The 548,109-nt window shown below is 38.5% G+C and overlaps 6 protein-coding genes across 9 annotated transcripts; 3 read left to right on the top strand and 3 right to left on the bottom strand.

Moving 5' to 3' along the window:
* The first annotated feature begins 143,309 nt into the window (after positions 1–143,309).
* Positions 143,310–306,730, top strand: FRY (FRY microtubule binding protein). 2 transcript variants are annotated; one of them, XM_030446525.1, is made up of 62 exons: positions 143,310–143,700; positions 172,033–172,232; positions 188,292–188,345; positions 196,032–196,171; positions 198,102–198,192; positions 198,599–198,678; positions 198,797–198,877; positions 200,459–200,627; positions 203,091–203,183; positions 203,276–203,374; positions 205,903–206,004; positions 206,393–206,496; positions 206,970–207,078; positions 207,986–208,072; positions 209,788–209,959; positions 212,435–212,567; positions 216,883–216,990; positions 221,141–221,396; positions 222,497–222,679; positions 223,334–223,420; positions 225,142–225,401; positions 226,035–226,224; positions 226,962–227,086; positions 227,259–227,316; positions 230,200–230,291; positions 230,484–230,656; positions 232,181–232,341; positions 233,101–233,211; positions 235,777–235,931; positions 237,779–237,878; positions 238,204–238,375; positions 240,150–240,406; positions 242,268–242,414; positions 246,162–246,330; positions 247,076–247,166; positions 248,607–248,689; positions 251,871–252,021; positions 252,968–253,071; positions 256,491–256,676; positions 258,651–258,849; positions 259,447–259,568; positions 260,414–260,601; positions 261,509–261,603; positions 263,314–263,915; positions 265,617–265,714; positions 265,805–265,975; positions 270,936–271,076; positions 271,810–271,989; positions 273,104–273,265; positions 274,123–274,197; positions 275,226–275,396; positions 277,388–277,396; positions 280,936–281,136; positions 281,679–281,840; positions 285,365–285,528; positions 286,684–286,873; positions 292,934–293,083; positions 293,911–294,009; positions 294,420–294,503; positions 303,906–304,016; positions 304,490–304,683; positions 305,248–306,730. In XM_030446525.1, exons 1-62 carry the CDS (start codon positions 143,631–143,633, stop codon positions 305,504–305,506), a joined length of 9,030 nt encoding a protein of 3,009 aa, XP_030302385.1. In that variant the 5' UTR covers positions 143,310–143,630; the 3' UTR covers positions 305,507–306,730. The 2 variants fall into 2 exon arrangements, with proteins under 2 accessions (XP_030302385.1, XP_030302392.1); XM_030446532.1 differs by lacking the exon at positions 277,388–277,396.
* Positions 306,731–308,550: 1,820 nt separating this feature from the next.
* Positions 308,551–310,720, bottom strand: ZAR1L (zygote arrest 1 like). Its single transcript, XM_030464300.1, has 4 exons — positions 310,136–310,720; positions 309,773–309,865; positions 309,552–309,626; positions 308,551–309,139 (listed from the first exon to the last, which is right to left on the bottom strand). Exons 1-4 carry the CDS (start codon positions 310,718–310,720, stop codon positions 308,996–308,998), a joined length of 897 nt encoding a protein of 298 aa, XP_030320160.1. The 3' UTR covers positions 308,551–308,995.
* A 2,193-nt stretch (positions 310,721–312,913) lies between these two features.
* On the top strand, positions 312,914–350,041 carry BRCA2 (BRCA2 DNA repair associated). The gene is made up of 27 exons (XM_030448216.1): positions 312,914–312,995; positions 313,885–313,991; positions 314,583–314,831; positions 316,875–316,977; positions 317,769–317,812; positions 317,917–317,957; positions 318,043–318,154; positions 320,289–320,344; positions 321,261–321,378; positions 325,005–326,183; positions 327,048–331,826; positions 333,002–333,094; positions 334,396–334,465; positions 334,856–335,247; positions 336,259–336,449; positions 337,070–337,257; positions 338,377–338,547; positions 338,869–339,220; positions 339,901–340,056; positions 342,027–342,171; positions 344,750–344,871; positions 345,494–345,695; positions 345,871–346,037; positions 346,123–346,258; positions 346,911–347,167; positions 347,803–347,943; positions 349,196–350,041. The coding sequence occupies exons 2-27, from the start codon at positions 313,913–313,915 to the stop codon at positions 349,799–349,801; spliced, it is 10,149 nt and encodes a 3,382-aa protein (XP_030304076.1). The 5' UTR covers positions 312,914–312,995; positions 313,885–313,912; the 3' UTR covers positions 349,802–350,041.
* Positions 350,042–350,443: 402 nt separating this feature from the next.
* Positions 350,444–364,082, bottom strand: N4BP2L1 (NEDD4 binding protein 2 like 1). The gene is given in 6 exon segments (XM_030448226.1): positions 350,444–352,026; positions 352,028–352,133; positions 354,562–354,638; positions 355,739–355,827; positions 356,631–356,755; positions 363,772–364,082. Coding segments are annotated over 6 exon segments (780 nt in total). The 5' UTR covers positions 364,050–364,082; the 3' UTR covers positions 350,444–351,921.
* Positions 364,083–367,093: 3,011 nt separating this feature from the next.
* On the bottom strand, positions 367,094–408,903 carry N4BP2L2 (NEDD4 binding protein 2 like 2). The gene is made up of 11 exons (XM_030465635.1): positions 408,823–408,903; positions 404,994–406,438; positions 397,594–397,718; positions 393,774–393,862; positions 393,383–393,459; positions 387,587–387,730; positions 374,698–376,469; positions 372,129–372,214; positions 371,367–371,412; positions 369,963–370,137; positions 367,094–367,280 (listed from the first exon to the last, which is right to left on the bottom strand). The coding sequence occupies exons 2-10, from the start codon at positions 406,436–406,438 to the stop codon at positions 369,995–369,997; spliced, it is 3,927 nt and encodes a 1,308-aa protein (XP_030321495.1). The 5' UTR covers positions 408,823–408,903; the 3' UTR covers positions 367,094–367,280; positions 369,963–369,994.
* An 8,229-nt stretch (positions 408,904–417,132) lies between these two features.
* On the top strand, positions 417,133–530,245 carry PDS5B (PDS5 cohesin associated factor B). 3 transcript variants are annotated; one of them, XM_030446688.1, is made up of 35 exons: positions 417,133–417,336; positions 439,735–439,860; positions 443,167–443,370; positions 448,394–448,480; positions 448,576–448,673; positions 449,601–449,727; positions 456,102–456,182; positions 458,289–458,429; positions 467,189–467,304; positions 468,364–468,458; positions 470,566–470,711; positions 472,106–472,257; positions 474,024–474,137; positions 475,816–475,897; positions 481,530–481,578; positions 483,028–483,167; positions 483,245–483,360; positions 485,118–485,223; positions 489,200–489,360; positions 489,956–490,079; positions 490,859–491,017; positions 492,772–492,840; positions 497,277–497,413; positions 501,815–501,938; positions 506,920–507,124; positions 510,903–511,017; positions 511,357–511,489; positions 512,274–512,393; positions 512,749–512,811; positions 515,778–515,923; positions 517,849–517,948; positions 522,728–523,170; positions 523,262–523,363; positions 526,279–526,420; positions 527,604–530,245. In XM_030446688.1, exons 2-35 carry the CDS (start codon positions 439,753–439,755, stop codon positions 527,637–527,639), a joined length of 4,341 nt encoding a protein of 1,446 aa, XP_030302548.1. In that variant the 5' UTR covers positions 417,133–417,336; positions 439,735–439,752; the 3' UTR covers positions 527,640–530,245. The 3 variants fall into 3 exon arrangements, with proteins under 3 accessions (XP_030302548.1, XP_030302540.1, XP_030302555.1); XM_030446680.1 differs by having other exon boundaries at positions 417,219–417,336; positions 517,849–517,954; XM_030446695.1 differs by lacking the exon at positions 417,133–417,336 and adding an exon at positions 417,963–418,035.
* The last annotated feature ends 17,864 nt before the right edge of the window (positions 530,246–548,109 follow it).

Genomic DNA, 548,109 nt, shown 5'->3' with positions numbered 1-548,109 from the left:
CAGTAAAACTTTTTATTGAGAGAGATATAAGTAAAGCAGAGCACTGCAGCGTGCTGGGTGGCCGGGAAGCCGCAGCTTCACCACCGGCTTGCAAGTTCAATGATGTCAAACCGGTTCTTTTATACTTTTCGTAAGCCCCTTCCCCTTATCAGTTTATCACTGGTTCTCGTTTCGCAGGCCCTCCCAGCATTGGTTCTTGCTTCGCGGGCTTCGTTTTGCTGCTGAGGGAAATGGTTTCATGTTTGGCGGGCTTCATTCTGTTGCTGAGGGAAATGCTCACGTGACGCCCCTGTTTCGCGGGCCCCCGCAGTTGGTTCCTCCTCCTAATATTCTGGCTTTTCTTCCTTATAAGTACGCTTAAATATACACTCCAAAACACCAGGATACAGCATGCTACCTCAACAGACAGCCCAAGCAAACATTATTTAATTGAAAGATACACTCAACAAAACAATAAACTACAATTTTAAACCCTCATTTTTCACAAAGGTACCCAAGATGAGGGCCTGGCCCTGTGTCACCACTGCAGTGCTCTGGGGGTTTGGAGGAACTCATTGGTCATTTAATTATTTACATATATTTTCTAATTATTTGAAGGTCTTGCAGACCTCCTGGCATGTCATTAATTATGTTATCTTAGGCATGGAAACATGGCCAAGGTGCCAAGCGACCTGGTCCAGTGGAAGGTGTCCCTGCCCAGGCAGTGGGTTGGAACTAGATGATTTTAAGGTCCCTTCCAGCCCTATGAATGTACAAGAGAGTGGACCCACTGGCCTAGAGCAGAATGCATGACTTAACATGTCCTGATTTGTCAACATATCTACAGCGCCCGGAACTGATTGGATATTAGTTCTACAATTTTTAAAACTTTTGTCACTTTTCCCAAAGGATCCAACATCATAAAGTAATAGTGAAGGATATACATTTTTTATATATTCCTAGTGCATTAAAATAAAATTGGAAAGCAGTCTTACTTTTGCTTACTTTTGTTTACTTACTTTTTTACTCATTCATTTGATAAATACTGAGGCTTTCTTTAATAGAACTTGATGTTTCCATAGTTGTTTTCCTTTCTTCCTCCTTTTGTGAAATAAATCAGAATCATAATGGTGTCAGATTACAGCAGCTCTGGCAAGTGTGTGCATTGGGAAGCGAGGAAAAATGGTAAATTTACTGTTTCTCATGTTCTGCATGATTCATTTGCAAGCTGGATAGAAAGGCTACAAGTTGAAAGATAACACAATCAAAATCTAATCAAAAAGTTGCTCCAAATCCATAATAAAAGTAAACTTGATATAGTAATTTGTAAGACAGGAGCAACTGTTGGTTTTTGCAGAAGGAAGTATTTCATACTCATAAATGTGCAGTTTTGCAGATTTCACCTCCATGACCCCATGTCTGGTTGGTAGGCAGGGCTGAAACTTTGGCTTTCCTTTGCACCCTGATACCTATTCCACTCCCTGGTGTCCATAGGGGATTTTCATCTAAGGGAGAAATCACATCCAAGGCATTCAGCCACCCTAAGACACTGGCTGATCTCCCTGAAACATTCACAGCCCAGTAAGTAGAGTTACATTTCTTGTACTTGGGCCTAAGTTTGTCAAAAGCAGGTTAGATAGAGTTATCTTTTATTTAAATTTGTTATGTTATCAGATTAAGATAAACACTCTAACACCCCCAAAAACCCCAAAGGCCCAGTGAGGATCAGAGGATGACTTGGTACCAAAAATAAGTGAGCAGGCAGTGAAAGACTGAGGCTGGATGGACCTAGCATCAAAGGAGAGATTTTGGGGAGACTCCTGGAGAGGGCTGTGTGTCGGGGGTATATGTGTGTGACCATGGAGAATCACTATTCATATATAACACTATATATATATATATATATATACGACCTCAGGATCTCTATTGGTTTTGTCCAGGCCTGAGAAGTCAGAGCCACAGCAGGTAGAGTCAGCCAGAATTGACAGGAGAAAACCCCTGTGTCCTCAGGTTCACTGGATCCTGCAACATCTAACTAAACTAACAGCCAGAATCTGTGTGTACTTATGAATGTTAAATATGCACTACAGCTTTTCATCAATTTGATATTAAAGCAACAAACACAAATTCAGAAAGCCTCTGTAATCAAAGAGAGTGTTGGAAAACAACTGATTTCATTTGATGTTAGTCTACAGCAGTTCATATACTAAGACTATATTTAAGCATATCAACTGTGATTCGTTTATAAATAGTAATTAGATACTCACACTTTTTAACAGAACACCTTGATGTCTGCCTATTTACATATTCAGGTTGGAGTCTGCAAAAGAAGTAAAATAAAGATTTTTGTCGCTTCAGATAAAGAATCTCAGAATTCAAAGGCATTTGGAAGCTGACTAAATGGATGCAAAATTATAATTCTGTTTGTAACTCATAGTCAGAATTGGCTGCTTTACATTCACCAGGACCACCAGAAACATTTGCCTGTAATGTTCAAAGTCAGTTGGAAAATCTTTGTAAAACGGAAGCATATTCAGCTGCCTGATTTGCTAGCTAGAGAGATGAATTCATCTTTTGTTCTGGATTTTTTTAAATAAACTGAGTGAATTCACAGAAGCAGCAGATACATATATTACACACAAAACCAGGGCACTGAGTGTATGAAGTGGTTGCTGGTCCTCCTCCTGATAATACACTGTTATTATCTCTACTTGCCAGGACATTTTTCAGATTAAACTTCCTTTCAGTTTTCTGACAGATGTAAATATCTTCCTTTTACTATCTTATCTCTGTCAACACCTGCAGTTGTTTTCAGAATTGCATGGAAGATGCACATTGCTTCCTGCAACACTGTGTGCTTTTGGACTGTATCATCTGAAGTTTTCACCTGTATGAGAGGGCCAGCTCTTTGCACCATAACTCTGTCTTGTTTGTAATTATGTCATTTTATCACCCAAGAGTGTGGTTGTCCTAGTTTTCTTTGTGAAAAATATTAATATTTTTTGAGACGTAGAAGTAAAAACTGAAGACCTACATAGATTTTCCTTTGATTGACTCTAATCTGAACCATCATTTGGGAATGTCCTGGTTTGGGCCAGGATAAAGGTGATTTTCTCTGTTTTGTACTTTTACTTTTAGCTAAGTCTCTTGTAAGTAGTTGCACTTGCTGAAATTAACAGCAAGTTTCTCAGACAGTGTGTGTTTCTAGGATTGATAACACTTGATGTTTATAGTTACTGCTAGAGACTGGTATGCAGAGCCAAGGACACTGCTCAGCTCTGAGGAAAACATTTTACCATCCAGGAGGATACAGAGGTCCCACCTGAGCCCTCCTTTAGGGAGGAACAGACAAGATAGATGCCAGAATTGACCAAACAGAGTATTCCATCCCATATACGTCACACTCAGTATAAATTTGAGGCATCACGAGGGCCGAGGCAGATCTTTTCCGGATTTCCCGATTTCCTGCTTCCCTTCCTTCTCTCGGCATCCTGGAAGGATCCCGTCCGTTCATCTGCCTGTGGTCCTGATCCGTGCCAGCCCATATCTGTGTGTTCCTGCCTCCGGTTCCCGACTGCTGCCGACTCCAGGAGTCCAGCCTGGACTTTCCCGGGGCTGCCCTACAGCCTCGGTGGTGACGTGAGAGTTATTGGGGGAGAGGGGGGAGGAATGTGGTTTCCATTTTCCTGTATATTTGTATATATTTAGTAATTTTACCTATTTATCATTACTGTTCATTAAAGTTGTGTAGTTTAGTTTCCAACCCATAAGTCTCTCTCCCTTATTCTCTCTCCTTTCTCTATCAAGGAGAGAGAGATTAATAGAGAGCGTCTGTTATTCGGTTTAATCGCCGGGCCAGTGTTAAACCGTGACAGGGAAATATCCCTTTGTTTAGAAAAACGCACCCAAGTGCGTTGTGTTCCAGGATTCTGGCAGCATCCAGAAAAAATGCAGCTTTAGTGTGAATTTTATTATATTTGTGAAATTGTCACAAACCCTGTAAAGATGGCAAAATCAGCTTTGGCTAAACTGTAGTGAGGTGTCTATTTTTAATAAGATTATTAAGACTATAATTAAGTACTCCTAAGCAGAGACCAGTTGTGCCTGTCTGTCATTATTTAGTTATCCTACATGGAGAACAAAAATAGTCATAGGACCATGTCACTGAAGAAGGTGGCATTTCCTACCCTTTTTTCATATTTCTTTTTGTATCATCAATCAGTTGTAATGTTAAATAATATCAAGGAGCTAGTAATAAGATTGCATAAAAGGCTTTCCTGCAGGAAAGTAGGATCTCATTGAAATTTTCTGCTAGAAAGGATGCTTGATGTTTCTATCAGGAAAATCCCAAAGACGTATTTTTTTGTCTAAGTCTTCATGTCCATCTCAGGCACTTCAAAATCCTGTGTTCACAGTCACATTACTGCTTTGGCTCCATCATCTGTTATGTGCCCAGGAAATGATCGATCCCCAGCACATTGCCCCAACATCATTCTCCTTGCTTGAGAGGTAATGACTGGACTCAATGATCTTAAAGATCTTTTCCAAGCAAAATGATCCCATGATTCTGACATTTAGTACTGCAGTGGAGAGGCTGCAGGTAGGACCACAGCTCACCAGGGAAGATGAGCTGCAGCAGAACGGCAAGGTTCACACTCCTGGGCAATGGTACTTGGAGGTCAATGTGCTGGGTCCAGAAGACACAAAGATATTTTCTAAAACAGAAAATGTTAAAATGCAACTGGTTTGGTGTTTCACATGTGAAAGCAATTAGACTGTTAGTACAGAGACAACAAGCAAAGTTGAAAAGAATGAAAAAGTAATAAAGCCCATGTCATAGGAAGTGTTGTGGCAATGGAAGCAAATCAACTAAAGAGCTCTACACAAAACACATAGGTAGAGCCTTTAGGATAGGCACACATCAGCAGTGTGGGCAAGGCAGGGTATCAGGGACACACCATCTGTGTCATTGTCACCATGCAACTAATGAAAAGAGGAGGAGGCTACAGATCCTTTTTCTGTAAATAATTATGAAATTTCTTCTGCTTTAGCATATGCACCATTTCTCAATAAGCCTAACCATATGGGAAGTTCAGTGCATCTGTGCTATTTCAGTACTTAGCTCATTTGGGGTATAAATTAAGTCTTAAACAGATGCTAAATTTCTTACAGGGTTCAGTTTTCATTAATTTAATTCTTAAACTGTCTAGCAGATGGAATTGTAAAACGTTAGAAAATTAATTCAGTTCACAGAAGAGTATTAATACTGTAATGGCAAGTTATGTTTTATTTCTCATACATAAAAGATAGAATGAATCTCTATTTCAAGAAAAAAATGTCTATTATGTTATAAGTCTGCATAATCTATCAACAGAGCAATGGTTTTACTTTCAGAATTACTTGAGGTTGATGGTAAATAGCCAGGATTTATTCTTGGAAGAAGTTTAGCTCAAAAGTCCAGATCTTTCTGCCAAACAAAACCAAGCCACTTTGGAATAGATAATATATACATAAACATCTTATTTTATTATACCTTCTTTTTTTAACTTTGTGCTCTCACTTGCACATTGCAGTCATATTATATTGTAAAACTGAGGAAAATCTGAGTTCCCCACAACTTGGGTGTAGGATTGTTATTTACTCACCACCTCATCCTCTTCACTGAAAGGCACTGTGACTGGAATACTAACCTATACAGGAAAGATTGATAAGAGTAGATTTCAAATCCACTAAAGAGTGGGGTGGATTCAGTAGTTCTCTGAAATTCAGACCAAGAATAAGATACTACAAGACCATAATACTTTTGGTTTGGTTTGGGGTTTTACCCATGTAATAGTGGCTGACTTTCCTGGTTTCTAAATTTCAGGGTGTTTTTTAGATGTTCTACATCTCTTGACAATGAATGCAGATAAAAATTAAAATAACAGAAGGGAAGATTCACAGAGATTTCATGTTCTAAGCCTTGTTTAGCCAATATGATTTGTGTTGCATCCATTTATTTTTGATGCCCCTTATGGTAAGGAGACACAGTGAACAGTTGGAACTTTTGGCTACAAGATGGTTTGTGTCCTCGTTTGTATATTAGGGAGGACAGAGAAGCTTAAATCATCTAGTCCAACTGCCTGACAACTTTAGCGCTGACCAAAACGTGAAGTGTGTTATTAAGGGGATTGTCCAGAGGTCTCTTAAGCAGTGACATCACTGGGGCATCAACCACCTCTCTAGAAGGCTGTTGTAGCTGACCACACCCTTAGTAAAGAAATGCTTCCTAATGTCCACTCTAAATCTCCTCTGGTGTAGCTTTGAACCATTCCCATGTATTCTACCATTTGACACCAAGAAGAAGAGCTCAGCAAGACAAGAGGGCACGGTCTTAAGTTGTGCCGGGTGAGGTTTAGGTTGGCTATTAGAAAGAATTTCTTTACGGAGAGGGTGATCAAGCATTGGAATGGGCTGCCCAGGGAAGTAGTGGATTCTCCATCCCTGGAGATATTTAAAAAGAGACTGGATGTGGCACTCAGTGCCATGGTCTGGTAACCGCAACGGTAGTGGATCAAGGGTTGGACTTGATGATCTCTGAGGTCCCTTCCAACCCAGTCGATTCTATGATTCTATGATTCTATGATTCTATGATCTCCCTCTCCACCTCCCTTCTTCAGGAAGCTGCAGAGAGCAGGAAGAAAAGGCTTTATGGCCATGTGGAGAGGGACAACAATTAGCTTTCTTAACAGACTCTGCCTGGCCAATAAAAGCCTACTATGGAAGAAGGTTCAGTAGAGATGGGCAAGGATGGTGTTGCCATGAAGCATGGAGATTAATGGAGAGTGTGACTGACCACAGCGGTTGAAAAGACCACTTGATCTCAGCACCAAGAGACCTGAGGATGGCCTTTGCTATACACAGATGAACATTTGTGTCAGCTGAATGTATCACCTGAATTTATCACTGTTGTGTAGATCACAAACACAGGCGGTGTAGGTGGTGCAAATGTCTTCCTGAGTTAACCAGAGCAGCATGTGGGGGTGAATATGTGGCTGGGTGCAACATATTCATAAAAACTAAACAACTACCAAAAGGATTTAAAGAGCTTGATCAATGGGCTTGAGCTGTATTCAACCACATATTTCTTCTCAGCAACCTGGGACATGCAGCACCCTGACATATTATAGAGAGGAGTAATAGGGATCACCCTGGTATTCTGATTGAGTTGTATATTGAAATTGCCATAATTTGCTAAGCATAAAGCATTTCTTTTATGACTTCAGTATATTGTGTCATTCTGCAAAATCAGAAATCCTGTGCAACATCTTGAAACAAATAAATTTTGCATTAAACATTGCACCCCCCACACACGAAATATCTCAAAGATCCTGGCCAGAGAGTGTTTGACTCTGATATGGACTTATTGGCACATGCATTTTATGTCTATAAGTCTCCATGGGGAAAAAGGTTTGTCAAACAAGCAAGAAAGCGGTGTAAATGGGGCAGGGCCAGACTGGTGGAAGTTTCAAAGAAGATCTGGTGTTGCTTGTTCATTTACCTGCAATAATTCGTATTTGTCTTGTCCAAGAGAGGATGTAAAATCCTCTGAATTGTTCAAAGATTTGTTAACAATGTCATTGTCATCAGAATCATAGCACACAGTGAATGCTTTGCAAAGTGATGAAACAACAGAGGCTATATGAGATCTTTTCTGCAACTAATTCTGCTGGTATTGATCTCTGCTGTAATTTATCATTCTTGCCATGCTTCTGGCATTTGCTCATTGATGCACTCTGTTGGCAAAAACAGGATATTGATCACTCCTTGTAACAGAAATTTGAAGAAAATCTAAGTCATATAAAATGCAGCACATTCCTGTCAAGTAAAATCATGGCTTCCATGAGACTTCTCTTTCTGCACACTTGAAGATTGCTCCTTTAACAGACTTCTATGAAATAGGGTTTTTCTTAATATTAAATGTACACTTACCTTCTGGCTACTTTTCTCTTTATTTAAATACATGTCTCAAGCACCATCTAAATTTTTTCTACTCTTCCAATTCAGCTTCTTGTAAGTTATTGCAGTTTTATGACTTCTGATCTTGCCAGTAGTTCTGCAGCTTTTATTTTCTAAGGCTGAAACAACAATTACTAGCAAAACAGACCAGTAGTTTTCCACACATAGGGCGTAAGAGGGAAAAGGATTAAAAAAACAGAACAAAACAAAATAAAACAAAACAACCAAACAAAAAACCAAACCAAAGAAACACAAAAACCCTGGAATATTTGTAAAAGCTAGATTAGGAGTGCATGAAAAATACACAATATTACTATTGGCTAAGAACAAAGATCAATATGACTAAGAAGCTCATTCATAGGTTCTCACAGTATGTCCAGGTGGTCACCATAATTAACCTTGTGCTAAAAATACACCCTCAGACTTAGCTACAGCAATGTTGATACGATTTACAAAGACAGCAAGCACAGCTCTGGCATTTTGTATGGGGTAAATGCCCAGTAGGAAAGCCTACCAGTATGTAAGCTTTTGGTTTTCTTATTTTTACTCTTCAAAGACAAGCAAGAAATCTGCAGCCTGAGTCTGCTGTGACCCTTAAGTCTGCCTTTCTCTTTCTTTTTAATTGCCTCTTGTAGCTATTGCTTTTTGATATTTTCTACTGTCTCATCTTTGAGAAGCAGTGGGAAAAGAAGGCTTATCTTGTTTTTTCACAGTGACAGCTTGTTATCTCATTCTTTTTGCAGTTAGGCAAACCCTGCAGGCTCCTCACAGTATGTGTTTTTGCAGGGGTCATGCTCTGCTCCCAAGGTGTGGGTATATTCCTTGTTCATCCTCCCGTTCCCTTCTCCCCACCTTTCTTACATGTGATGCTCCCCTGCTGGATTGCCCTACATACAGATGGGAAATGCCTTGGGGAAAGTGTTACCCCCTATCTCAGCTTGTAAAACACACAGAACACTTCTGGGTGCTTTTGATAAGAAATAATTGTGTATTAGGACACAGACTGTGATCATTTGCCATTCAGTACATATATTATCTATCTGATGGATGAGCATGAAACTCAGTAAACAAATACTCTACAAAAACAAAAAGCATGAGGGCTCAGCCCCAGAAGGATTTCAGCATTTTGATTTTGATCCAACAAAGCACATAAGTCTGTACTTTGCTTTAAGCATGTGTTTTTTCCTCAGGGCATTCCTATGCCCGTTAATCTAAATGCCTCTTTAAGTGCTTTACTGGATCAAGGCCAGAGTACTTTCAGCATCTTTTAAGTTCTTATATGAGACATCTTCTTTGAGTTCTCAAAACATTTGTTACTCAAGAGTCAATACTGGGACCAGTGCTGTTTAATATCTTGGTTGGTGATGTGGACAACAGAATTGAGTGCACTCTCAGCAAGTTTGCTGACAACACCAACTGTGTGTTGTGGTCAACATGCTGGACAGAAGGGAGGCCATTCAGAGGGACTTCGAGAATCTTAGGAGTTGGTCAATGCCAACCTCATGAAATTCAGTAAGGCCAAGTGAAAGGTTCTGCCCCTGGATGGGGGCAGTCACAGGCAGAACTACAGCTTGGGTGGAGCATGGGTTAAGAACAGCCCTGAGCAAAAAGAGTGTGGGTGTTCGCTGATGAGAAGCTTAACATGAGCCAGCACTGTGTACCTGCAGCCCAAAAAGCCACCTGTGTCCTGAGCTTCATCAAAAGAAGTGTGGCCAGCAGGTCTGGGAGGGGGGGGGGATGATTCTCCCTCTGTGATCCACTCCTGTGAGACTGCACCTGATGTACTGCACCCAGTTCTGGAGCCCCCAGCACTGGAAGGACAAGGAACTCTTGGGGTGAGTCCAGAGGGAGACCACAAAGGTGATCAGAGGGTTGAAGCACCTCTCCTGTGAAGACAGGATGAGAAAGATGGGGTTGTTAAGCCTGGAGATAAGAAGGCTCTGGGAAGGACATCTTAGAGAGGCCTTCCAGTACCTGAAGGAGGCCTAAGGAAAGCCAGGGGAGAGACTTTTTGGAAGGGAATGTAGTGATAGAACAAGGGGTAATGGCTTTAAACTGGAAGAGGATAGAGTTAGGTTAGACATCAGAAGAGTTTCTTCACTATGAGGATTATGAGACACTGGAACAGGTTGCCCAGGGAAGCTGTGGATGCTCCCTCCCTGAAAGCTCTCGAGGCCAGGCTGGATGGGGCTTTGAGCAACACGGTCTGGTATGAGGTGTCCCTACCTATGCAGGGGGGTTGGAACTAAATGATCTTTAGAGTCCCTTCCCACCAAAATCATTCTATGATTCTGATTCTATCATTTATCAAAGAAAGACAAAACCAAAAAGAAAACCCAATTATTTCTGCTCCTTTCCTAGAAGTCGTCCCTCCACCCTGCCTGTCTGAAATGTTGGGTGCCCCTCAGAAAGCACTAAATAAACCTTCATGCAGGCCTGGCCACAATCCCAGCTGCAGAGGGTGGGATGGTGTGGAGAAGCCCCATTCTTCAGCCCCCAGAAACACTTTAGGAGATCTGCTTGTGGGTATCTGGTCACTCTGCCTCTTTCCTTCTGCATCTTTGTCAGTCCAAAACAAAAATGTATAAACAAGAAGACACAATGCTGAAAGGAAATTAGAAGGTGCAGCAACATAGAGAGAATCAATGCTTGAGAAGTCTGTACAAATGAAAAAAACGTCTTTGAACCCTCACAGGTTTGTCAAATGGAAATAATATTAACCCAAAATAACATGCGTGTCAAATCTCATTCCTTCAGTTTAGCCAGAAATAATAGTGTTCTGTACTGATAATCACACATTTACATTTCATTATAGGGAAGGTATTTTCTTTTCCCATACATTTCATTATCTTTAGAAATAGAACAATTCTGGCTAAGCCCCAGCACAAGTACCTTAATAAAGTAAACATGATGAATTTCCTTCCCTTCCCTTCCCTTCCCTTCCCTTCCCTTCCCTTTCTCTCCCTCTCCCTCTCCCTTTGGCAGGTGGTAAAAAATATCCTGATGTTTTGGAGTACATGTGGAAGGTAACTCACCTAACTGATGATATTTAAATTCTGTAAACAGTGCAATGACTGTTTTATAAACTGTCTAATAGTGTTAATTTTGTTACAATTACACATCATAAAAAATGTCATAAATCACACCAAATGAGACAAAAATATTTGGAATTCATTTTGCAAAGAAAGTGCAGTGTCAGAGCAGATCATTTAAAAACTGTTTTGTCTCGGTAAATGTACATGACGTGTGAGATGCAACTCTCAAGCTTCTTTTTTTCATTTGCTGTTTACCTGTATACAACTTGATCTTTTTCACTCCATGCCTGTTCCATATGGAAAAGTCCACTTTCTTTACCACTGTCAGCAGGCAGGACTGGGAAACACTGCCCTCTCAGGCAGGGTTTTTTTAATATGTTTGTCTGGTGAATCATAAATGTCACTATGTTGACAATTTTGATTGTTTAGATGTGTATAGTGCCTAAATATTGTACTGGGTACTCAGGGAGGCAAGCTCGTGCTTATAACCTTATGCAGATTTCTGTAGGTAACCCAATTAATTTGATTGCTCATACATCACAGAGGTAACATTCAGGGGCTAGTGTCTCCTATAAAACATTACATAAAACTCTATAATCTGTATCATCATCTGCTATACATACATCAATATTCTGCATAGTTGAAAAAATATTGTACATATGTCTGAATTGTATTAATCAGTTGGAGAAGTGGTCGGAAATTAAGAAACCCTACAGTAAGGATGAAAATTTACAAGATGCAGAAATGCTAGACAAGAGCCAGCAAAGTACTAACATTGCAGAAAAAGAAAAGAAAAAAAAAATTGGATGTTTTAGCAGATCACAAAACTTTTCAGTGAGCTGTTGTGGCGAGAAATGGTAAATGAAGAATACTATATGGTATTGATCACATCTCAGATGGAAAGCACTGGTCAGTTCTGTTCCTGACCCTTGGGGCACATACAGGTCATTTGAAGAAAATGCAAACCATATTTAAGTAGAGGAGTCCAAGGCCTAGGAACTGTGATCTAACAAAACAAAACAAAGCAAAAAAAAAAATTAAAAATCCAAATAAATGGGATTGTGTAGCTTGGAATAGAATGGTGTAAAGGAAGTTTTTTATAAATTGCAGTAGAAGAGTATTTGTGGTTTTTCTCCATGTCTACCAAAGCTAGAAGAAGATATAATGAGCTTAATTTTCAGAAACTAATGTATCCGGCAGGTATGAGGAAAACCTTCTTTTTTTAAGTCTAGCAGAGAAGAAAGTGCTAAGAGGCTTTAACAGGCTTTAATAAAGGTAGTAAAATCCACACCTCTGGAGAGATATAATCTTATTTTATTAGCAGAGCATATAAAAGATTCATTTTAGGTCCCTTCCATTCCATATTTCTTTTATTTTTTGATTTGATAAAGCAATGGTAATTATAACACTAGCTTTCTGTAATGATCTGCCAGATGGATCTAGTGCTAAATCACATTCCCTTTGGCACCCTTTTTTCAGCAATACAGAATTTAAACAAGGGTTGACCTAGTTTGCCCACACAGCATAGTGTGCTTTTGCCTGTTTTAAAGGTGAACCTATTTCTAATAATTTGCTGTTAAATTCTGCCAAAATAACTCAAACTGCTTCATTTAAATAAGAATAATATATTTATTATTATTTTAATGTCTCTAAGCTTATTTTTCCAAAGCAAGAGCATTAACACAATATCTTTGACATTAGTAAAATGAGGTCCTGGTTGACCTAAAGGCTATGAGTGGGTGTTACTGTTTCACAGTGGGCTTTTTCTCTCCTCTTTCCCCCTACCATCTCCAGTCATTCATCATTGCCATGAGATCCATGCATCCTCACCTGATGGGTGCTTTATTACCACATATTGTTTGTTAAAATGTGAACATTTTTAAAATTATGATTAAAAAGTAGCTATGCAAAGAAAATTAGCACTATCAGGAAGGAGCAGGCAGTCTTGGTGGGGGAAGGAACTACTTGCACTACAAGTGCAGCTCACAGAGCAGTAACATTCAGCCATTTCTTTGGGAACCAGCAAACCAGTGCTGACTAATGCTGACATATTTTTGCTTGCATTTTTTTTCCTGAGAAAGTGGTTCCTAGAGGTTCTCTTTTCTCAACTGCCAGCTAATTTTAATTGTAGTATTTAGTTCAGTTCATTGACTGCCAGTGAAACCATTCATTGCAATAAATTATTCATTAAGGTTTGCATTCACATTTCACTGGATGGAGATTCATAGACTTAGTGCTGTGACTGATGTGTAAAATGACAACTGATTCAGCAAGCTGTGTGGCTGCCTTTTCCTCTGTGTTTATACTTACCTAAATTTCAGCAAACAGTTTCACTGCTTGTCACATATTTTATGAAATTGTCATATTCCAACACAACACCATTTTGGATGTAAGACACCTTGATGCTGGGAAATCAGTGAATTTTTCTTTCCGAATTCTTGAAATGTAGAGATCATGCTACAAACACCGTAGAAAGCTTGATGAAGTGTCTACTCTGACATTAAATCTACAAAATGTGCCATATTTTGATGTCCCTGATAAATCAGAGTCCTCTTTCCCTCCCTTCTATGAGAATACTCATTGAACAATGCAGATTTGGGATTTGAAAGTGAGCTATAATGAACTGAACTGAGAGTCACCTGTAGAGAGACATTGTCAACCAGGTGCCTCGAATTGCCAGTGAGTGGGTGTGAGTCCACCTGTGCCTGATTAGGACAGGCCCCTATTGGGCATGAGCAAGGCCAGGGGGCCAATAAAGGTGGGACACACACCCACAGAGAAAACCTCAGCTCACTCTGGTGTGAGGCATGGAGAGGCCAGCAGCTCGTCGAGCCTCTGGAGCAAGAAAGGCTCTTCCTGCTACACTTCTACCCTGGAAGCGCTGTGTGGTGGCTGGAGTCCTGGAAGAGACCAGCAGCTCGTCGAGCCTCAGGGGCAAGAATGGCTCCTCCCGCTACAGTCACCCTAAGTATACGAGCAAACTGAGGAGAAAGAGAGTGAGGGGCAGCAGTTTAGAACATATTTTTATGGGAAAAGTATAAAAATGTCTTTACCACACAGTCACACTGGCTCTGGCAATGCCACAGCCTCTAATATTAATTGCTTGTTGTCTTTAAGTATTTCTTGTTTACTCTAGGCTGGTTAGATTCCTCTAACAGGCAAGAAAAAGCATGTTGAATTATTTGCTCCCTGTGTAAATGTTTGTCAAAGGCTTGTGCAGTTAGAAAAATAACATGGTATATGGAGAGATGAAGTGTTTTCCTGGGATGAATGACAAGCAGAGGATTTTAAACAAAGTGATTTGGAATTACTGCTTTTCTGAGGCTCAAATAGAACAGCTTTGAAAACAGCCAAAGATTTGCTGAGAGCTATAGAACTGCCACAGCTTTCCCTGGAAACCATATATACAAACTGCCCCTGATAAAGGTTTCACTGGAATATTCACATCTTCTTTCTGTCAAAATGAAACAGCTACAGATTACCTTCTGGATCAATTTCCTACATGAATGAAAACTTAACAGAAGGACAAGAGGACAATTTACATACAAAGGGTAAGGGTCTGGATTTAATTAACTGTGTTTCTATGAGTCAAATGAAAGACTACATAGGATTTTCTGAATAACTACACACCCTGGCAGATTTGACTCTGAGGCTTTCCAAAGACCTGAAAAATATCATCTATGAAAACATCTATTTTCAAGCCAGCCAGAGAGTCCCAAGGTACCTGATGACAGAATAAACAACTATTCCTTCCATTCATTATGAGGTAGTTGTTACTGAGGAAATGGCAAATAATAAAACCCCCTAATATTACAAGAATATAATGCACAATGAATCTACTTTATCCACCATGCCTCTGCAAACCCTGTGAGTGCAATAAATATCTTCTCACCTCACAGTCTCCTGTATCTCATATGTTCACCTCATTCCTCCTCTGCAAGGACTTTACTTTCTGTCACATCTCTTCTTGAATTTTCTCCTTCTCATCTTGATGCTCAAGGAGTATACTTTGCTGGGTGGAGAACTCTATTTGGGGTTGAGTGGTGAAGGTTTTGCTTGTTTTTCTTAGAAAGAAAAGAAATCAATTTTTTGCTTCCAGGGTTGTTTATTGACTTTATCCAATGTCTCTTGTGACAGGAAGCTCTGTTAACAGAATCACTGATTGACCCAAGGGTCAGATAGATGTCCCTGCTACTTCTTTGTCTGTGTTTTCATTTCACTACCAAGTAGACTTTGAATTTCTCCATGCAAGAGAAGCAAAGCTTTCAAGCAGACATGGAGGTTACCCTTTGCAAAGTATATTAAAATATTATGGAAGAATGCAATGGTCTATACTGTTACCAGGAACAACTTTGGCCTCTGATAGTTCAGAGTCTCCTGATTCTCAGACCAAGCCAAGATATTTGAACACCTAACAGTCCACGAATCATTCCAGGCACACAGCTGGGCCCCCATCACCCTGTTAAAACAGAGTTTACTTGTAGCGGGAAGAGCCCTTCTTGCTCCTAGGGCTGATCCTGAGGCCTCAGGGCTTAGCCCATTCCTGGACGATGTCCTAGGGCTGTTCCTGGGGCTCCGGGATCTACCCCTTCTTGCCTGCTCCTGGGGCTCCTTGAGCTGTGGGCTTCTCCATCCTTACTGAAGAGTGAGAGAGCCTCCCTATGGGTGTCAGCTGCTCTCTTATTGGCCCCCTGCTCCTGCACATGCTCAGGAGGGAGGCCAGACACAGGTGAACCCACACCCACTCATCAATAACTCAGGGCACCTGGTCCTGTCTCACTACATTTCCCCCTTTTTTTTTTTTTTTCACAGACATTTACATAGACATTTACATATTTACATCTTTTTACATATACATCTTTAAGGGGAATTAAACATCACACAATTTACATATATTTTTAGGGAGAATTCTCAACCCTTACACATATTTTGGGGATAATTCTCAACCTTCTTTCTTTCAACCTTCTTTCTTTAAGGGGAATTAAGCATACCCATATATTTGCTCAATGTCATCCCCTTTCTGGCAAAGTCTCTGCAAGCTGTCTGAGCACTCTTCACAAAGTCTCTGCAAATTGTCCCAGGCACTTGCCCTCTGTTCCGGGGTTTCTTTCCTCATGGGCCTCGGGATTTAACCCTTCCTCATGGGATTTCCCTCTGCTCAAGGGCTTAGCCTAGGCATATTTCACAAAGTCTCTGCAAGTTGCACCAGGCACTTTTCACAGAGTCTCTGCAAGTTGTTCTTCTAGTTATTATTCTCCCTCCTGTATCTGCTCTTCTGGCTTGGTTTCCCTCTGTTCCGGGGTTTCTTTCCTCATGGGCCTCGGGATTTAACCCTTCCTCATGGGGTTTTCCATCTGCTCTGGGGTTTCCTGTCCAGAGAGCTTGTTGATCATACCTTACGGGGAGAACGTTCTTGCAGTTTCTGTGCCAGCTAGGTTTTCTGCAGGCTGCCCGCATTCTCCACCAGATGTAGCGGGAAGAGCCCTTCTTGCTCCTAGGGCTGATCCTGAGGCCTCAGGGCTTAGCCCATTCCTGGACGATGTCCTAGGGCTGTTCCTGGGGCTCCGGGATCTACCCCTTCTTGCCTGCTCCTGGGGCTCCTTGAGCTGTGGGCTTCTCAATCCTCACTGAAGAGTGAGAGCTCTCTCTGTGGGTGTCAGCTGCTCTCTTATTGGCCCCCTGCTCCTGCACATGCTCAGGAGGGAGGCCAGACACAGGTGAACCCACACCCACTCATCAATAACTCAGGGCACCTGGTCCTGTCTCACTACATTTACTGAATAAGGTTCAACTGGCATGGGTGTGGGCCATTTTGTATTGATCTCAGCATTCAAGGATATGGCTGAGTGCTGTTTGATTTCCTAGTAAAGTCATGTCTGGAAAATGCTTTCCTCCTGGCTTAATAAGATCAATAGTCTTGTGATTCAACATGCTCAAGAGAGCAAAATACATCCATCTCTGCAAGCTGAGGAGCAAACAGGGTGGGAGTCTTTTCCTTCCCACATGCCAAATTAGCCATCACATAATACAATGACACTGCTCCTCTCCTCCTTTAGGTGGGTTTTGAAAGGGAAACCCTTGTGCAGTTCAGTGCAGAACAGTTTAAAAGTATCACTCTGCAGGGTATCAGAAGCTTGATAAATGGAGATGCTTCAGTGCACCTGAAATAAGGTACTCACATGCTAGAAAGGCCCAGGGGTTGAAATCATCTGTTCTCTGCATATCTTTTTGGAAGCTGCAGCCTAATACCATTGACTTTGAGTTTAAATTAGTAATCTCAATTTATTAGGAGCTGGGAATTGCCATCTGAGGGAGTCCAAATTTACATAGCACTCATATAAAGCATTAATTATAGTTGTCTGTGTCTCATCCTGGAAGGACAGGGCTTCCATGTTAAGTGCTGTGCTACCATAATTTCTGGCCCTACGTGTTAAGGCATTGTCATTTCAGGCTCTCATAAATCTGTGCTTCCTTGACAAGAACCAGAAAAAGCTTCCTTGAATGCTGTCTAAGACCAGTACCAATTCTGTAAATTTTGTATATCCAACATATACCAGCATCCTACATCAGGTATTTAAATGTAATATATCAGTTAGATTTCTGGGTAGGTATGTAGGTGGAAGAAGCTGAAATCTAAAAGTAAAATAATAAAATCCCCACTAAAGTCAACCACAAAATTTGTATTGATTACATGTTAATTTGGTAATCAGTTTAGCCTATTGACTGAATTTTAATTGTAAACTTTATTTGGAGCTTGCAGAGCTATGTATTTAGTTTTTCTTCTTCAAGAGTCTAGTTGTTTGCTCCATCTTTACTGAAATCCAGGAAAACTAAATCAATGCAGTTTATGCTACTTTAGTCAAGCCACAACATAGATCATAAACTCTAAAGACACAGGCAATCTCTGATAAAAAACCAAACACGTCTATTATATTCTGTTTCCAAATGAAATGTAAATTCCCAAGAGTTTCTCTCTCCTTTTAAAAAACAAACTGCTTTTATTACCATAGAGACACTGTAAAATATTTTTTGTCAATGTTTTATTTCCATTCTGAAGTGCCTAGGGGCTTTGTGAGTTATGCACAGTTTCTCAGCAACTTTCCCTTTTTTCTGATGAATATATTTTCAAAACATTTAAATGTGTTGCATTTGTAGACACTTATATTTTAAATCTAGGTACATGGCTCAATTGTTTAAAACACTTCAGTAGTTCTTTGACTACTTCTATCTCTGCATCAATGTCACAAATGTTTTTTTATTATCATATTCCATTCAAATGTTCCACCAAGTGTAATTTCAATTGCATTTTACATCCTGATCTAACTCACAAAATCTGTATATGATTTTTCATGTCTCTTCTTACTTCAACAAATGCCAGCAGTAATGCATGAAGATTTTTAAAATAACATTTTAAGTTTCATTAGATGCATCCTTAGCGTGAAACCAATAGCTTGTACAATATTTAGAGAAGCATTATTGTGATTCACATTGTATGTTTTTAACCCAAACACAGCAGTTATTAAGATAAAAGCAACTTTTGTTAAAGCAATTCAGACAGAAGGTAAAAGTTCATTTTCCCTGTGTAGCAAACACCATTTTCCTTACATTTAGTTTTGAATTTGGGGTTCCAAACCTTAGTCCAGTATTTTAAAGGTTCTTTTAAGTGACTGCAGGTACTGTAGCACTGGATTCACCCTGTCCTCCAATTGTGGTTCTCTTCTGGCTTCTTGCATGCCATTGGCACCATATAATGCACGGAATAAGGCACAAATCTTTTTGCCCAGCAGCAGGTACCAGGGAGGACATTTTTCTTCCCTGACAGTCACAGACCAGCTTGGAAACTAACCTATCATATTTCTACATAGCCTGTAAGTCCTGACCTGCTAGCTCTCTGTCAGTAAACCTTTGCCAGTGTAAATCAAAGCATTTACAGGATCCCACTTTCCATGTTCCACCAGGCAGAGCAGGTGCACAAGCAAATCCCCAAACTGGTGCTGCAGCACCATCCGTGGTAGGGGAGCTGCTCACAGGACCCTCTCTGGCCCAGCACAGCAGAATAATTCTTGCATGCTTTTTGTGGATGCAGAGGCAGTTTCAGTGTTTGTACAGCACCAGCTTTCCTCGCCAGGATCCACGTGGGGTTTTTTTGTTAGTGGTGCTGTATCTCACTGCCCAGAGCAGCTCAGGGCAGGCAGGTGAGGTGGAGCCCATCCTTACAGTGCCCTCCCATGGCACTGGCAAAGCAACCTGTGGGTCTTGTGGTTGGGTTGGTGTGGTGGGGCTTTGGTAGCTGGGGAGGCACCTGTGTGGTGGCTCCTGTCAGAAGCTGCTGGAGGCTCCCTTGGCTCCAAAATCTAGTTCTGCCTTTGGTAACAGACAGAGCCCATCAGGCAGGGTGGCTGTGCCTCTGCAGTTGACATACTCAGGAAGAGGTAAAGGAAACAGCAGTCAGAGCTGCAGGGCAGAGGGGACAGGGAGGTGAAAGCAGTGCTGGAGCAGAGATACCCAGATCAGCAAGCAAGGAGGGGAAGAGGTGCCCAGGCAGAGGTTTCCCTGCAGCCCATGGTGAGGTGGCAGCTGCCCCTCTGCAGCACAGTGGAGCAGATGTGGAGCTGCAGACATGGCGGATCCTATGCCAGGTGACTGTGCCCCAGGCAGTGAGCCTGTGGGCTGGAGCAGTCCTGAGGGACTGCACCTGGTGGGAGAGACTCACCTTGGAGTTTATAAAGGACTGTCTCCAGTGTCTCACAGTCATCATAGTGAAGAATTTCTTCCTAATATCTAACCTAAATTTATCCTCTTCTAGTTTAAAGCCATTACCCCTTGTCCTATCTCTTTAAAGAAGTCCCTCTCCAGCTCTCCTATGAGCCCCCTTCAGGTACTGGAGGGCTACTGTAAGGTCCCCCCAGAGCCTTCTCCTCTCCAAAGAGAAAAGCCTTTCTTCTCAACCCCACGTTCTCTCAGCCTGCCTTCACAGAAGAGGTGCTCCAGCCCTCTGATCATCTTTATGGTCCTCCTCTGGACTTGTTCCAACAGGTACATGTCCTTTCTGCATTGGGGGCTCCAGAACTGGACACAGAACTCCTGTACTGGGGCCTCACATGAGTGGTAGAAGGGGAAAATCACGTCCTGTGACCTGCTGGCCATGTTTTTGATGCAGTCCAGGATAAAACTGTCTGGGCTGCAAGTACAGAAAGTTTGTCCACACATCTCTTAGAGTAGGTCCCTGTGGCCCAGCTCACCTCACTTCTGGCTTTTATACCTGGCCATCAACACCACTCTCACTTGACATTCAGCAGACAAATAATCACAGAATCACAGAATGTCTTTGGTTGGAAGAGACCTTTAATACCATCTAGTCCAACCTTTGACCAACACTGTAAGCTCACTACTAAATCATGTCCCTAAGGACCAGCTCCACACACTGTTTAAGTACTTCCAGGGATAGTGACTCCACCACTTCCCTGGGACGATTATTCTTAAGTTTGACAACCCTTTCAGTGAAAAAATGTTTCCTAATACTCAGCCTAAACATCCCGTAGCACAGCTTGCAATCTGATCCCTGGGGCAGCATTGCCAGCCTGGACCATGCCAGGTAAGGAATCTTTCATATTCAGCAGGAAGGGTCTTCAGCCCCTCAGAAATGGAATCACTGCCATTCCCATTGCCTTTGCAGGCAGAGCCTGCATCCAACTGCACTTCTGCCAGGCAGCAACTTGGAAATGTTTACCAGAGAAGGTGAGGAAAGGGCTGAAAAGAGCAGAATGAATCATTCATCATGGAATGCCTGAGTGCTGCTTTTATTCCTCCTTTCAGGTTAGGTGACAGCACCAATTCCTCAAGCTCTGCACTTCCCTGGTTCTGCTGAATTTCTATACATTACTGCAAAGATCTATATTTAATATTAAATGTTCAGGTGAAGAGTATCACAAAGACCACATGGGCCTGTGTCTCACTCTTGACAGGGATGGCATTTTGAGTATTTTCAAGCATACAGGTGCCTTAATGCCAGGTAATTCAGCTTTTTAGAAAGCTAATGTTTGAATTTGTTGCTTTAATTTTTAATTGTAGACCTAATCAGTTTGGGTTTTTTTCTTATTTCCATGAATTCAAAATCCTTCGATGGAACAATTGATAAAGTTAGGCAGTTCAGCATTCAGGGGAGCCAGAGGTTCACTTGTTCCCTTGACTGATGTTACAAAGACTTTACCAGGAATTTTGTATTAGTTTTCATGGAAACAGTGACTTGGTAATATGGCCTTCTGTGGCTGGTGAGAAGTATTTGAGAGGATTCTTGACTTCTCAGAAAAAAAAAGAAAAAAACCTCAAAACATTTCTCCACAAGAAACTCCAAAAAAAATGAATAAGGATTGGTTTTTTCCTCGGAAACCACTCACGTATATGTCATTTTCAGCACTGTTTCTTCTACTTTCCCATTTACTTAAAGCAGTGTCGTATTTGGGGTTTCAAACAACTTATAGTAGACAAATACAAGTACAGCTGAATGGGACAAATAAATCTAGTTTTAAGGGGACATAGATTAGGCTATAGTAAAGTATGGAAACAAGACACTCTCCTTGCACATGGAAAGAGTTATTAAAATGGTAAAACACAACCCTGCAAACAACATAATGTCATAGCATGCCTTAGGCCAGTCTTGTACTACCTGAGCAAGAAAAGTACTTGATGACAGCACTCTGGAATGTCTTTTGCAAGGAATGCTGACCTGATACACTTACACTTATTAACCCAAAAAACTATACTGTGAATGTTGACAGGTAGGATTTTAACTACAGGTTAAACATGATTTGTTCTGAAAGGTTACAATTACCTGAAAAATAATCTTGAAGTATTTTCTGCAAGTCTCCTACGGTACTGAAAGTAATGGAAGGAGTTAAGTAATGTGTAGCTGATACAAATTTGAGAAAAAAAATTTCACCAGTTGCAAATTAACATTTTTCAATTCTCTAACCAGTTTAGTCACATCACAATAAAATAATAATTAATGTTATGTGAGAAAACAATTAGAAAACAAAGGTAAAGGAGGAAATAAAAGGCACAAAAATCGACTGGCTGTGGTAAGCTAGAAACCCTGCACAGGACAATGCCCTGCCCACATTGCTGTTCCTGCCATGGTTATAGGCTCTACACTGCTGCCTGCATGAGGGATGCTTCTCTTCTCTGGCTTTCCCTGTTGCTTAGCAGTAAAGTATGAAGGAAACATCTGTTTGCTATTTTTAAAGACTGAAACAGAAATAGAAACAACTTCCCCTTATGAATGTCTAACCCCTTTCCTGATGCCAGTTTTAATTAGCTAACAAACAGAATGTAATTGGAAACATAGAGCTGTTCCTCACAGCCTGGTGAGAAACACCAGTGGCTCCAATCCAACATTCAAACATCAGTAGATGGATGCCAAAATGTTAGGGGACTGGTTAAAGTCATAAGTTTCCATTTTCAGTTGGTTAAAATCTCATCTAGAAGGTTCATTTGCCCAAAAGGAATCTAATGTATACTTCAGGGATTCAATATGACATGCCTAACATTCACAGCAACCTCCATTCCATTTTTCCAAGGGTCTTCCTCCACATCTCCTCTTATCCTCCTGAGCACTCTCTTGCACTTTTACCTCAAGGAATATCTCACAGATTTTTATATGCAAACAGTTCATTTCAAACAACTCCTGCCCGAGCAACACACTTGTCTTTACACCAGTCTCCTCCCTGGACCTTGCTTGTTCTCATCCAGCCACAGGTGAACTCAGTTCTGCCATTCTCTCTCTGTGCCTAGAAACACCCTAAGTAATGGATCCCTCTTCTTTGTCTCCAATTGGTTCATTTTTTATATCTGCCTTCTCCAATTCAGGACATGGCATCATTTTAGCCATCTCATTCTTTCCTCTGTGCTAGGATCAGGCAGGACTGAGGTCTCAGCTGCCAAACCTCCCAGCACCACTCTGCAATCTAGAGAGCTCATCAAGTGGGGAAAGGCTTCCTCTGCATTTCCTCCATGGGCTGACTTCAGCCCACACCTTTCCCTCACCTGCAGGACTACTGACCTCCAAAGCCATGATATCTCTATGTTTCTGGACACAGTCCTGTTGTGCTATTTGGCATCACCCTCCAGACCCCAGCTGAGATCCTGGCCACACCAAAAAAACCACCTTAAAGATTTGAGTTCTCTGAAGAAGTCCACTGTACACAAACTACTTATTTCATGTAACATGGCTCAAATCAGGCAGACTCCTATGTCAGGACAGCAAAATCAGCCATGACCTTCTGGTAATAGGTAATTGCCATTCTCATCACTGATGTGGTGAGAGGTAAGTGCAAGGATAAAATTCTCCCAGGGATTTCATCAGTCTCACCTGTCCCTCATGCAAGGCATTAGCTCTGTCACTGTTGTGAAGTCCTCAAGGAGCCACCTGTGTGTGATCTGTAGCACAGTCCCAAAGAAAAGGGAGAAGCATGGTGGGCTCTGCTCCTTTGCTGCTAGTGACCTGCAGCTGGTTGCATCTCAGTGCTCTGAGCTCACACCTTGCAGAGAACACACTAAGAATGGGATGCCAAGAAACAATGACATTCACCAAAATTCCTTCATTTTCTCATGTGATCCCCACATGATTCTTCATAACTGCTCTTCTCAGTTGTACTTTTCATTTACTTGAATCAAGGTACCACCCATCCCTGCTTTTGGGCTAGGAATGCTGCAGGTGTCTGGGTGCGCAGGATGTAGAAAACAGAAGCAGAGATGAAGTGTCAAGCAAGGCACACGTATTTTTACAGTGGCAGCAAAGAGCCTTTAGACCTTTCAACTGACTTTGACTGCAGTTACCTTTTGCACTGCAATGTTGGCAAATCTGCACCTTTGCACCCGTTGTTTCAGAAAATGCAGAAAATCTTCAGTGCTACACAGCACCAAGAAACAGAGCTGTTAGGACATCACCTCTTCCACCTTCACTTGCCTCCCATGTTCCATATAAAGAACACCAGTGCCTGGAATGATAAATATATCGCAGATATTACTGATTACCAAGTCAGGTACTCTCTGGCATGAGTATTTCTCCTCATTTTAATTGTTTGTCACCTTGCATAGATATGATCAGCAGTTTGTCTTTTTAACGCTTGGGAATTCATGAGGTTTTTGTTTTTTATCCTAGGGACCATCCATACACATTGCATTTTCTAGTCCCTGTTTCTGGGGATTTTGCATTCCTCCTGTTAGCCCATGTATTCTGAAGTCCTGCAGACAAAAATTATAAATAATTTCTGATGATATTTTATACAGATTCATTGAGAGTTTTTTGCATTTGTTTTCCCTATTTAAATCAAAATATGCAGTGCCACTAGTCACACATGCTAGTTAAATGCAGTCAAAACTTAAACCAAATTATGTGTTAAAGTTAGAGTAATATGTATCATTTTACATATTATTATCTTGCATAATTTTAAATCCATACAGTGATGTAGCTGAAGATCATCTATATGTCTGTGGTATCCTCTTTTTGGGGAAAAAAAAGAGTTTTCATTAAGTAAGGGACACATATGAGACTGCCATAACATGGGGCAGAACAATATTGACTTTCCAAAACAATAATAAGGGCAAAGGGGTAGTGGTCCTTCTTTGAGAAACAGTAATTTCAGAAATTACTCCTGGAGACAACTAAGCAACTGAATTCAGCAAGCCACCTTTGTGCAGTGTTTGATCACAGGTTTAAATATTTGGATGTTTGTTAAATATTTGTATGGCATTGTAACTATAAAATAAACCCAACATCTCTGTCATCCCTGTTACAATATTATAACAGCAAACAGTTGAGAATTTCATCACCCTTACAAAGATGACTTACTATTTTTAGGAAAAAACCCTACCCTATCACCCAAAATTACCACATCAGAAATCACTCATGAATCTAGTAAATTCAAAATCTACTGCACTATTTCTCTGATGAAAGCAGTAGCAATACAGAAGCCAGACAAAAGTGTTGCTGTGGTTTAAATAATTGCCAAAAACCTGATGGATGACATTTCTCCTTTAGAGTTGGGAAGCTACAGGCTGTGAGGATGCTCAATGCCACAAGCAGATGAACTGAAGATTTCTTTATGAGAGCAGCTACTCAGGTGTCCAGAGTGTAGGTTCTGCTCAATGGCCATAAATATATTACTGCTCTTATCTTAATCTTACTGACTTCAGACTGTCAGCAATAATATTTCTGCTCCATTTTGTTCCTTTGTTAGAAATCCAAGGTACGACAAGGTGATTTCTTAATTCTTCATAAACCTGATTGCCCTTTGGGACACAGTAAAGAATTCTTATTTGCATAAAGGACTTAAGAAGGTATTTTGAAAAACATTTTTAGGGGGAAAAAGTGTTTGGAGCACATAAGGATTTCGTAAAATGACAGAGTTGTCTACCCAGGTTACTCTGAATTTTGGCAGAATTAAATTTTTCAAATGTAAGACTAAAGGATAAACTGATGCTGTTTGAAGAAGTACTTAATGTAATAAAATATTGTGGTAAACATCAAGCTTCATGGTATCATAACACATTTTCTACTTATTAGGTGAAATAAAGAAGCATTTAACTTAGCAATTGAGTTTTCATAAATATTTCTCTTATTGCAAGAAGGAGAGAAATGGTAATTTGGGCAAGAAAATCCTTTCAACATCAACGTATTAAAATTAGAATTATTCATTTGATAGAGTACTTTGGATCTCAGAAATGACTGCCTGAAAAATTGCTTCCATGCAAAAAGTTGTTTCCTTTAGAAATACTGGATATAACAATATACAAGTAGTAGCTACAGTATGTCATTTATACAAATTTTCCAAAATTCAGACTTGTCAGTTCCTACACAATTAGTTTTTAAATAATGAATAGTTTTCTTATACTTACATCATTTCTGAAGCATTACAGAAAAGTGAATAAATGGTTTTCATTACAATTAGCTCATTAATGGTGATCACTCAGCTTGTGAGAAGTTCTTTAAAGAAATACCATTTTATTTTCTAGTAATCCACAAAGGACAGGTTATAGTGTAATCAAAATAAGAAACAGAAACAGCAAATACTTTACTGCAAAGAAAAGATGTTTTGGAAAATTCCATCCTGTTAAAGACATAAAATAGGCATTATAGAAAATATTATTACTTTTGTAGATCCCCTGTGACAAAGGGGTGGAACATGTAGGATTTTAATGTAGAGATTTTTAGTAAACAGTCAGTTTTAAAATAACTATTTTAAAATCCCTGTGTTTTGTTATCACTGTTACCCATGTAAAGTTTATCATAGAATCATAGAATTGGCTGGGTTGGAAGGGACCTCAGAGATCATCGAGTCCAACCCTTGAACCACCGTTGCGGTTGCTAGACCATGGCACTGAGTGCCACATCCAATCTCTTTTTAAATACCTCCAGGGACGGAGAATCCACTACTTCCCTGGGCAGCCCATTCCAATGTCTGATCACCCTCTCCGTAAAGAAATTCTTTCTAACATCCAACCTAAACTTCCCCTGGCACAACTTAAGACCATGCCCTCTTGTCTTGTTGAAAGTCGTTTGGCAAAAGAGCCCAACCCCCACCTAGCTACACCCTCCTTTCAGGGAGTTGTAGAGAGTGATGAGGTCTCCCCTGAGCCTCCTCTTCTCCAGGCTGAACAGCCCCAGCTCCCTCAGCCTCTCCTCATAGGGTCTGTGCTCGAGTCCCAGACCCTACTTTAAGACAAACTTTACTATGTTTCCAAAATTTTGTTTAAGACAATGTGGTTAATAAAAAACATACAAGGACTGACCTTTTTTATTATAGTGATTTAATACATTGCTTTCGTTGTCATAAACTGATTAAAAGAAAGAAAAGTTGGAAATAGTTTATTAAGTAACATTTACTACGTTTCCTGTTCACACATCATGAAATGCGAGGTGAAAAAAAAATCCACCTTTCCATTGTTTCAAATTGCTTTTTCAATAAATTCCTTGTATATAGGAGACAATAAGGCTTGAACCCATTTTGCCATTAATTTATTTGTTTACAGCAAACTCTTTGTTCCCTTTAGCCAAACCAGGCTCCTCAATCCTCAAATCAGACACCTCAAGAGGGACTGAACAAGAGATGAGTGAGCCCTCCAAGCAAGTGCAGCCTCCACCCTGAACAGACTCCAGCTCAAAGCCTTGGATAACCACAGGTAAAAGCAACAATCCTGGGGAATGAGGCATACATTTCAGAGATCTTTCCTGTGCAGAGAAGTCCTCCCAGCCTTCACATAGCAGTGTTCAGAAATCTGAAGAGAATGACAGATCAGCTCCCACCCTGCCCTCTCCTCTTGAATGTGTCCACAAATGTACCTGGCAGCTTTGGGAATGTCATAGGACACAGTTATGTCAGGGAAATACACATCAGAGGCATCTTTCCAGGGAAAAACATCTGTAGTGTAAAATGAGCATTGATTAAAGGCTTCACTAGGTGCATACTCTGCCATTTCTAGAACAGATTCGTGAGCCCACTCCGAAAGAGTGAAAAATAGCACTTGACTATCAGCGCTGTTTATACTTGAAAATGCCTGGTTAACCTTCAAAAAGTGTCCGCAGTATTTAGTGTGAATAAACGCATACTGCATAAAAAAGATGGTATTTTACTGCCCTCTAACGGCTGTGATAGACGGCTCCTTTTTTTGCATTTATTCCTCAAAAAGTTCTCTCCAATTGGCCACTGAAACACAAAATTTTCCAGCCAGAAGGAAAATAAAATCATCCTCACTTGCCAAGACCTGTGGAAAGTAATTATACAGCATCCTGGGCATGTTGGAGAAACAAAACTGGCAACTGAGTGGAAAGAAAGTTATTCAGATCAAAGCTCTAACTTTGTAATTGATGCTAATAAACTGTTTCCAAAACATTAGTGACTGACATTTCAATAGCTGAGTAAGTCTTACCAGTCTGAATTGATAAGCCCAGGAGGATCTTCTGATGCAGCTGAGACAATAGGTATCTTTCCTACTGATTTCAGATTTATTTTTTTATATATCACTGACTAGAGATGCTATGTCTGACAAATTTAAGGATACAATATTTAAATTCAGACTTTCAAGCTTTTTTCTTTTTTGGGGATGAACTGCTGTGTACAGGAGCTGTAGGACCTCTTCTGTGAGTAACTGCTTCCCAGCGTCAGAAAGGGATTTACAGTCCAGACCTTTATATCAGTACCTGTACAGCCTAGTGATTTGAGTTCTGCAGTTCTGACAATAAAAAACTCCAGCAATTATAAATGTGACAATCAATCATACCTAAGTGTCATAAAAGTACTGAGCATAAATTATATTCTGACTCACTTTTAAATCAATGAAAAGAATAACCTGGTAATGGATCTGTTCATTTCAAAAAAGAGAGTTCAAGATGTTGTTTTCCCATGGAGTGCTGTGGATGATGCTGTCACCACAGTAAGTGCAGGAACCCGAAAGCAAAAAGATTTTAGATTAATGTGAAAATCTAATTACTAGTGCCATTTTTTGTAGGTTTCACAAGCAGATGGTACCTAATTTGCACTGCTCCTTTAATCCTGCTCACTGTTCAGGAGGAACTCACTGTTACATGGAATTTCATGTGGACAATCCACAGCATTTTCAAAATTTTATGATGACAGTTTTTGCAGTTCATCAAACATCTCTTCAACCTTTAGTTTGAATCTATCAAGATGGGATTTTTTACAGGGAAAATTAAATATAAAATCAAGTTTTCCTTTTTCCATCTAGAAAAAACATACTGGTGGAAAAGAATGGCTATGAAAACTTAAATCTGTGCACAAGTAAATAATTTTGTGTATGCATCAATCTGTGCCTTCCCTGAAACAGGACTCAGAAGTGTAAAGATTTCTCTTGTCATTTTCCAAAAATGTTTTACTAATTCTGAGTGCTTATGATTAATTTAATTTACCTGGGTATTTTCTTTTTTTTCCCCATCTCTTCCTTTTAAACTGAAATGTTAACAGCTGTGCTCCCACCGAGTTCCTATTCAATAATATTTCAGTGATTTTGAAGCTAAGTAAAGCAAACTGGCCTGTCTGCTCTCACAGTGACCTGAGATCAGCAATAATGGGATCAAAAAATATATATATATATAATATATATTCTGTTATCATCTATCATGTTTCATTAAAGCTCAAGGAGTACCAGTGACGTGTTTGAGAACTGTGCACTTTTGGCAAACAGAGCTGATCCTCAGTAATTTGTAACATGGTTTGGTCGATTTCTTCAGCCTGGAAAAGAGGAGGCTCCAAGGAGACCTCATCACTCTCTACAACTCCCTGAAAGGAGGGTGTAGCCAGGTGGGGGTTGGGCTCTTTTCCCAGACAACTCTCAGCAAGACAAGAGGGCATGGTCTCAAGTTGTGCCGGGGGAGGTTTAGGTTGGATATTAGAAAGAATTTCTTTACTGAGAAGGTGATCAGGCATTGGAATGGGCTGCCCAGGGAAGTAGTGGATTCTCCGTCCCTGGAGATATTTATAAAGAGACTGGATGTGGCACTCAGTGCCAGGGTCTGGTAACTGCAGCGGTAGCGGATCAAGGGTTGGACTTGATGATCTCTGAGGTCCCTTCCAACCCAGTCACATGGAGACCAAAGAACTGCTTTTATGACGTTATTCCTTTGAAAGAGAACCTTCCACTTTTATCTGTATCTATTCATCAGCCAAAGTGCTGTCTGTGGGTTAGTAAATTGTGAATCTTATGGTTCTGCTCCACATAATACTGCAGGCAGTGATGGGAATGGATGTGGGTACCCAGCAGATGACACCAGGTCTGTGTGTCAGCGTTACTGGAAAGTGTGTCAGGAACAACCACAGCTATCAGAGCAGTAAATGCACTGTGCTTGATTAAAGAGCAGATTTAGGCAAGTTACAATAAATTTAGAGACACAAAGGGAATATTAAAAGAGCAAGCCCTTTCTGCTTCAATAATAGCTGGTTTCTTGTCTGCAAGGACAATTAACTGAATGCTGAGAGCAAAGAGACACAGGAATCATTTTGAGATGTGCTACTCCGCATGCATTTTGTTGTAGCTTTGCTTCACTTTATAGGTCACAGATTCACTCAGTTCCTTAAAGGGACTGTCAGGCCATACTGAACTTATACTTCAAAAAAATGCTTTTTTTTGTCCCTGAATGAACACAGAAAGAAAGCTTTTTCTAGCCCAACCTTTGTGAAATATCTGATACATGAAAAAATCAGAGAGAAATAAAAATAGTGGTGCTACTGTAAGGACCTTGATGAAAACAGCAAACTAACTGAGTCCAATTTTAACATTGTTCAAAATACTGCTTCAGAAAGATCTGCAGTTTAAACAATCTAAACTACCTATTTTTACCTACATAGGGGATCCCAACAAAAGCCCTTCAGGTAAGCTGCCCTAAACCTACAAGTCCATCTTTTAAGTTTTGTAATAGAATGTTAGAAGTATCTGACTTAAAAGGCAAGATGTATCTTGACGAGATTTCCAAAACCAATTGAACTGAATCAACTGTATATTTCACCCATTATCATCATCTCTCAACCTTAATCCTTTGCATCATAGAAAAAGCAGTATTATTAGCTGAATTCCTTCTCTTTCCATTCCTGCTGATACAATATAGCCCCTAATTGTCCATTGGCCTCATAGGAATTGGATCACTTTACTTTGTTTCTGTCATTCCTCCCTATGATTTTATCTCACGTTAATCTTCTATATTGTCCCATATGAGTCTCATGTGTCTGCACTCAGCATATCTGCCTTTGCAAGGTGGGTCCATAGACATTTCTACCTATTCAACTAAGATTACAATGAAATTTATTTTGTCAAATTTAAATTTCACTTTTCAAAGACTTCACTAAATGAGTAAAAACAGAATCAGCTCTGTCTGATGAAAATTCTCACAGAAAATTCTCCTTTTATTTGGCTTGCTTTTTTGCAGTTTTAGGATTCTTCCATTAGATTTTCTTGATAAATTCTTCTGTAAACTTTGTAAGAGTGAAAAAGTGGTTTTGCAAGTGTACATATGCTTCATACCTGTAATGAAACCATAGAGCTGATTACCTTCAAATGTTCTGCAGAAAACCACTTACTTGTGATGTGCATCAATAAAGGAAATAAAAACTATTCTCTTGCTTTGAAAGTCTTGTCTGAATGAGTGATTTCCAAGACTACAAAATTAATTGCATTATTGCAGGAAAAAAGAAAGAATCCCCAAAGAAAAGTCACAAATCTAAAACCAGGTTTGCACATTCGTGCTGGGCATCAGGGAAGTGTCCACTTACAGATCAGAGAGGTGAAACTCTTAAGAATACTTCCTGCCCAGCTGCCTTCAGCATAGGAAGTGGCTTTCTACATGCTCCAGCTGGAAGTTCTCTTTTTACATGAAACTTACACTTCCCCCATCCAGGAGCACCCAAGCACCACTGCCCTGTTAACCTCCTGCCATGCTGCAGGGTTCTGCTACTTAATGCTCACACCTTTGAGGAATCAGTCTGCCAGGAAAGTACAGTGATAAGTCTCTTTCTAGCAAGCAATGTGTTTTGCAGATTATTGGGAAGAGAGAAGAAAACCAAACAGGAACTTAAAGCTGTCTCTTATAAAGTTCCAAGGTGGTAAAGCCATTTGTCACTGACACAAGAAGGCAAGAGGCAGAATTAAAATGACACACAATGCACTATGAAGTGAAAAAATAAAACATTCTGCCACATGCTGTGGTTGTGGTTTTATCATGCCTTTCTTACTGGGGACAAACTCTGCTATAGAGGAGATGTCTTTCTATATTTTCTCAGCATTCTGGCTGATGGAGGACTTTGCAGGTGGTGTTGTCTGCCAAAAGCATTATTTTCCATGCAGAAACCATAGGACATGCTCCCCACAGATATTTCCTTGTGACAGCATGAATGACTGTGAGAATGGTGCAGATGAAGAGAACTGTGGTGAGTATAGCAACACCTGTGAGTTTATATCAATGAAATCTGGTCGTGGGCCGTGCTCCTCCGGCTGATACACACTGAACCACTAAGAGTGGGCAGATGATCCAGAAGCCTGACAAATCTGGGGGCTTCAATTTAATAGAATATCTTCTTTTCTTAAATCAGTGAGGGAATTACAGGATGCTGGTCATCAAAGAAAAGTGACAGGGTGTCTAAAGGCACACCCCAGGCAGACTCCATATAGATTGCTGTAGAATCCCTATTGGGGATCCTTTGCTGTGGACAATGGGTCATCACTGCATCTCTGTGTGGGAATCTTTCAAACTGGGTGCATAGACTCCTGTACATAATGTCCAGCTTTTCATCCTCCAGCCCCCCAAAGTCCATTTCTGCAGGGCTGCTTCCCAAAACCTCATCCTCAAGCCTGTACTGATGGTATGGATTGTTCCAGCCCAGGTGCAGGACCCGGCACTTAGTCTTGTTGGACCTGGGCTCACATCTCCAGTTTGTCCAGGTCCTTCTGGATGACATCCCATCCCTCTGGCTTATCAACAGCACCACTCAGCTTGGTGTCATCTGCAAACTTGCTGATGGTGCACTCGATCCCATTGATCAAAATAATAAGTGATTATCAGTGATAAAAATATTAAAGAGTACAGGAGTATTTAACCCTGGAGGACACCACTTGTCACTGGACTTCCAGCCATTGACCACTACTCTCTCAGGATACAATCATCCAGCCAATTCTTTATCCACTGAACAGTCCACCCATCAAATCTGCATCTCACCAATTTGGTGAGTGGGACAGCATGGGGGCCATGTCAAAGGCCTTGCAGAAGTCTAGATAGATGACACCCAGTGCTTTTCCCTTGTTGACTGATGTACTCACTCCACATAGAAAGCCACCAGGTTGTTCAGGCAGGATATGCCCCTAGTAAAACCACGTTTTTCTTTGATTGTCTTGAATCATCTTCCTGTCCTCTATGTGCCTTAGCATGTCTTACAAGAGGATCTGTTCCTTCATCTTCCCAGGCACAGATGTGAGGCTGTTGGATCAGAAGATAAGGTATCAATTCCACTGTCATCTTCTGCTTTGTATCCTCTCTTCCTACCTGCCTCCTAGTGAATTTCTTACATCTCTTTTACTCATTTTTCTTCTTTCCAGGTACTTCAAATCATCCTTCTGTCCTTCTTTCCTTTTTCATTATCATCACCCCTCAGCTACTGTCTTTGGATGTGGTCATTTTCACACTGCACCTTTCCTGTTCACCTATGTACCAGTGCCCTCAGGAGCTCCAAACTCCACTCTGCTGGACTAATACCAATTCCTCAAAGACTCCTATCCTCCCTATGCAATAGAGATTCCTACCTTCTGGCTATCTCTTAAAAAATGTCTAAGCTTGATAAATTTTAATTGATCTTCTCTCAAGTCTAATTATGCAATAACTTGCATAATTTACTATACATTTAGCCAGTGAATTAATGATCTGTTCTCATAATTTCCCATGGTTTTGCCTGAAATTTGAGAACACCAAGCATATTCAACTACTGAAATTTATGCAAACTTTCTGTACTTTACTGAGTCACTTTCTGACTTCCAGTCTTTTCCCAGAACATTTCCATTATCCTGCATATACTTTCACTGTAAGTAAGATGTAATGCTCCATGCTACACCATGTATTGCACTGAGTTTCTCCACTACATTAACCATTCTACTTTAGCATTCAGTTCTTTTTAAAAACACAAAATGCAATAAATATTTGCATCAATATTAGATTTCTCTCTCTCTGTGCCATGCTTATAGCCTGGTTCACTTCTGTTATTCAAATTACACAAGATTTCTTAATTTGAGCTTATAATTGCTACTCGTAATCAGCATAAAAGACAATAAATATAATTCATTTGAAGGCTTACTTTGAGTTCCATGCCATGTAAGAACACACATGTACCCCACAGACAAATTGACATAAATGTTCTGTTTTTCATTAAAAGATGATAGACAATTTAATAGCTGGCAAATGTTAACAGTTTTTATAGGAGATAATAGTGCATGGACAAGTATCTTTGATATGGTTCATGAAAAGCCTAATTATCTGGATTTATCAGAAGAATTCTAACTTAATCCTAATGCCCTTAATAATATCCTTAAACTATTTTACACTCTGGGGACTTTTCACTGCATACATATTTTTAATAAAACTGTAGCAAAATATGGAATTTTAGATGCGCTCAGGGAACTCCTTTGCTTTCCCAGAGCTTTTTCCATGCACAGCAGAGCAAAGCAGAGCAATTTAATATGGAACTTACACATTAGTGCTAGGTTGCAGCTTTATGAAGAGGCATGAACCCAAAAGCCTTAGCTCAGTCAAAGTATTACAGCTCTAGGAAATTTTATTTTATATTTTATATTACACTGCAAAGTTGGGATACCCCAAAAGCCCTTCCTTTAAACACCAGAAAGCAAGGTCAACATCTTGGCAAGCAAGAGGCAAATTTGCAGGTTGTGTTCCCTCTGGTCTGCACTAAAATCAAAGCATCTAATTTTTCAGGGAAGTGTAGTGGCTTAAAAAACCCTTCATTCTCCAGTGTAAACTGTTCCATCAGCAGTTTCTCAAATGTTCTCATTTGTATGTATATATAAATTTATATGTACATCAAGTAGAGGTTGTGTTTCACTTACCCTTAGTGTAGGTTATCAGCAGCAGGGTATTAAACTTGATCTATCTTTTACTTACATTTGCTTTCATTCCATGTAAAACACTACAGTCCTAGGAAGTGCAGCATCAGTGTTTTATAGCCTCCCTGATAAGTAAGCCTTGCCAAATGGGGGCATTTAGATGTCCAACTCCTGCCTAAAAAGAGGTCTCAGAATGCCAGTCCATCTGATCAGACATATTTCATAGGTCATCTGTAAGGCATTCACTCAAGAATTCCTTTTCCTAGGTCTCCAGCAACACCCAGAAGGTTCCAGCTGCATGGAAAGAGAGCTAGAATATGCTGCTGTGAATTTAAATCCTGATCCACTGGTTTTAAGTATCATAACTCTTCTGTGAGTAGAGTCCCTTTTGCTCTCCAACATAAAGGTTTTATACAAACAAAGCAATTCCCAACTACACTTTGCATAGTGCTATGCAACCAAATGTGGGCCCTCTACATTTCCAGAGTGTGGGTTGACCCACTACAAGTATTTACTAGGTGGTTAACAACGATGTAGTGAATGCTATGAGCATTTTGCTTCAAGGCCCTCTTGAGTGTGGCATTCATCCAGTAAAATATATGCAACAACACTGTAAACCAGTCATCTAATACAGATCATATGAACATCACATAGAACATGTTTACTTGTCTAAAGGGAGCTTGGGGTGTTAGCTGAGATATGCACTTTGCACTGGAGATGTTTAGATGAGCTGAATGCTATTTGTGTTTATCATTCCTATTGCTATCATTCCTATTGCTGCCAGCCCCAGGCAACTCACTGAAGATCATGGGTTGTGCTGCATCCACCAAATAATGCTGAAGTCACCAAAGCAGGAATGTCAGGATTATTGTCTTGTAATTATGACCTGTTCCATTTTGGTAACTTTAATCCTACAGGCTGATGACATTTATAGATGGCTGAATACTGAATCTCAAAGATCTGTCTGGATCACCAAAAGAAAGTATTTTTAAAGGCCAGTCTTTTTAACTGCCTCCTAGTGAATTTCTTACATCTCTTTTACTCATTTTTCTTCTTTCCAGGTATTTCAAATCATCCTCAGCAATGAACTGAGGTGAGCTCAGCAATGAAGTTCACTGGCTTCTCCCAGCTCATCCCAGGAGGGCACTCAAGCTTCAACTTGGGATTCAAATAATAAGGACAGGTGAGAAGCTGAGGTTACCCACAGGCAAAGTAATGCACCCTACATACTGCACCTGGTGGAATGGAATGGAATGGAATGGAATGGAATGGAATGGAATGGAATGGAATGGAATGGAATGTGCCTGAAGTCCTTTCCAGGCTTTGAACCTGTGTCCAGATGTAAGGTCAGATTTCTGTCAGCTGCAACATTGACTGATTGAGTTTTCATCAATTGTACAAAAGTAAAGAAAATATTAATATCTTGATTGTTTATTAAACATATAATATTTGACATACTCCAGTCCTGAAGTATATAGAATGGGAAAAAATCACTATACAGTCACTTTTTTTTAACAGTGCAGCATGGTATTTGCCTTTGAAATTCATATTTTGATTATTTTGGTCTTACAGTGTAGTGAGATGTGCAGATCCTTTTGTATGCAACACATAGAGATCTGGTCTTTCTCCCTGCCACAGAAGGAGTAAGCAGAAAAAAAAAATCTGTCAAAAAAGACATGCCCCCATTTTGTCATGAAATGGCACCTTACTGTTTTAAAAGGGTAAATAAAGCATCTGTTTATTTTTTTCCCTTTTATTATCTTTTTTGATGTTTAGCTGCCATGGAAACAAACTGCAAAATTATGGAACTAGCTGTGCTCATGGCAAGTTCTTCTGTGTAGCCAATCCTCTCACAGACCACTAGTATTTTTTATTTTTTGTGCTGGATGGTGTCTTCTGTGTTCTTTTTATAGACTTTTTTAAAAAATGGACTTGGAGAGCTTTAAGTACAACTTCCCCCAATCTCCTGTAGGAACTTCAGTGAGTTATGAATAAGGAAGGTGTTCATATATATTGAATTGTCAGGTAAAATTACTTGTGTCCTGTTTTGAATATGTCATTAATAACATAAAAACCCCAACCTTGCACCTCAGATAAATACTTATAAATTCATATAGGATTAAGGCACACATACAAAGCTAGCAAGCACGAAGTCTTCACAAGAACACAGGGGCAGCTCCAAGGATAAGAGTTCATACACCAGACTAAATTAAATCCTCATAAAACCCCAAAGTACACAGCATGTGAGATTAGCTCTTGCTTCTGACTGAATGGCATATGCCTTCCATCCAAAATCAGTTAGCAATCTGCAAGAACAACCATCATGTGAAAGGACTTTTATCCTTTGAAAAAGGGGCAAAGTGCTAGAGGCAACTTTATATAAACAAATTACACATGCCACTGATTTGCAGCTGAGCTCCATTGGCAGGTGCAGTGCATGTTATAGTAAGTGTGCCAAGAAGCATGGCCATTTCACATTTAATAAAATACAAAATAATAAATCTGTAGCCTAGAAGAGTATTGGCTTTTCCTCCCAGCCTCCTGTGCTTTATATTTCATATCTTATTTTTTATACCTTATCATCTTGTGTTCCAAAAGCATAATCAAGAAATGGGATGTGAGACACTCTGGAAACAGGCACATACAGATAAACCTCAAAGAAGTCATTAGAAAGTTCTTTTCTGGTGGAAAATACTGAATCTGACTTCAGCTGTCTTACACCAGGCATCAATTTAGTACTGTGTTTAAAATGGCAGAAGGGCATAAACATGAGATTATAAGACATTTGCATTTCTAAGAAATGAATGAATCATGACTCCCCTGGCTTTCTTAGCCTGCCACATTTCTACAGCATAATTGCATTAAGACAATATCAAAGAAAGTAACCTTTGGACTATTCAGACTTCAGAAATGGTAAGTACATTATTGCTGTATTTTGCTTTCAAAATAACTGATTGCCTCTGACAGCAACCAGCCTTCCACAACACAGGAACAGCATCTAAGCTGCAGTCTCACCCAATCATTATTTCACATATTCCAATACTTCAAGAAAGATGTGAGCATTTAATGAATTTTAACTCCAGCTGTGACTCTAATTGCATTCTGGGACAAAGACAAAATGCTGAGCTTCTTGTTGTATCATTATTCATCCATTACAAAACTTCATTTACCATGTGTACCTGACACTGTCTCATTAGCTGATTTTCACAAACTATATTGGCCACATTTTTCATATATCAGCATTTACAGCATCACCTAGGTACCACTCCCACTTCCCACAGCCACTACAAGCTCAGTGCTTTTGAAAATCAGACTGATTTTTTCCAGTTCCTTACCAAATTTTGAATAACAAACTACAGGCACTAGATTTTGATAGGTTAGTTTATATAAATGCAAAGCATTTGGACTATGCCTGTCTCCATCTAAAAGGCATAAGACCTAGACAGAAGTTATTCATTGCATCATAGCAAAACCTATCCACACCTGTGCAGTGCAAAACTACTCATAAAAGCACATTTGCAATGCTTTACCCAGCATCATTCCAACTATAGAATATTTTAAAAGATTCAATCAGATGGTAATGCCCTCATAGTAACAGGCAGCCTTTTATGAGATAGGAACCTTAAAATATTTTCACTCAGCATTTTATAATCAAATATCACTCGTCACAGGTTCTTATCCTTTTGGTTGTTCTCATTAATTGCCTGAAAGGTTTCTCTTTCCTCTCTTTAGAAGGAGTCTATCAGGTCCTAGATATAATTATTTTAGTTTCCATGTTAAGTGCTTTTGTCAAGAGGTATCTCAGTCATAAATGTATCACTGGTTTGAAACCTGAGGCACTCAAGATACCTACACAAATTGAAAGGCTGTGAGTGCCCATTTTCTTCCTGTCTGTAAAAGCAACATTCATCACTGGCAGTGTGTGTGTTTATGCATCCCTGTCAGTGCCTGCCTTTATGGCATTGATCTAAAATGAAGGCAGTAATCTCTGCAAATTACATTCTGCACAAAAAAAATTTGAATGACTGCTGAAGCTTGCAACTCCTTATCACTGGTTATGTTTCAGCTTCTGGAAATAATGTCTAGGTCCTAGTTATTTTGAATTTGCAGGGGGAAAGTTCCCTCATTTGCTCACCTCAGCTATTTTAGGAAAATATTATTTCTTTCCAGAATTCTAGATTATAACCCAACAGGGAAATTTTCACAGCAGCTATTTACTGGATCAAAGTCCTTGGGTTGTTTATTTTCCAGTAAGTATTGCTCTTGCATATATTTTCATATTGGTATTTTCCAATAGTCAAGTAGTTTCCCTTTTGCTTTTTTATTTTTTGAGTCTTTTTCTTCCTTCAAGACTTTCAAACCCCTTCTTCATGAGGTGAGCTTGTCAACTCCTTGTAGTTCCCACATCTGCATCCAAATTTGGATTTGGATTTCTCATAGGTGTCTTCCGTGAAAGGACACTCTTTACTGTGTTTCTGTTAAAACTAAAGTACATTCCTGAAGTTACAAAACTGTTCAGAATCATATATCTTTTCACAGAATGCCCTCTGGGACATCACATTATAAACTTAAAATCCTTGGGTACAATTAGCATCTTTGTTTAAAAAACTGAAACTGTACTTAGGTACTTAGCCCATTTCCCATGCTGATATCCATCACTTTCATGGCTACAACAGCAAATTACATGTAAGGCAGAGCTCACAGCATGTGGGTGGGAAATGTGAAGTCATAGAACCATAGAATGGTTGGGGCTGGAAGGGATCTTAAAGATCACATAGTTCCAACCCCCCTGCCATGGACAGGAACACCTGCAACTAGACCAACTCAAAGCCTCATCCAGTCTGGACTTGGACACTTCCAAGTGTGGATGAGGCATCCACAGCTTCTCTGGACAACCTGTGCCACTGTGTCACCACCCTCACAGGAAAGAATTTCTTCCTCATATCTAACCTAAATCTACCCTCTTCCAGTTCATAACTCTTCCATCTTGTCCTTCCCCTCCATGCCCTTGTAAAAAAGCCCCATCCCAGCTTTCCTGTAGTCATCCTTCAGGTACTGGAAGGCCACAATAAAATCTCCTTGGCATCTTTTCTTCAGTCTGAACAACCCCAACTCCCTCAGGCTGTCTTTGTAGCAGAGGTGCTCCAGCTCTCCACCATCTTTGTGGCCCTCCTCTGGACTTGTTCCAACAGCTCCATGTCCTTTCTGTGTTGGAGGTTCCAGAACCAGACACTCAGCACACTTGACTCTCAGCAAGTAAACCAGAACCTGTAAGGCATAATCTTGTTTTATCAGAAAAGCTGGCATCCAGTTTTAATATTATCCAGGCAAATAAATTATCTGGTTTTGCTAATGGAAATTTAAGTTTTTGCTGCTAGTCTCTTGGCTGAGGGCAAAGCAGATGAAGAACTTTGTGTCTTTAATGACTCATTTATTCAGCTGTTTCAGGCAGGCAGCTGCTGGCACCAAAGCTGGCACCAGTATCCTTTGGACCAGGCTCCACAGAGTGAGAGCAGCAGCAGTGATGCAGGGAACAGGAGCAGAAATACCTTTCCACCCTGTACCAGCTCCCATGGGAAAGAGTTTGAGAAAAGCCACAGGACATGTGGGAAAACTGCAGTAAATGTACTGAGAATGTAAATTATTTAATAAACACATTTCTTCTGAGTTGTTACATTTAGCATATTTCTCAGATACTTAATTAATCCATTGCCTAGATATAAAATAAATTAATAAGCTAGTATCAAAAGTAATTTTTTTGCTATGTTCTGCTACTGGCAAATCAAAAAATCTTTCTTTCTTTTACTTTCTGTGAAGTCAAAATTTCCTTTAAATTTTGAAGCAAGGTAAGTGAATCTAACTTTGGATTCTTCTTACATTTGTGTCTTTCTTACGCTTACATATTGTGTTATGAAGTATGATAATATGTTTTGTTTCCTAACCATGGTTTAATTTATGAAGATCAATGATAATCAATTCACTTGAGACTCTTCCCAAGATCTATACTCAAATGCCTCTTATTAACTGGGTGTAAGTAAATTAAGTAAAATTTTCATTTGATAAATGAATGCATCTTTTTTTATTGATACACATTTATCCTTTGTGTATTCTGTTAAAGCTGTGACACTCTAAAAAAAGTATAACCTTCCCAAAGCTGAACCTCACAATGTTTCAAGTTTTTCAATGTTTTAAATAGAAATTCAGTGTTTTTCAATTTTTCAGTGTTTCAAATAACTGTCTAAAAAATACCAGACTATGCAGCCAACATAGGTCTTTACAGCTGCCTCTTGTTCTCATGACTCTCATGAGTTTAGCAAAATTCTTTCACTTTAGTTTCCCAATGAAGACATAATCGGTTATTGTGAATACATGTTTATCCAGAGTGCAGTTTAGAATATATAGATATAAATAGAAATTAAGTGTAAAATCTCCACCTAGTGGTCTCTTTTTATTGTTACACAGATTACACGTAAGAAATATCAGTGTATAAAATTACAAGGAAATGTTATAATTTGCTTTGTTTGATATTTACACTCATATCCAGAATTAGGCAATAAATTTGAGCTGATTTTGTAAGAAAAAAGGAAGGTCCAAAAAAAGACTAGCCTAGAGCTTAAACTCCCTCCTGCAAAGCTGCTACACTACACATAAATAAAACCACTTTTCTTATTGTTATTCAGGGATTTTGAAGGAAATCATGTTAAGGCCTTAACTAATACCACCTCCTGGAATGTGATGTGCTCACAGTATTGTAAGAAAAAGAAATATGAAAAGAAGGCAACAAAAAACTTTTGAATATGTGGAACTCTCAGTCCTCGACACAGGATTTGTGTCAATATATAAAGCCCCATCAGGACAGTTGCACTATTGTCAAGGAGATCTTTACAATTCATTGCATTATTGTACTCCCAGCCACGTGGCACATTTTGGCAATTGTCACCATCACTTGTTTCAACAAAGAGAGTAAGAATCAGCCACACTATATGGGTTCTGCCTTGTGAGCAGATCATGAGCACCAGGGTGCTTTTAAAACTCCACTAAATGCTGAGACCTGCAATCTGATCATGAAGCAGAAAGGATACAGCATGCCTATATCTCAGTGCAGACATTTTTTTGGTGTTAAATCCATTCCTCCTTCAGGCTGGCTTTTTTGTTGCTGCAAAAATTAAATGCATTGATATAAAGCAATAACCCACATTTCAAAGTTTTTATATTCAACTAATACACATGACAAGAAAAGCAGAATCTGAAGGAGGATCATGTTCATAAAAAAATACAAGTTAAAAAATAGAAAATGTTCCTTGTAGTTACACATGTGGTGTCTTACCAGTGAGAAACATGAATTCCCTGAAGTGGGACTGTAACAACTGCAGTGAGACCAAGCACAAAAACAGCTAAATCTGAGCATGTAAAATTTCTGTCTGGATAGCAAATACCAGAGCCTTTAATCCTGCATAACTTGTAACACGACCAGAAACATAAAAAGCCAAGTAGTCATCCTGAAATATGAAATTAGCACTCCACATTAAATTGAATTATTAAGTACTCATTCAAATATATATTTACTTTACAGGTTTCTTTGTGGAAATAAAATTTGCTTGCTGCCTGCAAATGCAATTTCCTCATAAGAAGATTTGGAAGAACTGTGAGCTTTCTAAAATCTATTTTTAAATTATACAGCGTGAGCAACTCCATGCCTGTAACCTGTGAGTGTACTGCACCTTTCCTGCCCAAGCTGAGGTAGGAGGCAGAAGGACAGAAAGCAACCTGGCAAGAGGGAGCTGCAGGCAGTGCTTAGGGCAGCATTGGAAGCAGGGAGGAAATTTATTCAAAGGCTTTCCAGGTGTTACACTGTAACTGCATGCACTGAAAATCAAGGTCTCACTCTCTCCCCATGACTTGTCACCTTCCAGGTGTACAAGTGTTCAGCTTCCCAGAGAGTGGTGCTGAATGGGGCTGCATCCAGTTGGCGGCCGGTCACCAGTGGTGTCCCCCAGGGATCAGTGTCGGGCCCAGTTCTGTTTAATATCTTCATTGATGATTTAAATGAGGGGATTGAGTCCATCATCAGCAAATTTGCAGATGACACTAAGCTGGGGGGAAGTGTGGATCAGCTGGAAGGCAGGAGGGCTCTGCAGAGGGACCTGGACAGACTGGAGAGTTGGGCTGATTCCAACGGGATGATGTTCAACACGGCCAAGTGCCGGGTCCTGCACTTTGGCCACAACAACCCCATGGGGAGCTCCAGGCTGGGGACAGAGTGGTTGGAGAGCAGCCAGACAGAGAGGGACCTGGGAGTCTGGATTGACAGGAAGCTGAACATGAGCCAGCAGTGTGCCCAGGTGGCCAAGAAGGCCGATGGCATCCTGGCCTGTATCAGGAACAGCATGGCCAGCAGGTCAAAGGAAGTGATTCTGCCCCTGTACTCAGCCCTGGTGAGGCCACACTTCGAGTACTGTGTCCAGTTCTGGGCCCCTCAGTTTAGGAAGGAGATTGAAGTCCTGGAGCAGGTCCAAAGGAGGGCAACCAGGCTGGTGAAGGGACTCGAGCACAGACCCTATGACGAGAGGCTGAGGGAGCTGGGGCTGTTCAGCCTCGAGAAGAGGAGGCTCAGGGGAGACCTCATCACGCTCTACAACTCCCTGAAAGGAGGTTGTAGCCAGGTGGGGGTTGGTCTCTTTTCCCAGGCAACTCTCAGCAAGACAAGAGGACACGGTCTTAAGTTGTGCCAGGGGAAGTTTAGGTTGGATATTAGAAAGAATTTCTTTACTGAGAGGGTGATCAGGCATTGGAATGGGCTGCCCAGGGAAGTAGTGGATTCTCCATCCCTGGAGATATTTAAAAAGAGACTGGATGTGGCACTCAGTGCCATGGTCTGGTAACTGCAGCAGTAGTGGATCAAGGGTTGGACTCGATGATCTCTGAGGTCCCTTCCAACCCAGTCGATTCTATGATTCTATGATTCACTGGGTCCTCTGGACAGCATACAGCATTTTGCTCAAGCTTACACACCGATGGTATCTCCATTCCATGTGCAGTCTATAGGAAGACAGCCCGGGTGGCATGTCTGTACTTCGGAGACAAAACAGCCTCTCCCAGTAGCTGTCTGGGGAACTTAGGCACCTTCTTTAAGATTTGAGACTGCCACTTCCCCTGGGGATAAGATGAGCATTAGGCTCATCTGCATATAAAGTAGTCACACTGCATCTGGGTTTTGGTTCCTTCATTATGAGGTATGACATGTTTAGGCAGAAACATAAACCAGCTGCAGAAGGTGTCAAAGTGGAAAAGAGAGGAAAGCTTGAAGGCGAAGGGGAGCTGTCAGTGACAGGGGTGACAGGAGTGATTGAAACAGGCTGCTACTTGATGTGGAAGGAGGGTAGCAAGAGTGTCATTTGTTACAGACACTGATTTCCTGCCAGGACATCCACAGGGTTGAATTTACGGTGGAATTTTTTTTTATAGCTTCTTTTTCTTTGTTTTATCCATGTTCTACCTCTCTTAAATGTAAAAGCTTCACATCTATGTAATTAGGCTTTGATTCATCTCGCCTCTCAGCAATGATTAAGTTCATAAATTACAGAGAGACCCTCGGGCAACCAGGTTCCCAAATTAGATACCTCAGCTGAGTTCGTTACGATGAATCAGAGCTAAAATGATCCATGTTTAGTAATCGCCAAACATCAGTGCCTGTACTGACTGGCTTCAAAGTGACATGGATAAAATCAGAACAAGGAAGTACTGGATGAACTGAAGTAGTGATAAAAGATAATTTTACTCCTATAAAATTTCAAGTAAGTTAGCATGCCTCCTCATCTATAAAAAGGAGAAAATCTGTGTCTTGGAGTTCTTACAAGTTTGTATTGAAAGGGACGGGTAGAATACTAAGGAAGAATCTAAGTGCTTTTGTTCTCTATTTCTCCAAAGGATGTGTCCAGGAACATGATTATCAAATTGCTACATTAGATTTTTATAGACCTGAAGTATTTACAAAAGCTGGAAGTTATAAGAACTCTAACCTGAATTTAAAAATGTAACGCATTAGCTTGTCTTTTTCCTGAAAGAAAATACATAAATTTATCTTTCTTTAAGCAATCTGTCTTTCCATCCACTTTCTCATCTCTCTGAGGATAGATTTGAAAGTCTTCATCAGCTTCAATCACTGTAAGCAAAACCTGAAATATTTTACTGAGGTAGTGCACTAAGTGATATCCTTTTTTTCCTGCAGAAATATTAGTCTATTTTAAAAAGCTTGTAAAGTATTGATTGCTATTCTCTCTGATGCTGAATTCACTTCAGATTTCTATTTCTACAGGAGTGCTCTACACCCTAAGGTAGCAAGCCAAAATATATGAATGGCACACAGTTTGCTCAGGTTTATTGCTATTCACAAATGATAAGCTTAAGAGCAATCAAAATACATGAATTAAGAACAAATTACACAACAGGCACGGCTAGAGCACATGGAAAATTAAGGACCTAAATAAATGGTAATAAGTATTTTAGAACTGCTATAAACTCTCCTTCCTTTGGGGTGGTTCATAAAACACTTCACAGGGCTGACAATTCAGCCTTTTTTTTAAGTAAGGATTTTACACAAAGCTCAAATTCAGGACTTTTCTTATTTCTTATTTCCAAAGATTCATCCTTATCTGAGAGTACATCTTATGATTTCATTGGATTCAAGGTTTAAAAGAAAGTTTATAATTTCTTTTTGTTTTAAATTGTCATCCTATGCTGCATGGTTTTTCCTCAAGAAGCTGTCCAAAAGAATAACAAAATGTTCTTCTTAAAGTCTTAAAGTTTTGCTTTGTTAAGCAAAAGGAAAAAATCCTGAATTATTCTGAATTTTTAAATCTGGACAGATTTCCTGAAGCTCACTAATATGTTTCTCCTATGCCCAACAGTGCATACTGCAAGCCAACACACAGGGTAATACACAGTTCCTTTCTGTACAGCCCTGGAAGTTACGTGTCCACAAGCAACCAGGTGAGCAGGGTGTCTCAGGTGATTACAGGAAGAGCAAAAATCAGGATATCAGTTTAGTTGCCCAGGAGTCAAATGTCTGGTGCTATTTGACTTTTCTACAGCATTTTACCTGTTCTCCAGCTGCTGCTCCAGGAACTCTGGTGTCTCCTGGGTCCTGTGTCCTGGCTTGCCTGCCCACACAGATGTCTCAGACACCACAGGACATGCCAAATAATACTTAGATGGAGGAAACCATCTTAGGTTGCTTAGGTGCAGCAAACATTTAGCAAACCAGGAGCTTGCCTAGGTTGAGATGAGCCACTCTCCATGTCCTAGTGCCTGTGTTCACCCTGGCTTATCCAGCTGCCAGCAGATAGGAGTCTGATACTGTTGGAGATGCCCTGGGGTATCTATCCCACCTGGTCACCTGCTAATCCAGGAGGCCACAGGTCTCTTGTAGGTCTTGTGTCTTATCAGCCAGCTCTACGAGGGCAACTCAAACTGGCGTCTCCAGGGCAACGCAAATGCTTTTTGACAGATAATTTAGTCAATTATGAACCATCTCTGCCAGAATAACTTCCTTTTAGATTCTTTTTCAAGTGCATTACAACCCATTATTATGTGCAGAATTAGAGGCAGCAAATATCAATATTCTAGTCCATAAACTACCACAGGGATGAGACAATAATCACAAACCAGGACATTGTTCTGAAATATGGATGGAGACACACTCTGCTGCTATATAATCCTTGACCAGCGAGGAAAAGTAAAGTTATTTCAGTGTGAGAGCACATCAACTGTGACAGATACTGCACTGCCAATGTGAGAGTACAACTTGCCTGTCAAAATGATTGTCTGATCTATGTTTCCAGCTCAGAACAAGTGGTACAGGAACAAAGAATGCAAGACAGACATAATGTCACCCTCCCAAAATCTAGCAGGGCTGGAACAAAGTGATCTGAGTAATCACTCATTTTTCCAGAAGCCCTACTGACAGGATGACAGGTGTTTTATTTCATGGGATAGACAGTATACAATCCAAAAAAGAGGCTTTAAAGTTTAAAACTGTGTGGGGAAAAAAGTGCCACTTGGCTTGGGCCCAGACAACAGCCAAATTGAATCCTCAAATAAAATTTGAAATTCTTGTCAAAAAGCCACTCCCCTGTGTCTTGCTGGAAGTGTAAGATAATACATCAGGTTGTCTAATCCCAGTGACAAGAGGGGTACTTTCACAAGGTCTTTTCAGTGAGCTGGGAATAGCTGAGGCAGGAGCAGGTTCTTTGGAAATACAGGGACTGCTGATCCTGAATTAGTTGTCAAAGGCACCCCTGTCCTTGGACCAAAGCTGTGGAATTCACAACTTGGGATTTAATCTTTCTGTATAATGGGCATGAGCATTCCCATGATGCTATTGAAACAGCCATAGTGATAACACTGTTTGTGTCAGTCATAAGGCCTGTCTGGATGCTACACACACATTGTCACATGTCTCTGTCAGTTGTCACATATGCAGAAGTCATCACTCAGCTCTTCTGTTGGGGCTTTCAAATTCAGGCTTTCCTTTCCCATTTTACCTGCTTAAGATGTTCTCTCTCAAACATACTTGTAAAGCTTCAATGCAGTTTTTTATGCATACAAATTATTTTTCTCCTTTCAAAGGGACACAGCAACAAAAGTGCCTTTTATCTAAGCTGATCACCTAGCCTGGTAATTTTGTTATTTTAATATTTCCTTCAATTGTGATGTTTTCCTTTTCCAAAACATGATCAAAAGAAATCACCTGTACTCTGACTTGCCATTGCTGTGAACCAGCTTCAGGTTAAGCCAGCTTCATCGTATGAATAGGACTATTTTTGTTTTTCATGTTATTAGAGCATCTTTGACATATTTGCATTCCTCTCACTCTTCTAACACTTCACAAACCTTTTCCTAAAATATCACCTGTGCAGAAAACATGTCAAATACCCTGGAATTCTATGGCCCAGGAAGAGAGGTGAAAATAATACACTGCAGTCCAAGTATTCCAGTAGCTACCCTGAGTCCCCACTGCATGGCAGCTTTCTGTTAATGCTTTTGCCTCTGTCGAGTGGCTGAAGCTGGCTTTGATTATGCCAGGAGTTTCTACTGTTTTGGTAAGAGATAATCAAACACAGCCCCGTGGCATCTTCTTTTTCCTTTTTCCTGTTATAGCCAAATAGTCAAAATAATGATATTCTGTCCTTGGTTCTGGCCTAATTTAGTTTGCAAATCCTCCAGCACATGCACCCCTGACACTGAATTTGTTGACTGAAGGTCAATTGGGATGCTGAGAATGAAGCTTTGCTTTCTGACACTTCAGGAAAAGCTTACTGAATATATTCAGTATACAAAGTGTCTCTTCATAGCTCTGTCACCAATGGGATTTTTATCAAGTTAAATGCTTTCAAGGCTCTCAGTGCCAGTACTTGTTTTTCTTGCATGTAAGTAGTACAGTACTTTTCCTTTTACTTATATTTAATATCACATTTCTTTAATGTGTGGAGTATATGTTTAGCAGGCAGCAAGTCCTATTCAATCATGAGATGTCACAGACAGGGGAAGAGCTATATTTTTCCATTATTTTGTTTTCAGGGTTCGTTTTAATTGGTGTTGGTATTTCCTCAGAAAGTGGTCAAATATTTACACACACCCATTGCTGTCCTGTTCTCATTTGTATTAGTGTGGAAGTTGAAATTCTGTAGAACTTTTCTGCTTGCAGGTGTCCTTGCTTTCCTGCCTGTTTACTTGTGCTTTCCTCTTGGCACATGACATGAGCAAAGCAGGTTGCCCCATGGCACTCCACACAAACATTTTCCAGTGCCCTGCACCTCTCTGGCCTCATATAAGGCAGTCAACATCTGCTTCAAGCACACCACATCTGGCCTTAAGTACAGCCTTCTCCTTTGGTTCTGTGCTCCTGTCACTCTTGGGGCAGGAGGGAGGAACCTACCCGCACACTAAACATCTCTGTCTCATCACACACCTCTTGGTCACATGAAAAGTCTTGATTTCAAACATACTATCTTTTAAATTCTTAAACTTCTAAATTTCCTTTTCCTCTTTCCCTTGGTGAAATCAATCTTGGAACTCCCATTAATCCTATGAATGCCTGCTTATACCTATAAAGACATCTACTACTACATCTCCTCACACTCCCCTTAGCCTCACAGGTACCACTCTTCATAGCCAGGTGGATGTGCCTAATTTTTGCCTCTGGGCTGCAACAATTCCCTGGGTGATAAGCATTAGGATTCCCTCATGTCCCTTTCCAAAAGCAAGAGAGACTACGGTGGTGAAAAGCTGCAATCAAGCCACAGAGATAACATCTCTCCCCAAGACCACTTTTAAAGCAGTTGTTCTTACTGGTCTAGAAGCTACTTGGTGGACCTGCAGCTCTGCAAGAAATGATCTTCAGCGAAAGTAGATTCTGGTTTATGTTCAACTAGGTGGTCCTAGTAGTTGTCTTTGGTGCATAGGCTCCATTTATGTCAGTAAATACAACTATCTCGCCTAATAGTTCATAAGGGACAAATAAAATGAGGCAACTTGGCGCTCTTTGTTTTACACTGTCTGATGATTCAAACTAATATTTTCTAATGCTAAATTTTCTGCTCTATTTTGCTCAAATTTACTGAACATTTCTCTTCTGACAGGCTCCCTCTGTAGCCAGCAGACAACAAGAAACCTTGCAGAATAAGTCATTTAACCTAATTGTGTTCAATGAAATGCTCCTCTCTACTGACTCAAGGAAATAGCTCCAATGAAGAGGTCTAACATCAGGTGAAACAAACCCCAACCCAGATGCCTGGATCTACAAAGCTAAATAATAAGTTTTTTTTAAAAAAACCCTTAGTGCTTTGGGTGGTTAATGGTGGAAAACCAAGGTCTTTACCTGCAAGCACACACCCTGCAGTGATTTGCACCTCTGGCTGTACACACCACTGCTGCATCAGCCACTGCTGCAGTTTCTGCTGCTGGATGGAACCATAGGGTTCATGCAAACTCCAGAAACGTGACAAAATATTCAGCTTCCCTCAGCCTACTTAGACTGTCTGTATGTTTTTCTGTCACCCCAAAGGGAAGACTCCCTGTTTTTTCTACAGCCACTTCAGTAATCTGAACCCTAAAGACTGTCAGCATCCTTGTCTTTCCTCAACTGGCCCACAGCTACATCCCAGGACTTTGGATTTCTCATCATAAGCTTGTAAGTCAATCTTATGTTGAACAGTGAATTCTCACTTCCCCGAAGAGAAGCTGAGAGAATTACACATTTTGCCTTCTTTTTTTATTTTGTCCTCTATTCTTCTGATTCTTACAGCAGAAGCTGTCTCTTATCTCTGCCTGTTCTGGTTTATTACAGCTTTCAGTTCTGTGACTCCTTTGGTAGGCAGAAAGCCCTCTGGCCAAGGTTTATAATAATAAGATTTTAAATCACACTGCTGAGCAGCTGAGCTTAGCACCCAGGGAAAGAGGCAAAAAAGTGTGCAAGGCACTTCTTGTGCTTCCCTTAATGGACATTCCATTGATTTTCAAGTGGTGTAAATACAAAAGGAGTTCAGGCTTAATGCACATCCCTATGACACAATATTCCAGTAAAATGCTCAAGGTGATGCACAGTTGTAGAATCATTCCTATTGAGTATAATCAAGATTTTTGCATAACATCAGTCCTTTAAGACCTATGATTTAAGAAAAAGTTTACTTTAATTCAAAATCTTCTATCTACAGAAAGCTGTACTTTAGATCATACACATTATTTCATAGAGCTGGAAATTATTGAGATTCTGAGCCTAAACAGAAAAATGTCTCAGCCTATGATTTAAGGCCTATGATTTAAGAAGAAGTTTACTTTAATTCAAAATCTTCTATCTACAGAAAGCTGTACTTTAGAACATATACATTATTTCATAGAACTGGAAATTATTGAGATTCTGAACATAAACAGAAAAATGTCTCAGCATATGGGGAATCTCTCTCACATGTATGTATGCAAAATAAAGATTAAAAGGATAATTAAGGGGGTGGGAGGACCATATAAAAATGTCCAAACCCATGCCAGAGTGCTGCTTTTCCATATTACTTCAATTGGTAGCCCAATTTTTGAAAAAAATAAAGGTTTCACTATTTTAAACCGAGAAAACAGGTTCCTCATTTAGTTCCCACATTTTTAGATCATATCACATCACATCTTTTTCTGCTCTTCACACTTTTTTTTGTTTGTTTTGTTTTGTTTTTGGGCTGAACTGGGATAAATAAAACTCTTTGCTTACTTGGGAGTTCCTGTAGCCTTCAGCTGAGCAGCAGAAGCTGAATGCATCATTCATGTGCATCAAAATTGGGAACTGACTGAAGAAACAGAAGAATGATTCTACTCTGTGCAGGAGTGAAAACCTGTAATGTTTGTTGATAGAGGAGGTAGAATTTGTGCTGTGGAGCCATTTTCCCTTGCTCTCATAAAAAATTCCTTTTCCCTTCACAGCTTGTCATAATTACATGCCAGGAACACCAAGTGCCTCTGAACTACAATCCCTGAGCTGAGGCAAAGGGCTTTGGGAATGTCACACTTTCACACTTAATGCATGCCAGGATATACACTCAAACATCTCTTGCCTCTCTAAATATGTAAAATATGATTCCTGATGGGAAATCTTCAGGCTTGTTTTTCCTTCTGGTTTTGGTCTTCCAGTCTAGAATCCCTCCCAAATATTTATATTTGCTACTTCCACACCACAAATGTAAGGATCTTCTTCAACTGTGCAGTGTTCATCCTGAATTTCTAAATAGTCCAGATTATGCTCTGTCCCCCACTCTTTACTACTTCTTCAAAAATAATCAGCTTCTACCCACTAACCCTAGCAGCAGTTGGTGAATACAATGAATAGGACCACAACATACAAAATTTGATATATCATGGTTCATATATTTCACAGCTATAATTATACCACATTAGAATTCTTTTTTTACATCTAGCCTTAATGTTTTTATTTTTTATGTATGTGAACCTATTTTTAAATCTTGTAGAACTCAATCAGATGTAAGGATGTATTTCAAAATAACCTTGTTCTTGTAGGCTTTACTGTATGAGAGCTTTTATGTCCTGTCCCACAAAACTTCTTTACAAAAGCACTGCCACTGAAGCACAGAAATACTGATCTGAATAATGGCCAAGGAACTGAAACATTTAAGATGTCAGTGTCCCTTAATGTTCGTTCTCAATAATGTTCATTACCAATGTTCATCACAGGCAGTCCACAATCCATTAATGCAGGCAAAGTCTTTCTGCCAAGGACAGTAAAAGATCTTTTTTTGAAGCACTTTAGCATGAAGAACATCCATCTGTGTCTACAACAAACTAGCAGTAGCAGAGCAAAGTCCTTACAAGGTTTGTGAAAACAAAAAATATACCAGCTGTGACCCATCCCCTGAAATGAATAAAGGGCACTGCCTTAATTGCACATTACAGCAACCTGAAGGAAACCACAGGTGGATGTGGGCCTTACCACTGGTGTTGTTACTGGGGACCAATCATATGAGCTGCTACCAACCTCTTATGTAAATCCTCCCTTGATTTAATACTTTTTACATAATGCCCTATATATTCACCAGCAATTATTTTGTTAAAATTTCTTCTCTTCCAGCATACTACTGCATACTGCATTATGACATTATATATAATAGATAACATCATCTATGTTACAATAATTTCAGTTTGCATTCCAGACACAAATATATTGGTTGCAAAATATTTAAAAATATTATACAGTATCTGTTTTTGTACTATTTTCTGATTGCATTCTTTAACTTTTGGTAGCCAAAATGTGTACAAAGAGCTTATGAAGCTTAAACATTTTACTTGATTATTTACTGCAATTAATTCTGCATTAAAGATTATGCACAAGTTATCTAATGTCAGACTACTTGATGTCTGAATTTATTGCTTGATGTGTCAAAAAATCATAACTCCTTTTTTGTCACAGGGACTAATAAGTCCTTCTGTTCTTTTTGAATTGTATTTTTCAAAATGTATTTCCAAACCATGGCACCATATCCTGTCCAGCAGTCGTTCCAAAGTTAAGAATCCTGGAGCCAATAGATCTGTGGGAGCAAATTCAGACTTGCAGTGGCCAAATCCTACTTCTTTGCAAGCTCATGGTGCAACCACGTGACACTGTTTTCTGGTGATTAATCCTTTAAAAACATATCAGGCCTTTTATTATCTCCCCTGTCTTTGTTAGATTTAGCCAAGCCCACAAACTGCTTTCTGACTACATGATATCTTCACACAGGGAAGATTTTATCTTGCATGAGTTCAGACACTCACAGTGCAGACATCTATGAAGTAGTCACTTTGTGTTCCCTTTGGAGTCGATGAATTGTGCAATTTACCTAATTCTTGAAAAGACATTCAAAGTAGGCCTAATGAATCATATCCCAAAAGCATCTCTTGACTTCACTGACTGTAAAGTCAGCCAAGGCACGACTGGCCCAGTTCTTTAGTTTTGTAAATGGCTGAAGTGGATTCCATCACCCAGATTGCAGTAAGATGATCTACACACAGAGCTGAGGTATTTACTTTAATATCCAGTTATGTGCAGAGTTCACCTTGTTAGCAGATACATATTGTGGATGTGTGAAATTAGAAGAGGTGAATCCCAGGCAAGATATCAGAGACTTCTGTGTGTTCCATAGTGACATGTGTATAATGTATAGTCACATGTATAGTCACAGGTGTCACACACTGTGCCTGAGATCTCTTCAGGTTTTTCCTTGCTGAAACTCCACCACTGCCATACCCATACCCTGAGCGGACACTGCTGCAGCCTCTCTCCAGGGCTGGCTGCCTGTGTTCCAAATATTGCAGTGATTCAATACTCTGCTGTCTGCAAAAGCCACTGTAATGGCCACAGCCAGGGAGTTGGACCCCACATTGTTGGATGTGAGGTTTGACAACACTTTTATTATCTCAAAAGTGGGTTCCATCACCCAGGTTGCAATAAGCTGATCTAAACACAGAGTTAAGGTCTTTAATATCCAGTCCTGTGCAGAAAAGGGAGGAAGGTGGTATTCCACAAAGCAAATTCAGCTTCCTGAAACATGGGCTACTTTTATGCTCAGAAACATGTAAAATTACTTTATCTCTAACTATATTCTATCACTCAGTTGGTTCAGTAGTTCTTCCATTAAATTGATAGTGCTTAAAGATTTCACTGTGCATGCTCCAAAAGCAGGGGGCTCTCTGCTAGTTGGGGTCCCTCTAGCCTATGGGTAAGTGTTTCTTTATGCTAATAGCTCATTAATATACTGATGAGGTGTTCATACAGAGAATCCATTTACTCAGTGTTTTCTACATAGTGCTCAAGGCTACTGCCAAGTTACACTGTGTGGAGTACTCACTCCCCTCCCTCTCATCTGTATTGTAGGTCTGTCTCAAGGACAAGCTGTTGAGTACTTGGGATGTGTTTTTCTCTAATTCTTGCTGTTTCAATGTTATGTAAGGTCTGTTTTTACTCTGTGTGTCTCTTTGTTCTCTTTTATGCTATTCCTCCCCCAAATTTTAACTTACTTCAATTAAGAACTGACATCACTTTCACTCACAGCCTGACACCAGCTTCAACTCTCCTGTTTGTGACCAGGGGGCTTGTAGCCCTATAGCACATGAATTCTGAAGCCAAAAACACAGTGTTAAATTACTTTTTTATGCCAGCCTGGGTTTCACTAAGCATGTAAGTAGAGTATATTTAAAGCATTTGCTCACAATTTTTCAGTAAAATTTCCCAGTGTTTCACCAACATAAATGAATTAGAATTAGAATCATATGGAGTGGAAAGTAAAAAATTCAATCAGATTCATGTAGTTATTTCCCACCAGTGAAGTTATTACATCTTTCTGAAAAGAACTTTTCACTTCTTTTAGTTTGTTTTAATCCATATTTCTGAGGAAGAGCCTGTACTCAGGTGCTAAGATCTTGACATAAATTGCTCTTTCAATGGCTCTCAGCTGCTTATTGGAGGACCCCAATCCATGGGGTTGCCTTCTGATGCACTCTTAAAAGCCTCACTCTGTAACACTTCTCAGGGCAACTAAAATCTGAATTGATTTTTATGCAGAAGTGAGGAAGCCAGTCTGAAATGAGCACACTCCTGAGATTGGTTTGTCACTTTCAGATTTACTGCTTCATTTTCAGTCAGGAGAGCAGATCTCCATGGAACCATGGGTCCATCCATGCTGTGCATTAACTGTTTCTATGGTAACTTCTTCCATCTTCTTGCCATCTCACTGTGTAACAGATGGGAACACGTGGTGTGTGATCAGGCTGTGTCATGCTAGACAACAGTGAGATGCTTTTAACATAAAGTTGGTATCAATGCACTACAGATACATTTATGTAAAATTATACCAAAATAATGGAAGGGAATGAAACACAGAAGTAGCTGGGGAAAAGGAGGAGAGGAAGAACCACTTCAGTGACATTTGTTTTGAATCTTGTTTCCTCACAGATGTGTACCTCTTAGCCTTCATCATCACTGTGTATTCATAGGCAAGCATGTTTTGTTCTGTTCAAAAAACTGCCCTTCAGGCATCAGAGGTCAGGACTTGTTTTCGTAGGGATGTTGCTATTGTCAGTTGATGATTTTTTTAATAGTATTCACTGATGCCATCTGCTGGACTCCTGTCTTTGTCACTGAAATCTTCTCTTTATCCCAGGTGGAAATTTGAGGTAGTGATGTACAAGTATGGAATTTCTTCTGTTAAAGATTCAGTTTAAACCAGACCATTTCTGCCAGAGGAATTCTAGCTACCCATTGGTGCAGCTTAAGTGTTGGACGAAATATTTGACTTTCCCTATATTGAGCTTTAAAGTACATACATGCAATCTTTAACTCATTACATGTGACTACATATAGGTTGTTAAAAGTAAAACGTGGCCATCGTGAGGGTTTTCGGAAGATTTACAGCCATGGCTGGCCTGGGGTTCAGGATGGTGAAGCTCCATACACAGCTCAGCTCAGGGCCCTCTGAGCCAGTCATTTCACCCCTCTGTACTCCAGGTTCCCCCTTTTTTTTTAAGCTTTTGTAGGGCATTTGGAAGCCTACTCATAAAAATTGCCATGTTAAAAATAATCATGGGATTTGGATTTATATTAAATACTATCCTAAAGCAAGACAGACTTCAGTCTTTGTTTAGTGCATTTATTAAGTTCCACTAGAGAAAGACTCTCTGGTGAAAAGCTCTTTTTTTTTCACCATCTTATGGTGAGTTCAATGAAAACTACAATGACCAGCTTTGAATTCAAGCCCTCTTCTTATAAAAATAATGCTATGGTTGCTCTCTGAAAAAAAAAAAAAAAAAAAAAAAAAAAAAAAAAAAAAAAAAAAAAAAAGTAGTGACATAAAATAAAGGAGGTAAAGTAAAGATTACATATAGACATGTTTGATTCGTTAGCATTCCTACAACTGAGCGTATGCATTATCTTTTTTTTTTCCCCCTAGACTCTGTAATTTGTTCTGCCTACACTCAGTGCCATGAACTTCATTCTCTATACTGTCATAATGAGTTTCTTTAAGGAGCTGAAGCAGTCACTGGGCAGTCATTGAAGAAGGGTAATTTTCCAAAAAATACAAAAACACCTTGGCCACTTCAGGAACATGGACAGATAATTCCCTCATCCATAGTTCATCATTTATGCTTCAATTTTAAAACAATAACTCATAAGACTGGAACTAGGTTTTTAAACATATCATATGAGACTCTTTTTCAGCAAGGTAAGAGAAACAGCACCTAGCTGCCTTACAACTGCATAAACCTCTTTGAGATCCATATGCATGCTCTTTTCGGCCATTACCATCTCTGTATTCGTCTTCCTGGAAAATAAGCTCACAAGTGTTGCATTCATCAGGGAAAGTACATATTGCGGATTCAAACACAGGCAGACTGTGCACTGGGGCTGAAGAAAGCATTTTTACTATTCATCCCTGTACCCTAGGGTGTCAGTGCATCTGGACTTGCCAGCAATAATCTTCATATGAGTCTCATTTGGTCTCTGCAACCAGTGTCAGTATATATCCTTATGGAGAGGTGTTCCTTTCAGGTTTGGAAGTCCTTGGTGGGAGGAGGCCAGAACATTCTATGCAATGTGTAAATCTATATATAATCTTATAATATTCAAGTAACATGTGAGCTCTGCAGAGTTGTGAATGTCTCTTTGTGCACTTTAAATCACGACTCACAACTGCAAGACCTGAGTGGTGTTATTACAATATTTTTAAGGTACTAAAAGTCAAGTGAAACTTCCTGTGTAAGCAACAGAGCCCAGACTGAAATAAAAATTAAATAATGAAGCTCTCAGAACAACCCTTGAAAGCAGTCAATTGAGTTTTCATTGCATCAGGTTTTATGAAGCAGAGGCACCCAGGCACCATGGTCAGCACGTGCTTGGGGAACCATTTATGGGACTGAGGCACTTGCAAGGAGGAACAATTCCACGTTGTTTGTTATGTATTCATAACTACCTTAGATATATAACTTCACTGCATATGAGCTGCCTACTGGTTATAAATAGAAGGATCAAGCTCTTAGAAAAAGGGAAAAGCAAAATTTTCAGCTGAAAACAAGGAGAGCTTGAAGAGTTAACATTCCTCAGCTGAGACGAAGAAACTGAGTGAGTGCTTCAGGCCCACCCAGACTGTGAAATATGATGGATATACTTGAACCACCATGACGGCAAGAAGTCAAGACCAATAATAAGGTCATTGTACTGTGGCAATGAGCCCAACTCTGAGGTTTTGACCCGAGTATTAATACAGCACACACACTTCAGCATGACATTCTCTCTGAAAAGATCCACATTGGCACGTAGGTAGCAGAAGATTCTCTCAGTCAGTGACCCAGTTGACCTTACTCTCCAGTACTGGCCAACTCACTTGGTGTCTTCATTTGACAGATGCTGTCCTGCTTGGCCTGAATGGTCTCCAGAGTCTCCTGGGTTCAGCATGCACCCGCTGAGGGCAGAGCAGGAGTCTGGAGCCAGAGCAGAAAGAGCAGCTTGCTGGTTTGTATTGGTGGTTCCTCTGATGGTGTCATGGAGGAGATGTGGGTTCTGACTGCTCTGGGTGCTCTGGGAAGTGCCTCTCCTCAAACAGAGCAGCATTTTGGATGCACCCAGACTAGACAGTGTATGGGGATGCCAGGGAAAGAACAAAGCATCTCTACTGCTTGTGCCATGGGTGCCACATGCTGGGGCAGCAGTCAGAGCAAGGCACCCCAGCACAGCTGCTATGCCACCTAAAATACACATTGCCTCTACAAACAGAGGGGCTGCCAGCTACTGATAAGCTGGATTTCATGTGGCTGCCCTGGGCAGCCCTGGAGGTGAAATTTCCTTCCTGATAAAACAACTGCTGCACTTCTGTAGCAACCCTTGTGCATTGGGCTGGCAATATAGTGGGGATGGGAAAAGAAATCGGAGAAGAGGAGAAGAGGAGGCTCCAAGGTGACCTTATAGCAACCTTCCAATATCTGAAGGGAGCTATAAGAAAGCTGGGGTAGAGCTTTTTACATGGGTGTGCCGTAAGAGAACAAGAGGAAATGGTTGAAAACTTGAATAGTGGAGATTTAGGGTAGACATTAGGAAGAAATTCTTTAATTTGAGGGAACAGGTTACCCAAGTAGGTTGAGGCTGCCCCCTTCCTGGAAGTGGTCAAGGCCAGGCTGAATGGGGACTTGAGCAACCTGGTCTGGTGGGACCCCCCATGCAGGGGTTGGAACTGGATGAGCTTTAAGCTCCCTTTCAATCCTACGCATTCTATGATTCTATGATCTTACACAGTTCCTTCACATATAAAATACTGGGTGTTTTAGAAAGATTTGTGACTTGGGGTTTTGCCCCTCTTTTGCCTGTAATTCTTTATAAATATATTCATGGCTATTTGCCTGAATTTTAATAAATAAAAATAAGTAAGAACAAGATCAGAACAAACAGCTGTGCCTGAACAACTATTGCTCATATAATCACCCACCATGAAGAACTTAAAGGAAAGCTGCTGTTGTACTGGGTTAAACTTTTTTATTCTGTTGTTTCTGGGATCTGTTTAACAAGCAAATAGGAAAAACCTATCAGTTGGCTTTACAACGTAATTTTTTTGACAGAACACAATGAATAAAATCATTTCGTGTCCCCCAGAGCTAGCATGTGATCAATGTCAAATGTAACACAGGAGCAGGAACTAAAGGCAAATAGTGAAAATCCCAAGTGCAGTTCAATTGTCTGCAAGGCAGGGAAGTTTTTTTAGGTTGTTGTGAGCTTGGTGGCAGCAGAGGTCATTCCCTTGTATCTTTTTATTGGTGAATGACTGATCCACAAACACTGCAGCCTTAGAAATCCTAACAACAGGAGATGCTCTAACTCAGAGCTAGATCTTTTCAATGGTAATCTTTTATATTACCTATCTACTTGAAAGAAAAGATAAAATGGATCAGACCACCCTAGCTGCAGTGATACCAAGCTATGTCCAGAGGATTATGTATTTTAAAGCAGTGATTTTAAAAGTCTTGCAGAAACCCATCTTATTCAGCAGTTTCGTTGTTTAGTGTTTTACACTAAGTATGTGCCCTTAGGTTATTTCTCAAATATTGTGCATTATTCATTGTTTGTCCAGGATAAAACCACTTAGTTTTCCTACTCTGAACAAAGGTTGTTCAGGAGGCACGCTGAAGTATCAACAAAGGTCCCCTCAGGACAACACATGAATAATAGAACAGAAAGCAAAGTTAGTCACCTTCCTGTCTGCATAGATCTATTAAAAGTACTTCAGTAAATGATGGTGATGCTGGACTGAATGTTGAACTACATCTCTGCATTCAAGTACACAGATGCCTTAAATAAATTATGTATCAAAAGAGAGCCTCTTAATTCTAAAAAAAGGCTGCTCCAAAACATACTCAGGGGTTGGGCTGCTTTCTCCTATTATTGTACTGTTTAGAAATCAATAATATCAATAGTTTCTGGAAGGTCAAACAAGATGATGTGTTCATTGGCATGAGTAGCATTTCTCTGATATCTTTTCCTCAGCCTAAAAATGTAAGAAAAACAAAGCAATGAAATATCCATCACATGTGAGGTGGAATGTTGCAATGTTTGTGCACATTAGCTGAAAATTAATTTTTAATCTAACATCTTTGTTTATAATTTTATTCTAGTAACCACAGCAATAGTGGATCAAGGGTTGGACTTGATGATCTCAGAGGTCCTTTCCAACCTGACCGATTCTTTGATTCTCACAAATGAAACAAAGCTGAAAGTAGTGCATGCATCTCCTGAGTGAAACTGTTCCTTCTTTGAAAAGGCTAGCAAATCCCAAAGACATTCTGGGAATTTTGCCTGCTCCTAGAAACAGTTTTAGGAATTGCAACCAGCCCTGCTGTTCCTGAAGCACAGTGTAACTGGTGCTTGTCATGACAGTATTTCATCACCTCATTGCAAAACAAGACAGAAAATTGAAGTTAGAGTTTAATGTGAAGAAGGTAGATGCTTTCCTCTTTTACGGTTTGTTATCCTTTTTTTCCTCCGTATTCATTTTATTCTTGTATTATTTTTCAGCTTTTTTTTTTTTTTATGTATGTGCACTTAAAATAACTTTATGTAACTGAGGGAAATACTGCTTTTCAGAAGCTGACATTTTAGTTATATTTGCTTTGCTTTTGCTACCACACATAGACAAGGGCAAGAGAATTACAATGGAGGAACTGAAGAATAAATAATCTCATTTATAAAGGTTCACCAAGCAGCACAGCACAAAGGAATTAACAAGATATTCATGGTAGCTCTTTAGCTCTTTAATCACTTCTCTAACATGTAGGAGACTTTCACTGCAAGGGAAAAGGTATCTGAAGAAAGAGCTTCACTTTTACTAGAGATATTTTTGCCCTTCAAGGTAGCACTTTTAAAAATAACAGTAGTCCTTGGATTTTGTTTCCTCTTAACAATTATCATCTCTTATACACTCCCAGAGACCATACATCCAAGGCTGTTCCAAGCATCTCTGTATCGACTGACCTGAGCAAATCTCCCATATAATCCTTGAGATGCCCTCTGGCACTAAAAATATGCCACTAGGGTTTGTGGCATCCATAACAAGTTGTTGCTGACTTGATCCAACCTCACACTTCCACCATCACACCTTGAGATGCCACTGTACCACTCTAGGGAAGGAGTTACTCCTGCTGTCTTTCAGCATCCACACAGATCCCAGTGGTCCTCATATGACAAAACCATGAAACTGAGAAAAGGGTGAGAGCAGAGCTGGGTGCTTCAAACAGCTCCAGGCACTGGACAAAGCACCATCTGTCATTCTGCAGTGCCAGATGCACAGAATAACTGAGCAGTCAAGCCAAAAAAAACCTGACACCAGTCACAGTTTAAGTCCAGCTGTTTCTGCTTTGGGAGAGTGGCTGAGGGTTATCCCAGGGCTACCATGCCAAGGGGAGAGGCAGAGAATTAATTCATTAGGGAAGTGGCACAAGCAGTATAACAAGACTGCAGACACAGCCCATAAGGCTTTAGTGGTTTTGCATCAATCAGCAGCAGTTGTCCAGCAGCAAGGAGAGCTCACACTGAACCAGGGTAATGGGCAGCAGAGCTGTGAGGGCAGCAGGACATCCCTAGGGACCTCCAGGCTTCCAGGTAGCTTTGCTACACCTGACCTCTCCCCACAGGACAGTGCTGGCGACAGTCCAGCTGCCCAGGGACAGGTTGCTGACTTGCTTTTCAGCACAGGCAGTGTTGAAGCACTGGAAGCATTTGGATTATGAACAACATCATGAGAGAAAACCAAACTAAAGTGTACGCAGGTACTGATACTAAAAATGGCATATATACATGGACCAATCTACAATTTAATGGAGTTATTGACACAGCATTGCACTTACCAGTATCTATTGTGATAGCAAAAAGCATAAGTGTCATAAATCTAAGTCACTCATATATAACCCATTCAGAATCCAACTCTCTGGGGGGATTACGTCAGGGTAAAGTGATCTTTGCCAGCTCATGCAAATATTTGCTGACACTTCCTTCTGTTACAAAATACTTATTCAAAGGTAAGGAGTCTCTCAGCTTCACTTTTGGATGCTTAGTGATCCTTGATGATATGGTTTACCAGATAAACAGGGTGAGGTGACACCTATGCTCTTCCGCCTTGAGAGTCTATGGGAAATCAAGAAACACAGACCCAAGAGTGTGGCTCTTGATGACACAAGGCAGAAGTATTTAAATTGAAATATCTGGCATTTCTGCTACCATTTTCTCTCCTTGAGTTGTGCACCTTGAGTAAGAGAACAATGATATCTGGGAATGTCCTTCTATTGCTGACTACTGTAAAATTTGCCCTGAACTCCCAAAAATCAGCTCCACTCAGCATAACTCCAGGACAGGAATATCTCACCACAAAAGCTGAGAACATGTATTGAATGTATCTCCACTGCTTCGTAACTACATAAGAGTCTGCAGTTTTGTTTGGGGGCATAAAGCTCCTCTGATCTGATATCCTGGGGTCTTTTAATACCTCTTATTTAAATCAGCTTTGGGCACACAGAGAAGATGGCAATGAATTGATGACCATAGCTAGAGAAGTTGAGCTCCAGCTCTGGAAATGCTGGAATATCTGAAAGGAATCTACAAGAAGGCAGGAGAGAGACTTTTCATAAGAGCATACAACAACAGGAGAAGGGTAAATGGATTGAAACTGAGGGAGAATAGGTTTAGACTGGATATTAAGAAGTTCTTTTGTACGAGGGTGGTGAGACTCTGGAACAGATTGCCCAGAGATGCTGTGGATACCCCCTCCCTGTGAATGCCCATGGCAAGGAGGTTGGAGTAGATGATCTCTAAGGCCCTTTCCAACCTAAGCCATTCTATGACTCTGTAATTTGCTGGAAAGGTTTTGCTGATCCTTCTTCACACACACATAGTAAGATCATCTCACCAGCATACAGCTGCAGCAGACAGGCTCTGCCACCAGAAAAATACATCCTGGAGGAACAGTCCTAGCTAATCCGGCAGTGATCATATGAAATCTGGCTAACTATATACCTTACCTAGCTCCTCTGGGGGATGTGGTTCTGCATAGATCCATGTATCTGCTAATTAAATTCAAGGCCCAGCACATATTTTGGCCATCACATTCTCAGAGCTAAGGGTAAGAGTAATGTGGTTACACAAGCAGCTGACTTTATCACGATTTACTGAAGTGGAACATCTTCCTCTCATTGCTTCCTCACTCTTCTTTCTCTGCTTACTCTCAATGCCCAGCAATGTGGCCCTGCTTCTTTTGTATTAGCTCATGCATTTTGTCCATGCTTTTTGCTTTAAAAATAACACCCAACAGAAAATGACTCATTTTTAGCAACCGGTTTTCTATCAGGTTGGTAAATTAAATGAGCTTGTGCAGAGTTTAATGAGTACCAGAGCCAGCATAAGGTTAAGTAACACAAATGAGCAACCAGGAGCTTGGAGAGAACTAAAATGGGGCACAAGGGAGAATCTTCTTCCTCTTAGCAGCAGCAAATCATTAGCTCAGGTCACCTTGAATGTAAAACCAAGTGTCAGTCTTCAGTGAATTCTGCTTCTTCATCCTTTGAGACAGGGTCTAGATGTGCGAGCAAACACCTTTGATTGCTCTATTGTCATCAAGCACCTCAGGATACCCCAAAATTGGTTACAAGTTTCTAGTAGAAATGGAAAATTACACTGATGCAGTGATAAATATATTGGCAAATACAAGGGATATAAAATAGAGTTATTGAAATAATATTACAACACAAAACCAATGGATCAAAAATTTTAATAATATAATTATTTCTGAGAGCAAAAGCATTTGTCCTTACCATTAAAAGAGAGGGCATGAATTGGAGATTAAATTAGATGTTTATATAGGAAGATTATTGTACCTTAAGTAGTATATAGATTTATGTATCAATTTCTCACCCACTTGTATTGCTTGAAGATCTGAACTGCTGCTTCTGAAACTGATGAAATTACTCTGATTGATCAGTTCTACAAATTAAATCTTAACCTGGGTTTACATACTTGCTTCTTAAGGGTTTAGCTCTGGACAAAAAATTAAATAAAAATTCCCTGTGCTAAAGATTCAGAGCCCTCCATCACAAACAATCATTTGCACCAAGCAAGTGGTCAGCAATGGAACCTTTATACACTGGTAAGCAAATTCCCACAAAAAATTAAACCCCAAATGAGCATTAGGACTTCAAAAAGTCTGAAAATGTGTACCAGGGAAATTCTGCCAAGCAAGTCCTTGCCAGAAAAGAAGACATTCAGCTGTCTAAACATAGGTGTCTAGTGCCATTTGAGAAGCCTAGGTATGGTCTCCAGGAACATAGGTGTCCTCAGGGGTAGCCACCCACATCTGCCAGCCCCATGCTGATGTCTTACCTGCCCCAGGGCTTCTCCCCAGGGCATCAGATGCCTGTGCTGAGGCAGCTGAATCCCACCCAGAGTGTCTACTGTACAATTAAGGACAATTAAAAATTCTTTAAGGAGGCTCTTGAATTAAAAAGGTAACTATTGTTAAGTATTAATTTTATCCCATAAACAAAACACGTTTAAAGGAAGTTGTCCTACTGATCATTTTTAATCCAGTGAAACGTACTTGAGTTTTAGGTTTGTATTTGCTGCCTGTAGCCCTAAAAACTATGACTCCTACAACAAAGATTGTATTGCACAAGAAAACAGAGCCTTTGATAATAACCATTTTCCATTTAGGATGGTGACACACTAACCATTTATGCAAAATAAGCATAAGCAACAGGGAGCATGAAATTATTACAGCCCTGTGCATTGTATGGTGACTTCAGATATAGAATTAAATTACATCAGAAAGGCAGCCTAGAAACTTCTGCTACACGTTTTGGGTCTGAAGGAAGAAGAAATGGAACTTTGTGACAATTTCTACGTCCAGAGGCTCAGGAAGCATGTGCAGTCCTACTTACCTTGTTCACAAAGGTTAAAACACTGCCTGTCAACTTGTTCCACAAGCACACATTCAGCAAGGTGAGATCCCCTGTTTTACACTGAAACGTATTGTGTGAGGAGATAATTCCTTTACAGTGGAGGGCTGTACAGGAGCAGGAGGCGGTAGGTCAGACGGGGCTGTAGAATTAATTTTCCACATACACAAATGAAAAACAAATTCCGTGGCATTTGCTGAAGCAGACTGCCAGTAGGCCTTCACCATCCTTCCAGCACAGAAGACTCCTGCGTGCAAAGGAGGAGCTGGGGCCCTGTGCTTCTCCTCACCACCAGAGCTATTAGAGAAAAGGCTGAAGTTACACAGAGCTGAGCCTGTGCATGGGTACATGCAATGAACATATATCAAAGAAATCAAGGGTCTAGGGCTGAAGTCTGACCACTTTATGCTACTTCTCCAACTTCTGCCTGTTTGTCCAACTCTTTCATTGGGATAAGTGTTTTGCCCAGAGCTGAAAGGCCTCTCCTGTTTATTGCTCCACTATTTAGTATATTGGGGAAAGAGTTTCATCATTCATAATAAATAGAAAAAATGTAAGTAAAGGGATAGTTGCTTAAGTCGCATGACTTACAAGGGCAAACATGAAAGCAGTGTCTAATTATACCTATTTTCTTTCTAGAGATTCCATGGTGTTCCATGCAGCAGAGGGAACTAGTTTTACATAGGCAGCACACACATACAGTTACCACCATCTCAGCCTTTCTTCCTCTTGTAGCCCCCACCTCAGCACATCACCTCAGTCCTGCATTTTCTGCTGAGATCACTAATTAATTTTAAAAGCCTCACCTCCCACTTTCATAGATTCATAGAATTGGCTGGGTTGGAAGGGACCTCAGAGATCATCGAGTCCAACCCTTGAACCACCGTTGCAGTTGCTAGACCATGGCACTGAGTGCCACATCCAGTCTCTTTTTAAATATCTGCAGGGATGGAGAATCCACTACTTCCCGGGGCATCCCATTCCAATACCTGATCACCCTCTCCGTAAAGAAATTCTTTCTAATATCTAACCTAAACTTCCCCTGGCACAACTTAAGACCATGCCCTCTTGTCTTGCTGAGAGTTGCCTGGGAAAAGAGACCAACCCCCACCTGGCTACACCCTCCCTTCAGGGAGTTGTAGAGAGCGATGAGGTCTCCCCTGAGCCACCTCTTCTTCAGGCTGAAATTTGGAGAAATGCAGCTCCCATGGATGTTACCCAAGAAAAACAAGAAGTATATGCAGTGAAATATAAGTGAGAAAGGTCTCTTACTTGCTATTTGACTCATTATGCAGTAATATCTAACCAGTCTTCTCACTATGGAGACAGCAGAACATTTGATATGAGACATAGAATCAGTCAGACATAGCAGCTGTTTCTACGAGTTCCAAAGAGCCCATGTGTTAACATAGGCTGGGCTTATTACCACTCTTGACAGAGTTTTCAGATGAGCATGTTAAGACTCAGTTCTAAAATTAGGGTCTCTGCTCTCTCATAAATCAAGTAAAAACACGCTGGTTTTTGTGTCATAATCTTGGTCACACCGCTACACAGAAATCTCGGCAAGCAGACTAGGCTTAGAGTCCCATGTATCTTGCTCAAAGTACAGCAATGTCATTTACCATTGCAGATCAGGGAAGCAGCATCCAAGTGAAGCTGGTGTAATACATATTTAACAAGTAACATCTTCTTCCTTATGCTTCCTGAAATGTTCTAACATGGGGAATGTAATTTCAGGGCTTGGTCTAGCATTTGTAGTTCCTGTTAAACAACTGTAATTACTTCATTAAGGCTTATTTCCCAATCAGCTATGACCCTATTCACAATTGCTCTGCATCAAATCATGCTATTAGACAAGTTGCTTCTGTGTCATAAAACATGACCTTTTTGCACCCCTTTGCACTGATAAAAATGACAGAGTCAAGAAGCCACAGACAAATGCACTGCATGTAGTCCTTTAGAGGCAACCAACAACTGGTTTATTTATTTAGACTTTGGCAACCAATTTGTGCCTTTTGGTTCCTCTCAAAGAAAAAACGAAACAAAAAAAAACCCAGCACAATCAGACGCAAGTGCATAGCAAGCACAGTTTGTGGAAGGCATTTAGAGGGTGAATAGGCACCTGAAGGAAGGTGAATGCAAGTATCTCGTGACAGTCTCCCTCCATGAACTGACGAAGGCCATTATCAAAATGCACTTCCTCCATTATTCCCCAAAAGATAAATCTCCACATGGCACGTTTTGCAGGTGGGGTTTTGAAGTCATCAAACATACCCTCCTCCTCCTCAAACATACCCTCACTCCTGTGAGATACTGAGGTCACCTTCATGACCATCTACCATTAAATCTCTCCAGATGCCAGCCTAACTAAGAGAAACTGGAAGAGGTCACTTCACAAATCTGATGAATTAGTTGTCAAACTTGCCTGAAATATCGTTGTTAGAATAAGACACTTCTAGAATGGGGGATTTGCAAAGAAAATGCAATTTTTTACAATGCAAGATCTTTTCCAGTCACTGTAAATAATTGAGAATGTATCTAGAATGTAATTACCATGCATTACTGTGACCCTGACTCTCAGTGGATGAAAACAGGACTTTCCTGGATTGTCCTAAATTAAAAGAAATAGGCAAGCTCTGCCTTATATGAAATTATGTAATTTTAGATATTTACACTTTACTTAAAAATAGCTCTTAATGCCAGGAGAGAAAGGAAATGTCAGCTCTCAGCAGTAACAACTTCCTCTTTTATCTCTCTGCTAATTTAGCATTTGTTAACATGGGAGGAGTCTGCAAAATCATGTATTTGACAGAGCTTGTCACAGCTGAGCAAAAAGAAGCTGACCTTAGAGTGTTAGCACAGTGTAAGTAAATGTAATGCAACAGCTGAAAAGCACTAGGGCTCTGTATGCTCTGACAAAGCAGGGAAAAGTCAAGCAGAAAGCTCTTGATGCCTTCTTCCTGTCATCATATCAAATTATTTGAATTTGATAACTTTCAACTTTTCTGACACTTTCCCTTGTCCTTCACCATTGATAGGCCATTAACTAAAGAAGTGGGAAGAAGCAGAAAAGTTGGGTACTTCAAGCCATGTTTGTTACTGCAAGAGCTGCTCTCCTGTCCAAAGGACACTGTAACAATATTCTGCTCTTAGGTGTAATAAAATGCCCAGAGTAGGAAAAATACATGTTAATAATTTAATCAAGCTAACAAAATTATGAGCTGCAATTCCAGGCAATTTTTGTAGCCACTCATTTCAAGCATGTTTCCTTCAGTTTCCTTGGAAACTGAAAAAGGAAGAAAGCAAGGGAATTCCTTCACATTAAAACCTGTGCTATAAAATTTGTTTTGTGAGGCTCCCAAGTATGTTATCAAAATGGGCGCTTTTAAAGCCAAAACCCACAGAGATAAAATGTTTGAAACACCCACTTTCCTACTCTAAAATATACAGAGCTTCACAGAGAGCTTCCAGAAAAACTGTGTGATCTTTAGAAGCGTGCAGGCCCCTTTATTAAATGACTGCCCCACTCCCAGCCCTTCAGCCAGCATCCACACCTCATGAGTAATCACTTCAGGATGGAAATTCGGTGTTCAGTATCCTTGTAAGAACACAGGCATTCTAATTTGTGTGCAAGGGACTTACTATTATGAAGACCTGCCACTGTCATTAGATAAATAATAGAAAATCAGGCCAAGAGAGTTCAGATACTCCATTCCCTTCCTCTTCCATGCCACGGCCTTTACACCCTTACAAAATTCCAGGATGCTTTCCAAGATCATAGTTCAGCCTACAAGATGGCCCAGCTTGCAAAGACATCGTAAGTAATAGAGGCAATGACAACACTTTCCTGTATCTCCTCAGAATACCCTTCAGCTAATCATGACTTATCTTCATTAATTGCTAAAACGGTCAAAGTCTAAAATGAAGATTCTGGTTTTTTCTTATAAAATAATCCCCAAGATAGAGATCTGGGGAGATGATTCCAGACCAAAACAAAAAAACAACTTTGCAGGCAGAGTAGAGGGATGCAATGAGAAACGTTGTAAAGCTGGTTAATTGGGAAAAGGGAACAGAAAATGCAAATCCCAGAGAAGGGAATACTGGTGCTCAGGTGTAAGTATCTATGATGCAGCTTTCCTACAGAACATCAGAGATGAGATTTCAAGGAAAGCTGAAGCACTGAATTGCCTCATTGTGTAGAAAACAGCTTCTCTTACCTCACTCTGAGTACATGAAAACTTCGAGCCCATAACACTGATAGAAAATGTGATAGATTTTAACTGCTCTGACATCAATCCAAAATATTTAAGACAGTGCACTGCAAAACCCTGTGCAGCACTAGAAGGAAAGCAAAGGTCTATTACTCTACTCTCCCCCAATGGGTATGTGCTGCCTGGCAGTTATGTACAGCACAGATAATGTATGGACAATGTATAGACGATACCTACCTTTCCATCAGCCTGTGGCATGCCGTTAGATACATCCTTGTTGGATATTCTCAAACTACTCTTTTGAGATTCATGGTTTTAATTTCCAAACTCATTGCTGTGAGTTATATGAATGTACATTTTATGTCACACAATTATTTAGTTGCCATGGAGTTGTCTAACTGTAATACAGCATATGGTCTAGAATGGATGATGAACCAACTGAAGTAATATATGGTTTGGTTTCAGCCTGGAATCAATCATAAGTGATGTGAGGCTTATGCAATTATTTTTTTATTCCAACAGCACACATTCCTAACACCTTCTGAAGCCTTTGACAGCTTGATAGGTCAAATGGTGTGAAGGACCAGTCCTGAGAATGTATATTCTGGGAAGTGCTGTGAAAACCACCACCACTGTAAGTACCACCACCCCCCTCACCCCACCACACACCCCTGCAACAGATCCTTGTTAGCATTCTAAAGGGACTGCGGGGTGCCTATGGAAATGGCCTACATATGGAAACAATACAGATAAAAGGATTCAAGAATGAAGTGGGTGAAGGTCTGATTCAGTTGTTCAATCTGATATGTCTCAACCACACTTACTAAGTGAATCAAGCCTACAAAAGGAGGAGCGGTGGTGGTGGTGGGTCTCTGGAGTTTCCTTGATACCAACCCCCCATTGATTGGCCCAACATTGCATTCAGGATCCATGATTTTCTGTTACTTATGTCTCTTAACTTTTCTTCTCCTACTCTCTTGCCTTCTCTTTCTCTTTCCTAAAATCATTAAGTAATTACAATTTTTTCCCAGGTTGCACAGCCTGAACATCCATGTACTGTGACACTTGTGATCCAACCAATCAGCCTTTATGACTGCACAGAATCAGCATATATTATAGAAGCATCAGGTTTTATGAGTTATTCCTTCTATACTTCTAATTAAACCTTATGTTCAAATACAGACCTTGGGCATCATTTCACCTTAATCCAATCACTGGGTATCCATCAGTCAAGCATATTCTTGGACCGTAACACTTCAAGTCACATTCTCAGGGAGGTCCAAGTCGAGCCCTGAGGTTGTATCCAGCTATACCTATGCTCCTCTCTGAGAAGGAGTTTAGAAAGCAAGGGTATTGCTCTGTGTTTCCCTGCGTGCCCTGTTCAGGTTGTGACAAATGGAGACTTGAAATAAAAAACACTATATTCCTTGAAATTTCATGAGAATTCAGAGAAAAGTAGAAGAGACACCTCAATTAGTCTCTCTGCTAATTAATGTCACCACTAATTTCACAGTTTTATGTTAGCCTTTTACTCACTTGGGAAGATTAATGACACATGTCTCTTGACTATCTCCACATTGATGCCAGCCCAACACATACACAGGAGGCAAACCTGCAGGTGATTTCAGCAGGAGGGAGAGATGGAAAAGACTCAGTGGAAGAATAGAGGGAGGAAGAACATCCACTCCCAGGAAATCAGGCCTCTTGCTGTTTAATGAACAGCACGTTTCTTGTAAGAGTAAGTCACCAAGTTGCTACTGCAAGCCTATTCTCCAAAAGCAGAGGAGAAGTTGGTATACATCTTAATATTGTACAACTGAACAACTTTTATTTTCCAAGCCAACGCATTCACGCCTATAAGTAAAACCATCTCACAATTTATTTGTATTTCTAGCAGCATTCTTCAATATTTTGAAAAATTACCTAAACCAACATGACCGGGTTTAAGTCTTTCCTGGCTGACTCCTCTCATACGTACTGGCACCTTGCAAGGTATTTGACACCTCAGACTTACGAACCCCATCTCCTACCAGTTACTGGCTGGCACAGCCAGCAGCCCATGGAGCCCGGTCACTGGGATGGGGATGTCCCTCGGAAGAGGAACAGCCTCCTACTCCTTGCCTCACAGAGAGCAGAGAGCACTCACTGCAGCTTCTCCTTTTTTCAGCTTTGTGATTTCACTTAACCCTTTTAACTCATTTTACACCCGCACCCCAACCAGGATTTCAGCTTGAGACCTCCTTGGTGTCAGCTACTACACGTTTTCCTGAAAATCCCCGTTTTTACACCCTTTGATACTCATCATTTTTCTGTGTCGCACACCCAACATCTCCCCTCCCAGGCGGGTTTATCTGACCCGGGACGCTTCCTGCCTGCCCTGCAGGAGCGCGGCGCTGGGATCGTGTAACACTGCCCCGAGTACGTCTCCAAGCTCTCGTCGCTGAGAGCGCAGCTCCTCCGCCCGGCTCCCCGGCCTACGGCCGCTGCCAGCTCTGGCTGTCAGGCTCCGCAGCACCACGGCCGGGCCCTGCCCCAGCTGCCGCGCCCCCGCCCTTAGCGCGAAGTCAGGGCCTCCCGCCACTCCCTCCACACACACGCTGGGGTCTCCCGGGACTGCCTCCCGTATCTCCCGCGACGCCCCGCCGGCTCCGTGCTTCCCTGAAGGGCAGAACGCATCGGCGCCCTCCATGCCCACCCCACGCCCGACCCTGCCCAGCCCACCGCCCCTCGGGCCGCTCTGGGCGTCCCAGTGAGGAGGAGCCGCCCGCCCCGCCCCACGCAGAGACCTCCGGGCGGAGCGGCGCGGTGCAATTTCGCTGCCAACTGGGACCGTCCGGAGCTGCCTCCGCCTTCCCCCCGCCGCCGCTCCCCCCGCGGCGTCGGCGGCCGTAGGACCCAGGTGAGAGCGGGGCGGTTCCAGGCGTCGCTGAGGGAGGGCCCGGCTGGTTACGGCGGACGGTGGCACCTCCCGATCGCGAAGGAGGGGTCAGGCGGAGGGAGGCCGGGCTCAAGTTGACAGGAGGGAAGGAGGGACGGAACGAGGAAAGGAGGCGCCGGTGGCTGCGCTCGCCGGGCGCGGGTGAGTGAGCGAGCGACCAGGCGGCGGGGATGGGGAGGGGAGCGGGTGGCTGAGGCGCGGCGCATCCCCGGCGGATGGCGGGCGGCTGGAGTGGGGAGGCGGTGCTCGGCCGCGCCCCGGTTAACGAGGAGAGGCGGGGACACCGGGCCATCCCCGGCTCCGCTCTGGGGGTTTGAGGCGGCATCTCTTCCCTCGCGGCCCGGAAGAAAGTTTCGGGGATGCCGATGAGGTGGGGGCTCCCCCTATCCCTCAGCCGCCCGTCCGCGTCCCTTCGCCTCATCCACTGAGTCCGGTCGGTAGCCGGCGGTCGCCCACCCTGCCGCTGCCTTCGCGTAACGCCCGAGCGGAGACAAAGCCGCCGCCCCACCTGCCGCCCCGGCCCCGCTCCCGCCATCGCTCCTGAGGCGGCCCCGCGGCTCTCCTGTCAGTGACGGGCGTGGGGAGGGACAGTGACCCGCTGAGCCAAGAAAAACTTAACTTTAGATACGGCTTCTGTCTCAACGCCCCTTAAAAATAGCACAGTCGTTATTTAAGGGCTGGGAAAGAAAGTGGTTCTGGAGGCCTCGTGGTGTGTTTGCTTTTTAAGAAGCCTCTTTTTTTTTAGAGAAAAAAAAAAGCACGTTTCAGCAGTACAGGCAACTGTGGGATGGTTAATATCCACAGGTACGTGCTGGATGCTTTACTGTGTGTTTATTAAGGTCACCTCTTAAGCCTGTGAACAAAGATACTCCCGGCTTTGTCCGCTGCAGTCTGTCTTCAGCCTGAAACCCAAGGTCTCATGTACACGCACACCCGGTTCTTGCAATACTTTTTATAGGGTGACTCAAGCTTTTTTGATCTCTTGTTTTCTTTGTTTTCTGTTCTGTCCCTTCTCTCTGGAACACCTGCAACATGTGGGTGATGCAGGCTGAAAGAGTGATAATAGGCAAAAAGAATCAGTACTGTTTATTCTTTTTTTCAAATTAACCTTGTGCTTTTGTTTTAGCAACTGCGTCTCTGCTGATTCTAGTGACAGAACTACTGTAAAATTGTCTTATTGTGCAAAATGTATCGTTTGTATCAGTGATCTGGTCATGATTGTTCACAAAGGAGAATTCTGATTTTTAATTTTAAACCATTGCCAGTCTATGGGAGTCTTGTGTAAATGAGGTGTAAATGAAAAAGGAAAAGTGTATCTCCAGAAGGAAAATTAATTTAAGAAAAATGTATTGAATTGCAGAATATCTTAGATTAGAAAGGATCCCTCAATGTCATCTAGTCCTACCCCCATGCTCAAAGTAAGTCCAGCAGGATAAGGTTGCTCTGACCTTGTCCAGGTGAGCTGTGAGCATCTCCAAGGATGGAGATTTCACAGTCCCTGTGGTTGTGGTGGTGCCAGTGTCTGACCACCTGTGTGATTATTTTTTTTTAATCTAATGGCAATTTCCTGTTTTGCAATTTGCTTGTTTTTCCTCTCATCCAGCCACTGCGCACCTCACATCCATCTGTGGGTGATTATAGTGATGTGCATCTAGAAGAGAGTAGAAACCATGCTAGTGTTTTGGACGAAAGGGCTAGTTGTTTCATGACGTCATTCTAAGTATAATTGCTAGATTTTATTCTCAGAAATTGGAAATGCATCCCCAAGCATTTGCTTAACATTTCCTATTTATTTGAATGTGGTTCATAGCAGATCAGCCTGTTAATGTAAATTCACAAATGTGAAGGCCATTTGCTGTTTTCTTTTTTTAAATCAAATACATGTCTCAAATAATTTACCCATCTCTTCAGGTAAAGGCCTTGTCTGCCTTTACCTGAATTGGAGATAGTTTGCTCCCAAGTTTTACTAGAATTCTCTCACCATTAACAGTGTCATATTATCTCTTGGAATGGCACAGTCATTTTAATATGAGGAAAGCTTTTTGGCTTTAATCTTGAAATAGATTTTCCTTGGGAAGTAATGTGCCTTGAACAATACAGTACAAGCTGTTATTACTAGAAAATTGCTTTTGTGCTATATAGGCATTGTTTAATGCTCTGGATAAGCCTTGGCTGGTATTTATGATGCTCTTGATGTGGTAAAATATGTGGGCACCTTTTTCTTTCAGCAGGAAAAAAAAAAAAGTGGTTTTAGGCTGTGCAGAATAAAAACCTGCATGTTCTCCATCATGACACATGACTGCCAAAATTACTTGTTTCTTAATTTGCGTAAATTCTTAGATGTTGCTGATAACATTTCAAAAGCAGGAGGATATATTTATAAAATGATTCATAGAATGTCACTTCTGTACGTGTCTGGGTAGGATTTCAAAACATTAATATGATGCTGCTTAATAGCAAGTGCTTTTGAATAGCTCATGCTTTCCATTAGAGCCATATAAAGTAATTTATTAGAAGCCATATGAATGGCTGGCTGCACTGAATTTGATGATACTTGGAATAATTTGATAAATAATTTAAGTTACTTTTTCAGACAGCATCTGCCATTTTGTAATGATGGGGACAACTGACATTATACTCATTGGCTTATATTAAGTGTAGTGAGCATACATTCAGGAAGAAATTAAATGTATGGGTTTTTTTGCTGTTGTTTTTGTTTTGTTTTGTTTCGTCCTGTAGTGCCCATGTGAGTCATATATTCTTGGCATATATAAACCTGTTTTGCAGATTGACTGAACTCCATGTTATTTGATTATTTGAGATTTTAAATTTTGCTGCTGCTAATATTTTAGGGCTTTCAAAATTACGTTTTCTGTTTCAAAAGTGGACTACTTCATTTATGTCTTCCCCAGTCTGTATTAGTCTTCTTTTAGTGTGTCATTTATGGTAAAATAAACTAATAAACCAATGCATTTCCAAAGTATAAAACTTTAAGGGGGGGAAGAGGTATTAAGGCTGTATGTGATTTAACAGTATTTGAGAATGATTTTCATATTTGCTAGAACAGTTTTATCTTGGACTGGTAAGATCAAAATCTTGGAAGAGATGATCATATGACTACAAGCAGACCAGGATAGCAGTGATTGGTATAATAAATTTCAGTCTGAAACTGGACAAGAATATAAATCTGGGGATGCACTTGTTAGACTCATGGTTTGCTTGTCGTAGTATGCACAGAAAAGCTGTCACCAGCTTTAATGTTACTGTTACTGGACAGAATTTCATAATGCAATTTATATGCTTTCATTTTTATGGCCTGAAGGACTGAATGTTGGAACAGCTGTGCTAAATTAAACCTGGGGTCTGTGACAGTGACTAATAGCAGATACTTCAGTGGGAATTGTAAGCACAAATGTGAGATAATTTGCATCCCACATTCAAGGTGAATCTGATGCTTTGTAGTTTGGAATTGGTTTAAAGCCCACATAATGTTTAAGAGCCTCCTCAGATGTTATTATGCATAATTATGATAATTTTTTACATACTTGTTGCTGATCCATGTAGCCAGTCTCGATCTGTGGTTAACTGGGCTAGTGTATGCGGGGGTTGTGTTTGCTTGCTTGATGCCAGATTGTTTACAGATTCAGGCCGAAGACACTGAATATTTTCCACCAGATCCGATGATGAGGGCTAATGTGCTGTTCAGCAAAAAGAAATACTTTTGCCCCACATGCTTACACTTTGATCTGCAGTGGTGACAAGCCTCATCTGAGTGCGAAACCCACCCAAGTTGCAGATTCCTTTTCTCTTTGTGTTGGAGCAAAGTCTGGAAGAGAAACTGCTTCTCAGAGAATCCCATTATCTCCAGTTTGTAGAATGGTTTGGGGTGTGTATTTCTCAGCTTCTCCTGTAGAACTGAAGTAAGAGGCTGTGCTCACTCTTGCTGGTTAGATCTTTTATTTTCAACACAGGAAACTTGTGAAGTTTGTGCTACAACAGCTGTCCTAGTGTGTATTCAAGTATTTTATTTATGAACAGCATCAAGAAACAACAAAGAAGTCTGAAATTACTCTCTGTCCTGATACTAGACTCTTCTGAGATATGAGTTTGACTTAGAAGTGGGGAAAACCCCAAAACATTGTAACGATACAGTCTATTTCTGAATATTGCTCAATTCCAGTATCGGCATCATCCTGAATGTGGGCTGCTTATCATCTCACATTTATTCTTGGAGTCTTCTTCTGAATACTTTGATATTTCTCAAGTTGGTGGCTTTTGGTAAAAATAAGTTGTGTGCTGTGTGAATCTGTATTTATGAACATGTCAAAATAGTATGTGGTAGAATAGTAGCAGTCAGCATTACTCAGTTAATACCTGTGAACCTAAGCACAGATTTCATTATGGTGTTGCTTAGGAATTTTTGCTTGCATTTCTGAATTTTATAGTTCTTTCATGCAGCCCTGTGGAGGGTTTGAAAGGTTTATAGTTTGCTGGTGAAATTCTACAGAACATTCCACGAGCTTCTGACAGGCTCCTTACTACAGTTGAGGACTTTCATGTTTGAACTTGGATTGAAATTGTACAGAATTCTTTTCCAAATCAGTGTTCCTTCAACTTCTGTGTGAGGTGGATGGCTTGATGTGGTTTGGTTTTTTGTTTTTTTTTTTTGTCCTAGAAGGAAATCCATGACTAATATATATATTTAAAACTGGCCCTTCAAGGAGTGCTGTGGCTTCTGCTCCAGGGTTACCTCTCCTAGACTAGAAATTAATAGGCTACTGTGCTAATCCCATGGCAGCTGCACTGGGTTAAGGGATTGGCTACTATTTGTACAAATATATCATTAAAGCCCATTTTCCACACAACATTTTGTGCTCACTTGTTCTGTTCTCTGCTAGCCACATCATTGCTGCAAGCTTGTCTAGCACAAGACTGCTACAGATGGCAGTGTCAGATTGGAGAAACTGGGGGAATTTTTGGTGATTACAGTCACAGGAGGTGAGAATTAAAGTTAAAACCTGGATTTCTGTCCCTGTTATTTGAAGTTTTCTTTCCTAATACAGCCTTGGTAAAAATTATGGCTTTTTATTGAGGTTGTTGTATTATCAGTACCAACCAAGAAATGTCTTTAGATATTTTAGGCAAATGTCTAAACGCATGTGTTCACTCTCATACCTAAGACTTGATTCTTGAAAATATATAGTTTGGAAAAAAAAGATTCTCATAAATCCCTCATCAAATTTTTAAAGAGAACAAAGCATATGATAATACAAATAGCATTACTGATGTCTATGAAGTTCTGGACCATGCTTCACAGTAGAGTATTTTGTTTTCATTTTAGTTGCTTGAGAGCACAGATAATGAAAGTACTTTGAAGGACGTTTAAATGGAAAAGTCATCATGAGTGATACTTAGGATGTGGTTTTATTTTACTCTTTTGCATCCTAGTATGTGGTTTGTCTTGGAGCAGAAATTGCAAGGCCTCCAGAGCAGGCTGTGACAGGGCACACAAACCTGGTGTAGGATGCTGTGCCAGAGCACCTCTCCAGAGCCAAGACATGCAGCAGTGCTATAGGATGTAGTTGTCTTCTGAACTGAATAGTGAATGTTTTCTTATTTAGATAGGAACTGGTTTTCAGTGATAGGCTGTTTGCACAATAGATCTCTTATAAAGAATCCTCTTGTGGAAGTCCTCGTTTGGGAACAGAGCACCTGTATTCATGCACTGCAGGGCTTTCATGTTGTATAAAAAAGCCACAGTGGAGTTTTGGGATTTTTTTAAAGTGTTGAAATAGCTACTGCATCCTTGTTACTGCTTAGTATTTTCTTTTAAATGTCTCTAGTAAAAATCTAATTCTGTGTAGGAGCAAAAATAATTTTAATTGGTGCTGTTGTTATTCAGAATAAATGCTACATACACAGTTAGTATTGGCACTGCGGGGGAAATGACAGACTGCAAGTGACATTAACAATTGTTTTTAATTACACTATAGCAGTCTAGGTGGTTCTTAAGTGGAGAATTCCATACAATGATAGTAATTTCAGCAGACTTCACAAAATTCATCAATCTCCCCTTCCATCCCCCAGTGTGGTGAGGTTAGAAATGAGTTAGAAGGAAAGCTGCATGTTTTAACTCAATCAGAGTTTGTTCTGAGATTGTTTAAGGGGTCTTAGTCTATAAATGCACATTCAGCTTTGTTATTAAATGAACATTTTCGGTACCTTGAAATTTTATGTTTAATATACATAAAAGGTTGCATGCATTGCTCATTTGAGGTATTAGTAGCAATAGATATTCTGAGAGAGAGTGTTTCAGCTGCTAAGTTGCATTAGACAATTTTTCTTAGATTTAAATTTAAAAAAAAATAATCTGCATCTTTCATATGACATTTGCCTACATCTTCTGTGTCCTGATGAACTGTGATCATCATTAGCAGCAAGCCTGTCCTCCTGTGAGGTCTGCAGCTAGTAAAGCTCATTTTCTTAACAAATTTTTATCTTGCATGTGATCTGATTATTATGATCAATGGTTTTACTATGTTGAAAGCATGGTAAAGTTGCTTTCCATGTGTACTCTGCTTATGTGTAATACGATGTGAATCTGTGCTCCAGTCTTTATTTAATTCAGGGCATTTACTGAAGCTGTTCATCAGAAGCTTGTTCTTCACTTGGCCATCTGTCTCCAGAAAATGTAGTGATTTAACTACCTTTGAGGTTGCTATCCAGTTAAAAATCAGTCATATCTGCCAGGCAGTTGAAAAATGTTGGGAGGGGAAGAGGGAAATGTTTGCAGACCTCATGATCACATAAGCTTCTTAGCTTTAGCAAAGCAGACCTGAAATCTGTATTTTAATTATTCTGCAGCACTTGGGATTCTGCTGCTCTCCTTAAGGAGATCTGTCTCAAAAAGGAAAATTGTGTATGAGAAATATAGAACATGTGCTGAAACCAGATAATATTTCTTGGAATGTCAGGAGACTGGCTTATTTTTCATAAAAAATCAAACCTGTATTTGTAAAAAAATTCTTTTTTTCATAAATTCTAAGTTGTGGCTATTTTGAAAGCAATAATAGCTACAATTTATTTAGGCAGGATAGGATGGGAAGCATATATCTTGCAGCTTAATATACTGACTATCTTTGCAGGAGTTTGTACAAGGAGTGCAGTCATATGTGGGATTGAGGACCTGTTAGAAGAATCAGCTTGTAGGATCACATACTCCAATGCAGAGTTTGACTCATCTTAATTAGGAATGGTTTTTATGAAATAACATTTCAGTTCTGGCCTGCTGCAGTGTCATTCAGCAGTCTTGGCTGGAAGTCATATTACAGAAGTCATCCTCCAATTAGACCATACTGTGCAAATAGAAAATTATCCCATAACAAGTGAAAATCTATATCCTTTTTTTTTTTAATTGCAGAAAGAATAGAAAACTGTTGTCTATCAGTAGTGATTCATCCCAATTAAACCTTGGAGCACTCAGAAGTTCTGTTGGTATTGACATGCTGTATGGTCTCAACAGCTAACTGTATCAACAGAGGAAGAGAAGTGAAATCCTGGAGAGAGAGATAAAAGGAAAAGCAAAGATTGCAAAAATAAACATGATTTCTAAATTAAGAAAACTTAATAGACATCGGACAGGTGAAATTGGGATAGAGATGGGGTAAATGAAGAGCAATAAAGGATGAAGGAGGAGAAGTTATCATTTAAAGGAGGAAGGAGGGCAGGTAAAGCCTTTTGAAAACCAGATGTGTCCCCATTTTAACTCTGCACCTACTAATTTGAGTACACTCTTCAAAAGAGTCTGCATTATTCTATTTCATGTCAAGCTGACTTTTTGAATACTTCTTACATTTCACTGCATGATTTGTTATCTGTCATTCATTTGCTAGGCATGAATCATTTGGGACTGATTTCTCACTCTTTTCAAAGTTTGTCTGTTGAGAGGAAGAATAGAAAACATTCTAAATCTGGACAGTCAGTGTCAGAACCAGATGAGAATTTCATAGGGCTGATTAGGAACAACACTGAAAGGTTTGACAATGACTTTCTTATACCTCATAGGCTTAGGAAAGCTGTAGTTAATGTCTTCCCCAGTCTAAGCACGGGAAGCAAATGGACTATGAGAAAAAGTCTCATGAGAACACAAGCAAGTACCCTTCAGAACAAAAATAATTGTTTTATATTGCTCTTGCTGCTCATAAAATGCTTACAAACATAATCTTTGAATATTATAATACTTTGTTTCTATTTTTATATACACACAGTATTGTGTACACTGGATCAAAAATGATACTGTCATCAGAGGAAGAGAAAACAGCTGCCTGTGTTTTTAACCCTGACTGTTGTCTTTTGGGTCAGATGAGTATTTCTGAAAAGAGGAAGGTGGGTATGATCCAACTAGAGTGGCTTCTGAGATGTACTGAAGAGAAAGAAGGAAGGGGGGAGAGAAACAGAAGCTGCAGTGCAGGTAGAGGTTGTGGGATGGAGACCCAAGGGTCTGTCCCCAGCAGCACTCAGTCCTCAGTGGCTACTGTTTTACTGCCACATCCCCAGGTCAGGATCTGGACATGATGCTAAGCTGACCTCAGCCTGGAGCAGCTCTGTCATACCAAGAATGAAGCCAGCTCCAAGTGTGAGCTGAAAGGTGAGCAGCAGGGACAGCTGAGGTTTGCTCCTCAAGCTTCCTGCTGCTGCTTCTGTTCTCCAGTGTGGACATGGCTCAGAAGTAATAGGGAAACAAAAATCATAGAATCATAGAATTGGCTGGGTTGGAAGGGACCTCAGAGATCATCAAGTCCAACCCTTGATCCACTACTTCTGCAGTTACCAGACCATGGCACTGAGTGCCACATCCAGTCTCTTTTTAAATATCTGCAGACACGGAGAATCCACTACTTCCCTGGGCAGCCCATTCCAATGCCTGATCACCCTCTCGGTAAAGAAATTCTTTCTAATGTCCAACCTGAAGTTGGGCTTTAGGGAGCTAAAACTGAACAAATGCAAATACCATTTGTTAGTGATGTTACTTAGAAGAATCTGTGCTACATGATTTATTAGTCCTTGGAGGAGACTGTGCAAATGTTTTTCTCCCTGGGAAGTGGCTAAATATTGGTGAGTTGGAAACTGGGTTCAAAGGAAAGAACAGTTCCCACAGGGATTCTTTTTAGGCAGTTATTTTAGTTAAGGTTCCTGGTTTTATATTTAAACAAAAAGACAACTTCAGAGACCAAAAGCTGTAGTTTGGGAGGTCTTTTCCCTTTTCTCTTTCCTCTTTCCTCTTTCCCTCTCCCTTTTCCCTCTCTTTCTCTCTTTCTCTCTTTCTCTCTTTCTCTCTCTTTCTCTCTCTCTCTCTCTCTCTCTCTTTCTCTCTTTCTCTCTTTCTCTCTTTCTCTCTTTCTCTCTTTCTCTCTTTCTCTCTTTCTCTCTTTCTCTCTTTCTCTCTTTCTCTCTTTCTCTCTTTCTCTCTTTTCTCTCTTTTCTCTCTTTTCTCTTTCCCTATCCCTCTCTTTCTCTTTTTAATGGGATGGGTAAACAAGACTGTTCCATCTGAAGTCTGCATGGTTTCAACTGAAAATGCTAATGTAATTTGCACAAATATGAGGCCAAAAGGAACAGCCGCAGATAAGATTGTGTTCTTATCTCTGACACACTGAACAGTACACAAAATTGTGTGGAAATACAGGTATGTAATATGATGGCATGATTGTCTTTTGCCAGCTTTCCACTGAATTTTTGGAGTAAATTTTACACTTTAAATTTATAAGCTATTTAGAGTGTTTTGGGGCTTTTAAAATGAGTTATTAATTATAAAAATGGAAAAGACTAAGATTCTTTTAGTTAAAACAGACAAAAGTTACTGGGGGTGGGAAACAGTGTGGAAAAGAAATGTTGCTTTAGCTGTCTTTTAAAATTTTCTTTAATTTCTATGCCATCTTTTTCCTATCACTACTTACTTTCTTCTGCTTTGTAAGCATTGTTATGGAGTCTTTTTTGCCTTAATAGTTCTGGCTTTAGCAGATAATGCTAATACTTATTTGTGAGGCTATTCACAAATGAGTCTCCATTCTTTGGACAATACAATTATGTTCCCAGTTCCTTGGTAGGATCCATGTGTTGCCTCTACAACAATTTGTGAATGATAAAACTCAGATGGTACTTAGGCTACTGAATCCATCTGAGAAACAGCAGTATTCAAATGATATCTAAAGCAATCTGTAATATTATGACTGTTTCTCATTTCTGCTACTATCAAAAGGTAAAGGAAAGGAGGAAATGGCTGAGGTGGTTTTCTGTTGTTTTCAAAGCTTTCTCTAAATTGCATAAATTTTTTTTTTCCTTGAGAAATGGGGATAAGGAAGTATAAATATATAGATATACATGTAAACCATATTTAGGCATTGCTGTGGCAGACAGTTCTTTATATAAAGCTTGTGTATTATTACAGTTGCAGTTACAGTTGGTTAAAATTATAGATTGGCGTTTTATTATAAAAACTGTGTTTGAAAAGGAGTGGAAAACCCAATAGCTAAACTACTACTACTACTTGGCAGAGCACTGTGAAGGGTGAAAAGCTGAACAACAGTATGCTTGCAAATGTCAGGTTATTTTGCTTACTGGAAATCACAGAAGATTCAGAGCAGGTTTGTGTTGTGTGAAATTCCGTATTGACATATATTAGAATTTACTGTTTCAACAAAAGGAATAAAATAAAATGCACACACTTGTGAGACATCAGAGTAAATATTCCTGTACACTCATGGCTTAAGAGACCAGATAGGCCCCAAATTATTTTTTTCCTGACCTAAGCAAACGAATTTGTTGTCAGCAAAGACATGAAGGTCTATGTTTACATACAGCTATTTGCTGTTCAGAAAGAGATCAGAAATAGAAGCAAGACACTGGCAACAATGAAAAATAGGCTTTGGAAAACCTTCCATATAAAGCAAGATTGAGAAGTTTGGCAATTTTCAACTTTTTCCAGTTAGAACTATATGCAGACTACTAGCCTTTATGAGGAAAGGGAACTGTGTGTTCTGACTGTCCTTTTTGATGGAAGAGTAAAGACTGCAGTAAGTCCAAAAACCTCAAGTATGCAAGAAGTTCTTTTTAGATGATGTGTCATTAGTTCATGTAATTAACTGGCAATACTGACAAAAACTGAGCAGACGCTCAGAAGATGCTGATAATTTTACAACACAAGATTAAACGGTTAAGGGCAATATATGCACGCAATATATAAATGATTTAGTATTTTTTGAGTTCTTTCTGGTATAAATCCTTGTGCTTCAAAGTAGAAGAAAACTAGATGGAACAACTAAAAAGACACCTCCTCGATCCAGAATTGTCCACGGATGAATTTCTCGCACCTTCTGTCAAGCCATCTGCTACAGGCTAATGAACAGACAGCATGCCACGTTAGATGAAGCACTTGCATGAGATATTTTGATAGCTCCTGTGTTTCTTTCAGTGGGAACTCTGTAATTAATGAAGCTTGCAGTTTGAGGATGGGGGCTGGCAAAGTGATCTTGTTATGACTCTCCACACTGTAGGATGCTGTTGACAGAGTGGTGACCAACCCACGTCGCTGTTTCTGAAGCATGTTTCAGCGTTTTCTTGTAAGCCTTCATTCAGCAGAAGAACATCTCAGTAATCTCTGTCACATCCCCATGGGAAGCAGTGAGTGAACTGAGTGCAGAATTGTTCCCATTTTGGGCTAGGGGGATCTACATCATTCCAGAAATCATATATCACTCTCTAGTACAAAGCAGATGTCAGTGCTGGAGCCATGGCCTCACTAGAACAAATAACATTTTCATTTTGGGATGTACCTGAGATCTTTCTCTCTCTGAAGAAGCACCACTGTCACCTCTCAGAGTTTCTTCCTGCTACAGTTCTGCATGATACCACACAAATATTTTTTTGTTGCCAGTGGCAAATGCAAATGTTCTGTTTGAAGCTTTGTACAGACTAGCAAAGAAAGTATTTCTGTAATTAATTCCAACATATGCCATTTTGATGTATTCCTGAGTATGTTCATAGGAGTATTTGTGAGGGCTGTAATTATACCTTGTAACTTAATGCTTAAAAAGGTTAACAATATAACTTAGTCATTGTTTAGTGTTTTCTATGATTACTGTTGAAATATGAGCTGTCTGTATCAGTTAGAGGTCCAGTACCAGCAACAGCAGAGTGGAAGTAACTGGCATCCTGTTGTTTTGCCATGAGAGTTGTCAGCACTGCTGATGGCTTTCTGGTCTCTAGACCTGCTCATGATCAAAGCAGAAGCACATCACTGAACACTGGTGAGTTGTTGTCAGGAGAGAAGAGAGGTGACAAAAAGGATGCTCTTCCTGGAAAGCACTAGCTGTGGGTTTGCCTGTGTTGGTAATGTTGGGGGCAGTGGGACTGGATCTGTGTTGGTCTATCTAGACTCTTTGCTGGAATGTTCACCTAACGTACGTTTTTGCATACAATAATATTTGGCTTATTGTTATTAGCATACAGTAACAATGCACTGTTACACAAAATATAAACAAATTACTTGTTAAAATCTCTCTTTTTTTCTCTCTGCCTCTCTATTTACCAGTTTAGATGCTTTACCAGTTTTTAGATGCTGTTATGAGTTTCCTGAAGCATGTCTAGATTCCTTCAGTATTTGGTGGAAAGGGAACAGAATTAATGGTCTTAAGTAGATTTTCTGTCCCAAGCAATACCGTGTAAAAGGGAACTGTAGTTTCACCTGTGAGATCTGTATCCTCAGTTGACACCTGGGGACCAGGATTTCCTGCAGCATCTCAAAGAAGCACTAGATGCTTGAGTATGAGCAATTGAATCAAGCCCCTACTGCCATATTAGAGGCTGTAAATCTGTTAGTGTATCTCAGAGCTTCAGAATCCTATTAATTTCTCAAATAAGTACTTAGCAATATCTTGGGGAAAATATTCAGTTCAGAAATTTTATGTCATTAAATGTGTCTGATGATACTAGGGGCATCATTAAATGAACTTTTAAAACCAGGCTGCTCTACTGTGATTCTTTGAAATTTGTCTGTATCCTTATTGCTGCTGGAAGGAGCAGTCCCACTCAGCATCACTGTGTGCATTAAGCTTTACCAGCAATTTGGGCTGAATCCACTCTAGCATGTGGCTAGACAAGTAATCTCTTAGATTGAAAACATTTTAAAATTTGGTGCATGGTCATATGTATCTCAGAATAGATAGTGTTGTTATTTTTAATTAAGTTTGAACTATTTTATTTTGATTTAACTTCCATATAATCTTAGCAGTCAGAGGTAGGAGGTACCTCATCCAGTAACCATCTGGCCTTTTTTTTGTTTTGTTTTCATTAAAAGACTTGAAAATTGTTTGTATGTTAAAGTGTATAGTGCAGACTGTGGCCAGACAGAAAGTTGGGTCAGTTGTTAATCTAGACTTTTTTACATAAATATTGAAAATAAATCCTCTCTAGCTTGCTTTATTTGACCTTATATTTCTGAATATCAGCCGTAGAATATTACTTTACAATTTTAACAAAAGAATGCCAACAATGAGTCTTCATGGCACTACATATGATTCAGAAAACCCTATGGATTTTATTGGTGGTCAGATGGAAAAATAGATTGGATGGGAAAGTAACTCTTTACCACATGGTCTTGTTTAATATTTGTTATAAGTTTAACCATGTAAAAAAAGATATTAGTAAGACATTGCTGGTGGTCAAAGTGAGAGATAATAAACATAGCATTTTTACATAACAATGTCAAAATACCTAAGTTTCTTCATGAAAGATTTTCAAGTAACAGCTTATTTTATTTCGTGTTACTTCAAATAAACATTTTCTTCTCTAAAGAAGTATTTTCCATAATTTTTTAATAAACTTCATCTAAGTTTTATGGCAAGCCTTAATAATAAACTTTCATTTTAGTATGTCAGTAGTTTTCAGTACACCCAGAAGAAATTTGTTAGCATTATCAGTTCCCATGTTTAGGCTTTAATAAAAAATTACTGCTTGTTTGCTTGAATAATTACTTTACCATTATAATTTAATTAGGAAGTATAATTTGTATAGGTAGGATTATTCTTTTGGATGAAAGTTAGAATGGGAGTCTAAACAATTGCGAGTTCAAGCTCTTCAACCTTACTGTCTTAATTTTATGCCATAAAAAGTCAATTAATACAAGATACATTTTAGTCATGCCCTATTTATAGAGTTGTTTGTAGCTTGTATTTAAGGAAGTGAAGTCTGAGGAAGAAAGCTTTCAAAACTTTCTCCTCGGTGTAGTTTCCATGTTATGATTGGTACCAAATGCTGCGAGCAGATACAAACATAGCAGTTACCTATGGTATTCATGCAGAGAGGAGAGCACGTGCACAAATGCCTACTTAGTTCTATTGTTAAACTTCCAGCAGTGTTTTTACAAATGTGTCATAGGAGACATTCTCCCATTAGTATATAATGTGCTTTTTTAACAACTTGTGAAGCCTCTCTGATGGACATGGTGATGGCTGCAAGGCGTTGGGGGCGATGTGGTTAACTCCCTGTCGCAGTGATGAGCTTTGTGTGATCTGTTTGCTGGTGCTGGCTGTGAGAGCATCTCTTCAAACTACTGTAGCCACAGCAAAGAACCCTCGTGGGGTTTTTTGAGTTGAAACAATGGCAAATTCTACTGTGATCCGAGAGTTCTTACACTTGATTGCTGAGGTTGTTCTGCAGAGTACAAATTTTATATGAGGAACAGGAATTGGCTCCTGAGGCCATTTGGTCCATGTGCTATCTAGCCTATTGATGAAGAAATTGAACAGAGTGTAAGTTTTGCCTTGTGTGTGGAAGGATCATGCAGTTCCTCAGCAAGCTCTGAGATCACTGGAAATCAGTGACTTAGCCAGTGTTTGAGCAGGAGCAAAGAAGTTGAAGCTGGAGGAGTCACACTGTGTTTAGCTAAACTGAACTGCAAGTGTAGTCCTAGTGCCCTCTGTTGCTGGTGGAGCAGCTTCTTTTCTCTGAAGAAGTGGAATGTACTGCAGGCTGGTAGTTTTATATCTACACATAGAGAATTAGGGTTAACTGCCTGTATTTTGGGGGTGTGTGTCACTGGGGATGACTCAAAAGTACATTGTGGAGGTTTACTCACTTTGTCAGAGGTGGATGGGAGAAAGTATGTTTAAAATTGTAAATACATGCATTTTTTAGTGGTATTTGAGGCTGTGGTTTTCTTAGGCAGGACGTTAACACCGTTCCTTACTGGGAGCTTAACACTTTCCTGTGTCTGAGACTGTCTGGGAGCAGCAGGATGAGGTTGCTCTCTATCAGGGTCTGTGCTGGCAGACCAGGGTGACAACAAAGAACATAGTCCAGCACCACCCAAACAAGGTGTCTGGAGGCAGTATCCAGGGACAGCCAACAGCCTTTATTGCCAGACAGGCCCACAGTCATACAGCAGATCCAAGGTCAAGTCAGCTGGTCAGAGTCAGCAAGGCACCTCACCAGGGGCTGTCATTACCTGCAGCGTGGCACTGGCAGGGACCAAGGAAAAGACTGAGTTTTAGAGTAGCTCACAATCAAGAGGAATTCCCTGGGAAGGGTTTTTATAGCTCTTTCCCACATAGCCTTCTGGAAGCACTGCAGTGGAGCTAGCCTTAAGCCCAGCCAGATGACCCCCTGGGAAGGGATGGAAGAGGTGGTGCACAGGGCCTTGAGAGTGACCACTGAGTATCATCTTTGCCTGGAGGACTTATCTTCAGTCAGCAGTGCTTCATTCTCTTGTGTTCTTGGACATACTCATTGACAGCTGTGAGGCTCTAAAAATATACTGATTAACTTCTGTTCCAGTTTGCTTCAGTTTCTCCTATTATCTTCCTCTGTATTGAGCAGGATGGGAAGAAGGTGGATCCCTTGGGACTCCGCAAGTGAAGATTCTGGAGGAAAAAGCAGCACAAGGAAAGCACTGTGATTTGCTTAGCTCTATCCTAGGATGACTGACACCTGGTTAGTACAAGCCTGGTAATTTCTGCTTTCAAGAGGCAGTCGGAATCTGCTGATGATCATACCAGACCCAAAAAGAACTTTTGTGAAGGCTCACAGATCTATAAAGTACAGCAGGGTCTTAGCCAAGTGTAAACTACCAACAATGTTTCTCTTTAGGTATCATCTGTCCTACTGAAATGTCCTGAAATGTCTAATTTTTGAGGTTTTCTGGTATGATAATTCCTTCAGAAAAATGGGTTGTCCCTTTTTCTCCATTTAACCATGATGAAGATGATTAATGTTTAAAGGAAATATCACACAGTTCATCACTTTAACTAAGAGTGATGAGGGAACACTGTTAAGGACTTCTTGGGAAAGGCCACGGGCTCTATTTGTATGTCACTGTTTCATTACTAGTAATACTATACTAGATTTTTTACATATTAAAGGAGTATTAGAAATTGCTGCCAGGGTTATAGTTAATGATATGCTGAAAAGCACAACTTGAATCAGTGCTCCCTGAGGACTCATCAGAGATATCACAAGTTGAACATCTTTGTGAAAATGCAAGTGTAAGAGTGGGGCAAAAAGGAAACATTTGCTGTTCTCCTTTACAAGTTGAGGGAAGGAATGGTGCAGTGTTAAGGTGTAAAAGATGTCTTTTTTATTAATAAGATACATAAATAATGTGTGAGTGAAAAAAATATAGAAATATAAACTGAATATTCTTTAAATTGTATAGCACCAAGAAGACTGTCATTTATGAAGACATTTTTAAATTAAGGTACTTGCTGAAAACAAGTTATTTAGTTCTAAAGCTTAATAGAGATTTTTAAATTTATAGTTTTTGGAAGGTGTACCCTTTTGCAGTTTGCATGAACACCATATGAGAGGTATGACATCAAATTCCATACTGAATTTTGCTGGTAGCAATTCAAAGCTACCTATTTTTATTCACACTTTTACTGCTGTAAGGGGGTAACAATCTAGTTCTTAGAAAAGTTACCACCTCAATATTTCTAAGCAAATGAACATATATTGATCTCTTGGAACATGTGTATGGTCCATGGTGTAATAAGAAAAACATGTCTATATTCAAGGTGTAATAATTAGAGTATCAAGTAATCCAACAGCTAAATCTAATACTAGTTTAGAGGTTCACTGATTAAGGCTTGGAAGTAAAGAATAGTGTTGCCATGGTGAAGTCTATACGATAAAGCACAAGAAGAACAATGTAGTGAATAATTGATATGTGTCTAAGATTAGAAACGATCATTTACAGTGTGCTCTTTGATATTCATGCTTGCTTTTTACTTTAAAAAACCTCAGAGAAAAACATCAACATAAACTGTGACAGGTTTTTGCATAAACTTTTAAGCCAAGTACAAATGGCTTATGTGTGCAAGAACACACAAACACATACTGCACTACTAAGAGTGAAAATTCAGGCATAAAATTCAGGTAAAAAATTGAAGGCTTTTATCATTGGTTGTATTTGGCAAGGTTGCATGTTATTATATTTCTAGTATTACTATATTGAAAAGCTAGCAGAAGTAAATAAAAATGTGTCCTAAGATTCAGGAAGACAAGTTGTGTCTGTGTGCCTACCTCCTTCACATTTTAGTAAGAAGAACTAAACTAGAAGTACTAGTTAGTTCTAGTCTTAAAAGTATTAATTAGAAGTAATTTAGTAAGGTTTCCTAGGATATTTTGAATTGAAGAACAGTACTTACAAGTGTCCTGATAAAGTTTAAAGATCCACATTTTTCAAAATGGATAAAAATCTGACTGATGTTGTGCAGGTATCGCCCATGTGAAGTAACAGAAAGCTGTTTTCTGGGATAAACACTGCAGGTCACTGCTGGAACAAAAAAAAATGCAGGCATCATGCCTTTATAAACGATTTTGCTTAATAAATGTGTCATTTATTTTTATAAATGCATGATGAAAATCAGTGAACATACACAACAGTTGTAAATACAGCCCAGCTGCCCTGTAGCAAATATTTCTTGTCAGTAATTCCTTTTCATCAATCCCAGTAGCAAGAACTGTTTTTCATTATTAATTAGCCCCATAAAATAAATAAAATATATGCAGTTGGCTTGTTGCATACAACAGTCCTAAGTTTGAGGGTGTTGAGGGTGTTGTTTTTTCTGCTTGCAAGTTGAATGAAATAATTTAGGGGGGAAAAATGACTGATATGAAGTAATATCTGTGTAAACATTTTGTGCTTAATTTAAAATATTTTTGTTTCACTCTTTTAGTGCCCTAAGTCAGAAAACCACCTAAGTAAATGCACCATTAAAGCAAATCTCTCTTAATGTTCTCTAGGGTAGGTTAAGTGATAAAACCAGGCTATGACCATATATTTAGAACTTTAAAAAGGATGAGTTGGACCAAATCGAAGCTAATTCATTAGTTACGGTGAAACAGCAGTGGCAGAGATCAAGTAATAGAATTGAGATATACCTTAAAGAAGGATGGCAAATATCAGCATCAGGTTTAGTTAATTTTCCACCTAGAATGAGGATGGAGTAGCATGTAGCACGGAACAGAAAGTTCAGATTTGTTTTTCATGATGAGGCACTCGATCTCTTTCATTAACTTGGAAAGCTGTGCAAGCTTCCTGCACATTTTCTGCTTAAAAATGGCAAACTGACACTAACAGTTATAAATTAAGACACGCAAGCTGAGAGGACAAGGAGAGGGGTTGTGTTACTTAAACTTAGTATAGAGATACAAGATCATAGAGGTACTAAATACATATAGACATAACCAGCATTTTTGGTCAGGGAGTTTTCAATACTCCTATTTCCCACAGATGGATGAATTTAAAGGTTGGGTTTTCAGACTTGATTTTTGTTGCCTGCCCCAGAACTGAATCAAATGTTAAACTTGCACTGGTGTTTTACACACTGATGTTTTTGCACAGACGAACCATGCTCAGTGTAGAAGAAACTGTATTAGAAACTTGTATGGTTTTCATACTTTAATTATATGCACAATGTTTTAACTAAAGGAAAGAGATTTTGTGTTGTGTTTGAAGCAATGATCTCTGTATAGGTAATAGTAGTACTTCTGGTGTCCTCTTCAAAAAGATCTTGACATAGTTGCTTGGTGGTATGGTTGCATTTTTTCCTGCATTCTTTAGCCAGTGTTACATTAGATATTATACAAAAGCCGTATTAATTGCAAAAAAAAAAAAATGTTGGGCTTTTCCAGTATATTGAAGGTCTCAGAGATACGTGCCATTGGGAAACATGAACTTGGTAAATGTACTTTTGAGACAGAACTTGTAAACTTGTATTTTTTAGAGAGAGGGGCTCTAGCTGAGCAGTTAAATGTAAAAATGGTATAAATTAAAAGCTAATAACCTTAATTGACCTCAAAATTGAAAAGCAGTATTTTTCAGCATACCCTGTTGTCATTAATGGGAGACTTTTCAGTGAATGGCAGCTATTGACTGGTCCTTGCCCTCTTATTCATCCCTCTGATTTGGAAATTAGTGAGCTTTGAGGGTTTTCCTCTGGACATTGCACTTGGCAGATCCTTGGGTGCTGCACCAAGCCTGGGTCATGGCTTGGGCAGCCAGGGTGCACTTTATGTGACCAATTCTACACCATGTAGTGCAGCTCTGCTGAGTGGAGGTGGCTTTTGAGGTTTACTGATCAGTTAAAATTCCACACAGCAAAGGGAAGCTGTGTTTTATTGCATAATTCCTACAGTCAGTTATTTTCCTTCTTTAGTCTTTCAGAAATTTCTAGGTAGCATCTTGGCAGCATTAAAGCCTGTCTGCTTATGTACACAGCTCTTCAACCAAGGCAAAGGAGGGTGTTTTCTTTTTCATAGATTAAGTGTCTTGCAGAAAAGCACATAGCGCTGAGTATTGCCAAAAAATGCACAACATAGTTTTTCCCACCTGTATTTTAATAGTGATAGACACTTGTCAGAAGCTTCAGAGAGAGAGATAGAACAGATCTGGGTCCTCTTCTGAGAAGAGTGGAGAAGAAGAACTCATGAAAGGCCATGTACACTATAAATACTTTTGAGAAAAGGATGTTTATTCAAGGTAGATGTTCATGTGGTGGTGTTAGTGTAGAACTGGCTGGGTTGGAAGGGACCTCAGAGATCATCGAGTCCAACCCTTGAACCACTGTTGTGGTTGCTAGACCATGGCACTGAGTGCCACATCCAGTCTCTTTTTAAATATCTCCAGAGACGGAGAATCCACTACTTCCCTGGGCAGCCCATTCCAATGCCGGATCACTCTCTCCAGAAAGAAATTCTTTCTAATATCCAACCTAAACCTCCCCCGGCACAACTTAAGACCATGCCCTCTTGTCCTGTTGAAAGTCGTCTGGGAAAAGAGACCACCCCCCCCCTGGCTACAACCTCCTCTCAGGGAGTTGTAGAGAATGATGAGGTCTCCTCTGAGCCGCCTCTTCTTCAGGCTGAACAGCCCCAGCTCCCTCAGCCTCTCGTCATAGGGTCTGTGCTTGAGTCCCTTCACCAGCCTGGTTGCCCTCTTTTGGACCCGCTCCAGGACCTCGATATCCTTCCTAAACTGAGGGGCCCAGAACTGGACACAGTACTCGAGGTGTGGCCTCACCCGGGCTGAGTACAGGGGCAGAATCACTTCCTTGGACCTGCTGGCCACGCTGTTCCTGATACAGGCCAGGATGCCATTGGCCTTCTTGGCCACCTGGGCACACTGCTGGCTCATGTTCAGCTTCCTGTCAATCCAGACTCCCAGGTCCCTCTCTGTCTGGCTGCTCTCCAACCACTCTGTCCCCAGCCTGCAGCGCTGCTTGGGGTTGTTGTGGCCAAAGTGCAGGACCCGGCACTTGGCCGTGTTAAACCTCATCCCGTTGGAATCAGCCCAACTCTCCAGTCTGTCCAGGTCCCTCTGCAGAGCCCTCCTGCCTTCCAGCTGATGTACACTCCCCCCCAGCTTAGTGTCATCTGCAAATGTGCTGATGATGGACTCAATCCCTTCATCTAAATCATCAATGAAGATATTAAACAGAACTGGGCCCAACACTGATCCCTGGGGGACACCACTGGTGACCAACCGCCAACTGGATGCAGCCCCGTTCAGCACCACTCTCTGGGCCCGGCCCTCAAGCCAGTTCTTAACCCAGCACAGGGTGCTCCTGTCCAAGCTGTGGGCTGACAGCTTTTTTAGGAGGATACTGTGGGAGTTTGGAATGAAGTATTCTCTATTTAACTCTAAAGCAATTTGCTGGCAGCATGAGTAACTGGTATATTTTGTGACCTGAAGAAAGAAAAATTGATTGGAAGTATGAAAGTGCCCTTACGGATGCTTTCTGAATTGTTTATTTTTCCTAAATGAAGTAATCTTTTAAATAATTTTGCAACTGAAGATATTTTATTTCCCCTATTATTTCAGCAGTCTTCATGATTCTCAGATTTTGGTTTTTGAGATCGTCATACACATGGCTGCCAGAAAATGTAGTCTCTGAAAGTGTCATTCAGACACTATTATTATGAAGTTTGGCCACCTGGAGTTTTTTGTGGGCTTCCTTGTGCAACTTTGTTGTTTCTAGAAACTTTGGTTCTAGTACTTTGCCTTGTTTTTCACTTTGGATTGGGTTTGGTATTTCTCCTGTCTTTTTGTGGCATTAAATATGTTAATTAGTAAGTGGGGTGCAAACTGGTATTCTGAACTGAAAAAAAGTTAACTTGCATGCTACTTCCCTTAGTCTTAACCATTCACTCTGAAGGCCTTTATAAAGGCATAACAGATGCTGAAGTCAATAGTAAGGCAAGGGGAGGGCTTGCTTGTTTTTTTTTTTTATTATTTAACGTCTGCTCATTTTCACCTAAAATAATAACTAAAATTAGATGGAAACAGAAAAAAATGTAATGTTGAACGACAAAATTTGTCTATTAATTGGGCAAAGGAAATTTAACCTAAAAAGATGACTAATTTTATAATATGAAAGAAGGTACTGGCTGAAGTGGGTGTTTTGTTTGTTTTTTTTCCTTAAGCTGCTTAACTGGGGAAAAAAAATATGCAGATGATAATAGGAAGTGGCTCTCTGGAAAACAGATTCCTGTTCTACATTTTTATGCCTGCCTTTCAAATTGTTCTTACTGCTCACGCATGCAAGAAAAGCTTAAAATGTTCAGGTCTAAATCTTTTCCAGGATGCTTTGTACAAATCACATAAGAGTTTCATCCAGAGTTTATTTATTGAAAATTGCAGTGTCTGGGTCATTAAAGCTGCTTGCATATCTGATTAATCAAAAATGGAGTCGGGAGAGAGATCAGAAAAAAGGAAAACTATTTAATGAAGTCCCAGTTTGGAGAGCAAATTTAATTAAAACAGGCCAAGCAAAAGCAGTAGTTCCTATCTGAAAACTATTGCACCCTGCCACATCACAGAATCCTACCAAAATATATAACAGGGGCTTGGCCTCAGTTAAAAATCTGGGCTTTTTTTAAATGAGAGGATTATTTTCTAATACTTTTTTTTGTTTGAATGGACCTCCACTTTTGCTTCAATCGCAACACTAGAGATGCTTGCAGTAGGATCTCTTCTGAGAATGCAGTGCTGTCCTGCTGGTGGCAAATGCAACCACCACCGCCTCTCATTTACCTTCCTTTTTAGTCATGTGTAGAAAACTCCTTACCTTTTAAGCAGTGAAATGTTCTCCCATATTATTTTGACTCCCAAAGCAACAAGGCCATGGTTATGTGATCACTGTCACCAGGAGCAAATTAGTGTGAATGCTGGAAAATGAGATCACAGCATCCTGCTCTATCCTCCCAGCTCTTGTTGTGTAGCCCATGCACAAGTCTTCCTAAGAAAAGCTAACGTGAAGGAGGTTTGGGTGGTTTTCTTGAGTTGTTGTTGTAGTATTTTTTTAAAAAATGCTCTATCTCAGACATTTGTGTCTCTTAAAATACCACTTGATTCTGTCCTTGTCACTTTTGAAATCCTTGGAAAATGTGAGCTATTCAGACTTACAGGGCAGCTATGAAGTGAAATTTGTGGAGAAATGTTGCGTTCTAAAAAGTTCTCTACTAAAATAGCCAGAGATACAGAAGCTTAAAACTAGAATGGGATGGCATTTATTACTACTAGTTTTCAAAGTTTTCATCACAGTGGAGGTCACTGGAGAGCCATGAGGGAGCTATCAGTGACTACAATGGGAGACTAAGTCCATGTACAGACACCCTGCCAGCAAATGAGGTTGATCACTGCCTTCAATTATGAAGAATTTTTAAAAGTTGAGGTGTTTATTTCATATCACTTTATATTTCTTTCTGCTAGAGAACTAAGTAAATGTTTTTATGACCAGAGAACATTTATTAGGCAGCTGCCTTTGCTAACAGTAATCGTGCCATGTGGGCATACGGTCAATTGGTAAGATGAGCATTTTATTAGAAAAATGTAAAAGAAATGCATGATCTTATGTACATTTTTTAAAGAAACGATCTGTCAAGTTGAGCTCTTGGGTCTGAATAATAACATATCAGAGAACGGTGCCTTCCAACAGTTTATTATTCACACCTCGAGTCCTGTGTCCAGTTCTGGGCTCCCCAGTTCAGGAAGGATATCGAGGTCCTGGAGCAGGTCCAAAAGAGGGCAACCAGGCTGGTGAAGGGACTCGAGCACAGACCCTATGAGGAGAGGCTGAGGGAGCTGGGGCTGTTCAGCCTGGAGAAGAGGAGGCTCAGAGGAGACCTCATCACTCTCTACAACTCCCTGAAAGGAGGGTGTAGCCAGGTGGGGGTTGGTCTCTTTTCCCAGGCGACTCTCAGCAAGACAAGAGGGCATGGTCTTAAGTTGTGCCAGGGGAGGTTTAGGCTGGACATTAGAAAGAATTTCTTTACTGAGAGGTGATCCAGCATTGGAATGGGCTGCCCAGGGAAGTAGTGGATTCTCCGTCCCTGGAGATACTTAAAAAGAGACTGGATGTGGCACTCAGTGCCATGGTCTAGCAACCGCAACGGTGGTTCAAGGGTTGGACTTGGTGATCTCTGAGGTCCCTTCCAACCCAGCCAATTCTATGATTCTATGATTAATCTATTTTAGAATATGAAAGATGAGTCTCAGACTCTACATTCAGTGAATGCACTTAATGGGTTTACTTACTGTGCAAAGCAACATGGTTACCAGAAAGTCAGAGACTAGTATGATGAGATAAAAACTGAGGTATAAATAAAGAGTAATATTGGTTGTCTGAGAGCATGAGGACAAAGTAAGTGTGAGGAGCAGAGGTGTATGTGCAGTGTGAGCTGTAGCATTCTGTAGAAATGCTGGTTTTGTCCTGCTGAGCTGTTTGCACCAGTTCAGAGCTGGAGACTGCTCAGGCCTGACCAGGCAACTGCTGAGAGAGCTCTGCTCCTTCCAGCACCCAAATCAGAAGCTCTGCAGCACAGCAAGAGTTGGTCCCAAGGAAGCACAGGGGTTCCTAGGCCAGCAACACACTCCATGGATTGGCTGAGTGCATCCCTGCTGCCTGAGAGGTAGTTTGTCCCCTCCCCATTAAATACTTTAAAAAATGAAAGCTACAAATTGTGTCTGAATATAAATGGGTAACTCCTCCAGCTAAACTTATTCTCACTGTGGTACTTAATCCATTTCTGAGCAAGCCTTCAAAATTGAGCCAAGGGGTGGAAATGATTAAACGGAATAATTTTTATGAACAATAAATGATACATGGCCAAATAGTTCTGGTTTTGTTTTTGTCACTCACTAGTGACATACTGGTTTGAAATACTGGTTTCCTTGATTTTCTCACCAAACAGTTGTTTGTAAATCACAGAAATAATCTATTTTATCTTGTAATTTTACTTACTTTTAACCAATACATTAGTAAATGAAATTGTTAATTTGATTCCTAAACTCAGTCAACAGTAATTTTAATGTTTCCTTTTTTTTTTTTTTTCAATTCAGCATCTTGACATAAGCTAATATCGACCCTTTAACTATTCAAAACAATCAGCTATTTTAGCAGGATTTTTGGTAACAAGAAACTTCAGTAAGTTGAGATTGTTTCAGTATTCAACAGAAAGGGAAGATTAGTGCCAGAAGAGCAAAATATTTACATGATCCTCTGCAAGGATTAGCCTGTTCTCTGCATGAATTATTTCTCTTAGTAATCATTATCATATTATTATCTCAGGATTAATTACAGCTTTGGGAAGTTTTTTAGCTGTCTTTGATTTGTTCTTCTATGTTGTTCGTTACCTGCTTTTCTCAGTAAATTACATTCCTCATAAAGAAAAGCAGTATTTCTCCTTGGACTCACTATTTTTGCATCTCTTTTTTCTTTTTTCCCTCGCTTTAAGTTGCAAAATGTGAGTGGTGCAGTTGGTGTTTTGAACCCCACCCTTAGGGTTGCTAAGCAGAGGAACTTCATTGCATAAGTAACCTGTTAGTGCACAGGCTGCTGCAGCCCTAAGCAGCCATCTAGTGAACAGCCAAGTCTGAAAGGAAGTGACTTCTCCCATTTACTGCTTGGAACCAGACCTCTTAAACGTGGAAAAAATGAAATTCGTTTTAAAATAACAAAACAGCTAAAGAGAAAGAAATCTTTGCCAGCAGGAACTAGTATGATGCAAGAATAGGTATGTCTGAAAATAACAGGCAAAATAGTAACTCTTGAAAATGGATAGTAAGGTCATGCCTTACAAATGCTCAGTTATATAGCAGTTCAGGTTTGGGTCTGTCGCTGGCTTCTAGACTGTTCTGTGGCCTCAAATGAACTCCTCAGATTGTGTGGGATAGTTTCTGTTTTGTTCTCTGCAGTAAATATTTGACTCTTCCAATTCAGATTTTGACATTCAAAATCAAACTGATTTCTCTGTCCCTCTTGAGTGCTAAAATATAAATTACCCAAAGTAGAAGCTTGTGTGTAAATATTTGAAATAGGGTAGTAGTGCTTTCTAACAAACAGTACTACAAATTTGGTTGGCAAAAGTTTGTGTGTGTTTCAGCATGTTCTGGAGATTGTTATCTGACCATCAGTTATTATTAGCACCATCTTGAATCGATAAACACAGAAGTATTAGGAGAGAATCATGTGAAGCTGCATGTAGAAAAGAAGAGAAGCAGCAGATCCTGGAAGGGTGGTGAGATAGTGGCTATGAAATTCAGGTGGGCAGACAGGATCCTGAGAATACTACACCAAGCAGATACGAAAGTGTACAGACCTTGAAGAGTAAAGTTGAGACAATGTTAGGAGCAAGTTTACAACAGCTGGTGACATTTCTGAGACTAAATTTTTCCACGTCAAACTTGAGGTCAGCTAAGAAAAGAGTCTTTTTAAGATTCTTTGAATTCTGGTCAGTGTTAGCTTTAAGGTTAGCTTTAAGGCAGTTACTTGACCTGGTGGAAGCAGCCCAGACAGCTCAGTAAGACCTTTTCTGCTCCCTTTCCTTTTCCTGTGGATTTGTTGGAGTGGTGGTTGAAGGACTGCAGGATGGGCAGGCAGGAGGTTTGCTGGGCACAGGCTGCATTCTGCTGTTCTCCCCACTGAGGGGCCAGAAGGGACAAGGCAGCCCCACACCCCACGGGTGGCTTTCCTCAGAAGAAGAAAACCTTCTGCCACCTTTACCTCCCACACCCCTCTCAGACCCTGCTTTGCTTCCCCATCTCAGCCTTCCCCACTTCCCCCTCCTCTTCCTCCCACTGCAACTTTGCATCTGCTGTTGCAAAGCTGTGAGCCGGCTTTGTGAAGCAGCTGCCCGGCTCGCTGGGCTACTAAGGGTCTCTGCTTCTGGAAATTACACCATCTGGCTCTACACCAGAATGCAGTATACAGAGGTTATATTTAGATCACCTTGTGTCTGGCAGCTGGACTTTATTTATCTGTGTGCTTGATGAGACGTGGTTTGAGCACTTTCTTTTGTGGATGATGTTCTATGTAATGTATGTGTTGTCAGTTCTTGGTTGCCACAGTGAAGGATGCTCCATAAAAATAGTTGTTCTTTTCTGTAGGGCTGTCATTTCTATTGAAGGGAGCCTCACATGAGATGCCATTTATTATTGGTGTTTACTAAAAATATCAGACACAGGGATGGTAAGGAACATTTTGGCCCTGTAATTCATTCTGGCCAGAGGTGTGCTACTAATGCATGACAGGTATAGCTATACTGAGTATTTTGATATTAAGCTAAATTGTGCTGTATATCTCCTTTCTCTCAAAAGGGCTGGGTTGTGGGGTGATGTGTTTGGGTTTTTGTTTTTGTGTTTTTTTGTTTTTCCGTGTGTATTGCTTTATGAAGGAATCTTTCTCCTAGCTTAAGGACAGAACAAATGGCACTTTTAAATGAATACACAAAGTAACATTCTGCAGAAAGGCCAACAGAGGGTGCTGGAGTTAAGCAACTCTTCACTAGTTTTTCTGTTTTCTCGACAACAATGTGTATTTGACAAACCTCCTTGGGTTTAGATGTCGTACTGTACAGCTGTGGGGTTACTGCATTGTTCTTGCATTTAATGCCATAATTTTCATACTTAAAAAAATATTTTGTGTCTTGAACATTATTTCAGAAATGTCTGCTAAGCTAATATGTTTAAAAGAGCAGTGTGTGCCTACTCAGGGTGTTTATTAATTTTCCTTCTAAAACAAGATGTAAATCCTGCTTTTTGAGAGTAAAAAGTGGGGCACAGTGGAAGTGCCAGTGATCTCTGTGACTTACACATGTATTGCACATATTTTGAGACTGATGTAACAAAGCATCAATCTAGGAAAGTCATCATTTGGTAGAAGTACTGCCTGTGTAGAAATAACATACTTACAAAGAAATGTCTCAAGGACAATGAATAAAGGGCTAGATAGCATGTAACAGATCATTATCCAGCACTTTGTATTTAAATTATGTCTATACTATACTCGTATTTCATTTTCCTCATTTTTATTCTTGTTCAGGGTCTGGTTTCTGATCTGACTGTAGAGGAGACTGTGCCTTTTATATACTGGGCTGAAAAGGTGGTGTGTGTGCACATGGTTGTGATGTGTGGCTGAAGACTGCCAGATTCAGCTTGTCCCTGTTATTTGAAGTAAAGTATGTCCATGGCAGTCAGTATTTACAGTGTTGCCTGAGAGTCTGTTATGGAAAGCACTCCCTTCCTCTCCTCCTGACCCTCCTCCTCGCCCCAAAGCAAAGGGTAGTGACTTCAGGCTACTGAGAGTGGAAAATGCAGTTTATCACATGGATATACAAAATCAGGTGATGACTTTTAAGATGGCTTTTACTGCACAGATGTGTGATATGATGGACTGAATCCACTCTCTCATATTGAGGATGATAACATGAAGTATGACATGTTTCTGGGATTATTTTTTTTTTATGAGCTTAAAGCCTAATAACCCATTGTTCTCCAAAAATCTTGTACAACTCTGACAGTGTCTCACAGACATGAACAAAATTCTCAGCAGGGACATGAGGAACTAGAGTAGATTCAGGAACCTGTCAGATCCACTGTCAGTCACTTCTCATTTTCCAAACCCCAAACATGTCTAAACAATGGGGCCTTATTTTTAACATGCATCTGGAGTATAACATACAAAAAGATACCCAAATTTGCAGAAAGTTTGAAAGAGCAGATCTAAGACAGGACTGTCCTGTCTATCATGGTGACTTTTGACTCAGATGCCACAGTTTGATCTTTCTCCTAGTGTTCAGAAAACCTGCACTCTTGCATAGACATGCAAGAGAATTATCCAGACTTACAGTAGTGCTTCTTAAAGTGTGAGCAGAACTATTGTGGTTTCATGGAAAACGGCTGCAAAGGGCTATCAAGAAGGAAAAGGCACTGAAGAGAGAAATAAAAATGTATAAGTCGTTTAATAATATCATGGGGAAGTGGTGGGAGTGGTTCCTGTTGTTAAGGGAAGGGTGGGGAGAGGAGATGGGGTTGCAAGATACTGCCTTGTAGCAGAAAACTGAGTTATCATTTGCTAAGATCAACCAAATACATCTTTTAATTCAGTGTCCCATCAAACATTTCATGGAGGTGAACAGGTCAAGTAACATTGTTGGAGTTGGGCTGTCTTGTTGCTGACGTGGGTCTGGAGTATTCAGATTGAGATACACTGTTCTCACAGCCTGTGGTTGTCCAGGCAGGTTGTGATTCTGTCCTTGGAGGTATTCAACACTTGGTTTTGACAAGGCCCTGAACAGCTCCATCTCATATTCAAGTTGGCAAACAAGATACTGTACATGCCACAGAACTATGTAGATTCATCACTCCTCAAGCTCATAGAGAACATTCACACTGGCCTCATAGTAAGAAAATGCAAGTTGGATTTGATAATTCAGCATTATGAGCCTCTGGGCATATCCATCATGGGGCAGTGTTTCAAGTGCCTTACCCACATCTGCTGCTGGTGGTTTTGAGCACAGACCTCGTGCAGGTGGCAGTCTGGGCTTCAGAGCCTTTGTGCATGTTGGGATCTGCTGGGACTCTTGGCACCTTTTCCATCACCACCTTTTAAAACAGCATTAACTGACGGTAACATGGTGCCATATGATGTGTTGCTCAGAGGAGGAGCACTAGAGACAACTTTATGCTCTTTTGGTATCATGACCAGGGAACTGAGGACATAAACCTGATATAGAGTAAGAACAGTCCAAAAGCCAAATCTCTGTGTTGCGATTTCTTGGGGCTGAGAAGATTTGAGTCAGTCTAGGTGAGGAAATGTTTCAAGTCTGCTTTTGTGCTGCTTCCCTTTGTGCTGCTTTCATGTAGCACAAGAGCACAGGTACATAGCCTGACTCAGAGAATGGTTATGGGTGAATAACTTTCAGTTCTAAGCCTGCAGCTGTTATAAGTCTGAAGATGCGTGTAGTTGAACCAAATCAATTTACAATGTGTCCTGTTCTAATTAGGGACCTTGTAGTTGTACCCAAATAGTAAAAGGAGATTCCTCCTTTCAGAGATTTTTTTCCAGAGACATCACTCTGTTGACTTCTGTTTAGGGACTTCTGGCATAACTCATTTTCCACTGTTGCTGATAGTTTCTGACCTGACATATATAAAAAAAAAAATAAAAACAACACAAAAAACATTAAAAAAAAGAAAACAAACAAATAAGAACCCCCACAAAAAAGCCCACAACAAAAAACAGTGTAAAGACAAGTTGTAATTTTAAAAAATTACAACATTGCAGTATAACATTTTCCCACCTGTTTTATGTCTCCATCAAAGAGCATGAATTCCTGGTAAGAAACTATGCAGTAATTAATTTTAGAGCATCTATTATGAAATGCTTGATAGATAAATGCATTTTTTAAGGTCATGTTTTAATATTTTGATTTTGTGTAATTTATCATGTTGTCCAGGTGACTGAAGGTTAAGATAACTATTATTTTCCCTAGATAGTTGTGATGGCTCACAATGCAAAACAGTGATCTCCAGGAAGCAAGATAACATCCAGACTGCTTGTAGTTAACCCGTCTCTGCCTAAACTAGAAAATTATTTATGAAAATTACGTTGCAAAATTAAAAGCATTAAGAGAGATCACTACTGGAAACTGTCACTTCAGGGAAAAGTAAGACTTTGAGTTAATTATTTAGTCATTACAAATTTACATGAGATTTTTCTGTTAGAATGGTATTTAATTTGATGTATTAATGCATTGCTTTATCAATTAAATGTGACAACTATTATCCTCTCTTTTTTTGTAAATAGTTAACTCTTTTGCATAGGTGAAAATAATAAAACACACGCATTGGCTTTTGCAAGCTTATGCATCTGTAGTTCTTACTGAAAACAGTTTTGTGCATTAAGTTAAATATTTGGCAATGACAGGTTTTGTCTTCTTATGTCCCAGCTTGAAATATGAATTACAAAGCTATATTAAGACCATCACATGTGACATGAGGTTGTGCATATACTTTGCTACAAGTATTTATGGACTCTGTCTTAATGTTAGCAAAAGCTGGCAAACTATTACCAGGAGCTGAAGAAACTTGAGGGTTTTAACTACTCTGATACAGTACATATGTTTAGTTAAAGTCTTGGGACTGAAATTCCTTTCAGAAAACAGTTGGCTGTATTTGGTTTTGTAAATGCTGATTAGAATTTGAAAACAGATGAATCAGCATTTTGCATATGTACTAAATAAGCAACTGAAATAGCTGCAATCGCAACCATGCATTTGTAATATCTCAAGGAACCAGGGGAAAAACAGGGAGTGACATGAGTAGAAATTCATCAGTGTCCTTACCTCGAACAAAACAGAACCCTTATTTCCTGCTAAAAATGGTTGAATGGGTTTTAAAGTTGTAGTTAGTCTGTCATATAAAAATAAGATTTATTTGAGTTAATTAATTTTGCCCTGTAATCAACTTCAAGTCGCAGCACTTTATATTGTTAGCAGCATTTCTCCTGGAGTAGCTTCCATAGTGGTCCCAATTCTGCTCTACTGCAGAGTGAAGTTTTTTGGGTTTGTTTTTGTTTTTTCTTTTAAAGAGCCAGTACTGTAAAGGCTCTTGAGAGGGCAACAGACTTTTCAGTCTTAATAATTATGTTCTTTGATGATTGCTTAAATTTTTTTTTTCTGTTTCAGCTTTTCTAGGTTTTTGGATTAGGGTTTTCAGTATGTTGGGACAGTTTTTGTAATACCATTGATTATTCATTGCCAATTTTTTTCAAGGTAGTCTTCTTTTTATCCAAGACAATGCAGATAAAAACAAGTAGAAGGATGTATTTATGCTGTAGAGCATGGAGATATGTAAATGTGTGCTATCTATTCTAGACCTATATGACCATTATGAAGCCAGTGGCTTTTGTTGCCCAGAGATCAGCTGTTCTGTGCAGCAGGACTGTACATTCATGCTGACATGAAGAGAGCTCCATATGGCTGAGTCTCTGAGTTCAGGTTGTTTTGTGGTAGAACTCTAGGATGCATCTCCAAAGCAGCACGTGTGATTTCAACCTGGTGTACCACTGGAACATGCTGAAATTCCCCTGTCAGTCACTGAAGGGTGCAGGGAGACATCTAACCCATATAAAATAATGCAGCCACAGGAATCCAGAGCACGGTCACTGGTGCTCCAAACACAAGATTGAGCACGTATTGTTGTGCCACGTGAGCCAGGAGGGAATGTGTGATTTCTGGTCTGGAAAAGTACAGCTCTATGTAATTACAGACTCTAAGTTGGGAAGTGAGCAAGCTGTTTCCTAGACTACCTTGTGACTGTAATTCCAGGACTTCCTATGTCCCTGTTAAAAAAAAAAAACTCAGAAAATACTAGATTCAATTACTTCTGGACTAGTTTACCTGTTTTACTGTGCCTCAAAACAACTGATGATACTAATGCTTCTCCTTCAGTTTAAGATACAGCCTCTCTGCAGTTAAACTAATGGCTTCTGAGTGAAAATGGTATCTCATGGCACCAGGCTTCCCACTCCAGTGAATACAAATTTGGCATATTAGCAGGTGTCTGGTAAATGTCCTTGAACTCAGAGCTGGAATTACATGAACATGCAAACATATTAATGGGCTTTTACTTTCTAAAAGGGAGATGGACCAACTGACATGATGTGTTCTTGAGACATCTTGTCTCTTACAGCTTAGAAAAAAATCCCAGGGCATGGTGGGAATGATTTAATTCCAGTTAACTAGAACGGTGTTGTTTTTAATTACACTGGTGATGTATCCGAAAAATTAGCATTACTAAACTGTGATGAATGTGGGACTATGGCTTTCCATAGGTTCTCTCAGGTTTTGGAGGATTGTGTTGCTGGCATCAGCAGGAGAATACCAGGGGAGATTCTAACTGTTGGTACTCATAAACAGAATTGCCTTATTTCCTCTTCCTGGTTTTAATACCACACTATAAATTTATGTTCTTTGATTTATTTGATGCTATTTTAAAGAATATTTGTCCATCTCTAAATTGAATTCAGTCAGTCCTGTGCCTATAGCTTTTGGAAGTAACAAATTCTAAACTCTACTTGGACCCACCAAGGCATGGGATACTATCTGGCAGTAATCTAGGAATACAATTAAACATGTTTAGAAATGTACTTGCTTTACTAGGTTAGAGTTTTCAAATTTTGCAAGGTGGAGGCTTCAGAGGACATAAAAACTCAACCATTTTGTTTTAGTAATTTGTCTTAATGTTTTTTAAATTTAGGAAAATTTCTAATTTTTTCTCTGGGTTAATTGTAAAGCATGTGCTACCAGTGAAGGTTTTAATTTTTACTTATATCCTGATAGCAAGCATTGGCTTTTTGAGAATCAAAGAAAAGTGCAGATCCCATCAACTCCCCATTCAGGAAGTTGTTCTCCAATTTGGTCTCCCTTTTTGGAAAGACTTAAGTGTGGCTGTGCAGAAGACTCCAATTCTGCAACTGCCTAAACTATGTGTGTATATACATGGTTTATAGTACTTCACTAGCTGGTGCATGAGATATTTAAGCAGGTTGCACTGATACAGGGGCATAAGTGAGAGCTAGGCATCCAGGAATTGAGATAGAGAATGAATAGAGCAGTACTTTAGGAGGAACTAAAAATAGGGTTTGTTATGTTTAGGGATTCCTGCTGGTTACATAAAAATCACTGAACTTAAAAGGTCATACTACCAATGTTCAGTACATTAAAAGCATTCATTTAAGTCTAGTGCAGAGATTCAAATTAAGACTGACACGTGGAATTTGGGGGAGGCAGATATCATTTTTTCCTAATTAAAAATATCAGTGTTCTAGCTTGGAATCTGTTCAGGGAAACAGATCAACATCATTCATCATTTTGTAGCCAACAGCACTGATACTGACTTGAATAGGGTAATAACATTTTAGGGCTCATAAGCATCGTTCAGTATTGCCTAAGAGTGGTTTTTGGTTTTCTTTTCATGTTAAGGGACCGTAATAGTTCATGAAAGAATTTTTTCAATATTAATCCCAGAAGAGTTCTTCAGAATATTTGTAGCTATAATGTTTGAGTGTTCTGGTAATTTGGGTTTTGCTTGTACATTTTTACTTTCTTTAAAAAAAAGGGGGAAGGAATAAAAAGTGGGAGACACACATATCATGAAAGATACCAAAAAGTAGGCAGCAAGTCTTACAAAAGCTGCAAATACATGAAAAAAAAATAATTACAAGATAAACAAAACAAAACAAAAAAATCACAAAGTCTGCTGCAGTTTCCAAAGTAAATACTTTACCAGACAGGTTTTTGATAGAAGGAACAAGATGTACAAGGAACAGGATGTGATACATATCCAGTATATTTTAAACCCATTTTAAATTTCCTGGCTTTCCCCTTGCTTATATTTATGTAAAGCTTAAGTGCTGTTTTGCTTTGATTAAAACAGATAACATTTCCTGATGTAGGTGGCTGATTTGGGGGCTTTTTAAAGTAGAAGCAATTTTTTTCTTATAAGTGTTCCTCCATATAGTAGAATCGAGGAAAGGCTTTCATTCTCCATTCTCCCCTGTGGAGAAGTGAGCCAACAAGTCCAAAGATACAGATATACTACTTTTTCTCTCAGTGCTGATGAGCTATTCTGGGCTATGTGCTGACCTACTTTTTATGTTTCCAGAAAGCAAGCTGAAAAAAATTCAACATGGGTTGCAGAAACATTTATTTTTCAGTGGATTTTTACACCCTTTCACATAGGTATGCACACACACATGCACACATTGCCTAATCTGGGGGATGATGTACAGCAACAAATCAAGATTGCAGTTTTGGTACAATTATACTAATAATAGCAGCAGAAATCTGTTGCTAGACACCTCCCTTTAGAGGGTTTGATGGGAAGATATTTGCAGTTTAGTGGTGCTGTTATGCAGACCTACATGATAAGATAGAAAGCTTTCAGTTCCTAATTTTGAATCCACTTGATATCTTAGTAGAAATAGCCAAAACTGTTTTAAGAACCTCATTATTATATTTTTTTCCATTTTCTTCAGCATAGTCTTAGAGGCTGGAAGATAAAAGCCCTCTGAACCATTTGCTTTGACTCTGAGCACCTCTTTATTCACTGTCAAAGAATGTTCAGCCCATTAGTTTGCCATTCCCAATTATAATAATGATACATAGAGCTTGGGAATTGTATGCACAAATTATGAGAGAACAAATGACAGATGCAGACCTGCTCCTGCCCTCTGCTTGGGGCAGGAAAAGTTCATCAGCCTGGGCAACGCTGCACTCACAAGTGGGCCCTTCCCAGCAGCTCTGGTGGTTGAAGAAAATTGTTATTAGTTTATTGTGCTTCAGTCACAATGACTGTAGTGCTGAAGGGCTTGGTGTGGCAGTATTGTCATTTAAACAGTTATGAGCTTGCAAAGGTTAAACATCTTGGTAAAAGTCTGCAGTTAAGGGTAAAAAAGGCAATTCCCTTATGCTGAGTTAGGGAGGTGAATTCTGCCTTGCAGAGGTTCTTCTCTTTCTGTGTTAACTATAGATGGGGTTTAGACTTTGGCACCTTAGTCTTTGAATGTCTGCAGCTAGGTGAGAGAATTCCAATTCCTTTTCTTTGTATATACTACAACTAGTGTGGGAAATTCTCTTGATTTATCACTATGAATGTACTGGAAAAGTCTGGCCAGTGTACATGAGACCTCAAATTGTCATGAATACCAGTTCTGAATCTTCCTGTGACTGATGCACAGCTTTGTACATCAAAAAGAATTCTAACCTACTTAAGCTAATCTGTGGATAAGTTATAAATTTTTTTTGAGGCATTTGATTTGATTTGATACTTTTTAAATTTGTTGTATAGTATAAAGACTATATACAGCATTTTTTAAAAATCTGTCTGGTGAGTTGTCAGAGTTGATAACTGAGGTGAGTTTTAGTTCAGCATCAGAGTTATGTTAAGAATCATGTAGATGCAAAGGTTTTTAGAAGGTTCTTTTAAATATTTGGATGATGTAAAATTTGCACTTACAAAGTAACCTCTGCAGTGCTACTACTTTCCAGGGTCTCTGCCCAACTGGTAAGATATTAGTAAATAGTAAAGCTGAATCAGTATGAACCCATAATCATAGTATGTGAGTTGCCTTGTTAAGTGCTCAAGGTACAACAAAACATGGGGATTTTTGCTTCTGCACTGAAGGTAGTAGTAATTGTAGGGTTATGAATACAAAGCTCTTCAGTTTAGTAATTTGAAGGAAAACCAAGGGGCAATTTAAGTAGATTGTTCAGCTTTGCTGTAAATGTGATGCTAAAATATTGTGGTATTAAAATATTGTATCCTGTGCTCTATTTTTTTCTGCTTAACATTGAGGTAGAATAAAGCAGAGTTCAAAAGTGATGCCTGTGGAGTTTTTCAAGGTCTGAAGAGGAAAAAAAAAAAAACCCAAAAACTTTTATACTGTGAGGTCTAAATAGTTTACTCATTTGCATTTATAGAATAGAAATTTGCAAGCTGAGTTGACCATCTACAAATACTTGCCTCTAAAAATCCATCTAAAAGCAAGGGATTTCTCAGGTTTATAAAGGCACAGTATATACTACCTTAAAGCTGAAGCTGAACTAGCTCCATTCAAGCCCAGATTTTCTCACAAGAAGGGGATATTAATGTAGCATCTCTTACTGATGGTGAAGGAATATTCCAGTTATTGTAGAACAGGTACTCCTGAAGCTGATTTTAACCTTGCCACTGTTGGGTGTAGTTGGTAGCGAGGAAGAGGCAAAGCTGAACCCTGCATCAATGGCTCTGTCCATTACCTTTATAAGAGGCACAGGAGAAAAAGCTTCCCAGCTGAAATTAGCCTTTGTGATTTAATTTCTAGGAGTCAGAAGCTTGTCTTTAACTCTCAGGAAAACTCTGCAGCTTTTTGCGTACAGATGACCTTTTCTTACACTTACATCCTGTTTTGAGTTCCTCTGCTGTATTCTTTTCTGTCTTCTGCTGTTTATACTTGAGAAACATATCTAGGAATCTCATTTATGTTGAAGTGTGATGTGAACTACACCCATTTCTCCATGTGTAGGAACCAAGTGGATGTCAGATTATTTAGGTCCCATTGGTTTCCACTCTCCTCAAAAATATTTATTACATTTCCACTCTGTGCTGAAAGAACTGTTGCTCTAATACCCTGCTGTTTGGAGTCAGCAGTTGGAAGGATAGCCCTAAATAATTTTATCCACCTAAGAATGATAGAAGGGCTATGAACAGCAGTTTAAAGTGCCATGAGCAGGTCTGATCTATCCTTGCTATCATAGTTTTTCACTTCCATAGCCAAAGGGTGTTCCCAGATGCAGTTGCTTTATCAGCTAAATTTATAGTGCTAAGATGCAGTAGTGCTTAACTATAAAAAATATGACAGTAAAGATTCCTAAAACAAATTGATTGAAGAATTTTTCTTACTGATAAATATCTTCCTGAAAATAATTAGTTTCTATAGTATTACTGCTTTTTCTTGGATGTTTGCATAATTACAGAAGTGTTCAGGAATGTATTTTTCATCTTTGCCTGTCCTAGAGACTGGTAACAACTTGACTTCCCAGAGATAAGACAGATTGTGGTATTCTTTATTAGTTCTTTAAATTCCTCTTGAAACTAATCTGAAATGTCAGGAAATCATATTTTATCTTAGCTATGTGAGTCTATTGCAACAGGACCTCAGAGTCTGTGTTTGAGTATCTTTGAATCCAGATTAATTTCAGGATTATCATTCTGAGTGATAAAAGCCCTAGATGACCCAAAGTCCAGCTGAAGAACTTACTGCTCCACAATACTTTGCCATTCATCTTAATTTAAGGGTTATAAAGTCTGGGTCTGAAGTTTGAAGAAGCAGGAGGGTGATGGTGTTGCGGCACCTCCCCAGGCTGTGGAATGAATTACTGGAAGAGTTCAGTGGGAGTCTTGCTGTACTTTTGGAGTGTTGCAGAATTTATCTCCCTTGGCAAGCTTTACTCTTTTTAAGCTCTTAATTGACTTTGTGTGAAATAAATTCCCTATTTCTAAAGCTCTATATAGAGGTAACAGAAGAAGACATTAAGGAGTGGAAGGGTGTTTCTTTTTCCTGAGAGAGCTGATACAGGTGTCTATTTATGTTCACAGTCAGTGGGCAAACACATCTCACAAAATGTGTACTTGCTATGCCAAGTGTCCCACAAACTAGGTTACTGCACAGCTTCATTTAACACTGTTTTTCTCAGTTTTCATATGTGTTACTAGTGAAAATAACGTTGTATTGTCTTAGTTTAAAATTTACCGGTTGCACAGCTGACACTCATAAAAGCAAATCTCCTGTTGTTGCAGGAATGGTCTTTGTTTCTTATTTTAATTGCATCCAATAGTGTATGTAAATACTCGATGTTTATCTGGTGAGCCTTAGGCCACTGCAGCTGGGTGCAGGGACACGCTTTTAATGACACAACCCCTGAAGGGACCATCTGTCAAACACATGATCTCTTGTCATTTCGCCTGTATTGCAGCACTTGCAAAGGGGACACAGCTTGTCTCTTCTGCTAGTACTGCTTTGAGTGCATCTGCTGTCAGTCTTGCAAATTAAGTGTTGTCCAATTAGTTTAATTTGTAGTTGATTGAGGTCAGTACATAGCTGCAAAGAATGTCATCCAAATTTTAAAATGTTTTTCTAATTCATTCTCATTCTGCTTGTATTAATAATAGCTGTGACTACTGAGAGTCCTAATCTGAAGAATCGTAGGGAAACTGAATAATCACTGTGCATCAGTTTTCTTAGCCACATGGAAATAAATAAATAAATGTATATAAAATTCACAGGCACATTTCCTTAAATATAACACTGTTATGCAGGCTATGTGAGTTGTGTCCTGTTTGTAGCATTGTAATACAGCATCATGTTTTCCCAGTCCTGCCCAGGAAGAATATTTCAGGCATGATTTGGATGCCATCTTGTCATGCATCTGATGCTTTTAAAAGTCAGAGAAAAATAATCAGTAAATTTGAGAGCTTTTAATGACATTGTTTAAAAAGGCAGTGCTTTTTAACTAGTTAAGTTCTCATTCATCTTCAGGGAACAAGGTGGAGGAAAGAGAACTGCAAAATATCTCTGACTTCCAGGTAAATCTATACAGGGAATCCTTTCATTTTTTGTGGGGCATTTCCCCTTTTTCAGTCTGTAAGCACTTGGAATTTGATTTTAAAGCTTGCTTTAGGGATCAGCCACTGGTTGTGCTTGCCAAGCAGTGTTTGCTCTCGCTTGAGGCACCACTGCCTGTCAGTTACTTGTGGTTTGCCACTGCTTCCTCTGGTTTGGAGACCCTGAGTTTCCTCACATCCTCTCCTTTCCCCTATCTTTTACCCATATACTGGCTGATATCTTTTATCTCAGAGTAGGGAAAACAAAAAAAACAAAAAAATTAAAAAAATGAAACTAGATTTAATGTTCAGGTTCATGTTCTTTTTCTTACTTTCTGCCTTTCTTTCTATGGCAATGTCAGAGGTGCTCCCAGCTGCTTGTAAATGAGAAAGCTGAAATACAGCCAGTGATGAAGGGGGCAAATTGAGTAATTTGCTAATACTAGAGAGAATGAAAGTAATGCAAAGTATACATAAATATGTATGTTACACTTACCATGAAAGGGGATGCAGGCCATACAAATAACTTTAAGATTATTTCTGTGTGCCAAACACTGAGAATGCACGCATGGTCCTGACTCTGCTGTGAGTGTGACAGCTAAAAGAGAGGATGGTTTGCTGACTGATGGACACAGAATGCATTTTTCATCCTAGATGAAAATTCAAAATGCTTTTGTTAAGACTGCTTTTGCCTCTGAGCAAAACTGAAGGATGGGCTCACACCTTGCAGTTTTTTTGCTCTTTTTGGCAGTGCTGTTTCTTTAGTAGATACCTGTATGATTGCTGAATGAAACTGAGAGCATCAATTTAGAGAAACAGATTAATAAAATTAGGTTATGTTTCTGTCACTGCTAGGGATTCATCTACATTTATTGTATTTTTACTAAAACTCTAGAATGATCATAGCTAAATGCCTCTACTCAGCATACCGTACCATACCATACCATACCATACCATACCATACCATACCATACCATACCATACATGAAAATTAAGTGGGCTTTTGGGGATAGTATGGAGAAGCTGGAAAGCTGCAGGCTCATCATATAATCTGGCATCCTCTAAGCTGATAGTGAACAATAAAAGTCTCTATGCTCCAGTTCCTTTAATTGTAGTTGAGTACACTTATTTCTGAAAACTATGATTTCTACATCTGTATATAGCTATGGCCTGAGTATACTTAAAAGATCTGTCTGGGGACTCAGGAAAATGTAGATACTTTACATTTGTCTTGTATGGAAAATGCAGAATAAAGCTACACCTGGCTACTTAGACCACTGCACTTCTGAAAATGAGAAGGTGTCAGAGTGAAGGCTCTAGAAAACAGCACCAACATGAGGATACAGGTGAAGCTTAGACCAGTAGCAGCATAGGGAGCACTGCTTTCTGCTGCTCTGGAACCCAGTCCCACTGGAGACAAAAGTGTTCTCCCCTATTTTATTTTAGGGTTTTTTTAATCCCCAAAGCGCAAATATCTTGAGAACAAGTACAGCTCCTGTCCTTCATGACAAGTGGGATACAGAGCTTAACTGGTGCTGGAGAGAAGGCAATGTGGATCCCTAAAGTTTAGGTAGATGTCACTCCTATTCCAACTGAAGCAGAAGTCCTATGTTCTGAATCTCACCTAATTAGTAATAGACAATACACAGTGTGATTCATTCTGTGGATAAAAAGTAGCATCTGGACTTGGAACAGGAAGCAGCAATTGGAAAGGTAGCTGTTAGAACTGGTTGAAAAGACTGGTGATAGTTGGTACCTTCTTTTTACATGTGTGGGCAATGATGTGATGCTCATCATGTATTAGCCCAGGAGTTTGAGATAATATCCTTGTGTCGTATTGTAGCAGACAATCTTTTAAGACCTAAAGCATGAACATTAAGGGAGGATGTGATGGAAGTTAAGTGGCTTTTCATTAAGTAGAATCTGACATTATGGGAAGATACGGGGGGTGGGAAAAAGCAAGAAATGCAATCTTCACAAGGGCTCAAGATGACTTTGTAACAGGATTTCCTTTCCTCCCTTTTCAGTTTGTCACTTAGTTCAGAGTTCACTCTGATACACTGTTCCTATATTTTTTTTTTCTTGCAATTTAGGAAAAACATCTGAAACCTCGTTTAGGTCTGTCCCATTACGTAGGACAGGTATACTGAAGGATGACAAGTTTTGGCCACATTTTCTTATATCCTCTTCATTAAAAGAATTGCATGTAACACAACCAATCCAGAGTCTTGAGCAAGGCACTGTTTCTGCCATGGGGCAGCCCCAGCTATCCCTGTCACATCCCATTCAACACTGAATCAATGCAACTTGAATATGTTGGAATTTTTAAAAGTCTGTATGTTACTAATAGTCCTAATACAGTTTTGATTGCCTGACCATGAAAAGCAAAACTTTCACTATCCTTCAGTTTTGCTGACAAGGAAGAAGACTTGATTTCCTATACCTCTGTAATCACTTTGGATAGTGATCTCATTTAACAACAAGTGCAGGACAAACAGTTATTGATGGAAGCTTTCATTAAATTGATCCTCTCTAAAAAAACTTTGGAAGTTTCAAAAATTTTAAACCTTTTCTTCTCCCTATTTAGGACACTTTTTTTAGAGAAGCTGAAGTGCTTTGTTACTATTTCATAGATACATGCTAACAAAAATTCGTTTAGGTAAGATACTGGAGTAGGTATGATTTTAAACAGAAAATCTTCTCTGAAACCTGTTACTTTCATATTCATAGCTTGCTTGCAGTGTTCACTTTGTATGCAGAATGCAAAAGGATAAACTGGGACATCTGCTGTTTTACTCAGGCCTAATGCTAGACCCTGCTAAATAAAATTCCTGCATAACCTCTAGGTCTTTCTCTTGCACTGTATCCAGGGCGTAAGCCTGATGTGACAGATTGCAGGGGAATAATACCAAGCATGCTTTTGTAATTCCAAGAAGATTCCCAGCCTCTGGGCTGCTGTTTCAGCAAAGCCACATGTCCTGACAGCTCTGAGGCTGACTGTGAGGAGCCCTGTCACCTGTCTGGTTCATGCACTGTGCCTCTTCACACTGTACCCTGCCAAAAAATGCATCTTTCCAGAGTTTGTGCTGCTTTTCTGTTGGAGAAGGGTCAGCTTTCAGGTCCTCATGAAGATAAGGCTGCCACAGCTATCATGAAATGGGAACATCAGCCTGAAGTGAGATTATTACAAATGTACATCAACATATGAATTGTTCTGCCTTTGAAATGCAGTGATAGGGGTCAGCTTCCTCTCTTAATATTGGAACTGCACATTATGGATCAAACAATATGTTTTACATCCAGATTACAGCTTTAACCATGTATTTTGTTTTTTAGCAAACAAGCATATGACAACAAATTAAAGATGCTTATCTTCTTTCTGCTGAAAGATAATGCAGTTAAAACACTGAGTGAAATTTACTGTCAATATGCATCTAAAAATCAACATTCCAAGAGAAAGCAGCTCAGGAAAAACTGTATTCTCTTCTTCATGTTTTATCTGTTTGTGTTTGAGGAAGGTAAGGAATTGTTTGGGCTGAAAGCTTATGTCTCTTTTCTGTGACTGTAATTCAATATTAAGTTATCTATCTCAAATTAAACCTGGAATTGTAGCCCATGACATGACTAGCACCTGAACTCTTGCTTCCTCCAAGATGAGGTGTAGCCTGGCAACCAAGTATTAATTTTACTAATCTGAGTCAAGCACTTGTTACAAGAGCAGAAATTAATGTGGTGTCTTTGTAAGTACGACCATCACTGGTTAATTGTTGACCTTTTCCTCTTACACCTGCTCCAGAGGAATTATGCCTGACAAAAGGGAGGGGTTTTGGATGCTAAGGCTCTATCAAATCCAGGCTCTTTACTTATAACAGTGTTAGACTCGAAGAAATGGGTTAATTCAAGCAAAAATGTCAGATGTTCAGATTCTATGGATTAAGACAAACAGATTATTCTGCAAAATTAAACATATTTTCTGAATAACATTTGGAGGGTCTGAACAGCTGCATGTATTTCTCACTTTTTTGATTCCTTGTTTTCTCTTGATTATTTAACTATCTTATTTTAAATGCAAAACAAAAAAGGTTAGAGACTTTTTAGCACGCACGTGTTTGCAGATCTGTGACTCTTCTGCTGTGTATTCTGGGTGGGACCTACCTTATAAAAGCTTACAAGGAAAAAAAAGTTTTCTAAATGGATGTGTACTGTCTCCTCTGAGCAAGCAGGTACCCAAGAATATGCAAGTTGGTTGTTATCAATCAACTTGGTTTCTTTAAACACTTCTGGCACTTGGAAAGCCCACCCAAAATGCAGTAAGTACCCTGAACATTGCCTTTATAACATTAATTTTACAAATATTTACAAATATTTTGACTAAGGGTAACCCGGCACAGTCATGAAAAGAAATGATTCATATATCCCTATCCTAGGTGCTTACTCCTGCCTTTCTGTCCTTGTAGCAACATGACTAAGCACACATAAATAAACAAAAGGGTAACTTAGGTTTGTGCCATGGTTTGCTGTGCAGCCTTACAAAATGGGTGCTAATGCAACAAGGAGGGAAGCTCTATAGGCTGCAGGCAAGAAGAAGGATTAGGGTTTTATTAAATTGATCAATTGATTAATTGAGTTGTTCTCATTAAAAATGTTAGTAAAGCTCAAAAGTTCTTTTCCTGCAATTGCAGTTCCTCCAGGATGAGGCTAAGAGGCCCCATTTCCCCTTGGAGGTGCTTTTGTACCAATTGGTATGAATATCGTGATAGGAAGATCCATGAATCAATGTACACTGATATGGCTGCCCCTTTCCAGAGAGGAATTCTTTATTGTGTTGGGTTTTTTCTTCCTGGATCAGCTCACACATTGAGAACACTTTTAGGAAACTTTATTTCTACTGCTGATGAGATTTCCTCAGCTGAACATGAGAATGACAGCTGTAATGCAGTCATAATAACACATGGGGTACTGCATGAAATATAAAAGGATTTGCTACTGTTAAACAAAAAGCTATGGTATTATTACACCAAAAGCTAATAATTTCTCCTGTGACAAAACTTACTTTTATGTGATCATGGTAACTTTTTAGCCTTAAGTCTGTATTTCTGCAGCATAGTGAGTTTATAGTCCAAGCATATATCAGTTATCAAATAATCAGTTTCCATTAGCTATAATATAGCTAATAGTTCCCATAATTAGTTTCCATTAGTTTCCATCAAACTTTAATTCAGAAGAAATAGTAATGCTAACTGTTGAGATTACAACTGGTTAGTCTGCTCTAGAAAAGGGATATTAAGTTCTGATTTAACCTTCCTGCACAATGGATAAATCCAATGATCTGTAGTTCAGCAGTCAAAATCAGGTACTTCTTTATTATACTAAGCTTTCAATAATGTAAGAAAGTACTGAACTGCAGAGAACCTAGTAGAGAGGCCTGAAGCCTTATGAACCTTTGTCAGCCTAAAAATGTAGCCAAATTATAATTCCCATACTTTGCTTTTCATAATTTAAGCACTTTAAAGATTTAGTTCAGAATGTAACACAGTGATTACTTTCTCTTAGTAATCTCATCTGAAGGATCTTCTTTAAATCTTTGGTGGGATAAATAAATAATTAGCCTTCTTTTATCTTCCATGCTCAAACTACTATAACAGCTTAAAGGTAGTGTGTTTGTTTGTTTGTTTGTTTTTTAAGAAACCACGTGTATTACTCCTGTTGTGTTGTAACCTCAATGCTTTACTCCTCTCTTAATCATTACACTGTGGTATAGCCTTCTGGGTTCCTGAATGTATATGATAGGTTTTTGTTTGGTTGGTTTTTTTGGTTTTTTGTTTGGTTGGTTGGTTGGTTGGTTGGTTGGTGTTGTTTCTGGTTTTATACCCATCTATAAGTGCATCTGCTTTGTTCTATAATTAATTAAAGGATTAAAGATTCAGCTACTAAAATGGCATTTGGGCATCTCATTCCAACAACTACCAGACACTACCAAGATCCCCAGCTTCTGTCCTAATGCTGTATGTTCTTTTACTTTACCTACTTAGAATTTTCAGTTTTCAGACCAAGTATCTGTCTGTCTTGCTTTTTAGGTGTAAATGAATTTTCAAAATAGTCTTCTACACTGAATCCTACAAAGGTTAATTTATTTATGAGATTTTTGGGGGTTTTCATCTGCCCTTTTCTGGATTTCCATCTGAAGGCCATAAAGGGTAAACTGTTCTTAGATTCATATGTGTTGCTGCTGGATCAGGAGTTTGAACCCTTGACAGGTCTCCCCACATATAAAGTGTGAGCACTGTTGCACTTTTAAATATCCCAGCAGCAATTTGTTAGAAATGTTCCACTTGGTATGAATATTCATTAGGCTGGAGGAGGTAAGATTGTATAGTACAGCACTTGTCTCACTCAGCTAGAATATGGGACAGTCAAGTCACTCTCCTAATGAATATTTAATTATTTATAAGTGCTGGAATAGTTTCATCAGGAAAAGTTAGGAGGTGTTTCCAGAATGTCCTCTAGCCTGGTGGTTAAGTCACTTACTGAAGATGCTGAAATTTTATTTAAAGCTTCTGCCAAATTTCAGTTTAAAGCTCCTCAAATGTCAGATCCTACATTTGGTATTTCTTATTTCTTGGTCTTCATATATGGTTTAAATATACTTACATTTATCCATTCCTAATACTTTCTTTTATCTGAAAATTATTTGATTCTGTTTCTTTGGCTCCTTTCAATTATTTGGAATGGATTGAATATTTTTATGTTGGTTCAGTCAAAGCTGAAAAAGCCAGTGCAGCTGGAAGGGAAAGAAGGGAAAGTGTCTCTGACCTTTTGTTGTGTTGGCTTTTTTTGTTTGTCTTTTTGTTTGTGGCTTTGTTTGGGTTTTTTGTTTGTTTATTTTTTTAACTTGGAAAAAAAATGCGGGTGAGATCCATAGGTTTTATAGATTTTAATGACATCAAAGAACATTTTTTGCCTCTAATGATGATGAACTAGAGGAATTTTTTAAAAATACTTGAGCCATTTAAAAATAAAATTTCCTTTGTTATAACCTAATTCCTACCACCTAATCTATTTCGGAGTCTAGCAGGATTTTCAAAAGCTTATTTCTGTGTATAAACAAAGCTCATGATCTTTTGTATACTCAGTAAGGCCAGTAATAATCCATTTGCTATACATATATACATATATATTAAGATAAATAGTTTCCCTTCTTTGCTTTTTGATTGACACCCAGCTGAACATGAGCCAGCAGTGTGCTCAGATGGCCAAGAAGGCCAATGGCATCCTGTCATATCAGGAATAGTGTGGCCAGCAGGAGAAGGGAGGTGATGGTGCCTCTCTGCCTGGCAGTGGTGAGGCTGCACCTCAAATATTGTGTTCAATTCTGGGCCCCTCCCTACAGAAAGGACATTGAGATGCTGGAGCCTGTCCACAGAGGATGAACAATGCTGGTGAAGGGTCAGGAAAACAAACCTTGTGAGGGGCAGCTAGGAGAACTGAGCCTGAAGCAGAGGAGGCTGAGGGGAGACCCTATCACTTCTACACCTGAAAGGAGGTTGTAGAGGGGACAAGGTCAGTCTCTTCTCACCAGTAACTAGTGATAGGATGAGAGAAATGGCTTCATGTTGTGCCAGGGGAGGTTTAGGTTGGGTATCAGGAAAAACTTCTTTACAGAAAGGGTTATTAACACTGGTCTGTCCAGGGAAGTGGTTGAATCACCATCCCTGAATGTGTCTAAAAATTGTATAGCTGCAGTGCTTAGGTACATGGCTTAGCAGTGGGCTAGAAGAGCTAGATTAAGTAGAGTTAGGCTAAAGGCTGGACTGGATGATGTTAACAGGTCTTCCAAGCTGAATAGTTCCATAATTCTCTGATTTTAAAGGCATGCAGGGGAGCAGCTTGTGTTTTGTTTGCAGTAATAAAAACTGTATTGAATTTCATGAAAAAAATGGATTTGCAGCAGCCAACCTCTTGATCATTACAACAGTCATACAGTGTACCGTGTACCCTATCTTTAAGGAATTAATTAAAGCATTAATGGTTTAAGTGTTTTAAATTATTTGAAGAGATACGTTCTATCTTTGTCTTATTTATGATACAGTTTAAGTAAGAAAATTAGCAAGTTCATAGAAAACAAAAGATCTTATCCTTGGGAGGCTCACTGGGTTAACGAGAGCAAAACAAGACTGACTTTTAGTTTAAATGCAGAATCTACAGACAATCTTAGGCATACACATTTAAATGGCTTATTTTTATTGGTCAGGAATTAAGAGAACCAGGTACACTGTCAGATCTTTGATTCCGACCTCAGTAGGAAATAATATTATTGCTTCTTGAGGAAAGAAACCCCAAAATGTTAAGGTGACAAAAAAATCCTTTGTGCCTTGGACTGTTTAACAGCCTGTAGAAGATAACATTGTCAACAGACTGGACTGAAAACCCAAACATACTGTTCTGGTTGTACCTTTGCCCACACAGGTCCCTAGACTTGAGACCAGGTTGGGTTTTTTGTTGTTGTTTTGGTGATTTTTTTCTCTCTCTCTATTTTCTTTTTTTTTTTTTCCTAAGGTTTAACAACACTTGTTTAGCTTGCCAACTTAATGAACTGTTAATGAACTGATCTGAGAAATGCTGTCAGTTTAATATAAACCACCCCAGCCCTAGACAGTGCCTCATATTAAATTGTATTTTCCCCTTCACAGAGATTGTGCTGCTCAGCTCAGGCTGAACTTCCTCATTACCTGAAAACTTCCAAAGGAATGATTTCAGCATGTCTCCTCCCTGTGCTGTTTCACTGATGCAAGGAGGGGCAATGCAGTAACTCTACACCTGTTCCAGCACACACCTCTCCACTTGCTCCACTTCCCCAAACGAGTGCAGGGTTGAGCATGAGAACATCTGAGATTGCTTGGGTCGGCAGCCACTGGTCCAGATGGTTCTGGATGCTGGGGTGGCTGTAGCAGTGCTCTAGAATGGCAGTGGATGGCAGCAACTTGTACTCTAGGACTAAGGGTAAACAGAATTCCTATCAGACTCGTTATAAATCAACAAGATGGAGAAGCCCACCACCAGACATCCTGCTAGAAAATGATTTTAAAGGGAAGTTTCAAAGAAATATTAGGAATATAGAGCCTATGCTTCCAAGGCGCCCTAAGAAAAGACCTTCTGTATTTTCAGGTAGGAAATGCTCTGTTAGTAGTATCTTGGTGCAAGAGCTTTTAAACCTTTTGGTAATATTTAAAAAATACAGTAGCTGGTTCCAGTCAGAATTTATTCTGTTTTAAAACCTAAGAAAGTTTTCACAGATAGATTTCATCAACTACCATTTATGTTAAATTAAATCAGCCATTAAAGCAATGGAACAAAAAAGAAGAACCTTCTTTATACTTTTTATTTCATATTGCTTGCTTGTGGGGATTTTTTCCCAATGGTTAGCATTTAAAGAAAACCAGTTGTTTCTCTAGAGCTTTAAACTGCTTTTTGCTTAAACCTACTTACAAGCAATGCAGTCAATAGCTGCAGTGTAAGTATTTCACTGCTATAATACTGTATCTCATTGCTTTTCAAAAGTAGAGTGGTTTGAGGATAGCAGACTTCTTCATTCTAGCTGATTTTTTTGTGTCTGCAGCCAGAAATTAACATCACTACATAGTTAAATGCATGCTTTGAATTCCTGGCTTGCACTGGAGCCTGTAATGTCTGTAGTTAATAGTTAAGTTTAACTCTCTAGTTGATAAGAAGTAGGAACAAGGTGTAAGAGTGGATTTTTGTAAAGGTAATGGCAAGTCTGGATCGTTTATTGTTTTTTTCTTTATTATTTGAAATACACCTAAAAATAGGCAACAGATTAGCATGAGGACAAAGGATTTGTTGCAAAACAATCAGGCCATCTTTACTAGGAGGACTTAAAAGGTTTTAGGGGGGAAAATCAATACCAGCTCATCCCTTCTGAAAGTGAAGATGTGTTTCTGTGAGGTGATCAGAGGAAGTCCAATCCTTTATAGAAACAAAAATACACAGTGGGTTTTTTTTAGGTATCTCCATTTCCAGATGGAAATAAGGAAAACAGTACAATCATACAGCTCTTTGAAGATCTATGAAGTGTGTTCAAATGTTTTATTGATTATTTACCTATTATTATTATATTCCTTACTGACAGCTAAATTTAGGTGATTGCCTTCTCATCAGCTGAAACACTGCTGAAGGAGTGGTGATACCAGATTAAAGATGACACAGGGCAGCACCAAACAGTGTGGCATTTAGAGCCTCCATAGCACCTTTGTTAAGGCACTTAAAATATTTCAACACCTTAGGAAATAAAGCTTTTTTCCTCCTTACTATTCTACTCCCTCAGCTTAAAAAATGCAAAAGCCTTATTGGATTTAAAGCCAGGTGACTCAGACATGCCCAAGGCTCCTGTGCTTCCCAGTGCCCGGACAGGATCTTCCTGGGGTGATGTGGTCTGTTGGTGACTGTAAAAGCACATTATTTTGGGCAGGAAAGGCCCTCTGTATCTTATTCTTTCTCAGTTGTTTGATTTTTGTTTCCTAGCTACATTTTCTCCTCCTTAATTCTGTTACTTGTTTTTAATTTCTGTATCTTTTGATTTCTTTTCCCCATATGCCAACATTTTTCTTAAAATAATTTTATTAAATAGCATTTTGTTTAGTCTCCAATACCCACAATTTGTTGTGCTCACCCAGATCTCTCCTTTATACTGGGATCTTTGAAATTCTTTTTTTTCTTTGATACAACTCTTCTTCCTCTCAGTTCTTTTTCCACCCTCCCAAATTACCACACTTGCAGTAATACTCCATCGGTTGTGCTGCGTCAGATATGTTATATCAGCCTTAATGTTGTTGGTGTGTCTGGAATGCTGCCATTACACTTATGAAATCCACTGCAGCTGTGTTACTGTACACTCAGGGGCACTTAACTCAAAGGTAATGCAAATTGCTTGTTAAAAGCAATTGATGGAGCATGATGGAAAGATGGGTGTAGTCTTTCATTTGGTAGGTCAGCAGTATGGGAGAAGCTTTACTCGATTTGCTTTTGTAAACAGGCTAACTAAGTAGGCTTGAAGTCCTCTAGACCATTATCTTTTGTGATATAAATGTAGGTTAGAATGGAAACAGAGCTGTATCATAGAACCATGGAATGGTTTGGGTTGGAAGGAGCCTCTCAAGATTAATTAGTCCAACCCCCTGCAGTGGGCAAGAACATCTTACCCTAGATCAGGTTGTTGAAAGCCCCTACTAACCTGACCTTGAACACATATATATATGGATAGAGAGCTATTTAAATATATATATATATATATAATGTGTATGTTCATATATTCACTCTGTAGTCTTTAGGATCACTGCTAAAGCTTTGAAGAATGTGGCAATTCGTACTTCCTTGTTTCAGCCTTGTCATCTATTAATCTAAATATTTTAAATCCATATAATTTTGGCTCTTTCACCTTCTAATCCCCATATCTCTGCTTAATCATTTATATCACCATGAACCTGTCTTAGTTTCAGGATATGCTTGCAATTTAATCTGAAGTCATGTACATCTTGTTTTCTTTGATTTCACTATATCTTGAAGAGCTTAACTAATACAATAATTACTAGTGACACATCAAGACATCCAGGTGCAAGACATATAGGTTGGTTCATACATTAGGACTCAGATTTGGTGCAGACTCAGGGAGACATCTTGCATGTCATGGGCTTGTTTTAAATTTTTTTTCTTAACTGTGATAGCTAGGAGCCCACTCCTTATAAATGAAAGCTGAAGTCCCTCAGTCTGTTTGTCCTGACAACATGAAGTTAGTGATTCATATATGGCTATCACAGTTAAGAAAAAAATTTAAAACAAGCCCATGACTTGCCAATATCTGAAGTTTTGGGGGGTTTTTATCATTCTTTTTTAAATTGGAAGATGAAGACACAGGTACAAGTGATCTTAATGGGGCCATTTAGTGTCAGTAGAGAGGTTCATCACCCTAATTAGCTGAGTTTGTACAGATCTGCTGACATGACCTCAGCTCAGCAAACTGCTGTAGCCATGACTGAATCTTACTCTGGCAGGACCATACAGAAATGGGTGGTGTCTTGTCTTAGCCTGAAAATTAATGAGAAAAGAAAGAATTTTAAAAAGATAATTAGGCAACACCATGGACAACAAAGACAGAGCGTTAGGAGGTCATGTCTTTACAGAGATACCTAGGAAGGATAAATAGAACTCACTGAAGGGCCAGAAAATTTAAATGGATTAGTTATACCTCATTAAACCTCTGTGCTGACTCATACTCAGAAGCACAACAGCCTGAAGAAAATAAGTCTGGTTTTGTTTAGGAATTAATTCTAATTTAGGGAAGTATAGGGTGAGGTGGTTTTTTGGTTTGTTTTTTTTCTTTTGGAAGAAGGCTTTGAGTTCTTTGAGTTTCCTCTTTATATGTGGTAAAAACATGAAATTTTTGACAGGGATTGTTAATTTTCTGAAGACAGCAGAAGAAAACACAAATTATAAAGGTGGAAATATTACATAAAATGAAGTAATAGTTAAGTTCTACTTAGAAGCTATTCATAGTGTGAGCAGAGAATGTTTGTTTAAGTAAGTACCATTGAAAATCCACTTCTAGTACTATTGTTAGTATTTTGTGGGCTTTTGTCTTGTTCATTTTCATATGCAGGTAGTCTGTATTACTGGTGTTGAATAATGCTTGTTGACTGATGTGTCAGTGTGGAAGGACAGAAGGTGAGAAACATACTCTGGATTTTCTGCCTCTCCCAGGACTGGGCACACCTCCATTTCATGGTCCTATGCCCACGACTGGTGTGCTTTCTTCATAGCCAAAATAAGCTCTTTGGGGAGTTTATTATTAATTATTATGTGGGACAGCACATTAATCTCTGCTTTTGTAAAAATGTTGTGGTGTTGCTGTGAGTTAATGTAACAAAGGTCAGTGATTAACTTTGTAATAGCTACTCAAAGTAAAAATGTAGGTTGCTAGTCTGTGATTTTACAACAGAACAGCTAGAATTCTGTAACAAGTTCACTGTTTGTTTTTTTTTTTCAGTGAAAATATGGTCCCAGTTAAAAGTCTTGAGGCACTCCCTCAAAGCATTTCTGGAGTTCAGACCAGCATACAGTCTAGCAAAGTCACTTTCTAAAATAAGTAAGTTGATGTGATACCATATTTGTATGTATATTAAAATACTGAAAATAATAAAGCAAGGTTTTGTATGTAAGATGAAGAAAGAGTTATTAAACAATTATAAGAATAAATTATTTATAGTTTCATGAGACATGGGGATAAAACAGACAGTATGTATGATTATTTTTTTCTTTTGACTGGCTTTGTTAATTGGGAAAGACTTGCCAAAATCTAATTGCTATTAATAAGGATGATTGAAATCCTGGGTACAGTATGTGTCTTTATTCAAATGAGTTATAATTATCTGTGTTCTGTATTTTAATTTAGTGAAGATTTGAATAACCTCCCTCCTCTCTGAATAAATTCTACTGCATGGTAGTAATGTATGCTTGTAATCTGCATAAGATAATTGCTGTTCACTTATGCTACCCTTGGTGTCACCCTGCACACTGATGTTTGCTAAAATGCCTTGTGTTGATTCTGCATTTTAAAATTATCATCCACTGACAGCAGAAGGGAAGGCAAATCTGGCTTGTCCCAAAGTTCTCTCTTCTCTTTCTGACTTGAAAAAATGGACTTGGTTTCCCCTTTAATATTGTTACCAAGACCTTCCATTCTTGAAAATGCAGGGGGAGGGAATGTGTTGCATTTTTATTTACAGTTCATGTTGTAAGATAACATTAGTTCTGTATGTTATTGTGGTTTTTTGAGCCTTATCTTGAGATATGCCACCATGCTATAAAATTGATACATTGCTGAGTGTATCCAGCCATTTATTTGAATGACTACTACTTTATTAATTTATTGATGGTGTCTTGCTTTTCTTTTGGCCATCTGTATTTTTGGCTCATGTATGTTTTTCTACACATATAACTTATTATCCTTTCAGCATTTTAGTTCTTGTTTTTTTGAAGTGTTATTTTCTTCAGAGAGAATGGGTTGATGGTTCAGAGGAAAGCTCTGGATTCCTCATTTTGAAGTCTGATGTAATTAATACATGCATGTTGTCAAACTTGTTTTCTTCTTGGGTTCAGTGGTATTTTATGGACTGTGGAGATTGACTTCATAACATTCTCATCGGCAAGTGATGAAAATGCTGCCTCACTTCTAAGTTATATTTGGGACATAAAGGAAGCTCTCTATGTCCAGTGAAGAGTGGTTGGATTTTTGTTTTCTGATTTGTTGGTTGGTTGTTTGAAAAAGCTGTGTAGCTGTTGCCTCGATTTAGGTTACCACCATCAGTTGTTAAAGATGTTCAGGCTTGATTTTAAAGCCCAGAGTAGTGTTCAAGTGAACAAAACCCATTATACACAAAGTAATATGTCTCAAATCTTACACTTTCTAAGGGTTTGTAGACTTCATGCTGCTTTAAGACCCTGTGAAGCAATTACAGCACTTCTTTCCTGAAGTTTCAGCACAGGTTTCTGTGTGTGCTGTGGTAGAAACAGCATATCAAAAGGAATCCTTTTTAGTATCAGTATTGGTATTTAGTACTTAGTATTGGTATTTAGTATTTAGTATTGGTTTGCTGGTGTGACCCTTTGGCTCTCTGCTAAGTCCTATTTAGAGGATAATGATTAAAGTGTAGAACGGAGCCTTAAAACTTATGCAGAATACTTACCTTCTGGGAAAGATAACAGGCTCTTTTATACTTTTGTATAATTTTCAAGAAGGATCATTGAATTAATATTCAACATGGGTTGCATCCCCAAAAGAAGTATGTTAATATAAAATGTATTGACTTTTAAAATAGAAAATCAGAGTCCTTAGAAAAGTTAGCAAAATAGAAAACATACCAAAATGTTTTAACATTTTAAAAGATTTAAGAAATAAGTAGCTTTATGTCAAATGGTAGTAGCCTTAACTACATCTCATGTGCAATAAATTCATGAGTTTGTTGACATTATTTTTAAGTAAATTTTTATTTAGCCATCACGAGACAATAGAATTGTTCATTTTTTATATCTGATTTAAGGTGCACCTTGAAGGGCAAGGATCACCATGAATATATGACCATCTTTGGCCCATAAGGAATTATTTGTGTACTAATTCATTGGAATAATTGTCTACAATAAATCTTATAATTGAGAAATGCATATAATTTAATTACATGAAAGACTGACATTACTTTTAAAGTCTTACAGTAGTTCATCTGCTGTAATCAAAAGCTTATCAACCAAGTAAAATGTTTTATAAGAACTGGCTTAAAGGTTTTCATAATGGCTTTTGATTTAACCTTCTGATGTATGTTTTGCTCCTCTTCTGAGGTGCAATCTTCACATAAAATAATGGAGTTAAAGACACTGAAGTATATTCTTTTGACAGTCAGATGGGTCTATGGACTGAATTATAAATCACTGAGAGTGTATTTCTTTTGTAGTACATATTTATTTATAGATAGTTCTTATTTATAGATAGTTCTGTGCACTTGTTGGGTGCATTTCATAGGTACCTATTTTCCTTTCAGCTATTTATACTTTATCTATCCTTACACACTTACTAGGAGCATGCTGTATCCAAGTTAAATTACCTGATGATCTTACAATCTCTGAAATAAAAATTCTCAAATTAGATTTCTACTAGGGGGTAATGTATTACTCCAAAGTAAAAATTCTAATTTGCAGTGAAAGTTTAACTGTCACAGAAAGATGCCAGAGCAAAAGAAGGATGACAAGAAAAGCAGAACAACAGAAACCAAATGAAGCTCACATGGAATTGCAGGGTCTGAACTGTATTTCATTTTCTGCCGAGCAGATTGAGGATGAACAAAGTGTTTTATGAGTCCAATTCTAAATCCATTCTGGAACTAGAAATTAAGTAGTTCCCTCTTTAGAAGCTAGTAATACTGTAATTCAGGTTTACATTTCTGATACTTAGTGTTCTGGGACTCTTAAGTGCAGTGTTACTTGATCTGATTTCAGGGTTACAAATACTTCCACATAATCTGTTGTTATATTTTGATTCCTGCACCTTGAAAGCCCATCCTGAAAGACATCTTAGTGACAGTGTACAGCAAGAAGAATGATGGTGATGAAGGTAGAAAAGGCCAAAGTAGTGAAATCCTTCTTTACCTTAACCTTTATTTTCAGGAGGCCTTCAGGAATCCCAGGTCCCAGAAATTAATAGGAAGGCCTGAACTAAGGCAGACTCACCCTTGGTACCAGGGATAGAGGGTTAGGGAACGTGTTCAATAAACTGGATGTACAGGAGTCCATGAGAGCTGGTGGGATGCAGTCACAAGTGCTAAAGACTGTCAGGCCAGTCCCAAAAGTCTCTGAAAGTCTGTGGCAACTGGGGGGAAATTCCTGATGTCTGGGAAAGCAAATGTGACTTCTGTACTCAAGAAGAGCGAGAAACAGGAATCTGTGAACTGCTGGGTGGTCCTGTTCACCATCATCTGGGAATGTGATGAAGCAACAAATAATCCTATAGCCCATTTCCAGACATAAGAGAAATAGATGACTGAGGGCAGTCAAGGTCTGACAAGGAAATTTTACTGACTCAATAACCTTCTAAAACAAGGTAATTGACTTGGTGGATGATATTGCCAGAAAAATTATTGCCACTAAATATAGCCAGAAAACATACCCTACCTTTTTTTGCTTTTTTGTAAAACTGTCAGGCAGATCCTATAGACCTACACTACACTTCATTGTGTAGGACCTACAACTGTAGGACCCTTTCAGGAGTTTCAAACACCTTTCTTTTCTCATCCCATTAACATTCCTCTGTTCCTGATACTTGTGGGAGAAACAGCAGAAGGAGCTTCCATGTGCAGTAGCACAGCTTCATTCTCACAACAGAGGTTTAAAAGGAAGAGGTGCAGTTCCCTAAACAGATTTATTGTCCTTTTTCTCAGGTGATTTCAGATTTTCACTTTGATCCTGACTTTAAGTGTAGGTGGCTAAATTTAGTATTTAAAATGTTTTCTAGGGAAATAATTAATCTGCTTTTATAAACAAAAATAAATAGATTGTGCTCAAGCTAAAAATTGTAACAAATGGCTCCATGGTCTTAGTGGCTTTGCATCTGAAAAGGCTTGCTGGTCCCAAAGCCTGCAGACAAAGCCAGTATGGCTATTTTGGGAGTTTTAACTAGGAGTGTTCTGATCTGGAAAACTGGAGTGTCATATTTCCAAACTCAGGCATTTGCTGAGGAGTTGTGTATAACTAAGCTAGTCACTTCAAGCTCCTTGTTTTGGAGAAAACCAGGTATTATTGAGTTTAATCCATGTGATCAAGGTGTCAATACAAAGATGGGATAAATCAGCTCTTGTTTCTTTATATTGACTAAAAGATATCCGAGTTGAGTAGCTGGAATAGGGTTATGTTACAAACATCTGCATTAAGTCAAAGAAGTCCCACCTCTGTAGCCTACCTGTAGTTTCTCCCTTACAGGTGAGGAAGGGGCAGGAAGAGAGTAAAGGAGCAAATTCTTGGTTGTTTCTATTCTTTCACAGATTGGGATCACTAAGTGTTTCTTCTCTGCAAACAGCGTTGTTTGCCCCCACACTAGTGATTTGAAAGCCAGGCTCCCAAAATTTATGCAATTATTTCTGAAACCTCAGATTATAGAACAATAAAGCATAGGGCTTGTGTGCTTCTCAGTCACAAGTCACTATTGACTTTTTAAATAATTGTTTGTCCGTGTTATTTACAGTGTTTGTCCATGTTCAGGAACACTTATTTCACTTTAATATGTGTTATTTATTCTTTTAGAAACTACAACATTTATATTATTAACACAGTATTCAAAGAGGTAGAACACAAAGTCTTTATACACAGCTAGGTTGTTCTTTTTTATTCCATCAATGCTGTGAAAGTTATTCTTCCCTTTATTGCCAACCAAGGAAGAAGCATGATCAGGTACATAATTGATGCCAGTTGACACAATCCTCTTTTCTGCTCTGTGAGCTCTGACCTGCTTTAAGTAACTTCGTATAAGTATTCCAGCATGTTAAGTACACGGTGTAAAATCCTTACCTCCATTTATTGTGAAAACAAGCCCAAACAAATCCCTTTTCTTACATCTCTATTTATTCATGCCTAGCAGAATGCTGGAAAATATCAAATTATTATATGCATAGTAGCTAGTCAAGAACTTAAATGACAGTCATGTGCTAAGGACAGATGGGACGTCTAGTAGTATTCTGGTGCATTGCTGTATTATCAGTTGGCTTCTGGTGAAGCTTCCATCAGAACTAAAGGGATGGTACTGCCATTCATTGCTCCTTTTCTAGAGCAATTCTAGAAGAAGTGAATGGCACAGAAGGGGGTGAGCATTTGACTGTGGTGAATCTGTATAACACACGCACAGTCTGTACAACAGCACAACATAGAATCATAAAGTCATCAAAAGAACTTTCAAGATTGAGTCTTGTATCACCTTAACCACTAAATCCATTTGTGCCACTTTTGGCATTTCCCATAATGCCACATCTAGCCATTTTTTTTAATCACTTCCCTGGGCAACCTTTTCCAATGCTTCACCACTCTTTCAATGAAGAAGCTTTTCCTAGTATCCAATCTGAACCTCCCCTGGTGCAACCTGAACCTGTTTCCTCTTGTCCTATCATTAGTCACTGGGTAGATGAGGCCAACACCCACCTCACTGTTGTAAAGATACCCTCTAAGTTTTGGGAGACATCAGGTGATCACAGTTTAGAGTTGGGGATTTTGTTGGTTAGAAGGCTTTATTGTTTTGTGAAGTGCAAAATCAGATTTCCTTCAGACTTGATGATCTTGATACAAACAAGCCATAGTGAATAACAGCATAATAATATCAGTTATGTGTGTTGACAATCTGTATGATGCTTATATTAATTTCATAGAATCATAGAATGGTTTGGGTTAGAAAGGACCTTAAAGATCCTCTAGGTCAAACCCTTCTGCATGGGAAGGGAACACCTTCCACTAGACCAAGTTACTTAAGGCTGCATCTAACCTGGCCTTTAACACTTCCAGGAAGGAGGCAGCCACAACTTCCCAGGGCAATGAGTGCCAGTGTCTCACCATCCTCATAGTGAAGAATTTCTTCCTAATGTCCTAAATCTACCCTCTTCCAGTTTAAAGCCATTCCACTTCATCCTGTCACTACATGCCTTTGTATAAAATCCCTCCCCAGCTTTTCTGTGGGCCCCCTTCAATTACTGAAAGGCTGCTATGAGGTCTCTCCAGAACCTTCTCCTCTTCAGGCTGAACAGCCCCAACTTCTTTAACTTGTCTTAAGAGGAGAAGTGCCCTCTGATCATCTATGTGGCCTTCCTTTGGATGTGTTCAAACAGCTCCATGTCCTTCTTGTGCTGGGGGCTCCAGAACTGGACACAGTGATCGAGCTTTACCAGAGTAGAGTAGAGGGGGAGAATCACCTCCCTTTGACCAGCTGCTCATGCTTCTTTTGAGGCAGTCCAGGCTACGGTTGGCTTTCTGGGTTACAAACACCCAGTGCTGGATCATCTTGAGTTTGTCATCAACCAACACCCCCCACATCCTTCTTTTCAGGGCTGTTCTTCATTCTCTGTCCAACCTCTATTTGTGCTTGGCCTTGCCCCAACCCATGTGCAGGACTTTACATTTGGCCTTGTTGAACTTCATGCAGTTCAGCCACCTCTCAAGCCTTGTCAAGGTTCATTTAATTATCTTTGGTTCATATTAATATTCTTTAGCATGCTCAGTGCTATTTCTTTGTATCAATCAGGTGCTGAATACATGTTCTTTTCAGTTATGTTATAAGTGTGCTTCATTGTAAAGACCTTTGGATTGTTCAGTATTTAAGATTATTTTGAAAGAAGTTTGTTGTATGCAAGCTCCTTTCAAGATCCTCAGAGAAAAACTTTAGAAAGGAATAATGTGTATGTGCATAAATACTGATAATTAAAACATACCTGAGATCTTTAATTCATGGTTCATGTCCACGGGCACAACTACTGTTGTAGTTGTGTATAGAGGGTCTTTTGTCTAGGTATGCTGCTTTTTTCTGTGTAGCAGACCTCTCTTTTACATTTCATTACCTGGGTTCTGTCTGCTGGCAGAGCAAGCATGGGGCTTGCTCTGTCACCATGTGGGCTGTTCTGTCACCAGCCTTTATCTCAGGGAAGAAAGCTGCACCAAAACCTTGTAAATTTGGACTTGAATTCCCATACCCCACAACTGTAATGAGTGGATTTTTTTGTAAGATCTTCTGTGTATCTTGTGAATACCTTTTTATCTCTTTATGCCATTTTCAATCTGATTTTCTTTGTGACATATATGGAGTAGACAACATAGGGTTCTGTATCAGTTGAATATTGTAATCTGCAGATAAAATCCCATAAAAACAAATAGGAGTGGCAGTAGTTGTTTTTTAATAATAGTGTACAGCCTGTTGATGACATAGATGGATATCTTAGATGAATAATTTTGATCTGATTGTATATTACTGAGAACTGATAGTGTTGCCTATATAAGTATATGTGAAATGTTATGTCTGTGTCTCATAGCCTCCAACTGATTCTGTAAGTACTTCTTACAGCATTTGCAAATAATTTAGCCTGGATCTAGTCTTATCTGTAAGAGCTCTGCCAGAAGGTTTTTCTGTTTTGTCTGGCTATTCTAAATTACTGTATTTGGACCAGAAATAAAGACATTCTCTGGCTTGACCTATGTAGGAGATCCATCTGTTTATCACTGTCCATTTTGGCATTTAAAATCTTCAAGCTCATTGTCTGGCAATGTTTCTTGCAACTAGACCTAATGTATCTGTTCCTGCAACAGCCAATGTTTACTAACAGCTCAGCCAGAATAGTGGCTTGGAATGAATGTTCTTACTATAAAATGAAGTGCCTGTCATAGTTGTTTGCAAATGCATTTGAGCAGCTGGGACATCTATTTAGCTGCATAATCCTCATCAAAAGTGTATCTTTTCTTTTTCTTTTTTTTTTTTTTTCTTTTTCTTTTTTGTCAACTTAGAAACATGATTTTCCTTTGCTTCTTTTCCCCACCCAAACATCCTTGGAGCCTCTGTTGTGTTGACCATAGTGACCATGGGCCTCTGTGAGAGACTCATAACCTCATGCATCTACAGAAGGTAACAGTGTGGCCCCAAACATGTTCCCCAAAATGCACACACAACACAAATAACATTTCTCCTTTTAACTAATGCCACTGCAAGGTAGTGCAGTGGCATTATGGGGGAAAGAAAGAGGCTGGAAGAATTTAACAGCTCTTCCAACAGTAGTACAATCCTAGGTGAGCTTAAGTCAAACATGAAAACCCACCCTGGGTCAAATCTGTCTTATTACCACAGTAGGAAGAAGTATCCATTGGAGATACTTCTCCTCTATAAAGGATTCTGTCTGTGCTGATGCTGTGGTTTTAGTTCACTGAATTAGTCAGTAGGTAGCAATGATCTCCCTTGATCTGCAGAAGAGTTCTGGCAGGGTTGGTGCAGCAGTGCCCTGGGTGAGTCGGGAGGATACGGTGTCACCGAGCAACAGTACCCAACCCAGCATAAGCTCAGGTTCCACATCCAGAATGGCATCCCAGTGCTGCTTGTGCCTCCACTGTAAGATTTCAGAGGAGATGAATCCCAATTGTTACATTTTATGATCACCTCTCTCTTTGAATTAGGTTGTTGTAAAAGTTAACAGGATTTCCTCCAGATCTAAGCATCATATTCAGATACTTGAATAAAGTATTCTGTGTCACTAGGTTGTTTTGGGGTATATGTCATTCATTTTAGATTTTATTTCATGGTTTAGAAGCCAATCCAGAGATGAAAAAGGAAGAACCTATTTTCCTTTTCTGATCTGGTGGAAGAAAAAACATGGGAGAGGATGAGATCTACTAGTTTTAATAACTTCTAAAAACATGAATTTAGATTTTCATAGCCTTTAATGATGCAGTGGACAACAAGTACGAGGAGTTTGATACGTAACCAGATTAGGTGTTTAATAATCTACAAAGCAACTGTTAGAGCTTTCAGGAGCTAATTACCTTTGCAAATCTAGCTTGTGGTGACTCAAAATCATTAATCGTTTTAAGTGTAGTAAAAGTAACTATAATTGCTAACATCTCTATAAGGAAATAATTGAATTTTAAATGTGACACCTTTTGGTGCTTTTTTTACATGGTACTAAGACCGAAATAGTAGTTTTTTTAATTTTTCTGCTTATGAAAATTAAAATTGTAAGTCAGGTTTTGCATTTTTTTTTTCACTAAATTGCAATTTCCATTCAAATGTAGCATGAGAGAAACCTTGAGTAAGACTGCCCTCCTATACCAGAAGAAAGTCATTTGCCCTTTTCCAGCAACATAAGCAGGGAGCTTAGTTAGACCTCATAGCTCTCAGAAAACTAAGTTGTTTTTTTTCAGGTCAACAGGAAGAGACAGACACTGAAAGACTTATAAGACCCAGTTACAAAGACTTCACATCCTCTGTGAAGGCACTGGTGCTTCTGTAGAGAAGCAGCAAGTCAGAGGGTGCTGGAACTCTATTATGTTGCCTGTGCTCTGAAATGATGTTGCAAAACCTTCACCACAGCAAGGCAGAGTCCTTGCACAAGTGCTCCTCAGTTAAAAGTGCTATGCAGGGGTGAGGGGAAACAACTCCGAAGGAAAACTCTGAAATTGAGATCTCTCCTGTTGCAGATGGCTTTAAAAGGTGAAACAATATATAGAATCATAGAATCATAGAATTGGCTGGGTTAGAAGGGACCTCAGAGATCATCGAGTCCAACCCTTGAACCACCGTTGCGGTTGCTAGACCATGGCACTGAGTGCCACATCCAGTCTCTTTTTAAATATCTCCAGGGACGGAGAATCCACCACTTCACTGGGCAGCCCATTCCAATGCTTGATCACTCTCTCCATAAAGAAATTCTTTCTAATATCTAACTTAAACTTCACACAACTTAAGACCATGCCCTCTTGTCTTGAATTACTTCCTTATGCTTTAAAAAATGCATAAAATATTTTGCAAGGCAGAACAAGTGTTCTTGCATAAGACCAGTGAGATAATTTTTTTTAACCAAAGTTTTGCCTTCTATCTAGCCAGCATCTAAGCACATCATTGTGCAAGTAAGGGTACAACATAGTAAACCTACAAGCTGTGTCTCCCCAGCCTTGTTTGCCCAGGGTTATACAGAAAGGGATTTCAAAACTGCTTAAAACTGGACACTTACCCTTCAAGAACTGATTAGAATTGAGATGGTTTACTGGCATCAATAATTGAAAGAATGGAGAAAATAATTTTGAGTAGCAACAGGAAAGTGCTAAGGCAGAAGCTGTAACCTAAGATTTATCTGCACATGAGGAGCAACATGAGGGAAACAACCATGAGTAACAGAAATTTCACTTTTAAATCATATGGCCTGATTTTTCCTTACACTACCTCAATGCCATCATTTATACAGAGTTGCTGTAAAAGAGCCAGCAGTTTGAGTCACAGAGATTTTTGCCAATAGCTATTTGTCTCTCCTTTTTATAACAGAATTATTTTCAAAAGGATGAAGGACATGATGACTGACAACCTAGCAATTAAAGGTATCTAGTGAGCTAGGAAGTGTGTGTTCATATGCATGCTGTGTTTATAAACTGCAGTCAGGGAAAGAAAAATATTTTTTTTTTTTGGTCTGTCACTTGGCACAGTAATCCTTATTTCTGAAGCATTGCTTCTTCTCACCTTGAAACAAAAAAAGAGTTTTAAAAGTTATAGATCTTATTCAGCTGAGTCATGAGGTCCCTGGTTTAACTGGAGATAGTGCTGAGTCTGAGCTACCTGAACCCAAACTGTGCATCTTTCTGTAAGCAGTTCTGATTAAAATGAGGAAAAAGCTCCTCATTCTGTAATAAGCTAGGGAGGGTTCCAGCTATGCCAAAGGCTTCAGCAAGGGCCTGAAGGATGTACAGTCTTGTTTGAGATGGAACATGGCAGTACATGTTAGGGAAGTGTGGAAAGCTGATGCAGTGAAACATACAACTGGAAACTGCTTCCAGTTTGAGTGATTTGAAAGAGTGGTAAAAACTAGTGTTAAGTAACCTAAGGTCAGCCAATCCTGAGAGAGCACAGTTTCCCAATTTTATCCAGGTAAAATGCTGCTGTTGCAAGAGGTAGCATTTTTTTAATAATTTGGAGTGAATGCTGTATGCTTAATCTCCATCTGAGGGACCTGTGGAGGTGTTTACACTACATGGACACACGTGTGCAGCTCAGCCCCGATGCCTGCCTGGTCTGACAGCCTCTCCCTGATAGTAGGCAGACTGTGATACCTGAGAGGATGGCATAAGGGGTAGCAAATGTAGTACAGTCTGATCCCATGTCCATCTCATCTTGGTCTGTGGTAGATGGAAGTTGGTTGAAATCCTTCCAAAGTGTTTATTCGCGTTTTATGAGAGAGGTAAAAAATAACTTCAAAGGTTAACATTGCGTAGTGGAGCATAAACAGAAGGATACCTTTCTACAAAGGACTGAAAATGTTGAAGTGTGAGTATCCAAATAGGTCAGCCAGAAAGGAAGAAGTGTTAATAATTAAAGACAAAACCAGAGAATGGAAAGTAAAGTTTAAAAAAAGAACAAGTAAGCAAGTAGCTTATCAAAAGAGCATCTTATTTAAAGTTGGGGAAAGCTTTAAGAACCGCTGTGGCAGAATTAAGAGAAAGAAAATCTATCTGTTAATGTATTTGAGATTCAGGAAAACATTTGTGTTAAAAATCACACTGCAAGAAGTGCATATATTGAGATAAGAACTGTCTGAGGGGTGAAGTAGTATTTGAGGGAAACTTGGAGGTACTGCACTGAAAATTCCTTATCCTAATTAGATAATCAATGGAAACATCATACCTGTGCAGCATGTCACAGGGAAATATCTTGTGGAAAAAGAGTGTTCTGAACATGTCATTCTACAAAGGAGACAAAATCAGGGAAACTAAAGTGCATGATGTGTTTTGTGTCGCCTTGGTTTTGGCATCAGATGGCCCCTCCAATTGGGTTACTCTTCCAAGCCTCTTCCTTGTCTGCCTCCCTCTGCCTCCCATCACATCTTGGGCAGCTCTCTGAAGAGTCAGGAGCTTTTCCTTTTTCAAGGCAGGTTCCCAGCAGGTTGCCTCCTGCATGGCTGCAGAGGGAAGGGAGAGCCAGCTCCATGGCCCTGGGAAAAGAGGGGCAAATATGTGCCCAAACCTCAGAGTGTGTGTGATAATGGCCAGCACATGAATGAGAAGATTAAAGCTGAGAAGTCTTACGAGCTCAACTACAGGAATATACCATAATTGTTATCCATCACTAGAGATCCTGTAGAAACAAACAGGTTGCTTTGAGCTGCCTGGTCTAGTGGAAGATGTCACTTCCCATGGCAGGTGGTTGGACTAGATGATCTTCAAAGGCCGCTTCCAACACAAACATTTCTATGATTCTGTGAGTATCTGGTGATGGGCTTGCTCCAACCCTCTCCCCTCCCATAGAGCGTGCTATGAGGAAGGTAGAAAAGATACAGCTACATCACAGAAAGGAAGTGGAGGAAGCCCTGATTACAACTTAATTATGTCCTTAGATTTTTGAGTATTTGGGGTTTCAGTTTTCGTTTGTGTAATGAAATTTGGTAACTTGAGAAAAAGAGGGACAAATACAGCCTGTGTTGCCTGTGTCCTAGGCTCTGTGTGACCTGGTGCCAGTCTCTTAGGCATAATGAACCTAATTCAAATTACACTTTAAGTGGGTAGCTGGGGTTCAGTTACTGGATCTCATCTCTCAAACAAGCACCCAAAATTAGAGGCACCATCCATGGCTGTTTGGAAAGTTCTGACATGTCATGCTGGGACGTTTGGAGAGTATGCTATATAATCTTGTCTCTAAAATATAGAAAAGGGTTTGTAAGAGAAGCAAGAACAAAGGAAGTTTATAGGATTCCAGTACTGAAAAACAGCTTATTAAGGGATGGTGCCTGGAAACAAAGGTGAAGAGCAGGAATAAAACACTGCTCAGGTTGTTCTTCATTCCTGCTGATGCCTGTAGGCTGAGCCTGCAGGACACAGGCTGCATTTTGACTTGCACAGCAGTATTGCCTGTGTCAGTGTTGTCTGAGTGTGTGCACCACCAGCAGCAATGCAGATTTCAAATTGTCTCACAGGATGGGATATTTTTAGCATGTGTATGGTAGGGCTGGGCAAACAAAATTTGTTCCTAGCTCTCTGATGCTTCCAGAAACTCTGGAGCTAGGGAGAACCTCAGAGGTGAAAGGCAGAGTCCTGGGAGGACATTACAGTTCAACAGCTCCAAAGCAAAGTCAAAGGAAGGATAATAGTACTTTGAATCTTGAAGGCATAATTCCAGTATTAACTAATTAATCCTCTGCAAAATGCCTAGTAGTTAGCTATCATTTGTTATTTACAGATAAACCACTTACAACTATTTAATCACTCTTGCTAATCCACTGAACAAGCTGAGGATGAGATCTGGGTGATACGTTAATTTATGATGTATCTATCAAAGTATTTTAATTTTATTCTATTAAATTCTATTTAATAGACTACTATTAAAGAACTTGATGTAATTGTACCCAAATGGTGTGAGATCCTTTATCTGAACTACAGACGTGCTTTATTTTTTATGTTCCTATCCTTCCATTCCGACAGCTTTCAATGTAAACATGTTCCCTATGCATTATTTACTGGTCCACTGCTTCTGCTGGTTTTGCTTTTCATCACTAGATGGCAACATCTTCACAGCCAGTTGCAAACACAAGACAAAACGGTGCAGCAAAACTAGTGAGACATAAACTGAGGGATTTCCTTTGCTTTATTTAGAGCTTATCACGTTAAATTAGGTTTGCTTAATGAAATCTCACTTTGTGCTTTCTCTCACTGTGTGCTTTTAATTTGGACCTAGCATGATGTTTTTTTTCCTTGTTAAATCATGGGATGTTAGAGGTACGTAGAGTTAAGTTTATTTAGGTAACACTTTTTAACTTTATCAGAGTATCATCATTAGTAAAAGTTGTGTACAAGTGACGTTGTTAATGTTTGGCTTTATTTTTTTTCTGTTATGCAAGCTGTAACCAAAAAAGCATAAAAACACTTGAAAACATTTGCATATAGGAAAAGAAGTTCATAAATGCAACAAATGCCATGTTGAAGAAAATAAACTCACACTGTTCTGCTTATGGTTTCTGCAACTAGGATCTGTGTGTGAGCACTTGGAAAGATATTACATCTGCAGAATTTGAATCTGCAGTTTAAAATAGTTTTTTTCATGTTCTCATCCCTTAGAGACCTTCAGCTACTCTTTGCGTTTAACCTCAGATTCTGAAGGGTACAGATTGCAAAATCCAAATAAATCCTCTCGTACCAAGCTAAAATGAGCCCTGAAAGATTGTGCAAGGCCTGTGCTAAATTCATATCACCATGTGCTTTTTTAAGGATTCCTGCAAGCAATGCTCAGAACGCAGAGGACTCAACTGCCTGTATGACTTATAAATAGTAGTCACTAAAATTTAAGCAAAATGGGTACCTGTGCTACTAAATATTAAGAATCTAAATAAAGAACCAGATGTACAAAAGTAGTTACCCTAAGTATTGTGTGTAGACAGTGAAGAGAAATAGGCTGTTTTGGAAAATAATTGTGCTCTGGACTGGAACTCTTGGGAACTCTTTGAGTCATGCAGAAGGCACTCACCTCCCAGCATAGGCATCTAAGCTGGATGCCTGAAGAAAGATGTTGTGAATACCTCCAGTGGTATGTACTTCATTGTTATTCGTTTTCTTTTACTAAGTGAAAGTTTTGGAAGCCTATTTTTCAGATGTTTTGCAATGAAAATAGCTGTTCAGGCAGAGTTACGCTCACAAGAACGCTTCTGAAGCAGTCTCTCCCTGCCTGTTTTTTTCCAAAGATGGGGCAGGGAAACTGCAGACCTTGTTCAGCCAGAGTAGGGTATCAGCCAGATACCCAGGGCTCCTGGATATGTCCTACCTATGATCTCAGAAAGCAGATGAGAGAACAGAAGGTGCTCCACATGTCACCTGTGTGGGGTTTGAGTTACATACAAATGTTTGTAATTGAAACAATGCTTCTGTTATTATGGTAATCAGCAGATGCTTCATCATGATAGACCCATGAAAAGCATTACATTATGGATCTGTACTTTCTTACTGTGAAAAAAATTTACATTGTCATTAATTTTTCCTAAACTCCCATTTAGTAATACTGTAAAAAGAAGCCAAGTGTATTTGTAAATTTGTAAGACTGTTATATCCATCATCAGAAGGCTCACTTACACTGGCAGATTTTGTATGCTTCTGCCTGTGTAACGTTTGCAGCCTGGAATATGTAATTAAATTCTAAACATCATAAAGTCAACATGAAGTAAAGTGGAAGCTGTGTAACTTCAAAGCTAGTTAGTATTGTCATCCTGCCTAAAATAAGTTTGGAGCACTATCGTAGTATCCTGCTGCTTCTGCATTTCAGTATGCTATACTTTCTTTAGGAGTGTTTCCAAAATGTGAGCAAACTCATGATATTATCTGGAGGATGTCCTATTTGAGCAAATTTAGTCTATGAGATATTTAAATGAAGTTTAGCAATTAAAAGTTAATTTTTAAAATATTTTTATTTAATGATAGAAATTAGTTAAAATTTTACTTCACTATACTTTTAATTATAAAGAATCTCTTAGGGCAAAATTCAGAAGCATTTGTATCGTGGGTGGTACTTTCTAAAGCAGAACTGGTAATGGAGCATCAACCCTGAAGTAAGTTTTAATGATAGTATTGAATACTGTGCTGTGAACACCTGTATTAAAGTACTGGGGCAGTTTTTCCTCTTGTAGCTTACTAGGTTGTTCTGTGCATTGAGAGCAGTTCCTTAGTCTGTACTTCTCCTTTGTACAACTGAGATCAGGAAGCATAATTTAAAAGTTGTCTTCTATATGAACTCTTTCATATGATCCCAAAGATACACAATGGAATGGTGGTAGCATTTTATTTAATATGCTTTGTCTTAAGATATCCTTTAAGTTGTTGAGTATTTTAGTACAACAGTGTATTGTCAGTGGAAGTACTCAATAGGTAGTTGTGTTCTTCAGAAGAAATACTAAAAGGTGAAAGCAGTGAGATTCTGCATTGTACATTAATGTTGTCATGCAGTGTTAAAAACCTACTGTACATGAGATGGATTTAATTTGGCTTCAAATCAGTCGGGAGAAAGTAAGTAAAAAAGCTTCTAGGGGATCTGCCATTCCTAGACTGAAGGCTGAATGTAGCTAAAGCCTTTTTATTATTAATACACAGGGGAGTGCAAGTGGGAATTGGGTGATCCTTTTAACATCCCAAGTGCAGCTCTAGTTACAGTGAGAGATGCAGGTATCCTTGTGATAGCCCGTTTATTTCTTCACCAAAAGATCACAAAGCCACAAAGAGATTGTGCTAGTTAGGCTTGATGACTGGCAAAAACGAAGGACAAATGACAGGAACATTACTGGACCATTTCTGGGGGGGAAAAGGGGGGTGTAAGCAAGAATACTCCTGCAGTTTTGAGAAGACAAACAATGAGAAATGGAAGGAACTGTTTAGTGACAGAAATCAGGCACTTGACTATGGGGAGTATCTTAAATTGCTTTAACTCAAAAGTGCCAAAACGAATCAACTAACAAAACCTTGATCTTTTCATTCTGTCTGGGAGGAAAACGTGAGACCCTTGGGAGCATCCCATGGAGTCTGAGCAGTCATCTATATCACCTGTCCTGACAACAGCAGCAGACGCAGCTGCTTGGGAAGAGCACACACATGCACAGCAGCCACTTTCTGCAGCCCATCCGTCTCATACACCCCACAGCATGCATTGCTGTGTTAGGGGTGCTGAAGGGAAGTACTTTCCTGCCTGGTCCTGTTAGCATCATTTATAAACCTAAATTTGTGTTTATTATCTGCATTTTGAATGCTGTCTACCTTGATGATCTCCAGTAGCAAGAAGTCCCAGAACCCCACAATTTCCTAAAGAAAGGCTTTTCTTTTGTTTTGATCTCCCAATTTCATTGACTGCTCCATCATTCTTATAGAAAAGGACTGTGGACTTACTGGAAGTGTCCCCGTTGCATTTTTTGTGCAGACAGTTGTGGCCTGGAGGTTAGAAGGTGTCCATTTATAGTGAGCACTATAAGAAGATCAGCTGAGTAAAGACTATGTGAAGGTGTCATTGGTCCTTCACAATTTTGAAACAAGAACATTGGTTTTAAAGGATTCAGATGGAGAGAGTAAGTTATGACCACTAACCAAGTGAACAGCTTGCCTTTATTTTCCATAAGGATGGGACCTTGTGGAGGAACAAAGGTAGGAAGAATAATACAGACAGAAAAAAAAATCAATTACAAGGTGGGAAAAACCCCAAAGATCTTCAAATTCACATTACAAAACCCGAATAACTTAGAATCATGGAAAATAATAATAGAATTCACTGGGTTGGATGTGACCTTTAAAGGTCATCTAGTTCAACACCCCCCTGTGAGGGTGCAGTAAGCAGGGACATTTTTAGCAAGATCAAATTGCTCAGAGCCCCATCAAGCCTGAAGTTGAATGTCTTCAGGGATAGGTCCTCCACCACCTCTCTGGGCATCCTGTTCCAGTGTTTCATCACCACCCTTATAGTAAAGAATTTCTTCCTACTGACAGCTTCTGCCTTGTAAATATAAAGCGTGTAATCAGTGGTAGGAAGTCATCAGTCCTAGTTCTTGGGTCTTGCCAAGTTTGGTATTAAATTTGGTATTAAATTTACTTGTAAAAGCTTAGAGTGTGCTGGTTCAAAAGGGACAGGACAATGAGGAGACATTGTTGAGGGGGGGAACAGTGAGGGGAGTATCAGAAATGGGGTGTCTGGGTGACACCCATAGTAAGATGTTTAACAGTATAAGAAGGAAGAGATGATCAGATGTCTTTGATAGGTTGTGAGATCAAACCTGAGATATTCAGAACATTTCTCATAGTCCATGTTCACAAAATGGTGTAAACTGGTTTGCACTAAACTTCGTTTAAGAATTGAAAGAAGGTTTATAAAGTGAGTTTATACGACTCCACTAGTGAGGAGAGGAAACCTTATCTCTAGATGAGGTATGTTTACAGAAGACATTTAGCATATTTGCAGTGAGAACCACAGGAGTTTGGTCTCAATGACCCTTGTGTTCCTCGGTTTGCAGTCCAAACATCAAATATTCTGCATACTGAAACTAAAAATAATGTGTAAGTGTAATTGCTGACAAAGGTTTTAGAGGAATTGGCAGTAGACAAGCTCTATTTTGGCTCAGATACTCTTAATTATGAGATGCTGCAGCAAATTTATTCCACTAAGCGAGAAAAGAAGTACTGTTTTTCTCAGGAAATAATATCTGAGATGAAAACAGAAATATTTGGGAAACTGATTCTTATTTTTCTTCATTACCATTAAAATATGCATAGTGATGTGCTGTGAAAATCAAACCTTAGAAATATGGAAATTGTCACTAGTAATCAAGTATTTTGTAGAAAATACAGAGACTAACAAGCAGTGAATTGCTTCTTATGCCTCATTTTCTTGTGTTAACTCCTTATGTGAATTCAGCCCCTTTAAAAACAAAACCAAAAACATTACTCAAGATAAAAAGCACATCAAACTGAGAATTTTCTGTTTCTCTTTTAGAGGTGAATACCAAGCAGCGAGTCTCTCTGGTTTATTTGCCATTATGAATTAAGCTGTCTCTCCTCTTGGTTGGGGGGGGGAGGAGGGAGAAAAAGTGAAGAGAAAAAAAAAATCACAACACATTTTGCTGTGGCAGTGAAAGAAAAGCAGAAGCAGCCAGTCTGAATGCCATGTTTTTAGTGTTCTGGAAGTGCTCGTCTTGTGCAACTGGGCTGAGGGGGAGCCGTTCTGTTGTTTGTTTTGTTGGGTTTTTTTTCCCCACGTCACTGCAATCAGATCTATGGGCGCAGCTCCGCTTTACCGCAGCGCGATGCAGCTGGGAACGGCTCAGCGCGATCCGCTTGGAAACCGGCGGAAGGAGAGCAGCTGAGCAGAGCTCAGGACATTCAGGGTATTCAGTAGTGGTTTTGGTTTTAATTTGGTTAGGTGTTTTGGTTTGGGGTGTTGTGTTGTTGTTGGGTTTTTTTGTTGGTTTTTTTTGTTTTTTTTTTTTTTCCTGAAGCTAAACAGTGCGTGTGAAATTCCTGCAGCTGCAGAAGAGGCGGTTTCAGTGGGGCTTCAAGTTGGTACCGGGTTTGGAAGAGGAGGTGCATATGTTCGGGCTGTCAGCTTCCGATTGAATTAAAAAAAAAAAAAAAAAAAAAAAAAAAAAGCAAGCTTCAGACGGGCAGACTGCGCGTTATGAACAGCACGGCTCAGACAGCCTTGGGGAAGAGACCGTAACTGTGCCTAAGGAACAAGTGCTGTGGTGCTGCTTATGCCTGAACAGACCGGGAGAAATTTGCCCGGCTGGGGAATGGAATAAATGAAAATACATACTGAGAGGGTGAGGGAATAAAACCCGCTGCAGATAGAATTAAGTACCAGCCCCGGAGGAAGAGCAAAGGACAAAAATCCCATGGTGTGTTTTTGTTGTTGAGCGCCTTTTTTTATTTTTTTTTTTTTTAAATGAGCTTACCTACCATGAACGGAAGAAGTGGATCTGCGGAGACTTCATTTCCTCCTCTGACCCCTCGTTTACATCACTGACTGGTGACAGTCACATCTACATACATAGTACCTGCCACTTCAGCTGCTCAGAATTATAGAAGCCTCTTTGTATGCAGCAGACATGGCTAGCCAGCAGGATTCAGGCTTCTTTGAAATCAGTATCAAATATTTACTGAAATCCTGGAGCAATAGTGAGTAGCAGAAGAGTCATCTTTTCATATTATGCGTTGCTTGGTAAATAGCTAGGATAACCTAGAGGGTAAAAAATTTGTATTTCTGTATGTTTGTGTTATATAAACTTAAGTAATGTGATGCTTTTGTCAGCTCTAAAAATCGGGATGTCAGAGATTTAAATAGGTTTCATTAACTGCAGAGGCTGTAATGAGATTACACTCGATTTTGCTTGATTGAATTCTGAAGTTAGGCTGCTTTCTGGCTCTCTGTGATAGTACATTGCAGGGAGTGCATTCCAAACAGCGTTTCCTGCCTACATGTTTATTTGATTTGTTCAAGCTTTCTCTAAATATTTTTGAAAATGCTGTTTAATCACAAGGGTGTGGCAATGCTCAGAAGTTGCTTTTTATTAATTGTGCACCGAGGACCGAAAAAATGTAATCATTATACTTCAGGTCTGAGAGGCATTATTTAATGTGATGAATAGCAAAGTAGTTGCTTATAGCCGCAGTTCCCACCCTCTTTGCTTAATTTCAGAATCTTATGCAATATTTCCATCCAGAAAGAATCCATCTGTTTACCTCATCCAGGCTGGGTTTTGCAGAATGTAAACAAATGGCATTTTACTCTTGCTATTTCCAGTATAGCTGTTCTTGATTTCCACTGGTGTTTAAATCAATCACTCTGGATTTTTTAGCAATATTATGTAATAAAGATTTCCGAATAAAGCCTAGTGCTTGAAAATATATTTAGATTAGGAAAGGCCAAGTGATAACACTGACAGAAATTGCCTTTTTAATTTAAAATAAACAAACAGTATATTCCTTTTTTATAGAAACTTGTATAGAATCAGTTTGAGATCTCTATAATTAACTGTTTTTAAAGATAGAACAGGATGTCTCTGGAAAAATCCAACTTGGCTACCTATACAGTAAGGTTCTGACTATCCCACTCTTCAGAATTTAATAACTTCTGCATAAAAACAACTATTTTCAATTCCATGGTATAAGAAAATTGCAAAAGCTGCATAACAAGGCGTGTATCTGAATACCTGCACAGAAATAAAAATAATACTGTATTAGATTTGTGACATTCCAGACTTGTCTTCATTAAATTATATCCATAGAAGCTGGTTTTCCAGGTCATTTGAAAGCTCTGTAACACTGTACTGCTTGTTTGAATCTGTTTTTCTACCACAAGTGTGAAGTCACCAGGGAATAATAATAACCTAACCAGCATTGCTTATCTGCCCTCCTTCTAAAATATGTAGTGCATATTCATTCAAATCACTGATCCCACAAGGACTGGAAGAGAATTTTAAAACTGAGTTACTTTTGTGGACTAATGTTCATCAGATCCTGAGATCATGTGTGTATTGTGGTAACACATATTTTATAACAATCCAATCACAGTTTATGAAAGAAGAAAAACAAGTCACTTCATGGTGCAGAAATCAAATTAGATCTGGCATGATTTTTGTAATAGGTTACAGGAACTTTAAGACTAAGTAAATATAGCACTTAGGAATATAAAAGTGACTGTATTATAGAATTAAATATAACTTTTTTTTTTTTCATTTTTTCTCTACATGGAAGTATATTGAAAGTATTTCAAAACAGCAAATCTGAAATTAATCATCCTTAAATTAAAATCTGTTTTAGAGAAACTGAAATACTATATGAATAATTGGTATTTCTGACATTCTTTTAGCTGATAAACATGCTTTCTACTGTATTTGAGAAAACAGTAAGAGGAAATACAATAAATCAATCTAGGTTGACTTCAGCTTGTTGCCAGTTAGATTATTTTTTGGCTCTTGGTCTGGAAGGCTGTGTTCATAAATCTGTACATATCCTTTCTAGCTGAAAAACAAACAGTTTGATAAGCTGACAGTAGGGAGTTCAAAAGACCTGGGATTTCTTCAGCTCTGCTGTGTGATGGGTGGAGCAGAGGAAAACACTTCCCTTGCTTGAGAAACTGCTGGGAAGCCTGGACATGCATGCACAGGAACATGTTTTTCAGAGGGTAGGTGCTGTGTTTGCATAGCCAGGAGCAGAAGTAAGCTGTAAATTATGCCATAGCATTTACCTCATAGAAAGAGGTCTAACATACTGCTTTAAAAGAAAAATAAGTTTGTGTCCTACAGGATACATTTTGCTGAAATGCTAGCAGTGTAGAGATGCTGTCCATAAATGTTTCTGTGAACTGGCATGTTAAAACAGTAGCTGTGAATAGCATTTATCCTTCTGGGTCTTTATGGACCCACCAAATCCAGTTCTTTCTACTGATTAATAGTTTGGCTTAAACAGCTCAATAATATTCTTAATGCATTGTAAACCACACCCATCGCCCATATCATACCATGAAATATACTCAGTTTTTCTACCTGGTATGACAGTTTTCTCTAATTTTGCTGTCTGAGTTGTTTAACAAGCCAGCACTCTTAACATGTTGGGCAGGACTTCAGTTCAGTGTTACGTAGCACTTGCAGAGGTGTTCACCTGGCATGCAGCTTGAATTATCATGTTCATCAACCAGCTGTGCCTGCCCATGCTGGGGGTAAGTTCCCTTCCAGTGCAAACCATTTTCTGATTCTAAGGAGGAAGGTCATGCTTGACCACCTTCATCTCCCTCTCTGACTGGGTGACCCACCTGGTGGACAAGGGAAAGGCTGTGGACATTGGCTCCCTGAGTTTTAGGAAAGCCTTTGACACCATCTCCTACAGCTATTTTGTTGTGTGTGTACACTTTGAGTGATTAATTTGTGATACCTGATGTTGTAGTTTTATCAAATTACCAGCAGTTTTGTTTTTTTCCAGTGTAGTTAGTTACTATTCAGAAAGATCAGGGAAAGAACTAACAATTCTTGTGGTTTTCTCTATACATATAAAATACCACTGAAGAAGCATAGTCTTTTATATATATATATATATATATGTATATATGTTTGTATATATAAAAGAACATTTATAAGAGAAGATACATTGTACAGGCTACCTTAGGCGTGTAAACATACAAAAAGTGTCCATGGTTTAAAAAGGAGCACATCAGCTGAAATGCTTCTTAACATTCCTTTTGTATTTTCAGTCACTTTTGATGCACTCATTTCATTAATAGTTTAAACCCTCTGTTGACCTTGTGAACAGTAGGAAGCAGTCTCCACACTTGCAGAATTCCAATTGCATGTGCTTTATTTTCTGTATTCATTCCTGAGTTTCTAAGCAATTGGTTAAGCACTCTGACACTTGCTGTAGTTGGTAGCCCTAGGGACTGAATTTTTGTGGGTGTTGAACCCACGAAGGGCAGGTGTGGCATTGCAGTAGCTGTGCCTGGGAGAGCCAGTCCCCCCGCCTCTTGTCCCTGTCCCCATGTTCCTGCCCTTTCTCTCCCACCCTAATTCCCCACAGAGTTAATATCCTGCCAGTTAAACTTTCTAAAATGGTGTAGATGCTTGGGTCAGCAAAAGGAAGGGAACATGAGTACACGGCTATGATCAGGAGACACTTTTGGCTGATTCGTGCTCTTAGACTGGTGGAGCTTTAGGGTAAATCATACTTTTTTTAATAGTAGCTTCTGTACCCTGCTCCTAAATATGAGCACTAGTTCCTTCTCCAGGACAATCCAGCTTTTGCGTCCCTCTCCTCTGCTTCACAGCATCAGCAGTAAAGTTACAGTTTCTGTTGTCTCTTTGATAAATTTGTCCTGCAGAATAATTTCACAGAGGTATGAAGCTGAATTATTTGTGAGCTGGTGATTTTTCATCCACTGTGGTTACCTAGAGCAGATTTGAATCAATTACCCATAGAAAGAAAATCCCTTTTCCTTAAATATACTCTCTTCTGAATCATCCAATCATTTGTCTATTGCTTCAGCTAAAAAGAATACTAAGCATAGTGCTCAAACTTCAAGGCAGCTCTTTCAGCCACATACTGTAAATTCTTACTCTGTTTATATTTTTTAAGAATGTAAGTGGAAAGATGTTCAGTAGTATAACAAAATGGGGCAAGACATCTGCCAGCCAGCTCATCAGCCTGCTAAGAGCCTGCACTGATGAGTGACAGAGGAGGGAGATTCTGACCCATAGTTCAGTGAGGTGGCAGTGAACTGGGGTAGAGAGCAAAGGGTGCAGAGCAAATAGGACAAGAGGAACCTCAGGAACTCTTTTTTAAACAGAATGAAGACCCAGCCACCCATAGTCTGTGTATACAAATGCATGCACACCAGAAAACAAGCAGAAGGAGCTCAAGTGCTACGTGTAGTCAAAAGGCTGTAGCATCACTGGAGTAGCAGGCCTGGTGTTAGCAGCTCACACAGCTGGAGGGCTGTGATGTATGGACACAAACTCTTCAGGAAGGACCTGCAGGAAATTTGAGGAAGGGAGGTTGCCATCATTGTGAAGGAGCTCCTCATGTGTATAGAGTTCTTCTATGGTGGGTGACAGTGTGCTTGAGAGTTTGTAGGTCAAGAACAGAAGAGAGGACTTGAAGTAGTACACGATAGTGGGCATCTGTTACAGACCACGTAATCAGGGTGAGGCAGCAGACAAAGCATTCTTTAAACAACTTGATGAAGCTGATGAATTGCTGATGTTGGTTCACATGAGGTACTTGAACATCCTGATGTCTTCTGGATGTGCAACATAGTAATGGTGCAAGCAGTGAAGATTTCTCAGGAGAGGGGGGAAAATCTCTTGATCAAGATAGACGAAACAGGGGTAGAGCAGCTGTATTTGCTATCCACTGACAAGGAAGAACTGTCTGGAGCTCAAGAGCCAGAGAAGACTGAGGAAAGAGGGTTGCAGAATATGGACCCTGGACCCTGCTTCTAAATTTAGAAGATTTAGAGAATTTAGAAATTTAGAGAGCAGATTTCCATTTTTTAAATTTCAGAAACTCTTAGATGGATCCCATAAGGTGCTGCTCCAAAAGGCAGAGGACCTCAGGAAAGCTAGCAGGTCTTTCAAGTCAGCATCTCCCGTACCCAAAGAGGAAAGCTGGGGAGACACTTATTACAGGGGCATGGAGTTACAGGACAAGGAGTAATGGCTTTAAATTAGAAGAGAGGAGATTTAGGTTAGACATTACAAAGAAATTCTTTACTGTGGGGGTGATGAGACACTGGCACAGGTTGCCCAGGGAAGCTGTGGGTGCCCACTCCCTGGAAGTGTTCAAGGCCAGGCTGGATGGGGCCTTGAGCAACCTGATCTACTAAGAGATGTCCCTGCCCATGCTGAAGGGTTGGAACTAGATGATCTTTAAGGTCTCTTCCAAACCAAAACTGTCCTATGTTTATATGATCTTACAAGTGGGACACCCCAATACTCAGGGAAAGAAGCAAACATATGAGGAGATCAGCTTGGCTTAGCAGGGACCTCATGGCTGAGCTCCAGTGCACAAAAGACATTTATAAACATTGCCTGGGCATGCAGGGATGTTGTTGTTTGGAAATCCAAAGCTCAGCTGGAGATGGGAGTTACAAGGGATATCAAGAACAACAAGAATAGTTTCTCTTGCTTCATTAGTGGCAAAAGGAACAAGGAAAATGTGGAGCTGTCACTGAATGGGGCAGGGTGTTTAGAGAGAGTGGACAGAGTGCTGCCTTTGCCTTAGGCTTTTCCAGCAAGGTCTCTCCAGCCTCTGTCTGCCAGGTGCTAGAGTGCCCCTTGATATGGCACATCTGGTAAGGGGGAAAGGTTGAACTTGTGCAAGTCCAGAATTTGGGAGCACTTGATCACGGAATTATCAGAGTTGGAATGAGCCTCTAGAGATCACCTAGTCCAGCTCTCCCACTGAAGCAGCATCCTGGAGAGCACATTATACAGAACTGCATCCAGTTGGGGTTTGAATATCACCAGGGAAGGGGACTCCACAGCCTCCCTGGGCAGCCTGCTCCAGTGCCTTGTCACTGGACAAGGATATAATAATATATATAGATAATAAAGAGGATTTTTCTTATGTTTAAATGGAACTTCTGTGTTCCAGCTTGTGCCCATTAAAGGCTCTCTTCCTCACAGAACTACTGATAAGCATGGCAATTCTCTATATATTTGTGATGCTGAATGTATTTAACATTATAGTCATATTCAAAATGGAGGAATAGCAAAGGTTTTCTGTTCTCATTGTACAGCAGAGCTTGCTGAAACAAGTGGCTGAATGAAAACACACCTGAGAAACACTGGCCTCCTAGTTTGCCCTCATCCAAGTAGCAGTGGTTCCACTATGTTGTCCAATTCTTCCTTTTCTGCTAAAAAAACAGAGAGACCGCCACCAGTTTGTACAGAAATACCAAGCTCAGTGGTGTAACTGGCATTACAGAGCTATGTGAGAGATTCAGCTCTGCCACATCCCAGAAAGGAGATTTTGGGGTGCTTTTTAGGCCACTGGTTTAAAGAGGAATCTGAGTGTTGTTTTGTAAATAGTGTGGGATCACTGTAGTGACAGATACCACGTGTCTTCAGGGGAATGTGTTGCTGATAAAGAGCTTAATTAGGTGGTTGGAGCCTTAGCAGAGAATTTTCACACACTAAAAACCCAAAAAGCATTTGAGAGGCATGCTGTATAATCTTTATATAACCCTAATCTTTATCTGAAATACTTACTGTGCTTTCAGAAATTTGCTGTCATCAAATGTAGCACTACTGAATACAAGTAGAGAGGCTGCTGTGGTTTCCCCTAGTCAGTGGGTGGTTCAGAAACCATAATTTGTGTGCAGTTGAAATGTGAAGATGATACATAGATTGATCAGAAGAATATAGCAGGTCTTGATTATTGTTGTTTTGGATTTTATTTAAAATTGTGAAGTTGCAGATGGTTCTGGTTTTATTTTGAAGGACTTGATTCTGAAAGACTCATTTATGGTCCCTTAAATTCTTAAGTAGTGAGTAGTACCTGCTCCCACACAGAAGCCTGCCAAAGGTATTGTTTTGCAGAAATTCTCCTATAATTGTATGATCATTATATTAACATTTTTTTGTAATCTCTAGCTATCTAGCTCTCCTCTGCCTCTGTAACCTTGAATAGTCAAAACCTGTGTGTGGAGCAAATTAAACTTCAAAGGATTTCTCTTTACCGATCCGCTTGTTTTGGTATCGATTTCCTTAAAAACTTTTGTTGAACAGACCATACACAATTATATTTCTTACTGCATTTCTGGTTGCTATTTATGAACGTCTATAAATATCTGGATCTTTTTGCCTCTGTAGTCAGAAGGTTATCTGTATTTTTGAGAAATTTGTGGCGTAGATTTCTGCATATAATCCCAGTAATGCATTGTTGTATATTTTCAGAACCAGGTCTGTTCTCTGCATATTACAGAGATTGCTCATGTCAAAAGTAGTCTAAGCTACCCAACATCAAGTTATGCAATTTGTTATACTCTTGTAACTGGAATTTTTTTGAGTCTGCTTTCCAATGGAAGCAAAGCCTGTTCAGTCTGCTTGACTTTTTTGAGCATGTTGAGCAAAATCAGAACAATTCAGAGAAGGGTACAGTTATTAAAGATACCTACATTTCTTCAGACTTCTGCTAGAAGACTTCTGCTTCAGACTTCTGCTACATTTATAAAATGAGGCTGTTAGGTAATGAAGAGGGAAATCTGCCTGATGAAAAATGGCAGAATGAGTATCCTCTCATAAGAAGAAAGATTTTTCCTAAGAAAATACCTGCTGCCTTTGTAAAGAGGCTGTGGGACAAACTTCACTCACACCATAGAGGAGATTGCACACAGAACTCATAGTGTCACTTATTTTGAATACATTCACAAGATGCAAATTGACATTCATTAGTTCAGTTGCAGGGCAACTGCTGCAAGTACCTTGCTTGCAATGGTCTACATTATTCTAATATTCATACAGTGCTTCCCATCTGGAAGCTTTACAGACTTAAATTCTTTCAGTATTATTACATGAGTATGAAAGATGGAAGTATTATTATTTTATTGCTATTACTGGGCAAATTGAAACAGATAATTTAACTGGGAAACACAAGATTGCACATGAAACATCTGTTAGAGCTAGAAATGAAACCTTGTCTTTTATTCCTTTACTGGAAGAACCTTTCTTCCTTTGCATTCTCAGGAGCCAAATGACACATAGTGTATCATGACTCAACTAATTATTATTTGTAATGAAATTTTTAACTGGTAGTAAGTTGTAATTTTAAAATGGAAACTTCCTTGGATTGGTTTACATTCCTCAAGTTGCATATTTGTTGCTACTGATGCCTTAAATGAGGATAAAATTACTTAGCTATAATTCTTTTTCTTTGAAGGAAGATGTTTGAAACAAATAACCTCGCCACACCTGTGTGCTATTTGAACCAAAGTTAGGTGGTTAATTTGATTTTTGTTTGATTTTTTGTCTTAGGAAAACGTGGCAGAGCAGTACATGCATTCTTTAGTATTGTGAGAGCTTGATCAAGAGCAAGTCTTACGGAATCAAAAATTGGAAAGCACTGCCTTTGAAATACAGAAGTCATTAGGGTTTGTAGTAAATTAGCAAGCAAACTATCAGCTTGCCCATAGTGAATTTTTGTCATTTATGTCATAAAATAGAAGATGGAAATATTTTTGAAGGGAAAATATAATTACAAATTTTTACTTTTTTACTCATTTGTCATATATTTAAGCAGTAAGGGACAGGGCAGGTAGAAGGGTTGTTACAGAGAGCTGCAGACTTCATACATTTCAGTTACTATTTCAATGAACTTTTAAAACTAAATTGTCAATATAGACAGGTTGGAATTTTATAAAAAGATTTTTAAGGAATATAATATTTGTTAACAATTATGTGTTTATATTGCTATGCCTGGTTTTTTATGTAAAAACTCTTTTCTGTTGCCAATGGGTTTTTCTGAACTCAACAGTTCAGGCTAAAGCACTTCTAAACTTAATGTCCCTGGAGGTGAATTTGGGAATTTTCTACAGAAATGGTTCTGCCTTTTGTAAGAATGGGAAAATACAAAACCACTGTTGTCTGTTCATGGTAAAAATTCTCTTGAAGAGGATCTTGGGGGCAGGTGGGGGATAGACACTGTATGGTCAACTGCCCAAAGAAAGTGAGAGCAGGGGGCAGAGCAAGTTTGGGTTAAAAACCCAGCAAAGAGCCACTGGAAATGAAGGGAGAAGAGGCAGGGAAGTCTTTGTAGCCAACCATGGGTAATGGGTAATAGATAATAATTGATAATAATTGATACTTTCCAGACAGTAGGACTAGAAATAAAGAGTGGCTGGTAGGATACAGACACAAGGGTGGGACTGGAAAAGGGGTCATTGAAGGGGCAGGGATGGGAGGAGAGATGGGACTGGGGTGAGAGAGCTGGAAGGATGAGATGAGCTGGGCAAGGGGGGCAGTGCCTGAGAGTCCTGGAGTGGAATGGGGAGCCTGAAGTGGGGAAGCCACAGCCTTGAGGAGACACCAGCTTGTAGAGATGGAGTAAGAAGAGAGCAGCTTGGAGATGGGGGAGGTGAGAGACGGAGAAATCGCCTCCCAACTGCAGAACACAGTGCAGGAGTCCCAATTCTGTCCTACATCCTTGCTTTATAGCAAATCCCTCCAGCAAAGGGTATGCTTTGCTTTGCCTAAGTGCTTGGGTTAGGTGGCAGAAAGTGTTAAATCTTACTGGGAGAGGAGAACAGCAGGTGATTCATGTGTACTGTCAGGGTAAGTGGGTCAACAGTTGGTTCCTTTGGCATCAGATTAATGATGTCCACTATAGTACCTCACTTGGCATTTTCACTTTTGAAAGCCTGTGCCAAATAAGGTGATGTAGCACACAGTAGAAAGCACATAGATGTACAAAGAAATACTTAGATTATTATTCTCGTTTTTATTACTTGTAATGCATTAGCAGATGGTAACTTCCTAGCACATTTCTTCTCCAATACAGCAGGTAGGGTACCAACTACTGATAAAAGCTAGGCTGGCCTACGGCCTCCCAAATAATATCAGGCAGATCTGGGTGCTTTTGACAACATTTGCGGGTGAATGTTAAAAACAGACCATGTATTTGGGTATTAGTGACTATTTGGGTGTCAGTAAGCACACTTTAAAGCATAATAGCTTTATGAGCAATGTATTCAAAACTGGCATGAGGCATGGTAGATAAAGGATCCTTAGTGATGCTTTGTTGTCCCATTACATTGGGCTAACCAGCTGGGTATTGCAGGGATGGACTCCAGACTTTAGTTTGAAAGTTCCTATATGGTTTTTGTGCAGCTATTACTCAGTAGCATGTAATATCATAAGGCTACTCTGTGCTAAATCAGAGATGTCTTTACTAGGAGGAGAGTGGTATCTGGAACAATTACTGCTTCAGAGGTGGATTCTTTGCCTCCCCATTGTGTTTTGTGGGACAATACACTGAGAAAAAGAAACCTAGGATGAAGATGAGTATGATAGAAGTTATTTAGTATGGCTCCAGCTCAGGCAGCAAACAGGTAGAAATAGCTAAGGATCTTATTTGGAGGTATTTGTGTAGTGTATCTAACAATGACAAGAACAAAAGGTAAATTACGAATGTAAGCATTCACTTGCCTGAATACCTTTATTGTTTAAGATTATTATATTTTAATCTACCACACAATTTTTAATGATTGCAACTCACTGATTAACTGAGTGACAGCCACTGAGCTAGAGCCATGCTTGTTGTGATATTTAATCTCTAACTCAAAGCACATCAAATTCATTCTTCAAATTTGACAAACCTCTAACAAGTGGAACATGATCAATCCTTACGGTGCTGGCTGGTAGCCAGAACATGAGAAGGTGGGAGATGAGAGTTCAGAATTCTGAGGTTTAATTAAGCATTTAATCCAAAGATACTACACACTCTTAACTGTAAAGCTGTTACATAAAAAGCAGCTTCAGACAACTGGAAAAGGAGAGGAGCTGCTTCACTGCTCTGCTTTGTAGCTCTGAAGTGACCCAACAGAGTGAGGTCTGTGTTGGGATGTATCTCAGGAGCATCAGGCCAGGTTGGCTGTCAGGGAACCCATTCTGAGCTACTGCTGGACTCACTGGGAGCCCAATCGTTTGGGTCAGTTTTTTGGTTTCTGTTCCACAGGTGGGATTTAAGCACCAAGTTCTCAACTGATTGGAGCCATGAGTGGAAGTGTCTTGGAAATGCCAAGTCCCCACAATGGCAATGGTTGGCTGAGAATGAACTGCAAATTTCAGTGCCTCTTTCTGTGCATCTGTGGAAGGAAATGCCAGGGCTGGTGTTTAAATCCTGAAGTTATTAACAGCCTTTTGTGCCATTTCAGGTACTTGAGGTTTGTGCTTCATATAGTTTTGCTCATGTTTTCTTGCTGACAAAGCCATTCATTATCATTGGGTTGCCATGGAGTACTGATCACACGGATCTGGGAATAATAACCCATTATGCTAATATAGCTTGGCATTGTGTTTGATGTGAAGTGATGTGCCATAACAACAGCTGGTGTTTGTAACTAATACAATTTATGGTAAGATCACAGTTTATGGAACAGCATCGTTGAACATTGCCTGTCCTTTTTTCTTTGAATGGTCTTTTTGATTCCACACCTATTTACAAAAACATTTGTGCATTTTTAGGTCAGTATTTTTATGGTTTAAAGTTTATTTCTACAGTGAGAGTCGAGGAGTTTTAACACAATAATTCTGATCTAATTGCTTATTGCTGGAAATGTGTTTGTCTTCTGAGTTCTTTTGCCCCCTTGGAGCCCTCAACTTAGTGTTACAAGGTTCCTTTTGAGGCAGGGAGAGGACAGTGGCAGCCACTGAGCTAGAGCTATGCTTGTTGTGATATTTAATTCAAAGCGCATCAAATTCTTCAGATTTGACAAACCTGCATTTGGTGAATTTCTTAGGTCCCACAAGAGAAGAATGAAGAAAATTATGTTAAGTAGGGAGAGCTGGGGCTGTTCAGCCTGAAGAAGAGGAGGCTCAGGGGAGACCTCATTGCTGTCTACAACTACCTGAAAGGAGGCTGTAGCGAGGTGGGAACTGGACTCTTTTCACAGACGACCTTCAACAAGACAAGAGGACACAGTCTTAAGTTGTGCCAGGGGAGGTTTAGGTTAGATATTAGAAAGAATTTCTTCACGGAGAGGGTGATTGGGCTGTGGAATGGACTGCCCGGTGAGGTGGTAGATTCTCCGTCCCTGGAGACATTTAAAAAAAGACTGGATGTGGCACTCAGTGCCATGGTCTAGCAACTGCTCCCGTGGGTCAAGGGTTGGACTAGATGATCTCTGAGGTCCCTTCCAACCCGGCTAATTCTATGATTCTATGAATGCAAACAATATTACCATAACCTTTCTTACACACCCAAGTATAAAACTGAATTTTGTTTCATCTTGTGCTGAAATATACAAGGAATAAAATTATCCAAGGAAAAGTCCTTAAACCTTGATATTGATTGAGCCTTGTTCCATAACAGATGACCTGGCATTTGTTGCTGATCTATAACATGCACTAAGATGTGGTTTTAGCCTTTTCAGGACTGACAGGACTGTCCCCCTTCATGTGCCTGTGAACATACATTCAGTAACAGCATTTCAGCCCTGGTTCTCAGACATCCACACAAAAAGTAGAATATGGCTTTTCTGGAGAATGCCTTAAGAGAGCTTCACTTTTGCTTACAAATATTCTCTTAAGACAACCACAGTTTTCTCTGGTTACTGCTTTTAGTTATAAGGCATATTTATAAATTATTCTGCCAATGTACTTTTTCATTAAAATATTCTCTGAAAGTTGGAACATCCCAGTAAGTTGCCTCCACTTTCATGTTCCCCTGAGGTGTATTCTACAAAACAACAGCTTCTGTTTTGGCAAAGGCATAGGCAAACATAACGGCAGGAAATTACTGCATATATCACAATAGTTACTGCATATATCACAAATATATTCTGATCACATGAGATATATTTGTACCTGGATGTGCAGAGAGATACCAGTTATTGATAGGCATTCAGAATTCTGCTTCTTGGTATCAGACAAGACTAGAAATAGAAGAGGCCATCTTGCAACATCTGTATCTTTCGCCAAAGAAAGATTGTTCTCAGCAATGTTTTCTACTAATGTATTCGACGAGTCACAAATTATACAACCAGAAAAACCATTGTGTCATCCAATCTGTTCTTCTCATAGAGCAGGCATTATGGCTGCTCTGAATTAATTTCTGTTTGGGCTAAAGCACATATAAAAAAAAAAAATCCTAATTTAAAATTCTACTAATGGAAGAATCAGCACCAGCCTTAATAGCATTCTGGCAGCTAATTTCCTTCCCTTTGTGTTTAACTTCTTTAATGCATTTGTCTAGTTTAAAATTTCAACACTGGATGTTCCTGAACGAAGAGCTGTCTGTTACCAGATTTCTATTCCCCATATTCATGCTTAGCAAGTATGGAAGTTTTCTTATTTAACTTTCAGGCATCCTCAATGTTAGTATTACATCTGACATAGCCAAGACTGACTTTGCTGATTGCCAGTGGAGAAAAATACACTTTCAGGATACAGTTAAGTTGACCTGCTTTGAGTGTGTTTATTGGGAGATAATGAATCACACCTTGGAAGGACCTAAGTGCCTGTGTGTGTCTTAAAAGGTATTTTGGGTGTAAATCACAGCTCATTTTGAGGGGCTCTGTGTAAATGTTTTGTGAATAGGTGCCATTGTAGGTGGAAATTTCTGCCATAAGAGGGTCAAATTAAACTAAGCTTAAAGGCCTGTTTTCCAGTTATCTTTCCTGAATATCCTGTAATTCCTCAATATCTTTCTCAAGTTGCAGACACCAGAACAGGACAGAGCATCATCCAGCAGTGTTTGCAGAGACCCTGGCAGTGAAGCTTTCCTGCTTTTGCTTTTGTTTATCCTGCTTGAAAAGGCTCTCCATAGCTCTTCAGGTCACAAGAATAGCAGCCTGTATTTGACACATTAGTCATCCTGGTTTCAGGCCTTTTCTCATAATCAGTGCTTCCCAGGAATAGAAAGCCTTATTCTGTCCATGTGGCCTGTGTTCTTTGTCTCTGACAATGCAGTTCTCCATAGGTTTAACACGGCCAAGTGCCGGGTCCTGCACTTTGGCCACAACAACCCCATGGGGAGCTCCAGGCTGGGCACAGAGTGGCTTGAGAGCAGCCAGGCAGAAAGGGACCTGGGAGTCTGGATTGACAGGAAGCTGAACATGAGCCAGCAGTGTGCCCAGGTGGCCAAGAAAGCCAATGGCATCCTGGCCTGTATCCGGAACAGCGTGGCCAGCAGGTCCAAGGAAGTGATTCTGCCCCTGTACTCAGCTCTGGTGAGGCCACACCTCGAGTACTGTGTCCAGTTCTGGGCCCCTCAGTTTAGGAAGGATATCGAGGTCCTGGAGCAGGTCCAAAGGAGGGCAACCAGGCTGGTGAAGGGACTTAAGCAAATATCCTATGAGGAGAGGCTGAGGGAGCTGGGGCTGTTCAGCCTGGAGAAGAGGAGGCTCAGGGGAGACCTCATCACTCTCTACAACTCCCTGAAAGGAGGTTGGAGCCAGGTGGGGGTTGGTCTCTTTTGCCAAACGACTTTCAACAAGACAAGAGGGCATGGTCTTAAGTTGTGCCAGGAGAAGTTTAGGTTAGATATTAGAAAGAATTTCTTTACCGAGAGGGTGATCAGGCATTGGAATGGGCTGCCCAGGGAAGTAGTGGATTCTCCGTCCCTGGAGATACTTAAAAAGAGCCTGGATGTGGCACTCAGTGCCATGGTCTAGCAACCGCAACGGTGGTTCAAGGGTTGGACTCGATGATCTCTGAGGTCCCTTCCAACCCAGCCAATTCTATGATTCTATGATTCTATGATATTCTTTGCTTGCATTTAGTTTTCAAAATGGTGTTCAAAGTAGAAGGACATTTCTACTATTTTTTCTGTCTACCACTCTCAATTTTCAGGTTTTTTTTGTCATTAACAGTAAAGCTAAATAGTACAGGACCAAGAACTGTACCTCCAGAAGACCTCCCTTAACCCATTTTGAGAACTGTGTGTTACTTAGCTTTTAATCTGTTTTTGTTCTGAATGTTGATTTTTTTGGTTTTCATTTTACAGTTTGATATGATACCAATGCACTTGCCAAACAGAAATATAAGACCACACTTTTAACTTTGTTAATCAAATTTATAATCTGGTAAAAAGATACAGTTACATGAATAACATCTGCTTTCCATAAGCCTATGCTTATGGCATTGGATTATTATATTTGGTTCTTTATTACTTAAATGCAGCCATTCATGGATGAGTATCAGGCCAGCTGTCTTGTGGTTGCCTAGACTGTCATTCCTGAAACTTTGAGAAAACCTGATACAACATCAGTTTTGTTGCAGTGCTTAGGAATACTGCATTTCCCTTCGAATATTCCATTAAAAGAATCCTTTTAATATTTTCAGTTGTAAAGAATCTTTCTTTATTTTCATAACTAATGGATGCAGAGCTCGCTATAGGTGCCTGCTCCTCTCCAAATTTAATAATTTATTTCTGGCAGTGACTTATTCCAAAACATTTAGATGCTCTGATAAATGGAAGGAGATTGGTGTCATGGTCCACTGCCCAGCATCAGAGCAGTGTCCTGTCTGTGTTGTCTTTGGTATTTGCAGTTGTCTGGTCATGCAGAAGGTTCCTCGGACAGCAGCTAAATTCCGTGTGCTTAATTCATCTGTTCAAGTGAAAGATTTTCAATAGGCTGTACTGAAACCAAACTTTGAAAAACCTTCATTGAGCTCACGTGGATGGTAAAAGGAATTGTCTTGTCTTTGCTGGCTTTATATTTCAGAATCACTACAAGAAATATTTATGTCCTGGAGTCTGGGTCTAGCAAGGGAACAAACATTTACATTTTCCTTTAGGTTTATGACCAAGAAACAAGTGAGCTCCACTTTCAAAGAGTTGTTAATATAATGTTAATGAAGGATTATTTGATATTGTAGCCTAGTGTGTGCCTAGTGGAAGATAACACGTGCTGTGTTGGGTTGTCTGTAAGCAAAGAGGCCAAAGAGTGTTTCATTTAATATAGAAGTTAGAGAGTGGTGTGAGTGTGCTGCTGCAGCAAGTATCAAGTAATGACAATAATGATTCAATCAGACATGATTGAATGACGATGACAAATTTTTAATTCCAATTTTTGGCTGCAAAATTTTTTCTCTCATTTTTCTTTGTATAGATTTTACTTTGTATGCTCCACGGTAAAGGGGAACATGAATGGGTATCTAACTTATCCTCATGTTAGTCTTTATTCACAGAAATCTTTCCTTTGGCTTCACCATGAAATTTTGTAAATGTCTTCTTGATCTGTGAAGGTTTAGTTTGGCAGTTCACTATGCCAGCCTGTGGCTTGGTTTACTCCTGGTATAGTGCCATTTTCCACCCACTCAAGCAAGGGTGTGAATCCTGGCCAGCATCAGCAGAACGCACCATGATGCATCTCCATCTGTACAAGACACTCTTAAGAGTAAGATTCATCTCATAACCTTGGATGCAACTCTTTGTTGTCAGTTCTTCAGTAGTCACTGACAAGTGATAGGCATCTCTAGAAAGGGATTTATTCTTTCTGGAACTAGGATGAATCACTTAGAATCATAGAATGTCTTGGGTTGGAAGGAACTTTAAAGACCATCCAGTTCCAACCCACCTGCATGGGCAGGGACACCTTTCACTAGACCAGGTTGCTCAGTGCCCCATCCAGCCTGTCCTTGAGGACTTCCAGGGATGGGGCATCCCCAGCTTCCCTGGGCAACCTGTGCCAGTGTCATACTGCCCTCACAGCAAAGAATTTCTTAATGATATCTAATCTAAATCTAGCCTCTTCCAATTTGAAGCCATTCCCCCTTGTCCTGTTGCCACATCCCCTTGTGAAAAGTCCCTCCCTAGCTTTCCTCTTGGTTACTTTAGATATTGGAAGGCTGCTATAAGGCTCTCTGCAGCCTCCTCTTCTCCAGGCTGAACAACTCTCATCCTGTCTTCACAGGAGAGGTACTCCAGCCCTCTGATCATCTTCATGTCCCTCCTCTGGACTTGCTCCACAAGCTCCATGTCCTTTTTATGTTGGGGACCCCAGAATGGGACACAGTACTCCAGTTGGGATATCACCAGAGCAGAGCAGAGGAGAGGGAGAGAATCACCTCCCTTGACCTGCTGGCCATGCTTCTTTTGATACAGCCCAGGATGTGACTGGCCCTGTGGGCTAGAGGTGCATATTGCTGGCTCATGTTGACCTTCTCATCAACCAACACCCCCAAGTCCTTTTGGGGCTGTTCTCAGTGCATCCTCTGCCTGACCTGTATTTGTACTTGGGATTGACCCCACCCCTGTGCAGGATCTTCCATTTGGCCTTATTGGATTTCATGCAGTTCTCAGGCACACCTCTCAAGCCTGTCAAGGTCCCTGTGGATGGCATCTCTTCCCTGCAGTAAGTTGACCACACCATATAGTTTGGTGTCCTAGGCAAACATGCCAAGGGTGCCCTCAATTTCATTGTCCACATAATTAAAAGATGTTAAAAAGGTGCCAATCCCAGTACTGACCCTTGAGAAATGTCACTGATCAACACTCATTATTGATCTCCATTTGGACATTAGTTGACCACAGTTCTTTGAGTGTGACTGCCCAGCTCATTCTCTTGAGCTCTTCAGGAATTTAACTCCTAGCCATTGAACACAGGTCAGTAGGATGGTTCAGACCATGCAGTTTCAGAGGGGAATGGGCTACAGCCTCTTTCTTTTTGTGTCTCAGTAGTAAAATGCTGCTTATGTTTGCAAAAGAGCGTTACAACACACTCAGGTTTTCATTCAGACGTGTACGTTGCACAAAACCCACAGCATCCATACCTGATACTCTGTTTTCATTCCAGTGAAACACTTGAGTTTTAGCAGCATGGAACACCATTTGTTACTGGTTTGGAGGAGTAAGTATGGACACAGACAACAAATATTCAGGGAATGTTCCAGTTCTAACATGTGAGGTAGCTACTGAAATAATAGAATTCAGATACAAGCATAAAATGTCTTCCTTAAAAACTGCTTAAAAATAGGCAGTTTAATTATCTCATTACAATTTCATCTTATCCTGACTCTGACAGTTTTATTATAAAACATTTAAGTAGAAAAGGAAAAGTGTACTTTCTCCAGGAGAAAACTTGTAGGGAAGGAAGGTGCAAGTCACATCCTTCCTGTTTGCTGGTCCCTCTTTTGGAAGTAACTATTCCCTCTCTGTTGGACTCTTTTAGCCTTGTGCTTCCTTGGCACTTGTCCAAGGTTCCTAAAAATAATTCTTCCACTAACACCCATCAACCACAAAACGACAGGAATATCTTCATCTCCCTGTTTCTGAAAAAGAAAGCAAACCCAACAAAACATGTGTCTAAAAAACTCATAGGAAACTATTTTCTGATCCAACAAAACCAAAGCAGATGCTATCTTTTTTCCCTAGTGGATAAAGCAGTATGAAAGAAAAGTTTTAACATCTTTATTTAAAATCAGACTGGTTTTAAGCTCTATTTGAAGGCAGAGAAATTCAACATTTTTTAGAAATATATTTTTTAAATTAAAAAAAATCTAATAATGTAATAATCTGAAAAATATGATCAGGATATATAATTCCACTTTTACCTGTAAGTTTTACTTTTGGAGTAACTGGCAGAGATAAAAAAAGTTTGAAGTTATCTAGAAGAAAATGCCAAGATCTTGAAAGTATATTGTTAAGCTTGTCATCTAAAGAAGCAGCATCTCATTGCCATATAGAACACAGAAATTGAGAAGTTTTTATGTTTGATTTGGGTCCCATCAGAAGCAACACAGATGCATCCTTTAGTGAGAAGTCATGCCCAAATGACCACTCAGATGGCAATGGAAAACTGTTTTGGAATTGTCCCCAAGATTTCCCATGACATTTAGATTTTTCAGTCTAATCTTATAATAAACCATGCAAATTCTAAAATTGGCACAGCTAAAAATCTTTATGTTATATGCCTAGATTCCCACATGTATTCAGCATGGTGGGAAATGGTGGGAAAACAAGAAAATAATCATCTAGAGGGAGCAGAAAAATAAATGGTGAGCAAAGGGAATGGGCAGGAAGGAGAATTGCTCTCCTGACTTACATACATCTTGGAGGAACCTGAGTGTAAGTACGGAGGGAACGCTGTTAAGCTGTGCAACCTCTGACCTGCAACTTTGGAGAAATAGAGAAGGAAATTCTGCATCTTTCAGGATTATAGTTACCAGGAGCTTTGCCAAGTCAGTGAAAAGGATTTTAGACAGTGGGTGACCGTGCATGACACTGTTTCCTGTTTGTTGGTTTGTTTTGACAGTTGTCATTCTTGACTCCCCTGACTATGGAGACAAAGTCTCTTCCAAGAGAAGAAAAGGTTTTACACTCCCAGCTTTTCCTCTGCAGGGTCTGACATCAATCACCCCCTTTTTACACTGAATAGCAGTGCACATCAGAGACTTACAGGGATTAACACCCACCTGCCAGCAGCTCGGTTGTGAGGGCCAGAAGGTTGCTAGTAGCTGATAAAGCCAAACCAACAATTTTAGCTTTCCCAAGGTACCAAGCTGAACAAGATGCTCAGCTTGAAAGCTAACAGATACTTCACCACATACATCCCTCTCTAGTAAGAACTGTCATTGTGTGTGAGGACTCTTACAATGTTTACCTGAGCTTGGGCAAATATATCTGTATTAAACTGGTTATTTCCTAATGGGGTTCATCTTAGAAGATTGCTGCTTCTTAAGCATCTCTAAGTGGAATGAACATTTGAGCTTTTTGTAGGCATTTGAGGAGACCATCCCACCATCTCCCACAAGTGATATTTTAACATCCATCAGTCTTACTGAATGGCCATAGACTTATTTTCATGGATGATGCGCTTTTTTTCTTTTTTTTTTTTCTTTTTTTTAATCCTGCAGGGGATTGGATCTGTTTGGTAAGAAATTACCACACATGGGACTTTTTCTGAGGCTCTGTTCTGCAGATCATGGTCCATCCCTAGATTCAGGGGAGTGCATAATGAGTTTACTACAGAGCACTAGCTTTGTTTCACTGAGGATATCATATGGCCTGGTTTTGGCCTGCAATTTTTGTAACATCCTAAAGATACTGAAAATAAATGGAAGAATTGCATGTGGCTGCACAGGCACACACACACTTGAAGTTCAAGCCTCCTAGTCTGGAGTAGTTGAGCTGGCCAAAGCTGACAGTTTATTATCAACTCTGCCACTTCTTAGCAGATGCACTAATTCATCTCCCATTTTCTGGCTTTTCTGTTTCTTGTCTTCACATAAAAATTACACTTTCTTGTCAAGGTAAAAGGAATATAAAGTTTGGAGAATGGCCCAACTATGGCTAAAGGGGATGGAGCTGCCATTTGCCATTCAACAAGTATTCTGAAAAAGAGTGGAATATGGAATCCAAAACCAGCAACAGCATTTTTTCACTGGGTCTCCAGACAGAATGAAGTTAAAATTTTGGTCTAATCTCAGTTAAATCTGTAACAAATTCCTGGAATGCTTTTATCACTGAAGATAACTTCCTTCCTTTCTCCTCCCCTATGCCATTTAGTACAAATGACTCCCCTGAGGTATGACTCTTTTAAAGAGGTGGAGGAATCTGAAATTTACAAATTAGCCTTTTCTCTCTTACAGTTTCAGCATAACCAAGTAGTTTGAGAATTTCCATTTGGAAGAGCTTAGGTCATCTCTCACCCCCTTTTTGGAAATCCTCCCAAATCTGTAATTCCCTTCAGACTTATTTCCAGAATTAGCTGGTTTGCTTTAGAATCTTAAACTTCTTTTATTGTTTTACCTGTTGACCTCATGTTCTCTTCTGTATTATCTTCTAGGTTAGATAGCATTTCCTCTGACACAGGCACTTACAAGCTGTACCCAGACTTTTATTTTGTATAGAATTGCTTGGTTTTATCTTTGTTACCTTGCTAACCATCTATCTAACTGGTCAACCAAAGGAACTCTTGAGGAATCCTGTACTTGGATTAAATATACTTTTGAAAGACAGGATGAGTTGGGGTAGTTTCATGTCATATTCTTTTGTCAAGACAGTGTGCAGAACAACCAAGAGTAGCAGCTCAAGCAGCTGTTTTAAGAAATTCTCAAGAATCTGAAGTTTCAAAATACAGTTCACTCAGATTTCTATGGTCTGTAGTTTTGGAGACAGCTTTGTTCTACCTGAGAGGGAAAATATGTTTGATCTTTTTATGATAAAGACTCTCTGATACATTCTTCTTGTATGTGTCTGTATCTACTGGGGCTGCATACTGCTGTCAGTGAGTGAATTTTTCACTGCAAAGAATTCCCTCACCTGCAAATGAGCCATCACATCCAATCAACTTCTTGAAATACAGGTATTTGCCTACATGTCTTGTTTACTGCTTTCTGTACATTTTTTCTTGAATCAGAGGAAGCTTTGCAGCAGTACATCCAGTTAAGTGCAGTATCAAAGCTCCACAGTTGCTACTATCTGCCTGATGCAGACATATGCAAAGAGTAATTACAGCTCTCTCTATCCCTAACAGAATGCATGCCAGCCCCACTATAGTTAAAATTGTAAATGGTTTCCAGCATTAGAGAAGGAAAGCTATGTCTGCAATGCTATTGCTTATGGCAGATTCATACAGAAGCTTTTATAGGGACCTCAGAAATTGCTCTAGGCTTTACAATCAGGTTTTCTTACATTTGTTTTAATAATTAGTTTTAAGTATTATTTAGACAAGCATGCAGCTGAGAAAAAGGGATGAGTATCTCAAAAAGGGTATATTTACTCCCTAGTTAATCTACACTTTTAATAAAAAATTGAAAATAAGCAGTAAACAAAACATGTAGGCTAATATTCATATTGCATTAAATTTAGTTCATGTGATGAGTAAGGCCAACATAGGTACCACCATAACTTACATTGCTGCTTTCCAGGTGGTCAGTGTGGGACTCAGATGTGCACTGAATTCTTCCTCATCTTCCATTGTCAAGTGTCCATCCTCTTAAGAGAGGATCAGAAGCACAGAAAGATCAGAAATTAGTAGCATCAATTTGTCATCATGAAATTCTGTACTTTAAATAATTAATTTCCTATCATGTCTACTGCAAGTCATTAATACTATATTTAATTGGTTAACTTTATGCCTGGGTGGTTATTTTTTGTTGAAACATGCAAATGAATTAGGGAAATAATACTTCCATTAAAATAGTCCTATTAGCACATCTTACTGGTATGCTGGAACAGCATTTTCCTTGAGAATCTTAACAGTTTCTTTCACCAATATAAAGTGGGTCTCTTAGTCTTCTAAGGTGGTTTCTTTCAGCAAAAGTTTCCCTTGAATTTTATTCTTTTTGTCTGTCAAGCTCAAACGAGTTGGGAGCTATCCTTCAAAGGCTAGAAAAGCCACTTTTTGGTAACCTTGACACATGTACCAAATTCTTGTGAATTAAATTCTTTACCTTTTATTTAATGATGTGCTTTCTTTACAATATTACACTTGCAGGTTTAAAACAAAACAAGTTTTCTTGAGAGTTATTTCAGTAGATGTATAATTATCCTTAGGGATATATGGTTTCTTGCTGACCCTTGGCATGGGAAAGGAGGAGATAATGGGTTGGTTTTATCACGAGGAATTTAAACTGTATGTACTTTTGGCCAAAAGACCATAGTTACAAAACAAAACCCATCCTGTGTTGTCTCTGTACTTTGAATTTTTATGCTAATTGCTTTCAGCTCGGATTGCCTGCTAATACATGTGTTTGATATGCATGGTTTGTTTTTGTCCAACTCCATTATCCTGTCTCATGTTCTTGGAGTGCCTGAAGTAGTTTTGTTAATCTGTCAGCATAGTATGTACTTGGGGATAAATATAGACGTGCAGCCACTCTGTGAGTGGTCATCATCATATGCTGAAGCTAAAAATTACCCCTTTGGTTATGGAAAGGCTGATCTGATCCGGAGGCCTGCTCTAGCTCACACATTTTAGGTCTTCAGCACTTGTCTATTAAAAAACAAAGCCAAAAAACTCAAAGAAGGGTCTGCCTCAATGCTGAAAAATACCTAGTGAAGTATGAAACAGGATTATGAAACTGCTGGCTTCCTTTTTGATTGTAGTTAGAAAAGGATTCTAACTTTTCTAACTGAAGAACTGGAACATTTTCAGGTATTCACAAGCTCATGGATATTACAGTAGCATGTTGGAGAAAATCCAGTGTGATTGGCTTTATAAAGGGGCTCGGTAGGTATGAAAATATTGCAAATGCATGTTTTGGTTTGTTTTGGTTACTGGTTTGTTGTTGCTAATGTGTAAATTTGACACGGTTAACAGAAAAAACCACAGCCTCTCATCTACAGAAAGATACTGAAAAGTCAGAATCTGTGTTTGGCTGAAGTTGTATGCAGTATAAAACAGACTTTTGGCTTGTGCATTATAATAATTCTGTTGTTTTGTTTCATCTTAGAGCTTCAAGAAAAGTAACTATAGTGTAAATCATAGCAGAGACTCTCAGGATGATTTAATTCTGTACTCATCCCCATTATCAGCTTAGTGACCATGTGTGTGTTAAAACTACTGTGCTTTTTAACATCTATTTCTCTTATCAGGGAAATGATCAATACAGGAAAAAAAATAGAAGTTATTTTAGTTCAGCAGTCCTTTCTGTGGCATTATTATATAGTTATGGTAACAACCATATTTGATATTGCATTGCTAAACTTCCATGTTTACTCCTTGTTTTTATTTTTTTTAAATACAGAACATTGAGCAAATGTTTTGGTTATAGCCTGAACTAAATTAAAATATACTGTATGAAGAGAGCATAATTTGAAGTACAGCTCATTGCAGGTACAGTAAAAACAGGGAACATATCTTGTAAACAAGAAAATAATTTTTTTGGAGAGAAGTAGCCCTTGGACAGAATTTTACCCCAGAACAGTACAGACATCTTATAGCTGATGAAGCATAGTTAATCTTTTTTACAGATTTTCTGAGGAGAGGAGCTTTAAATATGTATCCAACTTTTTAATAAAAACAAGCTACAGATGGCCTGCTATTGCAGAGCCTTCAGGCATCAGGGTGACAGTGGTCTCCTGCATGTGCAGCATCATTCATTCTTCTTGGGGAAAAAGCTACTTTTCCATGGGTGTAGGGTTTAGTTTAATGCAATACCTGTGTGGTATCCAGTACCCTACAATATGTTTTGAGTCCACTAAATGTTTCAGTGGTCTATTCTTGTACATTTCTTTGCATTATTTTGAAAGCACATAATGACAATTTAATTGATCAGTGCAATAAATATTTACAATTGAGTATAGCTCCTTCCTCCCCCCCCCCATGCCCACCAGGTATCTTCTGCATCAATCCATACAAACTCCATGTGGTGATTTCTCATATTAAAAATATGCCTTTTCTTTCATGTGGCATTGTTTCTCTGGCATAGGTGGCAAAATGTATCCAGCCTTTTTACTGCTCTTTTATAAGGCCCACATTATAATGTGTCAACTTAAAGGGACCAATCACAGATGACTTAATGCAGCTGTTTCTTAAATTTTGAGTCCTTAATTTACAGCTTTATGACTCACAGACAGCATTTTTTAGGCTCCCAGTCTAGGAAGAAGAGGTATATTCTGTTAAAGCTCGTACATCATCAGTATAGGTGGTCAGTGATTTCTGGATGAGATTTGTGCAGTGCAAATGCCAGGTGTATGCAAGTGCTTGAGATAATGGAACTAAGAAGATACATTTGAAAGCTAAACCTGTATATGATGGCCTACTCATGCTGAACTCAGAACATTCACACTGTTGGCAATATTAACTTCCAGTCTAAAAATGCTTCTATGAAGTTAGCACCTACAAAACGATCTTTCAAAAATGTGAACTAAATCAATGTCACGTGTCAGTCATTTCTATAACTGCTGTAATTGCTGTAGCAATGATAGATGTTAACCCCCAGGATACAATTTTTCTTTCCTGTGGGGGAAAAACTGTGCAATCCTATATTTCAGAGAAAAGGTAGAATAAAAAAAATCAGTGTAGCAATAGATCTCACAAATAATTGCACTTCTCTACTACAGTGTGCAAATAATTGATTTTTTCAGTTAGATATCCTGAAAATAAAAAAAAAGATCAGCCTGTGTCACAAACCCAACAGCATCATTGTTAAAGGCTCCCTATTAATTTGTATCCCAGCCTCAAAATCCTGTCTAAATGCCATGATGATTGAAAATAAGGCTGGCAGCTCTCAGGTAGTATGAGTAGGGTTTCTTAAACCTAATTTTGTAATGATGTGAGGCATGCATGATCTTGCACGCTGCCTTCCCTTCCTTCCTTCCTTCCATCCCTCCTGCCTGTCTGTTCATAGTAAATCTGGAACTTAGTAGCCAGTTCAAGCCAGAACTGCCTGATGAACAGAAGGATTCCTATGGATTCCTTCCAGAGGGAGCCTGGGGTGGTTGTTCTGGCCAGAGAGAGAAGAGGAGTCCATCCTGGGTGGGTTTTGCTTGGCAAAGTCTGTCTGGCAGGCAGCCTGCATGCGCATCCCCAGGCACAGAGCTTGGCAGGGACCTTGGGAAGGAGTGGGGAGCACTTGGGATGATGATGATGATGATGATGATGATAGGAGGGAGGGCAGGGCTTTTAGTGCATGAAGGACACAAGTCTTTAAGAAAATTGGTTTCACCACCCTCAAAAAAACACTTTTCCCACCTGAGCATTTGGCGATCAAACTGATGTCATGGACAGTTTTGAGTGGGTCAAAACCATGCATCTGGCAAGTATATTAAGGACTAAAAATATTGTGTGACTCCTTCCTAGAGCTATTCGTGGAGAAATTTCCATTTGATAGTCCATATAAATTTGCATCTGATCCTTTGCATCCCACTGTCTTCATGCTTAAACTTTAGGAGAACCTACGTGATGACAGGAGAGGAGTAGCACACTCTTCTCTGGAGGCTTTTTTTTTTTTTTTTTAAATTAATTCAAAGTATATTATTGTTATTATTCAGAACAGCAGTGTATTTTTAGAAACACTTTTATATAACACAAAAGTAGAACTGAACTGTTATGTACAGTCTGTTTTATGCAGAGTCATAATATCAGCAAAATTCTGTGGTTATGTTTTTGCCCTTGAAAATCAAGTGAAACTTTGCAGGAAGCAAATTTAGTAGGAAACATGTATCAGAGTGGAAAAATGGTGCTTCAGCCCTGAAGAATGATGGCATGCTTTGTTCAGAATAAAGGATGGATGTGCTACACCTGCAGAACAGGAACAAAAGCATTTCTTTGTTGTGATATAGTCATACAGTGAATTTCTAAACTGATTTTTCTAAGGGAAAATACATTCTCTTTTCTCTGATGCATCTTTTTTTATTTTTCAATGTATTAATTTTGAGTCCCATTCTTCCACATCTTGAGTACTCAGAAACTATAATGTGGTCTTTCAGATTTAGTTTTCCATTTTTTTACAGCAATAAAGAGTTACAGTGTTGATCTGAAATCTCATGTATCTCATGTCAGTAATAGCTGACAATTATTTTCAGTAGTAATTGTAATTCTGTTCCACGAAAGGAAAGGCTAAAGACATTAGTTGTACTGCATCAAGCACTGTAGATTTCCTTCCTTCCTTCCTTCCTTCCTTCCTTCCTTCCTTCCTTCCTTCCTTCCTTCCTTCCTTCCTTCCTTCCTTCCTTCCTTCCTTCCTTCCTTCCTTCCTTCCTTCCTCCCTCCCTTCCTTCCTTCCTTCCTCCCTTCCTCCCTTCCTCCTCCCTCCCCTTCCTCCTCCCTCCCCTTCCTTTTTTTTTTGCAACTTGGATGCAATATCCAATGTAACAGTTTGGAATGCAGTGCCATGGGAAAATGCTGTTATTTGTCCCAGTTTGTGTTGCATTACAGCACCTCTGTCCCAATCACCAACAGTGCTCGTGGGTTACAACACTTGCATTTAATTTGGAGTTGCTGATCCCTGATCTTCCTGGTGTTACCTAATTTGCAACTTCTGCAGTCTCTGGGAAAGCCAACATTGGGTGCTACCACCACCTGTCTGAAGGCCAGACATGACTTCTACTGCCAATAAGTTCTAAGGTTGAGAATTGTTCTGGAAATTTTATTCATAGATTGGTAATACTTGAATTTATGAGGTTTTGATTTATAATACTTAAATTTATTTGGTTTTAATTTTCTCAGAAAAAAGGGTAAATAGAGCAAGTAGATGATATCTTGATGCTGGTTTGGGGAATTCACAGAATCATGGAATTATTTAGATTGTATGGGATGTCTGTAGAATGATGAGTCCAACCTCTGCTCACCAATTATAGAAAGTTTCTCAGAGCCTTGTCCTATCAAATCTTGAGTATTTCCAAGAGCAGATTTTCTACATTTTCTGTGGACAATCTGTAACAGAGGTTGATCGCTCCATCAGAGTGGAAATTTTTTCTAGATATCTAATTGGAATTTTTAAAATTCCACCTACTGTCTTTTGCTTCCCTTCCTGCCACCTTGCTTAGAGCAGCACCTGGCTCCATCTTTGCCATACTCCAGTTAGGTAGCTGAATAAGATGCAATAAGATCTCCCCTTAGCTTTCTCTTCTTAATGCTGAACCATTCCAGCATTCTCAGCCTGTACTCATGTAACAAGCACCTAAGTGATCCTCCCTTGGCCTTCCTCTAGAACAGCAGTGCCATTCTTGTAGGGAGAAGCCCAACATTGGACACAGCACTCCAGCTGAGATCTCACAAGTACCAAATGGGACTGTAGGGTTCCCATGCTGATCCATAATAAAAATTTTTTTGCCTTGGAAAACATTTTGTGTCTGGTATTTCATGTAAGCTTTATGCTGGTGAAAATGTCACTGGCTTTAATTGAGTCATTCTTGATTGATCTCAGTATAAATGAGAGGAAAATCAGCCCTTTACAACTTGCCTTAGTCAAAAGATAAGACTCCTGACTTTTACAGGTTAGGTCAGGTCAGCTTGAATAGCACTAAGTAATAAGTTTGTCGTTTGGCAACGGGGTTACAGATCTGGCCCACAAAATAAAGGATAAGGAATAAGGATGTTTTTCAAAGAGTTACGTTAGTGAGTCTTACCATGAAAAAACGAACAAAAAAGAAGTCTGAATATGCACTACATAGTAAACACAAAGCTGTTTTGGTAGATAAGATTTTGTCTTTTCTTTCTTCTTCTAGTCTAGATTATATAAATTTTATCTACAATTATACCATGGGAATTGCCTTTATGTATTATGTATCTTTTAGTTACCAACTAGTCTCCAGTTCAGCTTGGGCAGTAGAGTGTGCCAATGGAATGCTTTGGAACAGTTATGACACACTGAATTACCCGGGAGTAAATGCATCTTTTCTGCATTTCAGCTTCTCCGGTTGGTAACGGGTATATCAAGCCTCCTGTCCAACCTGTTTCTGGGACACAGAGAGAAAAAGGACCTCCAGCCATGTTGCCTATCAGTGTTGACCCAGACAGCAAACCAGGAGAATATGTCCTGAAGAGCTTGTTTGTTAACTTCACAACTCAGGCTGAACGCAAGATTCGCATCATCATGGCAGAACCTCTTGTGAGTAAAAAGAAACTCTGAAGCACTTTGCTTTGAATTTATTTTTAAATCAGGCTTGCTTGCTGGGCAATGCAGAGTATTTTGCTTGTAATCTGCGTTGGAGTTTGATAGTGTTTCCCAAACTGTAAGATACGCTGCTCTGGCAATTAGAGGGTTGTGGGAGAGGGCAGAGGTATGCAAGATATGCCAAAGGGTGACAGGAAAAGGAACAAATATTTTATTTCTGTTTGCGATATGGGCACATGCTAATGTGACTAAGAGGCAGAAGGGGTGTCAGCCTTCATAGATTTCACAGCTGGGAGAGCCATCATGTGACTCATAATAGATCAGAAAATGCTGAAATATGGTAAAAACAGTATTTCTGAACATTACCAGATTCAGCTAAACCCTGAAAATTAATAGGGTGCTGGTTCTTATTTTAGTTCTGACAGTAGTTGATTTCACAGCCTCACAAAGTGCTACAGCACCTGTTTTCCAGATATGAAAACGCATGCAGCCTTTGAAAAAGGAGCTACATTACAAGGTCTTGCACTGTCAGCAAGTGAGCAGTCATTATTCATATTTTAGGCAAATATACAAGTATGTGTGTTGCAAATTGTCTATGTAACTGAGCCTGTGGGAGCCTGCTATTTTAACTTGAGACTACATTTTATATACATTCTTGTTATTTTGGTTGGGGAAGAATTGGTCTCTAACCTGTATTTTAGTTCTGGCAAAGAAAAAAAAACCAAAACATAACCGGGAGCCCTTGTCTCTGAGCTGCAAGAGAATTTTATAAAATCCTACAACATTTTTCACAGTTGACATGGTTGGAAGAGGATTCCAAAATTACCTAGTCCAACAGTTAACCCAGAAAAAAACACCACACCCACTAGAGCATGTCCTGAAGTGCCACATCTACATGGTTTTTAAATATTTCCAGGGGTGGCAACTCCAACACCTTCCTGGGCAACCTGTTCCAGTGCCTGACTACTCTTTCAGTAAAGAGTTTTCCATTATAAAGCACAGTACAGAATACTAAGTTCTCTTCTCCATCTAAGTCTGGATAATCTGGATATTCTGAACAGTAATATTAAGATTGTCTTGACTGCAATGGTACATATTTATCTATATGTCTTGATTTAGATTCAGGAACATTTTATGCTTGGGAAGTTTTTCCAGACTTTCCTCTGAAACTGTGGGTAGATGCAAGAAATATCTTACATGATTTGGAATTAACACCAAGAAAAAGCTAATATAGAATATTTTGACAGAGATCCAGTTTCTTCTTCTTTCGTGAGTCATGACAGTCATGGTGGAGGACCTTCAGAAAAATATACCAGCCACTATTTATTGCCATCCAGTCTTCATGTGACGTGCAGTGAATGTTTTTGAAATTTTAAGACAAAATGTGTTGTAAAATTAATTTACAAGATCAGGGAAGCAATAAAGACTAGGACTGAGAACATAATTAATTTGAGACACCTCTGTTACTCTTAGAGATCTTACTCTTACCTCTGCATTTTCATGTAATACTGCAGATGTAGATATGAAACAGTGACTCTGTTTTATTCCCACTTCACCTTGTGTTAAGATGATTTTGATGTGTGTTGATGCATTAGTTTTGTCACTGTGAAACTATGAATATTTGAATGCTGATCTTATTCAAGCATTTGTTCAGTGAAATTTCGTTTGATAAATTTAACATAGAAGGTAACAATACTTCCCCCTCCTTCTTGTGAACCTTTTCAGAATGTATTTCTTACAGTAATCTAATTCTGCAATGCCAACATTAATTCAATTATATACTCACATTTTATTAATACTAACAGGAATTACCAGTCATGGTGTGCTGCTGGTTGAGGGTGACTGTGATAAATGTGTAAGCGTACAGTCAAAATTATCTTGAAGTAATTAGGTTGTAATGAAAGAAGTGACAAGGTAAAATGGCAAAAAATATTCTGGAATAATGGCCAATAATTTCAGTCTGCTCCTCTTGTGGGGTAGCTTTTGGATTTTTAGCAGCTTTGTTCCCACATTTCCACTCTACAGATAGAATTTTAACCAGGAAGACCTAAGGATTTGTGAGACAAAAGCTACAAACTGGTGGTAAAGAGCCACCCTTTGGCCTTTTTGCACCATAGGTAGTCAAAGGGTGAGCTCTTTGAAGATTCTGTTCTAATTAAACTCAAACATACTTCAAAGAAAATCAAACTTGCAAAATGCTCTAACACTGAGATGTTTCTACTTTGAAATTTTTAAGTCCTTACAAGCTAAGGTAGTTTTAATTATTATATAATGAGTGACAAATACTTAAGATACCTTTTAGAAAAGCTATAATTTTGTTCATAGTATAATTGCTTTTTTCTCTCTTTTATCACAAAGTCTTGCTGAGATTCAAACTCTGAAGCTACTTCAGGATTAAAGTCTTACTGATGTATTTTAACCTAGAATTTCTTTCCATGCACACATTTTACCTGTGTATCTTTTCTGATTATCGTTACTGTTGTTTAGATTAATTTTCCTCTCACTTTCTTTGGGATCCATATGCCTGTTGCATATATCCATCTCTTTCTTTTCTGATCTACATAGACCACAACTGTAAGCTACAGAGTTCTGACAACTGTGTTGGAAAACCAGGCTTGTGTCCTGCCATGAGCTGCCATGAGGTGATAGCAAGGCACAAAAAATTTTTCACTATTTTCTAGGGCAGCAGTGAAGGGCATTCAGCCCACCCCCTCCTGCAGCCCTGTGAAATCTTGGCTGGGATAACAAGATTCCAGAGGTAGAGAAAGCAAAGGGCAATGTCACCTACTCCTCTTGCTGCCCTGGCTGTCAACCAAGTATGATTTGACATTTTTGTTACTGGATCTGGCAGCCATCATCATAAAAAATGCACTCCCCAGTTAATATGTTTTCTAGGCAGGAATCTAAAGTCATCCATCCATCCATCTGCTAAGTCTTTAGGAAGTTAGAGTGGAAACCTTTTCTTTCTAAATGTGATTTTCTTTTTTACTGAGGCTACAGAATTTTTTATTTGGTATTTCAGGTCAATTTTTTCACCTTCTTAAGGTCTTTGAAATATAACAAATATTTCAATAATTACATGCAGGTTCACAATTATGTGGCTGATTTTTAATGATTAAACTACTGTATTCAGATTGTCAAATTATATTAATCCAAATTAATGGTACTTGACAGGAGAATTAATTAAAAGGGATTTTCCAATTCTTAAAATTAAATCCACATAAGTGAAATGTAAATAAATTTTTCTTCATTACCTTTAATAATTTTCTGCTCCTTTTCTTTAAATAATTGTTCTCTTTTATGACAAATATTAAGAATTTTCCATCAGACTTCAGAAAAATGCTTGCATTCATATTTACATTTTTATTGGTTTCTATTGTAAGTGTTCTTTGCATTGCTTCACTCAAACAGAATTTGATATTTTATTACTGCTGATGTTTTTTTCAAGAAGTGTTGACCTTAAAATGAAACTAAAATGAGAAAGCCAGGGGAATACTTTTACCAGTTCAAATGATAAAATGTGCTTAGATATCTCAACACTGTAAGAAAAAAACCAAACAGAAAACAGCTTCCTTTTTAGGACTGTTGATTTTCACTTTGTGTAATAATTCATCCTGTGCATACTGATCAGGATAATCTTTAAATACAGCTTTTGGCAGTACTTACACACAGCTGTAGACATTGATAAAGCATAGGGATCTGCAGACATTGACAGTGGTTAATGGGTAATTTAGCTGTTGGTAAACTTTCATTATGCTTTTCTTCTGCAAGCATCTTTTTTACTGAGCGTATCTAAATTCAGGATTTCTCAATAATACTGAACTGAAAACAGAATTTACTCATCATTGGATTAGGACTATAAGCATATTCATGTATTCTGCCTGTAACTTTCTCCTCCTACTAGGTATACAAAAAAATGAAAACAGTGATGCAGTTGGTATGTTTTGATTTCATTAGAAGCTCAAAGACATTAAAATATAGCCCTGTATCACAACAGAGGTGGTGATAGCAGCCAAGCAAGTGGTTGGGAAGACTTTGAAAGGGCAAGTATAATGCAGGTTTATTTTTTTGCAAAGGCTGACTAACCAGCATGTATAGTGGCTTCTGCTGTCTGATTAGCTTAAATTTAGGCTTCCCTTTTTCTGTGCATTGTAAAGAGATTTGCTAAGGGCAGACTTGGCAGAAGAGGAACTAGAAGGGGTTTTGGTTTTCAAAGGCTGGGCTGTGATAACTAGTAAGGCTTATGCAGGCTATAATAATATCAAGCAGTTTTACCATGCAGCTGTAGTCCACTTTTCTGGTTTATATGGGCTAAAATTCCAGCTGTATCACATGGGGAGTGACTCCTTTGTTCTCCTCTATAATAAAACACATTAGTGTTACACATATTTTACATTTCAAGTCCACATGAAGTGTTGCATACACTGAGATTTCAAACCCCTATTTCTTCACAGTGCAGACAGGAGTTACTGTCATGAACAAGTAATTTCATGAAAAAGAAAGGGAAGACAAACTGCCTTGCTTTGTCTGAACTGTTCATCCAGCACATGTGCCCAGATAAACTGAAAAGATTATTTAATTAAATATTCTTAAGCAAGCATATATTAAAAGCACTGTTCTTCCTTTCCCCTTACAAAATTATCGTCCCTGCGACCATACTTTGTTAATGCTACAAACATGACAGATTGTCATTGTAATTTGTCCTTGTAAACATCTGTGTAACTTTGTCTTACTCGAGGATTATGTCACTAGTCATTAATATAATTGCTTTATTCCATTAATGTTTGTGGAATAGACACAAGTGGAATTCTATAAAAATACAAAATTGTATAAAACATCTGGGCATCGTTCCAACACTAAGGAGTTCACAGTTCGTAATACCATAATTCTACATCTAATATATAACTACTTCTACTGCATTCTTTCTTTAGTATTAAAATTATAAAAATAAATATTAGTAGATTAATTATTTTGCATCCAGTTGTGATAGACAGTGTGTGGGACATTAATAATAGTTATCTATTATTTCAATAATTGTCTCTGAAGTATTTAAATTACTTCTTTATGGTATTCTCTCTGACTTATAAGTAGGACTAAGCAAATTCGAACAATTTAGTCAAAGGATCTGAAGGCAGAAAACTGCAGAAAAAATGAAGCTTTAGTACTGAAGATGGAAGACATTAAATATAGCTAAGGCAATTCCAACAACATAAAGAGCCTTTACTTTCTCAATCATCTCAGGAATAACATCTTCCTTTACTTGTCTTAGTACTTATCTCAGGCTGAGACCTGTAGCAGAAGCCAAGCACTAATATAGAGTCACAGTCCTTCCAGGGTGGTTAATCATGAACCTCAGGACAGTGATCTTCAAGACCTATAAAGTTTCATGTGTTTCAATCAATGATCATATATAAAGTATCTTCAATGTAGTATAGGGGGGCATACAGTAAAACTGAAACACAGGAGTCGAGGGAAAGAGTATTAAAGACACTGTCTGGAAAAAAGAGAAGAGACAACTGAAGGATTTCAGAAATAATCAGAGGGAATGTCAGTAGTATGGAGGTAGGATGAAAGCCCAGGTCAAATTCCAGCTTCCAGAAGAGACAGAAGGAAAAAATTGCATTCTGTTTTAGCAGCCAGGGAGGAAAAAGACACATTTTTGCATAGCCATTGGCATAGGCATTTGCAGCTAGATACAGGTCCATAAAAAACATTCACACATTTCAGAGTCAGGCAGTGTCAACAGGACTTTTCAAAGTGATTTCAGGGTTTTCATAGCTGGGCATGTGGTTGGAGTGCTGTTTGAGGCTTCACATCTCATTCTGACAGGAAAAGTCTCCAGAATCCTCACTGTCCCTGGGCTTCAGTACTGCATGGATATAGTTGGAGGATAGTCAATGGTTGAAATCACTAAGAGGATTTAACACTGGAAGGCAGATTCAGTCCAAGGTCTCTGAGACTCTCACTATGTCACATGTTGCCCGATGCTTGCAAATATAGCGTAGAACCTACTGCATGCCCTTAATGACTTTTTTGTGTCTTTTAAGGGAATTGCTTATTATCACTATCCAAAGAATTAAACTCACACTACAGTCATCTCAGGCCAGCCTTACCAGTGGTCTGTCATCATGAAGGACTGAATGAAAAATCAAATACATACTTTGGTAGTGTTCTTGGCAGATAAGTAGCAATTAATTAAAGAGATACCTTTCCATATTTTTGCAACAGATTAATCCTTTGCATGCATTCAGAATCATGCTTGAAGTCAATGAGGTACTGCTTCATCAGGATTAAAATTGTTTAAAATTGTGCACTTTTCTGGGCCTGAGCCAGACATGGCTTACACGTCAGATGACTTGAATTATGCCATATTTGATGCTGAATATCTTCTGGCACAGCAAATATGAGACAAACAACAATATTTCTCATAGCTACTTTACCACTTTGGAAATCCACTCAATAAGGTCTTGTTTCCTTAGCTGGGCATGTAATATGAGTGGAGGCTGTGACTTCTGTGGCCATCATACCTGTAGCAAAAGAATAGTTCAAGTCTGGCATTAACTCTGCAAGGGCACCCTGGCATCCTCCTTTAAAATCTGCCAGATTGGCACCAGTAACCAAGATAAAAAAGCTTTAGATCAAGTCACCTTTCCTCATCCGTTGACCTGTGAAAACAAACATACAATGAGTTGACATGAGGTACCTGATGTTAGAGTACCAGTGGCTGTGAGGCAGCAGACCATCACCATCTGGGCTGCTGCCCATGACCCATGGCTATCTGAGGGCTGAGTGAAACCTGGTTCCTGTTTACAGAGCTCTGGGCTTTGCAATTACAACTCCAGATTTATTCAAAGAAGTGATAAGGGCTTCCTGTAGCTTTGGTTAAATTAGGTCACATTACTCCCAATGGGTAGCCAGGGGGTCAGGGCCCTCAGGGTCCTGATAAGCCTTAATTGGCCTCCTCTGAGCCTCTCCCTCCCACCCCTGCCCACAGCCCAGGGCCCCGTTCCACCTCATGGGGCTGGCAGCCCCTGGCACAGCAATTGCAGTAGGGCTGCTCTCCATGTTCTTACCCCAGCCCTGCCCAGCCATGGGTCCTGCCAGCCAGGCCCACCTCCTCCTGGCCCTGCTCCTGGCTTAGGTACTGGGACAGCCCTGGCTGCCAGACCCTGCCCCGCTGCCCCCATGGGGATCCCCAGCTGCTCCTGTGTCCTTTCTGGGCACCAGCAAAGCCATCCCCGCACTTCAGCAGCTCACCCCCAGTGACTGAAGGTTGTCCAGCTCTGTGCTTCCCATGGAGGTTAAGATACTGGGAACAGAGGGTGATTGTGGGCTGTTCTGCAGCAGGAACAGCTGCCAGTCCCTCTCTCTCAGTACTGGGTAGTGGGCAGGATCCCTGTCCTGTCTCCTCATGAGGTGTGTGGGATGTCTGCATCCAAGATGGGTGTTCTGCATTTTACTCTGCTGTCCATATCAGAACTCTGATGCCAATCCTGTATTTTCATTCTCAAAGCTTGCAGATGTGGGGCACTTGCCCACACTTCTTGACCTCCCTGTTTTTATAGAATTTTACCAGTTTTGTGTAAATATACTAAAAGAAGGAACCTCATCCACTGCTTGGAAAGCAAAGGTTCCCGAAGTCCTCGTAGCATTGCTTTCACTGTGGGCAGGAGGTTTCACTGAAGGTGAGGGCAGCAGTCTCTTAATACATCAGAGAATATGGGGAGCTAAAGAGAGAAGCTGTGCATCCCCCAGACTGTGCAGGAAGATAAGCTTCTTGAAATTGTCATGTCCCGCTTGCACAGAAGAAATAACTTTGTTTATCATAAATCAGCAGGTGTAAATCTCTTTGCCTATGGGATTGAATTGTCAGTTAACTTCTCTGTTCAGGAAATGAAGATGTAGCAAATGACCAGCATGCATGAAAGTCAGGGAAGAGCATCCTCTCACCTTCAACACCAGCCCTCAGAAGTAATGTCAGAGATGGAAAGGAGGGAACAGTATTGTCCAAGATACACACTTGACTATAGTGACTTTGTCTCTTAGATCTATTTAATTTACCACTGGATCTTTCAGTGTTTCTGTTTCACAGAAGTCTGCTGTCACAAAAACCTTCTCTTATTACATGCATACTGAATTTATTTATTTTTTAAAATACATACATTGTCTGCTGAAGAATGCCTAGCTGAACCACCTTGGTGAAACGCTGTAACAGGGCTTTGAATGGCAATTTCACACAGAGGGCTTAACATAGATGTGGCAGCCCAAATCTCCATAGTGGGTTGTTCTTATAATGCCAAAAATAAATTACATACAAATCAATGTATCAAATGCTTTTTCAAACCATCATGTTTATTCCAGACCCACAGGCACATAGATAAAAGGTCTTGGATTCTCATTCTTCGTCTTATACAAAATATCATAAATTATTAGAGTATGACTCCAGAAAACTGCCTTCCTGGATTCGTCTTGAGAGCAAGGTGGAGATTGTGTTTTCATGGAGTATAGCTTGGTCTGAGTGTCTGGAATTTGAGCATGTTCTTGTTCCTACTATGGAGAAACATCTATGTGCAGATGCATAGTAATGGCTCTCAGCACAGACAACAGAAGAGGAAATCTGTATTTACTTCAATAGTTTTTGAGAATTAAATCCTACATGTCTTGCTCACCTTGAAGAAGGTGAGCATATAAGCAAAAAAACTGTCTTTTTTTGTGTGTCTTCAGTCAGGCTTTGCAATGCAATAGCCATGTTTTCCAGCTCTACAAAAGTTTATTACTGATGCTTCCTATAACAGGCCTTTCTCATTTCATGAATACTACTTCAGTTTAGCAGTGACTACCTTTAAGTGGTTTAGGATTATTCTGAATCTTCACATTTACCATCAAGCACCAATTTAGTGAATAACCCTTTTAAGAGTGTAAAACACTGAATGTGGAATAATTTATTACAGATATAGAAATGGAGAATATTGATTGTGTTGAACATAGGCCATGTAAATCATTAGCTCGATTTGGGACTACTAATAAACTTAAGCCTGTATCTAAAATTCAGTCATGACCTTCTTAGTTAACATTAAGCGCCCACTCTTCATTTCTAGGTGCTCTTTATGAATTTATCAAAAATCAGTTTTAAAATTCACCTCCTTTTCTGTACACTGTAGTCCTGGAGTGATTAAAATCAGGAAAAGCCAAGGGAAAGTGTTGTAAAACTAGCCCACCTTACAACTTGCATATGTTCAGAGAGTGGATTTTTGATGTGCTGATTAAATTACAGTTTTAAAAAGGCATTCTTGTTGACACAAAGCTCTGAAAATAAACAGCTGATATGATGTCCTTTCTTGTTTGTGCTGGAGTCTCAAATTTCAGTAGTCATCCTTAGTATTCTTTTCAACTTTACAGATTTTACCAAAGCATTTCTTTCAGAACTTATTTGGCTTTAAATACCTTAGTAAAAAGAATTTATTTTTTTTAAAGAGCCTTACTTCCCAATGGAAAAATATTAAAGAAGATAGAAATGCTGAGAGCAGTAGGTTTTTGGTGGAGTGTAATACCACTTAACCTTTGTTGGAAGTTTGTGACCATTTATTATCAACACCAAGTTGAGAGCATGTCTGGGAGGCTTTTTTACTGATCAAGTAAGAGTGTCAGAGTTCTTGAGTCGTTTGCTTAAGGAAAGTGAATAAACAGAAACTTTCACATTTGCTTTTTGTGAGGTTTTTTTCCTTAAGTTCCATGGTATTTTGGGAAAGATGTAGTAGTGATTTTTGCACTGTGCAGCTAATAGCTGAGAAAGAAATCTCTAGTTCGGTGGGGTTTGTTCTCTCTTCAGGCTGCTTGGAATTTATTCCACTTCTGTGTAGTATTAGTTCTGAAAATCAATTTTCTATTTCTTAGGCTTCTTTGGCCATTTTTTCTAATTCATCAGTTACTTCAGGTTAAACATTCTCACAACCAAAATTTCTGAGTGCCCAGATTTTAAATTTGTTGATAGACAGCATAGGTATAAGATGCCTTTTGCAGAGAACATCATAATCAGACAAAAATTAGCTTGTACTACCTGATGTGACGACATAAGCCATCATCAAGCCAGAACAGTACATGGCAAAGATGCCACAGAGGTGAGAGGCAGAGCCAGTGAGTGAAAAGTTGTCTTGGAAACAGAACTGATGTTTTCTGACACAGTTTGGTGTTCAGCAGTACAGCAGTACTGGGCACAACCTTTTCCAAGTGAATGAAACTGAAGAGCTGTTACAAAAAAATGCACAATTGCAGAAAGAAAGCAGAGACTGAGTAATTCTGAGCCTGTCTTCTAAACATGCAGCTTTCATTATTTTTATGCAACAACTGTAATGACAAGTAGGTTTTTGACCTGAGGTTGCTGAAAAAAAAAATCTTTTTTTTTTTTTTTAGAGCTGTAGACTGTTACTACATATATGTCATAGCCACTTAAAATGCACACTTTTTTGCTTCATATGAACTACCTTGTACAATTAGAATCGCTTCATCAGTTTTCTTTAACATTTTTTGGAGCATATAATTTTGTCTTACAGATTGTTGTGGTGTTTTCTTGAAGCTATGTTATCATATCTCTTTAATTATGTTTGCCTTTGAAGATTAATAAAGGAAATCCCCTTCTCTGATTATTTTACTGTTTATGTACCATGGTCACTGGCAGAGTCTCTTAAAAGAAGTATCTGACAGCTCATTGATGCTGAGCAGAGCAACAAGAGAAATACAGATTTTGTTGTCATCCATGTAACTGGCAATTTATATTTTTAAATGCTGACTTGCAAAGAATGGTTGTGAAAACAGGACACTAATTGCTTGTGTTGTAGAACTTGCAGATGGGAGACATTTGGGAGACTATCAGAGTCAACAGATGATGCTTTTTAGTCAAGAAGCTTGGCTTTCTTAATTGCTTAAGTATAAATTAACTAGGGTTCCTGAGATGGTGGTGGGAATTCCCAAGTGGTAAAAAGGTGAATAAAGGATGACAATTATTTACCAGGAAGCTCAGAACTGTTTTCAGTACAGTAGCTTTTTTTATAGGAACATAGACTATTCTATTCGTTTTTGAGAGGGCAGAACAGAAGTAAATACTGGCAAGTTCAGCTGCATGAATGTGTGCAATGCAGGATCAGCAGAGATCCATTTCAGGAGGCAGGAGCACACTGCTGAAATGGAGGCAGAGACCAGACAGCCAAAATGTCCCTTTCAGAAGAAACTGGTTGGTAAGTCCTCTGCATCTGAAGGGTGGGTGCTGTGGAATCAAGTTTTGCGTGTCCAGCCTGCAGAAGCAAACTGGCATCATGGCATTTTCTCCTGGGTGTTTTACAGACCACGTGTGCAAGATTGACACACAAAGATGGTTTTTGATCTTTGTACAAAATAGTCAATGACAAAATTTTAAAAATTAGCATGTTACATTGAGTTATTTTGGAGCAGACCTTTTCCTAGAAAACACTTTCCTGCTGAAAACATTATTATACAAATAGGTTGAATTTCTTTTGAGACATGTGATGATTCATCATAATCAGGAAAGCATTACTTTTGGGGATTTTTTTGGTTCTTAGGATCGTGTTTACGTGAATGTTACAGATATTGTAGCTGCAATAGTTGAATGTGATCTATGTCTCTGCTGTTTTACATTACAAAGTCCATTCTGTTTTTCCTTTTGGTAATTCTTCCATCCCAGCAGACTGCTCAGTAAGAATGGATGCTTTTTAGCATGCAGTGTAAAAGTTGTATTTTGTATCAAAACATCCTTGGATCCTCCATGCTCTTATAAAAAGAGCATTTTTGTCACACTTGTACAGTATTGAGTCACAGTTCAGTAGGACTAATGTGTCAAATGGTTGCTGAGGTTAGAAATAACTTTCCTGGGCGTTACATATCACTATAACATGAGACACAGAGAAGCTTAATAGGCACTACAACATCCTGTTGTTGTTTTCATGTTTCCCTGAACACTCAGTTCTGCGACAGGTGGTCAAGAAAAGCCATTCCTGTGTAAATTTACCCAATTATATTTGTGTAACAACCCTGAAAAAGCATTTGTATATTAACTATTAAAAGGAGCGGAGAATCTTTGGAGGAATGTTTTAGTGTGCTGGTGAGGGTTTGACTGCTATGTTATTTTTTAGATAAATTGTAAATATTATATTTAGTTGATGCCTGGAAATATGATGACATATACATTTGCATTTCATAGTAGATATTCTGTTTTATTATATTCCATTAGTGTTTTCACAACAACAGTGAGATGGGGGAAGAAAATTAATTTTTAGGTGATCATTTTGATTGGTAAGCATTAACAGTGCAAAAATTTCACGTAGTTACATTGAAATAGTTTCAGATATTATATGCAAAGTTGTTCTGATCTTTACTGCTTTTCTCTAACATGTATTCATATCATGGGAGTTTGCAGCATGAACAAATACAGAGTGTACAACTGAAGGCAGCACTTAAAACAAGAAATAAAGTTTTTTAACTTAGTGATTAAAAATGGAAATGTTATTATTGAGAATCCATTCTTATGATTTTTTTTCTGTTTTTCTTTAATGGCTATGGGCTCTTTCAGATTAATCAAAACTTTCTTTATTCATATTTTGTGGTTGTAGGCTTTGGCTCCAAATTCAGCCTACCTATTCATCCAAGATTTGGAAGACATTTCTGTACAGTGTATTATAGCTACAGAAACTCAAACAAATTCAGCTCGTAATATAAAAGAGCCTCTTTGCCATTTCTGAATGGGTGGGCAAGAAAATAAATAAAATAGTGCCTTGAGGCTGGAAAACATTTTTAAGAGTTTTAAAAGACTTTTATATAAGTTTATTTCCAGGATAAACAGACTGCTATGGAATCTATTAGTAAGAGACAATTTTACTTTATTATACTTTTTAACCCTGTCTTTGCCCATCCTGAACCTTTCCTATGTAAGGAAAATGTCTCCCTGTGATTATAAATGCATTTTATGCAATAGCTGCCATAATAACAATGTTGATAGTACTGCATGAAAGTAGTAAGATTTGTTAAGATATTAGAACTAAGTGGTATAGAATTGGCTAGTTGTTTGCAGTAGCTAAGAAGAGATTCTCTATTGCATAAAGATAAAATGCTGTTTTAAAAGACACCTGAGGCATCAGCATGTAGTTGAGCTGTCTTTGAATTTACTCAGGACCTCCTGTCTTCCTTCCAGGGACACTTGTTACTCTCATCATGCAAGCAATCATCTTTCTGTTTTAGGAGCACTTAGGCACCAAACATACATTTGCATCTGGACCTTCATCTTTATTCAGTTTGTTATCTATTCAGTACTCATCATTAGTAATAAATAGTAATATCTTCCATCTTGAGTTTTTTCAAATGTTCAAGGCCCAACTATAATTTTCTGTGCTTATTATTATTCACTGTAGGGATACAATGAGTTACTCTGAGGTGGGCACACTGCTCCCAGACCAGGGGGACATGTGCACACTTGGCTTCGTGGGGTCTGCTTGGGTCCAGCTGATCTGAGCCATTATCTGCAGTCAGTGCAGGCAGAGCTGGTGATTGCACTGCGCTTGGAAACAAAGGAAAAGCAGCAGCAACAGAAACCCAAACAGGGAGATGAAGAAGAAGCAGAGACAGCTGCAGCAGCAGCTGCTGCCTGGCAAGAGCATGAGAAGGGAAGCAGTGAGAACAGCAATAGGTGCAGGATGGGATGAAGTGAAGAAATAAGGCCCCATTTAAAGTTGCCTTTGACTGGTGGTATTGAGAAGTTAAGACAGCAGAATCTTTCCTGGCTTTTGTTGGGTGTCCATGGCTGGTGTCCATTCCAGGGCTGCCTTCTGCTGTGACCAGGTCTGTTGCACAGCCTGTGAATGGTTTTTTCAGCTGAATGTACCATGGTTTGGGAAACCCTGGTGTAGTCACCTGTAAAAGGGCAAGAGATGAGTTGTATTGCTTCTCAAAATGGAAAGAGCCTCACTAACTCAGGAAGAAGCCCTTGTGGGGAATGTCATCTTCAGAAACTGAAGTATTTTTGAGTCTTGTGTCCTTCCAGAGATAGGTAAAAGGTGATTAAGACATTTTCAGGATTGCAGATCCAGTCCTGGTTCACAGAGCATGTTTTGTTTTGTATAATTGTGTCCACCTTGCAGAAAAGTATGATGAGGAATCCCATACCCCATTCCTTCTTGAGGCACTGAATGCATTTCTGCAGGATTTTAGACACTACTCTGAAAGCCAAGCATTGCAGTGGGGCCTGGGAACAAAAAGCTGCTGGATGCTGAAATAACTTTTATTGAAGCAGACATTAAGAAACTGCTCTGCAGTAACAGGGGTCTTCTGTAACAGAATCAGAAATTAAATTTAATTTTTTAAAAAAAAGGTTTTCTGTTGTGGTTTTTTTTCTAAGCTGAACAATTCTCAGTACACTGGTTTGTCCTGCACCCACGAAAATTCAAGAATCTTTTTTGCCTTTAAATAAATGAACACTACCTTTGAAATATTTGCTGTCCTTTTCAGTGTGTGGTAATGGACAAAACAAGTGGTGTCCTCCTATGAGGTACAACAAGGTAGGGTAGCACTGTGTTAATGATTGAGGAGGAAGAGGACTTGGGTGGGGTGGTGTCGTGTGTTTCTGGGCTACAAGATTTCACTGTGTTTTTTCATTACCAATAATCTATCATAAAAGTATAATTAATGGTTGTTGTGACCTGGAGGAGTCACTTTTGATACTAGAGATAACAAAAGTACTGATAAGTGCTCTGGATAAATCAGTGACTTAGTAGAAAACATTTTGTTGATTCTTCTATTTAGTAGTAGTCAGGGGATACTGCAGTCACCCGGCATCCAACCTCCTTGCCAGCTGGCATTACAAGTGGATCAGTATAATTGGTTTCAAAATCAGTCAGCAGATAACACTAGACCACAGTTTCTCCAGAGAGAAACATCAAATAATAGAAATCTTTGGAGCACCTTGTATCTTCCCATCCCATTACTTCAGCAGCTTGACAGATTCTGTTGTTTTGCCTCTCGCATCCCCTGGCAGCGAGGGTATTTTGCCTGATACATCAACAGGTGCTGATGAGTGTAATAGTTGGCTGAAAGCTGAAGAGAAAGTCTCATGCTGAGTTCGTGGGAGAGCCCCAATCTTGCAGCTGTAGGAGAAGAAAAATGTGTGATTTATAGACAAACAAGGCACTGGCACATTTCTCACACCAGCAACAGTAGTACAATTCAGTGGAGAGTTGTGACAATGATGGTGACATGTTTTTCACACTGTCATCTGCAAAACATGTATTGTTTATTTTCATTGTTGGTTGGAAGACTCGTATTTTGTGTACTGTTGCGTATCTGTGTAGTTCTACATTCCTCAGTAATTGAGCTTGTTTGGCAAAAAAAGCCATAAAGGTGACTAGGGGAGTGTATGCTCACATGTGAAGGCTCAGATTTCTGAGCTGGGAAATTCTACTTGGCCTTGACAGGTACTCTGAGAAAGTGCCCTAAAAAAATAGCTTCCATTACAAAAAGGTTGGGGGTTTTAGAATTTTTAAAAAAGAACAACTGTGTAATTGAGATTTTTCCCTCACAATTGTGTTCCTCAAAAATCAACTCGTATGTTATCTGATTCTTCTAAAATCACCTTTCCTTCAGTATGTGCTGCATGCTGCACTGTGTATTTATGGACATGTTTGTGTTGCCTGGTGGGTAGTGTTGTAACAGAGAAGTACATCATCATGTAGCTAGATAGAGTTCCTCAGTAATATATTAAAGGAAATTGCAGGAAATTAATCATTGCTGTGAGTAAAAGGTAACTCAGGTGCAATAAATAGTTAATCTATTTCTTGCTTGGGGAGACACTAAAGGAACCAAAGACACTGTCAGTATTGGGTCATGTGCATGCATAGGTCTGCTTTGCCTGTGAAGCAAACAGTATCTCCAGCATGAAGCTGGTTAGGAAGCAATTTATGTGAGTGAAAATCTAACAGAAAAATTACAGTAGAGTTGATAGAATTTATATCAAAAGTATTGATATTAAGTAATACCTATTTATTGTATTTTTTTTAGGAGAAGCCACTGACCAAATCTCTGCAACGAGGAGAAGACCCCCAGTTTGATCAAGTAAGACTCTTAAATTATATTATATCCATTCCTCAGGCTATAAGACAAATACTTGGTAGAGAGTCCAGTGTCTTTACATCCTCATTGAAGACTGCAAAAGCAGTATCTCTCAAAGTGCTTTAGTAGAATGATGAGTGCTTTGCCAAACCATTCTTGGTTTTGTTTGCCATAGAACTTCTTGGTTTTTACAGTATATGAGGCAGATGTATTATTTCCTGGCTATTTTCCCTGGAAGAGGCTTTGAAATAAATTTTGTATCCTTTCACAATATCTGCTTTTTAAACAGATGCATAATTCTAATAATAATTCTTAAAAGGGTTTTCTCTTAATATGGTGGCCTTTACAATCATTGGCATTGCTGTCAGTCTCATCAGTGAGTTTTTTCTCTGTAGCTCAGAAGCAGCATGACTTACATGTATGCTGAACTTCACATAGGCTGAGCCAACCTGTTTTAGTCAAAATTAAGCATAAATTCAGCTGTCAGGATAATTGTCTATGTACTACAAGGTAAATAGTAACTAGAGTAAAGTGGTTGTCAGGGAAAAAGAACTAAAAACAAAAATAGAATTTATATCATGAATTAGATTTAATTTAGTAAAACAATAAATTTTCATTAATAAAATTGAATTTGTATCTGGTATTAGATTAATAAATTAGTTATGTAAGGGGAATGGGACAAGTATAAAAATAAACCCAACAGCAGTATACACACTTCTTAATGATGGTATGAGAGAATTCATTTTTGTTTGCAGTCTTTCTTAAAATAAAATAATAAGGCATGCAGACAAAAATTGTATGTAAGTATCCTCCTTTTAAATAAAGATAGGTACTAAAGAGCTTGCATAAAGGATGCCAAAACTCCCAAGAAAGAGGAGGGATAGATAGATAGATAGAGAGGGATAGATGTTTCATAAGCAATAAAATAATTTGCTGCTCTGCATTCCTGCCTCAGCTGCCACTGCTGTCACCATGGCTGCCTGCATCCCTGTGCTGCCAGAGGTGCCACAAATACAAGACAGAAGGACATAGCAGGAGCAGCAGCAACACCAAAAACTCTGAAAGCAACTGTGGATAATTCAATAAGCTGCAGGCTCCATATTGATCTGCCTGTGTTTGGGAGAGGAGAAAGGTTCAAGTGAGACTTCAGAACACCAGCTGAATTTCACGTATCTATTGTGTTTCCTGGGACATTGCACCAGGAGCAAAGATGCCTTGTGAGGCCCCTCTGGCATTCACAAAGGCTCACTTCATAGTTTTACCTTGACAAAATTATGTTCTCTAGGATGTTCTGCTGTTTCTTGGGGAGCTGTAGCCTGCTTGGAGGGCTGTTTAGAGTAGGAGGCAAAAGGCAGGATTTGCACTGGGGAGCTCCCCGCTTGCCTTGCTGACCACAGAGCAGGGGTGCCAGCCACTGTAGGCTAAAGGAGCTTGCTTTGTGAGTACTCCCTAACTGCCTAATGAAAATTTTTGTGCTATTCTGACCTTGGTTTTATTTTTTTTCCTTATTGTGGGAAGAGTATGACATGTAAATGGGAAAGAAAAACAAATTAAGCCACCCATATGCAAACCTTGTGATACTGTTCCTACAGTGAATTAAACAAACACCTAACGGGTGGCTATGATTTGATGAAATATTCATGTCTGAGCAAATTGTGGTGCTTTGCAAGGAAGAATTAGAAGACTTAACCTCCTACTTGTTATTGGCAAGCAGACAGAAAATTTAACAATTACGTCACTCAATTAATGAGTACAGCAAATGTTTCCTAGAGTGAAACAACTGCATTTCCTACTGTAGCAATTTACTCTGAATGCTGGGGGGTAGAACAAATGCAGACAAAACCAAGCAGATTTTGTTATGCACAGCATTTGTATATATTTATAACTGCATATCTATAGTCCTTCCTATGGGTAGAGTTGATAGAAAAGTATACAGCTGAGATTGCCTCAGGTGTCCTATCAGAAAACGTTATTTTCACTTTCTTTGTATATTCCAAGCAAACTACTTAGATAAAAATGTTCAGACTCTCACCTCAACCTGGGTTGTTGAGACTGTTAAACTTTCTGGGTTTCACATTGTTTTCTTCTTGAAGAGCATGGTTATTCTGAGATATTCTAGTTCTTCTGGGATTGATATATAACTGTGATCAGGATATGGGACCCAAATCTGCCTGATGAGCCTCTTTTGAAGAGCATGGTTCATACCAAAATAATTCTAGTTTGACTAAATTGTAGTTAGATTTTTACTAAAAAATTTGTAATACACAGTAGAAATTTGATAGAACTCACCTAGAGAAGGAAAATAGAGCAGAAAGTCTTTCTTTACATGGTATCCTTCATTCAGTAGATTAGATCAACACTTCTCAGTATTAAGAAGCTGTTTGAAAATTATACCATTTCAATAACACAAAGTTGTCACAAAAGTATAGATAATTTTGCTAATATGAAAAATGAAGGTGTGGTCTACATGGAAAACTCAGAAGATCATGATTCAACATTATGCTAAAATCCAAGTAAAAAGGCATGTGTTTTTAAGTCAAACCATTACAGTTTTACTTTTAAAGTTAGCTCAAATATGTGACTACTGTATGGAATGAAGGAAGACCAGGTTGATAGTCCCTTGCTTCTGCCTTCTAGGTAAGAAAGCTTTGGCATGGAAAGCTTTGGTGTTTATTCCTGGAGCACATAAAACCATCTAGCTAAAACAGGATTGACCACACATGAGATTCCTGACGTTTTTACCACAGAAATGAAGGAAGAAAAGAGTGGGAATCCCCACTGAAAAAGCATTTCCAAGGGGTGTCTAATAATTTTTACTTTCAATTTTAAGGCATCAAAAGGGACAGACTGTCAGAGGAACATAATTTTCTCTTTCTGACGTGGAACCTCACTTGCTTTTTTTCCGACTTTATCAAAATAATCTCAGTTCCATTTGAAGTCAGTTTTAGAGGTGGAAAAAAGCAGCCAAATCCCCCTTTGCTGTAGCTTAAAATGAACAGAATGGAATATTAGCTAAACAGAGTAATCAGCATCAAGTTAAACAGTGAAACCATCTAAAACTATTCTGAAAATGTTGCTTACTTCTCCTGAATGGTTTTATCTCTGGCTGTTTGGGAATCAGCATTTTTTTACTGCCTCTTCTCAGACACCATTTTAGCATGCTGGTTGTGATGGTGGTGGTGGATCCAGCATCTAGAGACTTGACTGTGCAAAAGCAGGGCTGTTTCTTTCCATAAGGGTGTAGTATCAGTGCCTCCTGTCAGGCAGATGGGTATTGTCCTGTCTGGCTGTTGATTGCATCACCCCTCTCAAACTCATAATATTATCTTGAGCAATGTATGAAGTAATCTTGCTTATCCTTACTTGCAGAATGTCTCACCATTAGCCTAACAACCTGGATTCCTTACACTGACTGTATTTTCATTTTTAGGTGTGCATGAATATAAAATATATATATATATATATATATACAGAAAATTATGTATTTTTTCAGATGGTTTTATATATCTTTAGAGTATATTCTAAAATATCTCTTAAAAGTTCTTGATTAGCTAACTCTAGTTGCCTATGGGCAAAGAGCATTTATGCTCCAGCATTAGCATGCTCCGTGTCCCCAGCTACAGAAATGTATTAAAGATTGTACTACTGAACTATGACTTAAACTTCCTATTACAGGAAACCATGAAGTTGCAGTACATGAAAAGATCAAAAGCTAGGGTGAAAAATCCTCTAATTATCCAGGATACTTATCCTTACCCAAGGAAACATTTTTATGAGACTTTCTCAGCCACTACTGAAGTATCTTCTGTTCTTAACACATTATATAAATGTTCTGTGAAATGACAACACTGGAGGCAGCAAAAGGGCACCATGTAATCTTGGACGAACCTGCAGACATTTTCCATGTGAAAATATCATATTAATGTAATATTTTGACTGTGGAAGTGGAAACTTAACAGCAGGGCTTAGTTTTCATATGAGGCCATCTATATGAGGTGAATATTACAGGAGTTTCAGCGTAAACTGCACAAAAAATCATGCTTGTTTTAATTACACTACTCTCTTCTCAGAAGAGTGTGTAAAGAAGTAAATCTGAAGGCAAAATTGCAGGTAACATGTTGAGAACTGAGCTTTCTGCACACTAGAAATAAATGGAATTTCATGTAAGCTGTTAGCCTTGCAGTAAAATAGCTATAAACATTGCTAATGTATAAACAACCTGGGTGAAATTACCAACCAAAAAATTATGTTAAAATAAAATATTGGCTTTTTTACTCACAAAAGCAGGGCCATAAGTGAAAACTACTGAGTCCAGCTTAATAGTTATCAGTTTTAACAGTTCCCCAGAACATTTAACTTTATAGCACTGTCCAAAAATATTCCTAGAACAGAGATGTGAATAAAAGATGACAAGCACAACTGCACTACCTGTCTCTGATGTTTCATTTTACAGATTTTTCAATTAGAGTTGACCTAATCTATCATTAGCAGAAAAAAAATGCTTCAAGGCAAAGGATCCAACAGAATTGGTGCATGTACCTGCTTTGGTTAGAGCTCAGGGCAGTTCATCTCTTCATCTTCCTCCTGCCCCAGTCTAGAGAATTTGAAATAAGAATTATTAACTTTATCTACTTAATTGCATATACTGTGTATGAAACCCTGGTTTACTGTGGTCCATGAGAATGTTGCTGTTGATTTCAAAGAGCAAAGATTTCATTCCAGCTGTTCTTTTTCTTAAACCTATACTGTTTGTAGTTTTGGGGCTTTGTTTAGACATGCATGAACTGGAAAAAGTAATTAGTGAAGGGGAGAATTTATCTATCCTGAAGATACCTAAAAATATTCAGTAAATTCTGCTTTCAGTAGCATTGTTAGAAAGTATAAAATCTCATTCTAACATCTATTATTTGGAATCTTCGCAGTAGTTTGAAGACAGAATATGCAGATACTGCACTGTGCAAGTAATAGATTTACAGAAAATAAAGCAACACTATGCAAAAGTGAAGTACTGCAATTCTGCATTATTAAAATGGCAACAGAATGTGTATTAAACTTACAAACTGACATATATGGTTTATGAAAAACACACAGACCCAGTAAGTTAATGATGCTGTTGGAAACTAAATGCAGTTTTAAATGTATTTGCTGTTAAAGCACATAGAAATTTGTATGTGAAATTTAAAAAATCAGCATCTATATGCTGTTCATGGGTACATTTCTTCTATTTGTATTTTGACAATCTAGCAAGACTTTTGTGAAAGTATATAAATTCCAGCTAACTATCTGGGCAAAATGTAATGAAATTTGTCCTTACTTATGAGTCCAAAACAAATACTAGGCATTTACGTTAAGTATATTTAATGCTTTGTGAACACAAGTTTTAAACAGCTTCATACTTGTGCAGCTTTCTTTTTTATGCTTTAGCTATAGAGTAGGTAGTTAATTTATGATGGAAGAACATGATAATTTGTCCAACAAGGACATATTTGTACATCTGTGCACTCCCTTTCAGGAGCAGCACAGAGCTGGAATTCATCTCAGTCCTGCATTTACTTCCAGTAAATGAAAGGGTTGAGTAACCAATGCACTGGCTAGACTTCCCTCCCTTCCTGTTCCCTGAGAGCCAGGTCTTTGCCCAGTCCACCCTTCCTTCCTGTCTTAAAAGTGCAATGACAGAAAGATTAAAAAAAAAACACCTATATTGACCTTTTATCCCTACTAAAGTCACACACTGTAAATTTAGCAGAGAAAGTATGGCTTGAGGAGATTTTAACAGGAGTCACTTTGACTTCTTGTGGTGAGTGAAATTGTGTCGCTGGGATTTAGAGAAAGCAGTGATATATATGTTGGTGAACGTGCAGGAAGGCATGACTGAAAGAATTTTGCACTTACAGTTAAATAAGGTGATCTCTTAAAGATACTTAGCTCTGTTCCAGCCTTCCCCAGTAAACCCTTTTTCACTACAGGTCATCATTAACAACTAGTGTTGTTAAAGGTGCTGAAACACTTCTGGGAAACAATAAAGCAGCATTTGAACTGTCGGAGAGTCCTGAGGCAAACCACAGTTCTCTCTGGGTGATTCATGTCTTCCAAGTATTTATGTGAAGCCTCACACTTGAAAACTTTGGTGTGATTGAGCCTGGGCTTCTGTGAAGCCTGAGCTTCATTCTTCATGAAAGGCCTCCTGTCACTGCTCCAAGCAGAACCTTTGCAGTACCTTCGTGCCATCTTCCTCAGTAACTTTTTTCATATTTCAGGTGAAAAATACATTGGAAACATTGGATTGAAAGCTTTTCTAAGACAGTACTTTCATAGAATCTTTTCTTTTTACAGAAGCAGTAGTTAGAGCTTTCTAATATTCAGTGTTTAATTTTAGGTCATGATACCTGAAGCCAATCAAAACAATACTATTTTGTCCTCTAAGTGTCTCATTCACTCTAGACCCCAACATCACTGTGAATTACTTCAATTCAGAGGCAGAAAGAGATCAGAATTACTGATCTGAACTGTCATCCACAGAAGTTGTCATTTAAGGCTTTGGTGTCATTTAAGGGAATTGTATATAAGGAATTGTATATAAGGTGCTTAGTCTCACAGTTTTGCTATTAGTCATAGACTTCATGCAAGCATGGTCTTATACAAGAGATTAAACTTTACTGTTGTTGTTCCAAAGACACTGAAACACACTGGGTTAAGTTTAAACTGGTGGTTAAAGCTGGCAGAGTTGTTCAGCACTTCACACCTTCTACTCAGCACTTTGCAGGATCAAGCCCTGAATGATCTTGAGGCAGTCACAAATCCCCATCTCAGTGTTTTATTCCTATTTTACATAATTGTTTTCTATTTTCTTAGAATGTACACAAATGCTGTACCTGTGAGCATTCAGTTGCAATATAATCATCTGGTATAATTATTTTTTTTTTCACCCTAAAGTGGTTTTCTGTGGTAGGGAGTTTAAATCATAGTACAATAGCAGCATGTTTAGTAACATTTCTTTAGTCAGGTACACAGTTTTTACTGTGATAGCAGTAATTTTCTGTTCAAGTATGCCACTAGAGCTGTTTAATTAGGATTCTAAGGATTAATCTTAAACTAAGTTTTACTTATTTCTGTACACAAAGGCACAGCAAGCTGTAATTTTTTTCCTGTATATAAAAGAGAAGTTATTTGGTGTGTCAGCCTAATAGTAAAATGAGCATATCTGTGTGTGTAGTTGGTTAGGATTATTGCAAAGCTTGTGAGGTTTCTCAGTATTTTCTGAGTTCCAGGAGGGGCATCAAACGGTCAGATACAATCCATGAGACAGTACCTCTAATTCATAATTTTTTCTTTCCTAATGATGTGCTTAAACTCAAATTGACATTGTGTTACAAATTAAAATAAGGCCCTTCAAGAACTGGGTAGTTTCCTGATGTAAGTTGTGAGATAAAATTTTAATACGTTTTAGTATCATCAGTGGAAAGACACTATCAACATACAGCTTGTTACTGTATTTCTGCTTATGTTTCAATAGGAATGCAGAATATTAAGTCACTGCTTGTACCAGGAATCTCAAAAATGAGATGAAAACAAGAAAAAACATATCTATTGAATTTTTTAAATTTTTTTTTTTTTTAGAGGAGGAGGAGGAGAGGAAATCTGAGGAGAGGAAACCTGAACACCAATTTATTTGTTGTATTTTCTCCACAGGTAATAAGCTCAATGAGCTCACTTTCAGAATATTGTCTACCTTCTATCCTGCGCACTTTGTTTGATTGGTATAAAAGGCAGAATGGCATAGAGGATGAATCTCATGAGTACAGACCAAGAACCAGCACTAAATCCAAAAGGTAGGAGTTTGAATGTGCATACATGGATTATGGAGAGATTTACCCATCAGCTTTTGTGAAGTTACAGTTGTTTGAAATTTGTTATCACCTTTATCTGCTTGTTCCTCAAACTCTTCTCTAAGCTTTTAGATGGATGGAGTAATTGTGTCTTTGAAATGATGCTTCTCACTACTTCTTACTGTGGTTTTGGATGCTGTGATGACATTTAAATATTGGTTTGTTTAAACTGTGTCTGTCTTCTTTATTCACATGAGCAGAACTTTACTCTGTGACACTTAGGAGGATTTTTTTTTATATATAGCATTTTGTTTGATCATAGAAATGTTGCATACCCCTATCCTAAATCCAAAACATTGTGAATCAGTCAAAGAGCTTTAGCATCATTGACTTAGCTCTTAAAACAAGCAAACAAAAAATAAAACCCCAAAGCCAATATATTTATGTCTTATGGTATCAGTAGTTCTACAGAGACAAGGCAACAGATTGGTCTTTGTTTATATTGAAGTCTGATGCTTTGATACAGTGATATTCTTCAAGCTTACAGTTTTTATGAATACTTTGGTAGTGTATTTACTCACTTTACTGAAGCAGTTGGAGAATCAATACTGGCAGACCTGATGCTTGAAAATGCATAGGTAATTCTTCCCACTAGGATTACATTATAATTTGGTAACTATTGGAGACAACAGTTGCTCAAGCAAAGGGGTAGAAGCTAGTTTTAGAATATCAAGCTAGATATGGACCTGAATCATCAGGTGGAAGTAGGCAGTATGAAGGTACAATTCATCAACTAGATGTCTGCTTTTGGATGAGATGTATCCATGCCTTGAAGTGCTTCTTTCTCTCAGCCCATTAGAGAAGCCTGCTACAGGACAACCTATTCATCTTCTGTAATTCGACCTAAAATTTAGCTGCCTTAGAAGGCAGCTTAGCAGTGAGCCAAGACCACACTGTCAAGTGATAGTGTTAAGGAAAGACCATATAACCAGTCCTTTAAAGCTCCTGTTAATGTGAAACCAAGAAAACTAAAATGCAAATAATCTGTTTCATCACTGATCAAGAACTCTTAAATGCACATTTTATTGTAAGCACATGAGTACAATTGAAGTCACTGAAGTTCCTAAGGTTTATAAGAATTGTACTGAATTCATGCAAGCAAAAATCTCACTGAAATCAGTGGTAACTGATCAATTGCTGAAGTGTCTCTTTAATGTCTTTTTTTAAAGTATTGTATGTTTCATGGTATCTTTTCAGTAAAAATTGAAACTGTGAGCAGGTGACCCAATTGGGTATTTTTTTATATTTGTATTGCAAGTTACTCACTTTGGACATTTATTCCTGTGTGTTGTTCTGCACAAGGAATGTATTGGAACATTTGACAACTGATTACAAGGTTAAAAAATAACACTGGAATAGTCCTAAGAAGATAATGTAGTTTGGTTATGAAATCTCCATCAGTACTTTAGAAGGCATTTTTCAAAATCTGTCACAAGTGTAAATATGAATGTGATAGCACAAAACAATTTACTACATTATTCTCCAAAGTGTAATTGAGAACTGTCTAAATGGTGCCATCAGCAAGGAAATTGAAGTGAAAGCTGCTTTATAATAAAGAATCCCAAAGTTCTGTTTGTTTTGTTCTGTTGCGTTTATTTTTCTTGAGAAAGTTTTGTGTTGACCTTAAACTGGGAAAAAAAGGGAGGAAATGGTGAGCAACATTTACGCATGAAGGAAGGTGAATGTAACAAGTTAGATTTAATCTATTTATCTCAAGATTTTAAGAGCGTATCAGTGCATTACTTTCTGAAATGCTAGACTGCAGTTTAAAAAGTGGAACACAGTCCTCTATTAATCTGTTTTGTGTAATTGAGGAAGGCATATAATTATGACATATCCCCTGAATACTGTTTTTCCTGTTTTGATTTTGCAGTGATGAACAGCAAAGGGATTATTTAATGGAGAGAAGAGATCTGGCTATTGATTTTATTTTTTCTTTAGTATTAATAGAAGTTTTGAAACAGGTATGTAGTTCATGAATTATTTGTTAATAAAGGATGGAAATTACTAATACCACCTGATTTTAGGATTCTTCTTTCTTTCTCTTCCCATCTTTAAGAGTCTAATAAAACATGAGCTACATCCTGCATGTTTGTTTATTCCTTTCTTGCACACGTAGGATTCATACTACTCTGCTTGTACATACTTTACTTTGCCAGGTCTTCAAGGCTGAAATATTGCTGTTCAATGCTGAATGTACTTTAAATGCATGGCTCATTTCAGTAGTTTTGTTAGCTATTTTGTTAGATACTATTTCATCAGATACCATGTTTGTGTAGGGAGGGTACCCAGGAATAATACAAGCACAAAGGTGTGCAGCTTGAGGTATAGTATGTGTACTGCTTATGTTTTACTTCTTTCTATTTTCAGATTCCACTTCATCCTGTAATAGACAGTTTGGTACATGATGTTATTAACTTGGCTTTCAAGCACTTTAAATACAAAGAAGGGTAAGGCTCTTTTTCACACAAAAATTATATGAAAAAATACATTTGCTGACTTAAAAATTTGCAGTGGTTTAAGCAGGATGCTTTCTCAATCAAGAATTTTTTTCCTGTCTCTTGCTAGATACCTTGGTCCTAACACTGGAAATATGCACATTGTTGCAGATTTGTATGCAGAAGTAATAGGTGTTCTAGCTCAAGCAAAGTAAGTAAAATTGAATACCATACATAATGCAAATATGAAAAGTTTTACTTCCTTAGCATATGATTATTCTGATTTTGTCACTTTGCTAAAAGATGGTGTAAGAATAAATCCTTTCCACTCACTGGCCCTCTGTTCATGCATGTGTTTCAAAGCATAGAACTCTTGGGAATCGCAGGCTTTCTGTATCTAGTCCAGCAATACTGAATAAATTCAAGTAGACTACAGCTGCATTGTTTTTCTTATCTCAGCAGTGACGTCTGTGGAAAGCCCAAAGGGCTGAAGAAAGCTATTTTAATTAATTGTTTTTCTATATGCTATATTTTCTCTAGCTAGGCAAACCTAAAAGTGGCTGTACTCCAACATAAGAACATTTAAAAGCTTCTCTGAAGTTATTTCAGTTTAGAACTTAACAAAACTGCTTCTGAATCCTTCATCCTGCACTTCTTAGCACAGATGTCACAGGAAAGCCAAAAACCACTTTGTGGAGTCGAGTATTAAATTTTTAATCTGGAAGCAGACAAATTCAGAAACTCAGATACCCATTATAATGTCACACACACAAGCTAAGCACAAGGATGAAATTTACTGCCCCAACATAGATCTATGTCAGTGATGTCTTTCTCCTGTCTTACTGGTGTTGCTCTGAGCAACACCAATAAACTTAACCAGACTTACTTATTTAGCTTGATATAGGCAAACTGGTTTGAGTTCCTGGAAATCTTAGGACTTCTGTAGACTTCAGTTGAGGGCTTCTAAATTGGCTGGGTCAAAGCCAAAAAGTGAAGTGACATCTGGGTCTAAAGCTTCAAGTTGATTATCAAAGACAAAACATACCAATTCTCCATAAATACTGGTTTTCTCCTCTATTTCTGAAGGACCATGCTAGGATGCTACTACTGATTAAGGCCTTCTTCCTGCCAACCTGGTTTTATCAACCTTCCTGTATTCCCTATCAAAGACAATAACAACAGGCTGTTATCTACTACAGCTACCCATAAAATTTACAATCTTAATTTTGTCCCAAAAAGGACAGTAGATCCTGTTGGGTGCTCTTCCTAGATGTTATTTTTATGGACAGTGTGTTTCAAAAGACACCTCCAGTAGACTCGGGGGAGATAAAAAGGGTCACAAAGTAATTCATCCCAAAATGTAGTTAATACCAAAGTGTTACTGTGATGGCTAATAGAAAAAAAAAAAAAACAACCTGAAGGGAGGAATAGCCTATCTGAATGTTTTTGTGGTTATCATTTAAATATTTTCTTTGGAAAACATTGCATGGACTTACCAGAAAACTATCATTTTGGATTGTTGAAAAACATGCGAGGGTGTTTCATTCTAATGATGTTGTGAGCTGTTATATAAAAGAGGGGCATGTTAAGAAAATAATTGATCAGGCTATACACTTCATTTTCTGTGTTTATCAAAAGTGATAGAAAAATACAAAAAGAAATCTCTTCACATACTGAATGAAATGACAACCAAGGCTGAATCTTGTTTAGATTTTCCACATTCATCTATCTTACGATACCTTTCAAATGTGACTCTGTACCTTTTTTGTAACTAACCAATGTGAATTCTTAGGTTTCCTGCTGTGAAGAAGAAATTCATGGCTGAGTTAAAAGAGTTACGGCATAAAGAGCAAAGTCCGTATGTGGTTCAGAGCATTATCAGTCTTATAATGGGAATGAAATTCTTTCGCATTAAGATGTATCCTGTGGAGGACTTTGAAGCTTCTCTTCAGTTTATGCAGGTAAAGTTCCTAAGTTTACAACTGTGATTCCCAGACCTTTAGAATGAGCTCTTCTTCATCTTCTTTGTAGTACTCAGGAGATTTTCCATATGTCATTCCCACAGAAATGTATGTGCTGCTACTTTCTGTTTGTTCAGAACCTCAACACTGCAGTCTACAACCTCTGGAATGTGTCATTTCATAACAGCTTTTCATCAGCCTTATACCCCTAATTCATACATTTCATCCTTCACAAAGAGTTTTGGTTCTGTAGACCCCAGGCCTTCCACCATGCCACCCCACAGCTGTTCTTGCCCTGGGTCCCTACCTGGCTATGTCTCCCTAGCTGTTCATTACCTCCAAAGTGAGTCTTCTACCCTTGACACAGTTATCAGAAAGGACAGGAACTTCTGATGGAGAAAAGACACAGAGGAAGAGACAAAGACTTGAGACAACAGCTGCATGAATTCCTTTGAATATGCTGACTCCTTCTACTGCACCTTCACCCCCCTACCTGTTGGGTGCATTCGGTATGCATCTGGTTTTAGAGACACTTGTACAGAGCATAGTTTGACTATCATGAATGCTTTAAATTAACAGATTACGTAAGTTTGTAAAATGAAAGAAAATACTTTATATTTAGACATTTTTGAAAGGACACATTTCTTGTTGGTAATGTACAATGGGTTCTGTTCCATCAGCAGATTTATTTGGCTTAAGCTTTTTATTGCCTCTTTTTTCTTGTGATCATCCTCATGGCTACATGGTTTGTAGCCAGTCATCCAGTAAAACGGATGTTTAAATGTCCACATAAAGATCAGCTTATTGATGGTGTCAATGAAGTGAAAAACCAATGCTGGATGCCCTCAAGTAAGGATTTGACATTGGAATACAAATACACATGCATACAGACACATAGAGCCATTTCTCTAAGTCCTTAATAGGAATCAGTCAATTTCAGTTTTGCAGTGTGTTTTAAACCATATTTAATAATGTAGTTAAAACATACTTAACAACACAGAAACAGCTTTCTTCTTACCCTATGCTTCTTTATATAAACACATCTTAGTATGCATTGACTTACTGTAAGTTACCCAGAGCTGGCAATATATTGAAGTAGTGTGTGTTCAGTGCACATGACTAATTTGAGTGAGTGACTTTCTGGTACAGCTTTTGGGCACAGCACAGCTGGGATCCAGTGATTGCTGGTCCTGAAATCAGTGGTAAACATCCTATGTAGTAGACTCAAAACTTGGATGTAAATGATCTCTGCCTTGCTCATAGCAGCTGTAACTCAGCACCAAATTAATTCTTTTACATGCTGCAATTCACCATAAGATACACTATGTCTGTAGGAAACCCAGTTTTGTTTGTTTTGGTGAAATACAGGTTGATTCTGTGGGGGGTGTTTGATTCTTTGTCTGTTTGGGTATCTACATGCAGTGCCTCAGTTACAAGCTCTGTTACACCAGCTGTGCTCTAGTAAAGAGACACTTTCAGAGGGTGAGTTAATCCCAGCAGCAAGCTCCAGAAAAGCCTGTCTTCCACCATGAGGTACAGGAGCAGCCCAGGAAGGTGACTGTCTTTGCACAGGGGCCTCAGCTCTGTAGCAGAAATGGCCAGGGTGACTGAACTGAAGCCATGTGGTGTAGAATCCTGATTGCAGCCAAGAAAAATTATGTACAGCCTAAAGTGTAAACTGCTCTGCACCCATGTGCAGTGAAAAAGGCCAGTGGGGCCCATCCTTGTAATGGCAGGGCTGTTTGGCCCTTGGACCTAGAGGGGAAAAAATAACTGGAACAACATGATTTGTTGTCCTCAGAGAAGTTGCACAGAAACTCAAGGGTGGGTGGATGCTTATCTCCCCTCCCTCACTTCCTGAGCAGCACAGCTGTGTGAATAGTAGTTCTCTGCATGTTTAGGAAAAAAGTACATTTTTACTTTCTCTCTCATCCCCAGTTGCAGGCTGGAAACTGCAGTCTACTCCCTCACATAGTACAGTTCTGTATTGACCTTTAATCTGCAGTGGATCCTACCAATGAAATTTATCCAGAATATTTACAGAAAGATTGTTCCTTCCCTTGAGTATCTTACCAAAGAAGTACATTCCTTTTCTGGCCTCCAAAAACATTGTAAAGCAGCCCATGAGGGCTGTTACTCGTGCTCCTGAAGGTATACACAGGGAAGGAATGAGGTCAGCTCCTACATCCCACTCTCTTGCCATCACCAGCACAGCACCCGGGCACAGCTGGAATCAGTGAAGACTTTGTCATGGGTAAAATAACAGATCCTTGATGTTGACTTATATCCTGCTTTCTGCTTGCTGAAAAATGCAGCTTTAGAAGGTAATAGACAAATGTTTTCTGTGGGATTTGCAAGATAAAAATAGTCACTGACACTTCATGTGCCTTCAGCAAAAATCTAGAGGTCTTTATTCCAGCTGACACTCAATTTATGGTTTGGTTTTGTTTTGTTTTGTTTTAGGAATGTGCACATTATTTCCTTGAAGTTAAAGACAAAGATATCAAGCATGCACTGGCAGGACTGTTTGTTGAAATTCTTGTCCCGGTAGCCGCTGTGAGTTTATTTTTCAGGTTGTTTGAATTATTTTTTTCCACTAGTTAAAACAGCCTATGATAGTGTTTTATTAACATGGAGTTTTCTTTCAGGCTGTTAAAAATGAAGTGAATGTCCCCTGTCTGAGGAACTTCGTTGAAAGCCTGTATGATACAACACTTGAACTTTCCTCACGAAAGAAGCACTCATTGGTCAGTAACCCTGAAAAGCAGAAGCTAAAGCTCTTTGTCAGAAATACCTCTGAGAAAGACTCCTGGGAAATTCCCATAATGGGTTGCAAAATTATTTCTACACTATTTCTACACCAATAGATTTATGTTTGCAGGGATGGTTATTATTATTGTTATATTTATTTTATTCAGAATATGATAAAAATCACTTTGGATCAAACAGATGTTTTCAACTTCTGGGTCTATTATTGTTAAATGGTTAGGTTTTTTCATACTTGTTATGTGTAAACATTAAGAAGAGAAGAGAAAGAATAGAGTTCACTTCTTGTCAAGCAAGAATAAATGAGGCATGTGGGAACAACTCTTTCACAGGAATTAAATAATACATTGAAGGAACAAAAAAATGTATAACACATGCCCTTTTAAATCCGTTACTTGGCTACTGTGCAGCTCCCTATTTCATTTTCATCTTGTGAGATGAACAGTGGCACTGCAGTGTATTTTTGGAAGCATGAGTTGATCTGAATTAAAAGAAGATCTGAGTCAGTTTGACGCTGGCCGCCTTAAGCAGTCTGGTGCTCCAACTGGGTCAGTGCACGTCAGCACTGCAGCATTAGCTAATCCATTTTGAAGTCTTGGACCTTTTAAGTAAAGAAGGTTGTCGTTCATCCTCCCTGGTTTTATGGGAAAGTCAGAAAGACTTCCCTGTTTGCAGCTCTCTTGGCAAATGCTGCTCAGTAGCACCTAGTGAGTCTTCTGGGAAGAGCGCAGGAGTGTGCTTCCCTGCCACCATTCCACCAATCCCCCTGCAGTCCCATGGGGAATCCAAGCATCCCCTGGAGCTTTGCATCCCGTTTGAATTAGTGGGAGACTTGGGATGGATTTCTGGTTTCACTCTGCTTGTGTTTGTGCAGCTCCTTTCCACTCTGCCAAGCTAATAAAGCGTTGTTGAAACTGCAGCAGGGTGAGAGCTTTGCTGTACAGTTTTTACACAAAGTAGAACTTCCCCAAACTGGTGGCTGTACTTGCCAAAGTCAATACTGTGTGCTTGAGAAAAGATTGCACAGCTGGGGCTTAGTGTTTGATTGCTTGTCTGCACATACCACACTGGAAGCTACGCAGTTAAAAGTGACAAAATAGAATAGATTCTTGTGAGGGTGTGATTAGAAATACAAACATTGCGAGGAGGAGGAGGAGGGGAAAGCAAACAGTTGGCAGAAATAGCTGCAGTGCATATTTTCAGGCTTCCAGGAAGAAAGCACAGTCTTTAGAGGCTGAAAAGAACCTTCCTTTACAAGATCAGTGTTTTGTGAATTGGTGCACTCATTGTACAGGCAGGATGGGGGCATTCATTCTGCCTCATTTTCGTCTAAAAGTGTCTTGTCTGACCCAGTCACAGAGAATTAGGAAACTCCTGGAGACGATTTGTATCTTCCCTCCTAAGGCTCTTTCTTAGGATGGGTTTTAACATTTTTGGGGTGGAAGGAATCTCTGTGATCCTGTCAAGTACACTATTATATTCATCATGTTAATGTGGTAAAAATGTCTCCCTTGAGAAGATTTCAGTTATCCTCTCCCATATCTCTTTTGGACATGAAGATCATAAAAATAAAAATTAATATACATTTGCCATTTGCTCAAGAAACCAGGTCTAGCCTATCTATGGACAATATATGTTATATATTAGAGGAACAGAATTTGGGGTTTGTGGGGTATTTTACGCTTCAATCTGTGCCTGAAGATAGAATTTTAGGGTTAATTTTGAGAATCATTGATCTTTAAGATAAAATTATCTTATTTTTTACTGATATGTTTTAAATCCTTATTGAGTATATTAAAATGACAACTGAAACAGGAAAATCTTGCTGAAATAGCAAAGTTAATTTTTAAATTAATAGCTGCATTTTAGCTTATTTTCTTTAGTGTAACATTTACAAGGTGAGTGTTAAAGGAAATGCTGACATAGAGACCAGGTCCCAGTATCTGCACTTCTATGTTCTGTCTTGCTTCTTTTATGTTCTGTCTTGCTTCTTATTTTTTTTTTTTTTTTATGTATCAAGATGTAACTACCAGCAGATTCAGGCATCGCCTGTGTTTTAACACAGTTCTTTAAGATGCTTGACATGTGTCTCAGCAAATAATGTGACTGCAGATTTTGAGGAGTAATAGGTATCTATCTGAGCATTCACAAACCCCAACAAGGCCTATGGATCATGTTATTATTATAATGAAGTTTAGTTATGTCTATGATATCTCTGTTAGCTGACAGAGATTTGCCCTGTGAGTCTGTAGAATTGTGGCCCATCTTTGGATTTACTACACTGTTACAAGCAGACATTTGTTTTTAGTCCATCCATAAAATAGATCAATAACAGCTTTAGAGAAAGGTTCCTTTAAATTATTCTACTTAGCAATGTGTTTATATTGACTAACATGTATTGCACAATGTAGAGAAGTTAGAGCTTTAACTTTTTAGTATTTCTATTAAGTTATTTTTATGTTATGTAGACATGGAAGTAATACGGTATTGGCATCCATTTTCTGTCTAGGCTTTGTACCCTTTGGTAACATGCCTACTGTGTGTCAGTCAGAAGCAGTTCTTTTTAAACAGATGGCATGTATTCCTCAACAACTGCCTATCCAATCTCAAGGTTAGTATCTTCTGGTTTTAATATTGTATTAAAACTTGAGTATGCACTGTTGATCTGTTGCAAATCCATTTTAGGGAAATATGCTGAATTATTGCTATTATCTGATTCCATACATAATTTTGTTGCCAACAGTACCAGTTCCCTAGCTGTGCAGATTTTCTCTGAATCAAAAAATTATCCTTTTGCCTAGTTTGAATTTCTGCTGTTTTTCTATCTCAAAACAAGCCTGAGTCAAACAGCTGTGAAAGAGGAATGCTACTGGGCAGCTGTGAGGCTATATCTTTTTGTAATGTTGTTTCAAAGACTCTGAACCTTGACATCCATTAAGTGCAGAACCTCCTTTCTAATTTGTGCCTGAAGTTTATTCTTACATTATATATTTCTCTAGAATAAGGACCCAAAAATGGCTCGAGTTGCACTGGAATCTCTGTACAGACTACTGTGGGTTTACATGATCAGAATTAAATGTGAAAGCAACACAGCTACCCAAAGGTAAGATGCTGCATTTGTTATGATCATCAGGCCTTGTAGGGTGTATGTTGCCAGTGAAGAGGTTTGAGCTCCTTAGAATTGAACCTATTTTTGTTTTGAAATGAAAAACTCAACTGTGCAGAACAAAATACTCCCTTTTGTGGCACCAACAGTTACTCTCCCACCTTCTAAAATTACCGCATATAGTTTTGTCTACTTTGGGAGGAACTAAAAATTTCTCTGCCTGGTTAAAGATAAAAATATTTTTGCAGTGGCATGTGGTTGACTGTTTTATTGTTACTTGTAATGTAATAATGAAATAAAAGAATCATATTGAATTTGTAGTGGAGGATCAGAACGAGATGCCCCATTATATTTTCCATATATACATTCCAGTCTTTATAAATGGAGTAGGATTTCACATGTACATTTCATAGTAAGTGAAGTGCTGTGGGGTCCAGAAATGTCTAATGCTTTTTTCCCTTCTTTTACAGTCGACTTATTACTATTGTTACAACACTTTTCCCCAAAGGATCCCGTGGTGTTGTGCCAAGAGATATGCCTCTAAACATCTTTGTGAAGATAATACAGTTTATTGCACAGGTATGGGGGAACCATGCATATGTCTTTTTAGTCAAAGAATAACTTGTTTTCCACATAACAAATTAACAAATAACTAAATCTGTATTTCCTGGTTTTCTTTTTTTAACTCCATTGTCAATCTCTTTCATGTAGGCAATGAAAAAATTATAGCTCAAACTGGGGCAAACTTCTTTTCAACAACAGTTTTGATTTACTTTATTGCACTGAAAAAAGAGTAAAAATTATTTCATGTCAACTCAAATGTATATTTTGACAGTTTTTGGAATTGCCAGCAAGTCAGAAAATGCATCTGTTGATAGGCTCTGACTTCAAAATAATATGCTGTATGTCATCCTGATACTGAATCCTACTATAGAGAACGAAGAGTTGCACTGGTTTTAAAGAAGCTGTTCAGAGGAAAACCAAGTCCAGCATGTAGCTGACACATTTAGTTTTCATTGGTTTAAATGGGAAATTCTAAGATAAACTAACCTTCAGTGCTGGAAGTTTCATCTCATACTTACTTTTCATACAACATTCCCATTGAGCAAAACACTTAAGCATGTGCTTAAAGTCGCTCAATAGGAATGCATTAAACAGAAGCTTTAAATTTTCCCTTAACTGTGCCATCTGTGAACAAGCTCCTTTTTAATAAAATATTATGTTAGTACCATAATTACCACCATTTAAATGAAATAATTAAAAGGTTTTTTTCCAAAATGGAAATGTTATAAATTTCTTAATTTGTCAACATTCAGTAGTGTTGAAAGCTTGGGTCTGAGAATATGTTCTGAATACTTCAGAAAAATCTGTTTTTCCATACTTTAAATAATTCCTGGTTAAACTGGTTTTCAACATTTCATTCCCTAAAGAAAATAAGTAGCAGAAGTGAGAAGCTTAATGATTTACAATTTCTTGACTTTTTCAGGAACGTTTAGATTTTGCAATGAAAGAAATTATCTTTGACTTCCTCTGTGTTGGAAAACCAGCAAAAGCTTTCAGTCTCAACCCTGAGGTATGATGAGCCATCTGCATATTTTTATGAGTTAGTATGTATTGTGTTGTGTTACATTAACTTTCTGGTTACATTATAAGCATTCTTCCACCTTTGTCCAGCTTTCAGGCCAAATCTTGAACTTGATTTATTGGTAAAATACATCTGTGGACTTTTATTTGTGACGTGCCACATTGTTTATGCCTCTCTTATGTTTCCTTAGTGAAGATTATCAAATTAATAAGATAAATTCAGCTATTGATCACAGTATCTCCTAGTCACTCCACTATTGTTATATGCAATACCTTAAACTACTGTCATTAAAATATAAATTTTCTGTAACAGTTTCGATGTTTTTCAAAACAATTATACTGAGAAGGAGTACATGATACGAAAAGAACTGAAGATTACAAAACCTAAAAAATTATAATGTAGTTTTGCCCCCCACTCTGTCATGAATGTTACTCCTGTGAGTTAGCTTTCTAGTGTTTCTCTTAGATAAAACAATCAGGAAAATATCAACAACAACAAAAAAGAAAAAAGTTATAAAGTAATGAAAAATTCTCATTAAAATAACAACTCATTTAAAAAAATAATTATTTTTCAGGTTAATAATAAACACAGTAAGTATAAAAAGCATTTGTGATCACCCAATAAAATTTGCCCATATTAATCTTGAGGTATTAAACAGTCATATCTGTTTGCTAAGATGTTAAAATAGAATGATTTATCTTACAAACATTGTACTTGATAGCAAAAAATAGGTGGAAACATAGATGAAGCTTTTTACTGTCAAAAGGAGCAGTAGTGAAAGGCAGGCTTTTCTTTGAGCACAGCTTCCACCTTTCTTTGACAAAGAAAAATGAAGTGGAATTCTCAAGCAGGCACATTTTGGGTCAGAGTCATCTGCAGTAGTGACTGAGGAAGGTCCTGCAAAGGTCATTGTGTTCTTAGCATTGCATGAAACTGAGCTTTTAGGGCATGGACACAAACCTTGCTTCCTGATGAATCAACATCTGAATTTTTGCTTTTTCTAAGTAACAATTTAAGTCTGAAAGTAATTAAAAATGAGACTACATTTTTATGTACTTGCCCCTTAGCATTCTAAAAAAATACCTGTGTTCTGTGTAAATGCACCTCTGGGAGGCTGTAAATACAATAGTCTCTGAATTTTTGGAATACATTCCTGGGAAATTGAAACATTCTGGTCTTTCAGTCATTGCAAGGCAAAGCCTGAAATCTTTCCTCTGATGATTTCCCTGAAGACATTCAGGTCACTTACCCTCATCTTTCTGGTTTTTTCTCATTGTCTTTTCGGTGCTGAGCACCATTCCAGACTTCTCACACAGTATGGTAAGCCTCATGGTCTTTCAAGGAAGTTATTGCTCTTTTTTCATAATTACCACTTAGGTCATTTGTGTTTAACTGAAAGTATGGTTAAGATGTGTTACAAACTTCAAGATCAAATCCGTGTGTTTTGTCCTGAAATAAGAGACAGTGTAATAATGTAAATACTTAGAAATAAAGTGATGAGAGGGGAGAGCACTGCTCATGGTGCACATATGAATCCATAATTTACTTCATAGGCATTTTTTAAAAAATGTCAGACTAGTCAATTAGTGGAGATACAGAAAAAATGCTGTCAAGCACATATTCAAAATTTCAAAGTGATTGAAGAATGTTATTAGAGTAAGATTATTTGATTATGATACTCATTGCTCTTCTGAACTTTACAGAGAATGAATATTGGCCTGAGAGCTTTCTTGGTAATTGCTGATAGCTTGCAGCAAAAAGATGGTGAACCTCCAATGCCAGTGACTGGAGCTGTCCTTCCCTCTGGAAACACCCTCAGAGTGAAGAAAACATATTTGAGCAAAACTCTTACAGAGGAGGAGGCTAAAATGATAGGTCAGTAAAAGAATGGACAATATAGAAACTTGGATGAGACTGGTCTTTGGCTTGAATGCTCTTTGGTACCTGAGCAGAATAATATACTCTTCTCGAGTGTTCAATTGATTTCTTTATTGCAAACATTTACTTTATTGTGCATTCGAATAAAATATGTGGTATAGTTTGACAAATACTTGGGTTTTATTGCTTTCAGGAAAATTCCTCAGTGGTGCTACAGAAGTGATACCTACCCTGTGTTCTAGAGGGGTTAATTGTCTGTTAAACAGACAGTTTAGAATTAGCTTCTTTCAGCTGTGATATTCATCTTGATAGAAACAGTGTCTGTGCTCAGAAAATATACCAGCCTTGAAAAACAGACGATTCCTTGTGTATCTTTTTAATTGCAGTGTCTCACACCAAAAGAAACTTTCAGAATGGCCAAAACTTCAAAATGTTAAATAAAGCTGCCTGCATAAACAGTGCCATTGCTTTGGGCTTCCTTTGTAGCCGATGCAGAGAGAATACTGTACTGCAGGAAAAGTGTTTCTGAACCATGCCCAGAAGGTATCTGGTTTTGCTGGCAAAAAGGAAGATCTGGCTGCTCACTGTACTTAGAATCATAGAATGGTTTGGGTTGGAAGGGACCTTAAAGATCATCTGGTTCCAACCCCCCTGCTTGTGTAGGGAGACGCCTTCCACCAGACCAGGTTGCTCAAGGCCCCATCCAACTTGGCCTTGAACACTTCCAGGGAGGGGGCAGCCACAGCTTCCTTGAGCGACCTATCCCAGTGTATCACCACCCTCAAATGAAAGAATTTCTTCCTAATGTCTAACCTAAATCTCCCCTCTTCAAGTTTTAAGCCATTTCCCCATGCTGTCTCACTAAATACCTGTACAAAAATCTCTACCCCAGCTTTCTTGTAGGTCCCCTTCAGATATTGAAAAGTCACTATGAGGTCACCTCAGAGCCTCCTCCAGACTGAACATCCCTAATTTCCTTAGCCTGTCTTCACAGGGGAGGTGCTCCAGCCCTCTGATGATTTTAGTAGCTTTCTGGACATGTTCCAGGAGTTCTGTGTCCTTATAATGGGGTTGGGTCTCAGAAGAGCATAGAGATGGAGAATCACCTCCCATGACTGGCAGTCTGTGCTGCTTTGGATGCAGCTCATGACCCCCTTGGCTTTCTGGGCTGCAGGCTCACATTGGCAGCTCACAAGCTTCTGGTTAACCACCACCCCCAAGTCCTTCTCCTCAGGGCTTCCCTCAGTCCTGTCTCCTCCCAGCCTGTATTTGTGCATGAGATTGCCTTGAGCACATGCAGAACCTTGCACTTGGCCTTGTTGAACTTCATGCAGTTTCCATGAGCCCATTTCTCGAGCCTGTCAATGTCCCTCTGGATAGTACTTGAATGGAAACAAAGTCTCTATATTTCTGCACCAGTGATGAAGACCTTTGTTGCACTGTTGCTAGGTCATTGTACTAATATCAACAAAATAAGCAATGTAAGACCCACTGATGCTTAAATGTTCGTCAGACACAGTATTTAGTGCTGTCAGTGATTCACTTCATTTCAGTTACTTCTCATACGTTTGGTAATAAATGCTTGCACTATTGAATTTGTATATTCTATTAAGAATTCTTCGCTATTCTATGAGACAATACTCTAGTTTCCATGTGTAACGTGTAAGATTAGGCTAAGTAATTACACTATTTTCTTTTTCCTTCTACTTTGCCATTGAACTTCTGATTATATCAGGTCCAAACGTTGATGCAGTTTTGAAATTCTAAGCTTACATTGTCTATATCAAATAGGAAGAGTTGACTAGAAGATAGATTAATAAAAATACATTGTTCGATGTTACTACATAAAATTTAATTAAGAAAATTTAAATTTTAGCCTTTGATGAATACAGAAAATTAGTTTGTTCAGTTTTCATTCCTGAAGTATTTGATATCCATCAACTGCTGTAAAGCTGTATGTTTAATACTGTTTTTCACATAAAATATCATGCCAGTAATTTCCCTACTAAGTAAATCTTAGGAGAGCTCATTCAGATTCCTTTTTTTTTTTTTTTTTCCTTTGCCTTTAGTTTGTTTAAATCTTGCTAGTAGGTCAGAACTTTTACTTCAGTTATGAAATTCACAAAACATGTTGTATAACTTGACAAACTCTGTGGCTTCATTTGACTATGTGTGAACATAGGGATGTAGGAACATCTTTTTAATAGGCATTTTTAATTTTTTTCTCCAGGAAAAGTATGTGTATAAATATATATCTCCCTTGGGGTATTTTTACATGCAATAGCATTCTTTCCGGAGAGGGCAACATATTCCATCTTGGAACAAGGACATCATTGCTAGTGGAATATACAATCTCATGAGGAAAACATTTTTCTTAATTAATGCAGCACACTATCAGTAAGCAGCTTTTGTTTTCGAAATAAATGTATCTATAAATATCCCAAATTATGCCAAAAATTCTTATGATTGCAGGTATGTCTTTATATTATTCTCAAGTAAGAAAAGCTGTGGACAACATACTCAGACATCTTGACAAGGAAGTGGGGCGGTGCATGATGCTAACCAACATACAGATGCTTAACAAAGAACCTGAAGACATGATCACGTGAGTGCTAAAGAACAGTAAATCCCATAAAATACTGAGATGCCATTTCAGAACCTTTTCTCTATTTCTGTCTATCGTGAGTCATCAGAGAAACAGAAAGAACCAAAACACTAAGCTTAATGAGTATATACTTTGAAAAAACTATTTATGAGAAGTTGATTGTACTTCTTTGCATGCTGCAGTCTTGGGAATTCAACTGGTATTCTCGACATAGCCAAAACCACATTTGAGGAGTATGGATGTTTAGGTGGTAGAAAGTTGAAAGCCCAGAGTGGGAAATCTGTCAGCCTGCAGTCAGAACACTCCTTCAGCATGTATTTGCATCACTGAACTTCAGAGTGAATGCAACAAATTTGGTAAATCCCTATTAATAGTAACCTTTCAAAATTTCCTTTATTATTCATGTCTGTAATCAAAATCAAATCTTAATTTAAAATCCAAGTAATTTTGTGGTAATTGTCTTGGATTTAAGCACTACCCCACTGGAACAGAATCAAACCAGAGCATCTCAAGTGCTGAACAGCATCACACTCTCATCCAAAATTACCAGTGAGGGAAGTTTCCCATAGAGAATTCTGGTGAGGTGGACATCTAGTAGATTTCAAGGAAACAGAGACATCATTTGACACACAGAAAACACAGATTGTAGAGATCCCAACTGTAAGGAGACCTTGCATAACTTTCTTGTTAGAGGAGTGGGTGTGTTAGTTATGCTGAAAGAGAAATACCCCAGTGGGAAAAAGCTTGAGGTGAAATGAAAAGGACACTGGTCTCTTTGAGGTTGTTTTTTTCATATAGCATCAAAAAAAAGGTCAACTTGCTGGAAACACAAGTGGTAGACTGCAGTTTCTGGCCAAATTCAACTACCTTTTACAGCTGATACAATCTTTATGTTCTCATGTAATTTCTCTGCCATTCTTTGTTGCTGTGACTGTTTAGATGAGACTGTAAGCTCTTCCTGTCTTTAGCATTCTCACTTAATTTAAATTGCATGCCAATATTACTATCCAATAATACTTCATATTTTTATTTGAGTACTACCCAATATACTGCTCAGTACTCACAGCCAGTTTTCATAATACTTTTGGGTATATTTTGGGAGAAAGAGTTTTGAAACTCATGTTTTATTCCCTAAAGAGAATAGCATTGTAAAACCTTGAGCACTTAGAAGTGTACTTAGCCGTAGCTATAAATGTCTAGTATGATTTCTTAACATCACCAAAGTGTTGTTTATTTTTAGAGGCAGTAAAAAACTAGACTTAAAAGAGTATTAAATTCCAGGTCTTACAGTTAGGTAGTAGCTTTTGTCAGATGTAAAGAATTTTAAGTTTTAAGGAAGATCTGGATGTATAAGTTCCAGTATTTTTGTGTTGTACTTTATGTCCTATAAACTATAACTTATTAGAGTAACTTGAAAGGAAAAGCACACTAGAACACATTTTTACTTGGTCTTCCAGTGAAAAAATACCTGAAATGCTTAATTATCAGTTGATCTGAAATCATGTGAACATCAAGAAAAACAGCATCCACTGTTACTACAAGCATTTGAAATGTCCCTTTTAAAAACTGTATTATGCATGGTAACTGGAAAAGCCAGTATATTGTTTTTATGTAACTGCTTGTCATTTTATTCACAGACCTTCATGCTTCACTAGAGTTATGTATTTGTTTTGAGTTCTTATGGGCTTTAATATTTAGATACAATAAATACTATATTTATCTATTTTTTAAAGTTAAAGCTTTTGTCATATTTACAGATAGCATTATAGTATGAAATGAATATCATAGTGATATTTCTAATAGCAAATAGGAATCAGAGGGAAGTAGCTGGTCAATTAATGAATTTACATTATACAGATTCTGAATTTTCTTTGACAATGTCAGATATGCTCCTGTATTTAATGACTGATCCTTTAAGCATTTATTTCTGAAGCAGTAAATGACACTTTCAAGAGTTTTGCTAAAATCCTAAGGGATGTCCTTTGCATTTTCTCACTAGAGTATGAGTTTCAGCACTGGTTATAATTACTTACCAACATCTAGTCAGAAGAGGGTTCCCATTTTTCTAACATATAAACCTGTTCTTGCAAGTACTTCAAAGATTTTTGCTGACAATACCTAGTTAAAATCTGGTACTGCTGGCATAGAAACACGTGCCAGGAGAGGACAGCTGTTGGTGTGTTCATCCAGAGCTCATCCTGTTGGATGCTCTTTCAGCCAAAGATGACTGCAGAGCCCTGTGGGACCTCTCTTGCCAGACACTTCACATCCTATGCCTGGTGGTTCAAATAAATTGGGGCCTTTAGCCTTAGATTTTGGATCTTCTCCTGCCACAAAACACCCACAGATTTTTGTATGACTAAATTATTACTTATTTATCATCATAATAGTTTCCTTTCAGCCTGTCCTTTCTCTTGCCTCCATTTTAAGTTCACAAATTGTTTGCCCTTGCCAGCAAGTGGTAGTGAGGAAGCTCTGCAAAGTTCACTTGCCCCTTCATGTCAGCAAGGAAAACTCATTGGCTTGCTGGTAAATAGAAGTACTAAAAGGCACTTTAATGTTAACAACTATAAAAATATTTTGCAGTAGCTATTGATGCAGCTAGTACTTCCATTAGCAACAATAGTTCAAAGTTTATAAACAAGATCTCAGATGAGTTGTATTTTACTCTTTCAAAACAGTTGCTGACACCTTTCAAGGTCTATCTGTTACCATACAGGATACAGGTACAATGAGATAAAGAAAAATTGTTGTGAAAATAGTTTAAGTCAGCAGATTAAAATAATATAATATTTTTTTAATGCAATACATATCCAAGCTGCTAAGTGTACAGGCTGCTGAGAGAAGGAATAGTACTCATCTAACAACTGTCTTCAGTCTTAGAATTAAGTAAGCCTAGTGTCAGTTTCTGCCTTTTCTATATCCATTATTTCAGTGAATGTTCAGTATTACTCTATAAATCTTAATTTAAACTTGAGAGATGTTATTATATTGTCTTTCTCTATGATGGAACACAGGAATAAGGTATCCAAATGCTATGTCCACTTGGGTGGAGAGGCAGAGGAATGTAGTAAGCCAGGCATTGGACTGAGGTGCAGGAAAACTAGGTTCATCTTCTGTTTTCTCACTGAGTTTCAGTGTGTTGCTAAGTAGCTTAGAATGCTATTTGGTGTCTGCTTTCTCCCCTATTCTTTTCTAGTTTAATCAGAAGCATATTAAAGCAGGAACAGGTCTTTAAATTGAACCTTCCTCTTTTGTTTCCTCCAAAGCATATTACAAGCATATTACAGGCTAGTAATTAGTAGTATTGTGGAAAAGACTGTGCATTTTGGAACACTTTTATGCTTTGGTTAAGTCCTCTGTACTCAATCGCCAAATGACAGATCATTAAAAATGAGAAAATTAAAAAAAATATATTTTGGGGTCTATCTGGACATCTGCTTTAGTCTTCATTCTTTCAAAACAATATTGTAAATGAGCCAGAAAAAACCTGCATTTGTTGTGAAAACAGTCAGCAGCTGAAACTTGAGCTACTTTTAGAAGGCTTAAGGACTTGCAAACTAGATTTTGGTCCATGGTGAACTTTAAACTCAGCCACTTTCCCAGGCTGGTAGGGAGCAGGTCAGCCATTCCACATATTTGAGTAGCCTTTGGGCTACTAATGCATATTTTAGCTGATAATAGTTGCTAAAGTGCTGCTATCTCAGACAAGGATCAAAAAGACAAGAATCAACAGAAACTCTCAGGCCATACCTGTCTCTAAATTATGCTTCATTTTCAGTGTAATGATGTATGGTATGCAGTTTCCAGAGATCTGTTCCTTATTGAGGGCTACAGTCTGTATCTTCCATCTTGTTTGGGCTTTTTACATATCTGCTATTTGCTTTATACTAACTGGTATAACTTTGCTGCACTTGTGATAGGTAACACCCCAGCTTTTTCCTCATAGCCTCATCTGAAATTTGCATCACACAAATGCTGATCCTGATGAAATAACTGTCCTGCATTATAACTCCATCTTGATATATATGCCAGTTTTCCTCAAAGAGAAACAAATGAGTCAATAATAATTGATTTTTCATACCCTGTATAGATATGATGAATAAAAAATGTCAAAACCAAAGCCATTTATTCAACTGAAACATTTCTTTATGTTTCCTTCTTATTTTATGTATAGGGTCTAGCTTTCTGTTCTGGTGTTCTTACTAGGCCTCTGGCACTCCATTATGACCAACCCTTTTCTGAAAAACTGTAGGTGGATCATTTAACACAGTTACTTGTTAAGCTCAGTCACCATGCTGTTCTAATTTTTCAGTGGTGAAAGAAAACCCAAAATCGATCTGTTCAGGACATGTGTGGCTGCTATTCCACGATTGCTTCCTGATGGAATGTCAAAACTTGAGTTAATTGACTTGCTGGCAAGGTAAGTTCTTCAAGCTTTAAATGACTGCTCAGGGGGAACAGAATTAAAAACTGAGCCACAGAATGTGTAACTATTAGACAGAACCATATGCTTACAAAAAATAATATGATGTTAATAAGATATAGAAGTCCTAAATTCTTTTTACAGGCTTGTTTATGTTACAGACTCCCAATTTTATAAGAGAGTAGATAGGTCATCCATGACTCCTTTCCATCAGTATATAGGTTACATGACACTCAGTATCTTCATGATATTCACCATTTATTGTTTTTTTTTTTAACCATCACAGCATTCTAATTAACAGAAGAGACCAACTTTCCTGTGTAGTGGAAAAATGTGAAGACAGCAGTTTAGTTTTGATTTATGATTCCCCTATGTCTGTTTGATAAAAGAGAATGTGCTATATGTGGTATCTTTCCAAATAATTTTTAAATTGATAATAATTCTTGTAGTTAACTTTATCAATTTTTTTTACTGTAAGAATATAAAGAAAAGTTAAAACGTTAAAAAAGGTAACCTAGAACACATGACTGCTAAAACAGTTTAGGTGTCAGGATGTCAGGTCCTGATGGACTGTGAATAATTAAGATAACAGGTACTGCTCAGTAGAGAAAAACTGTTACATTTCAGTTCTAGTATCCAAATCAAAGATTCCAGCATGCATTATTTCTGCAGCTGGATTATGGTAGTAAATCAAGCCACAAGACTCTTACAGCATACTGCTCTCAGGTAACTGTGAGAAAGCAATCTTTGCCACTTGTCTGTCTTCTGAAACGTCTGTGAGGAATGATAGGTGTGGGAGTCAGAGGGTAACAAGGAAAAGCATTTTCTTCTGCTCTGTGAGCACTCAGCTCCCAGTGATGTGCTAAAACACTGAAACAATTAATTCTGCTAGCAGTAAAGAGTGCAGACAACCAACCAAGCCAAAATTTCAGCAAGGGCAGGTGTGCTGTCGAGCATGGCAAGCGTAATTGATTTACTTGTGTTTACATCCTGTGCTGTAAATCACTTTTGAGTTCTTTTAAATCGTTACATTATCAAATGCTACAGATACCATATTAAGTAGTAACATCAATTCTGCTTAAGGGAAATGAAAGAGGATATGTTTTCCTTTAATCCAATATTTTAACTAGCTTTCTGTTCTTAATCATGGCCTTAACTGAGCCATATCCATTGTGGTCTCAGCTTTTCAATCGCAGAGGACTGTCTGGGTCAGACCTGTCACTATTAAAAAAATTTGGAGACTAATGTGGATTTTATCATAAATTGGTGCTTCCCTCCTTAAGTCTCACAACTGCCAGTTTAACCACTGTTCTATCTTTATTCTATCATCAAACTTCAGTGAGAAGAGGGTGTTGTGATTCTTCAATCACAATTAATTTGTAAGCATTTCTTGGGTAATTTCCATGCTGGGACAATGCAGACAGTAGGTCTGATGTGTTATCTGACTGGAACTATGAGAAAAAGTGAGACACCAGGAGGAGCTTAGGACAGCATCTCTAGAGCAACTCTGGAAGCAATTACATGCTCAGCCTTTACCCAACAGGAGGATTTTTGGGAAGCTGTTCTCACGTCCTACGTGTACTTGTGTTGCAGCACCTTTGAGACATTGGTACTGTTTTAAATCAGATTTTCAAGTATAAGCAAGGGAAACACAGTTTAGGTAGAATAAGTGGATGCATAATAGGTTGGAAAGCAATTAAGAGACAGTTCATGGTCCAGGAGAGGTACAGCACATTGTTGAAGTTACTGTATAGGGTCTGAGTATTTCACAGCAGGATCACAAACTGAACACACACTAAGAAATTATGTGCCTGTGAAAAGGTGAACCTTATTCTATTCAGGATTGAGGATGCCTGATTTAGAGACCAGTGTCCAAACTGGGGCCTTGCAGTTTTAAGAAGAGACTGACCAGAGAACATGAGAAAGGAAGATCAGTAGGTTGAAAGAATAAAGGCTTTTCAGTGTGGAACAAGGACTGAAGACAATCTGCCAAAATATAGCCTCAGAGAAGAAAGTAATGAACCATTTGAGGAATTAAGGCCTGGCCTATTCTTAATCTAAGTCTCCAGACAACCCCAGCAGCAGAGCTGCTTCTACATTCTCTGTACTATGCCATGTTTATTTGGGTCCAGATTGACCGGTTCTCCCAGTTATGAAAAAGTAGTCCAAGAGGTCATTCTGTTCTAGAGAACACTATGTTAGAGTTTTGGGCTTTTTCTGTGTCAGAGATGAAAATCAGTACTAGGATAAAATGCTTTGAAGAGGTGAGGCTTCAGCTTCTCTCTGTTTTTTTAAAAAGAACCTGAGAAGCTGTTCTGCCAGGTCTTTGTTGGGTCTGTGTTGTTGGGATGGAACACTGATAAATATTTTCACTGAAGAAAAAATACCATCTTTGGGTTAATGAGTTCTTTTATTCATTTTGGTTTGAATTTTTCATCCTCGTAACAGATGTGTCTTTTGGCTTTTTCCAGAAGGAGTCTGTAAGTCAGCGGCTATTCTCTCTTCCGGGACAGCTGTATTCATATTGTAAACCATAAAGCAGCTGCCAAGCCTATATTGTATCTTTTGCCCTTTCACTGCCCACTGAAAACATTGATTAAAAATTCCCAAGTAGGTCTTAAATTTAACTGTCTTGAGTGCAAACAAACAAACAAACAAACCAACATCTACTTGCTTCCTCAAACTGTCTGTCATAGAGTGGTAATACACAGTTGCATTCTTATGCTCAGTTTGAATTTCAGCTCATTTGGTAATGCCACTGCCCAGTAACTTGGGTTTAGAGACCTATGTCTGCTGTTATCCTCCTTTCTGTTATCTGTGTCACCGTGGAAGTCATTTCATGGATGACTTAAGCATGGCCTCAAGGGTTTTGCTTATTTTTCCGGTTTTGGTATTCCAAAGAGGAGACAGAAATGGCCCTTTTTTTGCACAAAAAATGTTGTATTTCCACATTTATAGAGAAAGCCATGTCATTATTGAAGCAGAACAGCTATTTTTGGAGTCGTATTCACCAAGGGTTAAGTTTCATGGCAGGCGCTTTCCTCTCTCTCAACTACAATGTCCCTTGCCTCCCAATTAGGCAGCTGTAATGAACCAAATTTGTTATGAAGCACATCTCATCATACACTTCCAACTGAATGGAATTTGGTTCCATTACATTTGGCTTATTGTGCTGGGTTTTTTTCCTAGCTTTCTGTCCTTTTCTTTATCATATGTCCTTGTTTTCAACTATGTAGGTTAAACTTAGATAAGTAAAACGAGTTCCAACGCACTACAGAAAATTACAGTCTCATGGGCAATAAACCCAAAATACATCATGAAGGCAATGAAGCAAAAATTCCAGAACACACTGATCTGAATTTATTTCATTCTGCCAAGCTACTAACACAGAAGTGGTTTGATAATTTTTGTGTCAAAAGAAAGTACATAGAATTTCTATGTTGAAAAGAACCTTAGCATGCTGCAAATGTGGAAGGAAACAAATTCTGAAAATTTAATCTAACATTGCACCAATTTTCAGAAAGACTTCGGGGCTGTCTGTTGTGTTTTTTAAAAGTCTTGCAGCTGTTTTTATCATCTCTGTATCCTAAATTGTTTAAAACTTGAAACAGTTTTTAAATTAAAATGCTCTTTTGAACATTTGCTATAAATAATTGTAATTTCCTCTTGGCTAAAGATTGATTTTAACTGTTATGCAGTTGAGGTGGTGTGATGCTTTTATTTTTATACTGAAAGTAAACAGACAAATATGCAAATTGTGAAATTATGTATTCAGTCATAAGCCTATTGTTATCACAACTAAACAGAAGTTATTTGGTAAATTAGTAAATCAAGAATATACTTGGCTTAGGGAGACAGAAAAGTTGCCAAATTATGAGCTTTAAAGTTACTGTGTTTTACAAGTGGAACAATGACTTCCTTTGGATACATGAATATGTTCCAACACTGTTGGAGCAAGAATTGCAATATAAAAATAGGTCAACGATGTTAATTGTGGTCAGTAATAATGAAACTCTGACAGCATCATCAAAATTAATACTGTCATTGGGAATTTTCCATCAGTCTTAAGTTACTGATACACATGTGCTCCTAACCATGATAAACACTCCTTAGATTTTTATTACCTGAGATATATTTTTACTTACAGGCTGTCTATCCATATGGATGATGAACTTCGACACATTGCACAGAATTCTCTTCAGGGTCTACTTGTTGACTTTGTTGACTGGCGGGAGGACGTACTCTTTGGTTTTACTAATTTTCTGCTACGTGAAGTGAATGATATGCATCATACCCTTCTTGATACATCACTGAAGTTACTGCTGCAGTTGCTTACACAATGGAAGCTTGTAATACACACTCCAGGAAAAGCATCTGAACAGGGAAAAACCAGATCTGCAGAGGTATGAAATCAAGAGATCTGTGTCCTAATATTTAGGCTGATGGAAGGCAGAAATTATCTTCCTCCGTACTGCTGTGGTTTATGTATTTGGTATTTACTCACCTGAGAAGAATTCACTATGTAAATGTTTTTTAAGGTAATTAGTTCAGCTGTTTTTTGAGGACAGCTCTGTCCTTGTGTAACACAGCAGATGTTACTGTTGTTGAGCAACATAAGAGAATGCATGTCAAACTGAAATATGCACATCAACAAAAACACATAAAGTGAAATATGTGTATGTAAATGTGGAAGAAGGACATTTTCCCAGGACTGTGGGATTAATTGTGGACTGATTAATAATGCTAGTGGGAACACTGAGAATACTAAAGTGGGTATTCCCTTCCCACAGCCATTTCTTTTGGCTGATTCAGAAACACCAGAGAACACGATGATTTCTACAGCTTCCTGTCTCCATGTATTACAAACATCCCTGGGAACTGAACAGCTTTGCTTTGCACTGTCCCACAGATAATTTCACCATAAGAGAGGATTTTCAGGCTTATCTCCTAACCCAGTCACATCAGAAATGTGATTTTTCCTTTGGACAGGGATGATGAGTGCTTTATAGCACAGAGAGCCATTACTTAACAGGTAATAATAGCATTACGAAATGTAGAAAAGGGAAAGCTGTGCATATTTTTAAGTAAGGATTGTTGCACTTTACCAATGGGCTACACTTCTAGAGGCCACCAACTGGGGTAAGGTGTTGCCTTGCTACAGGATCAATCTGCAAATCATCTATCTGGAGTAGAAAACATGTGGAGTCTTCACACTCTGACTTACCTTAACCAATCATTTTTTAAGGATGGATGAAAACATACAGTTGAAATACAAAGTAGAGGGAGGGGTTTGGCCAAAGGAGTCTGCTCATACATTGGTTTTGTGGAACACAGTAACTTAAAGCAACAAGACTGTTTGAGAGAATTCTGTCAGTTTCCCACTTCAGCATTTGCATGGCCTCTGCATTTTGTTTCTTTACATCTGTGTTAAGTAGAATATTTCTCAAAGACCTTGTTTTCAAACATCAACATTCCATTTTTTCCTGCTTGCACTGTCCTGCAGTTGATACCAAATGGATCCAGCCACAGGATACAATCTGAAAGAAGCCCCTATTCTAATGTGCTACATGCAGTTGAAGGATTTGCACTGGTTCTGCTATGTAGTTTCCAGGTTGCTACACGTAAACTGGCTGTTCTAATCCTCAGAGAGATTCGGGCTTTATTCCTGGCCCTTGGCCAGGCAGAGGTATGATTTTCCTTTTCTGAAGCTTTGAATTCCATGTTTTTAAAGATAAAGCTGGAAACTGCTATTACACTTGCTTTCAACACAGTTGCCACAGTGTAGCAGGTAAAAGCATTTGGTTTGAGCTTAACGTTTCTGTTTGCTGTTAATAGTGGGAACTTTTCTGTGTACTCAACCATGTAACATAAATAACATGTGACCTATACAGTACTTCAAAGGGAAACTTGTACAGCAACTTGGTGTTTTATGTTTGCATTATATAAATGTAAAAGACACTTTTCTCCTGCAGGGATCATTTTTTTATTGTCAGGATTATAAATTTGTATTGGAAAAGAAACTCATTCCTGTAGCATACCAGTTTGTAAAAAAACACAGCATAAGATACTTAGCATTATTCACATACATTTTCCTTGTATAGTAAAGACCACTTAAGTCTTTTTTATGGATATGGAGATATGAAGAGTCATACTGTGTGTTGGTGTTCACAGCTCAGCAAGTCGTCTAAATGCCTAAGAACACAAATATGCATGTTCATGGCAAAAGAATGTTTTAATAAACAGTAAGATACTTCTTCAGTCTTTTGATACCAGCTATCTGAAGTCATTTGGGATTTTACAATATGTGCTTTTGTTTGGTGTTGTTCTGTGTGTTTTATAGGATGATGACAGGCCTATGATTGATGTCATGGATCAGTTGAGTTCTTCTATTCTTGAAAGTTTTATTCACGTGGCTGTTTCGGATTCAGTAAGTACTGTTACATGTCAGTGCATTACTGTTATTGCTAATGTTTACATAGCATACTGACATAACAAATATTGGACATTAAATACTAAAAATAAAGCTGCTGAAATAAAAAAAATCCTACAGCTTTAATGCTTCAGCCATCTAGCCAGGAGCTCCAAGGCTCTACAATCTCCCAGACAATCTGTTCCATGAAAATAATGCTATTGGTATAGGAAATAATCCATACAGAAAATAAATTTATAACTGAATCTATAATGAAAACTACATAGATTCAAGACCTGTGACCTGCATTCAAAAGAACTGTTGAGAAAATCTTATTGCCAGCACGGTCTAATGTTTGTGGTGGATGTAAGTCCCTGACTGCGATATGATCTGGTCCAGAAGGTAAAAAACTTCAGCTCTTCTCCATGCTCAAAAGCAGCCCTGCCTGCAGACATAAGCTTAAGCTCTGGAGTAATTCACAACTGGGGTAAATCTCCATTCTGGCTCACTCAAGGGCCTGGTGTGTCTAACATACTACCAGAGAAAATAGATGCAGTAAAGTGTTTTGAATGAAAAAGTGTCCCCGGAGAACTGATACCTAGGGCAACTTGGTCTGCATAATATGGTAGAGATAAGTGCCCTGTGCCCTTGTCCAAATACCAGAAGCTATCAAGTTGGGACATTTTTTGACCTGGTTAACTTTAAAGCAATGAGTGCCTTTCTTAGGGTAGGAAGGGGACATCAAACTGGTGGTGAAGTTGGGCCACTGTGCAGCTGAAAGCAGGAAGGTAAGGGATCAGAAACTGAGCAAGCAAGAGACCTTCTCAATCTGTAACCCAGGAATTTGGAAATCCAGCTGAAATAACAATATCTGGGTTGAATGTTGCAGTCTCTCTGAGAGAAGGCTTGGAGTGTGTTCTTTAATTCTATATTTTAATAATATAGCAAAGCAAATGTGTTGCGTGTCTACCTGTTTTCTGACAAGTACCTCTGAGAGTGGTAATTTAGTAATTACTTCTGTAACAGTGGATGCAGGATGCAGGCAACTGTTATATCTAATTTGTGGTCTGATAGGTGCTACAATGCATGTGGTTTGCATTTTCATTTCACAAAGTTGTTTTCTAAAACAAAATTTTAATTAGACTTGAAAAAATGGTTTGTTGATATGAGAACCCCACTGAAAGCAGCAGGATTTAAAATGGATTAAAACTGCTTAAGTATCTGCTTCAGCCTCTTAATTCCCTAAACGCATATTCAAATGCCCTGATCGATTCTGAAGAATATTTATTAATAGTATTGGTATTTATCATATTGTCATAGCACGGGGGAATCAGTCATGGGCTAAGGCTCCATCTGGATGTTCAGACAATGAACAGGAGAGTCTATAGCTATTACAGTATCATACAAGAGACAGTAGGTGGGTTTAGGCAGAATAGAAAGCAACAGTGACTTTATATTGATCAGTATAATCAATAGTTATTGTGGGGTTTATGGGCAAGTTATTATTCCTGTCACAGTAAGTAGGAGCTTTAAGGAGGAACCAGAGGGGAAATAACAAGGTGGCTCTTATCAGCACTTGTAAAAACCTCCTCCCGAGTGATAGGGCAGTGTGACAGAAAGCATAAAAATATCCAGCAGTAGTTGGCCATGGAGCTTGAAAATAAAGACAAGTACTGAGAGGGAGCATAGCAGGGAATAAATGACTGTCACTGCAATTGTTCTCTTTTTTGTCTCCATAGACAACAATCCCATTAACACACAGCGTGGACTTGCAGTGGCTGGTGGAGTGGAATGCTGTCCTAGTAAATAGCCATTATGATGTGAAAAGTCCTTCCCATGTTTGGATATTTGCACAGTCAGTTAAAGATCCATGGGTTCTCTGCCTCTTCAGTTTTCTCAGACAAGAGAATTTACCCAAACATTGTCCTACAGCTCTGAGCTATGCTTGGCCATATGCTTTCACAAGGCTGCAGCTGATAATGCCTCTTGTGGATCCAAAGTAGGTGGCAAACTCCATTTAACTTTCATTTTTATGGGTTGTGTCATTTTAATTCAAGGTTTTTTTAGTCTCATGCTTCAGTATTAGTCTGTAAGTCCTCCAAGGTGCTATTCAAACATCCAGTTTTCTGTTTCATAATTTCAAATTGTAAGGTGGAAAATAGTTTTCTGCCTTCATTGATTTTGCCCACATATCATGTCATGTTGAGTAGTGGCTGCTGGCTACATAGCATAGAATCACAGAATGTTTTGGGTTGGAAGGTCCCTTAAAAGGGACCTAAAACTAGGAAGGGACCTAGTTTCAACCCCCTGCATGGGCAGGGACACTGGACCAGGCTGCTCAAATCCCCATCCAACCTGGCCTGAACACATCCAGGGAGGGGGCATCCACAGCTTCTCTGGGCAACCTTTCCCAGTGTCTCATCACTCACACAGTAAAGAGCTTCTTCCTAATGTCTGACCTAAAGCTGCCCTCTTCCAGTTTAAAACCATAACCACTTGTCCTGTTTTCCTGTAGGCTCCCTTCAGGTAGTGGAAGGCTGCATGTTTTATTTCTTTTTAAATATTTTAAGATGCTGTGTAATTAAGATTGGGAAATCAATTTAATAATTTTTATTTATTTTTTAAATTCTAGTATTCCTGTGAATGCAAAGAAAACAAGTACAGCAAGCAGTGGAGACAACTATGTTACTTTGTGGAGAAATTATCTTATTCTCTGTTTTGGAGTAGCAAAGCCCAGTATTATGAGCCCAGGACACCTGCGTGCTTCAACACCAGAGATCATGGCTACCACTCCTGATGGAACAGTGAACTATGATAACAAGGTGATGCATCCTGTTTAAAACAAAAATTTTATTTAGGAGAATTTGCATGCATCTGCATGCAAAATCATATTTTGATGGAAGTATTTCAGTTAGGGGACTATTTTTATAAACACAAACTGCTTAAGGCAGGTAATTAACTATTAAAATTAAATTAACTATTAAAACATCTGTATAATTGGTATCAACAGGATCTGTTAAAAACATTTGGCAAAAGCCGTGGTATTTACAAAATATTCATGCATATTCAAAATATGGTCATTCTGGACATGTGTTGAAGTGAACTTTGATTTGTCATCCCCTTTCTTGCCTTGTAGAGCACTCAGCTTTGAGAGTTTGTAACATTTCTAAGCAGTAAGGCAGATTTCTGAATAAGCATCATGTGCCTGTCAAACATGAAGGAGTAGTGTATGAAATACAGTTTGAAGTAGCAGCAGATGAGAGGAGCAGAAGCTCCACAAGTTTAATTGATGGAGTACTTTAATGAAACAACAGATTAAATAAAGTAAAATAATGTGAATGAAAGCAAAGAGCTTTCCCAGACATAATTATTTGCTAAGCCTTATCAAGATGATTGTGATGTAGCAGACATCCAGTTATCTTAATATCCATAACAGCAAAATAATTTCAGCATGTTTTTTAAATACATATTGATTCTTGGACTTTTTTTTTTTTAAATAAATTGTATTTACTTAGTAATCCTCACACTTAAATGTCAATGATTTCTTCATATATTTTAGGCTATTGGAACTCCATCTGTTGGAGTCTTACTAAAGCAGCTAGTGCCTCTGATGAGACTTGAAAGCATAGAAATAACAGAATCACTTGTACTAGGATTTGGAAGAACAAATTCCCTTGTTTTCAGGTACTTCCCCACTTACATTCTCAATTATTTGCCTCTAATTCAAATGCACTATTTTTGTTGTGATTTAAATATTTAATTTTTTTTTCTTTGCACTTTAGACATTATTCCTTATGCTTTGATTAAAATATCTAGAGGACACTATATTTTTTTTACAATTTTTTTTTTAATCCAGGGAATTAGTAGAAGAACTTCACCCACTAATGAAAGAAGCCCTAGAAAGAAGACCAGAGGTTAGTTAAGGAAATTAAATGTACTAGTTTGTTTAAACTGCAAAATTAATTGAAAAGTAGTAATTTTATCTCCATGAAAAAAAAAGTAATTTGTGCTAAGTAATAATTTAAGCTCTCTATGCAACAAGATTGTTTTAATTTGTATACAGGAACATAACAAAATAATTCAGTTAAAACTACCATTAATTTAAAATCTAATTGTGATACAGTATGTGCAACATGGAAATCCACTATGAGGAAAATTTTCTAGTCAAATATGGAACATCCTCTTAGGGAATTCAGATATACTGGAAATCCGTAGTATATCCACAGATACACTGGAAAGTCTTGTGGAGAGCTTCAGCAGTGGACCCAAGCTGCTGTTATGCTCCATTTTCCCTCTCTGGTTTTGGAGCATTCCAGCTGGCTCCAAGGCAGAAATCTGATATGGCTCTGGAGGTGGCTCAGTACCAGGAGCAAGGCTCAGAAGGCATCAATCCATCAGACAAAGCCCTCCAGACTTCCCCAGCAGCTTGTGTTGTGCTGTTCCCCCCATCATGCTGTTGTACCTCCCCGTGTGCTGCAGCCTTCAGGCCAGGTCACAGAGCCTCTGCTCCTGCTGCAGCACAGCCCTCCAGTTAGAGCAGGCAGTTTGTGATAAGAAAACACAAAAGTAATAATCCCTTGGGCCAGGGAATTGTTGCACAAGTCCCACTAGGCCACATAGGCATAGCCAGCCTTCTTCAAGTCTTCCAGAGCAGTGTCAACATGTGGCAGCCTGTGCTACTGGCCTTCAGGGCCACAAACAGTCCCTGTCTCCATTTACCAGTGTAGACACAGACATTGTGTCCATGCAGCTCTACTGAGAAGTCTGCAGACAGAAGGCAGCTTTGCTCCATTAATACTGTCCTCTGCTCAGGCTTTTCTACCTGGTGCTTAAGCAATTTGAAACTGTGCATTGACTGCTCTGTCCTCCACAGCAGTTTCAATAAGGTGTCCTCATGGTGACCTGTTCCTGCTTGCCAAGCCAATGCTTGGTGCAAAAGCCAGAAAATGGTGTTCAAGAAGAAGTTAAATCATTAGTTGGTGGACACAGGGTCTTGGCTATGTCCAACATGACAACAAAAATGAATTAACTCAGCGAGCATTTCATTTGTGTTAAGTTTTACGTGGACAGTTCTTAATTCTGTGTCTGGCAAGTGTCCACTGCCATTACCATTCTGTGTTGCTTCACACCTCAGTTCACTTGGGTGCCTTCCTTCCTTATGAACTTCCTGATTTGAAGATCACTGTTTTGGTAACTTGGCAGAAGCAAATCAATACATGTTGATGTAGCAGCTTGCCTCTAAATTTCTGCCAGTGAACCACGGAAGACAAGACTTGAAAGATCAGGAAAGGAATCATAAGAATGCAGAGGGTTACAGTATGCTGTAAGAGCAACTTTAGCACAGGGAAATGTCAGTAGAGGAGTATGAGAACAGGAGCTTGCAATGCTAATTCCAGTGTCATTCCTGATATGAAGAACTGGGCCACCTTGCAGCAAGCAGTTCCAAGTAAACCAAGGAGTGACTGTATGGGTCATGAAGCTCTAGAGACCGTGGCAGGGCCTCTATGTCAGCAGGCAGGTATCCAGCACAACAGAGATACTATTCTTGAACTGTCATATGCTGTGACTAGAAAGAGAAGGCTGAGAACTGCAGGGCTGAACCAGGACAGAGGTTACACGAGATCTGCCATGTGGGCACTGGCACAGAGCTTGCCAGATCACCTCTGACATTGTTGCAGGAGGCAGCTGTGCCTGTTAAATGCTGTCTTACAATAAATCTGGTTTTTGCTCTCCGTGTGCTTCCTGGAACCTTTGGGATCTCAAGGGAGAAAAACAGGGCTCTGAATAGAATAAATGAAATGGTGTAATGATTTTATTGAAACCTTTGGCTAGGATGCTGGTGACTGCCAGTACTGGGTCAGAATATCACGGAAAGCATCACTTCCTTTTCCCAAGCAGAGCCAAAGCACTGGATGAGATAAGCCTCTGATCTTAGTACTGCCATTCTTACATTCTGAAGAGGAAAATCTGAGCTTTTTCTGAGCTTTTCTTGTTCTGACAGCAAAGTACAATAGCAGATTTTTTTACCTTCTCAGATTTTTTGCTTCCTGGAGATGCAGGATACAAAGAATCAAGTCAGTGTAAGTCTTCAGCAAAGAACAGCCTTATAGCATTCACATCTTTCAAGGCAAGACAGCAGAAAGGACAGCTTTCTAGAACATAGTAAGATACAGGGAACCTATTAACAACTGTGCAGTCCTATTGTTATCTATGGAGGAGTATGTTAACAGGAGGAGTATGTTAACTGTGTGTACAACCACTGCACTCCAAACATCCAAGAGTGTCCTGGAGTAGTGTCTGCTAGGAGCTGGCTTGAGTGTGGGTGAATGTGTAGCTGCAGCATTGCCAAATTCAAGAATGGCTAATGGCTAAAATATTTTCCTGGTGTCTGGATATGTTCTGCACTTTACGATGCTTCCAGCACTCAAAGTAGGTGGCATAAAGCTAATATAAATATCCCTTCTGCCTGGAGATAGCATGTTTATGACACAGGGACCTTGAATATTTATTAATGTTTTTCCAGTATTTCATTATTTCATTTCTGCATTTTCAACAAGGACTAAGGTAGCTGTTTACAGTTTGTTCAAAAATAGCTGCGAAGACAAAAATTTGATCATATTTTGTTCCGATTTGAGGAATAAGCACGCAGTTATTATGATATATCTAAGAGTAGTCAAATTCCACCATGAAGAAAATGTTTGAACTGGAATTCTTAAATCTTAAGACTGCACTAACATTTCTGTTAGTTACTAGTTTTTAATGGATGCATGTAAAAAATTGCTTTTATAAATTCCAAGAACAAGAAACGTCGAGAACGCCGGGATCTACTGAGACTGCAGCTACTGAGAATTTTTGAACTACTTGCTGATGCTGGTGTTATAAGTGACAGGTATGACTATAACTCATCTTAAGTATTGATCTTCAAGTGAAAGTTTTCAGTTTTTCAATGAGTTTATGTCAGTATGTTCTTTGAAGAACTGTGTAATCTCTCAAATATGGAGAGAACTTAACGCTTTTCTTCAGAAAGCTGGAGTATAACTACACTGTTACTCTATTAATGTACAACTTTCCTTTATACTAGTACAAATGGAGCCTTAGAAAGAGATACATTAGCCCTTGGAGCCTTGTTCTTAGAGTATGTTGATCTGACTCGGATGCTTCTGGAGGCTGAAAATGATAAAGAAGTCGAAATCCTTAAGGATATGAGAGCACATTTCAGTGCAATGATTGCTAACTTGATTCAGTGTGTTCCAGGTATGGTGCTAAATTATCTCAAAATATTATGAAATTGCATTTTAACGTATGTATTGGAAAAGTCACTTTTAATTTTTTTTTAATTTTATTGTTGTTTGTGAACTATCACAGTGTATGTAACAGTCTATGTGAAAAAAATAGTTCAAACGTCAAATCGGAGAATAGTAAAGATTTTTGAAGCTTGTAGTATTCCTACACAATCATAATCACTTCAAAAGTCCAGCAAATAATTTATCTGTGATCTCCAGGGGCTCCAGATTTCTTTGACCTAAGGTTTTATTTGCTTGCTTTTGACTTTATTGCTAGACTTCTCAAAAATCAGAGAGGCCTTGAATATATAGTTAGGTGCAGAGAATGTACAATATTAAATGCAGTGTAAAGCTTGCTCAGGGTTTTGAGACTGTATCCCTTATTACCTGACTGCAGTTGTGTAGCAAAAATTTCTTCATTTAATTTCAGGCTTTTTATATATTCAAGATCACTTCAGAAATGTAATGTAATTCCATTAGCAAAGACTACAAAAAGTCTGTTTTAAAGGCCTCCGTGTAATTGCTTGAAGATAAGATCTCTAGCTTGTTCAGTCTATGTAAATCTGCTATCTCCAGCAGCAGAGACAGCTATTTTACAGACAGTTATGTTGTATGTTTTGAGAGAATGCAGCAACTGATGTATTTCAATAATACAGTATGTAATTATATAAAAGAATACATTTTCTGCTAACAAGACAGCTTTAAAATATACCAATAACTATGGATGCCCTAACATTTAACTCCTAGCAAAAAAAAAAAAAAAAAAGTTTATTTTGTTAATATCTATCATCTTTAGCCACTGTTCATATTGCAGTTATTTCATTAGTATTGTCCGGTAAGACTTTGTTGGCATCCAGTACAGTTTGTAGATGAAAAATAATTTACCAAGTAGCAATTTACCAGTCTCTTTAATAAATGTAGAACTGCCTCTTCCCTCGTGTTTTGCTTTGGAATTAAAACTAACATTAAAACAAGTATCTTTTTCTTCTCCACATGATTAAGAATTTTTCATTTTCTCAGCTAATTGTGCTACTCAGAAACTACACCACATATTTATTATACACAATTATGCACCAAGTTCCTATTATTACTTGTCCCTACCTGATATGGTGGTATTAGAATACAACATATGTATTGTTTGGGCTTGCAATTATAGGACTGGATAAAACAAGTAAATATTCACTGTTAATAGCATACAAGAGGCAGTGAAAATCCTGATACTGTAATTGGTTTTTTGCATGCTGTTTCTAGAGTCAGGTATACATGCTTGTATAAATATACATTAATTCAGAACTGAAGGTTCCTAGAAGTAAGATGCATCTTGCTTACTATGTTAGATTTTTAAGAGGAGCTGAGATACTTTAGATTAAGTGTATACTGAGCACTTAAGAAAAACTCTGTTTGTAGAGATTTGAAATCCATGTTATAAGCTCTGCCATGTGAATATGTATTTAATGCTAACAAATCACAACTATTTCTAATTCTGTTCACTTAGTTCACCACAGAAGATTTCTCTTCCCTCAGCAGAGCTTGAGGCATCACCTCTTCATCTTATTCAGCCAGTGGGCTGGACCTTTCAGTATCATGTTCACACCACTGGACCGTTACAGTGATAGAAATCATCAGATTACAAGATACCAGTATTGTGCATTAAAGGTATTAAAGTTTCACTGTCAAAATCAGTAATAACTATTTTCCAGCCAAAATACAAGTAATTGTGGGGTTTATTTCCTTTTATTTCACAGAAATTTGAACAGACTTGAATTTAATGCAGACTTGTAGACTGCAAAAAATACAAGTAATCATGGGGTTTATTTCCTTTTATTTCACAGAAATTTGAACAGACCTGAATTTAATGCAGACCTGTAGACTTTTCAAGGCTAAATATTTTGAAAACCAGGATGTGTTTTAAAATTTTATTTAACTGTTCATTAATAGGTTATCAGAATAAGTAAGAGAGACAAACACTGTCTTCCACACATGCTGAATAATAATAATAAAATACCACTTGCAATTCCCCCATAAGTATACTGGGAAAATATTAGCTTATGTACTTATGTAAGATGTATCACTTGGAGTAAAACAGTTTGTGCAGAGAGATACTGTTCAAATATCTGTGTATTTTAATTGTTTTATAGCTTAATTTGTGTTGACTGGGTAAAATGACAAACTGTATCTTTGAGAATGGGGAAACTGGGCTCTGATGTTCAAACTGAGCATTGTCCTGAATCGAGGAACACCTATAGCAATACATTTATTCAATTCTAGCAAAATCAACTGCTACAATTTTCACCATAAATCCCTCAAAACCAAAAGCAAGTGGTATTTCTGTTGGATTTGATCTGGACTCTAATAATTCCAAAAGATTCATTTGTCTTACTTGTCTATGTAACTAAAGTTCTTTTGTGTTTTCAGGCCATGTCAGCTGTACTCTGCTGTGGACCTGTATTTGATAATGTTGGCCTTTCCCCTGATGGATATCTTTACAAGTGGCTTGATAACATTCTGGCCTGTCAAGATTTACGGGTAAGTACTCTCCAGAATGCAACACTGATGAGTAATGTTAATCTCTGTACTGGATGAGTAAAGAGTGGTAACTGTATGCACGTTCTATGTTGAGCAGGAAACAACATCTGCATGCAAGGTTCTAACTGTAATCAATTGAAAAGCATTTAAACAGCAAAAAGTTGTTATTTCTGAGAATATAATGTAAGTAACACATTGTGTTACTTATGTGTTACACATAAGTGTAAACACATTGCCTTGTGGCTCAGTGTGACTTACAATGGTAATTTTGCTTTTTCATATGCTGATAAAGGTTAAAAATCATACAAGGTAAAAAATACTTTTATTTCTGTTTGGAGTGCTTCAAGCTTCTCTGTTATAAGAATATAAAATCCCTTTTTGCTTGGTAACACAGATGCTGATGAAGCAAATCTGAGTGAAAGTGAGATCTTCCTAAGGAGTCAAGAGAATAAATTATTCAGGAGAGAAAAGAATATTTTTTTTCTTTTTAAAGAACATGTAATAGATTATTCTTGCAATTTTTTTCTCCATTCCTGATGAGAGAGGTTTTGACATTGTAACTATCCCATCGTATTCTGTATTTATAGCTGCTTTTACTATCTCTTTTATTAAGAAGTGGGTTGGAAAGTCATATCAAGTGGAGAGAGATCTATTTCTAGTAGCTTGCACTTCTTGACCTGCTGTTGTCCCTAAGTCTTATACTAGTGGAGGTGATTGTGATTGCTAAAAAAAAACCAGGGAGCAAAGCTTGAAGTCTTGTGGAGCAGCCAGAGGGTGCACGCTAGAAATGGTAATTGGTTGGAGGAAAAAAAATATTGGACAAATGAGAAGAAAGCAGTGATCACTACAGAGAGTATATTCTGAAAATTAGGTAAGATTCTGGAATGTCGGTAGGGATGGAGCTATGAAGATACGTGTAAGTCATATGTATAATTAATATTCTTATGGAAGTGGGAAGGAAACACAGAATAAAATAACGTGAAAGATACTTTTCCTCCTGACACGTTTTCATGATCATCAACAGATATTAAAACGCCATGTTTAACTGATCACTGGTATATACCACTTACAAAGTATCTAGGGGCAAAAATTACTTCCTTTTTTAACTTTTTGTCCTGAAAAACAAAATTTGGACATGGTTGTAGTGAAATGAGGCAACCAGGTGCCACGAATTGCCAGGTAGTGGGTGTGAGCTTGTGTCAAGCCCACCTGTGCCTAATTAGGGTGGGTCCCCACTGCGCATGAGCAGGACCAGGGGGCCAATAGAAGGTGAGGCCTGAGACTCAAGCTCAGCTCAGTCCTGAGCACGCCTACAGAGAGGTCAGTCGCTCTTGGAGCACTGTATTACCTTCATTGTGCCACTAGCGCTCATCACCATCAGGGTGAGGCTTGAGTGGCGCAGCTGGCTAGCACGCAGTACCGCAATGCCGACGCTGCGGGTTCGGAACTCCTCAGAGCCTCACCCTGACGGCGATGAGCGCTAGTGGCACAATGAAGGTAGTGCAGTGCTACAAGAGCGACTGACCTCTCTGCAGGCGTGCTCAGAACTGAGCTGAGCCTGTGCTTCAGGCCTCACCTTTTATTGGCCCTCTGGTCCTGCTCATGCGCAGTGGGGGCCCACCCTAATCAGGCACAGGTGGGCTTGACACAAGCTCATGCTCACTACCTGGCAATTAGTGGCACCTGGTTGCCTCATTTCACTACACATGGTAGTTGAACTAACTTCCCCCCAAGATAATCACTATCATGCATGAGTAATCACTGCAACAAAGGACTCTAACTAAGATGCATTGTCTGTACATCTAGTTCAGATTTAGATGAGAAGGATCCAACCCTACCCTTGAACACTAAATATCATGTGCAGTCTTGCCAGGTAGTTAAGTAGGGCATTGACAGGATGGACATTGGTGTTTGGTGTTGCAATTCTGTTCTTAACAAGGATCACAAAGGCATAGCCAAAGCTTTACATTGTAGTGCGTTGGAAGCAGTGGTGCTTCAAGGATTAAGTGACACAAGGAGAACTGTTAGGTTGCTTGATGTAGTTGGATTAAGCATACAAGTTTTCATACCCCCAGGCTTGCAAAAGCTTTTTTTCCTTTGTCTGCCTTGCTTCTGCTGTAGTTGAAAGAAGAATGAACATGAAAGCCTGTCACTTTATGAAGTAGGAAATAAGTATTTTTTTTAAATTAGTTGATCAATACACCTGGTGCTGCCGAAGAACATGTACTCAAGTGTCTTAGTTTTGCAAATATTCTATTCTTCATTCTGGAAACCTTTGAAAATTTATTTCATTTATTGTACTCTTTGAACATACAGTTTTCTTTCAAGTGAGGAGTCTTGAAAACCAAGTCACATCTCAACTGTGCCATCCTTAAAACAAATTTACAATAAGTGTTTTTTCTTTATTTTTTTTTACTTATTTTGAATTTTTTTTCATTTTTGAAGTTTTTTTTCATTTTGAATGTTGTGTTTTCTCATAGTTTTGCCTATGTCACTCTAAGAATTGTATAGACTTAACATATATGATCTCACCATTCATGTTTGGACATGCATTTGTATTCTCAGGTTCATCAGCTTGGCTGTGAAGTTGTAGTCCTGTTGCTGGAATTGAATCCTGATCAAATCAATCTCTTCAATTGGGCCATAGATCGATGCTATACTGGATCATACCAGCTTGCCTCTGGATGTTTCAAAGCCATTGCAACTGTCTGTGGAAGCAGGTATTAATTAATCTTTTAATCTACAGTTTCAAATGTGAAGAAAAAATGGAGATTCAATTCATGTTGTAAAGAATTGTTAGTCACACTCATATGTTACACTCTCTCAAAAGGCTCTTTGAGACTGTATTACTTTATTTTACTCTGAAAACAGTCATGTGCTTGGTAGAAAATGCTCTTACTATAAATATATTTAAAATCTATGGCATTTTTCTGTTGTTTTGATCAGGAAGATACAGAATAACCATAAGACTTTAATTTCAACATAGGTCATGAATCTAGTTTTAAAGTATTTGTCATGGCTCTTTATTTGCTTTATGAAAGGAAAACACCTTAGATGTTATTAGCTTGTAAGTAATTATTCCAACTGGCTTTCATTTGATTTGGTTATCTGTTCTAAAAAAATTAACAAATTTTTCTTAAAAAAAAAATTAAGATAATTTCAACCTAAATAAAATCTGAATGTTTTAGTCTTGGTAAAATATTTTGTAAGATACATGGTTAGCATAGTTCAATAGATAAATGCTTTAGATATAAGAAACCAAAACAAGCCAAGTATTTCATAATTTATCTGTAAAAACCTTTTGTTCTTGCAGTAACAACCACAGACTTAATTGAGTTGAGATTCTAAAAATATGAATGGAATGCTGTGTTTTCAAATGCAATTATTTTTAGGGTTTTTTTGTTTAATGAACACATAAAGCTATCAGTTTTTCAACCTGTTTTTTTTCCTTGCATTGTGTTGTGTATGCCACTGGGTCCTAAAAATTAATCTTTCTCATACCTACAAAAAAAATGAGAGCATGATCTGCATTATTTGCTTTGAAAGGAAAAGTCCCATTTCTATCAACTTGGAGGTTTTTATTGATATTTGAAAGCTGTTAACAGTTTTTCCTTTTGTCTATCAACATGTGTAGATGGGGCATTGCTAAAACTACTTGTGGACTTCTTTCTACAAAGAAGACACTTCCATTAATTTTTTTTATTTCTTTTTAAACATACTGGATGAGGAAAAAACCAGTGCATTGCAGTAAATACCTGGAATTACCAAGAATGTTTCATGCCACACATGTATTTGCAGTATTTTTAACACTAAAATATTCAAAGAGGCATTCTGCAGTGACCCAGGAGTACAGCAGCTCACATCTAGAGTGAGAAATGGGTGGTTCACAATTGAATCAGGTGCATTTAAAAATCCTCATGAAACAGAAGAAACTTATTAAGTGAAAATCCAAATATTGTGACATGGGGATTGCATTTCAAGCAATATTCTCATTGCATTAACACTTCAGTATGTATACCCTTAAAAGTAATGTTGACTTTATAGACAGTGGACTTTTTAAGCAGTTTTTTGTGTTTACCTTTTGAAAAAAATTTCAATAGAACTTTCTAACATCTGGGAATATTCATGACAGAGATAGTGCCTTTTCTCCAAAGGGACTGTTTTAATTTTACTTTGGCTTAAGAAGAAGTACTTTATCCCTGGAAATTTTCATGCTACACATCTTCCCTCATGAGTGTTGACCTATTCCATAAACAGTTTATGTTATAAATTAAGATTAATTGACAGTTATAGACATAGGTATTGCATTTCTCACTGTGGGTAACTCAGTGCATTCCTAAGCATTAGACTAAGGTAATTATAAATAATCCTTTCTTTCTTCCCATTCACCAGATGGGCCTTTGATCAAGCAGCATGTGTTCGTAAAACTCCATTTCCCATATTCTGGTAGCAGAACAGAGAAAAGAAAGATGACATGCTCTTTAGCCCTTATTACAGAGTAAATCAGAATTAATATAATCTGCATTCCTCACCAACATTCACAAAAATGTACTGTTTATTCTTCTAGGAACTATCCTTTTGATATAGTGACACTTCTAAACTTGGTGCTGTTCAAGGCATCTGACACCAACAGAGAGATTTATGAGATTTCCATGCAACTTATGCAGGCATGTATCAGCTGCTTCTTTTTAAAACAACCAAATGCATGTGTCCTCCTATCTTTTTCCTTGTGTGTGAACTTCTTATAAAGCACTGCTTATTTTCTTGTTAGTTTTGTTTTGAAATAAACAATTAGTTTTGTCTTAGGTATGAATACTTAGGGAACTATTTCTGTAAAAATAATGAAAAAATTATTTATGGTGTCTTTCAAACTTGGAAAGTATATTCTGAAGTGTATAGCTCATTCTCTGATTATCTAAACTTGAAATGCTGATATTGTGTGGATTGATGATTCTTTATTGCTCAATTACATACTTTTTTTCTCTTTTGTAGATCCTTGAATCAAAGCTTTTTGTTTATTCAAAAAAGGTAGCTGAGCAAAGACCAGGCAGTATCTTGTATGGTACACATGGTCCATTGCCACCTCTTTATAGTGTCTCACTTGCCCTTCTTTCATGTGAACTAGCAAGGATGTATCCTGAACTTACCCTTCCACTCTTTTCAGGTACCTGTATCTATTTATCTTATTACCTACTTTATATTTTTGTACAAATGGTAGAGTGTTAGGACGTAACCATCTATGAGCAGCAGTCCTGTTTATAAATTTAACTTGACCTCTTTTTATTCTGGTTCAGGTCAGATGAGATTTAGGAAGAAAATATGTATTTCATAGAGGTACTCAATACAGAATAGCTAGAAGTACAAATTACAGAATAGCTATTTTAAAACCTTGGCTGGGGATTCTGTGCTGCTATGTTGTCTTAGGGTAACTTTGAAATTACAGGGGCCCTAGATAAGTTAAAGTGACATTGGCAAACTTCACTATAGTGGGTTCTTGTGTTAAGCATAGTGATTTTTCATATGCATATATTTCTATATATGATACCTTCAAGGATAAAATTCTTCATTTTATGTGTATATGACTTTAACCTTGGAGAGGTTGATTGAAAATGTCCAGTTTTTCAAATCACTCTAAATGAGTGATCTCTGCCTTGTGTTATTTGCCAAGTCTGCAAGTCTTTAGTATAATTTTAATTTTATCAGAAATAGATTTTTTCAGGGTTACTGAGAAAAATGTTAACAAATCAGACTCACAGCCCACTCTGGAACCATTCCTGGGAACAATTATATTTTGAGACCTATGTGTTTGTTTTAATCCATCTCATGTATTGCTCTCGTTTTTAAATAATTAAATTCAATGTCTGTAATCGTGGGAAATCACTGATTCTTAAAACCCCTTTCTGTTGTTTTTACTCAGTCTGTAGGGGCTGGCGGAAGGGTAAAGGAACAATACATCATCCATTTCTCAGTGACCAAGATATCGTGAGATATAAATAACTGGTGTAGGGAAATTCTGATGGCTCATTTATCTTTAAAAAAGCAAATGTTCATTATTACTGTTACCATCTACTTATGTTGCTGTAGTGGCTATGTCCTTTAAAAGAACTCAGAAACACAATCCAAATCAGAGCCCCTTTCTATACCATCTGGAATCATAAGGAGATAGAGCAGTGTATGTGTGCAAGATTTTTAAAAAACAGGCACTGAGGAAAGAAAAGTCTACTGATTCTTTAGAATAATTCTGGTAAAGACAGCTAATGTGGTTCCTCTTGGCAGGAAGCCCATCACTATTTCATACCCCAGATTTTCCAAATCCTTTTCCCTTACAGTGCCAGGCCTTTTTTTATAAATATAAAGTGCTATGTACAGCACTGCTGGACTGGCAGCCAACTGAATTTTATAGGCCTCCCCACAGGAAATAAAGCTCCTAACATATGCAAGGTGATTTTGTAAACTCAGTAGAGTTGTAAACTCAGTAGAGTTTACAAAAACCTTAGTCATTAAGCTAAAGCTTAGAAATGTGGTGGCTGATGAGGCAGCTGCAATTCTGGAGATTGCTGTTATATGCTTAGTGTAATTCTCCAAGTGCTCTTGAAATTCTAGAATAACACCCAGCAACAGAATTATCCTTTCTGCTCTTTACTGACGTACACTTAACTTAATTCACGATATGGCAGAGTAACAAGGTATGACTTTCGAGTTTTAAACCCAGCCTGTGTTACTTCTTTTACACAGAAGACCTCAACAATTTTTTACTATTATTGAAAATTAAATCAGTGTTCATCCTCAGGAAGCTCAAGGACATGTTTCTGTATCCTTGTGGTTTGCAAGGTAAAAACCATCAGGTGACCTAAAACACATCAGAAATACGATTTAAACCGTGCGTTTCAGGTTTCCTTCCTAAACTAACATGTTTTCCTTTTCAACTTCTATTTTAGAGGTAAGCCAGAGATTTCCAACAACGCATCCAAATGGAAGACAGATAATGCTTACCTACCTGCTACCATGGCTTCATAATATTGAACTTGTAGACAACAGACTGCTCCTCCCTGGCTCAAGCCCTACCACTCCAGAAGATGAAGTGAAGGACAAGGATGGGGAAATAACAGTCACAAGTGGACTAAAAGGCAATGGATGGGGCTCTCCTGAAGCCACCTCACTGGTTCTTAATAATCTCATGTACATGACAGCCAAGGTAAAAAAGCAAATCAAACAAAAAACCCTATCTAAAATATTCAAAATTACATTTCTTAAGCAGAAAGTACTTGGGCTTCTTCCCTTTGGTAACAAAAATTTTGCACCGAAACAGTAGGTATTATCAGATTTAACTTTCTTTTTTGAAAAAGGTTCCTTCATTTTTTAGGACAATTATGGAACTGTTCTCTTTAAAACATGAACAAAGAAAAGTGTTTTACCTTTGAAAAAAAATAACAGTGAAAGAATTAAGCATTGGTTATAAAGGAACCAAGTTTAGTTCCTTTCTTTATCATCTCCTGGGTTAACGTCTAAGACAGCAGATGAAAGTTTGGGGGTGAGAATGAGCAGCTGGAATTCCTCATGTACTTTCTAGGAAACAGTTAATGTATCCTTTCAGAGAGAAAGAAAAGGGAAAAATAAGTAGAAAATTCTACTGTTCTAGTTAGATCACTGTTTTGTGAAAGTGAAGGTATTTTTACATCCAGGTCCAGATAAAGGACCAGGGATGCCTCTTGATGTAAAATCCTCAGACAGTAGTCAAGAAAATTCTGAGAATCCATCTTTTTCTTTCTTTTCCTGGGTTGCAAGCTGCTATGCTATTGTGCCATGGGTGCTCTGGCATTGGTTTTGCCAAACTCAGTATGTATATCTGAACTGCTAAATACCTAAAGTCCAGAAAGTAACACCTGGTACCTATATCATATGGAACAGAGTGGTTCACATTTCCTATCCTGCTTACAGTTAGTCCTCTCTTGAGCAGAATCTGTGCTATGTAGAAGTTGATTCTGGATCTTCACTCATGTTGAGATATTATAAGTAAAACACAGTCAGTGTTTTGTGTACATTTTGACATACAAGCATGTCTGGAGTTATGTTGGGATTGTGCTTCAGACCACTAGAATGTTGGGGGGTTTTTGATGCTTGTTGCATATCCAGGGCATGATACTTGTTCATGAATTATCTGATGATATGGAATCTCTGAGATACTGTTAGGGGAATTTTATGTGTTGATAACAGATGTGATGAAGTCACCATCAGCAGTAGCCCTTGGAGTAAGTTGCTTCCAAAACCACACAAGATTTTTCTTCCAGAGTGAACAAGAATGCTTTCTTCAAACCATATCAACTGTCCAGGCTTTGAGGTTTTATGTGTGATAAAGGGGCTGGCACCTGCAGGTGCCAGTGTACATGACATTAGATGTAGATGACAGTGACAGTAATGATGTAGATGATATGTATTAAATAATTTTCAGTAGAAAATGGCCTGAAGATTGCCAGTCCTCTCCTAGCAGAGTTCAGTCTCTGCAGTGGTTAAAATAGTCTTCTCAAACTGGGAACCAAAGATTTTACATAGAAAACAGAACAGCTTCAATTTTAGACTCCCACATCCCAGATGAAGGAATTAACCATTTAAATGACTGGAGAAAAGGAAACATTCCTATAATCGTTATCTGGGAAAGGAGAGCAAAAGCTGCTTGTTTCCAGTGTGAAATCAAGTGGCTGCCTCATGCTTCATTCTGCTGGGATTTTCTCAGGAGAGAGGTGCCAAGTAGTTCACTGCTGTGACAGCTGGAGCACTTAGGTGCAGACATGCAGAAACAGGACTTGTTGCTTGAAAAACTGCTTAAATTTGGTGGGGTTTTTGTGGTGCATGATTAAAGCACTTCTGTGGATCTGAACCTAAAGACTTCTAAACTGAATTTATGCTCTGAAGTCTGCCAGGTAGCCTTTCAAAACACTGTTTTGTGACTTTTTACAACATTTTGCTGTTGGTTTTGCCTGAGAAAATGCTCTAAAAGTGCATGCTTTGGTTTGGAGTTCTGTGCATTGCAGTAAATATATGCCTGTGATATTTTGCAGTATGGAGATGAAATTCCTGGACCAGAGATGGAAAATGTCTGGAATGCTTTGGCCAACAATGAAAAATGGAGTAACAACCTTAGAATAACACTACAATTTCTAATTAGTCTGTGTGGTGTTAGCAGTGATACCATCCTTTTACGTTATGTAAGTACTTACTTGATTTACTATTGGCTGCACAGGTTTTAATTAGGAAAGCAGCTATCACCTGCAGAAAATTAATTTCTGTTTAAAAAATCAGAAGTACCAATATATTCCCAAGCATGCTGTACAAAATTAAATTGTGAACATAGATGAGACAACAACCTGAAATTCAGTAAAGGAATTGAGTAGTGGGAATGTCAGTTTCAACACCAGTGGAGTTTCTGTGGAACACACCTTATTTCCAGCAAGAGGTGGGCTTCTCTCAAGAAAAAGCAACTTTGCATGTGTGTGTAAGGGGCCAGCAATAGGCACTGGCCATAAATTGCCAGAATGAATGAGACAAGATATCAGAAGTATTTTTTTTTCATGTCACAATTGCATAAAAATACACTGTGCTTATATATCTATATTTAAAATTTTATTTTAAACAGACAGAATGGCTATTCAGATGTTTAATAACTTGAATGAAAAGTTAAGAGAAGTAAAAATACTAAAAGCTCAGTGTTTTTTCTCAGTAACTTAATAGTTTACAAAGCTATTGGTTAAATTTTGGAAGTCCTTTTAAACAGTGGATTTTGTATCATGAATGGGATGACATTCCTATTACTATTACCTTATTAGTTTGCTTGTTGTAAGGATTTAGGTGTTCCTTCAGAAAAGTAGGTCATTTTAAAGAGGTGCTATATTCTCTTTTCCTTTAGCAGTCTAAGGCTTTTTGTTGCACATCTCAAGAGGCACAGGGTAGCTAACCTTTATAAACCCTTTACCATATTAACTTTTGCTTTTGCATGGCTGTCAGGAATTACATAACTGTTCCTGCAATCTGCAAGTCAGACTGCTTAGGATATTGTTATTATTCAAGTTAAAAGAAAATTGGAGCTGCCTGAGAAAGGCAAGATAGTCCCATTCCCATGCTCCTTATTGCTCAGTTGCTGGGTGAAACAGAACTAAATTTAGTAAAATTTCCAGTACAATTAAAATATGTTGTTTTATTACTCAGTCTCTTTATATTGATTTCCCTGAAAAAAATTTGAAATTACAATTCATGTGATTAAACTTATCTAAAAAGCCTCATAAGCATATTTAATTTACAGTACTGAAATAATTCTTTGCTTAAAGTGTTTGATGACTGCTATGCATTGTAGAATAAAGGAAATAGAGAAGTTGTTAAATATTTTAAAGATGTTTTTATTGTACCATAGGCACCCTGTTGGTTTCCTTTTATTTGTAGGGTTTACTGTTGCATATTCTCAAAACAGTGCATGCATATGCAAAGTCAGTATTGCCTCATTGATCAAAAGAGAAAAATATTTCAAAGTGTATGGGCTATAAAAACAAGTTCTAGGTTTATATGAGAAGACAAAGGGTTTGGTTCCAGATATCTTGAGGGCACTGAAGATCTTTCCATCAGTTGTCAGTGTGGACCCTGTGTTGTGTGGGACATCATGTGAGAGACCTCCCAGGTTCTTTCCAACCTGACTGATTGTAATGACAGACTTGGGATCAAGGCCAAAGGTGGCCTCCATCATGGGGAGCTGTGTTGGCAGAGAACAAGTGGAAATGACAGAGATAAGAGACAAAACAAGGGTTGTTATGTTGCTGGCAGCTTACAAAAGAAAAAGGGGCAGTTTTCCATATGTCTCACTCCTAATTCTGTAGCCTGATTAGAAATGCCCGATAAACTTGTCACCTCTTCCACCCAGGTACTAGCCAACCCAGAGCTTTCAACACATCCCTTTTCCAAAACTGTTGCCATCCCACAGCTCTGAGCAGCTAACCTCAAACCTTGTCCTGCTCCTGGGACAGAGCAATCCTCTCACTCCAGAAAGAGAGGAGTCTGGTTTGGCATCTCCAGCAGCTGACAAGGTTCCTGTGTTTTCTGCCACCCTGGTAGTCTGTGTTTTGTAATGTTGAGTTAAAAGTCTGATTCTCGGATTTTGCAAAATCTGAAAAAAGTTTTCAACCTCTGTAGGAAGGCTGAATGTGCTTGTGAGTCACCCCTTAACTGATAGCTTTGTCTGGAGTAGGGAAACACACACAGGCTTCTCACACACATCTGCTCTACGTTTTGATAACGCCCTGTAGTTTGCAGATAAGAAATTGTACCTAACTGCTAACTGGGTAAGGCAGCAGATACCATAAACACCTATCTTCCATTATCATGTAGATAACACATACACATTAGCAAATAAAGATAATGCAAGCAGTTTATCTGCACTGTTACACATCACCTGGGTTCAAAAGACCACGAAGTTGAAAGGCTGCCAGTTTACCCATCTTCTCAGAGCCCAGTGTGCCCCAAGGCACTTACCAGCTGCTCATGGCTTCAGCCTCTGTGGGTCCAAGCCAAAGGCATGTCTGACTTACATTTTTTTAAGTATTTTTTTTTCCAATCAGCTGAATTCCTTCTTTTGTCTCCTACATTGCCTTTAAGTATTGTTTTTCCCAGCAACCCGAAGTGCGAATTGCTGAGCTGTCCTTTCTTTCACATATGTAAAGAAAGATCTCTTTGAATATTTATCATCAGCAAAGATTTAGTGTAGGGAACATGACCCCTTCTAGAGTGAAAAAATCTGGAAGTGGCTCTGTGAGCCTCAGAAAGGAGCCAGATTTGTATATGAAAAGTCCCTGGGAAATTTTTAGCACAATAGATTAAAAGAGACTTCGAATGTGTGCATTTTCTCTACCTGAAGGAAAAAAAAAAAAAAAAAAATAGGAAAGAAAAAGCAGAGAGAAAAAAAAGAGGGAAGTCAGAAAGTAATTTTAATGAAAGTATTTAAGTGTATGAGAACAGCAATACTTGGTGAGGCCAACAGGCAGTTCATTCCTTTTTATTAGCTCCACTATAAGCATCTGTTTAAGGACATCTAAAACAAAGGCAGGCACAGAAGGATGCTTATCCATATGGTTTCCCAGCTCTAACAGGTTATGAATCAAATGGTTTTGTGCCAGAGACAGTCTCTGCTTTTAATAGTTATCAGGATTGGGTTTTTTCTCAAGAATTCAGTCTAATTTCTTTTCATTATCTTAACAGTCCTCCTTACTGCAGTGCATACAAAGTTTGAGGTCTTGTGAAAAGCTTTTATCCCAGAATTTCTATTAACTGTACACTCTCAGATTTTTCAAATCAGAGTGCATGAAGTTTGTATAGATAATTTCTCTGCCTTTCTTCAATGTACTATTAGTTTGATTTCAGACATAAGCAACTGCTCAGAACCTGGCTTATTCCTTGTGGCTACAGCTACCTTTTCCACCTCAACTGTATCTGGACATACAGGACTGAAGTGTTGGGTGGGTCTAGCTTGCTAGATGAGAAATTTGCCCCATTCAAGAGAGTAAGATTCCTCTTAAATGGGAATCTCAAACTATAAAGTCCTGAATGTGATTCAGAGTCAGTGCTGATACTTTTAAATGATAGGTACAATATTAGGTCAGTTTTGTATATGTCTGCTATATAGTTATATACCTAAAGAGGTCATATGTGGGTGCTAAGCAAAATCTTTGGGGTGATTATATCACAGATTCACTCTGCTGGGGAAATGATCTCCATAGAATCACATCGTATCTTGATATCAAGGTGACCAGTTTTACTTCTGTATCGACAAGATGGATGCAGCTTTGTGGTTGTGGTGTCTCTCGGGGGGGTAATAATTGCATTCGGGATGGTTTCAGTACTGCAGTGTAACATGTCTTGATTTCTCTTGAAATTCACTTTGGAGAGAGTTTAGTAACTGTTGTTTTCTTCTCTAGATAAAAAAGGTTGCCATATATCTGTGTCGCAATAACACCATACAGACAATGGAGGAGCTGCTCTTTGAGCTGCAGCAAACCGACCCAGTGAACCCAATAGTCCAGCACTGTGACAATCCTCCATTTTACCGCTTTGCTGCCAGTAACAAAGCCTCAGCTGTGGCTTCTGGTATGACCTAAGTATAACTTTTGGCTATGTTCTTCCTGCTTTTTCCAGTCTTTGTCTCTCTGAAAAAAAGAATCCTTCAGTTTTGCACCCACTCAGATCTGTGTTTATACAGTGCAGGTTTCAGGGCCTCACTGCACACCTAAACTGTAATTCTTTTTGATTCCTAATGTTGTATATGCTCTGCAGACATAAGCTTAATTCTTTCAAGTGTTTTAATAGAATGTTGCCAATCTTTGGTACTGTTAAGAACATTTACAAAGTTGTTCTACCACTAATTTCTCATCACCAATTGATGATTGATTACAGCAGATACACCAAAGCAGCAGTTTCCTGAAAGCAGAGAGCCTTAATTGTGTGGCAAATCTGTTTTCAGAGGTGAAAGGCTATTTCTAAACTGCAGTAGTCAAAGGTACATAATAGGCACCCACTCCACATTCAGACTTGACAATGTTCTGCCAAATTCTTAAAAACAAAAGGCTGTGTTACCTGAGAATGAGCTTAGTTCAAGGAGAGGAAGAGCATCCTTATGTTAATCTACCCCTTAAGCATGTAAATTTTACACCATTCAGCCATGCAAGCAGGTGCTGTTTTGTAGAGGTAACAGTTTTCATTCATATGGTGAAGTTCTTGCAGGATGATAATTTTGGTTGTGACTACTAAAGAAATTAAAGTTGTGGGCTTTTATTGCTTTGCAAATACTGTCTGCTGCATGTAACAGGTGTTGTTATTGACATCTCATTTACAGGAACCACCTCTAGCAGTAACACCGTTGTTGCTGGCCAAGATAGTTTTCCTGATGTAGAGGAAAACAGAATGGTGAAAGAGACTGATGAAAGGTTTGTGGTTTGCTTTTTCTTCCTCCAAACTGTATGTGTTTTCCTAGGGTTTGGCAAAGTTCTGCATTGTTTGTGAGGAACTCAGATACTCAGACTGATTCTAAATGACATTATCCCTGTAAGATCACTTGAAAATGAGTGTATGTAAAAGTTTAAAAAAAAGCAAAATTATGATATAGGAAGACATTACAGAAGGCAATAGCATGGAAACAAATTGTTCTCATAAGTGTGGGCATTTTGGGAAGAATATAAAGGTAACCAGATTACCTGGTTTTATGTTGATGCAATATGATGTAAAATGCCCTGTTCTCAAATAATTTCTGTGACCTGTATTCTCCATTTCTTTCATGAAAGACAGTATTCACCTCTGCACATTTATTAATTTTTTTTTCTCATTCTTTTATCTTTTTTAACTTTTTAGATATACAAGATAACTATGTCAGTAGTTGTTAGTTTGTACACATTTATTAAGGGAATTTGTTGAAATATAGGAGAATCAGGTATTGGAAAGACAGAAAAGGGCAGAATTAAGATGGCTTATGATGCCTTTTTTGCCATCCTCACAGTGAATTTATTGTACCCTTATGAGAGAGATGTGTTTTGGAAACAGGATAATATGTCAATGTATTATTAAACACCCTGTAATAATATGTGTCCACGTTAGTAAGAAATCAAATTGAATGTTGCATATAGAACCTTCAACCTATTTTTTTATATATAGCTGTTTTAACACAGTTACTTGTAATTAATTACCTAGCTTTGGAGGACTGTTGATGTCTTAACATCCTCACTAGTGTGTGAGCCTCCTGCTTGACTCCTCTGACTCCACTTCAGGCCTGATTACACTGAGAGCACAAGAAGGTGGAGGAAACCAAAGGAGATCACCAGTTAAAAAAGTGTTATAATGAATCTGTGGCAGATTTGAGGACAGCTGTGAACAGTTCATTTTGGTTCTCGTATTTCTTAACTCCTTTGCTAGATCACCTCTGGCAGTTGCTACATTTTCCTCCTGAAGGGGATCTGCTGCAGCTTTTGCTCCTTGATACCTGTGAGGACTTGACTTTGGACTTCTCAGCTGGTTACTGTTTTAGCAGGTTGCCAGAGTTGTACCCATGAACATAGGCTGTGAAGAAGTGCTAGCTGTGAACAGTTTTCATCTCAGTTCAGCCTTAGCACCGTTTCTTGCTTCAAGGATATCACACATTTTCAGCAAGAGACTTTTCCCTCTGCTATATTTTAAAAGCTTCTGACAGAAGCTGTTAGAACTTCTCAGAAACTGGCTGCAAAAACCTTTTTTTCCATTATTTTCTGTAATGTACATTGCTGTGTACTTTGATATTAAAGTACATGTATAAGGAAATGTAAGGGTTTTTTTTCTAGAAGTTAAAAGTCAGTCTGTATTTTTAATGAAGTTTTTTTTTTTTTCTTTTTTTTTTTTAGATTCAGTAATGTAATCAGAGCACATACCCGACTAGAATCAAGGTACAGTAATAGCTCTGGAGGATCTTATGATGATGACAAAAGTAAGTTCTATTATTCAATTTGATGAAATTTCTGTTCTTTTGGTAAGAGAGGAAAACATTCTCATGACTGGTGGAAGCTCTCTGCTTAAGTTCTATATAAAAAACATTGTAGCATTACCATACAGGGAGTGTCCCTATTTTACCTTCATAAATCATTTAATTATCTCCTTTCTTTAACCATGGGCTCAGTCAAACCTATTTTAAAACCAGAGAACTTTACAGAAAGCAGCAGTAGGGAATCCTCCAGACACTATCATGTTGGACCATTTATACATTAGAAGACAAAAGATTTCCAAGAGCATTACAGGAAGCACTTTGAATTGTGCCCTTCACCAGTAATTTCCCTCCAAATTGAGTGCTGTTAGATGAGTATGAAGAAGAGATCCAGGAGATTCAAAAAAATGAGGTCTTACATCCTCTTTAGCTTTTCTCTGCTATCTGCAACCAATTTCTGGCTGCACTGTGAAAACCTTTGTTAGGGGGGATAGTGAGATAGGGCTCCTGAGCATGCCTCTTCCTTATGTATTTCTGCACAGATTCCATAGAACACTAAGATAGTTCTGTCAACTATTGAATGACAGTGTAAATTCTAGGAATTAGGTGGCTGGAATAGTTGTGGTGTGAATTATAAGGAAGCCAATCTATGGATTTCTATTAGGCCCTAACCACATGTAAAAAAACAAGAACTTTTTTAAAGACTTTAATCTCTTGCTTAATAATGCCAGGTCAAAAAATACAGAGGTTGTAATTTCTTGAATTTCTTGGCTTGATGCTACAGACACCATTTGGGGGACTAAAAAATAAGGATTTTAATTATTTTTTAATCCAAGTAGTATTTTAGAAATACACTTCTGCAAAATATGGAAAATCTGAAATACCATACGACTGGATAATTTAATGTATATGAACAACAATTTTTCATGGTGATGAAGCAGCACAGTATTTACAAAATACTGTGTATTTACGTATTGTAGTATTTAACTACTCAAGGAAATGTCTACCATACTAACCCTGTGGTTTTTAGTACACTTGCCATGTTTTTCTTGTGGTTTTCCAGTGCTGCAACCTCTAAAAATTCTTGAACAGATGTTAATTGGAGCATCAGTGCTAATCTGATTTGCTTGAACAATCTTTCAAAACAGAACAATGTTTATACTGTCAGAACATTCTTCACAAGTAGCTGGCTTTGACAAGAGCTAAGAGTATTAAAAGGTTAAAAACTATTGAAATTTTCTTTGTTCTTTTGGAATGTGTTCTCAAGCCAGTGCTCAAAGGTTTTTTTCCTGACTCCAACTGCAAGTTTTATCGTACTGCGAATATTTATGCAAGGTTTGCTTCTCAAAGGGGTTCCTTCTGCCAGTATATGAATACCTAGATGTAAAATAAAATACATTTTACTTAGGTACTGACATTTCTAAAGAACTCTGAAATGAAAGATAAATTCGTATACCATTTGTCATTCTGCCAGACAAACGATGCAACCTCCATTAAGAAAGTGCAACCAGTTCCCTCTGACAGGCAGCCTAGGCTTCAAAGGAGTTGGTGGTGTGATTTCTTTCTCCTCTCCAGTCTACTTGAGCACACCTGTACTGCTGAGAATAGAAATAGGGAGCACACCTCCTCAGCACAGAAACTCTTTTGTTTAGGCAAAGGTTAAGGTGCAAAGTATGTCTCTTTTTTCTCAGTCTGCACATAAACTTGTTAAAGCAGGAGTGAAGAGCTGGGTCTTAGTGTGGACTTCATGAAACAGTTTTAGTTGAAGCACTTAAATTCATAGTATTAAGTACTGACTGTGCAGTGCTTTTTATGTGAAAATCATCTGACAAAGATTATATGGTTAATCCTTAGAAGATGTGAAAATGCTATACTTTGCTACATTATTAGGTCAATTTATTCTTCTTTATCTGAAAGTAATAAATCATCCTCCAGAGAGAAATTTCTCTCTCTTCTCCAGAGAGAAATAAGTAAAGGTCTAAATCATAAAGATTTCAAGTGGTCTTTGGAAAACTAGCACTGAAGAATAGGAATGGTAGCACTGGTGTTCTAGTAATAACTGGAGGAGCAGCTACTGCATTGAAGTGCTCCTAAAGATCTGGAAACCTGAAGACACTTTGTCAAAAGCAAGAAGTGATGTGCATTAGAAAACACTAGCTCTGATACTTTTGTAGGCATCAAAACACTTTTGTTTCCTCTGGCAAGGCTGACAAGCATCAGATGCAGGCTGTTAGAAAGATGAAAATGCTGAGCCTTACAAAACTTCCTAGAATTCAAAAGTGTAACAAAAAAACCCACAAACAAACAAAAACCAGAAAAACAACAGAGCAAAAAATAATTTTCATATAAAAAATTCATGAGGGCAGTGTTTGGATAAATGTCAAGAACAGTCTTGGAAAGGATGCTCTCCATGGCACTGTATTGTAGACTGCCAGATCTGAGAAATAAAAACTGACCAATGCAAAAAGCAAGAAGAGTGAGAGACAACAAAATGCAAGAGATAGCAGAGCTGTGTGGCTGAGAGAAGACACAAAGTGGTGGAAATAACTTTCTTGGCCCACATCATTGTGGATAAGCAAGTGGAAGAAAAAACCTATTTGCTTATTAACATACAGCAGCTGTCATACTGAAGCAAAGTTAAATACATCTTTGAGAAACTCAAGTTATAATTGATCCCTGTTGAAAGAAAATTACTTTGAAGATGTTTTTTGCATTCCTTATACCTCCTTCCTAATTCAGGACATTCAGCAGCCTTTGTAGCATCACTCAGCAGGGCACTGGTGACGAGTTGCAAGAATGTGTCACTGCTAGGTGGCTCCTTGCAGCAGATGGCTTCTGACAGAAGCTTTGTTGGCTGAACTTTTCTCTCCTTTTTGAAGAGAAAGTCTGTTGCGTGGTGCTTTGTGATCTGGATCCAAAGCTACTAAATGACAGCAGGGATTCAGCTGCAGCTTCTATCATTCAGTGCTGTCTGCCTGGAATCTGTTTAATTTCCAGCAGAGTGAAAGAGGGATTAAAAATTCATCAGTTGTTATTGAACACAGGAATCTGCAAACCTTGTGTCATCTTATCGCATTGTTCCAAACAGCTGAGTTGATATGTTAGCATAAACTCTATTTTAGTATTTCTCTGAAATGGGAACAAGACTTGGGTTTTATGAACTCTGTTTAATTGCTTTTGCATGCAGATGATCCTGTTTCTCCATACACAAGCTGGTTATTGAATATTGTTGAAACCAAACAACCACATCCCCTGCCCATGCCTTACACTGGAGGATGTTGGGCACCACTTGTAGACTACCTCCCAGAAACCATCACACCCCGGGGACCCCTTCATAGGTGAGCAGTTTCTCATCCTGACACTTCAGTGAGATGCTTCCTTTTACTGTTTGACCAACACCAATCTGAATGTACCAACACTCAGAACATCTGAAAAATTACACCTTCAATTTCTGCAGGTTTCCAGAACTAAAAGCAACATGTGATGAAGGCTTGCAACTCTACCAGAGTTTCTACCAGAAAGTCTATCTGTTTACAATGTAGGACATTGCTTTCTAATAAGAATCAGACTGAATCATAGAATCATAGAATTGGCTGGGTTGGAAGGGACCTCAGAGATCATCAAGTCCAACCCTTGATCCGCTACCGCTGCAGTTACCAGACCATGGCACTGAGTGCCGCATCCAGTCTCTTTTTAAATATCTCCAGGGATGGAGAATCCACTATTTCCCTGGGCAGCCCATTCCAGTGTCTGATCACCCTCTCTGTAAAGAAATTCTTTCTAATGTCCAACCTAAACCTCCCCTGGCACAACTTAAGACCATGCCCTCTTGTCTTGTTGAGAGTTGCCTGGGAAAAGAGACCAACCCCCACCTGGCTACAACCTCCTTTCAGGGAGTTGTAGAGAGTGATGAGGTCTCCTCTGAGCCTCCTCTTCTCCAGGCTGAACAGCCCCAGAAGAAACAACTGAAACAGAAAAGGAAAATTTCTCTTTCCCGAGCTTCTATTGCTGTTATTCATAGCACTTTTTTCACCTTGATCTTTTATTCTAACTAGGCTACGTATACTCTGAAATTCCTCTTTTACATAATTTGTATTGACAGTAATAGTGTTCTTTACAGTTACAGGTACTTACTTGCTTAATAATGTAACTAAGATACGGCATCATTAATCACACTGAGAAGAAAAGCTGCACATTTTAAAATATAGAGATTGTACATTTATTCATAGCTATCATGTTATTTTTTCCTGTCTCCAAGAGGTGATACTGTGATTTAATTCCCAGGTGCAATATTGCTGTCATCTTCATGACTGAGATGGTAGTGGATCACAGTGTGAGAGAAGACTGGGCTCTTCACCTCCCTCTGTTGCTACATGCTCTCTTTTTAGGTAAGACCAACAAAACAATACATAAAGTCTATTTCTGTGTTTTAGTCTTGCTGAAGCTGTACAGTTTGGTTTCTTATACGTTTTAAATTATGATTTCAAAATCCTGAGGCAAATACAGTCTGAATTATTTTTAAAATTTTGAAGCTTTTGAATAGTTTGACTGATTTCACTCAAATTTGAGAGGTGGGAAGAAATTTGAAGATGATTGACTTCCTAAAATATCTTTGAAAAATAATGAGCCTCTCTTCCTGCAAGAAAGGCAGGTGAAACTCAGCCTTTGTACAGTCAGGTTTGTGATGGGCAGCTGGGCAATCAACACATACCTACACACACCAGTGCCATCTCTTGCCTTTGCCAAAATATTATATAAGAGAGCCAAGATTACTGCACTGTGGAGGTGGTGAAGGTAGGATACAGACCACTGGAAAGCAAGTTTCATTAATTTCACTGCTAATGGGATCTTATTATAAGTGTCTGACATTATATACCTGAGCAGAGAGGCACAGCTTTTTCCCCACTTCTCTGTCTGTTCTTGACCACAACTTCATTCATCTGGAAGGTGACACCTTCCTTATCCTGGTGTCTGACATTATGGAAAGTGAGTGACCTAATTTTTAGCACACAAGATTATTAGCATTATAAAGTCATTCCCTAACCTTAACCATTGATAAATAGTAGTTTTCACAAATGAACACAGCCAGATACTTGTGAAATAAATTTATAATAACTGGTGATCACAGTCCACTTCTCATTCAGTCACTGTAGTTACCACTAAATCCACTCCTTGGCAATCTGAGAGGAGTCTGTTGTTTAGCTGGCAAAAAAGGTCAAATTGGAAGGTGATAGAATGTATGTGATATAATTCAGTATAGAGTTGAAGAAGATACCTCATTTACCTTTCCTGCTACTCTGTTATTGTCCTGTTTGAAATTTTTTATGAAATAGGGTTTTCTGAAAAAATGCACACTCATCATATACATATAGTTTTCTATATTAGTACATTGATTTCATGAATGTTTCAATGAAACAAAAGAATAAGAGCCAGAACTGTGTTGGATGGGGCTTCCAGGGTGAGTTTCAATGCATTTCACAAATGTTCTCCACATAAATCTATTTTGTGGCTGCCCATAACAGTTTTTTACTTCTGTTTTCTTTTTATTTCTGTTGACTTTCTTAGTGTAAGAGGAAGTTGAAGGAGAACTGGATACATGTATGAATCAAATCAATAACCATCAACTGATCAAACAAGGTCTTTAGTATGATTTGTAAGAACTGTGAGAAAACTGGTGCTTACAGTTAGAAATTCTCAAACATTTAAATAAGCAACTTAAGACAGGAGTAATAGGCAGCAGTGTGGCCACTTCAGTTAAGGCAGCTGCAAGGAGCCATCAGAGAGCCATGCAAATAAACATATGCAGAAACAGAGTTATGACATTAGTAATCTATATTAAAAATATCTTTACTGATTTGTTCATGCAACGTTTCAACATTGCATTATTTCATAAGAAAAAAACAGAAATTTCTTAATGCTGTCTTGAGACAGTCTCTTGGCTAAGAACTCTCAATTCTCAAATGTAAAATTAATGCTAAATATAACTGTTTTAATGGTATGTAAAATGAGATCAAAGCCTCCAGGCTTAAAGTTCTGTTTCACTGGAGTTGTTATATCACCTGTGGAAGATTTTCCTGTATTTTATAGTAGAATTCTGTTGTGATGGTCTAAGGAAGTTATGCTATGCTTTAGCTGAAGTTATACATGTGACTGAAAGTTAGGTATTTCTATTATTATGGAATGTGAGCAGGCTGGTGGATTTGGCCAAAAAGGAAACTGGAAGCTGGTATGGTGGAGTGCTGGTAAGTCAGTGTCCTTCCATTTACTGGAAGGAGTGAGAAAATGCTAAAGGTAAATCATTTTGCAATGAGTGCATTGAAAAAGTTATTGGTTGGTGTGTAATACTGATAGTGAGGTAGAGAGGCAGAGTGCTGGTGTGACCCTGCATGAAGGGCAGCAATTTTTAACAGCATTGATGATAAAAAACTCTTTTGCAACCAATGTAAATTGAGTTGAGCAGCCACACTCCTATCCCATGAAACTGTGTCCGTGTCACAGAAGTTTATCCTCTTGGGAACTCTTCCAAGTTAAAGAAGGGCCCAGCACTGGACAAGCACAAAGACTGAATTGTCCTTCTCACTTCATTTGCATATATATATATATATATATATATATGTGAATACTTTCATACAGCCCAAGGGCTTAACAGGATTTCAGACACGAGTGCTGCCAATATAGAAGTTATTTTCAACTAAAAGAACATTTTCTGTCATTTTCAGTATATGTTAGGACAAGATAGGTGGAAGGAAATAGAGAAAGGAGAACAGGGGCAGAAACCTGAAGAAGCTGACAAAGACATGGCAGGTTGTGCTCCTTTTGGAGAAGGCTTATGGGCAGATGAGTGTCATGGTTTGAGTAGAGCACTCAAACCATGACAATGAGTAAGACCAAAGATCAAGGGACCTCTAAAGATCTGCCCATAGAAGCCAAAGACAAGTTGTTCAAAGTATGGTAGCGTGAGCAGCTTCATTTTTTTCAGGCCAGTTAACAACCTGGAATATATTAGAAAACACCTCTCAAAAGACCTGTTGGCTGCTGCCACTTAAGTAATGAGGGAGCTGTTTTTTTCAAGAGGAATATCCTGAGAAGAGGGGAGCTGAAGAAGAAAGTTCACTTTTTCAACACTGAAACTGTCCTTAAAAAGAAGAAAGTATTTGTAAATATCCTGGAAGATGCTGAAATAGAATTGAAAAAGGATTACTACCAAAGAGTGCGTTTTATTTTATGAACATGTTTCCTTTATATTTGTAACTTGTGATTTACTCAAGTTGTGTTAAAATCTTACAAACAGTAATGGTAACCAGATCAGAGTCTTTCAGTGCTAGATCTTTGGTTTCAGTTCTTCTCCCTGAGCTAGTGGCTACTTTCTCATGTTACTCACTGGTAGGTGAAGTTCTTTTTCAAGGGATTTTTTCCATCATTTCCTTTCTTAATTTAAACTTATTGTAAAACTTGTATCTGTGCAAGAAAGCCAGATGCTGAGGTAAGCAATGTAATTACAGCCTCCATCAAGAACTTCTCATCTTTAAAGACTTCCCAGCCCTGTTAAAGTAACACTGCAGTGAGACAGAGTACATAGAGTTGTATTGCTACACATTGTTTTGTATCTCCTGTATGGAACCCTATTCTGGAAAATAAATATACACTGTCATTTGAAGTAAGAACACCAGTAACTGTCCAAAAAAATTGCATCTTTTGTTTGCTTTTGCTGTTGTCATGAACTGCCTTGGAATTTTTGCTATTTCTGGAATGTGAACTTGTTTATTATTACTTCATGTTCAGTGACTGCTATAACCTTTTTTTTTAGGTCTTGACCATTACCGCCCTGAGGTCTTTGAACACAGTAAAAAGTTACTGCTTCATCTTTTGATTGCATTGTCTTGCAATAGCAACTATCAAGCCATTGCATCAGTTCTGCTTCAGACCAGAGAGATGAATGAGACCAAGACTCTGACAGTACAAACAGCATACTTACCTGAATATCTTTATACAGGTAATAAAGCAAAAGAAGAAAAGAATATTGCATTATGCTGTAAGATTTCTGAAAGTCAGCTGTCAAGGTTACTTCCCTAAAATAAGAGTTTTGATAAAGTGAAGTGCCAAATATGAACAGTTGCCATTAATACTTGTTCCATGTGAACTACCTAGAGATGCATCCATATTATTACTAGATAACTTTTCATGATAGTGAGAAAGCTATCAGATGTAAGGCAAAATATATGATGCAGAATTTTAAACATTATAGGGCCAATAATGTACTTTCCCCTCTGGGAGGCAGAACTGCTTTTAATGAGGACAATCACTCCTCAACCTTCAAAATAAATGAATAAGTAATTCCAACACAGAAAGAGCAGCAAGAATATGCAGCTAGAATTTCCATTATTATGTTAAATTTCACATGATACACACCTCTGTTTTATCCCAGATACACCCCATTTGTGTCCTGAAATCTTTTTCTGCATTAGGAGGTTTGCTTCGTATGTCTGTCAAGGCAGGTGTTTTAGCATATTTACCTATTTTAAGGGATTGGTTTGAAACAGTTGGAAGCACACAACTAGCTAGATTTGCTATGCTCATGTAATATTACTAAAAATAAGGATATTGTTGTGATTTGAAGGAATCACAGAACCAGTGTACAGCTATGGAGGTAGGATTAGTTGTGTGGGAGTGAGTGAGGAACTTGACTATAAAGTAAGAAATGAAAAGGAGAAATTGTCAAATTAGTGGCATTTCCATGGCCCCTTAGGAACATAAGCAAAAGTAATAAATAATTTAGCTCTAGAACTTCTTAACTGATTATTATTTTGTATGAGATAGAAAAAAAATGAAGTACAGACAAGAAGGGGTATGAATTAATTTGTCCTTTTTAGGTTTCATGCTGAATAAAGTCTGCAAAATTATCTCACATTTAAATTCCCTATCTTGAATCCTGTAGATCTCTTTCCCAGTGCATATCACTGAATTATTAAATACAGAATAAAACTACATTAAAATTACAGTAGAGCTTTTCTGCCAAAATGAAAACCTTCTAATTCATATCTCTGAAAAAAATTATTGGTGCCTTGTGTCTGGGCCTCTGAAGACCAAGAAGTTATCAGAACTTCGGATTCTTTTTTTATCAGCTAATACAAAAAGTGAAAGTGTGGGTGAGTAGTTGTAGCAAAGAATCTTAATTGAAATTATATCAGCTCAGGTTCATACCATATAATGTCAGGCAACTAAATTAAGTGTCTCGTGACCTGCAATGGATTTTGTCAGTAGAGAGACCACTCCTGCTCCCAATCTTCTTGAAAGGCCAGTTTTTCTGTTGGAGATAGAGCCTAAGATGATTAGCAGTCTAACATTAAGAAAACAGGTCTTGGTTCCTAGTTCCAGCACTCAAGTTGTGTGGCAAGCTTTTGATCCAGCAGAACTCTAAAAACAGAGGCTGAAAATATTTAGTATGAATATCCCAGTGTTTATAGTTACTGAAGGTATAGAAGAGAAGCCTTAAACATTTGTGCCTCACTTTCCATTACATCTGTGCAATTAGGACAACATCATCATCCTTAAAATTCCAACCTGCAGAGGTTTTACTTTCCTCATCAAACTAGCCCAGAGAAGTGAGCTGAACTTTTCATGTACTTAGTTGACTTCCAAATTCACTTTAAAGAAAAATCAGAGTTCTTATTGTAAAATGCCATGAAACATTTGATTTTCAAGCACTTTATTTTTTTGTGCAGTAAAAAAAAAAAACCACAAATCTTGACCTTGGTATTTTTCATTTTCTATTGGATTCTGCACGTTTAGAAACAGAGTACCATTTTCACTCCCACTCTCAGTTGAGGGTTGTTGTGTTCTGCAGGTTTTCCCCATGCTCCCCAGTAGAAGGTTTCTGCTGCTGACTCTGAAGAGAACTGCTTGGCAGATGCTTTAATTCTGGCCCAACAGTGCATTCCATCTTTATCTCCCCCTTTTCTGCTGGCAGGTGGCTTTGACTTTCTGCGGGAACATCAGTCGTCTCCGGTGCCAGACTCCGGCTTGAGTTCCAGCTCCACCTCCTCCAGTATCAGTCTGGGAGGCAGCACTGGAAATCTCCCACAGATTACACAAGAGGTTGAGGACATGGACACTGGTGCTGAAACAGATGAGAAAGCAAACAAATTAATTGAGTTTCTGACAACCAGGTAATGGAGATAACCAGAGGTTACGTTCGTGCTTTCTTGTCTTCTCCACAATTATCTGTAGCAATTTAAAAGACTCAAAGGAAAATGACTGAGCTTTTGTGGTAATTACAGACTCTCATTCCTCTTTTATTGATACCTATAGAAGTAAGAAGGTACTTAAAAGCATTAGGTGTCAAGAACAAGAGAAAAAAATCTTGCCTGACAGGAATAAAATGCTGAATTGACTGATAATTTTCTGTTCAGCAATGAACTAACGGAAAAAGACAGTTTTATTATTATAAAATTAAATAGGAAGTGTACAGGGTGTAGTGAAAGGTGATGATAAAACCCAGGTAAGCCCAGCAGATTTTAGGTACATTCTTAAATTAAAAAACAGAGATTTCTTCATGCAGTTGTCTAAATGCTGTAACTTAGATTTTAAAAGAGCAGTTTATGAAGTGCAGCACAGGAGTATTTGTAAAATTCTGTTCATTTGCATGTTCTCCAGGCTATGACCCTGGAAATATGTAATTGCCTTTACAGTTTATATACATCAACTGCTTGCACTTATCTCAGATAACTCAATCAACTTTTCTACTTTGTTATGTATTTTTTAAGGGCATTTGGTCCACTTTGGTGCCACGAAGATATCACACCCAAAAATCAAAACACCAAGAGTGCTGAACAGCTTACTAACTTTCTGCGTCATGTTGTATCTGTATTTAAAGATTCCAAGTCAGGTAGTAAGTTTTTTTTCCTTTCATAACCAAAAGAATATTCCCTCCAGGTCACACTGAATGTTTATCCTGTTATTTAGGAGATCTACATATGCAGAAACATGACATAACTATTTTATGTTTTCACAAAGATGTCTGACACATGGAAGAATGACTTTAAAAATTGTGCTAGATTGGGCTGTGGCTGAATGTAAAATCAAACATTTCTTCAAAGCTATTGGTGGAAAGTCTTACGATTCTTCTACTAGATGAGAACCCCTCTATGTCCTGTTGATAAAGCCCTTCCCAGTTACTAAGTAAATGTACTTCATTATATTTCCTATGGCTATTAAAGCTTAGATTTACTTTATTATCTGTTTATCTTTTTAGAGCTTAAGAAATGTACTGATTGTATTTTGAAATCCAACACAGTCACTAAGTGTCTTCCAAGATCAAAGCAGAACACAGCATCCGTATTTATATTTAAAATCTTATTCAAAGCCTACTGAAGCTTAGGAATTCTAATTCAGCTTACCTTTAGGTTTGGGTTTGTTCAGAAGTTACTGTGTTGCTGCCAGCAAGAATAATGGATGGCTTCAAAGTTTGTCCAGGAACTGTAAAAAAATGTAAATAAGGTGAAGAATATCAGGTTTTTGCTGACAAAACATTTGCAGATTCAGAATTTTGATTTTGCAGTTTATTTTCTTAGATATAAATAATAATGTGGAATAAATGTAAACAGTAAGAAGCTCTTCCAAAACAAGACATTTCTGCATTTCCCTTTCTCACAGGGTTTGCGGGGTTTACCATAGTGTGTATCCTCCCCAGAGTTGATTCAGCCCATTCTGACACCCTTTTCTTTTGCTTAGGTTTTCATTTGGAGCAGCACCTGAGTGAAGTTGCATTGCAAACAGCTCTTTCAAGCTCCTCAAGACATTATGCAGGTCGCTCTTTCCAGATATTCAGGGCCCTAAAGCAGCCCCTTTCTGCACATGCATTATCTGACCTCCTGTCAAGATTAGTAGAAGTTATTGGAGAGCATGGAGATGAGATTCAGGTATGCATATGTACATAATGCTTCTCAGTACTCTTGATTTAATGTATATTTAATATAAAATTACCTTTTTAACAAGCTGTTCTGGAATCAACTGATGGAAAGTAGAACATGGCCTTAGAAAAGTTTACTGAATCCATATGTACTTTTTAAAGGCTTCTTCAGGCTGTTACAATTTGTGCATAGTTCTAAAGAGAAGAACTAGAAAATATCTAGTCAGTGTCACTCAAAATGAAATCTTTGTGATGACCAATTTTTCCCTTTTCACACCTTAATTTGTAATTAAGGACCCCATCAGCCTATCTGCTGATTTTATCTGGTGACAGGGAGCAGACACCACCTCATTTCTCAAATGTTAACATCTTTTGAAATAAAGGCACACCATCCCTAACAATACAAACTTACACTCCCCTGATACGACTCAGTACTCTGAGTGAATTATGATGTTCATTTGGTTTGGCTAAACAGATTGTTCTCTCCTGAAATTTTACAATCAGAGTGTATTGTGAGGTTCAAGACTTAACAGAGAACTACTAGCTCTTAGTAAGAAGCAGGCTGACATCACCTCCATATGTTACTAAGGTAATGAAACTGCCACAAGATGACAGTAATATTCTGTCACAGCTCCTTGTGCAGTATTTAAATCAGTGACCTGCAATTCAGAGGTTCTGTGCACCATTACCAATCCCCTGATGAAATATGTGTCCTTGCATGCCTTCATAGATCATTCAGAGGCAGAAAATAAAACATGGTTGTAATGACATTTTAATGTTTAGGGCAGTGGATGTGACTGTTCTTTTTTCAGGAGGAATTACAGGTTTTCAGTTGGTGCCTATTCTCTTTATGAGCTGAGTATTTTTAATTTTCCACTGTTTTTAATGTCTTTGTTGAAATGTTTCACCATTAACAGGGGTATGTGATGGAGGCACTACTTACTTTGGAAGCTGCTGTGGATAATCTGTCTGACTGTTTGAAGAACAGTGATCTTTTGACAGTGTTATCACGGTAAGAATCTGTTCTCCTAAGTCTCCTGTGTCATGATATTGTGTGAGTTCAGCAAACTGACAGCATAAAATTATTTTGATAAAACTGAGCTCATCTGTAACCTTCAGGGAGCTGCACTAAGAGGACGTTTCAGCCAAATTTTTTAATAGCTTAAATAATTCATAGAACTAAGAGACCTTTACAACACATTGTAGATTTTGCCTTGCTGCCACTTAGCTATAACTTACTTTAACATCCTTTAAAGATGCTGTATTTTTTTTTCATCTTTGTACCATATAACTGAAAACATATCTGGAAAGAAACATGGTGTTTGGAATGTTGGCTTCATACAAGCTGTTGTTATCAGATTAAATATTCCCCAAGAGGTAAATGGTGATGGTTTGTTTCCCCAGTAAAACTAGGGAGAATTTTATCCCAGGTGTACATAACCTGTGGATTTTGCCAAACGTGTGGACCATATTTGTGAAGCCCATGTCCTTTAGGTAGGCCTTTGTACAGGATTTGTTCCATAACACAGCTGTTGACAGTACTGAGAGAAATAAGTGTCTATGTGACTTATATTAGCAACAACAGAATAGGGAACATGTTTGAAAAATGTCCATAAGTTACAGTGCTTTACATGCAGAACTAAAATACAAGGGCTTATTCCTGAAGCCAGTAGTCAGGATGCTATTACACTGCAATGGCAGAACCCAAGTATTGCCTTGTGACAGACTAGAGTTGGGGAAATACAGTTTCTGCTTCCTAAGCTAAGAGTCATTTCTCTTTCTTTAGTGCGTATTTCAAGAAAGAGCAGGATGGAGCAGAAAATTAGAAACACTCCAGAAGTCAATGAGATTCAATATTCTTTACTCTGATAGTGCTGATTCTGAAAAATTCTCTTCAGAACTTATAGACACCAGGGACTCATAGCATATGAGGTAGGGATGGGACCAGAGAATCAGGAATTAGCTCCTCTCCAGAACAAATTTCCCTTGCACGTGTCAACACAGCATGCTCATCTGTACAGATAATTGGTAGGGATTCTGTGGATCATCACATGACAGTCCATGAGAAAGCATCAGTCACTGAAATTGAAAAATTGAAACAGCTCAGTTTCTTGTAAACTGTCCTGGAGATCTTAGGATACAGACAGAGGAGGGTGCAATGAGGTCAAGGTTTCTGAAGGACCTATGCCAGCAAGAAAAGAGGCAGCTATGAGGTGACTAGTTTCTTAAGGATAAGAGGCATATTCATGGTTCTGCTTAAGGTATGCTGGTTTTCATGCCCACAGTTCTCCCATTAGCCAGTAAACCATTCTGCATTTTGCCTGCCAGCTGTACAAAGTTCAGGGTTGCTCCACTGATGAGGTAGTTTTAAAGACCGAAGTTGTTTCCAGTTCTACCACTGCTCCAATATATGGACATTTCCACAAGTCACATAATAGTTCTGTATCTCCTATCCCCATGTTGTTCTTACTTATCTAGACTTCAGGCTATCCTGCCCTGGTTTGGTGCCGTGCCACATGAACCTCACTGTTGTCATGTATGTGGGCACTCCTAGAAAAAGTAGGCAGGCTGCAATAGTGTGGTGTTTCCCTATTTAAATACTTACCTACAGTGTGATAAAACACCTAACTTGTATCCAATCTGTTCAAATTTCAAGCTGTACATTCACATGGTACATATTACCGTGTAATATTACAATGTATGTTGTATGTTTTGGGTTCAGTTCATCTTCCCCAGATTTGACCTCGAGCTCCAAACTGACCGCAAGCCGGAAGAGCACAGGACAGCTGAATGTGAATCCTGCAAGCAGTAACACAGCCACTGCTGAGCGAAGCAGGCACCAGAGGAGCTTTTCTGTACCCAAAAAGTTTGGAGATGTGGACAAGTCCTCAGACCCACCACGCAGTGCCACGCTAGACAGAATTCAGGCATGCACCCAACAAGGCCTGTCCTCTAAAACCAGAAGTTCTTCTTCTCTGAAGGACAGTCTCACTGACCCATCTCACATTAACAACCCAACCAACCTACTGGCCACCATCTTCTGGGTTGCTGTGGCTTTGATGGAATCAGATTTCGAGTTTGAGTATCTAATGGCCTTGAGGTTACTAAATAAACTTCTGGCTCATTTGCCACTAGATAAAGCTGAAAACCGGGAGAAGTTAGAGAAGTTGCAAGGGCAGCTGAAGTGGGCAGACTTCTCAGGACTTCAGCAGCTGCTCCTGAAAGGATTCACCTCCCTTACTACCACTGATCTTACACTACAGCTCTTCAGTTTGCTGACACCAGTGTCTCGAATATCCATGGTGGATTCCTCTCAAGCTATAGGTAAAAACAGAATACTTTCCTCTCTTTCAGTTTCTATTGCTTTTATATTTGGTGACAGACCTTGTTAGGATATCTGCACTAAGCCAAAAGTGGCAATTTTTTCTTTGTCTTCTGGTATAGAACTCTCTTCTAATAATGTAGTTTTGTTTTGAGTTGGGTGGGCTTTTCAGAAGTGTCATAACAACGTAATATGTTTCTGAAAAGTGAATCTATTACACAATAAGGTACTGGAGGAGAACACCCATTATTTCACATTTAATTTCTAGTGCTTAGCAGCATATAAAGTTTCTGAGTGCTGACAAAATAAACATATGTAAGGAGATACTGCCAAATTTTTGAGAACCTATTTTGGCCAGTTTTTCTTCTGAATTATTTTCAGAATATTGGAAATTATTTGATTTTAAATCAGTTCTTCACAAGATTTTTCCTCTAAATGTAAATATTTACAACTCTTGTGCACTTTTTAGATAATCCACAGTAGCACATTAGTGAGTGAAGAGAGAGGCTTGGGTTATAAAGAAATAATGTAATATTTTGAAATTCCCAATTATTTTGTTGAGATTTTGACCACTTCTTATTTTTATTTCTGGGAGACAGTTCATGGTTTTGTTCCAGATTTTTACTCCTCTGCCTCAGATACTAAAACAGTTGTTCAGGCTTCACAACTAAGTCATAACAAGCTCATACACAGAGTAAGGGGATGAATGCCATGAATGCCCATCTCTAAGCACCTGTGTGTGGTGCCTGTGTTCCAAACTTTTGCTGGGCAATTCACATGTGGGCTGTGACGGTACAATCCAGAGGTGTCTTTTTCTTTTCCCAGGGTATAGAGGAAATCATGGGAAATCTCACTCCTGACTTAGGCAACTTGTTTAATTGTGTAGAAAGAGAGGGAAAGAGTGGTCAGAAAGATACTGTCAGAGATCACATTCTTTCTTTTCAAAAAACACATTGTGTATGGATATTCAGTGACTTCTGAGTTTCCTCCAGCATTGGAGCAGCCTTTGTTACAGCTCCTTGTTACAGTCAATGCTTATAGTGAGTGGTTCATTCACTACCTTGAGCCATGACTTGGTGCAGAAGAACTGAATCCCAGCTCCAGACAGAGCCCTGAGGTTAATGACAGTGGCTGGGGCATGGCACTGGAGCCATCTCCTAGCTTCAGAAATACCCATATGAGTAAGTCTCATCTGAACAGTTATATCAGAATCTTGTTTGTTGTTATTGTTAACTTGAACAGTGCAAAACACTGTAAGCTGTGCCTGGCAGTCTACACCAAAACAGTTGCTGGTTTACAAATACTTCCTGAAATTCTATTCATGTTTTAGCAGCAGTAATGAACATGCCACCAATATGATAAGCCAGTTAAATGGAAAAGATAAACATACTCTCTAATAGGAAAATAACTTATACTTTTATGAGATATTGTGTCCTGTAAATACCTGTTGGTCATCTAATGTTGGCAAAAATAGATTCATGCTTTATAACACTACTGTTGCCTACATAATATACTGGATTTTAAGATTAAGGCCCCTTCAAGATAAGCCCTCCATGGCCAGGGGCATGAACTACTCGACAGTCTGTGTGAATTTACAGCCAATATAATATTGAAACCATTTCATCCCACAAAACACCAGTTTCAAGATCACTGTGACTCTTGTGTCTAAAACACCCAATTTTTTCTGTATTTTCCTGTTCTAGGATTTCCACTGAACGTTTTGTGTCTCCTGCCTCATTTAATTCAGCATTTTGACAGCCCAAACCAATTTTGTAAAGACATAGCTGAAAGGATTGCTCAGGTATCAGTTATTTACTGTTTCATACACCCCCAAACCCTATAAAAGGCAGTTGCCTTTTTCTTCATAGTTGTAATGTTTATATTTAATTAGGTTTGTTTGGAGGAGAAGAACCCCAAGCTATCAAATCTTGCACATGTAATGACCCTTTATAAAACACACAGCTACACAAGGCACTGTGCTACCTGGGTAAATGTGGTTTGCCGTTACCTTCACGAGGCATTTGCTGATGTTACCTTGAGTATGGTTACATATTTGGCTGAGGTAAGTTTTTTAAGGGTTTTTTTTTCTGTTTTAACTCTTCTATAGCCCAGCAACCCGTCTAGCTGGAGTCTGCCTGCAGATTACTGAGGGATTTCTGTATCTGTTGTTTGTAAATCATAGAATCATAGAATCCTTGGTGTTGGAAGGGACCTCGAAAGATCATCTAGTCCAACCCCCCCTGCCAGAGCAGGGCCACCTAGAGTACATCACATAGGAACGTGTCCAGGCGGGTTTTGAATGTCTCCAGTGAAGGAGACTCCACGACCCCCCTGGGCAGCCTGTTCCAGGGCTCTGTCACCCTTACAGTAAAGAAATTTTTTCGAATATTCAACTTGAACCTCCTATGCTCCAATTTACACCCATTACCCCTTGTCCTATCACTGGTCAAAGATAATTCAGAGTAAAAAGTAATTCAGAGTAAAAAGCAGAAATTAGTAGAAAGAAAGGGAATCACCATAAGGAATCAATATTGAATACTAAACCAAAAAACAGCAGAGGTCTGGAGTGCTGATACATCTTAAAGAAGCTCCACTCAACAGCTGGTCAGATTTTCCCCTGTGAGAGAAAGAGAAACTGGATAACATTTAATTAGATTATGCTGAGGAAAGCATGAGAGGGACTGATTTCAGAAAGGGTTTAGCAGTATAAGTAAGGTATCATGACAGCTTACTATCTAAGGATCTTCTCGAAATACATATTTTCATGTATTCCTCCTCCTCCTTTATAGCCTGTGGTTACTTGATCTCCTGCCTCCTGTGCCAGATCAGAATCAGGACACCATTTTCTTGTAGAGTTCCCAGATTTATCTCTTCTAAGCTGTAGTGAGATGCCTTCGATCCCATTCCTCATCCACAGAGAAGGCAGTTTCTGCTGCCTGAAGCTGCAACTCTTCACCTTGTTTGTACATGGATTCTCTAAGTAAACTATCGTATCAGCTCCTGACTGGTGGTGAAAGCTGTAGCCCTCCTGTAGGAGACTGAAACAAGATCCTGAAGTTTTTCAGTCTGATTTCTAACTCAGAGACTTTGAAGAGCTATTCACTCTTCAAACACAATGACTCAATTCTCCAGTCATGTTTTTCCTTCACAGCAGAAACCTGTATTTCTAACAAATGCTGTAAAAATTGAAGTTTAAACTCTTTCTCCTTTGCTTTCCCAGCCTCAGGAAAGCGTTTTTCCCCTCTGTTTTCCCTTCAGCCTTCTCCATACAGTTACTAGTGCTTCTATCCTTCCACAAAGGTCGTTTCATGTGATCTCACATCCTGTGAAATAGCTTTAGGTGTCCATCTGGAGACTCCTTTTTTGCACTTGCCCCTTGCTGTAGGATGGCACCACACTGCTGTATTAACAGCAAGTAAGCCAGATTTTTTACCCTAATTAAGTCAGATTCTTCATGTAACTTCCTCATTGCAGGGTGACAGACTGGTAAGCACAACTTCCTTTCCCTGTATTTACACTGACTGCAGCTCTGTTGAGTCATGTCTGGGGAATATTTGTATGGGCAGAATGTAGCAGCCAGTGTGGAGGAGGAGCAAGAGACAACGAACTGAAAGAGATTTTCCTGTCAAGTAGAATGTTTCTCCTTTTCTTCTTGGTTAATCCCAAACCAAGATAAAGAATGTGCTCCTGTTTACAGTCTGCTGTACACTGACACTGGGACAGACTGTTGACAGGTAAAGCCAAATAGGTGAACAGCCCTACTGGGCAATCTGCAGTTGGATGTTATAGAGCCTTGAACTTTAACAATCCTGGCTCAGTCCACAGGGCTTGGGTCTGAGGGAAGTTGTGAGACATGCAGTGCTTAAGAATAACAAAAGAACTCTGTGTTGCAAGTGTGGCCCTCCAAGCACACAGGTGAGCCTTCAGAAGGAGACTTTCTAACACAGGCTCATAAGGCTATGAGAGCAAATGCTCTCAGCAGAAGGTAAAAGCCTCAATTAATGCCATTGAGGCAGAGAGTTTGCATTTAGCCTATTTGATGGCAGGTAATTGCTTGTCAGCTAGAGGTATGATAGTGGTAAGACGTTTTAGACGTGTTGTTATCACAGCCTTACAGTGACAAGCAGCACTCCTTACTCAATTTTACATATTGAAAAGTGATCCACTTTTACAACCATGAAAAGCAATCGTTTCTTCTAGAAAAATACTTTAGGATCTCAGTCCAAAGGTGGTGAAAAATCACTGTTTACTAAGTGCACTGGAGCTCTGAACCTGCACTACCAAAATCAACATCCATGTTAGTGAAAGCTTACTTCAATTTTATGTTAGATTTTTGCATACTACTTTGCAAAAATCAACCTTGTACCATTTGAGCAGATTGATTCTAGGTGGATATCTGAATTGGCATGGGTCACATGTTAAACTAGCCATTCCTTAAGTTCAGGATCATGTTTGTACTTACATAGCTAATGCTATTAATACAGAAGGGACAAGAAACCCCATAGTGGATAGTAACGTGTTCACAGTAGGTATTTCCTCCTTCTCCTCCTGTTAGATAGAGGATTGCTTGCGATAGAAGCATGAGCATTCATAACCAGTTCAAAACCAAGGAATCATTAACTGGTTTTGTTGCAAGGGGAAGCATGTCCTAGCTCAGGCTTTATCCCACTGATGGCTTGTCTCTCAGATGTGGCTTATCAAGTGCCTTCTTTATCTCCTCAGTGGACACAGAAAATACTTGTTTGACTGACTACCATAGCCTAAGAGCTCTGTATCTCTGTTCACCTGCTGCTGGGTTTGGAGGGACAAAGGGAACTGTCTCGTGGAGCAGCACCCCAACAACCCCAGCAACCAGCAGCAGCCAGCCAGGCAATGCAGCCCTTTGAGGAGCTCTCCCCCAAGGTCTAGGTTGGTTGCTGCTTCAGGAAAGGGACAAACATTGCTAACAGAGTGTCAGTCCCTAAACCTGGGTACGACCTGGATAGTTACCACATAAGAGATGAATCTACAGTTCTTCAAAACAGTTCATATGGACCAGAGTATTAAAAAAAACAACAAACAAAACGAACTAAAATAAGACTTAGAACAAGTATGATTTCTTCTTGCAAATAGAGTGGAAACTCTGTTCTGGAACTTACCATTCCAATAAATGTGTTACCACAACCCTCTCCTGTATCTACTTTTTTTACTTCTGGCAGCAAAATAATTCTAAATGCATTTTAAGTTGTTGTTCTTCTTTTAAACTGAAGTACTTGTTACAAATGCATGACAGATTTAACTACACACTTGGACTATCAACCACCACATATACTCATCCAAACAAATTAAAACTAACACAGTTCACAAATGTTTAGAGTTTAAGGTGCAAGAGCAGTTTAAATCAAAGGATTCTTTGAACAACAAATTTATAAAAACTCTAATGGAAATTAGAAACTTTCAGAGATAATGTTCCTAGAACAGCTTTCTAACCAGCAATAGAGACAAAATACCCATTATTTCCCAAGAGTTCCTTTTCCTATTACAAAAGCATTTATCGGATGGAGTAGCCTCTGTCAGAAAACAAAAAAAATTCTTTTTCTCATCCAGATAGTTTCTTCTAATCCTTATTTGATGTACTGGATCCTAAAAACCATACAGAAGGAAGGAATCAAACCTTCCATTGCAAGATCCTAATGGAAGGCAAGAAAAAGTCTATAACCCTGCTATGAAGAAGAGCTGATAAGCATCTTTTATCTCTCAGTAAAAGTATCCATGGGCTGAAGCAGGTTACCATGTAGTGCTTTTAATTTTAAAAGTCTTGCTGTCTTTTTGTACAGGAACACGCAAAACACAGTGAATTTCATCTATTGTGCTGTTAATGGAATTTGCCTACTTTGTTTTATGAATCACTAATTACTACTATTTTTTGCTGATGAAAGAAATCAGAAGATACTTAGTGCCATGAAACAGTTGTGTGTCCCACCCAATCATTCCATCTTGGATAGTATGAAACATTCTCCCTCATTAGAAAGAGGAGTCTTGTCATTCAGGCCAGTAAGGGCATCTAATAAACTGCTAGAGTCCACTTGGATAACAGTTAAAATTTTTGTCTAATAGAAAATACAATAGAATCCAAGAGAAATCTAATAGAAAATATGAGGCAGCATAGTGTTCGTACAAGTAATTGTTTTCTAGATCCTGATACCTCTAGTAACTAGTGGTGGAAGAACCCAGTCTTGAGCCTCTGTCAATAACATTTGATTGCCTCTGAAATTTGTGGAGTGGGTCAGCACCTGTTACCAATGAAAGAACGTGTTACCTTCCAGGAAATTTTCAGCTGAGGCATTTCGTACACATGTGCAAACATAGGATGTCTGTCTGCACCCCTCCTGAATCACTGCCAGGGATATATAAGAGCACAGTTGTATGTCCAAGGTATTCTGAGATCTATGTTCAGGTGTTAAAAAAATTCCAGGATTTAGATCAATCCCTTCTTTTTATTGGTTTCTACACTAAGACAGCCCAGGGACTCCATCTCCTCCTTAGCAGAAAATGTTTCCTTGGCAGTTATAGGCAGGCAGTGAGGAGTGGCAGTGGAGTATATTTGGGGAAGTATATAGGGATGTCTGAATAGTAGTAGTTTTGTTTCTTAAGCACGTTGGGTTTTTTTTCTCTCATTGACTTTCAGCAGAGGTAGAAATAAAAAGATACTTTCCTGTTTTTATTGGATGTGCATCCCCAGAAACAGTGTTAATTTTATCTGCTGGTTTGCTTAACTGAAGAGTGTGTTTTCTGGGTAAGTTAGGGCAGGCATGTATAAAAATGTATGTTTCATTATCAAAACAGACTAGCATTTGGTTCCAAATTTAAAGCTCTTTTATTTCACACTTGTATCATCATCACTTGTAAAATTATTGTAAAATGGAATTGCAAAATCAGTGAGTGAAGAGGGATTAACAGTACAAATAGTATCCATGACACTAGAAGCTTTTTCCATAAGAAATATCTTAAAGTTTAGTTATTTTCACTTTTTTTTTTAACAGCTACTAGAAAAGGGCCTTCCTAGTATGCAACAGTCCCTCTTAGAGATGATCTACAGTCTCCTTAGTTATATGGACCTGTCAACTATTCCTGTGAAACAGTTTAACATAGAAGTGCTAAAAACCATTGAAAAATACGTACAGGTAAATAACATACCTTCTTTATATTAACACAGCAGCTTGTCAGTATTTATTATCATAAGTTTGTTTTCTTTATAAGAATTTAAGACTAGATTAGTGGGGAGGACTTCAAATACCCAGTATGGTATCTAGTTTATAAACATCCTGATGCCTAACAAGCTGCACATCCTCAGAGGAGGTACCCAGCTGTGTGTTCTCTGTGTGGGAAGGATTAGGCTGCAGCTACACTGCAAGCTTAATACCATGCAGACCCTGACTGACCACTCTTTTTAATTATTAGCATGAGGGAGATGTGATGGAAGCCCTTAATTTCAGACACCTAATTCTTGGCCAGTGGAAAACACATTATTTCTACTAGAAATTTACAGCTGTAAAGAGCCTGTGTCCAGTCACCTTTTCTGTTAAATGAGGATTATGCAATGGCCCTTATATTTATGTGTACTGATTAAGGCATTCAAGTAGCAAATTTAAAATCCTTTGCCAAGTTGACCTTGCACTTGGGTCTCCCATCTTGCAGGGCAGTTCCCTAACAATGACACCATAGGGGAGTCTTGGTCTCTGCTGTTGAAAGTATTAAGTAAGTATATACCTTGTCACTGGCCAAGAGAAAGAAAGAATGGTAATATTCTAGTTTCACAAATTGTATTTTGTGGCAAAAATATGACTGAAATATAAATAATATTGAATGTATGTGAGTTGTTCTTTCTGTTTGCTGATTAAATATGCCTATTTCTAGAGCATTCACTGGAGAGAAGCCTTGAATATCCTGAAGTTGGTAGTTTCTCGTTCTGCCAGTTTAGTTTTACCATCCTACCAGCACAGTGATCTTTCAAAAGTGGAAATACATCGAGTGTGGAACAGTGCCTCCAAGGAGCTACCAGGGAAGACTCTGGAGTTTCATTTTGATATTTCAGAGGTACTATTTGTAATTCTGCTACTTAGAACTTTAATTCTGTTGTTTGATAGGCCTAAGACCTGTGTTGCAGCTCCTTAAGAAAGCTGAAAAATTGCAAGGGAAAGGTAAATTACCAATTACCAAAGTCTCTTAAATTATGTTTTATCCACAGTGGCATATTGACCTATGCTGGTGGGATCTTCCTGATTTTTACTATATTTCTTATGGGTGTTAAAAAATTAGTAGTAGTATTTTAAATTATCTGGTAGAAAAAGCTGTGTTGCAGTTATGCCACGTGTGATACATGGGTATACCATATGTGTAAAACCTCCCCCAGGCATTTTATAGTTGGATGTCAATGTTCTCTGTAATGGTTAAACACAGAAGTATGTCCTTTAAGGGACTACTGTAAGATTTCTGACTGAACCCTTTTACAACAGTCTTTATCCTGCAAACTCTGTACACCTTTTAACTTCATTGAACTGAATGGGCCCATTGACTTTAATGAGCAACTCTTTTTAGATATGAACCTGAAGGACTGTTCGCTGTATTTTAGACTATTTCATATAGATAACCAGTGGACTTCAAATTTAAAAGGAAATATGAACATAAAGAAGCATCTTATGCTATTTGTAGAGTGGTATTTTTTACTGTTTCATCTGGGTGTAATTTTAGAAAATGCTGAGCATCCCATCTTCAATCCAAGAAAGCAATTTAATATTTGTTGGAACAGGTCCTGAGTGTTCTCTTGGGAAAAATCCATTGAAAAGTATGTACAAGAAATATGGATTTGAAATAAATTTCATAAGCTTTCTGGGTTTTTTGTTGGTCCTTATGTTAGAAACTAGTTGGACAGTTGTTTTGAGTAATAGCTATTCATGAACGTCAGCAGTAGCTGCTAGTTACTGGCAATTGTTACTGAGATGTTCACAGTGGAAAATAACCTATAGAATCACAGAACCCACAGATTCACAGAAGTCACAGAAATCAAGTAACATGCGATACAGTGCACTCCTTCTTTTACCTCTGTATATGTGATCTTCAGAGTAACCTTTTCCTGCAGCTGAAGCCATAAACCCCATTATGAGTTCAGGCAGGAGCACAGTACTAGTGAATAATTTACTCTCTGTTTAAGACTCCCATTATTGGAAGGAGGTATGATGAGCTGCAGAGTTCTTCTGGGAGAGATGGCAAACCCAGGGCAATGGCTGTGACCCGAAGCACTTCTTCAACCTCATCAGGATCCAACTCCAATGTCCTTGTTCCTGTGAGCTGGAAGAGACCCCAGTACTCTCAGGTAAACTCCTTTTAAGTAGCCTGCCATTCATTAACAAGTTGCACTGGGAGCAGCTGAACTAATGAACATTTAGGGTCTGAAATGCTTGTGCCCCCTGTGCCCTGTGCAGTGCTCCTGGCTGGCTGGGGCAGTGGCAGCATCTGACAGACTGTGTGTGATGAATGTCTGGCATGGGTTCAGATCCAGAGTCTGTCTCACCTGTCTTCTCTCCTGCCAGTGTTCTTCTTTTAGCCTGCAAGAGATGCATCTCTAAGATCTCTGAGTCTAGGTCCTATTTAGCTAAGAAAGAAGCACAGGTGAGTTTAGGTATTAGCAAGGAGGGCAGACAGAAAGATGGTCAGCTTTCCATGTGTTGTTTTCTCAGGAAATCAGATAAAAAGAATCATTTGGAACCATATTCTGAAAAGTGATATTTGCATATCTTACTGATTTTGATTGTGTGCCAGTTAAAACCATGCAGAATAAATGTATGTATTTCTTCTTTTTTATTTAAAGCATAGAAGAGTATGTAGCAGTGACAGAGGCAGCAACTCTGCAAAAAATAGCTTATGCATGTGCTTAAGTTATGAGTTTCTGAATGGTCCTTTTGAAGTGATGCACAGGGTTCAATGTTTCCTTATTATGCTCAATAGAAGTAATAGACTAATTTAAAAATAATAAATTCCAAAATCATGAACAGCTATTGTTATGTTTCCTTTTATGCATAGCTGCTCTGAAAGCAAGCATGTGAGCACCTAATGACTAATTGGTTGGTTGGTTGTTTCTAATTAAAAATTGTTAATACATGTTTCTAGCCACAAGAATGCTAGGTTAAAAAAATGCTCTTTTGAGAAATGTGTTTGTTTTTTTTTTTCTAGAAAAGGACAAAGGAAAAGCTGGTGCATGTCCTTTCTCTATGTGGCCAGGAAGTTGGGCTGAGTAAAAACCCTTCAGTAAGTAGCCTTGTATTGATAATTTATTTGTTTAATTTCCTAAACTTTAAAAGTGAAGAACTTTGTTTCCCAGAACTCTATTTCCCAGAGTTGCTGAGCAGATTTGCATACTTTGATGTCACCTTTATTGGCACTGTAATTTCCTCTGGCCTGTGCTCCATTTATCAGAACACAGACCACTGAGTGAATGTCCCTCTCACACATAATTTACTCACAGAGCTACATGCAGTTTTGATGTGAGAGATCTGAGATGCTATAGGTTTTACTTGTGCTGGCTTATTGGGTTGAGGGTAGGGACCTCTGGTATTACTAATCCTAGAGCCCTTATGAAGTAAAAAAGTAAATTACAGAAATAAAACTGAGAGGCGGGTCTCAATTGCCCATTAAATCATAGCTCTAATGTTACTCTTTAAAAATTAATACTATCTGGTGCCAGGAAATGGGCAATAGATCATCCAGGGTAGGAAGCTCTTAAAATAGCTATTAAGTATTTTCTACAGAGAAAGGAAAATTTCTGAGTATTTTTTTATATGTATTTTGGGGAGCAGGTCCTTCATTTCTGCAAAACAAGGACTGTTTATCATTGCAGATAAAATTATTTTAGTAGGAGAGGACAAATTACAGCTTGCTGTGTTTTTTCTGATCTTGATGTTTTATGTTATTTTTAACTCGAGATTTTGTTTGTTAACATACTACTACCTCATCTCTTTGCAAGTATTTCTTTTGCTAAGTTCTCTGAATTTTGTTCCTGTAAATATATACAAATACCCAGGCAACATCAATCTGCAGCCATTAGGAGGTAGCTGCAATATTCTTGGACGTGTTCCTGCAGTATGAAGTTGTTTCTTTGTACGAGTTTAATCTGGAGGCACCTGTCCAACATAAATAATAAAGAGTGTTCTAAAAATACTCAGTGAAGGAATTAGGTGTGTACTGGAAATACAGTCTTCCGAATAACCAATTAGAGCTTTTAGGAAGAAACAACCGGAGGGAACACTTTGTTACAAGAGAAATCCTTTGAATTGTAGGTAATTTTTTCTTCCTGTGGTGATTTGGATCTGATTGAGCACCAGACGAGCTTGGTGTCTTCAGAAGACGGAACAAGAGAGCAAGAGAACATGGATGATTCAAACAGTGAACAACAATTCAGAGTCTTTAGGGACTTTGATTTCCTAGATGTTGAGCTGGAAGATGGGGAGGTAAAGTACATTTTCTCTGAAATAGCTTTTTTATTAAAACAGTTTGATAGTCTTTCTACTAAGCACTGTATTCTTCTTGTAACATAAAACTTAAGCTGTGTAACTGTAAACTGGTTTGAGTTCAGATTTTTTTATAAAGTTCATTTAGTGTTTATTTCACTATCATAACAGTGAGAGGCTACCACACCCTTCCTTTCTGAATCTACTTTAGGAAACACTGCAAAACTTTTAGTGGAATATAAAGCCTCTATTCTAGGACCTTTTCATGGAATTGAACTGTTAGTGAATTTATTTAAAATAAAATTTTAAAAGGTCTAAATTGTTAACAAAAATATACTTGCTGATTGAAAACCCATTAAATGAAATTGCTGCATATCCATTGGTTCTTGAGTAACCTTCCAAAACATTAATTCAGGCCTTCAGGCTGTTGTTACTCTTGCAACTGCTGATTAAACCACTAAGGCTTAGGGAGATGTACCTTCCTCTCTGCTTAAGTGTCTGTGATTTCATCATCTTATGCAGAGGCTAAACAGAACCCTGAGGGCCCAGATCAAGTCTTGACAGGTGAAGCCTGTCAGCTCACCTTGAGCTGAAGTTCCTAAAGGGAAAATGTTGAAGAACTACTGTGTTTTGACCCTTTAAACCTGCTTATATCAAACTTGCAGAATTTCTTTCTGTTTAGGTGGGAAAGGGAAAGAATGAATATCCATTTAAAGTTCAGAAATTTAAGTACTTCAGGTGCAGATGTTATGCAACCCTGTTCAATAAAATGTCTTGTCGTAATCTGGACTTGATTTAACATGGATCTTCTCAGGCATCACTTTTTAGCCCTAAGTAGAACATGTGCACAAGAAGAAATGATCAGTTTTATCCTTAGTTGAATTAGAGTAGAAAATAATTTTAAGCTAAGCAGACCCCTCAAGTGTGAACATCTGAATTTTTTTTTTCTAATTAAGAAAAGAGATGAAGTAATGAAAAGAGATACCAATTCCTTATTTTCCAAGTCAGTATATCAATCAATCAAAATACAGTAATTTTGGCTCACAGCTGGAGAAGAAAAAAAAAAAGTCGTTGGCATAAGTGGTTGAAAACACACTAGCCAAATATTTTGAATGATAAATGATAAAACAGCTAGATTGTCAAAAAATGTCTGCAGTCACTTCTATGTCTCAAGTGCTGTAAAGATACTAGAAGGACTTAGTACTACAGTTTTTGCTAAGTACTGCATAATAATTTTTTTGTCCAGTGAAATTCAATAATTTCTGCTTTCTCTTCACCAGTTAAAACCACATAGAATTTATATATAATTGTGCAGTCCCTGTCAAATGAGTTTACATTCGTGGACTATAACCCTGAAAAGATTCGTTTTATATGTGTGGCTCACTTCAAGACTGGGACCTAAATTAATCAATATACTAATTGCCTTAAATTAGTTGTGGAACACATACTAGGCTCATCTAGTTTTATGTAAAGTGAAATGAAAACTGTACTGTTGTACTTAATAGAGTTTTTAAATTTCTATGGATCTGACACCTTGCATTCCAAGGCTTAGTCCAGACTCAGTTAAAACTGTTTTAAATAACTAGATACTGTAGCCAAATTCAAACGTGGTGTTGGAGGCTGCATCTCTAATGAATTAGTTGAAACTACCATTTACATCACGTTGGAATGTGATATGTTCATAAATAAAACAGGGCTAGAAAACTTAACTAGCAAAAGCACAGATAGGCCTTTCAAAAAAACCTCATGATTTAAGAAGGCCAGTGGTGCTCGTATCAACCACAGACCACAAGATGTACTTGTTTGAAATTTCATAAAGGGGTGAAAAGAAGTAATGGTTCTTTTCAAGCTTAAAAGAAAGGCTGAACAGTTAAAGTTTCTGTGATGATGGTTACAATTCTAGGCAAATGTTTATCTATAATGCCTTTAATACAGTAATTTTACATAGATTCTTTCTATTTGTTTTTCTGTCTGTTATATCTGCTACCCAGGAACTTCAGGTAAGAATGCTACTGGAACTCAGATGTGCTGGTATATGTTATGCCTTCTTGCAAACTTGCATTATAGAGTAACATCATAGTTCCGTTGTTGCCCTCCCCCTCTTCAGCAAGTGGGTGGGTGGGTATGTGTGTGCTTGCACTTCTGATAGATGCTTACCTTTTTGTCCTGTATTAGAAAATTTTTTGAGGTTTTTTCAAAAATTCTATTTCCTTTTATGTTTGTTTTCAACCTGTTCAGCAGTCCTCACAAACTTAAAAGTATCTAAATTCTAATACCACCATTTTTTCCAGTTGAGCCAATTTCTCCTTTTAGTATCTTTCTTCATAAATAGTAGGTAGAAACAAAAGAAGAATTTCATTATTTGTAATAAAGTTTGGGCCATTTGTTTTCTTGGTTTATTGGCTTCTGCTTGCATCTTTCTAGAGCTGGTACCTCAGACCTCTTCAGAAAGTTTACATCATTGCCTACCAGCCTGTATTTAATTTAATAAATTAATCATACACCTTAATTTAGTTCAGCTGTATACTCCCACCAACTTTGCTAGGCTCATTTACCTTGTGAAGAAAACTGAAGAGGTGCATCAGTGGTTGCCAGTCTGGGTCCTAAACATGCAGTTTATAAGATGTATAGAGAGAACTGAAGTGACAATTCTAACAAGTTGAACAAATGATTAAAAAAAAATCAGCAAAAACAGTGTGCATGTTTTTTCTGATAGTTTGTGCATTGGTTACTATGCAAACACATCCCTCAAAAAATCTTTTTCTGAAAATGCCTGTGATAAAATATGAACACATGGAAGTAGTGCCTTACTGTGCAGTTCCATGCACTTCTGATTGTACAATATTTGTGCCACTCCATTAACTTTGCATCCTTTGTCAATACAGTAAGGTGAAGGCTTGTGTGAAAACTGTTTTTCATGATTCACACTGGCTTTGTGAAGGAGCCATGCCCTATGTAGGGTTACTTTCCTTTTTACTGCTCTTTCTGTGTCTCCCTTGGCTGGAAGGGCATGCCCAGCCCTGTACCACAGGGTGGTGACTGGGAAGTCATGGATGGTACCTGCTCACTGCTGGCCTGAACCATTTAGCAGATTGTTTCCTTTTGATCTGATGTTCAAGGAGATAGCTTTACTCTTGCTGTGGATAAAAATGAGCAGCCTCTCAAATACTCTCAAGTTCCCTCCTTCATGGTAACTGGGAAAGAGAGAGTGTTTAAAAGTCTATGAAAACAACTCCATCTTTGTATATGTGTCTTGATTGTTTAAATTCAGTATGATTCTGGGTGCCCCTGTAGCAAGCTTGTGCTAACTCAAATACTACAGGTACTGTGTTTCATCTCTCTTACCCCTTTTCCTTACTTTTAATTCACTCCCCCTTCTAATTGTATGCCCTAGAAGTGTCCCTTCTCATTTATCTTCCTTTTGCTGGCTTCCTTCTTTAAGACATTGCAGAATAAAACTGCAACAAAAAATATTCCTATAGACATGGACTGCAAAGTTCCCTGGTAGCTGAGGACCGGGGTGTGATGACAGTCATCTTTGCTGGCTTGCTGATTTCTGTCATTTTGTTATTTGTTAGTTCAGTAACTGATGTATTTGTGGAGGATGATGTCTCATTGCTGCATGTGTCCTCCAGCCTCAGTGGAAGGATGGACAGCCTAAGAATTTGTTAAACATCTGGGAACAGAACAGTCTTTTTTGTGATTTAGAGAGGCCTAATTTCTTAAATCTTAGATATGTTCTGTTCTTTTCCCACACAGAACCACTATAAAATCCCAGTCCCAGTATGAAAACACAGGGTTCTTCCAGGAATGTGTCAGGCATCACAACAATTACATGTTCATTTGCTCTTTATTATAGTGCATACCCTAGTTCAACATGTACTTGTGGATTACAGTTCTTGCATTTCTGATTGTCTTTTTCCTAAATTCTTTTTTCCTCACAGTTGTTCATGAATGCTAAGCTTAGTGTCATGCAAATGAACGTTTTTCTAATCACATTCCAAGTGCATTGCATTAAAGGGCAGTGATGCAAAATAAGGTCTATTTGTGCAAGTTCGTTGATTGTTAAGGAAAGATTGCAGTTGAATTAATTGCACTTTATGCAGCTTAGTCCCTATTCAGTAAATATCTGACTAGTCCTGAATGGGGATTAGTCAAGTGTGTAAAAATACAAATCTGCTTAAGTACCCTGCTGAACTGAGACCTCTTCCTCGATGGTTGCACATAATTTTAATTTTCATGAGCCCAGGATAGACTCCTTCTATAAACAGTGGTTTGATAGTCATTTTTATGATTTTATTTCAGGCAGAAGTATACTTTTGTCAAATTCACATTTCAAGGATCACTGACAACTTGAATTTTGAGCAGCTGATTTGCTAGTTTAAGAGTGTTGCATCTTAGAGTCCTGTTTTAAACAGTTAGACCCGAGCCTTAAAAAGAAGTATTTTTCTCTATGAATTTTCTTCCCATGTTGATGTGAGGCTAAGGGCTTTCACCTAGATACAGTACCCAAAACTGCAACTGGAGCCTTCTGGGTGGAGCCTTCATGCTGTGTAGGGTCCCTTTGGGCTCTTCAGGTCCATGACAGCAGAGCAGTTGTGGAGATGCTTCTGCATTTGTTTTGGAGGAACCTGGCCAGACTTTAAGGAGGCAAGAGGATTAGCACAATTAGGGGAAAGGGACAGAGTGCAATGAAAAATACATAAAGTAAACAAGTAAACAAAAAAGTAGTGGAAAAGTAATTGTCCTTTTTATACACAAAAGAAACTAAGTGATCAGTTCAGCAGCCTAACAAACAGTTATGCAATTTGCTTCATGCACTCAGATTTATTTAACTCTGTGTGGGATCAGAACTGAAAGTCAATATAAAATGTTTGGTCCATTTGACTGTACCCTGTTTAAAAAGTGAAATCTCAGAGTTCAGCTTCAAAATAATGAAAAAAATTCAAGTTACAGAAGTAAGCTATATTGGCCTAGGATAAAAGTCATAAAAGTTGTGTTGCTTTAGCCATTACATTTTGTGTGCTAAATGAAGGGTTCATTCATATCTACCTTGACTCATTATAGCTATATATATAATGAAAAGAATCTAAAATCTTTAACATATCTCTCACAACTGAACCATTGCTATGAGCTATGCTCCTAATATTTTAAAACAACACGGACAAGTGCTGTAAAATTGCTTACAGACTTTTCTTTTGCTTGTCATTGCTCAACTGGTATTGAGGTGTTTGTGTGTGTGTGTGTGGACTTACAAAACAAATTCTTATATCAGCAAATGCATGAAAAACACACCTAATACTGAAAGGAATGAATCCTCATTTAACTCATTTCCATGCTTCTGCTCTCATCTCCAGGTGAAGTGCTGGAAAGTTATAAATGCTCCTGTTACATTATTGCTTAACAAAATAATGTTTGTATCAAGTTTGTATTACATTTTTACACAAAAATATTTATTGAGCTAACTTGGATCTAATGCCTAGAGGTTTGTATATGATGAGTTTGAACTGGAGGAAGCTGACCCTGGGTCTGATTTCAGGGTGAGAGCATGGACAACTTCAACTGGGGAGTACGCAGGCGGTCCCTGGATAGCCTGGACAAGTGTGACATGCAGCTGCTGGAAGAGAGCCAGCTCTCCAGGAGCACGCCCAGCCTCAACAAAATGAACCGGGAGGACTCGGATGAGTCATCTGAGGAGGAGGAGCTGACCACCAGCCAAATCTTGGAGAACTCAGACCTAGTAAGTTGCAAATTGGCAAGTTTAAGGAAAGATGGTGTTGTGTTTTTCAGTCAGATAGGGCTTTTAGTTTCCTCTTGCCCAGGCACAGTCAGATCAGCTGAAATTGGAGGGTGTCACTCGGTGGGGTGTTTTGTTGCTGCTTGATTTTCCCTTGTTTGCAAATATAAAGAGGAATTTTAATGCAAAGCTCAAAACAGAGGAAAACACTAGATCTGATTATTTGTCTTTTTTTTCCACAGATTACTATGTGACAATTTTGCACAACTGGCCAGTAGTGTGTCTTTCTGATGTATTTAATAGTTCAGTAGGAAAATACTCCAGTTTGTCAACCTCTGTTGGTTTTGTTTTTCACTCCTGGGATATTTGCGTACAGTTTTGATGACTGAAGCATTGAAAGGGTTATAATATGTCTGCATGTACAAACTAAGGGAGCCACTGTCATTGCCCTTTGAGACAATGTCTGCTTTGCATGTTCATAAAAGCAGTGTGTGTAGGGTAGCTGTATACTCAGTTCTTCTGTGCTTTTGTTGTCTTTCAAACAGATTATAAATCTTTCCCCTTCTGAGGACGCGAATCATATTGACTCGCTTTCTACATCAGGTGACACAGCTTCAGCAGACCCTCATCATTTCAATATAGGGACATCCAGCTTTGATGTGTCCTTGCCTGATATGAACAACCTCCAAGTATCCGAAGGATCCAAGGTGAATACATTTTGCTTTCAACTGAAGTGTATTTTACATAACACTTTTACAAGTTTATTTTACTTCCACTTTCATGAAGGGTTTGATCTGTGAAAGCAAGTACCTTCTGACTTCCTGTATGTAATGGCATAGCTACACTACATTCATGTGCTCCTGTACATTCATACCCTTTCCTTTTTACATAGACTGTCTTCATTAAAAGATTTTAATTACTGCTTATTAACTATGTATGCATTGAGATACTGCAATCTCGTTGGAAGACAACCTTATGAACTGGCTACAAATTACAACCCTAGAGGAATTTTCTTTTGTTCTTTGTGCTGATTTAAAAGAATGATATGCCAGCTCATGTGGTGGGTGTATGCGTGTATTCTCTTAAGATTTTTTTGTATGTGGGAACCTATTGTACAGTTGTGTGCACTGGATTCAGTTTTGCCTCTTGGCAGACACTCAGAAATTTTAAATTCATGACCACAGTATTAAGCTTTCTTGGGGGGTGGGGAGGCAGGAGTTTCAAGATACAACCCCCGTGTTCAGCTCGGTTTGTTTCAGACTTCTGTATCCGAAGACGAGCATAGAGCAAGGTTGGTAAATGGTTATCAATGTGAAGACAATTTCTTTTATTTTCTGTTTTATAATACTTATTTGTGGGAGATCAGGTGAGCCTACTCCTCTCAATGTCCCTCCAGAAATACAGTTCAGGAAGCAGTGGGGAGTGTGTGTGGATTAGTGGCTTTAGGACACTGTTGCCTTACCAGTAAAGCTTTCTCTTCCATGTCTAAACCGGGAGACTTGTGCAGAAGGGCAGTGTTACAGAATAGGGAAGGGGAAGAGTATAGTTGTCTAGTCTAATCATCAGTTTTCATTCCAGTTCTTGCCCTTGGTGCCTTCCAAAGGGAGCCACACACACACACACAAATATATATATACTGCTAGCACTGCATGTAACAGAAGAAGGGGAAACTTCTAGCAAAGGGGTGATAGAAAAGGAGGTTGGAATTGTGCTGTATATTGAACAAATGGTTTCTGTCAGAAGCCTCCCCAGGAAGAAGAAAGCACCCAAGGAGGGAAATGTGGGTAAGGACAGGAAAGGAGGCGAACCTCTCAAAATAATATTCATTGAGAAAAAACTCATTATCATTTGTCAAAACAGTAGTTGGTAGACAAGTTACCATGTAACAACGCAAGCAGCAGAATTTGGCAGAGTTTCAGTTCAGGAAGCTGCAGTCAGAACAGATAAGGTTTGCAGGTGGTGCCTGGGGCTAATCTCACGCATCCTGCTGCAGCAGCTAAGAGCATTTACATTAAAATTTGCAAATCCCAGTTCCTGAGTTTCATATGTGCTGGGGGTTTAAGAATCTTTACTGTGATTTTTTTTTTTTAATGTCCCAATAGCCATGTACCAGTGTTAATGAAAAAATGAAAAGCTTTGGGAAAAGCAAGAGTGTGAAGTATGTAAAATCACAGCAGTTTCTTGTGGGATTGGCAGGCAAATTTATCCCAAATTGTCAGGGATATTTTAGTGTTACAAAGATATTTGAATTGATAAAAGTTATGCAAAATGCCACCGTAGTGTTTTTTCCCTCAAAGATACTTTCTTCTTCTAATATGCATACTTTTGTATTTTTACTCAAAACAAATTGGAGTCAGTTTAACAAGGTTAAAATGCCTGGTTTTACATTTATTTTAAGGAAGAAGTCATCCAGTTTTTAGCAAGCAAATATAAAACTTGCACTTAAATAAGTTTTGCCTAATCCAGTAACAGAAAATCTGAGCTCTTCCCTGTTTTTCTTTTCCTCTGAGCTTTTATTTTCAGAGAACTGATAATATGTCAGCAATGCAGAGGAAATTTTTTGTTGCTTCTCTAGAGCTGTACAAAAAATGTTCTGTTGTTGTATCATAAGCAGAAACAAAAACATCACCTCAACTTCTAAACAGGCTGTGAATGAGTGCAAAAGGTTAAGTAGATCTCTGCTCAAACATTTCAGTGTGAAAATCCAGGTTAACTGTATGAATTAAACATATTTTCTATTAAAGGTAATGATTGCAATGATTAAGATAGTAATTTTTGAGGGATTTGGAGGCAGTGGTGGAAAATACTATGAAATATACAAAGATTAAGACGATACTATTTTATATTTTTTCTAAACTCAGTGATTTCTGGAAGTGTATTCTAATCCATCATGAATATTCAGAGTCCACACTTTTTATTTTGCTTTTTGGGCATCGTATTTTACTCCAGTGGGTGGGAGGTATTTGCTTCCTCTTTATTCCTCCCTTACCCTTTTCCATCCAAATGTGTTCTCCTCCTACATACCATCACTGCAGTGAACAGGCCAGTAGTTCTTTCAGGCTAATATTTCATGTTTGAAACTGGTTAATATTAACTACTTCTTGAAGAAGCATGAAACATTTATGTTTCTTGCCAACTACTCTGCCTCATGTTCTGGTAATTCATTCATATAGCTTTAATTTCTCTTTTCAAAATGGTTTCTGCTCTGATTCTTTTCATCCACCCTGGACTCAGGGGGGAATATTCCTATGCCTTTCATTTAGAAAACAAACAAACAAAAAAACCCTTTCTCCAACTTAATTTCTGACCCAGTCCTTTCTGATACAAGTCGTGGGTATTTTTTAGAAATGCAAATCCCCAGAATTTATCTGTAGGATCCAGGCAGGTCTGGTAACCTGTAGAGGGCCATGGTTGTCTTTTAATTCCACTTGACACAAATTTCCCTTCCCAGCAGCTCCCAACACACATACAGACATGCACATGTGCATATGTGCACAAACATACACGCTACAAGATACCCCAAAGAGAAAAGATAAAGAGTTTGAGCTGCACACTGCAGTCATCCCTATGATGCTTTTCAGGATGGAATGCATAATGCAAAAGATTAACACTGAAACAAACTTTTTTTGAGTCTAAACCTGCAAGAGAAATCTGAAAGTTTCTAAAAGAAATCAAGAACTTTAGGTGCTATTGGATGAAAGAGGAAAGAAATTACAGAAGCATAATCCTTTTAATGGTCCAGGTGGTGCTTTGGTTTCCTACTGAATGGAAGTTATTATGTAAATGACAGGATAAAAATAATTCTCAGCTCTAAACATGTGTATCCTCTTCCAAACAATGATGGTTTTCAATATATTTTGAGAGGCTTTAATACACTCTTGGACACTATAAAGTGGTAAGTGATAAAGATAGCCTGACAGTAACAAGAACCCTATTGTTTTTCCTGAAAAAATAATTCCCTGGTATGTTGCCAGCTGCATTGGAATCTGAAAATCTTTGCTAGAAGAATAAACTTGAAGAAATACCTCAAAAATAATATTGATCCAAGACAGAAAGCTAAGCAAATACAGTATTTTGAAGAAGTTCAACTTGTGCAATTTATAATCTGTGACTTTATATCTGAGCAATTTAATGTGTCAGATTTTTTTTTTTCATTAAATGCTTTCTACTTAATAGTGAAATGAACTTATAAATTTTCCATATTCTAAGACATCATCACTCACTCCCCCAGGTTGAAGTTGTACATGAAGAACAAGATGCAGCAGTCCAGGAAGATGAACTTTCAGGGTCTACAAATGAACTTCCTGGAGCATTTGAATGCAGTGATAGCCTTAGTCTGGATATGACAGAAACTGAAGAGAAAGTTGACAGGCTGGAACAATTTGCCCTTACTAGGTACTTGTATATACCATTATTCATAAAAGTCCTTTTACACTGTACAACAAAGTAATTACAGGGTGTTAGTTAATGGAATGGTTGTTTTGGCCACAGGAGTTTAAAAATTCTGATGAGTTTAGAGCAGTGACAAGACAATGCCCTAATTACCAGCATAATTATCACTCTACTCAATAAAAGCTGAAAATTTTCCTTCTCAGAAAAAAACAAGAAATGATTTATACATACATCTTTGCAGTTAGTCATATGTGTAATTTATTTAATTAGGAGTTTTAAAAAAAAAGGATTTTTAAGGATTCAGAGTAATGGAAATACTGCTTAATTAGCTGTTAAACAGATCATCCTTCAGTTTTTTTATTTAAAAAGCCACAATATTGTCAAAAATCCTATTTGCATACTCTTGAGGCTGCTGGTGAGTGTGGCTGTACCCCAGTATATAGTGCAACAAAGCATCCAGTTTTTTTCATGCCTTTTTGAGCCATTTGACATTTTGGATGCTGAGTTAGAGTGCAATTAGCCTGTGTTTATGGAAAGGAATGAGGATGTAAAAAGAAGCCCTCTGTCTGTGTGCCATGTTTCAGAATCCCAGTTCCTGTTCTTGGAAGCTATAGGAAGTGCTTCACTATTTCAAAGGATAATACTCAAGATCAAATAGCTTAGTACCCTTTAAAAATGGTAATCAGCCTGTTTCACTTCATGGGGTGCCAAAATAATACTCTGGTCATGAGAACAGTGTGGAGAAGGGATGTTTCACTGGGGGGAAACGAAGCAGGTTGGTTTATATAACATTTCTACATGCTGAGATTCCTCTCCATACTTTGCTATACATTATTGTTACCAAGGTTACTTAGGAGTTTTCCTTCATGGGCTCTGTCCTGCTGTAAAGTTGCAGCCTTCTTCCTCCTAACAGTGAATGTTCTCTGGGATGGAGCAAGATAGATGATAACGACCTGGAGATAAGAATTCTGATTTGGAGGTTTTTGTCATTATAGCCAACATTTTTCTAGCCTTCATAATAATTTGAAATTTCATTAATATTTTTAGAAAGCTACTGTAATTGTTCCTTTGATTATACGTCTCTGTTAGAGCATATTTTATCTGCTACCTTCTTGGTATTCTCTTCATCACAGTTTGTTTGTTTGTTTTCTCCTTCAGTTTTGGAGATGCTGATCGGAATTCCTCTCCTCCTCCCTCCCCATTTTTTTCTGCCATCCTTGCTGCATTTCAGCCAGCAGCATGTGATGATGCAGAAGAAGCCTGGCGTAGTCATATCAACCAGCTCATGTGTGACTCTGATGGTTCCTGTGCAGTTTATACATTTCATGTGTTCTCTTCCCTGTTTAAGGTGAGACAATAAGTTGATGATACAAAATCAAAATGTGTAGATTGTGCATGGTTATTATGGTTGTTCTTGATAGTAGTACCAGTAATGAACTAGTAAGTACCATGACCATTGCAATTTTGCATGCTGCAGGATTGCCATACTAGATTTTCATGTAGAACTATGTTCTAGGACCAATTTTGTCATAAAAATAGTATGTGTCTTACACCTGCAGGTTTGGAGGTACCATTATAAAATGTGGATCTACTTTAAACATTACTTTATTAACAGTCAGTAACTGCAAGAGACAGCAAATAGCCTTTTCATCTCAAACTGCCTTTAATCTGTTCTTTCATTTCCAAGTGTTGAAATATGACCATGCCCCTGTAAATGTCAACATTATTAAATATCCTGTACCTAATCATCTGAATAGAAATATTCAGCTGCCATCATGCAGAATAAGTTTCAGAGATTGAGTCTGAGGTCTAGAAATGCATTACTTCTTTCTAAAACTGTATACTTGAAAAGATATGCATCTTGCAAAAGACAAGGTTGAATGTGCAAGCTGTTCTAAACAATGATGTCTGGTTTTACCTGTGATGAGTTTTAAAGCCCCTTTGACTGTTTATTCTGCTTTATATGAGGCAGCTGCAGGATATTTAGCATGCTGCAGCAGTGCACACAGCATCAGGTAAGTTCATGCAGAATTTTAAGTATCTCTGATCTCATAGTACACAATTTTTATTAGCAGTGGGCACCCCACTAGTAAATACCCAATCTAGAGATCTTCCTGTGTCTCTGTTATCTTTATAAGAAGGAAGCATCACACAATGTGAGTTTCTTTGCCATCCTTTTTCCTCTGTGCTCCACTGGGGTTAATTGCATGTCCCCCTTAAAACACTACACTGCTGTAAATGTGGGTACCTTTGAGGCATTTTTTATACACTGATGAATAGGCATTTGGAATGACAAAAAAACCCAGGGCTGACTTTAGTGCAGTACAGTTCAGAATTTAGTCCTGTGGTTTTTCATAATGTGTATTTCAGCTTTTTAACTGTTGTCAGTCCTAGAGGTTAGTAGCCCTGTTCAAGTGTTCTGGGAGTTATGTGGCCTCTTTGCTCTCTTTGAAGAGGTAAGAACGAGCTGGTGTCACACTTCTGAAAACTAAATAATACTATTGTGTAATGCAAGACCTAAGCATTACCTGTAAAGTTATCAGTTTAACTCCAAGTCCTGGCATGCACACACTACATTTGATGTTGTGCTTGTCCTGTATTCCAAGGACAGCCTATCCATTTTCTTCAGTTGAATATTTAAATACAAAAATTTTAAAAGTTGTTAATAATATCAACAAAACAATTTTCTATCTGGAGTCACAGCCATATGCAATTTATAATTTTTTTAAACTTTATAAACAGTTTATAAAATTGCTTTGTTGTTCTCTTCATGGTTAAAACATAGGAGTAGTACTTTCCCAAGTTTTTTTCACAAGGTCCCACTTTGTCTGGGAGTTGTATTGTGTTTCCACCATCAAACTTTGCTACTCATCTGCTAACCTAGGAGGCTTCTGACCCTCACTGACAGGAAGTTTCAGAAACAAGACCATCATGTGCTAGGCTTGCAATTAGAAGTACTACCAAAATAGTTACCTGTGTGACAGAATCCTTGTTTGGAGGAGCCTGTGAGTTAAGTACTTGGTGAAGAGAAAGAAATGCATTTCCCAGGGCACCTATATATTATTTCAGTCTGCATCAAGTTAATGGTATCTTGGATGTTTGCCCACAACACACTAAATTCATTTAAAATTCCTGAAATTGTTGAAATACTTTTCCTGTAAGCCATTCAAATCTCAGAGATCTCTGGGTTATCTTTGTGGCTGCCTCTTCGTATTCCATCAAATCAAATGTCTTCTAGCAGACCAGCCAGTTCCATGACAGGACTGGAGAGGAGCAACTAGTTTCTACAATCAGACCCTTTTGTTATGAAAAATTCTCTTCCCAGAAAAGGAAACCTGAGGTTAGAAAGAAAACATTCTGAGAGTATTATTTGCATTCACACAAAGAACAGCAACTGTATGCAGGCATATAGCTATTCATAAAATGCTAGTGGTTGGCATTATTATTCACAGTACTCCCATTTCATAAGATATATACTGCTTCAGACCTTGCTTGAAAGATTTCAGCCACTGGCATCTGCACCACCCAGGATAGGTATCAGTGATAGTCCAAGTAATTCCAAAATATAAAGTATGTTTCATGAAGTACCAGAGTACAGTCTTTCATTGTTTCACAATTTAACACTTCAAAACACTGTTCAAGACTGTTCAAGACTGTTATCTTCTTAGCTGGATATTGATTGTTGCTTTTATGAATACCTGAAAAGAAAAGGAGTAAACAAAGAATTATGTTTTTCTTGAATCTAAACACCAGACTGGTGTCAGCTTTTGATGAAGCTTTTAGGAAGTTATTTTCATAAAATAAACTAGAACTGTTAGAATACATGAGTAGATGTGTGCTGAAAGAGTTAATGTTCCTTATATTGCTCTGGACAGGATCTTCTTTCCAGTCATCTATTTTTAAACTAGAATGTTTTTAAATTATGTAGTGTTTTTAACTATATAATGTTTTACTGTATATCATTCTTAACCCTTAGGGTAAGGTGGAACTTCTAAATGTTCCTAGGATATGCAGTTTAATGCTTAACTCTCCTTAATTGCTTGAAAACTTCTTGCTCTATACACAGTGGTACTTTGTCTCTTCTTTGCAGTTCTTGCTTACATTTGAAGACCATTACCATGACTTCACCTACCCCAAGCTTCTCTTAACCTCAGTTCTTTCAGTCTTACCCATAAGTCACACTTTCTAGACTTCTCACAGTTGCTATAGACTCTCTTCAGTTAGTCTGTGTATTACTGGAAAAGCAACATCACTGACTAAAAGATTACCTGTTTTAGAGAAGGTAATCCTGTTTAAAAACTTCTCTGTGCTAACAGCTGTACAGTAGAATACAGTTAATTATTTTCCACTTGAGACCCAATCTAGTATGCAGATATCTTGTTCTACAGGTATCTTGTTCTACAGGATTTTGCCTTTTTGGTTATTCTTCATCCTGAATATGTGCTCTGCAGATTATTTCAGCATAGCTGTACAACCTTGTCCTTCTTCCTTTCCCCTGCACCATTTGCCCAGTTTATCAAAATCAGTCTGAATTCTAATCCTGGCTTCCAAGGAGTTTGCAGCTCAGTCATCCATGAGTTTCATAAGTAGGTTGCACATTCCATTATTTGGTATTTTCATTCATCACTTGGTTAGTGCCTGAGACAGTCCCCAGTGGAACCCTACTCAATTTAGCTTTCCAAGTAGGCAGTGGGCTGTTGATAATTAACTTCTCAATGTAGTTTGGAACACCTAGTTACCTCCAGACTGTGTTCTCTGCTTTTCTTCTAAGACAGTAAACAATTAATACATAACACATCAATTACTTTTTCTCCAAATAGAAAATCCTAGCCTTTCATAAAAATTAAATAGTAGTTTGATATTATTTTTTTCTGACCAAACCTATACTGCCTATTATTCATCTCTTATATATTCCCACATTTCCCAGATTTTGTGGCTTGTTGGTTTGTTTTGGGTTTTTTTTTGAGATAAGTACTTCCCTCAAGTTTTTCACAACACCCTGTTCTGTGTGTTCTCAAAGATACTTGTTATGGCTTCTAGACTTCTTTAGCCAGTATCACAGCTATCATAGCAAGGATTTCCCTAATCTGCAAAGATATGAAAGTATCAAAGCCCTCACTAACAAGAACTGTTCTCACCTGATTTTTCACTTATATCCCATTGCTGCCTGCACACTGATGCCCTTTCTGGGATCAATAAGGCAAAAGAAGGCATTAAAAATGTCAGTCTTTACAGCAGTATCTGTTACTATCTTTTTCTCTCTATTGTGATTCCTTGGCCTTCCTCTTAGTTATTTATACTTACTGACATTCTCTTTCTCTTACTACTTTAATTAGCATCCCCCTCCCTGATTATTGTGCCTGAGTTGCTATGCTGGTTTGGGTACCTAAGTTAAAAATTTAACACAGTTTCACTTTTTGTTCTTTTTTTGGATGAGTATTTGCCTCAGTGAAATATTTGTGATTTAGCCAGATGTGTGTCTTAATGTATTTTCTGTCTCTCAGTGGTATAGAATGTGCTTCTGCCCTTTTTATTACCTATAGGGATGGCCTCCTCCCATTATCTCCTTCCCTCATTAAGTTATTTCTAACGGGCTCCTTTTTGAAAACTCTGAATGCACTGAGGTTGGCTGTATTATTTCTTTAGTCTGACTCCTTCAATTTCTCCTCCCCAGGAAGGCAGTGCAGCACAGGTTACCTGGGGAGTCTGAGGAAGCTCTGACCTTGGAGCTTTCAAGACTCAGCTAGACAAAACCATGGCTGATCTAGTGTCCCACTTTGAGGTGGAGAATGGATCACATGTTCTCCAGATGTCCCTTCCAAGGAAAATCTCTTGGATTCTGTTCCATAATCCATCTGCCAAAGCTGCCTTCCACTTTTGTGTTCTCACCCAGCTCTTTTCTGTAGGTTAGGCTCAAATCTAGGTCTGTTTCCTTAATTACAAGAGTTTCCCACAACAGTTTCACTAAGACTTGGGTTACATCTTTCTTTTTAGAAGGTATCGTAGTAAATCTCCACCTGTCACCAAGCCCTGTGATTCAGAGGTTTCTGCTAGTTGCTCATAAAAATAATAATTTACCCTGTTTGGTCGTAATTAGTAAGAAACCCTCACCTCTGCTGCAGACTCAGTGAAGCAGAGAATCTGTTCTGTTTGCTGAATGGCTGTGTTTTTGTTTCTGTGTTGAAGTAAGGTGGTAGAAACATACATTAAGATACATATCAGACCATTCAATCTTAACACTGTTCATATGGCCAGTGCAGACACTTTAGAGAGAAATTAAAAAATAGGCAGTTATGAAATAAGTCTGATGAGAAAGTTTCTATTTAACCACTTTATAGGTTATTGATAGTGTGGGAGCATATGTAGCTTTTTTAAAGAAACCATCCAATCCAACAGCTTCCATTGTCAATGAGGTTTGAATTAGGCTCACTTAAGTTGAAGGTACTGAGTATCAGTGCTCCAGTGTAGGAGCAGCTACAGGCTTTTTATATGTCTGTCATCCAGACTGCTACTTGGGAAGCACTTCTATCCAGTGAGGTATGCTTACAGTAATAAAAGTCCTGACATACATTCCTCTAGAAATGCCTATGGTAATACAGAATGAATCATGCAAAAATGTGGCATCCTTTTATTTTGAAAAATATTTTCATGTTATTTCCACCTCCTGAGCAGCTGGCCCCAGTGAGATGTATTTTGGCAGTGCAACTTGCTGTATATTTATCAATATCATTATTTCAGTTCCTGCAAGACTAAAAGATTATTTTTATTTGTTATTCACTTCGTATATTAGTCACTGAAAAGGAAATTTCAGCACTAGAATGTTTCAGGAAGACTAGAATTGGTCTAGGACTCAAAACACACACACACAAAAAAAAAACTGAGAAGAATAATTCCCGGATGCAATGCAGTATTTCTGGAGTGCTCCCAAGCAGCAGAAAAGTTTCAGTAAGAAGATTTTTCCCACGGGGGAAAACAAAAGTTTATTTCCTATTTTTCCATGCTGCTGTTTGTCATTAAAAGGTCTGTTACTATCTCATTAGCCACTTGACATTGAATTTTAACAAAAGAATGGGCAGAAAAGGTAATGTGCTGTTAACTCTGCACACCCAAGGAGAAAAAAGCAACCTGTGGTTAAAAGGCTCTATAAAAATTGAATCATATTTACAAGAAAGACTGTATTTTAGTAATAGATTATTATGAATTCTGTAATAGTTTCACAGCTGCCCAGCTGTCCACTGTCTCCAGCATAGTAACTGTTACTCAGGATCCTTGCACAGACTCCCCAGGGTCATGGTCTCTTTTGCACATGTTATCATGTGAAGAAAAAAAAAGAGCACATTGTTTGTTTGGAAAGGAAAGAAGTTTGTACTTCAGTGAAGAATGTAATAAAATGTATTTTGCTTCACAGAATATTCAGAAAAGATTCTGCTTCCTGACCTGCGATGCAGCTAGTTACTTGGGAGACAACCTGCGAGGAATAGGCTCCAAGTTTGTGAGGTCTTCTCAGATGCTGACATCATGTTCAGAATGTCCCACCCTTTTTGTAGATGCAGAAACAGTGAGTACCTTCCTTTGAAAAGTCATGTACTGCATTGCAGAGTGCTACTGTTTACTGGCTGTTTCACTTTTGGGCAACTCCTTAACTGATATGGCAAAAAGGTACCTGCCTCCTATCTCTAATTTTTGTATCTTGTTCTTAGCCAAATTTCCATTAACTTCCCATGTTGTTTTATTAGGTAAGTACTGACAGATGGGCTATATGATGTGTTGAGCCTGAATGCCAAAAACCAATATAAAACAGGTGCCTACTGGACCCAGTTGGCTCCACGAGTGGAAAAGGAGAAGCTATTTTTTACATAGTTCAGCATGAAAGATGGTATTATGTTTAGCAGCTTCATTTGAGTCAACTGTGATGTGATCTGCATGATAAAAATAAATATTATGGAATAAATTAGATGGCCCTTCCTCTTGATTTCATTCTGGCCCATGTTTATCCAGCAACATCAGCACAGTATTGCCTCACACAGAAGTGCAGAGGTAGGAACTTGCCAAGTGTAATCTTGGGCCTGTCCTGTGACCACAGAAGAGCTATACCTTAAGTTGTGGAGATTAACTAGTTAAGCTTTGTGCAGTATTTTATTGTCCTCTGCAAAGCTGTTGAACAAAGAACACAATTTCAATTCCACATTATCATAGGTGCAACTTTTGCTATTTTTTCCGTGTAAAATTTACGTATATTTTTGCATAAGTATAAATATTTTTCAGTATTGGTATCTACAAATCCAGGTTTTCTTTTGTAAGATCTTTACTATACTTTCTACTCTACTAAGATTTTTATTACTTTATAGTGACATTTACTAGCCCTTTTGATTTAATTTTTTCCAGCTTCTCTCTTGTGGCCTTCTTGAAAAGCTGAAGTTCAGTGTTTTAGAACTGCAGGAGTACCTGGACACATACAACAACAGGAAAGAAGCAACACTCTCGGTATGCTGGATGATGTTATAGTTTTGGGTTTGGATGTGTGTGTACTTACCCTCTGTCAGGAGACTGCAGATACACTCAGATCTCTTCAAACTAGTATTCAGTAGAAAAACATGAGATTCATTATATGGATTAATACTGGATTCATTAAATGTTTCTTCCTGAAAAGAAGACCCGGAACTACAAAAACAGCTATTGTATCCCTTAATTTTAGAAACATTGTCATCTTTAGCATATTCCTAATCTCTTCTTTCTCTTACTCAATAATTAATTAATTTTCTTGGTTTCTGTAATTTGGAGTACTGACAGAAATCAAAGCTACACTTTATAGTAAACTGAAATATCACTTATCTTTCTCCAGATCAAACCATAGGCCTTATTCATATGTTCTTTTAATTTCTCTCTGAAAATAGTGGCTTGCAAACTGCAAAGCAACGTTTGCTGGTGGCTCACGAGATGGAGTTATTACCTGCCAGCCAGGGGACTCAGAAGAGAAGGTAATGAATGAGCAATATTATTTCTCCCCTGTAAAGTGACACGTGTGATTTCTCTTGTTCTTGGACTCACCAGAGCCTGCTGTACTTCCTCCTTGTTGCTTTTTTGGGGTTGAGCATAACCCAGTTTTCACCATGAAGGCTCGAAGGTATTGTTGTTGCCTCAGTCCTGGGCATAGGAAATAGGAAGTATTCAGGGGCAATACTTCTGCCCTCCTGGTGTAGATGAGGAAGCAGATCTAACTGTGCCTCGGTTGCCTGTGTTCTCTCTTGTGGAAAGATGTTGCAGCAGTGCAGCAGCTCTGCAAATCACTCCTGGTGCACTCTGCTTCCACATCACACATTTCAGAAATCAGCACAATCAGCAAGCATTTCTGTTATTTCATGCACTAAGTATAGGAAACAGTATATAGGAAACAGTAAGGTGTCTTAGTGGTGGACATTGAATTGAGAAACGTTACTTTGTGGGTTTTTTGCCTTTGGGAGGAAAAAGAATGGAGGGATGGGAAAAAAGAGAGTGTTAGAGAGAATTAGCCAAAATCAGGAAGCAGCAACAGCATGTACAAAAAAGCAACACCTTCTCCTCCATGTATTTTAACTTACAAAATATTATGACATTTTAAGCACACACAGTTGCCTGTTGTAACCAGTTTTTCCAAATACCTTGTTTTCTAATCAGGTTAGTTTCAGGGTTTTTGTCTTCTGCCCCAATTCTCTTCCTTTTTTTTTTTTTTTTTTTTAATCTTAACCTCTTTTTCCCACCTCTATGTATCTGTTTTCCTGTATTTGAACTCCCTTGATTTTTATTTTTAATGGCATTTCCCAAGAATCCCAAGCCCTTGCCACCTGTGCATTTTGGCTTCCTTGACCTTATTAGCAAATCGGATTTGCTAATAAATCCTCTGGCTGCAACCACAGGGAATGGGAAAACTGTTCAATCTTCCCCCACCTGGCATTGGCACCAGCAGACACCTTCCAATGCATTTGAAGGTGATGTACTCTTCTGCAAGTACATCAGGAGAGAGAAGTAGATTATATGTAGGGAGGCATGGCTATGAGAACAGGCATGGACCTTCTTTTTCTACTGATGCACAACACCCTGAACAGGGACTTCAGATTTTAGTGTGGCATGCCTTGCTCTACACATCTTAACTTGTCCTCTTCATCCCTCGTTTGGAAACGTGTAGAATGGATGGAAGATCACACATCTTGCTGATCATCTACATTTTTTCTTTTTTCAAAAAAGTAGAGGAGAAAGAATGCTGAGGTGAAAGAATAAACTGAACTGAGCTCATATAGCTGGCCTAAATACATCTAGAAGTTAATATATGTCATGTTCCTCTTGTGAGGCTTTTTTTTTTTAACCAGGTGTTCTCTGTTTCAGAATTAAATGTGTTTTTTGTAAAGCTAGAGTTGGTATTCTTACAGATAATCACAAAAACTGGAAAGAAAAGTTTCTCACTCCTGTGGGAATCCCTCTCTCCCCAGTATTGTTCCTTCAGGCTAAAATGCATTATTCCTTGGAAGTTGACAGGATGATAGGTCTTTAATCAATAGGTCTATTTCTTTCCTTACCCTTCTCAATGACCTGACAATTGAAGTAGCTCTTCCTAAAGAAATGTTCTTTTTATTCAACAAAAATTTAATGGGAAAAAGATTCTGGGGAAACTGAGGAAAGGTGATTAGGAAGGGACAAGGAAAAATTCATCTTAGAGTAGCAAGTATTTTTTTTTCTTAGCTTTCATCTCTTCTTCTTCCTCAACCTGAATGACTAAAGAATCCAGCAATTTTAGGGGGAAAAAATATGCCTTACAACATCAGTCACAAGGGAACCTGCCTAAACCTGCCTCTTAAAAGTCACTGAAGGTTAGACTAGGTCCTGAAATCCTGCTGCAAACTTCTGGCATAAAAATGTTGCTTAGCTAAGGACAAAACCAGGCTACTTTGGGGAAAGGATATGAAATAATTGGAAGGAAGAAAAAGAAGGATACCAGAAATTCCAAGAAATACCAGATTCCAAGAACTCCCCACCTGGTAAAAAGCATGAGATGCAAATAGTCCCCTATACATAAGACAGACAAGGACGAATTCAACATCAGCACAAGTGGTTGCATCACAAATGCCCACTATTGCTGGTAACAATTGGCACAAATTTCTCTAATCAGATCTTATTTCAGAATAATTGCACATATTTGACCGTTGTTACTGTTAATGAAAATACCCAAAGACCAACATTTCTTATCCTGGCCCTAAAGTAAATAAGCTTGAGAAGTTGTCTAAGACAGTTCCTAGAGCTAGGAACTTTTCTGAAATGGGGTAAAAGCTTCATGTCCCGGAATGAAGCTTTTATCCCTCTTGTTCTTACCACAGATAACATGACTCAAACATGTCTGGGATTTCTAAGTTTTGATGCTACATTAAGCAACAGGGTCCCAGGGACACGGGAGTCAGTTCATAGTGAAAAGGTAACTTGACCTGTGCTTACAAGCTGTAGCAGTCTTAAATGATTACAGCTATCATAGAATCATAGAATCATAGAATTAGCCGGGTTGGAAGGGACCTCAGAGATCATCTAGTCCAACCCTTGACCCACGGGAGCAGTTGCTAGACCATGGCACTGAGTGCCACATCCAGTCTTTTTTTAAATGTCTCCAGGGACGGAGAATCTACCACCTCACCGGGCAGTCCATTCCATAGCCTAATCACCCTCTCCGTGAAGAAATTCTTCCTAATATCTAACCTAAACCTCCCCTGGCACAACTTAAGACTGTGTCCTCTTGTCTTGTTGAAGGTCGTCTGTGAAAAGAGTCCAGTTCCCACCTCGCTACAGCCTCCTTTCAGGTAGTTGTAGACAGCAATGAGGTCTCCCCTGAGCCTTCTCTTCTTCAGGCTGAACAGCCCCAGCTCTCTCAGCCTCTCCTCATAGGGCCTGTGCTCGAGTCCCTTCACCAGCCTGGTTGCCCTCCTTTGGACCTGTTCCAGGACCTCTACATCCTTCTTAAACTGAGGGGCCCAGAACTGGACACAGTACTCGAGGTGTGGCCTAACCAGCGCTGAGTACAGGGGAAGAATCACCTCCCTGGAAGAATCACCTCCTCAGTACATTCTTTAACCTTACTAAACAGAGATTTTTTTCATCTAATCAAAGACTGGGTTTGTTTGTTTGTTTTTCTGGAAAAGAGATGCATGTGAGATCCTATGTTTCTTGCCAGTTAGCACTGCTAATTCAAATAAGTGTTTTATCTTCTAATGAAACATTCACTTTACTCTGTAGGTCCAAAGTCAGTGTAGACCTTTCCTAAACCTTGCTTATCCCAAAGCTCACCACAAGGTAATAGATTGAAAATTCAAACTGTTACCATACTATTCTGTGATTCTGTGATGTTTAAAACAAACAAACAAAAAAATTCCTCAAAAAATCAGAATGTACCTGTTGCTATGAGAGTTCCTGTGGCTAAAGGTTCTATTAGTTTAGGCCACCAGTGAGACTGGAGGTGGTACCTCTTGGGACCATTGTCATCTGGAGCTGAGTTGAGCTGAGGCTAGAGCTGGCTAGAGAGTTGGGCAAAGAGGAACCTAATGAAAGCCAAGTGTAGGGTTGTGCACCCAGGGAGGAATAATGTCATCCACCAGTACAGGTTAGGGGTTGACCTGCTGGAAAGCAGCTTTGGGGAGAAGGACCTGTGAGTCCCTCTGAACAACAAATTAACCATGAGCCAGCAATGTGCTCTTGTGGCCAAGAAGGCCAAAGGCATCTCAGGGTTCATGAAGAAGAGTTTGACCAGCAGGTCAAAGGAAGTTAACCTTCCCCTCTACTCTGCCCTAGTGAGGCTATATCTGGAGTACTGTGCCCAGCTTTGGGCTCCCCAGTATAAAAGAGACATGGAACTACTAGGGGATGTCCAGCAGAGAGCTGGACAATGATGATCAGGGAACTGAAGCATCTGTTCTATGAGGAAATGCTGAGAAACCTGCGTCTGTTTAGCCTGGAAAAGAGAAGACTGAGATGAGATCTTATCAATGCTTATAAATATCTAAAGGGCCTGTGTCAAGAGGATGGGGCCAGACTTGTTTTGGTGGTGTGCATCTACAGGGCAAGGGGCAACAGGCACAAACTGGAACACTGGAATTTCCATCTGAACATGCAGAAAAGCTTATTCATCTTGAGGGTGACAGAGCACTGAAACAAGCTGTCCAGGATGTGGAGTCTGCTTCCCTGGAGATGTTCAAACCCTGCCTGGAAACAATCCTGTACAGCCTGCTCTGGAGGGTTGAACCATATGGTTTCCAGGGGACTCTTCCAACCCCTACCATTTTGTGGTTCTCTTAGCTAGGGTAAAGCTCAAGGCACAGTGAGACTCAGTTGTTGATGAGGGGCAATGGTTTTAAATTAGAGAAGAGCAGATTTAGATTGGATGTAATGAAAAAGTTCCTTACCACAAGGGTACTGGAAAAATGGAACAGGTTGCCCAGGGAGGTAGCTGAGGCCTCATCCCTGGAAATATTCAAGGTGAAGCTTGACAAAGCTCTGAGCAATCTGATCTAGTTGAGGGTGTCCCTGATGACTGCACTGGGGTTGGACTACATGACCTTTAGAGGTCCCTTCCAACCCAAATTATTCTATGATTCTATTAGCTAATCTAAACCAACACTTACTGTAGGAATTAAACTAGAAATTGAGAAGAAGAGTGAAGGCTACTGTCATTCCACCTGAGCTCTTGCTTCTGGGGACTGAAAGAAACATCAGTCCAGTAATGAGTGTCATTTCAACTTCCAAGGAATATTTCATTTTATGCTGAGGCAGTAAGATAAGTTACAATCTTGAAATGCAATGTTGTGTTGAGCATCAGTAATTTAGGTTTTTATTAATATGCAGTATATTTTCTTTCAGTGTAGAAGAAGGTTTTTTTATCTAATGTGAAAACCCTTTCCCACCCCCTGTTCTGTCTTGCCCTGGTTTTGGAATCATACAGAGAAGACAGTATTTTCTGGAAAAAAATGACCATGGAATTCACTTATTTGCTGCCCCCTCCCCCCTACTTCGAAGTAAATTCCATGGGAAATGAAAAATTATAGGTGGATTCCAGTATTTTAGAAAGCCCAAATGAAACTTGGTGGCATGCTAAACTTCAGAGGAGCTTAAGTCAGACACAAACAAGATTTGAAAAACAAGCCAGCACACCTGTGAATTCACTAGAGCACAGTGATCTGTCTGCTCTTGTCCTCTTCTTATCTTGCATTTAGTTTTTCTAGGCTTGGTTTGTAATCTGCATGTATCTGGAAGCCAAGGTATAGAAGTGTTGTTTTTTTAAGGGTACTTAATATGAGAAAAAAAGTATTCTAACAGGGCAAAAACCATAAAATTACACATCATAAGAGCTTAAAGCTTAGTTTGTCATGGTTTGATAGCAGTGTAATGCAGGATTTGGGATAACAATTTCCATACATTTTTTAATAGTAAGGCCCATGGAAAGAAGCCACACTGGAATATTTTGTGTGGTTGTACCAAATTAGTTTTATTTCACAGTTCTGTGTTTCTGGCTTTGTATTAATGGTAAGGTAAATAATTTTAATAAAAATTCCCAATGTTTGTTAATTCTGTATGCATATGCACAGCCATCAGGCTGCAACTGATCAGATGCCATTGTGCCTGTTACAGAATTTACGTGATGACTGTTAATCTAAAATCTCATAAAAATGTAATACACACAAACGAAAGGAAAGCTGCACTAGAACTTCACAGAGTGCAAATGTCTTCTTGGCAAAGGAGACATTTTTTGAGGAGAGAAGTTGGTCCTGGATCTTTGAAATGCTAATGCAGGTCAATTAGCATTTTGCTTGCTATTGCAACAGGACTTCCACTGACATTTTAATAGCTCCAGAATTATGATCAGTGAATAATTACTGGTGAGAGGAAGGAATACAAAGCTGTCTGAACTTGTGGCATTGCCATAGAGTGAAAATGAACCGGCATTTTCCATGGTTTGTTTTTTGTTTTTTTTTCCTTTCTATTATGCTAGTCATAACTTAAAAGTTATATACTGAATGTTTCCATTGTAATGTGCAAGGTAATAAGCCCGGCAGTCACAAAACTTATTCTGGAAATTTCATTAGCTCTGTTATGTCCAAAACTAAAATATTTATAAATAACCAAGTTCAGCTCTGTTCATCACTTGGAAACCCTGACTAATTTTATGAGAACTTTCCAAAATTAGGTCTTTTTAATAACAAAGAAAACAATTTAAAATAAAATATTGTTTCAAGAGTTTTCTAACACAACTTCACTTTAAGTTCCTGAACTACCGAGTGGGATAAATCAAAACTAATAAATTTGAAGATCTAACTGAGGATATTTAGACGGAAATTTACAATTAGAATTCAAGCTTGATTTTATTAAGAATGCTGTGCATGTTGATTGTGATATTTCCAACCAGTTATCAGGTTGAGGCAAGCATTGCTAATACTGCTGATGAGTTGTGCTATTAAAGATGGGCTGTGCTTCCTATTGCATGCATTACACTGACACTTTACTTTCTTTCCTTTCCTTTTCTCCTGTGCCATGCTTGCTGTGTAGCAAATGGAATCTCTTGCAGTAAGTTGAAGTTCTTTCATATTCTTTGTCCATCTGTAGATGGACCAATACACCCCAATTTTACTGTTTTATTTAGAAGCATGTTTTCCTTTTTTTTATATAATTTCCTGTAGAATAGTGGTTCTACATGCAGTGACTGAAATAATTTACTAAGGTGTGTTTTGTGAAATCTAAAAATACTGTGCTGAAATTCTGACACCTTCACATGCTGTTTTAAATTATAATTTACATAAATTTTAAACAATTAGGACTTTGAATTGGTATAATATGCTGGAGTGGAGATAAAAATTTTTGTTATTTGAAAATTCGTAATTTTCAGTTTGTCCTAATGAAAACTTAAAATTTATAGTTGACAATTATATACCAAAGTAGTTTTAATTATGTATTGATTAATAGTTTCACCACTATTGGTTTTTAATACGTACTCAATAATAATAAAAAAAAGAGTTGCTTGATATGGTAATAAATACTGAGTGAGTCTTCAATTTGACCTTAGTTTGTTTTAATTCAGGTTAGCAGACAGAAAGTTGAAACTGAATTATTGTTCTCTAAGGACTAACAAAAATGTGTTATATGCCAAGCAATCATGAGATTATTTTTTTTTTTAAATAATGTTATGCAGTGTCCTGGTTTTAAATTACTTTTTAACTTGCTGACAACTTGAAGTAGGTGTATGTTTAACTGCTGTGTCAGGGTGTTGCCAATTGTCCAAAATTCAAATAGAGTGAATTTAATCCCTACTGGTGAACAGGACCAGGCAGAAAGTGTGTGTTCCCAGGAATGGCTTTTGGAGTGGACAGTCAGCACATTTCCAGGCTCAGACACCAGCCAGTCAGCCCCTGACATGCCCAGCAGTGGTACAAGAGGACAGAGCCATTTCCAGGAGTTTGTATCTAAACTCTGTGTGTGAAGAGTCAGGAGATCAGTTATCCACGGGGGTGCAAGCTTGGCAGTGCTCCATGGCCTCAGTTACAGAGAATGGCCTCTGGCAGGTTTACTTAACAGGCAGCATCCCTCCTGCCCTACCTCTTCATTCCCTTGGCCATCAATGTCCCTACCCTCCAGACAATTCTGTCCTAGCAGGTCACACACCCATTCCCTCCCTTTTTTCCCCACTGGGCCTTCCTTCAGGTCCTGTGGGTCTTTGGTGTCATACAAGGTCTGGTGGAATTTCTCCCTTCCATTTTGGTCAGGAATACTCTGACTCTGTTCACCAGTAACAGACTTGAAATATCCTGACTCAGGTACCAGAAACCATTGATCCATAACCCCACAGAGCTCAAACCAGAACATCTGCAGTGCTGAGCTCTGCTGCTGGGGCAGACCAGCACTGCAGGCTCCTCATCAGGCTGACACCCCTGGCTTGGCACTGCCCTGCTGCTCCCTCTCTCCTCCATAAACCTCCTGCAGAAGGAGACTTTAACTCCACCTGGTTTGGGCAGTGCCTGGGCTGACTGTTCTCATACGTGGGTACGAGGTGTCCACCCCTTCCAGACAAACAAAGCTGAAACTTGCCAAAGAATTTCTCTTTTGACATCAGCCCCTCAGTCTTGTCTGTCTGGAATAGAAATTTTGGGAACTGGAACACTAAGGATATGGTTCTAATTTTGGTTAATTAATAAGGAATGTGGCACTTAAGTATTGATCCATATGTAAATAAACACTTCGGTCAAGTTAATGTTTATAATGGTTTTAAAGTGCTTTTTATTAGTATTTATGCTGGCATTTGCACAGACCCCAGTTCAGCAAATAACTGAAGCATGTCTGAAGTGCTCTAAGAAAGCACAGACATTATTAGCTTCTTCTTTTCTGTCATGTTTGGCATGAAATGCTGCTCTATTTTCTCCAAGCAAGTGGAAAGATCACTGAGCCTATTCTTGGTCACTGTGTCTGTAAAAGAAGACAATTTAAATAGGATTTGAAAGCTGTAAGCCAAAGGGTCAGGAGGCCTCCTACTTGTACTTACAGAATTTTCACTTATGTAATTTGCCAAAGATTAAATATTCCTCCTTTCCTCACCATGATCCAGCTGTGGAGCTGAGATTTGCCCTCCTGATAGACACATGGATACCAGGACCATGAGCACATTAACCTGACCTCTGTGGCAGATGTGCCCATTGCCTGATATCTCAATGTGTCTGACACCTTTTGTGTGGTGCTGTGCATTACACTGGAAGAAACAGTATTTGTTGAACAGTATATACTTAATCTGGGAAAATAAATTGTAGAAGACAGAGGTCCTCTCCATCCATCTGTTGTATGGTTTCTTTAAGATGGTGGAAAATCCATGAGGTGAAGTTTGTTGCAGAGCTGGCATTTCCTCCTTCCCACTCCTTGCTGGGTTTATTGCCTCTCTTTCTCTCCTCTCGGAGAGGCAGGCAGGAGCTTTGACCCTCTTGGACAACTACTTCACTGCTTCTCTCTTGGATTTCCATCCTCTCAGACGAGGTCTTTGACCATTTCTGAAGTTTTAAAGAGTTTTATATTCTATGCGGAAAAGTAACTTCCCCCATATTCTACCTCTGCTTTCCAGCTGCAAAGTGGAGACAGTGAAGCTAACCTGTATGAACTGCTTTGAGATGGATGTTGATGTGTGCTACAGGAGAGCTAGTGATCATACTTTAGATTTTTAATGTTGTATATGACTTACTGGCAAAAGAAAGAATGTTACTTGTTTTCTGAAATAGTATATGGTCAAACTTCAGTAAAATGATGTTTTTTGAGAGCTGAACTATTTCAGTATGTTTTATTAGTTACTGAAAATGATCCTAACTCACTGATCTTTATTATTTCTCCTACAAATCTTTCTTTAGCAACTGGAACTGTGTCAGAGATTATATAAACTGCATTTCCAGCTGCTTTTGCTTTTTCAGTCCTACTGTAAACTTATCGGACAAGTACATGAAGTCAGTTCCATGCCAGAGGTATGTAATAAAACACAAAGACTTACATTGAAAATACTGCTTTTCTTTCATGTTCAAATTTTTCTTTCTATAGACTGACACCAAAGATTAAACTACTTCACCTTTTTAAAACCCTTCAATATGCCAGTATCTGCATTTAAAATATACACGAGATGCTGTATTTTTCATAATTGGCCGTGCTTTCAGAGACTGGGATCTTTTATACATTCAGGCTTCAAAAGTCATTTCAGTCAATGGTAACAAACTAGAATGATACATGAAACTGTAACTTCACTCACACACTTTGGATGTAGGGTGGGTTCACACTGTGTGAGCATCTGCAAGTGATTTATTTAAATTGTGTTAAAATGGGGTCTTTTCTGTAATGGGTAGGTACATCCAGTGTAGTGGTAAGAACAGCCTTGAAATACTTGATCCCTTTGGTGCCTATGGAGAATGAAAATACCCATCTCTCATCTCTTTCCTTGGAACAGCTGTTAAATATGTCGAGAGAACTGAGTGAGTTGAAGAAAAATCTTAAGGATGCCACTGCTGCAATAGCAGCTGAGCCTCTGACGACAGAATCTGAGCCCACGTTCAGCTCCACAGAAGCAGCAATTCAGTCCATGCTGGAGTGTTTGAAAAACAATGAACTTGTTAAAGCTGTCCGACAAATAAGGGAATGCAGGCAAGTTCAGCTCCATGGCTCACATTAAATTTTCATTATTAGAAAAGTATGGATTTATTATCTTCCTAACTTTATCCTAATGTAGTGTGCTGAATCAGCATTAATTTAACATGTTTCAACAAGGTACATGGGGGTACTGATATTATTAACTTTTGCAGATTTGTGTCACAAGTAATGATATCAAATTAGTAATACAAATGTGTGCTTGAAACAACTGAGGTTTTTAATCACACTGTAGAACAAAAGTACTTCTGTGAGGATTTTAAGAGTTCTACAGAGTTAATGGCTTACAGGTGTGTGCCACTGGCACAGGCTAACATTCAGCACAGTTTCACTTTCACTTACTTGAGTGAGTTTTCTTAAGCTGTTTTTTTTTTTAAGATAGTAGGAACTGCACTTTTATGTTATCTCAGTGCCTGATACCAGAGTCTGAGTAACAAATAAGTAGCATAAAACAGTGAGTTACTTGTGAGTCAGTTTTCCTTTCAGTGACCTCTATCACCTTGTTTCCATCCGTGCTGATAAACCCATAATGATACTCATTCTTTTCCTGGTTTTGTGCAGGATTTTGTGGCCTAATGATATCTTTGGAAGTAGCTCTGACGACGAAGTCCAGACACTACTGAACATTTACTTCCGGCACCAAACCTTGGGTCAGACGGGCACCTATGCACTGGTGGGCTCCAACCAGAGCCTGACTGAAATCTGCACCAAATTAATGGAACTGAACATCGAGATCCGTGACATGATTCGCAGAGCTCAGAGCTACAGGGTCATCAATACTTTTCTCCCAGACTCCAGCGTTTCCGGCACAAGTCTCTGACAGGACTCTGGTGCCCTCTTTCAAGCGGGGAGTGCTGCCCTGTTGGGGTGAGGTGGCTCAATGTCTTCTCAGCCTTGGAAAGGTTTGGTCAAACTGTACTCACTCTCGTTACATTTAGGATTTCTTCTAAAAAGATATGGGGTGAACTTCAAATGTGTAGCAATACTGTAAGGACAAAGGTAGCGTAGAGCATCTGGGACAACACCCTTTGTTCTCTGTTGCACAAAACTAAGTTAGCATTTCACTGAGCAACTGCAACTCACTACTGAAGAAGTGACTTCCATTGCATACCAAAGCCTACTACACTGAACAATACTTCCTTTATAGCAAATTAATTTTAGGTTGGAAAAAGGTGCAATGTTTCCTTCGCAAAATAATATTTTTTTGTTAAAAAAAAAAAAAGACAACAAACTTGTACATTTTTTTTTGTTCCTTTTTTTCTCTTATTTGGTTGAGTAAAAGATGGGCAGAATGAAGCTGGCCACAGAATTTTGCAAACGTGTTGGTCAAAAGCTGAGAGCCTGTGTGTATGAAACAAATTGTAAATGGACTACAGTTTAATGTACACTGTAATTTGAATATGATCACTGTATCTTAAAACAACAAGCTGCTATGAAGTACATTTCCTAATGTTACTAGGCTACTGTCTCTGAAGGTACTGGATCATACTGCAGAGGTCTGTTCTTAGGCCCCCAAGCATCATGAATGGTCTTGGTAGATTTTCTTCTTTTTTTTTTTTTTTTTAAAGGACCGTGGCTGCTTTTTACTAGAGGGTTGCTTTTATGAATATATTTATACTGTTAAAGGATGGTTGATCTAATTTAACTTGCCATTTTGTAGGAGAAAGTCCCATCACAGAGTCAAATCTTTTGAACTGTTATGCATGCATATTTTTATTTAATATAAATTTTGAGTATAAAAAGTAAAAATATTAATGTGAAATGCAAGTTCTCATGTTAAGTTTCTTTAAAGAGATGCTTATTTTATTTGTAATGTATATATGAAAGTCATACCTGTATGTTTTTTTCTTACATTTAACTGCTGTCCAGTGTTAAATGTATGCATGTAAATCTGTTGCACATCTAAGACACTTTTATTCTGACAACTATGTAACTTATTCACTCTGTAAATACACTTACCATTTTTGTGAAGTAACTTTGGTTGATATTTGGATCCGTACATCCATTTAACTAAAATATAAAAGTCAGATATAATCACAACAGAGTTTGTGCTGGTTGTGAAGATTGTGTTCTTGTCTGCATCCTCTATACTGCTGCGGATGGTATCCATGATCAGCAGCCCCCAAAAGACACCTTTCTCATCATTTATGGTGAAAACATTCATTAAACTGAAAGAAAACAGAGGGAAATATAAGTATTTGTAGTCTGTAGTTACAGCTCAACCAGGAAGAGAACATTGACTAAAGCAGTTTCATAATTTAAAAAAAAAAAAAATCCAAAATGTATCTAAAGGTTTGTTTCTGTTAAAATCATCAGTAATGGTCCTGTTTGTTCCAGCACTGGGTTTAAGTCAAGTTTTTTTCTGTAATTGGGGCAGTCTGCAAAAATGTTAGTGGTTGGTGCAAGCTGAGATCTGCTCTATCACTTGGCAAACTCAGGGATATTTTACAGATCACAGAATCACAGGAAAGTTCAGGTTGGAAGGGACACAAGAAGGTAATCGAGTCCAGCCTGCACTTTGAAGCAGCCAACCATGAGATCACATCAGGTTACTCAGACCTTTATCCAGTTGGGTCTTGAAAACATTGAAGGATGGAGACTGCAAAGCCTCCCTGGACAGCCTGTTCTGCTTGGCTGCTCTTATGTTGGAAAAGCTTTTCTTTTATTCACTCAACCTCTCTTGTTTTATCTTATGCTCGTTGTCTCTCCACCCCCTGCCACGAGCCCCCTTGAAGAGCCTGGCTCCATCTCTCCCCCGTAACGTCTAGGTCCCACTGGAGCCTGGGCTTCTTCAGGCTGAATAAGCCCAGTTCCTTCAGGGTCTCCTCACAGAGCAGCTGCCTCAGCCCTATGAACAGCTTGGTGCCCTCAACTGAACTCCTTATAGCTGATCAACATCTTTCCCATAGAGAGGGCCCAACTCTGCACACAGTAATCTGGATGGTCTGGGAAGGGCTGAGTAAAGAGGGACAGTCACTCCCAGGGCTGTGCTGCCTCTGTGTTCATACAGCCAAGGATGTTGTTGCTGCCAGGGCCTGCTGCTGGCTCCACACCCAGCTCACTGCCAGATAAATCCCAAGGGCACTTTCTGATAAGGTGACCCCTACCCAGTCAGTCCCCCATCTGTGTCACTGCAAAGGGTTCTTCCCTTCTCCTCTTGTCCCTGCTGAACATCACACGGTTCCTGCTGGCCCATTCCTCCAGCCAGCTGAGATCCCTCCAGAAGGCAGCACTGCCTTTAGCTCTATTAGCTGGTTGCTTCAGTTTGGTGGCACCTGCAAACCTGTCACATGCACTCTGTTGCCTCTTCTAGGTCAGTGATAACAACATCAAACAGCACAGACCACCAGTTGTACACCACTTGCTACTGTCCTGCAGTTAAGAGCACAACCCATTAGGCACCAGCTTCAGTAACTTGATTGAACTGGTCCTCCACTGAGTATGAAGGCCTCCAGCAGCTCCTTCCATTCATAAATATTTTAAGATTCTTCACAGATACAACAAAATCCATGATATAATAACCTAGCTTTATTGGCATCACTTCCAAATTTAAGAGTAGAAAGATTCTCCTGCCTGCATTTTGTCTCTGGAACCACATCCAGTTACACCATTCAGTTATATTTAAGCTGCCTATCCTAGAGATCCCTCAGATAACTGGAGAGCTCCTGAAGCACAAGCCTGTATTTGGATGAGGGGCACAGGGGCTTAGTCCACCTCTTTTAGGACACAATTATATCTAGGTAACTTATTACACCCCTTCGCAGATACCCCAGCTCAACAAGTTCTTCCCTTCCTCACCTGGAAAACACGCAACACACTTGTCCTTCATATCTCAGTCTTCAATAACCAAACTCCTGTGAGGTTTCTATACATTTTACAGAGGCAGTGAGAAGAGGCACTTGCAGCTAAATGCATTTATCCCAAACTTTATGCTCCAGAACATTTGCATCCTCATCACTAGCTTCAGTTTAATCAACCAAAGGAAAAATTTGCTAGCATGGTTTTATAACCTCAGTATTCCCTAAAGGCAGACTGAAAACAAAATTTATTTTCTTTAGGAAATCAAATGCATTCCATTTCCTTCCAGATAGCTTTCCTCTTTCATCCCATCAAGATGAAACTAAGGGGTAACACACTAGTGCAAACTTTTATTGAACTTTATTCACACCATATATACAATGAAGTTATGTACTTTATAAATAATACAAAAGTCTTTATCCATTTTCCAATGCCAGGTCAAAAACCTAAAGTCACAAAATTGCAGGAGACCAACACAGTACAAAACACATAACAAGAGAGAGCACATGGATCAGACAATGTACTTGAAGCTGTAAGTGTTATCACAGGACAGCCTCTTGCCTTTGCAGCGGCCACACAGCTCTTGGCGATGAGGTCTCTTGATATCAATGTGTCTTTTCTTCTCAGGGCAGGAACAACGAGTTTTTGAACAGGTCTTAAGGAATAAAGCACTGCATTAGTAGTAGATCTAAAGCGCTCCCTTCACGTTAGGCTGACGTAGTTTTCATTAATCAAAGCACCATAATTGGGCTGATACACTTGAAAATGCTTTTGTGGTAAAAGGCCTGGGGAGTTACACTGGAAGAGCCTTCTCACCTAGAAGCAAACCAGCCTGCCCTACGTCTACCTAAGCACAACAGTGTATGAACAGAAAGCCATTAATGTAAGCTATTTGCAGGAGGACGGAGTCCTATCCCATTACACCTTTCCCAAATAGTATTCCCTAATATTTTGATGAAACCAAGTTCTCTTCCAAATAAAGCCAGTATCTAATTCAGCAACTGTAAGCTATTAAGAGTGTATTACAAACTCTGCCAGTCTTCCCATGATACCAGGATCTAACTTACCTGGCACTGGATTGCTTCCACTCTATAGGGATTGAAGCTCTTCTGGCATTTGCGACAGAGCTGCTTGAAGTACACCTGAAAAAAGCAAGTTCTCCATTACTACAGACACTTTCTTGAGGTGTTCAGTACAGGTACCTACATTTGTAGCAAAACATCTGATTTGCCACAGATTTGGTGCCATTCTTGCAAGTCTCAGAAGCAAGAAATAACTTGTTACCTACCTTGTTGCTTCCAGAAATGCACCACACATAAGCACTCTCCCATCTGGTCTTGCAGTCTTTGCAGTGGAAGTAGCCATACTTCTGCTCCAGAAACTGCAGAGAGGGAGTTAAGCGAGAAGCCTCCAGCACCACGAGCACTCCCAGCCCAGCTCCCTCATTATTCCACCTATTTCCACTGCTGCTCGGAGAGCCAGAGCTTCCTGGGGGGAACCACCAAGCCGGGGTGGAGCAGGAGGCCAGGCTGGGGACCACCGCCCCTTCAACTGCTCAAGGGCAGGTTTCTCCCCAGCCCCCTTCTCACTGCTCTTGCCCAGAGATGGCTGCATCAAGCCCCAGCCTCTCCTCAGGCCCAGCGCTGCCCACCTGGAAGGCCGCCCGCTGCCTGGGGGCTGCGGCCTCCTCCCTCGCCGCCTCCTCTGCCTGCCCCTCCTCCTGCCCTCTGGCACCGTCCTCCGCCTTCTGCTCCCGGGGGTCCTTTCCGGGCGCCTTTTCCTCCTTTTCCTGGGGTCCTTTGACCTCCGGCAGCGTGAAGAGGCGACGGTCCGGCACGGGCGAGTAGAGGGCAATGCGGCCCCGGGGCCGGAGGGCCGCGGCGGGGCTGAGGGGGCGGCCCACGGGCAGGGTGCGCGGCCCCAGCGAGCACTGCACCGCCACCTCGGCCCGCAGGCTCACCTGCACGCCCACCTCCTTCGTGCTGGCCCGGCGGAGCCGCGGCACCAGCCCCGGGCTCACCTGTGACAGCAGGGCCTGGAGCTGGGCCCGGCGGCAGCTGTCCAGGTAGTCTGGGGGCAGGGGGGCGAGGGGTCCCCCCAGGAAGGGGCTGATGGCGCTGCTCTTGTGCTGCTTCCAGCTGGGCTGCTTCGCCCCCAGGTCCCTGCTGCGGCTCGGTGTCAGGCTGCCCCTGAAGCTCTGGAAGGTGCTGAAAGGCGGACAGAAGAAGCTCTCCATGGTCATAGCTACGGAAAGGTCAATGCGAGTTGTCTCCCTGCCCTGCCTTTATTTTATCTGGAGAGCTGCTGCTAATTGTCGCTAATTGACGGGGAAATTGGCCACAGCCCGGTGGGGCCAGCAGGAAGGAATCAAAATCACACAACTCTGCGAGGCTCTGTGGGGATGAACAGGCGGAGTTCAGCCATAGCTGGGACAGCCCTGGCTTTCGTGCTGGGGGGAAGCTTATTTGCTCATAACTCCTGCTGTTTGCGGTCTTAAAATAACGGGAGAAGAGGGTTTGGGAAGCTAACAAACCCTACATAATGTGGGTGCTCCACAGGCAACTGTGCAAAGAATGCAGGCAATTACATCGCTGAAAAGAAGTCTTTATCGGTATTGAAAGCTCTGCGCATCCCCATTGTTCCATTACTTAGGGATTGTCTATGTGCAACTTTTCCATCATCTGTATTGCTTTAGGAAAAGGTGGGAAATGCTTCAGTTTGTACAACTCTCCAGAAGGAAAACAATTATACTGGAAAAAATTGTTTAATACCTACATAATGAAATCAGTTTCAGCAGTACAAGAATTTTCATTTTAGACTAGTAGTCCTTCTTCCATAGTTGCATAGTTCAGCTTTAAGATAATAAAATTAAAATTATATAATTAAATACTCTAAGCTGTGTATGTGAGCCTTTAGAAACTGTAAAATCCCCAAATCCCTGGACCTGCTGTGATATGAAATAATTTATTTGCATGACTCTTCACCACCTTTATAAAAGAGCTGCATTAAAAAATTCAATTGGTCAATAAAATAGGGGCCAGAGAAGAGCTGGTGGGGATGATGTTTTTAAAAGTTCACAAAGTAGTTCAGTAAGATTCTGTCGAGTGTCTGAAATAAATCTGTAAGAAACAATGGTTTTATGGAACAAAACGAGGTTGAGGATCAGATGGCACACATTCATCACAGATAAAAGCTCAAGGCTCCATGTTATGCTTGGGTTTTCAGAGCAGTGACCATATCAGCTCAAAGCAAAAACACGGTATCAAGATGCCCGAGTTAAAATTTAGAACTGCAGTGTGGCTGCAAGAAGATTAAGTTGTTAGGGGGCACTGAGAGGAATGGATTTAAACCGGACACATGACTGACATCTTTCAAAAGAACTGTGTTACTTCTGTGGGATGCTTTGGGAAGAACCAGTTACTGCATCTCCCCAGGCCACTGCAGGATTAGACACTGAGGAAGTTCATTAGGAGGGGGGGGCACATGGGAAAACTACTGAGTGAAAAGTCTCTGAAGAAAGTGACCGATAAATAAGTAGCTAATGTGATAAAACCATGTAAAATAAAGACTAGTAGGGAGAGGGAGGAAAAAACCAACCCCTTTGGAACACGAGAACATCCAGCTAAAATGAAAGATTGCTAACTCAAAATTGGTGATCTATACAACTTGAAGGTATTTTATGGATTCATTGCTGAGGCTAAGAACTTACCAAAAGTCAAAACGGGAATGGACATAAATATGGAGAATAGTATTTATCTTTATTAGAACGTTACCAAGTGCTTTAATATGTCACAGCCTATAAAACCACACATCCGCAAAACGTGGTGACTTCCGCAGGCAACAACCCTGTCACAGTGCTGCTCTTCTCATCTTGGACATCAGCGTTAGCTGCTTTTAGACACTAAGTTGCAATATATCGGCCTTACGTATCATAGTTAATTTCTCAAGTTATCTAAGGCGGTTGGAACAGAAGCAGCTGCCTGACAGCTGGCTCAGGACACTCCCCTTTTGTACTGTGAGAAATCGGCCCCGCAGGGAATGCAATTACAACAGACACCGCGCTTCCCTCGCCCGGCACCTCCCCGTCCCCGCCGACTCGCCCCGGTGCCCTTCCTCCCAGGCTGAGGGGCGGGGAGGACGGAGCGCGGGGCGGCTTCGGCGGGGCGGCTTCGGCAGGGCGGCTTCGGCGGAGCGACTGAAGGGGAGCGGCTGAGGGGGAAAGGCTGAGGGGGAAAGGCTGAGGGGGAAAGGCCGAGGCGGGGCCGCTGCGGGGCGGCTCTGAAACGGGGCTGCTCCGGGGCGGCTGAGGCGGGGCCGTTGCGCCGCCTCCTTCCCGTGACGCGACGGGAGAGAGCGGTGGATGCACTGAGTGCGCATGCACGGGGGCTCTGGCGCCAAAGCTTTGAAGGCGGTGTCCGGGGCGCCGCCCCCTCCCGTACCCCCACGCGTGCCGCTGACTGACGTGGGAGGCCATGCTGCGGCCGCCGCCTCGCCCCAGGGGCCCGACGGAGGTAAATGCCCCGTAGGTCGCCCGACCCTCCGTGTGGGGGTCTCCTCGCCGCCCCCCGGGCACTTAACCCCGCGGGGAGGGACTCCCGCTGCCGCCCTTCTCCTCACAGCCCGCGCGGGGGGTTGCGGGGACCAGCCTGCCGGCGGGGCTGCGGCCCGGGGGGACCCGGGGCGGCTTCGGAGGCAGCGCTCCCTGCGCGGGTGTGGCCCGGCAGAGGCTTCCCCTAACGGGGAGCAGCGGATGGGGCGCTTCGTCCTCTGGAATGTATTTCTGTGGCAGTTACCAGTTTCGTGGTGTTCTGCCTTGGCCTTTACCCCTCCTTAAAATGCCTGTCTTTCTCCTCGTTTTGGTACGCAGAGTGTGTTTAAAACAGCAGTTAGGTGGGAGACTGATTTTACAATAGAAACAACAAGTGTATTAAAATTAGCAGGGAAATTTTTGTGGCAGTCTTACTGGTGATTGTTTAATAGAACCATTAAACTGGTGGTGTCTCCTTCCCTTAAAAGCAGTTTTAAATGTAGTCCTTGGCACAAGAGTTGTAGTGGTTGTAGGAGTTAATACATAATAGTATATATTCTGTTAACATATAGTAACGAGTGGGGATTTTTTTGTTTATATTTAAAATACCTCAAAAACGTTCTGCCCATTCCATCTTGATTCTTCTTCTGTATTTGCCTTAGATAATACAGATAATAACAATGCTCTACTTCTTGACAATGCTCCCTATGCTCTTCTTGCCTGTTTCATACCATGTTCATCGTTCCAGTGTTTGAACATGCACATCACGGCCCTAGAGCTAAAGGGTTTGGTTACAGCACACCTACCAAGGAATGCAGGAAGACAGGGTTAAGACTTGCAGTGCATGAAAGTGTTTTCTTATTTCTTCTCAGGTTTTCCAACAGTTGTTCCAGTAATGATATGGATCAGAATATGGCTTGCAAACCTATGGAAAAGCTGACTTTCTTTGAAATATATAAGGCACATTGCAGTGAATCAGGTACAGCTTCTCTACAGTAAATAATTTTTAGTTAGGATTGCTTTCTGGATATCAATATTTTATACACATCTGCTCTGTGTTCCATAGAAAAACAGTGTGCAGCTTGTTAGATGCTCTTCTTGTTCTACATCTGTATTTGTTAATACCTCCCTTTGAATATATTTATTTAAATTTTTATTAGTAGCTGTTTTTATACTGTGTGCTCAGTTTTTGTACTTGTTTCTTTGTGGCCTCTTTATTTACCCATGTGCAGACCAGGTTAATCTTTTACCAAATGCACCTGTTATACCATGATTAGCTTGACAATCTGAGTATAGTAAAAATAAAAGCCAGAAGAATACTTTTTTATTATAAACAAATGTGTTTATCTGCTCTTTATTAGTTTTTTTTTAAATGCTCTGAGAATTTGAGAAGGCATTATTTTGTACTTTGTGGTTGTCAGAGTTCAAAGCTAACTAGAAAAAAATAAGCAGAAGTATGTCAATGGAAGGAGTAATAAATAATAATGCTGCAAGCATTTAGATGCCTCATGTATTTTTCCATTTTGCATTTTTCCTTTCCATGTGGTTTGCTGTGTGTTTTTCTTTATAGACTTAGGGCCTATCAGTCTCAACTGGTTTGAAGAACTCAGTGCAGAAGCACCCCCATATGAGCCTAAATTGCTAGGAGAACTTGATGGTCCTTTTGGCTGGCTTGATCAAACATCTTTTAAAACTCCAAGGAGAAAACCCTCCACATACAGTGAGCTGGCATCAACTCCACTGATTTTTAAAGAACAAAGTATATTATTTCCACCTTGTTCTCCTGGAAAAGAACTGGATCAGAAGAAAATAGAATCAAGTGAGTAATTTGTACTTATTTTCTAAAGTGGTACTTTATGACCTCTGTAAGCAAGGGACTTTTTTTTTTTAACCTTTTGTTGTGATAGCTGATGATTATTAGTTAATGGCTACTGCAGAAATTGTATGAGTAAAAAGTTGATCTTAGTAGGTTTCTGTAGGCCACCTATAAAAGTGCAGAATAAATTTTAAGAATCAATTCAGCCTTGCAATAAACTGATAATATGCTTCATAAGTCTCCTGTAGAAAATATATTATTGTGGTCCCAACTCTTATTAGTGTAACCTCCTGAGTGTGAAACAATGCATTTTTTTTAGCAGTCTGATTTTTGTTTTATCCAAAATCTCTAAAAAATACTCTCAAGAGATGCTTATTATCCTCAAGTATGAGGCAATCTGTAGGGTGCTCCTGAACCTTTCTTAAGCAGAATTAGAAACACTAAACTCTGAGTTAGTAAAACTGTAAGTCATGGAAGGAAGTTACACTTTTCCATTTGGAGACAGGGAGTTCTATCACTGTCATGAGGTACTTTTTCCACATCTCAAGTATGTCATGGAAGTACATATCACTCAGCTCCTTTTTGATATACCTGCAGTCCACAGTACCTATCCTCCTTGAGCAGAGGGAAGAATCTTTTCTAGGGAGAATTTATGCAATATTGTATTTAACAATCTTTTATGTAAAATAATGTCTAACCCTGTTCCTGCAGAATCTGTGTATCTCCTGTGTCTGTGCTCTCCTAACAATATGGTAAGCTCTTCCAAACAGGTTACAGACAAACACAAGTGCCTTTTATTACCGAATTGTTTCAAAATCCTAAAGCAAAGACTTTGAAGATGTAGATCTTAAAAGATCTACACAAGATCTTCAGATATCTTCACAATCTCTTTCTTTTGCTGCTGTTCAAATATACTTTGTAACACTGCTTCCATAGAATATTGCTACCCTGTTTGTTTTTTCTCAGGTCTACTACTGAACTTCTGCTCAAGTTATTTTCATCTGAGAACATGTTTCATCTGTATTTAGCTCTTTGGACTTCTACACCATTCAGTTACTAGGGAATTATTGGTAGCATTTCATGAATTGCAAACAAAGGGACCATATGATTCTTTTGCTTCAAAATAGTTGCTTTTGCTTTCGTTTCTGCGTGGGGATGTTTGTATGCACTCTGTAAGGAAGTACAACCAAATTATGACTGTTACCAAAGTTTCTGTTAGTTACCTGTGGCCAAAAAAATCTTATTCTTCTAGTTTTCTTGGTTAGAGCCAATTGGCTCATATGTACCCAGGTTTTCTTCTCATGAAAACAAGAGCATGGGTGGAAGCTGATGGATTCCACCTTGCTGTGGTCCTGGGATGCAGCATATGGCCTCAGGGATTCCAAAGCAGAGGGGAATGCAGAAACCCTGGAATAATTTCTGATATGGAAGTTTTTTTGAGATTTCTGAGTAGGAATTCTTCTGAATAGTTGCTTGTTCATGGGAATGGCTCACTGTCCAGAGGATCCTGCTGCTTTGGTGGGGACTGTCTCTTTTCCTGGAGATGCATAGCCTATAAACAGTTTCTGCTACCAGTGACAGAGCTTCCACTAACAGTTCCAGGAATAATTTTTCCCTTATACTGCTTATTCAAATCAAAAAGTGTTTGTCTTAAGTAAGTCTGAGGGAAATCTGGTACAAATGCATGTTTGCATCTATTGAGTTTCTTTGAAGAATAATTTCTGCAATGACAGAAAAGGCACAGAACACTAAAACTGAAATGGAATATGTGATTTGAATAATATCAAGGAAATATACTGAAGCACATATATATCAAATTAATAAAGTGACATAATGAGCAGTCCTGGCTGTCCATTTGAAATGTATTTAGCATTATTTAGATACAGAATTTGAACAATAGATGAAAAGGTAGTGTTTTATTGATTTGGGGTTTTTTTAACTGAAGATCAGGCACAAAATTTTTTAAAAAATATTACCTTTAAACTTCAAAATCAAAACTGTTACTTGTAGTTCTGCAAGGCTGTGTTACTATCTTCTATGTTGTAGACAGAGAAAACCTGATAAGCCCAAGGATCACAAGAAAAACAGATGAAGAAAATGAAATACTTGCATCTCCTTCTGGTGCCTGCCACAACTGCCTTGCTACTAGGTATGCTAAATATGTCAACAAAAATATAAAATTTACTGGATTTTAAGAAAACAAGATACATAAAAATAACCATATTTGACTGATAAACTTCACCAGAGGCCTCAGTAATCTTGCGTGTCTTGTATGTTTATGATACTTTTTAAGTTGTTAAGTGAATCGAAAAAGAAAAAATAACACATTTTGAAAACTTCCTTGCTTTCAGCTGCTCTTCCTTTCTATTTTTCTAGTCCTTCACAGCTGGCATAAGGCATTTGTTGACATTATTTAAGCTTCCTAAATCCTTAGTGTTCAGTCCCAGAAAGAGTAGTAATTGTGTATCATGTGCTTCTCAAGTAGTAATTTGTAAAACTATTTATAATACTTACTGAACTTTCTTTGGTTATTGCCTAATAGATAAGTCTGCACAAAGTGTTCATGTTGAGTAAGAACAGTTAAACTAATAATTCAATTAAAACCAACCCAGTTTCCATAGTTTCTTACAAGATGTTAAGAAATGCATGGTTATGTTGAAGTCTGGTATGCTATTTGTCAAATAATCATTGAAAACTAACATTTCATAAGGAAACATATTATAGTTAGAAATAAATTTATGGTAAATTTTAAAATACTGACTGATGTTCAGAAGAAGTTTGAGGAGATTATTTCAGGAGAAACAAATACATTTTATTTAGTTAGCTAAACAGCCATGGTTGCAAAGAAAGAAAATAATGGAGATGGTAATGTCTGAAGTATTTATTTATTTTCAGAAATAAGTGAAATTAAAGGGGGTTTTATTTGTTTTTATCTTGCAGTCCAAGGAATACTTATAGAACACCTCAGAGAAATAATATGCCTGGTTTGTATTTTAATTTTTTTGTTTTACAAAATACCTGATATCTGGAGATATAAATTGTTATATCCTAGGTATTATTTAACATATGTCTTACATAATGTTTTTAGGACCATATGGAAGCTTGTTTTGCACACCAAAACTTTTGGAGGTAAATACTTCATTCCTGTGTTTGATTTTCTTTTCCCTGAGTATTACATCTATATAGAAGTAATAATTGTTTAATACATTTCTAGGTTAGAACTCCAAAACGGATTTCTGAAAGTCTGGGAGCAGAAGCAGATCCAGATATGTCCTGGTCAAGTTCCTTAGCCACACCTCCAACCCTTGGTGCAACAGTGATAATAGGTATTTTTAAAAATGAACTATTGCCAAGGATTAAAACCTTCTGGTATTGACAGTGGAAGCTCCCTTTGTGTAAGGCATTAGAGAATATAAATGTACACAGAGTCACAGAATTGTAATAGTTGGAAAAGATCTCTAAGGTCACAGTGTCCAACTGTCAGCATCTCCACCTTCCCCACCCTTCCTGAATAGTGTATATATATATATATATATATATATATATATATATTTGTCTCACCTCCTAGAGCGTGTCTGAAGTGCCTCATCTACACGGTTTTTAAATACTTCCAGGGATGGTGGTTCCACCACCTCCCTAGGCAGCCCATTCCAACACTTAACTACTCTCTCAGTAAAGAATTTCTTCCTCGGATCTCGTCTAAACCTCCCCTGGTGCAGTTTTTGGCAATTTCCTCAAGTCCTATCAGTGTTCACTTGAGAGACAAGGCCAGCACCCACCTCCCTAAAACCTCCTTCAGGTAGTTGTAGGAAGTGATAAGGTCTCCTCTCAGCCTCCTCCAAACTAAACATTCCCAGTTCCCTTAGCCTCTCCTCACAGGACTTGTTCTCCAGACCATTCAGCTTGGTTGCCCCATTTTAGAAACAATACAGCAAAACATAAAAGGAGGATCAGAAAATGATTGTTTACATTTGCACTATCATAAAATTAGATACTGTTAGGTGAAGTCAGACAAGTATGTTTATGAAGTATGGGGATATAGCCTGTTGAATAAATTTCCTAGCAGCAGTGCTGGCTTCAGCATTTTTAAGCCCTCTTACTGTACCTACCATGGTATTGGTGCAGCAAGACAGACTGAGGTACTGATCCAGTTGAAGAGCATGCTTCCTGAGTTATGTGGAGAGGGCAATTACTGTGCTGTGCACAAAGAGCTGTGCCAGCATAGCTGTGAGTGAGGATGAGGGGGAGGGAAAATGACTGTTTCAAGTGGCACTAACAGATGCTAAATGTTGAGCCTCAAACTAAGGGATTGCTCTAAGTGGGATTTCTTTAGCATGATAAACAAAATGAAATTTGACTTTATGATTTTTTGATGAAAACTCTTGAGAAAACAGGAAAACCTAGATGTCTGCCTATTTCCTTATATTGCTCTTGTTAATGAGCTTAAACTACAACTGTATAAAGCATATTGAGCATTAAACCGTATAAAGCATATTAAGAACACATGCAAGAAGTGGTAATCTCCTCACACAAGAATTGATCTCAGCACCAAGCCTTTCAGAGTTCAAGAAGTGTCCAGATCATGCTCTTAGTCATATGGTTTAGTTTTAGGTAGTCCTGCAAGGAGCAGGGAGTGGAACTCAATGAGCCTTCCTTCCACTGGAGATATTCCATGATTCTGTGTTTGGCAGGGAGGGGGTGTTACTGTTCACAAGGCTACTGAGTTATACTATTTATTTTTTTTTTATTGGTTATGAATTATGTGATCTGAAAAGAAAGGATGGAAGTACCCACTGCTTAAAAATGTTCTTCTGGGAGATGAGTTGTGGTTTGAGGTCTCCTTCTCATACTTCCACTTCCTGGATGAGCCTAGTATTTTATTGTAATGATGCCCACTCTGCTGTCTGGGACCTATAAAAGGAAAGTGTGAGTCATGTGGCTGCTACATGCAACCTGGGTGCCACGTCTGTGAAACTTGTTATTAGAATGTACTGCTCCTTAGGTGTTTTAAAAATAGGGTTCACTTTCTTCTTCTGTAATGTAGGTGAAAAAAGTTTACTGCTCATGTGGGAGGAAATGGAAAAAAACAAATTCCTGACAAAGGCTTGAAGATCTCATCCAGATCCTTTGACAGAAAAAAAATAGAGTGGTGCCATGCATAACTGCTTAAAAGGGGATTGGCAGTGATGGTAATTGGGCTGGGTGGTAACTGGGCTACCTACATAGCAGAAACCACAACCTGCAATTTGGTGTGTTTTGTGCTGTTATGAAACTGTTTTTGTCCACTGTCCATCAGCCTCACCTGTAGGACTTCAGTTAGAACTTTTAGTTTGTTTTTAGTAGTTTTGTGTTCACAGGTCTTAGTTGCATGTAAAATAATCCAGTGAAAACCCTCCCAAAACATAACTATATTTGAACACACTCAGCAAATGAACTGACTTCTCTGTCTTTCTTCTAAAGCTAGAGAGAATAATTCTATTTCTGGAGCAAAGCAACAGGATGAAAGAGCTGAGATAGTAAGTAGTTTTAAGAGCTATGCTGGGTTTTAATTTCAGTTAAGCTATTCAGTTACATGTTTACATTCCTTGAGCCAAGAATAAAATATTCTGTTATTTTCATTCTAAGTTCTCCTCTCTGGCTGTTTTTAAGCTACTACTCTCAAAACTGAACTTGTGAATCCTGGCTGTAGACTATTCTCACAAATAACCTCTTTTGAAGATTATTTTTTGCTGTCTTTTAAAAAAATTAAAAAATACTTTGATTCAGTAGCAGTGGGAGTCATTCAAAGAGAAATCAAACGTAGGAATTGCAGTATGCTGTTAATCTGAGAATTTGGTTTTTACCTCATCTGTCAAAGTTTTAGGAGTTGTGGTTTGACTTACATTTTCCAATAACTTCTTGTGCTCAACCACTATACCTAAAGTTATAATTGAGTATTAATTTCAGTCCTTGGATATTGTTAGTAGAGGAAGAGTTCCTGCAAAATTGTCATTTTACCCTGTGTATATGAAAGCTGAATGATTATTTAGGCTGAATACTGAGAAAGGTGCTAATAGGATTCAGTTACAATTTTGCTTTTTTTTAAGTTTGATTCTTAACTACCTGAAACCCCACAGTTAGCAAACCATTACAAATTAAAACATGCAGAATGTCTTTCTCCTCCCTCCTTTGTTCCTTTTTGACAATCTTGGCTATAGTAAACTGCTGAACCCATTCACTGCCTTGAATTTGAATTCAACCTTGATTTGAATTGAAAATGGGAATTACCAACAGTTTTATTGTCAAGTGTAGCTTTATTTTCAAGTGCTACCTTTCATTTTAAGAGGTGCAGAGTTATTCATCCACTGCAGTAAATGTTCAGAGTGAGATGCTTTACTGTTAAAGTGACACTTGCTGGTATGTAATGCAACTGCTGATGTCTTTGGCCTCCAGATTTTGCACAACTTTTTTTCCAACCGTGAGGTTTGCCCTGGGACAAGCAACACAAGTGTGCTGTCTGCAGCAGAGACTGTGAAGCTCATACATGCTGAAGATGACATCAAGGATTTTGGTATGCACTGGTGCTTTACTACTGAGTATGCTGTGATGCAAAACTGAAGGTCAAGTTGCATTGGATGTCTTCAGCTATGCTATATTTCCTCTAATAGATGTGTACTACCACTTCCTGAACTTAATCAACTTTGTAAAACTAGTCTGGCCTTAGAATCAGTTTCTGTGGAGTCTGTGAATCAAATCAGGTTACCATGCCACTGATTGACAGGTAGATTAGTACTGGTGTAAGTGGAGATGTGATGGGAGATCTGAGAGAGAAAATTGGTACAGGCTCAAGGGAGGAGCAAGACTGCTGCTTCTGGCTATTGAATAGGTTTAACTATCATGTAGTTTCACTCCAATACTCATTATTCTTGGTGAGCTTGTTACTTAATCTTGCTATATACTTTCTTCATTTACTTATCAGTAGTTCAAAGTGTGACAAATTGTTTAGGAAAAGGAAATGTTGGGATTTGTTTTTCAATGAATGCAGAAAATAGCCAATGGAAAAAAAAATTTCCAGTCTGTTCTTTAATAATGTTAGTGAACAAGTGGAAATGTAGGCTTCAATTTGAGTTTTTTTATTTTTGTTGAGAAATGATGGGGAAAGGAAGGGAAGAATATTAACAGAATATTAAAAGAAATTTGTTCAGCATGTGTGGGTGTAAAAGGGTGTTGTAGATATTGACAAGCTAGGCAGGATGATGTATCCTAAAGATTGTACACCTCTTTACCTAAACTGAATGGACTGCCCCAAAAATATTGTTTGGTGATACATGTGAAAGAATCAGTTTAGGATTTGATGAGCAGGGCTGATAATGCTGGGGTCAGGCAGCATTGTTGATTGGAGAGCAATCTGTACAGCTATTTTTATTTTGTAGGTTCAAACATGCTGAGGAAAATGTAGTTGGTAGTAAACATATTCAAGTAATCTGTGGTCAGTAAAATATTTGTAGAAATTAAGGGCATTTAAATGAATGTCCTCTTTCTCTGGTCTCAAATGGCTTATTGTATCCCATACTATGAAGCAGCAAAGTAGTTAAAACTTGGCAGTAGTGAAGGCTAGTGAAAACAATGTCTCAGTGAAAATAAGAGGAAGGAGAAACCCATTTCTTCTGAAGTACCAAATAAATTTTGCAAATGTCTCTTTCTCCTCTGTCTTTACTTTTTGATAACTTAGTTAACCTACCGTTTGAAACTGTAATGTGGAATGAAGGATGGCTCAAACCTCCACGGTTGTAGCTTTCAAATGCTGGTTTTCTGTAGAATAGTGGTGTGTGATCATGATCATCAGTTTTATTAGGTACAAATCTTGTTTCAGTCAAAGAAAGAGCCATCATAATATTGAGTTGAATACCTACATTTGAGGGTGGGATACCTACATCTTGGTGGACTTGGCAGTGTACTAGCTTAACAGTTGGACTTGATGACCTTAAAGGTCTTTTCCAACCAGAACGATTGATTTTAAGGACATGAAGAGACCGTATTGTACAATCTGTGTACTTATTATCTGGGACTGAATAAATGCACTTTCTCCAAAGTACAAGAACTACCAAATATTTTAAAGATTTTTTTTTTTCTGCAATTTTAAATTATTTTTAGTTGTAGTAATTTGGGGGAAGAGGGAACTGTTTCTAAACTGCTTTATACTTAGTGTAACCATGGCCGGTGAGGTATGTGTTGTCATGCAGTAACACTTTGGAATTTCACAGAAGGAGCTCAAGTAATCAGCATATTGACTGGGAAGCTATTTAAATTGAAAATCTAGCAGGAATAATGTAATTCTGTAATATTTTAAGTATTTTACCTAAGCCTGTTGCCCAAAGTTTAATATTTAAACTCTTCAATTAACAAATGAAATTACATCATCAATTCCCTTTATAACCCTGGTCAGAGTAAATGGCTCCTTGTTAATCTGTGTTTAGAACTAATGGAGTAGGGTTCAGTGGGATCAATACCACCTTCTTGTAAGGATTCCAACCTGAAATTTGGCAATATGTTCTAACCATCAGTCAATATAGGACTTTAGAGAAGTGACATCTAATGTAAATCTCTTTTTTCCTGAGTATTGTATTACCCAGAAGGAGAGGTGTTGAGAAAATCAGTTAGGTAATTACTGCCTAGTTAGGGAACTTACTGGGAAAACAGGAGAATGCTGTTGTGGATTCCCTGTTTCTGGAGTTATCATTTCGCTGATCCTCAAGTGAGTTAAGAAGTCAAAATGAACTTACTGCTTCTCCCATGCACACCCCCTGGCATCAGGTTATTCAGTGTACAACCAATATCTTTATAAAACTCCTGGTGTTCTTTTTTTGATCAAAGGTAATGGCTCCTGTTTAAGTAAAAAGAAATACAGCTCTGTCTTTTTAGAAAGCTCTGCTGATGACTAATTACAGAATGAAACGATGTGGACACACAAGTTACTCCAGGGGAATGTACTTCAATAAGGGAAAAAGACCTGCACACTCAATCTGTAGTGTTAGTTTCTTTTCAAGATCTTGTTCAGTGATACCCTCAGCCATTCAGATGAAAAATAGAAAGTAAAGAGAATGGGTAACAGCTAAAAGAGATGGGATGAAAGGTGTGGTTTTATGCCTACAGTCTGGGCATCAGCCATTAATGGATTATTGCAAATAGTTGTATGTGTGTCACCAAGTATTTGGAAATCTTCTGTGGACTTCTGAATAGAAAAATCTTGTGTTCACTAGGTTATTTAAAAGTTCTAATAGGGAATAGAGTTCTAAATAACATAAATGCTTCCTAAAAAACACTTATGGAACACTTAACCTGTTGGTTACATGCCCAAGGAAAACAGAGGACAAGGATATTTTTTTCTAGGTACTTGGCTACAATTTATTTGATTAAAAAAAGTCTGAAAAAGTACTCTCTAAATAAAAGCCATCTATCATGTTGAATGTGGAGTATTTTGAATGGTAGGCCTAGTTTTATACATGTGAGAAGGTAATATTTTCATTTGGTATGTATAAGCTTTTATGCTGGTCTATAAAGTAGAGTTGGTTATTTTTCCCCAGTGCATATTATTTGATATATACTCTGCACAAACAAAAAATTCTCATTATTTTTTTAATATTACTGCTAATCATTTGGAACTTGTTAAAAGCTTTCTAAAATTTTTTTAAAAATTAGACTCTTTCCTAAATACTATAGTATTCTATATCAAAGCAAAAAACAATTTACTAGAATCATCCTTAAATAAGGCAGTTTCTTTAGCTGCCAATTATAAACCCAAAACAGGCAGCTTCTTAAGGTGTTTGATGCCTACCATCTGGTGTAAATTTTGGAAGAAAAAAATCTAGACAGTTATCTTAAAAAATTACCTACTTGTTTTGCTGTCCATAGAAAAAAGAAGATTCTTCTGAGAGACAACTTGGTTTCATCTTGGAAATCTGTTTAGTCACTGCATTTCTTAGGAAGCCAGGGCATCTACATGGGTGTCCTTTGCCTCCTGTGTTCTCTAACAGCAGCTTCTAACAATAAACTTCTTTAAGTAGATTTTTTTCTTTCCTAACTCACTTCTGGGTAGCAGTAATTTCCATTAAATTAAAACCTGTACTTACTGTTATTTCCTAAAAATTAATTTTTTACTTCTTTTTCCTCTCCCTTCTTTTCCTCTCAACTATTTAGAGTCTGAGGTGTTGGATGGCTTATTTGGTGAGATGAATAGCTTTGAGGATACATTCAACACGTCTGCCAAGTCCCATGGAACTCTTCTGGATGGAACAGCTCTGGAGGCAGTTGAGCAATGTGAAATCAACATAGATAAAACACAAGGAAAGGGGCATTTTCCTTCTAAGAAGTTTATCAGAAGACAGACTGGAATGTCACAGGAAGCAGAAACATCAAGCTTGACAGAAAAAAGCCACCTTATTGAAATGACGGATTCTTTAGTCCAAAATACTGAAGAAGATCTGGTGGATGGTAAAGATAGCTGTTTAATAGGACAGGAAAAAGAACTGGAGTCACTTCGGATTGCAGGAGATGTGCAAGATTATACAACAGAGAAGTCAGCTGAGAAGGAGAAACCTGTGACAGACAAGGTGCCACCCTCATCAAGCCAGTGGTCTCAACTGAACTTATCTGATCTGGATGTAACTCACACAGACACCTCTGTAGGTAGCTCTCCACCCTCTGACTTAGGTAGAGAGAAGGACTTAGAGACGTCAGTACTAATGACCAAGGATGCTGTGGAAACCTCTTTACTGAATGCTTCAGGCTTGATAAAAGCCCAAAAGCTATTGAGTGTCAATTTGTCAGAAAAGTGCTATGAAGTGAAAAAATCTGAAACCATCCCAGCTTCAGAAATAACTCCAGTAAAATCTGCATCTCTGAGTGTTCAAGAGCCAAAGTTAGGAAAAGGATGTGCAGCTGAGAGGGTTTCCAAAGTGAGCTTTTTAAACTGTAATTCCTTTTTAATTGAAAGAACAAATATCACAGAGTATTCTGTAGTCTACAATGGCAGCTTTTCCAAGCATTTAAAAGCAACTTCGAAGTCTGTCATAACTGATGTTCTGTCCCAGTCACTTGCATGTGGTGCTGCATCTCCAGGTATTTGCAACGACCTACATTTAATAAATAGGGAAAATACTCTTAAAAAGTCTGGCTTTAAACATCTGAATATGTTATCCAGCTTAAGAAAGAGATCCAAGAGATTTATTTATACAATAAATAATACTTTGCTATATGAAGAAGAAAAAATACAGAAAAAAGTAACCTCTGAATCACCTGTTTGTCCTGTATTACCACATTCAGAATCTGATTCATATGAAATTAAAGGCTGTCATCTGGCCAGTGTTGATGAGCAAGGTGGGTAATTAAGCTTGTCATCGTTTGTGGAAGATTCCTTATTAAATAAGAACCTTTTATATAAATGTTTCAGGTAAAATCTTGTGTCTGTGATAAAGAAGCTCTGCAACAATTGTTCTGTTAGTTTTAATAATAGTGACAGAATACCATAACTTTCAAGTAGTCTGGTGCTACCTCACTCTTGAGGTTCAGATTAGTTTGTGAAGTAGAAACTCCCATCCTGAACCACTATGCTAACTGACAAGCTTAATTATCTTTGTCAGTGCTGTTTAGACATCCATAGTGTCAAGGACAATCCTGTCTGAATTGATCACTTTGGAGAGGTCATAAAGAATGGTAAAGCTCTATTATTACTTTCCTAAAATTAGGGTGTTAAAAGGCAATACATCTGTTGCTTCCAGAAGAACAAAATATTAAAAATTTATTGTATCATGAAAGCAAGCACATACTCCTTTTTTAAAAAGTTGCTGTTCTTGCTAGAAACATTAGTCAATATTATGAGTTGAAGTGCTTATTTTTAAAGTTTGAAACAAATCCTTATGTTGAGACACAAGGAATGGGAACCTGCCTCTTCAAATTTCATTACAACTGAAGATTGATTATTTTTTCTGATAGCATAAACTGCAGGCTGTTACAGCTGTTCCTAGCTGCTGGAACATGATTTAGATAAGAGACATCTCCAATCTTGTGAGGGCATTCACATTTGAAAACAGAAGTGATATTTCTGGTACCACTGTTAAACACGTGTAGAAATGTTTTTATGGGCCAAAATATTATGATAATAATTAATCTTAATTTGCAGTAATTTGAGTAAATGAGAACTACTTTACTAACATTTTTTTTCCTTAATGTCTTTTCTTGTAGACTGCTTGTTTCATGCTGAGAGACAATGTTTGCCATCAAATATCAAGGAAAATAATTTCAGCACTTGTACTTTAAAAACTGATACAACAGATAACTCGTCTAATAATTCCTTCAACAACAGGCTGGAGCAACAGGACTGGAGAGACATGGGAGAAAATACAAGAGAGGATCATCCTGCTACATCATTAAAATGCTTAGAAATATCTTCTACACAGAAAGAAGATACAGCAAACTCTTTAGATACTGAAATAATTCTGAATACAAAACGTAAAGTTCTAACTTCATCATGCCTGATGGGAAGAAGGCATTCCAGATTGTTCCCTAAAGGCTGTTGCTTGGAGAAAGGTGAGGAAGATAAAAATGAGAGTGCTCATGTGGACAGTGGATCTACTGTACCTCGGAGGCTGAAAGGAGAACTTGCATGGTCTTCTCCCAGTGATAAGGAACGCTTGCTTGATATGCACCATGACACTACATCTGTGACAGATGGCAGTTTCATTAATACTTTGAGTCAGATTAATTTGGGCTCAAATGGAGCTGACAGTGATTTTTGCAATAAAACATCGTCTGATAAAAGGCAGGCTACAGAGCAGTGGTCAGTGGTTGACTGTAGAGAAGTACTTCAACCTTTGGAAATAAATTGCACAGAAAATGATAATATTGTATTAAAACAAGAGGAGAAACCAGATGCAGCTGCCTTTTCAGAAGCTGTAGCCAACAACGAAGAGCCAAAGTCACTTGAAAACAATGAAATCTCTCAAGCAGCTCCTTTCAATAATGTAGCTGTAGAGATTGCTAAAGAATTGTTAGATAGTGTAGATGATAATTCTTTAGATGAAGCAACTTCTAAAGGAGATAAACAAGTAGCACCTATGTATCCCAGGAAAAAGCCAAATGAGAGCCTAAAGTATAAAGGGAAATCCTCAGGAAAGCTGACTGCATGCAGTTGGAATCTGGGCTTTGGTGGCTTTCAGACTGCTTCAAATAAGCAGATTAAATTCTCTGAAGCCAGTATAGCAAAAGGCAGAATGCTGTTTAGAGATATTGAAAATGAATGCTTTGAAGACTATTCTATGGAAAGAGTCAGAAACTTTCCAAATCAAGTTAGAAAAGAGAATATGTTTTTCTCAGATTCAGAAAGCAAGTTACCTGATTCTTCAGATTTGCAGACAAGTTTTCTTGAGCCCAGGCATCCACAGTTTGTTCCACATAAAGTTCAGTTGTGTAAAAGCTTTCCTAGAAGTTCACAATCTTTGCAAGAAAAAAATCAAAACTTGACAGCAAGCCAGGAAGCTGAAATTGCTGAACTCTCCAGTATCCTGGAGGAAACTGGAAGCCAGTTTGAATTTACACAGTTCAGAAAGCAAAGTAACATAATACAAAGTCCAGGCTTTCAACAGTGTGGAACTGTAGAAACACATGGAGCAAGGAATGTGGAAAATATTTCTGAAACAAGGAAAGATGCTGATTTTTGTAGCACTCCTAAATCTGAAAATCCAGTAAGAAATGACAATTACTGTACTAAGCAGGAAGACTCAAATGAAGACTATGAAATGGTGGAATGTGAAAAAAAACCTGCAGTGGTTTTCTATAAAGATGACAAAAAGGTTACTTTTACTAACTCAGACAGAAATGAAAGTAGAATATTTAATGAGAACTTTCCAGTAACTAAACAAGAGAGCTTTTCTAGTTTTGTAGGCTTTACTTCAGCTGGAGGTAAAAAAATAAATATTTCCAAGGCAGCTTTGAACAGATCTGCAGAGCTCTTCAGGGACTTGGATGATGATAACTATTTGTTTAAATCTTCTAAAACTAGAACTAGATGTCACAATTCAAGTATGACTTCTAACTGTAATTTCGTCAGATGCCTGACAGAAGAAAACAAAGGCAAAACAGTTTGTGTTTCAGATTTCATAAGAACTGGTGGCCCTTCCCACACAGATTCTCTTTCCCACCATGCACAGGAAAAAGATAACGAAAATATTGGTACACTGTTGAAAGAAAATCAGTCGAAAAGATCCATAAATGATACTGAAAATGTTAATTTCTGTAGTACTAACAGCAGCCCATCTTCTGTTAAAAAACATAACCAGAATTATAAAACTTCCAAAGAATTTTTGAATCAAGGAGATCACCACACTGAAAGTAGTTTGCAAGAAGATTCATTAGATGTAATGTGTCTAGGAGATGCTATTACAGCTGCAGAAGAGCATAATTTAAGTCCGTCAGATGAAATGGAAAACTTAGCTGCTAGTCAGAAAGGAGAAGACAGAAAGCAGGAAAATGAAGATATGTTACAAAAATTTCTAACTCCACCTGGTGGTGGTGATATATCCATTTCTGATGCAGCTTTGGATGAATCTCTACACTTGCTCACTGTGCCATGTGGAGAAAGAGATGTGAGTGTTTTGGAGAACTCTGATAACCAAAAGGCAAATAGTGAAAATATGGAAAGAGAAGACACAACCCATGATGAGATCCTGGTAATGAATGAAAGCAGAATGAAAATAGGATCTTCCCATCATCATCAAATACCTGTCAAACAAGAGGTGGATGTTGAAAAAAATGAAGTGCAGGGCAGTTTTCTGACGGATTTTCATACTGCTAGTGGCAAGAAAATAACAATTGCTGATGGATTTTTGGATAAAGCTGAACAGTTCTTTACAGAAAGTGTTGATGTAGGAAAGGAACATAGTGATGTTTTTGAGAACCCCTCAAGGAAAAGGAAATGTGTTAAAAACTGTCTCAAAGACTGTGACTTATATATTGAAAGTGTTGCTCAATGTGATCCAGAAAAACTTAATAAAAAGCTGGTTCCTGAGGAATCAGGAGATCAATTTAAGCAGGCAGTAGAGAGCAGTCCCCATAAACAAGGGTTTCCTGATACTGTTAAAGGTGATGCATTTCTTAATCTGGGTGAAGGTTGTGAAAGAAGTTTGGTAACTTCATATGCACATAAAAAAGCTGATGTCAGACCTGGACCATCAGAATTAGAATCTCTTCCCAGACAGGAGAATGATCCTTTAAGTAGAACTTGTTTGTCAGAAGATGGGAAACTGTTTGCAGAGAGAGAGCAGGAATACTCAACAGAAAAGAGGGATGATTCAGATAACATGCATGATTTTCCTGTGCACCCTGCTACATCTCTGCATGTAATGAAAGTATCAAATGACCTTGAAGATAAATCTGTGCCTGGAGACACAAAAAGTACTTGCTTTCTTGAAGATGGTAACAATAAACCTGATGAATCCCTTTTCTTGTTTTCAAAAAGTAGCTCTTCCCATTTGAACAGTGACAGTAAGGAGTTTGACTTAGAACATATAAATGAACCTTGTGCTGATACAAACTGCTTCACACACACCATAGTTAATGCTTGCCAAAACCAGTCACTAGTCAGTCTTCCTGAAGATGAAACTAATTTAACCAGCTTAAAAGAAACAACACTTAATGTTGAAAACCAAAAGGTTGATCTCAAACAAAATGTGTTTAGTACAGCAAAAGGTAAAGCAGTTCCTGTTTCAGGAAGTGCATTAACACGAGTCAGACAAATGTTTCAAGAAGACTACAGTGAATCTGTAGATTATGAAGCTGAGACTAACTCAAGAACTAAGCAAACAGAAATTGCTGGGAATTCATCTTCCATAATTCAAGCCGAGTGTCCTGGTTCCACTAAGTATTTGACTGCTACAAGAAGTGAAAAGATTAATTCAGCTGTATCCCATTTTACTAAGGGGAATGCAAATGCTGGTGAAGATGATCACCAAGATACAAACACATTTGCAGATGCAAAGTCTGTTTCAAACTCTCAGAGGCTATGCTTTGGGCAGAATATAAAGCCCTTAGGGCACTTGCCTGTTCCAGAGAAGCAGATAAAGCAAGCTGATTCTTCTATAAGCAATCTTGGATTTTTTAGTACAGCAAGTGGTAAGCCTGTACAGCTATCAGAAGAGTCACTCAAGAGAGCTAGACAACTCTTTTCTGAGATGGAAGGTAGCAACTCATCACATGTACAAGAAGCATATTTAGTTGAGGAAGGTGTTGAGAAGTCTACAGTGCACGCTGAAGGAGCTCCAAAGCAAATGCAGATGACATTAACAAAAGGTAAAGAAAATGCCCCCACTGAACTGATTTTAAATCCAGCTTTTGGGTTCAGCACTGCAAGTGGAAAGCAGGTAACAGTCTCTGAAAATGCCTATCAAAAAGCAAAAGCAATCTTAAAGGAATCTGACTTTTTTAGCAGTGAGCTTTCTATTCCAGATCAACCTAGTTCAATTAAAGAGAACGGTCAACATATAAATTCTCTAACTGATAAAATGATACCAGAATCCAAAACTGAGAAGAACTGCAATGAAGACTTTGACTTAAAAAGCATCTGCTCTGAGGAAATGAAGCCTTTCCCAAGCAGTCACCATGTCAACATGCCTGAGTATGTACCACATATTCAGAAAAGCAAGCAGGTAACTTCACTTAAAAATAGCCTGCAGGAAGAGGAGTCCAGGCCTTTTGGAAAAGGGCAGCTGAATGTTGGGATGAAAACAGAATCTGAAGCAGTTTCATGCAGTGCTACTACTAAAGAAGGAACAAATATCAATCTTCTCCAAACTCAAAAAAATTACTTGGAAATGGAGGCTGTAGAAAGTGCAAGAGCTTTTATGGAAGATGACCTTTCAGATTTGAGAGCACCAGTTAATAGTGCACAATCCTTCAGTGGCAGACTGGATAAAACCTTTCAAAACAAGATCTTTGGGAAGAGGCCCTGTGAAGAAACAACCTCATTCGGTAGGTCTTGGTCTTATATATGTTCAATTCCATGTTTCTGCACAGTGCATTGTATTGGGCTGTTTTTTCATTTCACATTGATTTTTAGGTCATAGAGAAGTTAGTTCTTTCTCTAAGTGTCAATGACAATTTTCTTGCTGCTGGCAATAGGTCATCTGCTTTTTCCAGCCTCAATCACACACTACAAGCTAAATTTGTGATTAGTAATTTAGAAGATGTGCAGGTTTTCTGTTTTATCATAAAGTTGTGGAAGAAAGCTACTGCTGCTTTTCCTATTGAGCAGACTTCCTTCCTTTTTTTTTCCTCTGTACAATTCAAGATTTTTCTTGTTTGTTTGTTTAAATACTAGTAGTAGTATTTCCATTTTCATCTTTTTGTGCCTTGCAAGTGAGGAGGAGAAGGTTTCACTTGTATTGAGATTGCTGGTCTCATATGAAACATAGTTGTTGGTCCTAAAGCACAGTTTCTCACCATCTGACACTCGTCTGTCTCAAGTCTGAAGCACTGGTACTTAATGCTTGCAGAGTCACCCAGGCCTGTTCAAGGGCTTGAGCCAGCAGAAAACTAGTAATGAAAGGGTAGACTGCAACAGAGTTGCTGCCTCAATGCCAGTTCAGGTACAAAGGCTGGAAAGTTTGGGCAGGCATGAAGAGGCAGATAACATTTTAATCAGTCTGACTTACAGTTGAGTCAGATCCTTAGTTGCAGCTTATGTACAAGATATTACATGCTCCTAGAATTCTCCAGAGACTCTTTGATTACTGAAAGTGCAACAGACAGTGCAGTTGAGCTGTGCTGCTCAAGTCTGCCATGGTACACTTGGTGATTCAGGCTGACTGCATTGCATTTGATAACTTAAGGCTCACAAATTTTTATTTGGGTGGAACAGACCTACTAAGCACAAAAGATTCTGCAACAGACTTTATATGGTCTTGAAATCATTCTTGGCTATACAGTACAGTCATTCTGTACAGAAGAAACTTGCAATTTGTGGTGAAGTAACTCTGTGTTCACAAAAAGGCCTTTTAATACAGATGTGTGATCTGAAAACCTGCTACTATCACTTGCTTTGACTTCTTGAATGTTTTATTTAGATGTTATAATTTAGACAATATTGGTAAGAAACTGAAATTAAAATTAATATCACCTTTTAAAAATCTGTGTTTTTACCCTAGGAGAACCTCCAATTAAAAGACAGCTACTGCTTGACTTTAACAGAACTGAGAATCCCCCCAGATCTTTGAAAGCTTCAAAAAGCACTCCTGATGGTAATTTTAGTCTTCTTGTGTTCTAAGCAGTAATCTGATGTCAGTTGTTATCTTTCGGATCTTTACAGTTCTTCAGCTGCCAACAAATTAAGTTTAACTGCTTCTTTTATCAATATATTAATGAAAATTCAGGGAAGCTGCTTTGGTTGGACTTGGTGATCACAGGTAGTGGTCTTTTCCAACTGTGACAATTCTGTGATTCTGTAATGTCTCTGCTGAGTTGAAACCACATAATTAATGCTGTGCCTTGGGTAGAATCTCAATGTCCTTCTGCAAGAACCCTGGTTCAATTTCCATCTTGATAGGAATTTATTGATTTTAATATGGAGACTTTGAAAGTGAAATCAAGGTTTTAAAATTTGAGTTGATGCTTTCTGTGAAGCTGGTTACTGATTAGAGCATTAGGATAGTATGATTTTGGCTATAGATTTTGATTATGGGATAACTTGTGTTCTTTAAGGAACTTGTTCTTTCTAAGCACTGCATGCTTTCACCTAGAATTCAGTAGCAGGATTCAGCAAATATATTGGTTTAAGCAGCATATTGGTTCCTAAATCTGCTGTAAGCATAAACCCTATTATTTACTGAAAGCTTTAAATAGAATTTATAGGCTGCTGACAGAGAATCATTTCATGCCCTTCACATGTAAATATTATCCTTCCTTGCAGTGGGATCTGAACAGTGTTTGTTCTTTGGTGGAACAACTGAAAACTGTTTTAAGTTTCAGTACAGTCTTGCCTCTGACTTGTAGAACTTGTGGCATCTTGTACATATGATGTCTCATATAAAACTTCCTCTTTGTAGCCTAAGGGCATACAAAAGGAGTTTAATTCCAGGCAGTCATGATTTAGGTATGTTGATAATTCTAATAAGCAGGTTCTTCAGTGTTGGAAGGAGGAGTTTGTGCAAATGTTCTGTTTTCTGCTGTAACTTACAAAAAAACCCCCAACAAATTGCTAAAACAGTCCTAAGTTCAATGGTGACCTTACCTGCAATTGAATATGTGGCAAACACTTCCCTTTCTGGAGCCTAAAAACATCTTGCAAAGTCACAAATAGGAATTTTTGAGAATTAAGCATTATGTCCACTTATTCTTTACATCCGTCTGCAAGTATGAGAAGGTGTTTGATACAAATATTTTATCTGGGGGGAAAAGAAAACAACTGAGCTGTTTAAATCCACTCTGGAAGCTTTTCTGTGTATCTTTAACATTAATATAGAAAAAAATATAGAAAGGTGCTCTAAATACTTATTATCCATACAATGTGCCATTTCAAGCCTTTTTTCCAATCATCTTACAGGCATTTTCAAAGACAGAAGAAAATTTATGTACCATGTTCCTTTAAAACCTCTAACTTGTCAACCTTTTGGGTGAGAAATTTATAATATATTATAGAATTCTTTTAATGCAATTTCTTAAATCTTCACATCCTCTTTTAACTTTAAAAAAAATATGTGGTAATAATTTGCTAACCAATTCTCTAGAAAGATTAATAACTTTACTTCAAAATAAACATTAAATTTATAACCAAATAAACATTAAATTTATAACCAAATAACAAGCATGGCTGCATAGACCAAATTTTACACTTGTATGTCTGTTTTCTTGGTAGATATCAACTATACATATGTTAAAGACTGATATTTTTTTATTTCTGTAGTGTTGAAAGTTGTATTACTGATTTAAGAATATAAAAATCCTGACAAAGGTTTTTGTCAAGAAGCTGAAACCTCGATGTTTAAATGTTTTCATTTCTGTAGAGCTACTAAAGAACGACAAGAAGTCAAGAATCCTACCCTTACCTTACCAGATCAAGACTTCAAAGGATTCAAATCTAAACCTGCTATTTTTCAGCACTGTGCACTAAGGCAGTCTTCAAACAGAACTTCAGGGGTTTCTACTCCATGTAAGGCCTCAGCAAAAGACACTGAAGAAACCAGAAATCTGCACAAATCTAGCAAAACTGCTAAGACTTTTGTTCCACCCTTCAAAACCAAGCTGACATTTTCTGCAGTTGAACAAAGCACCAACAAAAGATGCAACAAGACGGAATTAAATCAGATGACAACTGAGCAAAATGTTGCTGAACCTGAGGAGGACCAGTCTTGCCTTCAGCATGCAGCAGACACAGGCCTAGAGGATGGCAATTTAGGTATTGTCAGTTTTTCATCACTCACCTATTGGGAATACTAACTACCAGAACTGAACTTGCATATTCTGTACGACTTCTTCTTTAAATAAAAAGAAGCTTCATTTTAACCTTAGGTTTTTGGTCACTTGGGGTTTTTTTCAGGAAAATTAGGAAATAATTGCTTTATCAATAATTTGTATTGCACTGCTAATAAAGCATGTGCAACTCATCTCCAAAGTTAATTTAGAACATAAAAGGTGCAGTTTTACACAGTGCTTCAGAAATGAGTGTTTCAAATGGCTTATGTTTCATTTTATATTTGATTTTGTATAACTCCTAAGCAAAATATTGAAGGAACTTTAAATAATAACATTGCTATACCTATTTCAGTTTTATAGAAGCTTGTCTTCATTGTTTTATAATTAAAATGAAGGCTTAATGATATAAATGACTGTGTCATTTTCAGAGGAAAAGTTTAAATGCTTGACTGTTTGACTTTATTTAGCATGTAGACTTATGCCTTCTTAAGCTGTCTTCAGTGTTCCAGTGTATATAATTTCTGCAACTATTACTATTGAATAATATGAATTTTTTTCCAGAAGGATTTATTGTGTATATTCAAACAGATGGATTAATACTAGATACAGCAGAATTAGATGCTGTATTTTCACATCAAAATCTTAGGATTATGGACTTTATAGTCATTACCAACTAATTTCGTTCATTTGGAATTTTCTATGATGATAGAGTTGAATCTGAGAAAATTATGAGATTTAATTTTGTTAAGGGAGTTGCAGTTATATATACTCATTTCATATAATTCATTTCATATAAATATTATTTAAATGCCTTCAGTAAACACTGCTTTTTAAATGCAGTAAGTGTTGAATAGTTAGGTTGTTGTAGTATCTAAAAATCTGCAGAGTGGCTTAACAAATAAAATCCTCTGAATGTGCTTTTAAAGTATGATTGTATATATAAAATCAATATATACTCTAAAAAGGTTTTGATTACTTTTTCTTTTCTTTGCAGCTATGGTAAAGATGACAACAAATCTTTGCTGTGCCAGAGATCTGCAGGAAATGAGAATTAAAAAGAAATATAGGCAAAATATTAGGTCACAGCCAGGCAGTCTTTATGTCATTAGAACATCTGCAAGAAATAGAATCTCTCTGAAAACTGCAGTGGACAAGAAAACTCCTGGTTCTTATTCTGTGGAAGAGGTATATTGATAACTTTTTACTTGGGTCTGTAAGCCAAGAAAACAAAAAATCAGTAGCTTTTGAACAGATACATTCTTCACTCTTGAAATAAATATTCCCAGTAGCTACTACACAGCTGTATACAGTAGCTGTAGCAGCTGCTACAGCTTTAAGTAGCTGCAGATCCAATTGATAAGACTCTTCCAAATAACAAGTCATAAATGTCTCTGTAGTCTTGTAATCAAACAAGGGGAGCATAAAACAAGAAAAAAACCCAGCAGTTATAGTTGCTATTGACTTTTAACCCATATGAGGGGTTGTTTTAAGATAACACACAGTTAAAATTTAAACTTGGGTAAGTCTATATAAATAGCTTCTTGGTTTTGGTACAGTGAAGATGCAAAACCTATTCAATTTTTATAAGCTTTTTTAAAGGACATTGTGATGCTGTTTTGCTAAACTAATTGCTGGGAGTTCCTCCATCTTGTTGGATTACATAGAAAATGGTAAAGTGTCAGACAAAAGCTGTGTCAACCCAATGGAAATATTTTATCTGAATTTATAACTTTAGATATAAAACCACTCAGCTGAATTCTTACTGTATTGTCATTATTTTGTCTTTTCCATCTAATTTTTTTCAGCTTTATACATATGGCGTTTCAAAACACTGCATACAAGTTACCAGCACAAATGCAGAATCTTTCCAGTTTCTCCTCAAAGACTTTTTCAGTAAGGAGTATTTGTTAGCTGGAAATGGGATGCAACTTGCTGATGGAGGATGGCTAATACCTACAGATGAGGGAAAAGCTGGAAAAAAGGAGTTTTACAGGTACTCTGACTTGAGAACTTGAGACAAGTATGCTATTTATTAGTGATTCTCTAATCTCCTAGAATCTTGGTGCCTCTGTGGGGTTTGCTGCAATATACCATGATGTTTGTCCTGGTGGATCCAAAGCTGGAAAGAAACTCTAGGTGCACTCTCCCAGGTGTTGAAGAGAGGGGAAGGATTGCTGCCTGGTGGTCGTTTTGTTGTCTGCCAGGACCTTGGATAATTTTCTGCAAATCTATTTTCCCAACAGCCAGCCCCAGCCTGTTACTGGGGTAAAAGTGTGGGGTTAGCTCTCTTCTAATATAGTAATTGTTATTTAGGTGGTTAGATGTGCTTCTTACCTTCCTGTATATGACTCCTTGGCTCTTCTGTTGTTTCGTTTCCTCACTCAACTGCAATACAGTTTCTTAAAATCTTTTGAGGCTTTTTGACAAGTTGGAAAATTGCTTTTTGGCAGGACTTGTGTTCTAATCAGTATGGTGGCTCAGCTGTTTGAACCTCTGGTCTAATTCTTTCTTTTCTTCCTTTAAATAAATGGCCTTCCAAGTAACTGTGAGAAGCAGAAAAACTTGATACAGAATGAAATCAGCAGTCACTCAAAACAGGGAAGAAAGTTCTTCATTAGTAACTGAAAGTCTTTGAAATGTGTTCTCCACGTGTGCTTAAAAAAAACCCACCACATGAGCAGGATGCCCAAACCACAACTCTACAGACTGTGAAGTAGAAGGGGATGGATTGTAATGAACTTACCAAGCAAGCAGGGTAAATTCCAGGTCTTAAAAGGAATGGAGGACACCTCTGTCCCTCTGTGCTATAGGCATAACTGTGTTGAAGCAGACAGAGCATGTCCCTGGAGCTACTGCTGGGGTCAGAAGTCACCATTTCAAGAATGCACACACGTATGCACATGCAGGCTGCCAAAGTGTATGAGGACAAAGCTTCAGTATTGAGACAATAACCAGAACAGGTTAAGAAATGTAATCTTCCTGTTTCCACCATAATAAATATTCCTTTGTTAATGTTGTCTATGTACACATACTAAATGCAACACTAGGGAAGAATAAGCAAGTAAAAACTTACAGTGGTTTTTAGGTTTATTTATTAACATTTTATTTACAGGGCCCTCTGTGACACTCCTGGTGTGGACCCCAAGCTCATAACAGAGACCTGGGCTTACAATCACTACAGGTGGATTGTATGGAAATTGGCAGCCATGGAAGTGTCTTTTCCACATGAATTTGCTAACAGATGTTTGACACCAGAAACAGTATTGTTGCAGTTGAAATATAGGTATGTGTGTAGCAGTGTATTTGGAGATGCAGTTTGTATGCTTTCTAGTTGATATTGCAATATAAGCAACTGTGCCTTGCATGTACTGTTTATCAAAATACTGGTACTGTTTAACTTACACATATTTACACATATTAACTTACACATATTAACTTACACGTATTTGTGATTTGCAGATATTTAGATAACTTTTACTTTGCTACAGTGGTCCTTAGTCATGCAGATTGATTAAACAGTATTTTGCTACAATTATTTTTAAGGAAAAAACAATGTGATGGATTTTGTTTGCTTTAACAAAGTATCATTAATTCTGTTTTGCAGGTATGATTTGGAAGTTGATAGAAGTAAACGATCGGCAATCAAAAAAATAACAGAGAGAGATGATGCAGCAGGTAAAACACTGGTACTCTGTGTTTCTAAAATCATATCACTAAACACCGTTGTATCTCCCAGCAGTAGCAATAAAAATGTAGAAAGTAAAAAAGCAGCAGCAATAATTGAAGTTACTGATGGCTGGTATGGGATTAGAGCTCTTCTGGATCCCCCGCTGAAAGCTCTCTTGTGTAGAAGGCGTCTGACAGTCGGTCAGAAGATCATAGTGCATGGAGCAGAACTTGTTGGCTCTCAGAATGGATGTACACCACTAGAAGCTCCAGATTCCCTTATGTTAAAGGTAAAATGAAATATTGGTTCAGCTTAATTGGATGTGACCAAGAGATGTGATGGGTGTGTATTTACTTGAGCCACATTTTGTAAACAGAGTTTTGTCAGAGCTTAAGAAACAGATATTTTTGTAAAGTTTGATAACCAGATTTGTAAGATACAACATTAAGTAGCTGACGCTGTTCAGTAGGGTTGGAAGAGAAGTTTATAATATAAAATTCTGGCAAGTTTTGCTGTGTGTTTTGTCAATTCCAGCTCGTTAGTTTGGTTAGGCACCAGGTTAGAAAAAGTATTTATCCATCACAGACAATATGGAAGTTGGAGGAAGAATGGGGGGCAAAAAAAGAGATTGTCAGAAGTGTTGGTGTGGGGAAAGTCTTTGACTTGTTTGAGGATGACCTAAAGTGTTGGGTAAAGTTTCAGCATGGAAATTTTGCTCCTGTGGTACAAAGCAATGGTTTGTCTCATAGAGGCTCATTTCCTAGAGAATTTAAACTCATCAAATTTTTCGTTCCTGTTTAAAATATGTTCTTCAGTTAGAATGGAAACTGAAATTAAGATGGAGTACATTTGGGTGCAAAAATGAGGTATTCTAGATGTCAGTATGAAAATAGTCTTTCTTCTAGATATACCAAGTTGTCTGATACCTCTTTGACCTACCAATTATCATTCAACATGTAATTTGTTCAGATTTCAGCAAACAGCACTCGCTGTGCCCGGTGGCACACACAGCTGGGGTTTCATCCGGATCCCAGACCTTTTCCTTTGCCTTTGTCATCGCTTTACAGCGAGGGTGGTGCAGTGGGGTGCATTGATGTAGTTATTCAAAGAGCTTACCCTCTTCAGGTATGGTATAAATATCTTATCTAACAGGTTCTGTGAGATATAAATTATATAACTTAATTGCTATATTATTCCTCAAATCAGATCTAATACAGAGAGCTGAAAACCTTAAAGCTACCATTATGTGTAAAATGTACAGTTGTTGTTCTTTCAGTGTGGCATGTATTTAATATTTCAGACTTAAAAAAAAGAATTTCAGTTTGCACTCAACAGCTTTGCTTTCAGCTTAAAAAAGCCAGAAATCATTGAATTTTAATTCTGTAATCTAAAAAGCACAGTGCTTTTTTTAAAGGAGAAAAAAGAATTGACAGTTTCAACTCCCAAGTGAAACCCATTTTTTTCTCTTAAAATTAATATCCTTGCAAAGAAGCTAAATATTTATGACCATTCATAACATTGTTATTTCTCACATGTAGCTGGCTAAATATGTTTTAAATACGGCCAGACTTTACTGTAACTACATGCTTTTATAACAATACCAACTACTAAAAGAAACAATATTTTTTAGTAATCAGCCCTCTCAATGTTAACATTTTAACCTGGATACAACTTCCAGATTTTTTTAACTTTTCACAGAGTATGTTATGCTTAGTATGTTATATATATATGGTTTTTTTCATAGCTTTCTTTCTAAAGTATTGTATAACTGTTGGTCAGTGTAGAATGAATTCTGCAAAAGGGTGATGGTAATATTTGGTTTGGATCATACTTTGATATTTAGATCAATACCTTAATGGAGGAAATAGTAGCACTTATTTTGTGAACTGCCTTATAGAACTAACATTTATTTAGGTCCCAGACAGGGGACTGTAATCTGTAACTGCATCAAGTAAATGGCTTCCAGGATGGGTAGTAAAGTGGTGCTTTTTATGTTACTACAGCAAGAGATTGATGTGCTGGTGTAGAGATTCTTGCCCAAACTTACCAAAATTAAGAGGAAGACTTGGGCTGCCAGTCTCCTTTTTACCTCAGGAGTTAAGGAGTGTAGGAATACAGCAACCCTAATTAAAGGTGTCAGACTGTAAATAAGGAAGGAAAAAAACTTCATGCAGTTAATCGGGCAGGCAGAGCCTGTTTCAAGAATTTGCTTGAAAGGGGATTAGTTGTTCAACCCTTCCTCATCCTGCTTTCACTGCACTGTCTTATTGCTTCTCTGTACTAAACCTGGGGCTTACCTCATCCTATTGTTTAGCTGATTGAATTCAGTAAACCAGAAATAGCTAGGAATCTTTAAAAAATAAACAAACATCAAACTTCTATCTGTTAAACGAACAAATCGTTGTGGTCTGATGAAGTCAGGTATGTGCTAAAGCCAGAGCAAGAGAGAAGATGGAACTGTGCAGCAAAGAGAAGGGGAAGGGGATGCTTTTAGCAGCAGTCACCTCTTTGTTCAGCTGATCTGTCTCTTCAAACAGGCACTTAAAAGCATCAAGCAAGGCAGTTCTGGTGGGGTTATGGACAAGGCTGTAGTTCTGTGCAGCCATTGCAGGCAGAAAAAGCTTCAGAGCATCTGCAGAGCAACATCATAGCTCTACAGCATCTGACCTTGCATGCTAGAACAGACAGCACACTCATTGTGGGAAGAGAAATAGGATAGAGTGCAGTTCTGCTCTGTTTATAAGCATTGAGTTTGATAGTTTGTACCTTAATGTATTAAACAGTGAGATCCAGGTATCTTCTAAATTACATCATAGATACCTATTACTATAAACTGTTTTTTCATCTGTTAAGCCATGAAAGTTTTGATTACTGCTCCATTCTGTCTGTACATCTTTGAGGTTAATGTTTACCAACTAGTGCTGTGGGGTTTTTGCCTTTTATCTATTATACTGTGATAGCTTACCATCTACTACCTGTTCATTTTTAAAGCAATTTTGCTTAATAAAGCATTTTAGAAGGAAGATAGATGAGGTTAAAAATTTTAAAAAAAAAAGTTAAAAGTCTGTTTTTTGTTTGAATCTTTATTTTTCCAGTGGATGGAAAAGACATCAGCTGGTTCATACGTGTTTCGGAATAGCCGAGCTGAAGAAAGGGAAGCTGCCAGGCATGAAGAGGATCAACAAAAGAAACTGGAAGCTCTGTTTGCAAAAATCCAAGCAGAACATGAAAAACATGAAGGTAAAGCTTTAATTGTTTCAGAATACAATAACTTCTTTTGCATTTACAGAAGAGTTTAAGGAAACAGTAAACTTTTCTCTGGTGATAGAGAAGCAAAAATAGCATGCTGGGTTATTTTTGTTGCTGTTTTTTTGTTATATATTTTTTTAGGTTTTGTACTTCCTGTGTATCAAGACTTTTTAATGTGAAACAGCAGTTCCATACTTATTTGCTTGGCTATGCAGCTACCTAGGAAACTCCTGAGCTTGCTGGTAGCCAGGGTACTAAAAAATTACCATTGAGATGATGCTCAGGGTGGTGCTACAAAATTGTAGAGCTGTTAATTCCATTCTCTTCAAAGATCTGAAACTGTGTTATCTAGTGTTGGGCACTGGTTAGGATATGTCTCAGTGGGCCTGGACACCAGGACTGAGCACTAGACACCTTTCCTCACAAGCTCTGCAGGACTGTGGAGATACTGAGATGAGTGGAGCTATTAAACAGGACATGGAGAAGGCTTAGCTACTGAATGCCTTTTTTACCTCACCCTTCACCTTCACACCAGCCTTCAGAAATCTCAGTCCCTGGAGACCAGGGAAAAGCATGGAGCAAGGAAGACATAGCCTTGGTGGAAAAGGATCAAGTAGAGAATACTTAGGCAAATTTAGGTCCGTGGTTGGTGGTGGGATGCACACAAAAGTGCTGAAGGTGTGCTGGCTGATGTCCTTCTGAGGCTGCTCTCAAGCCTCTTTGAATGGACATAGTGCCTGGTAGAGTTGCCTGAAGACTGGAGTGAAGCAAATGTCTCTCCTGGCTTCAGAAAGGAGAGGAAGTAGGACCCAGAGAAGTCAGTATAGACCAGTTCAGCCTCACCTTGGTCCTTGAGAAGGTGAGGCAACAACTAATCCTGGAAACCATTCCCAGGCACATGAAGAACAAGAAGGTGATTGGGAGTAGTCAGCAGGGATTCACCAAGGGGAAACTGAAATAGGTTGACTAAGATGGAAGCCTTCTGTGATGAAATTACTTGCTTGGGTAGATCAGGGGAGAGAAGTGGACATTGTTTACTTGGACTTAAGTAAGGCCTTTCACACTGCCTGGTTAAGATCCAGCAAGGGCTGTATGAGCAGTCAGGTGGATTGAAAACTGACTGAACAGTTGGGCCCAGAGGGTGGTGGTCAGTGTCCCAAAGTCTAGCTGGGGCCAGTAGCTTGTGGTGTACTCCAGGGACCAAGACTGGGCCCAGTCCCATTTTAGCATCTTCATTAATGATCTGGACAATGGGGCAGAGTGTCCTCTCAGCAGGTTTGCCAGTGAATACAGAGCTGGAAAAAAGGAGGACTGACTGACAGACTAGAGGGTCATGCTGCCATCCCTGCCATCCAGAGGGACTGTGACAGCCTGGAGAGATGGAGTGACAATAACTTTGTGAAGTTCAACAAAGAAAAGTGCCTTTTAGCTGGGGACAAACAGCCCCGTGCACCAGTACATGCTGGGCACTGCACAGCTGGAAGGCAACTTTGCAGAAAAGGCCCTGGGGGTTCCAGTGACCACGTTGAGGTGTGTTGCCTCACACAGCAGGTCTAGGGAGATCATCCTTCCCCTCTCTTTAGTATTTGTAAGGCTTCTTGTGGAGTACTGTGTCCAGATATGGGATACCCATACCTTGGACATACTGGAGAGAATCCAACGAAGGGCCATGGAGATGCTTAAGCAGACGCATGGAGCATCTGACATAAGTGAGCTGGGAATGTTTAGCTTGGAAAAGAGAAGTTTCAGGGGGATTTGATTCCATCAGTAATGATCTGTGGAGTTGAAATTTCATAGGGTAGTATCTACCACCCAAGTAGCCCTTCTCTGTTCATAAATATTTCTTGTGGTGACCTGCAACAAACTGAGATGTTCTCTAACTGCATTGTCAGAACCTGGAGTCCCTCACAAATAACAAGGAAAAGGCAAATAAAGCCATACCCTAAAAAAGCCCCAAACAAAACAAAACTAAATTATTAACTGGAAGCAGAGATTGCTTTGTAATTCTTAAATTCACTGGTGGGAACTTCTACATATCAGTCACCTCATTGTTTGACTGGTGAAGTTGTCTATACTGGAGTCTGCTACACTGAAGGAACTCATCAAAATGCTATCAGCAAAATAACTTCCTCTGAGAAGAGGGTAATTGTTTCATATAATGAAGTTAATTTAGCTTTTAGTTGGCATCCTAAGGTATCCATGTGCAGGCCTGTGGTCACCCTGTCCCACATTGTTATCTTGCTATGAGAGGAACTGGCAGACACACAGAAAATATGCTCAAGTATCAATGAAGTTTTATGGAAGGCTGTTAAATGACCCTCTCCTAAGCACAGACACTGATACTGGTTTCCCCAGAGTTTGTGTAATATTCTAATCTATGTTGAATTTGAAAGACTATTTTTTTCCTGCTTGTACATGTATATATACACACAGATATTGATTCCTACATAGAAGTATTTTTATTCTGGCAAGGCAGGCCTAAATACTACTGTGCTGCTTACATAATTATTTCTTTATTCACTTGTGAAGTGTATTGCTGTACTCAGCACAGTGACTTCTTTTTCACCAGAGAGAGCCAGCAGAAGAACACCAAGGTCACGCATGGTCACAAGACAGCAGATCCATAATTTGCAAGATGGTGCTGAACTTTATGAAGCAATTCAGAATGCATCTGATCCTGGCTATATGGAGGTAACTAAATTCCATGGGGCTAATTTTGAAATGCTTGCAATACTAAAATTACAATTTAGTACCTCCTGCTAAAATCATCTATTAAATTACTACTTATTTTGCTACTTTTTTGAGATGCCATCTCTGACTCTATTTGATAAAATGTTATGCATATCTGTGGTGCTGCATGTAAAGGCTTTAGGATCTTGAAGACTTGGTCAGAAAGTTAACACTCCTGGTGCATTTTAGTGTAAATCACTGTCAGCTCACAGATAGCAGCCAGCTGAGAGGTGTGACTCCTCTCTTTTTTACAGATTTTTTTCTTAATATTTCTTAAAAAACAGGCAAGCATGCCTATTATATTAAATATTCACCTTAGTTATGTGCTTTTAAGCAGGCTTCTCACTAATTACCATGTAAGAACAGTGTATAATTAGACAACAGAGCACCAGATCTGAGTATCAGTCAAGACTGGTGATACCCATTGTGTTACTGTACCTCATTTCAAGTCCTAGTAGTCTATCAGTTGAACAACAAATTGCCTGCAATAGACAAACACTTAACAAAAAAACTATCTGAAAATCTTCATGGGATTTTTTTTATTAATAAAAAGGATACTGAATGCATTTTCTCTGGGTTACAGGAATATCTCAGTGAAGACCAATTAAAAGCTTTGAATGCACACAGGCAGCTGATGAATGATAGAAAGCAAACTCAAATACAGGAAGAATTCAAGAAGGCTTTACAGTCAGCAGAACAGGAAGAAAATGGTTGTTCCAAAAGAGATGTGTCTATTGTATGGAAATTATGTGTGGTAGACTACAGAAAGCAAGAAAAACATAAAGGTTGGTACTTGGAAAACACAGCCAACAGATTTGAAGAGTTTTCCAACTATATTGTAGCTTGCATGTTAATATTTCCAGTTTTATTTGGGTTGGAAGGAGTGTGGTGGATTTATTTTGCTTAAAATCCTTCAAGTTAGTATTGCACACCTAATGTGTCTTTCTCTGATGTCATTAGGAGTGATACTGAGTATCTGGCGTCCACTGCTGGATGTTTGTTCCTTGTTAAAGGAAGGCAACAGGTACAGAATCTATCAGCTCTCAACATCCCAGTCCAAAGGGAGATCAGACTCAGCTAATATACAATTAACAGCAACAAAGAAAACTCAGTATCTGCAACTACCAGTAAGTGCTTTAACTGCATGAAGATGTATCATCAAAACATCACAGTCTATATAAATAAAAACTTAAAACTTCTGTGTTTCTTCAGGTATCACAGGAGATGCTGATACAGATTTTTTTTCCAAGAAGGGCTCTAAAATTCACCAGTTTGTTGGATCCTTCTTTTCAGCCACCATGTGCTGAAGTTGATTTAGTTGGAGTTGTTGTTTCTATTAGTAGAACAGGTATGTTGTGGACCACATTCATGTCCTACTGAATAAGCATTTATTTTTTATTTATGTCAGAAGTCAAAATAATCTTAGAGTTGTACCTTCCTCTCAGGTTTCTGAAGACCTGCTAATACAGCCCATCATTGTGACACACTGGCAGATAATTCTGTTTTCCTAAAGGAGCACCATCTTCACTTATCAGTTAGGAAAGATTTCAGTAAAGGAGCTTCTAAGCTCAAGTGAAGCTTTTCTTTAGCTTTTTCCATGAAAAGTGGCTCTAAGTGCTGAGATCTGTGTTGAGCATCTGCAGAAGAAGCATTCTGCACATACCTGAGTTTCTTCTTTAGTGTGCAGTGCCATGGAATGAGGCACTGGAGCTCATGGATAGGGACAGGCAGGTAATCTGATTAATAAAAATGAAAAGCACAACAGGAATATAATTTTTTAAGCACTGGAACACAGACTTCGAAGTTGTTTTCTGTAATCAGTGTGGAGATAGTGTGGGATATAAATGGAACATTAAACATCTGTTACCATGCAGGTGGGCATGTGATATTTGTCTGTCCTTTTTCAAGAGGTGTGTGGCTTTTTTATAGATACAAATTGCAGTATTTAAGCCTTTACTTAAAGGTTTAAAGTTTAATTCAGACTTTTTTCTTGCTTTTAGGTTTCACTACTATGGTGTACTTGGCTGATGAAAGCTATAATTTGGTAGCAGTAAAGATCTGGACAGATCTCAGGCACTTGGCTATTGAAGATATAGTTGTGCCCTGTTCACTGATTTCTGCAAGCAACCTCCAGTGGCAATCTGAATTCAGATCAGAAATTCCTGTGCTGTTGGCTGGAGATCTTTCTGCATTCTCAGCCAGTCCAAAGGAAAACTATCTTCAAGAGAAGGTTAATGAAATGAAAAGTACGATACAGGTAAATCTCTAGATTTGTAATTTAATGATTAATTTTAGTTACTGCTGTGTTACATTCTTCATCAGAAAGTCTGCTAATAATCTAATAAATCTTTAAAACAAATAATGCACATGTTAAATTTGAAGGGATTTTCTGATACAGTAGGGTACATGCACTTCTCCTGAGGGGTCTATGTATCACCTATATTTTGATGTTTTTTATTTTATATAATTCAGCCCAACCAATACTGTCTTTAGGATGTGCCACAAAATCTTGGGAATAGGGAATTTGTCATGGACACTTGGGCTCTAGCTTTTTCAATTTGAAAGTTACTGTCTTGCTCAGTTGAACATAGTCACTATGGGATTGTTGATTTAATTTATTTGTATTTCAGTCTTCTAGCTGTGCTCAATAGCATGTCTTGATCTTACTGATAACCAAGTATAAATACAAAAGGATTTTTTCTTGTTAAGAATAAAAGGGAGGTGTGGTATTTCCCTCTATGAAAAGTGCAGCAATTTTCTAAGTTGTTGGTTCAATATAAAAAAAGCTTCTAGTGGAACTATGACAAATCAAAGTCCTAAATACTTTGTGAGCATGTAGTACTTACACAATTTGAAAAAAACAACTATTCTGTAAACTGTTCTTCTTTATAGAATGTGACCTCCTTTTGCTCTGGTGCAGAAAGTAAATTGATGAATTTGCTACAAAGAAATCTCTCACTTGCACCCAGTTTAACTAAAAGATGTAGTTTGGAATGCCCCTCTCCTTCCTGCAAATCAGAGCATAAAAGTTTGGTAAGTGTCTGGTAATTATTATTGTGCTTATAGTGACAATAATCAAGTTTTGTACTGACAGCTGAGGTGTCACTCCACAGATTCTCTCTTGGGCAGTGGAAGCTGATTAGAAGCTTTCTCTTTGTGTGGGTTTAGGATTATTCCATAGGAGAAACTGTGATACTGTTCTTGCACATGAAAACTTCCCCTTGTGGCCTGTGTTTTCTCAGCATGTTTTTAATATTCTGAATTTTATATGAGTTAAATGAGTCATCCTGTCCCTATAGATGATTTACTGCTTCCTTGGTCCCTTTATGAAGATTTATCTGATATGGGTGTTACTGGAAACAAAAATTCTTGACCTGTAAATTTTTCTTTCATGGCATTCTTTAGTTCTCCATTTGCTTAGAGAATTTGCCTCCTGGTAGTTTTTTTTCCCAGATATTGGTCAATATTTCCAGGATTTAAAAAGGAAGAGGTATCACCTAGTAAATGTTCACATTTTATAGCAGTCTTGACAAAAATGAGCTAAACAGTACTCCAGTTTCCCATGAAGGCTGCTGGTGGCAAGTTGTTCCTGATGGTGTGGCACTGAGTACAGTCAGAAAAAAAAAAAAAAATCTGTCACTGGTTGCAAGGGAAGTGGAAACACCCTGATGTGAGATCAGTTCCTGGGCATTAAATTTAGGGCATCCTTTTCCAATTCAGAGAGAGTGCTAATATTTAATTCTGAAGGTTTAGTTTATATCTGCTTGTTGAATATATTAATCAAGTTGAAACAAACGAGACATTAAAGTTAAACATGCCTGCATGACTTGCTGTGGACTGTCCACCTTGTGTATGTTGCCCTCCCTCGAGTTTTTTGGCCTGTATTCTATTCCTTTATTTCTTCAAAGATTTTTTCCTCATTTTTTCCCTATTTAACAACTTGAGGATATATCCAGTGCAGTACATATATCCATGCTTTTTTGTAAAGGCTTTTATTTCATACCATTTGTCCAAAAAAAAAAAAATTCCTATATACTTAGCATATATGTCAGAAACAGGATATAAATGTGCTGTCATCATGTCCTTGTAAGTAGTGTCAGTATTTGAAAGAATAATGTCAGTCACCATCAGAAGATGCCAAACTGAAGTTAAGTTGGTTATGGAAGATTACAGGATTTTTGATTCAGCTTTTTGTTTTGTTTTTTCTGCCTCTTGAGTGGAAGCAATTAAGGGAACTAATGGAACAGAACATTCTATTCAACATAAAACTTCTCTTTTTAACCAGGTCTCTACTTCTAAAATTGAAATAAAGCATCCAAGCCCTTTTTCAACTACCACACCAAATATGAAACTTGTTGCCCAGGGGTCAGCAAAAACACCATCACCTGCTGCAGTTAATGAAAACCATCCCAAAAACAGCAAAAAGAGAAAAGCAATGGACTTCCTCAGTTGCATACCTGCCCCTCCACCACTCACACCCATCTGTTCAGTCATTTCTCCTTCTTTAAAGAAAGCATTTCAGCCACCACGAAGTTTGGGTTTACAGCACAGCAAATCATCAAAAGAAACAAATCAGAATATTGGTTATGTCACCCCCTGTAGGAAACTGAGAGAAGCTTTCCAGCTTCCTGAGAACGACCTGGTTGCAGATGAAGAGCTTGCCTTGATTAATACACAGGCACTCATGAATAATTTACCAGAGGAAAAGAAGAATGATTATGTAAATGAAAACAGCAGTGCAATAGGTCCTAATGTATCGAATGGTCTTTCACACAAAAATAGTTTTAGGTCTGCTGAGGAAGCAAAAAACTCCTCAAAAAGCAGTTCTGCAGGAGCTGAGGCTCTTCAGAAAGACACAGAGGAACCTGAGGAGTTGTTACCAGCCTGCTGAATGCTACAGAGAGAAGCCCCCTAAAATGCTGCTGAATACACACGTGTACAGTACTGTATATATTTAAAATTCAAATTATTTTTGCACTTTGTACATTTAATCCTGATTGTATTTAATAAAGTTGTGTTACAAAAAAAAAAAAAAAAAAATAAAAGACTCATGAAATAACATTTCATCTGCAAAAGAATTTGGAGTTGATAATTATACATTTCTTACACAATCTTGTGTTGTACAATAGCATTGGTGTGGCTGAAGCTTAGATGACATTACATAGGCCATTGCTTTGATTCTAATGTGTTCTTAAATTACAGCAGGATCATTGTTGCTGTCTTAATGCAATCAGTTTTGTTACCCTCTAATATTAATATTAGAATGGTTGTTTGGCTGTCAGAGGTGCTACAGGGCAAAATAAACTGTTCTCTAAGTTTATTGTTACAAAACATTACACTTCTATTCTGAAGTACTGTTCTGTAATCCTGCCATAGTTCATGTGCTTTCCCCCTCAGACTTTCCAAAGAGTTTTAGGGAAGTTACAGTGATGAGATTCATTGCAAAATGCCACAGAAAGGTGCTAGTGAGAGATCCTTGCTCAGTGTTTCCAAGCTAATCCTTCATCAAGAAGCACTTGAGGCCACAGCATCATCAATGATCATCACATCTTCCTTCCATTTCAGCACAAGATCTTTCTACCAGGAGTGAGTGAGTACTTGAATTCCTTACCTTGTTATCATTAACCTCAGCAGGTGAAGCTTCTCAGAACTGGAGTTACTCCACAGGAAGGAAGCAGTCCTGCTTGACCAATGCCAACTCCACATTTTAGTTTGTTTGTTGCCAGGGTGCCCCTTGCCCTGCTGTTCCCCACTGGGTGTGGGTCAAAGGAGGGTTTTGGAACTGAGACCACCAGCTTCCCACTGGGCAACTGTTCAGGGGTCCTGGGCCATTCATTTCTTTATATCTCTTATACTTCTCTGTCTGATAAATGGCTTTGACCAGCAGCTTCTTCACTCCTACTTAAATTCTGCTGTGACCTGTCTACATTTTCTTTGCATAGCTCACTACTGCCCTGTTCTATAAGCATCACCTAATACTCCATACCTACCTCAATGCTGAGGTTTAAGAATGTTTAAGAATGAAGCTGCTTGATAACATCATCAGCAGAATTAAGCAATACAGATAAAACTATTGCAGGTTGGCTTTTCTCCATCCATTAGCTGGTGGCTTCTCAGAACCTGAGCATGGATGGAGTTGATTTCTCCCCATACAAGAATTTCTTTTCCTCCTTGCCATTATTTTGTACTTCTGAGTTAGTTTATTTGGTAGCTTTATCCTTCAGCTGTTCAGAGCTGCTCCTGTAGCTGTTCCTGCTTAGAGCTGAACAAGCAGTAGCCTAAAGCTGCTGTTCCCTTTCAGGAGCCACCACAAATGGATTTATCTCAGGACTGTTGAATTACTGTGTCTTGGCAAGATAAAGGGCTCAATTTGGTGCATTACTGGTTCACCTTCAGGCTGGAGAAGCTCTTTAGCTGGGCTAGAGCTGAGGTCAGACCAGGAAGAATCCAGCCAGCAGAGGTGTAGGTAGGGAACAAGATCAAATCTTGCTGCAATCCTTTTCCATTGTTCACTTTTCCTCTCCTAAAGCTGACAGTGATGCTCAAGGCCACATTGGAGTGGGAAGATACAAAAGATGCCAGTGCCAGATGTTATGTATTAAAATGGCAAGAAATGCCAACAGTGGAGAGGGAATTGGCCACATGGCCTGTAGGAGATGAATTTAGGAATACTATTTGTCTCTTATTAGTGACAGAGTGATGCAGGGGAAAAAATAAAAAATATATGGCACAGACAGAAAATTTTACTGTAAGCTTGAATGGATTTTCATGGAGGAGGAGAGATGAGAGGAAGGACAGTTTGCACTGGGGAGATTGCTCTTAGATCTGTCATGTAGAGCTCATGTGAGATCATAATCATAGGGAGAACATCTTTAAAGACTCATAAGAAATAAAAGCTATTTAGAAATGCAATAGAAAAATACAAGAATTTTAAAAAGTTTAGAAAAAAAATATGTAAAACTGGATACTTTTATACCCTGGTAATTAAAATACACCGAAGAATCCACATCTTCAGCAAAATGATGTGTTTGGATGTGCCACATGAGGTCTTCTGTCAGAGAAGGCTGCAGGGTGCTTGGAATGAGCTGCATTTGGTCCCCTGCAACTTCCCTCAAAAACTGCTTGGTTTGTGAGACTGAAGAACACTGTGGAAGGTAACATTGTGCTCGTATTCTTTTTTCATCTGTTGGATCTTTTGTCGAGGGACACCATGAATGTTTCTTCTGTAGAATCAACAGAAACAGAAAATACAAGGATTTAGCTGCCTGTAGAAGGCCTCTTTTTTGACAAACTGTTTTTCACTCCCACCTCCTGACAGCTGAAATAGTGTAATGCAGGTATTTCTGGGGGCAGCCAGGACATAACAGGTTAGGCAAATGCTTTGAATTGTAGGTCAGGTAAGAAAGAGCCATGTAGCAGACCTGGGTATTGTTTTGTATGGGGTTTAGTGCTAGTGGCTTGTTAGCCCCAGGCTGAAGTTAAAACTTTTTATAAATCTGAAATAATGCAGGAAAGGGTTATAGAGAGCCCCTCCACTGACCCATAATCAACAAGTACAGAGGTCAAAACTTGCTTTGTCAGAGTGCAAGTGGGGAAAAAAAATCATATCTGATGTGGCTCAGGCTCTAGGGCAACAATGAGTCTGAGCGGGAGCGGAACAGGATTCCCAACATGTTCTGGATAGACCAGAACAGCTGCAGTCTCTCAATGCATTACTGGGAATTCTTTTTCCACTAGAGATTTCTGCTTGTCTGTGAGTCTGTAAATTCTGAATATCCTTGGCTTTTCCATTTATCCCTATTAAGCACAATTTCTCATCTCTAATCCAAGTTTGTCCTGGTTCCGCATCCATATTTTCAAAACCTGGTGGTGTGCAAATCCTGCATCACTCAGCATATTCTCTCACTGGTGGAATTAAGGTGGCAGCTGCAGCATCCCACTGGTGATGTGGACACCAGGTCCTCCAGCAGCCACGTGTGCAGCCTGTGCCTGGGACCTGCATCCCACACAAACTGCGTTGCCACGCAGTTTGCCAGTCAAGACACCATGGGGAACCTTCAGCTGAACCACCTGCCAAAGAGCTGCTCCACTCCTGAGTCTGCCTGAATGAGCTTTACAGTGCTACTGTAAAAAGCCAAATTGTTTAAAATGCTTATTAAAAGAAAACAGAGGCTGCTGAGTAGGTCACCTATAATAAATGATTGCAAATAAACCCCCCTCTGCCCTGATACCCTACAACTGGCTCCCAGCTGATGCTGGTAAGGCAGGAGCTGACACCTCCAGCCCCAAGCCCCCAGCTGCCAAATGCCATTTGAGAGAGCCACGAGCACCCTGGGCCATCATCCCTCTGCCCTTTGCCTCTCTCATGTGCAAAAAGGAGTAGTGCTGACTTTTAACTGGACGTTGTAGCTGCCACAGAACAAATAAATCAATTGGAACCAAGTACCCAAGTCATGTTTGCTTGTGATAGCAAGTAAGTTGGCATGTGTTGGCTTCTGGATCCAGTAGATAGGAGTGCACTATTCACTGTAATGTAATTTACATCAGGTTGGATAAAGGCTAGGAATTGAGCCTGCATTAATTTATTTTTTTTTAGTGCCATAACCTTGCAGGCACTGGCCAAATGAACATGCTTAGAGCTGTATTTGGCTGCCTCTGTTTCCTACCCCACTATGAAGAGCTGAGAAGTTCCCTCTGTTCCCTTCTGTGTGTGTGCATTAAGATCTTCAGAAAGATTCATGACCACACTTAATGTAGCATCCCACCACTGCAAGGCAATATTTCTTATAGTTAGACTTTTCAAGAACAGGTGTCTGAATATTTCCTGTAGTGCTTAGACACTTGGTTTGTGCCCAAACAGTGCTGCTCAAAATACAGAATGAAAATTTTGGTTTCCTGCTACAAGAATCATAGAATCATAGAATCATAGAATTGGCTGGGTTGGAAGGGACCTCAGAGATCATCGAGTCCAACCCTTGAACCACCGTTGCGGTTGCTAGACCATGGCACTGAGTGCCACATCCAGTCTCTTTTTAAATATCTCCAGGGACGGAGAATCCACTACTTCCCTGGGCAGCCCATTCCAATGACGGATCACTCTTTCCGTAAAGAAATTCTTTCTAATATCTAACCTAAACTTCCCCTGGCACAACTTAAGTCCATGCCCTCTTGTCTTGTTGAAAGTCGTTTGGTAAAAGAGCCCAACCCCCACCTGGCTACACCCTCCTTTCAGGTAGTTGTAGAGAGTGATGAGGTCTCCCCTGAGCCGCCTCTTCTTTAGGCTGAACAACCCCAGTTCTCTCAGCCTCTCCTCGTAGGGTCTATGCTCGAGTCCCTTCACCAGCCTGGTTGCCCTCCTTTGGACCTGCTCCAGGACCTCGATATCCTTGCAGTAAAAATAGATGTTTCTGGGGGTGTGTGGTGTGTTGCTTTACCTACTGCATGATTCTCTTCAGCACAGTCAGGCTCTTTCGGGGCTCAAATCACTGCAGACCAGGTACTGAGTAGCAGAAAATTTTCACTACAGTCTTTCTGTTGTCATTTACTAGGTTACTTTTTAGGGTATAAGAAGAGGAAAAGAGGCCTGGCCTTTCTCAGAACACATCAATAAAATGAGAAGCTGTTTGCTGTACCAAAGAGAAGAAGATGTACCTTGTCAGCTCTTGAACATTGAACTTCCAGGGTGTATCTGGTTCTTGGAATATCACTTCGTATCTATTTTCACGTGCCTGAAGAAGTACACAGGAGTTTTAGACATGCTGCTGAGCTCCAGAGTAGCCCATCTTCCAAACCCTCTGAGATTTTATCTAAGAAATGTATCCTATGTAGCAGGAGCCAGAAGGAGGAAGATAACCAGGACTCCCATCAAGGTGCTGGGCTGGGTCTCAGGTGGTCTCATTTCCTTCTACATCAAGGATCTGGGGAGTGTGAGGTCAACATCTCACAGTCCTGTTACTTCCAGACACTGAGTCTACAGGCCTTAATTTTTTCAAAGTAAAGAAATACTTTTTGTGCTTTATACACATACACACACATCTACACACACAGATGTGTATGTATATATATTTAATACAATTATTGATTGCTTTGGGGGTCTGATTTGAGGGAAAGGAGGCAAGGAAATCCATTGACCTTTTTACATCTTGTCCACCTCTGGCTCTCCTCTCCATCTGCTTCCTGGTTAACCCCAAGCTTTCCCAACTGCTGCTGGAGTGACATGTCCAGGTTTTCCAGCACCAGGAGTAATTCTGGCCTCTTTTGTGCTCCCACACAAGCAGTACCTAGACCCAAATCTCTTAACTGACAAGACCATAACCCAAAAACTTGTAGTGATGCATGAGCATGAATGTAACATTAGCAGACAGGCCACATTATGAAACTAAAAAAACAGCATCTCTGCAAGAACTCTTAACAAGATATACAGATGTATCTTTGAAGACATTTTATGGAGTATTATGGAGTCTGTGTGAGTCATCAACTAAAATTCTAAGTCCTATCTTGACATATTTGTCAACAAATAGTTTGGGAACTGTTCAATTCATGTCACTGCTGGGGAAGGGGATGACATCTGATTGCCCAGAAGCTACAGGGCAAGTTCAAAGACTGTTTAACTTTTCAAGCCATTTTGTCTTCACTGAGGTATTTATCTGTCTAGATAAAACAACTACACTGACACTTCTCCTACTTCTTCACAGTATCAGTCATTAACTGTAAAAGACTAAGAGAAAATTGAATTTTTAGGTATGTTAGAAACCCCTGCAGTCAGATCACCTCTTAAATGTCATAGCTGCTCACATTAAAAAAACATATAAACCAGAGCTTTCCCTACCATCATCACGTACGGCTTCATTTCCCAAGCATGGATGTTGGTATTGTCAATAATAACCAGGCTTTTCCCATTCTTCATTGCTTTGCGTGCTGTAATGTAACACATTAAGTAAAGCTAAAAGGCATTGAGTAACAGAACAAGCCAGGTCCCAGTGTCCCCAAAGCACCCTTTTTTTCCTCACTTGGTTCCCTGCTAGACCTGGGTCTGTACCTCTCACCCAAATGTGACCCTGCAGGTGCTCTCCTGTAGGAGACAGCACAGATCCTGGCTATGGTCAGTAGTAAGATCCAAACCTCTCATAGAACATATTTAGTGGTATCACAGCACCAGGTATTTACAACAGCTAAAATGACTGCTACTTGCAAAAGACCTTTGTTACATGACCTCAAAGTATGTTTGCTATTGCTGGATACCAGTTAAGAGCACAGCCATAAACACTTCAGATTTTTCTCTCTGAAGTAGAGCCCCAGGTTGCTTCTTTCTCAAACTTACAATTAGGTTTGCAAGTTTTCCTCCTGGCTATCACCCTGCAACACCCTCTCCCAGGTCAGGACAGACATCTAAGAAGTTGCAGCCTGAGGGATGTGGTGCACAGAGCTGTAGTGAGCAGCTGCTGGGCTGGCATCTGCATCTCACCTGCTGTTATCAACCTTCAGCAGTGCTATCTTGTAGGCACTGCTTTACTTTCTAAAATAACATCTGTCAGTCACCAACATTTTTTCATTTATAAACTTTTCTGAGTCAGGAGACAAAATCAGAAGTGGCCAATGTATTTTCTTTAAGCAGTACCCCATGAACACCACCAGGAGACCTTTTACTTGGGGAGGCTAAGTTTAAAGACAGACTGAAAAGAGAAACTGTTCTGCAAAACCCCTGGATTGATTTCAGTCACCTCTCTTCTGGTTCCATTTGTGTGCATCCTCTAGGAAGTCAGGCTCAAACTCATAGACACCATTTTCCACGAAGAAATCATCAGTACTAAAAACTACAGCACCAGGAAAGTCACGTTTCAATTGTCTGAAACAAAAAAACAAATAAAAAAAAGGTGAAAGGATTAGTCTTTGCTAACACTGGGCTTTAATAGAGAACAATAAATCATGAGCCATATTAATTCTCTGCAAATATGCACGGTGCTTCATTTTAAAACACCCCAGCTTAAAGGATCAGAAAGTAAAGTAAGAGTAGATGGGCACATGGGAGGGAAGGAAGGGACTTTAAAGGCATGACCTTGATTTCTTTAATTCAGCAGAGAAATCCACACTGGACTGGACTGCCAACGTCAGTCTACGATCATGTTAATATATTCAGTTTTCTTTTTGAGTTATCCAGCAAGGTATGACTAAATATATAAAATAAGAATTAAAAAAAAAACAAACAAATAAAGAAAAGACAAAAGCAACCTGCAAGGCTCAGGGCAGGTAGTCTCAAATGACAATTTGATCATGGGAGTTTTGCTACAGAGAGATTTTTGACGATAACCAGGAAGAATCATTTGTCATTTAGTGTATCATAGACTCATACAATCACAGACTTTTTTGTGTTGGAAGAGACCTTAAACATCATCCAGTTCCAACCCCCTGCATGGGCAGGGACACCTTCCACCAGCCCAGGTTGCTCAAAGCCTCATCCATTCTGGCTTTGAGCACTTCAGGGAGGGGAAAGCCAAAACATCCCCAGGCAACCTGTGCCACTAAAGATTTGCAATTTGCAAACAAGTATCTGAGTGATTAGCTGTAATTTCTATCATTTGTTGCAATGTTGTGGTTCTTTCCAGGGTTTACTTAATCCTCCTTTTGTAAAGTAAAGCCATTTTAATTTATTTTCATCTTTTAAGCATGTTTTATAAACAAATGTGAATTGCTTAGATTGGCAGCCCCAAATGAAGCAGGTCCTTAAAACCAGTGCCCCCATGCTCAGTGGCACAGGGTACAGGGCAATCCCCCATCTATTCCCACTGATGTTTGGGGGTGGAGGGAATCTCTGAAAGATCAGGGAGAGCCCACAGCATCACCTCACTGCTCTCTGTCTCCCTAAGGCTCCAAATGTCACTGGAAAAGAAAGCAAGGCCAATGGAGAAACCTGGTGGCTCTCAGACATGAATGCTGCTGCACTGTTATCTCACCCCACACATGATGCCCAGTCCCTGGAACTTGTTTCAACTTCCTTGATAAAACACTTCTCCACACCCTCATAAGCTGCAAAAAACCCCCACTTTCTCAATGTCTTATCTAATTGAGCAACAGCAAGGGAAAAGGCACCTCTAGGTTATCAGCAGAAAACCAGACACACAGCCTGGAAAGGCTTCATTCTGTCCTCTCTAGCCCTGCCCTAGCCATTTACTCACCAGTTTTACCCTGCCTACCAGCAGTAGCTCTTCACTAGGACCCCACATTGCATTTGGCTGCATCAAGTTTGGCTGCTGACTTTGCTCGGCCTCCACTGTAACTTCTGTCACCTGCTGATTAATTAATATTATTTTGTGGTAGTAACCCTCCTAGAGACCAGAGGCTGACTGTGGACAGGCTGGACAGAGCTACCCTCACACTGCTGGGCTGCAGCAAATAAGTCATGTATTGTTCCATTATATTCTTGCACCAAAGGGATGTTTTAATCATATGATTACTGCTGGTTAAACATCTAACAAAAGTCTGTGAGGAGGAGACAGTCAACTTGCTTTTGGTTTAATTTGGGCACTCTTATCATGAAAAGCATGGGAGTGCCTACTGCTTATCTGGTTGCTCTTGTGTTGATAAACTGATAAAGCTGATCTATTCAGCTCTCACTATCATTCAGCAGCTCACCTCTCCCACTGCTTCACCCATCTGCTTTGCAACCTCTTTTCTTGGAAACTCTGCTACAATAGGTCATCCCTTCAACTCTAATACAGTCATAAAATTCTACAAAATAAAAGAGCTCAGGATTATTTTTTCTTGCTCACCACTCCCTCTAAAAATGTTCTCAACCCGTGAAAACTTTTAAAATAATTTTCTTGTCATGTGCCTTACTACATTTTTAATACATATGTGCAGACTTGCATCGGAGATTTGATATAAACCTTTTAAGTGCTTTAGATAGTATGTGATTAGCTGTAAACGATCAGCATATCACTGGTAATTAAAGTAGATTAAAATTGTGCTTAAAAGGAGGAAAAAAAGGCATGAAATGTGCTAAGACCTATGAATCACTGTCATATCTACTCCAGTCATACCACACAAACTCCTACTAAAAGCAACATAAGAAAATATGAAGTGGCAAAAGATGTTTTACCTTCTGCTTATTTTTTCATCTTTTAGCATCCCAAACCAACCAAGCTGACACTAAAGTTTACAACCATTTTCAGTAATGCCCCATTGCCCACGAAGCTGACAAAAATCCTGTTTCTTCTGTCCCTCTTAATTTCAAAGGGTACCCAAACCTCTTTAGGATGATACTTGAGAAGTAAGCAGCCAACCACAAGTTGGCTCAGAAGTGATGTTTTACATGAACACATCAGCCTCCCAACCATTGTATGCAATAAAAACACCAATATTTTAGCAAACACCAGCTATGCAAAACTGGAGGAGATGTGACCAGTGCTAGCAATTAATAAATTTTGAGCAGCGCTGTAATAGGTAAAAAAATTACCTATTGCCTTTAGGTCAGTAAATGTAAAGCATGCTAAGGAGCAAGAGAAAAATGAAATCTCTTTGCAAGATCAAAACGTTTGATCAAGTCAAATGAGCTATGTTGGCATTTTTAAAGAGGGCCTCTGAACTTGAAGTGCTGCACTGTCATAACTACTGTATGCAAAGAGAATTAATTTGCCTGCTTGGGGTATTTAATTGCAGTGTTACAGCTCTCTATCTTGTAGTAGATAGAACCTACAGTATGCTCTGTACCTTGCTAAAGAAAAGTTTGGTGCTGCTTCAGAGCATAAGAAAATAAGGGGAGAAAGGGGAATGTTTCCCCTTTATGCATTAAATTCCCCCCAGACTTTTTTCCCCCTTTCCCCAAAGTCTACAGATTTCTATCCTATAGACAATATCTCATCAACTGGCTTATCCAGATGGGGGGAAAAAAGCTTTCAGATGTTTCTGCTCTTCAGATCTGACACAAAAGCAGAAACCTTTGTATGTCCACTGGCAGGGCCCAGGAACTGATAAAGTCCAGAGAGACATCAGGCTGGGAAGAGAACAAGCATCACTGTCTGCCCACAGCAACCCAGGTAGCCAGAACGCTCCTGAACTTTGGGGTGTCTTGGCCAGTGTTGGTTTGCATTCATCTGCTGCCTCACCCGGCCAGATTTAGCATAGTGGTTGTGATTTAAAAAGGACAAGCTTTCTGTTGAAAATACAGCTGTGTTTCTGTTTGACTTCAGCAGCTGGGACAACTGCCACAGATAGGTGGGTTTAGTCTTCTATGTTATATATCCAAAGATCTGCCCCTATGACTTATAGTTTTTGAAGTTCCCTTTTTTCTAAAGAGCATCTTCAGTGCTTTCAAGCTTTTCAGATTTTAACTGTATACATAGACAACAAAATGGTTAGTCAGGATTTCAACAAGCTGGATGCATTAGGAGTACCTGGGAGAAGTCTCTGTGATCACCAGGAAGATCATTGGAGAGAAAAAAGAATCTATACCTGTACTTCGCTGTTGTGGTTTTCCACCAGAAAATTTGAAAATAAATTAATTTCTGATATTGATCCTGGAAACCAGATTGGAGGGAACATTTCCAGTGCTCAGAAGCAAACAGAATGGTGTGTCAGGCAGATCTTGGAGCCAATGATTGCCAAGCTACCACCAGTGCAATGGAGATCAGACCGTGCTGGTACTGGCACCACAGGCAGCCACTTGCTCTGGTCACCCTCCCTGACAAAAAGCTTTCCCGTGGCATTTAAAAACCATTGTTTTCAGCAGAAAAGCAGAACTACTGAGATCTGGAGCACACGCCCAGCACTTCCAGTTGCCTGCTGTGTTTTAACAGCTCCAAATGCCCTGAGGACTTTGTCCCCTGGAGCTGGTCCAGCCCGAGCTGGGCTCACAGCTGCCCCTGTGCCTGCACCCCCCCGGCTTAGGGCACTGGGTGTATTTTGCAAAGCAACAAACTGCACCTTTTATAAACGTTCAGGAGAATCACCTGAAGTCGTTTCACACAAAGGTCAATGTTTACAAGGAGGTAGGCAGGAGCTGAAGCCCAGGAACCCATCAGGGCAGCAATTCCACAGTGGGTGGGAGTGCTGGGAACTGCAACAGGGCTGGAGGTGCCAAGAGCAGCAGAGAGAACCTGAGAAAGTTCAGGTTACACCTGGCAGTGATGCAGTTTTTTTATTCCTGTCCTGGAAGATGGCTCCCTCTGTGCTTCATTAAGACACACAAGAACAAACTCATTTCAGGTGATATAAATCAACAGCAGGGGCTGAAAAGTCACACGTTTGACCATGCACCCAGCCCAGTCCTTGAAAAAAACTTCTAGACAGAGGGTAGATGTTACTGAGTTGTGTATCACTGCAATGTATTGTAGAAAAGCTGGAAATACAGCTATGGTGCAAGGAGGAGTCAACTGGAATGAGGAAATAATTTTAACAAAAGATGCCATAACAACCTTACAAAGCTGTGCCCAAACGGTGATTGGTGACACTGAAATGAGTCCTGGATCCGAGGCTGTTCCTAGAATTGTGTGATGAACTGAAAATGGACTTTCCTGATGGAGTTGTCAGCGAGTCGTTGTGAAAACACTCATGGTTCATGACACCTGTGAGTACTGCAGAGATGTGCAAGTTGCAACAGAAATCCTGGCTGATACCAAGAATGAGGGAATAGAGGTGCACAGGAAGGCATCAGAAGAAACAGTAGAGCAAAGGCATAAACAATGGCCCACACTGATAAGAACATTGTTAACAGCTACAAAATGGGGGAATGTGCTGCTTAAACACCCCACTCCCAGTGCTTTCCTAAGGTCTGGTGTGGATAACACCACTGGAAGCCCCATCCATGCTCTGAGAGCAGGAGGACAGCCCGTGAGTCCCACAGCCTGTACTCACCTTCCTCTTTCCCCTGTTTCAAGAGGGGAAGAGGCTGCAGCTGAAGACATACAAAAAGCTAAAAACAGTGGGCAAAAAATCCTGGTTAGGATTCATGGAGACCCAAGTAAGCAAAACTGAGAGGCAAAAAGGTGTCAGCAGAGACTGCTGGCTGTGAGGTGGTACAGCAGACATGACCAAACTCACCCTGGCACTGCTAAGAGGAAGAAGCCAGAAGAAAAAGTGAGAGTGACACAGCTGAATGTCCTTGTCCTCTCTGATATGGTGCAGATCACCTGAGCACTTGCATCTCGGTGCTTGAAAGTACCTGGCTGTGATGAGTGAGTGAATAAAATCTGAGGGAATGAGTCCGAATGGGTAAAATAAGCTTACCACGGCTTTTGCAAATCAGTAGTACCTTCTTTCTCTAGGAGGATCTGAGCTTTGCTGAAGTAATTTTCTGCAAACATAGCTCTGCTTAGCCCATCATGTTTAACAACTCCAAAAGGTACTCAACGTGGGAATAGCAAATCTCAAAATTTTCTTGGCACAGTCCTTTCATAATCTTGACTGAGTTAATGGAGAAGTACTAATTGCTGTTTTTACAGCTGCCCTTTGATCCATGTCCTGCTGAATGACCAAATGCAATGCTACAACTAACTGGGGCTAGAAACAGTATGAGTTCCTCTAAGGTTCCATCTCACACTGGACTAAAACAATACTTATAACTGATTTTGCAAGTATGTTGTTAATAATTAATCTTCTGTTCTGCTCTTAAAAAGAGGTGACTCAGTTACTTGCACTGGTTGAGAATGTGACCCAAATGATGAAATTATTCTTGTAATGTGAAAAGAGCCAAACCCTGAGAAGAAGAGGTTTGCACTTACATGACCTCTTTAGGGAGAAAAATCTATTTTGGGTGTCAGTAAAACACAGCATCTAGGTTTTCATTAAAGAACTTGGTCTTGCAGAAGTCCAGTATGACAGGAAGGATTGTACTGAAACAGGGAACCTGCAGCTTAACCCAGCTTTAATTCTAAATTCACACAGCTTCATGCTGACACCTTTCACCACAGAGTCCTTCCTGTGACAGCCGTGATGCCAGCACAGGTTCCTCACCCAAGGAGAGAAATAAGGTTGTGAATGTTCCTCTTTTGATGGAAAGAGGGTGACACTAAGCACAGTGACATGCCAGACTGTGGTATTTTGTGATACCACATTGCTACAACCTAGTTTAGTTGAGAGACATCCCTGCCCATGGCAGATGATCTCTAAGGTCTCTTCCAACCTAAGCCAAGCTACGATTCTATGATTATGCCATCTGCAGCACTGTTTCCCAGCACTCCCCTCTGGGTTTTTCCACCTATTTTCAATCAGTCTTGGAGCTGTTTAAAAGTGGAAAGGTCTCTTCTGTCTTTTTTATGCAGCCTTACAGCTCTGACCAGGAGTGCAGGACATCATAAACACAGAAGTCAGAGCTGTTGTCTGGTATCACAGTCAGAGAGGGGAAGTGCTTTGCCGTGTTGTAATTCACCACAAACACACACACACACACACACAAAAAAACAAAACAAAAAAACAAAACAAAACAAAAAAAAAAACACAAAAAAACATAAAAACACAGTCTGGCCCTTGTTAGAGAAGAAACAACAACTCCCGTGGGTTGGGTCATTAGTCACCTTCTGGGAAGCACCGTTTTGGTACCGCTGGCTCAGCACAACACAGCCCCCTGAGGGGGTCAGGACCAATAAATCCTCGGGCCGGTTCCGAGGAGCGAGGTGGGCCGCTCTGTTCGTGCAGGGCTCCGGAGAGGCTCCGACTTCCCTCCCAGCCAGAAAACCAGCTCTGGATCGGCGCCTCAGCCTCTCTCTAAGGGGTTTGCTGGCAACAAGCGCTGCCCGGGGTCTCCAGGTCCTGCCCCAGCACACCGACCCGGCAGCGGGGCTGGAAAGGAGGTAGCCAGCGGGACCCTCCGGTCCCAGTGGGATCCTCCGCCTCTCCCAAAACCCAAGGGCTCCGGTCCCGCCGCCTTACCTGGCCAGGGTGCTCTTCCCGGAGCCCGGCAGCCCCCGCAGCAGTACCAGCCTCCCGCCGAACTGGCGCCGCCGGGGGTGCAGGCTGAGCCCCCCCAGGGCGCGGAGCAGTTCCTCATCCATTCCTCGCTGCACCGGGACCGGACCGGGCCTGGCAGGGAAGGGGCGGGAGCAACCGGGCCCGGCCCGTGGCAGGGTTGGGGGGGCGGGGGAGGGAGGACCGGGACAACCGCACCAGAGCCCGGCCCTAGAGGGGGAGCATCGGTACCCGGGATCCATCCCCCGGAGTGCGTGGATGCTGCCGCCCCTCGGAGGAGGCTGGGTTTGGATCAGAAGGCTCCGAGACTCTTCCCCTGTGAAAATGAAAGCGGAATTAAAGAGAAACAGACAGGAGAGGAAGGACTTTTGTGGCTCGGTAAGGGCAACAGCTTTCGGTCCGCACGAGGGACCATCCTTAATTTGTTAAAAATAAGGTTAATCTCCAAATTCTCAAAGGGACGAGAAGACAAGAACCAGTGCTGAAAGTGTTCAGTCCCTTGCGCTGCCCCTGTGCTACAGGGCGCCCCACAAGGGGAAGCATCCACTTCAGAGGAGTGGAGCTCTCTACAGGAGTCCAGACATGCACCGATACCTCCTGTTTTTTTCTTCGTCGTTTTCCCCCCCTCTCCCCAACAGCCATGGAGCTATTGGAGTCCACCCCAAAAGCAGACAAGATTTATAAGCAGCTGCAGCTAAAAAACTGCCTCACACATCATGCACACTGCATCAACTTCCCTTTATTTTCAAACATGAGAAACTGTAGAAAGTTTAGCAAGATCTATTTCCTCTGAAGAAAACTTGATCTTCAACTTGATCACCAAACAAGCAAGCAAAACCCCCCCCCAAAAAAACCCCAACAAACCTCCTCCCCCCCAAAAAACCCACACAAAAAACCCACACAAAAAACCCACCCACACACACACACACACACACACACAAAAACAACCCAAAAAACCCTCAACCAAACAAAAAACCTTGAAAAAAAGGTTTCTAGTTAAACCAAAAATAGTTTGTGTGGTATCACACTCTCCCTCCCAAAGCCTCACACAGCATCAATCCCAACTTGGTCAGATGCAGCCTCGGGCATGCCACGGGGATCCACAGCCACAGGGCTGCACCACTGAAACTTGATTTAATTTTGTGCAAACAGCACTGAACAGTGTTCACACACCACGAGGAAGAGGTGGGCAGTTTTTCAAAGTGTCAGGAAAACATGAAGTTTGGAAAAAAAAAAAAAAGCAAAGTTAAAACTGGCAACACTGTTCTAAAAGGTACCTTTTGTCCATACCAGAATACTGTGAGATTTCAAAAACTGTTTTTATCATAAGCATCTGGAAGGTCAGTAGTCAGTAACAGAAACTATAGGCCTTCAGATTGCTCTCTCAATAAATAAAAGTAGGAAGAAAATACCAACCCTTGAGTGGCATTTTCTTGAAATCAAACTTTTTTGTTCCCACAGGTAGCTATGAAGCTGTGCTTATGGCCAGCATGACTTACCTCCCTCCTCATTGCTTTTTGCATAATGTTCTGCTGGCAGAAAAGCAGCACAGTTCCAAACCAAGGAAAGGAAAAATCACACGTACACCAGAAATGCATGAAAAAAACTGCAGCCAGGAAATTTTGCCAATGGCACAACATTTAGAAATACATTAATTATTCACATGTACGCACAGGTTTTTTGTTAGAGAGTGGGGGCACACCAACAATTTGGACCATGATCTTCTCTGTCACTCTCTCACTAAAATGAAATTTCCTTTCTTATGCATGACAGTTTATCCCATAACTGACAAAGGTTGCTCTTTTTAACTCAATTAATTTTCTCCTTAACTGTTTTTTCTTCCCTGTGTACTTTAGCCACAACTGTCTCTCACTGACATTTTCCCCCATCCTATAATCTTTTGATCTGTCCTTTGACCTCCCTCCAATTCTGTTTCACTTTCATCACTTGTTACTTCAGCAAGCACTCCTGCTTTTTCTCATAAATAGTAATCCTTCCTGATCCCCCTGCCCCCAATGGCCCATCCTCTTTCTGGTTCATCCCCCCACACCTCTTGCTTTCTACTTTCCTCCTGTTTGTGGTTGAAATTCTGTCCAAGTGAAAGTGCCAAACACCTCAGTGTCATGAACTTGCTCTCCCCAGAGCACCCCATGCCCAGGAGTTGCACTCCATGTAACATTTTTTTTATGGACCACAGCAACACATCAGGGCAATTTGCTGTTTCTCCAGAAAAGCCAAAGTGACAAGAGAGCTGGCAGAGAAGCTTTGCTCTGTTTACAGCCTCCACAGAAAAAAAACACCACCATAACAACAAAGTAGGTTAATCAAATCATACCTTGGAAAAAAATGTGAAACTTGTTTTAAAATCATTGTATAAAATTCATTGCCTATGTAATTGAGCTCGCTCTACATAATATTTTCAACTTCTCTGATAGGTGTGTGGGCCTTTCATAGATGTTTATATAAGCAAATTTTTAGATTTTGCTATCAAAGCACATTCATTTCTGCTGCTCATCTTCCCATGGAAACCAATGTTTTGCTCATATTATGGGATAATTTCCTCTGTAAAACAAAAATTGTTACCAATAAGATTACTGTCCTAGTTGAGGATTAAACATCCTGCTTTGATTTTGAATCTTAAAAAAAGGAAACAACTGCTTTTAGCTGAAATTCCTCCTCACATCATAAGAATTTTATTTACAAAATGGCAAAAAGACTACTACTAACAGCAACATTCACTGTTTCATCTTTACCAGTGATTACCAGTGGTAGTTACAGGCCTCACCAGCTTACCACAAACCATAGGCATCTTTCTTCCAGTGTGTTTGAATCAGGTCTACAGTGAAATTGTCTCCTTATTTCAGTACACCCAAGTAAGTCCAGTGGGTGGGAAGTATTAATTAAGCCTGGCTTGAAGAGAAAATAAAGTTGTGCACCTCTGGAGGAAAAAAATAGGTGTAATTGCTGAAGACTTTTTCCACTTGACATTGTAAAGAGATTGGGATGTAATTATGAGTGACAGGATGAAAGGTAAGAGCAGGAAGAAGTAGGGGAAGACACCTCATTAACAACAGAGAAGCATCACCACCACTTCATTCCCCATCATCAGGGATCCTGATACAAATTAACTCAAAACCAGAGCCTGAAGCTCACACCTCATGCCAACATACTGCCTCCTTTCTGCTTAATGGTTTCCCTTCTCAGTCTCTCTGTCCCACACTCAAGGATGTACTGAGAAGGTATGAACCCCAAATGACTGCAGAAAGTGACCTTTTGCCACACACAGTGTTATTTCAATTTTGTTTTTTATTACATGGACAGAGAAGTTGATATTGAGGGGCTCTGGGGGGAAGATGGCCAAAGATTCACAGCAAAACACTGAAGTGGGTACTTTCTTCCAGGTTATGCCTTACTATTGAAATCCTTGCTGGCCAACTGAAGTCCTCCCACGGTGGTATCAAAGTGAAGAGTTTCTGTAAGAAAAGAAAAGAAAAAAAAGATTCTACTGAAATACTACATCAGTGCAGACTGCAGAAAGACTAATGGTTGTAATTCCAAGCCCTCAGGCTGAGAAGAGTTCACCTGTCTGATGTTTTTAAAAGATCTCCTCCTTTCTTGTACCCAGCTGTTGGTTATTTCTTTAAAAAGAGAAAAACAATGGAGAGGAAGCAGATGCTGGAAAGCAAAGGAAAATAAAACACAAGGAGAATGGAAAAGGAAGAGAAGAAAACGTGGATGTTGAAACTAGAGACAGGAAGGGCCTTGCAAGGCTGAAAATAAGAGTAACAGTGGAAGTTTTTTCTTTCCCTACACAGCACAAAGACTTTATAGTGAATATCCATTCCACCAATACTATTATAGCACAGCTACACATCATTGTTTTGTTTTGTTGCAGTTTTTTTCCCCTGTAACATTTGCTTAGGATGTCACAGGTCTCCAAAGTAAGGAATTTAATGTGATGTGGCCTGTAACCTGATGGTTACTCTTTTCTGTGTGCTCCAGAAACACTGTTCTGGGAAGCTCTTATTTCCATTGATAGTTATACTCTCTGCTTAAGTAAATCTTGGGGCAGGTTTTCCTGGTAAGTGCTGTAAAAGGCAGGTGAGCTTTTCTGGTCACAAATCTGAAAAAGTTTTTATGCTTAATTTTGTTTAAAATTAATGGTTAAATCTCAAAGTACAAGAGAACATTTATTTTAATTACCATTCTATCAAAATAGCAGCTGGAAGAGGTTTGGCCATGGTTCTAGAGGTTCTATTTTCTGTGGCACTGCTGAAAGACTCCTTTGTGGGTTTTAGATAATTTTTTCCATGCTAGCCAACCCATTGCAGGTCTAAGTTCCTGCTTTTGCCTTCCTTTGCCCACGCCCTGCAGACTGCATGGCTCTTGGATAATTTGAGCTCAATAGTCCTGATTGAAAACTTTTGGAATATCTCCATTCATTGGATGACACTGGCATCAGGTTTTGTCTTCTTGTTCTGTATTTGTATAGCAGCTGGCACTCTGGAGTCCTGGTCTAAGAAGAACTTATGGGCCCTAAAATAATGCTGTTTTCACTCATCTCAGCATTTTTTAGCTCAGGGTCTCTTGCTTAATCTCCAAAACAAATGCTGATGTGCTGCCAATGCTGCAATAAGGAGCTCACACAACAATTTGAGATTAACCCCATGTTTTCACAGAGGAACACCAGCACTGTTCATTCGTCCATTTGAACAAAAGCACCCTTAGACAACATGAATACAGAGACCTAACAGATCTAATAATTTGCCTAACAGATTAAGTTGCACTTGGCCACTAATGCTTAGTTTATTTGCATATCTACAGGGACTGACATGATCATATTAGCTCTCCATTTATTTTCTGTGATTTAAGAAGCTTTCTGTTGAAATACCTCAGTTTTCTTACCTTTTTTCCCTCTGATATTCAATGAAATCCATTTTAACATTTATAGATGTTAGTTTCAGCAGTTTTACAACCACCCTGGGACATCATTTTTGGAAAGTCTGCTATAAGCAGCAACCAGAAGAGAATGATTTTGTGGTGAGGAAACACAACCTTACCCCTCAAAACCAGGGGCACCACTGACCAGAAAAACTCACCTGCTTTTTACAGTGCTGACACATCCAAACTTCAGAGGACTTCTACAATATCTGTGCCATCCAGTGTCCCGTGCCCGACAGTGAGTAAGAGTTGTGCATTTTGCTTTCCACATAGGTTTTTTTATATTTCTTTAAATTTTTTTTTAACATCCTAACATTTGTATAAAGTTACAAGCAGCCTTCCATCAGAAGGTATGATTGCACAATGTGTGCTCCCTGGTATCAGATCTGATTGCTGCCCAAGTGGGAAGCCCTGCACCTCCTGCACCACCTGCAGCAGCACAGCTCTAGGTGCTCCCTGGCCCCAACTGGACCTTACACAAGCTTATCTAAATTAGCCAGCCCAGTAGAGAACTATCCATTTGTTTCTTGTGGGGTTATCTAGTTAAATTACAGCCTTCATATCAGCCAGAGTGCTGGAGCTGATAGCTGGGGTGGGGTTGGGAGAAGGCCCTGTCTGCTTTTGGCAGCATCCCACCAGCTCACTTGAGGCAGCAGAAATCCATCCAGATCCCTACTGCCTCATCCTCTCCCTCCAACAGAGCTTTCCCTGACTCATCTCAGATGTTCAACCTCCACTGCTGATTACCTATGAAAAAGTACAAGTGCCACTTTTTCAGAACTTAACGGAATGCTGTTCTGTTGCTTTTATAGTGCTCTTCATACTTAGACCCTTAAAGGAATCAGCATTTCTCTCCCTGCTGAAAGGACGAGGAAAATAGGAGTGAGATGAGGTGAATCACAACAGATCACCACAGTAATCACACTGGGAAGAAAGTCCAGCTGTTAGGCATTAATGATTGCACTTCACCAGAGAGGCTTCAGATTTCAGGGAAAGAAAATTCATAGAGCTTTAAAAACAAAATGGCTGCCTTCTCTTTGCCCCATTCAGGCTTAAAAAAAAAATAAAAATCACAAAACCCAAGCCAACCCTCAACCCTAAGCTCAAATCAGTCAGGTGATATTAAACACACCTTAAAATTATAGCTACCAGTGTTCTTTAGATGGTCAACTGTAAAACAAGAATGAAACACATTCACAAGTATGACTGATTACCTTTTCCTTCATGAAGAACTTAAGATGCTCAGTCACAACTGATGAAACACAGCACCCTGACAGTCAGTGTTCTCTTCAATCTGGCCTTGAAACTTCTCCCTGTCTGCATGTGCTTCAGAGGAGTTATGGTTCTCTTGGCAATTTTCATTTAGATCTTCAAGACTAACAGTATCATCTAAAAATGAAAAAAAAAAAATACAAATGGAGCTGGAGGCACCTGATATTAAGCAATCTGTTACATTATGTCAGAATGTAGTATTTCTAAGACAAGTTTTTATTTCATCAGAATGGACTTGATTTTGTCTCCTAAATGGCCTACAAAATAAACTGGATCTTTTGGGTTTGTTTCTGATAGGCAAATTATATATACGTGTGTGTGTGTGTGTGTATTCCTACTCCTATGCTTCCTCTCCATTCCAAGTGTATCCTTTTCTTTTTTTTTTTAAAATAAACTCCTCTCCTGCTTGAGACATCAAATCCCATTATCTTCCAGGGTGATACTATTGAGTATTTTGAATGTCATATGACAGAACTTGTGAAATTATGCTAAACTAATATAGGAATCATGGAATAAGACAACCAGCAACCTTATCCCATAACTTCCATACTGCAGGAATTAACACTTGGCAGAAGTCCAAAGCTTCCCATGGACCCTGATATCTCCTGGCTGCTCCAGTGTGTGACTTTTAGTATGATGGTGGCATTCCAGTACCTGAAGGGGGCCTGTAAGAAAGCTGGGGTGATAGGACACAAGGTAATGGCTTTAGGCTGAAAGAGTGGAGAATTAGATAAGACACTGGGAAGACATTTTTCACTATGAGGGTGGCAAGACACTGGCAGAGGCTGCCCAGGGTGGCTGTGGATGCCTCATCCCTGGAAGTGTTCAAGAGCAGGGGGATGGGGTTTGAGCAACCTGGTCTAGTGGGAGGTGTCCCTGTCCAGGCAGGGGGGTTGGAAGTCCACGATCTTTAAGGTCCTTTCCAAGACAAACCATTCAAGGATTCTATGATTCTATGGCAATTTTTAGTGACCATTAAGTTGAACCTGCTCAACCTTTCAGACAAATAAATTCTAAAGAAAGATTTCTTCATGCTGAATGGCCTTTTGATCTGGAATGGGTAAACTTGAGCTAAGCACTGGACTAATTCCATATGGGAAACTTTAAAAGACAAGGAATTTGAGCACTTGGTGCAGGAAATGTGAAGTGATGATTCAAAGCAACCACAGCTCTGCCATGCTATGAATGCAATCAATGGAGGCACAGATTCATTTATCACATCCTAGTGCATTTGTGCAATTATCATTCATTTGTGCTGAAAACCTTCAACACCCTTCAGCATCAACGACTATATCTTCTGAAGAAATAGTATGTTATTCAGTTTTTGTATCACAGAATACACTTACCAGCCAAAGCATTTCCATTCTGCAATGCATTTGTTTTCTGTTTCTCCTAAAAGAGACAGCAGTAGTTCAGAAAAAAAGAAGAAAATTTGTGACCAAAGATATTTTGGGAAAGAACAAGGTCCATGCTTGATTTTAGAATTACTATTTCACTGTATTTACAAGATTTTGCTCATCTCCACTCCAAGACACTACAGTCCTCCATAAATAAAAAGAAACATTCACAAAGCAACAGTCATAGAGGGGAAAGAAGCCATTTATAAACTAACACTTTTTGATTTGACAAGGAGAATTAATTTGCTGTCAGTCACTTAGAACTAATTTTGTGCTACAACTCTTTCCAGAAGTAACCACCAAGAAACTGCAGGCAGTAGAAGATAAAATTTGCTCAGATGAAGGGAAAAAAAATAAGAAGGAAAACAACAAGGTGACAGTAGGTTTTACATAATTAACATAGGCCAAGTCAGGACACAGGTACCAAGGGAAATGTTGGGTTTTTTTCCTCCTTCAATGACTTCATATACATTTCTGAAGCTGATCTTTCAAAATCTGAATCCTACCATGGCCTGGAGTTACTTCTCGAACTATTAAGAAGAGTATATAAAACCTCATTAAAAAGAGTATATACAACCTCTACCTCCTCATTTGGGTATTAAAAAACAAAGCAAATTTACTAGCAATGAACATCATCTTGCTATGAACTGAAGAATTTCTCCTCACACCTGAAATATTGGAAAGCCTTCCAAAATCCCCTAAAATTCATACCTCCACAGAGGTCTTCCACAGTAAATAGATCATCTTTGAAATTTTCCAGTCAAGAGGAACTATATAATCATCTGGCAACAAGGACTCTGTAGAAGAAAATATTTTTTTGCAGTTGAGTGTTTAGGTCTCTTCATAGCCAAAATGTATCACTGAATTACAGTTTTTGCACACATTATATATAAACACTTGTGTTTTTTTAATTATTGTTATTTTAATTAGGAGGTATTTAAATGATTCAGCAGCAAAGTCAGGATTTAGGTTTTCTAGAATCTAGGGCCAGGGCATGGGAGGGGGAGGAGGGCAGAGGAGATGTGTTTTCTTTTTTAGGCAAAAGGTTTCCAACCTTTCATTTCTCCCACATCCTCCCCCAAAACTAGACACAAACACACAAGAAAACCAAAGTTTTTAGCCTATAAATTAAACGAAATGCAACTTCAGTAACAATCTTTAAATTTTAAAATGTTTAATTATATAAATTGGTGCAATATCACTAAAGAAAATATTTTCTAAAATATTTTAACTCTACCACTGTTTAAAACTGAGAACAGATTCTTTGTAGGAAAGCAGTCTAAACCATACTCTATGCTTACATGGGAATCATAGAAGCAAGTCAATCAACTAAATCTTTAGTTTATTAATAATGAAATTCATTTATTTACCAACATTTCCCCCAAATAATTTCAATAAAAATGGACTGCAAGTGTCAGTGTTGTAAAAAAACTACAGCTGAAATCTGGAGATGAATAAATGGTAGCCTATCAATATATAATAGGCCACAAAAAGCACAAGTTTTTGAAACTGTAGGAAAATTATAGTCCAACGAAAATGTGTCCATCCTTCTGTTGATGCCAGTTGTAATTTTGATGGAAAAAAAACTAAACCAAAAATCAACAAGCAGAAATCACAAGCTGGCAGGGCCTCAGAGAGATATTGGGATGAGCTTGTTATCTTAAAGGTTATTTCCAAAGGCAACTCATCTGAACACCAGAGAATTTCAGCTGTTACTGACTCAGAGAACACCATCTGGGTCAGTAACCTACTGAGTGTTTCTGAATGCCTGTTGTTCTGTTGTTTGTTTTTTTTCCTGGAAGATCCCCATCTTCAAGCCATGGCCAACTCCCTCAAAGACGATGAAATTCAAGATCACAAACACGAAGCCTCACCAGGTTTGAAGGAGAAAAATGCTTCTTATGCAACAACTGAGGACACCAGTGGTACTTTCCTGCTCTGTGTCAGCTCTAAATGCCAAGTTCTTTGGCACATGGTGTCAGAGTCAGATAAAGCAGAAGTGCAGGTCCTTTGGGGACCACACCAAGCAATGCTGCCAGCAATTCACATCCTTGACAGGCACCATTGCCATTGACTTTTACAATAAAAACAATGAATCTTGAGGTCAGTTTGGGCAGATAAACAGACATAAGCTGCTCCTCTGTTGTCACCTTAAAGCTGTCATATGCAAATACATGCTTAACTTTAAATTCCACTGAAACTAACAGGTGTAAATGTCTATGTGCTGAAAAATCAGTCTGTGGTTTTTAATCCTATTTGTTGGCCAAATCAAAGCTACTGTTTCTCCACTGACTAGATTTGGACCAAACAAGTTTCAGAACTACACCAGGGAAGGTGGCTTTTTCAGCAGGGGTGTACACAGAGCTGTGTCCTACAGTAATTTCCAAACTAACGCCTGCTGTGGTTGCTGGCTACAGCTCTGGGGGGTTATGTCAGCCTGTGGTATGTTTGTAAATCATGGCTGCCATTCACACACAACTTCTTTGAGGACTGTTTGTCATACTTCTAACTTAAAATTACTACTAACTTACTGCTAACTTAAAATCAGCAAACTGAAAGTACCAAAATCTGGCAATTGGAGCTCTGGAAGGCAATTATACAACACTGACACCTCTTGTTAATCATGCATAATTAAAAAGAAGGTAATCACAATCAGAATGTGCATCTTGTTTTATATTCAATTTTAAATTAAATTATAATCTGAAAAAGAAGTTCAATGATATTTAAGCTACATAAGGGTCTATGAAAACTTTACTAAATAAATAAGAAGAAACAGTACTATATTAACCAGCTGAACTATAAAAAAACAAAACAAACCAAAACACCACCACACAACCTTTATGTAAGAAAAAACATTTTGTACCAGGTTTTAATTTAAGTTTTGTGATTGACACAGTAAAGTCTTACTGGGCAAGGTGTATCAAAACAACAAAAGTTTCATGCTTTGGAGCATGAAAACTTGTACCTAAACAAACTACAAATAATGACACCAAACCCAATGACACCTTTGACAGAGACTGAAGAACATATTAATTAAAAATAAATAAATAAATTAAATAGTCACCAAAGCAGGTGCTATTCAATAGGATTAACAGTTGGTTAATTGATTCCTACAATAAACCTGAGTATTTAATATGGGGATTTGGGGTTTGTTTGTTCTGGAGGGATATTCTGGTAGTTTTTTGAGGCTAGGGGAGCAGGGTGATTTTTTTTTTTTTAAATTATTATTTTAAATTTTATTTTGCTTTTTTTTACATAAAAGTAGTGAGAAGAGTATTACCCACTGGAAGACCTGGAGAACCAAAGAGTTGCACAAGTTGAAAAGCAAATCCTAACGATAAGGGAAGTCCCAGAAAACTCCATCTCATATTCACATCTTTATTTTCTTCAAGCTGTGAGGCCTCTGCTGGTTCAGGGTCATCTGCTTCCTGCACATTTTCACCACAGCTTGCCAATAGACTAGAATCTCCTGGGTATTCAGAAACAACTTTAACAGAAGACAAAATATCTGGCTGGCTGTTAGTAACCCCTGAAGAAACTTGTTCACTCTCTTTTTCATCAAGTCCCTGTTGTTGCTTAAAAGTTCTAGCTTTTTCCCCCTTCATCCTGGAAACTACACAAGCCCTGCAGGAATATTTTGGCATAGAAGATCGTCCCAAATGAAGGGAAGAAATATCATGTAACAAGGCATCTGCTCCCAGGGGGGGTGCAGAACAGGTTGCTTCATTGCCACCGTAAGGTGCAGGATATTCCCAGAATGCACAGTTCAGCTCATGTTCTTCTCCACAGTCTTTCCTTACAAAGCTCTTTTGCTCCACTTTCAGAACACTGGTTTTGGGAACACCACTTTTTCCTGGGACTTCCTTCCTCCCTTCTGAAGTAGCAGCAATTTGTCTTGGTAGATTAAACTTGGGTGCTAAATTGACAATTCTTCTGTATCCTTTTCTCTTTGATGTAGCTGGTGCAGCACAATTTCTTGGAACATTTCCTTCCCCTGAATGCAGCCTGAAGGTGCTCCTGACTTCCACAAGGGAATCAAAGTGCATTTCACCAGCTGGAGATGCCAATAGACCACTGCTTATTGTATCCCCAGGCTCCTCAGTTACTGCTACCTGATGGTTTTCCTTTCTCAGTTCTCCAGTTGACCAACAACAGTTCAGCTTTTCTGGACTGTTCTTAAGAGTTTGTTTAGTTTTCTTAATTTTCTGGGGTCTTTGTTCACATACTAATTTATCCTCAGAACAAGATGACAGAGAAACTTGTGTGTCAAAGCCCAGCTGCAATTGCTCTGTAGGTAAATTAACTGAAAAACAAGCCCAGGCATTAGAGCTATTCTCTTCTGCTTTTAATGCACCTTTGTCCTCAGTGTTCTTATCAGGCACTTTATCATCTATGTTTGAACTGTAACACTGAGAGATTTCCTCACCATTTAAATTTAACAGCTTAGCCTTCACGTCAGCTTCACGTGTATTTTGATATGATTCAAGTTTGTTTTCTGTGCTTAACACTGCCATGTTATAACCTTCAGAGATACTTTCTGTTTCCTGGAAGGAATTTTTATCACTGCTTATTTTTAGTAAACTCCTTCTGTGAAGATTTCCTGGGTGCCTCTGATTTGTTTCCTCATCACCAAATGCATTTTTGGTTAGCATTTCAGTAGAACAAGGTTTTACATCTGTGGGCAATTCATGCTTCAGTGGACTATTTGACATTGCTGAGAACTCACACACAGCAACCGAAAACTCTTCTTTTGAAACCACTGCATCTTCTTTTGGGTTTTCATCATTACCATTAAGCTGCTCTCCACAAACTGTTTCTGGATCCTCTGGACCTTCACTGAAGGTACACAATGATTTGCTGTTCTCTTCTTCCAAAGCATCCTCTTCACTTTCTGATGTGTCCTGGTCATCTGTGATCGGACGACGAGCTGCTCTGCTTAACTTTTGCTTCATAATTTCTGTATGATTTGCTTTCATTTTTTTGTTTCTTTTCTGCTTTTTCCTCTGCTTTCCATTTGTCCATAGGTGCCTATGGTTGTTTAAAATTGTCTCCCTATATGAAAATAAAAAGAACTAAATGTAAAAAAAAGTAAAAAAAAAAAATAATGTCAGTAATAATGTATTTGCAGTGTTCAATGTGAAGAATAGTTATTTTCATTAAGTATCTATTAACCTAAGAATAGGTTAATATGATGATCAAATACAGACCATTTGCATTTTAAATAGATAAAATCTCAAAAAAACCCTTCAAAACAAATTAATAGATACACCTCATAAGTACACCTTGTAATTCCAAACAATCCTGAGCAATTAAAACCAACTTAAATAAATATAGCTGCCACTTCATTAACTTAGCTTTACAAAAAGTATTAAAATCAATTGCAAGACTGTTTCTGAATGCCTAAGTGATGCTTGAATAATATACACTAAAGAGCTATTGCTATTTTAAAATTTCATTAAATTCCATGCTGATCAGAAGGGTACTAAGTGGAGGACATACTAAAAAAATTTCATCCATTATGACTAAATGAACTATTCTTAGATAATCTAGACAAATTTAAAACATAGTAACCAAAAATCTGAATAATTTAAAGGTATAGTGACTATAGGAACCCTGATATTTACTGCTCAGTATATTATGTGTGGATGTACATGCATTTGGAAAAATATTTCACATTTTATTAGCAGCAACATAACACACTACAGAAAAATTAACAGTTGTAGGCAGTAATTTGCAATTATTTTTGTAGCTCTTTTCAGATTTTGACTTTTTTTGGTCTGCATTTCTTGTAAGTTCTTAATTAATTGTTTCTTATTTTAACAGCAGCCCTAACAGAGACTTCTCTGAAATCATGTTAGCCCATCAACCAGTTGACTCAGAGATGAACACACAAAAGAAAAACCTAGTTCAGAAATCTAACTTCTCCCTATGCAACTCTTCAGACCAAGATGAGATTTTCAAAGCTAAGTCTGACTTATAATTATGTCTCCATACCAAAGTTCTGCTCTTTTTCTGTAATTCTTTGCTTTTCTGCAACTCCTTCTTCCGGCTGGTACTTTATATAACACAAAACAGAAGATTCTAGAAGAATTATAGAGTACAATTAGTTATTTTCTGGGCTCTCATATGTAACATAAACTGTTTTAAGTGATGTATTCTGAAATTCTTGAAAGACAATTCAAAAACCAAAATAAATTAAAACCCAAAAGGGTGAGTATGCATACAGAGGGAAAGCCAGATTCACTAGTAAGCAACCCAGGGCCTAAAGGTCACCTATGGAAACCTATCTTCACCCTTTATTCAGTCTTAAATTTATTCATTGTTGGTCTCATAGATTATTTTAAACTCTCCTAATTCTCTGAGTGTGAAGCACCTCAGCATCCATCTTGGCCTTGGTACAGTCACAAAATTACTGGACTGAAACAGGATTTTAAAAACCTTGGTGCCTTGATATTGCTGCAAATAGTGGTATGGATCTCTGAAAAGATGTTGTAGGAAAACAAACAATTTCTATTGCTCTGTAACGGTACCCTGGTGAGACATCCTACTAAGAAAAAGGATTTCCTTTAAATGTTGGCATTTAAGGCCACGTAGTGCTTTCCATACAGCACCCTATGGTTTAAGTGCAGATGCCTGAAGTCAGCCAAGACAAATCCCACTTGAAGTTCTGCTCACAATATGTTCCCAACTCAGCATGGAGGTTTTATAGTTCAGCAAAATTATTTTTTCTAAAGGTTTGGATTTCCTACAGAAAGGGCCAAAGCTAAAAAGAAAGTTATAAGCTACTAAATGCAGCATAATAAAATTTCTTACTCTTTACTTTTCCAGACAACTTCTGTTTTCCAACTGATTCTAAGAAAATATTAGCCCAAAGAAACACACTAATGTACCATGATGACAGCTAAACCTTCCCTTCTTTGGGTAGATCCAGTATCATGTTCAAGTTTTTGCATTTAATGAAGCAAGTTGTCTACAAGTTTTCTTCAATTTTATCTTAGTTCTTCCTCTTTTAGTTCACCTACGTGTCTTATAAAGAGTCTTCCTTACTGCAAAACCATACAGCACATGAACACCAAGAAAAGTAATGAACCAGCATGGAGATGGATTTCTTTTCTTTACAGAGGCATTCACTAGTGAGTTCTTTTTAAACACATACAACACATGCAGAAAGGAAAATAAAAAAGGTGCCATTTCAGTTGACATTTAAGTTTTGCTATATATGATACATTTTAAAAAAAATTACTCATAATAAACAGGTCTGAAAAAATGTAACAGTATTTTTGTTGAAATAGGAATTTCTTCTGTAACAACATTCTGAAATGTCTCAGCTTACTTTAAACAATATTAAAAGCCTTTTGCTATAACTCTGCTACATGTGACTTCAGGGTTGTAACCTACTGCTCAGAACAGCACAGCCTAAGTTTGACTGAGAGGCTGCTCTTTATTGGAGAAATAAATGCACCTTCATGATTGCTGACACAGAACATGCAACACAAATAATCTAAAGAAGTTAGCAGCACTTTCCTGTAAAATGGCAAAACCAGAAGTGTTATATACAGTTATATGCTTACATCTAAGCTGATGCTTGCTTAATAAAAAAAAAATAATACTTACAGTCATTCAAATACAGGAGAACCAGTAAGTTTAAAAACAATTCTATATGACATTTTGCAATGACATGTATGTTCTTTCAGATATTTATATTGCCATTAATCTCCAAAGTCTCTGGAGTGGGTTTTTAACATCAAAATTACAGTAGTGCTGCTTACATGAAATGGCATTTACTGGGACAGGCTTCACCTTCTCCACCTGGTAAGACCAAGTGCATTGCTGAATACCTTGTGAGCTGACTTGACTTTGTCCCAGGCAGATGCTCAGCCAGTGTGCCTAATCACAACTAATCCTATTGCCTGAGGTTATCAGAAAACTCAGCATCAGTAACCTCCACAAATGGTTTGGCTGAGACCAAGTTGATGAGTCTGGGTTGACCAAATCTGCATCAACACAGCAGAAAATCTGACTATGAAATAATCACTTTACACTACAAATACCTGCAGCCACCAGGGTCTGTTGAGCTTTCCCTTCATAGCAGCTGGCTGGGGGACAGTGATCCTCCCCTTGACCAGGGACACCACTCAAGTTTACCCCTCAAGGCTGAAAGATCCATTGCATGGCACCAGATACCAATGGGTTGGCGAGTGACATGTTTTGCATGAACACAACCTTTAAGATAAATACAGTAAGCTTTCTCAATAATTTGTGTATCCTATATGACAGTGCAGTAAATAATATTGACTGTCCATCCATCTGTACTTAATAAATATTTTACATATCTAAATTTATTGATTAGAACTCAATTAACTGGCTACTAGATCAGATCTGAGTAATCTGAGTCTTCTCCTGAGACACACATATTGAATACACCTCTGCTCAGAAACAAGCAGCTACATCCTGCACAAATGAAACAACTCAAAAGCTGCTTTCAACCTCATTTAGGTGCCACAAATATTACACCTGATCACTGGACACAGAAAAACAAAACCAAAAACTAACCAAGTACTGATAGATGCCAGCAGACAGAGAAAAGCCATCATGTTCTGTATTACTGGATTTCTCTGCAAAGCTTAAAATACTTCTCAGTGTGAAAAAACAGGTTAAGGAGGAGTTAAAAAAAAAGGATTAAGTGAAGTGCTGTAAGTGGTATGAATCCATCTTAAGGGAATGCACTTATAATGCAGAGAAGAAACTGCAGCTTTATCATCAGCTTTCTCACCCATGAAGGTTCACAGAATCCATTTGATTTAAGTTCTGTCAACACTTAGTCTTTTGCAGTGAACATGATGGACACAGATGCCAACGTTATGTGTAAATCATCTTGTCAATTTTGATGACATCAGTTCTGTTATTTGGATGATTCCAGCTCAAGCATGAAGACAACCTGATTGAAATTCATCCAGTGTAGGCAAGAAATATGCTACTTTGAGAAGAAGTCTGGAGAAACAGAACTGTAGTCAAATTTGCACTAGTCAATAAATTTTGGAGTAGTGTGCTGTGAAGCAGTGCTCCTCAATTTTCTGTTGACATAAAGACAAGTCTAAATGAGATTTTAAGGAACACTTTCAGAAATCCTTAAGAGGACAGAAAAAGATCACCTTCTCAGTTTTTCAGTTTCTTCTGAATACACTATAGCACTGCTGTGTATCATAGAATCATAGAATTGGCTGGGTTGGAAGGGACCTCAGAGTTCATCGAGTCCAACCCTTGAACCACCGTTGCGGTTGCTAGACCATGGCACTGAGTGCCACATCCAGTCTCTTTTGAAATATCTCCAGGGACGGAGAATCCACCACTTCAGTGGGCAGCCCATTCCAATGCCTGATCACCCTCTCGGTAAAGAAATTCTTTCTAATATCCAACCTAAACATGAGGATGTGAAGCACTCAGTTCCCACAAACCCCTCAGCACTCTCCTCTCCGCAACACTTGAACACACTTTACACTCCACACCTTGCACCTTTCAGCAGGCTGGGCTGAAACCCATGAAGCACACTGGCAAACACTTCAAACATTATCCACTGGCAAATGCAAAGACCATTTGTCTAATGCCAATTCACAGCTACTGAAGAAACATGCAAAACTCTATTAATTACCTTAAAAATCTCAACTTTTTTCTTTCCAAATAAAAACCAGAGTTACAGATACACATACTGCATACATACATACTGCATCCTGTATATATACTCTAACCAGTTCAAATACAGGAGAGTATTGAATCTGACAGTACTGAATCTAAAAATTGATTTTAGGAGAAATAAGATCTAGGTTAAAAAATTAAACTCTGTGAGCCACCTCACAATCCATTTTTCAGCTCCTGTCCTTTACAATCTGCTGCTCTCCAGGCTTATTCAATTACACTTGAGAAGCTCTGTCCAGGAAAAGGCACATTGAAATGAGGTTTTAAAAAGGTTATGAATTCATGCCCTAAAATGCAGTCCATAAAGAAGACAGACTTTCCAGATCCTAATTCCTAAAAAAATCCCTCATTTTGTATTTAGGCCACCACAGAGTTAGATTAATAATGATATGGTAAATGATACCATAAAATCCCTTAGAAATAAGCAAACGTTTAGTCAGACAGTTAAAGTAGCACTCCCTAGTCTGTCAGCAGTTTAAGAATTGATGCTTTTTTAAATCAGTGGAGTTTGACAGCATGCAAGGACATGTTCAAATATTTTATATATAAACTATCAATATTATTATAAAATTAGCATAAAAAATTTTTCTACTGTTTCCATTCAATCCTAAATTACTTACACTGCTAGTATCACAAAAGTATTTTAAAGGGACAAGCAGGATGATCTACACAATTATACAAGTTACTTTGATGTCAGTTTCATAGACCACAAAAGTTGAATTCAATTAACCAAAACCAAACCAAAACCTAACAAAAACCAGCCAAAACCTCCCAAAACTTAGTATCACTAAAAGATTGCAAGTAAAACTAAAAAAAAATTACTTCATGGATACAGTATCTTCTGACTTGGCACAACATGATGTTGTTACAACTTACAGGAGTAAGGAACACATTAAATGGTCACTGCCTGCCATCTTGCAAAATGAAGCTGCATTATCAGCTAAAAGGAAACTGCAAAGGCCCTTCCAGATGCAATATTTAAGTACTTTCACTATCCTTGATCTAGGATGACACTGACAGCCTATGTCAAGCTAAAAACACCACTTGTTGCTTTTCCATTACAACAGAAAAAGCCAAATTTGAGATTATCTGTTCTTGACAAATCTTGTTACTTACTCCTTTATTTCTACATACTTAAAAAGACCAGCTACGTTTTCATATTTTATATGTGAACTCAACATAGCATGATTTACAGCTAATTACAACCAATTAGCCTACAAAAAGAAAGAAAAAGCCCACGCAATTAATTGATACACAAGTAGATTCTCACCTAGGAAATGATTACTGAAGGGCTTTAATCTCTGCTCTTGCTTTTATTTTGAAAGGATGAGAACATAAAACGTTGACATGAGAAAGTGTCACTGTAGAAACACTGAAGTGAAATATTACCACATCTGACCTACAGGAAACATCTGATTGCTTTTAAATTGCACCCTGAAATTTAATTTTATGAACTGCATTTCAACTCTATATCTTCTTATTGAACTGTACTAGGAATTGTAATATATCTCTGTTCTTTGGTATGGAAACCCCTCAATCCTCAACACATACCCAGTTATCTCATCTCTATCATGTACCAGCACAGAGTAGAAAAACATTTATTCCAGGAAACTAAGAAAGAAGTAGGCTGAATTACTGCAGGTATCACACGACTGTGAAAACACCAAAGTACTTTTTTTTTCACCCCTAAATCACTGAAAATGAATCCTACTAGTCAGCTCAAAGAAGAAAATACCAACACAATCTAAATTGCATCAGCAAAGACAGATGCAAAGCACCCAAATGTAAATGTTATGGGTCCTATCTCAGCTACACAAAGCCTGTTTTTTAGTTATCTACTAGCAGAGAAACAAGGACAAACTACAATCTCTGCAGAAGGTTTCCAGAGACAGATGACAAAAGACAAAATCTTGGCTTTCTTTTTAAAGACAAAAAGCTTAAAAAAGGGCAGCATGGCAAATTAGATTAAACTTAGCCAAAAAGGGGACATGACTACAACAACAGAAGACAGAATTCACTACAGGAGATCATTTAACATCACAAGTGAAAAGATTAAAAAAAAGGTCTTTCATAGGTTGACATGGTTTAACCCCAGTAGGCAGTTCAGCCCCACAGAACTGCTGCTCACTCGCCTCTGTTGTGATGGTGGAGAGAATCAGAGGGGTAAAAGTAAAAAGCTCATGGGTTGAGATAAAGGCAGTTTAATGGGTGAAGCAAAAGCAAGCAAAAAAACCCCCAAGGAATTCCTTCATTACTTCCCATTGGCAGGCAGGTGTCAGGTGGCCAAAAAGGCCAATGGCATCCTGGCCTGTATCAGGAACAGTGTGGCCAGCAGGTCCAAGGAAGTGATTCTGCCCCTGTACTCAGCGCTGGTGAGGCCACACCTCGAGTACTGTGTCCAGTTCTGGGCCCCTCAGTTCAGGAAGGATATCGAGGTCCTGAAGCAGGTTCAAAGGAGGGCAACTAGGCTGGTGAAGGGACTCGAGCACAGACCCAATGAGGAGAGGCTGAGGGAGCTGGGGCTGTTCAGCCTGGAGGAGGCTCAGGGGAGACCTCATCACTCTCTACAACTCCCTGAAAGGAGGGTGTAGCCAGGTGGGGGTTGGTCTCTTTTGCCAGACGACTTTCAACAAGACAAGAGGACACGGTCTTAAGTTGTGTCAGGGGAAGTTTAGGTTAGATATTAGAAAGAATTTCTTTATGGAGAGGGTGATCAAGCATTGGAATGGGCTGCCCACTGAAGTGGTGGATTCTCCGTCCCTGGAGATATTTCAAAAGAGACTGGATGTGGCACTCAGTGCCATGGTCTAGCAACCGCAACGGTGGTTCAAGGGTTGGACTCGATGATCTCTGAGGTCCCTCCCAACCCAGCCAATTCTATGATTCTACCTCCAGGAAAGCAGAGCTCCATCAGGCCTAACAGGAACCTGGGAAGACGAACACCATCGCTCCAAACATCTCCTCCTTCCCTGGTTTTATATGCTGAGCACGATGTTACATGGTCTGGAATATCCCTTCGGCCAGCTGGAGTCAGCTGTCCCAGCTCCATCCCCTCCCAGATTCTTGTGCATTCCCCAGCCTACTCACTGGTGTGAGCACCCGCGTAGACCTTGACACTGCCTCCTGACTCTGTGTTCATGGCAAGGAGCCTGTCTTAGCAACACTGTGTCCAGAACAAATCCAAAACCTGGGCCTCTACTAGGTTTTGCTAGGACCAGGTTTTTTACTACAACTGTAAAGAAAATTCACTCTATAGAAGACAAACCCTAGGGTTGAATTTTGTGGTGTCTGAGGTGGTTCAGTTTAGTTTTTTTTTATTATTGGGGTTTTTTTTTGTTGTTTTGTTTTTTCTCCTCCAGAAAAAAAATAGGAATACTAAATCATCTGTCAAAGACAAGGCTAATGAAAACTTTTCATAATTCAGGAAGTAAACTAATAAAACAAGAAAAATTAGTTTAGAGGAAGCACTAAAACCAGAGCTATTTTTTCCTACACCAACATAGAATGCTGTATAGCTGACAGAAACTGATCAGGTATCAGAACCAAATTCTGTACTCTCTGTAATAATTCTCACTTAAATTTCATGCTTAAAAGAGCAGGATGTTAAAACTACAGCTGTGTAGTTACCAAACATCTCAGTAGTAGTAGATACTTAGACTTTGCATCCATAATGTTCAAGTTCTATGCATTAGTTGCATAAAAAAAGACTATTATTTCATCAAATGTGATGACCTATCAATTTATTAAAAATCTAAAACTCTAGATTTATTACTTTTATCAAAAGATGTATTGCGTAAAAACTATGTCAGATATTACAACTGTTTAGAACCTCAGTCTAACTAAACAGCAATTTCTTACAGTTCTTGTACATCCTTTTGACAAAATAAGTAATTTTCCTCATTTGGGAGGGAGGCAGTAGGAGAAGTTCAATACCTGCAACATGTATTTCACAAAATGTTTTTATTATTTTTACATATAAATATTGTAGCAAAAGCAGCTTCTGAGATGTATGCATAACCATGACTGTCACATTCTCATGAAGTATCAACAGATCATGAAACAAAAAGGTATTTCAGTATTACACAAATAATCCCAGTGTTTTCACCTCCTGTGTACTTACCTTGGAATATGGGTTTATAGATTGAGCAGCTTACCATAAATGACTGATACAGCACCAAGCTGCAAAGCATTCCTTTCTTGTTAAGTGTACTCTGCAAACTGTAAGCCTATTATCTATCAACGGGCTTTGCATATCAAAAATACTCACCATCCACCAGTAATTTATTAAAAAGATAACACACAACATGTTATTTCAAGACAGTATGAATTCACATCTATTTAAATACAAATTTCAGTTAAAAAGAACTTAAATATCAATTAAATATTGCCAAAAAAATCTATTTGCTTTAAAAAGTGAAGATAGAAGGTACCACAAGATATAATGTCAATTTTCAATAATCACTTTGCTTTTGTCATATCTTAGCACACTGTGTGGATATTATATAAATAATTATATGATAATGAATTAAATAATGAATTAAATCACTTTATTATGGCTTAAAGTAATAGAGAGGAAATAAAATTAGTTTTTCTAAAGCCTTTTCATCTTCCTTTTACTTGACATTTGCTTTCCTCTTTAAATATAAAAATTTTGGGATAATTTAAGTATTACTGACTATCACAATGGTTTCTAAGATTCTTTTGAGACATGGAAAAAGATAACCATGATAAGTAAAATACAGTAACATAGTTGGTATGAGTGAGACAATGAGGGAAGACAATATAGCTGGAGAGCTTTTTTTATGTATACACATAGCTCAATATATTAACAATCCATGCACTACTGAAAGATTTTATTTTTTTTTTCAAATAATTAAAACAATCACTGAAATGCAAAACTGTTCAGTTCAACTTTTCTAAGTATATCTTATGAAAATGTTATTGGAGCTATACATTAAATTGTACAAATTTAGATATGCACAACAGGTGCAGAAAACACAGAAAGATACTTCACTATGTACCTAGATTTTCATGGTATTCAGACTTTAAAGATGAAGCAATTTTTAGAAAAAAAATTAAAGGTTGTCTATAAAAATATACTGACTTTGGAATTTTCAATATTCTGATGGCTATTACACCAAGTTAGTCATAGAAAACCATGAAAATTCTTTTAGCCATGTACTCATGTTCTTTGCAAAACTTCCTATTAAAGATTCACTCATTCAATGCATAAGGAAATCAAACGTAGCTACACCTTGAGATAAGTTACTTCAGCTAGCAGTTTAGTAAAAATACTGATCTGTATGAAATCCTGAAAGCTTCAAAATAATATAAACTGTTCCACTGAACTACTAAAGCAACACTGAATACAAATATATTTTATTCATACAGCAAGCTGTTAGGAAGAAAGCAAAGAGAAATCTAACTTACTATTTCTTAAGAGAAAATGTGCAGTAAATTAGTCCATCTCCATGCTGGCTCATTCTTTTGTAAATAGATTACCCTGTCTGTGCCAAAGCTGGAAACACAACATGGTTTTACAGAATTATATCCAGTATTTATACTGAATGGATGCATCCCAACTGCAGACTGGGATTTGACAGACAAATGCTTTAATAATTCATTTGTATCATAAATAGAAGAAATTGACTTAGAAAGACATAGATGTGAAAGTTTTAATTTTTAGTGATAAAATTTAGGATTTTGTAGTCAGCACAAAGAAGTTGGTGGTGTACAGCCACCATCACAGTTTATACACTATCAGTGAGAACAAATATATAAGTAATTCAGACAACACTGTTTAAGGCTGGTGAATACTGAACTGGCAGAATGTTGTTTCAGCTGTCAGATGAGCTGCTGAGACAAAAAAACCCAAATAAGGACTAAACGCTACAATTAAGACCAGAAAACACATGACAGAATTTTGCCAACTGGCAATATATGCCAAATAGACCAAAAGGACAACCCAGGAGCTGATTGTTAAAAAAAACCCAACATCTCCTAAAAGATAAGGAGACTAAATAACAATCATTGAAATTGGTTATTACATAAATAACCTCTTCTAGGGCTTTAATTCTCTTTTAAAAGACATCTAATATAACATCTTTAATAAAAACTGCTCAACAGCTACCGGACATATGACAACATCATCGTCTTAGGTTTAAGGAAGACTCTGCTATATGTCATATTATATTAAATATTTTACTTAAATCAAAGTTATTACAACTGTAATAAATATAGTTAAAAAAAAAACATATTATGTACAATTTTATTTACATACAAGTCCATTAAAGGAACAACCTCCAGAAGAGAATGGTCTTGAAACAGGCCTATTTAAAACACAGATTTACTACTTTATTGGAGGTGATGATGTGTTTTAGAAGAGCAAGCAACAGACTGATATTAACTGACTCTAACTGTGTTATTGGTTAGTGGAAATACTGAAAGAATCCAAAGAGTCTGTACTGCCTCCCCACCTATGTCTTCGCTGCAGAGGTGGCCTTTGATTGTTTTTGTGGGGAGGTACCACTGAATTCATGACAATAGGTATGGATATTTGATACTCGTATCGTTCCAACATCTGAGCAATCTTCTCACGAGTGACCCCATGTTTATTCCTCCTACAAAAATAAAAAATAAATAGTCTGGTATGTTTGTATGTTTACAGCCTTTAAGAAAAAGAAACCCCCTCTCATTTCACAATTTTTCTTCTTGCTTTTCGTATTTGAAATTTCATTTATATTACACTGTATCCTCATTCTCTCAGTATTCAACTTGTGTTAAGGTTGAACAATTCACCACTGCATACATTAAAGAACAGAAAACAATACAGTCATTCCTCTTGTACAGAAATGTAATGTTATTTACCAGGGTTGTGCAGCTGAATAAACCTAGAAGGACTCTGCTTTCTATTTATTCATAGATTTTACATGGCATATTAGCTAAGGAATAGAGATGAATAATATTATAGACTACTACTTACTTTTTACGTGGGTGTGTAGTGAGAGGACAAGGGGAAATAGTTTAAAACTTGAAGAGGGGAGATTTAGGTTAGACATTAGGAAGAAATTCTTTCTTGTGAGGGTGGTGAGATGCTTGCACAGGTTGCCCAAGGAAGTTGTGGCTGTCCCCTCCCTGGAAGTGTTCAAGGCCAGGTTGGATGGGGCCTTGGGCAACCTGGTCTGGTGGGAGGTGTTCCTGCCTATGCAGGGGGGTTGGAACTAAATGAGCTTTAAGGTCCCTTCCAACCTTACCCATTCTATGGAAAAAAACCCCAAAACAACAGACTACATGGTTTCAAGATTTAGTGACCAAATTTTTACTCATTATTAAATCTCTATATTATATAAGGAGTAACTTCAGTTTTGAACATTAATAACATCCCCATCCCTGATACTTGCTGTGCATTTAGAAATGTACCTAAACACATGTAAGGGAAGAGAGGCCAGAAGTGCTGTTCTATTCTTGCACTGTTTAGTGAACAGCTCCTTTTTCAGTGAGAACTTGGCCTATGAAGAACCTGACACATTACACTTCACATTAGAATGCATCTATCTCCTTTTTATCTATTGAATAGAATCTTAAAATCCGAGTTAATCCATTTATTCTCTGACAAAAAGAAAACTAAGAGGCTCATGAACAAACAATGTCAGAGAACTGACAGCACTGTAACAGAACTGGAAAGATATAACACAAACAAAATGTTTCAGTAGTGTAGTCAAACATTTATCATAACTCAATATATTCTTACCATGAAGGAATTCAGTCCAAGCTCAACTATTTCCAGGGCACGCCAATAACAGAAGACATGCATGGAGGTATTTAAAAGATGTATAGATTTGATATACTTAGGGACATGGTATAATGGTGGCCTTGGCAATGTGCTAGCTTAACAGTTGGACTTGATTATATCAAAGGTCTTTCCCAACCAAAACAATTCTATGATGTTATGATCTTTGTATTTTCTGACAGGGACAGTGGTGGCATGGGCTTCCTTACCAACTTGCCCAGTTCTACAGAGAAGAACTCAATACTAGGAACAGATGGGAAAGAGGATACTTTACACAGAAATTCTTTGAAAGACTGATTTCCTTCTCTATCTCAGGAGTTTGTGCATATAACTAAGAAGTATGTGTTAAGTTTCATAGAATCATAGAATCCTTGGGGTTGGAAGGGACCTCGAAAGATCATCTAGTCCAACCCCCCCTGCCAGAGCAGGGCCACCTAGAGTACCTCGCATAGGAACGTGTCCAGGCGGGTTTTGAATGTCTCCAGTGAAGGAGACTCCACAACCTCCCTGGGCAGCCTGTTCCAGGGCTCTGTCACCCTTACAGGAAAAAAATTTTTTCGAATATTCAACTTGAACCTCCTATGCTCCAATTTACACCCATTACCCCTTGTCCTATCACTGGTCACCTCTGAGAAAAGCCTAACTCCATCTCCCTGACACTCACCCCTTACATATTTGAAAACATTGATGAGGTCACCCCTCAGTCTCCTTTTCTCCAAACTAAAGAGACCCAGCTCCCTCAGCCTTTCCTCATAAGGGAGATGTTCCACTCCCTTAATCATCTTAGTAGCTCTTAGTTTATGAGGGTTCAAAGCATATTGCAGGCAGCACACAAATTTCAAATTCAGAAGGGAAGAATTAGTGATCTCAGAAGTGTTCAGAATTATGCTAGCTCCTAAATGTTTATTTTATCAGCTTTGTTTCTGGGAAGAAAAGGCATGAGTATTGCTCTCACAGACACTCTTTCCTGAGACAGTTCCCAAAGTTGGAGTGATAATCACAAGTGGCTCCCTGTTTGAAAGCTACTAATTTCTACATTGTGTTAAAGAAGTCCAGGAGCAGAAGCACATTGAACTTATAATTAACAAGTCTTAACAGTTTTGAATTTCTAAGAAGCCAGCAGGATACTGGGTTGCATCAACAAGGGCAGAGACAAAGAAGCCACTATCCTGCTCTACTCAGTGCTTGTCAGACTGCATCACCTGGAGTCCTGAATTCAGTTTTGGTTCCCGCTGTACAAAAAGGATGCAGACAGGCTGGAGAGTGTCCAGAGAAGAGCCACGGGGATGGTTAGAGGACCAAGAGCACCTGCCATATGAGGAGAGGCTGAGAAAACTGGGTCTGTTCAGTCTTGAGAAGAGAAGACTTAGGGGAGACCTGATTACGATGTTCCAGTATTTATAGGGTGGCTACAAAGAAGATGGAGACTCCCTATTTACAAGGAGTCACATGGGCAAGACAAGGGGCAATGGGCACAAGCTGCTCTTCGGGAGGTTCTGATTGGATGTAAGAGGAAAATTTTTTGCTATAAGGACAGTCTCCCAAGGGAAGCGGTGGATTCCCCAACTTGGGAAAGTTTTAAGCCTCAGCTTGATGAGGTGCTGAGACATCAAATATAAACAATAATATCAGAAGGGTTGGACAAGATGATTCTTTAAGTCCCATCCATCCTGACAGTCTATGATTCTATGATGCTATGTTTCTATGAATTAGTTCATGGATACAAACAAGATTAGTGTTAGAGAAAAAGCCAATCCCCTAGAAATATGGGGATTCTATAAAGCATTTGACTCTCATAACAGAAAAAAAAATCTGAAAGGAAGAAGTCTAGGTCCTTTTATACCAAACAGTGGAAGCAATTAATCAGTATTTTTCATCTTAGTACTCCTAGAAAATTATTACAGCTCAAATGCCCTGGGCACTAAGGAGTGCACACTAATCCACTATGGACTTGTATATTTTCACTTCATAAATAAGCAAGTACTTTTCCTAAAAGAACAAGGCAGGAAAATAAAATCACCAACAGCAAAATTGCATCAAGCATAGAAATTAATTTCTCCTTCAGGCATGTCCCCACTCATCCTTTGGCAGCTTGGCTATGTTGATAAAAAAGCCATCTGTCCTTAATCAATACAGACATACCAGCAAAGCTCCTAGTTATGCTTTGGAACCTGCTTTTGCCTGGACAAACACAGAATCAATAAAAGCAAAACTCTGTCACTATCAAATGCTTCTACACTAGAAGAATCTCACATACCAATAAACTGGTAAAGTAATAATGCTCAGGCCATTATTACTTGAAAGAATCAGCATGAGTTTAATGAATTGAATACCAAATTTTGGTTCTATGATCATACTGAAGGAAAAAGGATTATGTTAAACATGTTTGCATTTCACTTGTGTGAAGTTACACTGAAGATAACTTTTTTAAAATCAAAACACCTGTCCCAAAATACAGATTAAGCACAGGATATCAGTTATTCCCCAGATCTTGAATAAAATGTATACTTTTCTAAGAAGTTCTAGTTCCCAACTGTGCAGCTACTCATAAACCACAAATATGACAGGAGGTAATTTTTTTCTTCCAACTTTGATTAAAAGCATCAAAAAACCAATTTATCTTCTGACAGTGATTTTGCCACTCATTTTTTCTCTCACCTGCAGTTTTAAAGTTTTTATAAAAATAGAATCTAAGTAGAAAATCCTGTATATAAAGGTCTAAATGCTGTGCAACAGGTCTTGACCATTACCTGAGGCCCATGAGGTCAAGATGTTTTCACAGAAGTTATGTGCACAAAACTAAACTAAAAGCAAAAATCAGTCTTTAATGACTCTAAATATAATTTCTACCCCACAGACACACTGGGAGACAACGACACTGACATGCATTCCACACTAAAAGATCTGTCAATGTTCTTTCCATCAAGAACTAGCCCAGTGTTGACCTAGAGAGTCTTTTCATACTTTTCTCAAACACTATGCAGCGGCAGAAACAACTCTGTAAAAATATTATACAGAAATGCACCTGACTTCTAGAACATCAGAATATTATACATAAATTGACAAAAATTAGTAATAATCTAGACAGCACTGCTAAAACAAATTAGGAGTAACTACCCAAAATACAAGAAAAATATTTTGCTAATTAAAGTAGGAGCTAATTTATTTTTTATTCCAACTAGCAGAAACAAAGAGTCTTAAGAGATCCTGTTTTGGAGGTAATTAGAATACATAATTCCAGACAACTGCTGGTAGCAGCACTTCACAGTTCAAGGGTTTTCCTTTGGCTTTGGGAAAGAGAAACTTTACTTCAACAATTAATGATTGGACAATAAAGTTAAAAGGCAAAACATTACATGTTTGTTTATCCTATTACCTGTAAATTCCACATTAGAACAACAATCTTGCTGGAAACTGAGTCTGTCTCATTAATGGAAATATCACACCAAACATCAACAAAATGTCTCTAACACAGCTTCCTAACTCATCTGTGCTGCACTTAAAACTAGAACAACTTACTAGAATTCATTCTACAGAGAAAGGACTCCATCTCTAAAAACCCTAGTGGTAGCTTAGGAGCAAAATGTGAAAACTTTAAAAGACTTCCAAAAATAAAGTCCAAGTTGGGAAAGTAAGTACTATACACGAATACTTTGTGCAGTGTAGAGGATACTTTACAAGACTAAAACAACTATAAACCAGGTCAGTTGGAAGTGTAGCAAGTTACAATCATTAAGAGAACTGTTCGTGATCACCCATTAAAATACTACATTTCAAACAATCCAACATCCTAAGTTAGTTTAATACTTTATAGATTCCCAAAGCAGATACACCTGATACAAAACAGACATTAACAAGTAATAACAAGCAGCTTGCCAAGTATTCTCATAAGCAAGAAGCCCAATGACATAAGTCCCAACAGTATTTTAAGTCAGATCCTCTGAAGACCGAGAACAATTTCACAAAATCTTGCAACAGAATAATCTAAAAGATGAGCTTTCTTTTTAAACTTTACCAATTAGTAAAGGACTGTTGTTTTTTGACACTGAGACATCTACAGAAAAAACAAAACAAAGCACTTATTGATGCACTCCTTGCAAAATGCATAGTTTTATTTTTGCCTTCTACCCACTTCTTTGCCATCATACTTTTGTAGGAGCAAATTTCTCAGAATAATTACTCATTATAGTGTTCTTACAGGGGTCAGTAATTTTTCTACTCATGCCCAACAAGATTTTAAGATTGACTTTTTTGGCCAACAAGACATGACCTCTATTTATTTGTCTGTTTGTCTATCCATACACTTCAATGCAAAGATGCATCTCAAAATGCCTAGTTAAGCAAAATAAGTTTTATACTAGTAGTTAATTATCTAGAGAATAAAATACTGAATAAAATATATGACATATACATATTTATGTACGCATATTTATCTGTATAGCTCTCTAAATAAATACAAATATTTCTGTAATATAAACCTTACTTTTCTAATTCTTCAGGATCAAACTTCCACCAAGTATCTGGCTCATAGAACTCCACTCTGTACCCCTTTTCTAGAGCCTGCAGCAAGCAAAGAAAAATGTGTGATGTATCATTGTTACAAAAAAAACTGTCACAAAAAGTTTATAGATCAATATAATAAACAGATGCAGTTAACTCTGCAGTGGTAGCATGCTGAATTTCACTTACTCCAAACCTGCTTTATCTTTCATTTCAGGCTTAAGCAGATTAGGTCAAGTTAATCCTTATATTGGTCTGGGCTATTGCATACCAATTACTGATCATACCTCTTTAGAAACTTGAGTAAGGAAAGTGGACAAACAGACCAACTTATCACATGTGAAGCTATGTTTGAAAAACCAACCAAAACCTACCACTTGCACATATGGCTTCATTTCCCAGGCTTGAGTGTTAGTGTTGTCTATTATCACTGGAGATTTTCCCTGCTCCATTGCTTGTTTTGCTGCAATGAAAAATAATACAAATTAACAAACAACTAAAATAAAACTCAACTCAAATAAAATTATAAATGTAAATAAACTGTCCATGATTTTTGCACAAATACTCTGACTGAAACACTACTCTAAGATAAGAAATAGCACTGAAAGACAAGAATGGAAAGAAGTAGGAAGCAAAAAGGTAAGAAAAACTATAGGCATAAAAAATAGGTGGTGGTAAATTAATGCAAAGGGGTAAATGGGAAGTGTAGAAAATACAAAAGAACTGTTCCAAGTCTGTGGCCTGCAGAAAATAGAAATACCAATTTGAAACCATATCCTGGTTCCAGCTTTACCAGCCCTACTGGATAACACATAGTGCATTCACAACTGAGACCTGTAGTTTGTTATTGCAGTTCTCCAACAGAACGCTGAGAAACATGAGATCTTCACAGAACACATCACATAGCTAAAATATTTGAGATCCATTAACACAAAATTACAACCACGCTGTCTCTGCATGAATCATGTTAGAACTCACTGGCAAATTTCTACTAAAATCCAAAAGAGGGCAGAAGCTTCAGGAATAATAAGATGCTTCTGAGTCCTACAAAACATCGACTGGTAGGAAGGCACATCCAAATTAGCATCTTCATTGATGGAAAGACAGACAGAGCACAGCCATGATGCAGTTTGTCTGGTATGACACCTATGCAGCAGCATGCTTTTAACTTTGGATCAGCAAGAACACACTGCTTCTTATCCAGCAGAAGCATCCCAGAGATTACAGCACAGAACTGAGATTGGCTGGAGGAGTTTAGGGGACAAAACATGCAAATCTCTTGGCAACCACATCAGTTCCACAGCAAAGAAAACATTCTAAGTTTACCCTTAGCCCTAAAGTAGTGCCTCTTTATAAGCCAGAGGCTTCTTTAGTTTTGATACATCAAATAAGCATCTAAATTGTGCCTAAACCTAATTTTTATCTTGAGATAAGTTCCTAAGTCCTTCTCCTCAGGGCTGTTATCCATCTTTTCTCTTTGCAGCCTGTATTTGTGCTTTGGATTGCCCTGACTCGCATGCAGGACTTCACCTTGGGGAACATTGTGCAGTCTGTGCTTGTCCACCACTCAAGCCTGTTAAGGACCCTCTAGATGGCATCTCTTGTACTCACAGGGAAGTTAAGATGATGAACTATATGAAAGAGCTAAATACTTGAGGCCTAAGTTCACTCTCATACAAAAAAGGTTTCCAGTCAAAGGAACAATTTTTTACTAAACAAAGTTAAAATAGTATGCATTAAATGAAAAGCAAGATCCACTACAAGTGCAAGGATTTAAAAAATAAATCTGTTGAATACCTGCTCACTTAGTGAACACTGAATAAATCAATCTGTATGCTGAATGAAGCAGGGATCTAAAGGAAAAAAACCTATTGTAAAGAACCAGGCATTTATCTTGACGGAAATCAATCCATTCAATGGAAAGAAATTAAATGAACAGGCTGGGAAGTAACTTTGTAGATGGAAGGGAGGAAAAAAGCAAAGATAAAACATGTTCCAACAGAGCACTAAGAATTAATGGAGAAAGCTATTAAAACCAGAAGAATTATATTGCCCTGGTTTCATTAACCTGACATAAATGATCTTTCTGAAACCCAAATTTTAAAAAGATGACTAGTAGACAGAGAGAAAAAAGGAAAAATCTGGAATTATGCATTTCAGAAAAGACTGACAGAGGTGGCAAAAGAACAGTCATTTTCGTAATGAAGATAATGGGACCATCATTAATTTACAAGAGAGTTACAAAATGAAGAAAGATTATATTATAGCTACAATTCATTTACATATTCTACGATTTTGTTTTAACTATGGATATAAGTGCTAAACTTATTGATGCAGTAACCTAAAAAAAGTTTTGTTGAAAAGTAAAATGTTACCAATTAATTACATTAGTTACTGTCCAAAACCAACCAATCAAGAATGGACTTTAAAAAGCAGATAAATTCTCAAGTTGACCTCGCAGCCAAAGTTCCAGTAGAGGTGGCAGGATGAACTAAAGTAAAAGTCTCTTAACAAAGCCACAAAAGTGAACTTCAAGGGCCTAAAATCCTATACAAGTGTCACTCACTACACAATTAAAGTCACACTGGCAAAATAATTTTACTATTTCTAACTATTTGTGCCCTTGACCATGCAACCTGCACATTAAATGTGGATGTCATTCCATCTCAAGTGTATGTAATTCACTATCAGAGTTTGAAATTCTGTTCATCTAAATAATTTTTTCCTCTCTAATGCATATAACTATTTTTTCTCATAATTACTACTTACTTTACTTATTCCTCAAAAATGGGGAGAGCATAATTTTAACAGGATAATTTTCCTATTTGTGAAGAAACTAAATTTTCACCTTTATAATTCTGACATGAAGATTATAAAGCTCTAGCTAAACATTTTGTCAAGTCAATATTAGCCAATACATTAATAACATATGCAATCTAAATGAAACTTTAACCTAGACCTACTAATCAGATAAGACTCAACTGCCAGAACTACCACTCCCCTGAAGTTCTAATTTAATGTATTTCAAGGTTTCACACAGAGACGAAACCAAGAGCTCTGAAGGTATTTAAAGGCAGAGAGCTCTACCTAGTCAAAGCAGAAGGTAAGAATTAAGCAAAACTTCAACCCAAAGCTATTCTGGCAAATGTTTTGCAGTGGGGTGTTCTGTTACAACATAGCACAGCTGTTCTTGTTCTTCCTATCATTATCTCTAAATAATTAAATTACACTCCTTTGGATATTAAAAACACTGTGTAGCTAAGTGATACAGAACTAGAGAGATTTTAAGGTCTAGTCAGAAACAGTCAGATGCCATTATCAAGTGAGAACTGTTTGGTGGTCTTACTGTAAAGTGTTGAGTCCCCTCATACATAAACTACTACTTGATCAACTTTTCTGCTCCATAGCTCCGACTGAGAATTCATTCCAAGTATTCATTATTGCTGCACTCCCAACATCAAAAATGATCTTTTGATTTTCTACAGAATGCTCTAAAAAATTTATTTCATTCTTCATACGGAAGTGTTTCCAGATGCATCATAAATTTTGCAATAGGTTGAGGAGGGGAGGGAGAGGGAAGATTATTTTTTTTTTTTCTTTGGCCCTTTTTGTCTTACAGTGCTAAGTGGGAGTGCTCCTGAAAGGACAGAAGCTTCAACAGAGAGTAATCTGCATGCACAGGCACTGGAGTTTGTCAGACTGTCCACTCCTTTGAGCAGAACAAACAAATTATGAGATTCTTAGGAAACTGCTACAGAAAGAGCAAGTACTTTCTACGTATTAAGACAGATGACTTATTAAAGCTATTAATCTATCTGAGTGAACTAAAATATTCCTCAGAAAAATTCAGATCCGGAGAGAGACAGGAAAAAATAGGACACTCTGCTGTTGCCAGCATTGAAAAGGTTCAATTCTGCCATCAAGATACTAGTCACAAACGTAATAAATCAGTAGGTCACAGCATAAAGAAGAGAAAAATTCCGATTTTAACTCATCACCTTCTGTAAGTTTAAACTTTAATGTATATTCACATTCATTAAAATATGAAGAAAATGCTTAACAACTACTTCTACATACTCTAAACTAATATATATATATGCACAGTTCTTTTCCATTAAGACTATTACATTATGCTATACTTCTGTTTTCTAAATATAAGCATAATTTAATAGGATTCCTCTTATGCATTCAAACCTCTCTTCTGGTTCCAGTCATGGGCATCACCAAGGTGAGCAGCATTGTATGTATATCCATCTTGCTGACGAAAATAATCATCAGTGCTGAGTACAATGCCATCACAACTTTGACCAAGCAGAGTACTGTCAAACAAAGGAAAATGCAATAATATTTTATTTTTCAGATAAAAAAAGACACACACACAAAAAAAAGCAAAAAAAAAAAAATTAACTGTGCCCTATTTCTGAAATACCTAACCTTTTGCAAACTTCAGATTTATGAAGCAGATTTATGTATACATATGTATACATATATACATACTATACATATTACCAATAAATTGAATTCAAATTAAAGCAACATAATTTCCCCCCTTTCCACTATTTCTGTATTTCTTGTTTCTTCCACCCCAAGAGATGTTTGCACCCATCTAATTTATGGTTAAATTGCTGTAAGTTCCAATTATCTTATCATAATTTAATGTACTTACTAACATTTTCCTTACTGATTTTTATTTATAACTTTTTCTAAAAACCAGTCTAATCATGAGTAATCTGGATACAGCTGAGAAATTAAATGGATGTTTAAAGCCTTTCATGGCACCTCAAGCTCTCACCATGCCCTCTATTCTGACCTTTGTCCATGCTGCTTGCACACACATGGGTTGAACAGGAAGAGCAAAAGGAAATTTATTTGCTACGCTTTGCCACCTGTCACTGACAACAGACCTGAAATGCATCACAATCTAAAGACCAGGACACTGTATTACATATTAACTTACATTCCTACACATTTACTGTCCCACAACTATGCTGTTGGTTATTTTTGCTTTTAAAATAGAGATATGAAAAACAAAATTCAGATTACTGGTGGCCAACAGCATCCTAGCCTGTATCAGGGACAGCATGACCAGCAGGACCAGGGAAGTGATTTTATCTGTGTACTCAGCCTTGTTGAGGCCACACCTCATCAGGTGCTGAGAGGGTGCAGAGAAGGGCAGCAAGGCTGATTTAGGGGTCTGGAGAACAAGGTCTTCTGAGGAGAGGCTGAGGGAGCTGGGGCTGTTCAGCCTGGAGAGGATGATGTGGTTCTTGGGGAGATAATTTAGTGGTTAAGGTGGTATAGGACTGATGGTTGGACTTGATAATCTTGAAGGGCCTTTCCAACCATGATGATTCTGATTACTAATACAATTCTCAAGTATCATGAGAAAAGCTGCATGTAAGCTGTTTCCTTCTTCTTGCTTTCTCCCTTTTTCAGAGTATTATTTTAGAAAATAAAATGCAAAAAAACAGAAGTACAGCCACTTTTTTCGGACATTGTCCAATAATTATTTTTGTTAGAGCTTATTATCTTTTAATAGGATGGGTATTGCATTGGTTCAGGAAAACACAAAAGGTTTCAAAGGCCATTTTTGTTCTAAGAAGATTAAATGGCACCAGTAAATCCTACAACACACACAGCATTTTTTCATACCTGTTCCTCTCTTGCATAAAGTATTTAAGAGAAATTTGTATTCATTAAGTTACATGACCATGACTTCACACATGGTCCAATACTCTTATTTACAGTGTGCTACATTTGCCAATTAATAATGTGAGAAAACTGGATCCATCTGCCACACTGATTTTTTGAATGCTGAATGCATAAAAATACATCCTGAAGAATAAAGACCTTCTGCCTCATTAAAAGAGGTAGCAAATAATAACCAGGATTATTCTACTAGCTGAGTAGACAGACCCATCCCTACAGCTCCTAGGAGCCTGAGCACCAGTTTTCTGTAGAAATATATAAGGACTGATGAACTGTATATTTTTTATATATATATTCTGTATATATACATATAAAATAATGGGACTAACGGGGCATTAATTTTTATTTTTATTTGTAGGATTGATTCTGTTTTTTCAGTGTTCTGAAGAGTAGTTCACTTACTCAAATTCTTCTGTTGTATCTTCCGAACAGCCTAAACTCTAGCAGTAAAGAAACACAATGACAAGGGTTCAGGAATCTTTCAAATCCATCAACAAAGTTAATTCTTAAAATATTTTGTAATTTTTCCTTGAAGTTCAGAATACACCACATTTATTTATGAACCTACAAAATTGGTACAACTGATTCAATGTAAGTTTACTGTGTTTACAAGAATAATCCTAAAACTACAGAATTTGGGAAGGCAAAGTTGCCCAAGGAAGCCAGACTAACAGAACCCTTGCCCTACACACAGCACACAAACTACCACAAACTAATACAAATATAAACTGAAACTGCATTTTTGGGGGCAATGATTGTATCCTGTTTCTGAATTGTGGAATTAAATTCACAAAGCAAAACATTTTAAACCCCTAAGAATTAGGTTTTTCAGAATTGATAGTATTTAAACCCATCAAATTTAAAGCACTAGTACACTTGTCAACAGCATATGGAATAATTTACATACTTTACCATGTACTTGGAAATAGAATTTATCCCAGTATCATGAACAAGGAAACAACAGAAAACACATTTATGTAAAGAAAGCATCACTACTCCCTAAACTCACAAAGAGAGAATATTTCACTTTTGAGAGATGTAGAAAGAAAAAAAGATAAATAGATTTCAAATAAAGGAGTCAAATTACAGATCAGTCAGCATCCATATGTGCACATGCCTGCAACAAGTAGCAGTATTATTCAGATGCTGTAATCCCGTTTATTCCCCACAAACCTTCCCTGCAATTGAACACCCACCTCTGAACACAGCAAAACAGTGCAACTATAGCAACTACAAAAATTAAAGCAGCTTATCCACTTTTTCTGGGCCTGGTATCTGATCTAGTAGAGATTAGCTAAACATACAAAACTCAGCTGGAAACCTAAATGCTCATTTTAAATAGTCAGAAAATCAATACATACTTTTTCCAGTGCCCGTGCATGCACACACACAAATCTTGCCTTAATTTTTCTCCAAAACTAAAATGGTCCCCCAGCCTGCACCCTGGTCAGCCTTTATAATACAGAAGATGTCTCAGAATCTAGTAACTCACCTATTTAGAATATCTAGCGTATCACATATAAGGAAAAACCAGAAAATAAACATAATTTTAATATTACTAAGCTATGTAAATGCTACTTTAAAAGCATTGCTTCTAACACTGTATAAAGAAATACATAACCAGAAACAACAACACACAACTATTTTTACATCCAGCTATAAATACTGATTCTTTAACTCTTCTACTGAGGTCGTGCTCCTGGAAAGAACTGCCCCAGATAAAGTCTACTTCCTTGACAAATTCCTGACAATGGATTTAATTCAAAGTGTACTACTTAAATGACACCAATATTTGTTCTTTCAACCTCATTAAGCTCCTTTTCATTCAAATTTATGTTCACATATTTATAGAGGAACAGCAGCTTGGAATTGTTGCCAAGTTCAGTATCAAAATACCTTAAAAATGCAAATCTGTTTTCTTGTAATTTTCCCCACCATTATAGGATCACACCATCATCTTCTTATAATTGCAGCAGATTTTTGTTACTGGGCTAAAGATCATCTGGCCAAATTGTTTTAGAAAAATTCGAACTAAACAGTCAATCACTACAGCATTTTTATGTTTCATTACTCCAAACTTTCCCCTGAGCAGCTTTGGAATGAAGAAATTAATCTGGCAAAGTACATGTGTTTGCTTTTTCTACAAAATTAATTCACAAATTTGCCTAAGCTGCAGGACTTTAAAATGTTCTGTATACAGAAAATAATAGTTAAATGTGTTCATTTTTGTAAAAAGTAGAGTAGAAAATTAAGATTGCCACTGCAGGAAGCACATTCCCGAATGAAGCATTCTTGCACTGTCAGGAAAGTGATTCAGTACCAACACTGAAAAACACATTTCTCTCAACACCACCTTAAGAATGACAAGAGAAGGAACAAAACCGACCTAAAATAGGAAGGACATGGGACTTCTACTTTCGGTACAAGTGGTACACTGTAACAAGCATCTTGCTACAGGTAAAACAGGAACAAGGCAGAGAGTAAAATAAGGAAGAAATGGATACAATGAAGCTGGGAATGAGATCATATCAAGCAGGGACAAGATGAATATTGGAGCAAAGTGGTGGGGAGGAGAAGGAACTGAGAAATTAGCTTAGAATTTAGGAACAGATGGGAAGCTAATAAGCACATACCAGAAATCGTGGCTGGGTAGGAATAGGAAAACAAAACTGGAAAAGGCTGGATGAAGAGACAAGAACTCAAATGAGCCTCAGGGGGGTGAGATTTTCTAGGTCAGGTGAACACAGGAAATAAATCAGGATGAGAGACACACCATAACAACCCGGAAACCGCTAATGTTATCTTTATAGTTAAGGCAAGCACAGACAAGAACCCAAGGAACTAAGACTGCTCAACCTCACCTAACCTCAGTTCCTGGAAAGACAATAGAGTGGATCCTCTCAGAATCTCTTTCTAAATGTGAAGTGAATTAAGGTAATAAGTCAATGTTTGTTTTGTACCAGACAAATCATTCTCTGCTGTCCGGAATGCACTCTGATGAAACAGCTGCTTTTGTGGATGAGGACAGTGATGAATGTGACATACTTTGAAATTATAAAGGCTTCTGACATCAATCAGGGTACAGCAAGAGACAATAGTGGGACCATCTTTTTTTCAATCTTCAGTTGACCAGTCTTCACTGTTGACCTGGATATGAAGCAGAGAACTTGCAAATGACACCAGATCTGTAGCGATTCGTAGCACATTAGGGATTCTATCCAAGTGAACACTGAGAAAACTGAACACAGGTTAAGCAAAATGTTATGAAGCTTAGCAAGGAAAAAAAAAAGTTCTACTGGTGAAAAGGAAACCTAAGCATCAGTGCAGGAGAGTAAGTGACTGGTTGAGCAGTCCTCCTGAAAAGGATCTGAGGATTACAATGGAAATGCAGTTGAAGATTAATGAATAGTGTCTTCTCATCAAAAGAGCAGCAAACCACATTCTGGGCTTTACTAGAGAAAATGTGGCCAGTAGATCAATAGAAGGTATCATGCCCATTCTACCTGGCTCTTATGTGGTCAGTTCTGAAATACTGTGTCCAGTTTGGGGCTTCCTAGCTCAAAAGATATGCTGAAAACCATGACAGGGTTGAACAGATGGCTACTGAGACAGTTAAGGGCATATGATGTAGAAGGAGAGATTAATAGCAGCTCGGTTTCCTTAATCTGGCAATGAAGATGGTAAAAGACCATCTGATATCAGTCTATTACAGTGTATAAACTTATCCCCTTACCAGAAGGAAAGCTGCAAAACTGATGAACCAGATTCTATCAGTAACACATGGTAATAACACAGGAGAACACATACAAATTATGGTTTGGGAACTCCAGTTCGGAGATTAGGAAGAACTTCTTTACTAGGATGATAGTACTGCACCAGAAAAATTTGGAAGGACTGTGGAACCTCTGTACTTCTAGGTTTTTCCAAGACCAGGCTAGACAAAGACACAGCTGATCCAGATCAGCTCTGTGACAGACCTGCTCCAAGCAGAACAATGGACTAATTCATCTCCAAAAGCCTCTTCCAAAAAACTTGCCTGTGATTCCAACCAGTAAAGATAAAAGATAAAAAAAAAAGATTAAAGAGACAGAACAGACTTCAGGACAGATACAGGTGAAGTTTGCCTGTGCTTACAAACCTTAACTTTGCAAAAAATGCAGATAGAAACTCAAGATTCCTCTGTCTCACTACTGCTCCACTGTTGTTTCATACTTGGCAAACAGACTTGCAAGACTCACCTCATTGCCTTCCAGTGTTGATGGAGAGATTATCTCAATTATCTGCTTTTCCCAGCACAAGTGGCAGAGGTTTGTCTGCATGTGCTAAGCATGCCAAGTCTGCAAAGATACCTGTGGATACTCCCATGACATCAAAAGACTCTATTTGCTGTCCTAGTCTACACTGCAGAAATCTGATTTTATACACAAACAATTCACCATCAGGTACCTGAGACCAAGGCACCTTGCTTGAACATCCTAAACTGCATATAATTTAATACAGTGAAAACAAAGTCCCACACAATTCAAAGTCTGCAGACAAATTTAGTGACTATTCTTGACTTTGATCCTCCAGTGGTCACTTTCCCATCTGCTAAATGAAATCACTAACTGCTCTCAATAGCAAGAGATGATAAAACCAAGAATATCTGTTCATAAAAGCTTGAAGATATTTAGAATCTTTCAGATAACATGAATAAACTACTTGAAGACAGACTCAAAGTCAGTTAATCCCACAAAACATGGAAAATATTCTATTGGGTATCTTTACATTAGATATTATGTAATCCCTGCACTAAACCAGGCAGCATTTTTTCCACAGGTTTACTTTTAAAAAATTTACTATGTTGCTTTTATGTATTAAAGAAATTATTGTATTAATACCCAGATAGGCTCATGCAGCTTCAGAAATGCTGGTGTGAAAAAAAAATGCTAACTAAAAAATAGTTTAGTTAAAATTATATGAGTATGTAACACAGATATTTCTAATTGGTATTCTCCTATGATATGGAGATCACCATATCATAAATATCAGAGAAAAAGTCAAACAACAAGGTTGCTTTCTTATACATAAAACAAGGAAGAGAGTGATCACTGTATCTGTTTAATAGACACTTAGACAGAAGACAACCACAGAAGTGAGGTAGTTTCGGGATGAAGGTCAACCAATAAACACTGATATAACAACTTTTTTTGGCATGCAAGAGAAACCTATTTTCACTTAATACACTTAATTTCACTCTCAACTAACCTGCTCTTTAAACCAGGCCAAAAAAAAAAAAAAAAAAAAAAAAGTGAAAATACCTACTTTTAACTCTGTCAGACTTCAAAAAGTGTATTTTTAAGGGAAAATAACACTTCCCTTGTGTGTTTTTCACAGATAGAAAGAGAATTTGACAGATAACAGTATGAAAAAAAGAAAGTGATTTTAAGTTCAGTTGCATTAACACTGAAAAATTATTTTCAGAGCACCAAAATTCTTCCAGTGGTCTCTGAAGATTTTTGCATAGTACAAAAAAGTACATCTGGTTCAGTCAAACTAATGCTGAGAGATCTGATGGAAGAATTTTTTAAATGAAGGTATTTGAGAATAAAGAAAAAAGAGGCAGACCACCACATACTACTATATCTGACAGTTTGAAAGAAAAGATTATGCAATGCAATGGTACAGAACATTTTCAATTTAAATTTTCATCAATAAGGGGAAAGAAACTCAAGCAAATATTTTTAATATTTACTGCCATTTATCCTAAGTAAAAATTACTGCATTTTAATAGCCTATTCTACACATACCAAAGTTTGCCAAACACTAATACTTTTGGGGTTTTTTTTTTAGTTCTCAAAATTTTTTATTTGAATAAGGTTCTCAAGCTTTAAGTCTTCACTTACCGAGAAAGTGTTGATTTCCCTGAACCAGGCAGACCTCTTAAGATTAGGAGCCATTTCTGTGGGCAACTGAATCTTTCTTTAGGTAACTGCATGGAAGAAAAGCCCTGCATTCCTTCTATATTGTCAGCTGTTGGATCATTCCAACACTTTTCTCTGGCTTCACAGAAACCATTATGTTGGAGTCGATTCTGGTCATTATTTTGGAGTCTGTTCTGGTCATTATTTCCATTTCTGAAGATGTGAGTAGTATGGATATCCTCATAGTTGGCACTTTGATCAAACAATAGACTATGGTTGTTAGTATTACTATTTCCATGGTAACCATTATAATTTTTGTGCAAAAGCTCAGCACTGTGAGAAGGGAGAGCATTTGTTTTTTGATGTGGAGAATTGAGTCCCAGGAAATGTGACTGATGGTTGATTCTAGGAGGAAAAGGGCCCTGAGGTAGTATGAAAGACTCTGCTGACTGCCAAGCAGGTCTGAATTCAGGCACTGAGGAATCTACTTGTCCATTGAAGGTATTTTCAGTCTTCCAGCCACTTGCTTCTACAAGAAACTGCTGCTCATTGCTTGTTTTCTCAGTTTTCTGTTCCCCTGAGAAACACTGTCCATTCTTATAAAATGGTTGTGGGCTGCCCAACAACACATGTTGATGGTCCTCTGGTGAGGTTTGACTACAGTTAGGTAGAGAATATTGTTCCTGAGAAGTTTCTATTTCTTTTTCCTGAAAAGCAGTATCTAAACTTTCATTTTCCAGCTGGTTAATTTCTTTATAAAACTGGTCTAGTTCATCATCCATTTCTGGCACCACAGAAGAAACAGTATGCAACTTCTTTGCCTCCTTTCTTTTAGCTTTCTTTTCATGCAATTCATCCTGATCAACCCCACTGCTTCCACATTCATTGCTGCTCCCAGATTTGTCCTGTTTGTTGCCTTTGGCAGGTTTGTAAATGGGTCCAATAAATTCTTTGCTTGTAAAAAACTCCTCATCTGATGCATTTCTAGTTACTGATGATGATATACTGCTATTTTTATTACTATCTTCACCAGCATTATTTGTAATTGAATGGCCTTTATTGTCTTCCACTTTAGCATAATTTATTGATGAAAATGCAGGATTTACATTCTGCACAATTTCTGCATCAATTGGCTGACTAAGCACTAGATTATTTTCAGGGAAAACTTCACTCAGTGTTCCTAAGACACCAGTAGGCATTTTCTCTTGCTTCTGCACTTCATGTTGCCCTTGGTTATCTGAGGCATACACTGGTATCAAATCATTTGATGTTCTCTCAGCATCCAATTCCTCTTGAATATCCTGGTTATCATAATCAGAGACTTTCTCACAAGCCCTGTCTGTAGATTTCAGTTTTTTAGAAGATGGTTCCACCGTGATTTCATCCTGACACTCCAAGAGCCTTTCTTTACTTTCAGCTTGAAGCATCTTAGGAAAAAAAAACAAAAACCATGATCAGCATATACACTTTTCAAGTAAAGTATAAAGAAGTATAAATTTTTCAGGCCTATGATATTCAAGTGCAGACCCTTCTCCACAGTCACACTAAAATCTATTCAACCAGAAAAACAGACATCACACCTATTGGAAATCTTATTTGAACCAAACTGCCACATTATTGCACATCTTCTGCAAAGAAATACATCAGTGATGTACTGGTCTAGCAATCACATTTCATAATGTATCTTAATTTAAAAATAAAGCTTTAAAAATATATTTAAAACATTAACTATATCATCAACAACCACAACTCTCTACTGACCTATGTTAATCTGCCAAGTGTTATAAATCTCAAAGAATTAACACAAACCAATCTCCAATGCACAAACTGGTGCCTGACATCACTACTGATATGACCAACAAAAGCTGCAAGAATTCTTTTCTGTGACACAAACTGAACTCAGTTTTTTAACACCAGTCAAACAGATGCTGGATGGCATTTACAATTTGGTACTAGTCAAATAAGACTTAAAATCTGGAATCTGTTATTAAGTTTCTGGTTTTGGAGTAACTTAAGACCTTTAATAGGGACCATGGTTGCATGTTTTCTAAAAATAAAGACAAAAGAAGCAATCAGTGCCCCAAACAGACAGTAATCTAAGAATCAGCCAACAGGTTCTGGAAATAATCAGAGAGACAAGAGCAACTAAGAACAAAGCAAGATAGCACTGACCACAGTTAAAAGCAGTCATGCCATTATCCATTTAACTATTTAGAATTACTTGAACTTTACTTTTTATTCCTGAGTCTGGACAGAACGCAATAAAAAAAATGGTCATTCTGATATAAACCAAGTGCCACATAGTTTATTCAGCAAATCCCCCCCAAAGAAACATCAAGTGCAGCACCAAACAAGAGAGAAATTTTTCCTACTATTCTACTGCTTTCTGTGGTCATTTTAAGTTTCTAGGATTAAATATTAATAAAATGTCACGTGCTTTTCAACCTGGGCAAGCAATAAAGGTGTTTTTATTTACTTATACAAGAAGGATCTGTAGGTAGTTTTAAAGAAAGCTTTCCAAGTAATATTTATCATCTCATGCACGTTTGCAAAACTGACAAAAAAGGTGTTACTCTGGGCACTTTCTCACCTGCTATCCAAAGGAAGGTAATTCTGCCACCCTCTGTCTCAAAATGACTAAACAAAGATTTTACCATTTAAATTGTCTAGTTGGAAGACAGAACTAATGTCAGGAGAGGGAGAAATATGGCCATGCAATGATCCCTCTTCCTTAGATGTGATGGAGCATTGCAGGTACTATCATCTCTCTGACATATGGACAATACCTCCACCCAAAAACAGTATTTGGGGGGGCGGGGAGGGGGGGAACCTGTTTTTTAGTTTCTATGTCCTCACCTGTCTTGTGGGACGTTTTTTAAGTAGAACCCATATTCTGATGTGGAATGAAAACAGAGAGCATGTGAACACCCACTGCAGAAGATCTCTAATGATGGAGAGCGATGCTGCAATTGCCCCACACAGGAATATCCTTGCTAAAACCTTACCAGACTTTCTCTAGCTATCCTTTGGGACATCAAAGTTCCATGCTTGGGCCAAAGCAAGTATGAGAAAATGCAATTTATGTGGTAGTCTTGCCTCCTGAATGGGACAGGCATAGGTCTGTCGTATTTCTGTTAGAAGCTGGTTGTGTTGAACATGAGCCGGCACATGGGATTTACAAGGCTGGTGCTTGCAATGCTCAGTTACCGTTTTAACTAACCTGCCTAACACTGAGAGGACACAACCAAGTAACTCAAGGCCTTACTCTCCATCTGTACAATAAATTGCCGAATAGAAAAACACGTATGTGGCAGAACTTACAGATGAGGAGGACTGTCTTTGTCTGCGTGACTACCTCTGTCTGGGTACAGAGGTGACAAAGCAAGCAGGCCCGCGTCCCTCACACAGAGCCAGGTCACACCTCCGAGCCGCAGGAGCAGGCGCTGCCACAGCTGCGAGCACAGTGCCGGAGGTGCGGGTGCCAGACTGCCGAAAGCCGCCGGGCCCCGCTCCCGTTGGGTGTGTCAGCCGCTAACTCCCTTCCTCCCCACCCCCACGGCTGAGGCACCCCCTCTCCCCGCCCCACACACGCTTCCCGCAGCCCGCCTCCTGTGAACCACAACATCAGAAGCCGAATCCTGCGCGCCAACGCCGTCGCCCCGGCACTGACCCCGGCACCGACCCCTTCCCTGCCCGCCCGCGGACGGCCCGAGCGCTCGGTCACCCTCCCCCTTTGCTACGCCTCAGCGGCGGAGAGAAGCGCTTTCCCGGCTCCGCTGAACAGAAGCCACATGCGAGTGAAGAAACCAACCTCAAAGCTGAGGCGCCAGCTCGCCCGTCCTCCCCCGCCGCCGCGGCGATCTACGCACTCCAGCAGGCGGCCGAAAGGAGCGCAAACAACCCCCTCAGTCACAAAATGGCGCCGCCTCCCTCTTGCCGCCTCCCTCCCACCACAACCACCCCGCGGCTGCTATGGGACTTGTAGTTCCTCCCGGCCGGTAGCCGAACTACAGCTCCCAGCATCCCCCGCGCTGGAAGAGGGGCGGAGCCGTCATTGAGCGCGCGGGCGTGTGGAGCGGGGAGGAGAGGGGGTGGAGAGGCCGCGATGGGCCGGGCTGGGCGGGAAGGGGGTTTCTCTAAATGAGCATTAAAAGCATCTGATATTTTTGTTTTATTTTTGTGAAAGAAAAATAGCTACAGAGAACGGAGGGCAGCAGCTCCAGCCAGCGGCCTTGTTTGTGTTTCCAGTGCCCTTCTCAGCCCTCATCTGTGCCCACATCTCTGGTGTCAGTGGTATGGTCTGCCTCCCTAAACCTGATGCTTGTGTTTGTTTTTTTCTTTTAATAATTAAAAAACTTAAAAATATCTTCTGCCGAGGCATTACTCCTGTCAATATTCATTTGAGTAAAGCTTTTTTTCTTGTCTGTATCTCTAAAGGAATTATAATTGGTTACATATATCACAGTGCTAGATTAACTTTGATGTTTATGTTATGGATAAAGTATTTTCTTCTGTAGAATATTGAGAATCAGGACATTTAAGTGGTATTCTGACTTTGTGTGAGAACAACAAAGAAAGGTTTTAGCAGTGTTAGGAGCTCTAATGAGGATTGTCCTAATGCAAAAGCTGACCAGGTTTCCAAGACATGGGCTGGACTTACATGCACTTGAAACTTTTGCCTGCAGCATAGAGTACATGTTTTGCATGATGTGGCCACGTTCTGTTTTTCAAATCTTGTGGTATCACGCGAAGCAAACCACATTTTTCAGAAGGAGCAGTCATGTAAATTCCCTGGTTTTTGGTGATATGCACCAAACAGCTCCTGTCAGTGATCTGCTCATTCCTAATGCCTGCAACATAAATACTTTCATATGACTTGAATAAACTATAAATATTTTAAAGTTATATGGTTTATTTGTTAAAGAAGGTAAAAAGAAAATAATGATTATCCAAATCCATGCCAGGTGTTCCTTCCTGACACCAAAACCTGGTCTCCTTTCCTGTGCCACATGGTAGCCTTGTTTTGTTAGAAGGTATGGATGTGTCTTTGGTAACATTTTAATTACAGAGTGAGCTTTCGAACTGAATCTCCTGATTCTTCCCATTCACCATGCTTTTTTAAAGATCAGTGCTTTTCCAGCTTAAAAGCTACCAAAATGTGTATTGTGTGAAAGCCACAATATTAGGGTCAAATACTTTTCTCTATTGATTTACATTTAAAGGCACTGCTCTAGTTATGTAGCCATTGACATCATCGGAGCCAGAGCTGGTATATCTCTGTCCAGCTTCTTGTAAGGAGTAAGGGTGGCATAACCTCATCACTGTTTTAGACTGGAAAAACAGTGGGTGAATTCTGGAAGATGGGAGCAGTCCAATGTTTAGACATAGCCTTGCTGTGTCTTTAAAGCCTGAGCTGCTCAGTCAAAGAGACAATTTCTAATGCTATTTTTAAGTAAAGAGAAATTCTTTTTTAAAAAAAAAAAAAAAAAAAAAAAGGAAAAAATACGCTAGTAAAGCACTTGTCCCATGAGCAAGGTCTCTTGCAACATCTGTTGCAAAACAGAACTAAAAGAATGGTTAAGAGTGAACTTTTGATGGTATAACAGCAAAATATAACTGGTGACCTCCAGCAAAGCTGAGCTTATAGCTTGTGAAATATTAGGGGAACACAGACCAAGAAAGTATGATCCTGAACAATTGATGTGTTTCCAAGTAGAGCATTGGAAGTTTCTGGGAAGTGACACTCAAGGTGAAGGTCTGGACACCACATGGTCTGCAAGACTGTGTAAATGGCAGATCACATTTACATGAAAATGGAGGAGAGAGTGTAATGCCTTCAGCAGAGTTAAATTCAATGGGACATTAAAGGAAGTAGCTTTAAATAGAGGGCAGACAGGTGGAATGTTAAAAGCCAAAAGTGTGAGTAGAAGAAAAAATGCATTAGGCAGAGCAACTGAAAAGTACCCACCATTCTACACAGCACAATGTATTTATTTAGTGCATAATGTATTAATCCCTTTTCAAGAGAGCTGAAAAGATGAGGAAATTCTACAGAATTTTAATGCACTATGCTTACTTACAGCAATGCTGGCATCCCCACTCTTTTATAGAATACTTGTTCACTTTTGCTACTCAGTTGTTACCTGAGATTAATTTAATTTGAATGCCTGAAATTTAACAACTGAGCTGCTCATCTTTCAGATACCACTTGCAGTAGAAAGTTTTCATATATTTTTTCTACTCTGTCATACTAACAGCATTGCTTAAGTATATTTCTGTATGTACTCTCCTCCCACCTATCCTACATCTCAATTAAGGATAGAGAGCATTTAAATCAATTTAGAGTAACTCAGAGGAGAAACTAATTTAATTCACTGACAAACTGAGCTAATCACCAGGGAAAGAAAGACTGCTGGTGCAGACTCCCAAAATACTTATTCTCTACTCTCATACCTATCAGCAAGGCACTAAGGGAAGAACAATTATTTCTTTCCCTGCCTGCTGTGGCTGTTTAGATGCCGGCAGCCATAGATTATATTAGTATTAAATTGTAGGCATACACTGCAAATAGCTGGAGTGGTCACTAAGAGGATTCCATGATGTCTTGTACCAAAACAGCTGCTAAGCCATGCTAGATGGACAAAACCAAAACATGTAGTGAAATGAGGCAACCAGGTGCCACTAATTGCCAGGGAGTGGGCATGAGCTTGTGTTTCAAGACTCACCTTTATTGGCTCCCTAATCCTGCTCATGTGCAGTGGGGGCCCACCCTAATTAGGCACAGGTGGGCTTAACACAAGCTCATACCCACTCCCTGGCAATTAGTGGCACCTGGTTGCCTCATTTCACTACAAAAACACCTACAGCCAAACAAAACCCCAAGCAGCCTACTTGGTATTAAGAACAGTAAAGGTTTCTGACCTATTCCTATAAGACAGCAAGATGGTTAGATTGTTTTAGCTAAAGCATAATGATGCGCTGGTTGGTGGTGAAATAAAGTATAATCACTTCCTGAGTGCAGTTGAGATGGATTCAGGTTCAGAATATTAACAATCTAAATCACGTTTTCCACTCCTGTGGCTACTGTAGCAGGAAACATTTTGTTGCTCTCCTCCCATATGTGTCTTCAGAGGCTCTGACCTCTTTAGGATCCCATCCAAAGGAGAGAGGTCAGAGATAAACGTACATTGACAGCTGACTTGAGGTGGCACATAAAGGAGGTGGTAATAGTTTTTGTTTCAGTAGAAAGACTTATTTCAGTAAAGTCATTAATCATATTAGTGTCCCACTGTAGCAGTAGCTTCCTCCAGTCCTCATCCTGAAAAGGAACATAATATCATGTCTAGTAATTTTTAAAAAAACTATCATATAGTACTTAATGACTTCTGTCTTTTTATTGCAAAGGACACAGCACAAAGATATTTGTAGTAGAGTCAGACACACTAGCACGGCTAGTGTGGCTTTTTAAACTTTAAAATATTGCACATACGTTAAAGCTACTTCTGAGCATCACTGTCTTATTCAGCTGTTTGATTTTTGTTTACAAGGAGACAGTGTTGGAAACTGCATTCACAGAGACAGTGAGAGTCTGAAAATTCCAGTCATCTTAAGTCACTCTTTCCATGTAGCTTCCTTGCAAATCACTTAAGAAGCATGAGATACTAAAATTAGTTCTGAAGTTAACCCTTTTTCATAATAACCAGACATTTAGTTGAAGAGCCAACACTTATTACTGAACTATTTTTTTTTCTGAGACACAGCACTACACCTGGAAATAAAAGGTGTACATAGGCACTAACTTTCCCTCCTATATGGCAAAATAACCTGTCAGTCTGAAAAGTTTAATATATAAATGACATCTCTTTCCTTTAAACTGTTCATATGTATTGTGTATATTTTTTTAATACAATTGTTCGAGAGTCATAAGAGAAATAAACAGAAGGGTAAGATGATCATTTTTATGCTGAAAACAAAAGTATCCTTTTGATAAATCTGCTACATTAAAGGGAATTTAGATAAGTATGATAGAAAGCCCCACAAACTTAACATTTTCAATTTTTACTTTTCTGCTCTGCCTTGATTTCCCCCAAACCATTTATAAAAGGAAAAAAGGCTACTTTAGGATTCAGTTAAGTAGTTTTAATTTCTCTCAGGTAATCTGTGTAATGTTATAAATGTGACTTATCTTTTGCATTCAATTAGAATATCAATTGGCTTCACTTGAAATTCTTTGCTATTTGTGCTGGCCCTTCATCAGGCTCTGGTAATGACTGAACATAGTGATTTGCTTAACATTTATTCTGAAGTCACATAAGGTAAATCTGTGTGTAGGGAAGCTGATAAAACAATGCACATCTTATTGCTATCAAGAGCAGGTGTTCTTGGTCTTTGCTTTGTAGTCCCTCCTTTCTTCATGTGTTAGTTCACTCTCCTGTTACCTTCCTGACTCTTATAGTCAGGAGAAAGTTTTCTAGTACGATGAAACTAAAATACCAGCTTGCCCTTGGGAATTTTTATGTATTTATTTAATTATTTTTCCTTCCTGTCTACTCCTTCACCTGTGCTTTGGGGATTACAGAATTTTGCTAGGCAATTTTAATGTTTCACTGTAGTGAATCAGAAGAGATTGCTGAGATCTACAGCACGAAGTCATTCTAGGACCCAGCTTCCTTCCAGCCTTCCTTCATCCTACAGTGAAGTGTTGAGGTTGTTCCAAAGTCTCTACCACTTCTCACCTATTGGCTTCCTTTGCAAGCTCCCTGTCTGCTCAAGTCCTGTAAGGTACATCTTAGAGCTCTTTCTTAAATATAGGCATGACTGATAACATTGGGATGTTGGTCACTTTTGAAGTATTCTAAAAGTTGTCTTCATATACTTCTTTCATTCAAGTTCATGAGTGAAAAAAATGGAGAGACTTATAGGCAAAACATATGGATTCATACATGCAGATGTCTCAGGGTTACTGTAATGGTGAAGGAGACACGGTAAAAATGTTCAGTGAATCTTCTGGTGGTGTTACCTTGACAGTCATTCCATTCTTATTCACACTGGAAGATCAATACCATAAAAGAGTAAGATCACTGAGCATATGGATAAATGTAACATCTTGGGAAAGCCCAACATGGGCTGGGGAGCATACTGACATATGAAGTGAGGTACCTACACTGTCACAGACTTCCAGCAGGTTTGTGAGTCAGGAAGTTTGTAGAAAAAAGCAAACTAGGGAACATACTTGGATTTTCAAAAAGCATTTTGGAAGGTTCCTCAGCAAGAGCTATTAAACAAAGTTACCATGGCAGTGGAGTAAATGTCTTATTCTGAGCTGTACATCTGGTTCAAGGAAATACAAAGTGTGGGTCTCTGGGAAAACCATGTCACTGATGGTGGTGCCACTGTTACCAAGTGTGGGGATGGATGGACCATTGGTCAGACTCAGAAGGGCATTTTCATCGTGGAGAAGATTCTGTGTGTTGCTAGGGTAGAAAGCTGCCCTCATCGCTATAGTCTGTGGTTTTCACACAATATTTTTACAGACAGAAAGCTGTGAGAAGAATACTGCTGCGTAGGATGTTCTTTGGCTGGGATATTCCATCACTGAAATGCCAACAGTGCCTTCAACACACACGTACAGTGTAAAAGATGTGGTCTTCGAAGTTCTGTGGCACTGGCTTAATATGTCATCCTGTAAGCAAAATATTTATTTTGTGAAATATTTTCAGTCTCTCTTAAGTATAAAACTTCTGTAAATACCATACATTTATCCTTTCTTTTACCTTCACTGTCAGGAGATATCAGAACTAGTCAAAACAAGCCTGCTCACAGTGCCCTGAGAAGTGTGACACTACGTATGGGAGAGACTGAGCCTGCCCCGGAGGGCACGTCCCGGGCTCGCAGGGACGGCACAGGGCAGCTTCTGACACTTCCCTTGCCCGTTAGCTGCCGGCTCCGGCCGGCCCTGGGGAACGGCAGCTCCATGCTGCCGCCTGCTGCCCGCGCCTCACGGCCGCCCTCGGTCGCGGTCCCTGCCGGGCAGCGCCTCCTCACGGGGCGGCCGCCCAACGTCCGTCACCAACAGCCGCAGGCCGCTTCCCACCTCCCTTGGCGGGAACCGGGGCCGCGGGGTAACGCGGGGTGAAGGTTGGCGAGCGGCTCCCGAGCGGCGGGAGGAGCGGTGTCGGACGGGCTCCCTCCTGAGGACAGCGCTCGCTACTGCCGCGGGGCTCCGGCAGCCCAGCGCCCGTCCTGTAGCGCGGCGCCTGTAGCGAGCACCGCGCTGCGGGGTTCCGCGCTTCGAGGGGGTAGAAGAACTACCACCAAAATGTCGATTTCTGATATGTTAAAGAGTCTCGGTGCGGGCATAAAATGAAGGGCAGAGCTCCAAGGGGGGGAGACCTCTGTTACACAGCACCGTGCTCTACTTCTCGGAGCGTTCACAGCTGCGGGCATCCTGACAAGAGCGGAAAGTGTCTGGTGCTGCTGTAACCTGCTCCAGCAGCAAAACCGAGCGAAATATTTGCATGCAAGGTATGGGAACACGATAGTACATTTCACAGTTATACACCAGATTTTGCAATTTCGGTAGCTGTGTTTAATTTTTTAGCTGGTTTGTAAGTATCCCTGCACACACCTGCAAGTGCTCCATAGGAAAAAGATGAGTTCCCCAAGCTCAGATTTTATATCTAGGCAAGCCCAGATACATGGCAATAGTGGAAATGAGGGAAAATTGTGCAACCTGCATTAAAAGAAATGGTATCTCTGACTGCAAGTGTAGGATCCTTCCCAAAAATAAGTAATACAAAAATTCAAATAAGATTATTCCTCTCTTTTCTGCCTGTGCAGTAGTCTTTTTGTTTTCAGGAAGAGAGGGACAAACGTATATCACCCAAAAAATGTAAACAAGGGGAGTTCTGGGACCTGAAATATGTTTTTTATGTGACATTCCCGGCAATTTCGCCTGGTAAGACTTGGGGGTTTCCTGCCAATGGAACTAAATGATCTTTAAGGTCGTTTCCAATCCAAATCATTCTCTACGATTCTATCAGTCTTCTTTAGAAGGTAAGGATATATATAATTTAGAGTAAAATTGGAATGAAAATAATGGAAGTTTAAAACTTGAGTGAAAATAAGGCAAAGTGGTTACAATGTGTTAGCAAGTACAGAAAGCTTGAGGAAACTTCCCTAGTTACAATGTCTGGGCTAACATCCCATATAAGTATGTTTCTCACTTTAGGCAAAGCCCTGAGTTTATCTCAGCAGATCTGCTGAGTATGATTTACGTTTTTTAACCCATAATACTCCAAACACTTCTTTTTTCTCCCGCCGGGTCATTCAAATGCATGCATCATTTGATGTGTAGCAGTGAGACGAAATTACATCATTTTCTGTTTGCCTTTTCCTGCAAGGGCACCCCTGTAGCTCTTGGAATCACTGAAGCAAAACCAAGGACTTCGATGAGCGATTTCTGCTACTTTTTCCGCTCTTTCTCTACACTTAAGCAACTTTATTTCTTACGGCTTTACAATAATCCTTTAATAATTGTTTCTGTTTGGGGCAAATACTTATTTCACTAACTTACGCAGTGCACATCAGATGTGCATCGACCGCAGTTCACCTGTCAGCCGCCTGCCCGGTCCTCTCTCGGCCCGGGCCGTTCCTTGGTCCCTGATTCTGTAAACGCTGCAGTTCCCCGGCCGGGACAGCTGAAGCGAAGGGCTCTGCCAGCCCGGGCATCGCGCTCCAAACCTCGAGGATCCGCACAGCGCTGCGCAGATACCGACGGTGTCCCGGGGAGGCAGAGCTCAGCCGCAGACGTCCGCGGCTGGAGAGCCGGGGCTGGACCGGGCCCGGGGGCTCGAGCACGCCCGAGGAGGGGGCCACGACTTTTTAACAACCCCTCTCGCCCCTCCACAGCCTGGCAGCGGGGTTCAGCGGCTCTCGCCGGCGGCGGCGAGGTGGGCAGCGCTGGCAGGTGGGTCCAGGTGGCGGGGTTCCGGGTGGCGGAGTTCGGGGTGGCGGGGGGCGTTGGGCGCGGGCCCTGTGCCCGGCAGTGGCTCCGGACGGTGCGAACCGGCGGCCGCGCGAACCGGCAGGGGGCGCTGCTGCCCCGCTCTGGCCCCGCTCGCTTCCCTCGGCGGTTCCATTGGAGCAGCCGGAGACAAGTTGGCGCCATTTTGAAGCCGACAGGGGGACCGGGGCGAGCTGCGGAAGGGGAGGGGGTTAGAGGCGATTGGCTGCGGCTACGGCGGCAGCTCCTCTCCGAGCCCGGAGCAGCGGCAGCGCGGAGCGGACCCGCCTGGGACCAGCGAGGAGAGGCGGCTGCGGCGGGGTAAGGAGCCCGGCACCTCGGCGGCGGTTACTCCGACCCCGTCCCCGCTCCATTTTCTGTTCTCTGTGGCGGGGGGCGACCGTTCGGACCGAGCTCCGCGAACGGAGCTCGAGTGGGGGGAGCGGGAGACCTCTTCTCGGCCCGTGGCGGAGCCCCCCCTTCCCATCCCCCTCGCCCCTTCGCGGGGCTGCTCCCCTCCCCCCTTTCCCGTGGCCGGCGTCACAAATTAAATTTGCCGCCCCCCCCCTCCTTTCCCCCCTCCCGCCCCCCCCTGCCCCGGGCGCGGCGGGGCCCCGTGAGGGGGTGACCTTGGCTGGGGTGCGCGCTGCCCCTCTGGCGGCCCGGGGGTCTCCCCCCTCCCCCCCAGGTGGCCCGGCGGGCGGTGTCGCGCGCTCAGTGCCGGTGGCTCCTGGCGGCGGGAGAGAGGGAGGGAGGGAGGGGGTGTGGGGGTGGCGGCGGGGCCGCTCGCCCGTTGTGGCGAGTGATCGCAGCTCCCTCGCTGTCCCTTCCCTGCCCCTCGCTGCCGGCCTACTCCCCGCCCGGGCTGCGCCGGGGCTCCCGCCGCCTCGCGCGGCTGCCGGGGCTTGGCGAGGGGAACCCCCCGCCCCCTCCTCCCCGCCCGGTTCGGCCTCTCCGCTCCGCACTTAGCAGGGGATCCTCAGCCGGGAGGAGCTGGCGGCGGCCGAGGACCTCGGGTTGGTGGGTCCTTACTTGTGCGAGCTCGTTTCTTGCACGATGTTTTTTTTTTTCCTTGAGTTTTTTTCTTTTTTTCTTTTATTTATTTTTTTTCTTCTTTTTTTCTTTTTTATTCTCCGTTTGCATCAGGCTCTGTTAGCACTCGGGAAGAAAGCGGGGGGGATGGGGGGGGGGGGGGGAGTTGCCTCCGCCTGGTAGCTGAAAAACTGTGAATTTTACATCTGAATTGCCAGATGGAGAATGGTTAATTTATAGGTTATGTATTGTTTACGTTGAGAAGCTCTGGTCAGGAATCTAGGTCTGTAACTTCATCCCGCTGCAAATAAATCTCTATCTGTTCTTCAACAATTAATGACAGTGAACAATCCTAGAAAATTAAACTGCAGCAGACCAGCTCCTACAGAGCTGCATTTTTGTCGTGCAAGCTTTCTTCTGACTTTTATGTTTGCTTCCTCCATGGTTGCTTACTGAGAGCCGTGGATATTTTGTTAGGCGTTCTCTTTTCCCGTTTAACACAACTGCTGAAGTATTCTCGTGTTGGTCTTTGTTTTGTGCTTGCTGGGTAAGTGCTTTCGCTGTAACTGATTTCCCTTCACTGGGAGTAGAATAGAAGGAGTGTTGAAAATTTGGCTGGTTTTAGAGTTCAAAGAGGGTGTCAAATCACATTTTGGGAAGGAGATAAGATGACGTACATTCCTTCAGGTTTTCCCCTTCCAAACTCATGGAATTGTTCAGTTTTCAGGTGATAGAAATTTTGCTTAGTCTGTCTTGTATGCTCTAAGTGTTGTACTTGCTTGTGTCAAGTAATCCATCAAGAAGATGCGAAACAGCTGAATGTGTTCTATGTTCAGACCACCTAAAAGAAAACTGGTAGCAACGATCATGTAAGGGTAGTTTAACAGAGATGTGTCTCGTGTTCATCACTGGCATTTGAAATCCTGCTCTTCTGGGGAAGTAGTTTAGTACTTGCATGACATCTTGTGTCTGTGTTTGGTGCAAGGTTGTACTTTATTTCTGTGAGGTGGTGTGGTTGTGTGTGGTGTTTAGTTTGGATTTTATACAGTGCTGTTTGCCTGTATGTCTCTTCCATTCCCTTAACTACTTACTATACAGACTGGATAGTAGTTCAGCTTTTGGTGAAACAACTAAATAAAACAAAATGGAAAATCACATGCATAACACTTGCACACTTTTTTCTCTTGTGTGCCATCTAAATACTTGGTTTAGACTGTCTCTAGCAAGCTTACTTAGTCACTTAAATTGAGAAAGTCATCCAAGTCATTATTAAGCTGTAATTAAAAATATAAAACCCAAGTCATTGCTAGCATTTGGAAAAGCATAGTCCTGAAATATGAGCATGACCTCGGGCACTATCCATTTTTGGCTCTGTTACCTCCTCTTCTGTAGGTCAGAAGAGATGCATGTTCTTTTGAGATGTGTTGCACCCTACCAGGCTCTCAGATCATGCTTTTTTCCCCTCTATCTCAAGTCACACAGTTAACATCCATGCAGGAGAGTTTGTATGGGCATGTGTAGAAATCTTTTAGTAAGGGATTTTCCTTGAGAAGTTTTTGGAGTAAATGTTTTTTCTGTAAGCCTTTGTTTGGAAGAGGTGATAAAGGCTACTTGTTGCACAAGGAGAATTTTCCCGGGAGGACTGAATAAGAAAATGTGAAACTGAACAGTAAAAGCATGCAAAGTAGGATATGGAGAAAAATATATTAAATCTCATTATTTTTCCCTACCAGTTTAATTTTGATATCCCTTTCCCTTAGTATTTCCTTAAATATTATTTAGCCCAAATACACAACCTTCCTTTTTTTTGACACAGTCGTCCCCACCTTCAGTCAAGTCCCTTAATAAAGCCAAAAAGCTGAGCATGGTACACAAGTGGTAAGATAGTGTATCATACTCCTTTTGACAAGTTTCTGAAGTGATGCTGTTTTTACTCATAGCACAAAATGTCAATATTGCAACCTGAAATAACCTTTGGGAAGGTTGAGGGAGTGTTGGAAGCTTTTAGTCAGTTTTGAAACTAGCTGGTAAGGGAAAATTGAGGAAACTTTAAAAAGGATGTGTTAGTGTGACAGTGTTTAGTTGTTAAGTGTTGTGTTGATTTAATAGATTTATTGACCCTTTGGACTATTTGAACAGCATTGACAGGTCCTGGAAGGAATCATGTGCAGGCTTGTTTAACGGACAAACAAACAAACAAAAAAAGCCAACAGCAAATCTTCCCTTGCACTCAGAGATTGAACATATAAAACTTAAGACCATGAATGTATATGTAAGTGACATACTTACTGCTCTTCCAGTCTTCAGCTGACATCTTCAGTTGAATGTAGTAATGCAGATAACTTTTTTTATATGTATTCTACTTAGTTTTGATACTGAAGTAAAATATACTGAAGATGCAGGGTTTGGATGAAAATAAAATTTGGTATTTTAGAAAGTTAGTGGGTTCTTTCAGAAACTTGTTGGAACATTTTGAATATTTACTCTAACACATCTAACTCCAAACAATTTAATGAAATGCAACTAATATTTTGACTTCAAGGATCAAAACGTTAATGCCTCTACTCCTTTAAAATCTTATTACTCTCTGTCTCTGCAGTCCTGCTTTTCAGACTTTCCTAAAGTGTGAGGGGGTCCTTGAAGTAGGTTCTGAAGGTTAAGACCTCCATTACTTTGTCCCCATCTGTGCAATTTACTCATTCACATCCCACTGGAAAAACATTCTGCATCATTCTGCTTGTTTTATGCTGCCTAATCTTCAACTCTGTTATTCCAGCTCATGACAATTTTGGTATTAATATGCTTCAAGAAATAATAATACAAAAAGTGCCATACCTCATTGGGAACAGATGGGCATGTTTGTACTAATCATCTTGTGTCTGTCACAATTTACATGGTGGTACCATAACCAGGGATCAGGACCCCATCTGGGGTTTTCTGATTTAGACCCCGTTCTTTAAAGATCGATTCCAGACAATACTAACTGTGTGTACTTTTTCCTGACTTAATTAGAAATCCTCATGGATGCTTCTGCTGCTGAATTGAGAAGCTTCACTTGCACACTTTTTAACGCACAAAAAAAAAAAGGCATGGAGTTAGGGGTCAAAAATGTTACTGTTGTAATTGCTTCCTTTGGATAGTCACCTAAACTACATTTTGTAGCTCTTAAAGAGGACTAGATTCAGCTAAAACATGATTAAAAATAAGTGTTGAGTGAGGCTTTCTTCCTTTTGTGTAAATATACATAACTGGTTGTCCACAATTTCTATTAAGGGAGCCTCTCCTCTCTGAGATATCCCCAGTGAACCCACTTTGTAGTTCAATTCAGCATCAAGAATCAGAATTCTGAAAGTCTTAGGAGAGGAGAGGAAAAAGATTATTATTTTTTTTTTTTAAATTTGAAGAAAATTAGCTGTTGCCCACACCAAGTGCTGCTCATGAAGAAGTCTTAAACTACATCAATACTTTCTCAGCCACCTTGAGTTTGAGCTTTTACTTCAAACTGCTTTGTTACTTGGATGTAGAGTTTCAGTGAAGACAATCAGATTTCTGGGAAGTCTTTGTGTGACACTACATATGTTAGGTTTCTGTTCTTCACAGAAAAAAGTTGAGCTGAGTTGTTTGCAGTAGTGAGAAGTAAACAGAAGATACCTAATGGAAACTTTGAATTATGTTTAGTCTTGTGTTTGGTTTTTTGTCTTGCTGTTTTGGGGTTTCTTGTTAGGCTTGGTTTGTTTTTTTTTCCTTTTTTTTTCTTTTTTCTTTCCTTTACATCTTCTTGCTTAAAGTTTAAGTGTTTTCATGGGCAAAATATACAAAGGTGGAAGGCAGTGTACTTTAAGGCATGATACTGTCTCTGATAATTGTCATTTGACAGTCGGTATGAAGCATTGTGTGTTGTTCATTACAACTTCCTGTATACAGAAACAAAGTGTATGGAAGAGACTATAGCTTTTTGTGCCAGCATTTTGTGAAAGCTTTTGTGTGGGACAATGTCTGTAGACACTCCATGTGTCACTCAATACTTCTAAAAGGTTTTAGGGAGACAAATTGTTGACACTTAATTCATTGTATATAATAAAGTGTACATTGGGTTTTCTTCCTCTGAGAGTATGAACGAAGTTGAATAAGGCTATAACATTTTGCTTTCCTGGTTTTCTGAAATGGAAGAATGGACAAGCCCAATAATAACTCTTCAGAAGATTTGTGAGGGAGTTTTTCAGAGAAATAGCAAGTAGGAAATGCATTTCTCTCTTCCATTTCCTCAGCTTAGATTAAGCAGTCTAGTTTTTGGAAGCATTGCTGTAACTGGGGGAACTAAGAACAGACATTTTTAGGCATGTATGATTTTCAGAAGTAAATATTGTGTGGATATTATTAATGACTGGTGTATCTGTACTTTTGAGAACTTGAAACATTTTGAAAGTCTTCCCCAAGTTACAAATGTTGCCTATAGTAAGTTATCCATCAGGTTATTCATATGGTGTTATATAGAGCACATTTAGAGTAACTTTTTTATTTTTCTGTGTGTCAATGCCCTCTTAAATCTTCTATGTTACATACAAAATGCTTTAAATCAATATTCAAATTGCAATGCTTTTTAAAAATGAGACAGTTTTAATTCACTTCTATCCCCATAAATACATGTAATGGTAGCCTTTAGTTATGATTTATATAAATTATTTTCAGTTTGCTGTATGAAGGAATTACAGATGCATATCATATTTTTCAAAAACTGGAAGATATGAAATTAATTGACAGGGGACTCTGAGAAGGGAAAGCATATCTAGTGATTTTGGTGATTGATTCTCACTTGGATTACTGGAATTCGTTCTTTCTGTCAGTTCCTTGTGATCCCAGATAAGTCTTTTCAAAGCAAACTTTGCACAAGAGAGTATTAGCAGTGTGTTGATTTCCTGGGAGACAGACCTTGACTACTTCCACATGGCTCAACAGAAGCTTTAGTTTCAGGCACCGTGCTCAATAACATGGTGTATGTACTTTAAGTTGTGCTCTAAAATTTCTGTAGCTGTACAAGCAAAATTAATGGGTGCTGTTTAATTTTAGTCTGTAATTCAGGTTGCTTATCTATAAAATAGGAACATTACCCGATTTTATGAAAAAATTTGTGAATGTGTTGAGAACAAGTTAATTTATTTGAACTTCCAGCATATTGCAGTGATGGGACCTGTGCAGAAGACCAGTAGGAAATAAGGTTTCTTCAGAGCCTGGTTTAAATGGGATCTAGTAAGGGACACAGGTTAAATTTATAAGGAGAAAAGTGGAGTAGCTTCTTCACTTTGAATGAGGAAGAAGTCCTGTGGGGAAAAGGGTAGTGAAGGATCAGGTAAATCAGCTCCTTTGTGTGTATTCTCTTTAAGATTATGAGCCACAGAATTAAGATTTCTTATATAACAATCTTAAGAACTGATTTTGCAACTATTTCCATACTGTTGCTGTTCCATGCTAAGCAAACTTAGTAAGCAAGTTGTCCTGTCACTGTATGGATGTGCTCTTGTGAGTCATTAAGATGTAACCTTTAGCTACATGTAGCTACTAATAATTAAGTTTATTGAATCCTATAGGGTTTTCTGTTTTAGCCAACATAAAGTGGGATGAGGTACTAGAGCTTTTCAGTAGTTTCTTGCTAATACTGATAGAAGAGCAATCTAATATATGATGATTGCATGTTGTACTACAGCATTGTAAAGGATTGACCTCTGCTGGATATGCATTCCTTTCCTGCCACCAGCAGCTGATCTTTCTGCTCTGGTCTCTCTAGTGACTTCTCTGTCTAGTTTGCCCTCATACCTCCTCAGGCTTAGGATTCCAGTCTTTCATTGTCCAGGTAAATCCTCTCTCTCACCCTGTTCATCACTTACTAGACTTCAGCCTTAAGGTTCCTGAACTGTGGTCTGTGATAGTTTGTGGGGTTTTGTGTGCGTGTTTGTTTTTTTTTTTTTTTTTTTTTTTTTTTTTTTTTCCCACCTCTCCCATTAGGTTAGCTTCTTGGTTGAAAGCCTTTTCCATAGCCCCCAAACTTTCTGCTCCATTTGTCTGACACAGCTTGTTGGTGCCTGGTTGGTAAAAATAAGTGTGTCTGTATCTTAGTTGTTCTGTGTTAAGCTGCACTTTTTGTCTTAAAGACCTAACTGCTTTTGAGCTGAGTATCTGGCTAAAGTGTGGACAATTCCACATTTTTCTGCTAAAAAAGCAGCAAAATCTGTTTGTGAGCAGACAGGTGAATTAGTGATGGATTCAGTGAGTTGTTGGTTAATTTGGTTTGACTGTGTTAACCTCCTAACTTCAGAAGAGTCAGGAGAGAGCAACCTATAGTGAGCACATGAACAGTTCTACTACCTTAAGTAATGGGTGGAAACTCTGTAAACTTTTGTATCTTGATTGCAGCCATAGTGCAAGAAGCTCTGTTTGTTAATACCTTAAAGGTTACTCATTTCAGTTACAAACCCCATCCTTTTAACAGTGATTAAAGACTAATTTCTATTAATTGTTCTTATTTTTTTATTTATTTCCCCCCCCACTGTTATTCCTTATAGGTGTTTCTTGTATCCCTTCTGTTTCCAATTATGGAGTATGGTCCAGTGGATTGTGTGTAGAGTTTTTTTGTGGGTTTTGTGGTTTTTTGGTTTGTTGGTTTTTTTTTTTTGGGGGGGGGTGGGTGTGGGGTGGGTGTTGTTTTTTCTTGTTAATGATGATGTGCTTTAGATTTATCTTCAGTGTAGATTTTTGTCCTTGAGAATGGGGTGGTATAGGGGTATTGTAACAAAATCTAGTAAATTGTGGTCTGTGTCATATCAGCACCAATGAGCCTTGGAGAAAGCATGACCTACACATTAGTGCACACATAGTTTGGCTGTCATTGTGCAGTGTGTCATAGAGCCACAGAATTTCTCAAGTTGGATGGGACCCATCCAAATCAAGCCCAACTCCATGCTCCTCACAGGGCTGCCTAAAACTCAACCCTGTGAGGAAGTGTCCACCAGATGCTTCTTGAACTGTGACAGGCTTGGTACTGTGACCACTTCTGTGAGGAGCCTCTGTTACAGAGACTGAGAACTCTCTCGGGGGAAAAAAACTTTTCTTAATATCCAGCCTGAACTTCCCTTGATGCATCTTAAGTCTCTCATCTTGTAATATGAATGCTGAGCTACAACTGGAAGATAACTAAATATTTGGTATTAATTTCAAAAGGGAAAACAAACCACGGAGCTTGACAGCGCACTGTAAGGAAAGGTGGCATAGCTGTGGTAGCACATAGGGGCCTGTTTGTAGCAAAGGCAGGGTTAAAATGTATCAATATGCGAATTTCTGACAGGAGAGCGCAGAGAAGGTAGAGTCAGCCTCTTCCCAGTGGTGCCCAATGACAGTACCAGAGGCAATGGACACAAACTCAAACACAGGATGCTCCCTGTGAGCATGAGGAAACACATTTTCACCATGACCATGTGCAAGCATTGGCACAGGTTGCCTTGATATGATGCAGTCTCTGCCCACAGAGATGTGCAAAAGCCACCTGGATGCAGTCCTCAGCAATTGGCTTTAGGTGACACTTTTTGAGCAAGGTGCACCAGGTGACCTCCAGAATTAGAGTTGTCTTAGGTTAGGGAATCATAGAATCATAGAATTGGCTGGGTTGGAAGGGACCTCAGAGATCATCAAGTCCAACCCTTGAACCACTACTGCTGCGGTTACCAGACCATGGCACTGAGTGCCACATCCAGTCTCTTTTTAAATATCTCCAGGGATGGAGAATCCACTACTTACCTGGGCAGCCCATTCCAATGCATGTGTGGAGATTTTTGCTAAAGAGAGTTTACATTGTTGGTTGAGTGTAGAGATAAATGTGAAAGGTAATTTAAGCCTTTGCAGGTTGAAATCTTCAAAAATCTTCGGCTTCGAGTATTTTTTTGGTTTAAGCAATCTTACTGGAAGGTTCATGTATGATAGAAGATAACTAGACTGCCTCTTGAAGTTTCTCATAGTCCTGTGGTCTTAAAAGCCTACCACTAGTGCACTTGCTTCACCTGGCTTCATCTAATTTGTGCTTTGTAATCACAATCATGGGGTTTTTCCTCTGTCTTCAGGGACACAATTATTTTTTCATTCTATGGTTTTCTGTCACTGGAACTTTGCAAAAAGCCAATAAAAATGTTCTAGTTAACTGGGGAAATAAGCTAAACTGATAGAAGCCACCTGGGCAGACAACTTTTACTGAATCACACCTGAATGTGATTTCAGTACCAAGATATTTGTATGCAGTCCTAATATAAGTGTTTGTAATTCATATTGATTAGGAGTGGATGCAGTGTGGTTTAGTGCCTCTAGCTTTACAGTTCAATACCCTTGCTTTCTTTTGGGTCTTAGAATCCAATCCATCCCACTGGTGGTTTTTGTTTCATCTTTAGTAGTTCTGTATTGAATTATTTGCAGTAGGGTGTGAGGCATTTAATTTTGTATTTTTTAACATTGTATAGAGTAGGAATGGAAGGGAGTCTCAGTTATGCATACCAATTCTGGCTTGGTATCAAGCAACCTTCTAATGCTTATCCATCAATGAAGTTTTTAAAAAGTTGTTTTGCTTCTGTGGTAGCATATTAATATTCTTAATGTAGATTTTTTTGTTCATTTTTTTTCCTTAAGTCTTAACAAAAAAACCCCTCATCTTTCTCAATTACACTCACTAAAGCATTTTTTTGCTATATAAAAGGTACATGCAAGTATATACCAAGTGCTTTTTCCTCCCAAGGGACAATAAAGTTATTAAACTTGATTGTACCAATATCTGTCTATTGTAGCTGTCTTCTGCTTTCTGCCACGTTCCCCTTATTTTCCCCATTGCTTCCATGCCACACTTGCATGTTTTTTTTTCTCCCCTTTTGTACTACAGATGTTATCCTTTTTAAATTATGTAATGCAGGATATCTGAGGGTTTTATGACTGGTTTTTGTTACGCTCTTTTGAAAAGAGAGCTAATGTAAATAGTAATTTCCATCTCCTCTCCTCCTGCCCCCTCCCCCCCCCCCGCCTCTTTTCTGAATGTTGGAGAAAGGGAAAAATAGTTTTTGCCTTATTAAATCTTGAAAGTAGCTTCCCTGCTAAAAGAGGGCTGTGTCAAAATTATGGCCATAGGCTAGAGATACATTGAATTTTTTTATACCTAGGCTGGTTGTCGGTTCTTCTCTTGTGTTAAGACTACAGTCTCTGTCATTCTGGTAAAATAGCTTTTCAAGTGACTATTTATGTAGTCTACAACAGTAAGATACTAATCTCTTTTATATACTGATTGAGTTCTGCCATATTCTGTTTGGATGTTTTGCTTCAGTTCTGGACCAGGTAGCTGTCCAAAACTTTAATTAAAAACTGTAAGTCTTCCTCTATCAGGTTTTCTTCATTGTCTGACCTGTTAATGGTTGAGCTTTTGTCTTAAGATCATTTGTCTTCTTTGGGTAAGATCTTTCAGTATTTATAGTGATTTCTACCTCTTCTACTTAACTCTTCTGACAGTCTCTTCTTGTTGGCTCTATAGATAAGATCTTCTGATGTAGCAGACTTTATGTGAGCTTTTTCCAATTTAAATTATCTCGGTGATAGCTGCTGAGAACCTTAGAAGTTAACCTTAAAACCTTAGAAATTAAATTTATTCCTGTATTTACAATTCTTACTTTAGCATGCAGATTTTTTCTTAGCTCTTCAAGTGTTACTGATATCACACTAGTACAGCCCTAGTGGCAGCATTATTTTTTTGCTCTGCATTATTAGTGACAGTGCTGCCTTTATGTTCATGTACTACACTCCAGTTTTTTAAGTTAATTTAAATTTCAAAAATTGAAATGTATTGCACCTTGATTTTGAATAATTTGAAACAGTTTCCTATGCCACACAGGTTCATGAAGTCTCAGGTGATGTTTGTGCAGTAACTTCAATTTGAAAATGGGAATTCTTAAGTGTAGAGGTAGTAACTTAAATAATAAGTTATCTGTATCAATTGCTATAGGAATTAAGTTTTATCTCTTACTGCTTTAAAAATGAGTATTTGTCTGACTTTTTAGGGTATTTCAAAATCTCCTTGATACTAAATCGTTACTATACAGCAGTATTTTTCCCTCCCTAGTTTTACATATTGTAGTGCAGTTTAGTTTGAGTTGTGTACAATGACCATCTTAGTTTGGCTTTAGTTCTGTTTTTATTTCTGTGTTTCCCAGTCTTTGTGATGCAACTGCCCTATCTTGGGGGCTCTGGCTATTTCTTCCACCTTTTACTAAGTGGATATTTGAATTTACTGAGTAATATAAAAACTTCCTTGCACTCCAGTCAAGAGGACAGACAGCTTAGAGCTCTTGTTTTGTTCCTTTGGCATGGACATAGCCTGTGACCACCATGGTGGGATCATATACAGCTGTGGATCTCTTCTGCTTTTAATTTGTGCCTTTCAAAGTAGAGACTTTATTTATGCTCTGTCTGTGTCAATTTAATCTAAACATTCATTGTCTCTGGCTGTTGGTGAAATGGTATCCTGTGAGACTGCATACTTATGTAATGCTGTCTGTGAAACTTATGTTTTGTCATGTGTGTATAGGCTGGAGAATAACCTATATCCTGACTTAAGTGTGACATAGAGGGTAGTTCTGGTCATCCAAGTATGTGCATGTGGCTTTCTTGACAGAAGAGGTTTTTTATTCCAAGTGTCCCGCTGAGAGCAGTATTTCCAGATGTGGCAATAGTTAATGAGGAGGCCATGTATACAAATTTTACTGCTTCTCCTCAGCATTGTATAGCTTATATGTAGAGATACAATGTTGTGAACATTTCTTACCTTTCTGAAAACCACCAGTATGGGTAGTCTTGGTGTGTGATAGTTTCATGTGGTGGAATGGAAGCAGAATTACTGTACAGGTGATCTATGTGCTTTTGGTTCACTAGCTGTGAAATACCAAAAGATGCCTAGAATATTTATGCTTATGGTCTCAGCTGACACCGATAGTTCACTGAGTTGCACTCTTGTTGTTCTGGAAGTATAAACAGGATTACAGATGTGTCCCTTGAGAAATGTGTTGTGGACACCAGTATGTCAGATTTCTCAGCAGCATCAGAAAGGCAGGGTGTCTGACAGATATCCCCTAAAGCAGCCAGGTAAGTATGTCAAGGTGATGTAATGATTGGAAAGAGTCTTCATCCACCAATGAGGTACTTAGTGGGCTTTTATGAGCTTTACAGTCATGCATAATTCTTGCTGATTATAATATTATAATTAAATTGCCATGCTTTATGCTCAGATCTTGTCAGTATCATTTCAAAGAAGTGTGCCTTCACACAAAATACATTTCAGTGTAGTCCTGATTAGTTTGAGTCTTCTATATGAACCACTGACTTCACTTCTTTGGAGTCACAACTGGCAAGAAGGATGGCAGAACACTGGTTTCATCAGTTAGGTCAATAGATGCACTTTCATTTTACTCTTGCTTAGACCATGACCTTATTATAGACTCCTGGTATTTTTTTGATTGCATTCTTTCTTCAGTTCAATTCAAATCATCCTGAAGTACGGGCTGTGAAGGCATGGACAAAATCAATAAAGACATTTCTGTAGGCTTTATTTATAAAATCAAAGGTCTCTAGAGAATATTTGTATCGTGTTTTTTCAGAAGCTTTGGGCCAGTTTTTTGGGGACAAAGAATAGTCTATAATACTGTTATGCTAAAGGGTACTGTTTGCTGAAATTCATATTTGTATTCTAGAGAACAGTGAAACTGTTGTCATTTTAGACAGTTCTGTCAGATTTGTGACACACTGAGTTTAGTTTTCTTCATCTTGGGTTTATTCTTGAACATGAGTGAACTATTAACACTCAACTGAATGTCCTTTACATAGAATGTATCATATATGTATTTCAAGTTTGTCAAAGCTGAAGTGGCTGAGAATTTTTTTGGGGGGGAGTTTATAACAAAAACTTAACAAGAAGTGTTAACAAACAGCCTTTCTAATGGTAACTAAACTTCATAGTGTTTGATGGTAACCTTTATGATGTGAGAAGGTTTCATCATTTGAAGATTTGGGTGAAAAGGTGAGATTTTTCAAACTTAATGAAACTTGCAGCTATTCTCTGCTCTTGCCTTTCTCCTTGCTTTATCACCCTGCTGGAGAAGTGGTGTTATCTTTCACAAAACCCACTAAATTTAAGCTCTACATCCAACACTACATTTCTCATTTTGAAAGTATAATAGCATCCTGCCTATTTGTAGCTCCTTCCATGCATTCTTTTTCCATTTCTTAAATATTTTTTTTTTTTTTGTAGAGCAGAATGAATCAGTTGCTACGGGACTGGAAATGTTTAGGTGTATTAGGTGAAAACTACCATCCTGGTGTCCAACTAAATTTAAGGTCAAACCAATTTGAATGAGTTGTTACCATCCTTGCCACTTCAAATACTTTGTATTTAATGTTAAAAACTCTGAGGACTGGTCACAGTCTGCTTTTATTAACCTCTGCCTTTTTTAAGCTTTTATATAGTAGGTTTGTGTAATTTGACAAGCAATGAGGTATAATGTTTTCCTTAGTATTTGGCCAACTGACAAATATATTGCACATTCCTTTTTGCTAACATCATCCCCTATAGTCTGATCCACTGTATGAAACACACAATTAGAATTTTGCAAATCTTAACCAGAATTTCTGTGTTCAGGTATGATTTTGCCCTTTTCTTTCTCAGAATCTTTTGCTATAGTCTAATTATCTCCTTGTAATTTCTTTTCCTGCAGCCATGCACAGAAATAAGAAATTACAATTGTTATGCCTACAGTCAATTTACCTAGTCTTGGGTAAAAGCATGAAAGCTGAGAATCCACAATAACAGGGCAATTTTGTTTTTCCTTTGGTTGTTGGTTGGTTTAGTGAATTCTACTATGTGGTTTCTCTTTTTTTTTTTTTTTTTTAACTGCATTTATTTCAGTGAAAATGCTGTTTCATAAATGGTAAAAAATTTCTTGGGACAATTTTTGCTTTTAACCACATCTGAAAAAATTCAGAAATTTACAGAGTTGGACATTTAACGTTTGGTGGAAGCTGCAGGTGTCTGCAACACCACTGGAGAGAGCTGTGTGCTGATCTAAGTTGGTACTGATTACTGTCTGCTTGCTTAATGTTTGGGAGGCTTTCTCAGAGTCTGAAAAAATAGGGACTTGTCTGGGATCATTTCCTTAATGATTCAAAAGGACATGGTATATTTATATTCTATGTAAATTGCTTGCAGCTATTTTTAATGTGCATATATGACTTTGGAATCATGATTTGTTTTAACATTTTGTTCTTTAGTTATACATGTTCGTTCTTTTCTTGAATCCTCTAAATCCTCTGGATTTAGAAAAAATTTTTTTACTGTAAGGGTGACAGAGCCCTGGAACAGGCTGCCCAGGGAGGTTGTGGAGTCTCCTTCACTGGAGACATTCAAAACCCGCTTGGACACGTTCCTGCGCGATGTACTCTAGGTGGCCCTGCTCTGGCAGGGGGGGTTGGACTAGATGATCTTTCGAGGTCCCTTCCAACCCCTAGGATTCTATGATTCTATGATTCTATGATTCTATGGATATTATGAAAAAGCTCTCTCTTGCACTGTTACTGTGTGTACGTGTTTTCATTTTCCACTTGGTGTTTATGTTAATAAAGAAATTCCCCTTGCCATATTTTTACAAAATATAGGATGGGAGGTAACAGTTTATGCTGAAAGAGAGGAGTTTGAGATTAGGTATTGGGAAGAAATTCTTCGCTCTGAGGGTGGGTGAGGCACTGGAACAGGTAACAGAAGTTGTGGATGCCCCATCCCTGGAGGTGTTGAGGTCCAGGTTGGATGTGGCTTTGAGAAATCTGGTTTACTGGGACCATGCAGGGGGGGTGGAACCAGGTGATCTCTGAGGTCATTTCAAACCCAAACCATTCTATGATATTTTCTAATGGAAGTTTTAAATATAGTGTTTCCTGATTTAAATAAGCCTTGTTATTAACTGCCAAAAGCTTGCCATTAATGAGATTTCTGTAGTGAAACCCAGTGCTTTTACTGTAATTTGGCAGGCTGAGAGGGTTACATCTGCCTTACAATGTGATTGTTTATTCCAAAAGACCTTTTGGTTAGTGGTTTCTGAAAATTCTTCGTGTCCTTTGTGTAGTAGTTCTGCCTTGCAGAAATAGGAAGCTAACATTTTGTTGATACTGTGCATAAGAGTATCTTGATTGATTAATGGTTAAGTAAAAAGGATAACATTATATAACATTTGTAAAAGAGAAGGGAAAGTATTAATCTAGACATATATCTGAATCAGTATGAAAAATGACTTGGGTTTACATGAGTACACTTAGTCCAACATACTGTAGTTTTCTATTTTACTCAAGAGCAGAAAATTAACTGCCAAGTTGCAGCTTAAAGTGTCTTTGTATAGCTGAGATAACTCAATAGCACTGAACTTATTATGCAACTACTTTTAATTTAGTGGCACATAGTGAAAGTCTTTAACACCTAAGTCACTTTTCACCACCTAAGTCTCCTCTCACCTTGATCAATTTTGTCAATTTGCTATATAATAGGAGGAATTTACCAGGATATAAAAATAAATTCCTGTAAGTGGTTTAAATAATTAAATTGTTTATTAATAATCGGGCTGAAGTAGAAAGGTACTGTTTTCTTCCAATTTTGTAAGTTGCTGAGTACAGAATATCTTCTTGTGTCTTCTGTAGATATTACAGCTTGACCAGTTTCTTCATACGTGGTCTATTGCTGAAGCAGTTAGTGCTCTCAAAAAATGGATATAAATAATGAAAAGAAATAATAAGCATCATGTTGATAGAGGAACAGAGTTTGGAGTGAACTCTCTATTGTGGCTTACAAGGTGAAAAAGATTGATCTTCCTTGTAATACTCCTTGAGACAGTTTAAGGGAAATATTCTTGTGTTTTCTAGACATTCTTTGAATTCTTGATGTTACAACATTATCACTGATGATAATGCTTGATTTTTGAAGAACAGGTAGATGGATATTTGAAAATCCTTTTTCTTGGTTTCACTTTTCATCAGTGATATACACTGTGTAAAAACATATATTTAAATCTCTACATATTACAACTTTCTTCCATGCTGGAAATTTATTATATTCACTGAGACTTCTAATAGCTTCATGAATGTGAAGAAGGTGGTATTCCTAGTAGCTTGTTATAACATGTTTTGCAAACAATTTTAAAAGTGAAAGTACCTGTTTAGGTCAAATTTTTGCAAGCTTTGTTAAATTTTGTATGTGTAATTTAAAAATATTGATTTCAAGCTGTAGCTACATAATTATGTATAGTTCAGTGAAAGTTCTGAAAAATAACTGTTGAAGTTTGTAAAGTTGATCACTTCCTCTGGTTATCTGCATTCTTATGTTTTTAATTCTGGATTTTAAACAGTAGGCAGCATTAGGGCATGAGACAGACTTGCAGAGAATATAGGAATTGATTTGCTAAAGCTTGCTTTGTCTCGTGAAAGATTTCTACAAAAATATCTGAAGGATTAAGGTTTACACATATGGATCTCTGAAAAAGTACAGTTGATGCATGACTTCATGTATGTTAAGGCATAGTTTGTTTAACGATTTGCACAGTTAATTACATCACCATAGGCAATGTGAACTGTCATCCAAACAAAATACAGTTAAATGGAGTGTGGTTTAAGTCCCCCTTTTAAATCATTGACTTAACATTCTGTAATATTTATTGACTGATTAAATATATTGCATAGGTCATTAATATGGAAGATGTCAATCCATGTTTTATTTGCATGTGTATGAGCTGTATTTTATGCTAGTGAGTATGTATAGTTAAACTTTTTATAAAGAATCAAGTATAATATAGAAATCTGTTACCATTGTAAAAAGAATATATATTTTCTTTCTGTTTCTTTTCTTCTTCAGCACCACCTCTCCCTCACATGTATAATTTAATTTTTAATTTGTCAAGCTTTTTTATGCATACATTTTTCCCATGAACTTCTACAGGCTTGTTCTTGGTTCCTAATTTTAGGACTTTCCAACTTATAGTTGGACAGTGCTCCTGTCTTGAAAGAAGCAGTTTCTAGAGGTCTTATGTCTTACTGTATCATCTCCCGTACAGGGAGTGTAATTCATATTTTAAATGCTATATTATCTCAAGATTTGCTTATTTTCTTTGTAGTTTAAGGCTTGATGTAACTTATAGTATTTCTTAATATAACAAAGTCTCACTGAATCATGATTTTTATTCCTATGCATTAGGACTACCATATATATATTTGTTGAAGTTTCTTGTTAAATTTAATTTTAAAAATCTCCTTTTTTTGTTCTCATTTAACAGCAGAACAGTGCACACCATACTGATTAGTTATTTAGCTTACACACTGGCTTGTGCAAAGCATCTCAGTGTCCAGAGTATTTTCTTGCCTTTAAAAGGGCAAGAAATGCTTGTAAGCAATTTCCTTTTCTTTGTCTTCTAATTGTGTAGATGAAGTAATTTTTGATTTCTGGAAATGTTGTGGAGAACTTAGGTTCAACAAGACCAAGTGCAAGGTCCTACACGTGGGTCAGAACAATCCACACAATCAGTACAGGCTTGGGGATGAGGTTTTAGAAAGCAGCCTTGCAGAAAATTACTTGGGGGTGCTGGAGGACAAAAAGCTGGACATGAGCAAACTGTGTGTGCTTGCAGCCCAAAAGGCCAATTGCATCCTGGGCTGCATCAAAAGAAGCGTGGCCAGCAGATTGAGAGAGGTGATTCTGCCACTTTGCTCTGGTAAGACCTCACCTGGAGTATTGCATCCAGCTCTGGAGCCCTCAGTACAGGAAGGTCATGGATCTGATGGAGTGGGTCCAGAGAAGGGCTGTGAAAATGATCAGGAGGCTGGAACACCTCTCCTAGGAAGCCAGGCTGAGGGAGCTGGGGTTGTTCAGCCTGGAGAAGACTCCAAGGGGACCTAATAGTGACCTTCCACTATCTGAAGGGGCCTGCAGGAAGGCTGGAGATGGACTGTTTGCAAGGGCCTGGAGTGATGGGATGAGGGGCAATGGTTTTAAATTGGAGAGGAGTAGATTTAGATTGGATGTTAGGAAAAAAGTCTTTACCGTGAGGGTAGTGGAAAAACGGAACAGGTTGCCCATGGGGGTAGTTGAGGGCTCACCCCTGGAGATATTCAGGGTGAGGCTTGACAACGCTGTGAGCAACCTGATCTAGATGAGGGTGTCCCTGCTTACTGCATGGGGGTTGGACTAGATGACCTTTAGAGGTCCCATCCAACCCAAATTATTCTATGATTTTGTAACTGTAAAGTTTCAGTTTCTAAAAATAATAATAATGTCAGCCGAGTCTCTTGTTGAATCTCAAAGAAAATTTCAAACAATTTCCCTTTTCAAAATGCTTGTCATCTTCCAGTATATTCCAAAAGAAGACAGTGCATCTTTAAAAACAAATCCAGCAAGATTTTTGAAAGTCAGCCATTGGATACCACCTTCCTGGCTTATGAATTTTCATGCTTAAACATGTTCTAGATAAAGCTGTTCCTGAGACTGCTGTTCTTCTCTCAGTCTTCCTTTTTCTTGACAGAAGTTAACTGAAACAGCTGGTGTAACTGGGATGTGAAAACTTTAATTTGGCTTGAATGAGGTTAAAATCACACCACCCACCACCCCGAGTTCTAGATGCTACTAAGTGTTCAACACACATTATTTTGACAGAACTAGGTATGCACAGCTATCCTGACAATCCAGAAGAGCAGAAACTTCTAGGAGTGAGATTTAACAAGCTAGTTCAGTTTTATTTAGATAACGTTTGAAGCAGTAACTGTTGTGCAGGTGGGTGGTTGAGCATTAAATTTTCTCTTGTGTAATTACAGGCTTTATTTTTTTACAATTTCTTCTAAAGTTTTGTCTTGTTTTTTGTTTGGTTTTTTTTTTCCCCCAGTAAAGCTTACCATTAGTCCTAAATAAAACCATTAGCCAGTGATCCACAAATTTTCATCACAGGAAATTTAAAAATGTTTATTCTTTGTCCCTTATTACACTATGTAACTGTACACTTGTGAAGTGTACTGCATCTTTGCAGTAGGTGCAAGATGAAGTTTAAATGAAACTTACCTCTGGCCTGGCACCTCCATGAGTGTGCTAGTAAAATCCAACTCATCTAACCTATAATGGGTTTTCCACATTTCAAACTTTCAGGGGAAATGCAACTTAAAATTGATGAAGATTGCAGTGCTTCAGAATGTGTTAATATCCTGTGGTGGTCTAGATTCTGGATGCATTGTATCAGAGTCAATTTGGTGGACAGGGTGAATTGCTCAAAGTGGTTTTGAATTTTGAAACTGTTGACCATTCCTTCTAGCTGAAAAGAATGATTTGTTTTGATAATTTCCAGTTATAACAGCAATCTCTTATTTCATGGGGGAGGAAAAAATCTCTACAGTGATTGCTTTCTAGATGGTCTTCAGTGTTGTAGTGGGTTAATCTTGTCTGGCTGCTGGGCACCCACCCAACTCCTCTGCTCAACAGAATGGGGGAGAAAACAAGAATGGATCAGGTTAAATATGGAGATAATGCTTACCAATAACCATAAAGGGCAAAACAGGCTTGACTTGGAGAGGATTAATTTAATTTATCGCTAATTGAAGCATGAGCAGGGTGTTGATAAACAAAATATGACAGCTTCTTCCCACTAGTTCTTTTTTTCAGATTTAACTTCCATTTTTGGCTCTTCTGCCTTCCTTCTTCTGTGTCAAGCCTCACAGGTGTGTCAAGGCAGAGGGTTTGTGGGCAGTTCACAACTCTTTATCTCTCCCACTTCTTTCTTAAACCTTTTGCCCTGCTTCAGTGTGGATCCTAACCATGGGATGCAGTCCTTCACAAACTTCTCCAACACTGGTCTTTCCCACAGGCTGCAGTTCCCCAAGAACTGCTCCAGTGTGGGCCCCTTCTCATGGGATACAGTCCTTAGGAACAGATTGCTCCAGCATGGGTCCTCCACAGGACCACATGTCTTGCCAGGAGCCTGCTCCAGCATGGTCATCTCTCCACCAGCTGTAGTGGGGATGTCTGCTCTAAGGTGTTCTTTTTGGGGGACAACCTGTGTTACTGTGCTCAGCTCTAGGGGAATCTGTTCCAGCGCATGGAGCACCTCCTCCCTTTCTTTCTTCACTGACCTTGGTGGTAGAGGGTTGTTTCATTTTTTTCACATCTCAGTCTCGCAGCTGCAGTGCAGCATTTTTTTAGCATTTCTTAAATACATTATCACAGAGGCTCCACCAGTGTCACTGATGGGCTCAGCTTTGACCAGGGGTGAATCTGTTTTGGGGCTGACTGAAACTGGCCCTGTCTGCCACAGGGTCAGTCAGTTGTCTTCCTACAGAGGCCATCTGTGCAGCCTTTCCTCCTACCAAAACCTTGCCACATAAATACTACACAGATGTTCACTTTCAAACCCTAGACCTTGGATGCCATGCAAGCTTAGAGGCTTTGGTTGCATGTCCATTGGATGTATCAGCTGGAAAGTTCATCTTAACCATAATAGGAGTTTGAGTCTTAGAATTACTTCAAAACATGCTCCAAATAGGCCTGTATCACCATGATCCAGTCAGGTTTCCTCTACTGTTGATCTGATCTGACAGCTGCCTGCCACTGGGAAAAGGGAGTTTTGTTCACTAGTTCCTTAGTTCCTGTTCCTTTCTGTCATGTAGCTTTGGTGCTTACCACATGCTTTTCTAAATCAATTAGGCTTGCTTTTCTGAGTTGATGAGCTTGGTTGGTCCAGCAAAATATCTGATGGTTTGATATATTCTCAGATTGAGGGGAGCAAGACTCCCTTCTGCTGTGATGAGCTGCTAAAATGAATTTAGTTTAGCCATGTAGCATCATTCCACCTGGAAGGCAGAATGGAAGATCTGTGTCAAGCTGTAGAAGAGTGAACTTGGTTACATCAGCACCTGTAGTGTTTTGAGGAGTCCTAGGCTCACTGTTGGGGTGTATTAAGAAATATAATGAGGATAAAGGTGGCATCACATTTTTCTGGGAGTACTAGGAAAAGTAACTTCATTGAGATTTGTTCCCAGCTTTTAAATTATCTGTTTTTTATAACATCTGCAAGAATGTAGCACTCCGTTCAGCTATCTTGTAAACATAAGGTACAGAGAAGATGTCAGAAACTTGGCTTTTATGTAGCTATTGAGTTGGGCTGCCTATCATGCATGCTGAATTACAGCTTATTATGTTCACTCTATTCATACTTTTCCCAGTTTCTAAAATAAAGATGTGTTGTGCAGTACAAATCCTTTACAAATATTCTTTAAATGTCAACACCAACTTTTTGTTTCTTCAACTATTAGCAAAGATAAAGCCAAATCTGTAACTTAAATGGTTATTGTGGAAAATGTGGACTGAGAATACAAAACTTGTTGGGACGTTTTTGGGAGGTGGATGGATGAGTATATTTCATGTTCTAGTTCTCCTTCCATGTAGAATAACCTTGGCTTGGCCAAGTAAGTCTCAGTTACAGAAGGTTACACCATCTTCTTACAGAATGTGCTTCTAGACCATCTCCTCTTGTGGCTTCTTGTTCATTTTTATTTCTGATGTTTAACTTCTGAGAAGCTTCAAGGAAAGCTTCAGTATTCAATAGGAAAAAAAAGCCTGACTTGGTATTCAGGGGAAAGTGGTGACTGTGAGGAAGTGTTTCAAACTTTTAAATAAGTAAATAAAACTATCAAGGCAGTGGCCTTTAATTTCTGTTGTGTGGTGGTGTTTCTTTTTTTGTTTTGTGTTTTTGGTTTCTATTACTTTCTTGACTTGTAGCTACCCTTATACATTTTTTCTTCTGAAATTCTCATTATCCCAACACATGCTCTCTGGCTTTTTTCACTGTCTGTTGTATTAATTGCTTTCATGTAAGTAAAGCTTTTGGTTCAGCTTACTTCTCTGCAGCAGTGGAACTTTGCATAGTTTAGGATGGATTAGGTGACAGCTTGCATTTGCATCAGTTTAAAGGGTCTGGGAAGCCAAGTATAACTGAGTTGTTTTCATAGTTGGAATTTAGGAAGATGATACCATTCCTTATCTGCAGTCTTGTGCTAAAAAATTTGCTTTATGGAATAAAGAAAAGGCTTTATTTGGTCTACTCTATTCCTGTCTGTGCTTCGTTATATATCTGCTCCTTGTATGGCAGTACTGGCAAATTAAAATTAGTGATGTGTAACACTTCAACAACACTGCAATTTAGACTTTTGGGGGAATTGTGCTTTATTTAATCATTTGGAAAACTCAGTCTGCTTCAGATGTCTGTTCTCACAGAGTCTAAAAATCCAAGCTTGCTAGGATTTAATATTACCAAGTGGTGGTAACAGTTCACACAATAAGATTCTTGGTTGCATCTCTAAGTGTCAGGATCAAACCTGTTCAGGAATGAGGGGTTTTTAACTGTGTACTTCTTGAAAAATGTATTGTTGCATGGGACAATCTACCTGAATAGATATGTCCTACAGACAGCATTTTCTACTGAAAACAAAATTTTCCAGCAGGTTTAACTATGTATAGGTTTTGCCTGCATATTTTTAGTTGAATTTTGTTTTTAAAAGTAGGACAGGTAAGGTAAACATAAGCCAGCTGAGCAACACTGACTTTTTATTTTCTTTCCACAGTTTTAAAATTGTGAAATCATGGCTCATTCAAAGACGAGAGCCAACGATGGAAAAATCACATATCCTCCAGGAGTCAAAGAAATCTCTGACAAAATATCTAAAGAAGAGATGGTGAGAAGGTTAAAGGTTAGTAAGCAAGTAATTTTTTGCAGGTTGAAGTTTTGTACATAAAATTCTCAATGATCATATTACTGTATTTTTGACCTGAAATTTTTGTTTTTTTCTTTTGGGCTTTTCTGTGCTCAGAGCAGGAACTTTTGTCTCTTGTGTCTTCTGTTCTACCACTCTCTGGAAATGGCTTTTCCAAAAATGTTTAAATAATGGAAAACCTGAAGATTAGTAATAATTTTGGAAGTAATATGAATGTCTGAGAATACATTCCTTTTGAACATTTGTGTTTGAGTTTGTTATAAAACCCACTTGATTCTCATTATTTTGGCCTGTATTGTAATTAAAGGCTTTAATTACACTGCATATTTCTGTCTCTTGAGTTTCTTGACTGCATTATTTGTCCCAACTCTCTAGGAAGGCTGGAGAGATTTGGAGGATAATGATGTTAATATAGTTCTTTATCTATCCATGTACTGTCACAGAAAGACAGGCCTGGTGGTGTTGTGCAGAAGGAATGCCTGCAACTTGTGCTTGCCCTTTGAAACAGAAGGGAAGAGATGTGGGAGAGGAAGCTTAAGTATTCTAACAGCTGGAAGAGCTTAATTTGTAGTTTGTTTTCTTAAAATCAGCTGGAACTACTTGTAAAGGAAAGAAAACCCAATAAAACCCTAAAACAAGGATTCTTTCTCCCCTCCCCTTAGTAACCTGTCTGTGCCTTGGGAATGGGGCAGATAGATTTTAGTCAGGGTAGTGCATGCATTCTGTGATATTGGCCAGAAGATAACATTTTTAACTGAGAGACTCCTAGCAGAAGAAAGTCAGCATCTCCATTTTATTTTTTCAGCTTGTGAAAATACAGAGTTCATACAGATACTTTTTCTTCTATAGTTTCATTTCATTTTTGGCATTGAATATCTAGTCCCTTCTGTTCTGTCATCTTAATCTGTCTTGTAGGAGAAGTGTACTCTGCATAATGTCTTGTATTTTTTGTCATCTGTTATTATTGCAATGCATTCTTTAGTACTTGGGCAGGGAGAAAACCACACTGTTTGCTTTATGAAAGATTGGCTGATGTAGGCTACACCAACAGGGTATGGACCTCTACAGTATTAACATAATTTCAGGTGCTAAAGACAGCAGTTGTTGGGTGAATTATTATTAGCTTCTTCATTTCTCTGACTGCCAAATTCAGAATCCATTTTCCATGGATTTTATTTTAATTTGCTTTTGCTGATTGTTGATGACAATATATTAAGTAAATAAAAATTATATGGAAACCTGAGCATAAAATGGAAAATACTCACTGTGATTTTATATATTACCATAACCTACGAACACAAATTTAAGAATTCTCATCCACTCCATTTCCAAGTTAAAATAGGAGCAGAAGGAGCTAGAAACTGAATGGTTGGAGCTGTGATCTCTAACATTGGAGCTATAAGCTGAAACTGGAAATGATGAATAGTGTGAGGCATTTTTTCCCCACTTCCCCATCATACACAAGAACCAAGAAATCATCTAATGAAATATATTACTATTAGACCAGCAGTCTAGCATAATTTTCCTTAAGTTATATAACTAAATTCCAAAGATTATTACTATAGAAAGATACAGGAGCCAGAAAAATTGAATGGGTTAAGAAATATGGGCCACATTTGGAAGATGAAGCTCCAGGAGTATTAACCAAGATGGTCTGAGTCTCTTTTCAGGCTCGGGTATCCTCTAACCTATTGCTTTTCAGGAAGCTAGGAAGGCACGCTATAGAACTAGCTTGTGTTTCTTTGGTTTTCTTTGAACACTGTGAAAGATGCTCTGAAGACAAGATGACTGATTTTGTTGTCCTGACCAGTATCAAAATTCCTGTTTTTTCACGGAAGAGCATGGAAGAGAAACTGGATGTTCATTTCCATGCTTGAAAACCATGCTTGTTGCAAGAACTCTTGTGTTACCTGAATATTTATTAATTGCCTTGTTAATTATGTACATCCAACTACTTTCTCTAGAAGTGAAAAAAATTCTATTTTTAAAAGTACTTTAATAGTGTGTAAGGGTTTCATGTGGTTCATCTTGTGTCTCAGTGGGGAGGACCTAATTTTTCTCACAATGGAAGTTATGTGTGTGCATAAGCCATCTTCTGTCTTCTGGTGAAGGATTCTAATATGCTTGAAAACTTCACAGCTGCTGTGATCCTAATGCAGAAGCCCTTATTTTTTCAAGTAGGAGCTGTTGCTACCAGACCACTTAAAAGTAAATTTTGGGGAAGAAAAGATTAAAAACTAAACTATAGTAAAGTAAAATAATTTTTAGTGTTCTGGGGTTATGGGCTTTTTTTTTTGGAGGGGTGGGGAGGTGGCTTTTTTTGGTTTTTGTTGTTTTTAGGGAGTTTTCTTCTTTGAGGAACTTATCTTTCATCATTACTCTCGAAAAATATCTCTTCCTGCACTGGTGAAATAAATCAGTGGAGGTTTTGACTTCAAGTCTCCAGGCTGTTTAAGCGCTTATCTCCACTTTGTTGATTTTATTCAGAGCTGAACTCCTTAAAATTACTGTGATTGAAATAAGAAACTGCACAAAACCATGGTTACTTTGTTAGTAGTTTTTTTCTTTTAAGCAATTTTGAGACTATAAGAATTCTCAGCAACGAGCAGTTACTAATTATGTCTCTTGCTTTTTGTTCTGCTTAGGGTGTTAAGTTCTGGGTGTCCCAGTCTGTTTTTTTTCCCTTCTATTTTTCTTCTATAGACTTTAATTAGTGGATCCAGATAATAGTGGGCATTTTAATCTTATCAGACAAGATGTATGTTGTAGGGCTGCAGTGGATTTATAAATGCTTCTGAAAGTATACACCCTGCTTCTGGACAGCAAAGGGGATAAACTTGTCTTTAGAGCAGTAGTAGAGAAAAAAATGGAATTGAATGAGAATAGAAGGAAAATAATTTTAGTCCTATATAGTTTGGGGTGGATTAAACTTTTTGCATAAAGTTCTGCTGTTTTCCATTTTTTTTCAGTGAATGGCTCTAATAGTGAATTCTATTATATATTTTGAGTTGTCCAACTTGATTATGTCATTTCTGAAGTGAAGAAAGTGAAGTACTGCAGCCAGGATTTCAGTAACTCTACTGAGACTGTTGGGTTGGAACAATTGATAGAGAACTTGACTAAATTTTTCCTGTCCCCGAAAAAGTAAGATGCTGGTTACTCAGTTAAATATTACTGCATTGCTAATAATGCTTCTAATGGAAGGTGTGCAAAATCAGGAAAGGAACTTTGATTAAGGATCCATTACACAAAGTACCTCATGATGTCTGTGTCTTTTTTTAGATGGTTGTGAAAACTTTCATGGATATGGACCAGGATTCTGAAGAAGAAAAGGAGCTCTACCTAAACCTTGCTTTACATCTTGCTTCAGATTTTTTCCTCAAACATCCTGATAAGGATGTACGTTTATTGGTAGCGTGTTGTCTTGCTGATATTTTCAGAATTTATGCCCCTGAAGCTCCATACACTTCACCAGATAAACTAAAGGTAAATTGAATTACTCTCTTTTCTCCCATAATTTACATAATTTATTATAACTTTATAATGTATTTTAATTTTATGTGATTTATTCTTTATCCCTTCCTCTTATTTCTGGTTCAGCCTAAGCAATCCAAGATTATCACTTGATTCTGGGCTAGGAGTGTTCAGTCAATCCAAATGTTCATCCAATAAAGTGATATATTCTACATCTTTCAGTTCCTTGTGGTGTTTTGGATTCATATTGAATATAAATATTTTATTGAACTTCATTGTGATTTACAGGTAGTGTTACTTTAGAAATACTGATCCATCTGTAGCTTTTATAATATATCTCATAACAGCTAATTCCTTCAGTTGGTAGAATGCCCCTGCTGTTTCCTATTAAACTATGAAGAGCTGGTCACTGTATCTTTATAGATAGTCTTTATTGAAACAAGAAGTATTTCTGTACAGAGTATAATTAATTCTGATGTGAACTGTAAAATTTTGCAATTACAAACATCCCTGATCCCACTAGATGGAGATGGTTGATAGAGAAATGGCAGGTTTGAAAAGGTAGTACAGATCTACCCCATTTGTTTCAGAAAAATTTCATTTTAGATGGTGGGGGTTTTTTCATCTTTTTTCAATAGAAATCTAACTCTTTCCAACTCACAGAATTAAACTACTTCCCTTACACAGTCTATATCTAGAGTGAAGAACTGACTCTTAGGAAGAAATACTGAAAAAAAAGCATACTTTCTTGTTTCCCTGATTTAAGAGTGTGTAAGGGCTTTTTTGTCTTGGTTTGTGTTTGTTTTTCTGCAGTAGGGTAAAAAGATGGTCGTAATGGAAGGTATATCTATTACAGTGGAAGAAATAACTCTATTTCTGATCTAGTAGTTGCATCAGAAGTGCTTCATAAGTAGGGCAAACACAACAATTTCAGTTGTAGAGCATCCTTTGTTACCAGATATACTGGATAGATATGTAGGTATTTCTTTGCTATGTTTTCTTAATTCTGAATTGCTTCCACCTCTGATTATACACTATCAAGTTACCTTGTTGGTTACACTCTCTTCAACTGGTGATAAATGCTGGCTTTCTATACCATGCTATATTTAAATCTGGTTTTGAGGTGTCCTTGTTTGTGGTCAGTTTTAAGTATATATTTTCCTTTGTTAGAGGATTTTTTTCTTTTTCTGTGTTTTCCTTTGTTAGAGGATTTATTTCTTTTTCTGTGTTGGCCTAGCAAATTATAGTTATCCTCCTTACATTATTTGATCTATCAAATGCTACTAAGCTTCAAGTTTTATAGTGTATGATGTTGGAAGGCTTAGGTTACGGATCTCATACATGCAGTGTAAGCATGCTACTACTACTTGGATGGAGCTCTGACCAGACTAGGAACTTTCACCATCAACATCCAGCTCTGTAACCTCTGTAGATTTTAGAATTCGGTTGCTTGAAACATATTTTGATAATTAAAGAAAGGATGAACAATAAAGACTTTTACTTGGGGCTGTTGAGGTGGGCGTTTGCAAACCAGGTTCTGCTGAACACAGCATTTGTGGTTGCAGAACAAGCTTTGATACAAATGCTGAAGAGTTCCCTCTAAAGAGGTAAGGGGAAAACTGCTGCTTCTTGGGTTACATTTATTCTAGCAACTGCTCCGGTGGGTCAAGGGTTGGACTAGATGATCTCTGAGGTCCCTTCCAACCCGGCTAATTCTATGATTCTATGATTCTATCTTGGCACTATTTTTATCCAGTATTTATGTAATTTCCACACTGCAACTTCGAGTCCTTCTTAGTATGTTTAGTACCAAAGCTGAAGATGGAGAAGGGAAGTGCTGAAAGGGATAATTTTTTGAGAGGGGAAAACATAAAATTTAAGGTCTTGCCCTTGCTTCAGAATCTGTTTAATTTATGGATCATGCAAGTGAGATACTGTGAGAAGGAATCAGAACTTGAGGTTTCTCTCTTTTATGTGGATCTTCAATAAGAATCTTACATTGCATGCTGACTGTTGAAAGAGATTTGATAACAGGGATGGAAAAATGCCACAAATAGCCTAAAAACAGAACTGGAGCAGGATTATTCTTCTGGGAACTGGAAACTTTTAAGTTCCCAGTCTGGAGAAATTCTAATAACTGGCATATGTCAAAGAAAACTACTTGGACGAATGGAGTGTCTGCCTGAGTCGACTGAAATGGAGATGTTTGAGTGTGTATGGTAGAGCTTGGACATCTGAATGTGTTTTGTGGTGAAAGTCAGATGCTTACTGAAGCCATTATGTGGTTAATTGGTATCTCAATGATCCACAAAAAAGCATTCAGTGTTCTTCCTAAAGATGTTTTAAGAGTTTGGGCTCTAATGTAGACTTGCTTTATGAAGTCTGCTTTATTTGAAACTACATTGTCCAGTTGGACAAAGAGCTGCTACTAAGAAACTGCAACAACTTTGTTTTATCCTGTGTTTTTAGTTTATAAGTGTATGTTCAAATAGTATGTTCTGTATGCTAAACAAAGGGAAAAACTATGGGTTGTATTACACTATTAAAAATTTACTGAAGGTATGAGTTGAGTTTGTCTTGCATCCTTTAAAACAGGAATAGGAAAAAGGAAATAAAATTAGGAGTAAGTTATTACTTTTTCACATTATGCCATTATTATTTGTGAAGAAACCCTATGCTAGATGTTGTGCCTTATGCCCTTTATTAATATATGTATTAATGTGCAGTTCAGTGATGTGTACTTTATAAAAATTAGGAAAATTAGTTTTGGTCTCAAAAGAGTCTTTGAATCACATTTAGTAACTAATTACTGCATACTGAGCACAGGATAAAAAAGTAAAGATACTTTGTTAAATGAACTAATTGAGATTCATATATACAAGTAAATTTAAACAATAATTATACCTAGGGCAGAAGTTGTTAGATGAAATAGTTTTTATACTGGGTGTTGGTCATTTTCTTGGATGCTTCCTTTTCACTTTCATTGAATCTTATCCCTCACTGAGGCAGTTCATCTGTCTTTTCTAAATTTTACATCACCTTTTGGTGTACCACTTTTTCATAACTTATTTTGGATGGGCTGCTGTCCTGCTAGTGGTTTAGACTCTACTTTTTAAGGGGGGATTCTTAAGACTGGCTTTTTTCTTGTGAACCGAATGCTTTTTAGTGGTTGGACTCCATTAAACATGTCCTTTGAGCCGTGGCTCCTGAGTTAATTTCAACTAAATTGTCTTAATTTGTGTGCTCTCTTAACTATCTGGAGTGTGAACCAAATTGCAATTCTTCTGATCATCCTTATCTAACACTTCAAATGCAAAGCCTTGATCCAAATTCAAACATTAATGTAGCTGTATCTCTGAAAAATGTGCTGGCTGGATTTTTTTTACCAAGAGATGATGAAGTCATAGAATCATAGAATCATAGAATTGGCTGGGTTGGAAGGGACCTCAGAGATCATCGAGTCCAACCCTTGAACCACCGTTGCGGTTGCTAGACCATGGCACTGAGTGCCACATCCAGTCTTTTTTTAAATATCTCCAGGGACGGAGAATCCACCACTTCAGTGGGCAGCCCATTCCAATGACGGATCACTCTTTCCGTAAAGAAATTCTTTCTAATATCTAACCTAAACTTCCCCTGGCACAACTTAAGTCCATGCCCTCTTGTCTTGTTGAAAGTCGTTTGGTAAAAGAGCCCAACCCCCACCTGGCTACACCCTCCTTTCAGGTAGTTGTAGAGAGCGATGAGGTCTCCCCTGAGCTGCCTCTTCTTTAGGCTGAACAACCCCATTTCTCTCAGCCTCTCCTTGTAGGGTCTATGCTCGAGTCCCTTCACCAGCCTGCTTGCCCTCCTTTGGACCTGCTCCAGGACCTCGATATCCTTCCTGAACTGGGGGGCCCAGAACTGGACACAGTACTCAAGGTGTGGCCTCACGAGGGCTGAGTACAGGGGCAGAAAAAAGTCATATGTAGTGCAAGTTTAATTTTTACCTAGAACCACAGTAAATGTTTGGTTTGATGATTAGGGCTGGATTTTTCTGGTTGTAGAGTAGAAAAAAGGAACCCTGTTCTCATCTTCGGTCAATCTCATTATTCTTGAGCAGAGTGAGGGGAAATAGTCCTTTGAAACTGTTAAAAGTTTTCTAGACTACTCTGGGATAGTTCATTTTTTTGTTTTCAGGGTTAACTGCAAAACTTTCTTGTCTCTGTTATGGAAAGGTTATATATTTTGAAATTTATTTGATTTATATGTGAAGTGTTAAACAAAATATTGCAGATACAGTTGAGTTTTTGAACTTTTCCTGTTGATCTGTACTTCTGAATCTTTTGATTTAATATAGTAGTTATAATTTCCAGCTGTCAATTACCTGAATGTTAAAAGCATTAAAAAAATACACCTTCTCTTTCCATTTTGTTCATAATCGACTGTTTGTTCCTTACAACTTGCTTGAAATTTTACACAGTAAAACTTTTTCTGAAGAAGTCTTCTGGTTCTGAAAGTTGATGAGGAAAGTAGGAGAAACTTTGCTTATTAGTTTTTGAAAGAGATTTGATCTGTATCAGTTGAATAAAGATAGAGAAATGCACAAACAGTGCCCTGTAAACATATAATAATTCTCTTGGTAAAGCTGCCATTGCCTGCTGTTTTATCCTCCTCCTATTGAAACCTATTGCAGTATAAAGTAATAATGTAAAATTCATTGTCCTTCTGAATAACCTTTTGACTTTTGCAGCGTATCACCCAGCTGCAGCTCTGCTGGTCAGCTTGGATGTTTTCCTTTGGAAAAAAAAAATTGGCACTGGAGAAAGAGGTTACTTTCTCAACACCTTAAAAAAACCATGAAGTGTTTTGAAATTAGTCCTTGATATTCTCTGTCATGTTCTGTAGATCATTTTCTTTTGAACAGTGAAATAGTGTGTCTGTCATTGCTGAATATTTTGTAGTGAAGAATAATACTAATATAGGTAAAATATAGGTATTTTGGTTTCGAAACTTTTTGCAGTTGACTAAATAGCTTTTTCTTTTTTCCCCCCAGGATATATTTATGTTCATAACAAGGCAACTTAAGGGTTTAGAAGACACAAAAAGCCCCCAGTTTAATCGATATTTTTATTTGCTTGAGGTAAACATTATAACATTTCATAATTACTCTTAAATGTAGTTTTTCAAATTAATCTTTTGTTAACTACTCATTTTATTCTTTCCTGTCCACAACAGAACATTGCTTGGGTCAAGTCTTATAACATATGCTTTGAATTAGAAGACAGCAATGAGATTTTTACACAGTTGTACAGAACGCTGTTTTCAGTAATAAAGTAAGTATTGTTAGCCCCAATTATGATATATTATTGCATGGTTGAGGTCATGTTTCTAACCTAAGTGTTCAGTCTGTTGTGTGGCTTTTAGCATTAATGAGCTTAGTCTTGTAATACAGTTTAACTAAAGATAGGAGAATAAATACAGTACAACACAATTTTGCCAGTTTTAATTGAAGACACACTGCAAAAAAGTGGGGTTTTTTTTCTGAAAAAACTTGCTTTGATGGTCTTTTACTGTGTTTATTCTGTTATTGAAATTGAAAGCAAATGGTGCAATATGCAATTCTAAGGAATTGGCAGTTTTATTGCTATAAAAATGTGAGTCAGATAGTAGTGGACACTGGAAGATACTGCTAGAGATTTGTATCATGTGCCCACCAGGTTCAGACCAGGAGCAGCTAAAGCAGATCACCCAAGATGTAGCCAGCTGGGTTTTTGGCATCTTCAAGGATGGAGGCTCCATGGCCTCTCTGGACAACTTCCTGGTGCTCAATCACCCTTAAATTAAAAAAAGCTTCTTATGTTTAAATGCCATGTCCTTTATTTCACCTTGTGCCCATTGCCTCTTGTTGTGTCACTGGACACGACTGAATCTGGTCCTGAATCTGATGCTGGCATCAGGTATTTAAATCTAAGAAGTTTCAACCTAGGCCTGGTTCTAACTGGGTGCAGCTCTCCAGATGATGATGCACTGGTGCTGAGTAGAGAGGAGAGGTGTTTTAATACAGTACTACAGGAGTAAATAAAGAGAGCATGAGATGTAAGAACACTTGGGAAAGTGGTAAATGCATCTGAGAAACATAAGCATTTTGACTTCTAGAAGGCTTTATTTTTATATTCCCTTTTGTCTTCATAACAAGTATTCTGAATGGAAGTTTTACTTTATATGAACACTACTCTAAAATTTCTTGTTTTTAATTTCAGCAACGGTCATAACCAAAAAGTACACATGCACATGGTTGATCTAATGAGCTCTATCATTTGTGAGGGAGATACTGTGTCACAGGAACTCCTGGATACAGTGTTAGTTAACCTAGTGCCAGCACATAAGGTAAGACTTAATAGTGGCTTAATTTTTAAATTATCTTTTGTTTTAATTGTGTTTTGTTGGATGTATGTATTCAGATATTTAGATTTCATTGAGGGACTAACTATAGCAAATGTGTTCCTGTTACTTGTATTTTTAGCAAACAATTTTTTTAATAGCTAGAAAATTCAGTAGCACTTCATTGCTTTGATTCACTTGTCATAAACATACTGTGACCATACTGTGTCAATGGTCACAGTAACTTAAAAGCTTTATTGTCCTATGACTTTTCACACGGGGGTTTTTTTATGAGATCAATACCAGTAGAACTTAACATGAAAGATGGACATATGCTTTGGAAAGTTTCTAAGTAATGTAATACTGTATCAACAGATCAAAGTGATGTGCTCCCCAAACTGGTAGAGAATGGTTCTTGACTATGGATTTGTTGTTTGCACTGTTGTATTGTTGTATTTCAGAAATGTTGGCTTGGTGTTATTGAAAGCACTTTGATGTGTTTTTGATGCAGCCATAGAACTAACCATGTTACAAAATTGTGGTTCCAGCTCAAGTGATGGCTGGCAGTCTTTAAAGAATAATGTTTAAAAAAACCCAGTCCTACAGATGAACTGAGAAGGTTAAAACTTTGTATGTGTTGTTTCAGCATTTCATATTTTAATAAATAAACAGTCCATAAGTTATTTTTCTATTGACTGCCCAAGAATAAATGCTTAGTATACATCAGTTACGTTTTTGGGGGGCTTGGCATTTATTCTGCTTCTGTTTTAATGAAACTGACCCTCTGGATAGGATACTAATTTAGAGCTTGTTTTCTAACTAAAGTAGTTTCATAACTTAAGACCAGATTTTTAGTACTTTTTTTTTAATTTGTTTTAACCATTTTCTTAATCAAGGAAAGAAATTTACAATATTTTTCTGTTTCATTTCAATGTAGTCTTATCTTTAAATTTTTGGAGCTTAAATAGTAGCCACAGAAAGTGGTTAAATGACTAATGTAACATTGGGAAAATGTAATGAATAAAAGTGAGAATTTTCCCCTGAAGTCCATTGAGCACAAAGGTAGAAGAAGGTAAAGGATAAGGCCCAACTATAAAGCTATGTCTTGGCTGACCTGGCCATTAAGCTGTGGAAAAGGGAAACTTAAAAATCAGGGTGGCCACCAAAAAATGACATAAAGGCAAGTATTGATGTAATGTAAATGGGTGACCTCATCTAGCCAGATTCCTTGGTGACTAAAATAATATCTTTGGAGTTGAGGAAGCACAAATTACAAGTTACAAGTTTTATTTAAAAATGATCAGATTGGCAGAATATTATAGATATAACAACTATGGTTGTGGCAAGTGACAGAGGCAAGTGTTCTAAACACAGCCAGAGGGAAGGGAGAGCACCTGAGATAACATGGGGTGCTCTTGTGAACTGAATGACTGTATTCTAGAAAACAGAGAGAGAGCTTGTGTGAATTCTGACATAGTGAGTAACACTGGGTATAAGACTTGAGTAACTTAATCTATATAATTTATCAAAGCATCAGTCTGCAAGTGTGTTTGGAACAAAAAGGTTCAAACAGCTCCTTTAGTTTTGGATCCCAGGTGCTAAGGCCCTATGGCTGAAAGTAGGTTAATGTGAAAATTTATTTTTAAGAGATGTAGTAACTAGTTGAACAATTTACTAATGGGTTGATTCTATGCTATTGCCTCTTAAAATCAAGGTCAGTATTTTTCTGGAGAGGAATGCCATTTGTGGTCCCTAGTCCTGAGTACCACAGCTGCAAAAACGTAGGCAGAAGGAGCATATAGTGGGGATGTAAGATAGTATCAAGTGTCTGCCTACCCTAACTACGAGCTGCTGAAGTAGCCCAAGTTTCTCTCTCTTTTTTTTTTTTTTTTTTTTTTAAATGAACTCTACTGAAACTCATTTGATAGAATTAATATGCAATCAAATAAATAGTGAACTAAACTCGAGTAGTTAATATGAAAAAAATAACAATTTTTGTTTCTCTTTTTAATTAGAAAACATTTCTGGCAACACCCATAAAGAATTTTGGCATTGTGCAGTGTACTAGAAGGCACAATTTTATTTCCTTGAGTGTTTGCCAGAATTTTCCATTTTCAGCCTCAGGAGTACTACAGGGAAACACACATTGCACATCCCACATGCTTTACATGCTTATCTTGTTGAAAAAGTGATATTGACAATTAAATTCCTGTCTCTCCTAGGAATTTGCTTAATAAGTAGTGTTATCTATCTTGGCAACACTTCAGCTGAGCTTTTCTTTGTCAGCCATCCCTAAAAAAACAATTTCCCTCCCCCAGCAGAACTAGAGGGTCTGTTGAAATTGTTTTGTCAAGTGCTCTTGGATACAGAATTTGTATTATTTGAATTCTGCTTATATGCCATTGATAATAACAAAAAAAATTGAAGATCCTTTTTGAATGGCAAGATAATATGTCAAAATGTGTGGGATTTTTTTCAGAATATTTGCTCTAGATACAGGCTTAGCATTTTACTGTTGTAAACTTAGTGACGGGATTGATGCTAACTAGTCATCCTTTTTGAAGGAAAAAAAAAAGACATGGATTTCTTTTTCTGTTGGTGGGATTTTTCTTTTAAAAATTATTATAAAGTATTTAATTCTTAATTGCTTTGAACTGTGTTAAATTGGACACTGAGAGGCAACTAGAAAAAGTCACTACTGACCCCATTGTAGCACTACAGCTAATTTTTTTTTTTTCCTCTATGGCAAATTGTCCTGGAGAGCAATGTCTATATATAACCAAAACCATCTGTGCCATCCTTTCAGAATGATTGCTACTGCTTCTTGTGTCTGCAGTAGAAGTTTGTCAAACATTCTAGAGAAAAACAGAAATGAAAAATGAGTTGGCAAAATTCTTAATGTCTTCCAGAAGTGTAAAAAGCTTGAAAGCAATAGAAACAAAAGTCGTTGTGGGAGTTGAGACAAAGGAGAGAGCTTAAGGTTGATGAAGATTGTATAGTTTTAAATACTATTGTTGAAGGCCTTCTAAGCATAAAAGAAATTATCTTCTTCTGTTAACCTTTTTTTTTTTCTGTAAGAAAACTGAAGGTTTGGGTTTTTTGTTTTGCTTTTGTGTGTGTGTGTGTAGGTTTTTTTTGTTTGTTTTTTTGTTTTTTTGTGTGTGTGGTTTTTTTTTGTTGTTTTTTGTTGTTGTTTGCGTTTGGGTTTTTTGGTTTGTTTTTTTTTTTAAATGGTTTATCTCTGAAATCCTGGAATTCTTTTTTACATGGTAAGTGTAACTACCTTGTAGAAAATCTGTGTTGTGCCTATTCATTAGTTCTTTGGTCTGGCCTTATTAATACTTCTTCCTCCTTTTTCTTTCAAACCCTAGCGATTACTAATCACTGCTTGAAACAGTGTTGCCAGCTGATGTCTTAGTTACTGCCCAATTCAAGGGTCTCCACAGCTTGTCAGTAATGGGAGCTCATCCCCTGAGGGGCACCCTGACTAAGATGCTTGTCCCCCATCCCATCAGCAAGGGCTACATATCAGTTTTTCCAAAATGCAAAGAAAGACTGAAGAGAAGATAATGACAGAAGAGTTTAGATAAACACAGAAAAGGAATTGGTTAAAATAAGTCTTTTCAGATTTTCTCTTTCTGGCAAAGTTTAAAGTCTCCTTCTGTCTGTTAAATCAGTCAGGAAGAGGTTTGATGTTTTGTGAAAGATTTTTTAATCTATTTGGTAGTGGCATGGGTTGTACCTGCTTTCATTTCAACCAGTTCTGTTTTTTCTTGTTTTGCTTTTATCCTGGAGCAGGAAAAGGGAGAAGAAAAAAAAAATCACACAAGAATATTTTAAGATTTCTTTGGTACTTTAAGAAAGTTCAGCCTCTAGACATTTGAGGGCCCTGGCTGTCAGCACAGTTGAACCAAATGCAAGAGGCTTGGGGAAAAAAAAAAAAAAAAAAAAAAAAAAAAAAAAAAAAAAAAAAAAAAAGGAAAAAAAAAAAAAAAAAAAAAAAAAGGAAAAAAAAAAAGCTGACTTTTCTTATCCAGTTATGATTTAGACTATGTTTTCTCTTTGTAGTTTTTTTAGGTAGAATGATGTGTAGTCTGAATAAATTACTCAGGGCTGCAAATAGCTGCTTCTAGCATTTATCTCAGCAAACATGAAGGTGCTGGGTGATATTTTGCCTGGCCTTTAGTTGTTTAATTACGAAAGATCTCTCTGCTTTCAGACTTCATTCCTCAAGGCTACGTGCAAGAATTTGTCTACATTTTTAAACTGTAGTTTTTAATAGTTGTGTAGATTAATTATGGAAGGTTTTTTAAAATTAATTGCTGTGTGAAAGATACAAACTGAAACTGTAATTAATATGAATCAAAACAATCTGCCTGCTGGAACTCTGCTATGCTGTTCTGACTTGTTTTATACCTCAGTCAGGTCTTGCTCATGACAATAGTTCACTGCTTACCCAGGTGAAAGCATTTTTCTTTGGTTTGGTGGAGGTCAACTGAGGAAAACAAGAAGGACCAGAGCAAGATTTGCAAATGGCATACATTCCTTTTTAGTTATTTTGGACCTTTACTTCCTGAACAGTCAGAACTATAAAATAAATATCAGAAAAAAAGCACTACAGGTGAAAATGCTTTCTATTTTGTGTGTGTATTAACCATAAAGGACAGTGTAGCATGCAGAATCTTCTCTTGTTTTGGCAACAGTGGAACATCTGTACTATTTTGTAAAAAGGCTGCCGGTGTTCACCCTTGTATCTTGATTAGATAAGGGAAGAGGATGTTACAAGGATGTTAGCATCCTATGTAAGAACTCCTGTATCTTTCCAGAATTGGCATTTTTTTCCTCTTTCTATAGTGGCTCTGACCAAAACAAAGTTCAGGCATCAATCTTCATAGTCTGTTGACTTCAGTCACTTAATTCTATCAGTAGGCAAGTCAAAGACTTTAGTTTTATATTGATAAAGAATTTTAATCTGTTCCCACTGCTCTCTAAAAGACTGTAGTTTTATACAGTTTTGTCAATTACAAACAATACTCTTAATCTTTTTGCAAATCCTCTGTTTTTCATTCAGATAGCTATAAAGAACCAAGCATATGCAGGGGGAGAAAAAACCCTGGATGTGGCAATGGATCTTGTGGTTGCTTTTCATTGTGATGAAAGGAAGGTTTTTTTCATTTTATGGATGAGATGTAGTTAAAAAACCACCAACCACAAACTGCCCCTTTATACTGTTTTCTTGTAAACGGAACATGTTGGGTATTTTTGAATTGCAAAAACTCATCAAAATTGGGGAAGCCATATTTTTATGGAGACTTCACCTATTAAAAAACTATTTTTCAGTGTTGAAAACTTTTCTTCCATTCTTGTATGGGTTAATTAAGTCTGCAGTGGATATCACAAGGGCTGAGTTGCATTTTCTTCTGAAATTTTTTGAATAATAATTGTAGAAAATGAAGAAACAACATAGCAGCTTGAGGCTGGGGAATGTATGCTGGGAAAGGAAGGAAATTGTTATGGGGCAATAACCCAATTACACAAATGGTGGTATAGGAATGTTGTGGGTGGTCTGTTTTTATTACTTATTACATTGGAGTTTCATTAGAATCATAGAATCATCTGGGTTGGAAAGGACCTCTGAGATTCTCAAGTCCAACCCTTGATCCACTACTGCCATGGTTCCCAGACCATGGCACTGAGTGCCACATCCAGTCTCTTCTTAAAAACCTCCAGGGATGGAGAATCCACCACCTCCCTGGGCAACCCATTCCAATGCCTGATCACCCTCTCTGTAAAGAATTTCTTCCTAATATCCAACCTAAATGTCCCCAGGAAGTTTCTATTAGTTTCTATTCTTCACCCTTTCTTGCTCACAGAGGCTGGAGGTTTTTTCTTTTTTCAGTTTGTTTTTTTTTCTTTCTTTTGTCAAACAGTCTGAGAGGATCTTTGGAAGATATTTGGGAGAGACTCTGATGGTGGTTCACAGGTGGCTGCTTGGTGCAAGGACACAATCCTGTTCAGTGTCTTGCTGCTTTGGTGTCTATAAATGCTTTGGTGTTTCTTTGTATCTTTTTCCTAGATTTTTGGGGTGAAGCTTTTAATAAGCAGCAGGAACTGACTTCACTGAGTGTCAGGATTAGATGGGAACTGTAAAGTAATGCCTGCTTGGTTAGGAATGGATTTTCTGAGAAGTGTCAGCGGAGACTACAAAGCTCTGTTTGGACTGGGTTTGTTTTTACGGTATTATCATTACTATGGAAAGTATAAAAAGAACAAACTGTTTCTTTAATGCATTAACCAGTACATGCTAGCTTTAAATCCTCATATTTACTTTTAAGATTATTGAATGTTATTAATTTTTTTCTGTTTTTCCTCCCCCTCAGAATTTGAATAAGCAAGCCTATGATTTAGCAAAGGCTTTACTAAAGAGGACAGCACAAGCAATTGAACCATACATTACTAATGTAAGTGAAGACTACAAACAAATATGGAAATCAGTATTTTTTTTACACTGAGCTATATTATAAATAGAATTAATTGTGTCTAGTTAAATAAGGTTGTAAAATCTTAGAAACTCTCAATTGTTTTTGGAGAGAGTTGTGTTAATGAAGCACTTGGTAACCTTTGAGTCCAGTTCTTTACCAAATAGAAACTAATAAGCCAATAAGAGTTTTGATTTCTGAAATGCATTGGATAATTTACATTCTGCCCTCTTGGGACACCTTTCACTTCAATCCTTAATTTGACTGGAAGACCAAATGTACATATGTGTATTGTTTTGATAAAAACAAACCCACGTTGTTCCTCAGGCAAAATTAATTTTCTAGTGAGGAGATGAGACTGTTCTGAGGATAGGAGTGGTGAAGATAGTGCAGAATTCTAATGCTCTGTTGTCACAAGAATAGGAAGCAGAATCTAAGAATAGACAGTAAGGAAGAAAATCAGTGAGTGGATTGAGGGTTGTGGCCAAGTTTAGTGTAGACATCACAGACATTGCAAGAGAAGAGGAATGAGAGGAAGTAAAGATCAGACAGGAGTGTGCTCTAAATTAAGTTGCACAATAGGAAAAAAAATGTACTTTTTTTTAAGGAGTTTAAGCATTTAATGAGTACCATGGCTGCTATCCAAAACATCAGGAGCATGAAAACAATAGAAATTTTCAATGCTTTTTGTTGCTTCCAGACTTGTAACACTTGTGGTACTTAGAAAGTGGATACCTTCTAAGATTTAAAAAAACTTCAGTGTAAACTTTCACTCTAAACCTGTTAGTCAAACTATCTGTTTGGTATTGCTACATGGGAATGTGTTTTTAATGTTCATCTGTGAGGTTAGATTACAAACTGGGTGACATTTTTTGGGTTTTAAGGAAGTGTATGCTAATCTTTCTCTTAAGGAAAATATCTGCATGAAGTCTTCTGCTCTAGGTTTTCCCCAAGTGGGAAATGTTGTGGTGTCTGGTGTCTTCATTTTTGAAAGTTACTTTCTTCCTTAAAATAAATTAAAGATGTGTTAGGGGTTAGTTGCCTAACCAGGAATATGTGTTCAGGCAATTCTCTATCCAGAAAAAGAAAACTTGTGCAATACAGTATGGAGTCTTTAACTTCTAATGAAATTAATTTATCTGAAACTGCTGACTTTTCCTATTTCATCACTTGTTTGTGTTAACTTTATAAGCTCAAAAAGTGGTAGATTTCATGCTTTGAATTTCTATCCTGATAAGGTGAACCTTGTCAGGTAGTGATGTTCACCTGCCCCAAGTTTGTGAACAGGAAATTGAAGTGCCAGTTAAGTGTATTCTGTTGCCTTAGTGGCAGATAGAAACAGTATTAATTTGTTTATCCACACTTATGTATTGTTTTAACCCAAAGAGAAGAAAAATTTTCCAAATTTCATGCCCACCTCCCCCCTCCCTTACAAGTAGGGGATAATATACTCTTAGTTAGTTATTGTTCATCTGTTTTGAGAAGATATAGTTGAAAGTAGTGTGGAATTAATATTTTATATTGCAAAATATTTTATTTAATGGTGAATTTGTAATTTTCTTCGAGCTTAACAAGTTTACCAAGGAAGAAGTATTGCTTTACAGGTACATTATGGTGCTTGTAAATTCTGGAACAGTCACTTATTAATTCCTGTGCTTTTGCTTATGGCTCCTTAAGGTATCAACTGTGTACTATAGTGATTACCCAGTTGTTTCAACCTTGATTTGACTAAATGTTAGGATGTTTTTTGAAGTGATTGGTCTCAGTTGTGAATTAACTCTATAGTCAGATTATAAGAAGGTCTTATGCACTGGAACTCTTCTAAAGTTGTGCTTCATGAACTAGACTACTTCTTATGTGGTCTAAATATTTCCCTTATGTGCAATATTGAACATAACACAGCAATATATTAAGATTTCTACTATGGAAACTACTGATTCATGCACCCAACCACGCGTTTTTTTTTGTGTGTGTTTTTAATAGTGGTGAAATAAATGAATGAAATAAAGATGAAAAATTAGATTTAATTTTCAACAAGCATAGGATTGTATACATACTGTTACTGATGAAAACTGTTTCATTTTCTAGTTCTTCAATCAGGTCCTCATGCTTGGTAAAACATCAATCAGTGATCTGTCAGAACACGTGTTCGACTTGATTCTGGAGTTATACAATATTGACAGCCACCTCTTGCTTTCTGTTCTACCACAGCTTGAATTCAAACTTAAGGTAAACACTTCTTATACTTTCTATATATTTGAAATGTGTGTGCTTTGACTAATAATATAGCATTTGTACTGACAACTTCATAACATTATTTTGCATATAAAACTTGTGTAAAACATCCCTGTATTGTTTAAAGGAGAACTCGTAAAAGCCCTCCAGAAAAGTCCAAACAGAACATGTGTGACAGCTGGAAACAGAGCATTAGTCTAATAAATATGTTTTGTTATTGCTCCAATAACTTCTATGATTATTTCAGGCATGTTTCTTATGTCTGAAGGATAGCTGGTGCTATCTATCTATCTATCTATCTATCTATTTATTTCAATAGGTATTTTTAGTTTTTAATTTCTATGATTTCGGTGTGTTTCCATCACTTGGAGTAGTTCAGTATAACAGCTGGTTCTCCCTCTATTTGCCATTACTTTTATTCTATTTGTCATTCCATAGGGTTTTTATGGAAGTGGGGAATTTCAAACTTAGTAATATAAAGCTAATTAAAGTGATCTGCTACTAAACTTGAGGGCTAATGTGCAGCAGACAACTTTTCAATTTGCATGTGTATTTGAGGACAGATTTTTAGATTTGTAGAAGCTTTGGACTATTCTCCCAAGTATCTTCCAATATTTATTGTAGTGGCTTGTTCATGTCTAATATTTTCACCAATGTTGTTAGACAGGCACACTGCACTTTTTTATTAGTTGTTTTTTAATCGCTGTAGCTTTCCATTAACATTTTTGAAAGAAGTAGGCTTCAAATAATTGCTTGCTGTCTGTGTCTTAAAAATAGATTTTTTTTTCAGCCTTTAATTCTTGTTCTTACACATGGCGAACAATTGTCACTGTCATGCCAATAAAAACAGTGCTTCTGCAGCTGAAGCTGTTATTCAGATGTAATCTTAAATGCTGCCACATCCTTTTTTTTTCCGTAGCCATAATTGCCATAACCTTTCCATCTTTAGGTGCTTTTAAAACTACAGATTCCTGAATTGTCTTTCTTCTCCTTCTTTGACACTCATATTCCACCATTTCAATTCAAATTTCTTTTTGTATCCTTTTTAGCATTGGAATCAGCAAATTTAATAGCCCAGTGCTGTCAGCCTTTTCTGTGCTCCTGCCTGCCTGTCCCAGAACAAATTCTGGTTTCTTCCTTTGTGGTTTTAGCCCTACGCATTTCCATGTTTTCTTTATATCTCTTAATTTACAACATGTTTTTTCACGTTTGTATTTTTGTGGTTTTAAGTGTACTCTTTTTAGAGGATGCACATGTATTTTGTTATTTTCCAGCTCCTTGATCCTTACTGTAGTTTTCTTCTTGTGATCTAAATCCTTTGGCCATGAGGTGTTTCATGTTAGAGATTTTTAAGATCCAGTTTAACAATGTTTCCAGTAGACATGTACAGTTTGATAGTTATCTTGCTGTTCTTACTCCTTGATATCTGATTGGACTCAGTACAGTTTGTGGCTATTTTGAGAGCATGTTTTGCCTTCTTTTTGAATCAAATTGCTGTTTCAGGTGTGTGGTTTTGATGTCATAAGTTATAAGGACAAATACTATATCCATATTTTGTTCCTATTGACTGTGAAATGTACTTTGACCCATCTTTTACAGGAATACAATCACTCTATGTGACATAGGATAATCCTGGTTTAGATCCTAAGACTCTTGAAGAGGTTGTCCAGGGAAGTTGTGAATGCCTGTTCCCTGGAAGTATTCCAGGCCAGGCTGGATGGGGCTTTGAGCAACCTGGTCTAATGAAAGCTCTTGGCATGGAGGTTGGAACTAGATATTCTTTAAAGATTGTTTCCAACCCAAACCATTTCATGGTTCTGAATGAGTTCAGAGATCTTTAAGGTCTTTGTGCTTGAAAGGGTATTCTGAAGGTGAATGTTCTGAAACATTAATGAAATATGGTCAGCCTATGATTTTTCTGAGATCAAGGCAAGTTTGTTGTTTATTCCAACAATAGCTGTGTCTTTATTCTAAAAAGCAGCAGCTAATGTGAATTTTAATTCATTATGTTAAATGAATTAATTAATTTAATTCCAGGTAAATTCATGTCCAGGTAAAGAGCACGGTAGTGTGTTGAGAGTGCAATGTCAATAAAACTCAGAGTGCTTATGGTGAAAGACAGATGTTGTTTTGCTGCTTTGAATGAAAAGAAGCAGCATGGCAGTATCCCTGTTAGATTAACAAAGCTAATCAGGTGGGTGGTAAAGGAGAAAAATATGCTTGGTAGTCCATATTGAAATGTGGGAGAGAGGAGATGTCTGTTGAACAAAGGTCATTTGAAATTAATGGTCCAATAACAATAAAATTCAGTGAGTTGTACATATAATTCAGAGCTTGCCTAAATGACTTTGGCTTTTCTGGATTTGGTACATCCTATTATATCTTCATCCTTGCCCATAGTTTAAGGACCTTTCTATTTCAGCTCACTTGTGGACTCTTAACTGGGTATTTAAGTAAAAGCTTGTACAGTATATTTAGGTCAAATCCACACTTTCACAGAGAACATCCAGTTTTTGTTCTTTGAGATTGTCTGATATGGCTCTTAAATATACAGGTATGGTAATAGAAGTGAAATACTAAGGGAAAATATGGAGTAGTGAGACAGTTACTGTATTCCAAGATTTCATATAGCTACTTTCTGCTAAATAAGTTTGTATTAGTCTTAAAGCAGATGATGCTGAAGGAAAGCTGTGGCTGCCTCAACTGTTCAGTTGTCAGTTTTGAGGAGTGAAGATGTCAGAATGATCTAACCTGTCATACATTGAATTCATCCAAGTGGACATCTCATCTGTGCATTTCAAAGATAAATTGGGTAATTGGTCTGTTTTTTTAAAATGTATGTTTTCTTTTTAATTGTCTTCAAAAGCAGTGAGTAAAAAAAAGATCTGTCCAGATGGCATAGACTCGTGGTAGACTTCTAAGCAAGACAACATGTTCTGACTCACTTTAAAGCTTATGCTTTAAAAAATATTTTCAGGTACAAACTTGGCAAGGTCTTCATGAATTTAAACAGAACCCAGTATTTTTTATCATTTCAATGACATTTATTTTAAAAGAAATAATTTCTTAATGCATTTTCTTATGTTTTATTGTAATTTGAGCTGTTTTTATCCTAAAGTTGTCGTCTTAATTCTTCTGACATTATCTAAAAATTCTTGTTGCCAGTAGAGAACGACAAATTATTAATTTCATATATGCGTTAACCAGTTATAGATTTTTTTGTTTTTTGCCTCTGTCATGTAAAGCCTGGAGAACAGTGAAGGTCAGCTTAGTTGGGCTCAAAACTTTAAAATAAATTGGGAAATAAGATCTACGCCTCCATTAAAGAGTGATGTGACATGGGATGTATAGCAGTTGTTTACTGGCAACTTAAAAGAAAAGATATCTCATTTTTGGATTTGATTTAGCAACAAAGTAGGAAATCGTTAACCAAACAGGAGAAGGCAGGAATTTCTAGAAGCATAATATGGTTCAAGACTTTGAAAGATTGTCCTTGAGAAACTCCACCTCTATGTTCTAATGGTGTATGTACTTCCTGTTACTGGGTGCTTTAAGAGAAACACACTTTAGTTCATTCTTCCTTTCTTTTTACTTGAGATGCATTAAGGAGACAGATATTGTGGTCCTGGAACCACGTGATTACTGACAGATCTTGTCTGGTGAATGGGATGAGTCCATTTAGAAATAACTGATGGTTTCTGGTTCTCTTGTGCAACAGAGATGTAAAAACCATTATTGGGTGCCAACAGATTATCTGTATGTCATTTTGGTGCTGTTCTCCCAGTTATTTCTGTGTAAAGAGAGAGCTTAAAAGTATGTCTCTGGTGTGGAGAAAATGGCACATTTTGGTTCCACTTAGGATTGGGAAAGAAAATCTGGTAATTCACTGGGTCAACTTGCTGACAAATTATTAATAATACAAAAATGTGGATGGAAGACAGTGCATGGTGTTATAATGGCCATATTGGAAAAACTGTCCTTAAATCTTGGAATATGTACCTCAGTAGTGCTGGTTACCATAAGTTTTCTTGCTTAAGCAGGGCTTTTAGCTTTCTTTTTGTGAGGATTACATGCTGTGGTGATGGACAATTTAGCAATCCTTTAAAATTCACATAGTGTTACAGAACTGGATTGCAGTCCTGCTTTGTTGGAAGCTGTTGATGTTTGAAAAGTATCCTCCTGACAGTTCATATGCTCACCATCTCCAACCACTCCAATTAATTATTCACAAAGAACTGTAACTTTGCTTAGCTGGAAGGTAATGTCCAGGCTTCTTCCGTGAATATACCTGGATTTTGGTGAATGTATTCACCATATAAATATATGAGAACTACTGAATTCTGTCTGAGGACAGACTGAGATCTGTGAAGTTTGTTGGATGAACTCCTGTTTCATGATTGCAAGGGCTGCTATGCTCCCATAAATTCTAGCTAGAGTCAAGATGGGGGCAAGGAGGCTGCTCTTGATCATTCCAGTTTTGAGGGCCTTGTCCTGTTCTTGAAGGATACTGAAAGTTCTTGGTATTCTTGACTTGTTCTTTCAGGGGTGGCTCATGTGTTTCATCCTTAGGGTGCTCAGTCAGTCTCATTGTATGGATACTGAGTATTTCTCTGATGGTGATCCTGTTTCTGTAAACCAACTCTCCTTGATATTAGCAGCTTTTCCATTAGTTGTATATTCTATATCTGTGAACCAGATTTTCCATCTCCTATCTTATTTTGTTTGCTTTTAAACATTGTGTGCTGCATTTTGGAAAGAGAGTGGTGGTGGTAGGTTTCTCACAACAAGCAGATCAGCTTCACCAAGCAATCTCTGCTGCTTTCCAGTTTGTTGGGCTGTCTTATTCTCATCCTCTCACACTCACAGGAATTTGAGGATAAGAACAAATGTCTCTGTGTCCCATTTGTTACCTGTTAGGATCCAAGTCTCTTGCTGTCCATCTCCCTGAACCTCTTTTGCACTCTGCATGGCAGGAAGCCTCTTGATTTATCTTCATGGGATCAGGGTGTTACAGTAGACTGTCTATTTGAGTCTGGAAAAAAACCAAGGGATTTCGTGCCAATGACCAAATAACTTTCAGATCATGTCTGGAGAGGCTATAAAACAGTATGGAACTTGAGAGAGCTCAGATGCCTCAGTAACACTGCTGTGCTTGTTTACTGGTTTGGATCTAAACAATGTGGCCACCTAGTGTTCAAGCACCTTGCTGTTTTGGTAAAATCAATGACCATACGGTTTTGTCATGTTGCCAGGTAATTTTAATTGCTGTGAGAGTTGTACGTATTAACTTGGATGAAGAATTGAAGGTTGCTGGCAGCAGCTGGTATCCTCTGGAATGTGCAGCTTTTGTCTGCTTTACTCCCTCAGTTTCCTTTTTGCTTTTCAATCTATCGCAAGAATCTTCTGATTTATGTAAAGAGCATTGAAGTGCAGCTGGGTGTGTGCTGTGCCATGTCACGTACCAAAAAGAAGGGGAGGAACTATTTATCCTTTTGGGTATTGCAGGGATGGAGTTAATTTTTTTGGTAACAGCCTGTATGGTACCTGTATTGTGTATTTGTGGCTAAACCAGGTGTTGGAGGGCACACCTACTGTAATAGCCATTGCTGCACAATGCTTGCATAGATAAAGGATTTCTCACCCCACCACAAGAAGGCTGAGACTTCAGGAGGTTAAGAGGGGATGTGCTTATAAATAAAAGCAATAAAAGCTTGGGGTAATGAGGAGGAAGGGGGTAAGTTTGTGTCATGGTGTTTGTCTTCACAAGCCAGGGCATTACATGCTGAGCCTGCTTTCTAGGAACAGGCAGGACATCTGCCTCCTAATGGGGAATAGAGAATGAACTCCTCTTTTTGCCTTGCTTGTGTATGCAGCTTTTTCTTTACCAATTAAACTGTTGTTATCTTGATCCATGAGCCTTTTAATCTTCCTTCCATTTTCTTCCCTCCTCTCTATATAGGAGAGCAAAATGAGTAAGAGGCTAGAAGAGGAGGTGTTTGGCTTCTGGTTGGGGTGAGCCCACCTCACATTTGTAGGGGAAAAGCTTCCATGTTCTCATTTGGTTGAAAAGGAGCTGTGAGAATCATGGTTGCTTCTTGTTGGCAATTAATATTTATTTTTACAACACTATGGTCTTCAGAAGGAGAAAATGTACTGAAATTCATTTAATTTAACCTTTTCTGTGAGAGTCAGTATTTTGTGCCTGATGTTAGCATTACTAAGTCTTGTGTTTAGAGATCTAGCATTGATACAGAAGTGTTACCAGTGCAGGGGAGAGAACAGAGTTAAGAAAGTAATGTTGTCTAGGTTATCTTGTAAAGGCAAGCAATACTCTTTCATTTAAATTTGATATCTGAATTTTAGAAAATTGTATTACTGAATCTGACGTAGTGAATTAAATTAAATTCAATAAAATGTTTACTGCTACTATGGTAGAGCTGCCTTTCTTCCTGGCTATGTTAGTTAAAATTTTTGACAAGTTGCAGGTCATGTGTTCACTTCTACTCTGAAATCCCCCCAAGTCTGCAGTGCTGCCTTCTTTCTGAGATTTCATAATGTTAAAATGTGACCAACTTTAGCTTACCTAAGTGACATCTAGGATGAAGAGCAGTGCCTGTGTGTTGGGAACATGTATGGGGAACTGAAATGACTAATTTCAATGTCAGGTTTTATTAACAAATCATTATGCAATACTATTAAGCCTACAGAGTGCTAAAAAAAAAAAAAAGTAAAGGATTTGACTTAACAAGTGTACAGTGGAGAATGGAGAAAGATTAAAATTTTTCCAGTGTTTATGATGTTCTTTTCCTGAGGGGAAAAAATTAATTAGAGATTAAAGTAGAATAAAGGAGAGACTGTAGCAGTAATGCATCCACTTAAGAAGCTGATTTTTATTACCTTTAAGAACTTCTATAAGAATATAGAATGTAGATGTGCCAACATCAGGGCACAAATTTATAAAGTCCCAAATCTTTGAGTATTTGATATCGAATATTCATTTGATTCCACAAATGTCTGTGGCTACTTCTTTAAGGATAGTCTAGTTTTGGTTGTTATTTTTTTTTTTTTTAAATGTATCTTTTTTATATACTTCTGGCTGATTGTTCAACATTAAGTAGCTGAATGCTTGGTGGTCTCCCCTCTGTCCCTTCTCACCCTCTGGGGTATCTCGCTTTTGATCTGTGTTGGTTACCTAGTGAAAGGCAGAGAGGATTAATATTTCTAATAAATTGTTTATTTAAGCAGGAGTGGTGGGGGTGAGTCATGCAGATTGGATTAATACAAGCTACAAAAAATTTTTTAAGTTCTTAATCATGAAGACACAGAATAAGAACTTGTGCTGTAATGGAAATTTGCAAGCTGAAACTCATCAAGACAAAGATACCATTTATTGCAGATTAAGAGGAAGAGGTTCTAGATGGCCTTCAGTAATACCAATCTGATTTCAATTGTAAAGAGTCAAATACAGACAAAAACATTAATGGTTGTACTATTAATGCTGCTAATACTTATTAGTGAATTAAAAAAAAATCAGACTTCTGCAATGTAGTAATATTATCAATGTTAGAGGTTCCTTCATCCTTCTCTTGCACTGTTACTTTAAGGATTTTACAAATGGTTTTAGTGTTCTTAGGGAGATAAATTAAAAGGATATACTGGCAAACTTTTCAGCCCATTTATGGTATTGAGTCAGGAAAAATAGTTGATCTTTGAGACTGTGATGCTTTAGAAAACTCAACAGCCACATTGCACGGTTGTATTGTTCATATTCAAAAGGTGATGCTGAATTAAGAAGAATGTCAAAGATGGTAGAAATGTTTTAAACAGTCCTTGTCTTTATTACCTGGAATAAGATGGAAATAGGAGTGAATAATATTAAAATTAATTTTTACTCCCTTTTCAAAAAAGTGTTTCAGCCACTTTTTCCTTTTATTTTACTTTAATAAGAAAAAGGAAAAAAGTTGATAGACAGTAAGTACATGCTAATTGCACAAATGTTAGGACACATTTCCAAAGTATGTATTAAGCTTCAAGTGTTGTGTATTTTATTAAGCAAGTGTAATGCAAATCAATGACAATAAAGATGTATTGGAGAAAGCCTTGGTTTATCTTTGTTAGAGCTGATTTTAAATATATAAAAAATGCATCTGTTGTAACTCAGCAGTTTCAATTATACTCTTAAATACAGGACCACATCTTGTTCTTCTCAGTTCTTAGGTTCTCAATGCTATGTTCTCTAAAAACTCATTTTCTGAAAACGTTTTTCTTTTTAATTGAATGTTTATAACTAAACACTATTCTACAGAACTGTAAATCTTAATGTGCACACAAATGTAGAATGAGTTTTGTGAGTTTGGTGTTGTGCTTGAATTTGTGTAGGAATATATATATATATATATATATATGTTACATATGCATGTAACAGATTTCTTAATGGGATCAGTAACTTGTTCTTCAGGGTTAAAAAGACGTACCTGTGTGTTATTCACCAGGCTTTGTTAATATTGTTTTTGTCTCTGCATTTTTAGTTGTTTTTTTTGTTTTCATTGCCATCATTATCTTGTCTTTTTCAAATAATAATGAAGGTTTTTTGTCTTGAGATGTACGTTGGTATACAAAAAAATCTATTAATATGTAGTATATTTCTAGAGGTGTGTAAGTGTATTGGAATTAAGGTTGTATAAAACAGGCGTCTACATTTTTTTGTTTAGTTTTATCTTTTTTTTAATTAAAAAAATGTGTTCATTTTCCAGAGCAATGACAATGAAGAACGTCTGCAGGTTGTAAAACTTCTGGCAAAAATGTTTGGGGCGAAGGATTCAGAGTTGGCATCTCAAAACAAACCACTTTGGCAGTGCTACCTGGGAAGGTATATGGTGGTTTAGTTCCCTTCCTAGGAGTAGAAATTTTTTTTTTTTTCTGAAGTGCCATAGCTAAGTGTGAGTTCCCTCCCACTCTTTTATCTGAAAACTGACAGATAATTTGAAAGAGATTATGTGCATCTTCTGCAACTCTCATTAGTTTATTTTAGTATTTTCACAAGTTAAACTGTTCAGGGATGGATTAAGTCTAAAACAGCATCAAGTGACATCAGAACTGGTTTTGAGACTTACTTACAGTATTATATAATAGTTTCTATTTTTTTAAATGGTGTCGATCCCTTAAAAGAAGTATGGAGCATTTTAATCTTTTGTTTTAATCTTTTGTTTTTGGGATATTCTGCCGTTGTGAGAAAGTAAATATATCTGGAGTGTGTCATCAGGATGAAAATATTTTTTTGCTTGAGTAAATGAAGAAAATTCTATAATTTCTTATAAATCCAGTGAAAATCCATGTGAAAACTAGAGTCCTCAAAGAAATGCTACTTTTAAAAGTATAGGAAACTTAATTGAGGGAAGGCCTTTTGCTTGAAAGCAGAAAGCTATTTAAAACATGGCATGTCATCAAAAAATACTAGATCTAATTGGGCCCAAAGGAAAATGCTTCATTGTGTTACAATGCGAAGCAATGTGAATACATGCAATCTGTTGTTCATAATTACTGTTTTCAGCTAGCTATGAATCACATAAATGTATTTACTTTTCAGAGATTTTAACTAAGTTGCAATAGCTTAGTAAAGGGGCCATTCTTCAAGTCCATTGATTTTGAAAAGTAAATGTTTTTAACTATTAGTATTTCCTAAAACCCTGTTATTTGATAAATAAACCTTTCAACACCCATAATGTTTCAAAATTTATTTTTTTTTCTTTAAGACCAAGTATTTTGAGGGAATTTAAAAATTCTTTTAAGTTTTCTGCTCTAATGTGGACGAATTGGTGATGTTTCAGGCGTAAAAATATATTCAGGGTTATTTGTATAGAAATAAACTAATTGCTTGTGTAGAAATGATATTTTTGTTTTTGTAATGGATTGTTTTATTTCTAAATAGGTTTAATGATATCCATGTCCCTATTCGTCTTGAATGTGTGAAATTTGCAAGTCACTGCCTTATGAACCATCCCGACCTAGCAAAAGACTTAACAGGTACCACATTTATTATAAGATTAAAATACAATTGTAAGTCTCCTGGAAAAGTGTGTAAGGTTAATTGTAATCCTAAGTAACGCTGACAAGTTTGTGGAGGATGCAATTGAGGTTGGACTTCTAAGTCACAGAGTCCCTCCCTTCTTTGCTGCTTCTCAGGCTGAGAGGATTGTGCACAAATAGTGCCTTAACCAAAGAGGTGCCTTTCCTGCTCTTGGAGTGGTTGTATTCCCAATTCCTGTTGCAATTAAGTGCCATGGGAGCAGGCACAGGCAGCCTGGCCAGCCTAATGGTCATGGCATTTATTAATTAGGGTGCAGAGTGGAGATTTCAGCTTTACCAAGCTGAAATGTTTAAATATTACACAGCCAGTATCTAAAATATGAATACAGCCCTCCTAGCTGTGACTGCAGCTGTCAGGACCTCTTTTGGAAGAAAACAACTGGCATAGATGGGTTTAGTATTTGTTGCCCATGTCTTAATGAAAAACATGTAACTAAAGGGAATGGATTGCTTTGGGGGATTTTTCTCCCTCAAAGTGTCTTTGGAGACTGTAATTCCCCTTGATCAATAAACTACTACTTGTAATTTTTTTGGAGGTGATTTTGTCCATTTGCTCTAATGAGGGAATTTAAAGGGCTGTTAAGCACATGGGGTTGTTTTCCTGCTCACTGAGTGTTTGTTAAGATAAACACAAATACAGACAAGCTAGAGTCATCCTGTAGCTGTTTGCATTGTTAAGCCAGCAATGTAAAAAAGAAAAAAAAAAGTTTCTGGAGCTTTCCATAGTGGAATGAAAAAGATGCTTCCTCTCTGAGTATCACAATTGTATTTTCAAGGATTTTTTTTTTTCTTTTTTACATTGCTGAAAGACTTTGTGCCCCCTCTAATGGTATCCTCTGGGAAATGTAATTTTGATTGCCCCTCCTTTCTCCCCACAGCACTTACCAAAGTCAAATTGTTGAAAAATTTCTGACTGAATGGTATTAGAGGCCAGAATTGTTTTGATGGCACACAACATTCTTTGTTTTATTAAGTTTATTACATGTTCCTGTGCAGCAAAACTGTTTTTTTAAAAAAATTATTTGGATTTCAGATTTCATAATATCCATAACTGCAAAGCTTTGTTTCTTGATGTGCTCTTTTGACACTTGTGCTGACTACCATCAATGTTAATGGCCAATATTTCAGATAAGACCTGAAGATTTTCATTGGTAGTAAGAGGACAGTAACCTCTGGTTATTCCATTCAAATGAACTTTGAATTTTCAGGGTTAGTTTTGTCAGTGTTTCTCTGTTGCATGCTGCATACAGTGATCTTAACTTTTGTGTGTATTTTCCCACCCATCTGTTCTTTTAGATTAACCTAAAATACATCTAAAAAGATAAATGAACTTTGCCATTTTGTTTATCATATTTCTAAAGTTACAATAGGTAATGAACATGATCAATACAAGCAGAGATCTTAAAATGTTGAGAGTGTAAGATTACTGATGCTACCAATTAAGTAGCCATGGGTCAAAATGATCAAGAAAAAATGTTTTAAGATTAGTAGGCTAGCATGTGTCTAAATAAGCAATATGGCTTTGTCAGAGCATAAGTATGTCCCTTGATTTGTTCCTGGTTGTGGTGGCTCACACTGTGGAGTGTTGAAGAGCTTGATTCCTTATGGATAATACAGAAGTTGTGGTCAGGAGAGCAACTAATGTGCTCCGGCAGCTTAAGGGGAATGGATTCTGCAGGAAGAGAATAGCTTCTAGCCTGAAGTAAGACTTCAAAATGTATATAATGTGGTTATCAAGCACTGTCTGTTCTTCAGATTCAGTTTTTTTTGGCTGTAGCTGTTGATAATGTAGACATAGCTTAACCATTATAAGAAATAATAATTAAAAAAAATTAACCCTGTAACTTTTATTTCCATAAAGCCAGACATATTTAAGCAAATATCAAGTTTTACTGACACTCCCGTTAATCTCAGAAAAAAAACTACTGGGTGTTTTTAATGTTGATGCTTGAAACAGTTCTCTGTTAGTGAAGTACTGTCTAGGGAAAGACAAGTAGCTGAAATTGCATACTTAAAATGAAATACTTATTCTGTTTTTTTCCAGAATATCTTAAAGTAAGGTCACATGATCCTGAAGAGGCCATAAGGCATGATGTTATAGTATCCATAGTTACTGCTGCTAAAAAAGATCTTTTGCTTGTCAATGATCACCTGCTTAATTTTGTCAGAGAACGAACACTGGACAAGAGGGTAAGACCTAATTAGTACTAGTAATGATTCTGTGTTGTATTTCTAGACTGTAATTCATCTTCTTAAAAAGCAATGGTTGTAAAAAATGTTGGAATTGATGTTAAAACTACAAATGAAAACCTATGTAATACACAACATTTTGAAATGGTCTGTTTAACAAGTCATTTCTGACCCTGACTAGAATCCCCTATTTGAGTTTATATGAGTCCTGTGTTCAGTTCTGGGCCCCTCTGTTCAGGAAGGAGATTGAGGTGCTGGAGCAGGTCCAGAGAAGAGCAAGGAGGCTGTGAAGGGATCCAGCACAAGTCCTGTGAGGAAGGGCTGAGGGAGCTGGGGGTGTTCAGTCTGGAGAAGAGGAGGCTCAGGGGAGACCTCATCACTCTCTACAACTCCCTGAAAGGAGGTTGGAGCCAGGGGGATGGGGGGGTCAGGCTCTTCTCCCAGGCAGCGATCAGCAAGACAAGAGGGCATGGACTTAAGCTCTGCCAGGGGAGGTTTAGGTTGGATATGAGAAAGAAATTCCTTACAGAGAGGGTGATCAGGCACTGGAATGGGCTGCCCAGGGAGGTGGTGGATTCTCTGTCCCTGGAGGTTTTTAAGAGACTGAATGTGGCACTCAGTGCCATGGTCTGGGAACCACAGTGATAGTGGATTAACGGTTGGACTTGATGATCTCAGAGGTCCTTTCCAACCTGGCTGATCCTATGATTTTTAGTTTTGTTCTGGTAGTCATGTTTTAGTAAATTTTTAAAGTAAAATGTGAGACTCTTGTAAAACTGTATAACATTTTTCATAAGAAATTCTTATTTCTTATAGTTTCAATCTGGTTTCAAAATGTATTGTAGAATACTGATAAAATTTTTTTCCATCAGAGGTGTATGGTTTACCTGCCTTTAATTAGACCATTGGAAGACTGCAAATCAGGGTGTTAGCTTTCAATTCTGAATACTTTTAAAAATTAGCTTAGCTAAATTCATTATTCACTAAAATGTATAAAGTTTGCTGCTTGTGGTAAAGAATGGTAAACAAGGCTATTGATTACAAACTCTTAAAATGATCTCCTGATTTCTTCATTTGATTACATGCTTTCCCCTGTTGCACTTGTAATACAATTACAAATATTCAGTGTAGACTGTGAGGCTTAAACTTGTAGCAATTCTAAATTCAAGAGGCATAGTTGCATATTAGCTACTAATGTTGAAAGGTTCAACAATATATATGATGTAATAAATGTTGTAATGAGAAATTTTTGCATTTAGCACTCAACGTTTTTTGTAAATTAAATTTTTAGTTTGCAGAATAAAAAAAAGTCACCAGAAAGTTCTGTGATCTTTTCAGTTTTGTCTTTTTAAATGCTAAAGTGAGTACTATTTCTTTTATTTCTTTTTCTCAAGTGGCGAGTGAGGAAGGAAGCTATGATGGGACTTGCACAGATATACAAGAAATATTCATTACAATCAGAAGCAGGAAAAGAAGCTGCAAAACAGATATCATGGATCAAAGATAAACTTTTGCATATATATTATCAAAACAGTATTGATGACCGGTAAGTCAATCACTTAAACTGGGTGATTCTGTGCATAAATGTGGTAAATTAATGTTCAGATTTGTTTTTCCTCTGTGCCTAAATGCTGAGAGGAAGGAGGAGACTTGATAATGCTGTATGATTTGATCTAGTGTGTAATCTTATACAATTGCAGCAAAATGTTCTTCTCCACCTTCTACTTTTTTGGCCATAAAAAAAAAAAAAAAACAACCCAAAAAACCATCCTAACAGCAACAACAAAATAAACACCAAACTAATTCTAAATGGTGAGATAGGTTGGAATACTTCAAAATTTTTGGCTATACTTCACAATTGCTTCAGTAAAGATTTTTGTTTCTATTTCAGTAGCTTGCTAATTTTTATGTTGAAGTTCAGTAAGTTAAATTGCTTTAATGATCTTGCTTTAGATTTTCATGTTGTTCCTGCCTGCTTTAATGATACCTAGAACATGTAGTGACTACAGTTAAGGCATACAACTCTACAGAAGATAAGTTTTTCTGTACTATAATAGATGTGAATTAGAGCCTTGTTCTGGGCTTGTGGTGAAAGCAGTGCTTCTGTTATGCCAACTCTAATCTTGTATATCCTTTGTATTAAATAATAGTTGCACAAAAGGAACAAGTTTGGAAACTGGTCTGCCTTGGCTAATCAAGGCTGTCTTGGTGGCTTTGGACGTGAGACTTTGAGTTTAGCAGCATGATAAGTACACATGACATTACAAAACCATACAAGTCTTTCCCAAAATTTGCTGCCTCAAAAAGCCATTTCCAAAAGAAGGAATTATTTCATGGTACCAAGGAAGCAGACAGAATTGTCTGAATCTTCAGATCCAGTCTTACCCTCTCCTAGTTTTCTTACACTTCAGGATCTTTCTAAACTAGCTGATTTTGGCTTTTGATGACCTGCTCCAATTGTGCATAAGATTTTTCTTTTCTAGTCTAAATATACAATTGCATATAATTATTTTTTTCTTATTTACTCCATTTTGTTACTGTTGACCTCAATTTGCAAAAGCCCTTGGGCCCTTTTGGTGTTTAAGATTGCAACATGGGCTTAGTTTTCCTTTTGTTTTTATTTCTCAGTCTTTTCTAGGTACATGGCAGACACAAAGCTTTCTCTCTTCCTGTTTTCACATAAGGAGCTTCCATGTGATAGCAAAGGCTTTTAGTAATTCCCTTGTGAATTTATCTGCATTTTTATTGCTGAAGCAAAAGAAATGGGAAAACCTCAGCCATTGAGAAAGGGGCAAGGGAGGGGTGGAGGGAAGTCAGTTCCTGACCAGTATCTAAATTCTCCTTATTCTCCTTCTATGCTACATGATAATGTCATATAATCAACCTTTCTTTTTTTCTTTTTTTTTTTTTTTTTTTTTTTTTTGTAAATGCACATTAATTTGGGTCAGTTCATTAATTAATCCCAATACTGACCCCTAATGAAATTCAGTGACAGCATTTCTTTGGGCTGATAGTTGAGACATTATCTAAAATTCTTAGGTTTCTGTCTAGATTAATATATATGATTCTAATAATGTCATGTCTTAACTGTTCTACTACTAATGTTATATCTTCTTCATTGATATATGTTTGTTTAGTTTATGCTGAATTACACTAGATGTTAAGTAATTTGACCTTTCAGCTTTTGAGTAACCCCATTGATATATACACTGACTGATCTCTAGGTGGGTCTGGGAATTTTTGAATGAATGTTTTAGCAATTTAAGACCCCTTTTTCCTTAACTGTTTAAGCTCTTTAATCCTGTCTTTCAGATTACTTGTTGAACGCATCTTTGCTCAGTATATGGTGCCTCACAACTTGGAAACAAATGAACGAATGAAATGTTTGTATTACCTTTATGCAACACTGGATTCAAATGCTGTGAAGTATGTGTTATTTTTAACTTCTTGCAAAATTATTTTTAATACAAATATTATTCTAAATCCAGACTTTCACCTATTGGAAAAAATGTATCAGTATCTATTTTTCAAGTGAGATTTTAGGGAAAAACAAAACACTAACAGGGTGTTTTCTGACAACCTCTGGTTGACAACCCTTTCACCATAAACTGCTGAAAAATGTGTCAAAGATCTGGAAAGAAACTTGAGTGCATGTGGGTCCTTTTATGTCTCAAGAGAGAGAGCATAGATAGTAGCATTAACTAGCCCTAGATATAATCTGACAGCTGCTCAATTAATTTACTTCTTGTTTTAGCAGCCAGGATGAATTAAGAGTGGGAAGAAGTTATTTGTTTTTCTTTCCTTCTTCAGTATGCGTGATACTTATGCTACGTGCTTTCTCCAGTTTAAAATGGGTACACACAGAGTTTTGCTGCTGTAATAGTCACAGTTTGAGTTTAGTTTTACTACGTTTTTCATTTAGTAGTACTCTGTCAGTTGAAAATAAAATATTTCTTTTTCTCATGGGCACTAGAAAAAACTTGCACGTACATGAGTGGCTTAAACTCCAGACTTCAAATACTACCAAAACTGATTTTTGAACCCCCTGCCTTTTAAATTATATGTTTATTATTTATTATTACGTGTTAATTACAATTGTAATAAATTAAATTAAAATTTAGAATAGTATACTAAAATGAAAAGTTACTCTTCTGACAATTTTTAGTATAGGCTAAACAAAAATGCAGAATAGTACTTTTTAGTACTTTTTAGTACTTTTTAGTACTTTTTAGTACTTTTTAGTACTTTTTTAGTACTTTTTAGTACAGTACTTTTTTAGTACTTTTTAGTACTTTTTAGTACTTTTTAGTACTTTTTAGTACTTTTTAGTACTTTTTTAGTACTTTTTTAGTACTTTTTTAGTACTTTTTAGTACTTTTTTAGTACTTTTTAGTACTTTTTTAGTACTTTTTTAGTACTTTTTTAGTACTTTTTTAGTACTTTTTTAGTACTTTTAGTACTTGCTATTTCAGGCAACAAAACTCTGGAATTCTGCAGTTTTCATATGTAGCAGCACTAGTTTTACAGACATAGTATGTTTAGTTATATAGAACTGACTTGTGGATTCTGGAATGTTTTTTTTAAGGAAACTGACTTTAGCCAGGAAAGTGTGCTTATTTTTAATTTTGTCTGATATCTCTAATGTATCTCTTACAAGTCTAATCATGTCTACTTTTCACACTTAATTCATCTACTAGCTGCTTTCTGTATGCAAGAAAAACATTGTTTTGATGATAAAAATCAAACATCTGTTTTAGCCTGCTTCTTGGAATGATTTCAAGCTCGTAGAATTGAGTTCTTTATGGGCTAGACATCACTTCCTACTTCTTTTAAAGGCAGTGTAATTAAGCATCTGAAATGAAACTTATTTCAAAATCTCACCAATTAAACTTTCCCTATCATGTAATTAGGAAACATTTAGTCTTTGCTCACACCTCCAATGAAAGTTCAGATGCTAAGCACATTTCTGAGTCTGAAGCTGAAAAGAGTTTGAAGGCTCTTATTGGAAGTTGTGTTATGTATCTAATAAATGTGATTTTGACAACTTTTTTGTTTTTGTGTGGGGTTTGTTTGTTTGTTTGGATTTTTTTGTTTGTTTTTTTAGAGCATTGAACGAGATGTGGAAATGTCAAAATCTGCTACGGCATCAAGTAAAGGATTTAGTTGACCTAATAAAACAACCTAAAGTGAGTTCAATTTATCTTAATCCCACAGTGAATATGCAGTTCTGCTTAATATGCTCTTTTCAATTCCGTTTGTCTTACTATCTCAAGCTTACTTTTAATGAGAGATAGAAAATACTGTGAAAATTGTTGCTCTATTAAATAGCACTTGCAGTAGAAAATACGTATATGTGTATTATAGAAATTTAAAAAAATATTTTACGAGTCATTTAATACAAAATGTTTGCTCAGTGTTTGATTTACAGTTTGACAAGATTTTTCTGGCTCTAGAAATGGGAGGGGGAAGCAAAACTTTTGACCATTTTTCTTGATCAAGTGATTAAGTAAAAGTACTTACACACCCTGATGTGGTGTATGATTTATGTAGCTTCTGTGTATGAATAGTAGCATTCAAGAAATTGGAAGTAACCCAAGAGGTTACTTCTTTCTCTTCTCTGTTAGAAGCTTCTTAAATTCTGTATTAAAAATATCAGACTACAATTGAATTCTTTATTTACAGATTTGCTCAGAAGGAAAAAAACCATTTATGATATACTTGATATTCTTATGAAGTAAAATTCATATTTATTTTAATTATGTATATCTGTACAGTAATGTTTGGGAGATGGGGGGAACTGAAAGCTTAAATTCTGGGTATACTTCAGAATGCCACTCTGACTTTATCGCCAAAAGTTTAATCTGGTGTTTTATTTAAAAGATATATTGTAGAAAGTGGAGCCATTTTCACGTTCAAATGTGTGTGCACTTTTATTTTCTGTATGTTTATATACTTATAAACCATAGTAAATTTAATCATGGTTTATGGCTGAATTATACATTTCTCAGAATTACCATAACACGAAGAGTAGGTAACTGTGTGCTTGTATTATTTAATGTATCTGCTTAGAAATGCTACTTTCCTGCAGCCAGAGAAAGACTTGTCAAATAAAAATGATTGCAGTGAAATTCACAATTTTGACTTAGTATGTTAAAAATATTCTATAATCTTGTATTAAAATCTAAGTACAATAATTGCTAGTACAACAGTGTTGCATTTCAGTGATGGCATTAAAACATTTTTCATGTGCTGTTCTATAATGTTTTACTTTCATACACACATGTATTTAAAGCCTGAGTTAGTTTCTTCATATTTTCTGCATTTCAGTTGAAAGTGAAAATTCAACTTTTCCTTCTTTTTTTCAGGGAGGTATAATGAAATTCTTTCTCAGTTGCAGGATATCAAATACAATAGGGTATTAAACATTTAGGGTCTGAGAAATGCCAGCATAGACATCACATTCAAAGCTGTGTGCTGTCAACATGTTTGTCTTTTGTCCACATGGCTTTTATACTGTCTTTCTCTATGAAGTGCTTATTCTCTCTCAAACGTCTTTTGGGAATCAGGACTTCATGGGAAAACTTAAGGGGCTTGTGATAACTGAGATGCTGTCACAGGCAACAGTTGGAGAGTTTTAAGTAATTTAGTTTATTGTCAATTAACATAAAATTTTAATTATTGATTCTGGTATTGAGAAATAAACGTGAGCTACTAAACTCTTGGGAAAATGGCCTTTGGTTGCCCTTTGGATCTGCTTTGCAGTCTCCAGGAGTCTCTAGTGCTCTCCATGCACTATGCTCAGTTCCTTCAGTGAGGTGATGGCAGGACATGAGTGAGGGTGGGGGGTCAGAGCAGGGCTGTTCTGTTCCTTTCCTTTCCTTTTGCTTTTCCTCATTTCTAACCCACTGCTTCAGTGTGGGTTCCTCCACCAGCCACAGTCCCTTAGCGTTGTACTTTCATCAGCATCTCCCCTCTTAAATGTTTTCTTAGAGTCACCATAGGCTCCTCTGACTGATTGACTGAAGTTTTCATGGGTGGTAGGTTGGTTTGTTGGTTGTGGAGCTGGCTGAAAATAGCTTTGATGGCATAGGGCAGACCCTGACCTCCTCCTGCACAGGTCACCCCAGCAGCCCTTTGGTACCCCAAGCCCTGCCCTCTGCCCAATGCAGGTGCTTATCTATTTCTACCAAAACTGTTATTTCTGTGACGCTCCTTGTATAGTTTGTTAGGATTTCCCCCTCACATGAGTAATTAATTTGCATAAATAAATAATTGTGTTTTAAAATAAGAGTGCATTTTCATCATGAATGTACAGATATGTACTTATACAGTACAAGGCAGTAATAAACTTGACACAAATACCCATTAGGCATTCAGAGCTGTATGACCTGTGTTTCCTTTCAGGAAACAAAGCCTGAACCTCTTACGATATGACTTGGGGTTACCATATGTGCTTTTTTACCTCAGTTTGATTTCTCCACCTAAACATTGTAGCATAATTGTTGATTTGTTCTGCAGTGGATATTGTCCCTGTGGCATTGTGGGAGCTCCCAGACATGAAGAGGGTAGGACAAGAAGCAGTGTATAGAAATTGCCAGAAAGAAACTTAGGGTACTAAGAAAAAAAAAGTTGCAGTAAGAATGATTAAATATGGGCACAAGTAGTAAAGAGAGGTTATGAATTTTCTTGTGAATATTTAAAAGGCAACCAACTGAGACCTGGAGCAAAACCTGATCTAAGTTGGCCCTGCTTTGACCAGGCAGTTTAAGCAGGTGACCTACAGTTGCTGCTTCCAACCTACATTATTCTGTGGTAAATCTTTGAACGTTCCAGACCATTTTTTGACATCTTAGGAAATCTTTTTGATGTTTAGCAAAGCTCTTCAGGCATTCTTCTTTTTCCTCTTCAGGCTCTCCCCAGTGTAAGCACTAAAATGTGTTGCAAAACTTTGCATTTCTTTTGTTGATCATAATGTCTCCTACTCCAAGAAAGAATGGATGTCAAACTTGTCTTTGGGATGAGTTACTTTTCTGAAGAGCAGAAGTATAAATCACAGCTTCTCTTGTTTTGTGTTTTGGCAATGGTATACAGTTAAATAAAATGCACAAACTTGCTTGTTTCCATGCAGCAAGTGTGTGAATGGTTGTTGTCTGTATTGGATATAAACTTCATTTGCTGCAGATATGCAGCTGTCCTAATTCTTCCTTATCAAGAATGCAAGATAACGTAGTTGGAATGCCACAGTACATCACCTAAAAACCAAATGTTTCTTGATCATCTTCAATCTGTTATTATTCAGTGGATTTCTGCTACTTGAGGTTAGAAGAATGCTCCTGACTCAGTTTATTTCAAGTTTGGCTGAATGCATAGTGTTTTGCTGCAATTGAAGTCAGTTTACAGGGACCTAAAGCCAGTACTTGAAGACTTAGCCAATATTAGAAAACAAAACTGGTCAAAACCAAAGGAACTTCACAATGCAGTTTTAGTATTTTTCTTCTGAGTTGCCAGAGGTTTGAGTGCAGAGATTCTGTATCTATCAACATTATGTTTTGAGTCCGGTAAACCAGATTTTATTTCTCCTTTTCCTTTCTTCTCTGAATGTACCTGTTCAGCTGCGACAGTAAATGCACTGAAAATAAGAGCATTCATCTTACACTAAAATGTGATTGAAAATTGTGCAGAAATATTCAAAAGCTTGAATTACGTGCCAAGTCTCCAGGTCAAAAAATAGGTTGTTCACTAAAAACATTGCTTTTCCCAATCTTGTGCTATATTTTTGTTACACTCTAATCATTTTAAGGTTGCTACTGTTAACTTTGTACTGTGCTACTTTGCCACATTTTCCACAAATTTTGTAATTAATTTCTTTTTTTGTGACAAAAAAACTTGTGCAAATATGTTAGACTTCAAAATCCTATTTTCTTCATAGCACCTAAACAGGTGCATAACAAATTTATTCTGAAAGTTGAAGGATACTCCTCCAGGAAACAGACAGTTCCATGCATTTGCCAAGGTTATTGTAATAAATTATAATGTTGTTGTCTCCAAGGCTGATAGGGGTTGTTTGTACTTCATTTGAGATCTACACGCAGATTTCATCAATAAAATGAAAAGAAATTAGATATACCTGAACAAGACTTTGACTTCTGTCTTGAAGTTTTTCTTACTCCTCCATAATCATTTAAAGACTTATAAGAAAATGTTGGTATCTTGCAACACTACTTCTTTGTGGCTCTTCCCTAAAATGAATCTAATGAAAAGGCTCACTGTGTTCATTTACCTCATATTAAGTTCTTTTTCTTCTAAGATGAGCCTACAATTTGAGTTGATTTGACTTTGTTTTCTTAGAATTTTTAGGCTCATCTACTGTCAGTTTTGTCTGCAACAAAGGGAGTTCTATAAAAGACAATTCTTGCAATGGTTGTGGCTAAGGAGTGTTCTTTAAAATTTAAATACTGAGCGAAAGCCCATGAAGTGTGGTTGCATTGCTATTTAAATCTTTTCCCAGAAGCCTATAATTTGATAGTTGTAGCCCATAATTGATACTATTAAGATGCATTTATGAAGTTTTGCAGACTTAGTAAGTTTTGTCTCTGAAGCTGATCTGTCAAAAGTCAACTGGCAAAAGAGCAGCTTTCTTTGTGGTTTAAAAGCTGATGGATTTGTGTGCTTTTGACAACATTGCTGTAAGACTGAATCTTTCAGGTTCCAGTTTTCATTGTAGTTATGAGTATTTCAGAGTTGTTAGACAGCATTTGTTGCTCAACAGTGAAATATTTCATTTTTTTTCTTTTTTCATCTGCCTTAGCACACTTTTCTGAAGATGATTAGGGTGTTATCTTCACTGTAAGTTGAGGATTCCCTTTGTAATTTTTACTGGTAATTCCTTCATTTTTCAGACTAACGTGTAATTCCATAAAACTTCCTAGTCTGTAGAATACTGTGGATTACAGCTAGAAGTAGGGAAAAAGTGTCTTGGAAACTGTTTGTATGCCTTCAGTAGGTGATATGTTGGAGAAACATCACCTCTTCATGAGTTGGTATTTGTAGCATTTTGCTGTATACTCTCATCTGGCCAGGAAATTTGTTGTGTTCTTTTTTTCCTCTTCCATTTATCCAATGTCAGAACTGCCTCTTAGGTGGACTTTGCACTTAGAATTTGAAATTCTCTAGCAGCAGAATTACTCATAAAAGGAAAATAAATGAGATTAAAAGTCAGGTTTTGTGTAACTTATTTTGCTTGTAAGATGCTGTTGAATGACTTTATATTAGCCACAGTTTTGCTGAAATCCAGGCTTTAGAGAGAACCTGAATTGCAGTTATGCTTTCTTTACTTTCTTTTTGTGATTGTCTTTGTCTCTGGTTTTTCTTTGCACCATCACACTGCTGTTGTCTGTTTGGCTGAACAGGGGTAACAGGGCTCTTATTACTGATTTGCTCCTTTCTTTACAGGAAGGTGGAAACTACTGCTGAGACCACTTAGCACCAGTATCTGAACAAAAGATAAAATGAATTTAATGCTTGCTGTTCCTTTTATATTTAAAAGCAAAGAGGCTTTAGATGCAAAACAGTTACAGAAATAAACTATTTCTGCTATTCCTAGGTTATCTAGTAGATACATATACTTTACATAAATACATGTGAGACACCATTAATGTCTCACTGGTGGTTTTGATTTCTATCACACTGATGTGTTAGCAAAAATGATGGGTGCTGACTTGTTGGTAATGCATTATGGAATTTTGCTTACTCAGTATTAATGTGAAAATAGATAATGTAAAATTTTTACTTAATCCGTTTTTCTTTTGTGACTTGTAGACAGATGCCAGCAGTAAAGCTATATTCTCAAAAGTGATGGTTATAACAAGTAAGTCAAAATAGTTACACTGTCTGAAAAGTACTATTGAAATATAATGCTTGTTACTTAAAAATTATTTGAGATAAGCTTATGAAGTTTTTTAACAGATAAGACTTAGAATGATGACAAATACTGTGTAATGATATGCTTTAAAGGATTAAGACAATTTACTGTAAAAAGTCTTCAGTCATGAAGTTCATCACATGACTTTTTTGGATACATCTGTTGTGCACTAATTCAAAAATCTATATTATATAGTGTCTGTAGTGTAAGGAGGCAACCAGGTGCCACTCCTTGCCAGGGAGTGAGCATGAGCTTGTGTCAAGCCCACCTGTGCCCAATTAGGGTGGGCCCCCACTGCGCATGAGCAGGACCAGGGGGGCAATAAAAGGTGAGTCCTGAGACACAAGCTCATGCTCACTCCCTGGCAATTAGTGGCACCTGGTTGCCTCGTTACACTACAGTGTCAGTGTCTGGTTTAGCATTTATTGTAGAATACATATTAACTGATATTTCCTAACATACCAAAGCATTACTAGCTTACCTGTCTTTTGAGGTGTTGGTATTGTAATTGCTCTTGGGAGAATGCTGAAGAGTGAGTTTCTGCACCATTGAGAACACTTTAGGAACTGCAGAACTTCTGTATAACCTAAACCTTTGGCAAAGAAGAGAAAAAATCATCGCCAAAGCATCACTGATTGTTCCCCACAGCCCACCATGCTAAATGTGTTAAAATCAATATAAAGAAAAAAAAATGCTTTACAATTCTAAGGTTTTATTTTAAAATCAGCCTCCTTTATGAATAGGCCAACTGTTCTTGCAAAAAAAGATTTACTAAAGGCTATTGACATTTTTGGAAAAAAGGTAGAGGAAAACTGAATTTTGCTACTTGGTTTGCCATGTTACAAATAGTTTATCAGTTTGTATTTTTTTCTTTTGAAATAAAAGTGATGAAACATGAAACAAATAGCATAGCAATACTTTGCCAATAAATTGTCTTGCTATAATATATTAAAAAAAAAAGTAAAATTAGTATGTAGTTTAAGAAACACTTAAGCTTTTTAACAATGTTGCAAGCTCTTTTAAAGCTTACATTTAGTGAAGGAATAAGTTAGCAAAAATCCCCTTTCGATGTTTTTCACACTTGTCGTATCTGGTGATCTATACACAGAGGATGTTTTTTTGTGAAGAACAGGCTTTGCATTCTGTTAATATTATTTACAAGAACAGCCTGACTTGTTGAAATACGAGTGTGATGGGCAAGGAAAGCAAATCGCTAGGGGAGTTTTGTGGATACACAATATTTCAGAAATTGGTGGTTTGTGGTTTCTGTTTTGTTTTGTTTTTTCCACAATTCTTGTTTAACATAAACACACGTAGAAACCTTGATGTGACTTTTGTAATTCACAGTAATGATACTTATTAAAATAAATCATGATTTCTTTTGCTTATTTAAAGGAAACCTCCCTGATCCAGGGAAAGCTCAAGATTTCATGAAAAAGTTCACACAAGTTTTAGAAGATGATGAAAAAATACGAAGTCAATTAGAAATGCTTGTTAGCCCAACATGTTCTTGCAAACAGGCTGAAGGATGTGTGGTAAGAATTGCTCCTATAATACCTGAAAGTTTTTGGAACTAAATTGATTATCAATTTAATTGAAACTTATATTGCAGAGGGAAATAACAAAGAAGTTGGGCAATCCAAAACAGCCAACGAATCCTTTCCTGGAAATGATAAAGTTTCTTCTTGAGAGAATTGCTCCTGTGCACATTGATACTGAATCCATCAGGTACTGTTGTGTGTGTGATGTTGGCTGCAGATCACAGGGTTGGATGTTGGGGTTTTTTTATTTCATATTTAAGCACAAGCAGTAATGGATTGGGTGGGTGTGGTTCAGAGCCTGGTGACTTGGAGTATTTTCTTGTGTTTTCCCCTTGTGTGATGTTTTTGTGTACTGGTTCAGAGTGCAGCCACAGAAACAACTGAATTGTTTCTCAGCACAGAGGATGGATCTGGTGCTGATGGCAAAGTTTGGTTTGTGACTGACAGACTTAGTTTTAAGAGAAATTTCTGTCCCTGATATTCACCAAAACTTTCCACACAGAATGGTGGTTCATAGTGATGTAAACAGTAGTTTAACTGAGGAAGTAGCGATTATCCTGATGAGGCATCAAGACTTTAAGGAAGAGTAAGCCAATGAAGTTTTGAGAGGGATTAAAAAAAAGTAATTACTGAAATTACTTCTTAATAGCTGCATTTAAAGAACATGATACCTTATATAAATACTGGTACTTGTCTGATAATTCCAGCAATAGTAATTGACTTTTAAGTACTTGAGCTTTTCAGTTTCTGCCTGTCACATATACCAGGTAATGGAGCCATTGAGATTTCATTTAAAAAACTGTTCCTGATCTTGAATTAAGTACTATGGTTAGCTGGATTTTTACTTTAAATTTGAAAATATATTTTTTCATATTCACAGAAATAATCACATATATGTTTAAAGTAATAATCATGTGTGGTAATAAATTCTAAAATTTATTTCACAGTGTACTTGCTGACTGACTCATGCAGTATACAAAGAAGAAAAAAAAATGTAAAAATCACAGATTTTCTGTTTTGCTATAGAATTGGCCTTCTCCCATCTCTAAAATTTCACTGAGCTGCATCATTTTTGAGACTCAAACAGTTTGTTTTGGGTTTTGCTTGTTTGTTTTTGTTATGTGTGTTTGTTTTTTAAATAAATTGTAATTTTTGTCCAATTAGGGACAAAGGAAAAAAAACAGGAAGTCTGGGACATCTGACTTGGAGGTCCCTCCCTTGGTTTACTGCTAGTTGTGGATTTTTGGTTGGTGTGGGGTTTTTTGTTTGTTTTTTGGTTTTGTTTTGTTTTTCTGGTGAGGTTCATTTATTTTGGCTATAAATATAATTTACAGGATGTACTGAAGGAATATTATGAATATTTTTTAGTCCTTGATAGGAAGGAGCCTACACAAGTCACTGGTTGGATAGGTAAATAGCATTTCCCTCTCTCTATGGTACAGTGTAAGGAAAAAACCCAAGCACTGCTGTCAAGGTGAAATCTGCAGGAGATATATCTTAAATTTTTCATCAACCCTTAGCACAGCTGCCTAATATTTTTGGTTTTTTCTCCTGGTCACAGACTGAACGTTGTAAACAGTTATTTTCCAGTTATTATCAAGAATTTGTAGCAGCCAGAAACCTTACCAAAATTTTTACCTTAATTTGCTGCTTGTAATGCCCAGATTATTTTCTTATTTCTGTCATCCTTCCAGAGTAGTTTGTATATATTTTTTAATTAATGATAGATAAACAGTTTTTTAATTTAAGGCAGTATAAGCTTTGATTTTGATAGGACATGAAGACAACCAGATTATATATTAACTTGTATTTGTTTTATAACAAGCCTCACATTTTATATTTTTAAAAAGTTCCTTTAATGAGATTGTATCTTTAACTTATGCAAGCAGTCATACATGGTTCAACTGCAGTAAATACAAGGCCATGTTTTGTTTTCTTCTTCAGTGCCCTTATCAAGCAAGTAAACAAATCTATAGATGGCACAGCTGATGATGAAGATGAGGGTGTACCTACTGACCAAGCAATCAGAGCAGGTCTTGAATTGCTTAAGGCAAGTATATTCCTGGTGGTCACTGAACATGTGAAACTTAGTTAAATTTTTTTTTAATTAGCACTGAGTATCTTTAATCATAAGCATGTAGTGACTATCTTGAAGAAAACTGGTTTGGTTTTTGTTCTCTGTGCTCATCTTATTATGTCTCTCAAAGATTTCAGGCTTAAAGCACTTTGTAGTGTCTGCTTTGCCTGTACTTGTGCCATGGAACCACCTCAGTTCTAGCTAGTGCTGGGAGTAGTCCAACTGTGGCTTGACTTCATGGGGTCCAAAAAGTGAAGGACTCCCATGCTGAAGTTTTCAGAATATCTCAGGTCAACTAAGTGCCTGGTAGACTCATCAGAGCTCATGTGACTTATCAGCCAGATGTGTGCATTTAGATAAAAGTAACAAGTGTAGTAACAAGCAAAAACCAGGAAGCACAAAAAGAAACCTGAGTAAGAATGGATCATGTAATGAAGGACTGTATACATGAAACAAGGCTTTTGGGTCAGTGCTTACATATTAGTATAAACTGGCATGACACATGTAAGGAAGAGAGGACTATGATTGTGTTGAAAGAAGTGACCTGTACACCATGAGAAGAATTCAGAAGGGGCAAATATACAAGTCCAGAAAAGGGAATGCTATACAGGAAAGTGGAAGGTAACCTGGAGAAAACAACCTACATGAAGCAGTTCCTAGATTTTGAGGGTCTTTTCTTTATCACAGGTCAGAATTATTATCTGAGGAGAGGCTAATAATCATCACCTACTTAAAAATGAAGGGAAGGCAAACGTTCAGGGATTAAGCTGCTGTGGAAAGCTTGAGGGAGTAGAGACCCTATTGGATATTTCAATATTGTTATTTTTGAGGTAGGCACATCAGAGCACAGATGGTTATTCCATTTTGCAAACAAGCATCAAGTCTGAGAGCACACAGCCTGGGTTCATTGTAGAGAAACAAAATTATGAGATGGGCTTTGTAAGCTCGTTGTGTTGCTGTGGCGAAAGTAGGTTCAGTCAGTCTAGAAGTACTGTGAAGTAAAACCCCTGCAATATGAATATTTCTGCCTTTAGCATCGTGCATGTTTCACTTAACACTGGCTTCTGCTGTAACCCAGTACTTGTTAAACATAGTCATTTTGGTTGGAAAAGACCTTTGAGATCATTGAGTCCAGTCACCAACCATACTATTGAGTCTGCTGCTAAACAGTGTCTGTAAACACCACATGTAGTCTAGGGATAGTGATTCAGCCACCTCCATGGGCAGCCTATTCCAATGTTTGGTAACCCATTAAGTGGAGAACTTTTCTGCTGAGTTCTCCCTTTAAATGGAGAACTTCTAAACCTTCTCTGGTGCAACTTGAGGCCATTTCTTCTTGTCCTGTCACTTGTTATTGGGGAGAAGAAACCAACATCCATGTCTCTGTGACTTCCTTTCAGTTAGAGAGTGAGCAAGTCTTTCGTCAGCCTCCTTTGCTCCAGACTGAACAATCCCAGTTCCTTCAGATCATTTTAAGACTTGTTCTCCAGACCCTTTACCAGCTTTGTTGCCCTTCTCTGGACTCACTCCAGCACCTCGGTGTCACTGTAGTGAGAGGCCCGAAACTGAACACCCTATTCAAGGCACGGCAGCCAGCCAGTGTTTTACTCAGTAAAGAGTGTACCTGTCTAAGCCATGAGAAGCCAGTTTTTCCAGGAGACAGCTGTGGGAAACAGTGTTGAAGGCTTTACTGAAGTCTGGGTAGGCAACATCTATAGCCTTTCCCTTGTCCACTAAGTATGTCACCTTGTCATTGAAGGATTTCAGGTTAGTTAAGCAGGATCTTCAGCACCAAGTTCAGACTGACAGGCTTGCTAGTTCCTTGGATCTTCTTTCCAGCCCTTCTTGTAGATGGGCATCACATTTGGCAATCTCCAATCAACTGGGACCTTCCCAGTTAGCCAAGACTGGTGGTAAATGATGGAAAGTGGCTTGGTGAGCATTTTTGCCAGCTCCTTCAGTACCATTGGTTGCATCCCACCCAGTCCCATGGACTTGTGTGCATGTAAGTGGTGCAGCAGGTCACCAGCCATCTCCTCTTGGATGCTGGGGACTTCACTCTGCTCCTTGGCCCTGTGCTCCAGCTCAGGGGTCTGAGTATCTAGTGAACAACTGGTGCTGCTGAGGACTGAGGTATTAAGTACCTCAGCCTTTTCCTTATCCTCAAGCTCTATGTTTCCCCCTGCATCCAATTAAAGGACAGAGATTCTACTTAGTCCTCCTTGTGTTGCAAATATATTTGTGGGAGCATTTCTTGTTGTCTGTAACTGCTGAAGCAGGATTAATTTCTAGTTGGTCTTTGGCTCTTCTAATCTTCTCCTTGCATATCATCATGACATCTTTGTAGTCCTCCTTAATGGCCTACCCATTCTTCCAAAGGCCATAAACTCTCCTGTTTTTTTTTTTCCTGAGTTGCAACCAGATCTCTTTGTTCAGCCAGGCCTGTCTTACATTCAAGCACCATAGGGGGTTCATATTAGATATTAGGAAAACTTTCTTCACCAAAAGAGTGGTGAAGCATTGGAACAGGTTGTCCAGGGAGATGGTGGAGTTGCCATCCCTGGGGCTGATCTGAAAACAGGTAGATACAGTGCCTCACAGGATGATATTGTGGTCATGGTAGGACAATTGGACTTGAGGATCTTGACGGTCTTTTCCAACCTTGATGATTCTGTGATTCCCCATCAGCTTATCTTTTGGCATATGGGAACAGTCTGTCTCTGCACCTTGAAAAGTACCTTCTTGAAGAATGTCCAGCTTTCCTTTACTCATTTGCCCTTTAGGACTGCCTCCCAAGGGACTTTGTCATTCAGTCTCCAAAACAGGCCATAGCCTGCCTGCTAGAAGCTGGCAGTTCTGCAGACTGCACTCCTTACTTGTTCAGGAATGGAGAACTCTTACAATTCTGTGATCATTATGTCCAAGATAGCCTCCAGCCTTCACATCTTCCACAAGTCCTTCTCTGTTAACAAACAGCAGGGCTCCTTTTCCTGATTGGGTCCCTTACCAGCTGTGTCCATACACTGTAGTAACCTCTGGGACTGTTTCTTCTCTGCTGTATTTTATTTCCAGCCAAGGTCCAGGATGTTGAAGTCCCCCATGAGAAGAAGGGCTAGCAATCAATGCTATAGAATATTTTATCTGCCTCTTCCTCTTGGTTCTTTCTGCGTTCCCCCTGATTCTTACCCCTAAACACTCAACCCTATTGTCACTATCATTTAGTTCTAAGCATTCATAACACTCCCTAACTTCCAGGGCTACTCCACTGTCTCTCCTGCCTTCCCTATCCTTTCTGAAGAACTTGTAGCCATTGATTGCAGCACTCCAGACATGTGAGCCACCCCACCACATTTCTGTGATGGCAGCTATATCCCAGTTTCCCGGTTTTCCTGTGGCACAACAGCTTCCAGCTCCTCTTGTTTCTTGCTCATGTTGTCTGCATTTCTGTAGATGCACTTCAGTTGGGTTAATTGCCCCACCATCTTTTTGTTGAGAGAAGTCCTAATTCCTTCCTGACTGCTCTCAGGAGCTTCTCTTGCATCTTTGCTGCTGCATGAATCTCCATCCCCTGTCTGCACTGAAATGGCAGAGCAAAAGGCCTTGCCAGCCAGCACATCATTCATGTGCTAACCCAGGGTTTCTTCCTAGCAAGCCCAGTTTTGTGTCCTTCACCCTTCAAACCTAAAGCTCTCTCAGTGAGCACTGCTATGAGAAGTACAGGTTCACTATAATAGAGGAAATTAAGACTGGAGAAAAAAAAGTTAAAGCTGGTAAGATAATGTATAAGGACAAAAGTTTAGGAAATATTAAAAAAAAAAGAAAAAGGAAAAGAAAAATGCAGAGTATTGTAAATATTTTAGTATGACAATGGAAACTTAGTTTTGATGGAATATTCTATCTGAGTGGATCTTTAGAAAGTATTAACATGATTTCCATCTTATTTTGGCAGGTACTTTCATTTACACACCCAATCTCATTTCATTCAGCTGAAACTTTTGAATCTCTCCTGGCTTGCTTGAAAATGGATGATGAAAAGGTGGCAGAAGCTGCATTACAAATTTTCAAAAATACAGGAAGTAAAATTGAAGAAGACTTTCCTCATATAAGATCGTAAGTTGTAGATCTGTGTTCTTTCCTATATGGGGTTTTTCCTCATTCTTCCTTATGTATGCTATAGCATTATTCTGTATTCTTTTGGAAGAAAGTATTACTTGAGGTAAAACAGGAAAGAGATTTGAATGATCTATGCAGTTCTTTTTGAAGAATGGAAGTGAAAATAATATATCCAAAGTAGTGATAGCTGATGTGTCACTGATATTGCTGTATTTTTTATCATTGCCCTTCAGAATTACTTGGTTTTTCCTAAATTAAATATATGGCAATGTAAAAACCTACTTTGCAGTTTAATGGGGATTTGTAGACAAGAATATTTCCAAAAGAACTTTTAGAAACTTGTGCAGATAAAATTTGTGTTTTACCACACATTTATCAGCAAAAACCAGAGGTTATTTTTTTACTCACAAGTCATTTAAATAACCCTATTTTTCTTCCTTTGAAGAGATTGCTAAAACTAGGACAATAAACACTTCTGCAGAGGTGTTGTGTTCTCTGTATGTAGATCTGTACTTCTTTGCTAGTTTGATCATTTGGAAGATTTTTAGTTTGTGCAAAGGTACTTTTTTTCCTTTTTTTTTTTTTTTTAAAGTGCTTTGCTTCCAGTGTTGCACCATAAAGCTAAAAAGGGACCCCCTCGTCAAGCCAAGTACGCTATTCACTGCATTCATGCAATATTTTCCAGCAAAGAAACTCAGTTTGCACAGATATTTGAGGTAAAATTAAAAATTTTAAGTTAATTTTTATTAATATTTTACATGGCATATGTAAACTAAGGGATGTAGTGGCATGTTATATGGTATATATAAATTTAGAAAATGTGTTTTGTTCTCTTAAATTTTGGCCTGAAAAGTAGTAGTGGAGTTTGGGGTTTTTTTTGTTGTTTGTTTTTTTTTTTTTCCCATGATCCATTATGTTTAGGGTTATGATTTTAACATTATAAACATGAGTAAAAACAAAGTGTTGGACTGTCTGCTAAAATCATGAACTGTTTGTGGGAAGTGGAACCATACATCACTGGCCCACAGTATTTAAATGATTACAGAAATTGTGGAAAACTGAACTGTTGTAGAGACTATTTCATTAGATTTTATAGTCATAACTGCAAATGTACTTTTTAGTTAGTGCCCATCAGCCTTTTATCTTCAAGGATGAATCAGTCTGTTGCTGAAATTGCCATCTTGAGATGAAGTATGCTCAATTCTTCAGCAAGAAAATAAGCTTTTTAATCTTTTTTCTCAAAACTGTCTGCATGAGCTGCCACTTTTTGACCTACATAGATGTGATAAGCATTTTGTCTTTCTTGATTTTTACTTTGATTTGTGGGAGACATAATGTTGATGAACGAGTCTTTAAATAGTCAATAGTTCTTTTAAAACTCTATTTCTGAGACTGAAATAGACATGGACAACTTGGTAGAGAACTCTCACCCCTGCCTTCCCCAGTGTGATGCAGATTATATCAGTAATATCTGAATTTGTTGCCTTTTTTCTAGCCACTGCATAAAAGTCTGGATCCAAGCAATTTTGAGCATCTGATTACACCATTGGTTACTATTGGCCATATAGCCATGCTAGCACCTGATCAATTTGCTGCCCCATTGAAATCTTTGGTTGCCACTTTTATTGTTAAAGATCTTTTAATGAATGACAGGGTAAGTGTCTTTTAAAACATCATATTAATATTCTGCTTGTGCTCTAGTAGGATACTCAGAAATTACTTGTGAAAATTATTGGCTTCTAAGTTTTGTATGTGGTTGTTTTTGTATTTCCATCTGTACTCCTTGACCCAGTTGAAAACACACAAACAACTAGAGTTTGGCAGTAATTACAAAAGCAACAAGTTGTATAGTTCAGCACTCATTACTTCTGTTAAAAATGGGAAAATTGTTACAGACTTCAGTCACTAAGTCTCTTTGTCTTGAGCAAGCCAGTTGTGATTTTTTTTTTTTAATTTTTAAAATTTATTTAATTTTTAGGAAGTATAGTGCATATGAAAGTAAAATACACTTTAAATGGAAGGCTGAAAAATTTGATTTTTCTAATACATCTATTACAGTGACTTTAAAGTGAAAAAAAATAACTTGTCAGATGCCAGTCATCATTTAGGGAAAGATTTCCTGTCTCATAATAGAACGGTTTGAGTTGGAAGGGACCTTAAAGATCACCTAGTTCCATCCCCTATGTATGGGCAGGGACACCTCCCACTACACCAGGTTGCTGAAGGCCCCATCCAACCTGGCCTTGAACACTTCCAGGGAGGGGCATCCACAACCTTATTGGATGGACAACCTGTTCCAGTGTCTCTCCACCCTCACAAGAAAGAATTTCTTCCTAATGTCTAGCCTAAATCTCCCCTCTTCAAGTTTTAAACCATTTCCCCTTGTTACACACCTGTGTAAAAAGCCCTACCCCAGCTTTCTTGTAGCCCCCTTCAGATATTGGAAGGTTGCTATAAGGTCACCTTGGAGCTTCCTCGAGGCTGAACAACCCCAATTTCCTTAGCCTGTCTTAATAGGGGAAGTGTTCCAGCCCCCTTTTTTTAAATTTCTTTTTAAAATAGCAGGATCATTTATTTCTAAAAAGTGATATTTACAATACCTTCTCAAAGAGAACATAAGTACATTTTGTCAACAACCAGTCAAATAATGGGAGGTGAAAGTGTTCCAGCCTCTCCCACCATCTCAACAAGTCCCAACTGTACAAAATATTTTCGTATAAAAAGTTTACACACTCTTTTCACTCCAGGAAACAGGAGCTCACCATTTCCTCTGCCACAAGACAGAGTCCAAACACCCCAAAGTAGTTTGTTGAAAAGTTAAGTCTCAAAAAATTCATCAAACTGCTACTAAAGAGGAAAGTTTAAAGCCCAAGAAAGAGACAGTTTAATAAGTTTAAGCCTAAAGGTAGCTTGGCTCAAGGCCAGCCTCAGCAGCTGAAGAAATGAAAAAAAGTTCAAAATCAATACAACCTGAAGAGTTAAAGACCCAAGCTTAAAAAAAAATAAAATAACAAAAATCTTGAAGGATTTATGTGGGAATTACATAACACAACACATTTCAATGCAGAACTTGGTGGTGTTCCCTAAAACGATGTGCTTGAGATTCCAGTCTACTGGATATGGAAACTAATTTATTTTCAAAGCAATAACTATTACACTCTAAAACAATAGTTTTCGGACAACACCACTCCACTCCCCTTTTACTATTGCTCTAAATTTTGTGATACTTGAGTAGTGAGGTAAGAAAAGTCTCTCAATTCTGTAATGGTTACCTCTAAAAAATGCATAAAGCTTAACCACTGAGTGCTATTGTATTATTTTCAGAAGCAAACAGGAAAGAGCAGACTACAACAGATTTCACTGAAGAGTAACAGTAGATTAACAAAATGTAATATTTTCCTCATTTAGCTTCCAGGGAAAAAAACAACAAAACTTTGGGTCCCAGATGAAGAAGTATCTCCTGAAACGCTTGTTAAAGTAAGTAGCATGTTCTGTGGTTTCCTATGGTTGTATGTATCATACTTAAGAAAGTTAAATATCTGGATTCCTAAAGTTGTCAACCACTTTTCTCTGTTTCCTTGTCCCCTTTCTAAAAGTTAAAAAGTAAATAATTTTATTGAGGATCTTAATGGAATGCACATTTTTGGATTGCCAGAAGAAAAAAAAATGTTTTGGAGAGCTTCTGCTATTCTTACTTTTAAAATAAATCTAAATATACAATTTATTCAATGTGTTATAAACTTAGGTTTTGTGTACAACACTTAATGGTGATTTTTTTCCCCTTCCTCTTTACGATAGGAGTTAAATGCCATAGACACTTCTCTTGAAGTTTTCCCTTTGTCTTTTGAAGTTTTAGGATATTCCAAGGAACTTTCAGTGCTGTTTTAGAATAAAGGAAAAATTCTTCATGGATTTGTCAGTTTCCTCAAGTAAAAATTGCTTTTCTCTGTGTAAATATGTGTATGAGGAAAAATCTAGAAGTAAAAAACACCCTGCTTTTTTTCTTTTTTAAGTAAGAATAAACTTGTTATTAAAAATTGTGGGCTTGTTAAGAAATATTCTCAGTTATGCAGCCTTTTTTTTTTTCCCATTTTTTTTTTTTTTAATTAAAGATGCCTGTGATTTGTAGTGTGCTCTTTCGAACTTAGTGATAGCAGTAATTTTGTTTCCAGTGCATTTTGAACAAGATTGCTGTGATGGTTTTACAATGTTTTTTACCTTCTATCTTGAAGTTTTTCAACTCTTTGTATCATGTCCTCTTCTCTGCTGGTTTAGTAAGTACTTTAGTTTCCAACTAAGTGCAGAACCCATTACTGGAAATGCTCAGTTTTGTTTGGAGGTGATTTGTTAGCTTTTTGTCAGTTTGACTGCAGCAACTGTATTTTATTATTTCATGTTTGTTTTTATTTAATTTTAAAGCAAACATGATTTTGCTTCATTGATTATACATATACTTGAAGTAGTAAATATTGCTTTTTCTTCTTTATTTTTTAATGATTTGTGAAACTTCAGTAACTCTAGAATGCAAATTGATGTTGATGAAACTTTTCATATAGTTGGCTGTTAGGAAGGGAATTGGCTTATGGAAAATGTTAAGGTGATTTGAAGTTGAAGCCAAGCCTGAAAAATGTGAGAAGCATTTATTGGCAAATGACAAGAGATTATTGTGGAAATTGATTTACAAATTTAATTAGCATTTATTACCACTGAGAAGCCTATATTTAATGAATGCTGCAGGCCACACCATTAGTTTATAAACTATTTCTGACAGTCTATCTTTCTTCACTCTAGTTTTAAAAGCCTCTTTTCCCCTTTGTACCATAACTGTACAATTTATTTAGTGGGATCTAAAATTTCAGTTTAAGTACAAAAGCAGGAAATACTGATGAAGACAGAATGATCAAGCCAGATGTAGACTGGTAAGGGCTGGTTTTAATTTTGGATGGAAGCCTTAGATTAAAATATTTCTATAGGCAAATGCTTCAGTGCAATATTAAATATAAATTAGAGTAACAGTTTTAGAAGTGTGACTTTAATTCTTAAACCTGCCACGTGAGTGCCTCCTCTAAAGCAGTAATCTCTTTACAAGGATCACTGCTCAGAACTTCTGTGCACCATGTAGTGGATTGAGACTTACACAGTCACAGTTACATTTCTTGTTTCTATGTACCCTGCAATACAAGGTTCATCATCCTGTTTTTCTTATTGTGCTTTAAGTCAACATTTTGTCTCTTGTTTCTCTGCTGCACAAACCTGCAGCACTTATGGCTCTGAAAATTCAAGTTGTAGAAACCTGAGGTAGCTGCTGTCATCATGCCGAGGGAGTGGGAAGCCCATTCTACTTCTACAGTGGAGACATGATGATAACCTCAAAATCAGAGGAAAGGGTTATAACTGTTGATTATTTTTAATCTTAAAAATTAGTACTTCTCTATGTAAAGCTAGTTGTTAATTGCAGTTTTCTTGTATGCCAAATCTGAGATGTCATGCGATATTCAGGAAGAAATTATAACATCCTCTCATGTTTGCTTGCCCTTCCAAGTACACAGAATTCATGCTTCGCTGCCAGGTCGAGTACAAAGCTGTTATTTGTGGCCTTTGATATGGTTCTGACTCATGCTGTATTTTGACTTTCTTGATACTTTCATGTTGTGTATACTAATTTTTAATCTCGGAGGGGAATTACTGGCTCGTGGGAGACAGTTTGAAATGAGTTTCAGACTGGATATAAGGAAAACCACCTGTGAACAGTCAGGCTATGGCAAGAGAGCCTGTGCAATCTCCACTCTTGGAGGCTTTCTGCTGTATAATGGATAAAACTCACTTCATAACTGACCTTCCTTTAAGCAGGACATTGGACACTCCTTCCAACTGGAACTATCCTTTCATAGTTAGCCCAATTGGCTGAGGAAAATAAGAAGACATGAGACCTGTGCAAAATCATGTAATGTTTTTTTTTTTTTAAGACTTCATGTAGCCAGATGCTGTGACCAGGGGAATTCTCATGCTCTGTATTAATTTCATAGGAAAGTTTAATTGGGAAAGATTTCTGGAATGTCATCACAACATCAACACCAGCAAAGAAACAAGGGAACATAGCAGGGTCAGAGGAATGTTCTAAAGGATTTGGGGTTAGGAATTGCTTCATTGAAAGGAAGAGTAGAATAGATTCAGACAGTAGGAATGGGGGAAGAGAGTTGTGGAGAGGGAAGAGAGAAGCAAAGGTTAAAACCAGAATTGCCCACCTGACCAGAACTGTTTGGGCACAAGGGAGCATGTAGCTTTTCTGTAGATGAGTATGTGATTTAATTGAAGACTAAATAGAGCTAGAATATTTCTGTCTTCCCAATAAATGGGAGGGAATAATGGTACCAGGGTTATGACATGAAGAAACTGAACTGGTCAGCTGTTGAAAGATCTGCTTCTGTTGGTGTTTTTACTATTTTTATTGTAGCTATTAAAAACTTCTGGTGCATGAAAGACTCTTGGAAGATAGGGCAAGACAATTTAACTACTGTTCCACAAACTCTGTTTGCTTTTTGAGTTGAGTGACTCATATCCTACTTCTTGGTGGTGTTACCCAGTAGAATTAAAATTCTGTAGGTGGAGTAAATGGGCTACAGTTACAGTGCTGAAAAAATAAACTCAGGTATAGAAGACAGTCCTAGAACATAGATCTGAAGGGGATCTGTTTGTTAAATGGAATAGATAAACTGTATGGTGAACCTAATTTAGTGATATATTATGATATTTTGAATGTTTATATAGAAGTTCTTAGAACTGCATTTCCCATTAAGGAGAAAATTTAAAGCTACTGTGTAAAAAAGAGGCAGGTTCCTCTCTACCACACCTTATTTTTTTTTTTTTTTAATTTTTTTGAATTTTTTGAATTTTTTTTTTTAATTTGAATTTTTGAATTTTTTTTTTAATTTTTTGAATTTTGGTTTGTGTTGTGAATTTCAGGGTTTGGTGTTCACATGTTTGGTTATTTTTCCTTTTTTTTTTTTTCTTCTTTCTTTACTCCCCAAGGATATCTATGCGATTCAGAGGAGCATTTTCCTTTTGTTGTAAGAGGATGCTCCTCTTCCTCTCTTCTATATTGTCTCTGTTCTCATATGGAAGGAAAAGGAACAATAAAGGGATTCAAATGTTAAAGCAAACAATCTCCAAAATCTTGCTTTTGTGAACCTGTGAAATTATTCAGTGTTTCATGATAGCTGCTGGATTCTGCATATTTAGAAGTTTGCCTCAAAACACTTCATGTTTCCATTGGCAAAAGACAAATTATCCTGAGTAACAGGCTTTGAGGCTTTTCTTTAAATAAACATGAAAGAAATACTCTTTTCCAAAACAAGTTGTCTTACTATAGGTTGATACTCTTACCAGTGAAAATGTCTATGAAGTGTTTAATTTGCATGTCTTAGAGATTTAAGCTCGAATATTACTTATGTCAATAAAGAACATATAGGGGTTGTTTAAACAGGAATTATAAGAATATAGGAAGATGAAAACGTGCTCTGCTTTTTGATCCAGTAACTTTCTTAGAAAGTATAAATTGTTTAGCCTGTTTTACAGCATTCAATAGAAGTAAGATCAACTATGATAACAGTATCACAGGACAAAATATGTGATTGCTCAGTAGAAGAAATAGTTCAGCCTTTAAGTGTTGTATGACTTTTATTTGCTCTAATAAATGCTTGAGACTTTCAGTGGAAAGTTGGTGTCCGGAGAGAGTAAGTTTAGCTATCTTTCAGTATTTAAATCATGTTTTACAGTTTTGACAGTCTTATGTTCATAGCAGCAGAAAGGACTTGGGAAAATACTTTGTGATTCTATTAAGATTTTAATTTAAAAGATTTTTTTTAAATGACACTCGTGGTGTAATTTGACTTCTGCATGTCATTTTTTTTCAGATTCAGGCCATCAAGATGATGGTTCGATGGTTGCTAGGAATGAAAAACAATCACAGCAAATCAGGGACTTCTACTCTGAGGTTGCTAACAACAATATTACACAGCGATGGAGATTTGACAGAGCAGGGGAAAATTAGGTATGTAACAGATGGTAACATTTTGATGCCTGATGATGTGATGGAGAGGGTTTCAGTCAAAGTAGCACTTAAACTATTCTGTTGGACTGCTTAACAATTTATGCATCTTATTTTGTAAGCAGTAATGGTAAGTTTGACTGGATTCCTTCATACGTTTGCTGCACTTGATGTTTTAACACTGTGGATATAGCTGTGCTTTGATGGTTTTATCTTCTTTATCCCTTTCTTCAAAGAGCCATTACTCATACTGCAGGAATAAATGGTATAACGTTCTGTTTTCAATTGAAAATTGGTTTTAATTTTTTATGCAGGTTGCTATTCCTTATGTACCAATTGCTGTGTATACCAAAGGCTGATAAGCAGGCTTTCCCATAAAAAATAATAGCATGTTGCAGTAAATCAGGTGAAAAAGCTAGTACATAAGGCACTTCTGCTTGAAGGCAAACTTTAATCCCTTGAGGCCTCTAAAGTTAAAGGAAGAGGAAAATGTGTAAAGAGGATTAAGTCTCAGTAAATAATGTACCTTTTAGGTGATTGTTAGACAACTTATCTTTTTTTTCTAAGTATCTTAATCCTTTGTGGTAGGATAAATGGCAAGTTGTCAGCCACTAGTGCTTGCCAAATACTAAAGATTTATGTCTACAAAAGCCATTACAACAGTAAGAGGAAAGTTTCAATTTTGGGCTAGAGATTAATGTTGTACAGTGATTATGTAAACAGAAACTATCTTGTGTATGTGAAATTGCAAACCTGAGAATCACCTAGCATGTTAACTTTGTAGCAACTGTGTAGTCTTTCTTATTCTGTAATATGGCTATTCAGGGCAGATACTGAGGAGCTTAGTGGCAGTAATTTAGCTTTTCAGCATAACTGCTTAGAGCATATTGTTGGTTTATCCAACAGTAAATCAGTTCTGTAGGTCCTGTGTGTTTTGATGCATGGAGTGATGATCCTTAGTGGGCGTGTTCTAGAAATGTAATTTTTCCTCTCTTTTTGTACTCAAACTAGTACTACTATTATTAATACTACTATAGCAATATAATAATGATGATAATAATAACAACAACTGTATATAATGGTGTGCTCAGTTCTCTGTTATTAAAGTTAATTTAGGGATGGGGGATACTTTTAACACAGGGAGGAAGCTGCAAATGCAGCTCTGGAGCCCCAGAGGTTGGAATACTCCCCAGGGATGAGTGATGAGCCAACAGAGTTTATGGGTTAGGATTAAAGAACAGACTGGTGTGGGTGCCTGCTTTAGGTGCTCTGACCAGGAAAAGGAAGTGTATGAGTCCTTCTATAAACAGTTAGAAATGTCATGTTCATAGGCCTTGGCCCTAATGGAGGACTTGAGCCACTCCAGTACCTTCTGGTAGAGCAACAAAGCAGGGCATAAACAATCCAGGTCCATCCTGGAGAGCATCAGTGACAACTTCCTCACACAAGTGATATAGGAGGCAGTGAGGAAAGCTGGTCTGCTACACCTCATACTGACTGAAGAAGGAGAACCTTCTGGGGGTGTGAAGGCTGAAGGCAGCCTTACTGTGATAACCATAAGATGGTAGAATTCAGAATCCTGTGGTCAGCAAGGAGGACAGAAATTAAGATCACAGTGGTGGACTTAAGAGAATGAGCTCTGGCCTCTTCAAGGATTTGTTTTGTAAAGCCCCTTTGGAGAAGGCCCTGGAGGAAAAAGAGAGGCCCAAGAAAGCTAGTTAGTTAGTATTCAAGCATCGTCTTCTGTAAGCCCCAGAGTGGTCAAAGCAGAAGGCCAGGTAAATCATAGAATTGTTTAGGTTGGAAGGGGTATCAAAGAACATCCAGTTCCAACCCCCCTGCATGGGCAGGGACACCTCCCACTTGACCAGGTTGCTCAAAGCCCCTCCAGCCTAGAGTTGAACACGTCCAGGGAGAGGCTAACTCACCATCATCACAATAAAGAATTTCTTCCTAATATCTAACTTAAGTCTCCCCTCTTTCAGTTTAAAATCATTACTCCTTGTCCTGTCACTGCATGCCCTTGTGAAAAGTCCTTCCCCAGCTTTCTTTAAGGTACTTTCTTCAGGTACTGGAAGGTTGCAATAAGATCTCCCCAGAGCCTTCTCTTCTCCAGGCTGAACACCCCCAACTCTCTCAGCCTCTCCTCATAGGTGAGGTGTTCCAGCCCTCTGATCATCTTTGAGTAGATGCATCTTTATTGTTAATAAGAAACGTTTTCAGAGGTTGTAGTCAAAAGACACTTCATATTCCATAGAACATAGGAAGTGCTTAGAAAATTAAACACTGACATTTATCCTCTGGAGTAAAAGACAAAAAAAATGCTAGGTTTTAAAGTGACAGAATATGATTATACACTGGATACGTTCTCAAGATCCATTTATGTGGATTACCTTTGTGTAGCCCACCACTTACTGTGGTGTTCTGTGTGTTTTACATTTGATAATATCTTTCCATGTCATTGCAGTTTGGTTTTAATTTAAAGCATCTGGTCTTCAGCAATAGTAATAGCATTCCAGAAAATAAATGTCCAGGTTCCTCTTGTAGCTTTTAGCTTCTGATGGGGCAACCTTAGTACTAATTTCAAAATTATACCATTAATTAAAAATTGCATTCATATCATTCAGAAGCCTTTTTTCCACATCCCTAATAATTGTGCCCGTTGGGATAATGCAAATCAGAAAACTTTTGTCTATAACAATTTGATAAAAAATCCTCAAGTAAGAGTTTCTTGTACAGAAATGCTTCTGTGGGGAGTAAAACTGATCTGCTTTTCACCTTTACCTGTAATAATGGTACTAACAGCTGAATGTATCCTCCTCCCCCTTCCCACGGCATGTATGTGGGAAGCATGCTTGTGGGTATCTCTGTGAGGTATATTTTTGTATACGTATAATCAGTAAAGATTTGGCCAACTGGTAGATGAAATGTCTTCGATTTACTTTTCAGAGTTAAATGTTATTGCTGAGGAATATTGAAAGTTCTTAATTTTATCCCTTCCTTTGGCTCAATCACTCTGTAATTTTGTCGTTATTGCTCAGTTATCACTGAAGTGCAAAAATTGAATCTTTATGGAGTTCACTTGTCACAGGAGATGCAATATAAAGTGGAATTCAGCTTTTAAGAACTAGGTGTTATTCCTTTAATCTTCATGCCTTGTTTGAGAGTTCGTGCAACTTTTGTCCTGTCACTTGGTTGCTTGTGATCTATTTGTTGGGGTTTTTAATTTTTGTTTCCATAAGATACTGAGGTGTATATAAAGCTTGATTAGATACATTTTAAGGTTTCAGATCTTCAGCAGGAACTTTTTCTCATGCACTCTGTTTAATATTGGCTTTTAAACTCATTCTTCAAATGCTTTATACAGTTTTCATGATAATGTATTTAAGCCTACAGTGTTTGCCCTTCCTAAGGATAAAGGGCAAGTGATTAAGAGGTTAAGCATTATTTGTCCTGCTTAAATGAATAATTATTTCTAAATAAGAATGACTTGATTCATCCTCTGAATAAGCTGTACTTCCTATTCCTGAATATAATTCATTAGTGTTTTAAGTGAGATGCATATAAATGTGTTCTTTTGGATTTGATCTGAAGGCAGAAGCAATATACTTTACTGAAATAATTTATAGAAAATTTACTGAAATAAATTTTCTAAGAACAGTGAAAGCTCAGCTAAATTTATGAATTCACACATTAAGTATTTATCAGCTTGCATGACATAAAAACCCTTTTGATATTATGATAACCTCTGTAAATACAGTTGTATGTTACAAAAAAGAACATTCAGCTTTTCTTACAAAAATTAGCAAATAGTGTTTTGCTAGGTAAAAATGCATTTTGAATGTGCAAGTTCACTTGCTAAGTCCTTTTTGTTCTTGTCTTAAAAAGACAACGCACTTAGTTAACTATCATAATATCTAATAAATTTTAATTTATGTTCACTTGCAGCATGGATTTTCAGCTATCATTGCTAGAAAAAAGTTTGGCAACTTTGGGGACTAGAAAATGGCTATTTCTTTGTCAGAACAAAATTATCTTCCAGGCTAAATGAGGTGTCTGAGGGGCAATTTGGAATGTGCTGGTCCAGTGCACAGCTGAAAGTGTTTTGCCCCTATGTGTCTTTTTGTGAGGTTTCAAGGAATATTTTAATTGCTAAGCTGGGGCCAGGTGATAGGTATGTGGTAATAGCTGTAAAATGTGGTGCCATGGAAACTGCTTTTCATTTGAAGCCACCTCTGCAGTTGATTTGGGGGTGGAAGCAATGAAGTCCATGGGAATTTTTTTTTTTTTTTTTTTAAGACCATTTTTCAGCAGTGCAAGCTTATTGGGATTTAATTAAGACAAATAATTACTTGAATTTTTTTTTACTAATTAACCTTCATAATCCATGTGTTTGTTTTTCAGTAAACCTGATATGTCTCGGTTGAGGCTGGCTGCAGGGAATGCTATTGTGAAGTTGGCACAAGAACCTTGTTACCATGAAATCATCACCTTAGAACAGTACCAGCTGTGTGCACTAGCCATAAATGTAAGGAAATTAGGTGGGACTTGTGGGTTGTCAACAAATGTATGAGTATGTATTTTGCTTCTTCTGTGTGTTGTGTATACTTCTGCTAATCTGACTTTATGCAAAATGTTTTCAGCCTTGGCATGAATTTATTTACCCACTGCATAGTCCTGACTACTAATTTTGGATAAGAATCACATCTGTACTACTGGGCTGCCCAGTGGAGGAATGTTAACTAAAAGTGGTGAAATGTTATGATATTGATAAACAAAGGAATTCAGAATGAATTAAAGTTATGCCCCAGCTGCATTATAATAATATTGGAAATTGAAATGAGAGTACATCAAGTATGTTGGACTGTGGTGACAACAGTGACCTTGGTTTCTTGATACTTAAGTAGTATATATTTGGAGCACAGAGGTCTGCCAAGATAGTTGGCATCCTTTAAACATTAGAAGTGAGAGGTAGAGATTTCATATAGATGTTAGAATTTTCATCTTTAATTTCTGCCTGTGACCTCAAAGAAGCAGAAGGGACATAACTTTGAAATTTTAAGTAGCTATATTAAGATCCCCTGTGTTCCTGTCTTGTAGACTAAGGAAATTCTACAGAAATTTATTCATACCTCAAGAGTAAGGCAGTCATGTAGGGTCTCACGTTGGTGTTAGTTGCATAACTGCTCATCATCTCCTGACTTCAGAGAAGTCAAGAAATACTCTGAGAGGAATGAATGCCTTCCAGAGGATATCTTTGTTAATAACAGTATTCCATTCTAGACCTTAATTCCTGTTACTGGCTAAAGCATTAAAGCTGCAGATGATTTGAAATTGGCATTCAGTGTTACAAAACAGAAAGTATAGCTACTGTGTGGGTATTGCTTATTTTCATAGAGTATCTTTTAAAGTTCTTGAATTGTTTGGAGTTGAGTTGAAAGGCTATATCAGGCTTGTATGCTGTTTTAACAATGTTTATGTAGATTTTAAGCTTCTCTGTTCCATGGAAAGGAGCTGCTACTCAGTTCCCAAATTCTATAGAAAAAGAGAAACGGAACAAAACTTAAAATTACTTAAGATGAACTCAAAAACGCAGCAGAAATTCAGTAGTAAAAACTGAAGATTTTTACACCCAAAGTAAGGACTGATACTTCTAAGTCTTCCTCTTCTCGTTCCAAAACCTAATAAAAATGCTATCTTTGTGTCAAAATGAGTTTTGAAGATATTTCCAATTTAGGACAAAATTAATATAGACGAAAACAGCTACTTACTGAACTGATAAATAAGATCTGTTTCTGTTCTGGAAAGGATGCTCTAGCTGCATGTCATGCCTGACTGGCCTTGCCAATATAGTATCCATGTTTTGCTTTATTTTGAGACCTGTGATCAAAATGTGATCATCTTTTTTGTCATTTCCCTCCTGTGGCAAATTTTTAAAAAAATTATTGCAAATATTAACTTTTTAGTTCTCCTCTATCAGAATATGCCTCCATTGTCTTGACTTTGTTCATAATACATTAGATGAAGGCTCCTTTCCCATCCATTTCATCACTGTCTGTCAGGGTTTTTTTTCTGATTTTCCATCTCAGTTTTAATAGTTTGTGGATATAGATAATAGATCTTGTAACTTCTTTTGCTATCTTTGGGTCTAATGCTTACCTCTCCCCAGTTTTTTAAAAAGAAATTTTGACATGATATTTAAATGACAAGAACATAATAGAGTCATCAACATTTATAAACAACATCACATCTTGCTATAGAATCATAGAATAGTTTGAGTTGGAAGATATCTCTCTCTAAAGATCATCTCATTCCAATCCCCCTGCTGTGGGCAGGGACACCTTCCACTAAATCAGGTTGCTTAAAGCCCCATCCAGCCTGGCCTGGAACACTTCCAGTGATGGAGCATCCACAGCTTCTCTGGGCAACCTCTTCCAGCAGACTATCAGTCTCTTTGTAAAAAAATTTTCTTCCTTATGCTCAATCTAAACCTCTGTGTCTCAGTTTAAAATCATTGCCTCTTGTCCTGTCACTACAGGCCCTGATAAAAAGTCTTTATCTTCCATATATCTCCTTAAATATTGAAGAATTTTGTGTGAAACTGTATCAAAGGCCTCACAGAACTCCAGGTAGATGAAGCCAGTTGCTCTTCCCATATCTCTCTAGTCACTCTTCTGTAAAAGGCTCCTGGATTGGTCAGGCATCAGTTGTCATTCATGAGGCCATGCTGGCTGTTTGGCATCTCTTGCCAGTGTATATCCTTATGCCTTGGCACAGCTGCCAGGAGAATCTCTTCCACTATAGTATCACTTTTGTCACACTTCTCTTATTGATGTTTCTTTGCCTTTTGTGACTTCATTGTTTACTGCAAGTTACTGTAAATTCTGTCAGGACAGGATTTCTTTTCTCTGTAGCTTCTAAGGGATTTTGAATAATTACGAATTAGTTTTCTGGATCTTCCTGAGGTCTTGTGCAGTTTCCTTTCTCTCTGCCAGACTCAGATCGAGATCCTCAGATGCAGAGAAACTGTAATGGTTTCAGTGACTTGCACTTGCAAGTGGTTCTGTAGTAATCTCCTCTGGAAACTACCTGTGTATGTGTATTTGTTTTTGAGGTATTTGCATACACACATGGTTATGCTTAGAATATCTAGTACTGGAATCCATTTCTTGATGGTAGAAGCTGATTATTCTAAAAGTTTATTCATTCTTAAGACTATCAGGTCTACCCACAAATTAGAAAACACAAGTGACATAAAGGCCAACTCTAATATTACATAATTTATGGCAAATTTTCTTTAAGTGGACAGATCAGGAAACAGAAAACAAAAGAAAAAGCTTAATTTTAAAGATTTGTGATGGTTTCACAGGTTCTGCTATGGTTCTATGGCTACTTTTTTTTTTCCTGAGGTTGCCATTTTCTAATGTGGAATGATTAGAGCACAGAATACATGATTAAGTGTTATTACTGATTGCTATGCTAAGGTTGCAGTGATAAACAGAGACCTATGAGGGTTAAATGCATGTAGTTTAGGTAATTTAAAATTATTATCTGTGTGTTTGACCAAACCTGTAAGCCTACCTGTATTTAAGTTCTTTGATCCGTAAAACTAATTTTGATGTCAGCAGAGCTTCACATTGAAATAGAACAGAAAGTAACTGAGCATGCTGTTAAACACTTCAGTGCTTTAGGACCAGATCAAAGATCTAATAAGCTTTGCTGTTGAAAATGCAGTTTTAATTGTATTTTTAAAAATATTCACAAAGCAGCAAAACCACAGCTCTTATTCTTTAAAATTGACAAAAACTGCTGAAAAAATAAAAACACTCTGAGTTAGAAAACTGAAAAAGCTTTGGTATTGTTTTAATTTTTTAGTAAGTATCAACTTAAGTAATAAAAAAGAAACAAGCAATATCAAAGATTTATTTTTAAGGTACTTTTAAATGGTGAATTTCTGATGAATAGACAATACATTCAGAGAATCACATACGTAAAATTAGGCTAACGTGTGAGCTTTAGTTGTGCACTATAAGAAGTGTAGAACTGGTTGAGTTTGGTCCCTCAGTGAACAGTATAACTGAGCTGGACTTAAGGTTATTCTCTATATTAAAAGTTGAAGAAACAACAATCACTCCAATTTATGCCACCCAACACAATGAGTAGCAGTGAGCTACATACCTTCCTTTGTCCTCTCAGTCAATATACCAGCTAAGCATAGGTCTCTTCTAAGGTTTCCACAAGGAGTTGGGTGATGTTGCTGAGCAGGAAAAGTGGGCTGTGTCTTAGCTATCTGCTGGGGGGGGGGTGGATTTGGAAAAAAGAGGCAACAGATACTGAGTTAAGTCTCATAGTCTGCATTTCTGGCCTTGGCTTGTTTCAGCTGTGGCTACAGCAGGCTTTTCAGGGTTTCAGACCGTAAAGGATTCGTGGCTTACAGCTCAGAAGGGAAAGTGAGACTTCATTGATTTCTTCTGGATTTAATTTTTTATCTGATATATGATCTCTTCTGATGCTGTTGCCGAATTCAGCAGAGTCAGGGTTACCAGTGGCTACATCGTGTGTCTGCTGTTTGTGTTGGCTGGAACCTCTTTTCAGTTCTTTCTGGTTTTAAAACTGTCATTTGAGTAAAATATCTGTTTATTCATGTTTTTCCTTCCTATTGAGAGATAACAAATCTTTCCTTATGACCTTTTTTTGGCAGTATAAATAGACCAAACTATTTCAGTGGCCTTGTTTACCTTAGGTTTTTCTGTACATATCCTTGGAACTGTTCTCCACACTTGCTTCTGGCAACCTTCTTTGGCCTGTGTGACTAAATGGTTTGTGGTATATTAAATGGTGTCTTAAAATATGTAGATTATTTTCATACAGAGGCTTTTAAAGTTCGTATCTTTTCTGGGAGTACATAGCTTAATAAATTGTAGGAGTACATTTGCCACCTTTGTATTACCTGGAGGTTTTAGCAACTGTTCCACATGTGTCTCTCTTCTGTGGTCAGTCAGGGTGAGGTTTCCACAATATAATGGAAATCCCCAGAACTCTCTTCAGCATTTAACCTTCCCCTATCTGGCAGTTCTGTTGAGTTCTATTATGTTTCTAATATTAATGGCTTGATGAAAAATTGTGAAATTGTGTAGTAAAATAAACACATTGGTCACTGGTGCCTAAACACGGTTTTGGTGCAGACCTTTGGCTTCACGAAGGTCCTGTTGTAAACAATTCCATTGACTCCATGCCTCAATGCTATGTTAAATTCCTGTACAAATTCCAAAACCTTCACTCTTCTCCTGATCTTCAGGGAAGCTTCAGCTGATTAATTCAATTTAATTGCTCTGAATTGTCATTTAAAATATTCTTACAATTCCTATGCTTCTCTGTCTGCAAGGTCTGAAATTGATTTTGGCATATTCACCCAGGCTTCCATGTTTTATTTCACAGTCTGTATTACTGATAGAAAAGCTTACTGTTACCTTTTTTGTTTTTGTTTTTGTTTTTTGTTTTTTTAATAGGATGAATGTTACCAAGTGAGACAGATATTTGCTCAGAAACTTCACAAAGGCCTTTCTAGACTACGGCTGCCTCTAGAATATATGGCTATATGTGCACTGTGTGCAAAAGATCCAGTGAAAGAGAGAAGAGCTCATGCTAGGCAGTGCCTTGTGAAGAACATAAATGTCAGGAGGGAGTATCTGAAGCAACACGCAGCAGTCAGTGGTAAGAGAATAGAAGTCACTTTTTGGTACAGGTACTATAGTTCAAATGTGAGTAGAGTGTGAAAATATTGATGGTTTTCTGTTTTATACATGGAATGGCTGTAAATTTTACTTAGAGGTATCCAATGAAAATGCAAATTGAGTCCATATTTTCTTTTGACTTTTTTTACAGGCACTTTCTGAGATCTTAAGAGCTGTGCTAATGCTTATGCCTAAATGTATTGTAAGCAAAGTAATTTTTCCAGGTAGTTTCCATGTAATGTTTAAACTTCATGGTTCATTATATTGTAAGTAAAGTGAAAATGACAAAATGTAAATCAATAATTAATATTATACAACCTTTATGACAAAGGCTGGACTAAGTTGCTTATCTTTTCACTGCTGTATTGGGTAGTTTCTTGCCTTGTCTTATGTGGGCTGTATTTGTAGTCACTTTAGGATGAATTTATGTAATTCTTTCTAGTACCAGCAGTCTGGTCGTGGGAATGCTTTGTAATTTGCTATGGACTAGTGATAGCTGGTTTTCTTTTTAAAAATCAACTCATTTCCATTTTGATTTACTCAAAGCTTACATGCATACAGCATGACAGCAGTGGTATATCATCTGTATATATAATACTCTATATGAAGAGTAGATCTTTATGAAGAGATATGGATATTTTGAATAAGAGTTTTTGAAAGTTTTATTTCTTTGAAAGCTTACCTATAGTTTGGCCTTTGTGAAATGAAGGGGAGTTTTTCATCTTGATCTTGTCTTAGAGTAGACGAGACCTGTTTGTGAATCTGATCTCACAGATGCTGTCAGATGACTGATATCCTTCTGCATTTATGAATCACAGACTTGATATTATCCACGTCAGTCTGTGTGCCATAGTCCCATTAGAGAAATCCTTCTTTATGTTACTTAGAATTCAACGAAAGAGCAATGCTTTTCTCCCTCCTCACTAACATGTAACAAAGAAAAATCCATTGACCAAACAGCTTCAGTCATCCTAAGACTATTATTATTGAAAGTTGAAAACTCTTTAGTTATGTAGACAGAAAGTATAAAAATTCTCATGTGATTAAAAGTAATTGCTGATTCCCTAGCTCTATTAAGATAGATGCTGCAAAGTTAACATCAAAAATCTGTAGAAGTGAGTGATTTTTAAATTTTTTTTTAATCCATAGGGCCTCAAAATGTGCCCAATTTTTTTTCTTGCTGAAAGACTTACCTTGAGTGATGCCATTGATTTCATCTGTACTATAATCCATGAGGAGTCTGTACTAAATGTACTTTGTGGTATTTTTTGATGACTACAGTGTTAACTTCATGACATTCATATTTACCAGTCTGAGCTTTTAACAAATAAAATGTCTGGAGCTGTTTGTGTCTTATTGCAGTAGTGCAGCTGAAGCTTAGTTCTGGGAAGATCATACTATTTAAAGGTGTCTGTCATCTCCTGTCATTCTTACTGGTCCTGCAGTAACTCAGGGTGGTAGAGATGATAGCATCTCCTCTGAAAATCTTCATGTAACTCTAGAACTGAAAATCTGTATCTTTGAGTAATGCAGCTATTTTTCTGAATCTGTAAGTGTGTGATTTAATGATGTTTTTTTTTTTCTCAGAAACTTGGTATAGGTGAGGAGGGTATGGTTCAGATAATTTGGTGTATTTCAGTATTTATTGAAAAGACAGTAAACTTCTATAAGCTTTCTAGGAACTGGCTCCAGACAGCCTCTTTCCTCCACACTGACCTTTTACAGGCTGGCAGGAATTGCTTTCAGGCTCTTAAATTCTCTAAATGCTATTGAGAGTGGAAGCTGCTCAAAAAGAGACTTTGATTGTGTGTCTGTTACTGGTTCCATCTGGGTAAAGAGTTGTGTCTTGCATAGGAATCTCTTTTCTGAAGCTGGGCTTTTACTTGCAAGTCAGTATGTAGAAAATTTACAAGAGTAAGGATTTATTTTATTTTTTTTTTTTAACACATTTCTTTTCTAGATGTTCATAAAGGCCTGTCATGAGAGTTTTTGCCACGTGGTAGTTTCAGTTCCTGGTAGTACATGTCTGTAAAGACACTCTACCTGTAAGGTTGTTTCTTTCTTAGAGCTGAAGAAAGAATACATAAATACTATTTTTTGTCACGAAGGGTTAAATATAAGATGTCTCAATATTTATTGTTTTCCTGGTTTGGCTGGACCTGAATCACTTTTTTTCCAGAATCATTGGTATTATTACTATAGTTACATGAGAAACACTACAAGGCAGTAAATAATGAAACACTGAGTTCATGAGCACCTGATGAGCATTCTGCTGAAGTTGCTAATTAATCCAGATTATAGGGGATTGGTTTGCCTGGGACATGTCTGAGGCAAGCTAATTTTCTAGTGTTCTGGAATCATAATTATGTTCTTTTTCTTCCCTGCCACAACTGCTGACTAAAATGCAAGAAAGTGTTTGAATAAGAGAAGGATGTTTTTAAAGTTAATAGTGGAATGTTAACTGAAAACACATTTAAAACTGCTTTGCAAAGTACACTGGATTTCAATTACATAAATAGAGCCTGAATTAAAAAATGGGTGATATTGTTTCTTTCAAACCATATGGTGTCTTACAGTCTATGTGGTAGAGATATTACTCTTGATAATTAACTGCATAAACTACCATGACTGTATGAAAGTGTATCCTTGGAGCTTGACAGTACAATCTTCTCTGGGCCTTCATTAATTTTGAACACTTGCCTTGCTATTATGAAATAATTCAAATATTTTTGAAGGCCATGCATTATCCCTATTTATGGAAAGCTTAAGATTGTGTTAGATTGAATAAGACTGTACTTACTCATGGCAGTTATTTAGTTTTCTGAAATCTGCAGTAATGGTATGTGCTATTTTGAGATGCACAATATTCTATTTGTCAAGCACATCTCGTGTGAATACATGCATTAGAGATACAAATATCAGTATAATTATTAATTTAAAAATAGTTCTCAAATAATGTTTTATATAAATTGATATGAAGTTTGGAATTCATATTCATAACCTAATATGGGATAGGTAAAAGCTTAAAAAAAAAAAATAATTCAGGGCTTGGTCATGTCTTTCATAAACACTGATTAGCTCAAAAATGTGATTTTTGAAAGCCAGAGCCAGGAGTTTACCTCATTCCTTCACATCTATATTCAAGTGTTTATACATAGGCATGTTACCATTAGGATTTTGCATTTGCCACAAGCACTCAAGATCCATATGCTTTTAAACTCAGTTCACTTATACTTTGTTACAGCTTTCATGCTACCACTTACACCATTAAACAGGTATTTGTGATGTGGTTTTGGCTGTGGGTTTGAAGAAATTTGCAATTTGGCTGCAAAGCCTCTGCAAAGGACATTTCTTTCTGTTCTATTGACAGCCAAGTTGTACATTGCAATGTCCAAAGACATAATAGTAGCTTATCCTACATGGAATTTATTATCTGTCCTCACTACTGTTTTTCAAAGTCTTTCAGAATACAGGCTTTTAAATGAGCAAAGGACTGGGAGCGGGTCCTGACTAAAGCTGGATTCTCAATGTAGCTGGAAAGGATACAGCCCTGATTGAGAGATAATTAAAATCTTAATTTTTGCATGTGTGAAACATCTGCATATCAACCATGAAATGCAACATTGTCAAGAAATCATAAGCCCACATGTGCCTATACTTATTCTTAATGTATGCTGACCTTTGCTCTTTTCTCTGTAGTAGAAAATAATATTTCTTGGTATGTTGTATTTTGATGCACCTTTCCTCTGCTTTTTCAGAGAAACTGTTGTCACTTCTGCCTGAGTATGTTGTTCCTTATACTATCCATCTGCTAGCTCATGACCCAGATTATGTCAAAGTCCAGGACATTGAACAGCTCAAGGACATTAAAGAGTAAGACTACTTTTAATTGTGTTATTTCTAATGTTAAAAAATCCTAACTTCATTCTGGTTAAATTTTCATTCATTATGGTACCCTGATATGCTGTCCACTGGACATAACAACATAAAATATTGTGAGAGTTTAGTGCTTTGTGGTATCCAACAGAGGAATCTTTACCTCCTGCTCATCCTTCCTTCATTTCTTTTTTCTAAACAGTTGGTTTCCCAGAGTTAGACTGGTTCAGATGCATAATACCAGTAAATCCTAAAGTAGACTGTTCTCTCAGTGTGCTTTTAAAAATAACTTCTTTTGCACTTTTATTCACGAGGAGTACTGCATTTTTCCCTTAGGTGCCTGTGGTTCATACTGGAAATACTGATGGCGAAAAATGAAAACAACAGTCATGCATTTATCAGAAAAATGGTAGAAAATATCAAACAGACTAAGGATGCTCAAGGTCCAGATGATCCAAAAATGAATGAAGTAGGTGATACTTTTTGATGGAAAATTGCATTTATTTCTATTCCTGGAATTGAGTTGCTTTTTGTTTACACATCTTTAAAATACCTTTGAATTGAACTGTTTGTGAGAGATGGTACTTTATGTATGGTGAAGATTGTATTTATTTTAGTTTAGGTAACAGTTCTTTTCATAGTCTTCAGTAGATCTTGCATATTTGCACAGGAGTGTTAGTAGTTTGCAGGCCTTTTGTTTCCATCTTTTGTATGATTATTAAATCCAAACTTTAAATATATGATAACCATTATTTTTACTATTCAAATCATCCACTAACATGCTTCAGAATACTTCATTTTAGATATGCAAGAGTAAACTTAATACAGGAAAAAAAATACATGTATTAGACGTCTTCATTGTGTATTGTGTAGGGAGTGCTTCAAATTCTGATCTTGCTTTTGAGGTTTTGCATCACTTAATATACAGATTTGTCACTTTTCTGTTTTTCCCACAGAGATGAGGTTTTTGTAAATTTTGGTTTTGGCTTTGTCTTTGAAGCCATCACATACACTATTCTTAAGTCTAGAAAGATCATGAAGCCTAGATCTTCTCAACTGCTGGGCCTATAAAGTTCTTTTATCTTTTGCTCCCATATTTGAGGACTCTGTAATACACTTTTAGATGCAGGGTGGTGTTAAAAGGCTTAAGATAATCACTGTAAGTTTGTGCTCAAAGGATACTGTCTTTTGTCAAGATTTGCAATGAACTTCTAAACTGTTGTTCAATTTTTTTTAAATGTTCTTATTTACAGAAACTGTACACAGTCTGTGATGTAGCAATGAATATTATTATGTCAAAGAGTACAACATACAGCTTGGAATCCCCTAAAGACCCTGTACTTCCAGCCAGATATTTTACTCAACCCGACAAGGTACACCTTGCATTTAATTCGATTTAAATCTGTTTAAATCTGTGTTATTTGCAACTCAGGCATTTTTTTTTTCAGGCCTTTGTTTTTCAATAGTTTTTTTAACTTCAGACTTCTACCTATTATAATATAGTTGAAAATTTATGTATGCTTATGTTTTCATAAATATTTATGCATGTGTTCACACACTGATTTTTTTTTTTTTCCCCTGCTCCTTCTTCTACCCTCCTCCATGAAATACTGTTCTGGTTTTAAATTTCAGAAGCATAAATGATGTAAAGAATTTTTCAGTACTATTTACAAAATGTATGTGTCTTGCTCACTGGTTGTTGCTCTCCTTCCTCTTCTTTCTTTACAGAATTTCAGTAACACCAAAAATTATCTTCCTCCGGAAATGAAGTCTTTTTTCACTCCTGGAAAGGCATGTATGGTGTGAGAGCATTGGGAATTTTGGTTTTGGTGCTGTGTTTGTAGTTTTGATTTATGGTGGCTTGGTTTGGTTTGGTTTGTTTTTAAGAAAACTAATGTAGTTAATGTAACACTTCAAGTTTAAGAAAATAGGTTGGGTTTGCCTAAAGGGTTTATATACCAAGGATTAGTAAACAGGTAGAGAAAAAGAGACATACACTGGCTTGTGGTAGTAGTAGATGAAGTCTACATTGTCTTTAAATTTACAAAGAGTGAAAAAAATCTACACTATTTGAGAAGTTTAGAAGATGTTTAACCTTTTTTTTGCAGAAGACTACAATATTCCATGTGAAGTGATAGCAAGAAAAATGCCAATATAAATTGGTCCTGCTCTAGCAGGGGGATTGGATTTGATGATCTTTAAAGGTCCTTTCCAACCCCTAGCGTTCTGTGAAATTATTTTTTAAATCATATAAATTAATCTTTGGCAAAGCAGAATGCTGTTTCACATATCTTAGAAGATAACTGTTCTATGGTTATTAATTTGTTATTTGTATTGAGTGGCAGTGTTCTTTCACTAAAACTAAACCCACTAATATCTAGTAACAGCAAGTAATTTTCTTTACCAGAACCAGTTTGTGGTTTTCATTTGGATTAATGTTTCATGTTCTAGATTAGAGGAAGAACATTAATTTGTTACTTTGCAAAAGAACTAAAAGTGCAGAATCTTCATTACCCTTAACTTTGCTAATGAAGCATTAGCTACAAGCTAGTAACTTCCTAATAGAGGAATAATGCAAATTAGGAAGAAATGTAGATGTACTGGAGCATCTTCTTGATCAGAAGTTGGAAGCCAACATTTATTGGTTGGTATCTATCATAACAGTATCGTGCATTTGAGTACTGGAACTCCATGGACTGTAGAGATTCGCTTTCTGAGAATACTCAAATTTTTAAAAGGAAGTTGTGTGTTAATTCTCTCTTCCAGTTGTCATCATAAAACACCATTGCTAGTTTGTCCCAAACTTAATACATTAAGTGTACAGTGACAATATTAAGAAGCGTGGTTTAGGTTGTCATAAAAAATCCCAGAATCTGAAAGTGTGTGAGGTTGCTCTCTGACTTTTCTCATGAGAAATGCTCCAGTCCCTTCTTCATCTTAGTGACCCTTCGCTGCATTCTGTCCAGTAGTTCCTTATTTCTCATATATCCTAACTTAAATTCTTTTGAATCCTAAGGTAGCTTTAAGATTATTTTAAATTTTTTTTTTAATTAATTTAAATTTCTAGTGCTAGGTACTCTAGTTCCATTTTTGTTGTTCTGAAATATTACAACAAACAGGAGAGATGTACTAAGATGATTAAGGGGGTGGAACATCTCCCTTATGAGGAAAGGCTGAGGGAGCTGGGTCTCTTTAGTCTGGAGAAAAGGAGACTGAGGGGTGACCTCATCAATGTTTTCAAATATGTAAGGGGTGAGTGTCAAGGAGAAGAAGTTAGGCTCTTCTCAGTGGTGACCAGTGATAGGACAAGGGGTAATGGGTGTAAATTGGAGCATAGGAGGTTCAAGTTGAATATCCGGAAAAATGTTTTTACTGTAAGGGTGACAGAGCCCTGGAACAGGCTGCCCAGGGGGGTCGTGGAGACATTCAAAACCCTCCTGGACACGTTCCTGCGCGATGTACTCTAGGTGGCCCTGCTCTGGCAGGGGGGGGTTGGACTAGATGATCTTTCGAGGTCCCTTCTAACCCCAAGGATTCTATGATTTAATCACCAAAAAATTTCACATGCTTCGCTATCATGAGAGCAGTGCAAAATGGAAGCTGGTCCTGGCAGTCTTATTTTGGGGAATGGAAATCTGGCTTCAGTAGGTGTTGGTGAGGTGGACGTAAGCAGGGAGCAGTATCTGGGGGCAGGAGGGGTTTGAGTAGAAGGTTCTGTGGTAAAGGAGCTGTTAGTGCAGGCCCTGTTAGTCCCTTCTTAGTAGAAAGCCCTTTCTAGTGTGTCCATCTCTCTGCTTTTGAGCTCTTCCTGTATTTTTTTGTTGATTAACATGAAGTTCTAAATTGATGTAAGTTCTTAAACTCAATTATGTTATCAAAGATTTATATTTTGAAAGGATGTACTGTTTTTATTGTACTTGGTGCAGAGTGAATCTTTGGTGTAAGTGTAAAACTTCCTGCAGCTTCCTACAGTATAACCAGCCATGGTGCATATCTCTGAAAAAGGAACACTCAAAGCACCTGTGGTGTGCATGCTGAACTTATTTTTGTACGTGGGTGTGTGACATAAAAAGAAATTCTTTTTAGGAGTAAGTGAACTCATTCAACTCTCTTGAAAGTTGGTATAAGCTAGAGTTACTTGGCATGTCTGCAAAATAATCCACTTAAATTAATAACCTGAAGCTCACCAGTGTCTGAAAATTTTGGCACCTATTAAAAGCCTGGCATTTTAAAATCTGTACTTGAATTATCAGAATCTTCTCCACGGTATTTGTTTTTTGAGATTCTCATTGATTCCCTGTAGAAACTAGTGTGGTTTGTTGTTACAGCTAAGCCAATTTAATGGCTTCTTTGCTGAAAGGGCTGTCCTGCTGCTATTTCTGTTTTGCCAGTGCAGATGCTTATCTGATCCAAATGGTGAGCTGGTTCAGGCAGCTAGATCAGCAGAAAGCAAACTGCACAAAAAGTGCTGAAGTGGCTTAATGCAAGGTCAGGTGAGCACCCAGTACTACCAGTGACAAGAGGACAGAAGAATATAAGGGTAGAGAGAAGAATACTGGTTTTGGTGGCAGCTGGCTTACAACTTTGCCAGCTTCCTTCTGGTGTTGTAAATTTAATATGAAAATGTTTATAGCCTTGTGTTAAAATTAAGATGTTGATTGCAGAAAGTGAAATCTGTGCATATTTTAAGCATAATGCATGCTAAAAATATCTAGACATGTAGCTTAAAATAAAGGAAATATATTTTTTTATTTCAGCCTAAAGCAGCCAACGTTCTTGGAGCAGTTAATAAGCCTCTGTCGTCAGCAGGCAAACAGTCTCAGTCCAAATCTTCCCGAATGGAAACTGTAAGCAATGCCAGCAGCAGTTCAAATCCAAGCTCTCCAGGAAGGATCAAAGGGAGGTCAGTAGACAACAAAGAAGCTTTGATATTTCAAGTATTTGTAATGAAAACTTTGAATATTGCTATAATGTTCTCTAAGTGAGAAACAGAATTCTATTATCTTATTTTGAAGTAAAGTTGTAATATCACACAACTGAAACCATAGATTTGTCTCTCTAACCCCAGAAGTAAATTTACTTTAAAAAAACCAAACAAACTAGAATCAAATCACATCTTGAGTTGGCTGTAGGAGTGTATAGCCTCATATGCTGTACTTTTTATGTGTTTCTATTAAACTCCCTTGTGTATATATGTATATACACACACCTCTGTGTGTATGAGTACACATACATTTCCAGTTCCTAGAAACTTTTTAAGCTGCTCTAATGTTAACAACATGTCATAAACAATGAGGACTGGTAGGCCATTGTGGTTATCCCTAGCCATTCCCTTCTCTAAATTTGCAGATAAATATTTTTGGATTTTAGATTCCTTCTGTGATGGAGAGGGGAATATACTGTAATGCTATCCAAGTTTTTTTTCTACTTATATGACTTTAAAAGTTATGGATTTTTTTTGTGGCAATTATTTTTTTTAGGTTACTCATTAGTTATTGTATCATAACTTTTTAACTGAAATTCAACATTATAATTATTTTTTTCCCAGACATTTAGAGGTTGTATAGCCCCCCATATTTTCTCCCATTACTTTACGACTGTGAGGAAATATGTTTGGTACTTCTGTGACTATTTAACATATAATATTAAAAGTAGTGCAGTGTTTTACAAGAAGTACTTCTCAACACTATGGAAAGTCCACAGACAGGGCTGCTTCTCACAAGTCACGCACGTTCACATGCTGAAATATATTACTGGCTAAAGACAGGTTGGAATGAAGATTATTCTTTATATCCATCTATATGAAGTTAATCTGACACCAGTATTGCTTACATCAAGCCTAGTTTAAAAACACGGCACTATCAGTCTAAACACGCTCTGTCATCTGTATGATCTCCCCAGTTCACCTAAGTTAAACTCATTAGTGTTTATGGTAGAGATACCAAAAAATAAAAGTCCACTAGAAATGATGGTTATGAATCAGCATGCATGGTGTTTCCAATTCAGTCTGACTGAATCCGTACAGGAAAGCTTGCATCTCTTAAGATTATGCATAAAAACTGAACTTCTGATTATGGCATAGTTTTTACAGATCTTTTACTTACAGGAGTGAGAATGTCTTTCTCAGTCTATGCAATGCCCAAGCCAGGGAGTTAAGACTGTGTATTTAAATACCACTCTTTGTTTCAGCACACAGTGTTATTTCTTTGCATTAAAAAATGGGCAGTTATGTGAAAATGTTACCCAGGGCAGATGAACTGAAATGACTTGTGTATTGGCTTTGGTATATTATCTTTTATCTGTGGGTCTCAGTGTTTTACACATCCAGGAGGTATCATTGTACACATTTGTGTAGAACTGAAATAGAAATGACATTGCTGCCCTACACAGCAACAAAAAGCTGAAGGATGAACTGATCTTTGACATTTACATCTGCTGTTTTATTGCCTAAGCCTCATCATAGGAAAGTGTGCAAGTTTTGGCTGATCTGTGTGTGGGGATTTTTATTGGTATATGAAAATATATGCAAGTATGCATAAGCATACAGATCTCTAGAAACTTGGTAGGGATCTTCTGTGTCAAAAAACTGCTTCCCATTCCCACTGGAAAAAGAAAAGTTAACTTGGGTTGTAACTGATACCTTAGTTCTGAGTCTTAGATGTTCTGCCTTGTGGTATGTGGTGGCCATAGTAGCCAAGGTGAAAGGTTGTTTCTGCAAGATTGTTCATGGTTTAGGAGTAGAATTATTCTGAAGATTGTTGTTCTTAATTTTATTTTTTAAGTTACCTACTGTATTATAATAATTAAGAGATTAAATGTTCATTCTAGGCTTGACAGTTCTGAAATGGACCACAGTGAAAATGAAGAATTCACACTGGCTTCACCCTTACCAGGGAAGAAGACTGACAAAAGGGACGACTCTGATCTTGTAAGGGTGAGCTCTTTGGTTGCATTGCACATGTTTCATTTTAAGTCACTAGGACTTTAAAGATTAATGTGGTGGTACTTACTACAGTTCAAGAAAATACGCTGACACATAAAACTGTCAGGTTTTTAAACTCCTGCAAAATATATTGGATAGAATCATAGAACAGAATAGGTTAGGTTGGAAAGGACCTTAATAGTTATAATTTGCTGGATGTTGGTAATATTGACAGGAGTAGATTTTGATAGATATGGGTTAAAGAAAATTAGTCTACAGTTTGTCTCATTCTCAGGATTTGTTGATAAAGCACATGGACATTGTTCAAGTTGGTATCTTCCTTGGGTTTCTGTATAAAATAGATATTTGTATGTGTTCTTGATATTTACTTGAAAACAGCTTTGGGAGAATTGATTGGATTAGTTTGAGAATGATCACCTATACTGAAGTCTGGGGGGAGGTTTAACCTGTCATAACTTTCAGATTGCCTTCTGAGGTTGTAACAGTATCATACATGGCTTCTTGCTTGTAGCTGGCAGAGTGATAGTACCTCATTGCAGTGCTGCTGCATTATAATTCTTGCCTTTTTTATCCTGTCTCATCCTAAGGCATGTTCTCCTTTTCCAGCCAGAAGTCTCTTCTGTTCAGTAGCTGTAAAGAATAGCAGCTGTTTTCTGGTTATCTAGAATACCAAGAGGGTGTCATGATTTGACAGGGGATTTAGAAGTTCAAGGAAGAGTTATCTGAATAGCCATATGCATTCTGTTTTCTTGCATGCCACTTGTACTACAGTGAAGGCAGGAAAAGGCTTTATGTCACATGCAGAAGTTGTATCATCAGTTAAAATAGCCTTATTGGTTAACAAACGTGTTGCCTTTGCTGTTAGATAAATGCCCTGTTCTGTGAGAACAGTGAACCCAGGGGGTAGCAGAATGGTGTTAGGATCATTCAGGAAAAATAGTGTGTGTGCTTAACTCAGAGGCTTGGCCTTTGAGAGTAGGAGCCCTGTCCTTACTAATCCTTATTGATGGATTTTTGTATTTCTAGAGATCAGTAATGCTAAAGGTTCCTAATGAGGGTATAAAAACTGAATTGGACTCTCACTCATATGTATTGCTTTAGTCTATGAAATTAGAAACAGGCTAAATATTCTCTTAAGCAGTGTATACACCTATAACAAAATACAGAGAAATAAACCACCAGAGAAAATTATAGCTGTATTATAAGAGCAGTTCAAATAATACGAATATCACATACTACTAGTAGATTTTGATTCTTTGTGCCTTAATAACAGCTGCAGTCAGCAAATTGTGTAATATTTGGGATATTATTGAAAAAGTAATTATACAAATGACACCAGATTTGTTACAGTTGGATACCTTAAGGATGTCCTATATCTGATGTTATGTTTTTTGTCTATCCTTGGCATAATGGAAGAACAGAGAAATATCAAACTTGATTTTTTTTCTAGGTTGCTTGAGACTGAGACTACTGCCTCAAGTTTTGCTTGTCTTGAAATGCAAATATCCATCTTGCACTATGGTATCTTGTAGGAAAAGCAAGCCTGTTTATAACAATACCAGAAAAATCGGGAATCTCTTGTATAAAAACCCAAACCAACCCAAACAAAAACCACTTCTGATGCATCTTGTATTGTTGTGTCACTTCAGCTGTAGACCTTGAAAAGTCTGAGTCCAAAAAGCTGCTGTCATGCAATTCATGATTAGAAGCATTAGGTTGAATTAGTAACTGACAGAGCTAAGTGATAAAGCAAATACAGTTCAGTATTTGAAGTACTTTTGAGGACATTTGTATTTCACTTCGACTGTGTAAGCAAACTGTTTAAGGTCATTGATTCAGAACTTTGTTTTGCTTTGTTTGGAGCTAAGGAGCAGATAATTGGAAGCGTTAACTGAGAAGCATAATTTTAATTGGGGACCAGACAGTCCATGTTTTAAAGATGTCACTGTTCAAGATATTTTTTCCAGATTACATCATAGCCTAACATATTGGTTCTAAGGCTGTGGGAAATTATTCAGCCTGAGGGAGAAACTTCACTTTGAAACTTGGCTACAACTACTTACCTGGTTAAAGCAGTAGCAATGATGGATGTGCACAATCTCTGCAAAAGCAAACAGAACAGGGAATAAAGAGGATGTTACTGGTGTAGATCAACTGGTTTGTCACTGAAGTAATGAAGTGGCAGGAGATGTCATCATTGTTCAAACATTTTATTTTCTTCTAGTATAATTCTCTGTCCTTTAGTTTCTTTTCCTTTTCTTCCCCCATAACCTTTCTAGCTTTTTTTTCTGCGTTTCTTGACCAGGGCTTTTGGCTGCAGTTTACATATGTTTTTAAACTGACTTCTGTCTTACTTCACAAAATACTGTAAATATTTGAACCATTTCATTTGAACCATTTCATGGTCTAAAATGAAATAATCATTGTTCTCATGAAATGGTAAATGTATTTTTGTTTTCCCAGGGATAAGGGTTGGTCTGAACAATCTTTCTGGCCCTAATGGCTGCTTATTGAGATCTTTGAACTGTTTAGGGTTCTTTATTGTGCACTTTAGAAGACTAGAAACTAGGCTGGGAGAGACCTGTAAGACCAAGTCCAACTAATAACCTAACACTGCCAGGTCCAGCACCAAGCCATGTCCCTGAGCACCTTCATGGCTTTTAAACACTTCCAGAGATGGTCACTCAGCCACGTTCCTGGACAGCCTCTTCCAGTGCTTGACAACCCTCTCAGTAAAGAAATTTTTCCTTATCTAAATCTCCCCTGGCACAACTTGAGGCAATTTCCTCTTGTCCTATGTAGTGAAATGAGGCAATCAGGTGTTGCTAATTACAAGGGGTGAGCTCCAGTGGCCACCTTTTATTGGTTGCCCAGTCCTGCACATGTGCAGCTGGGGTAAGCCCTAATTGGGCACAGGTGGGCTTAACACAAGCTCACGCCTCCCACCTTGTAATTAGCAACACCTGATTGCCTCGTTTCACTACAGTCCTATCTGCTTGTTACTTAAGAGACTAATACCCACCTTTGAGGTAGTTGTAGAGATCTCTAGTTGTAGAGATCTCCACTGAGCCCCCTTTTTCTACACCTAACAACCCTAGTTCCCTCTGCCACTTCTCATAAGACTTGTGCTCTAGACCTTTCACCACCTTCATTTATCCTTTTCTGGACACAGTTCAGTACTTTGGTATCCTCCTGGTAGTGAGGGGCCCAAAACTAAATACATTATTAGGGTGCAGCCTGACCAGTGTGCAGTACGGGGACATGATCCCTTCCCTAGTTCTGCTGGCCACACTGTATCTAATACAAGCCAGGGTGCCCTTGGCCTTGGCCACCTGGGCACACTTCTGGCTCATATTCAGCTAGCTGCAGACCAACACCCCCAGTTCCTTTTCTGCTGGACAGATTTCCAGCCATTTTTCCCCGAGCCTGTGACATTGCATGGGGTTGTTGTGACCCAAGTCCAGGACCTGGCACACGATCTTGTTGAATCTCACCCAACTGGCCTTGGCTCATTGTTCCAGCCTGTCCAGATCCCTCTGGAGAGCTTTCCTACCCTCAGGAAGATCAACGCTGTTGCCCAACTTGGTGCCTTCTGCAGACTTACTGAGGGTGCACTTGGTACCCTCATCCAGATAATTGTAAAGACATTGAACAGAACTGGCTTCAGTACTGAGCTCTGGGGAACACCACTTGTAACCGGACTCCAAATGGATGTAACTCCCGTCACCAAAACTCTTTGGGCCCAGCCATCCAGACAGTGTTTTACCCAGTGAAGAATGCACATGTCCAAGCCATGAGCAGTCAGTTTCTCCAGGAGAATGCTGTGGGAAATTATGTCAAAGGCTTTACTGAAGTCTAGGTAGGCAACATCTGCAGCCTTTCCCTCATCCCCTAAGAAGGTCACTTTGTCAGAGAAGGATTTCAGGTTTGTCAAGCAGAATCTGCCTTTCATAAACCCCTGCAGACTTAAACTGAAAGAGAGTAGGTTTAGACTGGATATAAAAAAATTCTTTTTTTTTATGATGAGGGTGGTAGGCTGCTGGAATAGGTTACTGAGGGAAGCTGTGGATGCTCCATCCCTGGAAGTGTCCTAGGCCATGTTGGATAGGGCTTGAGCAACCTGATTTAGTAAAAGATGTTCCTGTCTATGGTAAGGGGGTGGATTAGATAATCTTCAAAGGTGCCATCCAACCCAAACAATTCTATGATTCTTTTAAGGGATGGAGGATTTTTTTTTTTTGTAGTACTGAGCAAATTTTGTCTTGTGTGGCTCTGACATGTTTTGGCAGCTTCCACTAATTCCTGTGCTTCCACTCTTCATTATAACTTCGGGTTACCTGCTGGCTTCTGTATTAGTGCCTTGCCACTGCCAGCATGGGAGAGAGGCATTAGCACCCTGCAGTTCATACCAGAGCTAGAACCAGCAGTTGATAGTTTCCTCTGTGTCCTTATACTTTCTGACTGATAAAAATGCAGTTGTGGATGTTTGCTGCAGCTAAGGATAAAAATGAGGAAGACCTTACACACTTTATTGTTCTAACTGCTCACTTTTAAAATAATCTTTCTAGTTTGTCTGGCATTTTCTGAATGTGTTTATACTTTTGCAAAGGTTTTTGAAATGGATATTGTAGATAATCTCAGTAGAGAACTTGTGCAACTTGAAGACTGTCTTGTTGACAGGGAGTTTCTGCAGCTTTTGCATATGTGACAGTTTAATATGGCAGTTTAATTTCTTAATTTAAAGGTGCAATCTTACCTTTTCAGTCAGAGATGGAGAAGCCGAGAGGACGGAAGAAAGCAGCTATCACAGATTCAGAAGAGAAGCTTAGCATAGATGACCTAAATAAACTGGGTCAAGAGCAGAAACTTAGAGGTAGTCAACGGGGAAGGAAGAGACCTGCAGTTGTTTCAGAATCTGATGAAACACAATGGCAAGAGGAAAAAAGGCTAAAAGAAGATGTAATAGAAAGCGAAGATGAACAAAACAGCCCACCAAAGAAAGGGAGAAGAGGACGCCCTCCCAAAGCAAATAATGGAGGAACACCAAAGGAAGAACCAGTAGCAAAGTCATCAAAACGGAGCAAAAAAAAACAAACGCCATCAGCTGCAGCAGAAGAGGAGGAGGAGGAGGAAGAAAGGCAAACTGAAAATATTGAACAAAAACCAAAAGGCAGGCAAAATAGGACACAGAAAAGGGCACCGCAAAGGTAAGTCCATCTTCTTGTAAGATGCATCTTTTTTACCCTTGGACACTAGTTATAATTTGATACTTTGCAATTTGGGTCTTCCTCAAAACAGAGCAGAGCCATCTGAAACTAGTACAGTTGAATCAGCACAGTCTACGCCACAGAAAAGACGAGGAAGGTCATCAAACACACCCCCATCACAGCCAAAAAAAGTGTAAGTGGTGAATATTTTCTGAATTTGTCTTTAGTGAAAATTATAAACATGCCTTTTGTGCTCCCAAACAATCATTTACTGAAAATTCTTCAGAGTACTTTAACAGACAGTTAAAATAAATTGTTATTTCTAAAATGTTTTCCCTTGCTGCTTCTCCCAGAGCATCTCAGTTTGCTAGAGCAGTAGACTATGAGTAAGTTTAATTTGCTTAGGAAGCATATACGTAGCTGTGCTCTTCTAGGAGAAAAGTCAATAAAGCACATGAGGGCCTTGAAGATAGGGCTTTATTAGCACTTCAAGGAGCAAAAATTGCTCCTATTTGTTGTGAATAGGGAGGAAGAATCAAATTGTTTACTGTGAAACAGTATTGGGGAGAATTGTTTATTCTGATTCCTCTTAATTTAGTGTTCACTTACTTTCTAATTTCTGGCCTTCTTGTTATCCACTTGAATAATTTCCAAATGAATAAAATGTGCAACAAACTGTGAAGGATATTAAGCTCCAAAATAAAGGTAAGCTCTGTGGTTAGCTTCGTTTTCTTTTGCCTGCTATAGGAAACTACAGGTATCTCTCTTATGTACATGCAATATATATAAGGCAGAAGCAGACAGGACTTTTCCAGAATCTGGTGGCTCTGTAACCAGAGCATTAGTTATACAACTTCAGTCTGGCATTTTGTATTACCTCTTTTTTAGCTTCTGGGCTTAGTTAGCATTGTGTTGGATCTCCCTTTGGCAGATCAATGTACCAGTTTGACTGTCCCCAGACATCTTCCACACTGGACATCTTTGCCTGAACAAACAAACCTGTACCATCAATTCAAACTGGAGTTTCACACCAGATCACATGTTCTGGTAACATCCTGACCTTCCCAGTGTTCTGTTTTCCCTGCCTCAGGTCAAACCTCTTGTGCTCATTTACTGTGTAACCAGAAAGGCAGATCCCAACACTGTCTTGATTACTACAGAAGTCTCTTCTACATGTGCAGTGGAAGAAGAGTTGGAAACTGCTACTGCCATGTGATGAAGACATGCCAAAAAAATACTGTTGGGTGATGTGTTGTGTGGCATTTGTCAAAGATGCCCTTTAGTAATTACTTATGTAGCTTCCAATTAAATATTCAGTGAACTCTGCTTTTCTTTGCCCCATTTATAAATGGAAAGCAGACCATATCAGTACTTGTTATCAGTAAAAGGCATAACTTTTGTGCAGGAATAACATTATTCCTGGCATGAAAAGTCCAAGTAAGTTCTTTCAGAGGTTCGGAGTTGTTTCATCTATTCTAGATTTGATTATAAAATTATATTTTGTGTATTTTTTATTTTTTCCAATCACCAAAATTTAGCCTTTTCCAAATCTGCCAGTGATTCCATAGTCTTTAAAGTGTGTTGTAATGAAGCCTTTCTCCCTCTTCTACATACATTATCTACAGCAGTTTTAACTGAAGGGAGCTGATAGACTGAGCAGCACTACAAAATAGAATGTATTTTAGAATATATTTAATCAAAATGCTAAAAGCTTTCTGAGCTTCTTGGAGATAGATTTGGATTTGGCATAAGAATTTGGCATTTTGCCTATGAGGTGATGGAGTATAACCTATTTCTGGTACCTAATTGGGTTACCAATTAGCATATGTCAACTGACTTATTTTTGTAATATGTGAAAAGATGAACCTACCTTGTGAATAATTCCGTTTTCAGTTCTGTTGCTTCTATCAGTTTTGGAAAGCTTGAGTTGGGCTAATTGGTATTGATTTTCAGAGGATGTCATGTTGATTGTTTGGTACTGAAACCCCCACTACAATTACTGTATGCAGTTCAGAGATTTTATTTTATACAGATTTTAGTGCCCCTCTCAGGACTAAAATTCCCAGCACATGTGATACTATCAGAGGACAGTTATTTTGGATCTGTGTGCTCCTGCTAGGGATTAAAGAGTATTTATTGTGTGCCTGGAGCAGAGATTTGGGTTTAATTTTATATGCAGTCACCTGGTTTGGGTGCACCAAGACTGCATCCAAAGGGGGATGATTCTCTGATTTTATTCTGAAATGTGCTAATGACTCAAACCAAAATGGGAATGTGGGTGCAGCTGTGGTTTTGGTTGTTGGTTTTTTTGTTGTTTGTTTGATTGTGGGTTTATGTTTTTTTGGTTTTCTTTTGTGTGTGTGTGTGTGGGGGGGGGGTTGTGTGGGGGGTTTTTTTGTGTGTTTTGTTTGTTTGTTTCTTTAATGATGGGGGGAGGGTCTAGGTCTCATTTTAAGCAAATGGGTGCTTACTGCTTGTGGTTCAGTTCCCATGGCTAACAAAGACAAGTTAAGATATTGTTTACTTATTGTTCTTAATTATCCTGGTTAAGGTATTGCTATCCTGATTATTCCTAGCTCTTGGCAAGAGCCAGCTTGGGAGATTAGCATTTAGGTTCATTACAGTATTAATTTCATAAATAGTAATATGAGTTCTTCTAGGTCTCTAAAAATATAGATGCAATTATTCTAATTCTGCTGTGTATGAACTCCTGTGGAAGTAGAGTACATCTATTCATGGAACTGAAAAGAAGGAAAAAAACCTAACTCAAGTATTCAGTCTCTGGCTGTTTGGCTTTTCCTGGTTACTGCTGTGTCAGCCTCCATTGGCCTGTATTTCTGGCACTGAAAAGAAAAACGTCTTGTCTGGAGATGCAAAAATTGTTCAACTCCCACCACCCTGTTCTAGAAGAATTTGGTTTTCAAATTATGTTGTCCAGCCTCATAGCTCCAGATCCCAAATAGATATAATATAAGGCAGAACTATTATATAACATGAAATTAAGGCTGCTGTCTACATTTGTAAAGTAGAATATTTGCTCTCATATGGTTTGCACATGTGCAGAGCTGCATACTACAAAACTCATCTTTATTTTAATTCTGATTGTAGCCGTGCAGGACGTTCCAAACAAGCAGCCAGTAAAGAGAATGAATCTAGTGAAGAGATGGATGTTTTTCAGAGTAGTTCACCTGTCAGTGATGACATTCCCCAGGAAGAAGTAATGGAAGAAGAAGAAGTTTCCACAATCAATGTAAGAGAAATTATTGAGATTTTCTTGGAGTCTTTGGTGTCCTCTGTGTGTTGATGTTCAGGGAATGGCTTCTCTAGTTCTTCGAACTTAACTTTCCTCCTTGAAAATGTATAAAGCTGTTGTCAGCTGCCACTGTTGTGTAGTGGCACAGCACTGTAGTTTCCCAGAGAAGCTGCATTTCTTAGAAAACGCCAGTTCTTGTCAAGCATCTTAAATATTCTTTTCTGCATAGTGGTTTTCATAGAACCAAGAATGATTTGGAATGGAAGGGACCTTTACAATCATCTACTTGCAAAACACCCTGAATGGGCAGGGACACCTCCAAGTAGGCCAGGTTGCTCAAAGCCCCATCCAACCTGGCCCTGGAATCTTCAGGGATGGGACATTAGCTGTGTCTCTGGGCAACCTGTACCAGTATCTCACTACCCTCACAGTACAGAACCTCTTACCTCCTAACCTCTAATCTAAATCTACACTCTTCCAGTTTAAGGCCATTACCCCTTGTCCTGTTGCTATGTGCCCTCTTAAAATGTCCCCCCCCAGGCTCCCCTTTTGTCTTCCTGAATTGCATGGTAACTCATGGGAATTATCTTCCAGGTAACTCATGCTTATTCTTCTTGGCTAGATTATAATAGTGAATAATATTCCTTCATACAAAACAGGAACACAAAATGACTAGTACTGGAAAATCAGTTTGTAATTTTGGAGCAGAATCCTAAACCAGTTTCTTCCTCTTACCAGGATATGCAAATGCATGAAAATAAGCTTATTTTAAAATTTATTTAATAAATACATTACTAATGTTAGTAGTAAACATTAAAAAACCCCAAAAAAATGTAATTGTGAATGACTTCATGCTTCTGGGCACATTCGATGACTGGAGCACCTGATTGTACTGATCGTATGAAAACTCTGTAAAAGGAAACTAGATTATTTTTGGAAGTTAAAGACTTGCAGGCTCAGTAACACTGAAGAAAGTTGTGTTCTGGTCATGGGCTGAGACTTGTACCTGTGATAAAATCAGGAAGGAATGACACCGTGTACAGAACTGGATACAATTTCTCAAACATTATTGTGAAAGCAGTAATTTTTTTTTCATTATAAAATATTTTTATTCTTGATATTTTCAGAACTTTTCTGTAAAAAAAAAACTTATTCTGTTAAATACCTCTTCTCTGAACAGGTCCGTCGCAGAACTTCCAAAAGGGAAAGGCGATGAGTGAGCGTGTAGTTATCAGCCTTCCAGGTGAAATCTTTGAAGAATGCTTTTAATATAAAGCTTGAGACTGAATTGAAGCTGTTTGTGCACAAATGGGGTTGCTGAAAAAGAAAAAAAAAGACAAAACCTATTTTACTTTTACTGCCCCAGCATTTGCAGTCCCTAGGTCACAAGCTTTAGCCACACACATGTTGATATCATTAACTGTGGATTTTTGTGAAGTGTAATGTGCGCTGGCTTTGTAGACATATGAACTAAAGAAGAAAACTGTAAATAGTTCTTTTTTTAATGTTTCTGACTTCTAAAGTGCTTGTATAGCTTTTATCTGCGGCTTTAAACTGACAGTACCCCACTGTTTATTTGATCTATTGATTTAAAAAAGGAACAGAGTTTGTTGAAAATTAATCTCAAGCAATATCTGTCAGTGTTTGTATTTGTACTCTTGTTGACATTTAACTGTGAAAAAAAATAATCAGTTGAGCAAATAGTGCCACTTTCTTTTGCCACTATTTGTTGAAAAGAAGAAGAAGAAAAAAAAAGGTCTTTATTTCCTTCCTGAATCTAACCTAATGTTTACCTTTAGGCACCTACCTATCATCAGAGGTGCTAAATTACTTTCTTTTACAGTTGAACAATGTTGGATAGAATAATACAAGAGATACAAATTTTGAAAGAAGTTGTTTGACTTATTTTACACCTCAGTATTGATGCCAGACTTCTCTGGACTTCTCTGGTGGCATTGAAAATTCAAAAAGGATTTAAAATATTTTAATTTTAAAAGTGTGTTATTAAATATTGTACTGAATACCCTACCCATTTTATCTTCCCCTATCAGTTTTTATTAATCTACTGTATCAATAAAATTCTGTAACTGAGTTTTTAATAGTCTAGTATGTTAATGTGTATAGATATTTCCTTCTGAACATGATGTTCACAAAGAGCAAATTATTACTACATTATAATATGAAATCTGATATATAAACATTAGTGAAAATACAGTTCTTATTACAATGTAAAGTTAATCACAAAGAAAAATTTTATTGATGCAGTGTGTCTTTATAAAGCTGTTCTTGAGAGCCAAGTGTTTTGTATTTTATAGTGAAGTTGCATGTTTATGAAAAATGTGCTGAAAATGGGATGTAATGTTTTTTTGGAAACTCGTATCTAGCAGTAGAATATGGTAGGTTGCCTCATGAGAGAACCTTTTATTGAGAGTTTATTGTACCTTTTTGTTTTGTTTTTTTGAGCCAATTTTTTTTTTTTTTGGTATGAAGAGCTAATTTTTTGTTGAATAACCAGCTGTTGATTATTGCAGTTGAGGTATTCAAAATTTGAATGAAGCTCCATTTTTATTTTGTGCTACCATAGAGAGGTGGGGTTTTTTTTTGTTTATTTGAAATTTTTTAAGGTTTAATTTAAAAAAAAAAAAAAAAGTGAAAAAAAAAAAGCAAAAAAAAAAAGTGAAAAAAAAGCTAAATACTTAAGGCAGTATCCTGTATGCAGTTTTACAGTTTACAAACTGTGTCTTTGAACCAAAATGTATAGGTTACTATACTATGCTTAGCCAAGTACATATTATTTCAGGTGCTGTTCTCCCTCTGGTGTCCTTCAGTTGACAACCCAAAAAATCTATTTCTAATTTAGGGAAATTGTATTTCATTGTCTAATGGAGCATTTCCATATAATCCATCAATCACTAAGTTACAGTTGCAAGGTGGCCTGTAAAGATCAGAGGAAAGGATAAATCCAAAACCACAGATTTACTGGGTACCAAATTATAAGATCACTCGCAAAGAAGCCTTTAAAATGTTTTTTATTAGGCTTTTCTGTTGTTGTTGTTGTTGTTACCAGTGGAAAAAGGTATATAAACAACTAGATTATTCTGCCTCAGTTTAATTTCCTCTCTCCCCCCTCCAGTGTTCAGCTTTTCAACAGCTATACCTATGGTTATGGAGAAAATGCTGCCCAAAAAGGCAATTATGGTTGATTTGAATTGACTTTTAAAGAGTAGGCACAAAGGAACTGGCTCACCTATGCTTCAGCAGTGCACATGCCAGTTGTTGGGTTTTTTTATGGTATAAAATGATTGAAAGCTAGCTTTATATTTTCCTCTTTGACAGAATTGCACTGAAAACATTTATGGAAGATGTACCTTGAAGTCCATTTTATACAAAAAGACGAAAAACTGATGCTGAAACTGCTGCAGACTCTTGAGGCTTTATGTGCATAACCACAGTTAGGTTAAACTTCATCAAATATTGATGCACATTATGATCAGTAATGTTCAATGTAAATTTAAACTATAGTTTCTCAATTGTTGATTTCTTGGGTTATAATGTGTAATTCATTATATCTTGAGAAATAGCACAGCAAGTCTTTCGTTCTTATATTCAAACCTCTTCTAATAGAGTTCATTCTCATCTCACATAAAGAAAATTAATATTTTATGTACTAACATTTTGAGATCTGCATACAGTAGCTACAGTAGAGTATAATTATGTATGAAAGATAATTGCTAACATACAGTTAGCATGCTCTTCTGCAATGCCTAATGTTAAGTTTATAAAAATGTACTGTATTACATTAAAAGATCAAATTGAACTCATGGCAACAAGTTCCAGTATGAAATTTTTATGAGATTACCGAAGTGTCTTGCTGTACTTTGCAGCAAATTCAGCTCTTTTGTGTTACATTTCCTTTTCTTGCTGCAGTGCAACAGGAAACTTTCAGTGATCTGTAGTTCATATGTAAAATGCAAACAGAGGTTGTAATCTTGATACTAGTGTTTAAGAATAATTCATTCTGATTCCAGAAGTGTGGGATTTTTTGCTTGTCACCAGCTGAGATAATGAATATTTAGGGCTAGCTCATCCACTGATAAAAAGGAAATATGAAATTACTTGAGAGTTCTAGTGTGAGTGCACCTCTTCCCACCTAGGATAATCTAGATTCCTGTATTAACTATAATTGACTCTGCCAATTAACTTTATTTTCTAGACAAACTGAACCCTTTTTCAAATATTTTGACATTTGCTGTTTTGACGTTTTGATCTATGTGAACAAAACCATTAGAATTTACAAAAAAGGATTCATATTAAAGACATTTCCACTGAAAATGAATACGCTCAATTTGTAAGTAATCTGCAACAAACCTAGACTTGGAGATTTTTGGAGTTTAAATACAGTGTTCTGGAGTGGTATTTGTCATCTGATCTGATAAAAAGACAAACCACCAAACCTCACATGGAGATGTGTGGATGGTGGATGGTTTTCTTGCTTTTTGTTTTCTTAATGTATAGGTTTTGAGAGGTTATCAAAGTGTGCTCTTGTGAACGCACACAACAGGTTCTGGATCCTCCAAGTTAACACCCTGATGGTTCTGTGGGGTTTGTTCTTAAAGGCATTCATTCATTCATCCTATGCAGATATCAAGTACATGATACATATAAATATTCTAACATTTGTGCACACAGGGCATGTAATTGAAAGAGCATACATGTATCTTGAAACTCCATACCCTACCCATATAAAATTCTGAGTATGTGGATGAAAATATTTTTTTAATCTGTGTTAAAGTATCTGTGTGTGTGTATGGTAGAGATCAATGTGTCTCTATCCAGGTAGGTGTGGTAGCTATTTTATGAAGTATTTTTTTAAGAAGTACCATTAGGTATGCCCCTTTCTTTGTCCAAGGCAGTGTGTCTACAAATGTGTTTATGATGAGTTCTAGATGGCCATCCTGGTAGTCTGGTGGCTCAGTAAGGACCAAAATGATGAAGTTCCTCTGACAGACAGAGTTCAGTCATCCATCTGGAGGAAAAGAACCTGAATGCATTCTTGTCTCCTGTTATGCTCACAGGTTGCCATTCCAGTCTTTGCATCTTTGTTGGATGTTGCCTTTACAAAAAGCTGTTTATTAATTTTGGTGCAGTTTCCTAATGGTGACAGAAGCAGACTTCCTGTAGTGCCAGGAGGTTTGTCTGACATACTTAGGACACCTGCTCCATTACATCCAGTACAGCTTTTGGTGTTTTGTTGCTAGTGGAAAAATAAGAAGCTGAATGTTGGCAACTGGGATAGAGTAAAACCCCTATCCAATTTGATGTTTTGTTCTCCAAATTTGCTGTCTAACAGATCTGACTTCTGCACAGAGTTCACCAAGTGCCTTTCTGTCTGTCCAGGCAGGATAAACACAGTATCATACTGTCTGTATGCAGTAATGAAAAGGTTTCACTCATTTTTTCAGTGCCTCATTACAATCGTGATGGGTTTTTTCTACTTTAATTTCAGTAATGAAGAGGTGTAGTCTTTATATATTTTTTTTAAAATAGCATCATAGCTATGTAAGCAGGAAGGAAGAGTTCTATCCCTACAAATCGGTTATTTCAGTAATCATGTGGTAAGTTGAACTTAATACACAGTTTCTTTGGAGGATGGATAACAAAGTATTTAATTTGGCTAGCCATGTTCTTACTTCATGTGTGTAGGTACAAAGAAACAGAGTATTTTGAAAATCAAAGCAACATTATTGAATACACTGCCTGCTTACTTGGAAGTAATTTTATTATTAAACCAAAAACTTCCAGTTCACAAATTTGTTAAGTGGTTTTGAAAAGGTTTGGAGAGACGAAGGTTTTAGATACTGGGTTCTGTAAGGCTGTGCCAGAGTTATTGCATTTTATTAATTTTCCATAGATAGAAAACAGTTGCTCAAATTATGACATGCAGAGGAAGAGAAAAAGTGAACTTAGCATCAGTCTAAGTAGTAACAACTTATGTCAGTATTGTATTCTAAAAGAATGCATTGAATGAAATATTCTTGCTTTTAAAAGCTTTTCCTTTAGCATGTTGAGAAGACAGGCTCATAATCTAAACCAGCTTTCTTTTAAAGTCATGGCCCCTTGAAGTCATCTGGCTTGGAAAAACTTACTTTTGGGGGAGTTCCATTTCAAGCTAACAAGTCTCTGTGTTCCTTGTAGTATGGTTATATTCATCAAAACTAAGTTTTTGTCAACGAAAGATGTTTTGAAGTACAGAAGAGTTTTAAATCCATATTTAATAAAACAATAAGGTGTTAATTTTAAGCAGTGAGGTTTTTTATAGCCATATCTGCAGATGCAGTAAAATGTTACTTAAATCTGATTTACACCACCATTTCACTGGAGCCTTTGACCTACAACATGGTGAAAGGCTGTAGAGCTGCTTTTGTGTTCCCCCCAAAAGGGAGTTGCTGTTGTCCTTGCATAAACATTTCAAAAGAGAAGAGCTGGAGGAGAAAGGGAGAGGGAAACAATGGTTTTATTTACCTTCTGCTTATCTTCTGCTATATTCTGTGTGGCTTAGGTGACAGAAAAACAATGGTGTGTGGAGGCATGTTGGTTGAAAAGCTGGATGTTAGAAATGAATTGGTAGTTTGAAAGGTGCCAGAGAGATGATTAAAGGGTAGGGAATCAACAGGTAAATGAGGTGGGAAAGCATTTAACTTGATACCAAATGATGGATGACAGGATGAAAACCAAGATAAGGGAAGCTAAGTTAGTGATGATGGTACTCTCATTATTGGTATTTATTTAAGAGAGGAGAACTGAGGATGTGTTGCTTTCTTTGATTTGGAGGAAGAGGTTGAAGCTTTTAGGTATATGTAAAAACACATCTAGAATTAAAACTAGTCCCCAGGGTGTGTTTGTGGAGAGAGGATGACATCTGCTGCTAAGGGCAAATGTCATTAGCAAGGCATTTGGAATGGTTACTCAAAAGAGGATTCTAACCTCCATAGGTAGGAAGATAAATGGATGCTGCCTAACTTTAAATGCAACACTATAAAAATAAAGCAAAAGAGGCCAAGATACAAGCTGTGCAGAAACAAGAGCTCTCAAAGCTGCCTAATAGCAACAGTCTTTAGAGGTGCACACTGCAGAGAGCAATCTATAACCATCAGTAATGATGTTTCCCACAGGGCCTCTCATTTAAATCTTTCCATGTGACTTCTTTTCTTAGCAGCTTTTTGTGAAACTCTGAGCCAGTCATTCCTGCTGATTTCCATATACCTTCTTAGCAGTCTCTCATGGTTCTACGCTCACAGATGTCCTCTCCTTGGGGACAATGTGTGTCTTATGCCCCGTGATTGCTGCTTTTCATTCGCTTCAGTGGGCTCCAACACCAGGTTGCTGAATCTTTCTTATCTGAGACATCATGTCCTTAATGAGAGGGTCATCAGTCACTGGTACAGGATTCCCAGGGAAATGGTCATGGCACCATGCCAGGCAGAGTTCAGGGAGCACCTGGATGATGCTTTTAGTCATATGGTTTCATTTTAGGTAGTCCTGAGAGGAGCAAGGAGCTGGACCTGATGATTCTTATGAATCTCTTCCGACTTGAGAGATTCTGTGATTCTTAAATGCAGCCATTGTGCTGTTTTTTCCATACACATCAAGCTGAGAAACAAAAGAAATCAGATTACTACCCAACTGCAGTGCATATTGGGAAAAGTGTCCTCAGTTTTTGAAGATGAGGATCTCATCTGAGGGTGAGAAGAGAGAGGATCTAGAACATGACAGCTTTGCATATGGCATGGGAAAACTCTCTGGTCTCACATGGCAGAGAGAAATACAGCCATGTAAGATCCATGGTTATTGAAGTGACAGATGTGTGCATTTACTTCCTTTCTACTGTTTCTGTTAGAATTCTAAAGCATCTGATGTTTTAATTTTCTACAGAGTAGGAACTGAAAGGGAACAGTTTTGGCATGTACATGCATGAGAGAATGAGTATTGAGTCATGAGTATTTTCTGAAAAACCCAAATGTTCCTTGGGCTTGGGTTCTGTGCACACCTGTGAGAATGTTCATTGCTAAGAACTCCAGTGACTGTTAGGCTGTGCCTCTTATTTTTCCTTTTAGACATTTACACTTTTTTGCTGAAGCAAACTACTGAAATGGTCCTGAAAATAAGGGTGCAAGATTTAAGCGAAGTATATTGTTTTCCTTATTTGAGCCATGGTTCTTATTTTTCTTCATATGGCATAGACTACTGTGGAAATGAACAAAGAACAAAATCAGCACATACATAAACTCTTATTTGGGTTTTTGTATCTCCCGCAGCTTCTCTGTTTCTTTTGATGTTTCTTCCTTGAATTCCCATCTGCTTTATGCTGTTCCTTCTTAGTTGTGTCTAACAGCACAAGTACAAATGAGGAAAAAATGAGCTTTTACTCTCAAGTAAAAGCTTGTGTAAAACCCAGTTCTGCCTGTTTTGTCAACAGGAGATGTGCTCTGCTCTTTGCTCTGTGTTCACTGGCCCATGAGGCTTTGTTGAGCAGCAGTGATTAAAAACAGCCCCTGAGAAGGGAAGTTTATCTCCCATCATTACTGCAACATGTACCTGTTTGCACAGATCTGCCGTGGCTGAAAGCCAGAGCTACAGAAGAGAGAAATTGCTAACAAATGAACAACGGTGGAATGGAGTACAGGATTAAATATAATTTTCAAACCCTGAGAATGTCCTGGAAAAAAAGGAGTCCAAAAGAAATCCATAAAAATTGCAAACTTGCAGATTCTTATAGATGGCCTTTTGTAGTAATGCATTGAATTTGGGATATTGGTGGTGTTCAGGTGATTTATTAAGAAAATGTCTCTATGAATAAAAAGAATTAAAAGTTTACCAGCCCTCTGCAAAGAGGAAAAGCTTCACTGCACACTGCATGAACTATCACATGTTTAACCAGGTCATACACCAATGCCTCTCCTGAAGGGAGAGAGTATAAATTCACATTGCTGCAAGGAGACTGGTAACAAGTTTAAAATCTACCAATGTGGTATCATTTAAACAATCCTCTCAGCCTCGTGAGCTTGTGTCCAAGGCAGCACTTGGGCCAGTTGGAATAAAAGGTTGAGTGATTGGAGCAAGAGGTAAAGGGGGAAACAAATGGTTACAGAGAGGGAGATCAGGCAGGGAGCTGGGTAGGGCTGGTCACAGGTTTAAATGTGCCACAGGAGGTGGAAGTGGGAGATGAAGATGGGATTCATGGGATGGGAAGAAACTGCAAGCTGAGCTCCCTCCTGGGCATCCCACCTAGGTGGTAATCAATGAGTGTTTCAATCCAGGCCATAATTGAATTAGTTGGGACAGGGAATGGGTATTCTGGATGCCTATAAAGCAGCATGAAGATTTTCTCTTGCACCTGTAACCAGCCCACTTCTAGGCTTAGGAGTTACCAGTCAACCAGATTGGTAAAAAAAAGATGTCCTGGGGTGTGTTGTGTTTAACATCTTTATCAGTGACCTGGAGAAGATGGCAGAGGTCTTGCTCATGCAGTCCCCAGATGGGAGGGGGGCAGTCAATGTGCTGCCATACAGAGGCACCTAGAGTCCTTGGAGGAATGCGACCACCTCAGGAAATTCAGTAAGGATAAATGTAAAGTGCAGTCCCTGCTCAGGAGGAGCCCGTGGCAATGACACAGAGTGGGAGACTTGAGTGGATGGGGCAGAAGATTTGCTGAAAATCACCTGCAGAAGCTGGTAGACAGCACTGTGGGATGTATTAGCAGGAGTAAAGCCAGGTGCTGAGGAGTTGCTGATTTATCCCCTTTAGTAATTAGACCACATCCAGACACTGTGCTCAGTTTGGGCACCCCCAGAATATGAAAGACTGAAATTCCTGTGAGTTCAGCAGAGCCCCTGTGAGGCTGATGGAGCTGTTCTGTCCTTGCAGTGTGGTTTTAGGGGACCTAAGAGCAGGTTGACAATACCTGCAGGGAAGTTACTAAGAAAATGAGTCCAGGGTTTTCACAGGACAGTGATGTGTGGTGAGTGGAAGGGAGACAAAGTCAGAAGCTGATCCTGGGTGTAAGGCTGGATGCCAGGAGAAACTTAGGAAGACAAACTAGCAAGAATGGCATCAGTCAAGCAGCAGAATAGGGGCCCAGGGAGATTATAGAGTTTCCCTCAGATTTTCAAGAACCACCTGCATAAAGCCCTGAGCAACTTGGCCTTACCTCATGGCTGACCCTACTTTAAACTGGGTTTTGGATTGGAAACCTTCTGCTGTCCCTTTCAGGCTGAATCCCATTCCTGAAACAGCATAGTTTATGAAGTGGAAATCACGAAACAGGGAAACTTTTTCTGGCTTAGCAAATGAAGGTCACTCTGTTGTAACATTCAGCTTTCATTCCTATTTAGCATGAGTGTTGGAATAATTTAGAATATAACAAGCACAAAGCTGATAGGTTGTGATTAGATTTAAGTGCAGGTTCAAAATAGCTCATCATGTATTTGTGTGTGTATATATACCCACAGATATCTGCATGCCTGCACACATGCAGGCAGCTTAAAATTTGATTCTTCTACCTGATTTGTAGGTAGGAATGTATGCATCGTTGTGTTAATGGTATGTATTATTAAAAGTCATGTAGAAAATTCAAGGCCCTGTGTGGCTGTGGGCTTAATTCGTGGTTCTCTTAAACCACTGAGCACTAAATTCAAATCTCAAGCTACGTGGTGAACTTTGGATCTGAATAAGTGAAGAATTATTTTCACATAGTCAGGTTAGTTTAAAGAATTTAAAAATAATTTTATATGGCAAGATGAATGTTCCTCAGTGGATGACTGCCAGTACTGAAGGCAGAGTTGATCTGCTGCAGACACACATTTGGAATGCTCATCTGTTGGGATCAGCTGACAGCTGCATGTGAGGAGGCTGCAACTTGGAACACATCTGTCCTGCTCCTGAAGGAAGAGAGCTCTGAGCTCCTGTGCAGGTGGTTTCTGCCCAAAGCAGACACACACCTTTCCTCCAGGTATGGGGCAGCTCTGCACAAGCAGTGGTTGGCCCAGAGCACAGCTCCCCATAGCAGCAGTTAGCCCAGGATAGAGCCAGGGACCCTGCAGCAAGCAGCAGACCTGTGCCCTGCCATGGTGAAGATGTGCCACAGGGTCCCAGCAGCTTTGGGTCACCTGCCCCTGTGACATCCACTGCCTCAGCACAGCTCTGTGGGGCTGGGGCTGAGGGATGCTGGGGACTTCTCACCCATGGGAGGTGGGTGCCTGGGAGGGTCTGTGTTGCCATGCAGCGGAGCTGAAGCTCCTAAAAGCTGCACTCAAGGAGGTACAGGCAGAGTCTGTAGGGTGGGAATGCAGGACAAAGGCTGGGAGCTGGTGGCTTCTGGCCCCAGGAAGGTGGGTGCTGTTTCCTCTGCAGATCTGCTGCCAGGGAAGAGATTGAGTGTCTGGCAGCAGAGGGCTGGAAGCTCCCTCCAGCGCAGCTCAGGACCTCAGCTGGTAGCACTGGGAGAAGGCAGTCAATGGCAGCTGGGGGTCACTCCCATCTACTCACCCACCCTGGTATTGAGGGAGGGTTGCTGGGGGCTGACATCCTGCTTTTTCATATAGGAGACCTACAATGTGCCTGGAGAGACTAGGAATGATAGGGGCAGGAAATGGTGACCCACCATCAAGTGACAGATCATGCTGGCAAGTAAATGGAATCAACAAAAAAAGGGATGAGAGGGCCCAATTTCGAGAATACACACAGGGGAAAGGAAGTACCTGCAGCAAAAGTGTATGGGGAAAAGTCTCATGTCCTCTGGAAAATGAGAGCAACTGCATTTCTGTCTCTCTGAAGTGCCCATACAGATGCCCACATGGCATGGTGGGCAAACAGCAGTTCAAGATCTGCATGCAGTTGCAGGGCTGTGATCCAATTCAGATCATACAGATTTGGTGAGGCAGCTGGAGTCTGGAGTGCTGGCAGGGAAGGGAGCTCTGAAGGGAGGGTGGAACAGGAGGGGAGGAGAGGGAGTTGTGGGGGGGGTTGGGGAGCTCAGTGTGGGATGGATGAGGAACCAGCTGAGACCTTATGGATCAGGATTAGCATTCTGAGTGTCTGCTACAGGCTGCCTGACCAGGAAGAAGTAGTAGCTGAAGTAGTAGCTGAAGTCTTCTTCAGACAACTGAAGAAACCTTACATTTGCAAATTCTGGTCCTTGGAGGGGACTTCAGCCACCAGAGATTTCTTTCAACCTCAAATACTCTGTGATTGTGTATTGCATTTTGCCTTCTATGAAACCTGCACTGAAAGTACCATCATGGGAACAAAGTACCAGTGAATTACATAAGGAACAGAATTTTTGCTGCAGCTGAAGACACTTTGACAAGTTATCTCATTGTACCAGGGCCAAGGAGGATGGATGTCTGAAGCTTGGCCATGCCTCATCTGCCATATTCTTCCCCTTTAACAGCGAGGGCAGTGTTTTGGCTACTCCATGTATGGCTGCTTTTGCAGAGAGAATAGGTTAGACTTTTCCTACCCTCTCACTGGAAATCAAAATTTTAGCCCCTGTGTGTTGAACAGAAAAGCCTTACATTACATTGCCTTCACTCCAGCAGGTTTTTTTATCCCACTAAATCGACCAAATCAAGAGATTTATGGCAGAGCTGCTCTGCTGGCAAGAACTAGAGATAAAAGTGTGTTGAGAAGCCTCCACCTCATTTCCAAAGGGTTTTATTTAAACTCATGCTTTTCATGGTTTGGTTCTTTTTGTTTGTTTGTTTTTCACCCAGTCCTCTCCTACAGCACTTTTGACTCCCAAGAGTTATGGGTAAATGGGGTGTTTTATTAAGCAGACCCAGCAGCATAAGCAGTTCCCTACTAGGAGATTCTCTAGGGATGTCTGTGTGTCCCTTTTCCATCATAGGTCTTATCTACTGAAGAAAAAAAACCCAAAACAAACCAAACTGGCCTTTTCCTGTGTTAGGTATGTGATAGTTATTGGCAAGAATTTTAACTTTCCTTCCCACAAGGATAACTTAGGGTTTCTTTTAAGATGTGGGAGGTGCCAGCATCAAGCACAAGAGTTCATGGCTGGACTCACATTTGTTGGGGAGAGAGGCTGAGATCAAAGAAAAGAAAAGTGATTGTTCTGGGAAACTACTGTACTGTACAAGAGAGACAGATGGCCTCCAGTGGCCAGAAATGGGTGCCTAGGGGAGGATAAGAGTCTATGTTAACTCCCCCAGACATCCCTGTTGCTGTGAGCTATTTTCAGTCCAGAGCATTTCCTGAGCTTTTTCTTGGGGTTTAACTATTTAGTAACTTGCAATGGATCTCACTTCCAAGTCCTGTCCCCTTTTCAACCCACAAGAACTGCACAAGCAGAGGGCTCCTTGGCAAGCAGCTACTCTGTGAACTGCCCCTGGTTATGTCTCTGAATCCAGTTCCTACTCCCTTCATTTGACCACCCCCAGTTCTGCCAGTGGCTGAAAGCTCAGCCCCTGTCCACCCTCTTCATGCCTCTTAGACCTTTGTGATACTTCTTCAGTTATCTGTGTTTTGGGGTTTTTTTGAAGGCTATAAAGAACCCTCCCCATGTCTTTCAACAAAGACAGCAAACAGTCAAACTTTTCCAGTTCTGCTCTTCCATGAGGAGCCTGGAACTGCCCCCAGTTTTGGAATAGTGATGGTCCTTTATTCCTTATAAATAATACCTTATAAATAAATTCTAATAATACCTCTACTGAGTTTTTGCTTTGATCCCTGAGCTGCTGTTTTAATGAAAGCATCTACCAAAATGCCAAAGTCTTGCTCATGCATGATAACAGTGTATCAAGACTGTATCAGTTGTATCAGTTGAGTGTATCAAGAAAATCCTCTAGCTATGGGGGAAACTGAATTCTTCCTGCAGGGATTGCAATTCTCTGCCTGACCCAAAGGAACTCTAAAAAGGTAGAAAACGTGAGGAGGAGAGACAGTGCTTCCTCACACCTTTGTGTCCTTTAAATGCTGGCTCTTGCTCCTTGCCACAGACAGCTGAACCCTCTTGCTTAGGATGATGTGCACCATCCAGGACAATCTGCATTGGCCACAGTGTAGGTGAGCCACAACTTCAACAGCCAAACCCTGGAAAGAATTTCTTCATCCAAAACTGTTCAGTTTTCCTTCTACCCTGTGTTCTTGATAAATACCTTCAACTTACTAGATACCCCCAAATCCCTCAGTAGCTCTAATACCTTGCTCCCATGCAATTTTTTACAAAATGTTGGATGCCAAAGTTTTCTTAGGCCTTGAAATTGTCTGCCACAACAGCTACATTTGCCACTTGACTATCAACCTGGAATGTTTGTAGGTAACTGCTCCTGTCCATTTACTCTTTTAATAAAAGATAAATTGACAAGTTTAGCAAACCAGCCTCTGCACACACCAAAACCAGCGAGATGGTTTTCAGTGGGAACAGAAAACTGTACAATAGCAATCTGTATTTCACTGAAACAGATTTTGGTAGCTATGGAAAGGGTGTGCATTTCTCATTGCATGAACAGTGTGGTATTTAATGAACTTACTAGTTGGTAACTAGCTAACAGCACATATAGAATGACTGTAGTACTGTGATAGACTGCTACTAGACAACTAAAACCAAAACTGTGTAAGCTGAAGAGGAAAGACCTCACTGGCAAGACCACTCTGTTGGCAGAAGACCCCAGTATTTCAGTTTTAAAGAAGTAAATTTCTTCCTGGCTGACTGCTGTAAAAAAATATGGTCATCTGCAGCATCTGGTTCTTCAACTGAGGTTTCATTTAGCCTGTGGTGCTGTTGTCTGCTTACATTTCTGTGTCTGTATGCTCCATGTTGTGTTAGCTTTTCATACACAACCAGAAGATGAGCTTTGTAGTCTTGATTTTATTTTTCCTAAGTCAATACACACTTCTAAAGGTTCTTCAGGTTTCCAGGCCTGATTGTATGAAAGACTTTATGGATAGCTGAATGTAATCAGCAATGAAAAATGTGCCAAACCCCCCTTCCTACATTTCATGTTGCTGTGAGCAATGTGCCCATGATTCTTTGGGGTAAGATGATGTCATGCTGGATTGTTTTGTTGGTTTTTTTTTTTTCTTGGATACTTTAATGCAGATGTGCACACCAGACTTTGAGGGATTTGAGAGCTTTGTGCAGTAATCACCAGCAGGGAGAAGGACTGAGTCATAACAGCTTAAAACGTTTTGGTAGTTTCTCTATGCCTGAATATTATCTTCACATTGGGATATCCTGTGGCTTATGGCTAGAGAGGGGTTGGGAGCCAACTCACGAAGGCCTCACCTGGGGAGCTGAGCAGCTGCACCCCAGCCTGGGCTGTCTCTCTCATGGCTGCTGTCCTAAAACGTTGCCAGGAGGTCACTCCCAACCAACAGAGAGGTGCCAGAGGACGTGTGTCTGAGCCTTGCCCCTTCCTCACTCAAACAGCAGCTCATGGCCCTTCAGGTTGGGTTTGGGGTAGGCACAGTCTGTTAGCACTGTGCGTGTTGTCTGAGCAGCTGTTCCTCATCCTTAGAAAAGAGGCACCGTGCCAGGCAGAAACCTCCTGCAGGCTGGGTCTGGCTTGCAGACCCCAGCTGGGCTTTGCTGAGCTGGCCCATCCATGCTGGAGCTGCTCTGGAAATTATCTGCTTATGCAAGATTTATATATTTTAATTAGCATGGTTTGATGTGGGGTGTGTGGGTATAACCAGTCACATTCTGAAAGTAGTTCTGCTACTGTTCTGAACATCTGTATTTATAAATCCAAGACTGTTAGCATGTATTAGGTTTGGCACAGTTTCTGAAATGCTGCTTTAGATTAATGTCAATTTTCTGTATGCATTGAAACTTTTTTGATGTAGGAAATTAATGTTATCGTTGTAGGAAAGAAAAATAGGCTGTTTAAAAAGACATGAGGCTGATTTATCATGTGGCTAGTGGGCGTCAACATGAACTGCTTTCTTCTCTGTTGTTTTAAACCAGTGAAATTGCTGATAAGGAGCTTTCAGTTAGGAGGAGAAAGCAAGTGGTGCTTTCTCTTTGTAGGTGCCTTCACTTTGTAGGCAGGCATCCTCTCTTATAGCTATGCGTTATGGATCATAAGAAATAGCATAAAAGCACAATATGCAGACAAGGCAAAAATATTCAATCATCTGATAATAATTGTGACTGCAGAGTAGTAATTTAAAACTTTGGTACCTTCAGGAAAGAATAAATGTAGAAGCTAACAAATCTGTATGAAAAAAGTAAGTATAGAACAATATGGGGAATGTGCACAAGGGCTTTAAATAGATAAACAGTGTGGTAGTTAATTTGCATGGTGCTTGGCAGGACAATTGCCCAGGGAGATGTGGAAGGGAGCTGGAGGGGCCATACATTCCTGGGTACTCCTAGAAGCTGATGAAAGAAGAATTATTACTTAAAATAATTTAAATACTGACTCGTCCTCTGGGTATTTTCCATCTGACTTAGCAGAAGTTCCTTTTTTACCCAGATTTTAGTTGAATCTGTGCAATTGTTATTCTGAAGAAAGATTATTATCTCAAATACAATGTTTACAGTTTGCAAGATGATCAAACAGATGGTTTAAATTTGTTCTGATGCTCTGTGTTTTTTCACAGTTGCTTTGTAAGTTAAATAAACTTGAAAATGATCATCTAGAACTGTCATTTCCAAGATGAAGAGAGCTGCTTGAGGACGTGCCAGTCTTCTTCTCCAAGGAGATAATCCTCATCATCAGTAAATAGCAATGACTGTGGTTCCCTCCCCCTCCAGGACTTCTGCCTCTCTTTCCACTCTCCAAAATGAACTCACAACCTCTCTGCCTCCTTCCATACCTTCTAAAAGAGGTCCTTTATTGTCCATTGACACTGCCCATGTTCTTTTCTCTTCCTGTAAGTTGCCCTGACAGCATGGGTACTTTCTTCCATGCCAAGAGGAAACAGGGAAAATGCAGGGCAGCATGCAAGAGGTGATATTCCCAGTGGGACAGAAGTGATATTCCCAGTGTGCAGCTATTCAGAAGTGCAGACATTTCCTTTTAGCATCCCTCCAACTGTGCAAAGTCTCTTTTCCCTTGCTGGCAAAGCAACTGCTGCAGCCCACAAATGACAGCCATGTGGGTTTTCTTCTGAAGAGCTGAATGAGTAACTGCTTGTCCCATGTGTTACAGACTGGTGCTGGTTTCTGAGCCAGATCAGGTTTGTTCAGACTGGCTGCTTTCAGTCCTCTGTGGCAAGCAGCGCTGCCATAGCCCCACTCTGCCTCCTGTGCAGTGAATGCAGTTTACAAAGATCTTTTGAGGTGCCCATGGAAATGTTAACCAGGTAGCCCCAGAAAACTTATTTGTGCATGACAAAGCAGTGAAAAAAATATTTTGTATTGTTTTGTTTTCATTTTGGGATATGTTTACAAGTTCAGCCTTGATTTGCTGTGCACATGGCTGGAGACATTTTAATAATATATGTGTGTTGTCATTGGGCTGAGGTAGATCCAGGGGTAGATTCTTGTCCTTCACAGAGCCTGGCAGAATGCTGGGCTAGTTCCTTTCAATATTTAATTTAGACAGAGCAGAATGAGATTGTAATTGGATACCTTTGAACTTTCCTTCCCAGTTGTTGTCTCTAAATCACTGTTAGTACAACCAAATAGTCCTTCAAACCAACATAAAGACTAGCCAAGGCTATTAATCTAGTGGCTCTTCATCTTCTTTGACTGCCACAGAAATTCAGTGTCAGAAAGGAGTATAACTACATTAAAAAGTGGAAGTTCTCTTTCCTTTCCTCTCCACATCTTTTATTCCTTCTTCTCCAGAAAAGGCAAAACAGACTGGCACAGAGATCTGTCTCTTTTTTTTTTTTTCCTTATTTCCCTTTCTCCCCCGTTTTTTGTTGTTTTTTTACTGAAATCAGAACGTATTCTGTCAGCATTTGGGGATACTAATGACAAGTAGAATCAAGTACAATTGTGAGAGAATTTTTTTTGCTGCTCCTAGCAGCAGCAGGACAGTCAAATTGACAAACCATGTATTTGTCCCTCTCCTGCTTCAGAAAAGAACTCAGCAGTCACATCCTTCTGAGCCATGGTAGTTTGAGGGATCAGTTCCAAAGAAACAAGGGTTAAGAGCTCATAACTGGGATAAGGCCAGTGTAGAGATTACTTATCCCATGCTAAGTTACAATGTACTGTGAGTTCTGTGTATAATTTGGCAGTGGGCATAGCTGATAGCACTGTAGTTTGGAAAACTTAGGCAAAATGTAAAAATGACTTTCAGGAAAGTGTTTGCACTGAGCAGTTCAAGGTAAGTCCTTTGGAAGCATCTTTTTTTTTTCTAAAAGGATGGTGTATGTTTTACAGACTTGTGTAACCCTCTTTGTGCATCTATGAATTCAGACTCTGCCAGCAGAAGGAATGAGCAGCTCTCAGCTGACTCAGGTTTGGACATGTTACTCTCTACTCACAGAGACAGCAGGACTTGCTGTATATGTAGGCGTTGGGAGTGCTGGGAGGAAAAGGAAATACTGGGCTGTAACCATCTGCTTTAGGTTATCTTCTGGTGTATTTTTCTGTCTCCATGAACAAACAGTGTAGCCAATCTTGCAGGCGACATACATGACATAAAATGTACTTGTTTTGGTGACTTCACTGTTACTCTAGGCTGGATTTCCAAATGTCAAATTTTTTCGGTTCAAAAATACAGTTCTGGTCTTCACATATATACAGGAAAAGTATCCAGTGAAATTATCCTCTGCTCCAGAGAGAGTGAAAACAAATATAAGCAAATATTTTGGTGATTCAGTTGACCCCTCCCTGTCAGCAATAAGCAGACATCTCATCGCACTGATGGGGTATGAGAAAGGCAAAGATCCACAAAGATTTCTGCAGCTTTTATAGTTTCATAGGTCTGTGATCACACAGTCTTGCACACATGATGCGCTGGGGCTTAAGCCTGGCCAAAGCCCCTCCTGTTCTCCTGAAGGTTATGGACTGTCATAGCTGCCTGCTGAAGGTGAGTCCTGCAGAGATCACACTCTTAGTACATACCTCTTGCTAACCATATCTCCAAACCAATGTGTGTGCTTTAAAAAAAAAAAAAAAAAAAAAAAATTAAAAAAACCCTATTTTTGTTCCCCAACAAATGACTTTTCTCAGTCATCTGGGCCAGTGCTCCATTGCTCTCCTAGGTAAAACCTTCGTTGGGAATTTAATATTTGCACTTCCATGCTCCAAGATGGGTATTGGTAAAGTGCAGGACCAGAAAAACACTGCTGTAGGAGTTTCTGGTGTAATCTGACATGACAGGAGAGCAAAGGGATGTGGGGCAAGCTAATGGAAATGCCATTAGGACCACTAGTTAGATAAATGTTTCCTGGAGCTGTTTCTCATGGGTTTATAAATGATCAAGGGATTTTTACAGCCTGCCTGCTTAATGTGTTCAAGGACCTATTGAGTGATGCAAATTAACAAGGATTCTAATGAAATACTAATAAACCTCGCAGAAACGGACGTTTGCACATTTTTTTTCGGGCAAATCTTTATGAGCTTGTAATACTAAGCTAGCCTAGGGCAGGTTCGGTGCTGAGGATTTGTAAAACACAGCAGGAATGGTTTTGTTGAGGTGAGACTGGATGGGGTGAGATCGGCACCAGCGGCAGCGCCGCGAGTGCCTGAGGGGAAGGAACCAGAGCGGGGCGAAGAGCGAGATACGGCTCGAAAGCAGGGACAACTCAGTGTGCTAAAGGTGCCTTTGAACTAAAACTCTGAATCCCTAGACTCAAGGTAATTTGACTGTTCTGTAGCCGCTCACTCTGCATTGTGTCCTGGCGGTGTCCCGGAGGGTTGCCGAGTGCTGATTGTGAGAAGGCAACCGCGACGTGGCAGGGGAAGGGGAAATCCCGCGCCCTACTTCTGTGGCGCCGCGGGTGCCGTGAGGTGGCCTAGCCCACAAGGCCACCCTCCCGCCCCCCGCCCGACCACCGTAGCTTACCGGCTACCACACAGCCGGAGGAAGAGGGAGCTCTGGCGGGCGGGGGTCGGGGCATCCCGGCGGGCGGAGGAGCAGAGCCGGCAGCGGCCCCGCTCCCCGGGGACACCGAGGGCTGCGGGTGTGCAGGGCGGCCGCCAGGTGGCGCTGTCACCCCCGCGGCGCGGGGGGAGGGGGCGCCCGTCCTCCCGCCCCCTGAGGCGGTAACGGCCGCTGGGGATGGGTTCGGCCCGGCGGAGTTTAAGGGCGGGAGGCGGGGGTCTTGTGAGGCGATGTGGCACGGTCAGAACGTTCTCCGAGCTGTAGGAAGGTCCTGTATGTCTGTGCTAGGCTGCTCTGTCCCTCCCCGAGATACACAGGTCGCATCTCCCGCTGGTGCTGCAGCATGGAGGCCCGAGGGTGAAAACGTCCGAACAAATACTCCACCCGTTCGTCTCACGGTGTCGGGGAGGCCGGTTCGGTGCAGAGCTCGATGAGTCTCACCGCTCTGTTGCCGCCCTAAAAACCGGCTTGTCCCATTTTGGGTACTTCAATGCAGTTGCAAGAGCGAGAGATGCGCCTGCCGGCTGTGAGGCCGGGTGGCTGTGACCCAGGTGGGGCAACAACCCCGACTCAGGGGTAGCATCTCCTGGGTGCCGAGGCCTCTGTGCTTTCTATTAGTTTTTTTTTTTTTCTTCTGGAGCTGCTGAACCATCAAGTACCTAGTGTATTACATGACAGTGGCTCTGGTTTGTAAAGTTGTTCTGCTTTCCTTAATAATGTTAAGAGTGAGAGGGAGAAGTAAAGTAAGTGATTTTTTTTTTTCATAAGCTAAGAGCACAGCCAAGAAAATTAAAACTGACTGGAATAATATAACCTTGGAGCAGAATATATATATATACACACACACACAAAGGAGAATTTGCAGGTAAGTTACTTTATCACATATTGCAAAGATAGGCATGTTATCAAGTACAGCTCTCCAACATATTGCATCACTACTTGGCATTATAACATGCAAGCACATGGCTTCCATGTAAATATCAAAACCTGGAGGTGGTAACTGTAACTTCCAGTTGCTTTTCAGACTAGGAGCCTTTTTCATAATTTTCTCTCCAGTATACTGACTTTTCTATTTCTCTTTTTTCTCACCTATTTTTTCTAATACTGTAAGGGGAAAAAGTCAAAGCATACATGATTTTCAGAGGGCCACTTTTCATACTAGAAAAAGAAAACTATTAAGTATAGTATTTTCCAACAAAGTGGTTTGAGCCTGCTACGTTTCAGGAAATGAGCAGGCTGACCAGATCTGGAAAAGAGCTTCTTGTCCTTCAGGTTGTCTAAAACTATGAGTAAACCATCAGTTTCAGTTTTACGTCACAGAAATACACAAACTGATTTTAGCAGGGAAGTACCTTTCCATTGGACAGATGCTGGTGAGAACAATAATTGTAACCTGTTTCTTAATGACATCAGTGATGGAGATAGCAAGGATGTGTCATAAAAATGCTCCCACATCTAGTAAGGAAACTTTAAGGTACAAGACTCACAGAGCAAAACTTATATAGCTCTTTGAAATTGTGAAGGAAGCACAAATAAAAGCAACTGTAGCCAAAAGATGATGCCCTCTCTGGGAGTCACCTGTTTCAGTTCATCCATGAAATCCTGGTTCTCCTACTGGTAAGGTAGCCAGAAAGGGAACCAGAGGGGCAGCTTTGTGTGGGT

This window comes from Calypte anna, chromosome 1 (genome assembly GCF_003957555.1).
Source record: "Calypte anna isolate BGI_N300 chromosome 1, bCalAnn1_v1.p, whole genome shotgun sequence".
Classification (NCBI taxonomy): Eukaryota; Metazoa; Chordata; class Aves; order Apodiformes; family Trochilidae; genus Calypte; species Calypte anna.
This window is presented reverse-complemented; position numbering and strand designations above follow the sequence as displayed.

Excerpts from the sequence above, each read along its gene's own strand:
- PDS5B (XM_030446680.1), top strand. The coding sequence starts at position 439,753 with ATGGCTCATTCAAAGACGAGAGCCAACGATGGAAAAATCACATATCCT. Across the intron at positions 439,861-443,166 it reads AGATGGTGAGAAGGTTAAAG|ATGGTTGTGAAAACTTTCAT; the intron begins GTTAGTAAGCAA and ends GTCTTTTTTTAG. Across the intron at positions 481,579-483,027 it reads AAAAGTGATGGTTATAACAA|GAAACCTCCCTGATCCAGGG; the intron begins GTAAGTCAAAAT and ends GCTTATTTAAAG.
- FRY (XM_030446525.1), top strand. The coding sequence starts at position 143,631 with ATGGCTAGCCAGCAGGATTCAGGCTTCTTTGAAATCAGTATCAAATAT. Across the intron at positions 247,167-248,606 it reads GTGAAAGAGACTGATGAAAG|ATTCAGTAATGTAATCAGAG; the intron begins GTTTGTGGTTTG and ends TTTTTTTTTTAG. Across the intron at positions 273,266-274,122 it reads AGAGACCCCAGTACTCTCAG|AAAAGGACAAAGGAAAAGCT; the intron begins GTAAACTCCTTT and ends TTTTTTTTCTAG.
- BRCA2 (XM_030448216.1), top strand. The coding sequence starts at position 313,913 with ATGGATCAGAATATGGCTTGCAAACCTATGGAAAAGCTGACTTTCTTT. Across the intron at positions 321,379-325,004 it reads AGATGACATCAAGGATTTTG|AGTCTGAGGTGTTGGATGGC; the intron begins GTATGCACTGGT and ends TCAACTATTTAG. Across the intron at positions 340,057-342,026 it reads AAAGAGCTTACCCTCTTCAG|TGGATGGAAAAGACATCAGC; the intron begins GTATGGTATAAA and ends TTATTTTTCCAG.
- ZAR1L (XM_030464300.1), bottom strand. The coding sequence starts at position 310,720 with ATGGAGAGCTTCTTCTGTCCGCCTTTCAGCACCTTCCAGAGCTTCAGG. Across the intron at positions 309,866-310,135 it reads GGCAGCGGGCGGCCTTCCAG|TTTCTGGAGCAGAAGTATGG; the intron begins GTGGGCAGCGCT and ends CCCTCTCTGCAG. Across the intron at positions 309,140-309,551 it reads TGGAAGCAATCCAGTGCCAG|ACCTGTTCAAAAACTCGTTG; the intron begins GTAAGTTAGATC and ends TTATTCCTTAAG.
- N4BP2L2 (XM_030465635.1), bottom strand. The coding sequence starts at position 406,438 with ATGCTTCAAGCTGAAAGTAAAGAAAGGCTCTTGGAGTGTCAGGATGAA. Across the intron at positions 397,719-404,993 it reads GGGAAATCAACACTTTCTCG|TACTCTGCTTGGTCAAAGTT; the intron begins GTAAGTGAAGAC and ends TTTGTTTGACAG. Across the intron at positions 387,731-393,382 it reads GATCCTGAAGAATTAGAAAA|GAGGAATAAACATGGGGTCA; the intron begins GTAAGGTTTATA and ends TTATTTTTGTAG.